Below are 544,318 nucleotides of genomic sequence, written 5' to 3'. Positions count from 1 at the left end.
CCGGCCACATGCTGAATGTCCGTTGTGAACTCTGAGATCGCCGCTAGGTGGCGCTGTTGACGAGCAGACCACGGCTCAGTCACCTTGGACATGGCAAAAGTCAGCGGCTTATGATCCACATAAGCCGTGAATGGGCGACCCTCCAGCAGGAAGCGGAAATGCCGGGTTGCAAGGTGCAGTGCCAGCAACTCCGGGTCAAAAACGCTGTACTTGCGCTCGCTATCCCGCAGTTTGCGGCTAAAAAATGCGAGTGGCTGCCAAGCATTCGCCACACGCTGTTCAACCACAGCCCCCACGGCTATGTCAGACGCATCGGTTGTTAAAGCTATGGACGCCGTGGGTGTGGGATGGGCGAGGAGGGTAGCGTTAGCCAGGGCGCACTTAGCTCCGTCAAAGGCCTGGACCTGTTCGGGAGTCCAGTCGACAGGGTCGTTAGCCTTCTTAAGCCGCAGGACTTCGTAAAGTGGCTGAAGGAGGTGGGCAGCGCGAGGGAGGAAACGGTTATAGAAATTCACCATGCCCAAGAATTCCTGCAATGCCTTAACAGAGACCGGGCGGGGAAATTCCGCCACCGCTTGCACCTTAGAAGGCAACGGGACCGCGCCTTGCGGCGAAATGCGGTGACCCAAGAAGTCAATCACCGGCAGTCCAAATTGACACTTGGCCGGGTTGACTATCAGGCCGTGTTCGTCCAGACGACGGAAAACCTGTTTCAGGTGCGCCAGGTGCTCTTCAGCTGACGGACTTGCCACTAATATGTCGTCGAGATAAACGAACACGAAAGCAAGGTCACGCAACACCGAGTCCATCAGCCTCTGAAAGGTTTGCGCTGCCCCCTTCAAGCCAAAAGGCATGCGCATGAACTCAAAAAGCCCAAACGGGGTGATCACTGCGGTCTTGGGCACGTCCTCTGCGCGCACGGGAACCTGATGATAGCCGCGCACCAGGTCCACCTTAGAGAAAATAGTGGTACCTGCCAGGCGTATGGAAAAGTCCTGTATGTGTGGGATGGGATAGCGGTCATTGGCGGTGACGTTGTTCAGGCGGCGAAAATCGCCGCAAGGCCGCCACGACCCATCCGCCTTGGGCACCACGTGAAGCGGCGAGGCCCACGGGCTGTTGGAACGCCTCACTATACCCAGACGCTCCATGATGGCGAACTCCTCCTTAGCTGTAGCCAATTTTACCGCGTCGAGGCGCCGCGCGCGCGCAAAAACTGGCGGTCCCAGAGTGGGAATGAAATGTTGTACTCCGTGTTTAGTAACCGCGGTGGAAAAGGCAGGCGTAGTCACCGATGGAAAATCCGCCAGCAAACGCTGAAAAACATCCCCTGATGCTAAAAAGTTAGCGTGTGTTAACGGCCCGGCTCCCCCTGTCTCGCACGGAACAGTGGCGAAAGACACCGCATCAATTAAACGGCGGTTTGCAACATCAACCAGCAGACCATTAGCACACAGAAAATCCGCGCCGATAATAGGAACAGTAATGGCGGCCACTACAAAGTCCCACTCAAAATGGCGCCCGTGGAAGCAAACAGTCACCAACCTTGTGCCAAACGTCGCAATGGACGAACCGTTAGCTGCACTTAACTGTGGGCCGCCGCCTTCGGCCGACCTGTCTGTCTTAGCAGGAGGGAGTAGGCTCTTTTGCGAGCCTGAGTCCACCAGAAACCGTCTTCCTGACATCGTGTCCTTAATGAAGAGCAGCTCACTACGCCCGCCAGCGCCCACAGCTGCTACTGAGCGCTGGCCCTGGAGTTTCCCGCCGCCTCAAACGTACACAGAGGGACGCAGCGCCTCGCTTTGCCGCCGAACCGCTGGTGGAAGAAACAGAGGCCTCTCCCGCGCCGTCTCCGGGCAGTCACTTCAGCCACCACTGCCGGGTCCGCGTCCTCCGACGTCGGCTGCAGAGGCTCCGATGCCACACTCTGCACAGAGAACCGTCTGGTAGCCAGCAGGACCCGATCGACCTCCTCAGCCAAACCTCGGCAGTCACCAGCGGCCAGAGGGGAGTTAGCCAAAGCCGCGCGCACACGAGACGGGAGCTGGCGCAGGAAAACGTGCGGGAAAAGGAACCCACCTTCGTCTGAGCCTAGCAGCGACAGCATATTGTCCATAAGATCCACAGCCGTCCCGTCGCCCAAACCGGATAGGGAAAGGATTCTATCTGCCCTCTCTGCGGTAGATAGGCTGTACCTCCGGAGCAGAAGATGTTTGTGTAATATTTGCTAGTAATATTTGATTTGCTAATGTCCCTTACGGCTTTCCGTAGCGCCACAACAAAGTCACGTGATGTACGTAACAACGTCAGTCGGAATCCGGTCGATGAATAAACACCCAGCACGAGAGAAGTCGTCCTTGCTTTATTAATGTTATAAGTTAACTTAGCCAGAGGGCACAGATCATTACATGGTGTCAGAGTAGCGGAGTTTAAATACCCAATATGGATTCGTACGGCGTTCCAGCTCCACGGATGGACTGGGAATCGGCGAACTTACCTGAAGCATGGAGACGATTTCGACAAACAACGGAGCTAATGTTCACGGGCCCCCTGCGCGGGAAGAATGAAGAGGAGAAATGCAGCTACCTCCTGCTCTGGATAGGGGAAAAAGGGCGCGATGTGCACAACACTTGGACACTCAGCGGAGAACAAGCCAAGAAGCTAGAAACGTACTACGATAAGTACACTGAGTACATCACCCCCAAAGCAAACCCGATTTATGCCAGATATAAATTTCATGAAAAGATGCAGGGAGAGAGTGAATCCTTCGAACAATTTATAACTGAGCTAAAGCTCCTAGTCAAAGACTGTGGCTACCCAAATGCCGACGAGATGGTCAGGGACCGCATCGTGTTTGCCACCAACTCACCCAGAGTGAGAGAAAAGCTACTTAGCCAGGGAGCTGAGCTAACGCTAGAAAAAGCCATAGATGTAGCCCGCTCACACGAGCTAGCAAAGCAACAGCTAACGTTTATGGGCCAGGGCAGCACACATGAAACGGTGCACGCAATAGGCAGAAAGACTTACAAACCGAACGCACCCAAAGCAGCTAACGCTAACTTCAGACAAAGGGACGTTAGCACCGCCGCCAGGGCGTGTAGCTATTGTGGAGGGCTACACGGCGCTAAAGCCACTTGCCCAGCTAAGGGTAAACAATGCATTAAATGCAAGAAGCTCAATCATTTTGCTAAAGTATGCAAGTCTAGCTCCCAGGGACAGACAAAGTACTACCGCGGCACAGTACATGCCGTCGGAGAGAACCCAGAAGAGTGCACCACTGACAGAGAACAGGAAGAACTGTACTTCGACAACATTACAGTGGAGAGCACCGCTGTGGGAGAACAGACAGAGCTGTACATAGACTGCATCTCAATAGAGAACAACGGAAAAAGCAACGAGCAGGCTTACGTAGAGGTTGGAATTGGCACACCTCCACAGAAGGTAAAGTTTAAACTAGACACTGGGGCACAGGCCAATACTATTCCCACCAACCTGTTCCAGGCGCTGTTCAAAAATGTGACACTGAAACCAGCAATACACAGACTCACTGAATATGGAGGAGGCGCGCTGAGCGTGAAAGGCACATGCAAACTCAAATGTAAGTACAGAGACAATGCAATGATGCTGGACTTTTACGTCATTGACACAAACGCCCCACCAGTCATGGCAATGAAAACATGCCGTGACCTAAACTTGGTAAAAATAGTGATGGCTGTGAGCGAGGAAAACAATGTCACATCACAGAGCATAATGGATGAGTATGCAGATGTTTTCCAGGGAATAGGAGAGTTCCCAGGCGAGTGCACCTTCCGCGTCACACCAGATGCAACGCCGGTCGTCTGCCCGCCACGCAGAATCCCCATCGCCCTACGCAGCAAACTGAGGGACGAGCTTGACAGCATGGAGAAAGGCGGCATAATCTGTAAGGTAACAGAACCCACAGAATGGGTGAACGCACTCGTCATTGTTGAGAAGCCAAAGACAGGCAAACTTAGAGTGTGTTTAGACCCCAGAGCTCTTAACAAAGTGATACAACGACCTCACTACCCCCTCCCCACGCTGGAGGACGCCACCACAAGGCTCGCTGGAGCTGAGTACTTTAGCGTGTTAGACGCGCGGTCAGGCTATTGGGCCATCAAACTGAGCACTGAATCCTCAATGTTGACGACATTTAACACAGTGTTTGGCAGGTATCGTTTCCTCAGACTGCCATTCGGAATCGTGTCCGCTCAAGACGAGTTCCAGAGACGCGTGGATGAAACATATGAAGGATTGGACGGTGTGACGGCCATAGTGGACGATATACTAGTGTTCGGCAAGACTAAAGAGGAACATGACCAGCGTCTCAGAGCGATGCTGAAGCGCACAAGGGAGCGAGGGGTGCGGCTCAACCCCGACAAGTGTCACATATGCGTGTCCGAGGTAAGCTACTTCGGCCACACGCTCTCACACGAAGGCATCAAACCAGACCCACACAAGGTGAAGGCGGTCAAGGACATGCAACCCCCACAGAACAAAGCAGAGCTGGAGACAGTCCTCGGCATGATCAACTACCTCGCCAGATTTGCTCCACACCTCTCACAGATAAACTCACCCCTCAGACAGCTTCTGAAACAGGACAGTGAGTTTGTGTGGGATGCAGTCCACGACAAGGCGTTCCAAGAGATGAAGAATCTCATTACACAGCACCCAGGTCCAGTACTCTCATATTTCGACCCGCAGAAAGAGCTGCGACTCCAAGTGGATGCATCCAAAAGTGGCCTTGGGGCTGTCATGCTCCAAGATGGCAAACCAATTGCCTATGCGTCCAAGTCACTCAACAGCACTGAAGAAAACTACGCACAGATAGAGAAGGAGCTCTACGCTGTGGTCTTCGGCTGCAAGAGGTTCCACGAGTACATGTATGGACGAAAAGTGATTGTGGAGTCAGACCACAAGCCTCTGGAGGCAATACTAAAAAAGCCACTGGCAGCAGCACCACCCCGGCTGCAACGGATGATCCTGGCGCTCCAAAAATACGACATCCAAATCATCCACCGCCCCGGTAAGGACATACCGGTGGCCGACACACTGTCACGCAAGTCAATAGAACACCACGACAGTGACCTACAGGAAGGGATGGAGGCCCAAGTGCACACAGTCCTCAGCAACATCCCTGTGAGCGACACAAGACTCACAGAAATCAAGCAGGAAACAGCGCAAGATCCACAGCTCACCGCACTCAGACGAGCCACACTCACTGGCTGGCCAGACACAAAGAAAAAGTGCCCGCCCAGCATCCAGGAATACTGGAACCACAGAGCAGAAATCTCAGAAATGGACGGTATCCTGTTCAAAGGTGAGAGAATCATTGTCCCCCAAAAGCTTCGCAAGGACATGATACAGCGCATCCATGCCAGCCACCTTGGCGTGGAAAAAAGCAAATGCCGAGCAAGAGACTTACTGTTCTGGCCTGGCATGGGGAAACAGATCGAGGATGCGGTAGCAGACTGCAGCATATGCCAAGAACGGCGCAGCGCAAATGCAAAGGAACCAATGATGTCACACGCCATACCCGAGCGGCCGTGGCAAGTGATAGGCACAGACCTATTCACATGGAACTCACAGGACTTCATAGTCACTGTGGACTACTACTCCAGATTCTTCGAGCTAGAAAGACTTTACAGCTGCACCTCATCTGCCGTCATCATGAAGCTGAAAGCAGCAATGGCTCGACACGGAATCCCCGAGACTATCATCAGCGACAACGGTCCGTGCTACAGCTCTGGTGAGTTCCGCAACTTCTCACAGACATGGGGTTTCTCACACACCACCACAAGCCCCCACTACCCACAGAGCAACGGCCTCTCCGAGAAGACTGTCCAGACGGCCAAACGCATCCTGGACAAAGCCAAAGCTGAGAACAAAGACCCCTACATGAGCTTGCTGGAGTATCGCAACACACCGGTGGACAACCTGAAATCACCGGCACAGCTACTGATGAGTTGGAGGCTGCGGTCCATTCTCCCATCAACAGCAAAACACCTGCAGCCACAGATCGCCAGTCAGGAGGATGTTCACAAAAGGAGAGAGGTATGTCAACAGCGCCAGCAGGCATACTACAACCGAACAGCCAAACCTCTGCCCCACCTGCCCGCAGGCACACCAATCCGCTTCCGGCAGGAGGATGGATCCTGGAGACCTGCAACTGTGGAAAGACCAGCGAACACAGACAGGAGCTACCACATCCAAACCAAAGAAGGTCAGATCTACCAACGCAACCGTCAACACCTGCGACAAAGCAGAGTGAACACTCACACTACACACACACACACTTCACAGCAGACTGTTACCAGCGCTAACAACAACACACAAGCCCATCAGCAAGAGCATGCTGAACCTCCAGACACGAACAATCAGCGACAACCAGACACACAGCCTGGTTACACCACGAGGTCAGGTCGCACGATCAAACCAAGACAAATCCTTGACTTATGAATGTTAAAAAAAGAGAATTTTACACCAACCTGTACTATACCTGCTATGTTTTGAAAAGAAATATTTACAGCGTTCACTTACCTTGTGTACCTACCTGCTGTTTGCAGTTACCAGTATTGAAATGAAAAAAAAGATGAAATGTTATTACGGTGTCACATTTAGACAGTGAAGGAAATGTTTTACACTACTTTGTTGCAGTCCAGTTATATAAGAGTTCCACTTTCATATTCTTTCTTATTAAGATTGTATTCGCTTATAAACGTGCTCAACGTGGTCTGTATCTCTGCAGAGAAAGCAGCACTTTTCAGAAAAAGGGAGATGTAATATTTGCTAGTAATATTTGATTTGCTAATGTCCCTTACGGCTTTCCGTAGCGCCACAACAAAGTCACGTGATGTACGTAACAACGTCAGTCGGAATCCGGTCGATGAATAAACACCCAGCACGAGAGAAGTCGTCCTTGCTTTATTAATGTTATAAGTTAACATAGCCAGAGGGCACAGATCATTACAGTTTGAGGGCGACATATTTATCGTGTTGCGGAGGGGCGCGTAACAGCTGCATGGCCCGGCGTGTGGACTGCTGGTCCAGCGCAGCGACGACCAGATAGTATCTGGAGTCGTCCGCGGAGATTCCACGCAGGTGGAACAGCGCCTCGACATGCTGGAACCACGAGGCCGGGTCGCTCTGCCAGAACTCTGGGAGTTTCACAGCCGCGGTGAGAACGGCCGGCTGTGAGAGTTGGGGCGGCGTGGCCGAAGTGGATTCACACTCCTCTTCTGATCCAAACATGTTCAATTCGGGGTCACCAATGTGGCAGGAATGAGGAAAAACACAGGAGACCAAGGCGAGTTTGATGTTTATTCCTCAACTCCAAAAACCAACTGCAGCAGGAACAACCCTGCACCGGCGAGCCCGGGAACGTAAACCACGCCCCCAGGTCACAGTCCTGCTGGGTGAGAGGCATAGCCCCTATACTAGTGTCCACCACAATATTACATTGGCATAAATAGTCATACAAGTATGAAATTTGGCAGAGTATCCTGACAAATAGGGGGAAGCAGAAAAATATGATTCTGGGGCTTGCTGCAACTCTATTTTAAGGTATCACCCACACCATCCCCGAAGAGACAGAAAAAAAGTACTGTCCGCCTGACAAATTCTCATCAAAATTATTATTTTTCAGCACTTTGTGGTGAATATCTCTGCCTTACTTGTATATAGAAAACTTCCCTAGTTCATAAGCTTCAATTTGAGCCCAAGATGGTCTTTCTATCTCAAAGATTACCCTTGCTGTGGCCAAAAGTCTTCTCTATACCTCAGATCAGAGAAAATTTAAATTTTTACTCATTAGCCTTCCAAATGGGGGTAAGTGCAATTATTGCATTTAACAATATGTTCATATGTACTGCTTACTACTGCTATCTGAAGTGAACATGAAAAGTGAATACTAAAGTACCTGTGGGAAAACAAATTCTTTTAAATGGTGTCTCATAGGCCTATAGCTTGTCCAAAGCAATACACTCAAGTAGAAGCCAACCACCAATAGAGCAAACTTTTTTTTAGTATCATTATTTTTTTTAGAAAACAGATGGTTTTCATTGTATTAACAACAATGAAACATTAATCCCTACCCTCTTACCCCATCCCATCCCACAGACCCCTAAAAAGCTACTCAAAATATAAGCAAAGGGAGAAACAACAACAGAAGAAGCCAAAAAAATCACCTTAAAAATAAAAATAATATAAGATAAATCATAATTGGTGGTTCACTGGGATAGTGTGCATACCACATCACTAGTCCCTAATGCATCGGCATGGGTTCGCAGAAAACATCCTGAGGGCTGATCCTGGCTCCTATATGGTGGAGCTACAGTTTGAGGATATTTATTCGAAGAATGTGTGGTTGTCTACAGGGAAATACAATACAACATCTATATTAATGAACAATAATAACACGTGAGCCCTGTGATGGACTGGCGGCTCTTCCAGGGTGTCTCCGCGCCTGCCGCCCAATGACTGCTGGGATAAGCTCCAGTATCCCTGCGACACTGAGAGCAGGATAAGCGGTTTGGATAATGGATGGATGGATGGAATAACACATGAGCGATCATAATCCACATGCACACACATAAACATAACACAACACATGCGGTCGGCGTGAGGCTCGGCGGCGGACGGAACATAGCTAACGCCCAACTAAGACCAGCATTGGCATAGCTAACACCGTCTTACTAGCAGAGAGAAACACGGCAACAGAACACGGTTTTATATAAACATATGTCCCAAGTAAGTGGCAGTACATGAAACTGGCACAAATGAAGACATAAATACTCTACTTACATCTGTCACTGACACACAATTTCCTCGAAATGGAAGAGGCAAACTGTAGCTCACTAGCAGACAGACGGACTGAGGCAATTTGGTTAGAACAGGAAAGTTTCTGCATTTCTTAAAGGGCCAGTAACCTTACCGGTAAACTGAAGTGAGTGCACAATACTAGTACTACTAGCGGGAGCCAAACTAAACTCCTCTTCGTAACAAGGGCTTTCCTACAATTACTAATCAATAATAACGTAGTTAATGACCCTAGAGTAATTGTTTCTTTCTGTGCCAATTTTTACAGCAATCTCTACAAGTCCCAATATTCTGAAGAAGCAGCCACAGCTTTTCTTGACTCAATCACTCAATGTAAAGTCTTGTCCACAGATGACAGGAATTCATGTGATTATACAACTGATGTTAAGGAAGTTGAAAAAGTGAAAGGAGATCTGAAAAATAACAAATCACCTGGAAATGATGGCTTTACTGTCGAATTCTACAAAATGTTTGCTGAACAATTATCCCCCTTTTTGGGTAGTGTTTTTTTTTGTTTTTGTTTTTTTAGAAAATATACAAAAAGGACCTCTCCCACCCACCATGACTCATGGGATCATTACTTTATTTCAAAAACCTAACAAAGACCTGTTATTGTTGGATGGTTTGTGCCCCATCATGCGTCTCAATAATGATTTTAAAATATTAGCCATATTGTTTGCTCAAAGATTAAAATATGTTTTAGATACTATAATAGATGAGACACAATCAAGATTCACGAGACATCGACACATCACAAATAACATTAGACTGGTTTTAGATTTGTTAGATTATAACGACCTTGTTGATAGTGATGGCCTCATTCTCTTTCTTGACTTTTATAAAGCCTTTGATTCTGTGGAACATGACTTCATTTATAACGCCCTATCAAAGTTTGGTTTCGGAGGCTTCTTTTGAAAAACTATCAAAACTCTATATAATAACGGTAGTAGCTCAATTAATTTAAAATATTGTACTTCTCCAAGGTTCAACCTTTATAGCGGAGTTAGATAAGGTTGTCCCATCTCCCCTTATCTCTTTTTGATCGCTGCCCAACTTCTTGCTACTTATACTTCCAATAGTGATTTCCAGGGTGTAGTGGTTGCGGACAGACAGGTCTTCATCAGCCAACTGACAGACAATACAACCCTGTTCTTAAAAAATGCTGCCCAAATTCCTCGTGCCTTGGACCTTATTAAGAATTTTTCCAATGCTTCTGGTTTATGTTTAAATATGAACAAATGTTAATTAATGCCAATCAGACATGTGAAATATCATCTATATGTGGTATTCCAATTAAGAATCAAGTTACATATTTGGATGTAAATATTACAAAAGATGAATCTGTAAGCTGTTCTTTGAATTTTGAGCCAATCATTGAAAAGACAAGGGAAAAAAATAGTATGTGGTTACAGAGAGATTTGTCATTAAGAGGGAGATGTCGTCTCTCAAAAGCTGAAAGTATTTCAAAACTAACCTATGTTGCTCTTTCCTTACCTGTTGAGAATGCAACTGCAAAAAAGATTGACAAACTTTTGTTTAATTCTCTATGCGAGAAAAAGACACATTTTGTAAAAAAAAGAACCTATGAATACTACTGATTGTGGAGGATTAAACTTTTTGGATTTTACAACATTAAACAATACATTTAAGATTAATTGGATAAAACAGTTCATGAAAAACACTGCTTCCTTATGGAATTTCATCCCTAATTATATTTTATCTAAAATAGGTGGCCTGAAATTCGTTCTACAATGCAATTATGATATTCCCAAAATACCCATAAAATTATCAAACTTTCATAAGCAGTCTCTGTTGGCTTGGTCTCTCCTATATAAACACAACTTCTCTCCTCATAAATATATGGAACAACTGGAATATAGTTTATAAAATTCGCTCATTATTCTTTGAAAACTGGTTTAACAATTATATTAGGCTGGTGGGTCAACTGCTCAACTCAGAAGGTCACTTGCTGAATTATTCTGAATTTTTATCAAAATTTCAAATACCAGTACCTCCAAAGGAGTATGCAATTGTTTTTGATGCCATTCCTTCTGGTGCTCTGATGCTGATGAGAGGCTCAAAATTAAGTGCTTTTGTTGTTCCCTCTATAAAGCTGGATGAATCTGTAATCGGTAAACTGTGTTTTTCAAATTATCATATAAGTAGAAAGAGATGTATCAGAACTTCATTCCAAACAGATATAGTATCAATACCTTATGTAAAATTATTTTGGGACAAATTCGTGGAAAACATTCCTTGGAAAATAGTTTGGACTTTACCTCTCATACACCTGTTAACTAATAAAGTGAGAGAAATCACGTTTAAACTGATTCATAGATTCTACCCTGCTAAACTATATCTTAAAAGGCTTAGAAACGATATTGATATTGGTTGCTCATTTTGTGTTACTATGCGTGAAACTGCTTAGCATCTATTTTGGTATTGTACACATGCTAAAAAGTTTTGGTCCGACGTCCTTTGTTTTATTCAAATACACATTATTGCCGATCCTCCCTTTACCTTTGAAAATGTACTTCTTAGCTTCTTTCCCTCATTTCATTTTTAACATGTGCCTGCACATTGTTTTTAATGACAATAAAATTGAATTGAATTGAACTGAATTGAATTGGTTTTAAGAAGAAAGCTGACCAATTTTTTATCACAAATTTTCTATTTTTACTTGCCAAATTCTAAACCTTCTTTCACCGCATTCAAAAACGAACTTGAACATTGTTTGGATATTATTAGGTCATCTACCAATGTGAAAGGAATGAAAACCATACTCATGTGGTCTCATAAGATTGAGTCGGTATTTGTGGCATCTTTACAATATTCTAACGAATTCGGGAGTCAACTATAGGAGCTGCCGCGGCCGGGACGCGAACCCGTATCACCTGCGCCGCGGGAGACATCGCTAACCGCTCGACTAAAGGGTCCGAGACATTAAATAAGGGCTAACGTGTCTACTTATTTGTGTACGTTACACTATGCATTCCTCCCCCCGGCGTGTTTTAATTGCGTTTAATTGTTTTGTAATTGCAATGTTTTGTTGTTGTTTTTTTAAACAGTGAATTCGCGCCGCCATCTTCACACATCGGTACATGAGGCCATCGCAAATGTGAATTCGCGCCGCGATATTCCCACACCGGAAGCGGAAAGAATATGAAATTAACGAAATGAAATGAAAGAATATGGTGACAGGGTCCATGTTATTTTGCTGTTGTTTGACAAAAACTTCCCTCTTTCAGCTTGGGGATATCTTCTTCGTATGAATATGACGCAGCATCTGGGTTGTATTCTTCCCCATCTACTTCAGATACCTCCTCCTCTTTTTAATCATTGTTCTCTTGTTCCTCCTGGACATCTGAAAAAAATCAGATCTAAGACCTGTTGGGCACTGACACGTGTACTCGTGGCTTCAGCAAAGGGTACTGCAGCACCTTTATAGCCCCTGGCTGCATTGCCCATTAGTAAACTGCTTTCCAGAAATTTTTATTTTGTCTGATTTCTTTTTCTTTCTTTTTTTCTGTAAACTTGAGTCATGCGTGGGGTCGTGGAGGAGAGACGCTGCACATGCACAAAAAATTGTTCGTTTTGTTTGAGTTCAATCAGTAGCACACATAATCTCAACTTCTCTTTGTGTGTGTGTGTGTGTGTTTGTGTGTGTGTGTGTGTGTGTGTGTGTGTGTGTGTGTGTGTGTGTGCACGCATTGAAATATGAACAAAGCGATGTCTCACTTTTGCTAATGTTGGGGTCACTCTAGGAAAAGTCATCAAATTTCAAGTTGAGAAAAGATAATTCAGGGGGTTTTCTGTACCGATAAACATAGTGGCGGGTCATTTTTTACCCTCAAGACAACACAATAATTTGACTTTACGTTATGATCAATCACAGTGTGTACGCTACCCAGGCGTTTTTACCCTCTCATCCTCCTCACGTGTCTGACACAGACCCCGTGGGTGTTGAAGTGGAGTTGGTGTGTCTCTGAGAGGGTGAGCTTTGAGAGTACGTGGTTTGGAAAGTTGTCCTATCTGTACTTCCGGTTTATGATTGATCGAGCTCTGTTTGTGCTTGTACATAAAATTGTGCGTGTTCGTCTGCACATGCACGTGACTCCTCGTCCACCACCGTGCCTGTCAGGGAGAGCCTGGCGCCTCGCGGGCAACAGCGGTCTCTATGGTTACCAGATGGGCAGAGGTGAGAGAGGAGGTGGCGAGGACGGGATGTTCTGAGGGTGCGGGAGAGGTGGGGGGTCAGCGAGAAAGGGAGGTGGGACACACACACGCTCTCTCCCTCATCCTCGCACCCACTGTTGGGGTGTGTACTCTGACTCCCATCTATTGCCTGTTGCAGTGTAATCAACCTCCTCGTCTCTCGGCACAGGTGCTGTCGTGTCCTCATACAGTTCGTATTTAGGAGGCGCTTTGCCTTCTTAAACCTTTTCCTATCCAACCGAAATAGAAAGAGACTGTCAGTGGACGCGAGCCCTTGTCTGGCAGGGTTTTTTTTCTTCCTTAATATATTGTGTTGTCATGGAAACCAACGTGTTCGGCGCCATGTGCTTCCACAAACATACAAGATACCGGACGGCTCTTTGCACTACAATCCACTGTATCCTACGCAGAATCGCAATAGTGTCACTATATAAATATATTCATACATTTTCTGTCACACGAGATTTGTGCTGACTGTACTAAGTGAATATATTGTAGCGAATTCGGGAGGGGGGCAACCACAGGAATTCGATACGGGTTCGCGTCCCGGCCCCGGCAGTTCCTGTGGTTGCCCCCTTAATTCGCTACAATACTTTTTAACATCCGTATAACTCACACTTGGCACAGATGGACGCGCCATCGACGACGATAAGCATCCCAGGTTAGTACATCTCCAAAACAGTATCTTTTCATCAGTTGTTGTTGATTTTCCGCGTTTCCGTATAGGGACATGTCTCGAGATGAACAGATGAAGTGCATTCCACTGCCGACCAGTTGCTCTCAAGAGACAGCTGCGCCGTAGCCCCAGTTTCCACCCTGCTGCTGAAGACATGTTCAGCTGGACGCACCGGAATGCGCCTCCTCTCTCCTCCATGTTGTGCAAAGGCAATGTGGCAAAATATGCGTGTGGACAAGTGATATCGCAACTGCTCTGTTGCATTTTACATTAACAATCTGCTATGAGTAAATGCAATTGACTGAGCGTGTGCGCGCGCGTGTGCGCGCGCGGATATACGCGTGCATATGTGCTTGAGAGAAAACACAACTAAGACAGACAGTGTGTTTTGTGCGAACAAGATTCCTCCATTATTTAAAACACCCACTTTCTTGCACCTCCTCACCAACCCAGGAGGGAAGGATGACTCAAATGACCCTATCTCGCTCTCAACTCACTGACTGAAGGGAGATGAAATCAAAAAGTCCAACTGAGTGTACCTGGGGTGCACCGCCCATCCATAGCACTCCACAGTGAACTAGTCACCAGTATGACTCAGATCCTCACTGCTGACATAACATACAGGGTTTTAAAAGTTTAGGTGGGCATTACAGACAGAGAAGAGAGAAGAAACCTCTTCCTCACGTTATCTGGCTTTTTCAACGGATCTCAATACCGATGATTGGTTGTAAATCTAGGGGGCAGCTGATGGGTACCCTTTGACAGCGTGTGTGTGTGTGTGTGTGTGTGTGTGTGTGTGTGTGTGTGTGTGTGTGTGTGTGTGTGTGGAGTGGGTTCTGGTCGAAGAATCATCCCATGACTCGGTAATGTTTCCACCCTGTGCAGCCTGTAGCATGACACGCAGCTTTATCTCGGGTATATGGGCTGAATATTGTTCTGTCAACTACCACTCAGACGCAGGACCCCCCCCCCCCGTCTCTCTCGCTCTCTCTCTTTAACTACCCTCACCCCTCTGACTCTCTCTCTCTCTCTCTCTCTCTCTCTCTCTCTCTCTCTCTCTCTCTCTCTCTCTCTCTCTCTCTCTCTCTCTCTCTCTCTCTCTCTCTCTCTCTCTCTCTCTCTCTCGCTCGCTTCCCAAATAAGTCTTTGTTTGTTCTACAGTTAACCATAACTCACGCCAGTACCATGGCTGCTTAGGGAGGGAAGTAGTAAAATGAACATCAGCCATTGTTTAATGTTACATTTCTAAGTAATTTATTACTGTTACTATTACTATTATTGTTGTTGTTATTTAGTCAATTCAAATTATTTGAGAAGAGCGCTCTTCACTACAAGCGGACATCGCTGACACATCGGCAGGACCAAAGCCGAAGGCAAGAAAACAATTTGAATTTAAAGTGTCTTTGGACTAAATTAGTCATTGCAGAAGTTTGCTCGTTGACTACTAGTTTACTTATTGCTCACCCGAATGATACATCTTTGAGCTTTGTGCCGTTCAAACGTCGAGATTACTGTAGTCTTTTGAGTTTAGGCTGGTGGCGAACAGAGAAGTCGTTGCAGTGATGTGTGGATGTCTCGTTATAAGGCAGGCCCGGTTATATTTATTCGTTCGTGTTTCCACTGAAACGTAAGGGCCCCACAGTATTTGGTCACCCGCTATTTCAGAGTCGGTGATACTCCCCGGCTTCGTGACGTCACACGACAAGGATCCTGTGCCGGGGCGGCAGAAAGATAAAGGGGAATGGGCTTGACAGACAGAAAGAAAGCGATCCGGACCATGTCGATCTGATATTCCTCATATATCACCGAGAAATCTGGTAGGATATTGTTATTTTATCCCCTTTTCGTTCTTATTTCCATTGCCTCCCTTGTCGTTATATGTGTTACAGACCATCGCTGGCAGCAGTCTGACCATATTAGAATATCCGAGGCTTTTCACCGTCGGTATTTAAACGTTGCGGTTCGTGGTTGATGAATAACGGATCATTATCGTTGCTAGAATCGTTTTGTCTCGGCTTCATAATATTCGAGTGTATGATAACACGGTGTGTGCTGGTGTCCCTTTGTGTAGCAGCGGTCAGCATAGATACAGGTTTTTTACAATGCCCCATATGAATCTGACCAGCCCCGTGTTTGCTTTTACGACTTTGTTCAGGTGTGCACTTTCTTGAGCAATAGACGCGCACTGTATCCAACTAGACAGCACTGCAGTGTCTCATGTCTAGGTATAGGGAATGGGCTTGTTATCCCTGAAATGAGCGCCTGAATGCATAAGATTTTGTCTCTCTCAACTGTACGTTGCTGAATTTCAATTTAAAAAAAAACAAACAAACAAACAAACACCGCCGGCTGTCTATCGTTTTTTTATAGACAGTGGAGTGCATTTAAAACTGACATTAGATGGAAAATCCAGCAGTGTTGACCCCTGTCGTGTACGTGTGTGTCCGCGCGCGTGCGTGCGTGTGTATGACAGACAGAAATCCTCTGAAAACGTGGTTGTAGGGAATTCCACCAGTCACTGCTAGAATAGTAACGCTCCATCCCCATAGCAACAGTTAGTACAACTAGCACACTCTGTTCCTACTAAGCAATACCAACTTTTCATATGCCCCCCCCCCCCCGCCGGATAAGCGCTCACAGTCCTTGTGAGTTGGTTGGCATGTGCACAGAGCGCTAACGGACTCTGCCCACTCCAGTGGGTCATGCCAAGACACAAATATAATCTCCCGTATTGCTGTGCAACTGTCCACATGTGATGTGAGACCCTAACACCTGTGTATCTACAATTAGTGAGCGTGGCCTGAGTCCGAGGGGGTCCGAGTCCAGCGAGTGTGTGCAGCTATGGGGAAAGACTACTACAAGACCTTGGGCATTCACAAGGGTTCCAATGAAGAGGAAATTAAAAAGGCCTACCGGCGCATGGCGCTCAGATTCCACCCAGACAAGAACAAGGACGCCAACGCAGAGGAGAAGTTCAAGGAGATTGCCGAGGCCTACGAAGTCCTCAGTGACCCCAAAAAGAGAGTTGTCTACGACCAGCTGGGGGAGGAAGGTAAGGACGTTGTGTTCTTCGCCTAACTCTGTCTGCCTGTCTTTCTGCCTGTCTCTCTGTTTGCCTTTCGGTCTGTTCCATCTCTGTCTGTTGATCATCTGGGTCTGGATCTGTGTTATAAAGTAGGATCAGCCTGTAAAGCCAGGAAGGTACTATAAGCCCAGCAGGCTTTGACATTTTCTCAATAAATCATTGTTGGAGAGAAGTTATGATGGATTAAGTTGTTATAGAAATAGCTCAGTAACTGACTCAGCTTCTAAACTAATAAGCGGAAGATGGGCATCGGAGCACTCTCACTTTTCTGTGACGGTGCCTACTAATAATACTGTCTCTCTTCCATTCTGTGTGTGTGTGTGTGTGTGAGGTTGTGCCTTACTCTAAGAGTATTTTGTTATCATTAGTGTCCCCAACACTTAGCAGACTTAACTCCTTACATAGTAGGTACACCTCAACTATGAAGTCTTCATTCCAGCAGAGAGAGCGAGAGAGAGAGGGAGTGTGTGTGCGTGTGTGTGTGTGTGTGTTTTGAGAGACGGACAGGCCAAAAATCCTGCCATGTTGGAGATATGAAGAGCAACGACTAGAGTAGTTTGCATTTGTTGGTGATTTGCGCATGTGTGTTTCTGCCTCCTGTCTAGGTATTGATGTGTGTATGCTGGACTATGAGGTCTACCACCTTATCAGTTTTTCTACCACAGGGTTCTTTTTAGACCAGTAATGCTTTGGGAAGTTTCCCGCCCACATGCCCTCCACTTCCTCTCTGCTGTAACTCACACTGTCTCACTGTTCGATTACTCATACGTTTCCAAAAAGGCTCCTATGTCTGGTGTTGAAGTCCACATGAATGTGTGGGTGGGCAGGTGGGGGTTTGAGAGAGTGCACGTGTGTTTTGGGTGGCTCACATTCTGCTTCTCCTCCTTCAGGTCTAAAGACAGGAGGCAGCAGTTCCTCGGGCGCACCAGGCAGCTCAACATATCACTACACTTTCCATGGAGATCCCCACGCCACCTTCGCCTCGTTCTTTGGGGGCTCCAACCCCTTCGACATGTTCTTCGGCTCCAGCCGCAACCATGGCGGCCGCTCCAACGGTTTCTCCTTCCACGGCGACCACAGCAATGACGGGGAGCAGGAGGTTGATATGGAGGAGGATGACCCCTTTGCACATTTCGGGCGTCAATTCGGCTTCCCAGGGGGAATGAACAACGGCTTCCCGGGGGAGGGCCGGAGGAGAAGGGGGACGCATTCAGAGCGACTGGGTGCCAGCCGTAAGCAGCAGGACCCGCCGGTAGTCCACGAGCTGAAGGTCTCGCTGGAGGAGATATTCCACGGCTGCACCAAGCGCATGAAGATCACCCGTCGCAGGCTCAACCCAGATGGGAGGAGCATGAGGACAGAGGACAAGATCCTCAACATAGTCATTAAGAAAGGCTGGAAGGAGGGGACCAAGATCACCTTCCCAAAAGAGGGGGACGAGACCCCCGAGAACATTCCTGCCGACATTGCATTTGTGCTTAAAGACAAAGGACACGCCCACTTCAGGAGAGACGGTTCAAATATAATTCATAACTGCAAGATCAGTCTGAAAGAGGTGGGTGCTCATCTCACCTGCCCCTACATCTATCTATCTATCTATCTATCTATCTATCTATCTATCTATCTATCTATCTATCTATCTATCTATCTATCTATCTATCTATCTATCTATCTATCTATCTGCCTGACTATCAATTTTTCTGTCTGTTTTTCCACCTATTTCTTTTTCTTTCTTTCTTTCTTTCTTTCTTTCTTTCTTTCTTTCTTTCTTTCTTTCTTTCACCCTTTGATAAAATGCACCCAGGAAGCTGTGATTTCCTCTGAGTGTCAACCACATGACATATGTTATCCGTTTTTCTTTTTCATTCATTTTCGTCGGTGTAGCAAAATGTGTGCTGTGTAAAAATGTTACATGACAGTAATGTATAAGGCCGGTGGGCTATCATGCATTTTGTGTGTGTATTGATGTGTGCGTGTGCTGTGTTTAGTGCAGCTAAGTGTCTTGTCACTGCAGTGTGAGTGAGCCAGCAGGAATGTGTTGTCCTCATGTGACCGGCGTGGAGAAACACTCCTCCTCTTGCAGTACCTCGCTGTATAAACATTCAAATATATAGCAACATGTTACAAAATCACAGACACACGTAGTTAACCTGGGGCACACGAATGCACAAGAATAAACTTGCATGCATGCATGCACTTGCATACACACAGACACATGCTCATTTACACCTGTTTGCCTCTTCAACACATGGACAGACACAGTCAAAGATGAATCGTGGTGTAATGGTGATAACAGTCTGTGCTGTAATTACTGTGACTGGCAGGTCATTTAATAAGCTTTCCCTGCTAGGGCAGCAAGCCCAGCTCAGCTCTTGTCAGTCTGTGAAATTAAACAAGCTTTTATGATTCTAATGGAGCTGCCACTCATCAGCATGCATGCACTCCGTGTGTGCTTTGGATAATGAAAGGTGTTTCAGAGCCTTTTGTGATGCTAGAGTAGCCATTTGTCCTCCCAGGTCGTAACAGTCTTCCTCCCAAAGCTGCAGTGAGAGCCCACAGAAGTGATGCATTGGAATCTGTGGGTTTTCGTACAAAGCAAGATTTAAAGGCAGTCTGGTTATTAGGGCCACATCAGGCTTTGTTCAGACACATGAAAACATGGCGTGGTATTTCATCAAACTACTCACAGTGATTAGGTTTGGACTTCAGAAAATTCCCACAGTCAAATCTTCTGCACCAAGATAAGAGACTTACGTCTGCTGCATCAGAGAGAGGAATGAGAGGAGGCAAGATGAAGTGGTGGTGGTGGTGGAGGGTGGGTGGGTGGGTTGAGGGGTTCAGGAGAAACACTAGAGGGAAGTGGGTCAGATGAATCAGTATCCAAAGCAAACAAAAGCTCGTATCCAATGAGCTGCTCTGCTTTGCTTCCAGAAGCTCTGAGATATAATGTGCTAGCTGGATGCTAAACACTGCAGTAATAGACACAGTACATGCAACATATACAGGTCATTGCAGGACATATGCAGCATTGCTGGCAATGGTATGCACTGCATTGATATTGTTATACTATACATAGACCATATAGCCTGGTTTGTCTGGAGCTAAGACTTTGTGCCTGTTCAGTACCATTGGGTTGTTCAGTGTGTTTTTTGCTCCTGTGGGAGGAAGTCGGGGATGGACTAGCGAGCTGCTTTCTCTCAGAGGAGCTCGCTTTGCAAGGAGCTGTGGTCTGGTTTATGCACCGTAATCTCCCGGGAAATACAGCTAGTGACTAGATCTGAAGTTCGCGCAAGTTTATTTTGTGAGAATAGTAGTTAATCCCAGGCACAGAGCTTTGCACAACCGTGGTCAGATGTGCCTCTTTAAAAATTAAGCTGTCCCCAGTGCCACTAGAGCATCAAACCCTGCCTCTCCTCTACAGAGTGTTTCTGATGAGAGCACCCTCGCCCTGTGGCAGTGCTTTGCTCGCTCACGACACCGCAGCACTCTCCTTGACTGCACTTCTCACATCCACAGACAGCACGGCCGACAGGCAGCGAAACCTCGCTCACCGTTTTGTGCTAACTATGGCCGCAGAAATCTAAGAGCTAAACTGTCAGCACTTCACATCTTCGCTACTTATATAATTAAGCATAATGAAGATACCATATGTCCTAGTTTTTAAGAGCCAGTTGTGTATAGGATGTCAGCGAATCTGCACTTTTTGAAAACTTTCGGGATCCTGCCCTCGCGATGAACCGCAGCATCAACAACCAATGAATGCACTGTAAGCCTGTGTGTGCGTGTGTGTGTGCGTGTGTGTGTGTGTGTGTATGTGCGCGCGTGTGTTGGAAGGATTCTAAAGCTTACTTGTCTGAGCTCAGGCTTATGTAATGAGCGGGTCCTCAGATCAGCTGGCACTGTCTGTCGAGTGTCATGGAAACTGGTCTGTGTGTAGGACTGGACTTATGTTTGTGAACAGAGTGATGTTAATAACAGGAGGATGACTGGATAGTCTCCATCACTGTCATAAGCGAAGTAACCCCTCTTGTATACAGTGGGGAGAGGAGGCTGATGTCATGACTGGAAAACTCTGTGTCCTTTGAGGCAGCTGATCTGCTATATTATACTGAACTCCAACCCTCCGCACCCCCATCTCCATATGCTAACAATCGTCTAGCAAACTTCAGGCCCAAGCATGGAAAATGTACCAGCAGCCTTAACACAACAGAGGTCGGGTACAGAATGACACTTGACCGGTTCTGAAAGGTGAAGCACATGACTGGATTTGATCATTTACTATTTGATAGGAAAGAGAAGTCCCTCCTACCATCGAAGTGCCCTTGAGCAAGGCAATTTGCTCCCACAGCTCTAGTGGAGTTGCCCAGTATCAACAGTAGAGGACTGAGTTTGTACTGGGCAGCTCCCAGTTGTTGGTTTAAGTCACTCTGTGACTCAATAGAGATGAAACAAAATCCCACCCAGTGAGAGCATTCGTCAGGAAGTTCATTCATAGTAACGTGTAATCAACGAGTTGTTTCCATCCTTCGTTCAGCTGCTGCATGATTCGTGCTGACAAGCCTGTGAAGTTCTGATAGCCACAGGACTCCGCTTTCATTTTAGCTCTCCCTACGCTCCAACTGGAATCAGCAGGCATTGTGATAAGGTGGTGATGTGTGTGTGTGTGTGTGTGCGTGTGTGTGTGTTTTGCCCATTTCCACCTCCTACCCATCTGACAAGCCCTCCAACTATTTACGAGCTCAGCCGATTTCTGCCTTACTTCATTAACTCTGGCTATGAAGCTGCTGCTAAAATTAGTCCCCTGTGCAATCTGCAACCTCCAACTTAGACTCTCTCGCTCGCTCGCTCACTCTCTCTGTCTCTCTCTCTCTCTCTCTCTCTCTCTCACACACACACACACACACACACTGGTATTGAAGACTAGAAAAAATCTCTGTTGCTAAAGTAACTGCCATCATGAAGTATGTCTTTTTCCCCGGTAATCAGGCCCCTGCTGAGTCATGTTTCACATTCAACTTCCAATTATGTTTTCTCGTCCTCACATACAAGATTGCTTAGGCACTTTAACTCTTTAACTCTTTCCCTCCTTCACTGGCACTTATACACAAACATACACACACACACACACACACACACACACACACACACACACACACACACACACACACACACACACACACACACACACACACACTAAGGGCACTCAGCAGTATGACTTATTATTTGATATTGGTCTGGGTAATCAAAATGGTGTGGTGAGAGATGTCGAGCACAAAATGGCTGAACACTTTTCGTGGGTCATGGAAACATAAAGCCATCCACACATTCACAGCTTTGGGATGCTGTCTAAACTGAACTGATATTTAACCCCCTCTTCCTCTCCTCCACAGGCATTGTGTGGCTGCACGGTTAGCATTCCCACACTGGATAACCGTGTCATCTCGCTCCCCTGTCACGAGATCATCAAGCCAGGGACGGTGAAGCGGCTGAGAGGGGAAGGCCTGCCGTTACCCAAGAGCCCGTCACAGCGCGGTGACCTCATCGTGGAGTTCACCATCCGTTTCCCCGACAGGATCCCCCCTCAGTCCAGAGAGATCATCAGACAACACCTTCCCCAGTCTTAGGAAAAACTCGGCCCTCCACCACCTACTCCAGACTCAACACCCCCCCCCCCGCAGCACACCCACCATATCACCACACCAAGCTCCTTCCTCTTCTCTTTTCCTCAACACCCATGACTATTTTGTGGATTTTCACACTTCTGGCCTTGCTTCCAGATGCCCAACTCTTTCCTTTCCTTCCCCATGCCGTTTTTACTACACACCACACTGATGTAAATGTAATAAGGACATTAATGTAATGAGGACGTTAATGTAATAATGTTTTCTGAGGGGCAGGGGGCGGGGGGTTGCGGCGGGTGACCGAAGGCCAAGAAGAATTGCGACGTTAGGATATTTTTGTTTGTGTTAGTTTATCTTTTGGCCTGCGCACACACGGGGGGATGCAGTGGAGCGGTACAGAGCATTGGCTCAGCACAGTTCTGGCTTTTACTGAAACTTCTTTTCTTAATGGGTTTTTTTTTCTACAGATTTATTAACAATTTTATATCATGCCCTTCTGCAGGCCTGCATTCTCGTCTTTCTGTGATAGGATGAAACATACAGTATTTTGTAAAAAGAAAAAGTTTTTTTCAAGGATTTCAAAAAGGAAGTTCAAAAAGGGGATTATTTATTTTTACCTTGCATACGTACCAACAACAGGAGCTCCAGTTTGTTGAGAGTGTACCCCAGTTTGAACCCGCCCTGTTTCCCCATGCACGGGTCCCAAGTATACAAAAGTATCACACGTTGAACTCTGTGAAAGACAGATTACATTACACAGTAAACAACGCCGCGAAATCAGTTCTGCGTTGTCTTACGTTGTCCACATACCAACAGTCCTACATTACCTAACATCATATTAGCATATTTCAAATTGCCATAGAAAACCTGGGAATGACAATCACAAGGCCGCAGGGTAACCTTTGCAAATACATACAACATATGAAGAGGGTGCTTTCCCATCTGAGCTCTGTGGCAACTCCACTATTAACTGCCTAGCTCACTTTCGGAGGGAGTTACAAGTGCCTTAGCCTGGTATTGTGCACACATTTACACATGCATACCCTGCATAACTAGACCCTGCCATGCAATGAGCCAATTTAAATGTACATCAGCCACACAAGGCACAATGGACACTATCCTATGCTGTTTGCGACACGTTACCACAACGAAATGGATAACCTGATTTCTTTCAATTTCGTAATTTTGATTATGTTAACAAAATATCATGTAAATACCATCACTATATGACGTACTGTATGTTCGCTAGGACAATAAACAGAGAGAGAGTTGGAACAGGACTGATACCATTCGCCAGTACAACCCTGTGAAGTGGCCTGGAGCACAGGCAGGCTTTCCCATAGGGTCTTTTTACATGGGGTTTATGGCAGTCATGATAACTGTAGCTTAAGTCACCATCCAATAGAAGAAGCCACTGCGAAGACACCTCTGGGAAGTTCAGCTGTGTTTGTTTGCGGTCTGCTTTTTTGGCATTTGAAGGCCATGTCTCGGTGCTACTGTCAGCTGTGCCAAAATTAGACCAGACTGGAGTCTAATTTTAGTTTCATAACCTAACCCTTGGCCCCAATATTTTTTGATTCAATAATGGACCCCGTTTTCTGCGACATATCCGTACATCTAATTGTACACCTGTTTTTAAAAGTGAAAAACAAAAACAGGACGGTGGTTTTGTAATATTGCACCAGTTGTTTTCTCTTTCTGGACTGCAGGGGGCTCCCCAAGCTCTCTTCGGTTCCTCCTACTGCAGTTTATACCAATGATGATATATTTATGTATGTATGTATGTATGTATGTGTGTGTGTGTGTGTGTGTGTGTGTGGTGATTATGGCTTACACACACAGCCCAAATGGCTCGTATTTATTCTAGTTTGTGGGACAATATTTGAATACATGTTGCTTGATGCACTTGTATGTCACGAGAAGATGACGTTGCGCTACTATCAACAGAGGGCCGTGTTGACTGATGGGAGAGCCTGCCTCCATGGACCCCGAGCATGGCGACCACCAGAGTGCGTGTGTACTTCAGTTCAAAGACTGTCACCGTTCATGTGCATTTGATAAAAGTTTATTATAATTATGGCAACAAATAAATCCAACGTGGAAACTTGCTGTGAGCGTCGTTTGAGTCTCCCTTAAAATGTTGTAAGCTACCTTGACCCTCATAACGCCAGTCTTCCCCAGCAAAGACGCCTTCTTGTACATTAACCATTTTCTGTTTCTTCGTCTTTCTTTTTTTTATTTGATATTTAGGATATTCCAAGTTAACCATGTCATCTCAGTGCCTACACGCGCGCCGCGCGCGCACGTCAGGTAGGAGGGGAAGGAAATAAGATATTGTTCTGTTCTGAGCAAAAAGAGTCAATGTAAGTTTTTCTCGTTGCATAGGGACAGGTTTTGCGGGTTTTCCATCAATTCGGATTACATTTAAACAAAACGGGGACAGACTTTGACCTCGGCTTGTTTGGGTTCAGAGGGACGCCTGTCCTTGGCCACTCACCGACCGGCCCGTCGGGCCGCGTTCTTCCCGCTAACATCTGATGTGCAACGCTCCTCGTCCTCCCACGCAGCACTTGACTTGAACCCTCTCTGAAGGTTAGAAGAAAAACCCCAAAAAACAAAAAAACACGCTTTCGAGACTGAAACGCTTACTAGCGTGCTGCTAGACTTTGGCATCATTTGCTGTCTCGTGTCTATTTCTATTATCTCGGTTTCACATCTGCAGCTTAAGGCGACCGGGCGGCCGGACTAACTTGAGAGGCTCTGACTTGATCATGTGACGCGAACGCGACTGCCTTTCGAGCCTCGTGGAGCGGAGAACATGTGTCACATGGTCAGGATCGGACTACGAGTGAACCTCGTGTGTCCCGGAAATGCGGGTCCGTAATACCGCACTGTGACTAACGGCATAAGGCTGCATCAGTTATTTACAGATGTTGTGGGCCTGAGTTCACAGAGCGTTTACCTCTTTACGGATACATGCTTTCCAACTCAGAGGACAAAAAAAAAAAAAAATAAAGATCTTAAAAAGGGGGCAGATTGCCCATGACCCTAACCCATAAAAACTATAGTCCTGCGGACCTCATTGTTTTGTAAACATCTTTGATGTATTCTTTGGCAAATAGCACTTCTGTATCTATCCATCTTTAAAGCTATCTATCTGTCTATGATCTATATCTATCTATCTATCTATCTATCTATCTATCTATCTATCTATCTATCTATCTATCTATCTATCTATCTATCTGTCTATCTGTCTGTCTGTCTGTCTGTCTGTCTGTGTCTATCTATCTATCTATCTATCTATCTATCTATCTATCTATCTATCTATCTATCTATCTATCTATCTATCTATCCATCTATCCGTCTGTCTGTCTGTCTGTCTGTCTGTCTATCTATCTATCTATCTATCTATCTATCTATCTATCTATCTATCTATCTATCTATCTATCTATCTATCTATCTACCTGTCTATAATCTATCTATCTAACTATCTGTCTATAATCTATCTGTCTATAATCTATCTATCTAGTAACTATCTATGATCTATCGGTCTATAATCTATGTCTATGATCTATTTATCTGTCTATGATCTATTTATCTATCTTTCTAGGATCTATCTAGCTGTATCTAGCTATCTATCTATCTAGCTGTCTGTATATCTGTCTGTCTATAATCTATCTATCTATCTAGTAACTATCTATGGTCTATCGGTCTATATGTCTATGATCTATTTATCTGTCTGTCTATGATCTATTTATCTATCTGTCTAGGATCTATCTATCTATATCTAGCTATCTATCTATCTTACACACATAAAAGACTTGCAGCGCTGCAGTTAATGAATTCAGATGTGAGTGATAATCAGTAACACAGTATTAGGACTTTGTCACGGTGACTGGCCTGCCACGGGGCAAAACTACATAGGTCGACTGGTCTCTGCAGCGGGTCAACGCTTCATTTAAACATTCAGGAAGAGGGCAAGTGTGACTCTTTTTTTGTTCCTTGGCCAGGTGCTAAGAGCTGGAACATGAGCGCGTTTGTAACTCTCTCATCAGGGCAGAGGATGCCCATGGTTGGGCTCGGCACATGGAAGAGTGCTCCAGGACAGGTTCCAATAACTTTGCTTTACCTCTTATCTAAAAAAAAAAAAAAATTTGTGACATTTTAACTCTTAAAGCTTTCTTTCATGTCTTTCAACACTGAAAAAAAACATTTACTCCATTTGGGACCAAACACTTTTTTTCTTGTAAATCACAATGCTCAATTTCTACAGGGAGTGAGTTGACTTGGTGTGTGTACGTGTGCCTTCAGGTGAAGCAGGCAGTGTTGGCAGCTTTAGACTGTGGGTACAAACACGTCGACTGTGCTGCCGCATACAGCAACGAGCAGGAGGTGGGAGAGGCTCTGGCTCTCAGGATTGGCCCGGGGAAGGTAATAAGCTTTTTCCTCACACATACGGGGATTTTTATCTGTTTCAGATTCAAGCAACATCCCGAAACCGCCTCACCAGTTGAACAAAAACGTTTCTCCATTATTAAAGGTGTGACTTGCCTGCCTGATATGTTGCCTAATATGTTCTCTGCTAGGCTCTGCGTCGTGAGGAGGTGTTTATAACATCCAAGTTGTGGAACACCAAGCATGACCCAGAGGATGTGGAAGAAGCCTGCAGGACTAGCCTGGCCCACCTGGGCCTCTCCTACTTGGACCTCTACCTCATGCACTGGCCTATGGCCTTCCAGTGAGCAACATGCATACTTATACCTTTTGTTCTGCCCTCCCTATCTTTTTACTTGGCTTTTAGTGTAAAACCCAAGGTCAATATAGGTAAATCACCTGTCTGTCATGTTGCCTGGTGATACTGTTGTGTATATTTCAGGCGTGGGAAAGAGCTGATGCCTCGAAGGGAGGATGGGAGTGTGTGTTACGCTGACACACACTACCGTGACACTTGGGTGGCCATGGAGAGCCTGGTGGACAAGGGTCTGGTCAAGGCCATAGGACTGTCCAATTTCAATGCCAGACAGACTGATGATGTCATCAGCATGGCAAAGTACAAACCTGTGGTCAACCAGGTATAGACTCAGCAGCAGCTGGGAGTGATTATTTCTCACATGCCAATTTGAGCGTTCAGAATCTCACAAGATAATGAATGGATTGACAGTCTCTTAAACTGAGACTGTATGTGCTTTTGTTCCTGTGCTGTAGGTGGAGTGTCATCCATATTTTTTACAAGCAGATCTGCTGTCTCATTGTCGGTCAGTATGTATTTGCATGTGTGTGTGTGTGTCATCCTTTAATGTATTACCAACACACTATTTCACTTGCTGCAATTTTTTCATGGTTTGTCAGTGTGCAGAATAAACTTTAAATCTGTCTTAGGTCAGCTGGAGTTTGTGTAACAGCCTACAGCCCCCTGGGCAGTGGGGACCGACCTTGGGCCTGTCCTGATGAACCACACCTGCTGGAGGACCCCAAGCTGGGAGCCATTGCCAATCGATACCAGAAGACACCTGCTCAGGTGATCCTTAGGTAAAACAGTTCTGGGTACATCTCTTAACTCTCAGTTCAATTTCCGTTTCGGCACCTATACATTAAGATCATCTTCTCCTGGATTGCCACCTTGTCGTGGTGAAGCTTGCACGTACCAATGATCCCAAGAGCTACGCCATCCGGAGCTTGGCTCCTGGTAGGGTCATCCAAGGCAGATAGGTCAAGGGGGAGGTACCAGACAAAACGCAACCCAAAAATTACCTCAACGACAGATGTCGTCTCCAGGTCACAATGGCAGTGAAGGTGGATGAAGGCTGCAGAGGGTGGTCCCCAATCGTCTTGGTTCTCCATGCCATTGGACTCTGGCCACCCCCTGCCAAGGACCGTGGTGGCTGCAGGTGCATCAGCCACTCTACATAAAAAGCTGTCACGTGCAGGTGTCCTAAAGGACAGTCATACTCGATCCAAGTGACTGCCGGTGATGATTAAGATCATAGACCAATCAAATACATGATGCATTTTTACATACATTCCTACTTTCGTCAAATCGTGACCCAGTCACGTGTGACATCCATAGGTGGCATATTCAAAGAGGTGTGGTATGCATCCCCAAGAGTGTGACAGCCTCAAGGATCCAGCAGAATCTGCAGGTGTTTGACTTTTCTCTGTCAGAGGACGACGTGATGCAGATTGACTCCATCAACCGCAACGAGCGATTCATCATCCCTACAGTTGAGGTGAGTCACTACTTGCACTCTTTCCTGTGTAAGTTGCAGCTGCTTCACCCCACCCCACTCAAAAAAAATAAATTTACACTATGATTAGCATTTATACAAATATATACAGACCCTCGGGACTACAGTAGGATCTGAGGAAGGTCCATAAACTACTGGCCCGTACTGGAGCTTCTAGAAATCTCTGATCAAGCAATTTTAACACTTTTCTTTAGACAGTTATGATTTGAATATCTTGAGTAAGAAGAGTTGAACTGGTACATTTTATAAGCACACCGACCAGTCAGATATGAACTTAGTGGAGACCTACTAATTTCCTCTGATTGCTTTCCCCCCCACAGAGGGCAGGCAAGAGAGTCTGGAGAGACATGGAGCATCCTCATTTCCCCTTTCATGATCCATACTGACAAGTCTGTGCACGTACCACATCAAGATGTGTGCTTTATAACATGAGCACACTGAAGAAACAGATTTAAAATTAATATTTTAGATGAGCGCAAAATGTCGATAACCATTGTGTTCCGACAGTGGCACGAACCACTTTAATGAAAATGTTATCACTAAACTTATCAAATGTTCAGGGCTCCGACACTCCCATGTAACATTTTCTGATTCTTGAGATATATTCAATTAAAACTTATTAAAAAAAAAATTTTGTGCCAAAATTATTGAGTGCAAGAGTGACAGCATGTGGTCAACAACAACAGCACCACACGGCACAAGGACAATGTTGCATTCCAAGGTATTAGGAGTACGTGCAAAATACTCGGTAGGAAAGATGAGCATGGTATGTAGGCAGAGTTAATGGAAACTTTATGAAATTCACACCTATTTTGCTCTTTTGATACATTTGTCAGTTGAGAGGTAAAATGTACTTTTTTTATTTAGGCTTTACTTCATAATTTGTATTCATCAAGTTCCTTTCTGGCTCCCTGGCTTGCTCTTTTTACTTCAGTCAACTATTTTCTCTGTACTTGAAATCACACCAGAATATACCAAGGACATGAGCTTACTGTTCTTTGTCATTCTGACAACCGGGTCAGGGAGAAAGAAAAGGCCTTCAGATTTCAGCAAGGACGGAACATGCACTGAAAAGGGGTGGAGAGAGATTTGAAAACCACAGCTGACAGACACGGAAAAGTATTTACTATGCTCCTCCGTCATCAGAGTCTTAGGTGACAAATTTGGAATAAAGAAAAAAAAAAGCTGTAACTGTAGTGGAACTGTTTTCCCCTTTAAGCATTGGAATGGGACATATTCCCCCACCCCCCACCCCAAAAATTACACTTATGACAAAAGTAATGAATACAGCAACTATGTCAAAAAAAAAAAATCCATTTTGTGAGATTTTATTTTTCCAACAACCTTGACAAACTTGTCATACATTATATGCTACTGTTCATTTAAAAAAAGAGGAAGTCATTAGCAACGTTTTTTTTTCTTATAGTCTAGCATATAATCCCATCACTAAAGCCATTCATGTAGCGATGTGATATACTGAGAATGAGGCCACTCAACACCCTCCCTCTTCCCCATCTGAATTTACCAAATGCCTTCAGTTGCCAAACTCCTCTCATCCCCTGACCCATACCTAAGCCGGAGCAAACCAAGCAGCTACATGCTTTCTTCACCCGAGGGAAAATCATAGAAAAAAAAAAGGAAAAAAAGGAACACATTAAAGAAGCACAAAGTCCTAAAAATGTGGAATCTGGTGAGAATTTGTACAGGTGTGATCCCAGTACTGGCCACTGTGTGGCAGTATATGCTTATGCATAAAGGTCATCGTCGTTATCTTCATTGTAAACTGGAGCGCTTCCAGTACCACCTGTGCCCTGGCTTGGACCACTACCCCCTGAAGCACTTGAGGGAAACCTGACATGAGAGAAAGAGTGGTACTGGTTCTTAGCCATTCTTAAAAAGATAATTTATGTAAAGCACAATAAATCCAGCATTCATTAAAAAAAGGCATACTGAGAAGCATTCTGCTGCTTGTGGCTTGCAAACAACTTGGAAAGCTGGCCCATCCTTCCTGACTCAACAAAAATGTGAAGCCCACCACTTCATGTCACTCTTCTCTCCTTCTAACGCTCAACGCTGCCGTTTCAAAGAATCACGCTGTTACGAGCAGTGGTATTTGGTTGCAGGTGTTGACTGACAGATCCACCGACAACAGATTGCTCCCAAATATTCAGAATACAAGAAATAAAAGCAGGCAGGATCTCTTGTCATAGGTCATAAGTATATGACCAAGTAGATACATTTCTGGATTAGTTTGCCACTTCAGGGGAGAGAATCCTGCTCAGTATGCCTTTAAGAAATACTAACAGCGAAATGTACCTGAAGCAGCCAAAGCCACGGCTCTGCTGCAGCGTCTGGGCAAACATCTCATATTTGCGAATGTCATTGTCACTGACGGAACGACGAGCGAATCGCATGGCCTCCTCGAAGTGATCCTTCCTGATCTCAGGCACAGGGTCATCCTCTTCCACCTCCTGTGAAAAGGGGTAAGGAGAGGGATACAAGTCTTAAATATCAAGAGATCAAACTGTAGGGTAAGAGCACATCTGTCGACATGTTTAAAAAATAATAACAAAAGGGTGACAATGATGGCAACAGGGCCGTTGAGTGTGTGAGAACAGACCATAGCTGATGGATTGGTCTGCCTCTCCTTCTCTCTGCGGATCTCATTCTCAATACTCTCTCTGATGGCCAGTTTGCATGCCCGTTGGCAGATCTCTGTAAGATCAGCTCCAGAGAAGCCATTGGTCATCTTAGCCAAGAAGTCTAGGTCCACATCCTATTAAGATAGGGGAGGCAAAGGAGAAAAGGGGGAAAAAATGGAGGATTTAAGTTTAGAAAATAAGATTATTTTTAAGTTCAAGGCCATGGCAACTCGATGGACACCAAATAAAAGGTAAAGCATTATTATCCCCACCTGGCAGGGATTATGCATTTGGTTGGTCATGCGTGACTGTGTGTGCATGCGGTTAATCTCACAAACTACTGGCTCTATCAGCCTAAAAATCTTTTGTGTACAGTTATGCCTATATGATGAAGAACCTCTCGTGGTTGCAGTAATTAAAAACCTTAAAAAACATTTAGATTAGATTGTTTTAGATTAGATTGTAGATTTGTTCTCACCATCGCCGCCCCTTCTCTTCATTCACTCTCTAGCTCACTCGACCAACACTGCTCTCTTTCTCTGCCTGATCTAAGTCAACAGTGCACATGTGTGGGTGACTCACATCTACGGTTGATTCGGATCAGGCAGCGAAATGATCAAAAGTTAAGAATTTTGATAAACCAAAAAATATGAAAGTTATAAAACAGGAGTCGCCATCTGTCAATCAATTGCGGTCGACAAGTCAATCTTGGAAGCATTCCAAGTCAATCGCGAGAACTTTTCAAAATCAGAGGAAAAAAACCCACAAATGTGCAATTTTTTTTATTTATTCATTATTTATTTTAATTTCAAAGGCACCCTGTGTGAACTCTATGTGTAGTGATGGTGGTCGAGGGGCAGGAAAGGGGTATATCTGGCCAATCAAAATGCAGTTTCTAGGTTAACGGCTAACAAATTACACCCCTGACTCCTGCCTTACCTAGCTCAGGCACTTCTTGTTACACTCACGAGCTTTCAAGCTAACGATACACGATGGCGGAGGCACAATGGAAAAAGCTAAAAACTTATAATTTTCACATAGAATGGGAACACAAGTTTCTGTTCCCATAGTAAAGGACAAACCAATTTGCCCGATTTGTCACCAGGCTGTAGCGCTCACGAGAAAGAGTAACGTGGAGGGGAACCACAACACCATCCACCCCAAGTTCAAAGACACCTACCTGCTAAAGAGCATGCTTCGTTCAAAGAAAAGTTGACGAGCTCAAGTCTATATTGAAAGCACAGCAGTCGCTTTTCACCAAACCAACAGCTAAATGACAGTGAGTTGAAAGCAAGATCCAGAGACAGTGACTTTTGGGGTCTTGTAAACACTGAAAAGTTTCCCCTCCCTTCATCTTGCGCACTTAAGGTGAAGGCCTACTTTGGATCAACATATCTCTGTGAGATGGCCTTTTCACAGATGAAAATAATCAAGTCAAACAACAGGTCTTGTCTAACTAACAGACATCTCACAGACTGTCGGACTTGCTGTATCAAACTATGAGCCAGACTACAGAGCACTTGCTGATAGTGTGCAATCACAGCCATCACATTGAATGTGTGTGTGTGTGTGTGTGTGTGGGAGGGGGGGGGGTTCCATCCACAGCCATCAGAGTGCGTGAGTATTGCCAGTTTGAAATATGATCTGTTGTAGGCTATTGTTTACAAAAGTATATCAACTGTGTTGTATGTTGTTTAAAAGGTAAAGTGAAACAGTACTGCACACGATTGTCTTAGGCTTGTAATTGACTGTTGAGGTTATTACGAATGGTGAATGAGTGATAGGCCTGTGGGAATATTGAACATTTTTAATATGACTGCTGTCATAACATTTTGATTATGATAGTTGCACTTACTTCTGATTATACCATTTTTATGATTAAATTAATACTTTGCCTGTTGTCATAATTAAATGATAATTGGCTTGTGATCTTGGTGAGAGACATTTGATAGGGGCTTTGAAACAAAAACAACTGGCTTATGACTGACAGGTAACAAAATAAAGTGTCAAAGTAGAACTATATTATGGTCTTGTTTGTTGTTTTTTTTGCCAGTGGTAGATCTTGGTTTACATTTGGACTTGGGATGTGATCTTGGGCTTGAAAAGGTTGGTGACCACTGTTATAAAAAGAACAACTTCCTCTAGGCTGCAGTCAAAACAGGAAGTGTTGCACATTCTTGTCACTGCCTAATCTGAGTCAACCGTAGATGTGTTGTGCATGTGCGACCGTAAACAATATACCCAATTATATTATAAAAACAAAGACAGGATTAGACCTAAATGGTCACATAGCAAACCTTTACTTTTTGGAAAGTGCAAGTTCATATTGGTCGCATTTGTATGAGGGTCCACCTAGGAGTCTGCGCATCCAGACTGACAGGCAAAACGTTATTAGGCAGGATTTTTTAGCTTCAGCACTGCATATTAGAAACTTTTCTTCACATTTCCCGTTCAATAAACTTGGGCTCTGCGCAAGTCTTATAATGGCAGGAAAGACACTGGTTTTTCTGTCTGTGTGTGCGTGTATCTATCTGCTGCTAATCTTGCATACGACTGGGCCAGTTAGCCTAATACTTTTTGTGCAGTTATGACTGTATGATCAAGGACCTCTCATGGTTGCAGTGATTAAAAACCTTTGAAAATTGGTTTTATACCACAATTGACTGCCAAGTCCTCAGCTGGATTTTGAACTAAGTCCGAGCACAGGAGACGGGGAGATACTAGGCAGGTGTGCCTCTGTATTCTTTCTTCTCCCAGTAGGTGAAAAAAGGGGTGTTTTGTCACCAAGTCCACACACCAGAGAAGGGAAGATATTCCAGGTGGGGATTTGCACTCTGCTGAGTGCACTCTTCTAATTAGATTATGGTTTTGCTTAGCCTGCATTTTTATGCGGTCACGTTTAACAATTCTAGGGATTAACCCGAAGAGGTTTCATTTTCATGTCCTTATTAAAAAGAGAATTTCCAAAAAGGATAAACTAACTACCTAGGATATGAGAATACTACCGCCTGCTTACTCTTGATTGCATCATAACAGGGAGGAAAAAAAAAAAAAGAAAAAAAGTCAAAGATGTCTGCAACTTTTCACCAGTTAAATTTACCACGCTGGCATTCAACACCAGTTAGAATATACGGCCGACTTCATAATTGACACAAATTGGAAAATGAAAATTAACTTTGACCAGAGAGGTTGAATCACCAGAATATAGGTCTGCACGATTAGACTGATTTCAGACTTGGATAACAGCAAGAAGAATCAACACTACTTTTAAGACCATTAAAGCTAAATTTCAGGGCAACTTCACAAATAGTTCAATCATACATTTTTACGAACATGTTTCTATGGTTTCCATCTTGGCAGCACTGCTTTTGTCCCCTTTCTCAATTCTTTACAACATTTATTCAGTTTCTTCCTTGGCATCATGTTACCTGCTGCCCCTATGAGCAAACTTCCCATAGGAATCATTCAAGGCTCATTTTAATCAAAAGGAACTGTACAGACACATCATGTCCCCTGAACACAAAAACAGCAATGTTCTAACCTTGCTGATCGGGCTCTTGCGAAGATTGGCCTTGAGGATGTTGATCCTGCTCTTTTCATCAGGCAAGGGGATGTAGATGAGCTGGTCCAGACGCCCAGGTCTCAAGATGGCGGGGTCGATGATGTCTGGTCTGTTGGTGGCGCCAATAATGAAAACGTTCTTCTTGCTGGACATGCCGTCCATCTCAGTCAGGATCTGGTTGATGACACGGTCAGCTGCTCCACCACCATCTCCCACATTGCCACCCCGGGCCTTGGCTATGGAATCCAGCTCATCAAAGAACAGGACACATGGGGCTGCCTGACGAGCCTGTACACAAAACACATTAAAATATTACTGGCTTTTAGGTGCAGCGTTTTGTGTGTGTGTATGTATATATATATATAAAAACAAAGGACTTCAAATGTGAATAATATTGATCCTTTTTCAACATTACTGCATTGGATGTATAGTTCACATAATATACTAACCACTATGCTCATGTATCCCAATATGGGTTGTACTGCAGCACCTTCTGCATTATCTCACCTTGTCAAAGATCTCTCTGACATTGGCCTCCGACTCTCCAAACCACATTGTGAGCAGCTCTGGTCCCTTGATGGAAATAAAGTTGGCCTGGCACTCATTGGCAATAGCCTTGGCCAGCAGTGTCTTACCACATCCAGGAGGGCCATAGAAGAGCACACCTTTGGATGGGGTCATGCCAAACTTCAAGAACTTGTCTGGGTGCTCCACAGGATACTTAAATATTGGGAGGGAAATTAGGTACACCAAGGTTGACATTTCACTTGTGAGGTTCATTACATCAATTTCATTATATATATATGTGTTTTTGTTTAAGCTATAAAAAATACACACACACACACACACCTGCACAAGCTCCTGCAGCTCCCTCTTGACATCATCCAGACCTCCAATGTCATCCCAGGTGATGTTGGGAACCTCCACGACTGTCTCTCTCAGTGCTGATGGGTTACTCTGACTCAGGGCCCACTGGAACACAAAAGTATGTATATTAGGTAGTGCTTACAATAAACAAGCCAAGTCATACAATCTAACACAAAAAATAACTTACAATCATTACACTACACAAGGTGTTATTGTTCTCACCTTGAAGTCATCCATGGTGACAGCCAGAGAGTTCATGACTTCAGCATCAATGGTCTCATCCTCTAGGTCAATCAGGTCCATCTTCTTTCTAATGGCCTGCAGGGCGGCCTCAGAGCACAGAGCAGCCAGATCTGCACCAACATGCCCATGAGTCTCATTGGCCACCTAAGTACACACAGACAAGAGTCACTTTGGTGCCCACAAGCTTACCATTCACTTCCAGACAAACTACGCAGTGTGTTTGGACTTAAGGAACCTAAAAGGAAAGGACTAAAATGTATCCAAAGTTTTCTTGCTTAACAACAGCAGTTACTTTCAATAAAAGCATTATCCAGTATTCCCTTTGGGATTAGTAACGTATCTTATATCCATGTGTTCTGAGGCACAAACTGAAAGCAGACAAGATTTGCATATACAGACTTGTTCCAGGTCAACGTCGTCAGCCAGTTTCATGTTCTTTGTGTGTATCTGAAGGATCTCCAATCTGCCTGTAGCATCAGGGATACCAATGTCCACTTCCCTATCGAAACGCCCTGGAAGATAGGAGAGAAAGAAAAGGAAACAAATTCAAGTTCAACGTCTTATTAAAAACAAAAGTTTTTTAAATGTCATGCAATAATCAAATGAGACAAAACAGAGGAAAATTACTGCGAGCGTGTGCATCCAATACAAGACATGCTTGAAAACACCACTGTCTGCTTATTCTTCAGTGCAATGTCACTGAAATAGGTCCAGTGTATTAACAACTTTATCAATTTAAAATCAGACATTTTTATTACCAGTTAGACAACTTTACAACTGAAACAAATGGGAAAAGGAAGACTTGTTTAGACCAGATAGGTTGAAAGACCTGAATGTATCAAGAAAATACAATATTTTGATGATCATTAGAACTGCATTTAAGGGCGATATCACATATAGCCCTCTTTAAAAAGTCCTGACAGAAGTTCACAATGTTGTTAAGATTGTGTAAGACAGTATATTTTCCATTGCCAATAGTAATCAGTTAATGTTGCTTTTAGCTTACCAACTAGGTAAAGAGGGAGATGAGTTTTGCACAAATGGTATAGGATCTACAGTTATCAGATTGACAAATTGCCTCTTTTGAAATTGTTTTCAAACCACATATGGTCTGCACCACATCCTGATTTAAAAAGACCAAGAACCCCGATTTGTGCCAAACACTTTGGACTAGTCTAGTGTGCACCAAGTTCCACATGGAGCATTCATACCCTTCAAACAGATCAGAACTTAAAAAGTTCATAAAGTCCAGACCAAACAATTATGCCTTTCCCAGGACCTGCAGAACCCTGTGCACACACAATATCTATAAAACAATTATAAAACAATTATTGGCCAGTGACGCCGGTGCACCTTCTGCACTTCTAGATCCCTTTTCCAAGCATTAGCAAATGTTTGAATAAACATTTACCAAATCTCCTCAGAGCCGGGTCAATGCTGTTGGGTCTGTTTGTGGCAGCCATGACAATGACATGAGCTCTCTGCTTCAACCCATCCATCAGAGTCAAGAGCTGAGACACAATGCGCCTCTCCACCTCTCCATGAGTCTACACAGACAACCACACAACAAATGAGTTAAAAAAACTACAGAACATTAAGCAAGGTATAATGCCCTACTTTCCATGCATTCATTTAGTGTCCTTTGCTCCTTTCTCACCTTCTCTCTCTTGGGAGCAATAGCATCAAGTTCATCAATGAAGATGATGGCAGGGGCGTTCTTCTCAGCTTCCTCAAAGGCCTTCCTGAGGTTACTCTCACTCTCTCCTGCTAGTTTACTCATGATTTCAGGACCTGGAACAGAGGATCAAATATTTTGCCATATGAGAGGCTTTTGATACATGGAGATTTATCATTTTAAAAATCAAGCCAATAAAAGGGGAAAAAGGCAAACAATCTAATGCAAACTTGGGAACAAAGCCAACATTACTATGATGATTCCCACCATTTATGAGGAAGAAGAAGGCTCCAGTTTCATTGGCCACAGCTCTAGCAATCAAAGTCTTTCCTGTTCCAGGGGGTCCATACAGCAGGATACCACGTGGAGGCTGGAGAGTGGGAAGAGGTTTAAACAGTTTTGTCACTATTGACATGATCATGTAGGCGCTGGTCCTAACAGCAAATATTTATATTTATTCATTTAGCAGACGCTTTTGTCCAAAGTGACTTACATGAGAGGTTAGAAACAATCAAAGAATACATTGACCATTGGAGCAACCTCGAACTTAAGTGCCTGAGCACCATTTCTAAATTTAACTAGATACAAGTGCAAGATGACTGTGAGGAATCAGAAATTAAATACAAGTTGTGATAGTTTTTTTTTTGTTAGTTGACCTGTTATTCCAATATGATATATACTCATGTTAGTACAATATGTCAAAACAAAAACTTAAGAACTAATTGTGTCAGCATCAACAAGAATAGTAGTGAGGATTTTATATATATATATATATATATATACACTACCGTTCAAAAGTTTGGGATCACCCAAACAATTTTGTGTTTTCCATGAAAAGTCACACTTATTCACCACCATATGTTGTGAAATGAATAGAAAATAGAGTCAAGACATTGACAAGGTTAGAAATAATGATTTTTATTTGAAATAAGATTTTTTTTACATCAAACTTTGCTTTCGTCAAAGAATCCTCCATTTGCAGCAATTACAGCATTGCAGACCTTTGGCATTCTAGCTGTTAATTTGTTGAGGTAATCTGGAGAAATTGCACCCCACGCTTCCAGAAGCAGCTCCCACAAGTTGGATTGGTTGGATGGGCACTTCTTTGAGCAGATTGAGTTTCTGGAGCATCACATTTGTGGGGTCAACTAAACGCTCAAAATGGCCAGAAAAAGAGAACTTTCATCTGAAACTCGACAGTCTATTCTTGTTCTTAGAAATGAAGGCTATTCCATGCGAGAAATTGCTAAGAAATTGAAGATTTCCTACACCGGTGTGTACTACTCCCTTCAGAGGACAGCACAAACAGGCTCTAACCAGAGTAGAAAAAGAAGTGGGAGGCCGCGTTGCACAACTGAGCAAGAAGATAAGTACATTAGAGTCTCTAGTTTGAGAAACAGACGCCTCACAGGTCCCCAACTGGCATCTTCATTAAATAGTACCTGTTAGAGCCTGTTTGTGCTGTCCTCTGAAGGGAGTAGTACACACCGGTGTAGGAAATCTTCAATTTCTTAGCAATTTCTCGCATGGAATAGCCTTCATTTCTAAGAACAAGAATAGACTGTCGAGTTTCAGATGAAAGTTCTCTTGTTCTGGCCATTTTGAGCGTTTAATTGACCCCACAAATGTGATGCTCCAGAAACTCAATCTGCTCAAAGAAGTGCCCATCCAACCAATCCAACTTGTGGGAGCTGCTTCTGGAAGCGTGGGGTGCAATTTCTCCAGATTACCTCAACAAATTAACAGCTAGAATGCCAAAGGTCTGCAATGCTGTAATTGCTGCAAATGGAGGATTCTTTGACGAAAGCAAAGTTTGATGTAAAAAAAATCTTATTTCAAATAAAAATCATTATTTCTAACCTTGTCAATGTCTTGACTCTATTTTCTATTCATTTCACAACATATGGTGGTGAATAAGTGTGACTTTTCATGGAAAACACGAAATTGTTTGGGTGATCCCAAACTTTTGAACGGTAGTGTATATATATATATGCAACTGCAAGAGAACATACAAATATAAAAAACTGCAAGAGAAAAAGCATTATGTTCCATGAAAGTAAAAGTTTAGTTTTTTTTAGTTCACCCCTGCAAATCAAACCATTTCCTACCTTGACTCCAATAGCCTTGAATAGTGCAGGGTGTCTGAGAGGCAGCTCCACCATCTCTTTGATTTGAGCTAGCTGCTTCCTCACTCCTCCAATGTCATCATAGCCAACCTCATTCAGGGACTCTTCCTCATCCTATACAAGCAGAGAGCATAAGATACATTTTGATGTCTTATGACAATTGTAAACCAGTTCACATGCTGCATGTCCATCACCCACCTCTCTTCTGATGGGCTCTCCCTCACAGTGGATGACCGTATCAGGAGCAACGATACAGTATGGGGAGGGATCGGTCTCTACCACCTTGAACTCCACAGCACGCATGCCTCCCCTGACCAGAAAGATATCACCTTGGCAAGGGGAGAGGGAGCAAACTATTAGATCTGCATACAAAAACTACATGTAGCCTTTCTTCTTCATTAGATACAGGTCTGATTATCTGGTCCCATTAAAATCTTTGGTACAGCGCTAGAAATTGATGCTTACCCTTGCGGATGGGCCTGTAAGCCTCTAGGAAGTATGGCTTGAGGTAGACCTCAAAAAGGTTTCCAGTAATTCCCTCTACTGTGTCATCTATTGGGAGAACATGAATCCTCTTTCCATACTTCACATCAGGACATGGCTGAATGCTAAGGGAGAAAGTTCCACTTAATATTGCTTATCTGCTTGAAAGATTGTGAGCTTGAAGTTAGAGGAGTGTGTAATGCCCCACCTGATGACATCCCCCAGTCGGACCCTCAAGTTGTTGCGCACAACCCTGTTCATGCGGACCTTTTCATCAGAACAGGTGTCATCAGACAACACAATGCACACCGTCTCTCGCCTCTTCTTTCCTTTCATCAGTACTGTGTCACCACGAAAGAGCTGCAGCTCATCCATCTTGGTCTAAAAATACATTTAACATGCAACCTGAAGTTATCAACAGTATACTAATTATGCACCTGATAAGAGCTTCAAATGAAAACAAAAACCCTGTACCGCAGGAAACCGATGCATCACCGTAAACAACTCAATTTAAATCTCAATTGATATTTTAACCTTTTGATGGCTACCTGAGAGAGTGAGACCACACTATTATCTTCATTAATAGATTCATCAACAATCAGTCTGTTGGGCCTGTTCTTCTGTTTCAGAATTGCAGTAGAAAGATCATCATTTTTCGACCTGTGAAAAGAATACAGATGCAAATCCGAGTGAAATAGTTAGGAGCCAAAAAATACATTATGGTGCACAAAAAGCATCTCACAGACTAAAACCACGAAAACAAGTTTTAAGTGCTTATTATTTCAACAGATGACCTGAATACTACTTTCATTTTCATTGATAATGTTGAACGGGAAGTTTTAAATAATCCAGGGTTTCTAGAATACTAAGAGTTTGGACGGATAGTTTCCCTCTCGTGTTTTTAGCAGGCTAACACTAGCCTCTGAGCTAACTGACTGGCGTGTGAGCAAGCCCAGATGACACAGCAAAAGGGTTTTAAAAAAAACTGTTAAGCTTCCCCGTGAAAGAGCCCACACGTAATATGAACTATTTGTTGTCAGCTGTATTGCCACACAATCTTGAATACACAGTGTACAGCCCGGTATTGTTTACCAATAAGGAAATAGAGCATTAATAATTGTTTATCTACTGGAATGAATTTACGAGCAAATAGGTTAGCATGCTATGCTGATACCTGGCCAGTCTGACAGCTTGCGGACTGCGAGCTAGCTAGGCTGAGAACCATCTGCGTGTTAACATGCGATAATCGACCTGCTGTTAAATCTATGGCAGTGATAAACTTGTTAATTTCTGTTCCGATGATGATGGCAGTTGAAGGGATGGGCCGATGACTCGGTAGGCCAACTTGATCTATGCCGGTGTGACGGTGGACGGTCTTGGCCTCGATCTAGCCACTAGGCTATCTTTAGCACAATAGCATGGCAGCGTTTTGTCAACCCGCTACCTCTCACGCACCTAACCTGACCAGCTAAATCTGACTAGTGTTTGATGACAGCAGAGCGCAGTTAACAACAAACCGTGAGATTCGCCGTCATTAAAACGATAACGTTAGCCGTTCTGACAGAACGATAAAGTGCGGAGATGCTGATGAAATTGACCTCATTAGCTTGCTAGCAGACTAGCTAACATTATCAGCCACCGGGCCAGAAAAGCTAACTTCAGTTAGCCACCGCATCTTTAGTTGACGTTAGCCGAGGTAAGGACATTTAAAGACAGTCGTTTGTTTAGCGAAAAACACATTTTCATAACATTAACACTCGATTCCAACTTACTCTCCTCCCGAGGCCATGGTCGTCCACTGGGATTAGTATTTATAAATAAAGAAAATCTAGCTAAATGTTCAAGTGGCTTCGTCGATCCTTCTTTCACAATGCTCCGAATTGGCTTGAACGAGCTGTTTCCCTGTATTTCTTCAGTTACACGGTGGCCTGTGAGTCCTGAAATCTGATTGGTTTGAAGGGGTTCATGAAGTCCCTTCACGGTGGAAGACACGCCCCTTTGCTTTAAGTAGCCAATGAATCATAATGAAAAATCAGAATTAGATTTATTGGCCATGTAAATTTGCACGCACATGGAATTTGACTCCGGTTTCGTGGCTCTCATTGTACTTAACATAGGAAAACAACACAACAATCTCAAGATACATAGTACACAAGGACTGACTATATACAGGTGAAACAGGTGAAATAAGAGGCAATAAAGTTCAAAGGTGCAGGGAATATTTCAGAGATGCTGAGATCAGAGATGTTTGTGTGTGTGTGTGTGTGTGTGTGTGTGTGTGTGTGTGTGTGTGTGTGTGTGTGTGTGTGTGTGTGTGTGTGTGTGAACACGTTAAGCGTACGCACACGGGTCAAAACCTTTTCCAACTGAACAAGGGGAGCCAAGTCTGTCACACACACACAGCTGATGTCTGTGAATGTCCTCATTCATCCAAGTCATGGTTATCCAAAGGAGTTGAATCAAGTGCCACTGGACTTGGTATATATCTGTGAAGATGTTTCGCCTCTCATCCAAGAGGCTTCCTCAGTTCGTGCCTTTCTGACTAGACCAAGCTAGTGCACACAGCTGATGCTTTTGCGCATTTATGCGTACCAACACAGATCCTTATCAAAGAACCAGGAACCCAACACTGCCTGCTGCCTCTTCATCACAACAATGCCCGAACACAACACAGAGTGATAGCAAGGGCTATCAGCAGGGACAGGCCCAGACCGGTTACATTGGTGCTGTGACCCCCTCATGGATCAGCACCAGCCTGGTCACAGGAGGTTGCTGGATGTCAACACAAGGTTCACCTTTAGAAGTTTACATTGAAGTGACATTGTCACAGTTAAAAGGAATTCTGTTTTCTAGTTGTTTTTTGCTTGAGAACTTTTTTTCTCTCTTTTCATTCCTTATTGTGAAAGAAGGACATTTTCCGTTATATTTATTGTGACACTAAACTAAGTGTTTAACCAGAAAAAAGAAGAAGACGTCCAATGTTGGAAAGAGAGACAATGTTCCTACTACTGTTGATTCTGGTCTTAGTTTTAAGGAAAGGAAGATTTTTGAGGGAGCTGTGTAATACTCCAATTAGAGGTTCAGGTAATGTAGGCTCACCGACCTTTAGCTCTACCCGTCTCTCTAGTCATCTATCATCCACCCATAGATCCACTGATACACTTTCAGCCATTCCAGACATGAGTGACCCAGGTTTACGTCATCTCATCACACACATCGCCCAGCAAGTGGGATAGACTATATTAGCTCAGCTAAAACCAATGAGTCAGGCAGATGAGGACAAGGGCGCCCAAGTTCAGGTGCAGGGCAGCCACTCATTGACTCCACACTTAACCTGACTGATGTAGTTAGTCATGCAGTCTGATATGAGAGAGCCTCCTGTTTTTAGAGGAGATGGGTCAGACAAGCATTCCGTACATGAGTGGGAAGAGCTTATGGACACATACTTGAGAAAGAGGGGTCTACAACTGGCAGAGCAGTGTCAGGAGATTTTATCCAAATTAATAGGTCAAGCTAGAGACATAGTAAAGATAATTCATAGCAGCCCATCACTGGAACCCAATGAGAACCAAGAAGTAATCACAGAGATACTGAAACAATATTTCAGTGAAGTGACATGTTCAAGTATGCCTCTTGCTGACTTCTATAGAACAGTACCTGTAGCAGGAGAAAACCATCAAGTATTGGAACCGCTTTAACAAGGCTGTTCATGCAGCTAAGGAGGGCTTGAGCAGACAAGGATGACATGTTGATGCGCCCTGTCAAGGTAACCATGATGTTTGTCAATTATTGTCCAGATCCCTCCTTTGCAGAAAAGTCGAACTCAAAACTTTTTGACGCGAACTCAAACGCTCCTCACGTATTGCTAATTTAATAACTTACATCGTCAAATTATTTTAACCGAACACTCACGCTTTTCTTGTCTTTTCTTTTTTAAAGAATTTGGTGTAAAATTTTGCCAACACTTTGTGTTGTGGGACTACTTTATTCGCATTAATACAGTGGCCTATAAATGCTATGTTGCCGCTAGAGGGCAGGCAGTGTAGTGACAGCGCATGTGATTGTAGTGTACCCATGTACCAGTCGTTCTCTATTAAACCAGTAAACTTATATCTTGCCTCCTCGTGATACTGCATCCTACTATACATGGTGTCAGAAGTCTACGTACCCATAGCCATAGAAGACAATCGGACGAAATGGCGAAATTCTCACCGCCAGAAAACTGATTTCACTCACCCAGAACAATGGCCGGAGTGGCGCCAACGCTTCCAACGTTACAGGACTGCAACGGAGCTCAATAAGAAAGACGGAGAAGTACAAGTCAGTACGTTGCTATATTCGTTGGGCAAAGAGGCTGAACAAGTCTACAAGACGTTCACGTTCGGAGCGAATGAAAAGGAAGATGATTATGAAACGGTGTTATAGAAACTAGAAAATTATTTTGTGCCCAAAGTCAATGTTATTCACGAACGCGCCAAGTTTCACCAGCGGATGCAAAGGCAGGGTGAGTCTGCAGAAGAGTATATTAGGAGTTTGCATGAGCTGGCATCCACATGTTCATTCGCGGCTGTAAAGGAGGAGAATATCCGAGACAGACTGGTCGTAGGGATATTAGACAGAGAGCTGTCAGAGAAATTACAGTTGATGCCGGATTTGACTCTAAACAAAGCAGTCGAGCTAGTGAGGCAGTCAGAGCAAGTGAAAAGTCATGTTAGCGAGCAAGGAGCTGCCGCTAACTGTAGCACACAGCTAGACGAAGTGGCTAGCAGCAGATACACACCCCGTGGTGGTGAGAGAGGGAGAACAGCAGGCTACGACAGGACTGGACAAAGAAGAGCCACAAATGCACAAGGAACAAGAGGTAACACAAATGGATACAAGTGTAACAGATGTGGCAGACCTCATGGAAAAGCAGACTTTTGTCCTGCCAGAAATGTAGAATGTGGAAACTGTAGAAAGATAGGCCATTATGCTGCAGTATGTCTCATCCGTGTGGTCAATGAAGTAACTACACCGCAAGAGGAAGTAGAAGTGAGACATTTTCTAGGAGAGATAAACCAAACAACTTACTCTGACAAAGCATGGACTGTGAAGCTGCCAATAAAAGGGACTAATGTAAACTTTAAAATAGACACGGGAGCTGACGCGACTGTCATATCTGAAAGCACCTTTCAAAGCCTAAAACACAAACCCCAACTGCAGAATGCTACGACCCACCTGGTGAGCCCAGGAGGCAAACTGATGTGTGTAGGGCAGTTCACAGTCACAACCAGAGTAAAAGGCCGCCAGTTTATGTTTACAGTATATGTGATAACAGGGTCAAATGTTAACAATCTGCTAGGCAGGAACGTAGCAGTCGCCATGGGCTTAGTGAAAAGAGTAGAGGAGCTCAGTAGTGCTTGCCCACCCCAGATAGGTCTCTTAAAGATAGAGCCAATCAAGATAAGCCTGAAAGAAGATGCTGAGCCGTATAGTGTCAATACATCTCGGCGTGTCTCGGTACACATGCTTCCTAAAGTGAAAAAGGAGCTGGACAGGATGGTTAAAAGTGGCGTGATAGAGGAGATCCAAGAGCCAACACCTTGGTGTGCAGCCATGGTTCCTGTCCCAAAGAAGAATGGAGAGGTGAGAATCTGTGTTGACCTCAAGCAACTTAACAAGGCGGTCAAAAGAGAGAAGTACGTCCTACCTACCATGGACGACATTCTTCCAGAGCTAGCCAATGCACAGGTGTTCTCACTCTTAGATGCAGCCAGTGGCTTCTGGCAACTGCCACTAGATGAAGAAAGCGCCAAGCTCACTACTTTCATCACACCGTTTGGAATGTACTTTTTCCATCAGATCCCATTCGTTATTACTAGTGCTCCAGAAAAATTCCAACAAGAAATGTCAAAGGTCCTGCAGCACCAGGAAGGCGTCGTCGTCTTCATGGATGACATCCTGGTATATGCAAACACGCCAGAGGAACACGAGCAAAGACTTCAGAACACGCTCCAGACGCTCGAAGAGGCAGGATTACAGCTCAACAACGAGAAATGCCTCCTGCGCCAGACACAGCTCCGCTACCTAGGACACATCATAGACAAGGATGGGTTCCGCCCAGACACAGCGAAGGTCGAGGCCATCACACAGCTGGGGCCACCAAGGAACACCACAGAACTCAGACGGGTGCTAGGGATGGTCCACTACCTGGGCAGGTACCTTCCACATCTATCGGAAGTGACAAAACCACTCAACGACCTACTGAGAGGAGACACGGCATGGGTCTGGAGTGCAGTACAAGACGAGGCCTTCAGAAAGGTGAAGCTGCTCATCTCAGAAGCACCAGTGTTAGCCTTCTATGATACCACCAAGCCCACAATAGTCAGTGCTGATGCTAGTAGCCACGGCCTAGGGGGGGTTTACTACAGGACCACGATGGACAGTTAAAGCCAGTGGCATATTGCTCACGAACCCTCATGGACACAGAGTTGCGCTATGCACAAATAGAAAAAGAATGTTTGGCAGCTATGTGGGCATGTGAAAAGTTCTCTAGGTTCCTCTATGGTTTAGATAGCTTTACCCTTCACACAGACCATAAACCACTCGTACCACTGTTCAACAACAAAGACCTTGATTCAGTGCCGTTACGCTGTCAGAGGCTACTTATGAGGATGATGCGGTTCAATCCAACGGCAGAGTATCTTCCAGGCAAGCTGCTGGTTGTTGATGACACTCAGGGGTTAAAGTGGGGTTTGGTAAGTGGGGGATCTCTTTGGCTAACCATTAGCCAAAGTTAGCCAACGTTAGCTAACGTTAGCTAGCTAGCTATCGCGATTAGTTGTTTGAATGGTAGCTAGCTAGCTAGGTAACCACTGGTCCAGTAGTCCCGACGTTAGCATTGTTAGCTAATAATAGCTACCGGTAGCTAACGTTTGCTAGCTAGTTAGTTATTTGAATGAAAATATTGCATGGCCAGAGCTAAGGTTGGACAAACATAACTAGCTAGCTACCGGTAACGTTACCGGACGCTACCGATAGTTAGCTTGCCTAGCAGCATTCAAACAACTAGCCAGCAACGTCAGCAACTAGCTAGCAACGTTACCGGGTGGAAGATAGCTAGTTAGCTAGCTAGCTAACGTTACGTTTGCTAACGTTAGTTGCTTGAATGAAAACCACAGCAGAGCTAGACAAAACTATTGGAAATACACTGAAGATACTCACTCTTTATGCCCCCCAATCAAAGATAATAGTGCAGGTAGCAGGTTGACGCTCTCTCGAGTCTTGTCTGCCTGTGGTACGGTGAACTGACCCTGACCCGTGAGTGTGAAGCCAGTCTCTTTTGATGTCAAGTCTGGTGAAGCCAGACAGCAGGCAGGTGCGGGTCACGTGAGGACGCCATATCATTCAAACTTTTAGAAAAAGTAAAGTAGTATAAAAATAGAAGAACGACTTTATTTGCGATTTATTTTGTAATGCTTGTGAATTGGCTGCATCATGTTTTTCGTTTTAAATTTTACTGTGACAAAAATGTTGAAATTACTCCTGTCTACAGAGTGCCGGATCTCAGCTCCGGTTGACTTGGGGGAGGAGGGGAAGTGCCGGTGTCGGGATCCGGGTAGGTCCGGCCCACTTTAATCACTGATGACACTCTCTCCAGACATCCAAGACCGGCAGTCACCCAAGAGATCGCAGAGCTCATCAGTGACATCGGGGCACTTGAGGAGGCAGTCCACACTACGTGGCCCATATCACCCACAAAGCTAGACATGGTCAAAGAGCAGACCGAGCAAGATGAGGAACTACAGATGGTGAAGCAGTACGTGTGTGCTGGGTGGCCCAGACACGCAGCAGACATCCACCAGGTAAAGCCATACTACACAGCACCTCTCTTACTCCCAAGACCTGTTGTTACATGGAGGAAGAATAGTCGTACCGCAAGCTATGCGCAGAGAAATACTGCAGCGCATTCATGATGGCCACCAGGGCATCGTTAAATGCAGGGAGCGTGCCCGACAAAGTGTCTGGTGGCCTGGGATAGGGAAAGATATTGAGAACATGGTCAGTAGTTGCAGACACTGTCAAGAGTCAAGGCCAAGTCAAAGGAGAGAACCTCTCATGACAACTCCATTACCAAACCGCCCCTGGGAGAGGGTAGCTGCAGACATCTGTGAGGTAGACAAGAAACATTACTTGGTAGTTGTAGATTACTTTTCCAGATATACAGAAATAGCCTACCTACAGAACCTGTCAGGAGAGACTACCAGAGCACGCTTAAAGAACATGTTTTCACGCTGGGGATGCCCTGATGTTCTTGTAACAGATAACGGCCCACAGTTCACTGGACAAGCCTTTGACCAGTTTGCTACTGACTTTGATTTCCAGCACATCACCTGCCGCGCTTCCACCTGAAGAAGGACAACCTGAAAGCGATGTACCACACCCACCTGCTGCCAACGACAACGTGCCAGACCTACCTGCTTCCCACGAGGATCTGCCTGCTGCAGCAGAGGTACCACAAGCCCAAGAGAAAATGACATCTCGTGGCCGAGTTGTTAGACCCCCAGAAAGATTTAAAGACTTTGTTCCAGAATAGTACACAGTATGCATTGAGTGGCAGAATAATCCACTGCAACTGTGCTGGTGACTGGCAGTCTACCCAGATCATCTTAGAGTAGGACTAATTCTTGTTTAATGACTTGTTGATGTTCAGTTTGGAAATGCAATCATTTTGAAATGTTTCCTAAGTTAACTTTAACAAAAGGTTTCCTTATAATATGTTCATATAGAAAGCACTGTCTCAAAGACTCAACGGAAAGGAGATGTGTTGTGGGACTACTTCATTGTTCGCATTAATACAGTGGCCTATAAATGCTACGTTGCCGCTAGAGGGCATTCAGTGTAGTGACAGCGCATCTGATTGTAGTGTACCCATGTACCAGTCGTTCTCTATTAAACCAGTAAACTTATATCTTGCCTCCTCGTGATACTGCAACCTACTATACACATTTAAGATCGCACGATGAGTGGTAAGCCCGGTACGAGAGCAAAAAACCCGAGCAAACACGCGGCCTCGGCTAACCATAACCACACCACACAGCCAGCCACAGGCAAAGCTACAGAAGCTAATGCTAGCCTGAAAGCTACCGGAGGTAGTGCTAGCCCTGAAGCCACAGCGGCGAACCCTCAGCAACTTACCCGTGACGATTTGAAGGGAATGCTCGACTCTATGAGGGACGAAATCCTTTCTGAGCTCCGAAGCAGTCGCCACATTGCAATCCACAGTCTCCTACTCTGACCAAAAGGGCTGATGACGCTTGGACAGAACTGGGTTTGATGGAGTCAGGAGGGAGGAAGCTTTTTGAAAACCTCTCCACTGTAATGATTGGTGTGTGTTCGATTTTTCATAGTAACGCAGATGCCGAGGTATATGCGGAGCTAATCCAGTTTCTAGATGATAAAAGTTTGTCGCTGGTAATGCGGGAAGCGCTAAAAATTCTGAGAGACTATTATGCAGGTAAAGGGAAGCCGCGTATAATTAGCCTGTATACAGAACTGACTTCACTTCAAAAGTCGAGCAGTGAGAGTGTGACTGAATACGTTATACGCGCAGAGACAGCCATCACCGCATTGAGAAACGCTGGTGAGACATTGAGTGTTGGGCTGTTAGTAGCAATGATTTTGAAGGGATTACCAGAATCATTTAAACCGTTCGCTATTCATGTCACGAAAAGTGGTGTGACGATGCCGTTTGTCAAATTAAAAACGAAACTACGGAGCTACGAGGACACTGAAAAAATGCGCATCCGACGACAACGTCATGAAGGCGCGAGTGCAGCCGAGTGCGAGACCCGCTCTGGCGAGTGCTGGTGATCGGGGAGCTGATAGTACGGAAACTGGCGAACCCTGTTTGACATGGCGAGGTGTATGCTAATAGAGAGCGAGTTGCCAAAAGTGTTATGGACCACGCAGACAGCAGCTGTAGTGAGGAACAGATGCTTTTGCAATCGCACAAAACAGATGCCTTACTTAATGTTGACAGGAAAACTGCCTAACATTTCTAGGATGCAAAAGTTTGGGTCAGTGTGTTATGCCTATAAGCATGACAAGCGAAAACTAGACTCGAGGTGTGAGAAAGGAATCTTTGCCAGGTACGACAAGAATAGCCCAGCCTACATGGTCTATTATCGTGACAATAGGAAAGTGCAGAAGCACAGACTGGTTAAGTTTGTGACAAAAACAATTGTAGAGCAGCAGACACAGACTGACATGATGCCTGATGACGATGATTTCGAGGTGCAGAATAAGGCTAGCAAGACCAGGCAAAATACTGATGTGAGTCCAGGATGTACTCAGAGCCAGGTTCCAGTAACTAGGCCTGAGGTGAACAGCCAAACACAGACGGGCGAGCCCAGCCATGAGCCTACATGATACCCTTCTAGAGTGAGGAAGAAACCAGGTTATTTAAGTGAATATGTATCTGATGAGGAGAGTGATGATCAGGTACTGACGAACATAGATTACTGTTACAGACTGATGTGTAATGTACCCCTAACACTCAGGAAAGTGGTAACCTCAACTAACTCAAAGGAATGGATTAATGCAATGGATGACAAAATGCAATCGCTCAGAGAAAATGACATGACACATTTACCCTGACCAACTTACCTGAGGGTAAGAATGCAGTGGGGGGTAGATGGGTATATGCGATTAAGAACAATGTTGATGGATCTGACAAATACAAGGCACGGTATGTAGCTAAGGGATACAGTCAAAAGATGGGTGTAGACTATGAGGAGACATTTTCCCCTACTTGACCAGTATCAGAGTGTTGATGCAAAAAGCAGCACAGGAAAACCTGATTTTACATCAGATGGATGTCAAAACTGCCTACCTACATGCACCAATAGATTGCGAGATTTTCATGGAACAACCAGAGGGTTACGAGGTGAACTCTAGTACAAATGAAAAGTTGGTGTATAAGCTAGAAAAGTCAATATGTATGGGTTAAAACAGTCAGGCAGGAACTGGAACAAAATGTTGCATGAGTACCTGTGCCAGTAATGGGAGATGATATCAGTGAATCACACAACGCAGATGGTAACGGCCATTTAGTTGAAACAGGAAGAACAACAGAGACTGCCCCGCAGGCAGACCGGAAGGGAGGCTTGGTAACTATAGCAACCACAACCAATACTGACGTCACCCCTTTTTTTTCCAAAAGAAAGACCCCCCCCTTACACACAGCACAACAATAACACCACAGAACACCAGGCAACATCACAGCTCAGGCTATATAACTAGGTCTGTAAGGTAAGACAAAACGTTATCACCAGTACACACAAACAACTGGCCTAAAGTTCAAAGTCGTCTAAATGCCGCGGCAAGCGCTGGCGACGCTCCGAGCGTCGAAGTGCAGCATCAGGTGCAAAAGCAGGCACACACTCGCCAGGGGAGCTCCCCCCAGGCTCGACCTCGACAGGAGGCACAGTCTCATCCCCCAGCCTCATATCGTTATCACAAAGCAGGCAAGGTGCAGGTGGGGGCTCGGCAATGGCCGGCGGTATGTCAGGGCAGTGCGGGACAGGGTAGTCCAAGTCCTCATCAGACACGAAATCGTCTGCAAGGGGTCCAGAGGCCGTAGAGGGACCTTCCACTTTGTAGCAGTCACCCAGCCTGACCCTGTAGGAGGTGCGACGGAGTTGAGACCCCGTGAGCTTCTGGATATTGCACAATGAACCATCCACGCTCGTGACGAGGTACCTGTCACGGGCCTTTGACTTATTCCGGTCACCATACAGGTACACCAGTTCACCAGATCGAATAGCGGGAGGCACGGCCACACGACCAGAGGGCACCTTTGACTTCATGCTGTACGGATGGTTGGTGACACGCTCCGAGTGTTGTTTCAGGATGAGGTCCTGGTCGACCACAGGCAACTGCCTATGGGAGAACTGGTCACGCTGAAGCAGCATTTCACGGGCAGATAATCCACGCGACCTAACACGACTGTTCAGTTTGGCCGTAGCGACAGAGAGTAACAGGGGAGTAACAGCCCTACAGTTAGGCTCAAGACGAAGAATCTCCCCCTGAATCTCTTGAACAGCCTTCTCCGCCACTGGGTTCTTATTGACATTGTTGGCATTGCCCACCTCAACAACTAGTCTGTGCATAGCGAAGGCCCCATCCCCTGCCAATGCAGCAAAACCAGGGGCAGGGTCAGTCCTGATCACAGCAAAGGGGCCGTCGAGAGGGCACAGACCCACACATAAGCGGGTTAAAGCGTCCCTGAGAGTGTCTCTGCACTCGTCGTCGATGAGACAAGATAGCGTGAAAGACGTGACACACTCCTGGACAATCAGAATGAATTGGTGGTCCCACCTGAACACATCAGCCGCGAAAGAAGACCTGACGACTTCCGGAGGGTCACTCGTAGACTGGTCAGATACGAACGCAGGGGCTTTCTTCAGAGCTGCACACTGGTGGCAGCCGCTGGAGACACGTTGCACAGCAGAGTCCATATCCAACGCGTAGAAGTAGCGTTGTACAACTGTCTTCAACTGGGTGCCGGTGGGGTGATCGAGCTTGATATGGAGAGAGGTCAGTAGGCCATCGAGGACAGACCGAGGCACAACAATACAGTCCGTCGAGGCTGCGAGGGGGGTGTGCCGGCGAACAACTAGGAGGCTGTCCTTAGCCACTGTGGTGACGTTCAGGTAACGTTTCACATCACGAATGTTAGTCAGCTTCTTGGATGGACGCGTACCCTGACGGAGGTGAGCGCGGGTCCGTCTGAGGTCAGAGCACTCTGCCTGTATGGCAAGCCAGGCCGACCTGTTGGTGAAGGGCAACTTCACAGTCCCACACACAACATCTTCCGCTGTGACTTGGCGCACGACGGAGTCGGCGGTAGAGCAGACAAAGGCACATATCTGGCAAGTGGGGTTGTCACACTCTGGTGCGTTGCGGCTAGCGAAATCAGATGGCAGGATAGCTGCTCCCGCCACACGCCGGATGAGCACTTGGAACCGGCTAGCGGTAGACAGGAAGGAAGTGACACGGGGGCTTGCTGAGAATTCTCCCCTGCACAGCTTCTCAAAAGCCTGTACACATGGCTTGCTGTCTGTCAAAACATAAGCTTTCTGGGATGACTGGGTTATGTAGGGGCCAAAGTGTTTCACCGCTGCAGCTATGGACAAGGCCTCAACCTCACAAGGCCGCCAGGAGGTCTGGTTTTTGCGCAACTTCGCACTGAAGTAGCCTGCGACTTTCACAGTGTCCTTGCAGGTGACATACAGCGTAGCTCCTAGGCCCGGCTCTCTGACGGTGCCGTCAGTTACAATCCACAGCTGGTCCGCAGGCCATGGAAGCGTGATGGCACGTGTAGAAGATAGTGCCTTCTGAGCAGAGGCGAAGGCACACAGCAGCTCGTCTGACCACAGGATCGCCTCCTTCAACTCCCGCCCAGAGACTGCGTCGTCCAACGGGGCCAGCACGGCAGCACAGTTCTTCAGTACACGAGCCAGCACCTTGTATGCGCCAATGAATGAATGCAATCCCGTCACAGTCTTTGGAGGGAGGCACGCAGCCAGGGCAGAGACGCAGTGAGGGCTGGCCTGGATTGTACCCTGACGCCACACCCAGACCAGGATGGAGGTCTGTACAGGAGCTACAGTGGTCTTAGTGGCGGACAGGTTCAGACCACACTTCTGTAGGGCAGAGAGAACCCGCCTCCAGACAGCTAGCAAGTCCTCGAGAGTGTCTGCACCACAATACAGGTCGTCTGCCACCTTGGCCACATGGCCTTGTTCAAGAAGGTCCCCGAAGACTCTGCACGTCAACTCCTCGAGCGCCGTCTCAGACCCCGGCATGCCCATAGCACTCCGCACATACACACGGACACCCTTGAAGGGTGTGACGACCCCACAGTACTTCCACGAGTCCCTGGACAGAGGAATCTGATAAAAGGCTTTGGTAAGGTCTGTGGCAATAATATATTTCCATTGAGCTATAAGACGCAGGGTGGAGTCAACATCAGGCATCAGGGAGGGTTGGGGTTTACTGTACCGGCCAACATCCGCGAATGCAGTGACAAGGCGAAAGCCACCTCCAGGCTTCTTGATAAGGAACGAAGGATTGACATATTCCACTGTGATGTCGACATCCTCGGGCTTTCTGAAGACGCCCATGCTCTCCAACACGTCGAACTGAGCCTGGAGTTCTTGCAGCTGACCCCTGGAGTACTGTGGGACCCTCCCCTTACGTTGTGGAGGTAGGACAGGTCCCATGTTCACCCTGGCCTGGAACGGACCCACAGCGCCGTTATATCCTTCAAAGTGGGGATCAAACACTACATCAAACTCTCTATGCAGGGTGCGGAACTCATCTCTGATGTCAGCAGGCATGATGTTATCCAGATCCGGAGCGACAAGGTCAGAGGACAAGGCTGACATGGTCGTCAGGGCCGGTTTGGGGGAATCAGCTGGCACGGTGGCGTCACTGAGTGACGGGACATATGTGGCGCGGACACGGCATAGGTAGTGGCTTTTCTGGACCAGCCGCAGCTCGTCAGTGAGATTTGGGACACGGATCTTCCCGGACACACCCCGTAGCAAAGTTGGGGCAGGCCACTGCTGTGAGTCAGACTGGTCACATGAGACATCGACGTGTAGTTCAACAGCCAGCTCACTGTCCACATTGCACAGCTCAGGAGGCAGCTCGAGCTTGATGTACTCCCCTGGCCACACAGTAGATTTATCCGGAGCGCGGAACACATGCGCGCGCCGTACGGCATGCCTGTCCATCGGTGTTTGGAGGGTGCCGTAGCGGTATATATCCTCGCCCAAGCAGATTTGGTGTTTGGCTGGTCTGATGGAGACGTCGTTCTTTTCCATAAAGGGAATTCCAGCCAGGATGTCAGAGTCGAGATTCTTAACGACGAGGCCCTCAAAATAGAGGTCATGGCCATCTCTCTGGAAGTGTGTCCGTGTCTCTCCCAATACTTTCAAAAGGGACGAGCCATCTGCTTGGAATGCGGACTGGGTACTTCCTTTGACGGTGACGCCCAGTCTGGTCACGTATGAGGCCCTCAGCATGTTGCCTGTTGCCCCACTATCAACGGTGAGACGCACAGGGCAGTGTCCATGGAATGCATCGAGGTACGGGGACTGTTTGATAAGTACACGTTGCACACCACTAGATGGCGCTGGCTCCCCACTAACGCACTCCTCTACCTCGTCATCAGTCTCGACCTGCTCTCCCAAAACCTGGCGCAACTTTGCCATGTACTTTTTATCTTGGGGGGGCAGAAAGGAACATTTGCTGAGGAAGTGATTATCAGGCCTGCCGGCACATTTACAAAGGGAACATGACCTCCTTGTCCGGACAGGGATGGGTTGCTTTGACTTGGGGAGTTCAGACACAGCCGCGCGCATAGCCCTAGCATCCTCTGAGGCCTGCAGTTCCTCTAGTAACGAATCAAGGGCTTGTGATATTTCTGGTTTAATGGATGCCAATGTGCAAGACCGCAACTCAGTGCCGTACCGTTGTTTGACGAGCTTCGGTAGATCACCATGTATGAGGCGGAGCCATGTGAGCACAACAAAGTTCTCCAGTGAGGGCGTTAACTCCTCGTCCTCGGTCACAGTCTGTCCCATGTGACTGATGCCAGAATCTTTACACAGTAGATTGCCTTCCGTGAAGGCCATCAAGCGTTGATATAAATCCCCTGGTCTCTCATCAGGCTCCCGTTTAATGGCAGCAAAGTCAATGAAATGAGCCCCGGTGCACTGAAAGCCATAATGTAGACGAATAGCTCTCCATATGCTGTCAATAGATGTGGAGTTCCTGACTATGCCGTGACGAGAGATTACAGGACAATAATTGGCTATCTGTCCCAACATTAGCTCTAACATGGCTACCTTCTGTTCTTTATTGCGACGTCGGGGCGCGGGAATATCTTCACCGTCATCTGTGAATCCACGGACAGGGGACGTTTTAGACTTCTTCTCCCACTCCACGCCATCGAGCAGGAAGGGGGCAAACCCGGCGTCGAGCGACAGTATATAAAGCAGGTTCTGACGCCAGTTCTCAAAAGAGTTCACCGTCTCGATCTTTGTTAAACACCACTGCTTCGGTGCTCTGTGTGTCGCCATGCTGCCCACTTAGCTAGCACAACTGTGTCTGAGCTAGCCCAGCTGCGTCTGGTGGTAGACGTAACTACCCTGTGATTAGTTCGGTAAATATCAGTCTTCGGGACGTAAGTCTGGTATGCGCTGCCACCACGCCAGTAATGGGAGATGATATCAGTGAATCACACAACGCAGATGGTAACGTGCGGCAGCGGCCATTTAGTTGAAACAGGAAGAACAACAGAGACTACCCCGCAGGCAGACCGGAAGGGAGGCTTGGTAACTATAGCAACCACAACCAATACTGGCGCTGAACGAAAATGAGTTTTTGCAAAATCCAGCTGATCATTGTGTTTACACAAGGGAAACATAAAATGAGTAAGTGATCGTTATAATATGGGTTGATGACTTGATTATTGCTGCCAGTGATTAAAATGCACCGAAGGTTGTAAAGGAGATGCTCACAGCAAAATTCAAGATGAAAGACTTGGGTAAATTGAAACATTTTCTTGGTATCGATTTTGACCAGTGTGATCAGTGTGCCAGTGTGAAAATGCCACAGAAAAGGTATGTGGAGAAAATACTAGAAGGTATTGATGGACGTCAGTACGCACTACCTAAGGTCTATGAGGATAACCAAGGTGCAATAGCGTTGGCAAAGAATCCTGTAAGCAGAGATGTAAGCACGTTGACATAAAGTATCACTTTGTAAGGTCACTGTGAATTATGGAAAAATAAGTCTGGAGTATTGCCCAACAGACCAGATGGTAGCAGATGTGATGACGAAACCCGCAACAAAATTTGTTGATTAAGTGTGCAAAGTTTATTTGGAGAGTAACCATGTAAGTGAAAGGTTACATGATGCGATGTTTTGAGTTACGAATATGACAACATGAGAGCAAGTGGGGGTGTTGATATATTTGAAATAAGTGTGCTCTCAATTGTAGAAGTAAATCTATATTTTTGTATTAACACATAGGCAAACTTAATAAGTACATGCGGGTACTGTATGATGGACAATGATAACAGCCAATGAAATGCGCTGAGATTGACACGTGGTCTGTGCGTATGCGTCTGTCAAAGTTTCTACGTTGATTCCGGTAAGAGCAGAACTGACGCCCCACTGTGTATTTATTCCTCCGTAAAGGTAGCATTTATTTCGGTCTAGCACTGAGTATGCACGCCAGAATCACTGAAGAATTCAACTCTGACAACACCATCCCTCCTCCTTTATGGAATCCTTCCTGGTCGACGTATTCGGCACGGACAGCTTCCCTCATAAACCAAAAGCTGACCGTGCTCATCGTGCCCTCGGACCACCGCAGCCAAACGGGCCCTCTCGTGCCATGATTGTACGTACAGCTGCATCACTATCGAGTTAAGGAACAGATGCTGCGCCTATCCTGGGAGAGATCGGGGCAGCTGACATATCATGGGACAAAGATTAGCTTCTACCCGGACTTTAGCACTGCCGTAGTGCGGAAGAGAGCTGCGTTCAATCCGGTAAAGAAAACGCTTCGCGAAGCCGGCCCGAAATCCTCCCTCGCATATCCTGCCACGCTCCGGTTCACATTTGAAGGGTCCAAACAAGAGTGAAGTCACCGATGCGCTACCTTTGTTAAGGCTAATATCGGCAGGACTCTGGAAGCGCCTAGTGGCACAGGGAGTGGAGATATGCCCCCGCTGGAGAAATAGCCGGCTACCTGTCCTTTGAAGTGCAGACGGTCCGTCACAATATGCGCACAGGTAAAAAACCATTTCCTCGTCATCATCTAGACAATAGTTTGTAAATTGTGCCTATTCCCTGTGTCAGACAGTTGCCAATAATAGATCTGTAAGATTTGTTTGAGTCTTTGACAGCCTTTTTCAGTTCACAATTGTAATGTGCGTTTATTATCCATGCCAGACTGTTGCCAGTGTCATGATCCAGTCTTAGATATATGTTAATTCTCACTCGTTCCTATGTTTGAAGACTGCCACTAATAGCGAAGGCTGGGTGTTCTGTTCTTTTTTCCCGATGCTTTTTTCCCCTGACAATATAAGTTTACACCTCCATTTCTGGTATTTAGTGAGGAGTGCCAAGATGCAAGAGTGTTAGGTTTAAGGCATCTTAAGCGGTTGTGTACTATGTGGGGCTTTATAGCACTTAGTTTGGGTAAGTAACCAGCGGCCAGCGTGTCTTCTTATCCATGCACGTTACAATATTGTAACGTGCATGGATAAGTAGATACGTTAGACCTTGGCTAATGGGTCGGACCCCTTAGTCGACTGGTTAACATTGTCGCCCGAGGCGCAGGAGATACAGGCTCTCAGGTTCGCATCCCGGCTGTGGCGACGCCCCCCCCCCAAAATTCGCTATAATACACTGCTCAAAAAAATAAAGGGAACACCTAAAAACACAATATAGACCTCGATGAATGAAATATTTCAGCTGAAAATCTTTATTTATTAGACAGAGGAATGTGTTTAGAGCAAAATAACCTAAGAATGATCAATGGAAATCAAAATCATTAGCCCATTAAGGTCTGGATTCAGAATCATACTCAAAATCAAAGTGGAAAATGAGAACATAGGCTAATCCAACTTCTGTGGAAATTCTTCAAGACGATTCAAAATGAGGCTCAGTAGTGTGTGTGGCCTCCACGTGCCTGTATGCACTCCCTACAACGTCTGGGCATGCTCCTGATGAGACGACGGATGGTCTCCTGAGGGATCTCCTCCCAGACCTGGATCAGGGCATCGGTCAACTCCTGGACAGTCTGTGGTGCGACATCGCGTTGGCGGATGGTACGAGACATGATGTCCCAGAGGTGCTCGATTGGATTCAGGTCTGGGGAACGTGCAGGCCAGTCCATAGCATCAATGCCCTCGACATACAGGAACTGCTGACACACTCTGGCCACATGAGGACGAGCATTGTCATGCATGAGCAGGAACCCAGGGCCCACTGCACCAGCATATGGTCTGACAATGGGTCTGAGGATCTCATCCCGGTACCTAATGGCAGTCATGGTACCCCTGGCTAGCACGTAGAGGTCTGTGCGGCCCTCCAAGGATATGCCTCCCCAGACCATCACTGACCCACCGCCAAACCGGTCATGCTGGAGGATGTTTGCAGGCAGCAGAACGTTCTCCACAGCGTCTCCAGACTCTCTCACGTCTGTCACATGTGTTCAGTGTGAACCTGCTCTCATCTGTGAAGAGCACAGGGCGCCAATGGCGAATCTGCCAACCAAGATGTTCTCTGGCAAAGGTCAATCGGGCTGCACGGTGTTGGGCTGTGAGCACAGGCCCCAATTGTGGACGTCGGGCCCTCATACCATCCTCATGCATTCTGTTTCTCACTGTTTGAGCAGAAACCTGCACATTAGTGGCCTGTTGAAGGTCGTTTTGTAGGGCTCCGGCAGTGCTCCTCCTGTTCCTCCTTGCACAAAGGACCAGATAGCGGTCCTGCTGCGGGGTTGTTGTCCTCCTGCGGCCCCCTCCACGTCTCCTGGTGTACTGGCCTGTCTCCTGGTACCTCCTCCATGCTCTGGACACTGTGCTGGGAGACACATCAAATCTTCTTGCCACAGCACGCATTGATGTGCCATCCTGGATGAGCTGCACTACCTGAGCAACTTCTGTAGGTTGCAGATACCGCCTCATGCCACCTCTAGTGGTGAGGGCACTAGCAAAATGAAAAACTAACCAAAGATCGGCCAGAAAAGATGAGGACAGGCAAATGGTCTGTGGCCACCACCTGCAAATCCATTCCTGCTATAGGGGTTGTCTTGCAAATTGTCTAATTTCCACCTGGTGGAAATTAGACAATTTACCAACAGGTGAAATTGATTCACAAATCAGTGTTGCTTCCTAACTGGACAGGTTGATATCTCAAAAGTGTGATTGACTTGGAGCTACATTGCATTGCTTATGTGTTCCCTTTATTTTTTTGAGCAGTGTATATGCACCTAACTGGGATGACGATACTTTTGTTATTTCTTTTTTCTCGGCTGTACCCGACGTGGACAAACATTTTTTTAATTATTGGTGGAGACTTTAATTGTGTCCTCAATCCCATGTTAGATCGCTCCGCCACCAGACCTTTACCACTGTCCAAGACAGCCAAACTAATTAATAACTGCACTGAACAATATGAGTTATTTGACCCCAGGAAGTTTAGTTTCCCAAGAGCATTTTCTTTTTTCTCGCCGGTTAACCACACCACTCCCGAATTATTTTCTTCTTCACACTCGGCTTATACCCGTCACTGACCACATTAAGTATCATAGTATTGTCATCTGATCATGCCCCCTTTCCTTTGAATTGTCTTTCCCTAAACAGCCCACGGCACCTCAACTCTCTTCTACTCTCAGACTCTAAATTTGTTAGGTACTTGAGCACCCAGGTTTTTTTTTTTTTATTGAAACAAATGCTACACCAGTTATCTCCCATGGAACTCAGTTTAGCTTTCTTGAAAGGATGTTGTCTAACTTTATCTGGGATGGCAGACAGCCCCGGATACGTAAGGACTTCCTACAATGTCCCAAAGCACTTGGAGGGATGGCTATGCCCAATCTTCTTTACTACTATTGGGCTAGTAATATCCAAAAGGTTGTCATGCATGTTCAAAGCAGCTTGCTTAAGCACACACCTGAGTGGGCAAAGACAGAATCCCATGATCTTCCTATTCATTCCTTAGTCACTTCCTCATTACCAATGGTAATTGGAACACCACACAAAAATCCCGTTACAGCTCATACAATCAGAATATGGACTCGAGTTAAGAAAACATTTGGTCTGCAAAAAGCCTCCTTAATGACACCCATTGTCAAACCACCTCTTTACCCACGCCAAGTTAGATGTGGCTTTCGAGCATGGCATGGGAATGGAATTCGATTTATAAAGGATTTATATTTTGATGGGATTTTTGCTTCATTCAATCAATTGGTAGGAAATTTTAACCTACCCCACTCCCACTTCTACCGCTATTTACAGATTAGACATTTTGTTCAGAAGGGTTTCCATCCTTCCCCGAGATACCTCTGACATCAACCGATACATTTTTAGCCACAGAGGCTAGTCTCAAGGGCGCCATCACAAGGATCTATAATAAACTAACCACTATAAATCCTCAGCCAATGGCTAGCCTTAAGACACCTCTGGGAGCAGGATCTTGGTACTTCTCTCTCTGATGATCTGTGAGATGCAGTTTGGATCAGGTACACTCTTCCTCTTCATGTAGTAGATTTGGGCTCATTCAGTTTAGGATTGTTCACCGTGTCCACCTTACCAAAGCTAAACTAACCAAAATTTACCCAAACATCAACCCCACTTGTGACAGATGTAAACATGCACCAGCTACCTTGTTGCATATGTTCTGGACATGCCCTGATCTACATACAGTTTGGTCAGCAATATTTAAATCCTTAAGCGAAATTTTTAGTACAACTATTGATACGCATCCTTTAATTGCCATACTTGGTGTCAGACCGGAAGACTGTGACTGGCCATCTAACATGTATAAATTGGTGGCCTTTACTTCACTACTAGTTCGGCGCCTAATACTCTTAAATTGGAAGAGCTCAAGACCCCCATCCCAGGTCAGATGGATCAGGGATATTATGTTTCATCTCAAGTAGGAAAAGATCAAATTTACCATAAGGGGTAACAGGGACAAGTTCAAGAAAGTCTGGATGCCTTTTCTGACTTACTTTGACATTTTAACCAGTATAACAGACTGGGATGCCTCTTGACTCGAGTCAGGAACGGCCCAACTAGTATAGACTGTAAACTGAGATATTTTTTGTGTATAGGTGAACTATGGTGATTATTTTTCTTTTACTTATTTTTCTTTTTTTTATTTATTTGTTTGTAATTTCATTATTTCTTTAATCTGTATTTCTCCTTGAGGATCTGGGAATGTCAAGTGGGGGGAGGTGAGGGGTTTATTTGTCATAATAACCAATGTCTTCTCTGGGCACCCACTGATACAGACACAGACAAAGAACTCCCAGATAGCGTGAAGAAAAGGGTTTAATAGTGGACGCTGGTCTTGCCGATCTGAATGGTCTCACTGGCGTGTGGAAATCCAAGATGGAGGCTGGGAGTTGGAGAGACACCAGGTAGGATGAGGTGGTAGGACGAGGCAGGCGGACGGGAGGCTGGTCGAGCAGGGCAGAGCTGGGTCTTGGGTAAGGACGGCTGGAGACAGAGCAGGAGCAGGAATGGAAGCTGATGGTCACAACACAGAAAGGGAGTACTAACAGCACACGGCTGGCACAGAGATAAACGCAAACACAGAGCCAATGCAACTATACCACAAAGGTAAGCAGACGATCTGGAGACGAGTGGGAGAATGAACCAGGTTTTATGGACCAGGAGAGTAGGTGACTGATGAGGCTTGATAGAAGACAGGTGTGCAGGTGATTAGCTCCAGCCCCGCCCAGCTCCCAGCCAACCTCCAGACAGACAGAAGGGGGAGGGACCAGCAGCACAGACAACAAGGAGGAAAACGTAGAAAACACTAGGAACCCTGACATTATTGTGTTAAATTAGTCAATATGCAACTCGTATATGCTGAAATTGTAAATGCCAATAAACACATTTTCAAAAAAAAAAAATCCCAAGACTTCAAAACCACCTTGTTCTTTACTACCTCTAATAACTTATTTTTTTAAGTTAATGTTTTTTTCCCCTCCAAATGTAATCATATAGCATCTTATCCAATTCCTTAGTAACATTTGTTGGGACACTGAGCGACAATGATACATATACTGACCCAGAGATTCCTTCTGTTTTGGATAACAGAACCCTACCAAATACTGAAATGTCTCTCATTAACCATGAATTCCATTTCAATTTTGTTTTTTTCAATAATAGGATCAAAATTTGATTGTTGTTCCAAATTCTTACAAATAACAATACCTAAGTCACCTTTTCTTTAACTGAAATCCCATAACAATCTGATAGATCGCAAGGTTTAATTGGGAATAAGACACATTTATCCAAGTTCATCTTTAAACCTGAAACATTAGTAAACTCGTTTATACAAGCCACTGCTTTTGAAACCTGACTTTGGTTGTTCAGAAAATTTGCAGTATCACCTGCTAGTTGACACAGTTTGAAATTCTTCCCCACTGCATTAATTCCTAGGAAGGGAATAGTGATTTATTTATTTTTTAAGATGAGTAGCTGTTGTTTGGATAATTAACAAAAATAAAAATGGAAATACTGGACAGCCTTATCTAATACCACGATGAATGTTAAATCTTTCTGATGTACCTTGCAATAACTTCACAGAGCTGGAACAGCCATTATAGTGTCCAAATTGCATTTTGAAAATATTCTCAAAAACCAAAAAAGGGAATGGCTTTAAAGATAAAATCATGTTCAATCGTATCAAAAGCCTCGTAGAAGTCAATAAACAGGGGACTTCCGGTTGGACTATGTAGTGGAAAGACGTACGGCGTTTGCCTCTCGTACAATTTCAACGATTTTTGTTAATTATATTTAAAGTCTACCTTTAGTGCAACGGTTTGATTTAATCAGCTAATTTGCATCAAAATGACCACATCAACCCGAGCGAGCGGAAAAAGTCAGGCGCAGCGGACTTCTTTGTTCTCCGAAGACGAGGCTAACGTTAGCAAGAGGCGACCGGGCCCCCTCCCACGTTGGAGACGCTGATCATTGAGCTGGAAAAATCCAGGAAAAGCATGACTGCTGAACTCACAGCCAAGATGAACGAGGCTCTCGCCCCGATTCATTCAGTTCTTGAGTCCATTACCACAACCATGGCCAAACATACCTCTACTATATCGGAGATGGAAACTACCCTCTCGACCTACTCGGACAACAGCCTGGAGCAAGTCGTGCAGCTGCGGTCTAAGGTGGCTTCGATGACCGAAGAGCAAACTACACTTCAAGCGGCTGTGGACGATCTGATTTGTCGTTCAAAGCGTCAGGACTTAAGGGTTATTGATCTGCCCGAGGGTATTTGTTATATCTTGGTTGATGAACCGAGCACGCATTTATCAATGTTTACTTTCAAATTGATACAAATTGATACGTTCACATAAATTCACATGCTCTGCTATTGGTCAGTTTTCCCTAACTCATTAAATTCCCGCACTTTTTTGCTGTCTAGTCCAATCTCCAAATTGATACATTCACATAAATTCACGCGCTCTGCAATTTGTCAGTTTGCCTTCACACTTTAAAATTCCCAAGTCCTCTCACTTTTACTGCCTCAAAAGACCAAAGGCAAGGTACATGTTCATATCAGTACTTTGTGGTATTTTCTTAATTTGAGCCCAGACTATATCTGTTTAATTTAAAAATTAAATGAAACTGCTATTAAACTATATTTTAATAGCTAGCTAGTATTCTGCTTTATGCACTGGACGCATACTTTCCTGGACCTTGTGGTGAATCAATTTATTGAACCATTTTTTCTATTAAAACTTAAAGGTTTGATCATTCATTTCATGAAGGGGGCAAGTCAAAGTTCTGAAAAAACCAAGGTCAGGTTTTCTTACCATAATAGAGAGAAGTGAATACTCATCAGAAAAATATACTGTGCAAGTTTGATGTTTGAAAAAAGCATCAGGTTGAAAATAATAGGATGAACTTGAAACCACCTCTTTAAGGGTAGGCATTTTTGCTCTTTTTGTTTATGTGGTGGATCACTTCATGGATACATTTCATGACTTTTTCAGTAAAAGTAAAACTGCTGACCATCTATTTCATGAAGGGTACATGTTAAACATGTGATAAAACAAGGTCAGGTTTTGTTCTATCCCTGATAGAAGAGTAGGACGAGGATTACAAGTGAATAATCCTTAGAAAAAAATCCCTTTTTGCTTTTTCCGCCTATAATAAAATCTTATATAAAAGGCTTCTGGTTTACTATAGAACCAAGTATTGGCATCTTGGTTACTTTGCGATGTAGACACTACCTGTAGACCTTCTGAGCAAGTTCTATGTAAAAACAAGCATCAGGTAGAAAATGACAAAGGATTAACTTGGAACTCCCTCTTTTAGGGTGGGCGTTTTTTTTTGCACTTTTTTTCCTATGTGGTAAATCACTTCATGGATCAATTTCATGATGTTTGCAGTAAAAGTAACACTGCTGACCATCCATTTCATGAAGGGGACACCTTAAAGTTATGAAAAAACTGTCAGCATTTGCTGTACCCCGGGTAGGGGTACCTCCAAGTTTTGGGGGTTTTGTTCCTCCACTAACAGTGGAATGGTAAGGATGCAAGGAGTAGAGGGGACAAAGGCGGATGAGTTTAAATACTTGGGGTCAACTGTCCAAAGTAACGGGGAGTGGAGAAAAGAGGTGAAGAAGAGAGTGCAGGCAGGGTGGAGTGGGTGGAGAAGAGTGATTTGTGACAGAAGGGTACCAGCAAGAGTTAAAGGGAAGGTTTACAAGATGGTTGTGAGACCAGCTATGTTATATGGTTTGGAGACAGTGGCACTGACAAAAAAACAGGAGGTGGAGCTGGAGGTGGCAGAGTTGAAGATGCTAAGATTTTCGATTTTCATTGGGAGTGACGAAGGACAGGATTAGGAATGATTATATTGAGGGACAGCTCAGGTTGGGTGGTTTGGAGACAAAGCGAGAGAGGCAAGATTGAGATGGCTTGGACATGTGTGGAGGAGAGATGCTGGGTATATTGTGAGAAGGATGCTGAATATGGAGCTGACAGGGAAGAGGAAAAGAGGAAGGCTAAAGAGGAGGTTTATGGATATGGTGTGCGAGGACATGCAGGTGGCTGGTGTGACAGAGGAAGATGCAGAGGACAGGAAGAAATGGAAACGGATGATCTGCTGTGGTAACGCCCAACGGGAGCACCCGAAAGTAGTAGTAGATAAAACTACATGCCAACAAGTAACCAATACAAACATAGTTCCAAACAGAAGTAGCACATGGTTTGTTATATGTTTATGTTCAAAGGCATTAAGATTGACTGTGCAATATCCTCATCTGTCTCTTCCAAGCCCACTTAAGTCCTTATTGGCCAAGTAGTTCCAAAGACACCCCCCCCCCCATCATACATAACACATACACTACCTGACAGGTTTACTACCAATCCTATATTCATTATCAGGGGCAAATTGATCAGCACTGTCATTTTCCCCCCTGCTGACTCAGTGGGTGCATGGTTGTATATTAGTATGGGTTTCAGTTCATAAGTCACCAGAGAGCTAATCCTGTTCAGTATGTAATGGTGTATTCTTCTTGTGACTGAGTTCCTCTATTCTGTGTCGGAGGTCAGTGGAGTCAAGCAAAGGGACAGACTGTGATTCCTGTAGGTACAGAGGAAAATTCCTGTAATACAAAATATTAACAGCGAGTTAATGTCAGGTAACAACCTAAAGCTCCCAGAGCAATCCCATGGCATGACTGATGTGCAACTTTTGAGGCAAGTTAATATTGACAACTAACAATCAATATTTCTCTCTCATTTGCTCTTTTGTTATGTGTTCATAGCTGAAATATAGACCCTGAACTCTAGATGATCAGCTAAGGTATGGCACACACTAGAACAGTGGTTCTCAACCTTTTTGAGGTCCTGGACCCCCTGCATATTTTTGATCTACCCTGAGGACCCCTCCACCTGATCTTGGGGGAGGGGTAGAAACTGCATTTTAAATTGCATTATAGCATTTATTCACTCTTTCGGGCAAAAATAAGAGCTTTTCAGTTAACAAAACAGAATTCTTATGCAGTAACTTTCAGATATATGTAACAAAACAGAATATGTATTCAGTAACTTTCAGATATATGTAACAACAGAATTTTTATGCAGTAACTTTTAACAATGCAAACGGGAGCGAGATCTCTTATTAAAATACAATAAATTACACTTGTGAAACAGATGTAATTAGAGAAAAAAGTCCTGTTACCCTTTATAGTTTAGGTAGATAAAGGTCTCAGTCACATTTGAGTAAAATAATCCTATTTCTATAAATGTCATAGGATCTTTTTTTTAAAGATATTTTATTTTCACGGACCCCTTGCAATTACACCACGGACCACTAGGGGTCCGCGGACCCCCGGTTGAGAAACACTGCACTAGAATATCCAATGAATGTTGAGATCACAGAACTGGTTCCTTACACGCCACTGACATCAGCACCTTTAGTTTCACAGGAATTAATATGATCCAGCATAACACCAACTGATCTAACAATGATGGCAGATGGCCATAAACACCTTGCTGTGCCGGAAATAAATCAATACATAAATGGAAAAAAAAATACAAAAAATTGATTGTAAGTAAATCCTTATTGTTTATATGTATTTTATCTTCTTGTGTCATTTCTCAAATTTTACAGTTTAAGCCTGCCACAATTCATACTAAACTCAGCTTTCATTGGCTAGTCTCTGCTCTGACAATGTATTGCTGATCGCTTAAGACTTTTTTTAAAACCCTCAAAAAAATGTCAAACAAATAAAATGAGGTCAGCCTAGATTGGCCTGTGAGTTGATTGAGGTAGATAATAGCCTTGTAGTCATGACCACCCGGGGCGAGACAAAGTCCACAACAATATTGGGGGGGGGGGCAAACCTTATAAGAGTCAAGTCTTTAAGATGGGGAGTCCAACTCAAGACCAATGGGGCCAAAATTTATGTAAAGATTGGCACCAGAAGATTGCATGTCTAATTAAACACTATGACTGAAACTGCAGTACTAATCTATTATTGTAGTAAAAGTCAAAATTTCATTACACTGTACTTATTAGTTAGGCTTATTTGTTCCTCCGCCAACACAGGAATGTTTCAGATTCCAATTTTCCGATGTTGCAGCGATATACGTTATTAAGAATGAAAAAAGAAAAATTAGATGACTAGATTGGATTTTATCAATCTCCTCAGAGGATGTTCGGTACTCATTTCAAAAAAAAAAAAGGAAATTAAAGTCTTGTACTCAACCAGCCTTGAAAAATTAGTCCACATTGTCCGAGAACAAGTCAAGTCCAAGTCATTATGCTGTTAAATCTGATAAGCTTGAATCTGTGAGCCCCGATCATATTTGCTGACTGTCAAGCCCAACCAACACTGTGATCAACTTCCCCCCCTCCAACTATCATGGCAAATCTGGGAGTAGATACAGTAAATTTACCTCTAGTGAGCACCCATCAGTGAACATAATGATAGTTTCTTACACTGTTAAGGACTCTGTGCTACAGCTCCATGTCCTTTTCCAGCAGGCTGCTGCTTCCTGTCTCCTCCCCAGTCGCCATAGCACCTCACCAAGCCAAAGCCCTGCACTCACACATTCTGGATCAGCCCAAATAGTGTAATGACAAACACAAAAGAAAAACGTTAGAAGATACACACAACATTTTAGAAGTCACAAGGTTGCAGATGTTGTTTATGTACCTGGGGCCATCTGTAGGCTGAGCTGGAGGTCCCTAAGTGCTTCTTTGAGTTGGTCCCTCTGCACAAAGATGATACCCCTACCAGCTAGGGAAAGCCCCTTTAACCTCTGGAGGGTATGCGTGTCAGACCTCTGCCTGCCAGCCATGTCTAAACAGGAGATCTGGGGCTGGAAATCTGTTGTTGAACATCAACACACATAATACCTCACCAACAAAATAAAATAACACCAGATTAGCCGATAATGCACCCTGATAACACGAACTAAAATAGAAGACAGCAGCTCCAGGGTAAAGCTGTACCAAATGTCTTTTTTTTTACATTCAAAGCTACTATTGAGGTTTGAGATCAAACGACGCTTCGAATGTGTCATCATATTTTATGATGTCATCATAAAACCCTAAAAAAAAACCCTCAAAGAAAATCCTCAATTTGAAAAAAGTGATTCATCAGATTAAATCAACTTTAATTAATATAACTCGTCAGTTTAGTAAACATAAATATGTATGTCAAGAGTGTGTTGGAGGTGAAGAGAGTGGCGGACACAGTGATGAGTATGAAGCTGGAAATTGAAGGTGTATTGATGAATGTTATCAGTGCATATGCCCCGCAAGTTGAATGTAAGATGGAAGAGAAAGAAGAATTCTGGAGTGAATTGGATGAAGTGGTGGAGAGGGTACCAAAGGAGGAGAGAGTGGTGATTGTAGTGGATTTCAATGGGCATGTTGGTGAAGGGAACAGAGGTGATGAGGAGGTGATGGGTAGGTGTGGTGTCAAGGAGAGGAATGTGGAAGGACAGATGGTGGTGGATTTTGCGAAAAGGATGGAAATGGCTGTGGTGAATACGTATTTCAAAAAAAGGGAGGAAAACAGGGTGATGTATAAGAGTGGAGGAAAGTGCACACAGGTGGACTATATCTTATGCAGGAGGCGCGATCTGAAAGAGATTGGAGACTGCAAGGTGGTGACAGGGGAGAATGTAGCAAGGCAGCATCGGATGGTGCTCTGTAGGATGACTTTAGAAATCAAGACGAGGAAGACAGTGAAGGCAGAGCCAAGGATCAAATGGTGCAATTGAAGAAGGAAGACTGTTGTGTAGAGTTCAGGGAGGAGTTAAGACAGGCACTGTGTGGTAGTGAAAAGTTGCCGGATGACTGGGTAACCACTGCAGAACAAGGGAGGGAGACAGCTAGGAAGGTATTTGCTGTGTCACCTGGACAGAGGAAGGAAGACAAGGAGACTTGGTGGTGGAATGAGGAAGTACAGGAAAGTATACAGAGGAAGAGGTTGGCGAAGAAGAAGTGGGATAGTCAGAGAGATGAATAAAGTAGACAGGAGTCCAAGGAGATGCAGCGTAAGGCAAAGAGAGAGGTGGCGAAAGCAAAGGAAAAGGCATATGGCAAGTTGTATGAGAGGTTGTATACTAAGAAAGGAGAAAAGGACTTGTACTGATTGGCTAGACAGAGAGACCGAGCTGGGCAGGATGTGCATCTGGTTAGAGTGATGAAGGATGGAGATGGAAATTTGCTGACAAGTGAGGAAAGTGTGTTCAGAAGGTGGAAGGAGTACTTTGAGGGGTTGATGAATGCAGAAAATGAGAGAGCAAGAAGGTTTGATGATGTGGGGATAGTGAATCAGGAAGTGCGGTGGATTAGCAAGGATGAAGTGAGGGCAGCTATGAAGAGTGGAAAAGTAGTTGGTCCAGATGACATACCTGTGGAGGGATGGAGGTGTTTAGGAGATATGGCAGTGGAGTTTTTAACAAGATTGTTTAACACAATCTTGGAAAGAGAGGATGCCTGAGGAGTGGAGAAGTGTACTGGTACTGATTTTCAAGAATAAGGGTGATATGCAGAGCTGTAGTAGTTATAGAGGTATAAAGTTGATCAGCTACAGCATGAAGTTATGGGAAACAGTAGTGGAAGCTACGTTAAGAGGTGAGGTGATGATTAGTGAGAAGCAGTATGGTTTCATGCCAGGAAAGAGCACTACAGGTGCGATGTTTGCTTTGAGAGTTTTGATGAAGAAGTATAGAGAAGGTCAAGAGTTACATTATCTTTGTGGATTTAGAGAAAGCATATGACAGGGTGCCGAAAGAGGTGTGGTATTGTATGAGGAAGTTGGGAGTGACAGAAGAGTGTGCAGGGTATGTATGAGGGAAGTGTGACAATGGTGAGGTGTGCGGTAGGAATGACGGATGGGTTCCAGTTGGAGGTGGGATTACATCAAGGAGATCGGCTCTGAGCCCTTTCTTGTTAGCAATGGTGATGGACAGGTTGACAGACAAGATCAGGCAGGAGTCTGCATGAATTATGATGTTCGCAAAATGACATTGTGATCCGTAGTGATTAGGGAGCAGGTTGAACAGAGCCTGGAGAGGTGGAGATATGCACTGGACAGAAGAGGAATGAAAGTCAGTAGGAGCAAGACGGAATAAATCTTCATGAACAAGAGAAGGAAGACAGCGGAATGGTGAGGATGCAAGTAGAGGTGGCAAAGGTGGATGAGTTTAAATTCGTGGGGTCAACTGTTCAAAGGAACAGGGAGTGCAGAAGAGAGGTGAAGAAGCGAGTGCAGGCAGGGTGGATTGGGTGGAGAAGAGTGCAAGGAGTGATTTGTGACAAAAGGGTACCAGCAAGAGTAGTGAAAATGAGACCAGCTATGTATGTTGCATGGTTTGGATACGGTGGCACTGAGGAAAAAACAGGAGGTGGTAGAGTTGAAGATACTAAGATTTTTATTGGGAGTGACCAACATGGACAGGATTAGGAATGAGTATAAATAAGAGGGACAGCTCAGGTTGGACAGTGTGGAGACAAAGCAAGAGAGGCATGATTGAGATGGTTTGGACATGTGTGGAGGAGAGATGCTTCGGTAGCCCCCAACAGGAGCAGCCTAAAGAAGAAGCAGAAGAAAAAGCAGAAGAAGAAGATTCGGCGGCATAAATACCTGTAGGCTAATCCAATAAGGACATGAAATAATGATGAAATAATAATCGCACCTTTAGGCTTTTAGCAACATTATGCTACGACAGAAATGGACATACCTGTGGAGGCATGGAGGTGTTTAGGAGAGATGATAGTGGAGTTTTTAATGAAAATTTTCAACACAATCTTAGAAAGTGAGAGGATGCCTGAGGAGTGGAGAAGTATACTGGTACCAACTTTCAAGAATAAGGGTGATATAAGGGTGTGCAGAGCTGTAGCAACTACAATGTTGATGGAGAAGTATAGAGAAGGTCAGGAGTTATAGTGTGTCTTTGTGGATTTAGAGAAAGCAAATGACAGGGTCCCGAGAGAGGAGGTGTGGTATTTTTAGAGGACAGGAAGAGATGGAAACGGATGATCTGCTATGGCGACCCCTAACGGGAGCAGCCAAAAGTATTAATAGTAGTAGTAGTGGTAATAGATGCTATGACAGAAATGGCAATATAATCAGAACATTTCAATGCACTGCACTTTTTTAGGATCATTAGCAATCTTAAAATGCTTCCAAACCGGTGAGTTCTTCATCTTTCTACAGTTAATGTTGGTATGAAAAAGTGATGACGTCTTGCGCGCCGAACGAATGCAGATATCTGCAACTGTACAGAAATACCCCATTGGTTTAAACAGAATGAATAGATAAAAAAAAGAAAAGAAAAGCTGAGCAGCATTCAAATGTTGGTTTATAATTTGAATGTCAAGTTACGAATGAAGCTTCGAACTATTCAGTACAGCCCTACTCCAGGATGCTGAAATTACTTACCTTTCTTAATAATATGCACCTTCACCAGCAGGTTGATACACCTTTGACACAGAACAGAATCTTTCTTTCAGGTTGTATACTATGAAAAGAGCAAATGAAAAAAATACAGATGTTTACATCTCTCTGACCTTGTGTAATGAGCCACGGCTTGTTTCCAGTTTTTCAGGTGGGTTTGGCAGTCGGCCTGGAGGAGGTATGCAGCTCCAACCCAGATAAACATATCCAGCCTATCTTGAGGTGAGCCAAGCCTATCTGGTGACAGAGACACAGGTTCACAGCCACTCTCCGGCAGTGGCTCCTCCAGTATCAGCTTCTCTGGCAGCAGCTCCAACGTTGTGCTGATGACCTCATCACAAAGAGTCATGCAGTCGGCAGGTCGTCGCGCCATAAGTAAAGCAGTGCCAGCCTCCAGATAGAGCTCAGGTGACCTGGGGAGGAGAGGGGCCGCAGTGCACACCTGAGACAGACAGCCAGAGCAAGAAGCTATCAGTCAGCATGGAGAGCAATTAATCTTACCTGAGGCAAATGCATTATTCCTACTTGTGAATGACTTGGGAATACACACAATACTCAGAGGAAGGTTCTACATAACTGTAATCCCGTAACTGAAATTCTTTGTAAACTTCTTGATTTCGTATGTTAGATGGTGATTGAGGACGTACTGTGTGTTTGTCATTTGACTGATAGGCAGCCAGAAGGTCCAGATAATGTTCCACACTTTCTGATACCCTGCAGAGACATTAACCATAGTCATTTACTTAAAAAAAAAAAAAATCTACCACAGTGTGTACTGCAGTGTGCACTGTTCTCAAATCAATCTACCCTTTGTGCTATTGAGTAGTATCAGCTGTAAAGGAGATTGACAGACAGACTCTAAGCTGCCTTCTGGTCTTCTCACCGTCCATGAAGAGCGCACTTCAGCGCCAGGCTGTGAAGTATGCTGAGGGAAGACGGGACTGAGAGCAAGCTGCTCAGAGACTGACTGCGGAGCAGTAAGGAAGAGGGGAGAAGATCAGCTCCAACTGGAGCAGGATCTGTGGCATGGGGCAACATCAGAGTCTGGAGAACAAGACAGGTTTAATATTTCAGTAGAGGGGTCTAGACACATGTAGTAATGAGTATATCTAGTGGGTATCTGCATATATGTGTGTGTTACCCACGGAATATAGTAGCTGTAGAGCTTGTATCTCAGCCTGTGTGTTGCCTAGATGTCTGTAGATCAACATGCTCTTGTGCAGAGCTAACACAGAGCAAGTGTCCATCTCTAAAGCCTTCGTGTAACACAGCAAAGCCATCTGGGGGCGGCCCTAGAGACACATGGAAAAAAAAACATTCACATTATTACATTACATTACATTAGTCATTTAACCGACGCTTTTATCCAAAGCGACTTACAATAAGTGCATTTAACGTAGGAAATCAGGAGAACTACTAGTCAACATAGGTCATAAGTGCATCTTCTCTCTAAACAACCATCTAAGAACAAAACCAGTGCTAAAGTAAAAGCACAAGAAAGATTTTTTTTTTTAAATGAGTGAATACAATTAATGCTAAGAGCAAGTAACAGGTTGGTAGTTCTTGAAGAGGTGAGTTTTCAACCTGCGCCGAAAGATGGGCAGCAACTCCGCTGTCCTGACATCAGTGAGGAGTTCATTCCACCACTGTGGGGTCAGGACAGAAAAGAGCCGTGACCAGGTCGATCGGCAGCAGGGGCTTCTGAGCGATGGGGCAACCAGGTGTCCCGAGGCAGCAGAGCGAAGTGGTCGGGCGGGGGTGTAGGGCTTGACCATGGCCTGGATATAGGAAGGAGCTGTTCCTTTCACTGCCCTGTAGGCTAGCACTGGAGTCTTAAACTGGATGCGAGCAGCTGCTGGGAGCCAGTGTAGGGACATGAGAAGGGGAGTTGTGTGGGAGAACTTAGGGCGGTTGAACACCAGACGAGCTGCAGCTTTCTGAACAAGCTCCAGAGGTCTGATGGCCGACGCCGGGGCACCAGCAAGGAGGGATTTGCCGTAGTCCGGCCAGGAGATGACCAGAGCCTGGATGAGCACCTGTGCCGTCTCGTCAGTGAGGAATGGGCGAATCCTCCTGATGTTATAGAGGAGAAATCTACAGGAGCGAGCAACCGATGCAACATTTGCAGCAAACGACAGTTGGTCATCCAGGATCACACCCAGATTCCTCGCAGTCCGAGTTGGCGTCACCACAGTGTTGTCAATGGTGATGGCCAGGTCTCCATTATTAGTAAATGCAAATACAAAAACATACTCATTATTGTCATATTGACTGTTTCTCTAGCATATGTACCATTCGGGCGAGGCAGAGGCCTGACAGGAGCTGCATGTTTGCTAACAGAGCTCTGGGAGCTGGAGGAAAGACACCTTTCTGGAGAACAGACAGAGCTTCTGAATACCGACCTTCATTCAATCTCTCCGCCCCTAAACAAAAGACAGCAAAACAGTATGGTAGATGCTTATAGTAAATGGCAGAGTTACAACCTCAAGCAGTGTACTAGTTGTTGTTTAATTCACTAAAAAAGTTGTTACACTCTAACAGGACATTTTTACCTTTAAGTGCATGCAACCCCTTTGAGGGTTCATGAATACTAAACCACCACTCCTTGTGGTTTCCTGAGACTCAGATCCACCAATTTCTAACTTTTAATTTTGATTTTAAGAATCATGTATGGTAATAATACTAGTATTATTTTAGATTTTTTTTTTCACTCTTTCCACTTTTAGTTTTGAGAAGTAATTTTTCTTGTTGAGACCAAGGTGAAAAGGTGACAGTAAATAATCACATCACCACAGCTTCTGTTATGGATTGCCTGATTCAGAACTCTTTTGGAGAAATGCATGCAAAAAGTGAAAATGTGCTCCCAAAATGGAATATCAATGTAGAGCTCAGGTCTTTTGCCAGCTCAAGTTCAAAGTGTTATTCTTCCCATTTTTATTTTATGATTCAAAGAACATTGTGTCACATCTCTAACATTCTAGAAACAACAACCCTGATTGATACAGACCTTGAGCAATGACAGTGCAGATCTGCAGTTGTTCATTTAGCACTCTGGGGTCCAACACCACATGGGGAATTTCAGGCGACTCAACCACTGCCACACACCCCCTCTCCTCTTCCACTGCAGCATCTTTTCCCTCAGACAAAACCCAAAGCTCTTCCTACATCCCAGAAAGGAAACCAGGAAAAAAAATCATATTCATTCTGTTAGTAACAGTATGATGAGTAATCTACTGTTATAGGAACATGAGCATGTAAAGCCCTTGCGTCAAAATCAAGGGGTGCATGTCTGTCAGATCTGGATCTCAATGCAACAAATGACCAAAAAACATTTTGGTGTAATAACTGATTCTTTATTAATTGGTCTTTAAATGTTAATTTCATTAATACAACTTCATCTGACGTTAACCATGTGTTGAAAACAAACAAAAAATATAAATTGTAGGGGCAACAATTTGCATGAACGCATGGACCCACACACAAATATGGCTATGACACTTAAGGGTTACATTATCAATCCACAATCCAACAGTTGACAGTGCCCGTTATGTAACTTATTCTGTGGCAATTCTTGTGAATGGTGAGTCATTCTCATTGACTGAGGCATGTCACATCACTGCAGTCTTTAAAACAACCCAGATTATTTCTACTCTGATGTAAGAAACAGATGCAATGCCACACCTGAAGGTCCTGAATGGTTTCCAATCTGCAAGTGGACAGCCAAATCGCCCACTGCAGACAGAGTAGCTGCAGGATGCAAGAACGCAAGGTTGATTGTTCCAGGGATTTGAGAATCTCTTGCCACAACACAGGCAGATCTGATGTCACTTGGTCACCCCCGATAACCTCCACAACTGGTGAAAAGGAGAGGGGTTTGTGGAGAATGGTTACTTGTTAAGAGGTGAAGTTGCAGTAACATTGGCACCATCCATCCCCCCCTTAATCCAGTTCAGGGATGCAAGGGGCTGGAGTCTATCCCAGCAGGCACTGGGCAGAAGGCAAGGAAACACAATCAAGAGATTGCCAGTAAAGCCCACACCCAGTCACTCATACATCATTCACACCTACAGGTAGGGCTGTGCAATATGACGATATATATCATATGATGACAGAAAACATCTGTCGTTTCATATTAAGCTCTCGTTTATTTTGTTGAGTCGCAAACCACACTCTTTATGGCAATATTTTTCTTCATTTGGATGACCCTTCCCGCTCTTTGCACAACATGGTCGCAGGAGGGAAATTTGCATGAAGGTAATACAAGCAATCATGGAGGACAGTGAACGTAACGCAGAATGGGGTAATTCCGAACAGAAGGACTCCGACCAGCCAGGACAAAATGAGGAGCTTGTACCTAAAAGAGGGGCTACTTCTATCATATGGACTGGTTTGGGTATGAAAAGTATGACACGGACCAGAAAACCGTACTTTGCAAAATATGCCGCATGCTGGTCTCCACAACAGACTCAAACACCACTAGCGTCTTTTACCACCTACGCAAGAATCATGTCAAACAGTACGGAGAGTCTACAGATGAGAGCCGCAAAAGCACAGTCAAGTGCTCAAAACCAACCCCGGACTCAGAGGTTACGAAAGGCTTTTGCCTGCGGCACACCTTATGTCAAAGAATCACAAAGATGGAAGGGGTTGCCGTTGCAACTTACATCTGCAAAGACATGGCCCCAATTTACACAGTCGAGAAACAGGGGTTTTGTGAGATGGTGCGAACACTCGACCCCAAGGTACACAATGCCAAGCCGATAACACTTCACTCAAGTTGAGTTGCCGTGTTATATCAAGAGCATTGAAGCATTGTTGCCAAATATCTATTTTGTTCATAGCACTTGGGTTGTTTTCATATAATGCTATAATTCAAACTTGAAAGAATATTTTGTTTACTTATGTCTTATATATTTATATTGTGAGCCTTATTTTGCTGCTATAGTTTAAACTTAAAAGTGTTAGATGTTTACATTTGGTATTTTATATACAAATATTTATGTATGTTAGGCCTGTATTTATTTTTGTTTGCCGCTACAATTCAAACAGTTCTACTGTTACAAAGTATTATATGATGGGTTTTATATTTTTGACCATATTCACATTTTAGGCCTATATTTATTTTGTTTGTAACTATAGTTGAAAAGTGATTTCTATTTATTGACCTTTTTATATTTAATACATTATTTTGTTACATGCTTAATTAAACATTTGCGCAAAGGTTCTAAATAAAAAGATAAAAATAATCAAATAAGAGTAAGTACCTTTTATTTGTCGAGTATATAATTCAAACTGTAATAAGAAATAGGCCTTTCCATATGGTCATTTTATATAAGCTATTTCTTCTTCTTTCAGTTTATTCCCTGTTTTTCAGGGGTCGCCACAGCAGATTTTACAGTTTCCATCGGTACCCTGTCAGGGATTTTATATAAACTATTTATTCATTGAATTTACAGAAAATGTGCTATATCGTGATATGTATCGTTATCCTGATATGAATGACCTATATCGTGATATGAGATTTTAGTCATATCGCACAGCCCTACCTACAGGCAATTTTAGAGATTCCAATTCATCTAAAGCTGGGAACACACCAGAAGACTTTTAAAGTCCTAATCGAGTGGAAAAAGACTCGGCAACACACATTTAACAGATGACTTTGCGGATGACAGTCGTAGACAAGTACAATAGTTCTGACTGTAGTTAGAGGTGCACACACTTGCCAATGAGCTCAGACCTGCCCAGATGCCAGTCGTAAAAATCAAACATGTTTGATATACGTAATTGTGACATCTCCAACTGGTCAAAGGCTTGATCAGGTGGTGAACGATTTGGATCTTAAACCTCCCACAGCCTACACGATAATGTGTGCCAACTGTCCTTGGTGGCCTGCCCTATTTTGCACAGACCAGTGCACACTCTTCACATCTTCAAAATCAGGCTTCATGGCTAAATTGTGTGTTCACGGCTTAACATGCATGTTAAATCTCAAACTCTCTTGTTTCTGTACTAAAGTATAATTCAGCCCATAATACTTTACTGTTCCTGCAACATTTCAACTGTCACCGATAGGAACCTGCTCATCTGGATCTTGTACAGCACATCCAAAATCATTGGCCTTCCCACCCCCAACCTATCAGACCTCAATAGCAAAGCCATGATAGAAAGAGCACTAACCATGACTGATAATACCACTCACCCCCTTAACCTATTCTTCACATTGCTTCCATCTGATGGTAGGTACACCAGGACATGGGCTGCTTTAAAAGGAGATTTGTTCCTTCTACCATTGAAGTGCAAAACTCGCTGAACCGCCAAACTCTTTGTGTTAAGGTATCGCTGTCCCCCTGTTCTCTCTGTCCCCCTGTTCTCTATGCACATTGTGAGGTAAATCTATGTTTACATGTATTCACTGTGAGGCTCTCTACAAAGGATGAAAACAAATATCCTCTTCTATGACAAAAAAGTATCTACCTATTAACTGTAGGAAAAAAACGGTGTCCGAAGGTAACCCATGCATACATGGGAAGAACATGTAAACTCCACACAGATGGGCTAGATTCGAATGAAGGACCTTCTTTAAACACTAAGACACCTTAACATACTCTTATCACACATTATAGTTTGTTCATCATTTCAGGGCAAACCTCTCTTCAGGCCTTGCATGAGGAGCAGCTCTGCCTCTGGAAATCGAGTCTGAGTAATTAAGAACACACAGGCATTATACACCACTGTCAGTTCCAGCTGGGAGTGATCTGCTGCAGCAGGAACACCTGCAAGTAAAGGGAAAAGGGGAGGAAAAGACATAGGAATGACAAGGCAAAATGAGGGAGGATGAGGAAATAGGGCTGAATCTATAGGAAAATAAACGTGACTTTCGAAAGAGATGCACAACCTTGGATTTTCTTTAAAAGCTTGTGAAACTCAGAGGAACACCATTTCAGTCTGCTCTGATTGTGGTCCCCACTATAGTTGTGTCCTTGTTGCTGAAAAAAACAAAACAAACTAAGCTGCTGTAGCTTAGTGTTAGATACTGGAAACTGTCAGAAAAGGACACGGTCTAACCAGTAGAATTCAAGTGTAGTCCTTTACTCAGTTAATATATTGCAATGTACAACATACAACACTAACAATTAGGTCCAGTCACTATCAATAAGCCAGTACCTACTCAGAAGTTTATGTACTAGCTAAACAACAATCCATCTAAAAAAAAACCCAGCAATCTTTCTAAACAACAATCTACCCAATATAATCTGTGCAATTCAGTGCAAAATTATTTGCTATCGTGCAATAGCACAAGTAACTATTGCAGCCTATTTACCGCACACCCCTATTCTGATACACCTGATACTGCTCATACTTGAATCTGCACTCCCACTTTTATACTTCATACATACCTACCTTTTATAGCCTACTTTTCTTACTTTTGTACTTACTTTATACTTAATACAGGCTACCTTTTATTGCTTACTTTTCTTACTTTTGTACTTACATGTTTACTTTTTATACTATTTGCTTAGATGTGTATATCCAATCTCATATTTCATTTACATTTATTTAAGCTTGCTGTGTGCATGCGCTATGTGTAACCGAGAGCCACATACCAAGTCAGATTACTTGTATGTGATCATACTTGGCTAATGAAAATGGACTTGACCATTACAGACCACATTCATGACTTTGGCGACACGTAAAGCAACAGCTCTATCCACTTTAGTACTGTCTGTGCTCATAGACAGCTTGCACAACGAGAATTTACCAGTGCTGCATTGAGACCGATATAAAGCATTATGACTAGCATCCACAGATTACAGATTCACGGCCCTCGCTGAAGAAAGTGAGCTAACTTTACACCCACGTTCCATTTCTTCACGACGTCGTTATTTTCTTCGGTCCATCTGTCTAGCAAAGTAATCGGCATGTTCACCCTGTTTATCCTGCTTGTCGTCAGGAGTCCTCGGCCGAAACGATATCTTCTTTTGAACGTTCCCTCACTGGGCTACGGAGTACAGGAAGTGACGTCACGTCATACAGTGGGTCTTTTTCGCTTGCTTACTGCCCCTCATCGGACCTAATGAGAAAGTGCACAGCCCAACTCTAGTCGTCCCCCCCCCGGCTGTCCACTAGATGACGCTATTTAGAAACGGAGGACATGTTCTGGAAACTTCAACGAAGGAAGGTATGACGACTCGTTTTTTTCACAGCCAGCAGACTCAAAATAACCAACTACTTTGTTTCATTGCTAGTTCATAAACTAAGTTGGTAACCCTTAACACACAAACACACACGCACACACACACACACACACATTCAATCACTCACACACACACATTCCCTCAATCACTCTCACACACACACACACACACACACACACACACATACACGGACAGATAGCCGCACCGTATGGGGGTGGAAAGTAAGGATGATTCCACATTAATAACTTTTTATTGGTCAGTGTAATATATTACCATAGGGCCCAAAATCCCTGGTGGTGCACTTGCACATAGGCATGCACATGACCTCCACTGTAATTCTTTATGAAAGAGTGTGGGTGTTGAGATGGCCCAACCTAAAAAAATGCAGCATTTTCTGTTGTGGTGGCATATCACAACACAAATACACATCCAAAGCGAGGTAACGCAATCCCGGGCCTTAATTGTATTACAGCTGAGTCATCTTTGTGTCTGCCAGGACAGCCGTTTTTTCCAATTTTCCCTCCCAAGGTGACTCCCTGTTTTTTCACCCTGGTCCTCTCTTCTCCTCTCTCTCTCTCTCTCTCTCTCTCTCTCTCTCTCTCTCTCTCTCTCTCTCTCTCTCTCTCTCTCTCTCTCTCGCTCAAGTCCATTCATCAATATATCACTTCACCCCCTCCCACATCTCCCTTGTCTCTTTTCAACACTTGCAGCACTCTCCTTTCTTCCTTCATCTTCTCGTATCACAGAAAGCTCCAAACAATACCTCTGTGGAAAAACAAGGGATACCCTCTAACCCTCACAACTTCTTAGTGACTACAGATGTCTATATTCACACACACACACACGCACGCACGCACGCACACACACACAAACACACACACACACACACACACACACACACACACACACACACACACACACACACACACACACACACACACAATATACAAACGGCATTCATAGTCTTCCTTTAACAGTTAAGAACAGTGCTGTCACACCACCGCAGCCTGTGCTGCCTCAACTGATCTGGAGGAATATTTGCTGTAAAGAGGCCAATTCTGATCCCTCAGCACCAACAGCACCTATTGATCACACACACACACACACATACACACACAGGGTGAGTGGGTTCACTCTGCATTTCTTAAAGGAGCAGTGAGAACAGTTAGTAATGTTCTGTCATCTCTCTTTTGTGGAGACTTGCAGCCTTCTGCAAGTCGTTTGTTCCCTCTGTAGTTTTACACAGTGCATAAATACCCTGTGTCTGCCATTCTCTGGTTCATTCGAATGACTCGTTTGAGAAATGTGTGCAAAATTGTTTTAGCCTGTCTTGGTATTACGTCGCCAATGTTTGAGATACTCTGACAGTCTCATTTGCTCCTATCACATCTTAGTTTCTTTGGGGGTTTGGTCATCCAAGACAGAAATACATGCCTGGTATTCCCTAACTCCACTTGCACATTGTATTATGCATGAGGACTGATGGAAGTGCAGTATTGGGTTGTGAAGTAATAAAGAACCATGTTCAATATTCGGAACTTGCTATCTCATGGTTTGAGCTAACTGTGACAGTATTGTTTTAAAGTCTTCTGTTATAATTTTGTAGCTGTTTCATTCCAGATAATTATGTACAATTGTATACATTCAATTCAATTTATTGTCATTGAAAAGAATGTGCAGGCACATGTTAAAAATTAAATAAGGGCTGTGGCTTTGCTAAACAGTGCAAGACAGACATAGACAAACACAGAAAACACAGTGTAAGCTATAGACAGATGAAGACCAAAAGCTGAAAATAAGTTTTAAAAAAAAGAGCACGAGTACAACACATTTAAAAATATCCACAGACATTCAGTGGGTAGCCAGGTTCAGGTGGGCAACAGCTTGTGGAAAGAAGCTGTTTTTGAGCCTGGTAGTGTGGGCTCTGAGGCTCCTGTAGTGCCTCCTAGAGCGCAGGAGGGAGAACAGTCCATGGTTGGGGTGGGTGGGATCTCTGCTGATGCTCAGACCCCTTCGAAGGCAGCATTGTCTTTTATGGCTGGGAGCTGGGTACTGGTGATATGCTGGGCTGGCTTCATGACCCGCTGCAGAGCTTTCTGGTCTACTGAGGTGCAGTTGCCATACCACACTGAGATGCAGCCGGTCAGGATGCTCTCTATGGTGCAGTGGTAAAAGTTGGTGAGAATTTTGGGGGATAGATGGGCGCTCCTCAGCCTCCAGGCTCAGCTTTTATGATTTTTCATTGGCAATAACGGCTGTGATCTGGTCAAAATTCAGTTACTTTCACTATTATACCAAAAAACTAAAACTATACCTTCAAATAATTGCTAGCTTTAATTTCCAAGACAGAATACCATCTGCTCTCGGGATGATGCAATGGCTACAATTATCAGAGTCATACCCCTCTGTAAAAAAAAGCTTTTACGGTGAGAGGAAGGTTTGAAGTCTAGCCATGTATATGACATGGAAAGGGTCAGGAGGAGAGATGAGAGGCCTAGCACTTGCCAGCGAGACCTTGTCCTTGAAGTGATGGAGAGAGAGAGCGAGAGAGAGGGAGACAGAGACAGAGATGTGGAAAACAGGATCAATGGACAGGTGCAGGACAAATAAAGTGAAACCAGTCCCAGAGGAATGAAAGACATCAGCCTGTGTGTGTGTGTGTGTGTGTGTGTGTGTGTGTGTGTGTGTGTGTGTGTATGTGTGAGAGAGAGCGAGAGAAAACGAGAGAAGAGAGAGAGAGAGAGAGAGAGAGAGAGAGAGAGAGAGAGAGGAGAGCGAGAGAGAGAGAGAGAGAAAGGCTTCATATAGAACATGAGAAACTTTGTGGTAGAGGGGAACATTTTGCAAGTCCTCCCTACTTCAAGGGGCTATTCTAGGGTAGGGACATAGATTAAGGGTTAAGGTTAGGCATGTAGTGCTAATGGTTAAAGTTAGGGGTAGGGGCTAAGGCACTGGTGGACTCAGTGGGGGTTCAAAGAAATGCTGCAAAAGTGCCCTCTTGGATGCCCCTATGGGAGATAAAACATGATTATATTCCCTCTTGGGTGGCCCAGTGTGCAAGACAATGTGATATAGTGCCCTCCCAGTGATACAGGGCGCCTTTCCGGTAGACAAAACATGTTAAAGTGCCCTCTAGGGTAGCCTTCCAGTAGACAAAACATGATAAAATGCTCTCTAGGGTGCCCATCCAGGTGGCAAAGCATGATTAAGTGCTCTCTAGAGTAGCCTTGCAGTGAACAAAAAGTGATAAAGTGCCCTCTAGGGTGGCCCTCCAGTGGACAAAACATGGTAAAGTGCCCTCTAGGATGTCCTTCCAGTGAACAAAAGGGTGCCCTTCCAGTGGATAGGCTTGATGAAGTTCCCTGTAGGGTAGCCTTCCAGTGGACAAAAAGTGATAAGGTGCCCTCTCGGGTTCCCTTCCAGTTGGCAAAGCATGATAAAGTGCTCTCTAGAGTATCCTTGCAGTGAACAAAAAGTGATAAAGTGCCCTCTAGGATGTCCTCCCAGTGGAGAAAAAGTGATAAAGTGCCCTCAAGCGTGTCCTTCTAGTGGACAAAATGTGATAAAGTGCCTTCTAGGGTGCCCTTCTAGTGGACAAAATATGGTAAAGTGCCCTCTAGCGTGCCCTTCTAGTGGACAAAATGTGATAAAGTGCCCTCTAGCATGCCCTTCTACTGGACAAAATGTGGTAAAGTTCTCTCTAGTGTGCCCTTCCAGTTGGAAAGGCTTGATGAAGTGCCCTCTAGGGTAGCCTTCCAGTGGACAAAACGTGATAAAGTGCCCTCTCGGATACCCTTCCAGTTGGCAAAGCATGATAAAGTGCTCTCTAGGGTAGCCTTCCAGTAGAGAAAAAGTGCCCTTCTAGTGGACAAAACTTGGTAAAGTGCCCTGAAGTGTGCCCTTCCAGTGGACAAACGGTGGTAAATTGCCGCTAGGGTGCCCTTCCAGTGGACAAAATGTGGTAAAGTACCCTCTAGGGTGCCCTTCTACTGGTCAAAGCATGGTAAAGTGCCCTCTAGAGTGCCCTTCCAGAAGACAAAACATGGTAAACTGCCCTCTAGCGTGCCTTTCCAGTGGATAAGCATGATAAAGCGCCCTCTTGGGTAGCCTTCCAGTGGACAAAAAGTGATAAAGTGCCCTCTAGGGTGCCCTTTCAGTGGACATAAAATGATAAAATCCCATCTAGGGTGCGCTTCAAGTGGCCAAAAACGTAGTAAAGTCCCCTCTTGAGTGTCCTTGCGGTGGACAAAAAGTAATAAAGTGCCATCTAGGTTGCCCTTCCAGTGGACAAAATGTGGTAAAGTAACCTTTAGGGTACCTTTCCAGTGGACAAAATGTGGTAAAGTGCCGTCTAGGGTGCCCTTCTAAAGGGGAAAAAAACATGGTAAAGTCCCCTCTAGGGTGCCCTTCCAGTTGACAAAACGTGACAGCGGACAAAACATGACAAAGTGCCCTCTAGAGGGAGCTTTTTCGGGGGACACAACATGATAAAGTGCCCTCTAGGGTGCCCTTCCAGAAGACAAAACATGATAAAGTGCCCTCTTGGGCGCCCTTCCAGTTGGCAAGATGTGATAAATTGCCAATTGGTGGTCTATTTCGCTGCCCACCAACATGAAGATCGCCGGTTAGAATCCCCGTGTTACCTCTGGCTTGGTCAGGCGTCCCTACAGACACAGTTGGTCGTGTCTGCGGGTGGGAAGCCGGATGTGGGTATGTGTGCTGGTCGCTGCACTGGCGCCTCTCCTGGTCGGTCAGGGTGCCTGTTCAAGGGAAGGGGGAACTGGGGGGAATAGCGTGATCCTCCCACACGCTACATCACCCTGGCGAAACTCCTCACTGTCAGGTGAAAAGAAGCAGCTGGCGGCTCCACACGTATAAGAGGAGACATGTGGTAGTCTGCAGCCCTTCCTGGATCGGCAGAGGGGGTGGAGCAATGACCGGGACAGCTTGGAAAAGCGGGGTAATTGGCCGGATACAATTGGGGAGAAAAACATGGGGTGGGGGGGGGGAAATGCCCTCTAGTGGGCCCTTCCAGAGGACAAAAACACGATAAAGTGCCTTCTGGGTGCCCTTCCAGTGGACAAAACGAGACAAAATGCCCTCTAGCGTGCCCTTCCAGTGGACAAAACATGATAAAGTGCCCTCTAGGGTGCCCTTCCAGTGGACAAAACGTGATGAAGTACGTTCTTGGGTGCCCTCCCAGTGAACGAAACATGACAAAGTGCCCTCTAGGGTGCTCTTCTAAGTGATGTTTTCGTGTTTGACTTAATTTGGCTTACTTCACATCGGACGTCCTGCGATGGGACTATTGCGCATGCGCACATCGCGATGACGATGCTGAAACGATATATCGCGCACCCCTATTTTTCACCCCTGCCCCTCAAACAGCCTGAATCCGCCACCGGGCTAGGGAATGAATGCAGTCAATGGGGAGTCTCCGCAAATATAAGAGGGCAAAGCTCTGTGTGTGTGTTCGTGTGTGTGTGTGTGTGTGTGTGTGTGTGTGTGTGTGTGCGCGCGCGCGCGCGTGTGTACGGTATGTTTGTTTGCATCACAGCACACTTGAGTAACCACTACATATGCCCATTAAGAACTGAATTCATACAGCCGCGCTGGAGCAGAAACAAATGTAAAAAAACATTTGTTCAAAATACAAAATTGTCATCAGAGGGGCAATTTTTACTTTAAAATGCGCGCGGACAAATTTTCTGTCAATGGGCCAGCAGGTGCTAGTCCCAGATGGTTTAGCGTGGATCTGCAAACTCACACTGCAGCACTGAAGAGCGCATCAGCAGAACACGGTATGAGTTGCACCCACATGTCTCACTGGATAAAATAGCCTCTAACATGGTTTCCAATATTTGAAGTCTTTGAACTATATCTGAGAGGCTGATATGATTTGTCCCATAAAGACAATTAAATAGCCGTAGAAGTCGGAATTTGTGGTAACGTTTCGAGTGTCTGAATCACGGAAATGATTTCAATGTTTTACAAGGACAGATGCTCATATATACTAAATACACATAGCCAATACTAAAAAGCTTAAGGTAAAAGTGAAAAGGCAGCAGTAATGATTTAAAAGACAAGACAACTGTTGTATTCTCGGGCCTTTGCCTCCAACACCGTGATCTCCTTATGTCTCTTTAAACGGTGTGCGCCTTAGTGCTGACTAATGACTCTCCTCTTCCCTCCCATATAAAAAGCGCAGCACTGCCCTTCTCCCGGCAGCAGTCGGTCGAGTGCTCCTCTCCCGACACAGCCACGATGAGCTTCTCGCTAGACCACCACTTCTACAGTCCGACCGCCTACCGCAAGGTTCGGCCGGTCTCGGTGTCGTCCAGCGGCTTCCACTCGCAGCATCGCCGCCGCACCACCACCGCCACCTACAGTCAGCCGTCCTCCATCGACAGCCTGGAAAGCCACAACGGCGGAGACGTCATGGCGAGGAGGAACGAGAAGGAGATGCTCCAGACCCTCAACGACCGCTTCGCCGGCTACATCGACAAGGTCCGGAACCTGGAGCTGCACAACCGGAACCTGGAGGCGGAAGCAGCGGCGCTGCGCCAAAACCAAGCCGGGCGCGCTGCGGCCGGGGAGCACTATGAGCGCGAGTTGGCCGAGCTGCGCAGCGTGCTGCGTCAGCTGACCGGCGAAAGGGCCCGCACGTTGCTGCAGAACGAGCACCTGGAGGAAGACGTGCGGCGGGTGCGCGGCCGCCTGGAGGACGAGGCTCGCGCTCGCGAGGAGGCCGACGCCGCGTCGCGCGCCGCGGCCAGGTACGCGGACGAGTGCCGGCTGTCGAGGTCTGAGCTGGACCGGAAGCTGAGTGCCTTGGAGGAGGAGGAGGCCTTCCTGCGGAAGAACCACGAAGAGGAGGTGGCGGAGCTCCTCGCCCAGATTCAGGGCGCCCAGGTGAGCTTTGAGGGGCGGCACGACTCGTCGAGGGCAGACGTGACGGCCGCGCTGCGGGAGATCCGCTCCCAGCTGGATGGCCACGCGTCCCGGAGCTCCACGCAAGCTGAGGAATGGTTCAAAGGTGAGCAACCCCCCCCCCATCCAGCGTTTAGCGCTTATTAATTAGTCGTGAGTAAATTGTCTTATTGTATTATATATCTCTCAGACAGGCTGTTCGCGCCCGTCGGTCGTAGCTGCCCTCCGTTAATGCGTAAAGTCGCTTCACCGTCTATCAACCATTTATTTGGGGGCGACAGTGGCTCAGGAGGTAGAGCAGGTCGTCTGGTAACTGGAGGGTTGCCGGTACGATACTCGGCTGCTCCTTAACAAAACAAAAAAAAATGCCGAGGTGCCCTTGAGCAAGACATCTGCCCCTGATTCGATTGTTATATTGCATGGTTGACACCCCCGTATGTGTGTTTGCGTGTGGGGGGTGGGAGGATTCATTAACTGTACAGCGCGTTGAGTGTCTGTTACAGCTAGAAAAGCGCTATACGACGCAATCCATTTACCGCTTCCACCGTTCTCTGTCCACGGTACTGAAACCAACTCCTTCCCCGATCCTCTGATCTGAACTGGCTTTTTCTCAACAAGTTTTCGAGCATGTGATTGGACGTCACCCCAATCAGAATAGTTTGAGGAAAGGGATCTTGAGTTTTTCCACGGTGGCTGCTGCGCTCTAGCGATGTAAATTGGCTGCAGTCCTCCTCATTGATGCATTACTGCCGCAGGCTAATCTTTTCTTTTTTTTCACATGCACTGCAGAGGTACGATGGCACAATCGCACGCAGAGAGGACACTAAATTAATTTGCTATGCTGTGATGACAAGCAATGTGCATATTGTGTTTTGTCTTGCTTGCCTGTATATGTTTGGATGGGTCTTACCTACCTCACTTCATATCAAACCTAGTCTTCAAGGTCACTGCTCACTGTATGCAGACAGACAGGCAACGCCCCTTTGTGTAGCTTCCCCCCAAACAGGGTGCTCTCTTTCACCTGTGTGGCAATTGTGTTTAGCAAGCAAACGAAATATAGTTGGACATAATGTGACTAAGTAACTGAAAAAGTGAGGTAGCATCTTTCAAACAATTGGGAAACTAAAAAACCACTTTCTTGGTTTATGCTAGTTTAATGACAGTTCTAAAGAAGTCTGCAAGATCTGAGGCTTTACTGACTTAATATTCCGAGTTAATATTCCTGCAGACATCACACTCTGGATATTGACCTTTGCTGTACATTTACACGCTAAGTTGATACCCTTCAGTAAAAGATGTGAATAGGGTGACCTTTCCTCCAAGCTATCCAGCTGACTGCAGCAGTGTGGCTCATTCAGGCTGCTTGGTGGAGGGAGGGAGCTGAGTCAGACCACCGACTGACAGATGGAGACTGTCAAGGTTACTCAGGCCACTGGTCATGACTGGCTGCTTTCTCTGGCCTTCTGGACAGAGAACAGTACAAATGTCTCAGGCCATATAGTGTCTGTTGAGCAAGTTAAATAACTATGACTATATGACTCAATGTCAAATTGCTCAGTGTTGTGATATACTGTATGAGTCGACCCCCATGTGGTCTAAGACGATTTTGGTAAATAATAGTGCAAAAGGCAATTAACAATTTAATGCTATTTTGACACCCTACTGCCCGTTGCTTTCTTTAATTTACAGAATTTTTTTATATGAACTGTGTTTGCTTTCGCAATCCCTACAGTGCGTATGGAACATCTGTCTGAAGCGGCGAGGTCTAACCAGGATGCGATCCGTGGGTCCCGGGAGGAGATTGCTGAGTACCGACGTCAGCTCCAGAGCCGTACCATTGAGCTGGAGACTCTGCGAGGAACCAAAGACTCACTGGAGAGGCAACGCATGGAGAGTGAAGACAGACACCATGGAGACCTTGGCTTGCTACAGGCATGACACCAGCACAGACATCGCACTGTATTTTCCCTTACCATTAATTGTATACACACTATTGTGTCATCAATCTGAATCTGTTTGTGTGTGTCTGTGTGTGTTTTTTCCTTTTCAAAGGAGACCATCCATCAGTTGGATAATGAGCTAAAGTCCACCAAGTGGGAGATGGCCAACCAGCTGAAAGACTACCAGGACCTGCTGAATGTGAAGATGGCTCTAGATATTGAGATTGCTGCTTACAGGTTGGTTGAGACCAAGACCCACTGTGGACTTTCATAGTATCAAACGTGATTGCTGCCAAATAGTGCCAGAACAAACTTTATGTTGAAAAAAAGTGTCATTGTAATGATGACAGTGCAACACTGAATGTGTATTTCCCTTCAGGAAACTATTGGAGGGGGAGGAGAATCGCTTTGTGTCAGGAGGCACTCCATTCTCCTACCTGGACAGCAGAATTTCTGCCCACTTGAAACTGAAGGGAGAGGAGATTTCTGATACGGTAATTGTGGAAGAACAGACGGATGAGACCCAGGTGACAGAAGTGACAGAGGAGGCAGATGAAGAAGAAGAAGAAGAGCAGGGAGAGGCAGGAGAGGAAGGCGGAGAGGAAGAACAGGGTGAGGACACCAAAGAAGAGGCAGAGGCAGAAGAGGCTGAGGAAGGAGGGGATGATAAGGAGGGAGAGGGTGAGGGAGAGAAGGTAGAAGAGAAGAGTGAGGAGGAGAAGGAAGAGAAGCAAGAAGAAGAGGAAGCAATTGAGGAAAAGGAGAAATCCAAGTCTCCTGAAAAAGCTGCTTCACCTCAGTCCAAGTCTCCTGCAAAATCTCCCCAACCCAAATCTCCAGTTGTCGAATCACCAGAATCAAAATCACCTGAATCTAAATCACCACCAGCCAAGTCCCCCATGCCCAAATCCCCTGCTAAGTCACCCGCTGCCAAATCTCCTGTAGAAGACAAGTCAAAATCTCCTGCTCCCAAGTCTCCAGAGCCAAAGTCACCTGCTCCTAAATCTCCAGAGCCAAAGTCACCTGCCCCCAAGTCTCCAGAGTCAAAGTCACCTGCTCCCAAATCTCCAGTGTCAAAGTCACCTGCTCCCAAGTCTCCAGAGCCAAAGTCTCCAACAGCCAAATCACCTGAGTCAAAATCCCCACCTAGCAAATCCCCCGAATCTAAGTCACCTCCTCCTAGGTCCCCACTCCCCAAGACACCTGAACCAAAGTCTCCTGACCAAGAAAAAGTCAAAACCCCTGCTGCTAAGGAAACTCCTAAAGAGGAGAAAACCGAAGAGAAGCCTCAGCACACCAAGGAGGAGGAGGAGAAACCTGAACCTGTGAAGGAGGAGCCCAAGGAGAAAGAGCCTGAGAGTAAGACAGAGAAGGCGGACAAACCCGACACAAAGAAAGAGAGCAAGAAAGAGGACGTCCCAAAGAAGAAGGAGGACACTCCCAAACCTGCCGCCTCTGGCAAACATGCAGAAGACAAGCCTGCTCCCAAGGCCGAGCTGAAAGAGAGCCCTGCCCCTTCTGCTAAGAAGGAGGAGAAGCCTGCCCCTCCCAAAACAGATGACAAGGTCCTGTCAGAGGAGAAATCTGCCCCTAAAGTAGAGCCTGAGAAGGCAGAGAGCAAGAAAGAGGAGAAGATTCCAGAGGAGAAGAAGGTGGAGAAGAAGGAGCCAGCTGACAGTAAGGACATGAAGGAAGGAGGCAAGACAGAGAAGGCAGAGAAATCTTCTGGTACTGAGGTGAAGGAGATCAAGGAGGAGAAGGCCAAGAAGTGAGACGGATACTGTAAGCTGTATCCAGGGCTTTAGACGCCAAAGAACTATAAGGGAGGGAGGGAGGGTGGGGAATGGATGCAGAGGGAGACAGGGTGGGGCCGATGGGCTAGGAGGGAGCGCTATTTGGCATGACACTTGAGCTGCAAGTGTCCACAGCTAAGCAGGTGATAGTATGTAAGCAATAGTGATTCTCTAGCAAATAATCCCCCTCTAGTATGGCCATTACACACCCCTGATGCTTATGATGTAAGACTGTAGTGAATGCAGAATGCTCTAAACTCTTATCTGAATGTGACAACTGCCCTTAATAATAACAAGTGCATTTAAACAAAATCCCACTGAATGGGACCGCAGAAGCCTTTGAGGGTAGTGATGTATAAAAAAAAAAAAGTCAAGCTAAAGATTGTGACAGATGAATATATTTAAAATGTATATTTAATGATATAAATGTGTATATTTACAGATATATATAAAAGAAAGACTTGAAATTGCTCGTTGTGCAACTTAACACAGATTTGCCTAATAGGTGAACTGCACCATTTCACCTCTCTGGTCTGTGATGCTAGGACAATACTGATTGTGCTATGTATAAACTGCTGAGTATGCAACACCTAACTGATGAATAAAGGAAATAAAAATATAAACAACAGAGACCTTGTTTTTATTCTCATGAATTTCCATTGCAAAAAAAAAGAACAAAAGGAATTAATAATGCATTTTAGCTTAAACGATGACTTATACCTAAGATGCAAGCACAATATACAAGCGAGGGTGAGATGTATACATCTCTGGCTGAAATGCTGTGTTCTGCACTGCATTGCGGCTGGGGGGGGGGGGGGATAGACCCTATGAAATCTGTCACCACACCCATGCTGATGTCTCAGAGACCAGGTTCATATATAAATCAGGAGGAAGTCAGGAGAATTAGTGCCACTGCTTTCAGAGAACGGAAATGATTCTTTTATTCCAGCTCTACTGCACTGCAAAATCACATAAAAGTTCACATACATAATAATCTGTGTCAATACTGCATACGCAACCATGTGCCACGGAGTGCTAGGAGTGTACAATTTTTCTTTCCAACCAATCACTACCATGCACAATTTCACCGATTAATGCATCTTCAACCAGAGGACAGACTGATCAGTGAAGTGTCCTGTTGTAATGACTGACTGACAAAAAAAACAAAACTATACACTCTTGGCACTCCATGGCACATAATTGGCTATCTGTTTGACGAACTTATGCATTTCTTCTCTCACCTACTTGCATCACTACCAGTCAATTTAGCGGGGAATGAAATGAGGTCAGTAAATCAGTTTATCCAGTGTGCTGCAGGTGTGAGGTGGTGCATATCATTTAGAAGTTGGTAAAGCTCTGTTCAGAACAGGCCTTGTATTTCTAAGCTGCATGTGATACTGTTGAGAAAAAAAGTAGCCCGTCAGTTAAAGCTCGGACAGGTTATTCTTTTAAACTATATATAGATTAAATTCCTCTTCAGAATAGGTACTGTTAAATGTTAATGGGATTCAAATCAGATTACAACCACTATAAAGGCTCTAGTTTACTGTGAGTGAAAAACGCCTTTCTTTCTCTCTGCCATCAAATAATGTTGGAGCTACATAATCAGCCACGGAAAGCTTCATCTTTGTCTTGGAATAAATGAAGTTTCCACTTTCATACCTAATGGCCACACACAATCTCACCTGCACGTTAGATGGTCGTTCGTGGATAAAATCATCCTTTTAGTGGAACATCTACACTTCGCCCATTTCAAACTGTTAAATGGCATTGTGCCTTTTACATCGCCAGCTGCCCTGTCCTAATGCCATACAACAACGACCTTCTCATTCCTGTAGATATGCTTCTTCCGAAGAAGTGAATCTCTGCTTGTCTGTGTCTGGCTACACCTGGCTAGACGGTTACCCCAATGACAAAGAAAAGTTAGAGAGGAGCAAAATAGGTTACGATCAATAGGTACATTTCTATGGCCTACATCTGATTGAGCCAGAGATGAGAGGTAATCTCAAGAATCACTGGATAACGACAGTTTGAATAATCACCTCCGTCATTCTACTCCTTTTTGTCACACTGATGAGTAAGAAGTGAACTATCGATATGAAAGTGTGTATTGGGTTGGGCCTTTTGACTCTATGGGAATGACTCAGCTTAGAGTAGTACTGAACAACCATAGCATAATAATAAGCTGTGCTGCAGACAGCTCCTATAAATAGAACGAGAACGAGAGAGAGAGAGAGAGAGAGAGACAGAGATTTGAGAAGAGCTGATAAAACAGTAGTTAAATTCACACTGTGGTGCACAGAAAGACCAAATACAAGATTATTCAAGAAAATAAGACACCTTTTATTATCAAATTGGCCTAAAGAATGTGTTGATTGAAAAAAAAAAAAAAAACAGAAACAGAAAGCAGGATACACAGTATGTGAGGATGAATGGTCCCACAGTGACAAAGGCAAACTCTATGGGTTGTTGGGGTTGCAATGTACTGTGGGGACGAGTGTGTGGCCAGGTTCAACGATGACTGAAGAACCCATGTGGATGGTTGTATTTGAAAGGCTTCAAACGGTTTGGACCTCTGAAACACAGAAAAAGATGTCAGAAATGTCAGAGATAAGTAAAAATGTATCTATACGCAAAAGCTGTTTCTGATCAGACTCCATGTCTATACCTGACAGTGCGCAAACACATCTTTTCACGGGGGAATTCACGCGGTCCCTCCACACTGTCATCTTGTCCATCAGTCTCCAAATACACATCCAGACAAACACACAGACGTGCAATCTGATTGGTCAGTAGCTGGTGTCCTGGCCGCGGTCCCTGGAGTTCACTTTTGAACACATTAACTTCACTCTCCATAGCCTGGGATAACGTGAAAGACAATTAAATCGCAGCCTCACCAATCATGTTTGATCATGTTGTCTCACAAAATGACAAGCTCCGGTCAAAGACAGAGTTAAGCAATTTAACGTTTTCTTGCAAGACATAACTTATCCTTCTCTTGAATCTTACCCGAAGGTTGTCATCAGTGTGTCCACTGCGCTCTCCCTTCCAGCTGAGAGAGAGGGAGAACAAAGGAGAGATTTCTGGGTAACGAGGGCTCAACACTACTGCAGCCAGAAGACGAGCTATGAGGGGGCAGAAAGAGAAAGACAGATCATTCACAAACATTAATGGAAAACTGGGGTTTATCGTCAGTGTTGCTACAGTTACAGCATCTATAGTAGCCTCCACAGCCCCCCCCCCCATCATATACCTGTGCCTCTTTCCACCACACCTAAAAAGTACAGGTCAGTCTCCTTGGCCAGACCAGCATCAGTCACATGCTTTGTAAATGGCAAGTCCTAGCAGCAGAGACCACAGAAAGAAAAAAGTGAATATCAAAGTCAGATGTAAAGGGCATTGATTGTCTTCTCGGGTGCATAAGGTTTACTACAGGAGAATTCACAGTCTTGTATTTGTGTGTGTGTGTGCACGTACTATGTAATCTTGGTGGGTGATAGCAGTCCAGCGAGTTAATCTGGAGATGACCTTAGCAGGAAAGAAATGCTGACACTCACTGGAGACTGGGACAATGCTGTGCTCTGAGGACCGGAGGAATGGGTTTATGTTAAATTTACATCTTAGAGTCTAATATGAGCCTTGTGGAGTTGTCTCACTATTGTACTGGTACGTTTCTTTATACCTACCTAGTGAGGCAAACTGCTTCTGCAGCGCCAGGCGAGATTGGACTCGTCCCCTCAACAGCTTGATGGTGGTCTCCATGTGGCTGGCACTCAGAGAACTGCCAATGCGCACACCCTGAAAAAACACAAACACACAGCAAGGTCACTTTTGCTGTGAGTGTTATCTGACCAGTTCTTTTTACAAATACTGTATTGAGATATAGGTTACAAGGAGCATAGGAAGGCATACGCACCTCCGGAGCATCACTGGGAAAATGCAGTCCTCCAAGACTCTGAACCCACAGGTAGGGATGGCCCAGCTCTCCCACATAGTCAACAAAAGAAACAATCCTACAAGAAGAAAATGTATTTCTTTTGGGGTTTTTTTTTGTGGACTTTAAAGCCTAGTATAGAGAATAGTGACTTAGCGCCTGAAAAACAGCATTTCAACAGTTGCACTTATTTATTTGTGGAGTTTATGCCTATACTGTCTGCTACCTAAAATATCAGCCATACATCTGTTGACGCCTCCAAAAAGAGGTTCAAGTGTTTCCAATCCCTTTATACAAAAGCTAATATCAAATTAAGGGTTAGCAATCATCACCCCTCCTCACAGCATTTGGTGATTTAGTGGTTTGCAAATGCAGCGATGTTGACACAAAATCATCTTCACTTTGGCACCAGTTCATTGATTACAGTTCATTGATTAATGAGTTGACCATTGATTAATAATTTGACTACTGATTCATTCTTTTCATGGTTCTACATGACGTAATGACACAGTTAGAATTCTCACCCGACTTTATCAAACTGGTAGCGGTTAGCTGGGTTGGGCGTTTCTCGTCCTTGGTCGTTGGTGAAGAGACAGTTGACCAGAGTGTCTGAGTTCAACAACTCTCTAGGGAAAGAATGGAACCATTAGGGTCTCTATTCAGACACATATACAGTTAGAGTGAGACACAATGATCCAGATGCACACAGACACGGACACAAACCCTGCGCTGATGGCTGTGCTGAGGTCTGTAGAGGTGGAGACCTTGGTCTTGACCGTCATGATGTTCAGGTTCATCAGGTAGTAGAAGTAAAGATGGAGAATATTGCCATCTGTAGAGACATAAACTGTTGATTAGGACTGTGACGGGTTAAATACATCTTTTTTAGAGTTATTTTGATCACTGGATTAGGTCATTGCATTTTTAAAATCCCTTAGCTCCTATGTGTCATCACTGTATAAATAACACTATTTAATTTCACAACTTCTATTCACTCATTCATTCCCTTATCTCTATTCACTTAGCTCATTTAATTTACTTGTACGAGGATGACTTAAGACCAATGTGCATTAGAGCCTTGGAGGGAGAGATAACTGGGTGTGGTCTAGCTGGGGGTGGTGGGGGGCTACTGATGATCATTTCTCTGCAGTCGTAGTGAACTTAGAGACACTCCGTCACTCTCTTGGGGCACAAGATAGCTCTTCCTTTGTACTGCAGTAACAAAAACAGACTGCGTTAAAGGACTGCTGAGGAGTGTGGCAGAAATGGAAAGAAAAGAGTGTGAGGGGAAGAGGGGGTTGATGAGAATATGCTTACAGTATGTTGTAGATGGTGCAGACTCATGCTGCTGCAAGCTTCTCTCTGACCTCTCTCCCCCACTCTTTCTTTAGATAGAGTTACGCCTGCATTGCAGGTCCCCCATAATCTGTCACTGTACTTCACCAGCAGAGGGCAGACTAGGGTCAAATGGTGTCACATCATAAATAATAGACCACACCACACTATCAGATATATCTAGTGGGTACAGTTACAACACAGAGACCACAGCTTAGCTATATTGTGAACTTCTGGGCCGGCTTTACTCCACCAGTTTCATCACAAAGAATAATGACAGGGAATCTGCCTGGGACTACCAAATGCACAGGCCTACATTTTTTAGGACTGCATCCTCACATAGCAAGTCATTATGAGCCAAGTGCATGTAGATGGTATACCTTTACACTTGAGGTCTAAGCAGAGGGACAGAGGGTGCCTTTTCAGCATCTCCCGACGCTTATCATCCAGTTGACCTCCTGTAGTAGGCCGCCTCCTCTTCTATAACAGAATAAAAGAGAAGAAACATGAGATTAAAAGAAAGCTAGCCAAACAAAACGGTCACTGGATATCCCAAAATAATCTCATCGGTATTCGATATCACTAACACAACTGGCATCTAATTTCAGTTGCTTGCAAGAGAAACATGATATTGACTTTTTAACTCGATCCTCTTCAATTACAGAAAAAGGCAAATAAAGCAGTTAAGAGGAGAGCTGGATGGAGTGAAGGATAGTAGGTGCAGAGGGAGGAAGATGAGTTATGCTGCGTCAGTGCAGGAATAATGTGACAAGTCTAACCAGTGACTACACAGAAGGAATATGGAAGTAATAGTGGAAAAACTCCACTGGCCAAATCTGATTCCCAAAAAGGCAATTATGGACGAAAAATTTAACAAGACTCACGAATGGAAAGATAGGCACATAGCGAGATAGGCAAAGAGTTTGAATGAGCAAGAGGACAAGGGAGCGTGGTGAAGACTGTGGATGTGAAAGGTGGGCTCAGGTTAAAGTTATCCAGACATGCTGGGTAAATATTTCCAGAATCCCCAGGCTGGCACAAGTCCTGAAGCAGGTTGCGATCAATACATGCCACTCCCCACCACCGAGACAGGGACACCTTGTGTGCACGTTGCGAATGAGGATATGTTAGAAGAGAACTGAACTCAATGACCTCTGTGCAAGTATGGGGACACTAGATAGCGTGAAAGAGATGTGGAGGGAGGAAGAAAAAACAAAACAAAACAAACAACAAAAAAAACAAAGCGGGCAAATAAAATTAAGAGGGCAAGAGAAAGAGCAATGTCAGCTGAGTGGGTGTGTCATGGAAGACCAGACCTGAGACTCACCGTTTTCTCCTGTTCCTCTTCTGCATCGGAATCACTCTCATCATCTGGACAGCACACAAGAGCACATACTGTATATATGTTTACATATTCAAATCATGAGCTGTGTAACACACACACTGGCTCATTAACAGTGAGAGGAATTAATTTAATATTGGATGCTTTGGGTGTAGGCACACACACTGTGTATCTGTAAGTGTGCATGTTTGTATAGGAATGTGTATATGTATGCATTTCTAGCACAGCTTTTACCCTGAGAGTCCTCTGGAGGTTTGGACAGGGCTTTGGCCTCATCCACATCACCACTGATGGACACACTGAGGTCCTTATCTAAGATATAAACACACAAATCATCACTGCACAGGATTCTCACCTTACAGTGAAATACACTAATAGGCAACATTAGCCTGAATTAACATAAGTGAATAATTAACATAACTTACCACAAGCCTGCCCATAGGCACTGGCTTGAACAAACAAGACATAGAGAGCAGGGGGCAGATGGCGGGCAATCTCAGTCTGTTTCTGAGTCTGCTCAAACGGCATGGACAGGAACTCTTGCACTGGGAGAGAGGCCTGTGGAGAGAAGAGAAATCACAAAATCAGACAAGAGGCTCAATGTACTATGCCATTTGGAGATGTGTTGTCAAAAATTCCTGTTCCCGGAGTAGAGCTGGGCAATATATTCTTATTACATAAATATTGTGATACAACACTAGATTATCTTGGATTTTTGTTATTGTTATATCATGACATAACAAATGCAGTCATTCCCTCGTCTCAAAGGCAGCACTAGAGTAAAATTACTGAATTTATTAGATTGTTTTAGCAGAGTGAAATTAACAATGAATGCTTGTACCTGGCTAAGTCATCTTATCCACAATAATGATAATTTCTCAAAATTTTCTTGTGCATAAATATCTTATCAAAGCACCAACAGTAATCCCCAAAATATTGTTACATTATCCATACTTCAGTATTCAGTCAAAAATGTTGTGATATTTGGGGGTCCGCGGTGGTGTAGCGGTTTAAGCATCGGCTTTGTGTCGATGCAGTTGCCCACTGGGGGACGGGGTTCGCGCCCCAGTCTCGTCAGATCTGACTATGGCCGGACTCGATGAAGCAGCAATAATTGGCAGCGCTGTCTTCGGGAGGGGGGCGGAGTCGGCTTGTGTTCGTCACATGAATGTGTCTCTGTGTGTGTCGGAAAAAGCAGTGGTTCGGCCTGGAGTCGCCTTGTCATGAAAGTGGGGAGGCGTCTCCTTCGAGACTGCCAGCCGGAAAGATGCAGTTGGCGAACGCATGCAGTATGAGGGTGGGTGTTTGAATTAAAATAGGGATCGATTGGCCACTAAATTGGGAGAAAAAGGGAAAAATCAGAAATACATTTATATATATAAAATTTAAAAAAAAATGTTGTGATATTTGATCTTGTAAATATCACCGAGTCCTGCCCTGGACCAATGCGTCTGTGCTGACCAAGAATTGAATCTCAACAAAACGTCACAGTTGTGTCCATATCAACTTTTCTCTACTTTGTCTCAAAAAGGGATGCACTGAAATGCCCAACTGTGAACTGTCATCTCTTCTACAGATGTGCAAGTACAAAGCCAAACTCGGAAAAGGGACAGAATGGAAAATGCAAATAAAAAAAGAAAGTGATTTCTAAACTTAGTTTGACTTGTATTTCATTGCAGACAATACGAACACAATATATTTCATATTTTGTCTGGCCATTCATTTGTAAATATATATCCATTCTTGCCATTCAGGCCTGCAACACAGTCCAAAAAAAGTTGGGACAGGGGCAATTTAAGGCTAGTAATGAGGTAAAATAATTAAATAATAATGTGATTTGAAACAGGTGATGTCAACAGGTGATTGTAATCATGATTTAGTAAAAGCAGCATCCAGGAAAGGCCTAGTCCTTTAGGAGCAAAGATGGGCCAAGGATCACCAGTTTGCCAACAAATGCATGAGAAAATTATTGAAATGTTTAAAAACAACGTTTGTCAAAGAACAACAGCAAGGGATTTGGATATTTCACCCTCTACGGTGCATAACATAATTAAAAGATTCAAGATATGACTGGCGTGTGATGTGTATGATGTGTGAATTAATTAACTGTACAGCACTTTGAGTGGCTGCTGTCGCTAGAAAAGCGCTATATAAAATGCAACTTGATTGATTGAAGAAATCTGGAGGAATTTCAGTGTGTGAAGGGCAAAGGCGCAAGCTTAAGCTGAGTAACTGCTCTGCGATCCTTCAGACGGCACTGCATCAAGAAACATCATTCATCCATAAGCAATAGAACCACATAAACTCAGGATTTGGCAAACGTTTGTCAAGCACTACAATATGTAGTTACATCCACAAATGCCAGTCAAAACTTTACTGTGCCAAAAGCCTTAAGTTAACTGTGTCCTGAAGTGCCGTCGACTTCTTTGGCTATCTGGTATGGACCATCACACAGTGGAACCAGTATTGTGGTCTGTCTGTGAATGTTCTGATTCATCCAGGTCATAGTTATCCAAAGGAATTGAATCAAGTGCAACTGGACTTGGTTATATATAACCAAGTGTATTCTGGTCAGACGAATCAGTATTGCAGGTCTTTTTTGAAAAAACTGATGCTGTGTGCTCTAGACCAAAGAAGAAACGGACCATCCAGACCGTTACCAGCAACAAGTCCAAAAGTCAGGGTCTGTCATGGTAGGGGGGTTGTGTAAGTGCCCTTGGCAAAAGTAACTTACACTTCCTTGATGGCACCATTAATGCCGAAAAGTACAGCAGAGATTTTGGAACTACATATGCTCCCTTCCAAGACAAGCTCTTTTCCAGGGACATATTTTAACAAGACAAATGCAAAGCCACATTCTGCACACATTACAAAGGCAGGGGTGGGGAAGAAGAGGGTGCAGTTGTTGGACTGGCCTACCTGCAGTCCCAACCTGTCCCCAATGGAGAGTGTGTGACACATTTTGAAATGCAAAATGCGACAACGAAGACCCCATACTGTTGCACACCTTAAGACTTGTTTCCAGGAAGAATAGGACAACATTACACCTGAAATGCTTCACCACTTGGAACAGTAAAGCATTTACCACGTTGTCATCTTGCCATCCCTTTTCACAACACTTTAAAAATGTTTAGGGACTGTAGATAGCAACTTTTTAAAAAATATGTTGCAAGAATCAAAATTGAAATGAGTGTTTATTTTGAAAAAACAAAATTCATGGGGGTAAAACATCAATAATGTGCTACTGTATTGTTTTCAATATAATACAGTTCAAAGATAAGTTAAAAATCCCTGTTTTCAGTTTTATAACATCCATTGCACGTTGTCATTCTTGGGAGAGAGGTCCCTCTTCTGTTGCTTTCCCTGAGGTTTCTTCCTATTTTTTCTGCCTGTTAAAGGGTTTTTTGTTTTCTTTAGGGAGTTGTTCCTTATTCGATGCAAGGACAGGATGTTGTGTTGGTGTAAAGCCCATTGAGGCAAATTTGTAATATTAGGCTATACCAATAAAATTGACTTGAATTAACATACCATCCCAACTTTTTTTGATTATGGGTTGTAGTTAAAGAAATACATTTCCAAATCAATCCTCGAGGGAAGGAACACAATAAAAAGTCAAAGAATTTAAGTTTAATCATGATTCCTAAGAAAAAAGAAAAAACTGGGTACCACCCAGACAATGTGTGCACCTGCATGATGGCGTTCAGGCCGGGCTGGAGGCTGCTCAGGTGTTCTTTCTTGACCTCAATACTCTTCTGGATCTTCTCCTTAGTGGCCAGTGACTCCTTATATTTTTCCGCCAACCTACATAAAAGCAAGTTTTCTAGACCTCCTCCAATGATCATAGATTTTTAATGTAACTTCTACCAATGTCAATTTAACTTTCAATTAATGGCTTTTTTCTTTTTTTAAACCAATGCAAGTTAGAAATATGCTATGCTGTGTGTGTACATCATGCTGTGTGTACCTTTTCCTCTGTTCCAGCTCCCAATCTAGTCGTGCCAGCGTGAGCTGATGAGGGTCTTCTTTGGTGAGATGGGGCCGGGATATCTCCTGGGGCGCATCCTGGTAAAACTCAGCCTCACTCACCAGGTCTATCTCCTCATGCTTAGACCTGAAGCATAGAAAGGATGGATCAGGAAAGGAAAAGCTAACTGCCACTGAAATGCAAATCACCATAATTTTGCACACAAGTTACTAGCTGTGTAGAACTGTTAGAAAATGTTAATCTGTCAAGGTAGTGATATGGATGGGTATACTGACTTGAACTCCAGACACTTGCTGATTTCTTTCTGGAGGTGCATGACTTCATATAGAAGATTCTGCAACTGAAGGTGCAGCACATCCACCTTCTGTTTTGCCTGAAGGGTAAGAGAAATACATTAAGCAGATATCAATAATCCATTTTAACACAAGGATAATGAGTATGTTCACATGGGAATTAATGCCTCTATTGCTGGCCCCTGAAAACTTCTCAAATCAGTCTACATTTTCAACTCACTTATCCCACAATAAAAGCATAACTTCAGAAGAAAAAAAACGCAAATGGGTCTAAATGTTCACTTTGGGTTACTTAACTCCGTCAAGTTCTTGACTCTTTAAGAACTTGCCGGAGTCTTCAAGTTGATTTTCATACCATACTGAAATGAATGGAAACCAAAGGCTGCCTGGAAAGTGGGGAAAAACGAATTCAAAAAATCATAAGCACTATGGTGTGCTCTGGAAAATGGTCAAGTGTAATATTGTGTATACGCAATTTGTAGAAAAGAGCTTAAACGCCTCCTCTCGTCAGTCGGGGCACCTGTTCGGGGGGAGGGGGGAACTGGGGGGAGTAGCGTGATCCTCCCACGTGTTACGTCCCCCTAGTGAAAGTCCCCACTGTCAGGTGAAAAGAAGTGACTGGTGACTCCACATGTATTGGAGGAGGCACGTGGTAGTCTGCAGCCCTCTCTGGATCGACAGAAGGGGTGGAGCAGTGACCAGGACAGCTTGGAAAAGTGGGGTAATTGGCCAGATACAATTGGGGAGAAAAAGGGGGAAAATCCAAAAAAATTAGCTTAAACACATAAAGACATCGTTATGGTCCTTGAAACTTTTAAATACAGATTTTTTTAATAACTGGTGTTGGCTACCAAAACTTCGACTACAAAAACTTCATGTTGACTACCAAAACTTCCTGTTGTGACTACATGATCTTTTTTTTTTACCTGTTCTTTTTTTTTTTTACTACTTTTATTGATCCCCGTGGGGCAATTCTTTTTCTGCATTTAACCCATCCTAGCTGTGTAGCTAGGAGCAGTGGGCAGCCGCTAGTGCAGCGCTTGGGGACCAACTCCAGTTCGTCTTGCCATGCCTCGGTCTGGAGCAGACAGGAGTATAAACCCTAACATGCATGTCTTTTTGATGGTGGGGGAAACCGGAGCACCTGGAGAAAACCCACCGCAGACAGGCAAACTCCACACAGAGGATGACCTGGGATGACCCCCATGGTTGGACAACCCCGGGGTTCGAACCCAGGAACTTTGCTGTGAGGCAACAGCACCAACCACTGGGCCCCCGTGCCGATCTTGGCAGTACAAACCCCAATTCCAATGAAGTTGGGACATTGTGTAAAACGTGAATAAAAACAGAATACAATGATTTGCAAATCCTTTTTGACCTATATTCAATTGAATACACTACAAAGACAAGATATTGTTTTTTGCAAATATTCACTTATTTTGAATTTGATGCCTTCAACATGTTCCAAAAAAGCTGGGACAGGGGCACAAAAGACTGGGAAAGTTGAGGGATGCTCAAAAAACACCTGTTTGGAACATTCCACAGGTGAACAGGTTAATTGGAAACAGGTGAGTGTCATGATTGGGTATAAAAGGAGCATCCCAGAAAGGCTCAGTCGTTCACAAGCAAGGATGGGGCGAGGTTCACCACTTTGTGAACAACTGCGTGAGCAAATAGTCCAACAGTTTAAGAGCACCGTTTCTCAACGTACAATTGCAAGGAATTTAGGGATTTCATCATCTACAGTCCATAATATCCTCAGAAGATTCAGAGAATCCGGAGAAATCTCTGCACGCAAGCGGCGAGGCCGAAAACCAACATTGAATGCCCGTGACCTTCGATCCCTCAGGCGGCACTGCATTAAAAACCGACATCATTCTGTAAAGGATATTACTACGTGGGCTCAGGAACACTTCGGAAAACCATCGTCAGTTAACACAGTTCGTCGCTACATCTACAAGTGCAAGTTAAAACTCTACCTTGCAAAGCGAAAGCCATATATCAACACCCAGAAACGCCGCCAGCTTCTCTGGGCCCGAGCTCATCTGAGATGGACTGACGCAAAGTGGAAAAGTGTGCTGTGGTCTGACGAGTCCACATTTCAAATTGTTTTTAGAAATCATGGACGTCGTGTCCTCCGTGTTAAAGAGGAAGAGGACCATCCAGATTGTCATCAGCGCAAAGTTCAAAAGCCAGCATCTGTGATGGTATGGGGATGTGTTAGTGCCCATGGCAAGGGTAACTTGCACATCTGTGAAGGCACCATTAATGCTGAAAGGTACATACAGGTTTTGGAGCAACGTATGCTGCCATCCAAGTGACATCTTTTTCAGGGACGTCCCTGCTTATTTCAGCAAGATAATGCCAAGCCACATTCTGCACGTGTTACAACAGCGTGGCTTCGTAGTAAAAGAGTGCGGGTACTAGACTGGCCTGCCCGCAGTCCAGACCTGTCTCCCACTGAAAATGTGTGGCGCATTATGACGCGCAAAACACGACAACGGAGACCCCGGACTGTCAAGCAACTGAAGTTGTACATCAAGCAAGAATGGGAAACCACCTACAAAGCTTCAACAATTGGTGTCCTCAGTTCCCAAACGCTTATTGAGTGTTGTTAAAAGGAAAGGTGATGTAACACAGTGGTAAACATGCCCCTGTCCCAGCTTTTTTTGGAACGTGTTGCAGGCATCAAATTCAAAATGAGTGAATATCTGCAAAAAAACAAAGTTTATCAGTTTGAACATTAAATATCATGTCTTTGTAGTGTATTCAATTGAATATAGGTCGAAAAGGATTTGCAAATCATTGTATTCTGTTTTTATTTACATTTTACACAACGTCCCAACTTCATTGGAATTGGGGTTTGTATTTTCTTAAGGTTTTTTACATGTTACTGCTGAACACCATAATCTGAGTGTTCCTACTTGCCATCATGTGACAGTTAACTGTTAGTCAGCTAACCGGGTCCATGTATACAGTGAGATGAAAGACAGTAATTGTGAACTGAGCATTGGCATTGAAATCAGCTGTGTTCACCAAATGTTTATTGTTGGGAGTCCGCAATTCCAACAAAAAACAAGTGACTGACCTCATCACCCTTGATCACACAAATGAGGAATGGAAAAGACAAGGATGAAGAGAGGCACAGTCAGGGTCCAAAATTAACATTTTGGCTTACCTGCCAAGGTGGCTGGTAGATGAAAAAAAAAATTCTGGCCAGACAGATTTTTTTACCAGCCAAAAAAGTTTTTTTTTTCTTTTACTACTGCAATTTGCTATTAGTTCTCTTTAGCCTGTCATCTTGGTCTCATTTGTGATTCTCACTGTGCAGTAATAATAGTAGCACAAACCGTATGCAGAAATACTAATCGAACTGTTTCAACACTAAAGTGCAACACATGTGAATTAATAAATTCAGTGGTATTTGCCTTTAAGTGCAAGAAGGATCATTTAAGGAGTTTGAGAATATAACAATTCTAGAGGATTTAACAATAAGTAAAAATAAGTAACAGTGATAAGTTCAGAGTCATAGTTTCTACATGTTTTTTATTCTGTAATAGCATGTTCAAAAGCAATTTTCCTCATCGTCTCCCACTCGATGGTGGATGAGACGAGGAGGGAGCACTTGCATTGGCCATGGCTACAGTGGTCTCTTTGGCTTGAAGTTCACCGGTTTACTTTTTCTTTCCCGGGAACTCTACTCCTGCAATAAATCTCCCATAGCTGGGTTTGTTTACTGCCCGGATGACAACAAGTACCTCAAATACTGTAACGAAAAACACGCTTTGATGACTGATGCAATTACGTACTATGCACGACACACGCAGCACCGCAGATATAGCAGATTCAAGTGACAGCAAACCAGCAGCTTTCTCCAGCGCATGTGGGAAATTTCTTTTTTTCTACTGGCCATAGTGGTGGCTGGTCTCCATAACTTATTCACCAAAGACTAAATTTACCCACATTTGGTGACTGATGGGTTAATTTTTCAAACTCATGAATTACAATCTTATTTCAAAACCTTTCAGAGGAAATCACTGCCTCTCTCCAGTCATGTCACTGCCTATGATTCATTCCCACATGGTAATAATGGAAATGGTAATGTTAGCTGCAGGAAAATAACTTTAGTTTCTGGTGACCATTCCACTGCTGTCGACAATCCATTATCTGCATACTGACTGAGGTCTGTCACGAGTCTGCTTAATGTCAATAGTCTCAAACGGCCCATGTCAAATCTTTTTGTAATACGCGTGTGAATAAGTTAATCGTTGTAAATCACATTTCGGTGGCCTTACACATACGAAATAGGTAGCGATTGTACAGAAAACGGCTTGTGTTTTATTATAACAGGTGTCTGAAATTCTGATTTGACCAGAAATGTAAAGCGCTTCAAGTGGCTGTTGCAGCTAGAAAAGCGCTATATAAAATGCAACCTGATTGATTGATGTCTTTTCTGTTCTTTATATGTGTTTAAAAGCTGATTATGAAGTTGTTTACTTGATCAGTGTTTGCATCACAGACACTGCCATGACATGAATGCATCTAATTACAATGGTGTATGATCTGTGATGGCACACAAACCCAATCGATAACTTTTTTTATACAACATCCTGTTCACTGCGTCCAACAACCTTTAGTGCATACCTTCAAAAAAGCTACTCATAAGTCAAATATGCTTGTTACATGTTAATAAATCAAAGGATCAACAAAAAAAATTTAGATTCTGTAATTGGATTATCCTTACCCTGATTTAGACCTAAACCTAATAACAATAATCAGATAAAACAATGTACAGGAGTATTTCTAAAGTAATGCCTTAATTTTTTAAGACTGGGTTATTTGTTTGCATGTAACACAATGACTGTTTGTGAGTGTGTATGTATGTGCATGCATCACCTCATGTGTCTGGTCTCGGCCTCTCTTCAGCCTCATATGAGCCAAACGGTTGAGTTTCTTCAGATTCATGAAGTGGATACAGCTCTGCATGCGTTTCTGCTCTACCTCAGCACACTGAAAAGAAAGACCACTCGTTAGTGTATGTTATTCTAGTATCAGCCTTGTTAGGACCAAATATGGATTGTTTGGGTGAATATTTATCAATTCATGGGCTCTAATGTAATGATAATTTTTGGTATTTAGTCTGAGAACCAACGAAGAAAGGCGTGTAAGCAACAACAAGCTTGTCATTGGGTTTATCAAGTAGGCATCTTCCAACACAGGTGCTCTTTTTGATGGGCCTCAACAACAATATGTTATGGAAGTCTTATTAGAGACCCAAGGAAAACTTCGGTAGCCAGCCTAGCACTACACCTTGACATGCATATAACTGTGAGTTAACCTAGGATGTGGTGTATTCACCCACCCTAAATACAAACGTTTAGTAGAGACACAGCCTGTGATACAAGTGATGTATATTTGCCAGCATTTATTTTACCCCATCCTTTGCTCCATCAGCTTTGAGTTCCTGGATCTCACTCATGAGTTTGGCCAAACTCTCACAAGTCTGTTTGTACTGCTGATAGTCCTGCTCTGGGTCCCGGCCATCTAGCTCCACCTCCTCATTATACACTCGCACATCCTAAACAAAACAACAACAAAAAAACGAAGAAAAAAAAGAAAAGAAAGAAACACGAACGGTTAATCAACGTTCAACAGTCAGATTGGTTTCCCTCTGATCCTGCCCATTATTACTTTACAAGTGACACGATCCACAACAGCCAATTAACTATTCAGTGCCCCTGAGCTGACAGGGATTCACTCTTCTTGCTAAAGGAAACTTCAAGACAGTGGATGCTTGCTTAAATACAGACATTCCAGTTGAAGGATAGTCAAAACGACCCTGCTACCCTTCATCCCATTTCATCACACCCCAATCTGTCCCATTAATGTACACACCTGGCAATCCCCTTCGCCACGACCACGCTTCATCTCTGGAGTACCCCCTTCACTGCGGAGAACCTTTGCCTTTCTTTTCTTCAAGGCGTCGGTAGACATAGCTACCCATGTCAAATGAAGAAAAACGATATTAAAAACCAACAGACGATGTAACCCAAACAAATGAAAGGTAACAAACGAAACGAAGTTCGAAATGGGCAAATGAATGCCACGACGAATCAGGCCAAAATGTTTGCTAAGGAATCAGTTATTAGATCGCTAACACGCATGGGGGGGGGGTAGATCAACCAGGCTAGCTCTTAAGCTAACAACCTTTACCTTTCAAGAAAACAATATTTAATTCAAGATCGTTAAATAGTCGACATAGCGTGTAGCTGGGAGTATAGCAAGAAGTACGCTCTTACCTATGAGATGCTAAATGAAAGTTAATTCTTAAAATTTGCGTTGTTTTCCTCATTAATCGTATGTACGACCACACAGTACACTTCGTCCAACGGATGAGTACGGAAGCCCTCCCCTACCATAAAGTTTCCGATTGAACAGCCAAAGCCGTTATACTGCCACTTAGCGTAACATTGTGATAGCGCCGATCCCAAGTTTTGGAAAAATTACGCATCAGAAAATAGAGAACACTTCGCTCTTATATTTCATGAGACAGGTGCGTAGGACAGGGAGAGCCGATCAAAGTTGTAAATGCTCCCGCACACTATCTAACTTGCAATAATACATTTATTTGCTAGAGAGTGTGCGGGAGTTTATTTGCAATGCCAGAATAGAACAAACACGAAACATCATAATATTAAAAATAAGGGAAAGTGCAAGGAATATGTTACTCAGTATAAACGTATATTGGATTTGACCAAAATATATAGATATACAGTTTTCTTTTTTTCAGTTAGTCAAGTCAATTTTATTTGTATAGCCCAGTAGCACAAATTACAAATTTGCCTCAGTGGGCTCAACAGCAACACACTTAGACCCTTACATCGGATAAGGAACAGCTCCCTAAAAAATACCATATTCGATCAGTTTTCCATAAAAAAAATGCAAATGTGGTCTTATCGTCAGTTCCTTTTTTTCATATGCATATAGAATTTCCCTAGTTGGTATTAACAATTTACCAAAAAGGAAAAAATCCATTTCAGCATTTGTAAAGCAAATATGTGGCGGAAACTAGGGACTAAACCACGCCCCCAGCTCACAGCCCTGCTGGGGGAGAGGCATAGCCCCCAGTGCCCGCCACACAGTATCCATTCCTTCTATTGTATTAGTTGGCTAGCTTTTTCGTTTATAAACACACAGGAAGGTAAGCAACTTGTCTCTCTGCCTGCAACGTTTGACTCAAACGGTTTTCCATTACAAAGCAGTTGTCATGTGATGAGTTCATCATTATGGGGTCATCTCAGTTTTTTTGAAGGGACTTATACAGTTCTTCCTCCATAGCCTCTTACTCAACCTCTTTACTAATCGATTACTTCATTTACAGTCTTCGTTATCTCAGTTATATACCATCAGCAAGCTGTAAAAAGTATACAAACCAAAAGAACAAATGTTTCCAAAATTTTTTTAATTGCAGTTTGTTACATTTCATACAATTAAAAAGACAAATATGACAATGGTTGAAGGTTACCGATTTCCTACAAAACTGCACACTAATCTCCTACTCATCTCTATTTTTACCCTTGGCACACATGTACAGAAGACATGCCTATCTCTTAATCTATCCTCACTTGGCCATATCTATCAAACTCTGTAAGGATGTGGGGACCCAGGTTTTCTCTCCTTGTACAAAAACTACCCCTCTGTCTATGTAGATGACAATGCGTCCAAATGTGTAAAGCTGTTTGCCCTCATGGCGTTTGGCCACCAGAGGCATGAAAACAATGTTGTTCTCCTCTGCCTTGGTCTGGATCAGGTCTTTGAAGTTGGTGGGCAAGCCAGCACTGATGCCCCTCTGTGCTACATTCTCAGCATCCCTGCGCTCCTGCAGTGCTTCATACTGGAAGTCCTTTCGTCTCTCCGTCTGTGTGAGATATGCAATATTCTCCCTTGCACCCGGCTGCATATAGCCAGCTGCAGACAGACAAGAAGGCAAGTATTTCAGTAAGTTCTGTGATGGTCTGATATAGTAAGACACAATTTTGAATGTTAAAAATGACCATCACTCCCAGTATCAGCTGTGCTCTCCCCCTTTCTCATCTTTGAAAAGTGTGTGGGTGGGGGAGTTTTTGCTACTAGCACAGACAAGAAAGGAGGAGTGGTTGGTTGGGATCAGACCATCTCTCTGATAAGTGGGGGTGATAACATCCATACTCTTTGTTTTGTTTTTGTTTTTTTTGCCATGTGTGATGTCTGTGTGCAAAAGTATTGGAAATATGCATTTAATGGCTGCATGCCTGAGAGAGTTCAGCTAGTAGGAGTGTGATGTTTGCAGATTTATTACAGTAAATGCAGACATAAAAAATTTGCAGAGAAATGTTGAGATTTCACCCAGAACTAGTGTCATTCTTTGAAATGAAGCCATGTGTCAATTTATCACTCAAAAAACTCAAATGTGCAGTTTCTCTTGAATGTAAATTTATACATAAAAGCCCTGAGTGTGATTTGAACAGTGATAAAGAGAGACGAACCCATGCCTGAAGATACTGCACGGTTCATAATGTCCAGTGCCTCGTTGAATTTGTCCTTGATGAGTGGTTGGGCTAACAGTATATCACTGAACATGGTCTTCCAACCTAGGTACCACTTTGTAATTTCTTCATAGTTGGGACTGTTGCTCAGCCATGAACACAGGACCTACAAACAACATAATCACAAAAAGTACAGAAGAATCAGGTAAATAAATATTAGTGTATATGTTGATACATGGTAGGCAAATACAGGTAACTAGCCTTCTTGATTATAAAATTTATTAGCACATTCACTAACCTGCAACCACTTGGGAAAGAAATTTTTGTCCAGCAGGGAAATGAGGCTAGATGGGGACAGCATGCCCTCCCAGTCCATCACCCAGTGGAAGGGCTCCATCTGTTGCTGGTGAGGATTGATAACCAGTTCCCCCAGACAAAGAGCTGTGGACAGTCAACAGGGGTCAGTACATAAAGGAGGGAGAAAGAGAGGGGGGAAGGGAAATGAAGTGGGATAGGATATGATAAGAGGCAGAGCAGGGAAAAATAGGAATAAACTGAACGGAAAGCAGAGCAATATCACATTTTCATTACTGAAGTGGAGAGTGCTGGCCACTGTTGGAGCATACCTAGTTTTGGGATAATATTTTTAACCATGAAAGCCTCCCAGGCTCCTGGGGAAAAAACATCTTTCCATGGCTGTAGAATGAGGCGGGCAGATCCATCGCTTGGATGCCATCTCTGTAGGGCATTGGCAAGTTTGCTTCGGATGGGTGGATAAAGAGGTTCTAGGCGTGATTGGAGAAGAGGGAGCCAAGGATGAAGCCAGGAATGGATGGGCACTGTGTCCGTTAAAGGGTTCCAGGTATCCACCTATTACAAAATCATAATGTACGGTTTTGATGGATGTGAACTTGTTTTTCACACAACATTCACACAAAGACTTGATTACATCAGGGTAAATAAACTTGACCAGTGGAGTACAATTAAAAAAAAAAGTAATATCAAAATGACTGCTGAGATGGGCTCCAGCATCCCCATGACCCTAACTGCAGGATAAGCGGCTTGGATAATGGATGGATAATAGCAAAATGTGTTGCTCTTCATTTAACATGAATGTATATCTATGCTTATATCTTATACACTTATTTATGCTTATATCCAAGCATGCAGACCCCTTCACTTTTTGTACAGTTAATTTCAAATGGATAAAACTGCAATTTTTGTCCATCGATCTACACTCAATAACCCATAATGACAAAGTGAAAACATGTTTTTATACATCTTCACATGGATCTTCAACAGATCACTGGAGCTATGTGAAGTCCCCTCCTGTTTCAAATGCTCCACTATCATCCCGGTCCTCAAGGAATCCTCCATCACTGGATTGAATGACTACAGGTCCATTGCTCTGACGTCTGTGGTTATGAAATCCTTTGAGAGACTGGTGTTGACCCACCTGAGAGACATTACAGGCCCCCTGCCGGACCTCCTGCAGTTTGCCTACCGGGCAAACATAGGTCAGTGAATGATGCGGTCAACACTGGACTGCACTACATCCTGCAAGACCTTGACTCCCCAGGGATGTACGCAAGGATCCTGTTTGTGGACTTAAGCTCGGCGTTCAACACCATCATCTCAGAAGTCCTACTCACCCAGCTCACTGTGCCTGCCTCCACCTGTCAGTGGATCACAAACTTCCTGACAGACAGGAAGCAGCAGGTGACACTGGTGAAAATCACATCCAGCACCCCAACAGTCAGTACTGGCAGTCCCCAGGGATGTGTGCTCTCCCGACTGCTCTTCTTCCTCTACGCCAACAACTGCACCTCAGGAGACCCGTCTGTTCAACTCCTGAAATTTACAAACGGCACTACAGTCGCTGGCCTTATTCGAGACGGAGATGAGTTTGCATACAGATGGAATGTCAACAGCTGGCCCTGTGGTGCGATCACAACAACCTGAAGCTGAACACACTCAAAACTGTGGAGATGACAGTGGACTTCAGGAGCCCCCCCATCACTGCCCGCCTTCACCATACTCAACAGCACTGTGTTAGCTGTGGATTCCTTCCAGTTTCTGGGTTCTACAATCTTCCAGGCATCATCACAATCATCAAAAAGGCTCAGCAGAGGATGTACTTCCTGCCAGTGGCGGCTGGTGCTAACAAGTTTTTTTTTTGGGGGGGGGGGGCGCAAATTACCTTGACACCACACCTGACAGTTGCTTTAATGTCCAGTCACAGAGTTATTGAGGACATAAAGTAACTTTTAACCGTTTGATAATCTCAGCAGTCCTTGGACTGTTAATTTCTTTGTATTATTTGTTTCCTGTTTAGTGTTCATAGAAATGGTTTCACCTATCCATGGTCATTCCTTATATCTACTCATATATTTTCGTAATGTGTGTGTGTGTGGTGTTAGTGTGTGTGTGTGTGTGTGTGTGTGTGTGTGTGTGTGTGTGTGTTAGTGTAGATAGCGGGACCGAAAACTAAAGCACTTATGATCCTAATTCTTTTTGGAGGTGGTAGGTATTGTCTCAGAGAGTAAGGGAAAAATCCCAGAAAATTAAAATTATGCATAATTATGCATAAATATGCAAACTATGCATTTTTCTAAAAATGGCTAAAAACCACTTTTGTCGGCATTTCAGATGATTCTGAGCATCTTTGATTTTTTTCACCTATATAAAAAAAAATTTCTGGGACTTAGAAATGTTTTGGCATTATGCAAAATATATGCATTTTTGCAAAAATGCACTTATGATCCTATTGTTTTTGGAGGTGGTAGGTATTGTTCCAGAGAGGACCAGAAAAATAGCAGAAAATTAAAATATAATTATAACAATTATGCATAATTATGCAAAATATGCATTTTCTAAAAATGGCTAAAAACCACTTTTCTCGGCATTTCAGATGATTCTGACCATTTGGGGGGAGGGAGTTGGAGTGTGGGGGGGTAAACCACTTTTCTCGGCATTTCAGATGATTCTGAGCATTTGGGGGGCAGTGGCGCCCCCAAGGGGTGGCCACGGCCACCCTGATACAATCCCTGGCCCCCGCGCTGGCCCCCCCAGCCACGAGTCGCATTATGCAGAATATGCTTCTGATTATGCATAATATGCTTCTATCTGATATCTTACATTAGGTGCTGTTCATTTAAATCAATAATGTATATTTTTCTTAACTCTCATATTGACAGTTTTCAACTAGCCTATACAGTATACTACAACAGCAGCATAGAATTCCCGAAATTCAGTCATGGTTTTTGGTTTTGGTGTGCCACCCCAAGATTTTCAGTGGCCCCATTTGGCCACCCCGATGAAAAATTTCTGGGGGCGCCACTGTTGGGGGGAGGGAGTTGGAGTGGGGGGGGGGTTTAGGGGCAGGGGGAAGGCGGTTAGCTGGCAGGATGAAGAGGAGGGAGATTTAGACGGGTGGATAACCAAACCGCTACATTGTAGCGGGGTTCTTGTAGTATATACACTCACTGGCCACTTTATTAGGTACACCTTGCTAGTACCGGGTTGGACCCCCTTTTGCCTTCAGAACTGCCTTAATCCTTCGCGGCATAGATTCAACAAGGTACTGGAAACATTCCTGAGAGTTTGGTCCATATTGACATGATAGCATCACGCAGTTGCTGCAGATTTGTCGGCTGCACATCTGTGATGCAAATCTGCCGGTCCACCACATCCCAAAGGTGCTCTATTGGATTGAGATCTGGTGACTGTGGAGGCCATTTGAGTACAGTGAACTCATTGTCATGTTCAAGAAACCAGTCTGAGATGATTCGAGCTTTAGGACATGGCGCGTTATCCTGCTGGAAGTAGCAATCAGAAGCTGGGAACACTGTGGTCATAAAGGGATGGACATGGTCAGCAACAATACTCAGGTAGGCTGTGGCATTGACACGATGCTCAATTGGTACTAAGGGGCCCAAAGTGTGCCAAGAAAATATCCCCCACACCATTACACCACCACCACCAGCCTGAACCGTTGATACAAGGCAGGATGGATCCATGCTTTCATGTTGTTGACGCCAAATTCTGACCCTACCATCCGAATGTCGCAGCAGAAATCGAGACTCATCAGACCAGGCAACGTTTTTCCAATCTTCTATTGTCCAATTTTGGTGAGCCTGTGCGAATTGTAGCCTCAGTTTCCTGTTCTTAGCTGACAGGAGTGGCACCTGGTGTGGTCTTCTGCTGCTGTAGCCCATCTGCCTCAAGGTTCAACGTGTTGTGCGTTCAGAGATGCTCTTCTGCATACCTCGGTTGTAATGAGTGGTTATTTGAGTTACTGTTGCCTTTCTATCAGCTCGAACCAGTCTGGCCATTCTCCTCTGACCTCTGGCATCAACAAGGCATTTTCGCCCACAGAACTGCCGCTCACTGGATATTTTCTCTTTTTCGGACCATTCTCTGTAAACCCTAGAGATGGTTGTGCGTGAAAATCCCAGTAGATCAGCAGTTTCTGAAATACTCAGACCAGCCCGTCTGGCACCAACAACCATGCCACGTTCAAAGTCACTTAAATCACCTTTCTTCCCCATTCTGATGCTCGGTTTGAACTGCAGCAGATCGTCTTGACCATGTCTACATGCCTAAATGCATTGAGTTGCTGCCATGTGATTGGCTGATTAGAAATTTGCGTTAACGAGCAGTTGGACAGGTATGCCTAATAAAGTGGCTGGTGAGTGTATATATTTGTGAAGATTGCTGTGTTGTTATTCCATGCAAGTACATTTAGAGCCACTAGACCAGAGTCAAATTCCTTGGATGTGGAAACATACTTGGCCAATAAAGACAATTCCAATTCTTTCAAATTTATTAAAAATCAAAAACTGAATTCTCTCATTTATGTAAGTATTCAGACCCTTAATTCCGTACTTTATAGAAGCCCCTTTGACAGCAATTACAGCTTCTAAGTCTTCTTGGGTAAGTCTTTACAAGCTTTGCACACCTGGATTTGGGCAATTTATCACAATCTTCCTGGCAGATCCTCTCAAGCTCTGTCAGACTGGATGGGAAGAGTCTGAACTGCCACCTTCAGGTCTCTTCACAGATGTCCTAGGGGGTTTGGCTGGGCCACTCGAGGACAGTCAGAGGCTTGTCCCTAAGACACTTCAGCAGCGTTTTTGTTGTATGCTTCAGGTCGTTGTCGTGCCGAAAGGTGAACCATCGCCCCAGTCTAAGATCACGTGCTCTCTAGAGCAGGTCTTCTTTAAGGACTTCAGTATTTGGCTGCATTCATCCCTCCCTAAATTCCAACCAGTCTCCCTGTCCCTGAAAAACACCCCCATATCATGATGCTGCCACCACCATGCTTCACTGTAGGGATAGTATTAAGCAGGACATAGTGCTTGGAGTTCCGTCCAAACATTTAAATTTTTGTCTCATCAGACCAGAAACATTTTTTCCCTCATGCTCTCGGAGTCCTTTAAATGCTGTTTGGGAAACTCCAAGCGGGCCATGATATGCCTTTCACTCTACCATTAAGGCCCGATTGCTGGGAGTGCTGCTGAAATGGTCATCCTTCCAGCAGGTTCTCCAATCTCTGCAGAGGACTTCCAAAGCCAAGAACCTTCTCGCCTGGTTACTCACTTTGGCCAGACAGCTAACTCTAAGAAGAGTCCTGGTGGTTCCAAACTTCTTCCATTTCACAATTATTGAGGCCAACGTGCTCTTGGGAACACTCAAATCTTTAGAAATGGTTTTATACTCTTGTGCTGATCTATGCCTCACCACAATTTTATCACAGAGGTCAACAGAGAGTTCCTTGTACTTCATGGCTTGGTTTTTGGCCTGACATGCAGTGTGAATAGACCTTTTTTCACAGCAGCCATTTTGACATGAACTAGAGTAAACACAGGAGTTACCAATGATACTAATTAAGGTTCCGTTTCATTAGGGTCAAACAGAGTCAGGGTGCTGCTATTGTGCATGTTGTCTCACTGGAAAGGCTCTGCTACACTAAATGGAACACAACCTTAATCAACTTCATTAATTAAACCTGTGTTTACCTAGTTCCGAGTCAGAATTCATGTCAATATGAATGTCGTAGAAAAAGGTCTTGTGGCATGGTGGCGCAGTGGTTAGCACAGTCACCTCACAGCAAGAAGGTCCTGGGTTCGAACCCTGCAGTTGTCCAACCTTGGGGGTCATCCCAAGTCGCCTTCTGTGTGAAGTTTGCATGTTCTCCCTGTGTCTGCGTGGGTTCTCTCCAGGTGCTCCAGTTTCCTCCCGCAGTCCAAAGAGATGTAGGTCAGGTGAATCGGCCATACTAAATTGTCCCTAGGTGTGAATGTGTTGGCCCTGTGATGGATTGGCAGCCTGTCCAGGGTGTCTCTCCACCTAACACCCAATGACTGCTGGGATAGGCTCCAACATGTGCGAGCCTAAGTTGGATAAGCAGCTTAGATAATGGAAGGGAAAAAGGTCTATTGTGGGACCTTATATACATACTGGTGTGTGCCTTTCTAAACTATGTCCAATCAATTCCATTTGCCACAGGTGGACTCCAATCAAGTTCTATACACATCGCAAGGATAATTAAAGCAAACAAGATGCACCCGACCACAATGTGGAGTGCCACAGCAAACGGTCCAATGAGAGATTTCAGTTTTTGATTTTTAATACATTGCTAAAATAAAAAAAAGGTTTTCACCATGTCATTATGGGTTATTGAGTGTAGATTGATGAAAAAAATTTCCAATTTTATCCATTTCAAATTAAATCTACAACTCATTAAAGTGTGTAAAAAGTGAAAGGGGACTGACTACTTTCTGAAGCAGAAAGAGAGTTCGAGAGACATAGATAGCTAGGATAGATAAGTAGTGAGGGTTTGAACATGTTTAGGCCTTGCCTCTCGCTGTAGGCGAGGTAAGATGAGCTGCTCTAGCAGATGATCCAGTATCCACAGGGGAATCAGTGGGGCCCAGACTTCTACACAGTCCACCATGGGCCCAACCATACGAGGCTGCCAACTTGACACACAAGACCGCATCACTGGGATCCACACTTCCCATAGTAGTCTGGTTCAATATACAAGCACAATATACATGGCATGAACAGGCAATCATGGAATGCAGTACTGCAACAGCATGTAATCCTAGTCATGCAAGATAAATGATATGTATGCACCTAGTATGCACCTATGAGTGTTTGCGTTTGTACAAACTACCTGTGGTAAGGATCCATATTTGCCTCTGGGGCACTAGAGTGGAGTTGCCGAGATTCAAGGATCGCTCTCCACTGACCAACCTCTTCCAGACCATAAGAACTATCCTGTAAGAATCACGAAGAGGAGACAAGATGAGACCTGATAGCTTCATTACTGGTTATGAAGGCAACAAAATTAAGTCGGTGGTTACCCTAAGACACGAGATGGTACAGACACTGAGGGAGTAGCAAGAACATACCTTCAGAGGATCCCATGTACGTAGTTTCTCTTTGAGCAAAGGATGAACCACAGCTACAGCCAGGTCTCCCAAAACCATAGTCTTATATTCTTCATAGTAGTCTGACTGTAAGGTCTCAAAGATCCGAGCACACTCCTAAACAAAAAGCAAGGGAGGCACGCACAAAGATTAACTCCTGAATTTGATACTAAACAAGGAATTGACAAAATTGAACGATGTGGTACTCATAACTCTGTGTGTGTGTACAACTTTGCGTGTTCGCACCTGCATGTGTGAGCCAACATCTATGCCCTATATGTACCTGCAGGCTTGGTCCCTCCCCAGGTGCAGTCTCCCCCGACTGAAAGCGATCCACCAGTTCAAGTACAGACTCCATTCTCTGGATGGTGTCCTCCTCTGCTGCCAGTCTGGTTTGCAGGGCAGAACACTCATGGCTCAGAGATACAACTACGTCTCTCTCATGCTGCAAACGCCTGGCAGACTACAGGAGGTGAAGTGATGACAGAGAGAGAGAGAGAGAGAGAGAGAAAAGAGAGGTATCAGTCAAAGTCAAAGGGAATAGGATGAGAAGAAAAAGAAGAAAACCAGTTTTCCCCCACACATAGGTTTTAGCTGGGTGGGCCAAGGCAAGAAGTAGATAGACAGAGAGACACTGGCATGCATTTTGTGGTGTTCTTGCAAGAGCTCACTGTTTATTGTACAATTATTCTGACTTTCGCTGTTGCTTTGAATTCTATGATAGAAAGCACGCTCTCGCATAGTCACAGCAACCGTGCTGGGCATCATCATTGGTACCTGTTCTCACTTTGGGCTACTGCAATTAGAAATACAGACTAAGTTAAATAAGGTCAGACCATTAACTTTTCATGTTTAGTATTACTAACAGACTGTTTTTGTGCCAATTTGTCACAACCAGCAAAGTGTATTTCAGACCTGTGAGAAACACCGACACATTGAATGTGTCATATGAACAAACTGGTCAGTGGTCCTAAACTACACTACAGAGGTGGATTGGTGGGAACCAAATTGTTGTCTTGGCATTTGATGGAGATGAATGCCTATGTTTCATCTGTTTGTAGCCAAGGATTAGGGATATATGCTCTGTGTTAACTTGAGCAACTACCTGCAATATGTCCTGTTCTGTTAAGTCAATCAGTAACTGTAGGTTGTGTTCCAGTTCAGGGAGCGCAAAACCAGATGCCTTCTGATCTCGCGTAGACATGCTTGGCGGTGCTTCATCCGGAACACTGTGCTTGTTGGTCATCTGACTGTAACTGTAATACACCTTCTGTTCCTTCCCAGTCATATCTATCACCTAAAGACAGAGTGAGAAATGAAATCAGAATTTCCCTTGCATTTTCATCATTTTGCTGATGCGCTTATCTGAAGCAAATCTCAATGTGTGTAACTGTGGATAATGTTCCTTGATCACATATATCATAAGCAAAGTAAAGTGGAAACGTCCAGCTTCACAGTGTCCTAACTCAATTGATGTGAGAAAGGCACTTATAAAAGAAACATTAATATGAGTTTAGCAGAGTTTGGGAGTGAGTCCTTTCTTTCTCACCTTAACCTGGGCCAGCTCTCCAGCTGGGGTTTGTGTAGTCCGTCCTGCCAGCTTGCCTTTAGCCTTCAGCTCCTCTACTGTTCTGTAGGAATACTTGGGCTTCTTCTTCGCTGCGGGACCGCCAGGATCCTTACGCCACTGGCCTAGCTCATTCTGGAACTCCTTCTCAGACAGAAAGTGAGATACAGGACAAACTGATGCATATTGTTTCTACATTAATTTTCTTCTATTTTTCCCCTAGCAGAGGGCCTTTTTTTGGAGGGAGGGGAAAGACTGTGAAATGGAATGTTGCTTAGCACTCTACCTTTTCCTCTTCCTCTTCTGAGTCAACTATGGGAAAGTCCTGAAGACTCTGTGGGGTTCTCTCATTGCCATATGCACCCACTGCCCCCTTGCCCTTGCGAACCTTTGCCTCAATGGGGTTTATAATTCCTGCAGGGATGATAAGGCATTGATTGAAAATATTTAAAATCTATACAATGTAATCAAAGTCCTTTGGCTTTCGTTGTCTTTCATTACATTTAATATCTACCCACCTTGGCTTTCGTTGTCTTTCATTACATTTAGTATTTACCCACCTTGAGCGTTCTTGCCAAGGCCTTTGCCTGGTTGGTAGCCCATCTTCTGCAGCAGTTTCTGTCCAATCCCCTTTGTGTGCTTCTCCCAGCTACCTATGTCCTGCCCTGCCCTGATGCCAGCTGCAAACCTCTGGGGCTGGCTCACACGGAAATTTCCACCCTAGCAAAAGACAATTATTTATTGTTTACAAGGACATAATATTGTTATACAATATTTTGATATTGATAGGACCCTCAATAGGTACTCAAGCCGTGCAAAAATACAAATTCAAATTTACTGTCTGGAGTTTCTTGGGTGCGCGATGAGGGGGAGGGGCGGCCGAAGTTTCATCATCAGAGTCATCATCAGACCCTCCTTCACCTTTCTGCTGCTGTTTCTCATCTGCTGCAGTCTTACGCAGACCTGCACTGATAAAGTTCACTGGAGCAGTATAGTCCTTGGACCTTGAAAACACACACACACACACACACACACATACACACACACAAACTTAATAACTTGAATTATACGATTTGTCTATATATTTCTAAATATCAAAAACTGTTGTTAATGTATACTCAAAAATACACCCATTATTTTTATAAGGATGTGATAAATGGGATCGCGACAGGAACGAGCCCAGGTCTTACTTTTTTCCTCCGAAACTGGGCCTCTCATCATCGTCTGAGTCTCTCTCAGCCCAGATGCCATAAGTGGCCTGTTCCTTGGTCTGTCTGTGTCTGCGACGGTCTGGGTTGAACTCATTGGCCAGGTCCCAATCTGTCACCTCAAAGCTCTCTATCTCCACCCCGTCCTCCTCTTCATCACCTCTACGTCCATACAAGTGGGACATGGACATGCCTGCTATCCTGATTAAGAGGATGTCAAAAGACTGTCAATTCCAAGCTGGCGAATGAGGTATCCAGCTCTTGCAATAAATCTGTTTCATGGTTATGTTGGTAGCTCTTTATAGCTTCTTAAGATTTTATCTCGGTTGAAATTGTGTGAAAGGAAGGGATAACGCGCCCACATTAGTACAGTAACCGTGCAATACCATTAACGCCAAGACAACAGTTGCTATCAGCCAAAGTGAAATAATCAGTAATAAAGTGTATACGCTAATTCTCACTGGTTATTAAACGAGAAAAACATTGTTTGAGACATATCACCTGAAATTTTATTCCCTTTATCCAGTAAAACGGTATAAAATAATTTTCTTGTAATAATAATAGACTAGATTCCAGCTAACTAGATTTAGCTAGCATCGTAGCAAACACACGAAAACAGAAATACTTCCTGCTGTTGCTGCAACTCCCGGAAGTGGTAATCGTGTGTGCAACTCTCAAATCAGTTCGAGGTCTTGCGGATCACGGCACAGACTTTTTGTCAAGAGTATCAATACACGCACCTTGGGAACGCTCGTCTGCAAACTAATGAATCACAGAAAATGTCGGACACGGGAAATGAATGGCAGGTGGCGCGGCGCCGTAAAGGAGCAGCGCACAGGAAATACAAGCCTCTTCAGACTGCTTCAACCATCAAAGATGTGCCAAACACCACAAAGACTATTCACCGGATCAGAGAAACCATGTGAGATTACTGTAGCAGACTTTAACAATGCTACTACCATTGCCTGTTCAGTCTACCTTGTCTTGTTTGAATCAATGTTACATTTTTTTGCTTCCTCTTTAGATCCGAATTGAAGTGTGAAGACTTTTGGCAAGAGTGGAAAGGTGAGTTAAGTTGTGTTATCAGCCAACTATTCTCTATGAAAACCCACTATGTTGAATTGAATTGCTTGCTGCTCATATTCATCCGACAGTCTGGATTTAAGTAGCATGCCAGTGACCCTGCGGTATTCTTACCCCCAGAGCTACTGTGGGTGGCAAGATCAACACTCCCTTCAGACCCATCAGTCGATGGAAAGGCCACTGAGATCCCTTCTAACCATCATAAGAGGCGTGCAGATGGCAAAACATGCCGTAATATGGAGTGTGTGTGTTATGGTCTGGGCTCTTTCTCCTCCTGTGTCTCTGCTCGGTATCAGCTCGCCATGTTGCTACTTCTGCTTGACAAACTACAGGTCAGAGAATGTACATTTCTTCAGTTGGATAACACAATGCGTTACAAATATCCCTATTCTAATCACTTTTCTATGCTTCTCTTTTCTTGCTAGATACCACTGAAGCACTGCTTTGTGTATGATCCTGTGTTCTCATCAGGAGAAAGGGATGTATTGTCAGAACTTGGTCTTACCATACTTACAGAGAATGAGGTCCGTTTTTGCTTTCATCTTGTCAGGTGGGAAGGAAACACATTTGAAGTTGCTTTTAATTATGTTGTATTCTGATTCCATTTGTTGAGGAGGGGAAGCGGTTGACGACTAGCCCCACTCTTTTCTACCTGATGCATTGTGGCAAAGCCCTTTACAACAACCTGTTGTGGAAGAACTGGAGTAGAGAAACACTGCCTTTGTTGACCATTATAGGGAACAGTTTCTCTGGTATACAGGACAGGTGTGTACAAGACTTGACTGAGTATGGGTGATGGTGTTCATATAGTCAGAGAAGAAATGCGCTGATATTTTCTTTCTGTTCTCTAATTAGAATGATTGATCGAGAATTCCAGCGGGACTACAGCTATATCTCTCAAGCTGCAGCTGTGTGTGAGGAGAGACCCCTAAACTGCCCACCCCGTCTGATTGATGTCTTTAATGACACAGCCATTATCACCTTCCCTACAAGTGGCCTCAACAAATTGCCACAGTCATCCTGGGCAGAGCCGCCTGAACCACAGTACCAACACTGCCCTGATCTAGAGATCATACTGAGAGGAGACAGAAAAGAACAAAATACTTGAGCATTTACCAACTCCTTTTTTTTTGGACCCCCCCTTTTCTCCCCAGTTGTATCCAGCCAATTACCCCACTCTTCCTAGCCATCCCAGTCGCTGTTCCACCCTCTCTGCCGATCCGGGGGAGGGCTGCAAACTACCACTTGCCTCCTCCGACACGTGGAGTCGCCAGCCGCTTCTTTTCACCTGACAGTGAGGAATTTCACCAGAGGGACGTAGCACGTGGGAGGATCACGCTATTCCCCCCAGTTCCCTCTCCCTGCCGAACAGGCGCCCCGACTGATCAGAGGGAGCGCTAGTGCAGCGACCAGGACACATACCCACATCCGGCTTCCCACCCGCAGACACGGCCAATTGTGTCTGTAGGGATGCCCGACCAAGCCGGAGGTAACATGGGGATTTGAACCGGTGATCCTCGTGTTGGTAGGCAACGGAATAGACCACTACGCCCCTAGCAACTCCTTTTTTAAAATTAATCAGTCAAGTTTCATAACAGTGACACATTTGAAGTACTTGGCAGTTGAATTTATCCCAAATTTGAGTGCTGCTGAACATCTTGCAATTGATCTATTGACAATTAAGGAGTCAGACATCATCTACAAGAGAATCCCCCTGACCCACCTTTTATCTATCAGACATCTCCTCCTCCTGCACCTGATTCTCCTCAATCTGCCACTTCCAACAACACAATCAAGCTTCAGTAGATTCCTACTATCCCTCATGTTTACTGAAAACACAAGGGCAAGAATATTTGACATTATATACTTTTATATATGCATTTTTCTATGGAAAAATGAAACAAAAACAAAAGATCACTAATTTCTATTCCAACTCTATCAAATAAAAATGTTTATTCTGGTATCTGAAGACAAAAAAAAAAAGCTGTAAAAAGGTGGCATGGTGGTGCAGTGCTTAGCACTGTCACCTCACAAGAGCGAGGTTCCAGAGCCAAGTCCTGATCGAGGTCCTACATGTGTGGAGTTTGCACCATGTTTGTGTCTGTTTCCTTCCACATCCAAAGACATGCATTGTTAGGTACTGCTGTTAGTGTTTCGGACCAAGGCATGGGCCTCAAAACTTGGGTGTTGGCTCCTGGGCATCAAATTTGGCTGCCCACTGCTGCTCGTAATAGTAGGATCTCCCAAACGCACAGACTGAATCTCATTGGGATCGATAAAGACTCTCTTCTTCTAATTGATACAAGGCTAAAGTATTACTTCTTTTGACACAACCTACTCCACCTTATTTAAATGGTAATGAGATCTTTATCTGCTGCGGAAAGCTCTGTCTTTTTTTTCCTCAGTTATGACTGAATGCATTTATTCTGAATTGGTAAATTATACAGATTTTATCTTTCATATTCTAAGTCCAAAATGTGTTGATACAATATCTTTAAAACTTTGTTGAATTACATGAAAAATTACAATAATGTACTGTTAATGTACTGTCTGATGTTGTGTCTTGAATTCCTCATCATCAGTGTTTTTGTTTAGAGTCGTCTACACTTGGATTATGAATTCGGTGTAAAAAGGATTAATTCGCATATGCAGCAAACTTAAATGTTATGGTTCCAGAAACAAGACACCCACTGAAAATTAAGTTGAGCCACTTAGTTATAGATGAATTGGTACATGAAAAAGTTTATTGTTGAAAAAAGTAGTCCAAAAAAAGTAGTCCTTGACAGTGCAACCCTCTCCCAGGATCATTAATACTCTCAAACAGCAAATCACTGAGGAAAAGACCCATCATCTTATTCTCTGCTCCAAACTCAGTGGACCGAATGACATCTCTTCTACTCTTAGCTCAGCTTCAGTTAGAAAGACAGGTTAAAGTCTGAAGGCAAGGCAAATGTATTTGTATAGCACATTTCAGCATCAAGGCAATTCAAAGTGCTTTACATAAAACATAAAAAGTATTAAGAAAAGCAACATAAGGCACTAGAAAGACATTTAAAAACAAAAAGTAAAAGCTACAGTGCGGTGTAAGATGAAAATCAAAAGCTTCCAAGTTTTATTTAATAAAAGGCAGCCGCAAACAGGAAAGTTTTCACCTTGATTTAAAAGAAAAGAGTTGCAGCAGATCTGCAGTTTTCCGGGGGTTTGTTCCAGATATGTGGTGCATAAAAACTGAAAGCTGCCTCCCCATGTTTAGTTTTTGAAGGAGGGTCTTTGAGAGACTTCTACACAATACTTTGATACAGGCTCATTCTTAAAATCCTCCGTTGGTTGTGACACTCCCCTCTGCTACCCCATTACCTGTCCTGTTTCCATCTCCTGTTCCACTGGCTATAATGACTTTTGAAATGGTAACATCTGCTATGACTTCTTTATTTGTAAGCTCTGACGGGTCAGTAGTAATGTACAGGCTTCCGTTTTTACTGTCACCGACCTCACCTGAGGCTAATTTCGCCACCATGTTGACTGTTACCTCGGATTTCAGCCCTCCATTATTGGTCACTCTTGACTCTTCATTTACTCTGGGGGGCTCAGTTTCCTCTCCTGTAGACCCTACTTCTACCTCTCCATTCACTATCTCTGTTGGTTCAACCTCTGAGGTTGACTTATCACTATCCTTTCCGTCTCCCTTTTCTATGGTTGTCTGCTCTTCATGTGAGGTTTGCTCTGCTGGCTCTACTGCATGACCATTTACTGGTACCATCACTGAGCTTGCCAGTAAAGCCTCATCGGGGCTTTTGCTTACATTATCCTCAACTGGACTTTCTCCATCTTCAATGTTATTTACACAATCTGTTTGTTTATCGCCACTTTCCTCTCCTCCCTTCTCAGCGTCTGAGGTTACAGCCTTATCGGTCACTCTGTTTGACTCCTCTGTAGCTTCTGCTGCCTTTCGTTCCAGTAGTTTTTGTTTAAAATCCTGGAGCCTGTCACTGAAAAAAGACGGCATATGTTGATAAATACTGTCATAGCCAACAAAAAGCACAGAAGCAAACATTTATACAGCAATAGAGCAGAAATTATTCATCAACAATTTTTTTATCATTACTCTCGATGTTCACCTTTGTGCGAGCTTCCTGATCCCTGTGATCAGAACCAGCTGCTCTAGAATGGTGTCAGCTGCAGGAGTGAGACACTGAGGACAGGAGGAGCAAGCACATCACTACCATGCCGATTCAGGTTCAGGTAGTTTCAAGTTTGTCATTTGAAAGCAAGTTTACACTTGTAATGAAATGCTTGTTTTGCTGTCTCAACACACAAGTGGAAAATAAAAGTACTTAGAGAAATCAAAGTGCAAGAACAGGGTATATGTACAAAAACAGCGCAGACTTTGGATATACTTTGTTGGACAGTGTGCTACAGTAGAGAATGTCTGTACAATAGTGAGGGGACATATGCAACGGTATTGTTGACAGTAAATGTCAGTAACGGTAATCATATTGAACAGGCATTGTTACAGTGCAAACAGCAGATGGTGCCGTTGGTGACAGCAACCATAATGAAACGGGTATCGTAAGCAGTGAACAGTAAACTTGTGCAAATGGCAGTAAACTTGTACAAATAGCAATTGAGTGGTCAGTTTATGAGTCTGTAGGTTCATGTTATTGAACACAACCTATGCGTTTTAAATGAATTACAGGCCTACCTCTACTGTTTGATCTGTCTGATCTGCTCCCGCCTGCCTGAGAGAGCGTTCCACCCGTACTGCCTGCTGTGTAATGGTACACAGGAACTCTGAGCTGGCTCGGGTCTGGGGATGATCTTCACCAAACTGAGAGAGAAAGCAATGTAAGGTACTGCACAGAGAGATGATGATTGCATTTACATGCGCACAGCAACCTAAATACTGACATGAGTTAGTATTTGGGTTGCTGGGTTGAGGTCTTATCCAGGATGAGCTGCTAACAAGCATCTGTAAGGACGAGTCTATCTTCCCTCCATTGGCTCAACTCAAGTTTCCATCATGGGCGCTACTGCCCCCTGATGCCAATTAACATATTGGAGACAGAAAAAAATTAAGGGTTGGTGTTTATTTGAGGAGTTCTGTGTGCTTTTTGGAAAGAAAGAGAAATCCTTTTGGTTTAAGGTCTTTGTTACCTATTTTTTCGTTGAATTTTCAGTGTTTTTCTCTGTTTTTCTGTTTCTGTTTTTCTGTTTCATCTGTTTTTCACTTCATAAATGCCCCTAGCCTGTGACTTAAGGGGAATTTCAGACTACTATTAGCCCCCAGCCATTGACTGCTGTGCTACCAGTAGACTCATGACCTCACCTGTAACTCATCACCTATCCATACATTAACATTCAGCATTCGATAAACAGAAGTTCTCTGCACAGCCCACTGGTTTCTGACCACCCTTAACCGAACTTGCAAAATTTTTTATGTAAATATTTTGAAAAACTCCAAATATTAACATCTGTCATTGTTGAAAGATAGTTGTATTTCTTTGTTGCTGTAAAAGTGGGACAACATAGCATCTCACAGTTTGCCCCTAAAATACTTTGTATAATAAAGCTTGCGCATTACACCCATACACACACACACACACACACACACTCAAAGAAATGACAAGATAAGATGCTTACATGCTACTGTATCTCAGTATCAGTATAACTCTGGGGTCTTAACGAGGTTTTTATAAGAGCTTATTCGTTATTTTAAATGAGATGTGGTGTTTACATGTGCTAACTCATAGATGGGATAGCTGAGCATCCTGAGTACTGATGGGATTTCTGTGAGCATGTAAACACAGCCCATAATACAATGAACACAGGTGAGGATACAGACCGTGCTGGTGAAAGCAGTGAGGGCCTCTTTCTCATGGTTCATAGCAGATCGGTACTCCCCCCTACTACACATCCACTGGGACAACAGGTGCTGACTAGACAAAGTTACAAGAGTGAGAGAGAATTAAGATGAGGCTGAAACGGGATGGACAAAACACACCAGATCAAAGCAGAAGGGAGGTCAAAACAGAGTAGTGAGCCAACAGACTGGGCTACTAGCACTTTCAATGGACTTGGGTACACATTATTCATTGGTTGATGAACTCACCTAAGGCCTGTGTGGAGATGTTTGGCACCAAAGAAGGAAGTGGTGAGCCTAAGTGCACTCTGTAGGAACGCTCCTGCCTGTTCTCCTGTCAGCACCAACCCAAGACAGCTCTGTAAGGAAGAAAAAAAAAGTTGGCAGTTAAAATGATGATGATGGTAATAATAATGCCAATGAAAAGCCAAACAATATTACTACTGTGGAAAAAGGTGCCTATGTGAAAAGACCTACCCCTCTCCCTGAGGACAGCTACCACACTGTTTATAAAACTTGCCCTTTTTAACCTCGGTTACGCCGAGCAATCTGCCATCTATGTTGTTTTAGCTTGTTATTCAACAGCTTGTTTTGTTTTTCATAGTTTTATTATTGATGCTTTATGCCCCCTGTCATCAGATTCTCTTGTTGCTCTTTTACTTTGTAAATTGTCCTTGAACTCCGGAAAGACACATTATGAATAAAATGTCTCAATAATGACATAAAATTCTTATTATTATTAGTCTCATAGTATAGGTGAGCAACATCTTAGAGCTAAAGTGCTATTTAGATGTTATCATTAAGGGGTTATCGTATTGACCCACATCTAGCGCGGCGGTGTACGGATGGTCCTCTCCATGGACTGTCAGAATTAGCTGACGAGCTCTGAGTAGACACTTCTGGGCCAGGGCAGTCTCCCCTCCGGCATGCACATACACAGCGAGCAGGGCCTGCATGACAAACACAATGATAATCACAATCAAGCTGTGTTGATATAACACAGTGTAGATATCAATGTTTAACAACACTCACATATTGCTGGATGGTGTTGGGATGGTCAAAGCCAAGCACTCTCTCGCTGATGACCACTGCTTTCAGTTGAACACTGCGAGCCTAAAGAACACGGTCCAAAAATTAATGACCGGCTTATATTATCTGAAACAGAATTACTTAAATCACCAAATACAACAGTATAAGGAGTATGGACGTCTTTCTTGATGTTAGTGCAGATACATACAGCCAACTTGACAAGTTTCACCATACACACTGAGACAAACGGTGCAAGGGAAAAAAAAAGGCAGTCTAAAATAGTAAAATGAGAGTAATAGTGAAGAGCTGTGGGTTGTGACAGACTCACCTCTGCTACCTGTCCCTGCAGGAAGGCCACCTTGGCCAACAAGCTGAGGCAATGACAGGCCTCTGGGTGGAGGTCATCACACACCCTACCAAACAGATAGGCTGCCTCTTTGAGGGAATCATGGGCCTTGTCCATCAAACCTTTGGTTGAGAAACAGAAATTCACTTTCCATAGTAAATACTGTTCATTCAGATTCAGCTCAGAATACATACACTTAGGATTCAGACATGAAATACAGTGCAAGCAAACACACTGGCAGAACAAATCAAAGACAAAAAAAAAAAGGAAAAATGAAACAAAATGGATGTTGCACAAAAAATCTAAGCCCATCTTGATTTTTAGTGTCACCTTTCTGAATGAAGTTCTGTGCAGCCCGGAATGATTTTGTAGCATCGACAGTGGGCATGCTTATGTGTTTGATGACAGGGAAGATGTTGAGCACATCATCAGGACCAATGGGAGCTTTACTTTGGTTGTCAAGGAAGTAGTCTCTCAGTCTCAACTGTTTTAGACATATACATATCAAATAAGACCACATAACACAATTTCGCTATTTTTTCCATGTATATTATGTTACTATATTTATATTATAAAAAAAACTATTACCGTGCAATTACTATTTTTCAGATAATGTGAGTTTAGATTAAACAGGGCAAAAACAAGACAAGGGTCCTTGGAGTCGATATTGCAAATGTCTGTTACCTGTACGCCGGTCTTCAGACAGAACTCTCTAAGTAGAGATAGTTTCTGCAGCCCATACTGCTCAACCAGGTGGTTTGGACCAGAGCTGTAATGGGGGAATGGCCAGTAGTTGTTCTGAATCAGAATCATATTGAGCCATGTCTTTTATTACAATCACAGGGACAGAAACAAACAAATGCAGCATACTCACCCCAAACTGTCAGCAATGCCATAGGTCTCCACTGCATCCTGGTGGATCAAACTCCACAGCTCTGCCCCAGTGAGGGTGCTACAGGGCATGCTTTCAGAGGCGCTGGCCCCTCGGCCTCGTCTCCTTGATTTTTTCTTAGTTTCCTCCCCCACGGCATTTGGGCTGAAGTAGGGAACCAAGAGGCAACAGAGGAAGTGGCTCACAGCAGCAGAGAGACTGGACACCTCAACACCCTGCAACAATATAACTGTAGGTTAGTGTGGTTAAAAGGTCTGGGGATTCACTTGTAAATATGATCCTCTTCTACCATCTTATCTAGTCTAGCAGTGTGAGCTGCTAACATTTGAATAGACAGGAATATGGATTATAATGAGCGCAGTACCTGCACAAAACTGTTGAATATTCTCCTTGTTGTACGCACCACAATTTCACCTATGACCAATCTCTGATAGAACAGGAGGCATGAGGGAGAGAGGAGATAATTGAGACAGTAGTTGCATTGTAAAGACAAGAGCTTTAATTTTGACTACTGCTCAAACGCACCCTTATATGCCTCAGGCACTCCCTGCTTTCTGACTGGCTGATTGCCTTGATCACATGGCCAAGATAGCGAAGGTTAATGCCTCTTTGGTGTAGTGCTTGTTTTAGTGAAGCACCGTCCATGGGAGCTTCATTACACTGCAGGCAATACTCCACCTGAAAAGCGCAAACACACAGACATATGGTGACACTGTTCGAGTTCACAGTGGAGGTTTTCTAAAGAGCATGTAGACAAGTAAATCACTTACAAATGCCGGTATCTGGTGCGTGATGATAAAAGCTGCTGCTTCTCTCAACAGCCTCTCCTGCAGCTTGGTAGACTCACTCTCACAACCAGGAAATGAGACTCCTGAACAGAAAAATTAAGTTTATATTTTAACATTTGATTTGTGTGTTGTGTTTGTGTGAGTGTGTATGAATTTCCTTGGTACCTGGAGAGAAGATGTTTGGGTTGAAGCGCATCTCAAAGATGATGTTGCTAACTGAGCCCACTTCTTTACATGCAGCTCGCATTGCATTAGTGCCTCGAGAGTCACCTGTGCATAACCCCCACCACCAAAAAAAGAAAATGTGATGAACAACTAAGAACAACTTGGCCCAAAATCTGTATGAATTATTAATTATGTTGTCACTTCCTCAACATTTTGATCGAACTGATTGAAACGTTGCCGAATAAAATAGCTTTTGGGAGCAATTTAGTGTTCAGACCTTACTCCTTGATTCTAGTTTGCTATTTTTGTCTTGCACCTTGATATTTTCTGGATGTGTGCATACTGGGTTCCTCTTCTGTAATAATATTGTCACCATAATAAATACATTCCTCACCTGCTGTTGCACATTCTCCAAAGCCACCATTCTCTTCCATCAACTCCCTGACTCGCTGCGAGAAATGGGAGTGTCTGAAACAAAGTGTGGAGGGTAAAAAATAAATAAAATTATATATATATATATATGCAGTGCATCCGGAAAGTATTCACGCCCCTTCACTTTCCCCACATTTTGTTATGTTACAGCCTTATTCCAAAATGAATTAAATTCATTTTTTTTCTCATCAATCTACACACAATACCCCATAATGACAAACCAAAAAAGGTTTTGTAGAAATTTTTTCAAATGTATTAAAAATAAAAAACTGAAATATTGCATGTACATAAGTATTCACACCCTTTACTCAGTACTTGGTTGAGGCACCCTTGGCAGCGATTACAGCCTCAAGTCTTCTTGGGTATGAAGCTACAAGCTTGGCACACCTATATTTGGGGTATTTCTCCCATTCTTCTCTGCAGATCCTCTCGAGCTCTGTAAGGTTAGATTGGGAGCGGCGTCGCTGCACAGCTATTTTCAGGTCTTTCCAGAGATGTTCAATGGGGTTCAAGTCTGGACTCTGGCTGGGCCACTCAAGGACATTCACAGACTTGTCCCGAAGCCCCTCCTTCGTTGTCTTGGCTGTGTGCTTAGGGTCGTTGTCGTGTTGAAAGGTAAACCTTCACCCCAGTCTGAGGTCCTGAGCGCTCTGGAGCAGGTTTTCATCAAGGATCTCTCTGTACTTTGCTCCATTCATCTTTCCCTCGATCCTGACTAGTCTCCCAGTTCCTGCCGCTGAAAAACATCCCCACAGCATGATGCTGCCACCACCATGCTTCACTGTAGGGATGGTATTAGCAAGGTGATGAGAGGTGCCTGGTTTCCTCCAGACGTGACGTTTGGCATTCAGGCCAAAGAGTTCAATCTTGGTTTCATCAGACCAGAAAACCTTGTTTCTCATGGTCTGAGAGTCCTTTAGGTGCTTTCTGGCAAACTCCAAGCGGGCTGTCATGTGCCTTTTACTGAGCAGAGGCTTCCGTCTGGCCACTCTACCATAAAGGCCTGATTGGTGGTGTGCTGCAGAGATGGTTGTCCTTCTGGAAGGTTCTCCCATCTCCACAGAGGAACGCTGGAGCTCTGTCAGAGTGACCATCGGGTTCTTGGTCACCTCCCTGACCAAGGTCCTTCTCCCCCGATTGCTCAGTTTGGCTGGGCGGCCAGCTCTAGGAAGAGTCCTGGTGGATCCAAACTTCTTCCATTTACGAATGATGGAGACCACTGTGCTCTTCGGGACCTTCAAAGCTGTAGAAATTTTTTTGTACCCTTCCCCAGATCTGTGCCTCGATACTACCCTGTCTCGGAGGTCCACAGACAATTTCTTTGACTTCATGGCTTGGTTTCTGCTCTGACATGCACTGTCAACAGTGGGACCTTATATAGACAGGTGTGTGCCTTTCCAAATCATGTCCAATCAATTGAATTTACTAGAGGTGGACTCCAATCAAGATGTAGAAACATCTCAAGGATGATCAGTGGAAACAGGATGAACCTGAGCTCAATTTTGAGTGTCATAGCAAAGGGTGTGAATACTTATGTACATGCAATATTTCAGTTTTTTATTTTTAATAGATTTGCAAAATTTTCTACAAAACCTTTTTCACTTTGTCATTATGGGGTATTGTGTGTAGATTGATGAGAAAAAAAATGAATTTAATCCATTTTAGAATAAGGCTGTAACATAACAAAATGTGGGGAAAGTGAAAGGGTGTGAATACTTTCCGGATGCACTGTATATACACACACATATATAACATACAGAAAACAATTTCTTATATAAGTTTGGCACAACACTCACTTGTGCTGGACAAAGGCTTGCAGCAGCTCTGGCCTCAGTCTACAAAGGCCATGAGAATAACTCCTTGGCAGCCCCATGTCTGAGCAGTAATTCTCTGGCCAACCTTGTTCTTTCTCACAACTTGACATCTCCTCCTCCTCTTGATTGATCTCTTTTTTTTCCTCTGGCCAAAAGTTGGCATCAGCTGGAAAGGTCCTGAACACGTCAAGTAGGTAGAGCCTACCATCAGCCCCCACCAGTCCCTGGGCATCCACTGAGGTGAACAGAGGTACCTGGTGACCGTTGGGTGCCATGGCCACATGCCTCTGGAGGGAGAGAGCTTTGGCAGACTGGGCCAAGAGCTCTAAAAGCCGTCTGCGATGGGGGGACTCCTGGGGTCTTGCATTGACCCCATATAGCAACCCCCTGTCAAGCGAAAAACTAGAATATATAAGGCACATCAAAAGATTTCTGAATGAAAATACAAACATAAGAAGCCAAACACTTGGTGGGTTCACCGTCTGTGAAAAATGGATGAGGTTTTACTACTGAAAGGGCCCACAGAAGTGTACCTTGGGACAGCAGAAGAATCCTGGTCCTGCTCTGATGCTTCCAAGCCAGGGGCCAGACCCTGGGCAGACAGACGCACCCCTCTGTAGTCTACAATAGCTGTGGGTAGAGTGTGTAGCCCCTGGTGCATCCCATCTAGATCACTGTAGGCTTGTACCCCTTTCAATTCCAATCTCTGACATGCCCTACAAGTAGGGTGTAAGACCAATTTGAATCTGGGTCATCTTTCATGAATGAAAAAAAACAGTCTATATTTCTCTTAGAAGTCACAACATATTGCAAAACTTTTATTAGTACACTTTACACACTGGACCCATAACATGATTAAAGCAAACACAAAAAAAAGCTGTTTTTTTCTTTCATTTTCATGTTGTTCCTCACCTACGGCCTCTTTCTCCACTGAGCACTGTACTTGCTGCCCCCCGAGTCATGAAGAGGCCACCCAACAGGAAAGCAGGGTCATCGGGGTTTCTATTGACTGGCTCCACACAGCCATCCATCACTGCCTCTGCCCCCAGAGTCACAGCCCACACAAATGCACTGTTTACCTGAGAAAAGAGTAAGGAGGAAGGTAAGAGAGGGAGTGGTCCAGAGAAAAAATGAACATAAAAGCAGACAAGAATTATTTTCATTGCTTTTGACTTAAGAAACTGCAAATCTTTTTAAGTTACCTGGAGCAGAGCTCTGTCTCTCTGTAGTCTCTCCTCTAGACTTCCCTGGGGAAGATCTCTGGCTGCTTGCAACTCTTCATTCCAGTCTGGAGCCTAAGCACGCACGCACGCACACACACACACACACACACACACACACACACACACACACACACACACACACACAGACAATCATTACAAAGCACACACTACACTGACTCACTAGCAACAAAAAATATCCTCTGCTGCAAAGAACCTGTGCCTGTTCGTCCAGACCCAGTCTGCTGAAGGAGTTTTTATGTGTGCGGGAGGCACAGGAGGGTCCCAGCCAACTCAGGGTGCGGTAAGGTGTGGGCATAATCTCTGCAGGAGGTAACTGAGATCTACAGTCAAGAAAAAAAAAAAAGAAAAGAAAAGAAAAACAGATTACCCACAGTGCACTTTGGTTACACCGGATTGACAAGGATATTGCTATCACTATACAATCCAATGCATGTGTGCACATGTGCATGTTTCTATTTCTATTAAAAAAAGAGAGAGAGAAAAAAACAAATCTAGCGAACAGAAAGTCACTTCCACATTAAAAAAAAAAAAGACATACATGTTAGTGTTTATACTCCTGTCTGTGTGGTCAAAAAAATTTTTTTTTGCATACAGGCAAACAATCAGAACTGGGCATCAAGACCTGCAGTGTAAAGCCTTCAAAGTACAGAATTGGTGTGCCTTACTAGTATTACCTTTTTGTGAGAGTGGTGAGGGCTTGTTTGAATGCGGGGCTGATGTGGCAAAGCAGGTCTGTGAGACAGTGACAGACAGGGGAAGACTGGGCAGGACGAGGATCAAACAATTCTCCTGTGGATCTGAGATGGAGAAGAGAGAGCAGAGACTCCTTAAAGGGCTAAACCTGAAATGAAACCCAGTTTTATGTATAAGACTGTTATACACATTCAGTTAAGGAGTCAACACAGCAACACAGCTTGAATACATATTCAGAAATATGCTTCATACCTATTGACACAGAACCCTCTTGGACATGATGTGATGTCATACCGGCGCCCCTCCAGTGTCACCACAGTGAGGTACAGGAAGTCTCCCTGCAACTTCCTGGGACCAGGGGGCGGATTCCAACAACTGAGTGACAGGTCCCTTAGATAAATGGGAGCCTGATAAGAGAGTAAAGAGCGTGTGAGTGAGGATGTCTGTGTTTTGGCTGCAAGTGTGTGTGTGGGAAAAGGCTGAAAACAGTTCTCATCTTAAGCCCTGGTCACATCAGCATTTATGACAGTGATATTCTGCATAGAAATCAATGCATTTGAAAGGAACCGTTGCAATCAGTGGATTTGCTTCTGGTAGTGAATCCACTCAGTTCAACTTTGATGGACTTTGACACGCAAATTCGCACCTTCAATCGATAGCAAAAGTGCTTTGACTATGTTGACCTCTGACAGGGCTAGGGAGAGTCCAAAATGGACTTACAATTTTTGCAGAATCATATCATCCAGATTTTTACAATAGTTCTCTGCCAGAATATAAATTACTACTCACAAAAAAAGCTAGGTTTACAGTCAGTTGTGAAGCAAAAGCAGATGCCAACTAAGTTTCATTCATTTATTTGTGTTTGGTGTTTTTGGTCACCAAGCTTCCAGTACCTCAAGGACACATGAAAAAAATTTTGCTCTGCCAATTTTTGGTGTGACCAGGGCCTTGGTGGGTACCTCTTGCTGGGAGCTATGTGGTAGCAGGGCCATTAAGGGTCTTTCTAGTGATCCAGGGAGAAGGTACTCAGGAGGAACACCATCTTGGCTGCTTGGCTCTGTTTTTGTGTTGCTTGAAGAGCGCTTCAGGCTCTTTCCACTTGTTAACCCAGAGTCTGCACCGGTAAGAAACAGGTGAGGAGACCTAGCTCACTTTTCACTACTTGAAGCTGGTCAACTACGTATGCCAATGGCAGCCATAATGTGTTTTTGTATCTTTTTTATTATTTTGTGTAAGTGCACTGTATGTGTTTGGTGTGTGTGTACCTGGTGTGTGTGTGAGTGTCTCCAGTATGCTGGGTGAACGTCCTTCTCTTAGGGCATCCTGAGGTCCAGATGCTCTCAGCAGCTCCAGCACACGACCCAGATGGACTCTGGCTGAACGGGGAGAGTATGTCTCTGGGATGGCATACAGAGTTGAAGCAAAGTTAGATAGAGCCTGCTTGTTGAACTGATACAGCAACGGGATGATTAATATAGTAAATTACAATGAAAGGAAAATCCATCCTGACACAAAATCCAATATGCAGTTCCATCTCACCAAATCAATTCAGTGTGATGAATTTGGGAACATGAACAAGCTTCTATGGAAACTACAATCTAAACCAGAGTCAACCAACTGGCTGACCCTGGCATTTGAGTGCATCGTGTTTGATGGCATCATTTTAAATGCCTACAGTAGGGGGCTGCACAGAGTACTCAAGCATTCGGGTTTTTAAGCAGTTACATCAATTCTCGAGTTTCTACATTAACATCAGGTACTGGTTAATCGTGTGATACTAGATCTCGCGCACACCCAGTTTCCAGTTTGGATTACGGAATGTGTGTTTGCCCCCCCCCCCCCATTTTTCTCCCCAATTATACTTGGCCAATTACCCCACTCTTATGAGCCATCCTGGTTGCTGCTCCACCCCCTGTGCTGATCTGGGGAGGGCTGCAGACTACCACATGCCTCCTCCAATGCATGTGGAGTCACCAGCCGCTTCTTTTCACCTGACAGTGAGGAGTTTCACCAGGGGGATGTGGCACGTGGGAGGATCACGCTAATAGGGCTGTCACACATGACATTTTAGTTGACGATTAATTGTCAAGTCAAGTCAATTTTATTTGTACAGCCCAATGTCACAAATCACAAATAATTGCGATTAATGATTTAATTGTCTTTTTCGTGCCCCCCCCCCTTTTCTCCCCAATTGTACTTGGCCAATTACCCTATTTTCTGAGCCGTCCCGGTCGCTGCTCCACCCCCTCTGCCAATCCCCGGAGGGCTGCAGACTACCACATGCTTCCTCCGATACATGTGGAATCACCAGCCGCTTCTTTTCACCTGACAGTGAAGAGTTTCACCAGGGGGGCGTAGCGCATGGGAGGATCACACTATTCCCCCCAGTCTCCCCCCCCGAAGAGGTGCCCCAACTGACAAGAGGAGGCGCTAGTGCAGCGACCAGGACACATACCCACATCCAGCTTCCCACCCGCAGACATGGCCAATTGTGTCTGTAGGATGCCCAACCAAGCTGGAGGTAACATGAGGATTTGAAACGGCGATACCCATGTTGGTAGACAATGGAATAGACTGCTATGCTACCCACATGCCCTTAATTGTCTTTTTCTGATCATTTTATGCCATTATTATAGTATAAGCCTAATCATAGCTTAATAATACACATATACCTTATGAAGAGAGGCATTTATTAGCACTGAACATGAATAAATAAAAATAAAATTTCTGTTTGTCTTTTATACTTTGTAAACAAAAATTACACATGGTAGATATTACAAAAATAACAGCTTAAATATACAAAGCCTATTCCTGAAATATACAAAGAAATTGTTGAAAATGGAAGGTATCAATTAAAAAAAAAAAAGGCCAACCAAGTTTGCCTATTGCAGCCACAATGTTAGAACCATTATCTGTGGTTATGCAGGACATTTTCTGCTCATCTAATGCCCAATCTGCCTAAGCAGACTGAAGGCATTCTGCAAGTGTATCAGCTGTGTGGTTCTCTGGTGTATATCTTGTTTCTAAACACTTCGACTGTGGAGTCCAGTCAGTGGTGAGGTAATGTATTGTTAAACTCGTATGGGGTCATACTTGAGCTTGACCACGTGTCTGTGGTGACTGAGTAAAAGTCCATTTCTTTTAAATCCTTGAGAATATCATCCTTCCCTTGGTTGTATAAACTGGGGGCTGCAGTTTTGGAGATGTGTGTTTTTCCTGGTAATTTGTACTGCTTGTCAAACTTTTGCAGCATTTCTTTAAATGCTGATTTTTCAACCGTATTGAACGGCTGCATTTCTTTGGCTATATACTGCGCTGCACCGTCTATTAACGTGCACCATCTGGGACTGTCACGTTTATATTTAGACACTCGTCTGAAAGCTTCAGGAACAACCAATTGCCGACCGACCAGAGGAGGCGCTAGTGCAGCGACCAGATGCTACGAGGGGCGTGTATTGCCTAGAAGTGCCGTGGGATTCATAATAACGTGACCAGGACACATACCCACATGGGGTTCCCACCTGCAGAAACGGCCAATTGTGTCTATAGGGACGCCTGACCAAGCCAGAGGTAATACGGGGATTCGAACCGCAACAGAATAGGCTGCTACGCCACCCGGATGCCCCGACTTTGTGTTTGCTTTATTGTTGTATTTAAATGTGCAAATTTTTTTCCCCCAACTGTCGTGATGAAATAAACTTGCAACAATTGTGAGTTGTGGAAGGATTTCTCAAGGATGGCTCTAACATCAAGTCTGTCATACAACCGATTAAGTTACAACACTAATGCGGCGAAACATTAATGCCGTTAAAAAATAGATGCAAGCAAATATGACCAATTTCATTTTTAAATGGGTTCGGCTTGCTAATGATGACCAGGTTTCCCCGTATTTCCAAAAAAAGAAAAAAAGAAAGAAAAAAAAGAAGAGCAGCCGCTATATCTAAACACAAGGCACGACAAGGTCCTTACAGAAATTGCCAAATGGAAGACCTGCAGAGGGTCAAAGCCAACAATCACCAGGCATTACCATCCTAAGTTGTCAATTTCCAAAGGAAAGGAGATAAGGCTCCTTGGGCAAGAAAAACTGCCAAGAACTAGTGCTCCATTTTGCATCAAGCTTCCAACTGGGAGATGCAAGTGGACTTGAAGAAGAGACGTCATTCTGGAAGAGATGGCAGTAACTTCACTCCAACCAGACATGGTACTTCTATCCAGGAGCACAAAAACTATGTTAGTAGCTGAACTCACAGTGCCCTGGGAAGACAGGCTAACCATCTCTCACCAACAGAAGAAAGCCAAGTACCAGGATTCGATCGAGGAAGCTCTTGTCAAAGGATGGTACGCAACCTTATTTCCCATCAAAGTCTGCAGCCATAGTTTCCCAGCAACATTAGTGCGCTATTTACTACAGAAGATGGGTTTGAAACCCAAACAACTGAGGCAAGCCATTGGAGAGATAGCCATGGCAGCTGAGACCAGCTCAAAATTATTGTGGTTGATGAGAGCCTGCAGTTGGAACCATTCTGCAGGTGAAGGCTAATTTGGTCTTTGCTGCGCCACTCAGGCAAGGCGTACAGGCTAAGGGGCGAAACGTTTGTGACCCTTAGATACCTGCTGAAGATGCAGAAGGGTTCATCGCAATGTGAATGCTCTGACCACCCTGCCACCAAGGAATACCATCAAGAGGAGTAACTTGCAACATCTTAAGTTGCTCCTGCAGTTTCTGTTTGTAGCAAAGCATCTCTGATGTTTATTTCACTTCGTGAAAAAAAACCCCACTTTGTTGACTGACCCAATTTGTTGACTGAACTTTCCATCTTGGGATCCTGTAGAATGTTACTAACGATAATGTTAAAATGTTGTTGGTAGCATAGTGGTCTATTCCATTGCCTACCAACACGGGGCTCGCCAGTTCAAATCCCAATGTTACCTCCGGCTTGGTCGGGTGTCCCTATAGACACAATTGGTTGTGTCTGCGGGTGGGAAGCTGGATGTGGGTATGTGTCCTGGTTGCTGCACTAGCAGCAGTTGGGGCGCCTGTTCGGAGGGGGAGGGGGAACTGGGGGGAATAGCATGATCATCCCATGTGCTACGTCCCCCTGATGGAACTCCTCACTGTCAGGTGAAAAGAAGCAGCTGGCGACTCCACATGTATCGGAGGAGGCATGTAGTAGTCTGCAGCCCTCCCTGGATCGGCAGAGGGGGTGGCTAGCAGCAACCAAGATGGCTCAGAAAATAGGGTAATTGGCCAAGCGCAATTGGGGAGAAAAGGGGGGGGGGCAAAAAAAATGTCCTCAGTATAATTTGTCATTGCATAAGGTACCTAGAACCAAGTGTTATCTTCCTATCATTAATTTTATGCTTTGCTCTATGTGCTGAGACCAAACCCATCATAGTTGCATAGTCTTTTAAATGATGCAAGACATCTCCCGCACAACCCCTCCAACTACTCAAGAACTCGAGTTTTTCAGAAAAAGAGTTCTCGAGGTATAAAAGGATAAATTATGTACTCATGCAACCCTTAGTCTACAGTTGATTGATTGAATATAAATGGTATTGTTGAACTCGACAGGACCTTTGTTAAATCTTTTTGAGCTAAATGATATTTATTCCATAGAAATGCCTGGAACTATGGGCAAGGACATGATTTTATATCCCTGTCTAATATGACTGGGTACTGATATGGTATCCAGAAAGTTGGTCTCCTTGTTTTTATTGATGAACTAGTGCCAGAGGATGCTATGTATTCACAGATAAATCCTGTTAATTCAGTTTTTATTTTGAGATGTTCATTGCACACAATTCTGAATTTAAGGCATCAAAGGTTACAAGCAGTACAAGAAAAAAATGACCAAGATTTTCTACCATGATTTCAGTCTCTTTTCCCCTACCACTTTGGCATAATGCCCCTCATATTGTTCCAGGAGGCATTATTCCCTTCACATGGACAACACCTACCTATTCTAAAATAATTTTAACACATTAAAAATGCACAAGCATCAATACACTATGTGACAAAGTGGGTGAGAACACAACCAAGGATTCAGGACGTTGTTGACTTCCTGTCCCGTGAGTCTCCGGAGTAATGGTCTTAAGAGGGGGGGTGTGTGACAAAGTGGGTGAGAACACAACCATTTGTCCCATCATCATCTCAGTTGGTATCAGGTGTTGGCTTTCCTTGCCACAGTGGTGCGGCCTAAACTCGGGTGCTGCTGATCAACTCAAGGAGTATTTAAGCAGTAGCTTTGGAGTTGTTAGTAGGCTGTAGGACGTCAGGGTGTAGATGTGTGCACGAGATGTTCCAATTGTTATGAGTTGAGTTTTGCTAATTTATTTATTTATTTATTTTTTAAATTTATTTCTGATTTTTCCCTTTTTTCTCCCAATTTAGTGGCCAATTGATCCCTATTTTAATTCAAACACCCACCCTCGTATTGCATGCGTTCGCCAACTGCATCTCTCCGGCCGGCAGTCTCGAAGGAAAGCGCCTCCCCACTTTCGTGACAAGGCGAATCCAAGCCGAACCACTGTTTTTCCGACACACACAGAGACGCATTCACATGACGAACACAAGCCGACTCCGCCCCCCTCCCGAAGACAGCGTTGCCAATGATTGCTGCTTCATCGAGTCCGGCCATAGTCGGATCTGACGAGACCGGGGCGCGAACCCCAGTCCCCAGTGGGCAACTGCATCGACACCAAGCCGATGCTTAGACCGCTACGCCACCGCGGACGCGTTGCTAATTTATTTTTTGATTTAAAGCTCAACTGATGGAAGTTGAGTTTTGTTTTTTTATTTGTTAGTTCAAACTCAATTATTGGGAGTTGAGTTTGCTCAGTTCATATGTAGCGACAACCTGTAAATAAATCATTTTATTATATAGAAACAGTCTTGAGTCTGCCTCCTACATTTTAGCCACTCAGGCCAGGCTTCCCCACACACTATCATCCATTATAGAGGGCTGGAGCCTCTCCCAGTAGGCATTATGTGGAAGGCAGGGAGACACCCCGGAAAGTTGCCAGCCAATCATATGGCCCACATTGTCACTAACACACCATTCACACGTGAGGACAATCTAAAGACTCAATTTCATCTAACATGCATGTTTTTGGACCAAAAGCGGAAAGAGGAATACTGGAGGAAACCCACACATACACAGGAAGAACATGTAAACTCCACACAGACGGGCTGGAAATGAATCCATGGCCCGTCTTGCTCTGAAGCGACAGTGCTAGCCACCACGCCACCCTCAACATAATAAAAAAAACCTCAAAATTTCTGTAAAAGGCATAATTTTAAAGGAAAAGGGCTTGCATGAACAGGCAACATCCGAATTCTCATGAAATGCACTATTTGTATTTCAGCTTTCCTGAACAATATGACAAGTGAATGTCAGTAGGGGTTGCAGAGTGGTAGCAAACGAACCAAAGTAAATTCCCGCTTACACACTCATACACACTCCCCAGGTTTCTACATTCAGAAACAGAGGAGCCTGGGGGGTGGGGGGGTGGGGGTAGATGATTTTATTGTCGTTTAAGGGCCTGGGACGATGAACAATGAACAAATCATTTTTGTATTCAGACCAAATCAGACATATCTGTTTGACAAGCAAAAATCTGACAAGGTAGACATAAAGAGGCTGCAGAGCTATTTGGTACAGCACTTTCACAACCACAGGTTTGAGAGAAATCCTAACTAGTTGGCATATAGATGTAACCTCTGAGTAAGAGCTGAGACCATAAACCTCGCTGACATCATGGCATGTATACTGTGAGCTAGCTATTTTACATGTTACTGAGAGTGACTTTAGAGTATGTGCGAAAGGGTGCCATGTAATATCCTGATCTTGTATTTAACAACTTCTATTAACAACAGCTATAACCATGAATGAGACACAGAGCAAAGAGTTATTAAAAAAATTATGAAATCAAAAAATATTACAAATCAAGACCGAAACTCTTCAGTCTTCCAATAATATATGAAAATTTAATTCAAAATATTTTAAGAGATCAGTTATGATGAAAACTATCTGTATGAGAACAATTTTATGACATTTATGCCCACAGAAAAAGATATGAACCTGTTATTACCTATCCTATCCCAAATCCTATCACCTTTCCCCTTATCCCAGTCTATTAACCTTGCTACCAAAACTCTGTAACACTTAACATAGAATTAAAGGTTTTCCATAAGAAAGAAGCTAAAGCTCAAATGATCCACCACAGTGAGAGACAAATAGACCTCACACCAAACTTCATGTGCTACATTTAATACTCATACTAGTATGTTGCTTTGGTATAGTCAAGTCAATTTTATTTGTATAGCCCAATATCACAAATTACAAATTTGCCTCAAGGGGCTTTACAGCAACACAACATCCTGGAAGGACTCTGTCCCAGCTTTGTCACAGCACAAACTATTCAGGGTTGATACACCTTAGTGCCCCTCATACCCAATTTATCTAGTTCATTAAAAAGACAAATACTGTCTGGGGGGATATAAAAGCTCTGCAGATGCACTTGGGGCTGTGATAAAAAGCAGATAGCGTATGTCTATAAGAACTATAACCATGCAAACAATGTGAACACCATTCTCAGGGCAATTAAAGGCAAGAAAGGCATATACAAATCTTGCATATCCATTCATTGTAACAAAATCCGAGTGCAAAATGAACAGTGACAGAGAGATCCTGTCCCCAGAGCTCTGAGAAAAAAAACGTGCTTAAAAGCACACAGAAATACTAACAACAATGCACGTAGAGGGGAATCTGTGTGAGTAACAGAGAAATGGATGGAGGTGAGAGGACAATGCTACCTTCGACCAACCGCAGAATGGATCCTGGCTTGAGCCCCTTCACACTTTGAAGTTCAGCAAGGGGGTCCAGAGTCACACCAGCGAAGGCCAATGACAGGCTGGAACGTGGACACACCTCCTCTCTTGTCAGTAGGGCCATAGTTGCATCTTGAACAAGCAAAAAACTATGGACCTACCGAGACATGTGATTCAACACTTTAACTCACAAAAAGAAAGGATGACAATCTGCTACACAGACAAGATCATTTGTGAAGGCATAAAATCCTGCGCTCACTTTTCATTGACTCTATCACATGCGAAATCCTTGAAGTGTGATGAGAGGCAATGGGGGGGGACAAGTGAAATGTGAAATGGAATATAGCTCTGTCTGCGTATGGGGTTTACCTGCAGCTCAAACGGCTCCACACCTGCTCCTTGAATCTTCACAGTAAATGAGTCCTCTTCCTGTTTCATATCAGCAGACCCATTTTGACTGGTCAGAGCAGCCACATCTGTTGAAGAAGATATCGAAAATGCAAGATTGGACGGGGTGAGCCATTTCCGAATTTAGAAAATAATGTAGCCAAATGTATCTAGCTCCAGCATCAAACAAGAATAGCAAACCTCCTCTATCATCATCACACGTGGGACTAGAGTGTCTAGTGCAGAAAGGGAAAGGGAATGACTATATGGTATCGTTGTGTCTTATCAACATAGTATGTACACACACAAAAGAAGAGAGTGAGAGCGGCCAAGAGCAGGACCTAGCGTGTTCCTCAAACTTGAGTGTGGCTAAACCTGTTAAATTTGCCTCTGAGCGTTCACATCCTCTCGACGTGATGGGACAACCACACCTTACACTGGCATGTGGAGAGAGTCATATACTTATATATCAACTAACAAAAGCTTAGCTTGGCAGAAAAGTCAATTACTGATAGATATATGTAACTGTATTTATGTAAGCGCCGTCGCAAATATGGCATTTTCACAGAAAAGCTACAAACGCAGCATTCACATAATTGTGCACTATGCTACTTCACAGGAGCCTGCTGTCAGTCTGGGACTACTTCATATCTGGACAGCACCCAGCGAAAAAGTTACTGTTTGTGATTGGCTTGGGGAATGCCCCTCCTTCTTGCAGGCCTTCAGCTGTCTTCCTCATGCCTTTCTAATGTACTACAGAACAACGTACTGCTGATGGCATTAAATAATAACTGATGTTGTGTTTTTCCTGAAACTGTACTGTCAGCATTATTTCCATAACTTTCAATAGTAAGCGTGCCTCTCGTGAAGCGCAGGGAGCCTTTATTCATCACTCAGCAAATTCAAACGGGTTTCTTGAAATGACAACCAATCAATCATCCTGTTGCCCCAAGAAATATGTGTCCATTTGAGCAGAGGAACACCTCAGGGCTTACTTACCTGGACAGAGGCCAACATACATAAGAGTCAGTCAGTCAGTCAGTCAGTCAGTCAGTCAGTCACACACTCTCTTTCTCTCTCTCTTGTTGGGAGGGGCAGGTGTTAAAATAGTTAACAGGCAGGTTCGTGAAAATGTGAAAGAACAAGAAGTTCTGTTTGCAGAGCTTAAATGAAAAGCTACTCACGAGGAGACCTATTAGATAAGATAATGTCTTTAAGAGATTTGGTTTTTCCAGAGTTCTCATAAGCATATCGACTGATACAGAAAGGGATTTTTTTGGGGGGGAAATCTTTCCTCATCAGTGTTTAATTGTTGTGGAAATTTGAAGAATTCCCCTGCACACACTTACTAATCAAGAGGTTGGTTAAACTAGACACTTGCACAGGAGCTTGTTCATACCAGAGGCCTGGTGCTGAGTCTCCCACCCCCTTCACACGATCCAGCAAGGGGGGGGGGGGGACACGAGACAAGAGAACAAGAAGGAAGTTTACGAAAGTTTAAGCAACCTGGAAAGCAGTAAAAATAACATGAAATAACACAATGCACTGATTGCTCACCAGTCTTTGGCTGATTTCTTCCTCCTCTCTTAACTTTGTCCTTCATGTCAGCTTGCTCAAGTTTTTGCTCAGCTTTCCTCTTGTGTTTTTCTTGGCTGTGCTGGAAGCTGCCCTTGCTGCCTTCGTACAAACTGCAGGAAAGGCGTTTGAAAGAGAATGTGTGAGTGTATGAAATAAAGGGAGATCGCAGGACTATGTGAATCTAGGTGAAAGAATGCGCGTGTCTGTCAGAATCAGAATTGTAAACCCTGCCCCTCTTCCTTTGCCTCCGCAGAGCAAACGCAAATTTATCTGTTAGCAAGAAGCCACTCCTTCCTGTTGCTCCACACAAGGAGCATACTCCCATACTTTGTTGGACTGGGTGTGTCTGTCCATTACAGCTTTCTTGTTCCCCTCCTCCAACCTTTAACTCCCTCCTTTCTCCACTCTGCCCTGGAGGAGAGGTGTGAACTAAATGCGACTGGTACAACACTGTACAGTGGCTCAAATCGGTCATCGTTGGCTATTATGCAAAATGCCATTTCGTCTCAGAAAAGTAACAGGCTGGCGGATTTGACGCATGCGTAAATTTGACTTCGGGAATTAAAGAGTGTGTAAATCGAATCTAGGGATAAGGGTGGTACCGGTAACCCCCCCCCCCCAACCGCAAGGACATCCTCTAACTCCCAAGTGTTTAACTCTTGGCACTTTCTCTAAGTCACAGGATTTAGTTATAGCGCAATTTTGTCGGACGTGTCAAAACGTACTTCACGGAAAACAAAGAACGCAAATACTAACAAGTAGCTACAAAAGATGATAAAACATCACATAAAAAACATACAACCATAAACAACGACATAAGAACTAAGTCCCGACCTTGTGCGTGCATATGTGGAATTGTTATTGTCTTGTGTCTCTTTATGCTTTACAGTTAACACATGGACATTTTACACATATACTTGCTCCTGCCTCACTACAGGAGAACTATGAAACTTCACACCTGGGTGAGGCTGAGCAGGTGACTCGGCTGGTGTTCTGAGAATGCCATACAGCCCAATTCCCTAACCTCGACGGGGACAAGATGACTCCAAAATGAGCGATGTGGTCTGCCACTGCTCCAGGTGACTGCCGGTTACCTCTCCATGGAAAAGCAGGAAGTTGATGCGGAAGTCCAAAATCTTTTCAATCAAAGTTCACAACACTCAAACCTGAGATGGGACACAAAACTTTCCTTTCTTTTCCCCCCCCCGAAACACAGGTCATGCGCCAAAGATATCGCACTCCGTTGGAGCACACAAACGAAATAATTCACCGAATGCAAATTGTGAAATGACAAAATGCTCATGGCTACAAAAGTAAAACTAGAAACCAATCTGCCGATTTGATTTTTTTGACAGTTTAAGTATGGGACTGCGACAGTGCGACGACGGCTGCGCCTCTCTTGCCGGCGCACGTTACGTGTTGATGACGTCACTTTGACGGGTTGTTGTTTTTTTTGTGGGGGCGGGGCGGGGCCCTGCTGTGGCCACTTCACGGTGCCTGTGTCTATAGGCTGGCCCCGGCTAGCTGCGTAGCGATCAGGACGTAATATAATCTGTTTTAAGTGAGAAACGTACATCGTACTCTCTCGTATAGTTTACTGCCCAGCATTTGCACAGTATGATGTAGTGGCTGGACGTCGCGGTGCAACGTCAATACGCCAGGACGTGAATATTGAGAAGTGAGTGTCTTGTTCGAGCAGTTCAGCCATTGTCGGTTAATGTTAGCAACCAATGGCCTCCAGTCTTTCTAGTTTGTTTTTTTTGTTTTTTTTTTAGGCAGGAGAGGGGTTTCCTAAAACGATCAATTAAATTTCTCCACTGTAACATAATGTCATGCCAGTCATAGGCGTAAATTACAGGTTTTTCGTGAGCTAACAAGATTAGTGGTCTAGGTGACTGGTTGCCAGATTTCTTGTCTCACACTAAACTTAATCTGACTAGCTGTAATCTAATTGCAATCATCAACGCGTTACTGGCTCTTGAATAATCATAAATCCCAGGATTCTGAGAGATGGCATGGCATTAATACTAGTTAAGTTGCTATACGGTCTTTCACAGATCCTCTTTTCAATCTATGACTCATGAGACCTGAATTGGATATGAATTATATTTAAATATGGTGCACATCAGAACTGCTGCTCCATTCTCAGTTTAACTGATGAGCTAAATGTAATATGGTTTGTCCAGATCCCTTTTTGTCTGACAGCCTTCTCTTTACATTGTCTTGTCTCTTTTCTCTTCACTCACAGCTGGAGTGGTTACAGGTCGCCTGTCTCTGCCCATCTACCCCCCTCAAGTCAAAACTGAGGGTTGGTATCAGGGTGTAGGGTGATGTCAAAGAGCGCTGGCGAAGAGGGGGGTCTCTCTCAGGCTTCCCTCACCATTAATGTCCAGGACCTGTTGGACGCCACCTCTCAAACTAGCACGAACACACCTATGGAGCAGGTGGCACTCTTTGGTTTGTGTGTGTGTGTGTGTGTGTGTGTGTGTGTGTGTGTGTGTGTGTGTGTGTGTGTGTGTGTGTGTGTGTGTGTGTGTGTGTGTGTGTTAATGTTTTATTCACTGACTGTAGCCTATTTTAGCCAAAAGTTGTCAAATAATGAAGAACATGTAAGTTAGACAGTGTATGTCAGTTCCTTAATTGAGCCCTGGAAACATTCATTGTTCAGAATCAGAAAACATTACTCCCCAAGTACAGATGGTGCAGGTATCAACATAGATCCAATAAGTTAAGAAGAAAAATATAAGAAGAATAAAATAGACAGTACAAGACAATAAGTACAATGTAATGATCAGTACAACACAATATGCAGTGCAAAAATAGTTCTCATTTAATTGCAGTTTATACTAAATGCCCTTGTACTTACTATTTCGTTAACTGCAAGGCAAAGTGGGTAACTTATACTGTTTATGATCGTCCTTGACCTTGAAAATTTTTTTCGTTAGCAGTGAAGGACACCTCATGTGTCACTGTTTGTTTTGTAATCCAGTCCCTGAGCAGAAAACAACTTGGGGTGGGGGTCCAGGCTTTACTGTACATACCATTTCTCAATGTGTTTCACAGGTTTCACAACATAGTAAATCTCTGGATGCTGCAATTTGTCCAGAGGAGACAAATACAAGTTGAATTAGCCAACAGTAAGCATGAGGCGTGTGTCTGCATATTAGTGATCACCAAGACAAAAATATCATGATCAAGAGTTAGGAATTGCCGTGACACGATAAGTATTAATAATAATAATAATAATAATACATTAAGCTTATATAGCACTTTTCTAACACTCAAAGTCACTTTACAATAAACGGTGGTGAAACAAGACAACAGATAAACATAACACAGACATACGGGGGTGGATGGGGGGGGGCTACGAGAAGGAGAAGCAGCAGCCACACACGACGCCAGCAGTACTCTCCAATTTAAACAGATGCAAAAGGGCAAGGAAAACAAAAAAGAAATTGAAAGAAAAATAAATTGAAAGCACATTAATTGGTCTTGCAAGGTGCTCAGCCAAAAAGCTTTCAACAGTTATTCATGCAAAAAAAATAGACTGTCTCTTTGGCTCTGCCAAACAAAAAACAAAGTATGGCCTTGTTTGGCCTTGTTTGGTTAAATGTAATTCCTAGGAAGGGTAGTCCATACACATTGCAGTTTCTAAATCTCTAAGGGTACACAGGTTATAGTGTAAATGTGATTGCTGATTTGGCAACCACACGTTTTGTTTGTGAAGTGAGCTGGTTTTGTGTTGTTGAAGCATCCAGTGGCAGTCCCTTTCTCTTTCAGTCTCGCAAACAAAACTAAGTGGAGCAGAAAATGTACTACTGAGCTCACCAGATGTTGGAAGTTCTTTGACATAGAAATGCATAGAAGTTGGCATAACTTCTAGATAGATGCAAAGTGATTGTGGTCTGATGTCTACAACTACATCAAGTAGTTAATCCTTTGTTTTTGGAAGTCTGATACCAATTGTAATTTGGTTTGTTTACATGTGGTTGCTGAGTCAGTTGTGGAAAGAGGGTGAGTGGAGAGATAGCTCAGTGAGGAGGAGAGAATAAAGCAGTGTATTGTGCATTTACCCAAGGGGAGGTCTGGTCCTTTCCTCTCCAGCTGCCCATTGCTTTGTCTGATGGTTTCATGTTCCACGACAGGAGCTTAGTGCAAGGGTATAGATTGAGCTAAGACTTCTACAATTACTTTCCAAACTATAAAGGTCTGAGGAGGACTACACTGCCCTGAGGAAGACGAAAGGCAAGTGTGGTTGGCTTTTGCTTTTTATGCAGGAATCAGTACAGTATTGCAGTAAAGAAGAAAACCTGAGATTCTTCGATGTATGATGTTGACAGGACCAACATTTTCACAGGTGTCCTCAGCAGCTGATGAGGCCTCTCCCTCTTCTACTTCCTCCTTTGAGATGCTTGAAAGTGAGACTGTCCCACCCCCGTACCAGCCAGTACAGCCTCACTGGTTCTTCTGTCGACGGGCTGATGACAACACCTCTTGGTATCCTTACAGTAGAGAAGACTCTGAGAAACTAGAGAATGCATATGCCAATGGTAATTTTGTGTGTGTGTGTGTGTGTGTGGTTGTTCAACTGATACATAAATATTAAGTACAAACTGATATGTGAAAAGTAGGCATAGCGAGAAGGAACTACAGCATAAACAGCCGTGAGATATACAAAATGTCATAACAGACGTAATGCCAGCACTGGCCTGTTGCCATTGAGACACTTGATCCTCCTGATAGAACACATCCAAAGTTAATGCCATCTATTTGTTTTAAGAAAAACTTATTCCGTTTTAAGCTGAAATTCAATTTGAAGCACATGCTTTATCAGTTTCACATGAATTATAAATTGCATATCAGTTTGACATAATTTTGACACCCTTGATAGCCATAGCCATATTGAAATGTTTCATTCCATTAAAGTTCTCCATTTGGGGGAAACAATGGCTGCTACTCTTACAAAATGAACACTAGCATGCAGATTATATGGGTTATTAAAGTAATGAGTTATCCCAACAACTTTCTTTACAAAATAGTTATGGAAACTCATTGCATATGTGTTTGGCATGTCCGCGCATGTGAATTGTGCAGTAGGAGAGAAGGAGGAAGTAACGGTAGCTGTGGATGGAGAGCGGTATGACGTGCATGTCAGGGAGAGGATGCGCTATGCTGTGTACTGGGAGCAGGCTCCCTCTGAGGTGCGGCGCTGTACCTGGTTCTACAAAGGGGACAAAGACATCAGGTTCATGCCCTACCCTGAGGACTTCAGCAACAGTCTGGAGGTAGTTTGACACTACAAACTTATTCAGCCAACTCACACGTGCATGACCTATTAATATCTATCCCTGCTTTCTGGCTTTTGATGGCTTCCTTGTTTCCTGTACACTTTTGTCTGTTTTATTTTTTCCTCTCTTCCTCCATCCATCTCCTCATTTTCTCGCTCAGGATTCCTTTATGATAGCAATGACCTTGGACGAGTGGAAGAAAAAGCTTGAGTTTCCCTCAGGAGAGACAGTCATCCTACACAACCCCAAGGTAAAAGACCCAAATCATCAATTGCATTAAATCTTGAGATTGAATTAAAGCTTATGACTAAATCATAACCATATACAAAATGCAAAAACTGCTACCTCACTAGCTGCTTTTTAACTATGTATGGATAATATTTCCTGTTTCATCTCAGCTGATTATGCAGTACCAGCCCATGGGGCTGCAGGAGGAGTGGGTCTCCTCGCCTTCTGAGCAGACACGACCTCGAACAGTCAAGAGGGGAGTGGATAACATCTCTGTAGAAATACCAGAGGGTATGCATGTGGGCAGGGGGTGTTCTGTAGACCTACTGTAAGAATATATATCAACATCTGAAACCATCATCCTACACTGATACGTCTGTTGTGGTAACCACCCTTTTCTGTGTCTGTATGTATGTGTGTGTGTGTGTGTGTGTGTGTGTGTCTGTCCAGGTGAGCCAGAAAAAGTGGACCACCTTGTCTTTATGGTCCATGGCATTGGCCCTGCATGTGACCTTCGTTTCAGGTCCATCATACAGTGTGGTAAGTCTTTTTGTTTGTGTGTATTTAGTTAGTCTCTGTACATATGTGCATGTATTTAGGTTTACGTTCCCTTTCCCCTCAGTAAATGATTTCAGGAGTGCCTCCCTGTCCCTTCTGGGCTCTCACTATAAGCGTGGCCAGCAGGAGGGCATGGTGAGCAGAGTGGAGTTCCTACCAGTCAACTGGCACAGTGCTTTACATGGAGATGCGACTGGCGTGGACGAGTAAGGATGCAATTACTCTTGAGAGAAGGAGAGGGCAAAATAAGATCCCTCTGCCATACAGTAGCAGGGATGGGCAACATGATCTAGAAAGGGCTTGTGTGGGTGCAGGTCTTTGTTCCAACCAAGCAGTTACACACCCGATTCTATTAGTCAACCAACAGTCTTTGCTAAGGACCTTGATTTGTAGAGTCAGGTGTGTAACTGCTTGGTTGGAACAAAGACCTGTACCCACAACAGCCCTTTCTGGATCATGTTGCCCATCTCTGTGAGTACAGTATCTGCATGGCTGTAAACATTCTTGAAGAGAACCATAAAATCCCCGCTTTAAATCTGGCTGCCTTTTTATCTGATCTTTCATCCTCCAACTTCTTTTCTCCCTCTTTCCCTCCATCCCAGGGATATCCAGAGGATCACCCTTCCAAGTATCAGCAGACTGAGACACTTTACCAATGACACACTGCTGGACCTGTTTTTCTATAATAGCCCCACCTACTGCCAGACCATAGTGGACACAGTGGCATCAGAGGTTAACAGGCTGCATGAACTTTTCAGACAGAGACACCCCGAGTTCACTGGGGCTGTTTCTGTTGTGGGCCACAGCTTGGGTAAGGCACACTGACAAGCACACACACATGCCTAGTAGCCAGTGAGTGTAAGGATCAGGAGTCCAACCCACTTACTCATAACTTAGTCAATTCCACTACCCTGCTCTCTCATCTCAGGTTCACTGATCCTGTTTGACCTGCTGACCAATCAGAAAACTGTATCTGGAGAGGCCGACAGGGAGGAGGTATTTTTCACCATGATGGATAAGAATGTTCATATTGAATCATAAGACTTCACAATAATATATAAGATCACATACTGTATGTGCTGCTAAAATGATTACAGAATACCTAATTCCTGTTCCCTTCTGGCCCACCCTCTGTTTAAGGCATGTTGTGATGAGCCCTGTCCCCTCACCTGTGATCCACTGGAGAAGACTCTGGTCAGGCTGAGTCTTCAAGAATATCTGGGTACTCTTCAGGGAGAAAAGCTAGACCTGGCATCTCTGGTAAAGCACACAACATATACAGAAACTGTGAATGTTTTTGAGGGCAAGTTAAACTGATTGATTGATTGTAGTTTGATTAATTGATTGATTGATTGATTGGTTGATTGGTTGATTTTTCTTCAAAGTCTCTATGCCAGGATAGTGATCTGAAAGATCTTGGGATTCCTCTTGGTCCACGGAAGAAGATCCTGAATTATGCTAGGAGAAAACGTGCTCAAGAGGTCAAGGGTTGAAACTTCTAAGATTTTTCATAATATAGTTAGTCAAAATGACTATAGATCCACAGTTCAGATGTGGTAGTATTTCTGTAATTCTTCTCTTCTGCCCAAATAGAATTGTAAAACGGGGACAGTGCTTCTGGCCCCAGGGCTACAAGCTCCACCTCAACACTGCTCGCCCAATGATCATCAGGGTAACAGCTCATCAGGACTGACATCACAGCAGTCCCAGCTCCATAGAGCCCAGTCCATCACCAGTGCTGTGGACTATGAATACTTTGACGTGGGCATCGGACAGGTAGTGCACATACCATCACACACTTGCTTGTTTCTGGGACAAACATTTGCTGAATGACATAACACCTTCCTACTTCTTTCCCCACCCCGCTTGCCTGGATAGGCCAATGGAGGCATAGCCAAAGGACAGGTTTGTCTCACATGTTGTCCCTATGGTGTCCTCATTTAACCTCACTTGGAATTTCTCCTTACATATGATCCATTCTGGGATCACTTTGAATTCTAGATTGCAGTCAGTTAATTTGTGGTAAAATTTGTTATGCAACTTTCTCTCCTTGTGTGGAAGTAAAACCCTACTCTCAATCTTCTTCTACTACTACTACTACTACTACTTTTGGCTGCTCCCGTCAGGGGTCGCCACAACGGCTCATCCATTTCCATCTCTTCCTGTCCTCTGCATCTTCCTCTGTCACGCCAGCCACTTACATGTCCTCCCTCACAGTATCCATAAACCTTTTCTTTGGCCTTCCTCTTTTCCTCTTCCCTGGCAGCTCCATATTCAGCATCCTTCTCCCAATATACCCTGCATCTCTCCTCCACACATGTCCAAACAATTTCAATCTTGCCTCTCTTGCTTTGTCTCCAAACCATCCAGCTTGAGCTGTCCCACTAATATACTTGTTCCTAATCCTGTCCATCTTCGTCAGCCCCAATGAAAATCTTAGCATCTTCAACTCTACCACCTCCAGCTCTGCCTCCTGTCTTTTCGTCAGTGCCACTGTCTCTGAACCATATAACATAGCTGGTCTACCCTTCTGTAGCAAATCACTCCTGACACTCTTCTCCACCCACTCCACCCTGCCTGCACTCTTTTCTTCACCTTGCTTCTGCACTGCTATTATTTTGAACAGTTGACCCCAAGTATTTAAACTCATCCATCTTTGCCATCTCTGCTCCTTTATCCTCACCATTCCTCTGTCCCCCCTCTCGTTCACACATATGTATTCCGTCTTGCTCCGACTGATTCTCATTCATCTTCTCTCCAGCGCATACCTCCACCTCTCCAGGCTCTCCTCAACCTGCACCCTACTCTCGCTACAAATCACAATGTCATCCGCGAACATCATAGTCCACGGAGACTCCTGCCTGATCTTGCCCGTCAACTTGTCCATCGCCATTGCAAACAAGAATGGGCTCAGAGCCGATCCTTGATGTAATCCCATGTCCACCTTGAACCCATCTGTCATTCCAACTGCACACCTCACCACTGTCACACTGCCCTCATACATATCCTGCACCATTCCTACATACTTCTCTGCCACTCCTGACTTCCTCATACAATACCACACCTCTTCTCTCAGCACCCTGTCATATGCTTTCTCTAAATCCACAAAGACACAATGTAACTCCTTCTGACCTTCTCTGTACTTCTCCATCAACATTCTCAAAGCAAACATCGCATCTGTAGTACTCTTTTGTGGCAGGAAACCATACTGCTGCTCGCTAATCGTCACCTCTCTTAACCTAGCTTCTATTACTCTTTCCTATATCTTCATGCTGTGGCTGATCAACTTTATAGCTCTGTAGTTGCTACAGTTCTGCACATTGCCATTGTTCTTGAAAATCAGTACCAGTATACTTCTCCACACCTCAGGCATCCTCTCACTTTCCAAGATTGTGTTAAACTATCTAGTTAAAAACTCCACTGCCATCTCCCCTAAACACCTCCAGCCCTCCACAGGTATGTCATCTGGACCAACTGCCATTCCACTCTTCATCCTCTTCATAGCTGCCCTCACTTCCTCCTTGCTTATCTACCACACTTCCTTATTCACTATCCCCACATCATCCAACCTTCTCTCTCTCTCATTTTCTTCATTCATCAGCCCCTCAAAGTACTCCTTCCACCTTCTCAATACACTCTCCTTGCTTGTCAGCACATTTCCATCTCCTTGATCACCCTTACCTTCTGCACATCCTTCCCAGTTCAGTCCCTCTGGCTAGCCAATCGGTACAAGTCCTTTTCTTCTTTCTTAGTGTCTAACCTCATACAGCTCACCATACACCTTTCCCTTTGCTTTTGCCACCTCTCTCTTTGCTTTACACTGCATCTCCTTATATTCCTGTCTACATTCTTCATCTCTCTATCCCACTTCTTTGTCAATCTCTTCCTCTGTATATACTTTGCTGTACTTCCTCATTCCACCACCAAGTCTCCTTGTATTCTTTCCTCGTCCAGATGACACACCAAGTACGTTTCTTCCTAGCTGTCCCCCTCACTATTTCTGCAGTGCTTGCCCAGCCTCTTCACTACCACCCAGTGCCTGTCTTAACTTCACACAACAGTCTTCCTTCTTCAACTTCCACCATTTGATCCTTGGCTCTGCCTTTACTCTCTTCCTCTTCTTGGTCTCCAAAGTCATCCAGCAGACCACCATCCAATGCTGCCGAGCTACGTTCTCCCCTGTCACCACCTTGCAGTCTCCAATCCCTTTCAGCTCACACCTCCTACATAAGATATAGTCCACCTGTGTGTACTTTCCTGCATTCTTATATACAGCACCCTGTGTTCCTCCCCCTTTTTCTTCACCACAGCCATTTCCATCCTTTTTGCAAAATCCATCACCATCAGTCTTCCCACATTCCTCTCCTTGACACCATACCTACCAATCACCTCTTCATCACTTCTGTTCCCTTCACTGACATGCCCATTGAAGTCTGCATCAATCACCACTCTCTCCTCCTTGGGTATACTCTCCACCACTTCATCCAGCTCACTCCAGAATTCTTCTTTCTCTTCCATCTCACACCCAGCTTGCGGGGCATATGCACTGATAACATTCATCAACACACCTTCGATTTCCAGTGTCATACTCATCACTCTGTCTGCCAGTCTCTTCACCTCCAGCATACACTTGACATATTCTTCTTCGGAATTACCCCTACCCCATTTTCCCTCCCCTTTGCACCATGGTAGAAGAGTTTGAACCCTCCTCTGATGCTCCTGGCCTTAATACCCTTCCACCTGGTCTCTTGCACACACAGTATACCTACCTTTCTTCTTTCCATCATATTAGCCAGCTCTCTCCCTTTACCAGTCATAGTGCCAACATTCAAAGTTCCGACTCTCCCCTCCACACTCCTACCCTTCCTCCTCTCCTGCTACCTCTGCACATGCCTTCCCCCTTGCCTTCTCCTTCGCCCAACAGTAGCATAGTTTCCACCAGCACCCTGTTGGCAAACAGTACCAGTGGCGGTCATTGGTAATCCGGGCCTTGACCGATCCAGTATGGGAATCTGATTTATGATCTGCATATTTGATTTGGCAAAGATTTTACGCCGGATGCCCTTCCTAACACAACCCTCCCCATTTATTCAGGCTTGGGCCCGGCACTAAGAATGCACTGGCTTGTGCATCCTAAGTGGCTGGGTTAAAAACCCTACTCTTAATATGGAGGGTAAATTCATACATGCTATGGAGGTGTACATACCTAGCGACACTTGGTTTCTGTGCCCCTGTTTTTTGGTATCTGTAACACTGTTTTTCGGTATGAAGGGTTACTTATCTGTTATCACTTGCACTGCTGCCATAGTCCTTGTAAACATCATACACCAGTGTAGTATCTAACTATATTTAGTATTAAACTATGAATTCATTTCCATCCTATGGCATGGATAAATATATGCACTATTTTTAATTTCATTGAACCATGCACTAAATGTGAAATTTAATACAAATCTGAAAGTGTAAAGGTAATTGCTACAATTGCATTTTCATATTAAACATGCATCATTTTAGGCAAACCTAAATTTTTAAATGAATTTATCTAAAATTCATTAGATTTTTTTTTTTTACAATACAAATTTGCTGTCAACATTAAAATATTATTAGAAATCCATTTGACTTCCATTATAAAAGGATGGTAGTGAAAATTTGGAAGTGCAAATTATTACAATCACAATTGTAAATTTTATCATGAAAAGTTTTGGGTTGTTCATCATGAAAAAAACAAAAATGGAAACTGTACCCGTCTTGTTTTTTCTCACCTGAGGCCGATAATACGAAGCAGGATTTCAGGTTAGTGAGTTAAATTCAGCTTTAAACCTGAGTTTTCAATGTCACAGTGGTGGTTCACTTTTTAACGGAGTACATTGCCATGGTAACTTATGCTGCACACCTAACCTGCTCCTGAGCAAGTTATGTTCGAGATAACAGATCAACATGTGATAAAGGCACTGCCTACTGACCAATCAGTTCTCTTGGAAAATGGCATCACCATTCCTAGAAGATCTCGTGGACCTCGGTGTGTGAATAGTGAGAGGCTTTCCGAGGAAGGTAAGAGTTTTAGAGACCGACAAAACCCTTTGGCTCCCTCTCAGCAGAGGGAATGGCTTATCTTTGTCAGCTTGTTGAGTGTTATGTTGCCAGTGTGACACGTTGAAGTCATGCACTTACAGTCCCACAGACTGTATGGCTTGCGTTTTTTTGCTACAGGTACTTTTATGTATGCTTTGGGTGATGTGGCGAACCAAAGCAAAAACACGGTTAGCTGCACAATTTGCCAGGTAGTTCTTGCTCTAACAGAACTACTTGATGCATTTGTTGTCCCCAGGCTACTTGCCCATGCAGTCTACAAAAGAGGGCTTTTTTGAAATGGCAGGTAGACAATAACTTAAGTTGTCTAATCTATAGATAATGTAGACCCTATGATGTTTACTGTTGTATATTAAATGCAGCCTACTTTCATACGGTTCCCCAGAGTGATTGGTGCCATAGATTGCACCCATATTCCCATCACAGCATGTCTAGGTGAGAATGAAGGTGATTTTGTCACAAATTATTCCACAGCATCAGACCCTTAGCAGGAGTATAGTCCTGTGGAGGAGGGCCCCCTCCAGTCTTCCTTGCTTCATCTTTTTTCCTGTTGGCTGCAAGCAATTTCAAAGCCATTTCAGAGACTGATTAAAGCACCTTGTACCTGTTGACCTTATAAAATTTGCAAGTAAGCCTACTTACCGGTTTGAATTTATGTTATTATATTTGTTCTTTATTTGCTCCCAAGACTGTTTAACACTGCCGGGGTTGCAGCCGAAAGAATAAGACTAAAATTGTCTTACACGCCATAAGAGTAAATCTAAGCAACACATTGATTTAATGGAATACACAAGTGTAATTATAGTCAGATCTACTCATGCCTTAATGAAGGGGCAGTGCTATTGATAAGCCATTAATTTACGCATTCACACAATTGGCAATTTTTTGCCAGCTTTCCTTTCTGTCTTTGGCAGCAGCAGCTGTGTTGTTTTTAGCCTGAATTATATATATTTTTAATTCTTCATATTTGTTTAATATTAATGTTTGCTCATCTTGTGAAAATATGTGGCTCTGGTAAACTTGTCCATGTGTGCGATTGGTCATAAGGTGCAAACACTGCCCCTTTTATGTGAACGTGCTTCTAGCTAGATTGGGAAAACCTGGGTGAACTGAACGAGTTGATAACCACCATCGTGACACCACTTATGCGTGATTGCAGCTATTAGGCTTACTGAAGCTAGCCAACGAAAAGATATCTTGGATATGTTGAACTTGGTTCGTAGTATAGGCCTCCGGTGGCTAAAGTAGGAAACAAAAGTGTAAATGCAATAGCAATTGCATGGGTTAGGTAAATGGCATCAAAGCAAGGAAATTAATTAAGTTGTCGAGAGCAAAGCTGTTTCCCTCTTGTCACATATTAACATTAACCGTAAACTGGGAGAACAATTTCTCATTTCACAACAGTTGGTTGCAATAGTTTTATACCATGTGAATTTTCCTCCACTTTAAAAGGGACAATTCACAGATTTTCAACCTTATCTCTCTCTCTATCTTCGCCAGGGATGGCACATAAAAAACACCCATAGTTTGTCCCCCAACTGTTTTTGCATCACCCCAGAAGTGACATATCTTGATATCAGTTGGCAGCCAGAAAAACTACATGCAGTCTAGCAGGGTTTCTAATACTCAAATCTACTTTAAAGACGCTGTTCAAAAAACATATCCTCATTCTCTCATCTAAGCTGTTTCCGATGGTTGAAATGACATCCCATAACACAAGTGCAGAGGATTTTATGGACAACGATACATGGTGCAGAGATGGGCAACATGATTCAGAAAGGGCTGGTGTGGGTGCAGATCTTTGTTCCAACCAAGCAGTTGCACACCTGACTCTATTAGTCAACCAATAGTCTTTGCTAAGGACCTTGATTTGTAGACTCAGGTGTGTAACTGCTTGGTTGGAACAAAGACCTGCACCCACACCAGCCCTTTCTGGATCATGTTGCCCATCCCTACGCAGTGACGACTTTATTCCTTCAATCATTAGTAGTGATTGCACATATACAAAACCATCGGTAAAATTTCCCTTTAAGATATTTGGATTCTGTTGGTCTTAAAATGCATGCCCTTTAGAATTACATTACTTTTTTATTGGCATTTAAATTTGTTAAGAAAAAGTCCACTGTGGTGTGAAAATTCAAATGCTATTAGGAGTAATAAAATGTTAATTTTTACCCATATAATGCATGCCTGAGTGGAAAAGGAAAATGCCATTTTGGAATTGCATTTACATTTTATAATTTGCATTAACTTTATAATTACATTCATTATATGCTTCCATACTAGTTTTCCTTTTAAAATTTGCATCATCAATATTGTACCATATATGTAAGAATTTGCTTTTGTTACTGGCTGTCTCCCTCCTCAGGTGTCCATTAACTACCCTCAGCTGGTGTTCCACCCTCAGACATTCTTTGCTTTCGGTTCTCCAATTGGCATGTTCCTGACGGTTCGCGGTCTCAAACGCATTGATCCCAACTACACCTTCCCCACCTGCAAGAGCTTCTACAACATCTACCACCCTGTGAGTAGACACAATAGTTACTATTTTGCCTTCTTATAACACACATGCTATGTTCCATCCCGCAGATAAAATGGCACCTCACTCTGGCACCAGTTTCATTTCATATTTGTTCCTTCACATTTTGCCTTATGCTGTTTTAAAAGATTATGCTAAGCTATCCTGTACTGACTGCCAAGACGTACTCAGTGTTCTATAGTGTTAGCATAAGCTGTATCATTACATTACATTACAGTCATTTAGCCGACGCTTTTATCCAAAGCGACTTACAATAAGTGCATTTAACGTAGGAAATCAGGAGAACTACTTGTCATCAGAGGTCATAAGTGCATCTAAACAAGCATCTAAGAGCAAAACCAGTGCTAAAGTAAAAGTGCAAGAATGATTTTTTTTTTTAAAAGAGTGAATACAATAAGTGCTAAGAGGAAGTAACAGGGTAGTAGTTCTTGAAGAGGTGAGTTTTCAACCTGCGCCGAAAGATAGGCAGCGACTCCGCTGTCCTGACATCAGTGGGGAGTTCATTCCACCACTGTGGGGCCAGGACAGAAAAGAGCCGTGACCGGGTTGATCGGCAGCAAGGGCCTCTGAGTGATGGGGCAACCAGGCATCCTGAGGCAGCAGAGCGAAGTGGTCGGGCAGGGGTGTAGGGCTTGACCATGGCCTGGAGATAGGAAGGAGATCAGATCAAATAAATTCTTGAAACAGCGTATCAGTCTCATGACACAATATATTGATGAAAACACTAATTTGCCCCCACTTGTTGGTGTAATCCCGTAATAACATTATGCTACACTTTCCTCTGTTTTATCTGTATGTAGTATGATCCAGTTGCCTACCGGATAGAGCCTATGATTGTTTCAGAAGTGGATCTAGAGCCCATGCTGATCCCTCATCACAAGGGTCGCAAAAGGATGCACCTAGGTATGGCTGTCCATCTCTGTCTACCTGTATCCTCTTGTCCGTCATTCTGGGCAGCTAGAGCAATGCATACTATCAGGGTTTTTTTACTGAATGCAACAAGAATGGGTTTACTTCCATCTTTCAGAACTGAAGGAAAGTTTAACCCGTATGAGCATGGATCTGAAGAATAATGTCTGGGGATCATTACGGACCGCATGGCAGTCCTTTGCCAGACTACCTGTTGCTGCACTGCCCCCGCTGGATGAGGGACAAACTACAATAGAAAGCAACCTACAAGAGACACAGGGTATAAATGCTAGCACATTTCCCATACTCATTACAGTGGATATAAAAAGTCTACACACCACTGTTAAAATGGCAGATTTTTGTGATGTGAAAAATGAAATCAAGATAAATAATTTCAGAACTTTTTCCACCTTTAATGTGAAATTGCAGCCTATAAAAATGAAGTGGAAAAACAATCAGAATTTTTTTTGCGGGGGGGATACAAAACTTACAATAACCTGGTTACATAAGTGTACACACCCTTTTGTAATTGGAGATGTGGCTGTGTTCAGAATTAACCTATCACATTAAAACTCATGTTAAATAGTAGTACACCTACCATCCATTAAAGTGACTGTAATTAACCCCAAATAAAATTCAGCTGTTCCTGTAGGATTTTCCTGACATCTTCTTGGTTGTATCCAACTGCAAAAGCCATGGTCCACAAAGAGCTTACAAAGCAGAAACGGGATCTCATTGTTGAAAGGTATCGATCAGGAGAGGGAAGGGTACACAAGAATTTCCAAGGCATTAGATATACCATGGAACTCAGGAGAGGGCTACAAAAGAATTTCCAAGGCATTAGATACACCATGGAATGCAGTGAAGACAATCATCAACAACTGGATAAAATATAGCATGTCAGTGACATTACCAAGAACAGGACATCCCTCCAAAATGGATGAGAAGACAAAGAGAACACTGGTCAGGGAAGCTGCCACGAGCCCTACGGCAACAATAAAGGAGCTGCAGAAATTTCTGGCAAGTACTGGTTGCTCCCTACATGTGACAACAATCTCCTGTATTCTTCATATGTCTGGCTATGGGATATGGTGGCAAGACAGAAGCCTTTTCACATGGAAAAAAACCATCCAAGCCTGGCTAAATTTTGCAAAAAGATACATCCAGTCTCACAAAACCATGTGTAAAAATGTGTTATGGTCTGATGGAACCAAGGTTGAACTTTTTGGCCATGATTACAAAAGGTATGTTTGGCACAAAAACAACACAGCACATCGCCAAAATAACACCATACCCATGGTGAAGCATGGTGGTAGCAGCATCATGCTTGGGGGCTGGTTTTTATCAGCCTGAATAAGGGCAAGGTGGAGGGAATCATGAAGCAAATCCAAATACCGGTCAATTTTGGTGAAAAACCTATAGGTATCTCCTAGAAAGCTGATGATGAAGCGGAGTTTCACCTCTCAACACAACAACGACCCCAAAGTATACATCCAGATTAACAGAGGAATGGCTTCACCAAAAGAAGATCAAGATTTTGGAAAGGCCCAGCCAGAGCCCAGACCTGAATCCAAATGAAAATCTGTGGGGTGACCTCAAGAGAGCTGTGCACAGGAGATGCTCTTGCAATTTGACTGATCTAGAACATTTTTTGCAAGGAATTTACTACTTCCGGCTGCTCCTGTTAGGCGTCAGCCACCTGCATCTCCTCCCTCACCACATCCATAAACCTCCTCTTTGGCCTTCCTCTTTTCCTCTTCCCTGGCAGCTCCATATTCAGCATCCTTTTCCCAATATACCCAGCATCTCTCCTCCACACGTGTCCAATAATCATTCCTAATCCTGTCCTTCCTCGTCACTCCCAATGAAAATCATAGCATCTTTTGCAAGGAATAAAGGGGAAAATATTGCCAAGTCACGCTGTGCCAAGCTGATAGACTTTTACCCAAAAAGACTGAGTGCTGTAATAAAATCAAAAGGTGTGTCAACAAAGTATTATTTTAGGGGTGTACACACTTATGCAACCAGGTTATTATGTGTTTTTTTTTCCTTAAAAGGGTTTCAGTTTGTTTTTCACTTGAATTTTATAGGTTGCAATTTCAAATTAATGTAGAAAAAGTTCTGACATGATTTATCTTGGTTTTTCATTTTTTTACATCACAAAAACCTATTTTAACAGGGGTGTGTAGACTTTATGTCCAATGTGCATGTTCAGAAGTGGGGATGGTGTGTGTGTGCATGCGTGCGTGCGTGTGTGTGTGTGGGTGTGTGTGTGTGTTGTTGCCAATGTGTGTCTTACCCTGTTTCCTCCTCTCCTTCCTCTCTGCATGTTGCCTCCCCCTCTCCTCACGTGCTTTATCTGGTGGTTGGTCCTACCTCCCTTATCTCTAACCCTTTACCTTTAACCTCAGCCACAGCGTCAGTCACTGCTTCTCCTAAGAGTGAAGAGAAAAAGACAAATTTTTGGACTAAAATACTGGAGTGGCCCAAGGCCTTTCATTTGCATTACTTCCAAGGTAAGCCAGGAAAATAACTTGGCTAAAATGACCTGAGTGAATGAACTCATTCTAGCTTACTGTTGGTTGGTGGTACTGTCTATTGCCTCCAGTCATCTGTATGCAGACAAATTTCTGTTGAACTTTCTGCTACAGCGAAAGGAGCAGTGAGCTTGTGGTGATCTGGGCAGGATTGTCATGACCACAAAAGCCTATGTCTTATTCACCGTCGTCTAATTTCTGGCTTTGACTTGAACGCTAAACTGCTTTGTGTGACGTGACAAAACATCTTACTGGAAACAGAAAGAGGCAATATTATATTTGATTACCTCTCATCTTATTGAAAGCAATACATATTCCTCTCAATTTAAGTGGTTCACTTCAACAACATCACTTCCTCACAAATAGTAAATTGAATTGTTAGCCCCCATAAATCGATGCCATACCATGCCTGCATATCACTCTTTTTGGCTTAAATTATAGTAGGAGTTCCTTGACCCCCCCTTCTCACTGCTGACAGTTCTCATTGTATGTGTGTCCATACCATAAACCAAGGTTTTCCAAACTTTTTCATGCCGTGACCCACCTATGGAGATTTTGGCTGCAGACCCACCTAATATTTTCTGTGGTAAAATAAGCAACAAATTCTCATTGCTTGTCAAAAACAAGGTAATTAAAAATCCTTTCTATATTGTTCATCGATGCAGTATTCCCCTTTTCAGTCTTCAATCATGGCCTATTAATGGTCAAATGAAACTGTATCATTGGAGTAAGCAAACAAAAAAACATTTTAACATCACATTTCCCAAATAGTTACCTTGGTTAAAAATAGTTTTTTGTTAAATTTCTCCTGTATGAACAATCCAAACTGATATGTAAGTTAACTATTTGATCATGATAAACCAACTATTTAAACAGTGTTAGTGTAGAAATGGTGACTTTTGATCACAATAAGTGGTTTTCAGTGTACTGTAATTCAAATATCTTAACACAACGCAGGAATAATAGCCTGTAACTTCAGTCATGGATTGTTGGAAGAAGTTATGAAAAGAAAGCAGCTGCCATTTTCTTTTTTATTTGATAGGAAAACAATAATGCATGTAATATACAGCATACCACATATTAATGCAATATACCCTTCTCTAACAAAATAGCAAGATTTTATTGACAATCGGAAGGAAAGCAGGGCCTGGTAACACACAGTGAAACCTTTTTTTTCCCTGTTCTATTCTTTTGCTGAGCTACCACCTTCTCTGTGCTTTTGCTTGCCATCTGAACTCATCTTTCCAAAGAGCATGAATAGAAACAGATGGCTTGTTGCCCGACATCTTTTACAATGTGTTGTCTTTTGGCGTTGTGTTTGGTCCTCATGAGATAAGGTTCTTGAGATCTGTCATGTGTCCCTCGGCCATGTGGATTCATATTGGTTCTCATCTTCTCGGGGCCTTATTAACCTTGGGTTCTGTAGGAGCATGCGAGGAGGCGGAGTCCCTAGTATCACCTGAGGAAACAGAGGAGCGTGAGATTCAAGTGGGCATGTTGAATGGAGGACGAAGGATAGACTACGTACTGCAGGAGAAACCCATTGAGAGCTTCAATGAATACCTTTTTGCCATCCAGTCTCATCTTTGTTATTGGTGAGTCATACACACCGGAGTCTTGAGGGAATATAGAGTTGGGGCTATTGTGCTCCTTGGTGCACCGAAGTTCAAAGTATTATTTCTGTCATAATATCTTTTGTGGTTTTGAAAGTCCCTGTTTTATCAGGTGGTTTGTTTTATGAATGCATAATGATGTCTTCTTTTCTGCCTATCCATCAGGGAGTCTGAGGATACAGCTCTGCTGTTGCTGAAGGAAATCTATGACAAGCTGGGTGTGGCCTTTGAACAGCCACAGCAATAACAGTTTGCATCAACTTAGACTTATTTACTAATGTAATTTAAATTTGATATAAAAAAAAACAAAAAATGAAGGATAGCTGCTGTAGCCAGATGCTGCACAACCCTTTTTACCCTCTTTCCGAGTGTGTTTTCTTTTCCCGAGTGTCACTGAATTGCTCTGCCCTCCTCTCAGACAGTGTCTGTTTGGCAGTTAATCTGGGTCCAGATATGGCAGTCAACCAAATGTTTGATCGTTCAACCGAGTGGATTCTTTTTGTTTTACCTAAAACTCTGCTGATAGACTGTGGGGGTAGACCACCTTCTCCGTGGATGTGGAAAGTAACTTAACTTTCTCCTAATTTCCCGTCAAGGCTGTACTTGGTTTTTGACAATTGTTTTTAATGAAACCACTTACTGCTATCATGCTTCTTATTAACACAATTCTGTCTTTTTTTCCCCTCTTCACGTTCACTACTGCCAGTTGTCAAGTACCATGTGTGCCACTGGCTTACTATGCAAAGCTGTAATCACAATCATGTGGGTGCAACAGAACATCCCTGTTTTTGGTCTTCAAGGTTAAATGATTTCTCTTGACCTGAGAGTTACCTCACTTTGCCACATAAGTTACCTGGGTTTTCAAATTACACTGTTAGAGTGGCACTTAAAGTGATATTGTGTGATTTTTTTTTTATTATTGTTTTTATTGATGTATTAAGATCTGGAGTAGGTACATAACAAATTGAGACCTCTGGTGCTTCAATACATTACTTAAGTCCACTGCTATTCCTCAAGTGGTCTGGTGTGACAAGTGTGAGCAGTATTGTCGCAATACCAGCAAACAAGGTGTGATCCTTTATTCGGGCACAGGAAATGATGCTTGCTACGAGGCATGATAAAAAGGAACTTAATAATAATCATTACATTTATATAGTGCTTTTCTAGACACCCAAAGTGCTTCACACTGAAGGGGGTAATTCACTTCAACCACCACTATTGTGTAGCACCCACCTGGGTGATGCACGGCAGCCATTTTGCACCAGAACACTCGCCACACAACAGCTTGAGGTGGACAGGGAGGAATCATTGAGCCAATTACGTGGGAGGATGATTAGATAGCCAGATGGAGACAGCCAAGTTGGGAATTTTGCCAGGACACCGGGGAACCCCTTACTCTTTGTGATAAGTGCCATGGGATGTTTAATGACCACAGTGAATCAGACCTCAGATTAACGTCTCATCCGAAGGACGGCATCTCGTACAGCGCAGTGTCCCCGTCACAGGCATTGGGATTTGAAATTTGTATTAGGAGCAGGGGGAAGACTGCCCCCTACTGGCCTACCAACACCACTTCCAGCAGCATCTCAGTTTTCCTGGGAGGTCTCCCATCCAAGTACTAGGCAAGCCCATACCTGCTTAGCTTCTAAAACTTGGCAGAGCCAGGGTACATGTTGGTATGGTTGCCGGCAAACATGGGATTTTTGAGGGTTTTTTTTTTCCTTCGGCACTAGCTTATTGGTGGTAGAGGTTGCAGCAAAATATGTGTAGTCCTTTGCTGAAGAAAAAAACATCTAAAATCCTGTGTTCATCCCCCCCCCCTTTCTCCCTAATTGTACCTGTCCAATTGTCCCACTCTTCCGAGCCGTCCCAGTTGCTGCTGCACCCCCTCTGCCGATCTGCAGACTACCACATGCTTCCTCCGACACATGTGGAGTCGCCAGCCACTTCTTTTCATCTGACAATGAGGAGTTTCACCAGGGGGATGTAGCATGTGGAAGGATCACGCTATTACCCCCAGTTCCCCCTCCCCCCTGAACAGGCGCCCTGACCGACCAGAGGAGGCGCTAGTGCAGCTACCAGGACACATACCCACATCCGGCTTCCCACCTGTAGACATGGCCAATTGTGTCTGTAGGGATGTTCGAGCAAGACGGACGTAACACAGGGATTCGAACCGGCGATCCCCGTGTTGCTAGGCAACGGAATAGACTGCTACACTACCCGGATGCTCAAATCCCTCATTCATTTTTATCACGCCATGTAGCGAGTGTCGTTTCCTGTGCGTGGGAAAACTATCCTGTCTAAATTTAATGGAAAATTACACAATGTCACGTTAAGAAAAATGGCTATACACTGTATGCCAGTAAATAGACCACCTGACATTTAAGAGCTACTGGTCTTATCTAGTGCAATTTGACAATGATTTAATGTTACTCCATAGATTTCACAGATCTGACCCCATCCTGACTGAAACACAAAGTGAAGTTCACTTTGGCCTCTAATTGTATTAATTTGTGTGGAAGGCATTATCTGCATTTAGACTTGTTTTTATCATATCTGGATGATGTGAATCTTTTTACAAACTGCATCAGAAATGAAGAAATGGCAAAAATGCTTGTGCACTATTACTAATCTTTCTGCACCTTTTTATTTGGACAGTAGCACACTTTGCATGTTGCACAGGAAGTCCAGTTACATGCTCACTCCCTAAGGTATATACATATGCCAACCATTTGCCCTTTCTTTGCTACTCTCGAGCTCAATTTCCACCTTTGATGTTACCCCAGAGGATCCAAACAGCAATACATTCCCTGCCCTGATGAATGGTCAGTTAATGGGAACAGGTGTACAAGTGTCCAAAACGCACAAATTTTGAACTTTGTATCATGTTATAACCCAATGGTAACTTTTCCTACTTTCTACTGCTGCCTATTTGGGTGGGAGTACATTTCTTGCTGCAGATATTTCATGCACTTTTTCCTCCTTTCTTTTACTGTGGGTGAATTCTGCTGATTTATGTGACTAATTTTCCACCATCGTACCCTGCAGTGTCCATTCCTGACTCTGCATCCTAACCTGCTCCGTAGCGATCCTTTGTAACCTGGATTACTACTCCTTTCCCCTTGATCTGTAGCCACAATGGGAGTTCTCACTGTCTCCCACAGTTCAGTGGGAGACAGTGAGAAGACTTCCTCAGTGTCCATGTTTCTCAATGAATCAAATGGACAGAAGTATATCTCCCCTATAGCTTATTTGTATAACAGGTCTCACCCATTTTATTTGTAAGCTGTTGTTGCACTGCATACTGAACCAAAAATAAACTATGTTCGTTTTTAGTAACTATACCTGTTGGTTTGGTGACTTGGTTTATGTGCTGCAATAAAATATTATAAAATACTGATTCTGTGCATTTGATTGGATCATTCTGACTGGTAATAATGAGAGGAGTATTTTCTCGTTGAGCTGGTATGATATTCGTGACATCGACAGGGCATGTTTAAAGCCTCAGACAAAGCACAGAACAACTATTTTCTGTCCTACAAAGCCCGACAGAGTAGAGGCTATTTCAGTGACAGAAAAACTACCACAACACATTCCTCCCCTGTCAACTGTTGGCAAAATAAGTCTTGTCCCTCTGTAACATTTACAAAAATACATTGTAGTTGTTTTTTGGCCTTTAATTAAAAACTTGGTACTGCTAGCTGGGACTTTGTTGGCTATTACACCAATCATTTACGGGCCAGTTGCATACACAAACTACAGTTACAACAAGCCAATGGGAAAGATCTCCAGGTTATTTCATAAGTTTTATTGAAATTAAAGCGATAAGTGTAGTGAACATACTGCTATGTAATGCCTGAGTGCTTTTCAGTGTGTTTTTTTTTTGGGGGGGGGACACCTACCACAACTTTAATGCACATAAGGATGACTACATCTTGAGCATTGGTGGTAAACTGCAGCACCACTGCAACAATAAGATTTGCTAATGTCTTCATTACCTGTGGTGAAATTAAGACAGACCATCCATTAGTAGCAGTTTGCAAACGTGCTCCGCTCATGTGAAAGATCTGCTGTACTGTTTACATGCAGTTTGTGTGGGTTTGAGTGCCGCAGTAGTTGGGGTCATGGTTGAAGTCAAGACTTCCGTAGTGACTTTCGTGTGATTCATCGAAGTAGGAGGAGTAATGCACAAAGCTCCACAGAACTCATTTAACCCTCAAAGACTGCTTTATCCCGACAACACTGCTAATGTTTAGTGGACGTTTTACTATTCTGATAACTTTTTGTTATGAAAGAGACCCAAGGGTGGTGGGCTTGACAAAAATATGGGCTCGTTCTCGTGTCTGAAAGTAACCAGCATGTCTTTGGTTACTATAATGCACCCACATCTATATTCCCGAAGAGAACAAGAGTTCAGACAAGATAAAATCACTGACCATTGGTATGCAAAACATTGTCATCCCAGCAGGCTCTTTTCAGCTGTCAGGAAGCCACTTCACTAACTCCCCTTAGACATGGGTAGTCCTCCTGGCCTGTGCTGATCAGCCTTTAGAAAGTGTTTGTTGTCACGCTGGATGTAGCGTTTGTGTACATGATCTGTGTTTGCCTATGAAGTGTGTCCTGTCTTGTTAGAATAAGGAGAGGTGAAAGGTCAGAATCAAGCTTAGGAGGTCGGGCAGTGAAGGATCGCCCGTAGACGGACTTCACAAGTGTGATAACATGAGGGGGATGCATGTATCTGCATACGTGCATATCTGCATGGGTGAGAGTCCCAGTGCATTATGGGCCGCAGCAGGTAGTTAGAATGTGGCTCAACAAGAGAAGCTGTGTTGTGCTGCCAGCTCTCCTCTGCTCCTCCTCCCACTGTCTCTCTATATCTCCCTCGCCTTTAAATTTGTTATTCAGCCTACTAACAATAGGAGTGTGTCTCTATCTGGAACAATACACTATGCCAGTCTCAATCCATCCCACTCCGTCTCCCCCTTCAAGTCCCCCTCCTATTCCAAGTGTTAAACGGTCTGCTCTTTAAACTAACCCCCCTCTCCCCCTTCCTCTCTCTAGTGGCCATGCTATGCCTAATGTGATTGACTCTATAGGGGGTTGGCCTGTGGGGTGTGTGTGTGTGTGTGTGTGTGTGTGTGTGTGTGTGTGTGTGTGTGTGTGTGTGTGTGTGTGTGTGTGTGTGATAGGAGGAGGATGGAGGGTTAAAGCAGCAAGAGAGAGAGGCGGGGACTGTTAGCAGATTGGTTGATATGTCATCCGTAGTGCTCTGGCTGTATAGTCCTCTCAGACTTTACGGCATCAGCAAGAGACAGAGGACCTAAACAGAGGAGGGGGGCCAACTAAGCAGTCAGTCATAAAAAGCAGAGGAGATGAGGAGATGAGGCAAGATGAGAAGTATGGTGTGGGGCTCTCACGCTGACTTAGGCAATCTGGAAAAGAGGCGGAGGTGAACTCAAGGAAGGACATACAGAGCATCTGGCTGAAAACTGAGTTGAGAATAGCCATGGGGAGCTCCCTCAGCCAGCACCGGAAAACTCCCGTCAACACCCCCAAGAAGAAGAAGAGCAGCATGTAAGACATAAATACTATCACTCATTGTATATATATATATATATATGTGTGTGTGTGTGTGTGTGTGTGTGAGACCATGCACGCACGCATGCGAGTGCTCAAGGGGCAGAAGGGCGGCGTGAGAGCAACAGTAGGAAAAAAGTGCCCCACAAATAAATTAGTAAAACGGTTGCAGATAGTAGCAGTTGAGTGAATCATCATCATTATCATCTTCATCACAAAAAAAGACATGCATGTTAGGGTTAATACTCCTGTCTGTACCCTTGACTGAGGCATGGCAGTTGGTCTCTGGGTGCTGCACGGCAGCTGCTCACTGCTCCTAGCTACACAGCTAGGATGGGTTAAATGCAGAGCGTAATTTCTCAACGGGGATCAATAAAGTATCTAAAAAAAATGCTGTTGATCAGCAGTAACAGGAGCTAAATTTGCCCTTCGGCTCTTGACATTATAACTCCTGCACTGAAAAACGCAGCGCCTGGGTATCGTCTGTTTAAGAGAGGGAGGATGTGAGGGAGAATGGGAGCTGAAGACCTTGTCTGGAGGACTGGAAGAACTCAGTGTGAGAGACAAAGGGGCTCTCAAATACTATGGCCACAGCAATGAAACGGGTTTAAATGCCATTTAACTATTCAAATTTGAAGGGGTGAATACACAGGAAGATATCTATATGGAAATACTGCATATGGCACAATACAGGAGGGAGTTGCCGGGGCAAAAGCATTTCTCTGCTTTCAAATGCACCACGTATTTTTATATGTATGACAACAAACTGGAGCCTGAACTCAGAGTCTGACCCAGAGAGAGAGGAGAGGCAGTGATGCAAGTTCAGGGGTTGATGTAATGAGTTTAAACCCTCCTCTCCGGTCTTTGGCTTGGGCTGGGGTGCCCATATAGCTGTTTCCCCGTAGTTATTACAGTAACGGTAATAACTAATTCTGCTCCCCGGGTGCCATTGAATAATGCAGGTATGACCCGAATTCAAAGGAGCGTTTTAAAAATAAAGCTCATACAGTTTATTTTTATCTTAGCAGGTGGTGGCGCTCCCTGGTCTCTGGGAGCTCCCTGGTGACCTCCTCTAATTAATGCAGCGTATTGGTCTGCTGTTTGTGTCTGTGTGCTGCTTGATGGGGAGCTATTAGATACTCCACAGCAAAGCACAGGGAATGAAGACGTTTTAACAGATCGATTCGTCAGCACTCAAACGTGACCCCCGCCCCATCCCCCTTCGCGCACACACACACACACACACACACACACACACACACACACACACACACACACACACACACACAGTCTCCTCACTAATCCTTAGTAACAGAGACTTGTTCCTTTCACTTCGCCAACAAAGCTGATCCCAGTAGGTTTCATCTCCATCTAATGAGTTTCTGTTTCGAAGCGGATGACTTTCCTGCAACACACACACACACACACACACACACACACACACACACACACACACACACACACACACACACACACACACACACACACACACACACACACACACACACAGCATACGTTCAGCCTCATTTTGCCCGTTGTCTGTCTAATATCGCCACGGTAACAGCGGGCCTCAAGACTGTGTGCTCTCAGCTGCTCAGGAGGACACTGGCTGGTGGTATGTAAATATAAGCGCTGCCTTGTCTCTAAAGCAGATGTTGTTGTGCAGAGATCATAGGAAGACGGTGAATGACCCTGAGTAGTTCAGCTGCAGCCTTTGGGGAGGAGGATCAGAGAGCCTGGAGGATCTCAGAGGGTCTCTTTCATCATCCGGCTCAGAGCACCGGAGCAGGCTGCTTTCTCAAAAGACTCATTGTTGGAACGATTTTGTTTTAGTAACAAGTTCTCATTGGAAAGAAAAAAAAGAAAAAAGATTTACCTATGTAGTGTAGTGTGTGTGTTTGTGCTTGACTGAGGGCAGGTGGGGGGGGGGGGTTCACAAGGATGAAGGAAGGATGAAATCTGAGCAACCCCTTGAGATTGGAGCCCCTCTTCTCTGATCTATTTTTAGTTGGCTTTATCATCTTTTTCATTTTCCAAGTGGAGCGGCTGCTGATGTTCAAATGTAATCCTTCTGTTCCAAATGCCCCCCCCCCCCCACACACACACAATACCATCCAGACAGTCCCTGGTGTGGGAAAAGGATGACCTGCATTTTGAGTTAATTTCCTACCACAGTGGTCCACATAGCAGTCTCTTGTGGGCTTTGGTACTTCTCTCATCCTAAGGGTGACAAAAGAGTGATGCACATTTTGAAGGCATTAACAGATTCATGGTAGCATGAGATGTCCAAAATCTTTTGAATGTGACGGCTACTTGGTGGAAATGGTGGCAGGGCGGGAAATATATTACAAGGATCCTTGAGAGGAGGTTTAGTAGGCCCCCAAGTTCATTTTCACAAGTTGATCCAATGGAAATTTTCTCAGTCATCATCGAAGAGAAAATATTCACATCATGGGTTTCACTCCCACCACTATTAGTATGTCCCTATGTAGGATGCAAAACTACAAAGATCTTCCCATACGGACGTTCCTGTAACAAAATCTTACCCAATGGCAGACCGAGGCCTAATTTGTGTGTGTGGTTTTTTGGGGGGGGGGGTTGTGCGTGCATGTGCGTCCATTCACTATTGTCTTGGATTTGTGTCCCTGTTGTGTCTCTATTTGGCACAGACAATAGCTCGGCCGGTATCTCGAAACAGCTCTTTTCAACTCTCCCTCTCATTCCCTCATTCTCTCTGTCCTCATTTAGTCATTTGAGTGGAGCACCGCAAGTTATTCAAGAGTACTACGGTACTATGTGAGTGGATGCTTTTTCTCCATTCAGCCTTGCTCTGTTAACGCCATGCTAGTTTCCTGCTCTGATTGTAAGTAGTTGGGTCTTGTATTAAATATGCAGGGAGATGGTGGGGATACGAACACAGCTCCCCATCAAAGGGTTTAGCGCACCGTCCCCTGCCTTTCAAACCATAATCCCACCCCACTCTCTCTCCCTCCCTCCTCCTCTCTCTGTTTTGCTTGTCCTGGATAGAGCTGAGCTGAAAACACCACCACAACCTGCCACACTTCTGTGTGTGTATGTGTGTGTGTGTGTGTGTGTGTGTGTGTGTGTGTGTGTGTGTGTGTGCGCGCTCGTTAGTGGTATCATCATGGATTAGTTCTTGTTTCTATGACGTAATGCATTTGACCCAGTGGTGATGTAATGTCAGCCTTCCTAGTTACTGTAAGTTCCAACCGCTGCTTTCCCCCCACACACACACACACACACACACACACACACACACACACACACACACACACACGCCTCTCAAACAAATGTTTTGGAGAAAGCAGAGAAGTTGTTGACAATGTAATGCTCCCAGAAGTAATAAGAGAATACTTACATCCTTTCAACCCCTGCCTCCGACGCTGTTTTTAATATATGATGAGTCAGTTGCAGGGACCACCAATCACCGCTAGATGACGTACCGACACCACATATTGCCGAAGCAGTGACACAGCAGGGTAACGCACGAGGAAGATGTAATGATCTGTGCCCTCTGGCTATGTTAACTTATAACATTAATAAAGCAAGGACGACTTCTCTCGTGCTGGGTGTTTATTCACCGACCGGATTCCGACTGACGTTGTTACGTACATCACGTGACTTTGTTGTGGCGCTACGGAAAGCCGTAAGGGACATTAGCAAATCAAATATTACTAGCAAATATTACATCTCCCTTTTTCTGAAAAGTGCTGCTTTCTCTGCAGAGATACAGACCACGTTGAGCACGTTTATAAGCGAATACAATCTTAATAAGAAAGAATATGAAAGTGGAACTCTTATATAACTGGACTGCAACAAAGTAGTGTAAAACATTTCCTTCACTGTCTAAATGTGACACCGTAATAACATTTCATCTTTTTTTTCATTTCATTACTGGTAACTGCAAACAGCAGGTAGGTACACAAGGTAAGTGAACGCTGTAAATATTTCTTTTCAAAACATAGCAGGTATAGTACAGGTTGGTGTAAAATTCTCTTTTTTTTAACATTCATAAGTCAAGGATTTGTCTTGGTTTGATCGTGCGACCTGACCTCGTGGTGTAACCAGGCTGTGTGTCTGGTTGTCGCTGATTGTTCGTGTCTGGAGGTTCAGCATGCTCTTGCTGATGGGCTTGTGTGTTGTTGTTAGCGCTGGTAACAGTCTGCTGTGAAGTGTGTGTGTGCGTAGTGTGAGTGTTCACTCTGCTTTGTCGCAGGTGTTGACGGTTGCGTTGGTAGATCTGACCTTCTTTGGTTTGGATGTGGTAGCTCCTGTCTGTGTTCGCTGGTCTTTCCACAGTTGCAGGTCTCCAGGATCCATCCTCCTGCCGGAAGCGGATTGGTGTGCCTGCGGGCAGGTGGGGCAGAGGTTTGGCTGTTCGGTTGTAGTATGCCTGCTGGCGCTGTTGACATACCTCTCTCCTTTTGTGAACATCCTCCTGACTGGCGATCTGTGGCTGCAGGTGTTTTGCTGTTGATGGGAGAATGGACCGCAGCCTCCGACTCATCAGTAGCTGTGCCGGTGATTTCAGGTTGTCCACCGGTGTGTTGCGATACTCCAGCAAGCTCATGTAGGGGTCTTTGTTCTCAGCTTTGGCTTTGTCCAGGATGCGTTTGGCCGTCTGGACAGTCTTCTCGGAGAGGCCGTTGCTCTGTGGGTAGTGGGGGCTTGTGGTGGTGTGTGAGAAACCCCATGTCTGTGAGAAGTTGCGGAACTCACCAGAGCTGTAGCACGGACCGTTGTCGCTGATGATAGTCTCGGGGATTCCGTGTCGAGCCATTGCTGCTTTCAGCTTCATGATGACGGCAGATGAGGTGCAGCTGTAAAGTCTTTCTAGCTCGAAGAATCTGGAGTAGTAGTCCACAGTGACTATGAAGTCCTGTGAGTTCCATGTGAATAGGTCTGTGCCTATCACTTGCCACGGCCGCTCGGGTATGGCGTGTGACATCATTGGTTCCTTTGCATTTGCGCTGCGCCGTTCTTGGCATATGCTGCAGTCTGCTACCGCATCCTCGATCTGTTTCCCCATGCCAGGCCAGAACAGTAAGTCTCTTGCTCGGCATTTGCTTTTTTCCACGCCAAGGTGGCTGGCATGGATGCGCTGTATCATGTCCTTGCGAAGCTTTTGGGGGACAATGATTCTCTCACCTTTGAACAGGATACCGTCCATTTCTGAGATTTCTGCTCTGTGGTTCCAGTATTCCTGGATGCTGGGCGGGCACTTTTTCTTTGTGTCTGGCCAGCCAGTGAGTGTGGCTCGTCTGAGTGCGGTGAGCTGTGGATCTTGCGCTGTTTCCTGCTTGATTTCTGTGAGTCTTGTGTCGCTCACAGGGATGTTGCTGAGGACTGTGTGCACTTGGGCCTCCATCCCTTCCTGTAGGTCACTGTCGTGGTGTTCTATTGACTTGCGTGACAGTGTGTCGGCCACCGGTATGTCCTTACCGGGGCGGTGGATGATTTGGATGTCGTATTTTTGGAGCGCCAGGATCATCCGTTGCAGCCGGGGTGGTGCTGCTGCCAGTGGCTTTTTTAGTATTGCCTCCAGAGGCTTGTGGTCTGACTCCACAATCACTTTTCGTCCATACATGTACTCGTGGAACCTCTTGCAGCCGAAGACCACAGCGTAGAGCTCCTTCTCTATCTGTGCGTAGTTTTCTTCAGTGCTGTTGAGTGACTTGGACGCATAGGCAATTGGTTTGCCATCTTGGAGCATGACAGCCCCAAGGCCACTTTTGGATGCATCCACTTGGAGTCGCAGCTCTTTCTGCGGGTCGAAATATGAGAGTACTGGACCTGGGTGCTGTGTAATGAGATTCTTCATCTCTTGGAACGCCTTGTCGTGGACTGCATCCCACACAAACTCACTGTCCTGTTTCAGAAGCTGTCTGAGGGGTGAGTTTATCTGTGAGAGGTGTGGAGCAAATCTGGCGAGGTAGTTGATCATGCCGAGGACTGTCTCCAGCTCTGCTTTGTTCTGTGGGGGTTGCATGTCCTTGACCGCCTTCACCTTGTGTGGGTCTGGTTTGATGCCTTCGTGTGAGAGCGTGTGGCCGAAGTAGCTTACCTCGGACACGCATATGTGACACTTGTCGGGGTTGAGCCTCACCCCTCGCTCCCTTGTGCGCTTCAGCATCGCTCTGAGACGCTGGTCATGTTCCTCTTTAGTCTTGCCGAACACTAGTATATCGTCCACTATGGCCGTCACACCGTCCAATCCTTCATATGTTTCATCCACGCGTCTCTGGAACTCGTCTTGAGCGGACACGATTCCGAATGGCAGTCTGAGGAAACGATACCTGCCAAACACTGTGTTAAATGTCGTCAACATTGAGGATTCAGTGCTCAGTTTGATGGCCCAATAGCCTGACCGCGCGTCTAACACGCTAAAGTACTCAGCTCCAGCAAGCTTTGTGGTGGCGTCCTCCAGCGTGGGGAGGGAGTAGTGAGGTCGTTGTATCACTTTGTTAAGAGCTCTGGGGTCTAAACACACTCTAAGTTTGCCTGTCTTTGGCTTCTCAACAATGACGAGTGCGTTCACCCATTCTGTGGGTTCTGTTACCTTACAGATTATGCCGCCTTTCTCCATGCTGTCAAGCTCGTCCCTCAGTTTGCTGCGTAGGGCGATGGGGATTCTGCGTGGCGGGCAGACGACCGGCGTTGCATCTGGTGTGACGCGGAAGGTGCACTCGCCTGGGAACTCTCCTATTCCTTGGAAAACATCTGCATACTCATCCATTATGCTCTGTGATGTGACATTGTTTTCCTCGCTCACAGCCATCACTATTTTTACCAAGTTTAGGTCACGGCATGTTTTCATTGCCATGACTGGTGGGGCGTTTGTGTCAATGACGTAAAAGTCCAGCATAATTGCATTGTCTCTGTACTTACATTTGAGTTTGCATGTGCCTTTCACGCTCAGCGCGCCTCCTCCATATTCAGTGAGTCTGTGTATTGCTGGTTTCAGTGTCACATTTTTGAACAGCGCCTGGAACAGGTTGGTGGGAATAGTATTGGCCTGTGCCCCAGTGTCTAGTTTAAACTTTACCTTCTGTGGAGGTGTGCCAATTCCAACCTCTACGTAAGCCTGCTCGTTGCTTTTTCCGTTGTTCTCTATTGAGATGCAGTCTATGTACAGCTCTGTCTGTTCTCCCACAGCGGTGCTCTCCACTGTAATGTTGTCGAAGTACAGTTCTTCCTGCTCTCTGTCAGTGGTGTACTCTTCTGGGTTCTCTCCGACGGCATGTACTGTGCCGCGGTAGTACTTTGTCTGTCCCTGGGAGCTAGACTTGCATACTTTAGCAAAATGATTGAGCTTCTTGCATTTAATGCATTGTTTACCCTTAGCTGGGCAAGTGGCTTTAGCGCCGTGTAGCCCTCCACAATAGCTACACGCCCTAGCGGCGGTGCTAACGTTACCCTCCCTTTGTCTGAAGTTAGCGTTAGCTGCTTTGGGTGCGTTCGGTTTGTAAGTCTTTCTGCCTATTGCGTGCACCGTTTCATGTGTGCTGCCCTGGCCCATAGACTTTAGCTGTTGCTTTGCTAGCTCGTGTGAGCGGGCTACATCTATGGCCTTTTCTAGCGTTAGCTCAGCTCCCTGGCTAAGTAGCTTTTCTCTCACTCTGGGTGAGTTGGTGGCAAACACGATGCGGTCCCTGACCATCTCGTCGGCATTTGGGTAGCCACAGTCTTTGACTAGGAGCTTTAGCTCAGTTACAAATCGTTCGAAGGATTCACTCTCTCCCTGCATCTTTTCATGAAATTTATATCTGGCATAAATCGGGTTTGCTTTGGGGGTGATGTACTCAGTGTACTTATCGTAGTACGTTTCTAGCTTCTTGGCTTGTTCTCCGCTGAGTGTCCAAGTGTTGTGCACATCGCGCCCTTTTTCCCCTATCCAGAGCAGGAGGTAGCTGCATTTCTCCTCTTCATTCTTCCCGCGCAGGGGGCCCGTGAACATTAGCTCCGTTGTTTGTCGAAATCGTCTCCATGCTTCAGGTAAGTTCGCCGATTCCCAGTCCATCCGTGGAGCTGGAACGCCGTACGAATCCATATTGGGTATTTAAACTCCGCTACTCTGACACCATGTAATGATCTGTGCCCTCTGGCTATGTTAACTTATAACATTAATAAAGCAAGGACGACTTCTCTCGTGCTGGGTGTTTATTCACCGACCGGATTCCGACTGACGTTGTTACGTACATCACGTGACTTTGTTGTGGCGCTACGGAAAGCCGTAAGGGACATTAGCAAATCAAATATTACTAGCAAATATTACAGAAGAGTTAATTGTACATTGGCTTGAGAGGACAGAGGCCCTTCCTGTGATGTAGAGGCAGACTGAAATACAGCATTTTAAGGTCTGTTTACAAAGTGAAGTGTTTAAACCACGTGTTTAAGAGAAAATACCCCTCTGGAGCCGGAATGACTTGCTTTTCTTCGGTAATCTTGCAATTCTGTCGTCGGGCTGTTAGCCTGAGCAGCGACGAGGTTGTGACAACGGAAATCAGAGAATATCGAGTTCAGATTGAGAAATACTTCCGTTACTGATCCATTTGAAAAATAACGATAAAGTTAAAAGAATCACGAAATGTTTGTAAACGAAGGAGATTTGTCCCCGCGGTTGCACAGGTTGTTCTTGGACAACAAAAAAGAAGTGCCCGTTTGCTGGAAAAGAAAATGTTAGGTAATCACATTTTACACCATGAGTGTTATCTGATTTCTCGTCAGCTGGCCCTAGGTCGTCGGCTTTGGGTCTGAGTCCAGACTATTTCAGCACAGCCAAAAACCTGTCTTAACCCCCCCCCCTTACCAATCACTCCTGTCTCTTCGTCTTTACTGCGCTCTTTAATCACTCCCCCTGGCTGTCCTGGTGTTGTTTCTTGCTTATGCACTTGTGTGTGTGTGTCCACCCACACATTTAAGTACATGCAAGCAAAAACACAAGATTTATTCATTTTCTCGTTTGGTCGAATCCAAAGTAATCATAACAGGGTCAGCAATCAGCAGATAGGTTTGAGTATTACCAACAAGCATTGTAATCATACAGCCAGGAATACTCCGGATGTCACGTGCATTTTCTGTAAATGTGCCTTAGGTGATCAAGACGGAGCAATAGGAGAATCAAGTTACAAAGTAAATGTATGGTCTCAGTATCATGGATCCATCGTATTCATCAGGGTGCTTATCTATCAAGTGCAGGTAGTAGCGGGACACAGTAGTAGAGACTGGTAATACTGGCGTGCCTGTAAGGGCGCGATAGTAATAATGGCAGACACCAGATCTGGCCTCACGTTTGTGATCTATTTGCTATGTCTCTTGCCTTATTATAGCTATCTTGTTTTTCTTGGTATTTGTGTCCTTTGCTTGCTGTTTGTTCCAAACCTATAGATTAAAAGTGGGTTGCAATTAACACAGCACCGGGAAAGTGATTTGCAGAGAGAGATAAGCTTATTTGGACGAATGTAATGGATTACATTTATATAGCGCTTTATCTAGATACCCAAAGTGCTTCACAGAGAAGCGGGAAACTCACCTCAACCATCACCAATGTGTAGCACCCACCTGGGTGATGCGCGGCAGCCATTTTGCACCAGAACGCCCACCACACATCAGCTTGAGGTGGAGAGGGAGGAATCATTGAGCAAATTACACAGGGTGATGATTAGGTGACCAGATGGAGAGAGCCAGGTTAAGGACTTTGTCAGGAAGTCTAGAATGAACTTTTCCAAAATTACCCTTACAGCTTTGTTTTTCACTTTGAGGAATATCTATCAATTGGCAGCATGGTGGCGCAGTGGTTAGCGCGGTCGCCTCACGGCAAGAAGGTCCTGGGCGTGAGCCCCGGGGTAGTCCAACCTATGTGGGTCATCCCGGGTCGTCCTCTGTGTGGAGTTTGCATGTTCTCCCCGTGTCTGCGTGGGTTTCCTCCGGGGGCTCCAGTTTCCTCCCACAGTCCAAAGACATGCAAGTCAGGTGAATCAGCCATACTAAATTGTCCCTAGGTATGAATGTTTGTGTGTATGTGTGTGTTTGTGTGTGTGTGTGGGGGGGGGCTGTGATGGCCTGGCAGCCTGTTCAGGGTGTCTCCCCACCTGCTGCCCAATAACTGCTGGAATAGGCTCCAGCATCCCTGTGACCCTGAGAGCAGGATAAGTGGTTCAGATAATGGATGGATGGAATAACTATCAAATTTCTACCCTATCCCCTTTTGATATTATTACAGATGTCCACTCTCTAAGTTTGACTCATTGCGATTTTGCTGTTTTTTGTTTTTTTATTTACATTGCATATTATCCCAATATAAATGTCCATCTAATCGCAAGCTTCTTCCACTTTCTGCATTCGTACGCGTAGTCTTCTGGATAAACATATTGTGCTTCTCGTAATTTCAACACAAGCCACATTTAGACATCACAGACAGTTAGTTGGTGCCCTGCATGCAGGGAGAGTTATGTTCCCCTGCCTGCCTTTCGCTCAGCAGCCAGGCTGAGGTAAAGATAAACAAACAGTGTCTGATATTTGAGGTTCTTCTCTAGTTCCCTTTCTGTGCCTGGGAGCAGACGAACAGTTATCTGATAGAATATCACTTCACCTCTCACGTGCCTCACCAAAATGTTGATCATAGTTAACCTATTCTTAGTTCATAACTGGCATCTATCTGTGTGTGTGTGTGTGTGTGTGTGTGTGTGTGTGTGTGTGTGTGTGTGTGTGTGTGTGTGTGTGTGTGTGTGTGTGGTATATTTTTGTCATTATGGGTGCTATATCTACTGACTCCTAAAGCCAAATCACTTCCTGTATTTTCTTTTCATATACCAGTCCCTTTGTTCCAAGATGGCGTTTCTAGACTATATGGACATGATGCGTGTTCTTCAATGTGCACCGAGCTATTTCTGGTTACAAAGGAAGGGATTACGCTGATTTTTTTTCCCCTCTATTCGACCTCGTCTCCTCTATTAGCGTCCATTGTGTTTCCCTGCTCGGGAGGGAGGCGAGGATATTCCCAACCTCCTCCCTCTCCGTATGTGTGCAGTATGTGTGAATGTGTGTTTATGCATGTGTGTGTGTGTGTGTGTGTGTGTGTGTGTGTGTGTGTGGGTGTGTGTGTGTGTGTGTTGCATGAGGCATAGGGCAACTTCAAGCCAGATGGTAGGATGGTAAACTGGTTTTTAAGCTGCACTGGTATGTCTGTTGAGTCTGAGTTTAATTCTTTGTGGATGTCATTCGCCGATGGAGCGTGTCATTTTCATCCATTACAGAATGTCTCTGAGCGGGTTTGTCCTCACGGCTTGTCCAGGTTGAGAGACAGGAAAGCAGACAGGTAGAAGGAGATAATGACTCTCCCAGAGCCAGAGAAGAACTCTTCAGACCCGATCCTTGCCTTGATACTTGTTTTCCTCCTCTGGCTTTGGCCTCCTCTCTATAAATCTCACCCATGCTCTCTCCATTTCGTTCTCCGTCTCTAAACTGATTTGGCCTCATCAAGTTGTCTCTTCTCATGCATGGCTTTTCTTTGCTGTCCAATTATTTAAGATGGAACAAGGCCTCTTTCTATCTGCTCATCGGTGTGTGATATTATTTGTTTGTTTGTTAAGAGAGAGAGAGACAGACAGACTTTTCTGTCTGTCTCTCTGTAGACACAGAGTAGGCAATGGTGATGCTTCTGCTTTTTCTGACTTGAATCCATGTTCATCATGTGCAGCGGTGCAGGTGATGAACCGCAGGGGAAGAGATGTAAAAGAGGGGGGAAAAGCATCTCTGAGCCTCCTTTTCATTTACCCCATCCACTGGCTCATAATAGTTGAACATGCTGACTGTTATTAGATTAGTCACGGTCCATGTTTTACAAAGAGCATATCTCATCTGGCCTAGATTCTGTGGGTGAACCTGTGTGTGTGTGTGTGTGTGTGTGTGTGTGTGTGTGTGTGTGTGTGTGTGTGTGTGTGCGTGCATGTGTGTGGGTGTGATGTATACATGTGACTCCCAGAAAATGGGTTACATAACCCATCCATGAACAGCCTCAGAGGCACCTGTGTGTGTGTGGTGTGTGGGTGTGTTCATCCAAGTGTGTGTCTGTACAGAAATGAGAGCTTTCATCCTGATGACTGATCAGAGGCTTTTTAGTCTGATTTATATGTACTTTAAACAAATAAAATGTCCCGTATATTTTCTGGAGCGACAGTTCCTCTGTAAGTTTGATCATGTGTTGAGGCTTGAATTGCATTTTAAAGCCCTTATGTGGGATTTGTGCGTTTATCTTTATCAAGCCTTTGCACAGTTAGGTGTCTGGTGTGCAGCAAAGGCAGAAATGTGTCGGTCCAACAAATACATTCAGAAAATGCAGATTTATTTTATTTATTTTTCCCCAGTCATCGTAATTGTGCCGGCCGCTGGGCTCTTCTGAGTTGCATAGCCTTGCATTGTAGACATTCTCTATCTATTATAAGCAAATAGTATCCTCACACATATTTTAATCTTTATGCGTCCCGTCGTGTAACAAACTTGTTGCGCAGGCATGTGGTCTTTTTTGGCAGTGACCTCTTTCACATTCGCCCAGTTACCACATTGACACGTCCAAAAACTGCTGCCCAGTAGAACCACAGTGGCCTACTGACGGCCAGCAAGGAGAAGACAGATCAAATGCCTTGCTCAAGGCCGTCTCCACAGTGGTTGGGAAGGGAGTGATAGTAGTTCTCATTGCCTTTCCCTTCCCAGCTCAACCCCATCAGGGTATTTATATTTAAACTGGCGATCTTCCAGTCACAACCACTGTTCACCAACGGCTCAGCAACGTTCACCTCACCTCAAAACACTGGTCTGTTTTGTTGCAGTGTTCACGAGAAATAGTGTTAACCAAACCAGCTGAAGCTTCAAATACCTTCTAAACTCACGGTCCAGTTATGCAACAGTAGCTTCGTTAGGCAACTTTATAAAAATAATTGTAAAATCAGCTGAAAATGTAGTCTACCTGGTCTGAGTCTTTGAAGGCCACAAATTCGGGCCAATGTGATCTAATACAGCTGCGTAGGTGTATACTATACTCCTCAAGCAATTATGTCATTTCCATATAAGAACGACACAATTCAGTCTGGTAAGCCTCAGCAGTGGTATAATTTCTGAGCCAGGCTCATCGCCACATCTGCCAACCCCCCCCCCTTTTTTTCTCCCCAGTTGTACCCAGCCAATTACCCCACTCTTCCGAGCTGTCCCGGTTGTTGCTTGGCCCCCTCTGCCGATCCAGGGAGGGCTGCAGACCACCACAGGCCTCCTCCGATACATGTGGAGTCGCAAGCCGCTTCTTTTCACCTGACAGTGAGGGGTTTTGCCAGGGGGATGTAGCACGTGGGAGGATCACGCTATTCCCCCCAATTCCCCCTCCCCCCCGAACAGACACCCCGACTGATCAGAGGAGGCGCTAGTGCAGTGACCATGACACACACCCAGATCTGGCTTCCCACCCGCAGACACGGCCAATTGTGTCTGTAGGGATGCCTAACCAAGCTGGAGGTAACATGAGGATTTGAAACAGCACTCCCCATGTTGGTAGGCAATGGAATAGACCGCTACACTACCCGGACACCCACCTGCCAACTCTTCTTCGTCTCCTTTTCTCCTTCTCTATGCACCACTCTTTTTTATGAGACACCGGGGATCTCGCGGTCTGTCAAACATGACTAACCTGACCCTCCTTTGACTGGTTAAACGAGTATTTCCCTCCTATGGGAGTCCTATTTCTGCTCCACCACACACACACACACACACACACACACACACACACACACACACACACACACACACACACACACACACACACACACACTGTCAGCTTGCCCTCAAACAATCTGCTGAGAGAGTGAGGGAGTTAGCAGACAAGCAGGAAGGGGAGGGAAGCAAGAGAGTTGAGCTGCTGTCTGGTCTGGTAGCCAGCTGATTGCTGCTCCAATCCAGTCAGACAGGGAACAGAGAAGAGAGAGAGTGCGAAAGGAAGGGAGGGAGGGATGGCAAAAGAGCAAACAGAGAGCGAGAGGGAGGGTAGCAAAGAGAGGAGTGACTACTGATGCTCCAGTAATCTGTGCTGTGTGAGTCAGTGCTGTGGTGAGCAAACCAGCAGCAGCAGCAGCGGCGGCGGTGGTGTGAGACGCTCTCCTCTCATGGCTGTTTTTGAGTCAACAATGTAGAAGAGCAGGATGGGAAAGCTGAGCTCGAGGAGGAAGTGAGTAGACTGCCGAGAAAACAACCAGAGGAGGCCATAAAACTGACAAATCCCCGGTGACGATAGAGAAATAGCTCGCTGCCGTTGAGCGAGAGAGAGACACGAAGACTGATATCGACTCCGACTGACAGCATCTGAGGTTGACGTGGGATTGCTGAAGATCAAAACGGATGTCCCGCTGACAGAGCTGACAGTTTAGACTGAACCACCACCCCGAGGAGAGGAAGTTAACCCACGCAGGGTGCACAAGCACTTCTACAGCCCAGAGAATAGACGTGGAATCTGTGTGGGAGGCTTTGTAGGGATGTCTTGGTTGTCTCCGGTCCAGTGGGCCAAATGGACCTGGTCAGCAGTGACTGGCGGGGCAGGCGAAGGACAGCTGGGGCAACTTGGGACCAAGGATGACGAAGAGGATAAGTAAGCAGGCTAGGGTACACGCATGTGTCTGTGCATGTACATGTTTATTTGCCTGTGTAATGTGTTTTTTCATTCGTTAGTGTACACAAGTGTTTATATGAGAGAAAGAGATAGCATATGAAACAGGAGAAAATGGAAATGTGTGTGCATATAAATTTGTAGTTTGTGTGTGTGTGTGTGTGTGTGTGTGTGTGTGTGTGTGTGTGTGTGTGTGTGTGTGTGTGTGTGTGTGTGGTGTGTGTGGTGTGTGTTGTGTGTGTGGTTGTGTGCATGCAAGTACCCATGTGTGTATCCACCACCTGTCAGTATGACTCAGGAGAATTGGTAGTTATCACACACACACACACACACACACACACACACACACACACACACACACACACACACACACACTCATTGATTTGCTGTCGTTGGTATAATCCCACATTCTTTCCTACTTTGTGATCCCGGTGACTGGGTCATGTTATCACCGGCTAAAAACAGATTCTTAGATCAAATACAGACAATTCAAACTGGTCCAAGTTCAACGCTATTGTCATGTGTATTAGAATACAATGAAATTCTTGTGCTCTTGCTCCTCTGTGTTAACACAAGGACAAAGGACACAAGGACACACCACCCCCCCCCCCCAAAATAAGACTTACATAGACTATGTAAACAATGAATTCATACATTATATACAGTATCCCAATGGTCTCTGCCCAGCCTCTTCTGTTTGCTCTGTCCTAGTTCCTAATGAGCCAGCAAACAGCCGGGAGAATCTGCCTGTGTGGGCGTGTTTGCTAATATGAGAGAGCGTGCATGTATGTGTTGAGAGGGGAGCGAGGAGGGGAATGACGCTGTTTGGCCGTTAGGAAACAGTTGCCGGAGGTTGGGGGATGGGGAGAGTGCCATAGTTTCTAAAGCTTTTGACATTTTTTTCTGCCTGATTCTAGTTCCTAAGTAACCATCAAAGACTGTGGGCAGGGGCCATCACCGGGACGCGACTGTCTTCACTTTGTGCTTGTCTGCCAGTGCGATATGTGCATGAGGATTAACTCTATGGTTCCTTAATATAGCTGTGTGTGTGTGTGTGTGTGTGTGTGTGTGTGTGTGAGAGAGAGCAAGAGAGAGAGGTGTGTGTGTGTGTGTGTGTGTGTGTGAGAGAGAGAGAGAGAGAGTGTGTGTGTGAGAGAGAGAGGTGTGTGTGTGTGAGAGAGCGAGAGGAGAGGGTGGTGTGTGTGTGTGTGTGTGTGTGTGTGTGTGTGTGTGTGTGTGAGAGAGAGCGAGAGAGAGGAGAGAGAGGAGAGAGAGAGAGAGAGAGAGAGAGAGAGAGACGAGTGAGAGAGAGGAGAGAGGAGTGTGGTGCGTGTGCATGGGCTGGCTGGTATCAGGGAGGCTTGCAAAAGAGCTGTTTGTATTTTGGGGTCTGTGGGCTTTGCTCCTTAAGCTGTTTCTCATTAGGGTGTGGACGTTTTGATGTGCATTTTAGTGCCTGGAAAGGGTAGAGATATACCCACCCACACCCACATAAAACTTTCTCTTCTCTCTCTTCTCTCTCTCTCTCTCTCTCTCTCTCTCATCTCTCTCTCTCCTCTCTCTCTCTCTCTCTCTCTCTCTCACATCTCTCTCGCCACAGAGTTATAGATACATTAGGGCTTGGCATCTAGGCAGGCTGAGACAGCAGAACCAAGAGTCTGTGTGTGTGTGTGTGTGTGAGAGAGAGAGAGAGAGAGAGAGAGAGAGAGAGAGAGAGAGAGAGAGGAGAGAGAGAGAGAGAGAGAGAGAGGAGAGAGAGAGAGAGAGAGAGAGAGAGAGAGGAGAGAGAGAGAGAGACACACGGATACAGTCTTTCATCAGTGAGGGGTAAAGGATGCAGGTGGTGTGTGAGGCCCTGGCTTCATTTCCTCTCCTCTCCCTTCCTTGGCCTTCCCTTGAAATAAAAGCTTCCTTAACCTGAGCCTCTCTGAACTTTGGGCACCATTGTTTTCAAGCCGCTTTAAGAAAAACTGTTTTCAGACTATTTTTGAACATTTTTTTTCTTCTTCACTAGTTAAAACGTTTGGGAGATGGTGCTGTCTAGTTAAACAGGCATACTTTAAGCATATCATTTTATGCGAACAATAATTGTAGCGGCAGTATACAGCACATTATTTTTATTCATCAGATGCATTTTCAGAAATGTATACAAACCCTTTCACCAGTAACGATATCATTTTGTACTAAAAGCCTTATGAAAGCACAACATTTAAGAGAATTCCTCAATGTGCCTGTATGTCATGCTGGAAATAATTTAATGAGATGTAGTAGTTTTCCTGTTTGACTGATCCCAGTTTACTTTCCTCTGTATCAGCCCATTTTCATTTTCAACCTTGGGCTAGTCAGTTATTCCAGATACAATGCCAGGTAACTACCGCACAAGTAATGCTATTTAGCCTTAATATTTCTCTCTCTCTCTCTCTCTCTCTCTCTCTCTCTCTCTCCCTCTCTGTTTGTCCTCCTTCATCTGTAGATCTGACTCAGAGGGAAACTTTGAGACTCCAGAAGCAGAGTCTCCAGGAGTCCTGAAGAAGCTTAAACAAATGGACAACTCCAATCGAACAGGTGAGACTACACAACGCCTTTACAGCATAAACCATACCTACCAACATTAGGCTGTGGAAAAAAGAGGGAGATTTTCTGGGGTATCGGCAAATGGCCCACCCTCAACGCCCCGGCCCCCATATTACCCTACACCACAGATCAATAGAATAAATACAAGGGTGTGAAAGTAAAATTACTTTTAATTAGTCTTAAATTCATAACATAAAAAATGTACAAAAAAGTGATCAAAAGTCAACATCTAAAATTTACGTCACAAAAAAAAAATCACCAAGTGCAAACATTGTAAGAATTCAACTAACTCCCACCACCCCATCCCTCCACCGGAGTAAAGAGAGAGAGCGATTACTATATTCCTGCACTGTCTAGGCATACTGTACATAAATACTGACTGTATACACCCAGCCCGATTTGCACATGTACATATTATTTAGCTATAGCTTATTCTATAGCTTTAATCGTATATACCTTAATGTACCCACTTTATTTGTACATACTTTTTATATTTTTATTTTACACCTGCTTCGGCAATGTAAACATGTTTCCCATGCCAATAAAGCCCTTTAAATTGAAATGGAATTACGAGAGCGAGAGGAAGAGGGAGGATGGAGAACTTGGTTCCCTCGGTCCAAAGGACCTGTTGTACATGTAGGTGGCAGACGTGGCAGCGCTTAGTGACTTGATCAGCCTCCGACGCGCCTCTCACGATGAACGTGCCAATGCTAGCGATTCCCTTCCGTGCCTCCGCGGCTTGTTTGTGTTTCGCGCCGTTAGCATGTTGGCTAACGTTGTGTCTCCCACCGTGCTCTACGCTAAAGTCGGCCCGACATAGCTTACATAACGCATGGTGTTTGCTGATGCGGCTCGCTGTTAGCAAGGGGAAGGTCCAAGTGGACTGAAATTTAGAAGCGTGTTTCTTCTTTTTAGCTTCAGACAATTTCAGCGGCAAACTGAGGACTTGAACATCAGGCAGGCTCGTTTGCGCATGCTCGCCTCTGCCCCTGGGTTGGGTTGCCATGTACAACGACACATATCCCCCACAGAAACTGAGAAACACCTATTTGATTTGTATCACTATGAAATCGGGAGCACAGCGGGAGAAAGGGTTAAAAATAGAGAGACTCCCGCTACAATCGGGAGTGTTGGCAGGTATACATAAACACACAGCGTCCAGCCACCCATTTGATTTATCCTCCTTTCACAGTGGACTTCTGATCTGGAAATGCACAGGTTGTTTGGCAACCTAACCCCCGCAAAACAATTCTGACCGAGGTCAGGGGCGAAGGGCTGTTTCAGACTCTGCTCTACTTGATGTAAAATCTTTGTGCTAAACCTGCCAGTCCCCTTCTCAAACAACATGTTATTTGCAACATCGAATGACAATTCAAAAATGCGTCGACTTTTTGATGATGCGAAACAACTTTACAAGGTGACGGCCTGCGAGATGTTCTTGCTGTTCCTCCCACGTGGTCGACACAACACTCAGCTCGTGTGCAAAAGCGGGTATATCAGAAGATGTAAACGTGCTCTGGTCTCTCAGGCGGACACCAGGGCGAGAGCAAAATAACCAGCACGTGACCGAGAGGGCTCCTTCCTATTTGTCGCTTCCCCTAAAGTGCTCCTTTCTCCTTCCTCCCCATGAACGGCCGCTGTTGTCCCGAGTGTGGCGCCCCTCCTCTCCTCGCTCCCCTCCCTTTGTCCTGGTTTCACCCACACAGACGGGAGACGAGGCAGTCTCTTTGTTACCACGGCAACGGATAAATCAGGGTGCCTCTCCTACACTGAGGCAAATATTATGAAACTGTTCAAACACAGCTTTCCCATCTCTACATCATTCTTATTCCCCCCTTTCTTTTTGCACTTTGAAGTAAGCACAAAAACACTTTGGAGAAACAGATTTCGATTCGCCGGTGTTGTACATATACCATACCAAGATAAATATCCTTAGTGATTGAACTGGCTGACATTTTTGGGCCATGTGGCATCAAGACATGTTTCGACCAATGCCTCTCTGGCCACTGCTGCGCTCCATAACGAGGAGATGAATGTGTGCATTGCTGTGTCTTTCCTGTCTCCAGTCCAGACAGCAGCAATCTTCCTTTCACATTTGCAAAATCCATGCAGCTGGTATGCAGAAAACTTGGCTTAGATTCATAAAGATAGCACAAATAGTAGATGAAGAGACACATTTTCTGAATGACTTATTAGACTTGGTTTTGATGACCATCCCTGTCATCAACAAATATCTTCAAATTCCACTTTATTTCTACAAAGCAAGGCATAGTGGTGTTTAAGATGTCTTATGAACAAACAGACAAACTCAGTTCGTTTTTTTCCTCCCTCCCTTTCTTCTCTCTCTTTCCCCCTTATTTTGCCTGTGTTAGCTTGTGAAACTGTAATAGGGCCGTGTGTTAGTTTTTGTTGCTAAGCCATATGGTGGTGCATGTTCTGCTAGGCAGGGTGTGGTTCCTCTATTTCTGTTCCCAGTCCCCAAAGGGTGTTTTAAGTGTGTGTGCATTTGTGTGTGTGTGTGTGTGTGTGTGTGCGCGCGCGCGCGCGCGCATGTGAATGTGTCCAATTATAAAAATCCCTTTCATAGATTATGATTTTTGAGTCGTAACTTAGAGGTTTGCATGAATTACATGTAATGTGCAATGTCACATGGTAATTCTGTTTTTAAAAACTGTGAAAAGCTATTGCCACACTAAGAAGAAAACCATAATTGCTCTGTGTGTGTGTGTGTGTGTGTGTGTGTGTGTGTGTGTGTGTGTGTGTGTGTGTGTGTGTGTGTGTGTGTGTGTGTGTGTGTGTTGAGAAAAGAAAAAAACAGAGGCAGAAGAAAGATAGAACGAAACAAATGAAAACAAACCAAAACACAATGAGCATGAGAGAGAATATAGGAGGGTCTGTTTTAGTTTAATTATCGTATGTAGTGCCGTGTCCCTGGGTTTTATGGTGTCTGGGTGTATTTTCCAGTTACAGAGGGGCCTGTGTATTAGCAGCAGCATGACTCAACCAAGACCAGCACACTGCCGGGGTGGTTAGCTAGCTGTTAACGGGATGTGTAGGGACACAGGATGTGAGGATCTATTCCTAGCCATCTGATAGGAAACCAGAAGCCATTACAAGCATTTTAACAGGGGAGGAAAAGCTAATCCATCAAGGTTAGAGTTAAATCAAAATTGAAACGCTGCTATTTTCTAACATCACTTGTTACTTTAATTGTCATACGTCTTGTACCGTCTCTTACTACTGAATAAAATGTAAGTATAAACAGCAGAATTCAGCTTTTTATTCTTTTTTCCCTGAATTCATGATATCATCAGACACAAATTTACATACAGCCTATCAGTTCAAATCATCAAATTGTGAAACCCCGCCCACCCTTACCGCCAACGCTTGCTTGTACTTGTCACTCAAGGGTCAACTTATGAATATTACAGTTATGTAGGGACTCGACCACTCCCTACATGCGCTTGAGACAGTTGAAAAAAGAGTTATGGATAAAGGTATAAAAATACAACATTCATTGCAAATAAAAATAAAAATTGCTAAATGTGTTATTATGACCTGTATAAGGTTTTTAGACGTAAAAATGTAAATCTGATTACTGATTGTTGTCCAAGTTTAAATCCCTGAATGATACCTGGATGATTAGCTAACTATAGGTTGGCGTCCTGATGATTTATTTTCTAAATGTCATAGATGCTGGGGGGGGTCCTAATTGTTTTCCTCATTCCACAGTTATTCCTGCTGATGAGGGACAGCGGATGTCCAGCTCATCTCTGGACAAGAACTTCAATCAGGAAATCCCTCCCGTCTCATTCCAGGATGCTGATACCCTGAACAACCAGGCAAACTCCTTTCCCACCACCAACAACAACAACAGCAGCAGCAGCTTAGGTTTGATCCAGAACCTCAACATAACCCTGTGCACCAAACCTGGTCCTGGAGAGGGACTACTCCCAGACACTCCCCTACCCCAGACTCTTGCCCCTCGGCCCCCATCGCTGTCTGTTCTCTCCCCGCTAAGCAGACCCGACCCCACGGAAGTGGACGACGTGGCTCCACTGACCCCTGACTCAAGCCCTGACTCAAACCTGGACTGTGACAATGACCTTTGTGTAGACCCAGATTTACTCAATGGCAACATGATCTCTGACATCCCTCTGTCAGAGAAACAGCCGATCTGTATCCTGGAGGGAAGTGAAGACACCGTAAGGCAGCCACCCAGGAAGGACAGCAGCACAATGATCACGTGAGTAGCACATTAGTCACTAAATTCAAGTTCCTCTTTCAACAGGTTGGCTTTGTCTTTTTCAATAATGAACTTTCCTGGAGCACAATGCTGAAATTCACTGGTATTGCTCTTTAAATTCACCGATACTGCCGATTTGTAGTACCAGAAACAGAATCGGGCTTTATCGGCCAAGTATGCTTTTACACATACAAGAAATGTGTCCTCCGTTATCAGAACGTCCAGTGTTTTCCATACATACTTACATACAAACATATAAACTTATCTCCGGCAGTGATCAAGGGGACATTCCCATTAACTCCAGTGGTGTAAAGTGTTAATGACCTATTTGTATTAAAATGATGGAGCAGTGCAAGATGGCCATCTATAACCATTCTGCAGTTCCTGGTCCATCTCAGCTCCTTTGGTTTTGTTCACCCTAATCTTTACATCTCCATTATCCGATCGTTCCCCCCTGCACAGCTAACATAGTTTCATGTATTTCCATTGCTTCTCAGTTTATTTTCTAATTCAAAGTCACATTTTGGTTTCAGTTCTCAGGAAGCGTTTGCTAGATTTATTATCCCCCCCCTCCCCATAAATGTGTGGTTTTGGTCTAGATTTAGATTTGTTTTGTTTTTCGGTGGTCATGCCTGGATCTATGATGGCTTTTCTGTGAATGCATCTGCAATTTTTTTGGAGGTCACGCTGGTTTGTGAATTGGTTACACTTGCTTTGTGTTTGTTTTGTGTAACTATCCATGGAACATTTTTGTTGTTGTTAAGTAGTTTATTGATAGTTGGTCTCACCAGTAAATTCTCTCTGTTCACATGTTTTGCAGTGGTTAAAAACATGTTTCATTATGTTTCAGTTGACTTTTTGGAGGTTTGCAAATTTGGGGTTTGAGTCAAGTGTCTGTATTTTTCTCACTGAGTTGAGCTCATTTCTCCAAGTTGAGCGCTAACTGTTGTGTTCAGCTGTGTTCTGTGAAATGCCCCTCCTCCATATGTATGGTCTCAGTTTTGGGTTTAGCAAAACCCCAAAGCCCTTCACCTTTCTTTGTTCTTAACCTAACCCCCACCCTAACCTCTCCCTCCCCACATGTCACTCTGTTTCCCCCCTGTGGCATCAGGGCTGCTGAGCAAGTCCATTTCCTCTGTGTTCTGTTGTAAGTACTGTACAACTGTGTGTGTGTGTGTATGTGTGTGTGTGTGTGTATACACGTTCCCTTATAAATTACAGGCTAACTCCACAGCCTGCATCATTTACCTGACCTGAATTACCCTTGGCTCACAGACAAAGTAAAGGTGGAAAAAAAGTGTGCGTGACAGAATGAGGGAGAGAAAAAGAGAAAAAAGTGTGCATGTGTGTGAGAGAAAACCGCATAATTCCCTCTAATGCTCTACGCAAATGCTCTAATTTAATTTGGCAATAGGCTATTTCATTAATCTGCTTTTCCTTCTGTGTAATTCAATACTTTTAGTAAAGTGTGAAAGCTCAGTGCAGATCTACAAGGCCAAGCAATGAATTTTTCTTAAATGCTCTACTTTTCTCCTGCTTTCTGTTCTCACCAGCACAGAGGCAACATTGTCCAGTGCTTACACAGCATACACCGGTCCATTTAGGGCTTGTATCGGATACTGCTGGACTGATACATACACACATATGCACATGCATACAGAGCCATGGTTTTATTAGGGTTAATGCTAATGCTGATGCTGACCTCCATTTTCCTTGTAATCAGGAACTCCTGCAAAGTAAAACAGAATCTGTCACTGCAAAAGGGCACTGGTGGGCAGGTAAGAGTTAATGCTGCTTTCCCATATCCAGCACTAAATTAGCTCGCGACATCTGACTCTCATCCTTTGCGGAAATGCAATCTCCTTATCAATACATTTTTACCTGTGAATGTGACTAATATAGGTAGGCTATCCTGATTATAGACAAAACTTTATGATGTTATTGCATGTCTTTGTTTGCTTCTGCTGAAAGGATGACCATCAGGGAGGCCACGCCACAGATGAGGAGAAGTTGGCAAACACTGTCGGTACCAAACAAGACAAAGAACAGTACAGTAAGTAACTGGGTCAGTGGTGTTCTGTTAAATGCTATGCACATTATTTTGCAGACCAATCGTCAGTTTCATGTTTCTAGTTTTTAACTCAGTCTTTACTTAGACAGGGATCCAAATGCTTTAATAGGACAGTGTTTTGATTGCTGATTGGTTATGTATATACAATGGCATGCCTTACTTTCTCTCTGGACTGGAAAAAAAAACATCCAGGGTCAATCAATGTTAGACAGAGAGAAGGTCATTTGTTTCTCTCTCTCTCTCACTCTCTCTCTCTCTCTCTCACACACACACACACACACAGAGTCTTAATTATTAACCCCACATATCAATAAATGCCTATCAAAACTTGTAACTTTGAGATAAGCATTGTGAACCAAATGGATATTGTTTGGATCTAGGTATCCTTGTAGGCTGATGTGCTCATCTGAACAGGGCTCAGTTTGTATGATTAAAAAGCAGCCAAATTGTACTGGAGCATAGATGCCCTCAGGCTACATGTGACACAGCTTTAACTACTGACTGATCTGATTTCACAGACCTCACAGTTGCAGGAGTTGTGATAGTGCATCAGGGTGCAGCAGTGCTATGACCATCTTAATTACACTGACATATTGGTGTTTTGACATGAGCATTTTGCTTTCTCAGCTGGAACACAATGGGATATTCTGCATTTGTTGATTTCCTATCCAAACTCCTTTCTGCATTGCTAACATTGATATTTGTCACCATGAAAGAAGCACTGAACTAATTACTTTATATAGAGTCTTGTTGGTAAGCATGGTGCATCGCAGTTAAAGAAATCCCACTATTGTGTCCCAGCCATAGACTTGTCCTGCCACCTGCTGGCCATGTTGATCAATCACGTTTTATCCAAGGCACAGCAACACTTACTGACCCTAAATTCTCTCCTCTGTGAAAGCACGACCTACCAAACGTATCTAATATGATATAATGAAATAAAATGTCATCTGTGCTTTCTCACAGACACAGAGTTTAGTGTCCCATGCAGACCTGAGGAGCCAGACTGCTGCTCTATGGTGAGTAATTAGAAAAATTCAATCTTAATTTTACAGGATTCATGTGTTACTTTATACAAAATCTGTCCACCGAGATAAACAACCAGTTGTCTGCTCCATCAGCTCCCCCCAAAAAAAATCACATATTGTTTTTTTCCAGAGCTGCATTTTTCTCTCCTCATTCACACGAAGGCTGCAGATTTGACACCGCCACTGCAGCAATATCAACAAGCAGCCGTCTAGATACCACTAGGTGGCGCTGAAGTTGTTTTCAATGCCCAACCTAGTTTCACTGCGGTGGTCAGGGGCCAGAGCACAGACAGTACATTTTGCTAGTCATTGCAATGATTCCTTTGTCACATTTATGTGGCACTTGCATGTAAACTGTACTGAGTAAAGGTAGCATACATCAACATGTGAAAGTAGGGCTCTTGAATCTCCCTGAATGGAAACAAAGCAGTAAAACCAACATTAACCCCGACATTTCCAACAGACTCCTTCTGTCACTGTAAATTGATTGTGTGAAATTTGTGTTGCAAACCATATGATGAAGACACTTGAGTCAGCGGTCTTGTTTTATTTAGTGGCAATTGTTTTTTATTTTTATTGACTCAGTGCTTAGCTTTATTATATATCGGTACAAAGTACAGCGGTTCTGAGGCAGGAGGAGGGAGTGTGTAATATTTGTCTGGTTTTATGGCTCCGCTAGTATGTCGTGGGGAAGTCTGAGAACCTTTGTGTCTGCTGGCATGTCCATCTACTCAGGTGACAGAGAGATTTGGATTATCACTCAATGGATTATGACATGACTGTCATAATCCAGGGAAGGACAAGAGGAGAGAGGCGAGATGGGGGAAGGGGAGGAAGAATGGGGGGGATTTAAGGGTTTGAGAACTATGATTAAAGGCTGAAAGGGGTGTAAAGTAAAAGATGAGAATGAGAGAAGGCATCTGGAATGAAGGCAAGACAGTGCTGAACGAGACCAGAAAGGATGGTAGAGAATGCATTCAGAAGGAACGGCAAGAGATGTACAAATAGCCTAAAGGGTTCAAAAACAGTAGAATGTTACAAAAATCACTAAACTGTTGCTTAAATTCGTTTAATCATTACCACATTAGGACACTGGACTCCATCAAGGAGGTCACTAAGAGCACATTGATCAATTAGCCAAGACTTCACCTAGAATTAGCAGTCAAGGATGTGCATGAAACTAATCAACACAACTCTAAGAAATAGTTAAATTATAAACTATTAGTTTCCTAATGGTTTTGCATACACTACGTAATCTATGGCAATGCAGATTTATAACAGCCTGAAAAAGTGCGTTAACTCTACTGGGTATAGTTGGCTGGCTTTCCATTACATAAATGATGTGCAGTACATAATGACAATCTAAATATCTGACTTCTTTGTCTCTTTTACTCCTCAGTATGAGGATCCCTGCATGCTGCCGAAGAAGAAGCTGGAAGGATGTGAGATGCAGAAAGCAGGAAGTCAGATGTTGGACTCGATATCCATCAGTGAGGGAGATAAACAAGCAGTCCTAACCCTCATCAGGGAGGAGGTACCTCACAGTACCTTCATGTTTTTTCAGTCAAGGCCGAAAAAAATGTTTTGTCTGCACTTGAGTGAACATGGCATCTGTTTGATTGGCCTCCTGAGTATGTGTATTTGTAGTCAAGGTCAATATCTTCTTTCAGATCGTCACCAAGGAGGTGGAAGCCAGTGACTGGAAGAAGAAGTACAATGAAAGCAGACAAGAAGTCACTGAGATGAGGTGAGATGAGATGAGATGATTTTTGTTCACCTAATTGTCTTTAAAAACAGCGTGATTGAAACTTAGAATTGTCCTGTGAAATGCTGGTGAACTACAACAGCAACAAACATTACAGCTGAGACAGAATAGGGAAGAAGCAAGATTTTTCTAGCACGATTAGTTCGTGGGCTAGTAGTGCCACATATACAGTAGGACTGAGGTCTTAACTACAACGCCATCACTGAGCCCTATTGAGAAAAGTGTAATGATGTGCATGTTCCCTTTTTGAGCCTGATGTCCTCTCGTCAGGTTAAGTGAGTCTCATCACAGTGTTTTTCTTGTCACAGGAAGATTGTTGCAGAATATGAGAAGACAATCACCCAGATGATTGGTGAGTGAAAGACTTAAAATACGTACAAGATCCAACTGGTGTTTTACCGCAAGTCAAAAAAATACTCGTCAATGAGCAAAATGTGCCTTGCCATAGCTTTATCCATACCTTTATTAGATATAATCAAAATTACCAAAGAAAATGATGGTACCAAGAACCAGGACATAGCTATTGGGGTGGGGGTTGTTGTACAAAGTCTGGTTAGGGAACAGGCTCTGTGTGTGTGTGTGTGTGTGTGTGTGTGTGTGTGTGTGTGTGTGTGTTTTTAATGGGCAGTGTTGGTGCAGTTTGTGGGACAGAGAGGCAAGGGTTGACACTGTAATGATTCTCTTGTCACTGTTTGCTCTATTTTATCTGGTACTAATTTGAGACAACTGATGCGGACTAAGCTTTAGTAAAGGTAGCATGCATTATCTTGTAAAAGAAAGACTTGTGTGATTCCTCTATAAGCAAAGGCTAACATTAAAACTTACATTCAAATTTCTGTATTCTTTACATGAGAGAGTACGGACTGACCATTTTGTGGTAAAACATGCAGATGCGGCCTTAGATGCAAATGCTATCCCTGACATTTATCAAGCCATCTCTCTGCAACAGAATTGATTTTCTTTGGCTCTTTTCAGAGGACGAGCAGCGCAACAACATGAGCTTCCAGAAGTCCTTGCAGGCAGTGACGATGGAGAAGAACACCGCCCTGACAGACCTGAACTCAGTTGAACGCTCTCTCTCAGATTTGTTCCGTCGCTACGAAAACATGAAGAGCACCCTGGAAGACTTTAAGAAGGTAAGGGCAGAGCGGCTGAAGTTTGGACAAGGACTCAAAACAAAGTTAGCAATTTACAATAAGGCGTACTTTATAAAGAGTTTATTATTTACTATAAAAGACCATTTATTAATGTTTTATGAATCAGTAATAAGACGTTTTAATGCGTTGATAAAAAGACTTTTCAGTTTGCCAAGTTTGGAACCTATGTGGGGAATAGCCCCATGGATGTTCTGTCAGAAACCATTAACGGAAACATTAACGCTAAACTTAACTGCGACCTAACCTTAGCCCTAAACTTAATCACTATAACTGTAGTTGCGATTGTCCCTGTGCAAAAATTGACCTTTGTGCATGCATTACATGACATTTTCATGTCGTGTTATTTGTACACTGCTCGTTGATAATCTGAATCAGCAGCTGTCACACATTTTCCGAGAGAATGTCTATGGTGACTCTGTTGTATTGATAAAATATTTATTCCCAATCTGGCAACCCAAAAAATGTTTTTATTAATGTGTTATAACATCTTGATACTGATTTGTAACACATTAGTAAATGAGTTATTAAACTTTAAGAAAGTAATTATAAATGGCATAAAAACCCTTTATAAAGTGTGCCTTAATTGTAAAGTGGCACCGTGTTCATAGTAGAACTTGGAGAACACTAAGAGGAGTAGGAGATGAATGGAAGATCTTCCACTCTTGGAAGCAATGCTGGCATAGACATGAGTGAAGCCAGGAATGGTAAGCCCATGAATAATGGTGTCCGCCTACCTTTGCTACTTTTGTCGCGGCATCCATGACCATAACACTTGAACCCCCAACTTTTCCAGCAGCTAAAAGAAGGCTGTACTGGTATTGGGAATTACCCAGGTGTAGATGTCTTCAAATGTTAAACAAAAAAGGACAAAGAGAAGAGCATTCTAGCATTTCCTATATAATGCCAATCAAAAATAAAAACTCCTCATCACTGCATCTAAACCGAGTTGCTGCTGGAAGTGGTGTAAGTGAGCCAGTAGGGGGCAGTCTGCCCTCTGGTCCTAATAAAACAACAAATATCAAATCCCAATGCCCTGGTACCGTGACGGGGACACTGTGCTGTAGGAGATGCCGTCCTTCAGATGAGACGTTAAAGCAAGGTCCCGATTCACTGTGGTCATTAAAGAGCCCGTGGCACTTATCGCAAAGAGTAGGGGGCTCCCCGGTGTCCTGGCAAAATTCCCAATCTGGCTCTCTCCATCTGGCCACCTAATCATCCCCCCATGTAATTGGCTCAATGATTCCTCCCTCTCCACCTCAAACTGCTGTGTGGCGAGTGTTCTGGTGCAAAATGGCTGCCATGCATCACCCAGGTGGGTGATACACGTTGGTGGTGGCTGAAGTGAGTTACCCCCTTCAATGTGAAGCACTTCGGGTGTCTAGAAAAAGCGCTATATAAATGTAATGATTATTATTATCATTATCTACATCACCATCTGATTGTTTTTGTGTGAGGATGTCATATTGATATACGTTATGCCTTTTGTGTTTCTCTAGACTCCCATCTTCTGTAGGTTAGGCTAATTGATATATGGTACTGAGTCTGCTCTCCATTTCCCATGCAGAATGAAGAGGTGCTGAAGAAGTGTGCTCAGGAGTACCTGACCAGAGTTAAACAGGAGGAGCAGAGATACCAGACACTCAAACTCCACGCTGAGGAGAAACTTGACAAGTAGGATTCCAAGAGAAACCTCATCCTTCTGTCAAATCATTTAAAAAAAAAAACTTGCTTTAAGAAAACTGCTTTTAATATTGATAGTTGTTCTCATCCAAAATCTGTTCTACTCTTTCTGTCCACATCAATTTTAGGGCCAATGAAGAGATAGCCCAGGTGCGTACAAACTCAGAGAACATAGCGCTGATGGCCAGCCTGAGGAAGGAGCAAATGAGGGTGGATTCGCTGGAAATAGCTTTAGAGCAGAAGGTAACGGATGTTCACAATATTCCATGACAATACCGGAGGATAATCACGGTTATGATTACAGTGACGCAATGACATTTTGGCATCCATGTCATGTGTTGGTGTATAACTTGACTGAGAATCTCCTTTCCTTTATCTTATCTTGTTGTGTCGTCACAGAACCAGGAAATTGAGGAACTCACCAAGATCTGTGACGAGCTCATCGCCAAGATGGGAAAAACAGACTGAGAGAGGCTCTTGTTAGTCAGTTAACGCAGCCTTTCCACCGCTGCCTGTCTCCAGCCTATATAAAGTACCCTGTGCATGTCCCCGGCCAGGATGCATTTCTCATATCCTGTACCAGCCCCGCATCCTGAGGATTGTTTATGTAAAGGCCCCCTATGTACAGTTGTCCAAAATGACCTCCCACATACCTCTATTGAATGCACTACTTGCGAACAGAGCAGCTTACTATACACACTAAATATTGTTTGAGCTGGGATTCTATGTGTGGTCATTTGGTATTGGTTGTATTTTTTTACTCATTTAGAAAGCCAGCTGCTCCCTTTATATTTTAGCCTGCCATGCCAGTGAACGTTGACCTGCTAAGATTCCCAGTAGCCTAATAGTTGGATTTTGACAGTTCCTCCTACGGGTTGACATCAGGCTTTATGCAAGCAGTTGTTGTAGAGCTGGATTAATGCTTATCCTCCTTCCTAAAACGATTGACTGATATCTCTGCGACAGTCCATGCTCTGCCACAAAAGCACAGATTTTGCTCTCCAGTGTAAATAAGGCATTTATTCTGAATTAGAGAGGCTCAGGGGTCCTAATCGGGCAGTGCAAGTCCAGGGTTAAGGTCAAGCGGCACTAGAGCTTGTTTTGAAGAAAGGTTTAGGGGTGTTAAAGTTAAAACAAAGCTTTCATTCACCACTGAGGCCTTGAGTGGTTAGCTATGTATTCTCTGGGAAGATTTGGGTAGGGGTAGGGTTAGGACTAGATGGAGTCCGTGTTTCTTGGCATTTGTTTCAGGTGACTTGCAGTGCACAGTGGTTTGGGGTTCACCACATTATGGCACTTTAAATCATTTCAAACAATTTACTAAATTGAGAAGACAATGATACGAAAGGTTATACTAAAAGTCTCCTGTTATTGTCATTGCTTTGTCCCATTTGCCAAGTCCCACTTATCTGGCACCATAGTTGTCTAAAAAAAAAAAACATGAAAGATTCCCAAATGCTGTTTGATCCAGGTGTGGTCTTGACATGGATCGAGCTGGACAAGAAGCATCTCAGCGCTATTCCACAGTCAGTTTTATCATTTATTCACTAAAGATTGCTGCTGATCTCATGTTAGCACTCAAAGGCCAACTTTATCCCAAAGCGGTGAAATGTGAGAGAAACCACTGCTGGTTATTCCACCAATGTAAAATACTAGCCGTCCTGTGTTGCTGAAAACAGAACAAAAAAAAATCTAAAAAAGAAAAAAAAAGGAAGTAGTTAAATACAGTGAATATATTTTGACTTTGTTCCACCTTCTAGTCAGAGCTGCAGCAGTGCAGCCATTTTGGTTATTTATCAGTTTTCATCCCTTCGTCACATTTACATCTTAGCACTGATAACACGCAGGGAAACGCTTGAAGAGTTTGACAAAGTGTGAATCGCGTGACCGTAAAAGGTGTGGTGAGCATTTGGTGTGCAAGAGTAGATGAAGAAAACTGATCAGGGATAGATAGAGGTGTTGTGGTTGCATTTACAGATCTGCACTATCGTTATCGTAACCAATCTGTTTTACTAGCATGTTTATTTCCATAGCTTCACTGTTGTAAGAACGCAGCTTGACATTAATAAATCGAGGCTGAGTTTTGTTTTGTTCTGCACATCGCTTCAGTAATGTATACCTCCATCTACATCCATTGTATGGGCAGTAAAGGGTGTAGCTTAGCGAGCTACACATCCATTAGTAACACACACAGCCAAACACACGTCCTCATGTTGCCAGAGTTTATGTTTGTGCCATTCTCAAGTTGGGTTACCTCCAGTAAAAACTCACGTTTGTTTTCTGTTTCAGGATATATTGCTCTGGCAAATTTGATGTTTCAGTGTTTTGTTTACCTCGCACACCTTTGTTAACACAATGTAGGCTAACAGTGTGAGTCTGTACAGTTCCCTGAATAAATATAATTTGTTCTACTCTTAAGTGCTGCTTTCATTTTTTGATGTGCGGTGAACCATGTACAATGATCTTTGGCTCTGTTTCACTTGAAAACTGTGTATTTTAGAGGGAGCATGGGTCCGGATGGTGGGAGTTACACCAGGCTGCAGATCCTTTAATCACCATATACGTTTTCCGAGGCCGGTGTACCGAGTCTTAAAAATCTGTCATTGTCATACACACACACACACACACACACACACACACACACACACACACACTTACTCACATCAATGTTTGGCTGAGGAGGTGACGCATGTCATTGTGAGTGGATAATCACCTTGAGTCAGTCGGCCACCTCGGGGACATTCAGTTTTCAGGGTCACAAGCCAACACCTGCGAGTAGCTGCTAAACTATAGAGGAGGTAGAATAAATACTGTTTACCAAATCTGGACAGAATTACAACTCTGACACATAACCTTATTAACCTCAATTTACAACATTTGTTGTTGTTATAGCTGTATATTTGTAGCTATGTCTCTCCGTTACAGCTTACTCGGTTAAGTTCATTACCACAGGGTGCTGGCTGTGCAGCATTGATGGAGATTACAGAGATAAGACCTTAATGCCCTCAGACACCTTCCCCTCTCTCAAGCCCATACACTCAACCATCCATCCCCGTTTTCCCCTCCGTCGCCTGTCAGCTCACCCACTCATTCCCTGGACTCTTGGACACACACGGTGACCTGTCGGCCAGCCAGCATGAAGACCGCCCTGGCCCTGCTGCTGTTCGTCTGCCTGGCCTACCACGGTACGTTTCCTCACACTCAGCAATACCTGTAGAGAGTTGGATGAGGAGAGAGCGTTTGAAATATGATGCGAATTTGATGAGCCCACTGGAGTGGATATACAGGAGGTAGCCAGCCAAGGATAGCACTGGGATGAAATTGGGCCCTGGATTTTTGTTTGCCTTTTTTTTTTTCATAAAATGCAGGTGGATGCCTAGTACGCGACAGCTCATTCACTTCAGTAGTGAAGCAACATTTGCATCAAGTCCAGAGCAGTCTGTGATCATTGCTATGACAACAAATGTACTTCTTGTAGTTCAGACAGGGTATACGCCTGTCTCACCCAAAATAAAAACAAGGTGTAAAAGTGGAAGTGTAGTGCTGGGTTGGGTGTTTGGGTTGTTCGGGCACTAACGTATGAATGAGTCTCAGTCCTACTGTTTTATTTTTTATTTTGTAAAAGGCCATGACGTTTCCACTTCAGTCACTGGTCAAATGGTCATGTAAGAATCCATACCGTTTCTATCTGTGCCTGACTTTCAAATGTGGATATTTCAACAAGTGTGTGTGTGTGTGTGTGTGTGTGTGTATGATGTATTGTGTGTACACCTTCTTGCTCCTACCAGTGGATGTTTAAGCTGCTTTGATACTCTCTTCTGTTCATTCTGCCAAGGCCACGCCCTGAAATGTCACACATGTGTGGCGTCCAATGAGGATGAGTGTAACCGACAGGGCTCTACCTCCTGCCCCCAGTATGCTGATGCCTGCTCCACCATCACAGGACCCAGTGAGTGTACACACACACACACACACACACACACACACACACACACACACACACACACACACACACACACACACATTCACTCATAAGTTGGAGCGAAGCACCTGGCTAAGCACTCAGGAAAATGTCCCAAATAGGATTGTGATGTCTTTGATATTTGAATACAGTACAGTAGCAGCCTATCCATATCTACACAGCTACTCTCAGATGTCACTAGATGTCAGCAAAAGGCTTACAGCCAGTGGCTTTGCTTGTCTGAGTTGCACAAATGGAGCTGATGATGCTTCATTCAGTAATTTGTGCTTGTCTTCCCTGACAAAGAACAAAAAGCACAAAAACTTTAATGGTCATCATTTATGTTCCAGCCTCTGTGCAACATTTAACCAGTAACCAGTAGCATTTATATCTAATTTAAGAGCACTTGTGCGCTTCAAAGATATATAGCCTATTCATTATTTTGTCAATATTCTTTCTTCAGAGTTTGTGTGTGTTTGTCTCGTGCATAATTCAATGGATGTGTGTGTATGTGTGTGTGTATGTGTATCTTGTGCATGTTTCATGGCAAAGCCTCAACCCTTGAGTCCTCTCATCATCTGAGGTTGCTGGATGTGTTCCCAGCAGTTTATACTAACCTCAAACTTCTGTGTGTGTGTGTGTCTGTGTGTGTGTCTGTGTGTGCATGTGCATGCGTGCGTGTGTGTGTGTGTGCGTGTGTGTGTGTGTGTGTGTGTGTGTGTGTGTGTGTGTGTGTAGTGGTGTGTGTGTGTGTGTAGTGGTGGGGGGTTTAGGAAGAAGAGAGGAAGGGAGACTGTAGGGGTGGGGGTGGGGGTAGATAGCAGACGAACGTTCACAGAGTTCATCTGTTAATGGAGTCACAGTGGAGAAACGACTTAGAACACATGTACTCAGGCTCATTTCACTGTGACGCATAATGATTTGTGAAGTCGGCCTGTCTCATGTGTCTCGTCGTATCCTCCCCCCTCTTCTTCTCAGACACCGTGATGAAGTCGTGCACCTACAAGGCTTTCTGTGACAAGGCCCACGGTGGGAACTCTGGAGCCAAGATGGAGTGTTGTTTTGGTGACGACTGTAACGGACCCCATAGGGGCCACAGCCACAGGGACCACCGCAATGCCGCAGGGGCCCTCACCTTCAGCCCCGTCCTGCTGCTGGGCACCCTTACGCTGCGTGTGGCACTCAGTGGACTCTAAACACCTCCTCCATCACCTACTGTACACATGCTCCACTCTCTTCTTTTCTCCTCCATACACTCATCTAACTCTTTTTACACTTTGTACAACAATGCAGCAATGTTTAGCGATTCATATAGCATCTGTTGATCCAATCCGATGTGTTAACCTGCCGTTCGTCTGTTTATCTAGCCAGCCACCCATCCGTCCTATCCTCTCAGTGTTGGAGAGAAACTGTATAAAGATTTTTCTTTTTGGGGGGGTGGGTAGTTACAAGGAAATGGGTTGTAATGGGTTCATTGTGGGTTAGCATTAGCGTGTAAAGGGCTGTTGCAGCAGGGGTTTGATTGGGCGAATGTATGGCTTCTGGGTGGGGGTTTTGGTGGGGGAGGTGGGAGCTGTGGTGGTGCATTAAATAATAGCCATTATTCAGGGGCTATAAAGGATTACTGAGTGGGCCACTGTCTGTAGCTGGTCCACTTCTTATTCAAGTATATTTCCAACCTTTTCTTGTCCATCTATTGTTTATATTTTCACTGTCATGTTGCTCTAAACAAACTGCAGACGGTGATTCAGTTTCGGGAAATTTTTCGCAGTGGCGACTAATGTGTGCAAACTGAAGAACACCCATGCATGGTTTTGATGTAATCAGCTGGTGTGGTTTGGGTAGATGTTGGGGTGCTCGGGAGGGTAGGTAGTGTGGAGCTCCTAGTAGTCTATGCTCATTACCATAGCCACCACATTCACCCGTGGCATTACTGTGGCAACCAGGTAGGTAACTCTGACTGTGAGACACGAGTCTTGTCTCAGCACAGACACAAAAAAGATGAAAACTTTGTGGTGAGTTTAGCCCTCGATTCAATAATATTGTTGCGCTTGAGAGCTTTTCTGAATAAAGATATACTCGTACTCTCATTATTCTTTGTATTTGTATATGAACAGTTATGTGTGTTTGTGTGTATGCATTGATGTAGGGGTAAGAAAACCTTGGTATGATCGTCTGAAACACTACACTTGACCTCACATGGCCAATGACATGAATGAAGTGTGTGTGTCTGTGTGTGTCTGTGTGTGTGTGTGTGTGTGTGCGTGTGCGTGTGCGTGTATATAAGTGTGTGTGAGAGAGTGCACATGCTATGTTTTCTTAAGGGTACTGCAACCATGTCTTTCAATGCAATGCAATCTGCACATAGGGCCCAACGATGTAAAAGTGGTGGTCTGTGCAAAATTCAAGACTTCTTCCTGCATCTTTGTGATTTCAGCCCTTTTTTTTGCCACAGGATATGAAGTCGTTGAGGTAGTTCTCCACCCCAGTCAGTTCATACGACATGTGCAACCACTTCCTCTTAAGAGGAGGACAGACATCATACATAGATTTGAATTTGAACCTTAATGTTTCATTGAATCATGTCTAAACTAGATAATAAAACATGACTACTTTACAGAATTAGTGTTGTCAATATGCTTTTCAGTTCTATGGCATTGAAAGAGGGTGCAAGGGTACTATAAGAGAAGTCTGTTAAAAGATCTTTGACCGCTTTAGCCCCATTCACCCAGACATAGACTGAAAATGTGTGTGTGCATAGTATATATTTGTATGTGTAGGCTGTGTGTGTGTGCACGCGCGCGCGTGTTCTCGTTTCGCTAAATTTGTGGGGCCCAATTTGAATTTTCAACCATCAGAGTGAAGATATTTTTGCAAAGTGAGGACATTTTGATCAATCTTCACTTCTTCATGGGTCTATTTAGTGTAGGCATTTGGGATTAGGGTTCAGGTTAAAACTAGGTTTAGGTCAAAGTTAAAGTAAGGATTAAGATTAGGCATGCTGTGTTTGTGTTTAAGGTTAGGATTAGGGGCTAGGGAATGAGTGGGGGTCCTCACAACTCTAGACAAACAACAACAAATAACAAATACGTTTGCACGTGTGCATGTATTCATGTGTTTTTCTGTGCAGTTATAATAAACCCAGTTGGCAAGGTGCCATCTGATGAGGGCTGTGTATCACAATTAAGTTATACAGTATGAACTCACGAAACGCCACAGCGGTTAGTTAGGTGACAGTCAAATAATGTCACGGAGGAAGCAAAGAGTCACTCGAAGCTGCACGTTGGCGATGATAGACAGTTTTTTTCCGCTTCTGCTGAGAGCTTCAAGTTTTTGAAGAGAGAGAGAGAGAGAGAGAGAGAGAGAGAGAGAGAAAGAGAGAGAGAGAGAGAGAGAGAGAGAGAGAGAGAGAGAGAGAGAGAGAGAGAGAGAGAGAGAGAGAGAGAGAGAGAGAGAGAGAGAGAGAGAGAGAGAGAGAGAGAGAGAGAGAGAGAGAGAGAGAGAGAGAGAGAGAGAGAGAGAGAGAGAGAGAGAGAGAGAGAGAGAGAGAGAGAGAAGGAGGAGGGTCCGGGAGCAGGGACGCATAGATCACATCCGGGGGCCGGTTTATTCTGATCGCGAACTGTCCAACCCGGAAAAAAGACGGCACCCTGTAACTCGATCACACACACAGATCAAGGGGACTCATCAACTCGTGGAAGCCTAAGGAACAAAAATTGGCAGTAAAATCTTCTGAGACTTTTCTTTTTTTTTGGATCATGCGTACGTGCTTTGCTGCTGTCATCTCCGTTAATACTTCGAGCGCTGGCAGTGGCTCAAACTGACTTTCTGAAGCGGGTATGTCACTAGCTGTGTGTGTGTGTGTGTGTGTGTGTGTGTGTGTGTGTGTGTGCGCGCGCGCGCGCGCGTGTCTCTCTCACTAGCTGTGCGTGTGCGCGCGCATGTGTGCAAACGTACACTATATTTAAATATATATATATATATATATGCAATTTGCGTGTGGTGGTAGGTAGGTGTGGCATACTGCTCTATCCTCAAGCCATCTTACTTTATAAATGCTTCTATCTTATTATTATTATCATCACTATCATCTATGATGAGTACTTTTGACTCTAAACTTAAGCTGCTTGTCCAAGCATCCAGTTTTTAGCACGCTCACAATCATGAACTTCCTTATAGACGGTTTATCAGGACTGATCTCACGGCTGTAATCTATGGACTCTTCATTTCAAAGACGTTTGGATAGGTACTGTATTCGACTGTATTTTGAAGCCTGCAAGCATCAGGGATGTCTTGGAGAGTTTTGAGAGGTTACCCTATTGTTAAAGCATTGCAAGTGATGCTAGCAGCTTTTTTTAATGCCTCCACCACTGCTCTTTGCCTTCATGGTTAAACCAAATGTTTTTCTGATGCCCATAGTGGTTTACTTGGACATGCTTGGGTGTGTGGATGCATGCATGCATGCATGTGTGTGTATGTATCTTCATGCATTTGAATGTGCCTGCATGTGTGACAGTCTTGGTGTCAGTGCCCATGTGACGTCTGCGGCTCCAGCTTCACTTTAACATTGCAACCAGTGCCTCGGCAACAGAAGAACAATTTAGGTATTACCCCTTTTTCAGCTGCAGGGGTGTTATCTTCAAACTACTAGGACTTCAAATGTACTCTAAAATTGTCTGAGCCATCTTTAAAAGTTTTACTAGCAGTAATGCTGACGTTACAAAGGCACCTTAAAAAGGGAGCTTTTGCCTTTCCTTTTGCTTCTTTGTGTCTCGGCTCGTCTCTGCTTTGTCAGGGTTTCCAAGGAGGCCTGGACAGCTTGGAAAATTAATATGATAATTTCCAGGTCTCGGTGTTTTGAAAGAGGACAACGAGTCTGGAAAAATGTGGAGGGAAATAGTTGTTCAGTCCTGGCACACGTATGGCTACATATTTAATGGAGATGAAGAGTAACTGCCTTTTCGTCGATTGTGATGTTTGTTAGTAAGCCACATTTAGTCTCCATGCACAGGATGCGGGCCCTCATTTCAGTAACTTTGCCCTAACTAGAACTTGGGAAGAGCTGAATACTTCCCCCGAGAGAGTTGAGGACAGTCATATTTAAACATAGAGCTGTCGCTAATGCCAGAAGTAGGACGACGGCCTGAAAAATTTTTTTTATCTCAGAGGACATCGTCTCGTTCAGTTAGATGTCTAGCATGGATAGTGCAATCGTTAAGAGGGAGCATTGTGGAAATATCATCAGTATACCTTAGTGCATGTGATGAATGTATGCATGTATGATGTCTCCATTTTGCCCCTGACAAATCTGACTGTGGCACGGTGACTCACATGCATGGCATCATCATAATGAGAGTATCTTGCCGCCTCACCACCCCGTCTTCTTTGTTTCTCCCTCCCTCCCTCTCCTCTCTTCTATGGCCAGTTGAAATGTGCGTGTGTGCAGATCTTGAGTGCAGTCTGTAATTTTTGGCTGTGGTAGAGGGCCTCAACTCTGCCTCGGGCTTCAGGGTTAGCTGTTCTGCCTCAATCACGTCACATGAAAAACTGCTGAGTATGAGTGGGTTTCTTTCTCTTTCTGTGTGTGTGTGTGTGTGTGTGTGTGTGTGTGTGTGTGTGTGTGTGTGTGTGTGTGTGTGTGTGTGTGTGTGTGTGTGTGTCTATGCATTTGTGTGTGTCTGTGTGGGAGCATATGAACATGATATGAAAGGCAGATATCGTTCAGATCTACCTGCCTCCGAGTGAGACAGTCCATCTGTCTGTCTCACTCAATTTGTCTCCATGCCTCTCTATTTGTCTGTCTCTTACTGTGGGGCATTTGAACCTCAGTACTTTTCTCTCTCTCCGTTGGTCTTTTTATCTGTCTAGCCATTTTTTCTATCGTCTGCTTCTGTTTCTGTGGGGCATTTGAGCCTCAGTCATATATCTTTTCGATGGTCTGTCAGTCTGTTTCTCTGTCTGTCTGTTTATTTGTCTGTCTATCTCTGGTCCTGCATCACAGCCCTCTCTCTGTCTCTCTCTCTCTCTCGCTCTGTCTGTGTTTCTGTGTCAGTGATATGTGAATGCAGCAGTATGCCGTACTTGGACAGGCTGCACCGTGTGTGTGGCTTCCTGGACATTGAAGAGAAGGAGAACAGCTGCCGATTCCAGAGACGATACTTCATTCTTGATACCCAGGGAAATGCTCTTCACTGGTATATGGACAACCCTCAGGTGCCCCCCCCACACACACGCACACACACGCACACGCACACGCACGCACGCACGCACGCACGCACGCACGCACGCACGCACACACACACACACACACACACACACACACACAGGCATGCACATACACACATATACTTAGACAAACAGAACAGAAAGAGGAAGTGAAATTAGCCAATAGGAGTTGTATAACCTTGGACTGTGAGCCAAATGTGACCCTGTGTGTTTTGGTTTGTATGCAGAACCTGCCCAGTGGGGCCACCTCTGTCGGCAGCCTGAGGCTAACCTACATCTCCAAGGTAGACCTCTCTCTTCATCCACCTGGCCTGCCCATTAGCTTTTCTCAGTTAGGTTGTCTGAAATGTCTCCCTTCATATATTTCAGTGGGAATTTCAATCGTATAAGTTTAGAATTGATGTTGTAATTCATATGGAGGAATCAATAGTGTCCACCAAGACACGGGTAGATACAAATAGAGTGTACAAATTGACTCAACCTTATAGCCATCAAGTACTTATCTGTGCAGTAATAGCTAATGTGTACGTGCACTACTGTGCTGAAGCAGACGTTTGTGAAGTTTTCCAGATGTCAGTGTGCTGAGCCTACCAGAGATAATGGCATCTGGCATCACTAAACAGTATCGTTGACAGCTAGTCACTGGACACAGTATACTTTACTTTGTCTGTTAGATAAAATTTAACCAAGATGTGATAATACCTCTCATTATTTCTGTTTCTCTTCTCTTCTCTTCTCTTCTCTTCTCTTCTCTTCTCTTCTCTTCTCTTCTCTTCTCTTCTCTTCTCTTCTCTTCTCTTCTCTTCTCTTCTCTTCTCTTCTCTTCTCTTCTCTTCTCTTCTCTTCTCTTCTCTTCTCTTCTGTCGGTCAGGTGAGTGAGGCTACACTAAAGCAAAAGCCCAAGACAGAGTTCTGCTTTGGTACGTTTGTCTTTTGTGGGAAAAGCCGGTCATGCTCATGCATAATGACTGAGATCATTTTTATTTATGTAATAGACTAATGTCAACCATGTCGATACTGATAGGATTCATAATGTCCTATCTTTGCAGTCATCAATGCAGTTTCTCGGCGTTACTTCCTCCAAGCCAATGATGCAACTGACATGAGGGACTGGGTTGCTGCTCTAAACAAGGCAAGCAAGATCACTGTGAGTACACAGCACAGTCGACACACAGTTTTTACAATGATGCACTTAAAACGAGCTAAGCCTAGAGTAGCAGGTCGTGGGAAGAAGATTTTTACAACTCAGATGAGGAAGCTGTTCGCAGCGGGGTCACAGATCAGTTTGGTCAGGGTGCACACACATAATAAACACACTGCCCAAAAACGATCATTTCCTGCACTTTGGATAGGAATGAGCTATAACATACAGCAAGGTTTAAGACACACCACTGTGTGAACAGAGCAGAATGTAGTGTAGGATTGTTATAATTTCTTGCATATCTGTGTGTGTGTGTGTGTGTGTGTGTGTGTGTGTGTGTGTGTGTGTGTGTGTGTGTGTGTGTGTGTGTGTGTGTGTGTGTGTTGTTTGTTTGTTTGTTTGTTTGTCTGTATGTGCATGTGGATGTAAATGTAAATGTATACATCTGGTGAGGAAAGCAGACAGATGCATAAACAAATACTGAACACAGATGTCTCTAACAGAGAAGAAGTATGGTTCTTTTTTTTTTCTCACCTGCACGCTGACACAGGAAGCAGTGCTATTCCCTCTCTTTCACTTCCCCATTCAGTAGCCAAGGATACCACGACCATGTGGGCTTCCCTGGCCTCAGTGAGGCCTGTATCAAGAAATGCATCCTGAAACAGTAAATCTTACAAATAAATGGCTTCAAAATGAGATAGCCGCCATATAAATGAGCTAGCGCTTAAACTTAGGGATCATCATAAGACATTCTCTCACACAGTAAGTTGCTCTCGCATGAAATTCAAAGGGACAGTTCACCTCAAAATCAAAAATAAATGTTTCCCGCTTACGTGTGGTGCTGTTTATCCATCTAGCTCATTCGTGTTGGTGTGAGTTGCTGAGTTTTGGAGATATCGGCCGTAGAGATATCTGCCTGTTCTCGAATACAAAGGATCTGGATGGTACTCGGCTTATGTTGCTCAAACGCCAAAAAAAAAAAAATTTGAAAGACTAAACAGCAATGTCTCTTTCCAGAAATCATGACCCGGTTACTCAAGATAATCCACACACCTTGTTGTTAGCAGTTTTGTGTAGAAAGTAGACCAAACTATACCTACATGAAACTGCTCACAACAAGGTCTGTGGATCAGCTTGAGTAACCGGTTCTTGATCTCTGCAAAGAGACATTGCTGTTGAGTTTTTCAAATGATTTTTTTTGGCGTTTGAGCAACATAAGCCGAGTACCATCCAGATCCTTTGTATTCGAGAACAGGCAGATGTCTCTACGGCCGATATCTCCAAAACTCTGCAACTCACACCAACATGATCTAGATGGATAAATATCACTACAGGTAAGAGGAAAAACATGTATTTTTGATTTTAAGGTGAACTGTCCCTTTAAGCGATCATATATGGTTAATTCACTGTCTGTTGGCATAAAATCTTATAAATATTGAGCAGACAGTGGACCACCCTGTGTCTGACTACAAAATATTTAGAAAAGTGTGAATAAGTGGCATAGATAGTGAATAGGGTGCATCTCTGATTCTCGTTCAGCTCAACACTGAACACGTTTATAGTCACATGTAGCTTGTGCTGTTTTCCCAGGTGTGCCTAACTTGAAATGACGGTCATTATGAATACCTGCTATAATCGCTACTTACTTATAAACTGGATTATTAAGAGATGATGTCTCATTTACGGAGTCATGTCAATGGCTTAATTACACTATTGTCTGAATTATAGTATCAGCAACAGTCACATTCACAAGGTTAAAAAACACCGCACCAGTGTGAGCCATTGCAGAGACTTTTGGGGGGGGGGGGTCAGAACACTATTTTGTTCTGGTTTATTATTTTGGCACTGCAAACTAATCTGAGACTTATTCTTTTGGCCCAACGATTAGCGTGTCAACCTCAGTCCACTGACATAATCCTATTTATTCCAGGTTGTTGGCTATGGCTCAGTAAATAAAAATTACAAATGTCACGCCACTTCTTGAGCTTTCATGAACAACTGAGCTCTTTCTTGCCACGTTCCTCAGATAAAATGTAAGTGTTGAGATCAGAGCAAACTTTCCGTGCTGCGGAGAGATATGCAAGGCTACTGTTGCAGAGCCTCGAGTCATATGCTAACTCCGTAAACTATCGCTGTCAAAGTACAGTTTGGTGCTCAAATCAGATTTCTTGTAATGCTATTAATTCAGTAGCACCTCCAGATTTCTGGTCTTACAGCAGTACTCAGGTTGGGGTCATATCTCCAAAAGTCCAACATATTGTGTTCATTTTTATCCAATAGGGGGCAGGAGAACTGTTATTTCTGCCTCCTAGCTCTTCATGATATTGCCTCTGAAATGTTTAACTATCATCCAGGAGTAATGCACTTCACCATATGTTAACCCAAACAAACAAGTTAACAGCTCCAACATTTTTGAATTTTAAGTTGACGTTTTGATTTTTAGCCATTTTAATAATTTCTCTTCATCAGGCACTTATTGACTAATGTGGGCAGTTTTTACACTGTATTTGCCCTTTACGGCACCTGGAAAGTACTTTAGCGTTAGCATTTTTTTCATCCAGACTGATGAGTAGTGTTAACTTTAAAGCTCACCAGGTGGTGTAAATGATAGTGTAAGAAATGCTACAATGCTAATTGGCTATTTTCAGTTAATTGTTGTGCCGATGTAGAGACATTTCCAGGACATCATAACATATGCTATATATATATATACACTACCGTTCAAAAGTTTGGGATCACATTGAAATGTCCATATTTTTGAAGGAAAAGCACTGTACTGTTCAATGAAGATAACTTTAAACTAGTCTTAACTTTAAAGAAATACACTCTATACATTAGATGACTATTAAATGTAAATGTCTGGTTTTTGGTGCAATATCTACATAGGTGTATAGAGGCCCATTTCAAGCAACTATCACTCCAGTGTTCTAATGGTACAATGTGTTTGCTCATTGGCTCAGAAGGCTAATTGATGATTAGAAAACCCTTGTGCAATCATGTTCACACATCTGAAAACAGTTTAGCTCGTTACAGAAGCTACAAAACTGACCTTCCTTTGAGCAGATTGAGTTTCTGGAGCATCACATTTGTGGGGTCAATTAAACGCTCAAAATGGCCAGAAAAAGAGAACTTTCATCTGAAACTCGACAGTCTATTCTTGTTCTTAGAAATGAAGGCTATTCCATGCGAGAAATTGCTAAGAAATTGAAGATTTCCTACACCGGTGTGTACTACTCCCTTCAGAGGACAGCACAAACAGGCTCTAACCAGAGTAGAAAAAGAAGTGGGAGGCCGCGTTGCACAACTGAGCAAGAAGATAAGTACATTAGAGTCTCTAGTTTGAGAAACAGACGCCTCACAGGTCCCCAACTGGCATCTTCATTAAATAGTACCCGCAAAACACCAGTGTCAACATCTACAGTGAAGAGGCGGCTGCGGGATTCTGGGCTTCAGGGCAGAGTGGCAAAGAAAAAGCCATATCTGAGACTGACCAATAAAAGAAAAAGATTAAGATGGGCAAAAGAACACAGACATTGGACAGAGGAAGACTGGAAAAAAGTGTTGTGGACGGATGAATCCAAGTTTGAGGTGTTTGGATCACAAAGAAGAACGTTTGTGAGACGCAGAACAAATGAAAAGATGCTGGAAGAATGCCTGACGCCATCTGTTAAGCATGGTGGAGGTAATGTGATGGTCTGGGGTTGCTTTGGTGCTGGTAAGGTGGGAGATTTGTACAGGGTAAAAGGGATTCTGAATAAGGAAGGCTATCACTCCATTTTGCAACGCCATGCCATACCCAGTGGACAGCGCTTGATTGGAGCCAATTTCATCCTACAACAGGACAATGACCCTAAACACACCTCCAAATTGTGCAAGAACTATTTAGAGCAGAAGCAGGCAGCTGGTATTCTATCGGTAATGGAGTGGCCAGCGCAGTCACCAGATCTGAACCCCATTGAGCTGTTGTGGGAGCAGCTTGACCGTATGGTACGCAAGAAGTGCCCATCCAACCAATCCAACTTGTGGGAGCTGCTTCTGGAAGCGTGGGGTGCAATTTCTCCAGATTACCTCAACAAATTAACAGCTAGAATGCCAAAGGTCTGCAATGCTGTAATTGCTGCAAATGGAGGATTCTTTGACGAAAGCAAAGTTTGATGTAAAAAAAATCTTATTTCAAATACAAATCATTATTTCTAACCTTGTCAATGTCTTGACTCTATTTTCTATTCATTTCACAACATATGGTGGTGAATAAGTGTGACTTTTCATGGAAAACACAAAATTGTTTGGGTGATCCCAAACTTTTGAACGGTAGTGTATATATATATATATATATATATATATATATATAGAGAGAGAGAGAGAGAGAGACCGTTTCTGGAAACCGTCAATGGTGTTGATGAAAGATGAAAGTACTCAACAAATGAGGAGCGGAATGTTAAGATAGATGCAGGAAAAAAACTTTAATTCATAGCAGCTGCCAAGTTGGCCAAGTTGTGTGTGTGTGTGTGTGTGTGTGTGTGTGTGTGTGTGTGTGTGTGTGTGTGTGTGTGTGTGTATATATATATAAATAATATTGTGTGTGTGTGGGGGGGGGCAGGCTATTTGTGTGTGCGTACTTGCTGGATTTGTTAAATTGTAATCGTATTAATAGGTTCCTAAGGCTGGCACTGTGCCTACTGGGTCAGATGTGACCACGGTGATCAGCGACATCCAGTGTGGGAAGAGGCAACAGGCCTACAAAACCGAGATCATCGGTGGCGTGGTGGTGCACACTACTATCCAGGTGGGGAGACCGAAACTGACATGGTTGTTATGCTGACATTTATGGTGGCACTGGTAACAGTGATGATGATGATGATGATGATGGTGATGATGGTGATGATAGGGATGCACATTAGCACAGTGAATGATATCATAAGAATGATAATGTCTGGATGTCCGGGTGGCATAGCAGTCTGTTCTGTTGCCTACCAATACGGGATCACCGGTTTGAATCTCCGTGTTACCTCCAGCTTGGTCAGGTGTCCCTACAGACACAATTGGCCGTGTCTGCGGGTGGGAAGCTGGATGTGGGTATGTGTCCTGGTTGCTGCACTAGCGCTTCCTCTGGTTGGTCGGGGCACCTGTTTGGGGGGGAGGGGAACTGGGGGGAATAGATTAGCGTGATCCTCCCACACGCAACATCCCCTTGGCGAAATGCCTCACTGTCAGGTGAAAAGAAACAGCTGGCGACTCCACATGTACTGGAGGAGGCATGTGGTAGTCTGCAGCCCTCCCTGGATTGGCAGAGCGGGTGGAGCAGTGACTGCGATGGCTCGGGAGTGGGGCAATTGGCCAAGTACAATTGGGGTGAAAAAGGAGGGGGGGAAAGAAAGAATGATAATGTTTTCATCTCATTTTGCATCCACCTTTAATAAGTGAAGCATTTTATGACAGATACGTTTGAAATGATGCAGTTTTATTGGTGACCTGTTTCAGAACGAGAGTGAGGACACAGAGATTTTGGAAAGGAAGGTCAACAAACCAGGCGTGCTGAGGTGTGGGTACTGTGTCAAACAGGGCAACGTGGTGAGTATACCTACATATACACACAACCGGCGTCTGTTTATGTGTATGCTGTATGTTTGAGAGACTGAGAGTCGTGTGCGGTCGGTGTTTCAGAGAAAGAGTTGGAAGAGACGTTTTTTCACCCTGGATGACAACGCTGTTAGCTACTACAAGGGTGAGATGGTGAGGTCACAATTTTTTTCCCTTTTGCTTTCTCTCTCGTCAGTACTTGCCTGTCTGACTGGGGCCTTTACGAGTTAAATTTGTTGAATTTGTCTCCTGTATGAACCATGTCTTTGTGCCTGTGCTCCTATCAGGATAAAGAGCCTCTCAGAAGCTATTCCACTGAGAGATATTCAGAAGGTCCATGAGTGTCTTGTCAAATCCGGGTGAGTGTTCGACCTGCCTTGCTCGCTCAAATTTCTCAGTCATGCTATGTACCCGTGCCCTCTGTCCCACACACACACACACACAGGTCGATCTATTTATCCATCTGTCTGTCTGTGCATCTGTCTAATGAGTAAAAGGGTCTGCTTTCTGTTCCTTACAGAGATCTGTTGTTGAGAGACAACCTCTTTGAGATTATCACCAGCTCCAGAGTCTTCTACATTCAGGTACAATTCATTCTTATGACTACAAGATCCATTTAGAGACTCTGTTCTTTGCAGAGCCTTAATGATGGGAAGGCCATTACTATGTCCATGTGTAGAGCCTTTCAGTTCTGCTAAACAGACTGCACTGAGCAAGACCAGAGTTTGGTCCATGTGCCCATCTGTGTTTCAGCTGTCCGTCGCTATACTTCAAGGCTTTCTCTGAATGCTCCATTGCTGATGTGTGGCATTGACTTGTGTTTTTAAGACGACAACAAAAAAGTGTTTTTGTGAATCAGGCAGAACCATCTGTTACCATAGCGACAAAAACATCCTGTTTCTTCCCCCTTGGGAGAACAGCTGACTGATGAGGACTGGGGCTACTTACACCAGAGGGGAAGCTGTCGGTGAAAGTGTGTGTGTGCGTGCATGCGTACGCGCGTGTGTGTGTGTTCACACCCATTAAAAAAAATAAAAAAGGGAAAAGTGAGATGGAAAATTGGAAAGAAGGAAAGAACTTTTTTTGTATAACAATTAAGTAGAATAGATTGAATCAAGAATAGATTGAATCAACTTTAATAATGGCCATGAAGGAAATTAAATACTGCAGCAGCAGAAAAAATTAATAGAAAGTTTAAAAAAAAACATTAAAAATAGGGACAAAAAAAATAAAGAAATCTAGCTTAAGAAAATAACATATTAAAGTTGAATATGAAATGACAGTAAATGTGCATGGTGGACAAACACAGGCGGCAGAGCCTGACAACATCTAAGCACTAACTCTCAAAAAACCCTGTCTGAAAATTAAATTCAGTTAAAGGAAATCAAATTAGAAAGCAAAATAACTCTCAACACCCCATCCCACTATCAGCTAATGGGAAATATGAATTAGTACTGCTGACGTAACAGCAAAGGATTGTTAGACACATACAACCCTGCTAGGCCTTAGCTTTCTATTGTTTGTCTCTACAGACAGACTCTCCAGAAGAGATGCACTGCTGGATTAGGGACATTGAGATGAAGATCCAAGACTTCAGAGGTCCTTCTAAGGTACACTGCATTTTTTTTATACACTGCTAAGGAGGAAACTGTTCATTTTTTATTCTCCAGCTTACCTCTGACTCTGCTTCCTGGAAAGAAGTGAAAGCTTCTTGTTAGAGATGCATGTCTATAGTGTTTTTGTCAACATTTCTCTCTCTTCTCTCTCTCTCTCGTCTATCTCTCTGCAGGGTTTTTCATTCCATCGTACGTCGTCTCTTTATCAAAGTAACCATGCCTCCTCAGCGTCCCGCTGTCAACAAGGTGATGACCGAAAACCCCAACTGGTCAAGTCCTGTTCGTGGCCCCAGGCTGGCAGCCTTGGACCCCTGTGCCCCAACGGGATCCTCCCCTCATGGACACACAAGACGCAGAAGCCCATTTTACCTCTTTACCTACCCTGCCTTCTCTCTCCTCCTCCACCTCCTCCTCCACCTCCTCCTCATCCAATTCTCTCACAGCCCGGCTCCTTGCCCCGGAGCACTCCCGCCGGCTTCAAGCGGAGGTGCGGGGGTGTTCAAAGCTTCTGGAAGTGTGTCTAGCGGGCGCCGGCGGCACCGCTCCCAGCCCCAACTCCACACGGACTGCAGGTTCCCCTTCAGCCTCGACGACGACAGTATCCGCACCACTGACGTCTAAAACCAGTTCAGTGCGACAGGTTTTTGGAAAGAGAGTGTAAACGCCTGTTTTTAAAATGAATGTGATTGGTAATGGTACGATCTCCCTATGAAATGAAGGGAGCCTGCTCCCGGGACCCCCTACTGGTGTAATGTAGTAGGTACCTGCATCGGTGATGCAAGTGAGATCATAAGGACAACAGTGTTAGCATTTACAAAGACTGTGAAAGGGTAAATGACGATGGGCAGTTCCTTTGTGGAACATTCTCTAAAAACTTGAATGATTTTATTGATAATTATTTAGCTTATTGATTGCTCCTGCAGATTATGAGAGATTGATGGTGTCATGACTGATTATGGTACATTCGCTGGTAAAAATAGTGTGTGTGTGTGTGTGTATATATATATATATATATATATATATATATATAATTTGCATGCACACTACTGTCATCAGCAGTGTCGCTTGCGAAATCTAAAACCTTAACGGAAATCCTGCCGGCTGAGTATTTAATGACATTTATTTAAAAGTCATGTAAATGCATCCATGGATATTCAGGCTTGGTTTGCAAGGTCCATTTGATTAATCGCCAATTTATGCCCCCCCCCCCCCAAAAAAAATCACAAACCTTTTGTCCCTGGCTTAATATCAGCACACTTTAACGAATCTTTAACAAGCATTGTATCACTGAGATGTGATCAGGTGTCAGGGGAAAGGGCTGAAACAGTAACTGCCCCACAGCTCTCACGGTGAAACGGGAGTAACAGATGCTACGTGCACTTGCATCCCAACTGACCGGAGACTCTGCTGGTGTTGGCGGGCAGATGTGGATCGACAGGAGGAAGTCAGCTAGTCGTGTTATGCTTTTAATGTGTTTTGCACAGTGTTTTAAATTGGAGCTTTGTAAAGCTTTGCTTCGAGATCAATCATCAGTAAACTGTGACCTCTGTCCCAGCTAGTAAGAGGCATCCTACCGACACAGCAGTGCTCCGGTGGACCTTAAACACAATGCAGAATGTACTGACAACATCCTAGTAGAGGAATAGCTGATCAGCTGGTTGACTGGTTTGTAAATGTGATTATGATCGGGTTTTTTGTTGTTGTTTTTTGTAAAAGCCTCTTGCAGGTAAAAACATGTCTTTATTGCCATGTGTGGTATTTTATTGTAATTTTGCACTTTTCCGATTTTTTTTGTTTTGTGGTACACCCCACGTTTTGCAACATTCACATTACAAGTTTCTTCTGAAAAGCTCCAAGTGCCCTGTGCTGTTACACCAGTAAGCTTTCATTTACTTCTCAGGTTCACTTCAAGACTTAGTTTGATGTGGTACCACGTTCCATGCCCACTTCCGCCTTCTGAAGCTTTGTGCACTTGTCTGCCTATGTATGATGTCAATTCTCTATCTCGTATATTAAACTGTGCTTTTTACTTGTCTGGTTGGGGTTCATTTGCAGACACCTTGAAGTTCCCACTAGAGAAACCCTGTCGGTATTGAGTTTCAGAAGTCTATGAAGAAAACTGCCAAGTAGAACGTCTCACCAGCTATTGGTGTCGCGAATCATTTAACAGGACACACCCAAAAACTGCAGAAACCAAGTTTGAAGAGAATTTTAAGTTTGTTTTTTTGTGTGTCAGTGGAAGTGATTGGATTAAGATGTTCAGCATTTTCTTTTCAAAGGGCAAATTGGTTTAACTGGGGGAAGGGCAGAGGATATGGGGCAAACCTATGTGGCTTACACCGTGGTCTCCCCTGGACAATTGCTGAACCATGTAGACAAACACAATAATGCACGCCCAAACAGACATCTGTCGGGTGCCCGGAGGTTGCGTTAAGTGAAGTCTTTCACACATCAAACGCAAAGGTCTGACATGCAAGGTGCCTTAAACGTCATCCTGACCTCCCTGCACTTCACTCTGCATGGCTGTGTGTCTGCAGGAGCAGCCCGAGTAAAAGGTCTCTGCTGAGCAGTCTAGATTGAGTGGGTAGGTAAAAGGCCCTGAGTGCCTGTGAAATGTCAGCTGTGTTAAAATGAGTTTTCAGTCTGTTAAAGACAGAGCTCCTCTAGGTACAGCGAGGAATCCAAGCAGAAAACCTGTGGCTGGACCATCGGGAAAGGGAGAGGGGGACAAATCAGACATTTCTTAAGAGGTGTAGAGGGAAAAGTGAAGAGGGAAAAAAAATACATTGATGTATTAAGGGGACAGATCCATGGCAAGCTAGTCATCTCGGGACAGAGCAAACTCTGCATTTAGCCCTTTTCACCCCAATGATGAGAGACAAAAACCCTTTCGAAGTGCTAACAAACCAATCTAACGAGTCCTAATTTAGGAAAGTTGACTGACTCTTCAAGAAACCTTCCAGGCTGTCTGTAGCCGTACGTCTGCGTTTGACGGGAAACACATAAACAGAGGAAGGAACGGGTGGCCTTGGCTTTTCAGTTGCGTCTTTTCAATGTGTGTCCGTAGCCACACCGTATTCACAATATAAAGGTCACCTGTTAGATAACGCCTCAGTCCAACGCCTGTGAATGACAGGCTGCTCTGAGGGCTGACAGACACAAAGGGAAAAAGCTGGTCACCTAAATGTTAATGTTCCCACATGGATGCCTCTGTGCCAAAATGTCGTAACCCCCAGTGTCTCTTTGTCTGATTTTCTGATTACATTCCCATGGTCACAGAATGCACCAGAAAGAATAGCAATGGCCAAGGACCACTGGATCCATGTGTTGGGGTTGTTATGTGAGTGCATGTGTCAGTGACGAAGACAGAGTCTGGATCTGTGTGTGTGTGTGCATGGGTATGGGTGTTGGGGGGGATAATTTCTTTATTAGGTTGATTTTCATGTTAATTCTCTACTTAGATGAAGAGGCATTTCCAGCACATCATAACACGTGCCTACATATGTGTGTGTGTGTGTGTGGGGGGTAATTTCCTTTATTAGGTTGACTTCCAAAGTTAATTCCCTACTTATCATTGCCCTGTTCACCCCTTGGCTGTTTTGCCTGCTTGCTGAATAAAACCGCTAGAGGGAGCTACAAATTAATCAACAGGTAGCCCTGACGAGACATCAGCACATCAAGGGCATTAGTGTAAATGAGGGTATACACTTGCACAGAAGGCACATCTAGTTCTTTCCAGGGCATAGAGGGTGTGCTCACCTTTCAGCCAGATGTCCATCAATGCCAGCGGGGAGAGAGAGAGCCCCAGTATATATATCCACCTCCTCTTCAACTGCCACACCCGCTAGTTATAAGTGATCCTCCAACATGTGTAATATGAAGTCATTATAATTTGGAGCAGGTTTTCCTTCATCTGGACTAGGAGGCCCTGTCTGGACTGTGGCCAACACCCCCCCCCCACCCCCCAACCCCTGTGCTCCCACATCAGACCACGTTACACTGATGGGGAAGGGGGGGGGGTTGGAATGTATTTTGCCCTGTGTGATGTGATTGTTTGCAGAGAAATGGGTTGACCTTGCCCTCTATTGCCACACACACACGCACGCACGGCTCACGCGGGTCAGGGTGTAGGTGTGTGAGACAGGCCTGCTGAGTGCAGGAGGTCTGGGACCCCTTCACCACTTCCTCTAGACAGAGAACAGAGGAACTAGTCAGCTGAATCCAGGATGGGACAATAATGAGCAGTCCAGCCACAGCCACCTCATTTCAGGTATTATTAAAACCTCCTCTCACTTTTATGATAGCCTTCCACCGAAGGCCAAACAACTTGAGCCGGAGGCCGTACGCAGAGTTTTCACCCGAAAAAGCAATGCAAATAAAAATGGCTGCTCAGTATATGAAAGTAGATATGACTGTAACCTTGAAATGGTTATTATTATGTTTTTTAAAATTTCAACATCTTCAGATAATCTGATGATGACAACCCTCATGCCGGAGATTATTCAAGAATATGAGTGTGAACCTGTGCATAGTATTTGACAAGGAGGCTCTGCAAATTTACCAAAGAATATGATTAGGATTTTTAATTTAGGAATATTTTTATTTAGAGACTGAATTATTCGTCCCATATTACTATATTGCTGAAATTGTTGTGCAGATGCGGGATACCGCTTTACCCAAGCCTTCCTCAACCCAAGCCCTCCTCAGTGTTACCTTCCAAGCACGATTTTATAATCATGTGATAAATGACCCAACAGGGCTAAACAGAAAAATAAGGAAATTACTCATTTGATGAATTACTGAACTGGGTTAAACAGTGTAATTAAGGCGGATATCCTCTCAGCATTTGTCCAAATACTGGTGTCATCTGAAAAGCGAAGTTTGCTGTGGTTGCAGTGTTGTTTGGCCAGTGATATAAACTGGACATGAAGTGAGCAGATCACAGTGTGATGAGAGCAACGCAAACAGGGGGAAGCAGCCAATGAGCTGAGCGGGGGGGGGGGGGGGAGAAAGAAGAGCGGGGCTCATGGAAGCTCCAACATCAAAGAACAATAAAAAAACAACAACAACAACAACAGCAACGACACCGCTAAAAATCCCTGACGATCTACAGCGAGAGACATAACATGACAAATCAAATACAGTGCGCGTGCGCGTGGTTGAAAGTGAGAGAGAGTGATTTCAGTATCTTCATTTGAACAGAAGGTGCACATGGACCGAGCAAGACAATGTGTGTGTGTGTGTGTGTGTGTGTGTGTGTGTGTGTGTGTGTGTGTGTGTGTGTGTGTGTGTGTGTGTGTGTGTGTGTGTGTGTGTGTGTGTGTGTGTGTGTGTGTGTGTGTGGAGTTGCTTGAGTTTTAATCTTGGAAGTTTTATTCAGAATCTGAAATAGTTGCTGTGGTTACGAAGTGTGGCTGGCGGGGCTCCAGCCTTTGTGGAGAGCTCAGATGACAGTGAGGATAGTCAGTAATGAAGGCGCACATTTGGGGCCGTTTTCACTGTAAACTATCACAGGCGAAAGCAACCTCTTACTCTTATGTGAGAAACACAATAGGCTGTATTTGACTGTATTTGTGGTTATTACTGAGAACGAGGGGCGACAGGGGTGGGTCGTCTCGAACGGAAAAAGCCCAGTTTTACAAATGCGCCTTAAAACTCGGTGGTTTTTGTTCTGTTTTTGTTTCAAAAGTATAAATCGACTGAATCCAGAACGAGCAACCGGCATTTTTTTGCATTTCTGATATCAAAACGTAAAGTTGTGAAAGCTTGGTGTTGTTGTGAATGTTCGAGGACGAGTCGACAATAGTAAACTGTGTTCGTTGCGTGACTTTTCCCAAACCGTCTGGCCAGGGCAAGGCGTGTCACTTGGGAAAGTGATGCGGTCATAGACCGTCTCTTCAGACCTCGTCCTACCAACATGTTCCTTTCCATCATACTCCAGACCAACACTCTGTGCAGGAGGCCTGTAGCTAGAACTGGTATGTCGGGGTGGATGACCACCGTGGCCTACGTTGGTTTGGAAATTGTGAAAATTGTCATTACAATGTGTCACCTTTCCTTCATCAGAGGACATAATAATAATAATAATAATAATAATAATAATAATGATAATAATAATAATAACTGTGTCAACACACACGCACGTGCTGTCTGTTGGTTTGACAGATAAAGCAGCACGTGGTGCTCTGTGTAATCTATACCAAGTCTGTTTCCACGTGCTCTTTTCTTAATGACAACTCGTTGTTTTTAATGGAGAACGCTGAAATCTATGAGATCGTTTCTCAAAAAGGCCAAATCTATCCACTATGCACGCGACAACACAGCCTATACCTGTTTGGGAACAGGCCCCACCGCGAGTATTTTTAATGAGGTGTGCGATCAGTAATGTTTTCTGTTTACGAAAATATATGTTAAAAAAAGTACCATTAATAGCCTTCACTTTGCGGACAAAATCACATCAGAAAGGAAATATAAGATCATAAATAATAACGTAGTCATTTGATGGGGATTATTATTTCCTGCACCTTTATAAAGGTCCTCGGATTTACTTTTTAATTATAATGTAAATATCGTTTTAGTGATCGTCGGCTACTTCAAAGAATAAAATGACGCTGACTTTAGATTGTGGTTGTCCGGTTCGTTACATGGGACACAAGTAAAGACACTGTATTATTTTTGTTAACACAACACAATAGGAATGATTTAATTGTGACAAATAGGACAACGTTTAACCCTCGTGGACAGGAAACGGATACTGGCAGCACCTCTGTAAGGGTCCTGTCTTCAAATGTTGGCTATTTCATCATCGCTCAAATGTTCCCCGCATTTATTATTCATCTGTTATTTAACGAAATCAGTCACCGGACCGTGGGTTTAGCTGAATGTATATAGCTTGCCACTTCTGTGGCCTTCCAGAAGCAGGCTGCTATACAGTCATACATATTTATTTATTATTTCTGGAATGATGCTTGTGATCTTTTTAAAAGGAATTTTAGATAGTTGGAAATAAATCTTTATATATCTGCAACCAAGCGTCCGCGGTGTGTGCGCGCGATTCTATAACGCACGTTAAAACCATGTTAAAACTACATTAAAACTATAGTTAAAACTATGGTCAGGGGGAACAGGGCGAAGACATCAACGGCTTATTTAAATCAAAAAGTGTACAGCATTGTCAAAAGTTGTGTGTGCGTGCGCGCGCTCGTGTGCACAGTTGTACGCGTGTCTATGTGCACGTGTTTAATATACGTGGATACACGCTTGTTTGCGCATACTTGTATAAAAAAGAGCAAAGTGGAAACTTCTTGGATGCATTTTGCAGTTATACGCCTTTTTCTCTCTCTCTCTATCACACACACACACACACACACACACACACACACACACACACACACACACACACACACACACACACACACACACACACACACACACACGAAGGCACTCCAATCCATTCTTCAATCTACTCTCCCAGTGGCGGCGCATCCTCATTGCATCGCCACGGCTCGTACGGTATCAGTGCTTTTGCGTGAGAACCCGTTCACTGGGCTCCAAAACAGATCCCTCAACTTCTGCCAACAGAATTTGTACATTCAGGTACTACGGTAAGTCCAACACACGTTTAGGTTTTGGAGAATGTCAACGCTGGATACGGAAAAGAAAACGGGGCAAATTTGGTGTAACGGGGTACGTTTTACGCACAAGGATGACACACAGCCTTGTGACCTCGACATGTAACTCATTTACCTTGAAGTATTGACCAATTATCAACACAAGATAGAAAAAAACAAAATCAAAATAGTACATAAATATGCTCAGAGTGCACTCCATCAAAATAGACTAGTGCCGTTAGTTTGCCTGCGCGTCACGATTAAACCATTGAAATCACGGGTCAAAAATTAACGCACGCCGAACTCTGGGTACAAAACGAGAAGGATGGCGGCTGACTCGGTAACGGAGGGATCCGAGACCGACCGAGTGCCGGCATGTTTACCTCCCGACGACCCCTTCAACTCTCAACTCCAGCTGACTGCGCGCAACCGCTTATCTGGATCTAAGGTAATCAAAAGCGGCGCGCGTCCACGTCAACGACCGTGCCTATACCACCGGTAGCCCGCGACTTAGTCGGCGTGCGCGTCCGCCAGCGGCCCATACAACCATCGTTTGAGAGCGAGCGGTTGCGTGGTCCCACGGACCCACGGAGAGCTCCCCGCGACAAGCGGGACCCCCACGGCACCGTGTGTGCGCGCGAGTTTGTGATTGGCCGATTTCGTGGTTATCATTCGGGCCCAGATACGAACATGCTCAGTAAGCCTATAAGAGCGGAGGAAGGGGAGAGAGAGAGAGAGAGAGAGAGAGAGAGAGAGAGAGAGAGAGAGAGAGAGAGAGAGAGAGAGAGAGAGAGAGAGAGAGAGAGAGAGAGAGAGAGAGAGAGAGAGAGAGAGAGAGAGAGAGAGAGAGAGAGAGAGAGAGAGAGAGAGAGAGAGAGAGAGAGAGAGAGAGAGAGAGAGAGGGAGAGGGAGGGGAGTATCCGAGGCGGACTTCCATTTGTAATTAAGAATTTGATGGCTGGGGGTTCAGATCAGGGGTGGCGGCGGCGAGTCCGCGACAATAACGTGTACCGTCCTGAAACAAATGTGGAAAAGAGGGAAACGCTCGCTCCTGACTTGAAGGATCCGTACTGGTCGACCACAAAGCGTACCGGCTTCTTTCTTCACGTATACGTGGAGAGAGGTCGGGGAGAAGGCGGATCGGAGCGGAATAGGAGGCGATACCGACGGGGCTGAGAGTATGTCGGATTTCTGAGAGCGAATCCCGGATGGTTGGAATAAAGAGCCGTTGGGAAAGCAGAAGCAGGTCCCTCCAACACGGCGGTTAGCTCCGCCGAGACACGCCAGGCTACCGGGAGGATGACCGCGCTTCCTCCAGGCAGAACACAGCAGCACCGCATCTGAGGTAAAAGGCCCGTTGACACAGAGAGGAGGTCGAGAAACCGAAGCCCCCAAAGGAAACAGAGACGGGTTCTGAGGTGCCTCTTTCCCAGTCAAATAGCACGACGTCTGCAGAATTAGACAACGGTGGACGCCACAACTGTGCAACGTTGATTCCCCCAATTTTGAAGTCAAAATAAGGATTCTAAGTAATGATAATATCATGTGACGACGATATATCTTAGCTTAAAAAACCTCAATTTCTAAAGAGAGATATTTAAATTTTGAGAAATGACAATTTGCATAAAAAACAAAAAGAGAATAGCGTTGTTATAGTTAACGTATTTTAGTGTCTTCATGGTTCGGTAGAAATGTGTAATTTTGAGGTTTACTTTTCCTCTGCTCTACTTTCTTTTCAAATGTAGAGCAGCATTAAAACGAAGATGCACCATAAAACCATATCACCGCTCATGCGCACACTAAACCTTTGTGTATAGTCAACATTACGGTAATAACAAAGGCAGTTCCTCTCCAGAGCTCAAATTATTCTTTATTTGTTTAATTGCTTTTTCCCCACTTAGCGAATTTCCATGGTTTGTAGACCTTTCCCATGTCTGTGTATTTCCATGGTCTGTATGTTTGAACTCCTTTTGGTTGTCCTTGCCCGTTGTGTCCTGTTGTATTTTGTTGTGCATCAGTGATGCGTCCGTTGTGCCTTGGTGTTTGTATGTTTTGTTTTGTGCCAGAGTTTTATAAATATATATACTGGCTGCAAACTAATTTCCCTGTGAGGGACAATAAAGATACTTTGACTTTGAACACCGAAGCATCTCTCAATTTTGCCGATTCCATTATAACCCTTCACCAAATCCGTTCATTAGGATTAAAGTTCAATTGCTGAACATCCCATTGCTCTAAAACCACCAAATCCAACCCCAAAACAGTACCTCAAACTATTTTTTTTCTTCTCGTGTCGTGAACGGCAAGATTTTAGATAGTATTCGCAAGTATGGAAGGTATAGAAAAGCGATCCCGGATCGCCGTTGGCAATTCAGTTTTAGCATCTTCCCGCGAAATACTCAAAGCAACGTGCCGCCTATACAGATCAATATCTTATCGTGTGTGTGTGTGTGTGTGTGTGTGTGTGTGTGTGTGTGTGTGTGTGTGTGTGTGTGTGTGTGTGATTTCCCAGTAAGTCTCGTAGAGTCAGTGTGACATGGCTAACGGTGGGGACCCATTCGGCCTTGCAGAGCAGCCGGACACCGACTGCGTGGATTCCCCAAAGGAGCGCAAACAGGAGAACCGCACGCGCACTCCGAACTCGCCGACGTCACCACAAAGCAACCAGCAGGTAAGATCACGGGATTAAAATATCAATCTATTCAAATAATAGCCTAACACTGCACCGACGATATAACATTTCGGGAAGGGACTTTTAGTTAGCTATGATACCCTGGTTTTGAGTCGAGTGTAGCCTTTAAGGTAACCTACTGGCGACCAGACCCTCGATTTTAAATACTGATGTCAAGTTCAGGATTCTGCACACATGGATGATGTATAATATTTCCAACATAGATTATATAACATTTTATTCAACCCCCATTTTGAAATGTAGGCTACAAATCACCTCACGTGCAAACATGACAAAGGACACGCCAGTCTAATTTGAATTTTATGGATTTTTTTTTAATATTTCATTTTTGCACCTACAGCAAATATTTATAAGATCCAATGCGAACTCAGTGGGCAGAAGTCTTTACCTCTGGTGCATGCATTTTGCTGCAGGGCATGGAGGGCATTAAAGTTTTTCTGCATGAACGAGAACTTTGGACGAAGTTTGATGAAGTCGGGACTGAAATGATCATCACCAAGGCCGGAAGGTATACAGGGACTCGGCGAAACACACCATAAACCTGTCCCACAGGTCTCTCTGTCTTTTAGGGCCAGCGTGTAGGCTGACCGGTTTATCCAAACGCATTGGATAGTGGAGGAGTGTATGCTCCTAAACACAGTTTGAATCTTCTTTGCATAAATTCATAGTAGGCTATACATCAGAGTAAATGATCACACTGGCGTTAGTTATACGGAATAGTGAATTTCAGTGGTAAAATACACAAATTAATGGATTTCTGAAAATATCGCCCATATTACCCGCCTTCTATCATTGGGCATAGCCATGCATGTACAGGTCCAGGGTGTGTCTGGGCTCGGAAATAGACACGTCTATTGAGATGATTGCACTTGTGTTTCAGTCTAAAATCACTATCTGTCAGAGGAAATACTAACATTTTCGCTGTAGGAGGATGTTCCCGAGCTATAAAGTGAAGGTCACGGGGCTCAACGCCAAAACCAAGTATATCCTCCTCATGGACATCGTGCCCGGAGATGACCACCGCTACAAATTCGCCGACAATAAATGGTTGGTACCGGTAACACAGGCTACTTCCCAACATTCCCGTCTGACACTACCAAATCCAGCGCGCGAAAAACTCCCCCGCATTCGGACGCGTTATCAGGGAAATTCAAAAGACTGTGTTTATTTTCCACGGGGCGTTACATGATGGGGTTTGGCACTGAGCGATCGGGGTCACGTCTTGCCACGGAGGCTCTCTCGTTTCCGTTTTGATCGTCATCGCGCCGGCTTTGTCAGAAGTCAAGGCGTGCGATGCGTATTCACAAGGCTTATGGGCACAAGCCGTCTCAGAGTCGTGCAGGGGTGTGTTACTGTAGTGCAGGCCTGTGACGCTGAACGGCTGGGTCCTTCTTGAGAGCCCGGCACGCTGGCCTAGTTCCTCGTGCTTGCCTGCGGCCCGCGTACCCCCGTCCCTGCCCGCGAGTTCAGCCTCAGCGGGAAGGGCTCACCGCAGAACACAGGCGGATTACAGCGTCCCATTCAAGTGCGTGTTTCGCTGTGCGGTAAATTCGAATAGACCGCCCCCCCCAGTCCCCAGATTCATCAATGTACCCCCTCTTCGACTCATGTCTGCTTCAGAAACTATTTGGTATTGCAATCTAGCGGGCTGGAAACATGCATCGTGGATAAATCGTTCTGACAGAGAGTCCCAAGTCAGAGAGTAATTTGAGCACTCCTTTAATGTTTTGACAGAGATCCAAGTCAGTGCATCATTTTAAGAGCTTGGAATTTTCAATTTTTGATAGAACCCCTCCAGGAATTTACTGGGGGGTTTTTTGCAAGAAAATTGCAAGGTTATTACGCCGTTTAAAACCCATCTTTATTTCATTTCGGGTAAACGGCTTGTCTTCGTGCGCCACTTCACTTCCTAAATTGACTTGAACCTCCCAGACTCCAAAATACAAGTCCAAGTCCTGAATTCTCAAGTCCATAGAAGCTCGCAGCCCATTTACCGATACTGCATATGAGCATACGTCGCGATTCAAAGGCCTTCTTCATTTTTCATGGCCAGATTATATATATATATATATATATATATATATATATATATATATATATATATATATATATATATATATATATATATATATATATATATAGTAACACGTTAAGATGAGTCAGACAGGTGTAAATTAACGTGGACTGACACAGCCACACCTCACGTGGCCCTCTGCGTAAGGCTGCAGTGAAACCTGCATTGTGAAATCTGTCTCATTTTAGTGTGCTGGGGCTGCAGGCGACGCCATGCGCGTCCCTTCTGCACGACTTTAAAACATTACAATGGCGCTGTGCACGGAGGACGGGGGGGGGGGGTCAGGCTAAGGAAAACTGACACATCGTGTCACACTGACCGGCCGTTGTCCGATCTGTTGCATTTCTCGCCATATAGGTCGATAACGGGCAAGGCAGAGCCTGCGATGCCCGGAAGGCTTTACGTTCATCCCGACTCGCCCGCCACCGGTGCGCACTGGAGCCGCCAGCTCGTCTCTTTCCAGAAGCTCAAACTCACCAACAACCACCTTGACCCCTTTGGACACGTAAGTTTTCCTTCTTGCTAATAAAGACGTTTTCCACATTTTCCCTGAAAACGAAACAGAAAAATAAAAAAGTACAGTGTTTTCTTAAACGTGGAAGTGACACGCCGAGTTCAAACCACGCTCCCCTTTCTCTCCCAATGCGCCACTTACGCTGAAGTCATTAAACAATCTTCAGATAAAAAAAATTAAAAAATAAAATAAACAATCTTCAGACGTCGCCCTTTAAACACGTGAGAGATGATGATGATGATGATGGGCCGACATGCACCGGCCCGCTCCCACATAACCTTGTCCGTGAAATTAGTTTGTAATTGGCATCGTAACTGAAATAATATTGAGGGATGCCCTGGTTGTTGTTAACTTGAGAAGAATTATTAAACACACTACTTTTGTTATAGCCCAGCTTTACCAGGCAGGCAGAGATCGAGGTTCCCCGGTTATTACTTATGTTCACTTCCTGCGTCCAGTCAGCAGCACATGGAGCTCGCAATCCTGAGCAAATCACAATAGTATGACCATAACTTAGGAAACATCACAACACGGCATAAATCACCAGAGCAGAGGGGCCAGAGCTGACACCAGCAGCAAAAACAAAAACACAAAAAAAATAAAAGACTCGGACATAAAGCGCGTTTGAACAGCACACGACAACAGTTAGCTCCAATAGGGGGACATTTTGTGTAGTCTAAAGCCGCCGAGTGTGTTCGCATGTGCACGCACGCGCGTGTGCGTCTTTAAACAGACACAAGGCGGAGAGGTCATGTCTCCCTCGGCCGTGCGTTGTGTTTGGGTCCATTAAATTGGAGGTAATGATTTCAGCGAGTCTCAAGACCATTAGCTAATGTGCGCCACTGGTGGACGCGTCACCGCGATTAAACTAAGGCCCCCTGGATCAACATACACGCACACAGCACTGTGATCCAATTAAACCCACTTGTGGAGCGGGGCACTACTGTACGCTTTAGTTTTGGGCTGTTCTGAGACCCACTGCCCAGAGTTGTTGGTCAGTTTCTATTTGAGGGCGAGTCCATGTGAGGACACATCAGCGAGCCCTTGGACGAAATAGCCCAGACACACGGCGCTGCAGATTTGCCCCGCGGTGCAGAGGCTCCACACCAGCTCCGATGGTTTTGGCGGGGATTCCGCAGTCAGCGCGGGTCCATTCTCACCCTCCTGAATTCCCCCACAGATAATACTGAACTCCATGCACAAGTACCAGCCCCGGCTCCACATCGTCAAGGCGGACGAGAACAACGGCTTCGGCTCCAAAAACACCGCTTTCTGCACCCACGTCTTCTCAGAGACGGCCTTCATCGCTGTGACGTCGTACCAAAATCACAAGGTAGGCCCTCAGAGCCGGTAAGGGACACGTGTCCACGGGAAGTCAGAGAGAAACGCGTTTCGGCTTCAAGCGTGTTGATTCCACGATGCAGCATTACTATGCATGTGTGCTGTCTGATTCTAGCTAAATAAGTAATTATGGGAACGGGTCAGAATCATATCTGCCGCTTTGTCAAATTTGTGCAAGGAAAATAAGTGCACGGAGGCTTCCCCTCTGCTCGCTCGCTCTCGCTCTCGCGCTCTCTCTCTCTCTCTCTCTCTCTCTCTCTCTCTCTCTCTCTCTCTCTCTCTCTCTCCACATATCACATACATATATATTCTATCTTTTTGTGTTTGTATTACTGACTATATTTTATATCCAGAGAGTCAATTTGCATCTCAACTGTTTATGTTCTTAGTCTGTATTTGTAAACATGGTCAAAAATAAATCAGCCCAGGGAGCGTGTATATATATGCATGCATGTGGACGTGTGCATGCGTGCATGTGTGAGTTATTAGTGTGTGTGCGTGTGCGTGTGTGTGTGTGTGTGGCTAGTCCCTCTGTAATGACCTGCCTCTCTGCCTTGATCTGCACTGTTTTAGTTTCCCTGCAGGACGAATGGCTATGTGAAGGCATTCCTCTGTCTTTGTCAGGACGGCTCAATCTGACCACAGGCGGCTTTAATCATAGTCCGACTTAGACTTTTCTTTAATGGGTCGTTGTTGCTGTTGCTTGTTTTGTCGATAAAACGTATTCTGTTTTACGAAAATGTTCGACGGGGGGGGCAACCGGGGGGGGGGGACAACCCCTGAGCTATAGGCTCCCGTACCAGCCTCATATCTGCTAATGTGTATGTCTAATAGCATGTGGGGTGCATTGTTGATTCATAATGTAAACTATGTTTGGTCACTGTTGCACTGTAAGAATGATTCTGTGAACATAAAGTAATGTTTCAAAATTTATTATTATTATGATTATTATTATTTCTATTACTACGACAAAGAGTAATAATAATAGTACTGATAACAAAATAATAAGTAGCATCGGAAGACAAAGAAGAGACAATAGTAATGTTTATTTACATATATACTATATATGTATATGTACTATCTATATACTAATATACTAAAATATGTGTACTATATTATATAGTATATACAGTAGTTGCAGCATTATTTGAGAAAATTTCAAAATTTATTTTAGTTAATATTATCACACAAATTTAATAAATTTATTGTGCAAAAAAAAAGAAAATTAAAAATTTCGCAACCCTTTTCGTACTACGATTAGAAATGAGACGGCACATGCCAACGGAACTGCTGCACAAATGTTCATATCCATAAACAATGAGCGGCAACATTGTGCGTGAAGTTTGAGTTGTGGCTGCCAGCACCACTGGCCCAACGCGGTTCATGCAGAGCCGACGTTGTGTCAGATCCTGCGGTGATGGACGTGGTCTTCAGCCGAACGGAATCTGTCACAACACGAGCGTTTCCCTCCATGACATCACTGAGAGAAAAGTTTGAAGAACTCACATCAAAGCCTCCAAATTTGGACCACTAAAAGCTTTGGCCTGAAATCCTTAAACCTGGCGACTGTTTAGGTAAACAGTTTACTCTGTGTCAGCTGGCGGGAACACTGTCCACTGCTTTGGAAAGTCGGCGGTTGAGGAATGTCCATGTGGAGGTCCAGCACTACGGTGGGACTGCTGCTAACAGCGGGGTCGTCTTACTACATAGTAAATACGAAGCCACTGACTCAAAGATAATGGAAAGAACAAGTCAGAAACGTGCTTGCGCATGTATGTGCATTTAGTGCATGTACCTGTATGCAAGTGTGCGCTAGCTCGGTTGGTCTGCGCGTCTTAACGCCGTTGAGGACCGTGCGCGCATGTTTGCGCACGGTGTTTAACGAGTGGTGTGTTTTTGTCCTTTTTCAGATTACGCAGTTGAAGATAGAGAACAATCCTTTTGCAAAGGGGTTCAGAGGCAGCGATGACATGGAGCTGCACCGCATGGCAAAGCTACAAGGGTGAGCACAGTCCGGCTCATGCGCGTCCGTATGTGTTTCCAGTGCGTGCGCGCGTGCGTGGGTGCTTGTAAAAAAAACAAATATTATTTTCCCCTCTGACGTCACTCTTTCGCTCTTTCCCCCCTCCTCCCTAACCTCTTTCACCCTCTCCGTTACTCGCTAAGGGGGGGGGGGTTGTTATGATGAGGTACATATGGTTGAAGACATGAGTGCGTGTGAACTGAGCCAAGAGGTAAAGAGATCTCAGCCGTTGTCACCTGCAGGCTGAGCTTTGCCTGAGTACCTACTCTGATTGCCGCAGCGCTCTTCTGCACTGAGGAACTCTAGAAATAGACAGTGCCCACTGGTGCCTCAAACTGGACCCCGTGGACAGACTGATGCTATCGAGTCGCTGCTGGACTATCCTACACTTGTTTTTTTAAAAATGTTTTTTGTATCAGCTGATAGCCCCGTGGAGTGCGCGTTTGCGTGCCAGAGTAATCTCTGACGATGCGCTGTTGTGTGCAGCAGTTGAGAGGTTTTAGGGAGCCAATGGGAGAGACAGATATGGAGGAGGGGGGGTAGAGAGAAGGGCAGGGGAACGGGAAGGTGGGGTGACAGATGCAGCGCCCGTGTTATCTGGCTGCTGCAGTCGCTGAAGAGGAGAGAGGAGAGCAGAGCGGCAGAGAGAGAGGAGGCGTGGAGAAGAGGAGAGAGTCTATCTGAAGTGACATACGGCTGGATGTTTATTTTTAGAGCAGCGAATTATCCCACAACAGCGCAGTTTGCGTGCGTGCATGTGTGCGTGCGTGCATGTGCGTGCGTGCGTGCATGTGTGTGTGTGTGTCGCCGGCACAGTGAGAGACGTGGCCCGCTGTCCCCTTCATACCACAGAGTTCACCAAGAGGGCACAGGGAGAGAGAGGGAGAGTTCAAAGTGGAAGGGACGGAGAATGTCTAAGTAGACTTGAAAGAAAAAGGGGAAGAATGAGTCAAACACGCCAGATAGACCCGAATATGACAAAAATAAAACAACAACAACAACAACAACAACAACAAAACAGAAATGAGGAAAAAGAATATCTGAGGTCACAGCAAAGTCAACAAACCACAAGTCGGGGAGATATGTCCCATCGATCAGTGCTTCTGCTGCAATACTCAACCCTGACTCGCTTTGTCTTTTGTTTTTTTTGTTTTTTGTTCTCAGCAAAGAGTATCCGGTGGTCCCTCGCAGCACCGTGCGTCAGAGAGTGTGTTCCAGTGGGAGTCCATTTGGAGGTGAAGTCAGGGTTCTGCGAGGATCCCCCGAGGCCGTCGGATCGCCCTATCCCTGTGAGAACATGAACAGCAGCAGCCCCCAAGACCTCCTGAGCTCTCCACCAGCCCCCTATGCCCTTCCTCATCCTCACCTACAACATGGCCAACAGTACCACTGCAGCAAGAGAAAAGGTATGGTGAAGCTCCTGTGTTACCCACCTTCTGCAAAATGAACAATAGATATATTTAAAATCTCAATTCTTGTCCAACATAACAGTAAGTTAACAATGTCCAGCCATGAAAATGAAAACAATGCCGGAGCATGCTCAGAACCGTAAAATGTGATGCTAAGCCCCCCCGATTTTAAGCCTCTTTTTTATTAATTAGATGAAGCCCAGAAGTTGCAAATATTCGTTATTTCACAACAGAAGAGCATATTCACAATCGGCCTGTTCTAAATGGGACAATGTCCATATTAGAATTAAAAGTTTATCTTCTCATTCTATAAATCATTTTGTGACTCTCCAAATTTATGCTGTGACCATCGTATGCCCCCAGCTCAGCTCCCCCTGTGAGAACCAAGGTTATATTACCTCTCTCTCTCTCTCTCTCTCTCTCTCTCTCTCTCTCTCTCTCTCTCTCTCTCTCTCTCTCTCTCTCTCTCTCTCTCTCTCTCTCTCTCTCTCTCTCTCTCTCTCTCTCTCTCTCTCTCTCTCTCTCTCTCTCTCTCTCTCTCTCTCTCTCTCTCTCTCACTACAGTGGAGGAGAGCTGTCCTTCGGCAGACCGCCAGCACCCATACAAGAAGCCCTTCACTGGTCGCTCACCAAGTGAGGGCGAGTCATACTACCACCCCCCTTCCTACCCCCCTCCCCCACCACCTGCTCTGCCCAACAATCCTCCCCTGGGCCTCACTGATTCCCCCTACAGCGCCGACATGGGACAGCGTCAGGCATGCATGTTCGCCAGCTCAGAGCCCAGGCTGGAGGACCTCAGCTGTTCATCCTGGTCTTACACCTGCCCTCTGCCCCCTGCTATGACCCCTATGGAGCCCTACCCACCTTACGCCCCTCATCCCCCGTACAGCTCCAGCCCCCAGGGCTCTCGGCTCAGCGCGATAGCCCACCAGAGCTCTCCGGCGCTGGGTGAGCCTCTCCCTCATGACCCCTACCAGACCCAGAGCGCTGGACCGCCACCTCAAAACATCCACAGCAGGCAGCTCAGCCCCCCACTCAGAGAGTATCCACGGTACACCCCAAACATCTCTCCTCCTCTCTACCACACACTAGAGACACACACACACATCAGGGGCGGGGTCCCAGAGTGGAGTGCAGCCTCCTAATTGGACCCCCTAATCGATGCAAACATAAGGGTATCGATGAAAGACTAAGTGGATGGGGATTCAACATCTGGAATTTAAAACAACCCTTCTTTCTGCTTTTTTGAAAGATGCTGCACCCTATAGGGAGTAAATATATATTATTACCTTTGTAAGATAATTGTGAAACGTGTGCTTGTGCTTCAGAAGGAGGTTTCTTTTGCAGAAATGTTTCTACTCCGTGTCCACAATGTACACACAACGTACTCCCAAGATGGCTGGGGCCCTGGATTGTTACGGAATGATTTGGGCATTCAAAAAGAAACCCCTTTCCAGATGGGGGAGAAAACACACAAGAGCCCAGAGGTGAACGGTTGACTGGAGAGCAACCTCTTCCATGCAACACAATGAACTAAAAAGCTGTACTTTATCGTGTACCCTGCTCCAAATGTCCAAATGTTTGCACTGTGAGCCCTGTCAGTTGAAGACCATGAGAAGCACTGGGCTGTTTTTGTGTCTCAAGGACTCCCAGTCTCCGCGTTATGAGGGATGTAAATTGTGACCCAACGTCAGACAGGCAGTTACTTTTGCTGACCAAAATAATCTCAGCTCTCCGCGGCGGAGCCCGAGGGAAACATTTTTCTCTTTAGCAGAGCAAAGCGCTGCTGCTTGTTTGGTCTCATTGAATGAGAAAGGCATGGGTTGTGTCGTCCATGTGTATGTATAGCCTGTGTCAGCTCAACTCAAGACTGCTATGAGTTAATTCCCAGTGAGACTGGCAGTAGTTGCTGCAGGCTGTGCACCATAGAGATAAACAGTTTGTTTAGACCACGCTACAGGCTGAGGGACCTGTAAACACTGTTTCTACTGCATTCTGGGTAACTGCACAACTCAGCGTCATACAGCTGTCACCACTGTCCTCTCAGTCACCCCCAAATGACCAATCAGCATTCTCCTTTTACCAAGAACCAACCAATACAGCTGCACCTCACTTTATCCTTAATTGACCAGTCTAAGCTGCACTTTTTTTTCCTTTTTTTGGGGGGGTTAGCCTGTCTTTGTTCATAAATTATTCATGAGTCCAGTGTTGATCCTTGACACGAGAGGATTGCTCAGAACGGGCGTAGAAACACCAACGAGAAGTGGCTGGAAATGTAATAATGTTGATGCCCCAGCCAGTTCTTAGATTTTTATAGGCTTTTAAAAACCTAATCTGCTCCATTTTCCTGCCCTAAAGCATTGCAGTTGTGATTCATTTGACTGGAATTTTAATTTAAAACTCGTAAAAGGAAAAATCATGTTACTTTTCGTTTCCTGCTTATATAACAGAGAAACATTGCCTTCCCACCTCTTGGGTTACTCTGAAAACGAGTTTGTTGTTCCTACTATGCAAAGCAGTAGTAAACTAAGTTATATTGGTTTCATGTGATGGAGCATGTTTCTGCACAGGTGCTTTATTTGCGATAACATGAGGAAAGGTGCCCTAACAGTCAGCCATTACAAAAACATCAGTATGCAAAGGGTGGAATCATTTCTCATCATTCCTTGATATGTATTTGATGTATGTACTATGTGTGTGAATGTGTTTGGGTGTGTGTGTATGTGTGCATGAGTGTGCATAGCTCAGTATCTGTGCATATGCGAGTATGGTTGTGCTTGCATTTTTGTGTGCATAGCTGCAAGTGTGTGTGTGCGTGTGTGTGTGTGAGTGTATGTGTGTATACACAGTAGTGTGTGTAACAATGAGACCTAAAGAGCTCTGTTGTTCTGGGACTTGTGTTTTATAGTATTGTTCCTGCATATAGTATTTATTACTCTAGATTTGTAAAGATTAGATTTGTTGTAAAATTGTGAAATGAGACAGTATTGTTTGAAGCCGTTGTTTCTCATTGAAGGTTTGCGTCTGATTTCACCCTTCACTTCTTAGTGGTGATAAATGGTTGTGATAAACAAATAAGATGTTCTGTTCTATGAAAATAAAGACAGATTTATATACAGAAATGTAATAAATTTTAGAGACTTTTGAATCGGTTTGCTGTAGTGCTCTTCTTTGTGAACGTCTAAAACATGGCGACAAAAAATAATTAACATTCCCCGTGGGTTATTTATAGTCCACTCAACACCTTGTGAGTGCAAACTCTTGAGTGCAGTGCATTTTATCAGTCTTAATGCGTATGTCATTGTATACACAACATGATAATCAAAAAGGGTGTGCAAGCTCATTTTGGCGGTAACTCCTGTTTAAAACACGGCTAATAATCCTACTCACCACTATAAATCTCAGTTGATTAATGTGCACATTGTGTCATCTTATCCAGTTTAAGTCCACTTCTTATCCGAGTTGCTTCTGACCTACCCAGCCCTCCAACTCGGTAAAGAACCCCCTCCAGTGGTGTGGGTGGGTGCTGGGGTGGCGTACATACCTTGTCTGCCTCCTCTTATCTCTGACAGGTTGTTTGGTATCTCCAGTCTCCACCAGCTGGACCCCCTCACTGACAACCTGTTGCCAAGTGACGGGTGAGGTCTGCTGGGATGGGGGGACACCACAGGCTGGGGTGTGTTGGTGGTCCCCCTTCCTAAAATCCAACCCCCCCCCCACCAACCTACACTGCCATTCCTTTAGACAGACCCAGATGTACATGTATGGAAACCTCCCTTTGACTTTTTTTTCTTTCAACATCTCATGTTTTTCTTCTCCCTCGGTAAAGTTAACCTCTCAGGCCGTACACCTGCTCGGGCCTCATTGCTTACTTAGAGACAGACCACTTGAAAGCGAATCGCAGGAATGTATTCGCGAAAGGTTTTAGTGATTAAGCACGGTCCTATTCAGTATCGGCAGTATCGTACCCTGAATCAAATTTTCCTCATATGTTCATTTTATTACGCGGTTATGATTTTGCCAGTGGCTGTTAAATCTCTCTCTCCCTCTCTCTCTCTCTCTCTCTTTCTTTCCCCTGTTTCTTCGTCTCCCTCTCTCCTACACGATGAGGTCAGAGGTTAAGCAGGCAGCTCTTTAGAGGGTCTGTTCCTCCTTAACCCTTTGTCTCCAGACAAACAGAGCGCCGGGAGAGGCAGGGGAAAGAAGAAAGAGAGCGGAGAGAAGGGAGAGAGGTCCCAGGGGCCTCTGACTCTGAAGATGGATTGCGTCCTCATATGCTTGCTTGTACAGTAACAGTGCACTGTGACGACTGTTATACGGTTGGGAGAAGAAGAACGAAAGTAAAGCTTTTGGTTAAGTAGTAAACGAATATTAAACACACTTTACTGGATATGTGTGTGAGTGGGGTGTGTGTGTGTGTGTTTCTGAACGTGCCTGTGCAAAGGAGCTTAATTCATCAGTCGAGGACTTTCTCAGACACACTGGTCCGACAGTAGATTGATGAACCTTTGTGATCAAAGAGCCTAAGTGGTGCTTATCGTTATCTGTCCGACCCTCTCCCTCCCTCCCTGTCCACATTCTCCTTTTTTCATCCCTCCCTAATTTACTCGCTGATGGTGCTCTCCAACATAGACGGACAGATGTACAACACACACACACACACACACACACTCACACACACACACACACACACACACACTCACACACACACACACACACACATTCTTTGTTTTTGTTGTTTTGTCCACAGGACTGCATACATGAGACACTGCTGGTTGAGAGATGGACTGACATTTTTAAATGTCATTCATATTGCCTGCAGTCCTGCATTTTCATACAGTGCCCAAACTGGAAACGAGACTGCAGTGGTCTCGTCCAACCTTTGTTTAAAACAGGAAGGTCCATCAAAGACAAAAGGGCCTGTGTTTCTGCGCTCTTTGTGTTTTTTGGTGTTATAAAGCTACTCCCTGACCTTGCAAAATGATTTATCTGGGTTAATAAGCTGGGTTTTATTCTTCTTGCAAAAGACACTTGAGTCTGATTTTAAGTTGATTTGATTATAATTTGAACCACTACATATATATTGGCTGGAATATATAAATGTGTAGTTTGGACTCTCTTTCTGGACATTGAAAGGCTTTTGTGAGATATTTCAACATTAATGATGCCATTTTGAGGGGAATAAGTGGTCCAAGATGGAGTGTAATTGGTAAAGTTGATTATCTTTCCTCTCCAGTAGTCTCCTGATCCTCATCTCTGAAACTACAGTGTCATGAGGTAAAGAGGCAACTTATGACCACTTAGATCCACACAACTATCAAAAGCTCAGCAACGAATGTTGAAATTGCATGTCTCTTGAGTTTTCTCATATATTGTGGTTCTGTTGTAGCTTCAGCATCTTAGCAGTTTTTCCATGTGAACAGTAGGTATCTTACAGACATCCTTAATTGGAATGCTATGGTATTTAGACTATAAATTGTTTTTTGTTGTTGTTGCTGTTGTTGAAAAATTAAGTTTGATTCTGTAGAATATGCCTACTTAAGGATAACCTCAAATGGCTGATTAATACTTTCTATGCTCCTGGTGTTGAGGTGAAACACGTACGTAAAGCAATCAGCGCGTGGCAATCACATATGGTGCAGCAATGAATAGTATTGTCTACTCCATGAATCTTAGCTGTAATTTAAAAGCCTCGAGAATGGTAACGCCATCAAGCATCGTATAGTTACTAGACTCAGAGCCAAGCTAATTTCCCCCCAAATGAGAGTTTATGGCTAAAATAGCCATGGAGTCATTGGAGTAGATCTTAATAGGAGCAAAATGGACTGTCAAGGATAAGAGGGCTGGAGTGTGTGTGTATGTGTGTGCACGCACCCTTGCCCGTGTGCGCTTACGTTATTCTGTGTGCAGCATCTCAAAGACAAAGGGTGAGGTCAAAGGGCAAACTAACAGCAGACAGGCCAGTCAGGGGTCAGAGGGCTCTGACTAACCTGATCAGAGACGGCTGTTTATCTGACGACCCCGTACCACGAGGATGATGGCGCTTGCTTTCCCTCCCTCTCATGGCAGACTCTCACTTTTAGACGGTGCATCTCCCTATTCACCGAATCTTTGCTAGACATGAGGCCAGTGCAGAGTAGCAGTCTACAGAATAAAATGAATGAATGAACACTGGAGAACATTGTGATGTGAGAGTGAATGATTTGTCAAACTCTTTACATACCGCCATACTCCGAGGTCCGCAGTCCCAAGACCAGCAGGCAAACATGCATGACAGGGTGAAAGGGATAGAGGCGCTCCCTCAGTGGGTGGTGGTGGGGGTTGTGGGCCGACATGGAGCCAATGTCCCGTCTGATTACAGCCAGAGGACTGGAGAAGCACGCTAATCCTCCACATACACACATGCACGCATACGCACCCACACAGGCACTCCCATACAGACAGACACAACACACACACACACACACACACAAACACACACAAACCTAGTCAAACCACAGATTATAGCCCATACACACTGACCCCACTCCAGTCCCCATATTCAGATGGGGGTACTAAGCATAATGGTATCACTACCAGCAGGACATTACTGGACACAAATCTCCTCTTCTGTTTGGTTTGGTGCCCATAGACTGACAGTGGGCCCTCTCAAGTTCCTATTCTCATTTTGGAAAGTGGAAACTATAAGTTTCAGATTCTAACTTAGAAATGCTGAATGAACATAACTGTGTTTTTCATATATCTACTACTACTACTACTACTACTACTACTACTACTACTACTACTACTACTACTACTACTACTTTTGGCTGCTCCGGTTAGCGTATATGCCTAGCATATATATCCAGTTTTCATAAATGATCTTCTTAAAAAAATTCTAATAAACGAGGCTTGGTAAATCCCAAATACGTTTTGTGTATGTTTTGTTGTGTACTGTATTGTGTTTAACCAAGAGCTCTGAAATTATCTTGGGTAGAGATGTTTAGATATTTTTTTCATATCTCTCAAAAATGCCTACATTACACATGTTGTTGTATTGAGACAATGTAAATAAGTTTTGCCTGGCCTATGAGATGATATCAGGAGCTCCCACGCCCCCAGGCAGACCTGCCTCGCTCCTTGTGTACCTTCCACTTCCCCGTGGCATCCCTTGAGGCTTGTCTTTACTCGTGTACAAGGATGTTTGCAAACACGCCAGACAAGACCACTGCTGGGAGACAAACAGAAAACAACAACATCAATAAACAAACAAAGGCATTCATACACATTTAGACACTGCAGTGCATATATCCCTCCATCCCCATCACCCCACCCACCCACCCACCTACAAATAAAACTCCATTTCACTCACCCACCCTCCCCTCAGATTCTATTGTTTCCTGAATGCAGGCATTGTTTTTTTTCTTCACCCGGTGCATCTCTGTGATCTTGTCTCATTACTAATAGATGGTGTCAGAGAGCTGCTGGCCCTTCTGTCTGACAAGGGCATTAGCATAAACACAGACTTCCTCTCAATTTCTGTTTGCAGTGCACTGCTGACCTTTAATAATGGATGCCTAAATGATTGTTACCTGTCTGCTCGAGTGTGAGTCTGTGTGGGCATGTATGTGTGTACATGTGTGAGACAGAGAGAACAAGGTAAAAAAGAAAAAGAAAGAAAAAAGATAGAGACCTACTAGACCCACAATTTATTTATTTTTAAAGTTAGGCTTGAGGACTTTCACGTTCAAGTTTACAGTGGCCTGTAAAGTAGGAAAAGGCTTGACCATGCACACGTGTGGAACATTTTAGATTGGCATTTTACATGTCAGGTGAGTTCATGCTCTTGACACCGAGGGATTTACAATGACTGAAACAGCAGAATGAATTTTAAACGTTGACATGACCATCACTACGAGCATCCAGTGGCCAGAGCCACAGTGCAGTGACAACACTCCTGTGAGAAAAAAGGAGGAAAAGGAAATCTGAACTTAGAGGTATGGACATTGGCTGAAAGCAAAGCATGATATATCCTCTCCCAATACTGATGATGCTATTTTTCCATTAACCTGCAGGTCTGTCTGCTAGCCGGATGCCTTCATTGACTCTGACTGATTCATCTTTCTCTCCTTTTCTTTCACGGATGTTAAAAGGTCTGTGGGTGTTTACATGGGTGTGATGTCTCCATCTCCTTAGCCTCACACTGTCCCTGTCACCCGGCACAACATGCTTTCATTCTAATAGCATCATTCCATTAGTATTAATAAAGCACTGTGTCTGTGTGTGTATATGTAGCGTGCCATCTACTCATCAAAAATGGATACAGTGGCATCTCTGCCTTGAGCTATCTGTGTTGTTGTTTTTCCCCTTCACTGCCTCTTGATCTTGCCTTTGCTCTCTTTCTCCCTCTCTTTCTCTCTTGCACTTTTTCTTTTCTGTTAATGCACGTGAGTGTGTGTATGCATGCTATACATCTGCATTCGCAGATGTGTGTCTCTGGTTCTGTTACTGTCACGGCCATCATCATCATCATCGTCCTGGGCACACCAGCCATTTATTATGCAAATATAGCAGCACATCGCATTTCCATTATGTATTCTTAATAACACCATCTGTTACCTGCAACATGGACTAGTGCTACTAGTTTGATCGATGTGACCTTAGAGTTAGCCCAGAGTGGAAATGCAGGTATTCCAATCTCATGTCCTCACTCAGACGTGAGAACAAGTTTGTGAAGATGTACATTTTGTCATGTACATTTGGAAGTGAAAGTGCTGGCTCTGTGGTGTGAGATACTTCTGCAGACAGAAGCCCAAAATCGACAGTCACATCAAAAAACGATATAATGTGAAATAGCAGACCGGCAACTGGCTTTGACTTCTCATGTACTTGGAAGTTAAAACAGAAAAACCAAATTTTCTGCCATCAGACTTTTTGATATCAGATATGAATCAGAACTGAACAAATTGCAGTAAAGTTATTCAAATTTGAGGATTGGTTGCAAACCCCTTACAACAACTGCACAGACTTTGTGACCCACCAATACCACCAGACTGATCATATAGTCTCTGGAGTGACCGCGCAAAGCCCAGGATTCTTCCATAAAGATGCACATCAATTGTTTATAGCACAAGCTGAACACTACAATAATGTGATAAAATGCTTGACCAGAAACCATGGTTCTATGTTGAGCACAATATTTATCTCCCTGTGGCAGTGAACCAGATGAAAAGCAGTAGATGGCCATGCTGATGTCAAAATTCAGATGACAATGGCAGCACAAAAACCTTTCTATTTAATGACATGTAACCATGAATCCATTTAATTCTCTTGGTTAAATTGACTCTTACGCCTACCTGAATTAATGGGAACTGACATAAACTGCCTCACCCATTCCCAGGAACACTCTCTGGATTACATCCTTCGTCCCCCCCCCCTCTTCTCCTTTATCGCTATAACTGCTATCCTAAACTGATATTGATAAGCTCGACTTAATTATGTTTTGTCGAACACATGTCAGCATCTGTTTCTATGTCTTATCAGATAGATGTTGTCAAATTTCGTTACTAAATTTCCTTGTCTCACTTGTGGTGATTGTCTCCCTCTTGGAAAAGCGATGCTGATTGGTTGTTTAGCTGATCAGACATGCGGAAGAGGGGGACCGGTGGTGGCTATAAATGTAGAACTAAAACCCTGCGCTCTTGTCCTCCCACAGATCATCTAAATTCTAAAGGACGGAGTGATTATAAGAGCTTGCCTTTGCAGGTGGAGCACCTGAACTCCACTTGAAGTTGAAGATTAACTGTCTGCAACACATTGGCATGCAAATTCCCTGTGTTGTGTGCCAGGCCTGCCGACAGCGCAGGTTAAAGAAAAAAGTGAAAGAGAACGGACATAGACACCTTCCATTTTTCAGCGTTTTATAATATGAGCACACTGTCGGACTCAAAGCAGACCGTCTGAAGTGATGATTAAATCGTTCACGGTTAAGTGCCAGCGAACCTGTTTCTGCAAGTCTTGACATATTGCAAACGTGTAGCTATCAGTTTGGCGTGCGGCGCACACTCAAAGCCAAAGCAAGGTGCAATATTAGGTGTGATTTTAGACCTTGGGGCGAAAAGATCACACATCTTCAGCTCGATAACACCTGTCAATCAGATTTTTGCACCTCGCATCGAAAGATTGGCCGGGGTCTCGGCCAGCGGTCACATAGGAGGAAATAACCACATGGCTGATATGCGCGTGCGTGCCACTGGGGGCTGGCTGTAAAGGGCTCCTTGTACTTCCGTCTCCATAGAGATTAAAAGCGCCCAACACCGGAGGAGGAGAGACTGGCGCAAAGTTTGGAAACAAGACGAAAGTCGCATTGAAAAGTAAAGAAAAAAGCTGTCAAAGAAAAAAAAACAGACAAACAATGGCAGTGCATAGCACGGAGGATTATTTCAGAACCGCCAACGAAGAACCGCTTTTACCGTGAGTGCGCTTGTATGTGTGCGTGCGTGCGTGCGTGTGCCACAACGATCAAATCAATCCACGTGACCAATGTGAATACCTCTGTATTGGGTTTGGGTGGGAACAGTAACGTACCCGTCGGGGAAAGCTTTCTGGTGACAGGAGCCATGCCATTACTGGAGAAATGGAAAGAGGTTATTGAGGTGGACAAAGAGCTCAAGGCGCGGAGGAAGGTACATGATTGTTCCTCACATTGAACTAACATAAGGTTAAACTATTAACCACCGCGTTCAAGACAACTTGGAACTTCGAGATTTGGAGTTGGAAGATGCACACGTCCGACGTCACGCTTTTTTTTTATTAGCGGAAGATGAAAAACGTGACACGCTGACAGATTTCACGCTATTTTATCTTCAGCATTTTTAACCAAGCTGACGTCATGTAGATAAGATGGCTAGCGGAAGAAAATTAACTGACATTGTAATGTTTTTAAATTTCACATATTGCCGGAATGATCGCGAAACATACGCGACACCAACACGACACGTAATCACACTTCCAAACATGGGTTAAAAATCTAACTAACACTTTTCCTTTCTTACCATAACTATGAATGCCGCCATTTTTACTTTTTATGACGTCACCGGTGCTCAGTCGGATGGATAAAGGGGAAAAACTTCAACAACAAAAAACCGGATATTTGAAGTGCGATCAATGACTAATCCATTAATTTTGCGCAAATTGTCCAAGTTGTTTTGAATGCAGCACAAATCATATACACATGCCCATTCTTTCTCTTAATGGTCATTACACCATGAATCTATGTATCATAAATCCTCATTAATGTCAGTGCTTGCCATTGTGGTGTGTGTGTGTGTGTGTGTGTGTGTGTGTGTGTGTGTGTGTGTGTGTGTGTGTGTGTGTGTGTGTGTGTGTGTGTGTGTAGGAGTTCGAGTTGAGAAGAGGGAGTTTGCGACAGTATAGAGATGAAATACTGATGAGGGAAGAAAAACTCAAGGAGTCGCTTCTACACTTTGACAGATTTCTTCAGGTGGATAACCTTCTTGTCTGGTCTTTGTTGCGATTTTGTAGGGAACTGAAATAACAGATGATTTTTGTCACCTTCTTACCGTGTATAGGAAAATGATGCTAAGCGTGGCAGGGGTGCAAAGAAAGCAGAGAAAGAGAGGGAGATTGTGCTGCAAAGGGAGGCAGAGATAGAGAGACTGAAGAGGGAGTGTACTGTATTAGAGCAGAGAAGACAGAAGCTGCAGCGCAAGGTGCAAAGAAACACTCGGTATTGGAACTTCTTGGAACAGGTCTTCAAAATAGCCAAGGTACTTTAAACATATGACCTCTATGGGTCAACACCATTTGGCAGGCAAAAATTAAATTTCGAATTTCACACACTTATTGACTATGTTTTTCTGTGTGCGCACTCCTTTGACCTACAGTTTGAGGAAGTGTGTGAGTTACTGGGTCGTTTCGAGACCCTACTCATCACCAGAGAACAACTCCGCCTGAGAGAGAGTGAGGTCCAGCAGCAGGCTGACAGCCAGAGAGGAGCCCTGCAGAGATACACAGACCAGCAGAGCTGCCTGCTGCTGCAGAAAAACAATCTACTGTCCCAGCTACAGACTAAACTGGACCAGACACGTTCAGAAACTCTCAGATGGGTACCACCACCAGGCATAATCACATGTGCATAAAGAGATTTAATATACAGAATTGTACATCAGTGCTAGAACAAAAAGAACCTGTCATGGTTAAGAGCTTTTTGCCCCCACTGAATGTATTTATTCCTTTCTCCACACAGGAAAGTAACTGGAACCACATCCGGAACACTGCAGAAAAAGAGACACTCCTAGTAGGCCAAATCAAAATGGTGACCCTTAATCTTTATCAAATGACAGGTGGAGAGATAGGGGGAGATGGTGTGGCTATTGGTGACACAGAAACACAGCTGGACAGGGTGAGTATCGTTGCAGGAATGTTACATGATGGGCTAACAAGATGTTCTGCTTTAGTAAACTCTGTCTGGTTGTCATGGCAGAGACAAACTGTCAGCCAGGCAGAAAAGCCACAGCCCAGCGTTATGAATCAATGAACCTGTCAGCTGAAAAGAATGTGTCCTCCGTCAGATCCAGGTCTTTATCCAGAACCAGGCTGACATTGTGAATGGCATCATTCCCCCTTCTTCAGATGCAATTTTGGACTCAAGAGAGAAACGAGACAAGACTAAGATGGAATGGTGAGTCCTATAGGCTGCAAATAGTTGACCATAATTTTGATGTGCTGATTAATATTGCCAAACGGAGCTGTTTATGGATTATAGATGTGCAGCGTACACAAAAGATGATGCTGAATACTTTTACTGCCACTCTGTGGCCAATGAGGAAAATAGCAATCAAAATGTCATTGTCATAAGTATACCTATCTGATCATGAATTTTGTTAGATAAAAATTATAAAAATTTCAATTTCTTTAGGTGTTTCATTATTTTGCATTATTTTTCTTGGCAAAATGAACTTAAGCGTAAACACTACCAGTGGAGAGCTTATATATTGGCTGAAATACAAAAGCACATAAAATAGTGGCAAAGAATACTGATCATAAAACATGTTTATTAAAAACAATTAAGTATCAAACATAATAACTATGGAGTACAACAGCAATATTTGCTAAGTAGCATCCTCACCAGCTAATACAAATGTTGCAGACCCCTAGAGTGAAATGAATCTTTACTACAGATTAATATGAATCCTACTTACAAAATGTAATGTTTGTACTCCACAAATTGAATTTACTCCAGCACAGTAAAAGGGTCATAGGCTTAGTTGGTGGTTAACCTGCCCTTCTTGCCCTTTGCCTTCTTGCTCCTCTTACTTTTGCCCTTGATGGCCTTGCGAATGCGGTAGCCTCTCCACCACGCTTGGACGATGATAGCAGCCTGGCTCTTCAACTCCAGCTCCCTCTTCTCTTCCATCATCCTCTCCTCTGCAAGCTGACGCTCCTCCTGGATCTGGCTGTACTCCAGCTCCAGAACAGCATAGACCTCTTCTAGCTCTGTGAGCTCCTGCTTCTCCTCTTCATAGGCCATCGCCATCTTTTCTAGCTCATCCTAAGAGAGATGAGAATGTTGGAATTGGTGGTGATGGCAAGGGTGAATTGAAAAGCAGAGAGATAGAAATCGTGAAAAAAGAGGTGATCTGTTGTAAAATGAAAGCTCATTCAAAACAAGTGGGAAACATAAAGTGTGTTAATACGCTTATGAGCCAATATTATCTGGGGATTTCGTTTGCACATTAACACCTTATCCTGGTAACAACAGTCAAGATAAGCTGTTAATCAATTTTATTAGAAAACAAAACAACAAAGCTGATTGCCAATATTAGCTGGGACATTGAGGCAAGTAAACATCTCATCCTGTTAAGTAGCTGTTGGTTTTTGCAGTCTGCATTTTCTGTTTCCATGGTCACTCAGAATATTTTGCTAAATAATGTCTGCATAGATATTTGTGATTAGTTTTAGAATACATATTTATTGTAATCACCATATTGTCAATATGACCTTAATGACAACATGAGCTTGTATCTGTAATATTCTTCGCATGTAGCCACAATACTTTTCCCACTGATTGTTGCAGTTCCAAGGTGGAATATTTTTCTCTGTTTGTACCTGTTTCTCTTCCATGTCATCGTCGTACTTATGAATCCAGTTCTCTATCTCTGTCACCACCTTGTACTTTTTCTGTCAGGGAAATGAGAAACTTAGCAGCCAAAGCAATTTTAGTTAAAGTTATATTCAAGGTTGTGTTCTGACTTATGGAGAAATTACATGTGGAATGTCTAAACACAAATGGTAGGTATTCTAAGCTTGCATATGAGGTATACCATGCGAAGTGCTTTATTAGACTCATGGTCTTCAAGGACAAGATTGTTGAGCTGAACTTTCAGTTGACGTATCTCTTGCTGCAGGTGGACCTGCTTCACCTCTGACGTTTTGGTGTCAGAATGGCTCTTATTGTCTGCATTCTGGAGCATCCGTGAAATCAAGTCCTCTGAGGTCTTTTTCATATGATGCAGAGAGCTTTTCAACTCTTTGACTACATAATTTTTCTTAGAGATCTGTGAACAAAAACAAGACAGAAGCAGGAGAAGAGGAAAGTGGGAGAGCAGAGGGTTTAGTGACTTAAGTATGTGACCAGACAGGTTACATTTATTAGCACTATTTACTATTGACTACCTTGTAAATAAATGTCATCCACATTTTTTTCCTTACCTCTGTGTCTCTGTGTTTGATAGCTGTGGCTAGCTCTGATTCCAGAGAAGCAATGAGCTCTATATTGTTGCCATGGATTGAAGATGCTTCCTGCATGTAACGCCTTAGCAACCGCTCCTCAGCTGGACTGGTCAGCAGCCTATCTAGCAGATGCCTGTTGAGGTCCCTTAGCATGTTTATCCTCACCTTATTCTCAATATCTACCTCTGCTTTAAAAATGTGGATGGCAGTCGGATGGGCTCGGAATACCCTCAACACATTCCTCACAGAGCTCTGTGTATTCCTTTCAAGCCGGGCCCTCTCCTTCTCTGTTACATTCCGAATTTCTCCTTCCTGTCCCCCACCTGACGTCTGCTTCAGGTTCTCTAAGCTCTCCATTCTTTCCCCTAAGAGGTGATGCTCTCTCAATGCACCAATCAGCTCATTGTTCAGCTTACTAGAAACATTATCTAGGTGGGCCAACATAGTAGGCAGCATCGCTACAATCTCAGCCTTACTGATGCAATCCTCCATCACACCTGAGATGCGCTGTGCCTCCAGGGAAGACAGCTTCTTTCGTGAGGGGATCCGTAGGACATCTTCCCGGAGTGGCTTGTTCTTTGGTTGGGGATTGGCGGACCACATATTTGATTCGGCATCATCAGCCAGCACTGTTGTCCCTTCTATAGACATTCTGACATTGGAATATGAATGATAACGTTACTATATTATGTGTGAACACTGCATAGTAGAGAGCCACTATTAGCATTTTTTTCTTTTGATTTTTGGAAACTTGTTTTTCGTTTAGCAGTTTGTAAAGAATAGATCTATCACCTCTTAAATTCCTTGACCTACCGTGTCAACTGAACTTAAAATGCTGGCACCGTTTATAACGTCGTTTTACATCCTCTGTTTTATGTGAGCAATCCACCGTGTCCCACCAAGTCAAGTTCCTTGTAGCTTATGTTCTAACACTGGGTCAATAAATAGATTATAATAATAAAACTATCGAACTTCAATTTCAGACAATGATAACGTTGACCTGATCTGGCGGTGGCCTTAACAAAAGTGCTGGTCAGCTAACCTAAAGCTAACAATACGCTGGTTTTCACTCAGCTTGCATTAGCCGAATTATATATTGCAGATGCATAATAACAGTTCTTCTTTGTTTCAAGGTGGTAAATCTAAAAAACCTTTGAGATTATCTACTGTATGAAAACCTTGTTCCTCGGTTTGTTGACGTGTCATACATTAGCGTTAACCACAAGCTCTAGATACTACAACTCTACGGGTCTAACCAAAATAATGCAGCTAGTGTGTGTTGATAGTTTACGTTTGGTTGCTAGGATACCATCCGTGACGCGCGTTTGCAGATATGTCGCAAAGTTCGTCTTCCGATTTTGTACTGCAGCGACAACCCTGTTGTTGTATCCATAGGTTAGGTTTTGATAATTCGAGATATAGCGTGTGTGTATATGTTTAAGTGTCGTAGGTAGAACCGACGTATTTTCATACTTAGTGTGCCAAAAATTAATTTTTATTTTGAAAATAAAGGTTACTAACGCGGTACAGCCTGCCGTGTGTCGTTCCACTGTCGCAAAAGTTTGTTGATTCCGCGCCCCGGTGTGCGTCAGCTGTCGTTTTTGTCTTTCTTAATGATATTGTTCAATGGTATTACGTATGTAGCAGCGTTTTCTTATTATGCATCGATCGTGTATTTTGTGAAACTAGACAGTATTCCTTTCGGTCGTTAAATAACCTGTTTTGATGGACTCGAATAAGCGCCACGGGAGAGAGCTCGATAGCTTGGCCGTGAGTGACAGTGAGCCTGTTGGATCAATTACAGATGTCATCTCGACCGGGACAAAGACACAAACTGCAGCGATCCGACACCCGTTAGGCAGCCGGACCTGACCACATTCAGGTGTCGCACACCTCCTCCGAACCCTCTCTTGCTTACTTCTTGCTGTTATTTAACATCGTTAAGTGTAATATTAAAGTAAAAAAGTTTCAGGCTTTGGTTGCTAGCGGAAAAAAAAACTATCGTTAGCTGTTAGCTAAGTGGACGCACACAAGATGTCAAGTTGCTCGGCGATCAGGCGAAGTATTTGCGCCGTTATCTAGCTGGGGGTTTAGAGATCATCTTAAAAATCTCGCCTCTGCAAAAGCGAGAGAACTGCATAGGTGAAATCTGTGGATTCTTTCCATCCCTTCTTGTGCTGTGATGGAGGCTGATGACGATGTGCCTCTCATTTTAACCTGGGACGACGCAAACAGCGGTTTGCTTAGCGAAGAGACAGAGAGGAGAGATGAGAGTAAGTTTTCTCCGCATTCCCCATCCATCCTCATTCGATGCCTCGCCATCGTTGAGCCCATAATGCTGTAAATGATATGTCGTGGTGAAAAACGTTGATTTAAAAGCAAATTACCCATGACAGAACAAGTGAAGCCACGACTCTTTGTTTTCTTCCATTTAAAGAGCCAATAAACGAGGAAGACAACATTACATGTTATGAAACAGTATTATAGATTTGAGGATTTGTTATTCGTTTGCGATTTTTTTATGTGTGATTGAATGGATCTCATTACTAAATATTAAAGACTTTCCAGTCCTAGAATGCACATTCTAGATTTGTGATCATATATTGTTATATGTACTTACCCAGAGGTCCATCTCAACAGGGTGTGGGAGATGTTGGACATCTCTCTTTGAGGCCTTTTGTCTGGTTGTGAGCTGCAAACAGTGACCACAAAAATGAAATATCCACACTCCTGGGATCTTGTGTGCATGTGTGTGTACACAGTATGTGTATGCATGCATCCACTCTGTGTTGTAATCCTGCTGCTTTTGTATCCTTCACATATAGAACACAAACTGAGGCATGCAGGAAACTGCAGTCTCAGCAGACTGTGTGAGTGCCTCTGCCCCACAGCCAGCACAAGACACACTCTTACACACACACACTCACAAACACACACACACACACACACCCCGAGAGCATGAAAGCATGTGTGTAGGGTGTGTGTCAATGTCCGTAGCCTTTGGCTTTGTGTGTGTGTGTGTGTGTGTGTGTGTGTGTGTGTGTGTGTGTGTGTGTGTGTGTGTGTGTGTGTGTGTGTGTGTGTGTGTGTGTGTGAGAGAGAGAGAGAGAGAGAGGCAGAATAAGTTCTGAGGTTTTTTTGGCTCTGAAAGTGAACAGGAAGAGGAGAGGTCTTTTTCCTGGATATCTGAGAGTGATGACTTCCCTGAGACAAGGGGATCAGAGTGTTCCCACTTGCTGCTATTGTAGGAATTGTAAGGACAGCAGGACAGAGATTGAAGATAGACATGGAAAAAAGATGGCACATTTTCTATATTGAAGCTAACGGGCTATAAGGAAAGCGGGGCATTGAGTTTTGTCGGTGTTGGAAAGATGGCACATTTTCTATAGTGAAGCTAACAGGCTACAAGGAAAGCGGGGCATTGAGTTTTGCCAGTGTTGGAATTCTGTCAGGAGTTAAAAGAGCAGCACGAAAGGAAGATAATTGGAGCAACAATCATGACTGCTGAGTGTGTTTGTGTTTCTGCGAGTGTCATGGAAGAGCAGGGCCAGAGACTGACCTCAGCGTGTTATTGACAGGGTGCTCCAAACACATTATTGTTCTCTAACAAGTGAGGGGTTGGAATGGGACATGGCAGACATGGGCTGCCCTCCCGTCAGGATAACAGTGAGTCAGTCCATTACACTGCTGAATTGGAGTTTGATCTTTACACTTCAGCCGATTCTTCTGTTGTTACCAGGGTGTACAGAAAAGTCTCACCACCGACTCCCAGTGACTGATCTTCTGTTCTCTATTGCTGCCGCATTCGTTTTTTTTCTTCATTCTTATTCCAAATAGTGCTATATGACTGGACCATGTGATACATTTGTGGGAAGAGGACCTCAACAGACTCACAAAGCATTCAAGTATGAATGCCACTGATTACAGACAAGAACAACATTTGAACTGTCTGGTGAAGAAGTAGTTAACTTGGACCTATAAATGAGGCAGATGTTGCTGCTGTCTACAGTTAAATCCTGTTGGAAATATTGACTAAATTTGGAGTTGGAAGTTTTTTATATTGAATTTTGTTAGACAGAGCTTATTTTGCTGATGGTATGTGTTAAAAACAAGTGAAATTTTTACAGAAGCTGGATAGGTCGTCATCATCTGATCCTTCTTGAAGGCTGCATTAACACACTTTAGACTCCATTATCTGGTGAATGTAATTCCTCTTCCATCTTCCTTGCTGCACTTGTTCTTCCTGTGGTCATTCTGGCCTCATCTGTTTGCAGTCGCGTCTTGTCTTTGGCAGAAAGAAGACTTGTAAGACAGTGTGACGTCAGGCCAGAGAAGAGGGAGCTGTGTGAAGGGAGAGTCTCACACTTTAATTCACACCTTTTTGTAGGCAGCGGTGGGTTCAAAGGTCAAACTCCACTGCTGTGGCTGAGAGGTGTTTTCAGAGTTAATGTGAAAGTGCAGTTACTAGACTCTACTGTCACAGGTATTAGTATCTCTCATCCAGATTGTTGTTATTGTATTATCTCCGACAGGAGCAAAGAGTTGTTGAAGACATTATTTTTTTCTGAAAAAGTATTGTCAATTCTTTTGAATGATTACTTCTGGATTTACCTCAAGCTTCCTGCTTGGCCTGAACACTTCTGGTTGTGTCGAGACTTACATGAAGACTCTATTTGTCAGTCGCAGCACCAGTATTTTTCTGGAGTATGCATTTGTACTGAGTGGAATGGTTGCCCGTCTGAACCCCCAGAGGTTTGTGGATACTGAAACACGACCTGTGGACTGTGAATAACACACTTGTGTTTTGGGCTTTGGGAACCAGAAGTACTTTCATCCAGACTCAGGCAAATATACAAACCCACATTGAGACATGGAAGGCTTGTCTAGGCTAACAGGAACATCCTGCCTGAAGGAGGATCAGACCCAAGACGAGAGTCCAGTTGTGATCTCTTCATATACCTCACAGTTAGAACTAGACTGCATTGGTATGACACACAAACACACATCCTTGTGTTTGTGTGTGCACGTGTGTGGAGGCATGTGTGTGTGCGCGCACGTATGTGTGCATGCGCTTGTGTGACTGCACACACATTAGTTTGTATTGCTTGCACCCACTTAAGTTCAAAATTAAGTGTGATATTTCATAAACAGCCAATTGAATTACAGCTCAATTTGTGTTGTTATTCAAATATAATTATACATAAGACACTTTGGTCTCGTCTTTCAGATGGAGGCAATTACGATATAGTGAACAACGCCGTGATTCCAACACCTGGGCCACAACACCAGAGAGCCCAAAATGCGTCATTACGCCACAGCTGGGAGATGAACTATCAAGAGGCAGCCATTTACCTGCAGGTATTTACAAACACAATATTATGATTTTTGTTTGTTACCAAATGTGTAGCTTAAGTCTGTGCTATGCCCAGAAGTAACATAGAGCTTTTGTTCTTTCATCCTCTGATCTGTATAGATGGTTGAGCTATGTAAGGCTATATATATGTATATATACACTCACCGGCCACTTTATTAGGCACACCTATCCAACTGCTCGTTAATGCAAATTTCTAATCAGCCAATCACATGGCAGCAACTCAATGCATTTAGGCATGTAGACATGGTCAAGACGATCTGCTGCAGTTCAAACCGAGCATCAGAATGGGGAAGAAAGGTGATTTAAGTGACTTTGAACGTGGCATGGTTGTTGGTGCCAGACGGGCTGGTCTGAGTATTTCACAAACTGCTGATCTACTGGGATTTTCACGCACAACCATCTGTAGGGTTTACAGAGAATGGTCCGAAAAAGAGAAAATATCCAGTGAGTGGCAGTTCTGTGGGTGAAAATGCCTTGTTGATGCCAGAGGTCAGAGGAGAATGGCCAGACTGGTTTGAGCTGACAGAAAGGCAACAGTAACTCAAATAACCACTCATTACAACCGAGGTATGCAGAAGAGCATCTCTGAACGCACAACACGTCGAACCTTGAGGCAGATGGGCTACAGCAGCAGAAGACCACACCGGGTGCCACTCCTGTCAGCTAAGAACAGGAAACTGAGGCTACAATTCGCACAGGCTCACCAAAATTGGACAATAGAAGATTGGAAAAACGTTGCCTGGTCTGATGAGTCTCGATTTCCGCTGTGACATTCGGATGGTAGGGTCAGAATTTGGCGTCAACAACATGAAAGTATGGATCCATCCTGCCTTGTATCAACGGTTTAGACTGGTGGTGGTGGTGTAATGGTGTGGGGGATATTTTCTTGGCACACTTTGGGCCCCTTAGTACCAATTGAGCATAGTGTCAACGCCACAGCCTACCTGAGTATTGTTGCTGACCATGTCCATCCCTTTATGACCACAGTGTTCCCATCTTCTGATGGCTACTTCCAGCAGGATAACGTGCCATGTCATAAAGCTCGAATCATCTCAGACTGGTTTCTTGAACATGACAATGAGTTCACTGTACTCAAATGGCCTCCACAGTCACCAGATCTCAATCCAATAGAGCACCTTTGGGATGTGGTGGACCGGGAGATTCGCATCATGGATGTGCAGCCGACAAATCTGCAGCAATTGCGTGATGCTATCATGTCAATATGGACCAAACTCTCTGAGGAATGTTTCCAGTACCTTGTTGAATCTATGCCACGAAGGATTAAGGCAGTTCTGACGGCAAAAGGGGGTCCAACCCGGTACTAGCAAGGTGTACCTAATAAAGTGGCCAGTGAGGGTATATATATGTACACTACCGTTCAAAAGTTTGGGATCACCCAAACAATTTTGTGTTTTCCATGAAAAGTCACACTTATTCACCACCATATGTTGTGAAATTAATAGAAAATAGAGTCAAGACATTGACAAGGTTAGAAATAATGATTTGTATTTGAAATAAGATTTTTTTTACATCAAACTTTGCTTTCGTCAAAGAATCCTCCATTTGCAGCAATTACAGCATTGCAGACCTTTGGCATTCTAGCTGTTAATTTGTTGAGGTAATCTGGAGAAATTGCACCCCACGCTTCCAGAAGCAGCTCCCACAAGTTGGATTGGTTGGATGGGCACTTCTTGCGTACCATACGGTCAAGCTGCTCCCACAACAGCTCAATGGGGTTCAGATCTGGTGACTGCGCTGGCCACTCCATTACCGATAGAATACCAGCTGCCTGCTTCTGCTCTAAATAGTTCTTGCACAATTTGGAGGTGTGTTTAGGGTCATTGTCCTGTTGTAGGATGAAATTGGCTCCAATCAAGCGCTGTCCACTGGGTATGGCATGGCGTTGCAAAATGGAGTGATAGCCTTCCTTATTCAGAATCCCTTTTACCCTGTACAAATCTCCCACCTTACCAGCACCAAAGCAACCCCAGACCATCACATTACCTCCACCATGCTTAACAGATGGCGTCAGGCATTCTTCCAGCATCTTTTCATTATGTTCTGCGTCTCACAAACGTTCTTCTTTGTGATCCAAACACCTCAAACTTGGATTCATCCGTCCACAACACTTTTTTCCAGTCTTCCTCTGTCCAATGTCTGTGTTCTTTTGCCCATCTTAATCTTTTTCTTTTATTGGTCAGTCTCAGATATGGCTTTTTCTTTGCCACTCTGCCCTGAAGCCCAGAATCCCGCAGCCGCCTCTTCACTGTAGATGTTGACACTGGTGTTTTGCGGGTACTATTTAATGAAGATGCCAGTTGGGGACCTGTGAGGCGTCTGTTTCTCAAACTAGAGACTCTAATGTACTTATCTTCTTGCTCAGTTGTGCAACGCGGCCTCCCACTTCTTTTTCTACTCTGGTTAGAGCCTGTTTGTGCTGTCCTCTGAAGGGAGTAGTACACACCGGTGTAGGAAATCTTCAATTTCTTAGCAATTTCTCGCATGGAATAGCCTTCATTTCTAAGAACAAGAATAGACTGTCGAGTTTCAGATGAAAGTTCTCTTTTTCTGGCCATTTTGAGCGTTTAATTGACCCCACAAATGTGATGCTCCAGAAACTCAATCTGCTCAAAGGAAGGTCAGTTTTGTAGCTTCTGTAACGAGCTAAACTGTTTTCAGATGTGTGAACATGATTGCACAAGGGTTTTCTAATCATCAATTAGCCTTCTGAGCCAATGAGCAAACACATTGTACCATTAGAACACTGGAGTGATAGTTGCTTGAAATGGGCCTCTATACACCTATGTAGATATTGCACCAAAAACCAGACATTTGCAGCTAGAATAGTCATTTACCACATTAGCAATGTATAGAGTGTATTTCTTTAAAGTTAAGACTAGTTTAAAGTTATCTTCATTGAAAAGTACAGTGCTTTTCCTTCAAAAATATGGACATTTCAATGTGATCTCAAACTTTTGAACGGTAGTGTATATAGCACTTTCCCTACCATTGAGTGTTTCTTTCAACAAAGTTATTTTCACTCATCTTGTTGAGTACTTTTGAAACCGACATGGAACCTGACTCATAAAGAATTTACTTGACTCACTTTTATATATGTGTGTGTGTGTGTGTGTGTATATATGTATGTATATATATGTATATACACATACACATATATACATACACACACATACACACACATATATATATATATTATATATATTATATATATATATATATATATATATATATATATATATATATATATATATATATATATATATATATATATATATATATATTATATATATAAAGTTGAGCACTTTTATCTACACCACTGATGGTTTCCGGAAAAAACAAAACGCTATATATATAATTTTTTTTCCACTTGTAAAAAACTGCAAAATAATGTGAAAAACTTAAGTTTATATTTTCTTTTTTTACATATACATTTAGGAAGGAGAAAACAATGATAAGTTCTTCACCCACCCACGGAACCCAAAGGCAGTGGCAGCTTACCTGTTTGCCCACAACCATCTATTCTACATGATGGAGCTGTTGACTGGCCTGCTTCTGATGGTGCTGTCACTGTGTGAGGCTCCTGCTGTACCCTCACTGCGCCTGGACGTCTACGTAAGCGGGCAGGAACAACACAAAAATGTGCAAATGTTTGTTCCCTTTCACACACACCCACACACACCCACATACACACACACACACACACACACACACACACACACACACACACACATAGGGCATCATAGCTTGAGGATCAGAGAGTGGTTACATGCATTTATTTCTGCAGGTCCATGCCACTCTGGAGCTGCTGGCTTTGGTCATGGTGGCGTTTGAGCTATGCATGAAGCTGCGTTGGCTAGGTTTCCATACCTTCATTAGGCACAAAAGGACTATGGTGAAGGTAACAGACCCACAGCTGATAATTGGAGATGACATAAGATGACAGAGTGTAATAGCTTGTAATGGTGAATTCCTTCTGTCCATGTGTAGACATGCGTGTTGCTGCTACAGTTTGTGGAGGCCATTGTTGTTCTGATCAGACAGACGTCTCACATGCGAGTCACCAGAGCTCTCAGACCCATATTCTTGGTGGACTGCAGATACTGTGGTGCTGTGCGCAGGTGCATAATACTACCATCATCAAATATATCCACACAAAAAAAACAAAACACATAAATACATACATATCACTGCTGATTTTAGTGTTTGTCTTCAAGGTCACTGATGGACAGTTCCTTTTTTCAATCAGAAACTTGCGTCAGATCTTCCAGTCCCTCCCCCCTTTCATTGACATCCTCCTACTGCTGCTCTTCTTCATGGTTATATTTGCTATCTTGGGTGAGAGGCACTTCTTCCTTTCATGCACAATATACTGTATTGCTCTTTATTTTCTGTTGCGATTAAAAACAACTTAAGTGAAGATTTTCTGTTGATAAGTTTGTTTGTCTCCGTCCAGGCTTCTGCCTATTCTCTCCAAACACTGCTGACCCGGTATGTTGGGCATGTATTCTGGCAAATATAAGTTTGTTTGTGTTATGTAAATCAATGGGCTTGAGTAACTCTCTTTGTTTGATGCCACATTTCTGTTTGTAGTGGTCAAGTCTCCTGACTTTAGCCCTCTCATCTCCCCACAGTACTTCAACACCCTGGAGAACAGCATTGTCAGTCTGTTTGTACTGCTGACCACTGCAAAGTAAGCACAACAGAACACAAAGTATTGTCCATTTCCCTTTTCACACATGGCACGCAAAGCTGTACATCATTGCCCTCTCGCCTGTACAGCTCAACTTTAGATTGTCTATTCACACACATCTCTGTTCACTCAAATGTCAGATTTTTAGTGTTTGTTTGTTTGTTTGTTTGTTTGTTTGTTTGTTTGTTTGTTTGTTTGTTTGTTTGTTTGTTTTCCACCAGCTTTCCTGTTGTCTTCTTCTTTGGCTAAGAATAATCCTGTACCTCATTTCCTGCAGTTTCCCTGATGTGATGATGCCAGCATACTCTAGGAACCGCTGGTCCTGTGTCTTCTTCATTATTTACCTCTCCATAGAACTCTACTTCATTATGAACCTGGTATGCATGGCCTTGACTTCACTGTGCCACAAATATCTGGCCTGATGTATTGATACAGTACACTTCAAAACTCACATAACTGACTTTAATTCTGAATTACAAATCGGAACTACTCTATTGAACCAGAATAGCAAGGATCAAGATATTACTTGTGGTCAACCCTTTTACACCAGTACCAAATGGCAAATGGACTGCATTTTATACAGGGCTTCTAGCTGCAGCAACCGCTCAAAGCACTTCAGAATTATGCCTTGCATTCACCCATGCACACTCACACACTAATTGCGGTGTCAACCATGCAAGGTGTTTCAGCCATGCTCACCTGGAGCAGATAGGGTTTAGGTGTCTTGCTCAGGGACATCCCGACACTTTTTGCTGAGAGGAGCCAAGGATCAAACCGGCAACCAACCTCCAGTTACCAGACGACCCACTCTACCTCCTGAGCTGCTGCTGCCAATGTCCCAAGACATTCTGTTCTTGATAATCAGTATCAGTGTGCTGTCACTCACTCTTTTTTCCCTGTCTCCCCTCCAGCTTCTGGCAGTGGTGTTTGATACCTTCAATGGTGTCGAGAAGATGAAGTTCAAATCTCTTTTGCTTCACAAACGTTCAGCTATTGACCATGCTTTTCAGCTGCTGGTTAGCCGACAGGTACACCTGCACTGCTCATGTGGTCTAAATCTATATCAGTGCCAAGGATTTCTTTTGTTAAATAATAATAACTGTGAAAGGGTTGTGTGTATCTAGTGTGTAATAAATGTTTGCATATATATGTCACTGCTGTTTTCTCAACCAGAGGCCGATGGGAGTGTCTCTGAAGCAGTTTGATGGCCTGATGCGTTTCTACCGACCCCGAATGTCTGCTAGAGACCGCTTCCTCACATATAAAGCTCTCAACACCTCGGGGTCTCCTATGCTCAGGTAAGCGAAGAAAGAAAAGATATCCTCTCAATGTCTCTGTTTAATTCTCTGGAGAGTGATTTAACTAGATTCATCATTAATTAGAAGTCGTTAATTTGAATCTCCTCTTTTACAGTTTACAGGACTTTTATAAGTTCTATGAGGTCATTGGCCTTAAATGGAAGGTAAATTTCCCAGACATTAATCTTTTGTTGTTTAGATATATCACACTTGTGTTGTTGCTGTTTTTTTTTTTACACACATTGCTTTGTGTGTGTGTGTGTGTGTGTGCTGTCTAGGCAAGACGGAGTGGTGAACACTGGTTTGATGACATGCCACACACAACCTTCCTCATTTTTAAAGGCACGTTTTTTTCTACCTCAATCTCTAGACCAAATGTTCCTCAATTGGTGTAGTAATCCTTCCTTCCCTTGCAGTTCCACTATCTGCTGTGTTCTCTAATTTATTTGCTTTCATATTTAATAGGCATTAATCTGCTGGTAAAGTCAAAGGCCTTCCAATATGCTATGCGTAAGTGTAATTACTTACATCGCTCTAACTCTCCTGAATAGTTAATATGGGACATACTGTCTTTTGTTACATATCTTTAAACCTTTTTGTCAACAGATGTGGTGGTTGCTGTTAATGGGGTGTGGATCCTTGTGGAGACTTTTATGATTAACAGTAAGTGCCTCCCCAGTTACATGGATTTGATTATTGTAGTGAAGAAAAAATGTTTTGTACGCCTTACTGGAATCCTTTCAACCCCCCCCCCCAACAGGTGGGCTTTCTTCATTCAAATTTGTACCGTGGAGTTATATCGTCTTCCTTACCAGTGAGTAGGCCACCTTTCGTCTCCCACTCATGTACAAAATTATAGTTATCTTCACGTGACCTGTTTCACTATTGTTCATAGGGATTTGAGAAACTGGACAAAATTGTTTACATTGTCGTTTTCTAACATACCTTCTTGTTTCTGTCCTCTAAAATTTCTAGTTTATGGTGCTGAGGTGTTATTAAAAGTATCAGGCTTGGGGCCAGTGGCTTATTTCAGCTCTGGGTGGAATCTGTGAGTGTTTGTCCTTCTTCTCCCCTCTTGTATTCAGCATGTCATTACACAACAATAACTCCAAAACAATTATTTCATGGAAAGACAACCACAGTATTATACATTTGAACAGCTGGTGAACCTAGGATCTGTATTTAAGTTGCTAATTGTTTTTATGCACATCTGCCTAGCTTTGACTTCTCAGTGACAATGTTTGCCTTCCTGGGCTTGATTGCTACTGCCTTAGACATGGAGCCTTTCTACTTTATTGTCGTGCTCAGACAGCTCCAGTTGCTCAGGTGGGCTTCTACTTGTTTCAAGTTAGCTTCTGTTCATTTACTGTCAGTGCATATGATACATATGTCAGTTTACTTAATCCTTCCTGTTTTTCTTCCAGGTTATTTAAAATAAAGCAGAGGTATCGCAACGTGTTGGACACCATGTTTGAGCTCTTCCCCAGGATGGCAAGTCTGGGCTTGACCCTGATAATCTTCTACTACTCCTTTGCCATCGTAGGGATGGAGTTCTTTGCCAATGTGGTGTACCCCAACTGCTGCAAGTGAGTTGTTCTCTTCATCCTTGTCCGCAGCCCTATTAGAATCACTAACTGTAGACAATCTTGATTCAGCTGAGTTGAACTTTTAGTCCTCACCTCTCTTCCATGCAAGATTGATGCTGCCTATTAAATGAGATTATTGCCACTAATCCTGGTGTGCCTTTATCTGCTAAATCCCTGAAATGCAACTGTTTTAAATTATGTTCGATTTCACTGACTGTAGTCCTCTCCATCCAATCCAACCCTCAGCACCAGCACAGTAGCAGACTCTTACAGACAGATCAACATCACCATAGACAACAAGACAGTGCTGCAGGAAGGCTACTATTATCTCAATAACTTCAACAACATTCTTAGCAGCTTTGGTAAGCCTTCTATTTGCTTCATTTTGTTGTTAACACAGTTCCATCTGGTTGCCACTTTTATCCACATTACCCTTCTGTACCATGTACACATACTTGGTATGGTTGGGCACTACTGGTGTCCAACCTTCAGGTTATATGAGTGTCATGCTTTATATAATGTACAAAACATAGCAACATCTTCCTTTCTGTTTATTTTAATACATTTATGGCACTGTTTGTACAATTTCTGTCTCCAGTCACACTGTTTGAACTGACGGTGGTCAACAACTGGTACATCACCATGGTAAGATCATGTTACCTATCTGCCCAACAGCCTTGCATCAGCTGTCTTTGGTAGGTGAAGTTGATTGACAGCTGTCATGTCCACTCTCCTACAGGAAGGAGTAACCTCCATGACAACCCACTGGAGCCGGCTCTATTTTATGACATTCTACATTGTTACTATGGTGAGGGGTGTGTATGTGTTTTGTGGGGTGGCTTTCTTGACCTTATTTGTGAGCAGTTGAACATATATGTGTAAGCATGTGATCATGACCATATGTGTGTTGTACCTCTACTCTTCACAAGGTGGTGATGACCATTATTGTGGCCTTCATCCTGGATGCCTTTGTATTCCGCATGAACTACAGTCGCAAGAACAGAGAGCTGCTTGAGAACCCAGAAGGTTTGACTTTGTATATATACATTTGTGCGCAACATGTATGCCCACGTTTGTATTACATGTAGAACTCCTCTAAAATGAGATATCAACCACTTGCCAAATGTCACACCAACTCAGTCATAGCATGAATTGACATCTTTAAGAAGCTATCAACAGTTGTTTTTTTTCTCTACCAATTTGATAAACCTCAAGAAGAGTGTTGAATCTCAAGCAAAGGTCTGTTAGTGAGGTCAAGCACCTGTGTTGGCATCTGTTCTAGATGAGAATGGGATTGTGTTTGAGGCCGAGGTCAGTCGTGATGAAGCTTTAGCCACTCTGGAGCTTTACAAACAGACCTATCTGGGACCTTCCTCCCTCAGCTCTCTACAGGGACTCCTACACGCAATGGACCGCAGTGGGGTGAGAGACACACACACAGGTCAGACTTTTCTATCTCAGATCTGAAGTATGGAGTCCTCCCTAACCATTGTCCTCCTGCATGGGTGTGTGCAGCACTCGTGTCTTATGTACCTAGGTCGAAGGTCAAGGACTAAGAGTGACCTCAGCATGAAAATGTATGAGGAGGAGATCCAGGTGAGATTTTCAGATTACTGTATACACAACTATTAGCCGTTCCATCATTACTCATGTTCACTCCTTTTTTTTCTCCTGCTGTCTTCATTGTTTTCCTTAGGAGTGGTACGCAGAGTATTCTAGGGAGAACCTGCCCAAAGAAGGCCAAAGCTTGGAACAGGAGCTGGGCAGTCCTTTTTCTGACCCTCAGCTCAACTCACAGACTGAACCTTACAGCATCAACTAACTCTGCAGGTAACCGCTCACCATATCCTAGCACTATGTGTATACACTACTACATCAGCCTGTAAAAACTGAAAATTCACCTAACTCCATATCTCTTCCAGTCCTTTCCACCATCCCACACTTCCTTGGCTGCAGTAGGCAGCTATGCCTGGGCCTTGATGACTCATGTGGTGACAAGAAACAGAAACCAGACACACTCTCCAATCTGCGGCCCCCAACCCCAGACAGTGGTGACATATACAGACTTCCTACATAACAGATGGACCCCTTTATACCTCCGTTGCTTAACCAGTGAAGGTGGACCCTGGACCTCTTTAGACTGATCCTCCAGCAGGATGTTGGGACAGAATGTGTACTACATTGATGTGTACTGTTGTAGGACTGTTGTATACTCCTGTAGATCATGTACAAATATTTAGATCTGATGCCTTAGTTTCATGGCTCACCTGATTAGTGTTAAACCGGGTACAACTATTACCAAGCTCTACCAAGATCAAATGTACATACATACAAACATACTTTAAACTTCTACCCTGTATTCAGTGATACACCTTCGGTGTATCTCCTAACATCTCAGCAGACTGAAGAAATTACTTCTTTTTATACAACTTGTAATTCTGTAAAGTATTATAATGTATTTGACATATCAAACAAGGGATAATTTTAATAAACTGTTCACTTTGTTAAGTGTATTGGTTTGCCTTGGTTTCTGCTGGAAATAGTTTTTTTTTTTTTGTGCAATTACCTATACTGAAATGTGGCAAGATTGGGGAGGATTAACAGCATGGACAACACAATTTAACATAACAATTTATCTTTCCAAACATTACAATATACAAAATTAACACCTTTCAAACAAGGTCTACTAATGCAAACCCCAAACCAAAAATGATTTTATCAACAAAAAGTGTGTAAAAAAAATAAGATTTTCTCCAAAAAAAGCTTTGTGCAAAGACATTTTTAAAAATATTGATTTTAAGTACATTCATGAAATTCCAATTAACAAACAAAAATGTTTTCCAACCCATTTCCACTGTGTTCTGTGACTGAGCAGTCATAGATAACAAGGGCAATCATTTCCACGCTTGTCAAAGTGCCACCACAGCTCTAGTCATCAGAAACATACATAAAAATAACAGAGGTTCACTGCAGGCACAGTGCGATTATTTTTAAACCACCCTGAGGAGAAAGTGTCACTGGCTGTGTTTCAAGGCAGAGCTTTTGTTAAAATGTTCAGATCCCTGTTCTTCAGCCATGTTTTACTGCAGTGCTTACAGGTTTTGTGATTCAGTCCCATTAAACCAAATGCTTTGTGGATTCTCATAGAAATAGTGCTCTCTGGGGCGGCCTGATGGCTCACCTGGTAGAGCGCGTACCACATAAGGCTGAGTCCTTACTGCAGCGGCCTGGGTTCGAATCCGGCCCGGGTCCTTTGCTGCATGTCTTCCCCTCTCTCTCCCCTGCCTTTCCTGTCTCTCTCGACTATTGCTATCTAATAAAGGCGGAAAAAGAGGAAGGCCAAAGAGGAGGTTTATGGATGTGGTGAGGGAGGACATGCAGGTGGCTGGTGTGACAGAGGAAGATGCTGAGGACAGGAAGAGATGGAAACGAATGATCCGCTGTGGTGACCCCTAACGGGAGTGGCCAAAAGTAGTAGTAGATCCCTTCTCTCTCCCGACTATTGCTATCTAATAAAGGCGGAAAATGTAAAAAAAGAAAAAGAAATGGTGCTCTCCAGTACAAATAGAATAAAGTACCATTACAAAACTCTTCCTGTTTGCAATGCCTCTGCTCCATGCATGAACTGACAGCTATGAGGGAAGGATCTCTCAGTTCAAAACAGTCTTTCAGCGTCAGGCCTTGACAACGTGGATCTTTCCAAACTCTGTCAGCAATGCAATGAGAAGGAAGATGGCATAAAATCCAAAGAGGAAGATCCCGTAGGCCCGACCCAAGTGGAACCGGGACAGTGGAACAATCATGAAGGAGAGAACCAATGACAAACCCAGGGAACCCGCGAGAACCCATGTCAGCAAACCCTCCGGTTCCAACTGGAGAGGGGAAGAAAAAAAAGATACATTCATGTGTGTTAAACACAGTTTTAGCAATACTTTTTACCAGCAGGGTCAATTTGATAAGGTCCCATGAAACTGTATTTAGAACACTGTGAATCTCTGCAATCGGATGCATTTCTAAATGAAGTGGAAATGTCAGGTGGGATTTTGCGAGGGGAGGGAGCCTGATTCTAACAACAGCAGCATGGTGGCCCAGTGGTTAGCACTTTCGCCTCACAGCAAGAAGGTCCTGGGTTCGAACCCTGGAGTTGTCCAACCTCGGGAGTCATCCAGGTCGTCCTCTGTGTGGAGTTTGCATGTTTTCCCTGTGTCGGCGGTGGGTTTTCTCCAGGTGCTCCGGTTTCCCCCACCATTAAAGAAACATGCATGTTAGGGTTAATACTCCTGTCTGTGCCCCTGACCAAGGCAATAGGAAAAGAACTGGAGTTGGTCCCCGGACGCAACATGAAGACGGCAGCCCACTGCTCCTAGCTACACAGATCACTGCTAGGATGGGTTTATTTGCAGTAACTGAATTTCCCCAAGGGGACTAATAAAGGAAACTTAATTTAATTAACTAATTAAATAGCCTGGTGGCGCAGTTGTTAGTGTGGTCGCCTCACAGCAAGAAGGTCCTGGGTTTGAGCCCTGGGGTAATCCAACCTTGGGGGTCGTCCCAGGTCAACCTGTGTGTGGAGTTTGTATGTTCTCCCCGTGTCTGCGTGGGTTTCCTCTGGGTGCTTCGGTTTCCTCCCACAGTCCAAAGACATGTAGGTCAGGTGAACCGGCCATATTAAACTGTCCCTAGGTGTGAATGTGTGTGTCGGCCCTGTGATGGACTGGCGGCCTGTCCAGGATGTCTCCCTGCCTGCTGCCCAATGACTGCTGGGATACGCTCCAGCATCCCAGCGACCTTGAGTAGGATAAGCGGTTTGGATGATGAATGGACTGAATTTAATAGCCTGGCCATTTTAGAAGAGTGCTGACATCAATATGATATTAGCAAGTTTCAATTTGGTAGTAGAAGATCACTAATTTTTTCCTCAGTCTTATTCCCATTCATTGGACATTTTTTTAGTGTACACCCGCGAGTGCAGTGTGACAATTTTTAAAGATTACTGCATTTTTCAAGAAAAGAAACATTTTTACAAAGACACAAAGACATTTTTTGTGGATTTCTAGCACACAGTGTTAGAGAACTAACAAGAATAAAAGTTCATTTTTCATTTCATGGGACCTTTAAACAAATAAACATAAAGCAACCATTTGTTGAACTGCCACCCCACCCTATTCATCTTCTTTAGGTAAATGGTGCTACGCGATATATCAAGGAACATTGGTACATATAAAGAAATCTACCAATACTTAAATTTGATCCATATTAGAGATTTGCACACCAGCAGCCCTGCTCTTGGCTGCAATGGTACTTCTCCCTATCACCAAATCCAAGAAAGCAAGGAGATGTGCTCTAAGTCTAAATGACCACTGTTGTGGTAGCTAATTTCTCTTTCAGCGGCATACTATTATTATTATGATAAATAAACAAGAATGTGTCAGTTACCCCATTCATTTCTTCACACAAATAAAATCACTCCCAATTGACACACAGCATGTTTTTTTCTATTGGCCTGCAGTTCATGAAGTGCATGGTTTATATTGTTCTGTGGACATTGTAGCAAATGGATATTGCAATAAAATGAGTACTTAAGACAGCCAAAAGTATGTGTACAGAATTACTAAAACAAATTACATTGTATTATAAAGTAAAGGGGAGTGTAATCAAAAAACTAAGGCATAAGACCAGACATTTCTTTCTGAGCTGTTTTTGTTTTGTTTTTTTAAATCAACTAGCATGTCCCAGGTATATGTTCTTGCATAACTTTATCTTTTGCCTGGCTATGTAAATTGTTTAAAAATGCGATAGGTGTTTTGGAGAGTAGAGGGCTTACCTGTACTTCAGAGTGGCTCCTAACCATCTGCATTAGACAGCCCAAGCCCACACCAATCAGTATGTCTGATGGAAGCCAAGTCAAGGATCCAATCATAGACTGTCAGTTAGCTCCCCCATTAGTTAGTTTTTTGGGGGGAAAAACAGACTTTAAGAACACTGGGCAGTGTTCTTACAGTGGTGCTTGAAAGTTTGTGAACCCTTTAGAATTTTCTATATTTCTGCATAAGTGGAGTGCTTCACAACCTGTACTGCATGGCGGGTCGGTTTTCTGTCTCAATGAATTTACCAGCCACTGTTCTGCCGACAAGATTATAGAGTATAGATTATGACTAATTGATGATGTAATTGAGTATGACTAATGACTATTGCAAACTGTTCTCTTCTCTCACGTCTTTTCTCTCTCTCTGAATGATGTCTTCTCCTTTCTCTTTTGCTGTGTGTGTATGGTGTCATGCGAGTCTCCCTTGTGTGCACGTGCAGTCGGTTCTCCTCCCAGGTCTCCGTGGTGATGGTGGTCACCACTTGGACGCTGCCTGCCATGCCCCTCATCCCAATTTCTTTTTATTAATCCATATAATTTTTTTCACATGATGATGCTGGTCGCGTGGCTAGGGTCCTGGACTGTTCCGATGGCATCTAGACACTGCTTGGCATCCTGTGCATCATATTCTTCATAAATTTTACAAGTCCATTATAATTCTGTTTATCCTCTTTCAATGTTGTATTGTGTAAATTGCGTGAACACAACATCCATTGCATGTTGTCCGTCTTGGGAGAGAGATCCCTCCTCTGTTGCTCTCCCTGAGGTTTCTTCCTATTTTTTTTCCCTGTTAAAGGTTTTTTTGGGGGGGGGAGTTGTTCCTTATCTGAGGAGAGGGTCTAAGGACAGGATGTTGTGTTGCTGTTAAGCCCACTGAGGCAAATTTGTAGTTTGTGATATTGGGCAATACAAATATAATTGATTTGATTAAATATGACCCAAAACATCATCAGGTTTTCACACAAGTCCTAAAAGTGGATAAAGAGAACCCAGTTAAACAAATGAGACAAAAATATTATACTTCCGTCATTTATTTATTGAGGAAAATGATCCAATATTACATATCTGTGAGTAGCAACAAAAGTATGTGAACCTTTGCTTTCAATATCTGGCATGACCCTCCTTTGTGCAACAATAACTGCAACTAAACGTTTCTGGTAACTGTTGATCAGTCCTGCACATCAGCTTGGGGGAATTTTAGCCCATTCCTCTGTACAGAACAGCTTCAACTCTGGGATGCTGGTGGGTTTCCTCACATGAACTGCTCGCTTCAGGTCCTTCCACAACATTTCAGTTGGATTAAGGTCAGGACTTTGACTTGGCCATTCCAAAACATTAACTTTAACCATTCTTTGGTAGAACGAATTGTGTGCTCAGGGTCGTTGTCTTGCTGCATGACGCATGTTCTCTTGAGATTCAGTTCACGGACAGATGTCCTGACATTTTCCTTAAGAATTTGCTGGTATAATTCAGAATTCAGTGTTCAATCAATGATGGCAAGCGGTCCTGGCCCAGATGCAGAAAACAGGCCCAAACCATGATACTACCACCACCATGTTTCACAGATGGGATAAGGTTCTTATGCTGGAATGTAGTTTTCCTTTCTCCAAACATAACACTCCTCTTTTAAACCAAAAAGTTCTATTTTGGTCTCATCCATCCATGAACATTTTTTCCAATAGCCTTTTGACTTGTCCACGTGATCTTTAGCAAACTGCAGATGGGCAGCAATGTTCTTTTTGGAGAGCAGTGGCTTTCTCCTTGGAACCCTGCCATGCACACCATTGTTCAGCGTTCTCCTGAGGGTGGACTCATGAACATTAACATTAGCCAATGTGAGAGAGGCCTTTAGTTGCTTAGAAGTTACCCTGGGTTCCTTTGTAACCTGGCTGACTATTACACACCTTCCTCTTGGAGTGATCTTTGATGGTCGACCACTCCTGGGGAGGGTAACAATGGTCTTGAATTTCCTCCATTTGTACAAAGTCTGTCTGACTGTGGATTGGTGGAGTCCAAACTCTTTAGAGATGGTTTTGTAACCTTTTCCAGCCTGATGAGCATCGACAACGCTTTTTCTGAGGTCCTCCAAAATCTCATTTGTTCTTGACATTGCCCCCCCGAATTCGCTACCAATGTAGCAATCGGGGAACCCCGCAGCCAGGACGCAAACCCAGATCTCCCTCACTCCACTCCTTCAGGAAGCGCGCATACATGCTCCCTTACTCCTCTGGATATATGCGATTCTGATGGCCTCACGGTCTCACCATCCCACTTCTGACACCAAGCGCTTTTGAGTGGCTGTTGCAGCTAGAAAAGCGCTATATGAAATGCAACTTGATTGATTGATTGACATGATACACTTCCACAAACATGTGTTGTGAAGATCAGACTTTGATCAGACCCTGTTCTTTAAATAACAGGGGGCCCACCCACACCTGATTGTCATCCCATTGATTGAAAACACCTGACTCTAATTTCACCTTCAAATTAACTGCTAATCCTAGAGGTTCACATACTTTTGCCACTCACAGATATGTAATATTGGATCATTTTCCCCAATAAATAAATGTGCAAGTATAATGCTTTTGTGTCGTTTGTTTAATTGGGTTCTCTTTATCTACTTTTAGGACTTGTGTGAAAATCTGATGATGTTTTAGGTCATATTTATGCAGAAATATAGAAAATTCTTAGGGGTTCACAAACTTTCAAGCACCACTGTAGATCTCACCAGATAGAAGAATGTCTATTGAATTCCCATTAAAAGAGCAGATCTGGTTGTGAGAGCAAAATCACACCATGACCATGTTAGTTGGGGTAATAATTGCCCACAAAACATACTTTCATGCTGACACAAGTTAATAACCAAATGACAGTGAGGATACTGAAGATGATGCCTCCAAAGCAGGCAGATATGGCCATCCTTGGGTAACCCTGACGTGCAATGGTGATATCGGAGAAACAATCTGAAACAAAGTAAACATTAACAACCTGTGTTAGGCGGGTTACAGATGCCTAACCAAGGTAATCAAAAGCACAGCTATCATTTCAATTTTAGATTTTGTAATAAATGTTCACGCCACAGTGACTATCACCTCCTATGCTATTGCCCCAGGCCAGCAGGGTCAGTCCCAGCACAGTGTTGCTGAGACTCAGCACCACACCGAGCATGTGCAGAAGACTGACCACCTCTGAGGCTGCTGTGCTGATCAGCATTGCACTCACTGCAAAACCTAGCAGAGCTAAGAGCTGGAAAACAGACAAACCAACAAAGAAAAACACTTACAAAAACAACCAGTTAAACTTAGCACAAGACATAGTATGTTATTATCACAGTATTAAAATATTCATTCATCACCATGAATACTTACTGGGTGATAGAATGGAGGACAGTCATTGGTGGTTGTACAGAAGACAATTGCAGCAAGGAAGAGGCCCAGAAGGAGAGTCATGAGCCAAAGAGGAAACTCTCCTTGGATCATATAATCTCCATCTAGACAGAAGACAGAACAGGGAGGGAAAGGGATAATTATACCAACTCTAGAGCTGCCTTTCTTAGGCAAGGCAATATATTTTAAGACAAGTAAATTGATGGGACTGTGGTAGCTATTTGCTTACACTTTCCGGACCAGAAGGTGAATACACAAACCAGAGGAGCAGTGACAAGATGAAGGCAGTTTAACGGACGTCTCCAGTTCCTGTCATCTTTGTCAGGGTCAACGATGGGGATACACAGCAGCAGCAGAATTTCGAGTGGTGTCTGGTGGACAGAGGACAAAACTGCAGCTTGGCAAATTGTAAAAATACAGCAACAAGGGGAGACCAGGTCAAATCAACGCCAGGCTGTGATATCTGTTTGATATTTCTAAGCCCTGCTGACAGTCACAGCAGCTCAGCAAAAAGAACTTTGGACTTGCATAAAATGGCTGGGACTAGCTTTTTACAGCCTTATAAGAGTATAATATCTTAAAACACCATGTCCAGGTCAATGCAAGAACCTCCACCCCCAAAAGAATCAGCACTTAAACATTTGCTCTTGTATCAGTTCCCTCTTCAGCCATCAGTTACAAAGACCTTCAGCACTTTGATGATTTTCCAGCTGCAGGACTTCCTCCTCCACTTCCTGTTGTCCACCGGGTTGAGAGAGCTCAGCAGGATGTGACTGGTTGACTCAGTGTGGGGGAGGAGGGGTCTGTACTCTGCCTCTGAAACACACATGTGCCTTATACCACTGACTGAGCGGCGGCATCCAGGTGTACATTAACTTTTATTATCCATACTGCAAAGCTATTATCTTACCATATTCCTGTTGTATGCTGCCATTGCTCATGCAAGAGACTTCATCGTCTGAGTCAGATGACTGAAACTCTGCAGGTAAAGAGAAAAACAAAAACATGAATAATCACCGACTGTGGCGATGTGCCAGCTCACATTTTGTGCGGGAGTATGTCCCTCACCTGGTACATGTGTGACATTTTGAACAGCTGCATTTGCTGAGAGTTTCTCTCGGTTGTAGATGCAAGCGCTGATGATAACAGTCAACACGTACACCACGTAGAAACTCAGATACCCTGCAAGAAGGTTAACATATGGTTGTGATGCTTAAATCAAAATGAAGTCACAGACATTGTGTATGTGTCTATGTGTGACCAACTGTGTGCATACCAAGTATTTCTCCAAGTGATATGGTCCCTCTGTAGAGGATGAAGAAGGTCCAGAACACTGCAGCCATATAGAAAATGATGTCACGCAGGAAGGGACGGGATGCCACTGTGAAAGGCTTTACCAAAGACACGCTCCCTGCAACTACTGTGGTAACAAATAAACCTGCCCCTGCGGAGAAAGAGGGAGTGAGCTCAACAAAAGTGAAAAGCTCAAAAAGCATACATTGTTTAACAAGCCACTTTGTTTTTATATTTTGTGTGTGCGTGTGTGTGTGTGTGTGTGTGTGTGTATCCATTTACCAAACAGAGCTCCAACAGCCAGGCCAGCTGTGTGTGGGAGAGAGAAAGCAGCCATGGCGCTGAAAATGTCTGGAGCTCCATTACCAAAAGCCAGAAACGTCACACCCTCAGCACGCACAGCAGTCAAGGGAAAAAATTGTGAAAAATGAAGCCAAGGAATAGGTAAATTATAATGAATGAGAAGGAAATGGTAAAAGTCAGTGTTGGAGAGGAAGTGGACTGGTCACTCAACAATCCTGTCATTTTATACTTATCATTGAGGAAGGACTGACAATTTATAATTTGGGATATTGGGCTATACAAATAAAACTGACTAGACTTGACAATACACTAATCATAGAAAAGAAGGATGTATATCATGTAGGGATTGTTCTAAGGGACATTTACTGGTTAAATGTAAAAGGATACAGCCACGTTGTGAGTGAGACGCAATGTAGTAGAGATGGCTGAGAGGTTTGGACAGAAACTGTGGACATGCAGAACCAGAAAATTATCAGCCTAACAACTAACAAACCTGATAAATGAAAGGCATTCCATATCCTAACAATTTTGAACACACAGCAGGGCATTCAGGCATTGACCTCTGTAGTACAATGTGTTCAGTATGATAAATTCGCCATGCGCCGTTTATTTTGGTGCGAGTGTGTGTTTGGAGTGGCAGGCAAGAAAGCAGAACTAAGAATACTTCACTGGACATTTACTGACTTTCAGAATGAAAGGGGAAAAACTCACTATTGTCATGTGACCATTTTGTACTGGACTACAAATCTGCCTCAAAATTGAAACCGCTCTCACCCTCTGAGTGGATATGAGAACGTGTGTATGTGTTGTTGTTTGTGTGTGTGTGTGTGTGTGTACACACAAGCATGTTGGCGTATTTATGTTGCTTTACATCTGACTAAGCTGAATTCAATCATGTAAAAATATAAATTGCGGGTCCGCGGTGGTGTAGCGGTCTAAGCATCGGCTCTGTGTCGATGCAGTTGCCCACTGGGGACTGGGGTTCGCGCCCCGGTCTCGTCAGATCCGACTATGGCCGGACTCGACGAAGCAGCGATCATTGGCAACGCTGTCTTCGGGAGGGGGGCGGAGTCGGCTTGTGTTCGTCACGTGAATGCGTCTCTGTGTGTGTCGGAAAAACAGTGGTTCGGCTTGGAGTCGCCTTGTCACGAAAGTGGCGAGGCGGTCTCCTTCGAGACTGCCGGCCGGAGAGATGCAGTTGGCGAACGCATACAGTGCGAGGGTGGGTGTTCGAATTAAAATAGGGATCGATTGGCCACTAAATTGGGAGAAAAAAGGGAAAAATCAGAAATAAATTTATAAAAAAAAAATATAAATTGCACTAGCCAGGTGTCTCAATAGGTAGGCTGTAACATGCAGTAACAAGGAAAAAAAAGGATAATTTAAAACAGAATATTTATCTTCAATGGCAACATGTTAAACTTACAATTTAGACGCAATTAATCCAAGAACATTGAACAAGAAGAAGAGCCATAAAATCTGTAGGAATGAGATGAGAATCAAGAGTCAGAGATTCCTTTTTTGCTTATCAAGTTACATTCTGTAATGAAAGGCGCGACTCGGCTACATCATTCTGTCACAGGATTTCAAGCAAACACTTGGCTTGTGTGAACAGTGGTGACACTGACAACACATCTGTTAGCATAGTTAATTCAGTGAAGGATCTTATTTTCCACCTCTTGTTTTAACTGGAATACTCCGCCTTTTTGGGTTTTGTTTGTTGTACAATGACAATGAATTCCTCGTGCCCAGTCTGTATTTCAGACATCCGCTTTGCAAACCAAGGGCTAACTGCAAATCTTATTTGTCCTATTTAGTGCAAGCTTGAAATCGGTTCTGTTCCAATGAAGAGAATCCAACTAATCGAGTTGCACGCAAATCCATTCCGCAGCGAACAAACGCACATGACTGGCCCCTGAAAGAGTGGGCAGGCCACTCAGAGCCTGAAGGTTGTCTAACTCAGGGCTCACCCGGAGTAATGTCAGCTCCCTCGTCATATGACCTACTGTTGTTAAAACTTTGTTCATGCTACTATGAATAAAAATAAAAAAACTGATCTGAAGAACACGCTCACCCAAACCCCCAGACACATATGCAGAGAGAAGAGGGGCTGCCTTACACAGAGAGTGATGGTAAGAGGTGTGAGGTTGGGGGGCAGCAAGCAGAAGACTAGATGGAGATAGTTGATGAAACCATCTTCCATGCTGCAGTCAGGGGTGGCCATCACAAAGGCACACCGCTCTGTAGCACTCAGGTTCATCACAATGTGACACTGGGACAGAAAAAAACAAAAACAAGACAGGTATGTTTTTTATGGATTTTCCATAACACGTTAAAATTAATATGTAGCGTATGAATAAGATATGAATGGTGTCATTCGATCGGCCGTGTGAGAAGCCGAATCGGAGCAGAACTTCCCATATGGTCATGTTTGTGTGACAGCTGTATCAAAACAAACCCAACAACCCGACAGACCCAGCTGATATTACGCAACACTATGCCAACCAGGCTGTGAACAATTACGGGTAATAGAATAGTAAAAAAACAAAAAAACAACAACAGCTAATTGATTCGTTATAAGACGTAAACATAGACGTAAAAATCTCGTTTACAGACCTTGTCGGGTTTTCCTTGAAGCATCGTTGTCGACTTCCACACACTCCTCCAACAGCAGTACAATAAACCAGCAGCAAAACTGACGATAAAAAAAATAAAATCCTACATGTCATAACTTCTCTCTATCCGGGAGCCACCTCCATTTCTTTTAAAGAACTGTGGGATTCCCAGCCCGTGAAATACTACGGCGGCGTTTACCTACAATGGCCCTAAGACGCCACGCCGTCGTCGAAATATCGTCGACGGAATCGGTAAAAAGAAAAAAACAATAGAGGAAACAAAATCCCTTCTCTATTCAGTGATAAAAACAAAACAGGTTCGGGGTATTAACGTCCGGGCGTCTATACCGAGGTACAAACGTCTGTGTACACCTTGTACACATTAGTGGAGGTTGTGAATCAAACCCCGCCCACTGTTACCCGCTGACTCGACGCTGCTCATCGCTCCGAAGTTAGCGTGGAGATTTTTTTTTAACCTTCATTGAAATGAAAAGAAATTAAGCTTGCAAATAAAATCCCGGTGCAACTGTCCATGTATCGCGCCGATTGTCAAGTTCTACGAGTGTACGCTGCCATGCATACCGCCTCACCACCGTGTGCAAAAGACAGTCAAACAAAACAAAGAAAGCAGTAATGCGTAATAGTTTTTAAACTTAAAGATAATCACATTGTGAATATATCAACGTGTGGTTGCGTGCGTTCAGATGAAACGGAGAGGTTTACGTCCCTTAATTTTGATTGTAGATCTTTTTCTCGGTTCAAGAGTTTTTTTAAACACTCGTAAAACTTTACAATCGACTTGTCAATCGACACATTTTTTGGGGGGGGGGGGAGTCGAACAAATGTGTGAAGAGGAAATATTAGAGCGGGGTTTAAATATTTTTTAGGCTCCGCTGCTTTTCTGTTGGTCATATTATGGAGCGACTGACCCTGAGAGCAGGATAAGCGGTTTGGATAATCGATGGATGGATGACGTACTACAGTGTCACTCATTGAGTGATCTATTCAGATGGCCAGTTTTTAATGTTTCATAGTAATCTGGCTTGGTGTCGACCACCTGTAGACATTTGTTCACATTGCAAACATTGCAAATTTTGTATAACTTTTAAAAAGTTTGTTGGTTTTATATAGTGTCCTCAAATCTTTTGAAAACTTTTTTTTGTTTTTGTATTTCAATAAATGTACTGTGGGGGTGCAGGAATGAGGAGACGGAGAGATCGAGTCGAGTCAATTCCGTTTACACAAAACAACACCGGTACAGCACAATCTCTCGTGGCAACCAGCTAACCGCTAGGCTGCTGAAAACGTCTCTCCCCCCGGAAACTCTCAGCAGTGCCTACGTCAGCACTCTGAACGTCTGCCTTAAAGGAGCAGCAGCCCCTGGTGAATCTATCGTCAATTGTGTATCACCACACAGCCCCCCCCCCCCAGAATTCACCATCACGAAAAAATGCAAAACAGTAATGTAACACATCAGTACTCAGTGAAACACAAACAGCCAACAGGCGAACAGTCCCCATTGAAAAAGTCAACGTCTCGGGGGGCGGACCAGGCGGCCAAAACGGCTGCGCTGAATGGGTATAGAGGCGGGGGCAGGGGCAGGGACAGAGTCGGAGCCCGGGCAGGGGCTAAGGCTGGGCTGGGGGCCCGAGAAGGGGGGCGTCCACGCTGCGAGGGCAGGGCCAGTTCGACCGGCCCACCCAGGTCCAAATGGGCAGGCTTGAGATGGTCCACCAAGACCCGCTCCGGTTGCCCCCCATGTCCACCACAAAGTTCTTAGGCCCCGCTTCCAGGACGCGGAAGGGCCCGTCATAGGGGGGCTGCAGGGGGGTACGGTGGCTGTCGCGGCGGATGAAGACGTACCTGGCCGACAGCAGATTCTTGGGGACGTAGGACTGAGGGAGGCAGTGGTGAGATGTAGGGATCGGAGCGAAAGCGTTGGCACCGTCCTGGACCACAACCCGATGAGAAGCTGCAGACCAGGGGGCCACGGCGTCCGGGAGAAACTTACCCGGGACACGTAGCGGCTGGCTGTAAACCAGCTCGACAGACAAGGACTGGAGGTCTTCCTTGGGGGCGGAGCGAAGGCTGAGCATGACCCACGGGAGGCGATCGACCCAGTTGCTGTCCGTGAGGCTGGCACTAAGAGCGGCCTTCATAGACGGATGAAACCGCTCACAAAGTCCGTTGCCCTGCAAGTTGTACGCTGTGTAGTGGTGGAGCTTCACCCCCAGCCCCTGTGCGACTGCAGTCCAGAGGTCTGACGTGAACTGCGGGCCCCTGTCTGAGGTGAGGTCAGCAGGCATGCCAAAACAGGCCACCCAGGACCCGATGAACACCCAGGCCACCTCAGTAGACGTGACGATGACAGGGTAACAGCTTCCGGCCACCTGGTGGTCCTGTCCACCAGGGTGAGAAGGTGAGTGAACCCGTGGGAGGGGGGCAGGGGGCCCACCAGGTCCACATTCACATGGTCAAAACGCCTCTCGGGCACCAGGAATGGCGCCAAGGGGACTCTGGTATGACGGTGTACTTTGGAACGCTGGCACACCACGCAGGAGTCAGCCCAGGCCTTGACGTCCTTCCTTAGGCCGGGCCAGACGAACTTGGCCCCCACCAGCTTAGTGGACGCCTTCACACCGGGGTGGGAAAGGCCATGGATAACGTCAAAAACACGGCGCCGCCAGCCGTTGGGCACCATAGGGCGGGGCTAGCCCGTGGAAACGTCGCAGAGGAGCGTGGCGTTGGCGCTATCAAACACCACATCCTCCAACCACAGCTCCGTAGCGGCCTTCCGATAGGCCTGGATGAACGCGTCAGCGGCTTGGTCTGCAGCCATGGCAGCGCAATCGAGTCCCAAGTGAACGGCCCCTGCCACCGCCCGGGAGAGGCAGTCAGCGACCAAGTTGTTCTTGCCAGCCACGTGCCGGATGTCCGTGGTAAACTCCGAGGTGGCAAAGCTCTGACGCTGTTGGCACCCGGACCACGGCTCGGAGGTCTTGGCCATGGCAAATGTCAGCGGCTTGTGGTCGACGAAAGTAGTGAAAGGGTGTCTTTCCAACAGGAACCTGAAGTGTCGGGTGGCGAGGAAGAGACCCGGGAGCTCTCGGTCGAAGGTGCTGTACTTCCGCTCATTGTCTTTAAGCTGTTTCCTAAAGAAGGCAAGGGGCTGCCAGGCGCCGCCCACCCACTGCTCGCACACCGCCCCGACCGCATAGTCTGAGGCGTCGGTCGTGAGGGCAATCGGGGCAGCGGGGGACGGGAGCGCCAGCAAAGCGGCATTGGCCAGCGCAGCCTTGGCGTCGTCGAAAGCTTCGTCCATCCCCAGGGACCAGTCTACCTCGCCCTTGGCTTCCTTGCCCCGCAGGGCCTCGTACAAGGGCCGCATGCGGTGAGCTGCGCGGGGAATGAACCTGTTATAAAGGTTCACCATGCCCAGGAACTCCTGCAATGACTTCACAGTGCGGGGGCGTGGAAAACTGGCGACGACGTCCACTCTGGCAGGAAGCGGAACGGCCCCCTGCGGGGAGACGCGGTGGCCGAGGAAGTCGATGGACGACAGGCCAAACTGGCACTTGGCTGGGTTGACTATGAGTCTATGCGCACTGAGCCGCTCGAACAACTGCCGGAGCTGCGTCAGGTGCTCCTCCGTGGACGCGCTGGCCACGAGAATGTCATCCAAGTAAACAAACAACAACGGCACATCCCGTAGCACATAGTCCATCAACCGCTGGAACGTCTGCGCTGCCCCCTTGAGACCGAAGGGCATCCGCAGGAACTCGAAGAGTCCAAATGGCGTGATGACCGCTGTCTTGGGCACGTCCCGAGGGTGGACCGGTACCTGGTGGTAGCCCCGCACCAAATCTAATCAAATCTGGCCCCCGCAGGTGGGCGGAGAAGTCCTGTATGTGCGGGACGGGGTACCGGTCAGGGGTTGTGGCGTTGTTCAGGCGACGAAAATCGCCGCAGGGGCGCCAACCGCCGTCAGCCTTAGAAACCATGTGCAGGGGGGAGGCACGGGCTGTCCGAGCGGCGCACGATGCCGAGGCGTTCCATGGTGGCAAACTCCTCCTTGGCGATCGCGAGCTTAGCTGAGTCGAGGCGCCGAGCAATATGGTGCTCTACGCCATACTTGGCCACCGCTGAGAATGTAGGTGTGGCGAGGTCAGGGAACCCTGCGAGCAGTCGTTGATACGTATCTCCGGCGACGGGCATGTTTGACAGGCCGAGCGTCCCTGCATCTCCCAGTGTGCACGGGTATGTAGCGAAAGAGACAGCATCGATCAAGCGACCTACGTAACATCCACCAGCAGCTTGAAGGCGCACAGGAAGTCCGCGCCCAGGAGGGGAACTGACACCGCCGCCATAACGAAGTCCCAGCCGAAACGCCGCCCGTCGAAACACACCTCCACATACCTGGTGCCGTAGGTACGTATGGGCGTGCGGTTCGCTGCATCCATCGGGGGACCTTGTCCGCCGGCCATGGTGTCCGTTGCCGATGCAGGCAGGATGCTACGCTGAGCGCCCGAATCAACCAGTAGCCGCCGGCCAGATAAGGCGTCCTTGATAAACAACAGCCTGCTGTTCTCGCCGCGCCGGCCCTGGCGTTTCCCTGGATGCTGAAGCTGCATGGCGGGCGACACTGTTTGGCCCTGGCACCAAACCTGTTGTGGTAATAACACAGCCCGCTGTCACGCTGGCGGCGGGCAGCCACCGCAGCCGCGGTGCCCGCTGCGTCCTCCAGAGGCGAGAGCATCGCATGAACGAACTGCTGCCGGTTGGCGAGGAAAATCCTGTCCGCTTCCGCACCCAGAGCGCGGTAGTCTTTGGTGGAGGAGAGGGGGGAGCTGGCTGGCGCTGTGCGCACAGGCGCTGGGAGCTGCTGTAGAAAAATATGGGTGAACATGAAGGAGGGGTCCGCCGAGCCCAAAACGGCCAACATCTTCTCCAGCAGCTCAGAAGGTTTGCTATCGCTGGGTCCGTTGAGTGACAACAAGCGATCCGCCTTCTCCATCTCCGACAGCTCGAAGACCTGTAAAAGGAATGCCTTGAGTGCGCCGTATTTTCCCACAGCCGGGGGGGGGGGGCTTCCAGTAGCCCCATAGCTCGGGCCGCCACCACATGGAAATACCTCGTAACGTCCCGCGTTATTCCTCCCAGCTCGAACTGGGCTTCAATGTGCTGAAACCATGGCCGGGGACTGTGCTGCCAAAACTCGGGCAACTTCACCGTTGCTGCTGAGATGCTAGCGTTAACATGAGCCATAACGTTAGCATCACTCGGAGCTGGAGCGGTGTCGTCATCGCTTTGGGTCGACATGCTCGTTATCAACATGCGGGGTCACCAATGTGGGAGTGCAGGAATGAGGAGACGGAGAGATCGAGTCAAGTAGTCCATGGGCCAGAGCCCAAAATTTCCGATTTCGGTACACTCAAGGTGGCAAAACTTACTTATAATTTTTGAAAGGATCCATGTCTGTAGATGATATTTTGATATGATAACCATTCCTGAGTGGCAGCTGTATCACAGTTATCAGCTCATGAAGTTAACCACCCCCTAAAGTAAATTGCATTTTAGACGCTGGTGCATATCCTGGTTTAGCCTCATGGTCAGGACATTTTTCAATGTTCTATAATATTGTCTTTGGTATCATTTTAAAGGGGACCTTCTTAGCTTTCATTCAAGCCCTGTTGTGGATATTTCTCACAAATATAGAGGTCACTTGAGCTCTTCAACCCGTCAATAACACACATCTTTCTGCAATGTTCGCCTAAACTATATACTTTCTTTTAGCCCTGTGGCATCTAGGAATATCAGGGACACAAAACACAAAAACTGGAATACTCACAGGACTGTAAAGATTCAGGAAATGTATAATATACCCATACTATTTCATTGTGTGAGGTGATTGTGAACCTTAAATTAGAAGGGCATTATTACTAAGAAACTAACTAGACCAAAGCCAGTTAGTCCATGGGTCAGACCAGATATCGATATCACCCAAGGTGACACAACTTCACTGGTGCCATTTTATTTGGTACACTAACAGAAGTAAAATAATACATGATAACCTTTCCAAATGAGCAGCTATTTCATTTTTCTTTCAGGAAACCTGTTTCTGTGCCTCTCACGATTGTGTATTTGCCCAGATTTTTACAAATATAGCATTTCAACACCCCTGGTACTGATTAGCCTAGCTTAAACTCTGGGACAGTTCTTAGTTGGCCAACAACCAAGGATAACCAGTACTGTGTACTTCCATTCATTATGCTAAGCTAGGCTAACGTGCAGCCAGATAGCTTTCTACTAAACACATATAGAGGAAACTGGTATCTATCTTCTTGTCTCACTCTGGAGAAGATTGTAAGCTAATTTCCCATAATGTTAGCATGTTCTTTTAATGTATATGTTAATATGATTAGTTAAAGTGGCTACGAGGAACTTTCATCTTGTGTTGATTTTAGCGGCCTCATGTGGACAAAATACAGCTGTTGCATAGCAACTAGGTAATGTATCTATTTGTGGCTATGTAAGATAAATAATGGTAATATGACGCTGGTGAAGCAAAGTAAACTTTGTTTTAGTAGTGTTCATACACCTAAGTTACATGTATTTGTTTGTATGTGGCAGGTGAAAACTGACTGAATATGGCCACTGGTGAACAAGCAAGTTTTTACCCAATACCAAAGCGCCCACGGGTGGAGTGCATTATCCACTGTTCTGATGATACAGATAAGCTGGTTTCACTACAAAGTGTCGACTCATGGAGAACTCTGCTCAGGGCAGCTCAGATATGAAATCATGCACCAGTTTTGAAACTGGCAAAAGACATTCCTGAGGGACAGATTCCAGCAATCTACTACCACAGAAAGTGTCGCAGTATCTTCACTATGAAGCAAATTCTTGATGGCCTCCTTGCAAAAGAAAAGAAAAGTTGTGTCTCTGCTGAAGAGAAACAATCTAAGAGAGTAGCTCGACATGCTCCAAGTACATCTAGGACTTATGATGCAGAGTGCATATTTTGTCAGAAAAACAGCAAATATTCCAAGAGACAGAATACGAGAGAAGTACTGGTGCAGTGTCGAGAACTGCGAGCCGATGCAAAGATCAGGAGTGCAGCCACAAAGAAAAGGGACAGCAGAATCCTTGCCATTGTGAGTAGAGACCTTGTAGCAGCTGAAGGGCACTACCACAGGTCATGCTATAGACTTTACACCAAAGAAGAGGTTTCCAAAGGAGAGGTTGCCAGCAATGAAGATGATGATGCTGCAGCCCAGTATGAAGCTGCTGTGAATAAGGCATACAATGAGCTGTTCCTCTTCATCAGGATGGAGCTTTTTGGCAATCCTCAAGTGATGACAATGACTGATCTCTCTTCTAGACTGGTAGCTTCAATGAACTCCCAAGGCATTGCCCAAGTCAAGGAATCAACCAAGAAGCACATAAGGCGAAACCTGGAGAGTGAGTTTGCTGGAGCCTTGCAGATATTCCCTGATGAGAAAGGAAAATTCCTCCTCTATCCCGATAACTTGTCCATGAGGGAACTTGCCAAAGAAAATCAGTCTCTCAAAAGGGAGCTGCAGACCCTGAAAAGTGTCAGTGCACAAGATGTTATAGCCAAAGCAGCCATCAAATTGAGAGCAGACATTAAAAGTCAAGATGTTCCTCAAACCTGGCCGCCTGAAGTCAAACCAGAAGCAGAATGTCCTACCATTCCAGAGTCGCTCATTATCTTCCTGTACTCTCTACTCACAGGCTCAAATGATCCTGATCATGCATCCCAGAGAGTGCAGTGCCTTCTGCAGTCATTTGGCCATGACATAGTATATGCAGTGACATGTGGAAATACCAAGCCTTCCAAGCACATTGTTCTGCCATTCAGTGTCAAATCGTTGACAGGAAATGTAGAGTTGATAAACATCCTCAACCGACTTGGTCACAGTGTGTCCTATTCACAGATGGAAGAGATCAACACTGCCCTGTGTCTCCAGAAACTCTCATCATCAGGGAGTGGCATTGCCCTTCCAGCTAACATCCATCCTGGCATATTCACTACTTTAGCCTGGAACAATATCGACCGTCTTGAAGAAACTGTCAGTGGTGAGGGAACATCTCACAGAGTCAATGGGATTGCTGTGCAAGCAAAGCCAGTCAACCCACTTCCTGTCCAACCCATGCCCACTGTTCCCAAAACAAAGAAGAGAAGCATTGATGGACCCCCACCAATGTTACCAACTTACAATGCTGGACAACGGGTAGGGCCACCACAAAGCAAAAAGTCAGATGCCGATACTGCAGCCAATACTAAGCTTGCCAGAGAGAAAAACCTTCTTTGGGTCCTAGCACGCATGTCATAACAAGAAGAACAGTCAGTCAGCAGCTGGACAGGCTTCAACATCCTGACTCGAGGAGAGATGACGGTCATCCCCGACAATATAGGCTATCTGCCTACCATCAATGCTCCAGCAACACAAATGTCTACTGTCAACGAGGTACTTAACCAGTCACTGAGCATCATGCAGTGCTTAGGCCTGAGGAAGATTGTCTGTGTCTTTGACCAAGCCCTGTATGCGAAGGCTGTCGAGATCACATGGAAACACCATGACAAGTTCCATGATATCATCGTTAGGCTTGGGGTATTCCACACCATCTGCACACTGCTGGCAATAATAGGAAAGCGTTTCCAAGATGCTGGACTCAAAGACCTCTGCATTGAGTCTGGCATGATTGCAGAAGGCTCAATTGCTGGTGTTATGGATGGCCGCAAGTACAACAGGGCAGTGCGACTACACAAGCTCCTGTATGAGGCTCTCATGCGACTGACCTTGAATGGTTTCCTGTCCTGGTTGGAAGAAACTCACAGGAATGACATGGTTCACCTGAATGAGACACTGAAGACCATTGACAGCCTTGGGAAAGAAGTCTCACAACATGCTTTGAAGGAGGTCCTCGAGAACAGCTCTTGTACACGCATCATGGATCTATTTGAAGTCTACCGTGAGTTCCTTAGAGGTGGAAACGGCAGCCTCTCGAACTTCTGGATGTCCTATTTGGACATGGTTGAAATCTTGTTGGGGCTCATCCGAGCATCCAGAGAGGGAGACTGGATGCTACACTTGGCTAGCATTCGAGCAATGATCCCATGGTGCTTTGCTTATGACAGGATGAATTATGCACGCTACCTCCCCTACTACTACGCCCAGATGTCTGAGCTGCCCATCACACACCCAGATGTGTACACAGAATTCATGGAAGGAGGCTTCTCAGTCCAACTGGGCTCCACCAATCCCTTTGGCCGAATCCCTGTTGACCAAGCTATAGAAGAAACGGTGAACAAAGACACCCAAACAGCTGGAGGGACAAAGGGATTCAGCTTGAAGCCAGGAGCTGTGACCAAATATTATCTCACAGCTGAGTATAGAAGCATGTACCTCAGACAGCTGAGAGACCTGACAGGTCAAGGCAGGTGCAAATGGTCTCATCCAGATCTACAGAGTCCAAGGATCAAGAGAGATGAAGCAGATGTCCAGTCTCTCATGGACCTTATGGAGAATAACTGGCTCAATCCTATGTCAACTGATGAGATTGATTTGGTTAGCCTCTCCACTGGCAACATGGCTCCACCTGATGTGACCATAGATCTCTTGAGAGCTCTTGAGAAAGGAGAAGAGGCCTACCAAGCATTCCAGCAAACAAGGTTAGATGCAGACCCACCACCTGTGAAATTCCACGACAAGATGACCAAGCAAAGTCTGAAAACATTCTCCAATGTCAGCACAAAACAAGCTCATGGAAAGAAAGCACAGGATGTGGTTCTGAAGGCAGATAGAAACCTTTTCAGTCACATGATCCCGGTGGCTGAAAGCAGGAAGGTGAATCTGAAGGATGTCCTTGCCTACCCATTGGGCCCACTACCATGGGCACTGGCAAATGCTGATGGGTCCTTACGAAAAACAAACAAGGCTGCACTTGCCAGAGAGCTTGAAAAGAATGTATCTCCTGCAGAAGACATCCCAATCCCATCTACTTCCATCATTGATGGGATGAGCCTGGTCCAAAAAATGAATGGCAACAACAAAACCTTTGCACAGGTGGCAGAGTCAGCCTTGACCCAGGTCCTCCATGAGGGAGCACAGAGTGGGAGGATTGATGTTGCTTTTGATGTCTATCACCAGACTTCGATCAAAGATGCTGAACGACTGAACCGGGGTGGAGACATCACTCTCCAGTACAAGAATCTTGCAGGGGGACACCACGTCCAGCAGTGGAGAAAATTTCTGTGCAGTTCCTCCAACAAGACCAGTCTCATCAAGTTTCTGGTGGAAGAGTGGAAACTCCCACGATACAGAGCTATGCTGCATGGCAAGGTGTTGTACATGACCTGTGAGGAAACCTGCTACAAGTTGACAGAAGATGGGTGTGAGGAAGCAGCAGAACTGCACTCCACACATGAAGAAGCTGACACCCGTCTGCTTCTGCATGCATTGCATGCAGCAAATGCGGGCTCAAAGTCAGTTATCATCACAGCTGAGGACACTGATGTCATGGTGCTTTGTCTTGGCTTCCAGAAGGACATCACCTGTCCCATCTACCAGAAGTGTGGGACTCAGAACCGCACACGGTTTGTCGACATCACCAAACTGGCAAGTTCACTTGGAGACAGCATCTGTGACAGCCTAATTGGCTTACATGCCTTCACAGGCTGCGACACTGTCAGTGCATTCGCTGGTCGAGGGAAGCTGAATGCCCTGAAGATAGTGAGAAAGCACACTTCCTGCCAAGAGACTTTTAGTCAACTGGGACAGACATGGAATGTGAGTGATGAGCTGTTCCAGAAAATTGAGCAGTTCACCTGTCGGATGTATGTTGCTAATAGCAGCACTGCTGAGGTGAACAAACTGCGTTACCAGCTCTTCTGCACCAAAAGGGGAGAGGTTGAGTCCAGCCAGCTGCCACCATGTAGAGACTGTCTCTTTATGCATGTTCAACGAGCCAACTATCAGGCAGCAATATGGAAGTGCTGTCTGCAGGCTAACCCTGTGGTGCCAAGCCCTACTGAGCATGGATGGACAGACGATGAAGGCAAGCTGGCCATTTACTGGATGCGCTCCCCACCTGCACCAGATGTGGTCTTGGAAATGCTAACATGCAAGTGTGTGCATTCATGCAAAATGCCAAGCTGCATGTGCCTGTCAAATGGACTTCCATGCACAGACATGTGCAGGTTACAGACCTGCAGTAACCAAAAACAGCAGGATGGTCCAGAACTGGACTTTGAACTTGGGGAGTCAGATGATGAGAGAAACGAGCAGTTTGATGAATGACAGTGTGATGATTCTGATGGTATTACTGTGGTAGTAGTCTATTGATGCACAGGATGTTGATTCTGGACTTGGTTACCCAGAGCTTGATAACAATAATGTAACCATATTCACATATACCCATTACCCTACCCATTACCATTACATATACCCACTAATGATATGAGATTACATGTATCATTGACTAAGTATATGTAAATGTCAATGTTGTTTAAAATATTAAAATAGTTCATTACCTCACTATGGTATTCCTTTTTATCATGTATTTTGATTGTGTATTTAAACAAATGTATAGAGACCAGTTTGTGACCTAACTGGCTTTGGTCTAGTTCTCATTTAAGGCTCACAATCACCTCACACAGTGAAATAGTATGGGTATATTATACATTTTCTGAATCTTTACAGTCCTTTGAGTATTCCAGTTTTTGTGTTTTGTGTCCCTGATATTCCTAGATGCCACAGGGCTAAAAGAAAGTATATAGTTTAGGCGAACATTGCAGAAAGATGTGTGTTATTGACGGGTTGAAGAGCTCAAGTGACCTCTATATTTGTGAGAAATATCCACAACAGGGCTTGAATGAAAGCTAAGAAGGTCCCCTTTAAAATGATACCAAAGACAATATTATAGAACATTGAAAAATGTCCTGACCATGAGGCTAAACCAGGATATGCACCAGCGTCTAAAATGCAATTTAGTTTAGCGGGTGGTTAACTTCATGAGCTGATAACTGTGATACAGCTGCCACTCAGGAATGGTTATCATACCAAAATATCATCTACAGACATGGATCCTTTCAAAAATTATAAGTAAGTTTTGCCACCTTGAGTGTACCGAAATATCGTCTGGCCCATGGACTAAAGTCAATTCCGTTTACTCGCCACATAAAACAACACCGATACGACACAATCTCTCGTGGCAACCAGCTAACCGCTAGGCTGCTGAAAACATGGCTCCACTTCCTGGAAAACTCAACGCAGTGCCTACGTCAGCACTCTGAACGTCTGCCTTAAAGGAGCAGCAGCCCCTGGTGAATGTGTCGGTGTATCACCACAGTACAACATTTATGTATATATAATTTATACATTATCATATCTCATCCATATATATGCCCCACAGAACCTTATATTTAATCCATTCTTTATTTCTCAGACCAGCATTTATGCTCTCTCAGCTTTCATCACTTCAAAAACCCAATTACTGAATATGTTGTTCTGCTGATGATATTAAAAAGTTGTAATATCATGAATACTGCATCAAATTCCCGTTTTAAAAGGCAAATTAAAACATTGGAACACTGAACAAATAACTGAGGGGAGATAGATATCATATTTCATGGTGGACATACGAGAGAGATCAAAGGATGATATATGCTTTATTATAATTATGACACACGTATACAAAACTCAAATTGCGGCTCTGATATTCTGACAAATTAAACTGGAGGAAATTATTGTCTTCCACAAATAACGGGCAAAATCTATCTATATAATCTACAATGTAGGTGACAATAACCCAGTCTTCAACTGCTATAAACAAAACGCCAAGAAACAGAAGATCAGACATTAATGACTCTTTAGATTTTCAGCCCTGGGTTGGTCGTTCATACACAAGTACAGCATCCAGTGATGGAGTCTTGGGACTGTACCAGCCTGTGGCATTCTTTGTCACCACTGGACATAAGTCTTGCTCACACCACCTAGTAGATTGATACAATTAAATTTTACAAAAACACATGGGGCCCTTGATGGCATCAATAAAATAAGTACAGATTAAATTTCTGCTAATGCAAGTATTTTGGACTTGTTTTTTTTTATTTATTAGTTTTCACCTGATAGCAGCATAAGTATCAGATTCAGATGCTCCTTCCCAAGAAGCATGGTTTATTAGTAGAGCACCTGAAAATAAAGTCACATTTACTTCACATCACAATGGAAAAGATAGTATGGTATTATATATGTAATTGGACTGTGGTTGTTATAATTTGACAGCTATAGGCTTATATTTGGTTTCAGATGGTTAAATTTTGTTTCATAAACATCAGATCATTGTCTACCAAAGCCTTACTAATAAATTATCTGATTCTTGAACATAGTTTCGATATGACTGGGTTATGTCAAACATGGCTGAAACCAAATGTTTTCCTTCCCTTAAATGAAGTTTCCCCACCTGACTATACTTATACCCATGTAGCACTGGCAAATAAACAAGGCGGGGGTATTGCCTTAATATATAAATGTATTTTCTATCTGAATTCTAGACTTGAATCTAAATTCCAGTCTTTTGAGGCTCTTGTTCTTGGTCCATTCCCTCAGCCATGAATAGACTTGGCCCAGTCCAAATTGTGATACTCTATCGACCTCGTGGCTGTTATTCACTATTTCTTGAAGAATTTGGAGAATTTGTCTCAGGTCTTGTTACTCATTCTGATGAGTTTCTAATTCTTGGTGATTTCAATATTCATCTGAATAAGGCTGCTAATCCTCTAAGTAAAGCCTTTGTTGATACTTTTGGGTTCGCTCAGTTTGTTGAAGAGTCAATTCATTGTAGTGGTAACACCCTTGATTTGGTTTTATCTAAAGGGATAGCTGTTTCTGATCTGAATGTCTTGCCAACCACATCTGCTGTGTCAAATAATTTTCTCATTAAATTTGAAGCATTATTGGCCTGTAAAGTTTATGTCGGCACAGATGTAATTGCCATTTGCCACATTGGTCCCTCCACTGAAACTGCATTTAGCCAGAAGCTGCCTGAAGTCTTGGCTCCTTTCACTGTAGTGACTGACTCTGTTGAAAATGTGTCCCTCTCTAGTCTCCTCGATTCAGTTGCACCTCTCACTACCAGAGCTAAGAGGCCTACACCCTGGTTTAATGATGAGACACATGCTCTTAAGCGAGCCTGCAGGAGACTGGAACATAAATGGCGAAAATCAAAACTGGACGTTTTTTACCTATCTTGGCATGAGTGTTTATTGAAATAAAAGTGTGCTTTATCTCCTGCTTTATCTCATTTAATCAATATTAATAAACATAACCCCAGATTTCTCTTTGACACTGTATCTAAACTTAATAAAAAAAAGCAGCCATCTATTAGCCGCTCACCATTCACAGCCCATGAGTTTCTAGACTTTTTCTGCAATAAGGTTGATGAGATCGTAAACAAAATTAGTTCTTCAACTCCAGGTACTCCTGCAGATCTTGTCTTACCAAATTCATATCTATACAACGAGTCCCTGATAGTCCTTTTTATTACAGCTTTTGAGACTATCTCTCTTGATACTTTGACTAAGCTCATGTCAGCTTCTAAACCAACTACTTGCTTACTGGACCCCTTACCAGCAAAACTTTTTAAAGACCTCTGGCCTTTCCTGGGACCTAAAATGTTAGACATTGTTAATTTATCACTTACTACTGGCACTGTTCCCAGCAATGTTTCCTAAATTTATTTCTGATTTTTCCTTTTTTCTCCCAATTTAGTGGCCAATCGATCCCTATTTTAATTCAAACACCCACCCTCGTACTGCATGCGTTTGCCAACTGCATCTCTCCAGCCGGCAGTCTCGAAGGAGACGCCTCCCCACTTTCGTGACAAAGCGAATCCAGGTCGAACCGCTGCTTTTTCCGATACACACAGAGACGCATTCACGTGACGAACACAAGCTGACTCCGCCCCCCTCCCGAAGACAGCGTTGCCAATGATTGCTGCTTCATCGAGTCCGGCCATAGTCGGATCTGACGAGACCAGGGCGCGAACCCCAGTCCCCAGTGGGCAACTGCATCGACACAAAGCCGATGCTTAGACCGCTACACCACTGCGGACCCCTGTTCCCGGCAATTTTAAGACAACTGTGGTTAAACAGCTACTTAAAAAAATGCACCTTGATCCAGGGTCTCTCAATAACTATTGACCAGTCTCTAATCTTCCATTCTTTTCAAAAGTACTAGAGAGAGTTGTGTATCAACAACTTTCAACCCATTTAGAAGAAAACCATTCTATATGAACCTTTTTCATCGGCTTTCAGGGCCTGTCACTCCACTGAAACTGCTCTGATCAGAGTGGTGTATGATCTTTTACTAGCTATGGACTCTGATTCCACTTCTGTGCTTCTACTACTGGACCTCAGTGCAGCTTTGACACAACTGATCACTGTATACTATTAAACAGATTAAATTTTAATTTTGGTGTCTCTGGCTTAGCTCTCTCTTGTCTTAAATCCTACGTATCTGGAAGAACACACTGTGTCTGCTATAGTAATATTGTATCAAAATTCTCTGACGTTAGATATGGTGTAGCTCAGGGTTCAGTTCTTGGCCCTCTACTTTTTTCTCTTTATATTTCACCTCTTGGCCAAATTACAAACCACAATTCCAATGAAGTTGGGACGTTGTGTAAAACATAAATAAAAACAGAATACAATGATTTACAAATCCTTTTCGACCTAGTATATTCAATTGAATACACTACAAAGACAAGATATTTAATGTTCAAACTGATAAACTTTATTGGGTTTTTTTTGCAAATATTCACTCATTTTGAATTTGATGCCTGCAACATGTTCCAAAAAAGCTGGGACAGGGCTTGTTTACCACTGTGTTACATCACCTTTCCTTTTAACAACACTCAATAAGCGTTTGGGAACTGAGGACACTAATTGTTGAAGCTTTGTAGGTGGAATTCTCTCCCATTCTTGCTTGATGTACGACTTCAGTTGCTCAACAGTTCGGGGTCTCCGTTGTGGCAGCAAGCTAAGTAGGGCACTCCGGCACTCCAGACATCCCTCTCCCCAGCAACACCCTCCAGCTCCTCCTGGGGGATCCCAAGGCGTTCCCAGGCCGGATTGGACATGTAGTCCCTCCAGCGAGTTCTCGGTCTACCCCAGGGTCTCCTCCCAGTTGCCCGTGCCCGGTAAACCTCCAAAGGAAGGCGACCAGGAGGCATCCTAATCAGATGCCCAAACCATCTCAACTGGCTCCTTTTGATGCGAAGGAGCAGAGGCTCTACTCCAAGCTCCCTCCGGATGTCCGAGCGCCTCACCCTATCTCTAAGGCTGAGCCCAGACACCCTTTGGAGGAAATTAATTTCAGCCGCTTATATCCGCGATCTCACCCTTTCGGTCACTACCCAAAGCTCATGACCATAGGTGAGGATTGGAACGAAGATTGACTGGTAAATTGAGAGCTTTGCCTTCTGGCTCAGCTCCTTCTTCGCCACAACGGTCCGGTACAACGTCCGCATTACTGCTGATGCTGCACTAATCCATCTGTCAATCTCCCGCTCCATCCTACCCTCACTCGTGAACAAGACCCCGACATACTTGAACTCCTTCACTTGGGGCAGCAACTCATCCCCAACCTGGAGGAAGCGATCCACCATTTTCTGGTAGAGAACCATGGCCTCAGACTGGGAGGTGCTGACTCTCATCCCAGCCATTTCACACTCAGCTGCAAACAGCCCCAGTGCGCGCCAGAGGTCGTGTTCTGATGAAGCCAACAAAACCACATCATCTACGAAGAGCAGAGATGCAATTCTGAGGTTCCCAAAACAGACACACTCCTCACCTCGGCTGCGGCTTGAGATCCTGTCCATGAATATCACAAACAGAATCGGAAACAAAGGAGAGCCTTGGCGGAGTTCGACACCCACCGAAAATGAGTTTGACTTTGTGCCAAGAATGCGGACACAGCTCTCACTTTGGTTATACAAGGACCGGATGGCTTGTAGCAACTGCCCCGGTACCCCATACTCCTGCAGTACCCCCCACAGAGTGCCCTGGGGTACACGGTCGTAAGCCTTCTCCAAGTCCACAAAACACATGTAGACTGGCTGGTCAAACTCCTATGCCCCCCTCAGCACTTCTGCAAGGATAAAGATTTGGTCCATTGTTCCACGGCCAGGATGGAATCTGCATTGTTCCTCCTGGATCTGAGGTTCGACAATTTGTCGGAGCCTCCTTTCGAGCACCCTAGAGTAGACTTTCCCAGGGAGGCTGAGCAATGTGATGCCCCGATAATTGGAGCACACCCTCCGGTCCCCTTTTTTGAATATGGGACCCACCACCCCAGTCTGCCACTCCACAGGTACTGTCCCCGACCTCCATGCAACACTGAAGAGGCATGTCAACCAAGACAGCCCAACAACGTCCAGAGCCTTCAGCATCTCAGGGCGAATCTCATCCACACCTGGCGCCTTGCCACTGAGGAGCTTTTTAACTACCTCAGAGACCTCTGTTAGGGATATGGGTGGGGCTTGCCCTGAGTCGTCAGACTCTACCTCCTCCACTGAAGACGTGTTAGTTGGGTTCAGGAGCTCCTCAAAGTGTTCTTTCAACTGCTTGACAACATCCCCAGTCCGGGTCAACAGTTCCCCTCCCCGGCTGAACACAGCTTGAGTCAAGCCCTGCTTCCTCTTCCTGAGTCGCTGGATGGTTTGCCAGAACTTCTTTGAGGCCAACTGAAAGTCCTCCTCCATAGTGTTGCTGAACTCCTCCCACACCCAAGTTTTTGCTTTCACGACTGCTGAAGCGGCAGCCCTTCTGGCCTTCCAGTACCTGTCTGCTGCTTCAGGAGACCCCTGGGCCAACCAAGTCCGAAAGGCCTCCTTCTTCAGCCTGACGGCTTCCCTCACTGCCTGTGTCTACCAGCGGGTTCTTGGGTTGCTGCCTCAACAGGCACCGATGACCTTTTGACCACAGATCTTGCCTGCCGCATCTACAATAGAGGCTTTAAACATGGCTCACTCAGACTCCATTTCCCCAGCCTTCCTCGGGATACACGAAAACTTCTTCCGGAGGTGGGAGTTGAAGACCTCATGGAAAGGGGCCTCTGCCAGACGTTCTCAGTTCACTCTCACTACACGTTTGGGTTTGCCAGGTCTGTCTGGCAGCCTTCCCCGCCATCTGATCCAACTCACTACCAGGTGGTGATCAGTTGACAGCTCTGCTCCTCTCTTCACCCGAGTGTCAAAAACATATGGCCACAGATCTGATGATACGACCACAAAGTCTATCATCGATCTTCGGCCTAAGGTGTTCTGGTACCAAGTACACTTATGAACTACCTTAAGTTCGAACATGGTGTTCGTTATTGCCAATCCACGACTTGCACAGAAGTCCAATAACAAGGCACCGCTCGGGTTCAGGTCACGGAGGCCATTCCTCCCAATCACACCCCTCCAGGTTTCTCCATCGTTGCCCACATGAGCGTTGAAGTCCCCCAGCAGAACTATAGAGTCCCGAGGCACAGCCCTATCCAGGACACCACCAGGAGACTCCAAGAAGGTTGGATACTCCGAATTGCTATTCGGTGCATAAACACACACAACAGTCAGAGCCTTTCCCCAAGCAACTTGCAGTCGTATAGAGGCAACCCTCTCATTCCCCGGGGAGAACTCCAACACGGCGGCATTCAACTGGGGACTTGTGAGTATCCCCACACCGGCCCGGTGCCTGTCACCTTGGCCAACTCCGGAAAAGTAATGAGTCCTATCCCTCTCCAGGTGTTTGGTACCAGAGCCCATGCTATGTGTGGAGGTGAGCCCAACTATATCTAGTTGGTATCGCTCCACCTCCCTCAGCAGCTCAGGCTCCTTCCCTGCCAGAGATGTGACATTCCACATCCCGAGGACCAATCTGCGATGCCGGAAGTTGGCATGCCCCGGTCGCTGTCTTTGCCTGCGGCCCAGTCTGCATTGCACCCTACCCCAATGCTCATCCCTGTGTGTAGTGGGTCCACGGGGTGGTGGCTCCATGTTGTTTTTTCGGGCTGGGCCCAACCGGGCCCCATGGGCCAAGGCCTGGCCACCAGACGCTCGCCGGCGAGCTCCCCTCCCAGGTCTGGCTCCAGGAGGGGGCCCCAGTTTCCCTTTTCCGGGCGAGGTGCTGTAATTCTGCTGGTGTGAATCATTGGGTTTTTTGAGAATTAGTTGCCAAAAAACCCAGCCTACAATTAGTTGCCTTTAAGTGGAGTGCTTCAAACCTGTACTGCATGGCGGGTCAGTTTCTGTCTCAATGAATTTACCAAGCACTGTTCTGCTGACGAGATTATAGCATATAGATTATTGACTATAGACGGGTTTCCTGTTTACAAACATTAATGGGTGCGTGCGCAGCCAGGGGGCAAAAGCGCTTTGGTAGCTCTCAAAAGATTATGAGAGGCATAATCTTTTGAGAGCTACCAAAGCGGTTCAACAATGAAAATGTTCAACATTTGGTAGCTCTCAAAAGATTATGCATCTCATAATCTTTTGAGAGCTACCAAAGCGGTTCAACAATGAAAATGGCATGTGACCCCTTTGGAATGGTGAACATTTTCCACCTGTCCTTTTGGCGGTTTGTGCAGTTTATTGCATGACAACTGCGCATCATCTCTGCTGTATCTGAGCTCTATCTTGGTTAAAATCTCTGCGCTGTAGCTGCTTTCTGCCCCCTAGTTGCTCACGCATCTCTGTGATGATGTTGCATGGAAACCCTCCTATTGCAAACTGTTCTCTTCTCTCACATGTTTTTTCTCTCCCTCTAAATGATGTCTTCTCCTTTCTCTTTTTCTGTGTGTGAATGGTGTGATGTGAGTCTCCCTTGTGTGCATGTGCAGTCTGTTCTCCTCCCAGGTCTCCATGGTGATGGTGGTTGCCACCTGGACACTGCTTGGTATCCCCAGGATAAGTGGTTTGGATAATGGATGGATGGATATCTTATAAATCCATATAATTCTATTATCCTGTTTTAATGATATATCCTTCTCTCACTAAGATGTGTGACTAACTTATTAATTATTTTTTTTAACATGGTGATGCTAGTCGTGTGGCTCGGGTCCTGGGCTGTTCTGGTGGCATCTGGACACTGCTTGGCATCCTCCTCATCATATTCTTCATATATTTTATAATTCCATTATAATTTTGTTATCCTCTTTCTATGTGTTATTCTGTAAATTGTGTAAACACAACATCCATTGCACGTTGTCCATCTTGGGAGAGAGATCCCTCTTCTGTTGCTCTCCCTGAGGTTTCTTCCTATTTTTTCTCCCTGTTAAAGGTTTTTTTTTTTTAGGGGTCTAAGGACAGAATGTTGTGTTGCTGTAAAGCCCCTTGAGGCAAATTTGTAATTTGTGATATTTGGCTACACAAATAAAATTGACTTGACTATATGAGGGTACAACAGATGATAAAAATGTGGTTTGGTGTTTGTGCGTAGGTGGTAGTGGTAGTTACCCATGTAGAGGCGAGCTAGGCTGTATGCAAGGTCTCTAGCAGCCAACTCTAGATGGCTGGGTGGTCTGGCAGCTGCTATCTGTACAAATTCTGCCAGTCCAGAGAGGGCGCCACTCACAGCTCTTACAGCTGGGTTCAGTGAAGGGATAGCAGAAGCTGCGGCAAGCAGGGACTAGAAGGAGGAAACAACAGATGCACATCAAATTCCGACACAAACTTGTTATGGAATAACTTGTGATCATAATCATTAGTGGGAGCTGCGAGTTGATGTTTCCCTGACCTTGGTGTGGGTGAAGTAGGCCTCAAGAACCAATCCGGAGCTACGAGCTACACAGCGCAGCACGTCCAGAGACAAAACATTTGTTGTACCTTCCCATATACTCAGCACCTGATGAGAAAACCAAGGGGAGCTAGGTTTGTGTGAAAACTAGGCAATGAAATTATGGGCATTTACATCCTTGCTCAAAAGGACCACGACAATTAAACTATTGTTATTGTTCACATCCAATAGCCCTGACTGGTCTCACCTGTGCATCCCGAAGAATTCCAGGCAACCCCGTGTCCTCAATGTAGCCCTGTCCACCAAAACTCTCCAAACCCTCTGAGACCACTGCGACTGCCTGAGACAAGACACAGAGACACAGGGCAGAAATCACTATCACCATTTCCACCTCAAATGACAGTTTGTCAATGTGACTGAGTATTAGTATGACGCATGCACCTGTTTCCCGGTGTAGAGTTTGACAACTGGTGTGAGCAGGCGAAGGAGGTGTGTCTCCAACTGGGTAGCCAGACCAGTTTCCTCTCGGCCCAACAGACGACACACATCCATCAGCAGCAGGAAGCCTCCACGAGTCTCCACCTAAAGAAGGGAGGAAAGACAAAGACATGAATGAAGAAAAATGGGGAAAGCAAGATTTTATTAAAAGGTGCAATAGTGTCAAACAGTAGCTTCTAGGCAAATGAGCCCCACTAAGTTATTGCACTTCGCTTAAATTTTTTGTGTTTTGGTCTGATGATTGTTTTGATGTGTGTGCGTTTGAGTTGAGTGGGAACAGAAGAGGGGTGGTGAGGGTAGGGAAGGACACTTTTCACAATGACAGAGACAGGAAAACATCCTCTCCTGCCATCATATAAGTACTGAATACACTTCACTGAAATGGAAGCATGTTAAAACCAGAAGAGGTTTCACTTGTGACTCTGCATTTGCAGTATTTATATTGTGCAAGTAAATTACAACTTGATTTTTCCCCTATTGTGCTCAAATAGAAATTGAACCATCACTGTCTCACAGAGTAACTTCATAGATATTTATTTGAGAATCGTCGAGATTCTTATTTTAACTTAGGATGTGGAGAATTGAAATGTAAAGGCATAGCAAGTCCATTACTTTTAATGCTAGAGCTAAACGCATCTATTTATAAGCAAATACATGTTGAAATCAATAAATTGGATTACTTATATTGAAGATTTGAGATGCACCAGCGGACAGCTAACCTCTAATACCAGCTTACTTCCATTCTAGCAAGGGTCTGCATGTGGAGTGGGTGGTCTTTAAGAGGCTTGCCAAAAGCAGTCCGACGAGTGGCATAGTCACGAGCCAACTGGACCACCCTGTGAGACACAAATGTGCACAAATTAATCAGCTTATTTAGATCACACATTTGTAAAATTAAGTTCAGTAGACACAGAGCTGTAGTTTGGGTAAGGAGGACACCCTACCTTCTCATGGCCGCTACTGCAGAGACACTGTTGTGGATCCTGGTGACTGTTAGCATGTTAGCTATGGAGGCTACACCTCTTCCCTCATCTGCCAGCTGTGCACGGAGGAAGAAAACAGGACGAGAGGATCTTTTTCATTCTTCTGTGATATACATAAAGCCAGTTATTCAAGAGCAAATGCTTATTTTCCAAATGACAATTTTAAGAAACAAAACGAATTTAAGTTGTCTCATAAAAAAAGTTTTAACTTTCTAGAGTATCTGGAGGGAGGTTCAAATACTTGTTGTGTGTTGAAGCTTTGCACCTAAACCCAGTGTGGTTTGCTAGAAGTATTCTGTTTTGTCCGTTTTGATCAGTGTCCTGATCATGCTTTGTTTTGTACACTTGCATGTCATCATACTTGAGCCATAAAGGAATTTCCCATTGCAGTATTACTACTCATATCAACTACCTACATAAACCAGAAGAGAGATCACACTGTCTTTAATAACTGAGGATTACCCTGTGTGCAGGCAGACCATCCAGTAATAACTCAGCAGTGGGCATCTGTCTGGTGCCCAGTTTGTCCTTCAGTCTCTGAACTTCTATACCTTTCAGTCTGCCCTCCAGATCTCGGCTCACCTCCGCATAGAACAGAGACAAACCTCTGCTACCCTGTGGATCGGAAATGAGTGCACAAATGATACTTAAGTGCTCGAGCGGAAAACACAACAAATCACTCAGAGAGAAGTTTCAAGAGCGAGGAGTGATGTTAAGAGCACACATGGATACAGTGGAAAACAAAAGGACCACAAAGCTGAAGAAAAAAGGGTGAATGGTAAGTAGTACCGATATAGTTGCTCTCTCTGTGTCTTGGATTCTGGCCAGTGTGAGAGTCATGTCTGCATCTGTAGCAGAGGTGAACCATTTGAATCCGTGCAGTTTGTATGTACCATCCGTCTGAGGCACAGCCACTGTTTCTGTGCCACTGGCTATAAGGAAATATACAGAAGGGAGTAAAGGAAACATTACTTTAATGGCCATAGTTTTGCCTAATAAAGGTACCAAGTCTCGACGCATGCTCAATAGTCCAGGTAAGGAAATCCCAGAAAGCTGAATCAGTTCATCTGGACACAACGTTTATTGAGAGAAACGTTTCATCACTCATCTAAGTGACCGCTCCAGTCTCAACTGACTGCAGGTACCCCCACCCTTATAAACAATACAGTTGCATAACGACTGCAACCAACGATCAGTTTCATATGCAAATGCCGTGATCATTAACTACACTGTAAAAAATAATCTGCTGGTTTCACTTAAAACAAGTAAGGCCCTTTTCTGAGTAATCTCAACTAGAGTGTGCAGAGCTCAAATGATCAATGATCACTTCTCCATAACATGGGGGCTACCTAAGAGCCACAGTAAAGACACACACACACACACACACACACACACACACACACACACACACACACACACACACACACACACACACACACACACACACACACACACACACATTCATCAGTGTAATAGGTTGCCTTACTTTCTTTTTCTTTTTTTTTGTTGGATTATTCCCCCTTTTTCTCCCTAATTGTACCCGGCCCAATTACTCCACTCTTCTGAGTCGTCCTGGTCGCTGCTCCACCCCCTCTGCCGATCCGGGGAGGGCTACAGACTACCACATGTCTCTTCCGATACATGTGGAGTCGCCAGCAGCTTCTTTTCACCTGACAGTGAGGGGTTTCACCCGGGGGATGTAGCATGTGGGAGGATCATGCTATTCCCTCCAGTTCCCCCTGCCCCCTGAACAGGCACCCTGACCAACCAGAGGAGGTGCTAGTGCAGCAACCAGGACACATACCCACATCCAGCTTCCCACCCGCAGACATGGCCAATTGTGTCTGTAGGGATGCCCAACCAAGCTGGAGGTAATACGGTGATTCGAACTGGTGATCCCCATGTTGGTAGGCAACGGAATAGACTGCTACACTACCCGGACACTTTTTTTAAGTTAAGTCTTAGAGAAAGCAGTTTATGTACAATTACAAATGCACCTAGAAATTAATGGCATTTGTGAAAAGTTCCAGTCTGGTTTTAAATCACGTCACAGCACTGAAACAACCCTTTTAAGAGTTTTTAATGATCTTCTTTTAACTGTGGACTCTGGGAACTCCGCTGTTCTGGTGCTTTTGGACCTGACTGCTGCCTTTGACACGGCTGACCATGATATTATTTTATCACATCTTGAGCTATGTGTAGGCATTAAAGGTACTGTCCTAGAATGGTTCAAGTCTTACCTGTCAAATAGAAGCTTTTCTGTCCATATAGATCAATTCTCTTCAGCTGCAGCCCCACTTAACTGTGGGGTCCCCCAAGGCTCCATTTTGGGCCCCATTCTATTCTCATTGTATATGCTGCCCTTGGGGTCCATTTTTAAAAAACATAATATGTCTTTTCATTGTTTTGCTGATGATTTGCAAATCTATCTGCCTATAAAAACAAACAGCAGAGATTCTATACAGGCTTTGCTGAGTTGTTTAAAGGATGTCAAAACATGGATGGAGTTAAATTTCCTGAAATTAAATCAAAATAAGACTGAAATTATTGTATATGGACAGCCTGATCTGCTGGATGGTTATGATAGTGCTCTTGGCCCTTTAGCTTCCTACAGTCACTCTTCTGTTAGGAATCTTGGGGTGATTTTTGACAGCTCTTTTAACTTTGACAAACAAATAAGCTCAGTAGTCAAAACAAGTTTTTTTCAATTACGACTTCTGGGAAAAGTAAAGGCCTATCTCCCTCCAAATGATCTTGAAAGGGTAATTCATGCGCTTATTACCTCTCATCTAGATTATTGTAACTATTTGTATGTTGGCATAGCTCAGTCATCACTTCGTTGCCTGCAGCTTGTACAAAATGCAGCTGCTCGCCTGCTGACAGGAAAGAAGCGATGTGATCACGTAACGCCTGTACTGGCCTCCCTTCATTGGCTTCCTGTCTGTTTTAGGATCCAGTTTAAGATTTTATTACTTGTTTTCAAGTCGTTAAATGGGCTGGCACCATCTTATTTATCTGAGCTAATATATTATCATACACCAGTCAGAGCACTCAGGTCAGCAAACCAGATGCTCTTACATGTTCCGAGATCCAGGCTTAAGAATAGGGGTGACAGAGCCATTGCAGTGGCTGCCCCTGTTCTCTGGAACAATCTACCAGTACACATAAGATCTGCTCAGACCCTAGAGACTTTTAAATATTGGTTAAAGACCTACCTCTTCTCGCTGGCATTCAATTTAAGTTGAGCTAGACACGGTGATTTTATTCTGGAAATATACTTTTACTCTTGTGTTTTATTGTTTACATTTTAATTCCTTTATTTTACTTTTACATGTATTTTTATATTCATATGTGTTACTTATTTTACATTGTATTTTAAGCTTGAGCAGCACTTTGGTTCAACTGTGGTTGTTTTAAATGTGCTATATAAATAAACTTGACTTGACTTGACTAAATCAGCAGATTATTTGTTACAGTGTAGAGTTATAATGGCAATGTGTACTATTCACAGAGGATTGGGGAATAGTTGCAATCACAGCATTGTAAGATGGTGAGAGATGTACTCTCAGCACCCCCCCCTCCCCCGATAGCGAGGAACGCTGGTTTGAATGAGGAATCAAAGAGGCCATCTATGTGAAGAGGGAACAACCATCCCTGGCTTAAGAGTACATCTGTCGCCATCTTACGATACTGTGATTGCAACCATAACATATAACATTACTAACCCACATCAGAACCTCCTCTTCGTTCAGTCATCCACTGCCCAGATGTCCAGAAACGTTCAGGGTCACGAGTGGTCAAACGAGTGTAGGCTTCCTCTACTGGCCGTGACACACAAAGAGACTGTATATACACAATGAAACAGTAAGGCTGAAATTCACATAATCATCGTTATCATCATCAATTATCGCAAATTATGCTTTAAAACAAGTAGAGTATTGCTAATGTATCAATCTGATTTTTTTTCTTACATACCTGGATGACTTTGGCTGCTCCGTCAGTCATAGCCAGAGGACAGGTGTAGAGACCAGAAGAGGGAGCATAAATGTACAGCTTACTCATCTGGTACACACGGCTGAAACACACAATACACACAAACACACACAGACACATAGCACAGCACATCAGTGTGAAGAAGTGCAATTATTTTACTCTAAACTTTTACAAGCTCACATCAGGATTTGAAAAAAAAAATTCTTAGACCCCCCCCCCTTTCCTCCAAATTGTACTTGGCCAATTACCCCACTCTTCTGAGCCATCCCGGTCACTGCTCGACCCCCTCTGCCGATGCGGGGAGGGCTGCAGACTACCACATGCCTCCTCTGATACATGTGGAGTCACCGGTCGCTTCTTTTCACTTGACAGTGAGGAGTTTCACCAAGGGGATGTAGCGTGTGGGAGGATCATGCCCAGTCCCCCCCCCCCCCGAACAGGCGCCCTGACCAACCAGAGGAGGTGCTAGTGCAGCGACCAGGACACATACCCACATCCGGCCTCCCACCTGCAGACACGGCCAATCGAGTCTGTAGGGACGCCCAACCAAGCCAGATGTAACACAGGGATTCGAACCGGCAATCCCCGTGTTGGAATGCAACGGAATAAGAAAAGTGCTATATAAATCGTTTATTATTATTATTATTATTATTGTTATTAACAGACCGCTACACTACCTGGATGCACCCATGGATTTGAAAATTATGGGCTAATTCCAAGTGGACCACTTACCCCTGTTCAAACCAACTGAAAATGATGTAAATCATAAAAAGTGAATGGAATGAATAACATAATAAGGAAGTGAAAAAGTCTCCTCACCTCCATTCACCAAAGGGCCTCTCATAGCCGATGGCAACCAGGCCTTCCTCTGCCGACAGGTTTTTCATAAGTTTCCAGGCTGGAGAGGTCATGATGTGGTCTACCCTCTGACCCCAGGGGTCAAAGTGCACCAGCTGTGGAGGAGTGACCTCACACTCCCGACCCCAATGATCTACCTCACATGCCACTCTTTCGCCTAATGCACACAAGTCTGAAAAGACTGCCTGTGAGATAACACACACACACACACAGACACACACACACACGTTTTCTGAACATAAGATACTTTTACACCAAAAAATCCCATCTTGGCAGGTTGGAAAGGTTTCTGAATCAATATATAAAATCATGTGAAACCTCACATCTTAAGTAAAATCAGTCAAAATTAGTCATAGAAAGTTGAATCAGTTCATCTGGACACAATGTTTAGTAGGAGAAACGTTTCACTGCTCATCCAAGTGACCTCTTCAGTCTCCACTGACTGCAGGTATCCCCACCCTTATAAACATGAGACTGAAGAGACTTGAGACTGAAGAGTCACTTAGATGAGTGATGAAACCTTCCTCCCACTAAACGTTGTGTCCAGACGAACTGATTCAACTTTCTGTGATTTCCTTACCTGGATTATTGAGCATGCATTAATAGTCAAAATTAGAATGACCATGGATGAATGTCACACCCAGGATAAGTGGATAAGCGGAGCAGCAGCAGCAGGATAAGCGGTTTGGATAATGGATGGATGGATGGATGGAATTTCACACCCCATCTATACAATGGCTATACAAGGTAAGGAGTAAAATTTATGCAGGAAGAAATACTCCACTGTGTAATCCTTAATACTTAATTTCAAACCCCTTCTTGAGGAATTAATTCTCACCTCCTGAGGTATGTGTCTCCTCAGGTATCCTCTTAGCAGGGCGTCCTCTAAAAACGGGTTCTTCAGCACTGGCCTGTCTTGGAAGAACAGGCCTATCCTGCCTTTGGCAAACACCGGATGCACATCTCTCTCCCAGTGATGCTCTTCTTGAAAACTTGATGTCCCTTCTTGAACTGTACTGCCTGATCTGATGGCTAGGAGTGGTCTGGGTACCCCACATAACATCTTGTAACAGCCTCCACTTAGACGATGGTTTAGGAGGGCTGAGCACGCCAACATCGCTTATGACCAAAATCCTGAGGCAAGACAAAACCAGTCAACAGCGTGTCATGGTACGGTGTTCAGTCGTATAGAGGACAGTAAAGGCAGTGGTCAGTTTGGAAAAAAACATTCAAGAGGGATGATAAGTACTGGTGAGGACAAACATCCTGGTGGTGGGCTGTGGGCCTACATATTCTTAAGCATGAGAGATTTTCTTTTCCCAAGTGTATTAAACCATTCAGGAGCTTTTGGATTTGGTGATAGGGAGAAGTCCTGATGCAGCCAAGGGTAAAACTACTGGTGTGCAAAACTTTAATACGAATAGAAGTGAAATATCAATGAATAAATTTCATTTTTTATACAGACAAAGGTTCTGTGATTAAGATACATGACATAGTGCCATTAACCAAAAGGGAATGGGAAGAGGGATAGCAGTTTTGCAAAAGTTTGTTTTTATCAAGTTGTTTAAGGGTGTATGTGTGTGTGTATTACCCCCCTTAAATAGACCCTTGAGTAAAAGGCAAGTGAGCCTTGTCTCAAAACTGTATGCTCACTAAAAGTGGGTAAAACTGTCATTTTGCTTTGCTTTTTGCACAGCATGCACCTCCAGATAAACATGCTGATTTGAGACAAACCCAAGCAGAGACAGATTTTTACCAGAACTACACAGGAATAATAGGAAAACTTGGCTTTCCTAATAATAATAACAACAATAATAAACACAAACCAATTTTGAGTGACTTGATAAAAAAACAAAAAACAAAAACAAAAAACACACAAACAATATATACCTTGCATGATATCCGTAGCAGTAATTTTTGGATTGGCAACCCTAACAGTTCAGGGTTGTTTTCGCTTATTTGCATTGTAAATCAAGTCAAGTCAATCTTACTTGTATAGCCCATTATCACAAATTTCAAATGTGCCTCAGGGGGCTTTACAGCAGCACATTATCTTGTCCTTAGACCCTCACATCAGACAAGGAACAACTCCCTAAAAAAAAACTTTAACAGGGAGAAAAAATATGAAGAAACCTCAGGGAGAGCAACAGAGGATGGAGCTCTCTCCCAAGATGGACAATGTACAATGGATTTTGTGTTTACACAATTTACAGAACACAACATTGAAAGAGGATAACAGAATTATGATGGAATAATAAGATATATGAAGAATATGATGAGGAGGATACCAAGCAGTGTCCAGATGCCACCGAAACCAGCTCAGGATCCAAGCCACACAACCAGCATCACCATGTAGACCTGACGGGAGGACAGACTACACATGCACACAAAAGAGACTCACATCACACCATTCACATACATGGGAGAAGAGACAAGAAAAGACATTAGTCACACATTGGAGAGAGAGAGAAGGATATAACATTAAAACAAGATAACAAAATTATATCGATTTATAAGAAATATAAAAAGAAAATGTGACGAGGGGGGCGCCAGGCAGTGTCGAGGTGGCGACCACCATCACCATGGAGACCTGGGAGGAGGCCAGACTACACGTGCACACAGGAGAGACTCACATCACACCATTCACATACACAGAGGAAAAGAAAGCAGACATCATTAACAGAGAAAAGACATGTAAGAAAAGACATTATAAGCGACCGCAACAGGCCCTCTAACCACCAGGGGGGCCCCGTGTGGTGTATCCCCCCCCCCCCCCCCGTTAGACAGGGGGCCCCCTTAAATGGCTTATCCAAAGACTTTACAAAGTTCTTGCTGCTCATTCACCCATTCACGCACACACCAATAACAGCGATACATACAGACCCTTCGATATGTGGACAGGAGGAAGTGGGGAACGAATCGCCAACCCTGTGATCAGTGGACGCCCCGCTCTATCTCCTGAGCCACGGTCGCCCCCTTGTGGTTTGACACAAGAATTAAATTTGGCATCATCCAAAGGTAAGGTTAGTATGGAGCCCTTGGTTAGTACGGACACCAGGCGCTAGTGCAGCAACCAGGACACATACCCACATCTGGCTTCCCACCTGCAGACACAGCCAATTGTGTCTGAACTGCTTCTCCCACTGCGAGCTCTGGTAAGTCCTTAGCAGTCCTGTCATAGATGAGTTTCGAGATTTGTTTCCTGTGCCGCAGTTTGTCTACAACATCCGTAATGACGCGTGGCTCAAGAAGTGCATCAACCACTGGCAGAGCTGACTTCAAACGCCGTGACATCAGTCGTTGGGCAGGACTGCTGTCCATACTCTCCATTGGGGTGTTTCTCCATTGTCAGATTGACTTCCAGGCATCCTCGCCATCCCGTAATGCTTTCTTGCACAGGTTCTTTGCAATTTTGACGACTGCTTCCACCTTCCCGTTGGCCTTGGAATGCCTTGGTGAGGAGGTGATAGCGAATTGGCAGAACTGAGTACAGGCAAACTGGGGCCCATTGTCGGAAATGACCCTGTCAGGTTGCCCATAATGAGCAAATTGAGCCTTGCATCATTTTATTGTCTCCGCGCTAAGGTCTGGCAGAACATCGATCTCCCAGAAATCTGAGTAGTGATCAACTACCATCAGAAAGTCTTTCCCACTGTGTTGGAAAAGATCCAGATTTATGATTTGCCAGGGGCGTGTGGGCAGTTCATGGTTCAGCATTGTCTCCTTTTGCTGCTCAATCACATACTCATTGCATGTAGAGCATTTACTGACATAATCCTTGATTTCGCTCTGCATTCCAGGCCAGTATATGGTCTCCCATGCTTGTTTGTAGCAGGCCTCGCCACCGATATGATTGCCATGTACTCTGGCAAGCATCTCAGGATGTAATGATTTTGGGATCACCACTCTTTGTCCCCTAAACAAGACTCTGTTCTGGACATTTAGCTCCTCTCTGATAGGCCAGAACTCTCTGACTGCCTGCTCCGTTTCATCCTTGTCAGCGGGCCAACCCTTCGGGATAGTAGACTTCACGACTTGCAGCTATCTGTCATTGTCTGTGTGTTGCTGTATCTGTAGCAGCCTTTTGTCTGTGACATTCAGATAGTCGGCCATATTTATGTGCTCAATTGCCAGCTGCTCGTCCACCTTACTGCAGACTGTGTGCTCTGCATGCATAGAGCCAGGATGTGTTTTGGAAGTGACAGCCCTGCTTAATGTGTCACTCATGTCCGGTCCTGGTTTGTAGATCACCCTCAGGTTGTAAATCTGAAGAGCCAGTAGCATGCTCTGCAAGCGCTTGGGAGCATTGAGGAGAGGCTTGCTGAAGATTGCTTCGAGGGGGTTGTGATCTGTCTCCGCTGTGATATTGTCTTGACCGTACAGATAATGATGGAAACGCTGGCAGGCAAATATTATGCTGAGGCATTCCTTCTCTACCTGTGCATAGTTTTGCTCTGTAGGCGTGAGTGCCCTTGATGCGAAAGCAATAGGCTGTCCCTCCTGCATCAGACAGCAACCCATGCCATGCTGGCTGGAGTCACTCTGTACTGTGATGGGTTTTGACACATCATAGTATCACAGCACAGGCGTCTGTGTCACAGGCTGTTTTATCTCCCTGACAGCTGCATCGTGCTTCGGCAGCCAGTGCCAGACTGCGTCCTTGTCTGTGAGTCTCCTCAAAGGCTTGCATACTTCTGAGAGCCGTGAGAGAAACTTAGCTAAGTATGTGACGAAGCCGATGAGTCTCTGCACACCCTTGATGTCGGATGGGGCTGGCATGTCCAAAACTGCTCTGACTTTCTCCTGGTCAGCTTTTAGACCTGCAGCTGACAGGATGTGGCCATGGAACCACACCTCAGACACTCTAAACTGAAGCTTCTTGACACTGAGCCACAGTTTCACTTGTCGACAGCGGTCCAGAAGGGCTATCAGCTTGTCATCATGGTCCTTGTTTGCTTCTTCCTCGCTGTCGCCACAACCAACAATGAGGATGTCATCAGCTATAGGCTCCAATCCCTCAAGCCCTTCCAACAGCTCATGCTGTTTCCTCTGGTAGACCTCTGGGGCTACTGACACACCAAACAGAAGTTTCAACCATCTCTTCCGGCCCCAGGGGGTCCAAAAGGGGGTCATAAGGCTGCTAGCCTCATTCAGTTTACACTGAAGAAAAGAATCTCTTGCATCGACCAGTGTAAAGACCTTGGCTTTAGGCAGCTTATGGAGCACATCCTCAAGTGTGGGCATAAGGTAATACGAGCGCCTGAGTGCCTGGTTGAGATGGTGCAGCTGTAGACATATACGCAGCTTTTCTGGTCTTTTGACTATGACCATATTGCTGATCCAATCCGTGGGCTCACTGACTGATATGATATGACCCTCTCTTTCATATCAGTCGAGCTGAGCCTTCACAGCTTCCTTCATAGCCAACGGAACATTGCGTGGTGCACTCTGCACTGGCTGAACCGCTGGATCCAATTCGAAATGAACCTCTCCGGGGAGTGCCTCCACAGGACCAGTGAAGACATCCTGATATGCTCTGACGACTGTACTTCTGGCGAGAGGCATGGTGAGGCTGTCGTCCACTGCGTTGAGCCCTTCTACTCTGAGCTCCTCTGGGATGGTAAAGTGTATGAGCCCCATCTCCTCTGACGTGGACCCTGACAGCAGTGGCAACTGTCGTGTATTTACGACCTCAAAATCCAGCTTGTATTTGCTGGCCCGTACAACACACTCAGTGGTAAGGACCCCAAATGATGGCAGACCTTGGTCTGAGTACATTTTCAGTGTGGTGCTACTATGTTTTAGTTTCTCTCTGGGAGCTAGCCTCTTCTTATCCCTGAGACTCATGACGTTGCACGTAGCTCCTGAGTCAAGCTGGCATCTCTGTAGTTTGCCATTCAGGCGGAGATTGACAAACCATTTCTTGCCTTTTGTTCCCACTGCACCAATGCTTTCTGTTGCATACACATCATTTGTGTCCATGACTGTGTTGTCTTTATCCATGTTCAGCCCCTCAACTGCGTGGAGTTTACCATCCTTTTTCTTATTTTTATTGCAAACTCTCGCAAAGTGATTGGCTGTGCCACAAAAATTGCTGGTCTTGCATTACGCTTGGCAGTACTCTCTTCCCCACTCATGTGCTGTGCCACAGTATTTGCATGCGGAGAGGCCCCCACCTTGTGATCTGGGGTGCTCACTCATTTTCTCTGTAGTACTGGCTGATCTTTTGAATGTTTGTTTCCTCATTCAACTCCCATGACACTCCTCACAGTCGCCGCCTGGACCTTCTTGTCCTTGTCCACCAGCCCTGTGGCTAAAGCATAATCTTTATATTCTGCTCGGAAGATTTCTCAATTCGCACTCAGGTTGCCACTGAGCTTCATCGGAGCTGGCGGGGGTATGGTCGCGGCCATGGCGATTCACTGCTGTTACTGCGGTACGGCTAGCTAGCATTAGCAAACCAAAAAAACTTGCAAAACTCGCTTGACAGCTCAGTATCCCTTCAGCCACTAAAGGTCCACTTCTGACACCATGTTTGAGCTAGTGGTGTGTACAAACGAGGCATACTCCAAGTTAACAGTTAATGGGTTTTAGTGTCGAACTGTAAGTATCAACAATACAGAGATGAATGTTTCAGTAGGCTATCTTATAAAGAATGACACACACACGAGTTGCTCAGTGCAGCCAAGTATATTCAAAGTGATGTAACATGTTCCTGAGCGCGGGTCATGTGTATCTAAGGTAAACTAGTGGATAGCCGATGGCATCGATCTATCTAGACCCGTAACATCCTCCTTTTCCAAGTATAAACACATACACATGAAGTTAGTGCAAAATAAAATTACTTTCATATACGAACAACCAATAACAGTGCAACAGCAGTAAATCTCTTCATATCCCATACCAGTGTAATAACCACAGTAGCGTATGATAACATTTCTCCTCTTTTCCCCCTCTCTCCCACATAGCAACCATCAACATTATTCAGATTACATAGTGAGTTTCAGTGGAGGTTTAGACAGCCGTCCAACCCTTGTGTAAGTGTGTCCATCCGAACGCGGAGCGCCAACAGGAGTAGATGGCGCCTTGGGCATGGACCTGATGGGGCTCGGCTCGAACACAGCCTGAGGGGTCTCAATGACAGTTTCTGTAGCTGGATCCCCGTCCGGTGTGTGTGCCGCAGCGGGTTCAACAGGATCGTGCGCGGCTCGTGCAGCTGGCTCAGCCACTCTGAGATCGATCCTGTTACGACGGTACAGGGAGCCATCAATGTCCACAAGATAAGACCTCGGCGCAACCCTGCGGAGACAAGTTCCGACTCTCCAGCGGCCAGTGTTATCACCTGGCAGGGGCTTCATCCGTACGACTTCCCCAATTTCAAGTGCCGGCAATTCACGGGCAGATCTGTCATAGAAGGATTTGGCGAGTTGCTTCCTGTGGCGCAGCTTTTCAGTGACGCCCACGACAACAGCTGGTTCCAGGAGCTTGCTTGCCGCCGGGATGGACGTCTTCAACCGGCGGGACATGAGGCGTTGTGCTGGGCTGCTGCCCATGTTTTCCGTAGGTGTATTCCTCCAGTGAAGCACGGCTTTCCAGGGGTCTTCACCATCATGCGCGGCCTTACGCAGAAGATTTTTTACAATCTTCACGGCCGACTCGGCCTTGCCATTCGCTTTCGGGTGTCTGGGAGAGGAGGTCACGTGCTCAAATTCCCACTCAGAAGCGAACCGTGTGAACTGAGCTGTGAACTGAGGGCCGTTGTCTGTAATAACCTTCTCTGGCTGACCATGTCGGGCGAACTGTGCCTTACATCGCTTGATGACTGTCTCTGCAGACATGTCGGGTAGAAGCTCAATCTCCCAAAAATCGGAATAGTGGTCGACTATTAGGAGATAGTCTTTCTGTCTGAAGCTGAATAGGTCCATGCTCAAGACCTGCCATGGCCTGGTTGGTACTTCGTGAGAGAGCATGGTCTCCTTTTGCTGATTGTGGGCGTACACATTGCAGGTCGAGCAGCTGCTTACAAAGTCCTTTATCTCTGACTGCATGTTGGGCCAGTACAATGTCTCTTGAGCGTGTCGGTAGCATGCATCACCCCCTATGTGACTTGAATGTATGCGCGTCAACATTTCTGGGCGGAGTGACTTTGGGATGATGACTTTTTGCCCCCGGAACAGAACTCCGTTCTGCACACTGATTTCATCCCTGAAGGGCCAGTACTCCCTAGCGATGAGGGGCGCTTCCTCCTTTACATCTGGCCAGCCCACGAGAACAGTGTTCTTCAGTGCCTGTAAGCATTCATCTCTGTCGGTGTGTCGTCTGATCTGTTCCAGCCGCTGGTTAGTCACATTCAGGTACTCTGCCTGGTTCACGTGCTGTATGTCTTCCTGCTCTTGTTGCAGAGAGCAGATAGCGTGTCGCTGATATGCAGTCCCTCTGCCGGAGCATCCAGCCGTAGCTCTGCTGAGCGTGTCGCTTATGAACATCTCTGGGCCTGGTTTGTAGATTACCCTCAGGTCGTAGTTCTGCAGAGTCATGAGCATGCTCTGGAGTCTCTTGGGCGCATTGAGAAGTGGCTTGCTGAAAATAGAGATCAGAGGCTTATGGTCCGTCTCCGCTGTGATTGGGTCGCGGCCATATAGGTAATGGTGAAACCTCTGGCAGGCGAAGACGATACTGAGACACTCCTTCTCAATTTGTGCATAGTTTTTTTCGGTGGGGGTAAGAGCCCTCGAGGCAAATGCGATGGGCTGACCTTCCTGCATGAGACAACAACCGAGACCGCTCTGGCTGGCGTCGCTCTGGATTGCGATTGGCTTAGTTACATCATAGTAGCGCAGGACGGGCATGGCTGTCGCCAGCGCCTTAAGCTCATGAACCGCCGCCTCGTGCTTAGGCAGCCAGTGCCAGGGTGTGTCCTTGTCCAACAGGCGTCGCAACGGCTCGCAGACAGTAGATAGATGAGGCATGAACTTGGCTAAATAGTTAGCGAAGCCAATGAGACGCTGCACGCCCTTGGCATCTGTTGGGTTCGGCATGTCAATAATGGCTCTCACCTTCTCTGGATCGGGCTTCAGTCCAGCAGATGAGAGAATGTGCCCATGAAACTGCACCTCAGACACCTTGAACTGCAACTTCTTCAGGCCGAGGCGAAGCTTGACCTCGCGGCAGCGTTCCATCAACGCCGCAAGCTTGACGTCGTGGTCGTCCCCAGCCTCCTTGTCTGTGTCCCCGCAGCCGACGACCAGGATATCGTCTGCAATGGGCTCAACGCCCTTCAGACCGGCGAGGAGCTCGTGCTGCTTGCGCTGATATACCTCGGGCGCCACAGATACTCCAAATGGTAGCTTGAGCCACCGCTTCCTCCCCCAGGGGGTCCAGAACGTGGTCATGAGGCTACTCTCATAGTCCAGTTTGCATTGCAGGAATGCATCCCGAGCGTCCACTAACGTGAAGACTCTGGCCTTGGGCAATTTATACAAAATGTCCTCCAAGGTAGGCATGATGTAGTGAGAGCGCTTTAGGGCTTTGTTCAATGGTTTAGGGTCAATGCATATTCTCAGCTTCTCCGGTTTTTTAACAATCACCATGTTGCTGATCCAATCTGTAGGATCTGTGACAGGCGCAAGGTGGCCGTCAGCCTCGTACTTGTCCAGCTGGGCTTTGACTGCTGCTTTCATTGCGATTGGGACATTGCGAGGGGCACTCTGTACTGCAGCAACACTAGGATCAAGGTCAAAATGGACCTCCCCAGGCACGGATTCCACAGGGGAGTTGAACACGTCACTGTATCTGTTGATAAGCTGTTCTTTAGTTAGGGCTCCTGGTTGTGTGTGTTCCATTTTGAGCACATCCTCTGGAATTGTGAAATGCATGAGCCCTAAGCGTTCACAGGTGGAGCCTGACAGAAGAGGATGTTGGCTGGTCCTCACTATTTCGAATGAGAGCTTGTGTGTTTGGCCTCTCACAGTACAGTCAGTCTCAAAGGTGCCCATAGAGCTCAGTGTTTCCCCCGAATACAGCTTCAGTCTGGTGTCACTCGGGCGGAGAGGTGTGTTTGGGGCCAGCCTTTTCTTGTCTTGAAAGCCCATTACATTGCAGGTGGCTCCAGAGTCCAGCTGACATTGTTGTGGCTTGTCGTGGAGTTTCAGAGTCACAAACCACTTCTTTCCTTTGGTGTGCACTGCGCCGATTGACTCAAACATGTACAGATCATCTGCATCATTACTATGCTCTGGGGGTTCTTCTGTGTATTCCACACAGTTTACCTTGCCCTCAGCATGCCCCTTTTTGCTCTTTAAGCACACTTTAGAAAAGTGATTAAGTGTCCCACATGACCTACATTGTTTCCCGAAGGCCGGGCAATGCTCTCTGCCCCTTGAATGCGAGCTGCCACAATATTTGCAATTGCCTGCATCTCCTGCTGTTCTGGGTGGATTGCTCTGTTTCCATTGGTTTTGTCTGTGTTGCCTAGCAACGGCATGCACTGCCTCCGGCTGCGGTGTTGTTGCAAACTCCATTGCTCTCATACGGATGTCAGTTTGCTCTGCTGCGCGACACATGTCAATAGCTGTGACCATGTTCAAATCCTTCTCTCTCAACAGCCTACGCCTAACGGCCTCGCTTGCAACTCCCAGGACTATCTTATCACGGATCATTTCATCTTTCAACTGTCCATACTCACAGGTTGCTGCCCTCTCTCTCAGTCTCATCACAAAGGTATCAAACGATTCTCCTTCCTCCTGCTTGCAACTCCCGAAAATGTACCTCTCGTATATTGTGTTTTTTGCTGGCTTGAAGTATTTCCCCAACTCTCTCAGTATGGCGTCAGGATCCCCTTGATCATCTTCTGAGAGGTTCAGATTGTGGCGGTAAATATGCCTGCATTCACTTCCCATCACACTTCTTAGAGTAGCCGCTTGTATTTTCTTGTCCTTGCCAAGTATGCCCGTGACGAGGACGTAGTCTTCATATTCGGCCCGAAAAATGTCCCAATTGACACTCCAATCGCCTGTAAAGCTCATCGGGGACGGTGGTGGAATATTCACGTTAGCTGCCATTGTATGTGATGCTATCGGCGCCGGTAATGCTAGCGTTAGCTCCTCTGTGACAACGTCTTCAGCAGAAGTACTTTGCTCTGAATCGGAATCCTCCGACATGTGACCTACTCAGGCCTACAAACTTAAACATGCGAGCTAGTAAAATAAGAAATAAGTTCTCCGACTTCTGGCACCATGTTTCAGTAGGCTATCTTATAAAGAATGACACACACACGAGTTGCTCAGTGCAGCCAAGTATATTCAAAGGGATGTAACATGTTCCTGAGCGCGGGTCATGTGTATCTAAGGTAAACTAGTGGATAGCCGATGGCATCGATCTATCTAGACCCGTAACAATGAACTGACGCACGCAGGAGATTGCGTGCCTTACGTAACATTGACTATAGCTAACATCCACTGGGTGGTGCTATAATACCACCCGTAAAGTTTGTCTGCCTCTTCCAATTCGCCAGCACAGGAAACGGGCGCGCAGAGTTCACAGACGCACCCCCTCAGCGCGAGTGCAGAGTCTGCAGACAGCAGCAGGGAGAGCGTACTACTAGCCTCTCAGTCAGGTGACCGCCCGCACCAGACGTGTGCGAATTGTGGCTCTTCTACATACAACTCCAAAGCTCAGACCTGCCCTGCTCGTGGTAAAACATGCTCCAACTGTGGAAAGCGGAATCACTCCCACAAAGTCTGTAGGTCTGCCCCGGCTAGAGCCTCCCAGCCACCTACTACAATCATCCACAATGTCAGCTCAGGACGAGTGCCATTTAAAACATGCTCATTGATGGTTGGTGATGTCACCCTGCCCCTCCTCCTGCACACTGGAGCCACAGTGTCCCTTCTGAACCTGGCAACTTACTCACAGTTCTTCTCCCACAAGCCACTGGGGCCACCCACCACCACCCTGCGTGGTTATGCCAACTCTGAGATTGACATCGTGGGCTCCCTCCAGCTGCCAGTGAGATATGGAGAGAAGCCACTGCCAGTCTTCAGGTTTAATATTGCACGCCACGGGACCAACCTCCTAGGCATTGACCTATTCAACGGCCTTGGTTTCAACCTGTTAGACATCACTGGCTCAGAGATTCACACCATGGCCATCCCATGGCAGCAACAGTGGCCCATGCTGTTCAGCGGTCTGGATTGCCTTGAGCTCTTCACTCACCAGCCCGTTAGACCCGAAAGTGACACCTGTCATCCAGCCTCTCTGCTGCTCTCTCCTGGCTCTCCGCGAGGACATCTCTGCTGAGCTACAGAGCATGCTCGACAGCGACATCATCGAGCAGGTGAACGCATCGCCCTGGATCTCCAAATTCGTGGTGGCGAAGAAGTCTGGAGGGCTGCGACTCTACGTGGACTTGAGAGCGGTAAACAAGGCCATCATCCCTGACAAGTACCCACAGCTAAACGACAGAGGAGCTCACCGCCCAGTTCCACGGGTCCACGGTCTTCTCTAAACTGGACCTCTGCCAGGGCTACCTCCAGTTGCCACTACACCCTGAGAGCCACAACCTCACTGCGTTTATCACCCACAAAGGGGTCTTCCACTACAAACGCATGGCTTTTGGCCTAAGCTCTGCCCCCAGCTGCTTCCAAAAGATCATGGCCTCCATCTTTGCTGAAATCCCAGGTGTGGCCATCTACCTTGATGACATCGTGGTGCACGGGGCCACCATTGAGAGCCATGATGAGCGCCTCCACAGTGTGTTCAGTGCGATGGCCAAGCACCACCTTACACTCAATGGCGAGAAGTGTGTCTTTGCTGCCCCAGCCATCGAGTTTGTAGAGTTCTGCCTCTCGGCAGACGGCATATGCCCACTCCACTCGAACACGAAGGCCATCCACCAGGTCCCTGAGCCCACCTCAACAGCCCAGTTGGCCTGCTTCCTGGGCATGACAGCGTTCTACCTCCGCTTCCTGCCACAGTACTCGGCCACAACTGCGCCACTGCGCCAGCTACTGAAACATGGCAAGCCCTGACTCTGGACACCTGCCTGCTCAGATGCCATGCGCCTCCTGAAGTCTCAGCTCACCTCACCATCAGTTCTGGCATACTTCTACCTGGACAGTCCCACCCTTGTCTCATGCAACGCCTCCGCCACAGCCATTGGTGCTGTGATGTCCCAGCTGCAAGACGGGATCGAGAGGCCGATCGCCTTCGCCTCACAAGCTCTCAGCCCCACGGAACAGAGGTGCTTGGAGGGGGAGCGGGAGGCCCTAGCGTGCCTCTGGGCATGTGAGCGCTGGCACATGTATCTCTACAAATGCTTATTCTTGCTGAGGATGGACCACCAGGCCCTCACCAACCTGCTGGCCACATCAGGCACCAGCCACAAACCACTCCGTCTCCGCCATTGGGCCGACCGCCTGCAACAGTACAACTTCCGCCTGCAGTTCACACTAGGCCGGGACAACGTGGTGGCTGACCTGCTATCACGCTCGATCCCCAGCCTACCCTCAGCCCCACCTCTGGGCCCTGAACGGGACCAGGCCGAGCATGACCTCGTCCAGCTCCTTCACACACCCCTTCAAGAGACGGTGTCCCTGCAGGAGCTCCAGGATGCCTCAGCTGACAACCCCACCCTCTCTACACTCTCGACCTACATCAGGCAGGGCTGGCCGGCGAGGGTACCAGACGAGCTGCTCCCCTACCTCAAGGTCAAGGATGAGTTGTTGTGTTGGAATGATACCTGCATCGCTTGCGGGCTCTGCACTGTGGCCCCAGGTCCCCTTCATGCACGTATCCTTGCTATGGCGCACAAGGGCCACTTGGGCATACTCAGGCTAAAACAGCGGTGTCGCGATGTCGTGTGGTGGCCAGGCATCGACAGGGAAATCGAGACCCTGGTCAAGGACTGTGTGACGCCCACAATATGTGTGGTCACATGTAATGTATGTTGTTATGTTGTTTATTTATTTTCTTTGGTTATATCATTATTTTATCAATAATATGCTTCTTATTCCACTGTGAGCCATTATGGCAATGATACTCCCTTTGCTGTAATACAGGGACTGGTAAGGTTTCAGCTTCGCCAGGAGGTGGCAGTGTGGTGCTTTTGTTCCCCCCCAAGGACTGACAGACCTTCGCGATTTCCTTACAAAGCTGAGAAACGCTGAACCAGGAAACACTGCATTGCCTAATTATTTCTTTTTATCCTGTTTAACAGGTTTGTAACGGTTCAAGTTGATATATCTATTATACGCATGTTGATTTACCCTTGTGTGAATATTACCAGATCGATTTTGTAAGAGTGATTATTGTGTATATTTTTGGGAGGAGATACGTTTCTGTCATGTAGCGTAACATTAGCTAACGTGAATATGGCTAGTAGAGAGCTCGCGGTGGGAGATCCAGATATTTCATATAGCCTTGACTCCAGTACATTTCCCCTTTTGATTTATACGGTTTTATTATTCTTTATTTGTGTATATCATTGCATTGAGATGTGTAAGGAAAACGGTTTAGCTAATCTGAAGCTCAGACGTTCATATAGCCTATCTATGCTATGGATGCTAGTTAACGTTAGCTAGAAAAAGTGCTCCGGTGATTTTACGTTGGTTTTAGGTCACGCAGGGACCGATGACAGTTCAGTCACTAGACGACTATATAGTAGGCTAGTTAATGCCTGATGCTTACGTTACTCATTTGTAAAGACAATGAATGAACCTGCTACTACATGTAATATGCTTGATTGATGATTTATTGATGATTTATTGAAAGAAAGAGGACATATTCAACAAAATATGATGAATACTAATAAAACAAAGCTGAGGAACGCTGAACCAGGAAACACTGCATTGCCTAATTATTTTTATCCTGTTTAACAGGAATACTTATCTGTATACATGTTCTCAAGTCAGAGAAGTGTAACAGATTTGTGGGGGCTCGTCCGGGATCAGCGACGTGGTTGAAGTTGTTGATCCAGTGATCCTGAACCTGTGGACCAGTGGGTCACGTCATCGGAGCGAGGGGCTGTGGAAATCCAGGGCATCTGATTGTGGCCAGAGCGAGGGACTTCTTTGAGAGCCGAGGGCGTCTGATGACTGTGCACTAGACTGTTCACAATGACGGAAAACGAGAGGAAGAAGCTGGTGTGGTCGGTAAAGAGGGGACTGTTCTGCCTGTCTGCCGAGGAGTTGTTCGAGCTTGCGTCCGACATCCCAGGAGCACCTGATCAAGACCAAGCTAAGTTAAAGTTGAACAAACATGATGAGGAGGGCTGTGTTAACTATGTCTGTTCATACATGGACAGTGAATGCTTGCTTGAGTTGGAAGACGAGGGTGTATCACAGTTACTCTTCTTAAAAGAGATGATTGACCAGAGAATTCAGGGGCGTGGTCAGAGTGCACCCCCTACAGAGGGTGGGGGCAATGTTAGAGCTGTTAATGTGTCTGATGATGCTGCTGTTGCTAATTTTGCACACACTAACCCACATGCCGCAGATACACACACTGAAACTGTCATCGAATCACAGTTAAGTAAGTTGATATCTAGCTATGATGAGTTGTGCCAAAAGCTTAACCAGGGTAGTGTCTCACTCACCCCACCACACATATCAGACAATCAGCCCACTGATGATGACTGTAACCTGTTCCGCAGTCCACATGTCATGCAGTCACCTCGTTCAAGAACTGACCAACACTCCATGAACGCCACTGAAAGCATGATTGCTCTCAAAGACCTCCCCCTCCTCCAGAGGAAGGAATTCAAAATCCATGGCGGACAAATCGGGGGCAATGCATCCGACATAAGCTACAGCAATGTCAGTAAACAGATTGACCAAGGCCTGAAAGAGAAGCACACTGAAGACGAAATCATCAGAGCAGTGTTTCGCATCATAAAACCAGGCAACTTCAAAGAGATGCTCGACAGCAAAGATGAGATGACAATAGCAGAGCTAAAGAGCTTCCTACAGTCACACTTAGGAGAGAAAAGTATCACTGAATTGTTTCAGGACTTAATGAATGCCAAACAACATGAACATGAAACACCACAGCAGTTTCTTTATAGAATGATAGGCCTCAAACAGAAAGTGATATTCACGTCTAGGCAGACCGATGCAGATATTATGTATGAGGCACGTACAGCACAGAACGTATTCCTTCGTACCATCTATCAGGGTATGAGTGAGAAACATGATGATATTAGGCGGGAGTTAAAGTCCCTCCTCTCAGACCCTACAGTTACAGATGAGGCACTCCTAAAACAAGTTACTAAGACAACTAGTGAGGAGAGTGAGAGAAAACGACGCTTGGGCGTGCATAGCACCCGCCCCAAAGTAGCTCACACGCAGAGTAGTGAGGTTAACACTAGTGAGGCCAACACAGAAAAGAGTAGTACAGATACTACTGCTAGAGATGAGCTAGTTCATCAGCTGACTGCTCAGGTACAGGCCCTGACTAAGGTAGTAAACTCCCTACAATCAAAAGCTACAGCAGCAGCCAAGCCCTTGCCAGCTGAGCCTCAGCCCCAGTGTGTATGCCAAGGTCCCAGTAGACTGGCTAGACAGGTTAGAAGAGAGAGGCCATTTGGCTGCCGTAACTGCATTGACAGTGGCCGGACTAACTGCAACCATTGCTTCACTTGTGGAGAAGAGGGACACCAGGCAGTGGGATGCCTAAAAGCAAACAAGCCACCGGGAAACGCCCCCCGGTCACGGAAAAGGGACAACCTGTGACCAACTTTAGTATCCAGACCCACCCAGTCACCAACAAACCATCACCAGCCCAGGTTAATCAGAACCTCCCCATCTCTTCTCATACACAAACCAATGTCAAGTCACCATCACAGCGAGTAGCCAAACTCATTGGAGAGAAATCTGTACTGAAATGCAACCTGAGTGGATATGCTGTGACTGCTCTCCTGGACTCTGGCGCACAAGTGAGCATTATAGACCGCCAATGGAAACAAAGATACTTACCCCAACAGGAAGTGCGCCCTCTCTGTGAGCTTCTGGGAGACAGTGAACTGGATCTCACTGCAGCGAATGGAGAGCCTATACCATATGATGGATGGGTTGAACTCACCTTTAACTTACCTGGCAACGACGATCCCAACCTTGTCATCAGAGTACCCTTCCTGGTATGCTGTGTGAGCCTTCTGAGACCAATACTGGGCTTCAACGTGATCCAAGAGCTCATCCTAGGACAGGAGGGTGGACTTTAAGTTGTGGCTCAACTGCTGAGAGAGGCCATGCAGATCGAAAATGACAAAGCAGAGGCAATTGTGAACTTTGTACAAACCCAGGAGCCCGCCCATGGCCAGGTGTGGGTGAGGGTTGGTCGTCATGATGTCATCGTCCAGCCAGGTCAGGTTGCCCGCATCAAATGTAAAGTGCCTGCTGATTTCACCCCTCCAGTGGCTCTGTTTGAGGTCAGCCATCCCGACCTGAGACTGGAACATCTAGATCTTGGTGATGGTCTGGTCGAGATTCACCACACCAGATGGCCCTATGTTGAGATCCCAGTATACAACCACACTCAACAGGATGTCACACTGGACAGCTTCACAGTGTTAGGCAGCATCCAGCCAGTCGAGAAGATAGTGGAAACAGGCCAGACAGACAGCAATGAGATCAACAATGTCAACTCACCAGTTGCTGGCGGGGAGAACAAAGAACAAACCGAACAGCCTCAGCGATGGAACCCCCCTGTCGACGTAAGTCATCTAGACAGTGAACAACAAGCATTAATGAAGAAAATGCTCTACGAGGAGTCAAATGCATTTGCTCATGATGACAATGACATAGGCTGTGTCCCAAGCCTTCAAATGAGCATAACCCTGAAGGATGACATTCCAGTACAGCGGTCCTACACATAAATTCCCAAGCCCCTATACAAAGAAGTCAAAGAGTATATCCAGGACTTACTGGCAAAGAAGTGGATCATAAAATCAAAATCCCCGTACTCAGCTCCAGTGGTCTGCGTCCGCAAGAAGGATGGGCGCCTGCGCCTGTGCATTGACTACAGGCTCCTGAACCAAAAGACAGTCCCAGACAGACATCCCCTGCCACGCATTCAGGATCTCATAGACACGCTTGGGGGATACAGCTGGTTCTCAGTTCTGGATTAGAGCAAAGCCTATCATCAAGGCTTTATCGCGGAGGGATCACGACACATGACAGCATTCATTACTCCATGGGGCATGTATGAGTGGGTGCACATCCCCTTTGGGCTCTCTAATGCCCCAGCTGCATTTCAAAGGAGCATGGAGGAAATGCTCAACTCATTGAGAGATGAATGCTGCATCCCCTACCTAGATGACGTCCTCTGCTATGCTAAGACATTCGAAGACCATGTCGAGGCACTGAGACGCATCCTGAGAGCTCTCCAACACCACGGTGTAAAGCTGTGGGCCAACCAAGTGCGAGCTCTTCAAGAAGGAGGTACGCTACGTGGGAAGACTGGTCTCAGCTGATGGAGTTCGGCTTGACCCTAAGGATCTGGAAGCCATCCAAGCTCTGAGAGGTAAAACCCCCCGCACTGTTGGAGAAGTGCGTAAGCTACTGGGGTTCCTCAGCTACTATCGAACATATATACAAGACTTCTCCAAGATCAGCAAGCCAATGTATGAGCTCCTGCAAACAAAGAACGGGGCCACCGGGCTGCCACAACCCAGGCAGTAGAAGGGGAAAGGGGCACAGCTACCATCCAGAACCCCGATACAGTGGACTGAAGAGCACCAAAGAGCCCTAGAACAGCTCATACACATGCTGTCCAAACCACCAGTTCTGGGTTATCCAGACTTCGACCTCCGCTTTGTGTTACACACAGACGCATCAGAACAAGGGCTAGGTGCTGTGCTCTATCAAAGGCAAGGAGGGAGGCTCAGAGTAATCGCCTATGGATCGAGAACACTGACGCCTGCAGAACAAAACTACAACCTCCACTCAGGCAAGCTCGAGTTTCTGGCGCTAAAGTGGGCCGTCTGTGAGAAATTTCGGGACTATCTCTTCTACGCGCCCCATTTCCTGGTGTTCACGTTAACGTATGTGATGAGCACAGCCAAGCTCAACGCTGTCGGCCACCGATGGGTTGGCGAGCTTGCAGACTTCAGGTTCGAGATCAAATATCGACCAGGCTAGGTAAACGTAGATGCAGACACGCTGTCCAGACAGCCATTCGACATCAACAGCTATGTGGACTTGTGCACGGAGGAACTATCCAGGGACACCATCCTGGCGACGTGGGGAGGCAGCAGAGCTGCCATGCATCGGGATGTTGCTTATGTTGCTGCCCTGGACCTGTCGCAAGATAGCGCCACAGAGCAGCCCCCAGAAATGCTTCCGACCATAGGCCATGAAGAACTCGTGAAAGCCCAGCGAGAAGATCCTGCCATCAGTCAAATCATCAAACTGAAAGAGACCAGCAACATCCTGTCTGCTGACATGAGAAGGGCAGTGAGTGGCCTGGTGAGGAAACTTCTGCACGAGTGGGAGAAACTGCATCTCAAAGATGACCTGCTATACAGGAAAACCAACCAGAGGACTCAACTTGTCCTACCTGGCCCGTACCGGCTGTTGGTCTTGAAGCACCTCCATGATGACATGGGCCATCTGGGCACTGAAAGAGTACTGGGCCTAGCGAGAGACAGATTCTACTGGCCGTACATGAAGCAGGATGTAGAGGCCTATGTGACAAGAAGGTGCCCCTGCATAAAACAGAAAAAACCAGTCTCACACATCAGAGCGCCCATGAAGAGCGTTACCACCAGCTCACCTCTAGAGCTCGTCTCCATCGACTATCTTCACTTGGGATCTAGCAAGGGAGGGTTTGAGTACATCCTGGTCGTCGTAGACCATTTCACCCGGTTTGCTCAGGCCTACGCCACCAGAAACAAGTCCGGAAAGACAGCTGCGGAGAAGCTGTTTGATGACTTCATCCCACGGTTTGGCTACCCATGGAAACTACACCACGACCAAGGAAGAGAATTTGAGAATGAGCTCTTCAAAACTCTGCAACAGCTGAGTGGAGTGGGACACTCAAGGACTACCCCTTACCACCCCCAGGGAAATCCTGCTGAGAGATTCAACCGGACTCTGCTGCAAATGCTCAGGACTCTGGAGGAGAAGGAAAAGGAAAGGTGGAAAGAGCACCTACCACAAGTCATCCACGCCTATAACTGTACCAGGCATGAAGCGACTGGGTTCTCGCCCTTCTATCTAATGTACGGCCGTCACCCACGTCTGCCTGTGGACATGATCTTCGGATTGGCCACTGAAGAGGAAACCACTTCTCCAAGAGGCTATGCCGAAAAGTGGGCCTCAAGAATGAAGGAAGCTTACAGACTCGCCTCTGAGAACAGTCAACAGTCAAGTGCTCGTGGAAAGAGCTACTATGACCAGCACACAAAGGGTGTTGTGCTTGAACCAGGTGACCGTGTCCTAGTGCGTAATCTGAGTGAGAGAGGAGGGCAAGGGGAAGCTAAGATCCTACTGGGAAAACAAAGTTCATGTGGTGAAGGAGCGGATTGCTGATGGACCAGTCTACAAAGTGGCCTCAGAAACAGACGGGCACAGAGTACGAACACTACACCGCAACCTGCTCCACCTTGTCAATGAACTACCAGTCGACTTACCCCGATAGTCACTGACATCCACATCTGGAAGAAAGAGGAACTTACCCAGACACCTACCTGCTCCATCCAGAGAACCACAGCCCCGACAGAGAACAAGGAACAGTCAACCAAACACAAGGAAAGAGAGTGAATGGAACCCAAGCAGTGACTCATCGGATGATGAACCAACATACTGGCTGAGAATACCAGTAAGGAGAGGACTGGAGAGTACAGTACCACAGCCTGTACGAGGGCCTCAGAGGGTCTCCCATCACACAACAACCACTGAAAGATCTGAACCAACCAGGACACACATACCTGAAAGAGAACCGAGAAGAGGTATACATGTCAATGAAAGAAGAGGAAGCATGCCTGTAACAACTGCGCTGCCTGTCTCCTCAGTGGTAAGACCAGGGCCCCAGCCCCACCCCCGCCCATGCAGCCGTTGGACTGGCCGTCCCAACCCTGGGAGCACCTGCAACTTGATGTCTGCGGCGAGCTGCATGGGGTACCGCATCACCAGCGCTTCCTCATCGTCTAGGACCGCCACTGTAAGTGGCCTAAGGTGACACCCGTGGGCTCAGTCACAGCCAAGGCATTGATCAACATTCTCGACGCCCTGTTCGCATGTTGGGGCCTGCCCAAGAGGATCACGACCGACAACGGTCCCCAAATGGTCTCCCACGAGCTGTCCTCCTATCTGGCGAGGAAGGGGACCCGCCACATCTGCACAGCCTTTTACAACCCTGCTGCGAATGGTGGGTGGAACGGCTGAATCAATCACTGAAAAATGGAATAAGGGCCCACCTGGCACAAGGGTGCATGCTAACCACCAGCCTCCTCCAGATGTTGCTCCATTACCGGGCCACCCGACACGCCACCACAGTAGTCTCCCCAGCTTCCCTCATGCTGGGGCGGGAGCTCCAACTACCTCTGGACACGCTCCGCCCTACAGCGGCTCAGGCCCGTCCCACAGTTCAACACACACTTGCCACATGCCAACACCTGATGAAGAATCACTTCGACAGGGCCCAACATGCCAGACCATCTGCCATCGCCGTCTTGGACCGTGACAACAAGCTCCAGTCGTTCTGGTCGGACCCTGTTCATGTCAGCCAACAGCTTAGCCTAGCTTCATTCAGGCTTGCCGACAGCACTCGCTGGCATGCTAGCCGCCTGCATAAGGTGCAGGCCCCCCCTGGCTGGAGACTTAGTGTGCTGGCTGCACGGTTCGATGCCGCAGCAACACCAGCCCCTCCAGCCCAGCCTGACGCAGTGGGGCCACCGCCAGTAGTTGCTGCACCTGAGGCCTGCCGGGTCAGGGCACGCAGCAGGCCCGGGCACCTGCGTGACTTTGAGACCGAGTACCACTCCTAGGTTATGGGAAGGGGGGGGGATGTTGCATCTGGGACTTTTACAACAGTGCATTGCTTTACGTTAATTTCAGTGTTGTGTTTACGTCACCTGTTTGCTTGATGGTCAGTTCGGTATATTGATTAAATAGAGTAGGTTCGGCTCCAAAGACAGTTCCGGTTTTGTCTGTTATTTCAACATAACATCGCAAACTTTAACTTTACCACACTTAAACTGGGAAACTAATATTCACGTCCCCTTGGGAGAAAAGGGTAAGCGTCGCTATCATTTATCCCACTTCTGACACCATGTTTAGGTGTTAAATGACGAGACGAGTCATGAGTGCTGACATACTCCTTTTATCTGGCTCAGAGCACAACAACATCCGGGGTACAACAACATCCGGGACAGAACGCCCCTACAGCGATACACAGCCGGCAAAGCAGCACCACCTAAATTCCAACAGCTGGCAGTAGCGTGCCATCTGAGACCCGTAACATACTTGAGGCAACAACTCATCCCCAAACCGGAGGCAGCAATCCACCATTTTCCGCTAGAGAACCATGGCCTCAAACTTGGAGGTGCTGAGTCTCATCCAAGCCATTTCACACTCCGCTGCAAACAGCCCCAGTGCGCGCCAGAGGTCGTGTTCTGATGAAGCCAACAAAACCACATCATCTGCGAAGAGCAGAGATGCAATTCTGAGGTTTCCAAAACGGACACGCTCCTCGCCTTGGCTGCGGCTTGAGATCCTGTCCATGAATATCACAAACAGAATCGGAGACAAGGGACAACCTTGGCGGAGTCCGACACCCACCGAAAACGTGTTCGACTTTGTGCCGAGAATGCGGACACAGCTCTCACTTTGGTTATACAAGGACCGGATGGCTTGGAGCAATTGCCGGTACCCGATACTCCCACAGTACCCCCTACAGCAGTGGTTCTCAACCTTTTTGGGGTCCTGGACCCCCTGCGTATTTTTGATCTACCCTGAGGACCCCTCCACCTGATCTTGGGGGAGGGGGGTTGCAATTTGATAGAAACAGTAGAAACTGCATTTTAAATTGCATTATAGCATTTATTCACTCTTTGGGGCAAAAATAAGAGCTTTCAGTTGTAACTTAGATATAGTTAACAAAACAGAATTCTTATGCAGTAACTTTCAGATATATGTAACAAAACAGAATATGTATTCAGTAACTTTCAGATATATGTAACAACAGAATTTTTATGCAGTAACTTTTAACAATGCAAACGGGAGCGAGATCTCTTATTAAAATACAATAAATTACACTTGTGAAACAGATGTAATTAGAGAAAAAAGTCCTGTTACCCTTTATAGTTTAGGTAGATAAAGGTCTCAGTCACATTTGAGTTAAATAATCCTATTTCTATAAATGTCATAGGATCTTTTTTTTAAAGATATTTTATTTTCACGGACCCCTTGCAATTACACCACGGACCACTAGGGGTCCGCGGACCCCCGGTTGAGAAACACTGCCCTACAGAAGTGCCCCGGGGTACACGATCGTAAGCCTTCTCCAAGTCCACAAAACACATGTAGACTGGCTGGTCAAACTCCCATGCCTCCCTTAGCACTTCCGCAAGGGTAAAGAGTTGGCCTGTTGTTCTACGGCCAGGACAGAATCCGCATTGTTCCTCCTGGATCCGAGGTTCGGCAGTCGGTTGGAGCCTCCTTTCCAGCACCCCAGAGTAGACTTTCCCAGGGAGGCTGAACAATGTGATGCACCGATAATTGGAGCACACCATCTGGTCCCCTTTTTTAAATATGGGGACCACCACCCCAGTCTGCCACCCCACAGGTACTGTCCCTGGCCTCCACGCGACACTGAAGAGGCGTCAGCCAAGACAGCCCAACAATTTCCAGAGCCTTTTCCAGTGGTGCCGGCAGCCGTAATCCTGTACGCACAGTGCGTATTTTTTTTAATGATTTTGTTCGTTTTCGGGTTTTTTTTGCCATTTGAAGGCCGATGATTGGTGTTAACATCACTGGCTAATAGCGCACGATGCATAGAGGATTACGGCTGCCGGCACCACTGCCTTTTACAGTTTTTTTTAATATTGTGCTGTGTTAATTAAAAGCTTTATTAATAATTAATAATTCATTTTCATTCACGTATATTAAAATGACAGTGGTTTGGGTTGGGGGCAATGTAAGACAGTACTTAGGGCCCCAAAATATTCAGAAACGGCCCTGCTAAAACAGCATAAATAAAATCTAGATTTTGGACACCTACTGTAGTTGTAGCCTACCGACTGCAACACTCCCACTATTTAGGAGGAAACTGAAGAGTTTAAATGTATGAATCCTTGTGATCAGCACATTTAGGTCAAAGTTCATTGAACAGTCCCTGTTGTGTCACACACACACACACACACACACACACACACACACACACACACACACACACACACACACACACGGTGAATATACCAGAATTGGGAGAGCAATTACCGAATTGGATTTATATCTTAATAACGATATGCAAAACATTACGACGTCGCTCAGTATGCACAAGAGCAGCTGTAAGACCGTCTGAAGCTGTTTTTTTTTTATTTACCTTCACTGGACAGCGAGTGAGGAGGCAAACAGGAAATGGGAGATGGGGGGATATGACATACAACAAAGGTCACCGGCTGAATTCGAACTAGCGACGGTTGCGACGATGTGGCTATGCGTTGTAACATTTCGGCTACGTAGGCGCCCCTTGAAGCCATTAATTTTGATTAATTGTTCGGTTTCACTAAACCACCAATTTAATGGGGTTTTAAGTCAGACAAGTTTCAAAGAAATACTAAAACGGAAATATTACCTTACGAAGACCAGTGTTTTCCTTCTGAAGAAACGAAATCTTCGCTTTCAAAGTAAAAGCCCTCAGGAAACTTCATATTTTATTGAAATTTTTTTGTTATTATGCGGTGAATCACTTAATTTTTTGTTGTTGTTGCAAGTTTTAACGCTAATGTTCAAACAGGGTGACCTTTATGACTTTTACACAGCTGTAAAACACATAGGCCACACGTACAGTATGCAAATCAGCACATCAATTGATGAAAACTCAGAAATCCAAATCAAACTCCCAACACACCTATTCATCGGTCACCTCAGAGTGGTTATTGAACCCGTTTTATTGTTCCATGGAAAGATTTGTCAAAAATATCGCATCGTTTTTTCTAATCAGAACAAAAAGACTGAAAACACATGCACCTTTTTCATAAAACTTTTCCATAACATGTTAAAAATCTGTTTGAAGGAAGGAACACAGGAGACGGAACAATTATGAACAAAACTTTACCGTTTGAATGGGACAGTCTTTTTCTTAAATCCCCAAATAAACAACAGAAACAGTAATACCATATGGCAGGAGAGATTTAAGAGAAATAACTATACTGATAAAACGCAGTAAGTAGTTCCTGCTTGTGTCTGTTATGTATGCCCAATTACGGCGTACGTAGACTTGCAGTTATCTCTAAGCAGGACCAGGACACAGGAAGGTAAGACGGAAAACGCAATTTGCATTTAGCGCATACAAAGTGAATGCATTGAATACAGGCTGAATTGAGGAAGACAAACATGTCAAGTTAAACAGGTCTTGAATAAATGACTTTTGTGCCATTTAAATTCTCAGCTGATCATGGATCAAAAGGAGGAATAATTGTAAATCACTCAGGATTTCTAGAAAATGTAAAAGCATTAGTGGCCCACTTTAAAAGGTAGCATATACTGATAAAAAAAAACTACAAGAGAAACATTTTGACAGTCAATCAGGATACGATGGTTTTAAACATAGATTAACATATGCAAGTGAGTATATTAGAGAACAAAAAAGGCAAACCGAGGCTACAACCAGAAAGGCTAGCTTCAAAAGGACCAATGTGTATAATCTGCCCAACTCACAGAGCATGCTGGCATCAACTAAAACACTGGAACAAAAAGACAAATTCAGAAACTAGTCCAATCCAACAACCGGCAGGATAAACTTTGAGGATCTCCTCAGATGAGCGTATTAACCACAGCCAAGTTTGCCCGGCGCATGTATTTGTCTCCTTGCCCTGCTTATTTCCATGTTCTTTAATCTCCCTTGGTGAGAAGGTCTTCTATGTAGGCATCTAGCTCATCATCTGTGTTGATGTCAATATCCTGGAAGAACGAAAGCAATACTAGTTTCCATTATGTGTGTTTTTTAGACACCTATTAAAATAAACACTACCTGCATGAAGCACTTTTACACAGTAACAAAATGTGGATTACATTTGCTATAAAGCAAAACTTAAGGTTAAAACAATAAGCCAGTGAGGGGGGTTTACCTCCTGTACTTTCTGCAGAAGCGCTACAATATTGGTTCGCAGTTTCTGTAGTTTCTCATCTGCCTCCTTCAGTTTGATCTCAGCATTGCTGTTCTTCTCCTCCACAGCTTTGGCCTTAGCATCAGCTCTGCTCTGGTATGAGTTACAAAGGGACTGAAGACCCAGTTCGTACTGCTGGAAATACTCTTTCTGAAGAAAGGGGAGCACAACAAAATACATCATAAGACGTTCAATTACTAGGGAACTGGGAGACAAGCACAGACACACATCTAAAACCTTTAAGTTATGTCTCACCAGAGGAAAGGCCACAAGTTCCTCTGCTGTCATGCTGTTGACATCGTCTTTTGGAATTCGAAAATCAGGAGGGAAGAAGTAGCGCAGCATTGTCCTGTAGAGACCGACAGCACAGGTAACCATGGCATACTGCAGGATCAACATCAGCTACTTTCTATTAAACTACGTATAGATGCTACCCAGAGCTTGATAACCTATATATAGCAATGCTGGCAAAAAGTAATGGGTAGTGATGGCATCAACTTACCTCATCATGGTGACCAGGTTGTCGGTTACCTCTCGACTGGTACCTGGCTGAGTAGTGTCTGGCTCCATAGGGGCTGATCCCTTCTCCGTCCCCTGCTGGGTGTCGGGGACCTGAGAGATTGGAGATGGTGGGCGCATCAATCGCACCTCATCACTACCCTTGAACACCCTTTACAAACAACACACACAATTAGGACATTAACAATTAAGCATGGAAACACACATTATCTGCTGAGTGCATGAATATGAGGGCAGAATATATATGCAACCACACAGGAACTTACCAGCGGTCTTTCGGGGTGGATCTGGGCACATAATCAAACTTCACTTTCCAACGAACACTCTGTTTATTGGTCTCCACAGCAATCACTTTGCCTGTGTACCACTCCTTATTCACACGTACCTCTACCAGTAGACCCTTATCTGTGGAAAAGGAATTTACTCATGGTTTTCATTTTTGTAATACAGCTCAATGACATGTTAGTTGTGCATATGGCTTAAAAGCACATGATCTTTATCTTACCTTTCTGAGCAAGTTTGGTGTCCCTCTCTGGATCCTGCTCTGGAGCCTTATCAGCTGCCTAAAAGAAAAATAATCAACACCACTACTTACAATTAAATAAAAGACATCACACTCTTTTCACTAAACAGGTCAGGAAGGCAAGAAAAACAGAATGGTTCCTAGTGATTAAAAGAGGTGAAAGGCTTAGTGTCGTTATGAGTAAGTGGGTGAGAATGACATGCTCTATACCAAGTATACATTAGAGAGTTGATTCTACCAACTGCTTCTATTCAAAGGAAGGATCGGTAGAAGACACTTTGAAGACACCAAGTTTATCTCAACAAAAGTGAATCTAGGTCAGATGAGAAAAACCCCCTTCAATCTTATTTAGAAGGTGTGAGTGTAGGATCAGCCAGACTCTGTTCAGAGTTAGTAGAAAAAGGGACCTGGTAGATTCTACCTTGGCCTTTGCCCCATGCTGTTGCATAGGGCTGGCTTTGGGGGCAGAGGAGGGAGTGGTGGGGGGCTGCCGTGCAGTAGGAGTGGTCACACTCTTCTTCTCAGGCTGTGGTGGTGTGCTGACCTGCAAGGTCAACAGCACAGACGTGCTCTGATTGGAGCTGCAGTAATCCATCTAGGGAAATCTATGGTGATGAACCTATTCCTATTTCTTCATCAAAAACAATTATTACTGGTGGATAAGGCTCATGAAGATCGCACCCTCCTGGATTTTTTTTTTACACAACTTTATCCTTATAGCCCATCTCGGTAGAAGAATAAAAAGGATGCTCTCATTGTGTGCCTGTTTTTTGGTACCACAAATGCCCTTGCCAAGCATGGTTGAAAGAAAACAAAAACTGCAGAGCAGAATTTGCTGTCATTGTAATGGTGCGAATGAAAAAGTTGGGAGAAATGCCCTATTGAGTTCCTTTTGATATCAATAGTACTTATCTAACAAAAGGTTAGATAAAACAAATTGCATCTAAAGTAAAAGTTTTATGATCAACCAGAGCTAAAATATGTATTTGTGTTAGAAGTTGTTTTTGATGAATACATCTTTGTTTCAGATTTATACCAGCTGAGCTTATGATCCTCAGCTTATGATGTATCAGCATGAGGTCAATAAGGAGGAGAGAGCATATACACCAATCAGACAAAACATTAAAACCACTGACAAGTAAGTGAATAACATTGTTTATCTCATTACAAAGGCACCTGTCAAGGAGTTGGATATATTAATCAGCAAGTGAACAGTCAGTTCTTTTTTTTTATCCCCCCCCCCCTTTCTCCCAATTTTACTTGGCCAATTACTCCACTCTTCCGAGCCATCCCAGTCCCTGCTCCACCCCCTCTGCCTGATCCGGGGAGGGCTGCAGACTACCACATGCCTCCTCTGATACATGTGGGGTTGCCAGCCGCTTCTTTTCATGTGACAGTGAGGAGTTTCGCCAGGGGCACGTAGCGTGTGGGAGGCTCACGCCATTCCCCCCAGTTCCCCCTCCCCCCCGAACAGGTGCTCTGACCGACCAGAGGAGGTGCTAGTGCAGCAACCAGGACACATACCCACATCCAGCTTCCCACCTGCAGACACGGCCAATTGTGTCGGTAGGGATGCTGAACCAAGCCGGAGGTAATATGGGAATTCGAACCGGAGATCTCCATAATGGTAGGCAACGGAATAGACTGCTATGCTACCTGGACGCCCGAACAGCCAGTTCTTGAAGTTGATGTGTTAGAAGCAGGAAAAACGGGCAAGTGTAAGGATCTGAATTATTTTGAAAGGGGCCAAATTGTGACGGCTAGACGACTGGATCAGAGCATCTCCAAAACAGCAGGTCTTGTGGGGTGTTTCCAGTATGCAGTGGTCAATAGCTACCAAAAGAGGTCCAAGGAAGGCCAACTGCTGAACCAGCGACAGGGTCATAGGCACCCAAGACACACTGATATGTGTGTGGAGAACGAAGGCTAGCCCGTCTGGTCCAATCCCAAAGAAGAGCTACTGTAGCTCAAATTGCTGAAAAATTTCAGGACACACAGCGCATCGCAGCTTATTGCATATGGAGCTGCGTAGCCGCAGACCATCCACTGAAAAAAGTGCCTACAATGGGCACGCAGGCGTCCGAACTGGACCATGGAGAAATGGAAGAAGGTGGCCTGGTCTGATGAATCACGTATTCTTTTAACATCATGTGTGGGTGGGGTGCATGTGCGTCGTTTACCTGGGGAAGAGATGGCATCAGGATGCACTATGGGAAGAAGGCAAGCCGGTACAGGTAGTGTGATGCTCTGGGCAATGTTTGGCTGGTAAACTTTGGGTCCTGGCATTCATGTGAATGTTTCTTTGACACGTGCCACCCACCTAAATATTGTTGCAGACCAGGTACACCCCTTCATGGCAACGGTATTCCCTGATGACAGTGGCCTCTTTCAGCAGGATAATGCACCCTGCCACACTACAAAAATTGTACAGGAATGGTTTGAGGAACATGACAAAGAGTTCAAGGTGTTGCCTTGGCCCCCAAATTCCCCAGATCTCAATCTGATCAAGCATCTGTGGGATGTTCTGGAAAAACATGGATCTGCTGCTAAAGTCTTGGTGCTAGATACCTGAGGACACCTTCAGGTGTCTTGTGGAGCCCATGTCTCGACGGGTCAGAGCTGTTTTGGTGGGACGAGGGGGACGTACACAATATTAGGCAGGTAGTTTTAAAGTTTTGGCTAATCAGTGTATGACAGTCAATGGCTGCATCTACAGATTGGAAGGTGAGCAAATTACTTATCTGAATATGCAGCTTCACAACAAGGACAATCTTAGTGCCTATCCAAAAACACAGCACAGCACTACCCAGGAAGAAAATAACAGATAATTTGAAATAGGGATGGGTATTGAAACCTGGTATTAAACAGGCACCGGTGCTAAATTATTAAAGACTGTAGTATTTAAGAGCTCTGACATTATTGGTTCTGCTATCAGTATTGGAGAAATTGAGAAAATCAATTTCCTACTTATTTAGGCTACATAAATGTTTTATCTTGCACCTTTTATCTCACTAACTCCTTTTCTAATTTGCAATAAGATTAAATTTGTCTATGATGCATTTTCGCTATTCTCAATCCAGAAGAGAGATCTCTCTCTCTCGGAGCCTGTCGTATGTGTGAACTAAGGGCGGGGCCAGCACACACACATGCACACAGACCCACAGAGCCCTTTCTTAGTGACAATAGTAGAGAGAACTTAACAGTCAAAAGTCTGGTTATATTTTAGAGTCGATGCTGATAATGCTCGTTGCCACAAGTGCAACAACTCTTTTGCATGTAAGGGTGGAAACACAAGCAATCTTTCGAAACATCTCGCGAAAGTTTATCAAATACAGGTGGAGAAATGCAGTTTTTAACTGCCTAGCTCGTAGTTCATCTCTCGTTGCCCCATCCACCTCAGGTATGTTATGTATGCTAGCAGCCTAGAGCCCACACTGAGTTAACTAAATTATACAAACATGGATTAATGATTAAAAATACTGCTCTGTCCAGACATGAGAAAATAAAGGAATGTTACTTATGCTCTTTGTTTTGTTTTTTGTTTTTTCTCTTAAAAAAAAATTAGCAAAAAGAACCAATAAGAGTACCGTTAACGTACCGGCTCGATGAGCAGTATCTGTAAGAGTAGTAGTACCATTAAAATCTTAACGATACCCACCCTTAATGACCTGGTAATTATCTCAAACATCAATGTTATTCACCTTGTCTATTGTCTCGTATCTTTCTATGAGAAAAAGGTTCTGCAATGTTTTTCTGTTCTCAATTAAAATGACAACAAAGCAGGGTGGCCCGATGAATATTTATTTGGTATTTTGACATCCGCTGGTAACAAAGCGCTCACAAGGTGTTGGTTACTTCCTGAACCCCCCACAATACAGGAGTGGATAGGTATAGTAAAGGATGTTTATGTTATGGAAAAGATTACTTTTCCCTCTGCCTTCGGAAAAATAAGTTTGTTAATTTCTGGACCAAGTGGGTCAAATATATGTAAGGCCCTTACGGCAAGATTTTGTGGAGATATTGAATTAATGACATTTTAATACACCCTCTCTCTATCCTCACACTTCTATTCCCTACCACTCATTGGGAACCTTCACACTCTCCCTACCACAAACTGAGAATCCTCATATCACTTCTCTCCCGTATAGACTCTTATGTACACACTTTACCTCTCCCAAATTGTATAAAGTTCTTAAAGTTTGCGTATTTTCATATATTTTTAAAATTTTTACTTTCTCTTTTAAGTAAAAAAAACAAAAAACCTAAACGGCAGAGGAAAATGAAATTGTTTTTGTTTTGATATAAATTTTGTAATATACACTGCTGTGAAAAATAAATAAATAATAAATAAATACAACAAAGCAGAGCCTGAATCACAAAATTTTTTCATGGATTAAACAGGTGCAGTTTTACTTCTTTTTTTTTATTGTATTGTTGCTTTTACGCTTTGGACCAGCTGTGTGTCAAAAATAAAGATTATTATTATTATTATTTTACTGTGTGTATTGTTGCGTTAATGTAGTGGTTGAGATGTTCTATGTAACCAACATGCAACCCTGCTAGTCTGGGACTGAATCTAACCAGAACCTTCTCTTATATGACTCTTTCTCTGTAAGGCTCTTACTATATGTGAGGAAGAAACACTTAATGGAACAGTCTACTTCCAGTTTACAATTACTGTGTGCATGTACCTCTGCCACCTTTCCACGTTTGGGAGGGGGAACCTTCTCCACTACTTTGCCACGGTTACCAGCTGCTGAAGCCATCTTAGACTTTTTGACCTGTGGTTCCTCTTCTTCACTCTCTTCCTCGCTTTCATCCTGCTCCTCCTCCTCCTCTTCTTCTTCCTCCTCTTGCTCACTGTCCTCCTCCTCCTCCTCTATTATTCTCTTGCGTTGGTTAGCAGGTGTTTGCTTGGCAGGAGAAGCTTTGGCTGGTGTCTATAATGGTACAGGAGACAGCCCTATTGCAAATCTACACATCACTCTAACACATAGTACAACAGTGGGTACAAACTATACGTTTTTCCACCTAAAGAGCCAAGCTCTGCCAAAAGCAGAGTGACAGCTAAACTTCTGCGTGGTACCACATGAAATGTCTAATCTTAAAAATCTTAACTTACCCGCAAGCTGCGGCTGGGTGGTTTGGCTGGGGTTTTGGATGCAGGCTTTGCAGAAGGCGGAGAAGGCTTCGCAGCTGCTCTAACTCTGGAGTGCTCAACTTTGGAAGCAGGAGGTGGGGGGGCAGGTGTCCGAGTAGGGCGCTGAGTAGTGGTGCGGGCTGGGGAAACGCCGAGGGGATTTTTGAGATGAGATGGGAGAGGCGGAGAGCGGGGACGTGTTGAGGTCCTCTCAGAGGACCGGGTTGCCTTGGATGACAAAGAGGGAAGAGAGACACCAACAATATAGACACACCAGGTAGAAAGAGAGTGAGAGAAAGAGAGATGGAGACAGATTCATAAAATGATCAAATACATTTCATAAAATGAATAGATTTATAAAAAGTAGATAAAACTAAAAGACATTCAAAACAGGCCAAAAGATCGCAAAATATTTCTTTGAAAAAAGTAGGATATATCTAATAACATTAAAGCCTACAAAATGTGTATTTTAAGAAGTTGCCCCCCCCCTTTTCTCCCCAATTGTATCTGGCCAATTACCCCACTCTACTGAGCTGTCCCGGTCATTGCTCCACCCCCTCTGCCGATCCGGGGAGGGCTGCAGACTACCACACGCCTCCTTCGATACATGTGGAGTTGCCAGCTGCTTCTTTTCACCTGACAGTGAGGAGTTTCGCCAGGGGGACGTAGCGCATGGGAGGATCACACTATTCCCCCCAGTTCCCCCTCCCCCCTGAACAGGTGTCCCGACCAACCAGAGGCAGCGCTAGTACTGCGACCAGGACACATACCCACATCCAGCTTCCCATCCGCAGACACGGCCAATTGTGTCTGTAGGGACACCCGACCAAGCCGGAGGTAACACGGGGATTTGAACCGGCAATCCCTGTGTTGGTAGGCAATGGAATAGACTGCTATGCTACATGGACACCCCCAAGAAGTTGTTTTAAGAAACAAACTGAAGTAGGTTATTTGAAAATAATATTCATCTCAGACCTGAAATGAGCCCACTGTCACTGATAGGGTCAGAAGTTTTGTGTACCTGAGGAGCGCGCTCTGTGGTTGGCTTCATGCTGACCTCCAGTGGTAGCTTCTTCACATCTGCTGCAGACTTTATTGTGCTGGTTTTCTGAAGAGGGGGGAAATACACTCTTTACACATCCTTATATCCTCAGAGGGGAGAGAAACACAGAGAGAAACACAGAAAGAGAGCTATAGAAGAGAGCAGGTATAGAAGAGAGCTATACCTGCAGGGACACTAGTTTCTCCTGCTGCTGTTTGATTTTCTCCGAGAGTTCTCTCTGTTTGTCTTCAGCTGTTTGTTTGTCTTTTTTGAGAACACCACATGGCAGATTCTGTTTCTGCTCTGGAGCATCACACCTAACATGCAGTGCACAGACACAAACAGATATTATCAATGTATATGTAGGAAAATTATGCAAACACAAAGTAACACAGACAAACTAAAAAGGGTTAACCCCCCCCAACATCCATCCAAACTGTGGTGTGAGTATACCTGTCCTGGGTGCTGTCAGGGTTCATCAGACACATCCAGCTGTCTGGATAACGTTTGTCCACTGCATCCATTTGGAATGGCAATGTTCTCCACTTTAAACACTTATCTAGAAACAAAGACAAAGAGTGAAAACATAGCAAGAGTGTAAATTTAATGAGCAAAAACGTATGCACCTATGTTTGTGTGCTTTCAGATATCTGTAACTCACCACATTGTATGGTAAGTGGTATCTCCATGGCACGCCGTCTCTTGTATCTCTGCTCTGATGAAGGTGGTGCAGCCCAGCTTGCAGACAGGTAGCCAAACTCATCCCAAAACTTCACTATTCCCTTCTGAGCTGCACATTAAATGCACAACATTCAACTCGTGAGCAGGAATACATGCACTTGTAGCATTTTTATCCATGAAGGAGAAGTTACATTAAATCAAAATTTGGAAATTATACTGGAAAACTTGGGTCATATTGCTGGTACTTACAATTCTCAACTTACTTCTTAACTTAGAACTTAAACTTAGATTTCCCTTCAAGCACAACCCTTGACCTTTCCCTCTTTCTCCTTACCTTCCTGTATGAATTTCTGAAGAAATCTATTTCACATCAAGGTTAAAGCTTTGTTAGAAATTTGACGTGGGACTGGCTTCAATAACAGGGTGGTTTTAACAGTTGTGCTGGATAGAGGTGCTTCATCCAAATGCCTTGTCAAATATTTAACGACTTCCGCAATAATGCATAAAGCTCATCCAGCAAATCTAAATTCTTTAGAAATACAACTAAATGACATTTAAAGGGTAAATACCATACCAACAAAGCTCACCTATGTTACTGTCCTTCCAGTACTGAGCAAGATGCTCCCCCATAGATTTCAGAAGATGTCGATACTCCTTAGCATCTGCAAAGTCTTGTTTGTTGTGAGTAGGCTCTAGAACTAGATATGGTACATCAACAACTCCTACCACACCTCCACAGGCCCTGAAACACAATCCGTTTTAAAAAAAATTTTTTTTCCAGATTTGGTTGACATTTATGCATGGTCCAGAAATAACAACAATAATAACTATTTACATAGCACTTTTCTAAAGCAAGGTTACAAGGTGTTTTACAAAGAAAAAACCCAGTATGAATAAATAAAAACATATCAAACATTTGTAAAAGCTTTCACAAAAAGAAAAGTTTTAAGAAGCAATTTAAAAGAAGCTAGAGACATGGTCTGTCTTAGTTCAATAGGAAGGGAGTTCTATAGTGTGGGGGCTCTAACAGCAAAAGCCAAATCACCCTTTGTGACAAACCAAGACCTAGGAATAATCAGCAGGGCTCCATCTGTGGATCTTCATGGTTGAAAGGGCGTATACCAAGACAATAAATCAGAAATGTATGTAGGAGCGAGACCGTTTAAGGCCTTAAAAGTGAGGAATAAAATTTTAAAATCAATTCGAAATATAGGGAGCCAGTGTAGGAGGCAAGCACAGGACTGATATGGTCATGCCTCTTTTTTCCGGTAATTAGTCGAGCAGCAGCATTTTGCACCAACTGCAGATGGTGGAGGGAGCCCTTGCTGATACCCGAATAAAGTGCGTTACAATAGTCAAGCAGGAAATAGATAAAAGCATGTAAAACTTTTTGCAGATTGGCAATTAATAAAAATGACCTAATTTTGGAGATTACCTTGAGCTGGAGAAAGCATGACTGAACAACATGTTTGATTTGATTATCAAAACCAAGGTTAGCATCGGATATTACCCCCAAGATTCCTAGCAGCCTGCTTAAGACTACCTGACAGACCACCAAGATTAGTATGAAATGGGCTGATGGAATTTGGGGGACTGAACAGAATGACCTCAGACTTATCATTAAATTTAAGAAAATTTTCAGATATCCAAGATTTCATGTCAGAGAGGCAAGTTGTGAGATTTGCTAGGGTGCTAGGATCTGTGGGTTTTAGTGGCATGTATAACTGTCGTCAGCATAAAAATGGTAAAACACATTGTGATTTTGAATGACATGGCCAAGGGGCAGGATGTATATAGTAAACAGAAGGGGGCCAAGAGCTGAACCTTGAGGGACATCACAACTCAACTGAGCCATCGAGGAAGTAGAGTTACCCAGAACAACAGAAAAGGTACTATTGGTGAGGTAAGAGCGTAATCAAGTCTCTAAGTGATGTAAGAGGATGCTGTGATCGACTGTGTCAAAGGCAGCACTTCAGTCTAAAAGAACTAAAATCAAGCGATCACCTCTGTCTGCAGTCAGCCGTAGATCATTAGTGACCTTAACAAGAGCTGTCTCAGTACTATGAAGTGCTCTCAAACCAGACTGAAAACTGTTAAAAACACTATTAGTGTTCATAAAAGAAAATAACTGAGATGAAATTACTCTCTCCTTCGATAAAAAAGACAATTTGGAGATAGAATTTGCAGAATAACGGGGCTAACAGTTGAAAATACCTCCTTGAGCAGCTTGGTTGGAATGATGTCTAAGATGCAGGAGGAGTTCATGTTGGAGACTGTACTCTCTAACACTGAAATTGGTTGAAACTGGGTAAAAGAGGCAGAATTAACATGGGGAATGGAACGAATGCAAGAGCCAGGCTGGAATTGGGACTTGATATTTTCCAACTTATTTACAAAATAAGCAAGAAAGTTTTCAGACAACTCAACATCAGGTTAAAAAAAAAGGAGTGGAGGGACCATTAATAACAGAATCAATTACCCAAAAGAGAACTTTAGGATTGTAGTTATTTTTTGATATCACTTCAGAGAAGTACGCTGATCTCGAATGCTTAACTGCCTTCTGGTAAATTAACATTTGGTTTCTAAGGGTGTTATGTGCTAATTCAAACTTGTTGACTTTCCATTGTCGTTCTGATTTTCTACAATCTTCTAAGGGCACGAGTTAAGGGCACGAGTGTGATCGTTAAGCCAGGGAAGGTTATTTGATTTTTGTTCCCTAGTTTTAAATGGTGTAATTTGGTCGAGGATGGATAGGCACTGACCATTGAATGAATTTAACAGTGCATCTGGATTGAGGGGGGATATAGAGGGATTAAAGGAGGATGAATTAAAAGCATCACAGAATTTAACTGCAGAGCCAGCATTGAGAATGCGAGAGCGTGTTTTAGGATAGTGACAAGGAATAGCGAGCTGTAGTGGAACTTTGAAAATGACCGCTTCATGGTCAGTTACAAGCATATCCACCTGATTAAGAGACTCGATAGAGAAACCAGATGAGAGAACAAGGTCCAAGATGTGACCTTTGGAAAGTGTGGCCCCTTTAACAGATTGAAAGAGGTTAAAAGAGTCTATAAGATCCAAAAAATGTGAAGTCAGAGAATGGGAAGAACAACACATGAATATTAAAATCACCAAGAATACGCACCCTGTCATATTTTGGCATGACAATAGAAAACTCAGAGATAAAACCATGGTTCAACAATAAGGATTGTCTGATTGCCCAGGGCAAGTAAAATGCCACGCCAGGTTAGTAAATCTAGTAACTCACTTTAACCACTTGCCCAAAAAAAAAAAAATGTTTCAATCATTTTTTTCAATCATCATCATATCATAAATTATGTTCTCATTCACTGGCACACAGTATAGCCCCCTCCCCTTGCACGCATCGGAGAATATTGGCATGCGCCATTGGCCAATCAAGAACTGAGTAGGCTTGTAATGTGATGTGTGGCTGTAAGACTTGTCACTCACGAGAAAATGGCAGCGGATAAGGACAAAATTTATTAACTTAAGCGCAAGAGAGTATTTCAATTATCCTGGAAACAGGAGTTTAGTTGGATTGCATTTGAGGATGTGGGTGAAATTCCAACTATGTATTGCATAGTATGCTGGAAATTTGACAGCAAGGTGGACAAAACGGGGTAATTTTTCAAAGGCACATCAGGTTTCGAAAAACATCACTGGAGTGCCATAACGAGCTGACAGCATCTGACCTGCATGGCAGCTAAGAGGGGTGCCGACAACCCCTCCTCCGGGGCCTTGCTGGGTGCTTGTATGAAACATGAATGCTGAGGGAAGTCAGGTAATTGCTAAACTGATCACCACAGCGTATCATGTTTAAAAAAAACATGCAGCCGTTCACGGCGTACTCCAGTACAATTGCTCCAACAGAAGAATGGGATTGACCTGGGTATGCAGTACCACACTGACATGACTCGTCAAAGGCAAGTATCTATCTAATGTTATGCTATTTGTCATTCTGTCAGTCAAACCTTGCACTCGTAGTTCATTTTCTATGGGTTTAGCATTTTGTGTTTTCCAGAAAAAAAATTGTTAATAATCAAACTGATTATTTTACAACTGGTGTTATGACTAGCTCATCATTCGACTACATCACAACCATTAAAAGGTAATGGGCAATTAACAACACCATATATACATGGTACTCACGTAAATTATTAAACACAGAAAAAGTTGATTTTGTATTTTGTGGGGTCTCTACCCTACTCCAAGAAGAAGTCCCCCACCTCATTAACATCCAGTGCTTTACCCATGGACTAGAATTGGCAGCCATGGACGCCATAAACAGGGATGACAGAATGAAGAAAGTAAGTGTGACTGCATGAGTTAATTCGAAATTAATGTATGTTTAACCCAGCAATGTTTTATTGCCTATACTAATTTATCCTTCTCTTCATACAGGTGACTGAGCTCCCCAAAGGCCTCTACAAACAGTACCATGATTCGCCCAAAGCCTGGAGAGAGCTCAAAGCGCTAAGTTGGATCCTCCAGCATAAGATCTAGAAGCCGATCAATCTGGGGGGAACAAGATGGCTCCTGCATATAGACAGAACTCTTCAGACCCTCATGAAGAACTATGATGTGGTGTTGGCACATATGGAAAACACCATTGAAACCAGGCAAGTGATTGTTGTGGCAAAGAGTCACCTATTTTTCAATTTACATTTGCATTACTGGGTTATATTCTCATTATTGAACAACTGTGACGTGTGCGCTTTTTCCAGATCTTCCAGTGCAGCAGTGTGTCTAGATCTTGAAGGACTACAGCCACCTCCTGTTTATGGTTCTGGTACAGGATATCCTAAAAGTTTTGAGCTGGTCAGTATTTCTCGTGTTTTTTTTCCCATCTGTATTGTTTTGAGTGATTAGTATAGTGTAATCTTAGTATGAGTGACATGGTTATTCTTTGCGGTCTAAGCCTGAAGCTTCAGGAGGACAATGTTACACTCCCCAAGGCCTTACAAGCCTTTGAGATTTCACTGCTCATGCTCAAAAGCATGTACTCAGCAGCTGGAGAGAATTTTGAAGGCTTTCTTGAAAATCCGCAGAGGGGGGCATCTGGGTAGTGTAGCGGTCTATTCTGTTGCCTACTAACATGAGGATCGCTGGTTTGAATCCCCATGTTGCCTCCAGCTTGGTTGGGCGTCCCTAGAGACACAAGTGGCCATGTCTGTGGGTGGGAAGACGGATGTTGGTGTGTGTCCTGGTCGTTGCACTAGCGCCTCCTCTGGTCGGTCGGGGTGCCTGTTCAGGGGGGAGGGGGAACTGGGGGGAATAGTGTGATCCTCCCATGTGCTATGTCCCCCTGGCGAAACGCCTCACTGTCAGGTGAAAAGAAGCGGCTAGCGACTCCACACGTATTGGAGGAGACGTGGTAGTTTGCAGCCCTCCCCGGATCGGCAGAGGGGGTGCAACAGCAACTGGGACAATCGGAAGAATAGGGTAACTGGCTGGATAAAGTAAAAAAAAAATTTTTTTTTAAAAAGAATCCGCAGAGGGCCACTTCCATGTAGTGCAGCTCCAGAGCTTTAGCCAGGAGAGCAGGGATAGATTCGACAGGTTACAAATGGAAGAAGGGAAAATAAGAGCATTGGTTGATATAGTTCAATTAGTCTGTTGTTCCTAAAAGGGCTCACTCAATCGTGTTCACTGCCTGAAATGTTTGAATTGCACATTGTCCCTGCCTTTAAAACAAAATATTTAAAATTACATTTTATGTTGATAGATTGAACAGCCAACTCCTTGACGCAGTCCTCAAAAGCATGAGAAGCCGTTTCAAGGACCTGGAGAGTGACAAGATTCATCAGGTAGTTGCAAGTTTGTTAGTGACAAGATTCTTCAGTTAGCTGCAAGTTTGTTGGACCTGAGGGAGTGGTCCGCAGAGGAGGCAGACCTGGCCAGTTATAGAGCAGACCTTCTCCATGTCATCACAGACCACTTTGCTAGGATACTGGATAGGGTGGGCTGTGACAGGGGTCAGGCGAGGCACCAGGAGTGGCCAAGTGCAAAAGTGGTGATCAAAGCGCTGCCCCAGGTCCATTAAAGCAAGGAACGGACCGACTTTTTAACAGACCCTGATAGCCTTCAGTGCTTCCCCAACCTGCTGATGGTGGTTGAGCTGATCCTCCTGCTCCCACTATCTGCCGCTGCCTGTGAGCGTGGCTTCAGTGCCATGAAGCACATTAAAACAGATTGGCGGAGCAACCTTTCAGTTGAAATATTATGGAAACTGCTATACATTAGCATTGAGGGGCCAGCACTTGCAATTTCAACGCGGAGTGTATTGTATAAAGATGGCTGTCAGTAGGGCAGAGAGCACATTGCTGTAATTAATATTTGTGTTTGTATGGTTTCATTAGGTTTTTAGATGCGAAGCAAGTGCTATAGCCTGTTCTTTCACTCACTCACTCATTTACACACTGTTAAGCTCACTCGCTCTATCGCTCACAGTTAATTAGTCCATCTCTGGGGAGAAGGACAGACGGATGGGTCACACTATTTTCAATATGCAAGAATGTTTGTTGCTACGCATCTATGACACACTGTGTCTTTGTTATGTTCCATTTACTTAAATAATGATTAAACATGACAATTAACTATAGTCTTGTTATTTGATAACAGCTAATAAATAAAACAATATGTATAGGGGCAAGTTAAAAACTGACTTTGGGCAAGCAGATTTCTGACCCACAATAAAACATTAACGTTGAACCTCAACTGAATTGGGGGGGGGGGTATGAATTAAGATGCAGAGTAAAGGGAGAGGGCCAGTGATTAAAAAAACAAAACCTCAAAGGAGATAAAATTACCAAAAGTAACAGGATGGCACTTTAGACCCAACTTATAAAAAACAGCTAGGCCACTCGTTTCTCCAGAGGGATTGGGAATATGAAGATATGCAAAATTAGGGGGCCTAGCCTCAATCAGGGGAACAGTGTCCCCTGGGGACACCTATGTCTTAGTAATCATAAAAAAGTCCAGATTATTAGAAACAATAAAATCATTAATGATAAAGACCTTATCATTAAGAGATCTCACATTCAAAAGGCCAAAATTGTTTGGTGTCAAAGCAGAGTTAAAATCAATGGGAGTACAGCAAATTGGATGCAAAATGCAGATATTTGCTCCAGATATTCGGTTGTTGCCGTTTCTACTATTAGATATGTCGTATGGATAAGAAAGAAATGTCTGTGAAGCTCTCTGTGTTTTACTCACATGCCTCCCTCCAGCTGTGGCCCCGTCTTCTCATACATCTTGATGAGACGAGAGCAGTTATACACAAACATCCCGTCCAGGTCCCGCTGTTCGATATTCACCCCGAATGTAAAACTCAGTTCTTTGGGCTCCTTTAATGCTCTGAAGAGGGAGAGAGAATATGAAACTCAGAGCACAAATATACAGTCCCAAGATAACTTCTGCCAAGCACTTTGTCTTCTTTTACATTGTGTTGGCTATCAACAATAAAGACTTCTGAATCGTAATGAGTATGGCAAAGGTATAAACATGTCCACCACATAAATTCTGAAAATGCAGACTTATTGATTGTAGCTACAGTGACTTTAATCTTTTAAGAGTGTGCCTCTTTCTGAGCAACAAATAAACACCCTATGGAGAAGGAGCTTGGTTGTTTTGGGTAACTGCTTTCCTCAAAATCTGTGGCTGGACCAACGATATTTTCAGTCCTCGGCCCACATTGTTCCTGACCCATTACAGTAACTGAAATCTTTATCACACCTGTGTTTGTAAAAGTAGACATTGTCAAGCCCACAGATCACGTATTCTGTCAAAGTAATTAATGTATGTCAACTCAAACTGTCAAGTTGGAAGAAAACTTGAAAAACTTAAATGGTCATGATGTTAACACTAGAAAGGCCTTCATTTTGACGGTTTTGGATTTTCAAAGTTTAATAACTTCGTGGAAAAAAAAGATACAGACCTGCTGCACCCTGAATGTGCCTAAAATTGTATATATTTGCATTAAAATTAGTTTTAGATCAATTGCACAAAAAAAGTTATAAGATCTACCTAAAACCACCATAAGTGGTTAAAAAGACAGCTTGTAATTTGCGCATCATGTCACTATTTATGACGTGTTGGTTGCGTCATTTCCTTCACAAAGTTCATTGCTCTGTCCTAGAAACACACTAGCGTCCTTCAGTACAGAGGAATAGTCTAAACTTGATTTTTTATCATTGCCAACATGTCTGGGTACAGCCGCCGTTTCAGATGCACCACGACTACCACCAAGGCATTGCAGTATTTACAGGCATTAGACAGCAGTGATTATAAATTGTTTGAAAAACAGAATTAAGGTCGTTAAAATGTTAATTTTGGTGTCAGTCGTTTCGTAACAGACATACCAACATATGCAATGCATTATCTCAATTGGGTATTTATCTTGACAGAATACAGTTTAAAAACCATGATGGTCGTCCTAGTAGTTTTTAAGCTCTGGTCGTTGTTTGGGACCGTTTCAATATTTATTTTCAATACTTTTTTTTACATTTCATGTTTTATAGACCTTGTTATGTTTGTTAGATTAGCAATATGTGTTTTCTGTTTTGTTTTCAGGTAATATTTTCACTTTTTCAATTTTGCTTTTCAAGTTCGACCATGTCTCTCTGAAGTTTAAATTGTTTAAAAATAATATTATAGTTGTTAAAATGTTAATTTTAGTGTCAGTCGTTTTCTAACAGACATGCTAACATATACATAGGGCTGTCACGATCATGAAATTTTAATTGATGATTGTCATACAAATAATCGCGATTAACAATTTAATTGTTCTTTTTTTTTGCCCCCCCCCCTTTTTTTTTCTCCCCAATTGTACTTGGCCAATTACCCTATTTTCTGAGCCGTCCCGGTCGCTGCTCCACCCCCTCTGCCAATCCGGGGAGGGCTGCAGAATACCACATGCTTCCTTCAATACATGTGGAGTCGCCAGCCGTTTCTTTTCACCTGACAGTGAGGAGTTTCACCAGGGGGACATAGCGTGTGGGAGGATCATGCTATCCCCCACCCAAACAGGCGCCCCGACCGACCACAGGAGGTGCTAGTGGAGCGACCAGGACGCATACCCACATCTGGCTTCCTACCCGCAGACACGGCCAATTGTGTCCGATCCCCGTGTTGGCAGGCAGTGGAATAGACCACTATGCTACCCGCACACCCTTGTCTTTTTCTGATCATTTTATGCCACTATTTCAGTATAAGCCTAATAATAGTTTAATAATACAAATATATCTTATGAAGAACAAGAGCCATTTATTGGCACTGAATACTGAACCGAACACTGAACATGAATAAATAATTAAATTTCTGTTTGCCTTTTAGACTTTGTAAACAAAAATTGCACATGGTAGATATGACATAAATAACTTAAATTTACAAAGCACATTATTGAAATATACAAAGAAATTAGTGAAAATGGAAGGTACCAATAATCAAAATAAACAATGTACTATGGCCAAAACAGGCCATATCCTTGGCAACCACAACCAGTCATACTCCTCACTGGTTAGGTAGATTTCAGGCAAGGAACACCAACATGTTGACCTTATTTGGCTTAAAGCAACATCTCACTGGGGTCACAATGTTGCCAGCTGTACTGAACATTCTCTCAGAGGCGGTACTTGTTGCACAAATGCACATGTACTTTCTTGCTAACTTGGCCATCAAAGGGAACCTTGCTTGGTTGTCGCACCACCACATCAGAGATCCACCAAGAGATCCAGTCTCTTCCTGCAGGTACTGTCTCAGTTTAGCATCAGCCCGCAGTGTTTTTGGCACAGCCTGGTTAGCAATTTGGGTTCTTCTGTTCTGCAACAGGTCGTAAATACAGGTTATCAATGCAAAGGCGTATGAGTTTAAATACTTGGGGTCAACTGTCCAAAGTAACGGGGAGTGCAAAAGAGAGGTGAAGAAGAGAGTGCAGGCAGGGTGGAGTAGGTGGAGAAGAGTGTCAGGAGTGATTTGTGACAGAAGGGTACCAGCAAGAGTTAAAGGGGAGGTTTACAAGATGTTGTGAGACCAGCTATGTTATATGATTTGGAGACAGTGGTACTGATGAAAAGACAGGAGGTGGAGGTGGCAGAGTTGAAGATGGTAAGATTTTCATTGGGAGTGACAAAGAAGGATAGGCTTAGGAACGATCATATTAGAGGGACAGCTCAGGTTGGACGGTTTGGAGACAAAGCAAGAGTGGCAAGATTGAGATGGCTTGGACATGCATGGAGGAGAGATGCTGGGTATACTGGGAGAAGGATGCTGAATATGGAGCTACCAGGCAAGAGGAAAAGAGGAAGGCCAAAGAGGAGGTTTATGGATGTGGTGAGGGAGGACATGCAGGTGGCTGGCATGACAGAGGAAGATGCAGAGGACAGGAAGAAATGGAAACGGATGAGCCGCTGTGGCGACCCCTAACAGGAGCAGCCAAAAGTAGTAGTAGCAGTAGTGTTCTGCAACAGGTCGCACAGCCTCTTCTTCTTGGGTACAGGTGATGCAGATCCATCATCTTCTGCCACAGCTCTGTTACAGTCCCCACCTGTCACTGTTGCCTCCTTCCTCGCTCATCTCCATCATCTCCCTTAAAAGCTGGTCTTTAGTATCATCCACGACCACTTCATCCCCGATGTTGCCCCTATACCTTGGATTGAGGAGAGTGGCCTTTCTCAGGAGCTCTTAAAGTGGCGTTGCATTGTACTTTTCATCAAGAACACAGCACATTTTTTCGTGATGTTTGCTGTGAGTGTGGTGTCCTTGGAGTCTGGGGATAAGAGCTCTCCCTTTAGAAGGTCCAGCATAGGCTTCACAAAGGACACAGTCACATACTTTTCCCCTGATAGAATATCAGTAAAATCAGCCACCGGGTTCAGTGCTGCATTGATGGATTCCAAGAAAGATGTATCCTGCCAGGTCGGGTTCAGGTGCACTCTCTCTACCAATTTTTGCTTGGTACCCCATCATGTAGAGACATCCTACAGGAAAGATAAAACATTTGTCTAGGCTTTTGTTCATTATACCAACATTACATGACAATGACCTAACATTTATGCTTTCAATTTCAAAACATTTTCTACAGCATCTAATAGAGAGAAATCACTGCTCATGCCCAGATTTCAAGTGTAAATGATAAATAATGTAAAATTATGAATAAAATTACTGTTTACAAATTGACCTATATAAATGTTTTAAATAAATAAATAAATGAATAACTCACCAGAATTAGACTGTGTTGGGGAAGATTGGCCTCAGTCTGTGCCTTTCTCAGGTCTTTCTTTAACCAGCTGAGGTTGGAAGTGTTGACCAGACTTCTACACAATCCCAAGGTGTGAGCTGTGCATTCCTTCTCACTTCCTATGGCATTTGTGACAGCTAAATGGAGATTATGGCCAAAGCAATTTAGCCATGGCAAACCAAGTCTGCCTATTGCAGCCACAATGTTAGAACCATTATCTGTGGTTATGCAGGACATGTTCTGCTCATCTAATGCCCAATCTGCCTAAGCAGACTGAAGGCATTTTGCAAGTGTATCAGCTGTGTGGTTCTCTGGTGTATATCTTGTTTCTAAACACTTCGACTGTGGAGTCCAGTCAGTGGTGAGGTAATGTATTGTTAAACTCATGTATGGGGTCATACTTGAGCTTGACCACGTGTCTGTAGTGGCTGAGTAAAAGTCAATTTCTTTTAAATCCTTGATAATGTCATCCTTCACTTGGTTGTATAAATTGGGGGTTGCAGTTTTGGAGATGTATGTTTTTCCTAGTAATTCGTACTGCTTATCAAACTTTAAAGCATTTCTTTAAATGCTGGTTTTTCAACCTATCAAACGGCTGCGTTTCTTCGGCTATATACAGCGTTACACTGTCTATTACTGTGCACCATCTGTTACTGTCACGTTTATATTTAGACACTCGTCCGAAAGCTTTAGGAACAGCCAATTTCCTGGATGGAACCGCAGGGGTGGTGGATCCGTAGATAGTTTTTTTAATTTGTGGTATTAGCGCTTTTGACTGCCCCCTTTTTGCTGCAAATCTGACAAATCGCCTCCTCCAAGTTATTGGGCTCTCCTTTTTCATTTGGCTTAAAACCAAAAATGTGCCAACAACTGTGGTGTTTGGCCATGATGTTAATGTCAACAGATGCTCGTCGAAATACAGTCGTCGAATATTATAGACTAAGCGTCTCAAGAAAACAGTTTGTTGGCACTAATTCACCACTCATGTGCCAGGGGCGCAACAAGATGACGTCATTAAAAGAGCACCAGTCAAACAACAAATGGTGGAAAACGACGTGGAAATACTGATGGAAAGATGACATTTCTGTTAGTTTCATCCAGCTGTTTTTATACAAATGAATAGAAATGATTCTAATGATTATGCAAAATGATCACGGTCAGGTCAAATGTGCCATTAAACCACTGCAGAAGTGGCACAACAAGATAACGTCATTAAAAAAGCACCAGTCAAACAACAAACGGTGGAAAACGACGTGGAAATAGTGGTGGAAATATGAAATCTGTTTTTTCCAGCAGTTTTTATACAAATGAATGGAAACAATTCTGACGATTATGCAAAATGCCTGCGGTCAGGTCAAATAATCGCGACCAGGCGATTACGTAATAATCGTGACAGCCCTATATGCAATGCATTAATATCGCAATTGGGTAATTATCTTGACAGAATATAGAGTTTAAAAACCGGTGGTCATTTTAACTACCCATGGTTGTTTTAGGTAGGAGTGAAATCCCAGTCATTCTAGTCTTAAACAAGCAAACAGGGGTAAAAGAACTATTAACAGCACTAATTCCAAGCTAATCATGTATTCAAACCACGAATCACAGTTTTGTATTACTTTTGTTTGGTTTCTAGGATCTTTTTCTTCATGTCAGCATCCCGCCGTAGCATCATGGCTGTGTCCTGAGCCTTTCTCAGTATTGCCTTGATAAGAGACACAGCAAGTGAGTAGAGACAGAAATCCATGAGAGCCACAAATAAGAATAGTCCCCCGCCACACTTTCTGCAGTTAATCAAACTATCATCAGTCAAAAATAAATTTTTCCTTACAGTAGGGCAATAGGGTTAGCAATACAATTTCTAATGAGGTAAAGGTTTGACCTGCAGAGTTTTATGATCAGCTGTTCAGGTGAAAATTACAACTAGCTCTGGTTTTGCAACTTTACAACGAAGTACCAACCCTTTTTGCTTGGTTGGTAGTTTAACTCAGTAACAATGGACAGCGATATATCAACAAATAAAATAAGGAATTCTTTTTAAAGTGATTACCCGTGACTCTTTTGATAGGTCATCTCCTACACTGTTTTCCAAAGCTAGCCGCTTACTCTCTGCCTCGCGAGCTTTCTCCTCCGCTGAAACATGCACAAAAGATCAGCTGCTGAGACAGACACAATGAGATAAAATATCAAAGACACACAAAGTAGCTGGATACACAGGTCTTACCAATCTTGGCAAGGTGATCTGCTTTCTTCACCTCCTGCTCAGCACGGGTTTTGAAACGTGTGGATGAGTACTTATAAACTCTGTTAAACAAATGCACAATCAATTCTATATTTAGGAATAGGATAGTTACATGGCCACATTATAATTCTGTTTGTGTGCACACACACAAAGGCATGTTAGTTAACTACCTTGGTTTATAAAGACAGCAGGACAGTCTCTTGGTCCTGACTTTGTGTCCCTGAATGAAGATCCTCATTCGTGGGTCAATGTACAACACAGCTGCATAGGCTCGGAACGACCTCCTCTCTGGTTTCCTGTGGGAGAGGAAGGGATACTGCCGTCACAGTGAGCACAAGTTTTGATAAGAACAATCAATGGCAGACCAATCAGTACGTTTCTCATCAGAGTTTAATCTAGGCCCCGCCATTTCATCACTGGACCATAAAAATCAAAAATGACCCACTACAAATTTGATGCATGGGCCCTATTAACCCCCTCCCCGAATGATCAGGGGAAAAAAGGAAAATGCCCTGTAATAATATTGGCGAAATGCTTGTTGCATAATTGTTATTATTCTTTCAATCTTAAGAGTGACCTAATTAAAATTTTAGAGCATTCATCATTTAGGGGAAGGAAAAAAGCAAGCAAAAATTATGGTAGTATTAGATTGGTAATTTTTTTTTAGCAGTGCTAATGTTGCTATGCACCAGGACGGGAAGAGGTAGCTGATAATGGACAGAAAGCAGAGAATGGTGTAGCGCAGGGGTGCCCAACTCCAGGCCTCAAGGGCTGCAGTGCCTGCAGGTATTTGTTGCAACCATGCACTACACCATCTGATTTAACTAATTCCTTTCCCTCTTTGGTCCAAGTGGTAAGCTAATTAGTTAAATCAGGTGGTGTAGAGCATGGTTGGAACAAATACTCGCAGGCACTGCGGCCCTCGAGGCCTGGAGTTGGGCACCCCTGGTGTAGCGTCTAGAGGGTGAATGTACAGACCGGTCGGGTTTGGATCAGATGCCGCTGCAGTAACACTGCAGTCACACTGTAGGTGGAGCATGTGAGGTGCATTGTCATAGCCCAGCTGATACATCAGTGGCAATATTTTAAAGTTCCTTCGTGACAAAAATAAATGCCTTCTGCACAAAAAAATATCGCCTTATCATGGAATAACAAAACTAGGCTTCTGAATAACATAATAAACATATAGACTATGTATTTTCATTGGTTTAGACACACTCAGATGCTGTCAAAGCGCTGAAAAAATATATTCCAAAATCAAATTGACTTGTAACCTGATGAAAATATTACACATGGTCAATACTCTGTAATGCCTTGCCAAGGGGCAAAGAAAAGGCAGAATATGGAAACAGACTGCGTGCCGAAATCGGCCCCTCACTTTCGTGGTGCAACAGCGTAATTCTACATACTAACTCTTGTTATGGTCGGGTATGGCGGTAGATACAAAAGGCCTCATGACTGAAAAAAAATCTCTGGATCTGAAAAGATTCTCTTATCGCAGCAGCACTTACACTCCTTCAATAGTTGTCCCAGCCATCAGGATGTCCTGGTGATCAGTCTCTACATCCAGCTCAGGTTCTCTATTGTCCATCAGTTTCAGATTATAGATGATAACCAGAGTACCTTTTCATATCACAAATCACAGAAATACATAACAAATCAAAGGGAAAGAGTGGCCAGCATCAATAGTATTCATTCCAAAACATTATATAGCCATCTCAAAGCACAGGTGATCCCCAATAACAACTATATTGCAAACAAAAGTTAAAAGATGATGCACAACTTTAGTGACCCATCATCTGTTTGACATCCATAAATGCATCGTCTTGTAAAGGCAGGTATCAGCTATTTCAAGCTGATCCAATCTCAATCTGAAATTGGACTTTTTTGAAAGGAAAAATGAGACAAGTCCATACTATGCACATTTGTATATAAACTCACCATTGCTGCCCTCTATTTTGTTGAATTGTTCCATCAGCTGTTGTTCATTTTTGAAGGGAGAGTACTTGAAGATAAGTTCTGTCTCGATGGCATACTTTTCAGGGTCACAGGTCACAGGCTTCCTGGTCTTCAGTTCCCAAGTGGGGAGGGGCACTATCACCTGAGGATGGAGGATCAAATGTTTTAAAAAAAAAGTTTGAGGTATGCTACAGGGACTCTGATAAATCCTGAAATACTATTCGGACCCCCCTCAAATGTCTGTCAGATGGATGAATATTGGAGACCAGAAAAACATCCTCAGTGTTTATTAAAATCCAATGCTTGGACTATGGAGTCAGCATCACTAAACTTTAAGGCCTCATTTATGCTCAATGTTAGATATGGATACGGATAAGGACAGAGCCTTCTGTCCATATTCTGCATTAATCTTGTCTGTATTTGTGCACCTTTTCTGAAAGCTTACGGATACAGATGAAACGGAGCAGTAACACCGGAAATCATGGGGGCAGTGCAGGGTTAAACAATAAGGATTACCCAATTGCCAGGGGCAAGTAAAATGCCACGTCGTGTCCGGGTAGCATGGCAGTCTATTCCGTTGCCTACCAACACGGGAATCGCTGGTTCGAATCCTCGTGTTACCTCCGGCTTGGTCGGGCGTCTCTACAGACACAATTGGCCGTGTCTGCGGGTGGGAAGCCGGATGTGGATGTGTGTGTCCTGGTAGCTGCACTAGTGCCTCCTCTGGTCAGTTGGGGCACCTGTTTGGGGGGGAGGGGGAACTGGGGAGAATAGCGCAATCCTCCCACGCACTACGCACCCCCGGCGAAACTCCTTACTGTCAGCTGAAAAGAAGCGGCGGGCGACTCCACATGTATCGGAGGAAGGAAGCATGTAGTAGTCTGCAGCCCTTCCCGGATCAGCAGAGGAGATGGGGTGGTGACCGGGACGGCTCAGAAGAGTGGGGTGATATCTGTCCAGGTTGTCTCTCTGCCTGCCACCCAATGACTGCTGGGATAGGCGCCTGCACCCCCCTGACCCTGACAGCAGGATAGGTAGTTTGGATAATGGATGGATATGTTGATAAATTGAAGAGCCAACTCCTTGATGCAGTCATCAAAAGCCTGAGGAGCTGTTTCAAGGACCTAGAGAGTGACAAGATTCTTCAGGCAGCTGCAAGTTTGTTGGAACTCAGGGAGTGGCCTGCAGAGGAGGCAGACATGGCCAGTTATGGAGCAGACCATCTCTGTGTCATCACAGACCACTTTGCTGACATACTGGATATGGTGGGCTGTGACAGGGGTCAGGCAAGGCACCAAGAGTGGCCAAGTGCAAAAGTGGTGATCAAAGCGCCACCCCAGGTCCATTAAAGCAAGGTATGGGCAGACTTTTTTTTTACCTTTTGGATTCCCCCCCCCTTTTTTCTTCCCAATCGTGTCCGGCCAATTACGCCACTCTTCCGAGCCGTCCCGGTCGCTGCTTCACCCCCTCTACCGACTGTGGTAGTCTGCAGCCCTCCCCGGATCGGATGTGGTGGTACCACATGCCTCCTCCAATACACGTGGAGTCACCAGCTGCTTCTTTTCACTTGACAGTAAAGAGTTTTGCTAGGGGGACATAGCGCATGGGAGGATAACGCTATTCCCCCTCCCCCCCAAACAGGTGCCACAGACCAGAGGAGGCGCTAGTGCAGCAACCAGGATACATACCCACATCTGACTTCCCACCCGCAGACACAGCCAATTGTATCTGTAGGGACACCTGACCAAGCCGGAGGTAACACGGGGATTTGAACCGGCTAGCCACGTGTTGGCAGACAGCGGAATAGACCGCCACGCTACCCAGATGCCCATGGGCAGACTTTTTAACAGACCCTAATAGGCTGCAGAGCTTCCCCAACCTGCTGATGGTGGCTGAGCTGATCCTCCATCCTCCTGCTCCCACTATCTGCTGTGAGCATGGCTTCAGTGCCAAGGAGCACATTAAAAGATTGGTGGAGCAACCTTTCAGTTGAAATATTGTGGAAACTGCTATACATTAGCATCGAGGGGCCAGCAGTTGCCAATTTCAATGCGGAGCATGTTGTACAAAGATGGTTGTCAGTAGAGCAGCGAGCAAGTTGGTGTAATTAAGATTTGTATTTGTATGGTTTCATTCAGTTTTTAGATGCGGAACATCTGCTATAGCCTGTTCTTTCACTCACTCACTCATTTACACAGTTAAGCTCCGTCGCTCAATCACTCACAGTTAATGAGTCCATCTCTGGGGAGAAGGATGGACGGATGGACAGGGGGGGAGGGTGACACCATTTTCGATATACAAGAATGTTTGTTGTTACGCATCTATGACACTGTGTCCTTGTTATGTTTCATTTCCTTAAATAAAGATTAAACATGACAATTAACTATAGTCTTAGTTGTTATTTGTTAACCACTAATAAATTAAGCAACTTGTACAGGGGCAAGTAAAAACTGATTTTGAGCAAGTAGATTTCTGACCCACTTGCCCAAATAGGCATGTGAAAAAAACATTAACTTTGAAACCTGCAGTGTAGCCAATAGTTCACATTAGACATGACGAAGACGTTTAAGAAATGATGGAACTCTCTGAGGAGAGGTTGGTTGACTGGTGAGAAATTTTAAACATATCTATGATGTTACCTCACCTGAGCACAGAGACGAACAATGACCTCCTCCACCATGTTTGTTGTTGTCAGAAACTTTTGACTCTGAACTGCCCTCTAGTGGATGTATTGCTTAACATCCATGCCAAAGTAAAGGATGCATGGAGGTATGTGGGCAGTGATGTTTACATCATTTGAAACTGATGTATTTATTTTCATTAGTAATGGGAGCATAAATGAGCCTTTAGAGGAACTTTTGAAATAAGCTGTTGCCCCCAGAAATACTCCATCAATATCAAACTTATTAAAAATCGTAAACAGGAGAAGGCAAAACCTAGCCAAGTAAAAAGATCCCCCATCCTCATGCTTCATCTAACATTTGATGCTGACCTCATCCAGTCCCTCCTCTTCATGGAATGTCCTTGACAGGAAAAGGCAAGTCAAGGTGCTGCCCTTTTTAGTGAACAAGATGAAGTCCTTTCCGATACGCATGGAACCCCTGCAGAAATACACAGGTACACACATAGACATCTATGTTTAAGTAAATTCTTATAAATCCTCAGCATAAGCATATCCACGATGTGTTTAGCAACAATGCTGCAAGGTTCTTACGATTTCAGGCCATTTCCATATTGGCCAATCTGAGTGGACTCAGGCGACCGTTTGCTGGACTTTCCAAACTGGATCACATGGGTTGCCTCATCTAATAGAGTGAGAATAAGATTGGACCAACATGACTGCAATTCATGATCAGATAACCCCTCAGCAACAAGTATGTTAGATCAGCTATTCACTAATCACAAGCTTGAAGGAATGTCTTTAATGATGTCAGGTGAGACGACACTCACTGGGGTCCATTCCTGTACCGTCATCAAGGAAACAGAGCATGTAGCCTCCCCGCAGTTCCGGTCTCTTTTCTGTCAGCAGGAAAGTGATGAAGGTGTATGTTGAGTACAACAGGAAATGACTTTGCTTCAGGTTGTAAATGGTTGTGAATGTGATGAGTACCTGTGTAGATGTCTATTCGCGTGGCATTGGCATCTCTGTTAATGACACAAACCACCAACTGTCAAAATGTATCTTTAACATTAAATCGTAAAAAAACTATATGGTTACTATGGGATTTTTCCAAACCACATGACTTGTCGACAACCTTCAACTATGCATTTAATCATTATATGTACCTGGAATTGTCCACAAGCTCTGCCAGGGCTCCAAACAAGAATTCGTGGGTTGTTCTGAAAACAGACAACTATTTAGTAAAGTTCAAAATCATCAAATTGGGCATGTATGTACATGTATCTATGTAGTATGTACAAGCTCTTTTACAATGCAAACCAAATAAAAAATAATAATGAATTTTTCAATTTAATCTGCCCAGTTAACAGCTTTGCTAGATAAACAAACCATTCGTTCCTCATGCTGTACTCACAGGATACCGATTTATAGGCTGGCTCTTAGCTACATTAGAGGTCTGACGCAAGTATTACAAAGGCTATACGTTCCTTGGGAACAAACTCCCTAGTTCAGCCTATGATGTAAATGACAGCTGAAGATTAATCTATGATGCCACTAATCTATACCAACAATTGTGTTTCCGCCAATATAGAAAGTCTTCTGTTATGAGTTTGACAACTTGCTTAACGCTCCTTAAAAGCAGCCTTGAAATTGAGCCCAGTAACTACCATCTATTGTGCTCCCAGGGTAGTAGAATTGTCTGTATTCAAGAGGATTTCACCCAGGATTAGTTAAAAAAAAACATGCAATGTTTCACAAAATAGCAAGTTTTTGATCCTCCGCTTTATCTTCAATTCTATGGTCATCAGTAACCTGAAGTTAACTAGTTTTAGATCCATTTTTGTGACATACTAGACAACCACTAGTGTTGGGAACCATGAGTCTTCCTTGAGTAAATATTGCATATGGAAAATTGTGTCTGTTTTTTGCTGATCTCTTTACCATATGTGCCATTTCAAACAACTAGACTTCAGGTAAATGTATTTATTGTCATCAGTTGCATTCCCTGCCACTACTCCCAGGACCACATGAGGTTTCAATTAATGAATATGCACATATACAGCCTCCTGAAATATACATTTACGTGTACTGAGCAAGGCCATTATAATTGCATGATATATACAAAACACCTAGGTTCATCCGTTGTGAAGCATGAGATCCAAAAAGGGAGGAAAAACGTGTTTTGGTGTGGGAATTGTATAATGGTCTGTTTATGTCAACAATGCAACATTCTGTTTAGTGCAACAGCCATAATGCATGCGCTGTACATCTATGCAATGGTACTTACGAGTTTGTGTGCAAGTACTCAAAAGTGAGCTGAGCCCTGTTCAGGCTACTGTAGTTCGAGAAGGCCATTGCTTCTCACTACTGTTAATTCCCGTTCTGTTCCTGGTCTTGACTTCTTCTTTACACATCAAACTCTATTCCAGAGCTTTCATCCTTCAGCATCGTGACAACTGACTATTTAGGGAATAAAGACAGCAGAGGGAAATAACCACGTCAGACTCTTACACAATTATAAAAGCAGGATCTCATCACATCTCCAAAATAAATACTGTCCACAATAAAATAAACACTGCTGAGATGTAAATCAATACAGCTCAAAAACAATAATCTGCTCCAGTAGGGCCTAGGTAACTGATAAAATAAACCTCCTTCCTAAGCAAGAACAGTCACGTGGGATATCTCCTTGGATCAACACATCCTTCGAAATAAGGGCCATGGTCTCAAATTTGCATCGACTTATTTAGTTTCCCCCCCTTTTTTTTAAGGAGATAGGGCCGCTATAGTCTGGGATGGTGGAAGCAATGCGTGGCCATGCCCCCACAAAGGGCTTTCAACCAAAGTCATTAATCTTACCTAGACTTAACCTTACGTAACCTTACGCTTACCTTAACCGAGCTTGACCTAATCCATAGCTAACCCTCAACCTAACCTGTCCCTAACCTTAGCCAAACGCTTGTTAGACCGGAAGCTTTCTGGTAGAAAGACTAACTTCCCCCGTGTGCAATTTTTCATCGACGTTTATCATACTGCATAGGTTACGTTTACATTCGTATATTAACATCCTGTGGCAGCTAGCAAAATGCTAGCGTCTCATACATCAAAGCTAGCTACCCAGCTAACGATTGTATAGCAACAAAACGCATCAAATGGTTTCCACCAATTCGCAAACCTTTCAAGAAATAGCCAGCGACTACAGACTGGATTCGTTAGTTAGTGTGATAAATCCGCTGGAGAACGATTAATTAAAGAGTTAGTAACGTTTTGGTTTCGTCGTCCACCACAGGCCTCGTGGAAAACAATTTCGTCTTCTGCTTCTTCTTCTCCGTCTTTTTTTTGTGTGTCTTTTTCTCCTTCGTTCTTTTCTTCGTGTTACTGCTGTTGGTATCCATTTTATTGGTGCATTGCCGCCATCTTCTGCTCAGGAGTGTCGGTCGAACAAAAGCTTTAGGTAAATCCCTCAAAAAAACACACAAAAAAACACATTCATTCACACACACACACACACACACACACACACACACACACACACACACACACACACACACACACACACACTACATTTTATCCTCCATGCTTTACAACCTAGTCCTACAAAAAACCAAACAAACCCTGTATCTCTTAAGTAAGCAGACAGTACCCTGACCTGTGCTCTGGCTCAGTAAACCTTTTAATGTTAATTCTTACACCCCTAATTCCCTCGTTTTGTTTAGTGCATAGTGCTCAAACCTTAACCTTGTCAACAGTTTCCTCTCTCCTGTGTCCACTACCTACCCTAGTAAATTTAACACTCTTTCATTTGAAATGTCTCCCTTTCCCACCTTTAAAGCCCTCTTTGCCAACTCATCCACCCTCTCATTCCTCCTCACCCCCAGATACACTGTAACCCACAAAAATTTTACCTGACCTCCCTGATTTGCTATCTCGTGACTGACTGAATGGCTTCATATTGTAGCGAATTCGGGGGACAGTCCGGGAACCGCCACAGTCGGGACGCGAACCCGTATTTCCCACTCCGCAAGCGACAACGTTAACCAGTTGACTAAAGGGTCCGACCCGTTAGTCACGTACCAACGTGTCTACTTATCCAGGCACGTTACAATATTGTGGTGATGGTGTGGAAGAATGAGTCGAGAGGCAGAGATCTCTTTTTAATCGCAACTCCCGTGCCCCATACACCGCACGACCCCGGGTGTCGTAATGTGATCATTATGAAATAAGTTAATACTGTTGTTAGAAGACTAGACTAATACTTTATGCCTATCTCTGCGCAGATGAAGTGGATTATTAAACCGTTATAAAGAATCGTACTGACTACCAAACTTCTGCTGGAGGGAAAAAATGCAGCCTCCGTTTATTCGGTAGTTTGGGGAGATGAAGAAAAATGAACGGCGTCTCAGTGACGTAATCAATCCGCGCATGCAAGCGCAACACCGCCCACTTGTGGACAAACAAAGTCGTAAACAAAATAATAGTACACAGTAACACATAGTCATACAAATACGCTGGTGTCATATCTCAACAACTGTAACCGGTTATTTTTTTGCCCGGTGCGGGATTCGATACGTAGTGTACTGCACCACAAGGCGACATCACTAACTGCTCGGCTAAAGGGTCAGACCCATTAGCTAGGGACTAACGTGTCTTATTAGTAGTTTACAATACTAATTAGGATAATGTCTTTATGCATGCTCAATAATTCAGTAAGAAAATCCAATAAGGTTGAATCAGTTCATCTGGATACTATGTTTATTGACAGATACATTTAATCAGAGGACACTTGGATGAGTGATGAAATGTATCTGTCAATAAACGTTGGCGCTTGTTCAGAAAGCTGCAGGTCGTCTGGTGTTCAACTGCCCTAACTTCTCCCACACAACTCCCCTTCTCATGTCCCTACACTGGCTCCCAGTAGCTGCTCGCATCCAGTTTAAGACTGGTGCTAGCCTACAGGGCAGTGAAAGGAAGCTCCTTCCTATCTCAAGGCCATGGTCAAGTCCTACACCCCCGCCCGACCACTTCGCTCTGCTGCCTCGGGACGCCTGGTTGCCCCGTCGCTCAGAGGCCCCTGCTGCCGATCTTTTCTGTCCTGGCCCCACAGTGGTGGAATGAACTCCCCACTGATGTCAGGACAGCGGAGTCGCTGCCCATCTTTCGGCGCAGGTTGAAAACTAACCTCTTCAAGTCTGTGAATGTTCTCATTCATCCAGGTCATGGTTATCCAAAGGAGTTGAATCAAGTGCAACTGGACTTGGTATATATCCGTGAAGACGTTTCGCCTCTCATCCAAGAGGTTCGTCTAGTCAGAAAGGCACGAACTGAGGAAGCCTCTCGGATGAGAGGCGAAACGTCTTCACGGATATATACCAAGTCCAGTTGCACTTGATTCAATTCCTTCGGATCACCTCTTCAAGAACTACTACCCTGTTACTTGCTCTTAGCACGTATTGTATTCATTCGTTTTAAAAAAAATCTTTCTTTCGCTTTTACTTTAGCACTGGTTTCTTCTCTCTTGTTTAGCGAGAAGATGCATTTATGACCTCTGATGACAAGTAGGTCTCCTGATTTCCTACGTTAAATGCACTTTATTGTAAGTCGCTTTGGATAAAAGTGTCGGCTAAATAACTGTAATGTAATGTAATCCAAATTAACTGATTCAACCTTCTTTGATTTTCTTACCTAGATTATTGAGCATGCATAAAGACATATTGACAGATACGTTTCATCACTCTAAGCGACTTCTTCACTCTAAACTGACTGCAGGTATCTCAGCCCTTATAAACAATACATTTGCATAACGACCGAAACCAACGACCAGTTTCATATGCAAATATGGCGTATGCAAATACTCATTAACTACATCATATGGAAATACTCATTAACTACATCATATGCAAATACTCATTAACTAGAGTTTTAATGGTCATGTGTACTATTCACAGAGAATTTGGGAATGTTCGCAATCACAGTCTGGTGTGGCGTGTGTCAAAAACACACAAGCCGCCTAACGCAATATAAAGCTTCTCCCAGACAAGTCAACCCCACCTTCTTGAGGTTCAGACTGTTTTCTGGCACCCTAGCCACCTTATTCCTAGACCCCGTGATACCTTGCGTGAATTATGGGCGCGACTTCCGGCGCGTCCTGTCACTGAACCGGAACCGTACGGCGTCTCATTCATTCATGAAGATCTAGCCGGCCAAATTAGCTATTGATGTGCGAACACAACCTCACGGAGCTCAAAAAGGGTGAAATAAGAATACCTTTGCCGTAGATGGTTGGGAAGATGACGTGACGAACTGGCCTCGTATCACGTACGGTAGCTACACAAACACAGTGTAATGATGTCTCACCAGTTCATTTTTCATAGAACAAAGTTTATTTTTCATGGGGCAGAGACAGTTAAGATAGGTCAGTTGATACAGGCAGTTGGGTGAGCTGACAAAACAATGATTAAGAAACAGATACAGCTAAACTGCACAGCACAACATACTGATGTTGTTCTGTGCAGTTCATTAATAGGAATAAAGCCTTTTGAATACATTTAACAACCAGAACACGTGGTGAGCAGAGGTAGAAGTATTCAGATTCTTTACTTTAAAGAGATACTTTCATGCTGTTTCTGAGCACATTTTTAACACGGGTGGTTTGAATTACAACCGAAAGGTAGGTGAGGTTTTATGATCTCATAGCTATTGGCTACTTAATCCCGCCACCAATCCCGACAGTGGGGCCACTGGTATAGCTACCTTCTTGTAAGACACTGATTTGTTCCATTTATGTTATTTTATTGTGTTTACTCTTTGTATTGTCTGGGGTTTGTCTTTTACCTATTTGTCTTTGTCTGTTATGGACCCTGAGTCTGCAATAAAGTTTTGAATTGAATTGAATTGAACTGAACTGAACTGAATCGAATTGAATTAAATTCAGGGTGGTTGTGTGGGTGTGGCTAGGTGGGCTAAACACTGGGAGAATGGGGCTAAACCGCTTGCCGTAGAAAAACGAGAAATTCACTGGTGACAACCCCCTGTTCTGTCGTCACTTTACAAAAAAATAAAATTAAAAAAAAGGCGAGTGATGAGACCACCGACAGCAGCTTTGAGGTTGAGGATGTGGAAGTGGAAGGCGATTCCTCTTTCTCAGTGGAAGTTGACTACTCGCCTCACGAATATGTTGCTCAGCCAATGGGGTGCGGCTCTGCTTTTATAGCATCCCGCTACGGACATGCTTCTCAGAGGACAGAATCGTGATTCCCTGCTGCATGAGACAAGAAATCCTCCACAAGCTCAACAGTGGTAACCAATGTATTGTAAAGTGCAGGGCAAGGACCCGCCAGTCTGTCTGTACACATCAATCAGATGGAGGAGAACTGCAGCACATGTTCACAGCACAGGGCAGACCATAGAGAGCCCTTGATGACCACTCCAGCGCAAGAGAGACCCTGGCAATGGGTGGGTACAGGCTTATTCTTCTGGGAGGAAAATACTTACCTTCTCGTAGTGGATTATTTTTCATGCTACATTGAGGTAGCCCACCTCAAGGTAGCTTCTGCCAACACTGTCATTGCTGCTCTGAAGGAAGCGTTCAGCCGCCATGGGATAACAGAAACAGTAATGTCTGATAACGAACCGCAATACAGCTGTGCACTCTTCAAAGACTTTGTCATGGAGTATGGTTTTACACACGTTACCAGCAGAGGTGTAAAAACCAGGTCCAGAAAGTAAAAGTCCAAACCATGTATTTGCTCAATTCATGTACTACACCAGCAGATTCTAGTCAACAGCACTCCTCAACTAGGTAGGGAAAACTAGTTAATGAAATCAGTTGGTTTAGTAACATGGTTGGAGCAAATACATGGTTTGGACATTTACTTTCTGGACCTGTTTTTTACACCTCTGGTTACCATCAGGTATCCACAGGCGAATGGGGAGGCGGAGCGCGCAGTGGCTACTGTAAAAATACTGTGGAAAGGAGGAGGTGAGAAAACAAAGGCTTTGATGTCATACCACGCCACACCTCTGGAAAGTGGTTATTCCCCTTCACAACTCCTCATGGAGAGACAGATGTGCACCACCATACCACAGCTCCCAATATTCTTACGCCCATGTTGGCCGAACAGCCGAGGATTCAGGACTTCTGAGAAGCAGGCAAAAGATAACCAACAACGCCAATACAACCTGCGTCACAGAGCTCGTCCTTTACCACCACTGCAGTTGGGCCAAAATGTGTGGCTCCCGAGAGAAGAAACGGGACTGTCATTCAACATGCGACAACACCCAGGTCCTACATTATACACACAGATGGACAGGTCAGGAGAAATCGCACACATATGCGCACAGTACACCATCCACAACCTCAGACACCACCTGATACACCTGACATAACTCCAGAGCCAGGTAACACTGACACAAACGCTCATATCACCAAAGACACAAACATACTGACGCTACTTTTGAGACAGCTACAGCTGACATCGCAAAAGCTGTCGAGTTCAACTCTGTTGAAATCAAAGAATGTAAGGGGGGGGGGCAAAATTGAGTGAAGAAATTAAACAACTCAGGGAGAAAAACACAGAGCTGGAAAAGAGAGCTGCCGAAATGGAGCGATACAAAAGAAGATGGAACTTAAGACTAAATGGTCTAAGTGGAGAAAAAGAAAATACACATCATATTGTAAAGGATATCATCGGAAAGATTGCTCCACACTGGAGGGAGAAGATGGATCTCATTCTGGACCCTGTGCATCATCTCGGACCGAACAACACCAACCGCCCTCGACAGATCATCCTGCAGTTCACTGGCAGGCACTTCAGGGATGAACTCTGGCGAACCACCAAGCATCACCCCATCTGCGAGGATCTCAACATTCGCTTTACAGAAGATCTCACCAAAGAAGACAGAGAGGCACTAAAAGCTGTTGAAAGTTGAGCAAGCAAGGAAGGCAGGTCTTAAGACCATGTTCTGCCTGTAGGCCCTTCTGCTTTCATCAATGGACAGAGTCACACCATAGCCAGAACTAACCTGGGATGTTGAATCCTATGAGCAAGCGAGTTTTGATAAGGAAATTTGATATGTTCAAGGTTTTACTACCATAAAATATCTACTAGGTAAAAAACTGTAATGATCTGTGCCCTCTGGCTAAGTTAACTTATAACATTAATGAAGCAAGGACGACTTCTCTCGTGCTGGGTGTTTATTTACCGACCGGATTCAGACTGACGTTGTTACGTACATCACGTGACTTTGTTGTGGCGCTACGGAAAGCCGTAAGGGACATTAGCAAATCAAATATTACTAGCAAATATTACATCTCCCTTTTTCTGAAAAGTGCTGCTTTCTCTGCAGAGATACAGACCACGTTGAGCACGTTTATAAGCGAATACAATCTTAATAAGAAAGAATATGAAAGTGGAACTCTTATATAACTGGACTGCAACAAAGTAGTGTAAAACATTTCCTTCACTGTCTAAATGTGACACCGTGATAACATTTCATCTTTTTTTTTCATTTCATTACTGGTAACTGCAAACAGCAGGTAGGTACACAAGGTACGTGAACGCTGTAAATATTTCTTTTCAAAACATAGCAGGTATAGTACAGGTTGGTGTAAAATTCTCTCTTTTTTAACATTCATAAGTCAAGGATTTGTCTTGGTTTGATCGTGCGACCTGACCTCGTGGTGTAACCAGGCTGTGTGTCTGGTTGTCGCTGATTGTTCGTGTCTGGAGGTTCAGCATGCTCTTGCTGATGGGCTTGTGTGTTGTTGTTAGCGCTGGTAACAGTCTGCTGTGAAGTGTGTGTGTGTGTAGTGTGAGTGTTCACTCTGCTTTGTCGCAGGTGTTGACGGTTGCGTTGGTAGATCTGACCTCCTTTGGTTTGGATGTGGTAGCTCCTGTCCGTGTTCGCTGGTCTTTCCACAGTTGCAGGTCTCCAGGATCCATCCTCCTGCCGGAAGCGGATTGGTGTGCCTGCGGGCAGGTGGGGCAGAGGTTTGGCTGTTCGGTTGTAGTATGCCTGCTGGCGCTGTTGACATACCTCTCTCCTTTTGTGAACATCCTCCTGACTGGCGATCTGTGGCTGCAGGTGTTTTGCTGTTGATGGGAGAATGGACCGCAGCCTCCGACTCATCAGTAGCTGTGCCGGTGATTTCAGGTTGTCCACCGGTGTGTTGCGATACTCCAGTAAGCTCATGTAGGGGTCTTTGTTCTCAGCTTTGGCTTTGTCCAGGATGCGTTTGGCCGTCTGGACAGTCTTCTCGGAGAGGCCGTTGCTCTGTGGGTAGTGGGGGCTTGTGGTGGTGTGTGAGAAACCCCATGTCTGTGAGAAGTTGCGGAACTCACCAGAGCTGTAGCACGGACCGTTGTCGCTGATGATAGTCTCGGGGATTCCGTGTCGAGCCATTGCTGCTTTCAGCTTCATGATGACGGCAGATGAGGTGCAGCTGTAAAGTCTCTCTAGCTCGAAGAATCTGGAGTAGTAGTCCACAGTGACTATGAAGTCCTGTGAGTTCCATGTGAATAGGTCTGTGCCTATCACTTGCCACGGCCGCTCGGGTATGGCGTGTGACATCATTGGTTCCTTTGCATTTGCGCTGCGCCGTTCTTGGCATATGCTGCAGTCTGCTACCGCATCCTCGATCTGTTTCCCCATGCCAGGCCAGAACAGTAAGTCTCTTGCTCGGCATTTGCTTTTTTCCACGCCAAGGTGGCTGGCATGGATGCGCTGTATCATGTCCTTGCGAAGCTTTTGGGGGACAATGATTCTCTCACCTTTGAACAGGATACCGTCCATTTCTGAGATTTCTGCTCTGTGGTTCCAGTATTCCTGGATGCTGGGCGGGCACTTTTTCTTTGTGTCTGGCCAGCCAGTGAGTGTGGCTCGTCTGAGTGCGGTGAGCTGTGGATCTTGCGCTGTTTCCTGCTTGATTTCTGTGAGTCTTGTGTCGCTCACAGGGATGTTGCTGAGGACTGTGTGCACTTGGGCCTCCATCCCTTCCTGTAGGTCACTGTCGTGGTGTTCTACTGACTTGCGTGACAGTGTGTCGGCCACCGGTATGTCCTTACCGGGGCGGTGGATGATTTGGATGTCGTATTTTTGGAGCGCCAGGATCATCCGTTGCAGCCGGGGTGGTGCTGCTGCCAGTGGCTTTTTTAGTATTGCCTCCAGAGGCTTGTGGTCTGACTCCACAATCACTTTTCGTCCGTACATGTACTCGTGGAACCTCTTGCAGCCGAAGACCACAGCGTAGAGCTCCTTCTCTATCTGTGCGTAGTTTTCTTCAGTGCTGTTGAGTGACTTGGACGCATAGGCAATTGGTTTGCCATCTTGGAGCATGACAGCCCCAAGGCCACTTTTGGATGCATCCACTTGGAGTCGCAGCTCTTTCTGCGGGTCGAAATATGAGAGTACTGGACCTGGGTGCTGTGTAATGAGATTCTTCATCTCTTGGAACGCCTTGTCGTGGACTGCATCCCACACAAACTCACTGTCCTGTTTCAGAAGCTGTCTGAGGGGTGAGTTTATCTGTGAGAGGTGTGGAGCGAATCTGGCGAGGTAGTTGATCATGCCGAGGACTGTCTCCAGCTCTGCTTTGTTCTGTGGGGGTTGCATGTCCTTGACCGCCTTCACCTTGTGTGGGTCTGGTTTGATGCCTTCGTGTGAGAGCGTGTGGCCGAAGTAGCTTACCTCGGACACGCATATGTGACACTTGTCGGGGTTGAGCCTCACCCCTCGCTCCCTTGTGCGCTTCAGCATCGCTCTGAGACGCTGGTCATGTTCCTCTTTAGTCTTGCCGAACACTAGTATGTCGTCCACTATGGCCGTCACACTGTCCAATCCTTCATATGTTTCATCCACGCGTCTCTGGAACTCGTCTTGAGCGGACACGATTCCGAATGGCAGTCTGAGGAAACGATACCTGCCAAACACTGTGTTAAATGTCGTCAACATTGAGGATTCAGTGCTCAGTTTGATGGCCCAATAGCCTGAACGCGCGTCTAACACGCTGAAGTACTCAGCTCCAGCGAGCTTTGTGGTGGCGTCCTCCAGCGTGGGGAGGGGGTAGTGAGGTCGTTGTATCACTTTGTTAAGAGCTCTGGGGTCTAAACACACTCTAAGTTTGCCTGTCTTTGGCTTCTCAACAATGACGAGTGCGTTCACCCATTCTGTGGGTTCTGTTACCTTACAGATTATGCTGCCTTTCTCCATGCTGTCAAGCTCGTCCCTCAGTTTGCTGCGTAGGGCGATGGGGATTCTGCGTGGCGGGCAGACGACCGGCGTTGCATCTGGTGTGACGCGGAAGGTGCACTCGCCTGGGAACTCTCCTATTCCCTGGAAAACATCTGCATACTCATCCATTATGCTCTGTGATGTGACATTGTTTTCCTCGCTCACAGCCATCACTATTTGTACCAAGTTTAGGTCACGGCATGTTTTCATTGCCATGACTGGTGGGGCGTTTGTGTCAATGACGTAAAAGTCCAGCATCATTGCATTGTCTCTGTACTTACATTTGAGTTTGCATGTGCCTTTCACGCTCAGCGCGCCTCCTCCATATTCAGTGAGTCTGTGTATTGCTGGTTTCAGTGTCACATTTTTGAACAGCGCCTGGAACAGGTTGGTGGGAATAGTATTGGCCTGTGCCCCAGTGTCTAGTTTAAACTTTAGCTTCTGTGGAGGTGTGCCAATTCCAACCTCTACGTAAGCCTGCTCGTTGCTTTTTCCGTTGTTCTCTATTGAGATGCAGTCTATGTACAGCTCTGTCTGTTCTCCCACAGCGGTGCTCTCCACTGTAATGTTGTCGAAGTACAGTTCTTCCTGCTCTCTGTCAGTGGTGTACTCTTCTGGGTTCTCTCCGACGGCATGTACTGTGCCGCGGTAGTACTTTGTCTGTCCCTGGGAGCTAGACTTGCATACTTTAGCAAAATAATTGAGCTTCTTGCATTTAATGCATTGTTTACCCTTAGCTGGGCAAGTGGCTTTAGCGCCGTGTATCCCTCCACAATAGCTACACGCCCTGGCGGCGGTGCTAACGTTACCCTCCCTTTGTCTGAAGTTAGCGTTAGCTGCTTTGGGTGCGTTCGGTTTGTAAGTCTTTCTGCCTATTGCGTGCACCGTTTCATGTGTGCTGCCCTGGCCCATAAACTTTAGCTGTTGCTTTGCTAGCTCGTGTGAGCGGGCTACATCTATGGCTTTTTCTAGCGTTAGCTCAGCTCCCTGGCTAAGTAGCTTTTCTCTCAATCTGGGTGAGTTGGTGGCAAACACGATGCGGTCCCTGACCATCTCGTCGGCATTTGGTAAGCCACAGTCTTTGACTAGGAGCTTTAGCTCAGTTACAAATCGTTCGAAGGATTCACTCTCTCCCTGCATCTTTTCATGAAATTTATATCTGGCATAAATCGGGTTTGCTTTGGGGGTGATGTACTCAGTGTACCTATCGTAGTACGTTTCTAGCTTCTTGGCTTGTTCTCCGCTGAGTGTCCAAGTGTTGTGCACATCGCGCCCTTTTTCCCCTATCCAGAGCAGGAGGTAGCTGCATTTCTCCTCTTCGTTCTTCCCGCGCAGGGGGCCCTTGAACATTAGCTCCGTTGTTTGTCGAAATCGTCTCCATGCTTCAGGTAAGTTCGCCGATTCCCAGTCCATCCGTGGAGCTGGAACGCCGTACGAATCCATATTGGGTATTTAAACTCCGCTACTCTGACACCATGTAATGATCTGTGCCCTCTGGCTAAGTTAACTTATAACATTAATGAAGCAAGGACGACTTCTCTCGTGCTGGGTGTTTATTTACCGACCGGATTCAGACTGACGTTGTTACGTACATCACGTGACTTTGTTGTGGCGCTACGGAAAGCCGTAAGGGACATTAGCAAAACAAATATTACTAGCAAATATTACAAAAACGTTATTCTTGTTCTATAACAGTTCAGATAATTCATCTTCATTTTTTGTGTTGTATGTTTCGTTTCAGAAAACGACATCTCTCTTATATCTGTTAATGCAAGGGGTCTTAGCGACATCACAAAAAGAAAAAGTTTTTTTTATATATTCTGTAAAGGGAAGAATGCTAATATTGTTTTTCGACAAGAAACGCATTCGAAATTTGAAAATATTAATTTTTGGTCTGAACAATGGGGAGACTGTACAGGGGCTCAAGCAGGAGTCGTGACAACTTTCCCTTTCGGCTATGCAACGTGCACCATTTATTCCTTCCACCATTACAACAACAACAAAAGCCCCCGCAGCGGAAGTGTATCACTGCAAACCCGAACTGAGAAAACAGCAGCTGTAAACCAATGTTCTTACTAGCTCAATAAGGGGAATTATGTATCCCCATAACCACTACACACGTCCCCCCAGAATTCGCCTTAATACGAAAAGTCAGTGTGATGAGGGGGGTGGATCTCTCTGCCACAACGGCTCCGCTGAACAGGAGCTGGGGGCTGGTTAACCGCAGGCAAAGCAGCAGAGTCCTCACAGCTGGACCGGGAAAAGGGAGGGGCTGGGGAGAGGGGGGCCCCCGCCGTGAGGGCAGGGCAAGACCAACAGGGCGGTCTAAGTCCAGGTGAGCAGGCTTGAGGCGGTCCACAGAAACCCGCTCCAGCCTGCTGCCAACCTCCACCACAAAGTGCTTATCTCCAGTGTCCCGTACCCGAAATGGGCCGTCGTAGGGTGGCTGCAGGGGACCGCGGTGTGCGTCGTGACGGATGAAAACATACTCCGCCGACCGCAACTCCGTGGGGACATAGGACTGAGAGCCGCCATGCTGAGAAGTGGGGACCGGTGCAAAAGCCCTGGCTTCCTCCTGCAGCGCAGTCCGTTGGCAGCTGGCGGACCAGGGAGCTGTGGCGGTGGGAAGGATATCCCCTGGGACCCGAAGTGGCTGTCCGTAGACCAGTTCGGCGGATGAGGACTGGAGGTCCTCCTTGGGGGCCGTCCTGAGCCCAAGCATGACCCAAGGCAGTTTGTCGACCCAGCGGTCGTCCTTGAGGGTAGCCCGCAATGCGGCCTTCATCGAGCGATGGAACCTCTCGACCAATCCATTCGCCTGAGGGTGATACGCTGTGGTGCGATGGAGCCTCACCTCTAAACCCGCGGCGATCTCCTCCCAGAGCGCTGACGTGAATTGCGGCCCTCTGTCCGAGGAGAGGTCAGATGGGGTGCCAAAGCGGGCGACCCAGGTTCCGATGAACGCTCGGGCAACCTCAGGCGCTGTCGTCGACGAAAGTGGGGCAGCCTCTGGCCATCGCGTGGTCCTGTCGACCATGGTGAGCAGGTATGTGAAACCACGGGAGGGGGGGAGGGGGCCTACCAGGTCCACATTCACGTGGTCGAACCTCCTCTCAGGTACCGTGAACGGTATCAGGGGCGCTTTGACGTGCCGGAGCACTTTGGAGCATTGGCACTCCACACAGGTGTCAACCCAGTCCCTCACATCCCTTTTGAGTCCATGCCAGACAAACTTTGCCGCCACCAACCTCTGTGAAGGCTTTCTGCCAGGGTGAGACAGCCCATGGACCGCGTCAAAAACCCGCCGCCTCCAAGCAGTCGGAACGACGGGTCGGGGCTGACCCGTAGAGACGTCGCACAGGAGCGTGGCGCCGGCGTCGTCGAAAGCCACATCCTCCAACTGCAGCCCTGTGACGGCGGTCCTGCATGCCTGCACTCCTGGGTCGGCGGCCTGGTCAGCCGCCATCTGGCTGTAGTCGAGTCCCAAATGGGCGGCACCAGCGATGGCCCGGGAGAGACAGTCGGCGACCGGGTTGGACTTCCCAGCGACATGCCTCACGTCGGTGGTAAACTCAGAGATGTAGGCCAACTGTCGCTGCTGGCGGGCTGACCACGGCTCTGCCACCTTGGCCATCGCGAACACCAGCGGTTTGTGATCGACGAAAGCCGTGAACTGACGGCCCTCCAGAAGGAAACGAAAGTGCCTAACAGCAAGGAAAAGGCCAAGCAGCTCACGATCAAAGGTGCTGTATTTGCGCTCTCTCAGGTTCAACTGCCGGCTGAAGAAGGGAAGCGGCTGCCACGCACCGCTCACCCACTGCTTGTAAACCGCGCCGACAGCGTAGTCCGAAGCATCCGTCGTGATGGCGATGGGCGCTCCAGACACAGGGTGTGCCAGCATCGCCGCGTCAGCCAGGGCGGCCTTCACATCCTTAAAAGCCTTGTCCCTCTCTGCAGACCAGCCCACGGCGTGTTTGGGGGCTGTGCCCTTCAGAGCCTCATATAGGGGACGGAGGAGATCGGCAGCCCGGGGGATGAACCGGTGGTAGAAGGACACCATGCCAATGAACTCCCGGAGGGACTGGGCCGTGTGTGGGCGTGGAAAGTCTGTGACGGCCTCCACCTTATGTAACGGGGGCAGTCCTATGCTATTCTATGCTGGTCAGCCTGCTGCACGCCCGTCACTCTCATCAGTAGCTCTGCGTTGTGTTCTATTTTCGGTGGGGTCCCAGGTGTTGTGGGGGCCCTCAGTTTCTCATCATCATCATCATCATCATGATCAATGAAGGAGGGGGGGACACACAGGACTCTATTTGGCCCACCTTGCCATTTATTTTGGTTTCAAACTCTTCGACAAACGTCCAGTCGTCCAGCGGGAGCGGTGTTTCTTACGGACGTGGGGGTCGAAGTTCAACCACTACCCGGACTTCACTCGTGTGCGTTAGAAGGAGAAACCGTCCACGGGACTCCGATGTAAGAAAGGATAAACAAGTATTTTATCCCACAGCTTGCAGTATCTTCTTACAGAGATACTCAAAGTTACGTTCTCCTCAACCAGCAAAAAAAAACTGTCCTACGGTAAGAAACACGTGTGGCTCGGCTCGATTGCTGCTTGAGACTCCTCCCACAAAACAAAATGGCCTCTCCCGCGTTCCCTCTTCCGTGTACCCACAAGACCTCTCTCTTAAAGCGACAGTACACGTATATGACGGTCGTTGTAAAACACATAAAAGTAAATAATGACATAAAATAAAATGAAGTAAACACAAATAACAGCACACAGACAGGATTTGGTGATATTTCATACTCAAACAAAATAAAATAAAAACATTAATTTTAACCTGGTTACATTCACCCCTCCTGAAATTCACCAACATCCTGACAGCAGGATAAAAAGAGAAAGAGGAAAGGAAAAGCCCATCACTGACTACTGGCACAAGTGAAAAGAAGGACCTAGTCCTCCAGTCAACTTAGGAGCTACCTCGGTTACGAGGTCCAGAAAATAATGAGGTTGATCAAGTCTCAGAATTCCCTTAGATCAATGTGACGCCTGATACGCCACACCATGCACTTGGCCCAAAAACCATCCCTGTCTGATAGACACCTAATAACTCACATTAAACTAGTTTGAATGACTCCAACCTCCATCAAAGTTCAAACCCTCACACTCCGTAGAAATGGCATCTGAGCCATAGATTCTATTAACCTGTTCACTGACCTCACCACCCTCCCTGTGCGTGTCCTAACCCGACCATCGCTCTCTACTTGTGTGCGTGAGACAGTGCGAGCTGCAACATCTGTATCGAGTGAGGGTGGTGCCCCTGTGTGCGAATCAGTGTGAGATATAACACCTACATCGAGTGAGTGTGATGCCTCTATGTGTGGTGCATGTGTGTTGTGTGGTGCGTGTGTGTTGGGTGGAGACTGAGCAGTGGCCCCCACAGGACTGACTACCAGACTAGACGGAATGAACTCTTCCGCTTCTGCCCACTCAGATCTAGGTGAGTCTCCAAGTGATGAGACTGCTAGCCCCACTGCATCCCCTGAGACCGTCAGGCCATCTGCACTGTCCTCCTCATTGGACCCTGCACAGTCAAGCAACTGACTGGTTGTACTGGACTCCTCACCCTGATCTAACTCAGGAAGGGGCAAGAAGTTGACCTCCAACAAACGGTTCCTGTGCACCACCCTGGTGTGCCCCTCTGCATCCTGAATCTTGTAGACGTGGATATTGGGGTTGACACCGACAACCGTATACACTCCGTTCTCCCATTTGTCAGCCAACTTTCTCTTCCCTCGCTCACTCTGGTTCGCAACCAAAACACGATCCCCGACAGACAGGACAGTGCCCTTGGCATGTCTGTTGTACTGTCGCGCCTGATGCTGCTGCTCAGCCGTGGAGTGCTTCTGAGCGATCTCCATTGCACTCCTTAGACAGGAAAGCAGAGACTGAGCATAAGAGTCATAATCAACAACGTGAGGTTCATGCAAAACCTGCCTGAACATAACATCCACCGGCAGTCTTGGGACACGCCCATACATCAGGAAGAAAGGCGCGTAACCCGTGGTCTCGTGAACAGTGGCATTGTACGCGAGCGTGAGAGAATGGATCTGCTGAGGCCACTGTTGCTTCTGCTGAAGCGGAAGGGAACGGAGCATATTCCCCATCGTGCGATTAAACCGCTCTGTCCCGCCATTACCCATAGGATGGTAGGCCGTCGTGTGGGACTTCGCTACACCCGCCAACCTGAGAAGCTCTGCAATCAGGTTGCTCTCAAAGTTTGTGCCCTGGTCAGAATGTATTCTCTCCGGAAACCCGTAAACACAGAATACATGATCCCAGAGTTTCTTGGCGACCTGCTTCGCTGTCTGATTGGCGCAGGGGAATGCGTGAGCAAGCTTAGTGAAGTGGTCAGTAACCACTAGGACATCGACCGACCGCTGCTTACTGTCCTCAGCGGACCAGAAATCCATACACACAAGCTGCATCGGTGCGGAGGTTTTAATGCTCTCCAGGGGCGCGCAAGCAGCTGGCTCTGGGGTCTTCCCAAACACACATCTCCGACAGCATCTGACATATGCTCTGATATCCCTCTCCATGTCAGGCCAATAAAAACGCTGCCTTGCAAGAGAGAGAGTACGGTCCTGGCCTTGATGACCAGCGTGATCGTGGATGCCAGACAGTGCCTTGTCTTTCAGACTCAGAGGTAAAACATACTGAGACCTCCTCTGCTTGGACACTGGGTCCTTTGTCACCCTGTACAAGACACCATCATTGACTTCCAACTTCTCCCACTGTTTCAGCAGCCTGAGGACCTTCTGGTCAGCACCATGCCTCTCACGCCTCGATGGCCGCTTCCGAACAGCGACAAAGGGCAACACCTTGGAGATGCAGGGGTCCTGCTCCTGACTCAACCTGAGCTCCTCGGTGGATAACATTGGCAGTGTATCCTGACCACCCGACAGATGCTGAACGTGCTGGACCAAACTGAGTGCTGTGAATACTGATGCATCAGGCCAGTCACATTCGGCTTGACAAAAAGCCCTGACCTCAGCTGCATCACAAGCAAACCCAGATCGCGCACTACTCAGTGTTTGGGACTGGCAACTGAGTCTGAAAACATCCTGCACAGAGTCCCCCTCAACCCCGTCGGCTTCCTGAACAAGGGCCGGGTAGGGCTCCCTAAGTAGCCTCTGACTGATGGGCTTGGAAAAAGGGTCGCGACTCAATGCATCCGCCACCACGTTTTTCTTCCCTGGCAGGTGTTTGAGATCGAAGGTGTAAGATGCCAACTTAGACACCCAGCGGATCTCACACGCGTCAAGCTTCGGCTTCGTTAGGAGATAAGTCAGCGGATTATTATCTGTCCAAACGGTGAAGCTTTGACCCTTCAGCCAGTGGCTGAACTTTTCACAAACACTCCACTTCAGCGCCATGAACTCCAGTCTATGAGCTGGATACTTCCGCTGTGAGGCACTGAGGGACTTGCTTGCAAAACCAACAGGTCTGGCCTTGGACTCTCCTCGGGGCACTTGAGACAGCACCGCGCCGAGTCCGTCCAAAGACGCATCGACCGACAAAATGAAAGGCACCTCAAAGTCTGGATGGGCAAGCACCACACACTCCAGTAACATCGTCTTCAACAGATCAAATGCTTCCCCACATTCCACCGTCCAGTCTGCGGAGGTAAGCTTACGGAAGCTGCCATGGGGCTTCTTATCCTTAGCCGACCTCCCCCTCCTCTTTTGTCCAGCTGTAAGGGCGAACAGGGGCTTAGCCACGGAGGAGCAGTTCGGGAGGAAATGCTGGTAGTAAAATACCATACCAAGGAAAGATTTGATCCTACGAACAGAAGGCGTGCACCCATCACCTTCCATGAGATCCTGCACTGTCATGTTGGAGATGACCTCTACTTTGGAGGGATCGACAGACACACCTCCGCCATCAACCACGTGGCCCAAAAACCGCACCCGCTTCTGCAGCAGATGACACTTCTTCGGAGCCAGTTTCAAGTTGTTCTCCCTCAACCTCTGAAACACAGTGCGGAGCCTCGACAGAGCCTCAACCTCTGACGGCGCGAAGACAAGAAGATCATCAAGATAGCACAAAAGCTTCGTGAAGTTCAGATCCCCAAAGATCCCAATCATCATTCTCATGAAGGCTGCAGGGCTATTACAAAGGCCCTGTGGCATGCGATTGTATTCATGCAACCCAAGGGGAGTCGTGAAAGCAGTGTACTTCTTGTCATCTTCATGCATTGGGATGTTGAAGAAGCCAGAGGTGAGGTCCATCGTACTAAAGAGGCAGTTACCACCCAGCGCGGCAAGACAGTCCGACTGGTGTGGCAAGGGATGAGCGTCTTTCAAGGTCCGAGCATTCAGCCATCTGAAATCAGTGCAGATCCGAAGCCCGCCATCCTTCTTCCATACCATAACCAGCGGTGAAGCGTATGCGCTCGAGGACTTCCGGATAATCCCTTTCTCCTCCATATCAGTGAGAACTTGTCTCAACTTCTGATAGTGGGCTGGGGGAACCCTCCTGTAGGGCAAGCGAAAGGGGCGCTCATCCACCAGATGGATGCGATGTGTGTATCCTGTGACCTCGCCACAGTCCAGAGAGTCCCTGGAGAAGATGTCATGGTACTCGGTGAGCAGCTGAGTGAGCTGGGACTTGCATGCCTCACTAACCTGACAGGAGCTGAGGTCAATGTCACTGAGTCCGAGCTCTGACAAACTCCTAGCCAGCTGGACAGGGGGACAGGCACTATCTGTGGCGTTGGACTCATGCCTCCCTGCAACTGATTGCTGTCCCTGGAAAACATTAAAGTCCTCAATCGCCAAGCATGGAAACACATCAGCCAACTTGCAGTTCCTTTTCAGTGTGATGGCTTTGTCAGATGGATTGACAACAGTCATGGGTACCCACCTATCACCCCAGAGCGGTGTGACAAGTCGACCTACGAGGACACTGCGTGGCATGGCCTTGGAGTCTGTCGGCTCCACAACAACAGTGCTTCCAGCTGACATAGGCACCTTAGCAGGAAGTCTGCCCCAGACTAAGAGCTCGTGCCTCGGTAAGAGTGTCACGGCCTGGGTGAGCTTAACAGTACCTATCTTCTCAGGAACTGCACCACCCCTCCAGCGCTCTACATTCGTGAACATGGACAAGAACTGTTCAACGTCAGGACTAGACGGATGTTCCTGTCTGGACGCGATGTCCCAGTACTCAGTACCACTCTTGAGTACATGGGCCACATGTTTAATGACGTTTGTGCCGACTATCAGATCATCATGCTGACCGGGCACGACCAGAGTGGGTATGACAAAGGAAACACCATAAAGCTGCATGTTGAGGTGATAAAAACCATCAGGCCTAGTCTCCAGACCACCGCAGCCAATCAAGACAATGTTCTCTTCAGGCTGCTGCTTCTCAGGTAAAACACCCCCAGAGCGGAGCTTCTCTACTGCATTTTCACTGATACTGCATGACATAGAGCCAGTATCCAACATGCCATTAAGCTGCACACTCTGGTTGACAAGAACAGGAGCATAGAACAAGTCAATGAAAGCCTGAATCCTCTGTGTCGCCTGAATGACCATACGCGAACCCTGAGGTGCTTTGGCACACTTGTCTTCATACAAGTGAGCCAGGTCGGAGACATCAGTGAGGGATACATCTACATTACCCACACCATCCCTCTCTAGGTGTGGGTTTAGTAGTTTAACAGACGAGACTGATGACCAGCTCTTCCACCAGGCTGAGAACGGAGCTGGTTGGGCGGCTGAGGGTGAGGACAGTCCCTCTTCCAATGACCAGGAGACAAACAGTTTATACATCGGTTCTCCCGGCTGCAGTGGGAAAATGTGGAGTGATCCGGAGACTTACAAACCCTGCACAACCTCTGTGGTGCGTCTGGCACCCGCCCTGCGGCGCTAGCTGGCGGTTGAGTCAGCATCGGTGTCCGGACTGCAGCGCTAACTGGAACCTGAGTCTGCATTGTGACCAAACGGTCTAGCAAGCTCACCAAACTCCTCATATAGTCATCACCGCCAGAGACAGGTGCGGGAGACGGTGCGGGAGACGGTGTAGGAGACCCTGCACAAAATGGTATAGGAGATGACGCATGAGCCGGGACGGGAGATGGCACCACCGGCACGGTCGTGTTCAAGTCGGGAGCCATGTCGACTACAGGGACATGAACCTGTGAATGGAACCTACGCTCTACCGCGCCTGCTTCACGTTGTCCACCTGCAGCAACACGGGACTTCCTCTCCAGCATGTGCTCATCAAGCCTCTCCTGGATCTCGCTAGCAGACCATTTCCCTGCGGACTTGAACTTAAAAACATTGGCAAGAGGCTGATCTGGACAGTGTTTGATAAACATCATGCTTACCTCGTGGCTTGGCTCTTCAATACTACGGCCCTGCCACTTCAAGCATTCGTCAGCCACCTCCACTGTTTTATTAAGCCTAATCCAATACTCCATAGCGTCCTCACCTGGCTTGGGCAGCGTACTGTAAAAGTCCGCCAGGGGCATGCTCGAGTATGTGAGGTCACTAAAGTGTTGCTTCAGTACATCAAAAATAATGTGGGGGTTCGCTATGTGGTCGACAGATGTGTTGCGCAGCTTTATCCTTACCACGTCCCCTGCTTTTCCCATAAGCTTAGCTAGAATCTCATGTGACTGCTCACTAACTGGAATGGCTCGCTTCCTCAAATACAAAGTCATAAGGCTCTCCCACTCATGAACTGTAAACTTATCAGAGCTATCGCCCCTGAAAATAGGAGGCTCCCTAGCGTCTGTCTGCATTACTACTCTAACACTAGGAGCTGTCTCCAAACGCTGTTCAGCAGACCTAGCACTGTCTGTGTGTGTGTTTCTAAGCATTTGTGTTTCCTGCAGCTTAGCAGTGATTGACTCTCCTATCTTCTCTGCTAACCGAGTAATGAGCATGGCTAACTCACCCACTGGCTGCTCGCTGTTACCTAGCACAGCCCCTTCACTGATACCTGGCCTGGCCCGTTCTACATAGCGTGTGGAGGTGAACTGAGGAGTGCCAAATGTGGCCAGGTCTCTAGGTCCTGGTGCTCTGGTGTCTGGTTCCCCGCCCTCTAAGAGCTGCCCGAAACTCCTACCTACACCTAGCCGTAAACCCCCACCCACATCTAACTGGTACCCCCTCTCCATAGCACACTGGCGATCCAAAAGATCCTGATCAGCAATGTTACCCCCACCTACGTACGAACCACCCTCTGCCATGTTCCTACCTCTAACACTCAGATAAAATAAAAAATAAAATAAAAAAGTGAAAAGCTCAATTCATTTAAATAATTGAATCTAGAAATTACTAAGAGATTGAAACAATCACACACAATCAACAAATTCACCAATAGATTAATCACATATGCACATATCCAGTAGTTTAGATCAATAGATTATTCACACGAGTCCTTCAATCACATCAACATTAACCTTTTTTTCCTTTTTTTTTTTTTTCTCGTATGTTTTTCTTCCTTCAGTATATACAAATGTCCTGTTCACAAGCCCAGTCCATGGTAACCACAGCTATGACTGTCCAGTGTCCACACAGCTCAACTCCAGTCCACTGTAACATGAGCGTACAGTCTATTCGGCTCTTAAGCACGACGTCACGACGCGACGTCACGTGTGGGCGGGGTAATACTTCCGGTGCCTTGGGGAATCTCACTGCATTATTTTCCACTCAAAACAATATGTCTGAACCCGTAAATATATTTACATTAACGTCTTTTTTTAAAGACGAACCTCTCAGGGTGAAAAAGGGTCTCAATGCTTTCAATTCAGATAGAGTTGTGAACGTAAATGTTTCAGGGGGCATTATAAAAGGCAAGGTACAGGCTTCCATGAAACAGAAAGTTTATCAGGTTGAGGTGAGTGAGTGAGCTAACAGGGTTAGCTAGCGTTAGCTTGGTAATGTTGGGTATTCTGGCTTCTGATGTTATATCCCACGTTTACTGGCGATTCATAAGCCTTGGATAAAGACTGCCAGTGCTTTATTTTGTCGGTAGATAATTGTTTTCCGACGTTTGACTTGTTAAAATAACTCTGACGTTCTTGGATCCAAGGCTAGCTTTTCATGTGTCTAGCTCCAGAATGGCTATGATCGTACATACTGTAACGCTGTAAAGGTTTAATGAATTTAAAATACGTATTAGGAATTAATGAAATATAGACTTACATGTAAGATCACAGCCATTTTAGGGCTACCATGTGTGCTACGATCTGTTTCTTATTAACGTTATAGGCCACGTTGGATACAGGTCAGCTGGGCACCAGGAAATCTCTGGGCACCTTGATGTAAAATGTTCTATTTTGTCCAAAATGTTTGGAAACATGTAATATTAGAAGAATGGTCTTAACCACATGAACCCCAGCATTCATTTAGTCATCCTCAGATGAGTTTGCCAAGGGTTTTAATTAAATTTAATAATCAAATTTAAACCTTTGTGCGTATTTAAGGACTGTGGGGCACAACTCCTCACAGCTCTTGAACCATTCTTAGTCTGTTCCCTCCTAGACCAGTTTGCCATGTGTGACCCTACAGTAGCGCAAGGCTACAGACAACATAGCTCTCGGGATTCATGGGGTCACTCAAACCTCTCCACCACGTTAAGGTGATGGTTCGAGGAGAGCATAACATAATAACATAAAACACAAGACACTTAGTTAGAGCCCTGAAGGACTCTGTCCAACCATATGGGTTGGATAAGTGGTTAAGTAATGTAAAGTATACATGATGTGAACATGCACGGTACATCATTATCATTTAAATATGCAAATTTGCATATTTAAATGTTGTATTCATCATATGGTGATCCTCTTCTTTACGTTGTCAGTAGTTTTTGCACTATGCATTTTGTTACCAATGTTGATGTTTTGCACTTTATACTTTTTACAGTGACATTAGTTTTTGCACTATGCATTTTGTTACAAATGTGTTTTGATTAAAAAAATCAAGCAGTGTTCTTAATTCAGTATTACTTTATTAAAAGTATAAATACATGAATCTGATTCTGCTTACATTTATTCAAGTCATTTCATGCTATTTCCCGAAGAATTGGTGTTTGTAGGTTGGTAAGACACACGCACACTTTCAGTATTTTGTTTATGTTTTTAGTGAACTGATATGGGATATTGTCCAAAATGTTGAACAATTTCAACCTCTGAATGGAGCGCTCCACATGGATCCTAGCACTGGATATGAGTTTGTTTTTCTTAACTTCTTCTTGTGTGAACTGTCCATTAACAAGGAAAGACGGGATGTTGAGTGAAACCCCTTCTGGCAAGATGTCCCGGATTGTGAAGCCTTTATCTGCCATCACCATGTCTCCTGGGCATAGATGATTGAGAACTCCAGAATCTAATGTAATAGCCTTGTCTGAGGCACTTCCACCATAATAGTCACTGACAAATGTTATCACTCCATTAGGAGCCACACCTATTAAGGCTTTGTGTGTGGTCCGTTTTTTGTACTGGCTCCATAAATGATTCTGTTTGTCAAGCCTCTCTGTCCTGGAGACTGCTAACTCTGTGCAATCGAGCACAATCCTACAGTTAGGAAATGGACGGAAACACTCTGGCAACGATGCCTGGTTCTTCTCTATGGAGGGGATGTTGTTCTCAAGCATACCAACGTAAAAAATGTCATACAGGGCACTGACAATGGTGATAAAAATGTTGGTAACTGTGGCTGTACTGCAATTAAACCTGGTTGCAAGGTCTTCATGACCAGAATTAAGTTTGAGCTTCATCAAAGTCAGTAGCAACTGATCGACTAGTGGCATAGACTGGACTGTCCAATTCGAATGATATTGTAGCTCAAACTTAGATAAGAGTGCTTCCAAAACCAGGACGGTAGCAACATCTGGTAAGCCAGTGAAATATTTTACTTTGACACGATTGGAAGATATTTGGCTGAAGGAAAAGGTCTGTTTTTGTTTCTCCAATTCTCTTTTCAATTTTTCATTCTCTCTTCTCAACATGTCAACCTCTATCTCTAGCAGCGCAACACTGTTAAAAGGGTTGTCTGAAGTACGAGGGGTGTCTGCGGTTGGGTTGTCTGAAGTACGAGGGGTGTCTGCGGTTGGGTTGTCTGAAGTACTAGGGGTGTCTGCGGTTGGGTTGTCTGAAGTACTAGGGGTGTCTGCGGTTGGGTTGTCTGAAGTACTAGGGGTGTCTGCGGTTGGGTTGTCTGAAGTACTAGGGGTGTCTGCGGTTGGGTTGTCTGAAGTACCAGGGGTGTCTGCGGTTGGGTTGTCTGAAGTACCAGGGGTGTCTGCGGTTGGGTTGTCTGAAGTATTAGGGGTGTCTGCGGTTGGGTTGTCTGAAGTACCAGGGGTGTCTGCGGTTGGGTTGTCTGAAGTATTAGGGGTGTCTGCGGTTGGGTTGTCTGAAGTACTAGGGGTCTCTGCGGTTGGGTTGTCTGAAGTATTAGGGGTGTCTGCGGTTGGGTTGTCTGAAGTATTAGGGGTGTCTGCGGTTGGGTTGTCTGAAGTACTAGGGGTGTCTGCGGTTGGGTTGTCTGAAGTACTAGGGGTGTCTGCGGTTGGGTTGTCTGAAGTACTAGGGGTCTCTGCGGTTGGGTTGTCTGAAGTACTGGGGGGCTCTGCGGTTGCAATGTCAGAATTTTGTAATTCAAGTTCATTTGTCCCTTCTTCACCACTGGGAGGGAGTGGTACTGTTTTTCTCTTCTTGTGTGGAAGGCTGAGGTGGCCTGGGAAAGTCTTCCCCTCGTTCCAAGCAAAACGTGATGGGCCAGCAGCTTTGCCATTTGGAAAATGCCAACTGCACACCCTTGAGCAGGGGCTTGGTGTAAAGCCATCACGCCTGTAAAAAAAAAAAAGAATGAGAGATTTAGAAATGATTGGCAATGAAAACTTGAAGCTGCATTGAAATACCTGAGGACGTCTGGGGCTTGATGACGACAGCAGCCTCCCGCGGCGAGCAACTGATGTCGCTCTCAGGATCCAGGAGGGTCACGGCACCAATGTAACGGGGGCAGTCCTATGCTATTCTATGCTGGTCAGCCTGCTGCACGCCCGTCACTCTCATCAGTAGCTCTGCGTTGTGTTCTATTTTCGGTGGGGTCCCAGGTGTTGTGGGGGCCCTCAGTTTCTCATCATCATGATCAATGAAGGAGGGGGGGACACACAGGACTCTATTTGGCCCACCTTGCCATTTATTTTGGTTTCAAACTCTTCGACAAACGTCCAGTCGTCCAGCGGGAGCGGTGTTTCTTACGGACGTGGGGGTCGAAGTTCAACCACTACCCGGACTTCACTCGTGTGCGTTAGAAGGAGAAACCGTCCACGGGACTCCGATGTAAGAAAGGATAAACAAGTATTTTATCCCACAGCTTGCAGTATCTTCTTACAGGGATACTCAAAGTTACGTTCTCCTCAACCAGCAAAAAAAACTGTCCTACGGTAAGAAACACGTGTGGCTCGGCTCGATTGCTGCTTGAGACTCCTCCCACAAAACAAAATGGCCTCTCCCGCGTTCCCTCTTCCGTGTACCCACAAGACCTCTCTCTTAAAGCGACAGTACACGTATATGACGGTCGTTGTAAAACACATAAAAGTAAATAATGACATAAAATAAAATGTAGTAAACACAAATAACAGCACACAGACAGGATTTGGTGATATTTCATACTCAAACAAAATAAAATAAAAACATTAATTTTAACCTGGTTACACTTAGCTGGAAGGGGGGCCGCCCCGTCCTTGGTGACCCGGTGGCCCAGGAAGTCGATGGTGCTCAGACCAAACTGGCATTTGGCCGGGTTAACTATCAACCCGGCGTCGATTCCTGACGTCCACCAGCAGCCCATGGGCACAAAGGAAATCTGCACCGAGGAGGGGAAATGCCACGTCGGCGGTGACAAAATCCCAGCTGAACCGCTGTCCGTTAAAACACACGTCAATGTGCCTCGTGCCGTACGTACGAATAGAGCTGCCGTTAGCAGCTTCCATGGGAGGGCCGTGAGCGCCTGACAGGGCGTCCACCCTCGATGCAGGTACGACACTCCTCTGCGCCCCAGTGTCGCGTAGGAAACGCCGCCCCGAGATGGAGTCTTGCAGGAAAAGTAGCCTGTTGTCCTCCACGCCGACGCCCATGGCCACTAGTGAGCGCCGGCCTTGGCGTTTCCCGACGAGCTGAAATTGCACGGGGAGTTGCACTTTTTCGCCTTGGCCCCGAACTTTGCATGGTAAAAGCACAGGCGCGGCGACCACCATGGAGTCACCAGGTGGTGGCGTGTGGGGGTGGGCAGGGGTGAGCGCGGACGCGCAGTGCTGCTGTTGGCTGGCCAGGAAGAACTTGTCAGCTTCTTCAGCGAGCTTGCGGCAATCGGTAATGCTGGTGTTAGCCAAAGCGGCCCGCACCTGAGCAGGCAGTTGTCGCAGAAACAGTTGGACAAAGAGGAAATCAGGTGTGTGCGCCGGTCCCAGCAGATTCAGCATTGTGTCCATGAGCTCGGATGGCTTGCTGTCGCCCAAGCCTTGCAGAGAAAAGAGACGGTGGGCCCTCTCGGCGTCGGAAAGTTCAAAAATCTTCAAGAGGTGATCTTTGAGCCCCTTGTGGTGGACACGTATTGGGGACAGAATTCAACCCAGGAACTAAGGGTTAAGTCATGGTTGCCCTGGCAGGTTAACACAGGGTTAAGTTATGGTTGTCCAGCCAGTTTTCTGGTTATTCTTGCCACCTCCGCTCAGTCGAGCTGTGGTTTGGTTGTCTCTCTGATTTACCGTGGATTAAAGAAAGTTGCCTACACGGCTAAAGTGTGAACCTACGGTCTTCTCCGTTCCTTCGGCTCTACACTGGTGACCCCGACGTCGGTTTTCGGATAAGTTTTCTGAAACCACACACATTATGGCTACGAACGCCGTTGCAATGAAACTGCCGGAGTTTTGGGAGTCTTCCGCGGCTACATGGTTCGCGCAGGCTGAGGCACAGTTCGCGCTCAGAGACATAACAGCAGACGAGACCAGGTACTACTACGTAGTGGCAGCGCTGGGGTGCGCTACGGCTTCCAGGATAAGCGGTTTCATAACCGACCTACCGGCCGATGGTAAATACGCCGCACTTAAACATCTCCTCCTTGAAACTTTTGAACTGTCAACAACGGAGAGAGCACGTCGCCTCTTCGCAATTCAGGGCTTGGGAGATGGCAAACCATCGGAGCTAATGAGCAGGATGTTAAACCTACTGGGTCAAGAAAAGCCATGTTTCCTGTTTATGGAGCTGTTTCTGCGCAACATGCCGCCCCACGTCCAGACTGCGCTCGCTAACTCCACCATCACTGATCCCCGTGAGCTGGCAAAGGAGGCTGACCGATTCTTCGTCGCTACACAACGTTCCTCCCATGCCGGGGTGCTGGCTCCTACCTTCACTGGCCCCCCGCCGACATCGCGGGCGTGGCCCGACGGTGGCGCCACAGCATCAGACCGCTACAAGCCCTCTGGACTCTGTATGTACCACGCTCGATTTGGTGCGAAAGCTAAACGGTGCCGTTCCCCCTGCAACTACAGGCCGACGGGAAACGAGAGGGCCAATACTCAGTTGTGGCCATGAGTGTTGGCGATACGAGCAGGCTACTCTTCATCCTCGACACCATCTCCGGTCGGCGATTTCTTTGTGACACGGGCGCACAGAGAAGCGTGCTCCCTGCTACTGACGTCGACATCATGGGCGGGGAGCGGGGCCCCCAGTTGGCGACGGCTGACGGCAGCCCTATCCACACCTACGGCGTGCGGTCTGTAGAACTGTGTTTTGGTGGACAACGTTTCACGTGGGAGTTCGTCATGGCCAATGTAACGCTTCCCCTCCTCGGAGCTGATTTTTTGTGCGCTTACGGTTTGCTAGTGGACATTCAGAACAGCCGTCTGGTCGATGCCTTAACCTTCTCCTCCTTCGCATGTACGCGGAGAGAAGCGGCCTATGCAGGTCTAGCCAACTCTCTCTCAGAGGCAGACAAGTTCAACCGCCTCCTCGCTGAGTTCCCTGACCTCACCCAGCCTACCTTCTCTGCACCCATCGCTAAGCATGGGGTGGAGCATCACATTGCTACGAAGGGGCCCCCGGTCTACGCCAGAGCCAGGCGCCTCGACCCCGCCAAACTCGCCATTGCCAAGTCTGAGTTCGAACACCTGTCCCATCTTCATGCCCTCTTCACACGCCTCAGCCAGCATGGGCTGATCGTCAACCCGGCGAAGTGCCGGTTCGGGCTGACGGCCATTGATTTCCTCGGGCACCGCATCACTGGGGGCGGGGCGGTCCCCCTGCCCTCAAAGGTGGAAGCGGTGGCGGCCTTTCCGCGCCCCCAAACAGCTCGTGCGCTCAGGGAGTTCATCGGGATGGTGACATTCTACCACCGCTTCATTCCCCGAGCCGCCTTTATCATCCGGCCACTGTACGAGGCGCTGAAAGGCAAGTCCCCCAACCAGGCGGTCGACTGGACAGCAGAGCGGGACCGTGCGTTCACCGAGACTAAAGCTGCGCTCTCCCAGGCTACCCTGCTAGCGCATCCTTCACCTACAGCGCCTATTTCCATAACCACGGATGCATCGGACTATGCTGTTGGTGCGGTTCACGAACAGTGGGTGGGGGGGGCTTGGCAGCCTTTGGCCTTTTTCAGTCGCCAGCTTACACCCCGAGAGCGCAAGTATAGTACTTTTGACAGGGAACTCCTCGGTCTCTGGCTCGCCGTCCGGCATTTCCGTTTCCTGCTAGAGGGCCGCGAGTTTACTGCGTACGTGGACCACAAGCCCCTCACGTTTGCCATGTCCAAGACGGCCGAGCCATGGTCCGCTCGCCAGCAGCGACAACTCTCCTACATTTCGGAATTCACTACCGACATCCAGCACGTCGCTGGTGAGTCTAACCAGGTAGCTGACTGCCTCTCTAGGGCAGTGATTGGAGCGGTCCACCTAGGCCTTGACTATGCACAGATGGCCGCTGACCAGGCCACGGACCCGAGCATCCTCCGTCTCCGGGCCTCCGACACGGGGCTCCGCCTGCAGGACGTTCCTTTCAGCGACACAGGTGTCACCCTCCTGTGTGACGTCTCCACAGGACAGCCCAGGCCCATCGTCCCGCACAGCTGGAGACGCCCCGTATTTGAAGCTGTGCACGGCCTCTCTCATCCAGGCGGTAAGCCATCCGTGCGCCTGACCTCTGCTAAGTTTGTGTGGGAGGGACTTAAGAGAGACGTGAAAGCGTGGGCCGACTCGTGTGTTGCCTGTCAGCGGGCTAAGATACACCGCCACATTAAGGCGCCCCTGGAACGCTTCCCAGTGCCGGAGAGACGATTTGACCATGTCCACGTCGACCTGGTTGGTCCCCTACCCCCCTCCCATGGGTTCACCTACCTCTTCACTGTGGTGGACAGGACTACGCGCTGGCCTGAAGCTGTTCCCCTGGCATCCACGACGTCTGCTGATGTGGCCCGGGCTTTTATTGGGTCGTGGGTCTCACGTTTCGGTACGCCTTCCGACCTTTCATCTGACCGCGGGCCACAGTTTACCTCAGAGCTATGGAATGCTGTGGGTGAGGCTCTGGGCGTCAAGCTTCATCGCACTACCGCCTACCACCCTCAGGCGAACGGCCTATGTGAGCGCTTCCACCGGTCCATGAAGGCTGCGCTTCGGGCTACTCTCAAGGACTGCAACTGGGTCGACAAGCTCCCATGGGTCATGCTGGGCCTGCGGACTGCCCCGAAGGAAGACCTACAAGCCTCCTCTGCGGAGCTGGTGTACGGCACGCCGCTGCGAGTCCCAGGCGATTTCATGCCCAATGCAACGCGTCCCTGGTCAGCTGTGGACCAACGAGCCTCCTTGCTGGACGGGGTCAGAGCTTTCACACCCGTCCCTACCGCCCAACACGGCGCGCCGGTGTCCCAGGTGCCCCCAGGTCTGCAGTCAGCGGACTACGTGTTCATCCGTCACGACGCACACCGCCCCCCTCTGCAACCCCCTTATGACGGCCCCTTCCGTGTCCTGGAACGGGGAACTAAGCACCTGGTGGTGGATTTTGGGGGCACGGCCGAGCATGTTTCAGTGGACCGAGTTAAACCCGCACACCTGGACTTGACGCAGCCGTTGGAGTTAGCCCAACCTCCTCGTCGCGGTCGTCCCCCGGCTCCGCCTCCTCCCCCCGTGGAGGCCCGAGCTGCCTCTTCTGCTCCTCAGGCCGACCTCCACAGGCCCGCGTCAATGCCTCCCAGAGACACTCCGGCCCCTGTTATCCGGAGCCGCCGCGGACGGCCTGTCGTCCCCCCGCGCCTGCCTGACTTCGATTACTAGGGCGAATTCTGGGGGGGCTCATGTGGTGGACACGTATTGGGGACAGAATTCAACCCAGGAACTAAGGGTTAAGTCATGGTTGCCCTGGCAGGTTAACGCAGGGTTAAGTTATGGTTGTCCAGCCAGTTTTCTGGTTATTCTTGCCACCTCCGCTCAGTCGAGCTGTGGTTTGGTTGTCTCTCTGATTTACCGTGGATTAAAGAAAGTTGCCTACACGGCTAAAGTGTGAACCTACGGTCTTCTCCGTTCCTTCGGCTCTACACCCTTGTATTTGTCTGCCGCCGAGGGATTTGTAAGGAGACTCACCACTCTAGTTGCAGTCGAACACCCGAGCGCCGATACCACGTAGTCGTATTTAGTAGCGTGATCGGTTATTTTGCGGATAGCAAACTGCGCTTCCGCCTGGGCGAACCATGTCGTTGCCGATGACTCCCAGAACTCTGGCAATTTGAGAGAAACCGCGTTGATTTCGTCAACCATGTTCGTTCGAAAGATTGTCTCTGATAACTACCAAGAGACAAACGTCGGGGTCACCAGTGTAGAGGAGCTCAAGCAGGAGTCGTGACAACTTTCTCTTTCGGCTACACAACGTGCACCATTTATTCCCTCCACCATTACAACAACAACAAAAGCCCCCGCAGCGGAAGTGTATCACTGCAAACCCGAACTGAAAAAACAGCAGCTGTAAACCAATGTTCCTACTAGCTCAATAAGGGGAATTATGTATCCCCATAATCACTGCAAGACGAAGCTTATTTCAGCCATGGTACCTCAAGATCAGCAGGGGTCGCCATCTTTCTGAAAAACTTCAAGGGTCAAATTATATCCCATATGGTAGTAGATGTTCATGGTCATTGGCTGATTCTTATCCTGACCCTTGACGATTTAAAATTCGTTTTAATCAACATTTATGGCTACAACGAGAGCAAAGAAAGCAAAAAACTATTTGAAGAAATTGATTTACAATTAGTTAATCTTAAATTACCACACTGAACTGATAATGTTATAATTCGAGGTGATCGATACTCTGCAAGTCACCCAAACAACACATTTACTAACTTTGCAATGAACAAAGTCTGACTGATGCTTGGAGACACTTAAATCCAGGAATATCTAGATACTCATGGTTCAGTTCAAATTATAAATCTAGAATTGACCACTGGTTAATTGCAAGCCACTTGCTATGTTATGATATCGACTCTGACATTTCTGCTGCTCCACTAACTGATCACAGTGTTATCAATCTTTATTTATATCTATATTTATCTTACATAAAAACGGAAGAACTTGTTCAAACAAATATTGGAAGTTTAATTCCAGTCTAATTAAAAACAATGACTACTGCCAAAAGGTTAAATTGTGGTGGACACGTATTGGGGACAGAATTCAACCCAGGAACTAAGGGTTAAGTCATGGTTGCCCTGGCAGGTTAACGCAGGGTTAAGTTATGGTTGTCCAGCCAGTTTTCTGGTTATTCTTGCCACCTCCGCTAAGTCGAGCTGTGGGTTTTGTTTGTCTCGCTGATTTACCATGGATTAAAGAAAGTTGCCTACACGGCTAAAGTGTGAACCTACGGTCTTCTCCGTTACTTCGGCTCTACACTGGTGACCCCGACGTCGGTTTTCGGATAAGTTTTCTGAAACCACACACATTATGGCTACGAACGCCGTTGCAATTAAACTGCCGGAGTTTTGGGAGTCTTCCGCGGCTACATGGTTCGCGCAGGCTGAGGCACAGTTCGCGCTCAGAGACATAACAGCAGACGAGACCAGGTACTACTACGTAGTGGCAGCGCTGGGGGGCGCTACGGCTTCCAGGATAAGCGGTTTCATAACCAACCCACCGGCCGATGGTAAATACGCCGCACTTAAACATCTCCTCCTTGAAACTTTTGAACTGTCAACAACGGAGAGAGCACGTCGCCTCTTCGCAATTCAGGGCTTGGGAGATGGCAAACCATCGGAGCTAATGAGCAGGATGTTAAACCTACTGGGTCAAGAAAAGCCATGTTTCCTGTTTATGGAGCTGTTTCTGCGCAACATGCCGCCCCACGTCCAGACTGCGCTCGCTAACTCCACCATCACTGATCCCCGTGAGCTGGCAAAGGAGGCTGACCGATTCTTCGTCGCTACACAACGTTCCTTCCATGCCGGGGTGCTGGCTCCTACCTTCACTGGCCCCCCGCCGACATCGCGGGCGTGGCCCGACGGTGGCGCCACAGCATCAGACCGCTACAAGCCCTCTGGACTCTGTATGTACCACGCTCGATTTGGTGCGAAAGCTAAACGGTGCCGTTCCCCCTGCAACTACAGGCCGACGGGAAACGAGAGGGCCAACACTCATTAGTGGCCATGAGTGTTGGCGATACGAGCAGGCTACTCTTCATCCTCGACACCATCTCCGGTCGGCGATTTCTTTGTGACACGGGCGCACAGAGAAGCGTGCTCCCTGCTACTGACGTCGACATCATGGGCGGGGAGCGGGGCCCCCAGTTGGCGACGGCTGACGGCAGCCCTATCCACACCTACGGCGTGCGGTCTGTAGAACTGTGTTTTGGTGGACAACGTTTCACGTGGGAGTTCGTCTTGGCCAATGTAACGCTTCCCCTCCTCGGAGCTGATTTTTTGTGCGCTTACGGTTTGCTAGTGGACATTCAGAACAGCCGTCTGGTCGATGCCTTAACCTTCTCCTCCTTCGCATGTACGCGGAGGGAAGCGGCCTATGCAGGTCTAGCCAACTCTCTCTCAGAGGCAGACAAGTTCAACCGCCTCCTCGCTGAGTTCCCTGACCTCACCCAGCCTGCCTTCTCTGCACCCACCGCTAAGCATGGGGTGGAGCATCACATTGCTACGAAGGGGCCCCCGGTCTACGCCAGAGCCAGGCGTCTCGACCCCGCCAAACTCGCCATTGCCAAGTCTGAGTTCGAGCACCTGGAACGCATGGGGATCATCCGCCGCTCTGACAGCCCGTGGGCGTCCCCACTCCACATCGTCGCTAAGCCTGATGGAGGTTGGCGCCCATGCGGGGACTACCGCCGACTAAATGACGCCACCACGCCTGACCGCTATCCTGTCCCGCATATCCAGGACTTTTCTGCAAACCTGTCTGGCAAATGCGTCTTCTCAAAAGTCGACCTGGTCCGTGGTTATCATCAAGTTCCCGTGCACCCCTCAGACATCCCCAAGACAGCGGTGACAACCCCATTCGGCCTATTTGAATTCCTACGAATGCCATTTGGACTCAAAAACGCGGCCCAGTCCTTTCAGCGGCTGATGGATTCAGTGCTCCGTGGCCTTCCTTTCATCTTCGTCTATTTGGACGACATACTCATCGCCAGCGCCTCCGAGGAAGAACACCTGTCCCATCTTCATGCCCTCTTCACATGCCTCAGCCAGCATGGGCTGATCGTCAACCCGGCGAAGTGCCGGTTCGGGCTGACAGCCATTGATTTCCTCGGGCACCGCATCACTGGGGACGGGGCAGTCCCCCTGCCCTCAAAGGTGGAAGCGGTGGCGGCCTTTCCGCGCCCCCAAACAGCTCGTGCGCTCAGGGACTTCATCGGGATGGTGACATTCTACCACCGCTTCATTCCTCGAGCCGCCTTTATCATCCGGCCACTGTACGAGGCGCTGAAAGGCATGTCCCCCAACCAGGCGGTCGACTGGACAGCAGAGCGGGACCGTGCGTTCACCGAGACTAAAGCTGCGCTCTCCCAGGCTACCCTGCTAGCGCATCCTTCACCTACAGCGCCTATTTCCATAACCACGGATGCATCGGACTATGCTGTTGGTGCGGTTCACGAACAGTGGGTGGGGGGGGCTTGGCAGCCTTTGGCCTTTTTCAGTCACCAGCTTACACCCCGAGAGCGCAAGTATAGTACTTTTGACAGGGAACTCCTCGGTCTCTGGCTCGCCGTCCGGCATTTCCGTTTCCTGCTAGAGGGCCGCGAGTTTACTGCGTACGGGGACCACAAGCCCCTCACGTTTGCCATGTCCAAGACGGCCGAGCCATGGTCCGCTCGCCAGCAGCGACAACTCTCCTACATTTCGGAATTCACTACCGACATCCAGCACGTCGCTGGTAAGTCTAACCAGGTAGCTGACTGCCTCTCTAGGGCAGTGATTGGAGCGGTCCACCTAGGCCTTGACTATGCACAGATGGCTGCTGACCAGGCCACGGACCCGAGCATCCTCCGTCTCCGGGCCTCCGACACGGGGCTCCGCCTGCAGGACGTTCCTTTCAGCAACACAGGTGTCACCCTCCTGTGTGACGTCTCCACAGGACAGTCCAGGCCCATCGTCCCGCACAGCTGGAGACGCCCCGTATTTGAAGCTGTGCACGGCCTCTCTCATCCAGGCGGTAAGCCATCCGTGCGCCTGACCTCTGCTAAGTTTGTGTGGGAGGGACTTAAGAGAGACGTGAAAGCGTGGGCCGACTCGTGTTTTGCCTGTCAGCGGGCTAAGATACACCGCCACATTAAGGCGCCCCTGGAACGCTTCCCAGTGCCGGAGAGACGATTTGACCATGTCCACGTCGACGTGGTTGGTCCCCTACCCCCCTCCCATGGGTTCACCTACCTCTTCACTGTGGTGGACAGGACTACGCGCTGGCCTGAAGCTGTTCCCCTGGCATCCACGACGTCTGCTGATGTTGCCCGGGCTTTTATTGGGTCGTGGGTCTCACGTTTCGGTACGCCTTCCGACCTTTCATCTGACCGCGGGCCACAGTTTACCTCAGAGCTATGGAATGTTGTGGGTGAGGCTCTGGGCGTCAAGCTTCATCGCACTACCGCCTACCACCCTCAGGCGAACGGCCTATGTGAGCGCTTCCACCGGTCCATGAAGGCTGCGCTTCGGGCTACTCTCAAGGACTGCAACTGGGTCGACAAGCTCCCATGGGTCATGCTGGGCCTGCGGACCGCCCCGAAGGAAGACCTACAAGCCTCCTCTGCGGAGCTGGTGTACGGCACGCCGCTGCGAGTCCCAGGCGATTTCATGCCCAATGCAACGCGTCCCTGGTCAGCTGTGGACCAACGAGCCTCCTTGCTGGACGGGGTCAGAGCTTTCACACCCGTCCCTACCGCCCAACACGGCGCTCCGGTGTCCCAGGTGCCCCCAGGTCTGCAGTCAGCGGACTACGTGTTCATCCGTCACGACGCACACCGCCCCCCTCTGCAACCCCCTTATGACGGCCCCTTCCGCGTCCTGGAACGGGGAACTAAGCACCTGGTGGTGGATTTTGGGGGCACGGCCGAGCATGTTTCAGTGGACCGAGTTAAACCCGCACACCTGGACTTGACGCAGCCGTTGGAGTTAGCCCAACCTCCTCGTCGCGGTCGTCCCCCGGCTCCGCCTCCTCCCCCCGTGGAGGCCCGAGCTGCCTCTTCTGCTCCTCAGGCCGACCTCCACAGGCCCGCGTCAATGCCTCCCACAGACACTCCGGCCCCTGTTATCCGGAGCCGCCGCGGACGGCCTGTCGTCCACCTGCGCCTGCCTGACTTCGATTACTAGGGCGAATTCTGGGGGGGCTCGTGTGGTGGACACGTATTGGGGACAGAAGTCAACCCAGGAACTAAGGGTTAAGTCATGGTTGCCCTGGCAGGTTAACGCAGGGTTAAGTTATGGTTGTCCAGCCAGTTTTCTGGTTATTCTTGCCACCTCCGCTAAGTCGAGCTGTGGGTTTTGTTTGTCTCGCTGATTTACCGTGGATTAAAGAAAGTTGCCTACACGGCTAAAGTGTGAACCTACGGTCTTCTCCGTTACTTCGGCTCTACAAAATCATTGATTATAGAGATAATGAACTCTGAAGAACTAACAACGCCTGCCAAGAAATAGGAGTTTCTAAAATATAAAGTACGCCAATTTCGCATTTAAAATTTAAAGACCTCGAAAGAAAAGAAATAGACATTATCCAACAGTTAAATGTATACTGCAGTAAACCTAACCCTACTGACAAGGATAGACAGAAAATACTAAACCTTCAACCTAAATTGGATTAAATGTATTGTAACGATCGCGGATGAATAAGCTCGTTAGCCCTTGGCTAACGGGTCGGACCCTTTAGTCGAGCGGTTAGCGATGTCTTCCGTGGTGCGGAAGACACAGGCTCGCGTCCCGGCTGCGGCAGTTCCTGTGATTGCCCCCCGATTTCGCTACTATATATTCAGAAAGCACGGTGGGCCTTTATTAGAGCTAAATGGATAGAGGAGGGGTTTTGCGGTCTTGAAAAAAGAGGAAAAAAATAACATCAGATCCTTGGTTGATAATATAGAAATCACAGATGGAAAATTAATCTCCTCAGAAATCCTTAAAATTTATAGCCAACTTTACAGTTCTAAATTTTCTAACAAGAACTGTCTCACATTCTTAAAGGATAAAACAAAATATATTCCCAAAGCTGAATATAGCTTCAAACGAATGTGTGATAATCAAATAACAATTGCTGAACTTGATGCAGTAATTAGTCACCTGTCTCTTAACAAAGCCCCTGGCTCGGATGGCCTCACAGGAGACTTTTACAGACATTTCAGAGAAAATATAAGAGAACTGCTGCATCAAGTTTTTTTGGAAATATTTCCACCCACAATGAGACAAGGCATTATCATCTCAATTCCTAAACCTGGCAAAGACCCTAGATTTATAGAAAACAGAAGGCCTTTAACTCTTAGAAATTTCAGACTATAAACTACTAACCTACATTTTCACTACTTGTCTTCAAACAGGGATTTCAAATCTTATTGCAGAAACATGATCAGGTTTCCTAAAAGGAAGATCAATCCACAATAATGTAAGTAATAGACATTACTGAATATAGAAAACAAAATGAAGATGATGGTTTTATTTTCTTTTTAGGTTTCTGTACAGCCTTTGACTCCGTGGAGCATCCATTTATCTTTTTGGTACTTGAACATTTTGGTTTTGAAGTTAAATTTCAAAATCTAATAAGTGGACTGTATCAGAATATTTGCAGCTGTGTCATATTACCTAGTGACCCCAACCCCAGCTTTAAGGTTAATGTAGGAATTCCTCAAGGTTGTCCCATTTCACCATATCTGTTTATCTTAGTTACAGAAATGTTAGCAATTTACATTAAAGATTGTGATGCCATTAAAAAAACTAAATTTATTAGGTACAGATATTATCATCAGTCAACTAGCTGATGACACAGCTATATTCTTAAAAGACAGACATCAAATTCCAATGACTATTGAAAAAATGAACAAATTTTCCAAAGCTTCAGGGTTAACATTAAACTTAAACAAATGTGAACTACTTAGTATACATGATACACCGTTAAAAGATATTTGTCATATTCCTATCAAGTCAGAAATCAAATACCTGGGGGTTTAACTTACAAAAGACCAAATATCCTTAAATGTAGAAAAGAAAAGAAAGTAAAGCCAAGTTAAATTCATGGCTCCAAAGAGACCTTTCAATACTTGGTTAAATTTATCTAAAAAAGACAGAATGTTTATCAAGATGTATACCTAATCTACTCTAATGCCATTCCAAATAAATTGATAAAATCTATTAACCAAATTAATCTAAATTTCATTTGGAGAAACAAACCACATTATATGAAAAAAAAGTAATATGGTTAAAGAAATAAAGGATGGTAGCCTAAAAGTTATTGATTTTGACTGCCTTAATGTAACTTTAAAAGTTAATTGGCTAAAAGCTTGGATCAAACATAGCAACCCCTTTTGGTACTGTATCCCAAATCACTTATTCAATAAAACACGAGGATTGGAACTTCTTCTTAAGACGGACTTCAACATTGATAAACTACCTGTATCATTATCAGAGTTCCAAAGTTATATGTACTTAACTTTTCACCCCATACTACTATACTCTGGAATAATAGATATGTATTATACCGGAATAAATCTTTATTTTATGAAGATTGGTATGGGAGAAATATATGGTCTATAGTTGACTTAATGGATGCTAGTGGTAATTTCTTAGATTATGTACAATTCTGCACTGAACATAATTTCAACCCTTCAAAATCAGTCTTTCTTAATTTCCACAAAGCACTTCCTGAAGAATTTGTTTTCCTAACAAAAAATATATTGGCACACCAATCTATACTACCGCAACTGGCTCTGCAATCAATTCAAGGCATTTTAATCCTGGACAAAAAATGTAGCAATCATTTTATAAGAAACTGTCCTACTGAAAAATTATTTCCTGTAAGACAAAACAAAAATGACATCCTGCACAAATTTGATAAAAATTAAATTGATAAACTAAGAACAATGTATCTAACATTCCCTATATCCCCCAAAATAAAAGAAACGCACTTCAAAATTATAAATAATATTTATCCCTCAAAAGATAGACTTCAAAATTATAAATAATATGTATCCCTCAAAAGATAGACTTAGGCTACATTTTAATATTGATGACAATATATGCATGCTTTGTGAAAATGATATTGTAACTACAAACCATATATTTTTCTCAAATGATATAATACATACATTCTGGCATGACACCCACAAATAGATAAAACAAAAAAATTCATCATTTCCAGTTTCTATTTCTAGAGACAATATAACATCCATCCATCCATTATCTGAACCACTTACCCTGCTCTCAGGGTCGCTGGAGCCAATCCCAGCAGTCATTGGGCAGCAGGCGGGGAGACACCCTGGACAGGTCGCCAGCCCATCACACAGGGCGGGCTGGCTGGCTGACACACACACAGAGACCGGGACAGGGACAATTTAGTATGGCCGATTCACCTGACCTACATGTCTTTGGACTATGGGAGGATACCAGAGCACCCAGAGGAAACCCACACAGACATGGGGAGAACATGCAAACTCCACACAGAGGACGACCCAGGAAGACCTTCAAGATTAGATAACCCCGGGGCTCGAACCCAGGACCTTCTTGCTGTAAGGCGACCGCGCTAACCACTGCGCCACTATGCTGCGACAATATAACATTTGGTATGATGTTGCAAAGCAAAAATGATGAACTGTGTTGTAATTGTAAGATTCGATTTAGAGACGAGAGAGACATTGGTTGTAAACGAACTCTTTACTTAGAACTTAGCAAAGTTAGGATACTCAGCCATCAGGCTACATCTGGTTTCCTCCAGTTCGGCTCATACTTGACATTACTTCCTAGTCTCGCCTCACGAGAGCCCCCCATCAAAGACTAACCAGAGAGCATGCGCATTAACATAAGTCCCAATACATTACACCCTTTTCCCCCAGTCAAAAAAATCTGCCAAGTGGCGTGGAGGGTGCCGGTCTCTTGCCGGACACTGTAGAGGGGTAGTGGGCACAGGAATGGCCACAGGACCAGAAGGATCTTCAACAGACATGCTGGTCTCTGGTTGTGGCGTTTCAGACGAGGTAGACTCAAGCGGCCCATCTTCAGGTGACTGCTCACCAGGAACAATGGATTCTCCAGCGACCACATCCGTGCGAGCAGTCGCTCTACCATGCAGGTGATCCACGTGGCGTCGATGCATTTGCCCATCAGGAGTCTGCACTCTATATGAAACTGGGCCAGTAGGATCGGCTATCATGCCAGGGACCCATTTGTATCCCCCAGTGTAGCTCCTCATGTACACAGTGTCCTGTGGCCTAAAACATCTGTTTGGGCCTTGCAGCTTTTCTGCACTCAGCTCCTGCTTGAGGTGCATCTCATTTTCATAGTCAGGATGAAGGCGATCAAAGGCCGTGGTAAGACGCCGGTTCATGAGAAGCTCGGCAGGGCTCTTTCCTGTTGCTGAATTGGAAGTCACATGCTGTGACAGCAGAAATCTAGCCAGGCGTGTCTGCCAGTCACCGATAGTGATCCTAGACAGGGCCTCCTTGGTTGTCTGGACCATATGTTCTGCTTGGCCATTTGAACGAGGATGGTAAGGGGCCGTAGTCACTGCTCTGATGCCATTCCATCTGGCAAACTCTTTGAATTCTTCCGATGTGAAGGCCGCACCGTTGTCAGAAACAATGACATCTGGCAACCCGTGAGTTGCAAAGAGGAGCCTCAGTGTGCTGATCACCGCAGAGGAGGACATTGAACTCACCATGGAAACCTCTCACCACTTAGAGCGTGAGTCCATAATTATGAGAAATGTCTTCCCCTGGAATGGACCAGCAAAGTCAATGTGTAGCCGGGACCATTTCTTAGTTGTCCACTCCCAAGGGTGCAGCTGTGCTGTTGGTGGTGCATGACGAGTTCTCTGTCAGGTTTCACAGGATTTTACTGTCTGTTCTATTGCTAAATCCATACCTGGCCACCAGGCATAACTCCTCCCCAGGCCCTTCAAATGCACAATGCCTGGGTGTGCATCATGCAGCATGGCTAGTACCTCCTCCCTCGCCAGGTTGGGAATAACCACACGACTACCCCATAATAGGCAGTCCTTGTGTGTGGACAGTTCATGGCGCTGGGTGAAAAACGGCTTGAAACGGCTGTCAGGTGTAGCCACTGGCCAGCCATGCAGGACCCAGCGCAGCACCCGGGACAGAACTGGATCCTTCCGAGTAAGGGCGGCAATGTGTTTTGCATTCAGTGGGGCTTCAGGTGCCATTTCCAGTAAGCGCACCTCCATGGGTGGAGGGGTCTCATGCATACCAGCGGGCAGTGGTAAGCGACTGAGGGCATCAGCATTTGCTAGCTGTTTGCCAGGGCGGTAGCACAATTCGTAATCGTAGGCCCTGGCCCCAAGAAGAACACTCCAGCATAGCATGCACGGGTGACAAGACAGGTGGCATGGGCTTTGAGTGGTGTAGCAGGCCCAAAAGAAGTTTGTGGTCAGTAAAAACCACAAAGTGGCGACCAGCAAGGTACTGGTGAAATTTTTTGACTGCAAAAATGACCGCCAAGGCCTCCTTATCTATTTGGGCATAATTTCTTTCAGTGGAGGATAGTGTCCTCGAGGCAAAGACGATGGGAGCCTCCCGGCCATCGGACTCTATATGGAAGAGCAGCGCCCCCAAGCCATAAGGGGAAGCGTCACAAACAACGGCTAATGGCTTTGTTTTGTCATTGTTTCGGCTGATGGCGTGAGCACGCCATCAGCCTGAAGCAGTTGCTTTGCAGCAGTGTAAGCTTTTTCATGTGCGTCAGTCCACTGCCAGGGTGCAGACTGATCCAGGAGGCGGTGCAGCGGTTCTAAGATGGTAGCCTTGTTTGGCAAAAAACAGCTGTAAAAATTGAGTAGGCCCAGGAATGACTGAAGCTCCGTTTTGTTCCGGGGTGAAGGCGCCTTCTGAATAGCCTCAACTTTCTCCATAGTCGGCCGCACGCCATCCTTGTCCACACGAAAACCTAAAAATTCAACTTGGTCAGCAGCAAACACACTCTTCTCCTTCTGTAGCCGCAATCCTGCTTCTGCGAATCGTTCCAGCACTGCACGAAGATGGTCATTGTGCTGGTCAACAGTCTTTCCCGCTATTAAGACATCATCCAGGTACGGTTGCACGCCTGGTATACCGGCGAGGAGTGTATCCATGAAACGCTGAAATATGGACACAGCTGTTGATACTCCAAACTGCTGGCGGCGGGCCCGGAACAGCCCGCGATGGGTGCTTATAGTGAGAAGCTCTGCAGCCTCGTTGTCCAGCACCAGCTGCTGGTAAGCTTGTTTGAGGTCCGATTTACTGAAAAGCACCCCCCCTGCCAGTCTGGAAAACAGTTCAGCCACCGTAGGAATGGGGTATACATCAGGTTTCACAACTGTATTCACAGTGCAGTGATAGTCACCGCAAATTCTTAAGCTGCCATCCTTTTTAACTACTGGTACGATGGGTGTGGCCCACCTTGAGTGTCTCACGGGTTCAAAAATACCGAGCTACTAGCTTGTCAAGCTCCTCATCTAGCTTTGGCCGAAGGGCAAAGGGCACCGAACATGCTTTAAAAAACTTGCGTGATGCTTTCGTATCAATAGCAATAGCAATTGGAGGGGTTCGTGAAGCCCCGAGGTCCTGGAAGACTTCTGCATATTCTGTTAAGATGGACTCCACGGATTGTAAGCATACTTGGCACACCCCCATTACAGAAATGCCCAGTGCCTCAAACCAGTCCCTGCCCAGTAGACTTGCCCCTGACCTCGAACAATAATCAGTGGTAAGGTCTTGTGATTGCCTTGATAATGCACATCCACAAAAATCTTCCCATTAACTTGTAGTTCTGCTTGTGACCATTGTCTAAGCACACTACTGTCCTTGTGCAGTAAAGGCGGCTGGTCAGGCCACAAGGTGTTGTAACTGCACCCACTGATCAAGGAGCATGCGGCTCCAGAGTCCACCTCCATTACATGTGTTTTGTTATTCAGGATCACAGTGGCTTGATATGGCTTTTTTACGTGAGCATACAGCTGCCTGCCCATGATGTAAATGTCATATTCCTCTTCTTGTTGCCTAACAGTGTGTGTGTGTTGTTCGGATTGAGGAACTGTGTCAGAAGAATCTGCTGATGCGACATCCCTGCTCTTTTTAAAACAAACACAAGAAATGTGCCCCCTTTTTTTGCAATAGTGGCATACAGCAGAGGTAAATTTGCAATGTTGTTGGTTGTGTGCGCCTCCACAACGATAACATGGCTTTGCGCCACCTTCTGCTACTGTTTGTTTCACTTTCAAAACGGTTTGACTTTGTGCAGTTTGATGAACTTCTGCTGTCTGTGGTGGTCCCAGGCCCATAGGCTGTGGAACGCATTTCGAATGGATAGGGCCACGAATGACGTGACGTTGCACTCCCCCCCCCCCAAGCCACCCTCGTAAAGCATAACTTTATTTATTATCATTTATTATTGCCGTTTTTATTTGTCCTGATTATAGCCTACACTTAAGTCACAATCAAATAGTATAATCAGTATGATTAGAAAGCATAAATCATTTGACACGTCAAGTCCAGTTGCATAGGATTAAAAAATGTCAACGCTCACCACCCTGTCTTAAACGTTCCCAAAGAAGTTCCTCCGTCTCTCGTTGTGCTGGATGAAGTCACTGGCAATGGCGAGACCATCCACACTGGCCAAAGCATCCCTGTGTGTGTGGCTGTACATCAAGTCATTGAGTCTCCTTTGAGTCATTGTTGACCTTAGATAAGTCTTCATACAACGAAGGGTTGAGAAAGACCTCTCGGCGCTGGCCAATTACCCAGCTCCTCTTGAGCCGTCCCGTTCGCTGCTCCACCTCCTCTCCGCCGATCCGGGGGCGCCCCGACCGACCAGAGGAGGCGCCAGTGCAGCGACCAGGACACATACCCACATCCGACTTCCCACCCGCAGACACGGCCAATTGTGTCTGTAGGGACGCCCGACTAAGCCGGAGGTAACACGGGGATTCGACCCGGCGATCCCGCGTTGGTAGGCAACGGAATAGACCGCTACGCTACCCGGGCGCCCGAGCGCTGGTATTTTGTTCTGTGAAATTCACGTCCGTGCGACGCTAAGCTCACGTGACACCAATCAATCATTAGGAAACAGAGTTTGTTGCTTGTGATAGGCTACGTACTGTACGTAGGTTTACAGCTAGTGGAAATTAGCCCGGGAAGCGCGCAAAAGTGCAATACATTAAGAATGTAACGTATTTGCGATTTGAATTTTTACACGTTTATGTTTGATGCACGCCAAAGTAGGTATGGCCACGGCCCTACTGGCCATACCGGTTCCGCGGCCTAGCTGGTTTGGTTGTAGTAGTCGCGCTTTTAACGTGGCTGTTTCCGCTGCAAGGGCTTTCTCCTCTGCTGCTTTGAATGTGAGTTCCTTTTTAGCCAGCAGGCGGCGCTGCAGCGCTTCATCTAGCACCCCACAGACAATTCTGTCACGCAACATGGCTTCCAGTTGGTCACCAAAAGCGCAATGCACTGAGAGTTTACGGAGTTCAGCAATGTAGCTGGAAAGTCCTTGGCCTTGCTTTTGTTTGCAATAGTGAAACTGAAAACGCTGAACAATTTGTGATGGAGGAGGACTGTAGTGGTGCTTCAAGGCCGATACTAAGTTTTCATAGGTGACGGCCATAGGAAGGACGGGAGCGACCACCGAACGTAGTGTAGAATACGTTGCAGCACCACAGACGCTAAGCAAAATAGCGCGTTTCTTCTCCTCCCCGTCTACTCCATTTGCCAGGAAAAACATTCCAGTCTCTCACTATACTCCTCAATGGCAGTGCCGGAGCCTTCATCAAACTCTTCTATGCGACCCAGCGTGGTCATGGTGATGTCGTTCTACTCAGATTCCTCAAAGCTGTAGTAGAATATCGGAGGTTGCTGATTTCCATCAATCAACTGTTCAGAACTGTTGGAGTTCGGATCCGCTTCGTCGCCAGTGTAAGATTCGACTTAGAGACGAGAGAGACATTGTTTGTAAACGAACTCTTTACTTAGAACTTAGTAAAGTTTGGATACTCAGCCATCAGGCTACACCTGCGTTTCCTCCAGTTCGGCTCATACTTGACATTACTTCCTGGTCTCGCCTCGCGAGAGCCCCCCATCAAAGACTAACCAGAGAGCATGCGCATTAACATAAGTCCCAATACATTACAGTAATGTTATTCTATATCTAGCAAAAGTTTTTATCCACAAGAATAGAATCTTGAAATAATCACCCAAATTTGTTAATTGTAGTGGGAAATGCCTGGGGATGTACTTGGAATGTTGCACTGGGCTCGTGCAGCTAGAGGACCAATCACAGGTTAGCTCGCGCTGTCACAGACGCAACTATATTAGACACCGCGGGAGAGACAAAGGCCAGAACTGTTTAGTAACCATATCGTAGACTGTCACCTTAGCGTGGGATAGAGCAGGGAAACCTAGCGTATCCTGGGCTGGACAGTAGATACGGTGGCTAGCAGTGGTAGTGTTAGCAGCAGACTGCCTCGGTACCTGTAGCTAGCTGACTACCCCCGAGAGCTTCCCCAGAGAGACTGAGAGAGACATTCACCCGGTCACACCGGAGCAGAGTACAGAGAGAGAGAGAGACACGCACCCCGGAGAGCAGCCATCCATCTCCCGCCCCGCCTAGAGCTCAGCCGCCCTGTTCCATCACCAGCCCTGGTCCCAAGGTGAGCTTGCTAACCCATTAGCACACGGCTAACTAGCTAACTAGCAGGCTAGCCCTAGCATTGGCGCAGCTATCTAGCTAACGGTGGTGAAGCCCGGTTTGTCGCACCTAAAAGTCCCCGCCTCCATCCATAGTTATCCGGGCTATAGAAAAACCGCGACAAGTGGTGTCAGAAGTGGGATAAAAGGTTGGGATTCGCCATAATCTCGGCGGCATAATTCAGCCTGCACACTGTGAGCTAACCCAGCTAGCAAGAAGCCATTTTGTGAAGCACTGTAATTTCTTCAGTAGTCACGTAAATCAGTGGAAAAATAAAAATGTCACAGGACAAAGAAAATGTAAAAGAACAGTCTGAGTTGAGTCTGGATGGTGCTGGTGTGGGGACAGAAGACCCCGGAGAGCACGCCTGGATGAAGCTCCTCCTGGCGCAGATGGAAACCATGAACCAGACCCAGGTTCAGATGCAACGCCAGATGGAAAACATGGAACGCCAGACCCAGGTTAAGATGCAACGCCAGATAGAGATGCAGATGGAGGCCCTCACAGCGCGTATCGATGGACTAGCGGAAGCGGTGGCTAAGCGATCTCGTCCCCCCACACCTCCCATTCAGCGCACCGATTGGGCCCGTCATCGTTCAGATGTCCAAGGTGAGCCTCCCGGTTTGTCGCCCATCGCTCAAGTAGTGAAGCAAGGGGTTTCTCCTAGTAGCCCTCAAAGCGATAGTGGTGTAGGGTCGGCAGGGGCTGTGCTCGGAGAACGAACTAGCAGAACGGTGCAAGACATGAGCCTACTCTCGCAGTTCACCCCGGCCCGGGAGAACCCAGGGGCCAGACAGCGAGACGGCGCTGATCACCTGTTGCCAGCAGCTATGGCCGCAGTGGCTAACTTGAGCGACCGGCGCAACGAGGAGACGCCAGCCAGGCCGAGCAGCAAAGCGGCCCCAGCAGCCCTGCGCTATACAGGAAATGGACCCAGTGAGCCCGCACCACTTACCAGCACTCCGATCGGTCATGGTGGAAAAAATGGAGCGACTGCAGTACAACCCCTCGACGGGATGCAGGGTGGCCAAATGTCCCTGGACAGCAACGGCGGCCGAAACCTGCTGGATGACAGCGTTGGAGGGCAGGCAGGTTCCTCTAGAGGTCAACAGAGCCAGACAGGAGACCTTCAAAGTTGGAGCGGCAACCGAAGCTCACAAGGTCCCGACCGAGGACACGAAAATGACATCAAGCTCCTCGCCACTTTTGATGGTAAGGGCGACTGGGATAGTTTCGTTGGACCATTCGAACGGATGGCGAGAAAGAGGGGCTGGACCGACGAGACCTGTTTGGACGCCTTGTATCTCCGACTGAGGGACAACGCCATGTCTTTTGTCATCGCGCAGCCGGCTCCGATAAAAGATGACTACCACGCGCTCATCACCCAGTTACGCCGCCGCTACGGTAAAGAGCTGCCTGAGGGAACTGCGCGCCGTAAACTCAGCGAGGTTAAGCAGGCCAGAGAGATGACCCTCTATGAGTTTGGCGAGGAAGTGAGGAGACTTGTCACACTGGCATACCCGCAGGTTGGTGTTACACTGCAGGAGGCCTACGCTGCAGAAGCCTTTCTGCGCGGGCTGAAGAACCAAAACATCGCGTATGAAGTCCTGGGGGCAGAACCCAAAACACTAGCTGAAGCAATCAGGAAGGTTGAGGCACGCGAGTATGACTTTAAAGCGACGCTGGGGCGAGAGGTTGAAGGAAAAGGGAGAATCCGGCGAGTAGCATGGGAAGACGAGCGGCGTCGCGATAGCTCTCCAAGTCCTCCGCCGGTAGGAGACAGCATGAGCACCCCCGAGCTCAAGACCCTGGCCAGTGGCATCGACAACATTAACAAGGTGAAGTTGCACAGGCACATCAGCCCAGACCACCTACTCCAAGTGTGTTCTAGAGTATGTCCACTGCTGGAGAAAGAGGTTCCTGCCAGCGTGCCTGGTCTCCACAGCATCCTGGGAGCCGGCAGGCAGAACCTCCTGCGTACCAACAAGAGCTGCAAGCATGTTGTGTGGAAGGGCTCAGCGCTGGCTGCTCTGCACTGTGGACGACCCCCAGAGCCTCCTATTATCTATGGGAGTCCACCCAATATCGTGGAGACGAGCAATGGGCGTCGGCTCAATGGCTCCTACCGTCTACGCCAGCTACTGCCTACAGCTGTCTACCAGCACATGAAGATGCACAAGAGGATTCTGGGACATCTCTCCTCTGTCTACTGTGTCACCTTCGACCGCACCGGGCGACGCATTTTCACGGGCTCAGATGACTGCCTGGTGAAGATCTGGGGCACAGATGACAGGCGCCATGCTCTGTTGTCTGCTCCAGCACCAGCCATAGGGCCGCAGGAAACACCTGAAGGAGGTCCTCCCGCTGCTGACATGGAGGAGCCGGGGGAGCAGAGAACAGAGGAGTACGAAGGAGTGACAGAGCAGGAGGAGATCGATGAAGACCTTGATCTCCGGCTGGAGGACCTGTTCCACGCAAACGACGATGGAGGACCCAGCACACCAGGCTCCCCGGCTCGGTTCCAGCCGCTCCAACACACTGCTGCCAGCTACTCTTCAGGCGAGTCGACAATCACCCAACGTCGTGGGACAGCAGCCTGTGCTCCGGGCGGGCAGTCCAACGCCCCTGACCCAGAAGGAGACGAAGCCGACGCCGCTGAGTCCCATCTCCCGTACACCACCAGACGGGGCCGGCCAGTCCGGAGGCCCGCCTGGCTCCTAGACTAACTTTGACGGACGTGACTAGTTGACTTGGGGGTTACTAGGCTAGTCACAAGAGTCCAGTATGGATAGCGACCACCCACATTTGTTTGACGCCCTTTGTTCCGGGCCTAGTTCATTTCGCGGGTGTTCTGTCCCGTTTATCGTGTTAGATTAATCAGACTGATCTTTGTAGTCTGTTGTTCATTTATGTTGAAGGGACTCAACAGTGCTGGAGGGGGGCAGTGTAGTGGGAAATGCCTGGGGATGTACTTGGAATGTTGCACTGGGCTCGTGCAGCTAGAGGACCAATCACAGGTTAGCTCGCGCTGTCACAGACGCAACTATATTAGACACCGCGGGAGAGACAAAGGCCAGAACTGTTTAGTAACCATATCGTAGACTGTCACCTTAGCGTGGGATAGAGCAGGGAAACCTAGCGTATCCTGGGCTGGACAGTAGATACGGTGGCTAGCAGTGGTAGTGTTAGCAGCAGACTGCCTCGGTACCTGTAGCTAGCTGACTACCCCCGAGAGCTTCCCCAGAGAGACTGAGAGAGACATTCACCCGGTCACACCGGAGCAGAGTACAGAGAGAGAGAGAGACACGCACCCCGGAGAGCAGCCATCCATCTCCCGCCCCGCCTAGAGCTCAGCCGCCCTGTTCCATCACCAGCCCTGGTCCCAAGGTGAGCTTGCTAACCCATTAGCACACGGCTAACTAGCTAACTAGCAGGCTAGCCCTAGCATTGGCGCAGCTATCTAGCTAACGGTGGTGAAGCCCGGTTTGTCGCACCTAAAAGTCCCCGCCTCCATCCATAGTTATCCGGGCTATAGAAAAACCGCAACATAATTATACTTGAAATCTTTAAAACTTCTACAGGGAATAAAACCACAAACATTATACGATAGTTTAAACATTTTCCCTGCCACATTAGATAAGTAAAATAAAACTGAATTTCCCCTTGACTGATAGTTTATATATTGTATGTATTTATCCTATTTTTCTTTTTTTAAGTCATATTGTTCAGAACTTATCATTTAAAGCACCTTCTCTGTTTATGTTTATGAATGTGGTTATGACTGTTTGCTAAGTTGTCGTTCCCTTTGGCAGTCTCTTTGTATTTTCAAATACCTGTTAAATATCATTGTTGCCATATTTGTTATTGTACATTTTCAATTAAAACAAAAGAAAAGAAGTTGTGATTGTTGGAGGGGCCCTGTGATGGCCTGGCGGCTTGTCCAGGGTGTCTCCTCACCTGCTGCCTAATGACTGCTTGAATAGGCTCCAGCATTTCCATGACCCTGAGTAAGGATGAGCAGTTTGGATAATGGATGGATGGATTGTTGGAGGAGAGACCATTCGAGATGGCGGCCTGAGCAGACTATCTTTGCAATGCTGTGCACTAGACTTTTGAAAGACTTGTGAAAACCCTACTCATGCAACTCATGCACATTTACTCCAGTTTCAGCCACCGATCTCTGGAGCTCTGTGAGGGCAATTTACATATGTATGTTGCTTACTTTTAATCGTTTACCACAGATCAGCTCTACTATGTTTACATTGTCTGAATGGATACCTGGGGGCTCATGTTTAGCAGGATAAGGGTGGTGTTAAAGGTGCCTCTTTATGTAAATATGGTTAAGGGCCTGGTAACAGGGAGGTGTGAAAGCCCTTTGAGTGTCATGGGAGACAGTCCTGGAGGGTCCTGGAGGAAGACAGGATGAGAGAGAGACTCCGGGTATGCACCATTGTGATGGAAACTACCTCCTCTTCATGACAAAGAGACTCTGGGTACATATCATTGTAATCGGAACAATGGGAATTGTTCTACTGCATGATATAAAGATGGTGTGCTCCGAGATTGGGGCACGCACAGGCTCAGACGCTGGTGCGTCTGATCATTGAACATATATTAAAATCGTGTGACAATACTTTAAGACATTTTTGTCTTACCCCTAATTTAATGTCAGAGTGTAATTAAATAATTGCCACAGCAAGCTCCTTCAGCGTGATTGCAGGATCATCTGTGGCTTTGCTCACCAGCCCACGTCTTGCTCGGACACTTAGCTACGAGGGACAGCCTGTCCTACAAAGCATCTGGGTGGTGTGATACAGCTCCCACTTTCTGACAATGGATCCAACAGTGTACCGTGGGACATCCAAACACTTGGATATTGTTTTGTATCCCTTTCCTTCCTTCTGCATTTTAACCACTTTGTCTCTTACTTCAGTATTATGCTCTTTTGTCTTCATTTTCTGATGGCATTCACGCCCGGCTAATGAACTTTACACAGAGTGCTTTTTATACCCATAAATGAGACCATTACTTTAATATCTTGCAGGTGCACACTAATTATGTCCATTTGTGTTTACCTGAGTTTGTTTTAGTAATAATCTGTCATTTGTGTAAACTTGAAGCTTTCAGAGTACAAGGGGTTGAATACTTATGCAAGCACTATATTTTAGTTTTTGACTTATTTATAAAAAGTCAGCAAAACATAACTTATTTTGGCTAACATACTGTTAGAGCTTATGGGTTCACAAAAATAATATTGTTCAGGGATAGATGTGTGAGTATCTTTTATAATTCAGAAATTAGTGATGACTGTCAAGGCAGTTGAATACTTTTGCAAGGCACTGCATGTCCTGTTGTTCTCTTTGCCTTAGCCCTCTGCCACAGTCTCCATCCTCTTTATCTTTTGCTGGTCACGCTCCAGTCTGGGGACGGGACACTCAGACAGTCTCTTTGGGGGACGTCTATCCCTTGGCGGATTTCTCCAAAGAGCACCGGACTCATGCGGTGACTCGTTTCGACTGACCAGTTCACTGGTCTCCTGTCCTCCTATCTCCTGTTCCATCTTGAGCTCTGTGTTTGTTTGTTCGACCTACTTGTCTGTCCCTTTCACTTGGGCTTTCTCTATGCTCTGCTCTGTGTTCTCCATCTCCAGATCTTCCTCTGCACCCAACAGTTTCTGCTAAGCTTACCTCCCTGTCTGGCCCTTCACTCTCTCTCTCAACTCCTCCTGAAGAGACCCCATCAGAAGAAAGATACATTGCGTGAGGAGACTGTGGTGGATGACTCTCTCTCTCTCTCTCTCTCTCTCTCTCTCTCTCTCTCTCTCTCTCTCTCTCTCTCTCTCTCTCTCTCTCTCTCTCTCTCTCTCTCTCTCTCTCTCTCTCTCTCTCTCTCTCTCTCTCTCTCTCTCTCTCTCTCTCTCTCTCTCTCTCTCCATCCTCAGGCTGCACCACATACACCAGAATTCCGGGTTGTTTCCTCACCACAATGTAGGGTTCTGTCTCCCATCTATCTCCCAGTTTCTTTCTCCCTTCTACATGGCATATTTTAACCAAAACTGTCTCTGAGTTTGAAAATTTGATTCTTCACTTTTTTGTCATAGTACTTTTTTTGTTGGTCTTTGGCATGCTGAGACATTTCGTTAGCCTGGGCACATGCATGCTACAAACAGTCCTGGAGGGCTTGAACATAGTCACTGTACTCACACGGTTTGTTGAAGGACAGCCTGAAAATCAAATCAACTGGGAGCCTGGGATGCCTACCAAACATCAGGAAGTATGGCGTGTACCCGGCTGAAGCATGTGCGTGGGTCACGGCATCCACATATTCATGCCAACGGGGCTTCTGGTGGGGCTTAATTGTTCCCAACGTGTCCATAAGTGTCCTGTTGAACCTTTCCGTATTTCCATTGCCCTGAGGGTGACATGGGCTTGTATGTGTTTTGACTCTACATACACCCTTAGTGAGTATAGGCTTATTATATGTCCTCAGATTTGTCTTTTTGTCACGCACCTTGGGCTTGTTTTTCAGTTTGTTAAGTCTTTTATACGTAGAATGTTTACCTGCGCTCCTGTGTCCAGTTTTAGTGAAATATCCGTGCCGTTCCCATCCAGGTGTGCTATGCACTCGTCCCTTGAAACATTCTGTTCTTCTTTAATTGTTCCCATGAAGAATGGTGTCTCCTCCTTGCTGTCACTCAGCTTTTCCACCAGCTGCACTTTTTTCTGGAAGAAACAGCATTTAGCGAAGTGATTCTTTCCCTTGCATTTTCTGCAAACCTTCCCAAAAGCTGGGCACTGTTTTGGGGCATGTCTGTTGCCACACCTCTTGCGGCCCCTGCTGTCCTGTCTCAGCTTTGGCTCGCCCTCGTGTTGGCCTGATGCACTACGTCAACTTTCGCGGTCTCATTCTCATTACAAAAAAAAAAATCTTTATTTGCACCTTTGCGCTTTCTGATGCTTGGCAAATTTTAATTGCCTTTTCTAGAGTAAGGTCAGCCTCTTTCAGTAAATGCATCCTCACTCTTTTGTCTTTTACTCCAATTACTATTTGATCTCTTATCATGGAGTCACGTAGCCTTCTGAAGTTACATAATTGACTTTTCAATCTTAAGTCTCTGACATATTTTTTATCGATTCTGACTCTTTCTGAATTCGATTTCTGAAGATGTAGTAGGTGTCATTTGCCCTCGGTCTGCAGTATTGTTCAAACTTTGCTACTACTGCCTCTAGACAAACGTGTTGTATACGTCAAGTGCACTGCGGCCTGCTACTGTTAGCAGCAGTGCTATTTTCCGTCATCCTTTCAGCCCAATAGCAAGTGTATAACGTTCAAAACTTTGTTTGATAGTTTCCAGCTCTCACTTTAACTCGTCTGGTTGACGGGCAGAATTAATTTTTCCATTGTTTTGTTATATTTTCTCCGGGTAATATATATTGATGAGGCATGCCAGCCACCATGCAGGTAGGTTGCTGACGAGACATATCTTGGAGCATGCTCTCGCGCTCGGTCCTTTGACAGCTGATGATTGCTTGTGGCATGAAACAGACCTGTACTGTCTCATAAAGAATTTACTTGACTCACTGGATATATATATATATATATATATATATATATATATATATATATATATATATACACTACCGTTCAAAAGTTTGGGATCACCCAAACAATTTTGTGTTTTCCATGAAAAGTCACACTTATTCACCACCATATGTTGTGAAATGAATAGAAAATAGAGTCAAGACATTGACAAGGTTAGAAATAATGATTTGTATTTGAAATAAGATTTTTTTTACATCAAACTTTGCTTTCGTCAAAGAATCCTCCATTTGCAGCAATTACAGCATTGCAGACCTTTGGCATTCTAGCTGTTAATTTGTTGAGGTAATCTGGAGAAATTGCACCCCATGCTTCCAGAAGCAGCTCCCACAAGTTGGATTGGTTGGATGGGCACTTCTTTGAGCAGATTGAGTTTCTGGAGCATCACATTTGTGGGGTCAATTAAACGCTCAAAATGGCCAGAAAAAGAGAACTTTCATCTGAAACTCGACAGTCTATTCTTGTTCTTAGAAATGAAGGCTATTCCATGCGAGAAATTGCTAAGAAATTGAAGATTTCCTACACCGGTGTGTACTACTCCCTTCAGAGGACAGCACAAACAGGCTCTAACCAGAGTAGAAAAAGAAGTGGGAGGCCGCGTTGCACAACTGAGCAAGAAGATAAGTACATTAGAGTCTCTAGTTTGAGAAACAGACGCCTCACAGGTCCCCAACTGGCATCTTCATTAAATAGTACCTGTTAGAGCCTGTTTGTGCTGTCCTCTGAAGGGAGTAGTACACACCGGTGTAGGAAATCTTCAATTTCTTAGCAATTTCTCGCATGGAATAGCCTTCATTTCTAAGAACAAGAATAGACTGTCGAGTTTCAGATGAAAGTTCTCTTTTTCTGGCCATTTTGAGCGTTTAATTGACCCCACAAATGTGATGCTCCAGAAACTCAATCTGCTCAAAGAAGTACCCATCCAACCAATCCAACTTGTGGGAGCTGCTTCTGGAAGCGTGGGGTGCAATTTCTCCAGATTACCTCAACAAATTAACAGCTAGAATGCCAAAGGTCTGCAATGCTGTAATTGCTGCAAATGGAGGATTCTTTGACGAAAGCAAAGTTTGATGTAAAAAAAATCTTATTTCAAATACAAATCATTATTTCTAACCTTGTCAATGTCTTGACTCTATTTTCTATTCATTTCACAACATATGGTGGTGAATAAGTGTGACTTTTCATGGAAAACACGAAATTGTTTGGGTGATCCCAAACTTTTGAACGGTAGTGTATATATATATATATATAGAGAGAGAGAGAGAGAGAGAGAGAGAGAGAGAGAGAGAGAGAGAGAGAGAGAGCGAGCGATATATATATAGATAGATAGATAGATAGATAGATAGATAGATAGATAGATAGATAGATAGATAGATAGATAGATAGATAGATAGATAGATAGATAGATAGATAGATAGATAGATAGATAGATAGATAGATAGACATATCTACGTATATATATAGGGTTTTTTCCGGAAACTGTCAATGGTGTTGATAAAAGTGCTCAACAAATGAGTGGAATATCAATAAAGATGTAGGGAAAAAAATTATTTTTTTTGCAGCTGATGAGTGCGCGACGTACGAGACAAGCTTGTACTGTTATGTATTAAAAGTTTTTTTTCCTACATCTATATAATATATATATATAACAACCCAGATATCCACTCGGTGTCATATAACGGAAAAAGAAAAAATGTCATTAGGAATGTTTGGAAATAAGTAAAACTTTAACAGTTAACACAACTCTTCATTGTCCTTCCCTATATCTCTAGAAAATCAGTCCTTTGTACTTCTTCTTGAACTGCGTAATGTTTGTACTTTGTTTGAGTTCCATATTCAAACTGTTCCACAATTTTACCCCACAGATTGAAATGCCCATGCTCTTCAAAGTGCTTCAAACACAATCTCCTGAAGTTTAATTCCCCTTTCAAATTATAGTGCCCTTCTCTATCTGAGAATTTTTTTTTTGTTGTGTATATTACTCAGTAGTAGTTTCTTGCTTTGAACATTATTTGTGCTGTGTTAAATTCTACTAAATCCCTGAAATTCAAGGCACTGGACCTTAAAAATAGCTTGTTGGTGTGTTCACGATATGCTACATTATTAACCACCCTTATGGTTATTTTTTGTAGTATACATAATGGTTGGGTGGCACAGTGGTTGGCGCGGTCGGTCGCCTGACAGCAAGCAGGTCCTGGGTTCAAGCGCAGGGGTAGTCCAACCTTGGGGGTCGTCCTCTGTGTGGAGTTTGCATATTCTCCCCGTGTCTGCGTGGGTTTCCTCCGGGGGCTCCGGTTTCCTCCCACAGTCCAGACATGTAGGTCAGATGAATCAGACATACTAAATTGTCCCCAGGTATGAATGTGTGTGTATGTCGGCCCTGTGTGATGGTCTGGCGGCCCGTCCAGGGTGTCCCCCCGCCTGCCGCCCAATGACTGCTGGGATAGGCTCCAGCATCCCCGCGACCCTGAGAGCAGGATAAGCGGTTCGGATAATGGATGGATGGACATGATGGTTGTAGGTTGGTTTTGTAGGTATTACCCCATACCTCCACACAGTAGTTTAGATATGGTAAAATAAATGAACAATACAGAGTATGCAATGATTTATGATCCAGAATGTAAACATACCAGCACATTTGGCACACTCCTTCAAATTCAGTCAATAGTTTCACTCTCCTTTTTTCATTCCTTCTTTTGTTGTTTTCAGTCTTTGTGCATTATTTTTTCTCCTTTGAAATTCCTCTTCAGTTCCATAGAAAACAGCCGTCACTCAGGAATTTGTCAACAGGAAAGCTCGCTTCCCTTTTGTGACATGTAGCCAATGAGACCGCCTTAGTTTATCGTCAACGTGATTGGATGTTGGGGAAACCTGTAATATCACTGTATCTCAGGGCAGACGGAAGTAAAGGTACATTGCAATGTAAGACTATTTCAATAAGTAAGGAACACGTGTTCTTTATACACTGATTGTATTTTATTTATTTTTTTGGATTTTTCCCTTTTCCCCCAATTTAGTGGCCAATCGATCCCTATTTTAATTCAAACACCCACCCTCGTACTGCATGCGTTCGCCAACTGCATCTCTCCGGCCGGCAGTCTCGAAGGAGACCGCCTCCCCACTTTCGTGACAAGGCGACTCCAGGCCGAACCACTGTTTTTTCCGACACACACAGAGACGCATTCACGTGACGAACACAAGCCGACTCCGCCTCCCTCCCGAGGACAGCGTTGCCAATTGTTGCTGCTTCATCGAGTCCGGCCGTAGTCGGATCTGACGAGACCGGGGCGCGAACCCCAGTCCCCAGTGGGCAACTGCATCGACACAAAGCCAATGTTTAGACCGCTACACCAACGCGGACCCCCGTCACTGATTGTATATTTGTAGAGCACACAGCCCAACATATCGGTCCGAGTACGCTAACTGTGGTGAAATAAATCAATAATGTGGGTAGCCTATTCAAATGCGTCCAAATATTTTATTCATATCAGATGTACAAATATTTAAAGAAATCAAAACAATCCATAAAATGAAATCTGTATAATTTAGAGTAATGGTGAAGAATACAATTTTTTTAGGAGCACACGCGCGCACACACGCGCATCACATTTCCTTTGCACCTTTACACTAATGTGTTTCTACTGTTTGACTTCCTCCAATTTGCTGGATGACAATCCACCATGTTTAGATAACAAGGACTGTGATTCATAGTTTTTTGACACCGAATAATGAAGACATATGATTGATACAAAAGATATAAACACATCAAGGTCTACACAAACAACAGGCCTATCAATTCCTATCACTTGCCGGTGTTTTTTTTTTTTAAGACACAGGATTCCATGGATCCCAGTGCTAGACAATTTAAACCTATGTAACAGATTAAAAATGATGGCTGGCCTAAATAATGGCAGGTAAAATAACTCACCAGTCACAAACAAACGTGACCAACATTTAGCACCTGGTGTTCTCTTTGCAACTACTATTAACGTTTCCATCCTGCTGCAAGCAGCAAATTGGTCTGGGAGGTAAGGTAAGTGTGCTGCATTCACTGGCGACATGCTTTTCTTGGTGGTTAGACACCAACAGATAGCTCTACTGACACAGTACACCTTGGGTAGTGGAAGAGCAATGAGATCATGACATTACCACTGACAGGACAGAAAACGTTTCTATAAATTTCATATTTATCACACCCATAGCTGGCAGTCTTGTCATCTTAATCTAGGAAGATACATCTGATAACTTCCAGATGGGTCTGGTTTTGAGGATCAATCAGTCTGAGGTACAGAAGTTAAACAGGTAAAAGAAAACAAACACTAATATTGCATAAGTCAAGACTTTGGATCTAAAAGAGAAATTGAAACTGTAATGATTCATTAGTATGATTACATCATACTTCTACTCCCAGAGTAGAAAAAAACATTGTTTGGATTCAAGCCATTAAAGCAACATTAACATAAATGTGATTCCTGAGCAACTATTTTACAGACTAAAACAAAATCAGAGTCAAAGTTACTTCCACTATATATCTTCGTACAATAATTTATGGCTACCAGATTTGGGACTGGTCAATGGTGCAGGTACTGCCAGTTGAAGAATTGCTCCAGTCACACCGTGGTCCAGTTTGGGATTGTATTCCATCTTTCACAACTATGTCTCTTGCCTGGCTGGTCTAATCAAGTGTTTATAGGTGACTTTTTCAGTTTCCCATTTAAGGTACAAGCTTTCCACCATTCCAGTCCAAGTTGATTTCTTTACGATGCAGTGGGTAACATTTTTTTCAAGAGTCGATCAAAGGTTCCTGCAATTAAAAATGAAACCTTATTGTTAAAAAACACTTTGTAAATTTGATTGGACTTGGTGTATAAAAATTAAGTTCACATGTAATAAACCTGGGTGAAATTTGTTGTTTACTGCATACATCAGAGCATATCTTGATGAATGTTGTAATCAATGCTTCCATAGCAAGCCAAAAGCTCAATTTAAGTATGTATTGTACTCAGTAACATTACCAGTTATAACAGTCTTAGGCACAAAACATAAAGTCAAAGTGTAACCGTTACACAGTGCATATCCAATCCATTCCCGTGGTACCGGCGTGTCGATGAGTATGTCAGACCAAGAGATAAACAGAAGATCAGACACAATCCAAGGAGAAATGCACTGACTTCTAATAAATGTCGACCTGCCATGTCCCGTTGCTCCTAAAGAATAAACCAAACAAGGAAATAGTGAAGCAATGTAAGAATAAGGTATTGGTGGCATGGCCAAGTGATGAATACTTTGCATCTGTCACTGTACCTGTGTTAACATGACTGTGAGTGTGGGGTCATGCTTGGATTGCAAACTGTAGCAGGTGTGTGATGCAGGAGGCAAGTAGTTCCTTGTTTCCACTGATGCCACATGGATAGGTGAAATGATTTTCTCACTCACTGGACATTCTGGAGGAATTCTTCACAAAGGCAGAAATGCACATGAGCAACACCAAGGAAGAGATTCAGTAAACCGAGAGGATCCCATTTTAATTAGGTCTCCATTCTGACTTTCTTCAGGAATCAATGAACATGGCAATTTAAGAGGATGACATTCATAAAAAGGAGACTTTATGCAAGCACAGACTTTCAAGTGTGTATGCTAAAGTGAACTCACGGGGTTGGGGGTAAGAGGTATGCTGGGGCACTTATACTGAGGCACGTGAAATTATTTCCTTTCCACTCAGACAGTAATTGTAGCGTCAAATTCAAAGTCTTGTTGCCTTAATAATGGAGAAGGAACATAAAAATAAAAAATGATTACATACTGGATTTATTTCCCTAGACCAAAGGTAATCCTTTAACACTTGATACCACATTACATCATTCAGTATCGTGTAAAACAAGCGAAACTAACCTGCTAGCCCTAGTTGACTGGCTACCAAGCTAGTGTGTAAACCAAGGCCTTTCAGAGTATGACTGGCTGAAGTGTATGTCACAACCAGGGGAACCTTCACATGCAGGTGGGAGACAGGTGGAGAGCCCTTCGTAGAGTTAACTGATGACATTTTACCCATTTCTTGCTCTGTTAGAGGAGAAGCGACTGGCTCAGCTGAACTGAAATTGGCTTTCATGCACAGCTTTAACTGTGATAAGGATGACAGGAGATGGTTCCAGTCCTGAGAGAAAATAACAGTTTAAAATTTTTTGGAAAGAAAGAGTTACATGCAAACAAAAAAATGTGCTTACTCTTTGATACTTTCAAATCACTGCTGTATTTAGCACTGGCGACACATTAATTTCAAAGGATCTCTGGAGTTTAAGAGTGGTCAAATACCAATGCAGTTACTTGCATCACTATAGGTCAGTAATGTAAACAAAAACAACGATCTTCAGGATTGCAGCTTTAAGACATCCCTAAACACTAAAATAACTAATAACTTCCTAGGCCTACTTGTACTCATAAACTTGGTAAAAATACAGTGTTGTCAGCATATCAGTTAACTTAAAAGTACTACACTATTCTGTATGGAGTTTTTTTTTCTTTTCTTAAATTGTAACAAATCTGGTCTAACCCACAAAACAATCCACAAAAAGAAAAAAAACGATAATAATCCACAAATATTCCATCACCTGCAAATAAATATTTTTTGTTATGGAACTGATTTGCATACCATTTCACAAATATGAACTGATTCAAAGCAAAAAAATTTTTACACAAGGACATTTAAAATTTGTGGATAATGTCAAGTGTTGGGATGCTACTTGAAAACTAAAATTGGTGATTTTGTTCCTATATACACAGGCCGATTGGTAAATTTTTCTCAAAAAAAATTCTAAAATAAATGCTGCCGAGCAATGGGGTAGTGTTGACATCCAGTAGGTGGTGACATGGATGCAATATGTTCAAGAAGGAAAGAAGAAAATGGTCTGCCCTCCATTGACAACTAGAAGAAGGTTACATGTGGTTGATTAGATATGTACAAATAATCATGATGGTATGTGTGACAGCATATTAATTAATCCAACATAACAACAAAAAGAGTTCACCTAGCAGACATTATGTAAATTTGAAAACTGAAAACTGGTTATCATGAAAACCAACCTGAAAACTCTGATTCTATAGCTTGAAAAAATTAGGAAAAAAACTCACTGAATTTCCTGCTCTTTCTGAACATTCATCATGAGTAGAAGGAGTGTGATGCCACTGACATTTGGACCAATCATGAGAGGAAAGGTCAAGCTACTCAAAGCCCCTTTCTCTTCCACATCAGCCCATGTGTATGTGTAATTTATTAGCTTTTATTTGAAATGGATGAAATTCATTAATGGGTAGGGAGGGACTTGCAGAGTCAAGCAATCTACAAATAAATTTCATATGAACCACAAATGTGAAAACATAATTTTTTTATGAAAAGTTTCTCCTTGAAAATGCAAATGAGTATTGGAATGTTTATTTGCTTATCAGTTTTCCAAACAGATAGTATAAGGTATTGATTTGTAGATAGGGAAACGTTTGTGGATACGTTCATGTGGATTTCACACTAAGGATTAAAAGTACAATCCATAATGGCATGTGCCAGCATGGCTATGTAGAGTACTGTGACAACGCTCCACTGACAACAAGAGACATTATACATTTCACCATTGGGTCAACACTGAATTTGTTTGAGAAATGGAGACAACTGAAAGCCTGAAAAGGAACGAAATGGATGCAGCATTGGCTGGTTTTAACATTCACGAAGCCGCAACGTTTACGAAGTCTGACTAAAACAACGGCAGATGTGGAGCGGACAGCCCCTGTGTGCATCAATTGCAGATTGTACATTTAAATTTATTTATATCTCAAATACTTTACATAATAAAGTGTATTTCATAGTGTGGTAATGTATGCTTCACATTTTTACATTTCATCTGGAATAGCATGTGGCCAGTGTTCCCAACATTTAATCTACTAGAATGACTTCCATTCCCCAGCGTGTTTAGATTAACAGAGGCTAACCTTTGTTGAATCAGGATTAGGCTGGGGGTGAGTGTGGACATAAGAACTGAGTCCAATGAATGAGACAGCCAGAATCAGCAGACATAGGAAGAAGGCCACTCCTGGAGGATTCTGGGATATGTAGTATCTCAGGTGTGTCAGCGGCTGCCAGAAACCCATCACCAAACTGTGACCTAAGAACAAGACGGCAGAGGATCACCTCATTTAATATCAATTAAGTTTAGCAGCACCTCCATGTTGGATTGTGTTTTAAAAGTGGGTCATTTCGCACTTCTAAACACGTCCCTACCTTGGTCAATTGTTATTTTGCCATTTGTTTTAAAAACTAGTAGTAAACGGCTAAAATTAATCCTAAAAGAGTTCACCATCCATGCCATGGATGTGCGTGCTCAATGTTTGTCTAGAAATGTATAATCCAGTAAAAAAAAAAAAACCTGCAGGCACAGCTCTCTCAAAATAGTGTCTGTGCTCTCGTTTGATGAACAAAACTGGAGCCCTTATGTGGACGATCAAGATCTTCATTTGCACATAGTGACACATAGCGTTCAGTCTTGATATTGTACACCAGCGAAAAAGCGAATGCTTTACAGTTAACGACCAACGCCTTTACATAGAACAATCTGCTCATTAAAACTGTCAGGGCCATTCGTATTTTAAGAAAAGTCGTTGACTGCATCCGTAACGTTAAAAACTGATAACATAAACTGGAGTATGACGTGTAACTCGTCTAGCTATAAACATTAGCATTAGTTACTGCTAATGCTAAAAACATGCACTATCGTCGTTAGCCGGCGTTAACTAGGTAATGTTCCAGCTTTATACACATTGCGTTCATACCTGTGATTTTCGATTCGACGTTACTCGGACTCCAAACATCTAAAAGCTTTAAATTTGAGGTGATACAGCATGAAAATAACGCGTGAAACCTGCCAACCAGCGGGAGCAAGCGCCGATCTGGACCATAATCTGAGGACGAGTTAACATTACTTCCTGTTTTCACTCTGATTGGTTGGGGGGGGCGTGGACTGTTTCCTGATTGGATGTTGGTAAAATGGCCGGACTGTTAACACATAAACGTCAATGATAAACACCAAGTTTTTATTTTTTACAATTAGAAAGTTTCTCGCCAAGCAAATACTTTGAATGCATAGTGAAGACATTCAGTTACGTTTTCTTTAAAACACAGTTTCCAAACAACTATTGAACGAGGTTCGTTAATCTTTTAAACCGGATCTGTTGATAAAATATGCCTATCACACGAGATATGACGCTATTTATGAGGATGTATGCTATTTATGATGATACCATCCAAACCATCATGATTTTCCTTCAGCTTGATTTTTGTGACCCTAATTCGTGCTCCGGCCTCTAATGGGTTTCGCTATGGTAGGAGACACACTGTGCCCCACGACCTATAAAACCCCAGCATCTCCGCAGCTCGTTTCCCTGGGCAAAGAGTGAGGCTGACCCAGGTAGGTCAGCCAGAACAGCGGGGGATCAGTTTGGTGCGCAACTTGTTGTTAAACGTTTACAAGTGAGAGTATGTAGGTAGGGAATCAATCGAGGAACCCGAGAGAAAACTGCGGTTGACACCGAGAAATCGGAGGCGAGGGGTCTCTCTGGGTGGCATGGGGAAACCTGACAGGAGCGGTGAAAACTACGGCAGGTAAGCTCAACTCTGCTGTGAATGGGCCAGAGTGGGGAGATTCAGAGGGAGCAGAGAGTGAAGATAGTATGAAAATTAGTCAGGAGAATGAGAAAACGAGAGAGAAACAATGATAGACTTTTGTCGGAACAGATGCGAGAAAATACAGGGAAGTGGTGAATAATTCTGAAGGAGGAAGTGGTGAAACAGCGGTCGAGGAAAATAAATTTAAGGTAATACTCAGATTTAACGAAGAGAATGGAGTTCACTCTATGAGCCCAGTGAAGTTGACTAGGGTATTAAAAAGAAATCAAGTTAGTGAGACAAAAATGGCCAACATTTTGAGAGATGGGAATCTATTGATCATATGTAGCAACGAAGAGCAGAGAGAAAGGGTGTGTAGGATGAAGGAGGTAGGAAAGCATAAAGGAACAATGTAAGTCATGTGGAGAAGGACACAGGTGGAATAAGGGAGCAATTTGGGGAATACCAGTTGAGGTCACCATGGCTGAAGTAAAGGCAAATCTGAAAGGTGGGAGAGTGAAGGGTGCACCAAGATTATATGTCTTCAGAGAAGGGATGAGGACAGTGAAAGTATATTGTTGGAATTTGAGGAAGAAATTCTCCCAAAGAAAGTTATACTAGGATACATGACCTACACTGTGAGGGAGTATGTTCCAAAATCTATAAGATGTTTTAACTGTCAAAGATTTGGACATGCTGCTCTGACATGGAAAGGAAGAAGATGGTGTACTAGATGTGGGGAGGACCATAAGTATGAGCATTGTGGGGAAAGGATGCAACCAACGTGTTGTGTACTTGTGGAGGCAACCATAGTGTGGCATATGGAGGCTGTGAAGTAATGAAAAGGTCAAAATGCAAAACAAGACCACATATGCAGAAGCTGTCAGGATGGTGAACTAGAGGAGAGAGAGGGGGAGATACGGGGGACACAAATGAATGGCAACATAATAAACAGCAGGAACAGCCAGAAGAAGGTAAAGTGTGGATTGATTTAAAGAGATGTCACTTTCATAGCAGGAGTCATAAATACTACAATGGAAATCAAATCAAAAAACAGAAATAATACAATAATATTAAAAGTGGCAGCAAATCATCTGAACATTAATGAACTAACATGGGAGGAAGTGAGAAATTATCTCAGTGCCCAGGCAATCCAAGAGTCAACATGGGTTGGTTAGCAATGTTATGGTTCTTCTGTTACAATGGCATGCAAGAAACTTAGTGGCAAATGGAAAACGGCTTGAAAACAGCTTAGAAAAATCTATTGATCAATTACCGAGTGTACCAGTTGTTTATGTGCAAGAGACATGGTTGAAACCAAATCTGGATTTTAGAGTTTCAATTTTACTGCCAGGGAGGAGAGGATAGGTGGTGGGTGTGCTACATTTATCAAGGAGAAAATGCCATTCAGTTATCAGTAAGGGAAAAGAGGAAGAATATATAGTAGTAGAAATAAATGGACAGTTCATCATCATAAATTATTATAACCCATGGGAAGCTAGATATCGACAAATTCAAGCAAATTCAAGGACAGACTAGAAATCATATCTTTTGGTGTGGGGATTTTAATTCACATATCAAGTTATGGGGGAGGGGAAAAGACAGATATAAATGGGGAGATAACAGAACTATTGGAGGATAGTAACTTGGTGTGTCTTAATGATGGGAGTTCATTAAAGTAACGTTTAAGCACTAGATTTGACACTGGTAACAAGAGAGGTAGCAGGGATCTGTGAGTGATCGTTATCCAATATTTAGTAGTATGTACACGGGGGGGGGGGGGGACTAGAGGAAAGAGAAGCAAAGTGGATATTTAGTAGACCAAAATGGGATTGATGACTATTTGTGTGAGCTGGAAAGTAAGAGAAATAGACCTAAATCAAGATGTAGAAAAGTTTAGGGAAGTAGCATTAAAAGCATCAAATTTGTAAATTTCCAGAAGCAAAGGGAAAATGAATAGGAAAGCAGTGCCATGATGGACAGAGAAATGCAATAAAGCCATTATAGAAAGGAATTGAGCTTTTAGAATATTAAAGAGAGCCCATAATTTTCAAAAGCTAATTGAATATAAAAGGGCACAGGCAGGCACAAGTAAGAAAAGGTGTGAGAGATGCCAAGAAACAAGGTTGGAGGAACTACTGTAACAAAATAGGCAGAGCAACTTATTGTATTTAGAAATCACGTCAGGACACAGCGCTGTCACTCGACACAACCGCTACGTTGCATTCTTTATTTAGACTGACACAGCATCACAGGCAGACCCGATCAAACAACCCAGAGCTCGCAGGCATCAACAATCGATCCCAGCACAATAGAACAGCACCAAATCAAATGCAGCACTGTCGATGTGTGCAGACATAACATTCCCCCCCCCCCCCCCCGGCAGGATTTCAAACATGAAAGGTTGACACAAAGTCCTCTAGGTGGCCAGGGCGTAAACGTGTGCGAACAGGTCGCGGGGCAGCCTGAGGCTGGGCAGGCTGAGGTGGGGAGGGAGAAGGCAGGGGAAGCTGAGGCCCAGGAATGTCTGGGGCCTGTGTAGGAGCTGCATGAAGCCCCGGGGCGTCTCGCCATGCTGAGGGAATGGCTAAGGTTGTGTCACCAGCTGTGTGTGGCGGAGCTGACACCTTCTGTAGACGACTGGAGTGCCACCGAGTGCCATCGCTGAGGAGGTAAGTGGCTGGGCCCAGCTGATGGATGACTTGGAGAGGAGAGGACCAGTATGAAGCCATTTTATTGTCCCTGTGGGGCCTGCGGACCCTGACCCAGTCTGACACATTGATGTCTGGCACCCTGGTTCGTTTTGACTGGTCAAACCGTTGCTTCATCCGCGTCTGCTGACGAGTGACTGAGGCTCTGACCCCAGAGGGAGGTGCCTGGGGTGTGGAGGGGCGGAGCCTGTCAAGGGGCATGCACAGTTCCCGGCCTAGCACGAGAGAGGCTGGGGAGACGCCTGTGGTCGAGTGCTGTGTGGCCCGATAGTGCAGCAGAGTGTGACGGATGGCCTGCGTGAAAGAGCACCCTTGGGCCATGTGTGCTCTGAGGCCGTTCTTCAGTGACTGGTGAAAACGTTCAACGCCGCCATTGGCCTGGGGGTGGTAGTACGCAGTGCGTATATGACGGATGCCCTTGCTTTCGAGATAAGCAGTGAACTCAGCAGAGACCAGCTGAGGGCCATTGTCAGTGGTGATGGTCTTTGGGAGGCCCCAGCAAGAGAAAAGAGAGTCCAGGAAATCGATGATGATCTGTGAGGTCACAGTGCCGGAAGTGGTGAGTTCAGGCCATTTTGAGTGTAGATCGTAGGCGACCACCATGAAGCGTTGGTGGTGGGGAACTCCATGGATCTCACCACAAATGTCCAACTGCAGGTGTTCCCAGGGCTGAGAGGGCCAGGCGAGAGGTTGCAGGGGTGGGGGAGCCTGGTGGCCAGTCTTGCCACTCACAAGGCAGGCAGAACAGTCCTTCACCAGAGCCTCAATATCTCTGTCTATCCCCGGCCACCACACCAGGTCTCGGCAGTGCTGTTTCAGTTTCACAATGCCCAGGTGGCCTTCATGCGCCATATTCAAAACACGTGCACGGAGAGCAGCTGGGACCACTGTGCAAAACCCACGTGCCACGCAGGTGTCGTTCCAGCAGGAGAGCTCCTGTCTGACTCGGGCGAACGCAGCCAGCTCCTCTGGGACCTTGTGAGGCCAGCCGTTCTGGATGTAGGTGCGGAGCTGGGAGAGGACAGGGTCCTGTTCGGAGGCTGCCCTCAGCTTCTGCAGAGAGACAGTGGCCTGAAGGGGTGTGTGTAGCATTTGGACAATGTCCTTTTCCACACAGTCAGTGTCCGTCTGTGGAGCTGGGGTGGAGACAGAGCGAGAGAGCAGGTCGGCGACAACATTGTCTCTGCCTGGGGTGAACTGCAGGCTGAAGTTGTACTGGCGGAGGCGGTCAGACCAGCGGTGCAACCTCAGGGATTTGTGGCCTGTCCCAGATGTGGACAGCAGCGCTGTCAGGGCCTGGTGATCTGTCCTGAGGGTGAAGGAGCGGCCATAGAGGTAGAGGTGCCACCTTTCACAAGCCCAGATACAGGCTAACGCCTCACGCTCATCCACGGAGTACCGCTGCTCGGTCAGGTTGAGGGCACGGGAGGCGAAGGCGATGGGCTTCTCCACACCGTTCTGGGTTTGAGACAGCACAGCCCCTATCGCTGTGGCTGATGCATCACAGGTCACAAAGGTGGAGCTGGAGATGTCGAAGTGAGCCAACACTGGTGGTGAAGTCAGTTGAGTCTTGAGATCACGCACAGCGTCACTGCATGCCTTTGACCACACCCATGGCTCGTCCTTACGCAGCAGCTGGCGCAGGGGGGCTGTGGTCGCAGAGTACTGGGGAAGAAACCTCAGGTAGTAACTTGTCATACCCAGGAAGGAGGCGACCTGGGCGGCCGAGCTGGGCTCAGGGATGGCCTGAATGGCGTCCACGTTGGATTGTAGTGGAGTTACACCGCTCGCTGACAGCCGGAACCCCACGAACTCGATGGCTGGCACAGAGAGGACACATTTCTCAGCATTGAGAGTTAGCTTGTGCTTGGACAGGGCTGCGAAGACCATGTTGAGGCGCTTGTCGTGGATTTCACTGGTGGGCCCGGGTACCACTATATCGTCCAGATAAATGGCCACGCCCAGTATGCCAGCCAGCACGGAGACCATGATTTTCTGGAAGCAGCTAGGGGCGGAGCTGAGACCGAAAGGCATCCTGGTGTAGCGAAACACTCCTGCATGTGTCACAAAGGCTGTGAGGTTTCGGCTGCTGGGGTGGAGGGGCACCTGTAAGTACCCCTGTCTGAGGTCGAGCTTGGAGAACACCTCAGAGCCATAGAACTGAGCAGTGAGTTCTTCTGAGGTGGGCAGTGGACACTTATCAGGGACCACTGCCTTATTTACTGCACGTAGATCGACGCAGACACGCAGGCCCCCCGACTTCTTCTTAGCCACCACGAGGTTTGAGACCCAAGGTGACGCGTCCACCGGTTCAATGATGCCAGCTTCCAGCAGTTGTTGCAGCTCGGCGGAGACCCCATCACGGAGAGCCAACGGGATGCGGCGCAGTGGTTGGATGACAGATTTCACAGCAGGGTTGAGGAGAGGTTGATGGGCGAAGGCGGAGAGGCAGCCCAGCCCCATAAACAGCGATGGCCACTTCTGCTGCCAAGGTGTGGCAACAGTCAGGATTGCTGCCCCTCTTGTGTCTAAGAGGGAGAACCCCAGAGCGGAGAACAGGTCCAGGCCCATCAGGTTGGCCCAACGGCGTGCCACATGAAAAAATGCATTGGGCACCAGCTTGGTTCCATAGCGGACAGTCACTTGGAGAGAGCCAACCAGATCGATTTTGGAGTCACCATACCCACAGAGGACAGCTGAGGGTGCGGACAGTGGCAGTGAACCGAAAAATTGACTGTAGGTATCAACATTCAGGAGAGACACACTTGCACCGGTGTCCAACAGCAGGGGGATGCACACATCATTAATGTTGACTGTGCATGATTTGAATGACACTGGCCCAGAGCTCACCTTGTGAATGACGGCGGTTGAAGACTGGGGGGTGTGGCCCTCTGACCCAGCCGGGGAAGATCGACAGACGTTGGCAAAGTGATTTTGCTTACCGCAGCTACGGCATGTCTGGCCACGGGCAGGGCAGTTCTGAGCCCTTGAAACATGAGACCGAGACCCACAGTTACCACAGGACTGTTGAGGGCGGGGCCGAGAACGCCGTCGTTGCAGTTGCAAGACGTCCCCAGTGGAGTCGGCGCCCGCCTCGCTCTGGCTGGGTTGCGTCCCGAGGGGCAGCCGTGAGTAGAGGGAGGAGTCGTTGGCAGCTTGACTGGAGGTGGCCACTTGCTGTGTATTTAGCACAGCAGCACACTCAGCTGCTCCCTAAACCTGTAGTGCGATGGTAATTGCTCTGGACAGCAGCAGATCGTCTTTTTCCAGCAGGAGACTGTCACGCTACCTTGCGTTGTTGGTGTGTTCGATTAGCTGGTCGCGAACCATCTCGTCCTGAAGCGCGCCAAACTTGCATGAGCTAGCTAGCCCTCGCAAATTAGCTACATACTGCTGCACAGACTCACCAGGCAGTTGGTGTCGCTGACGGAATATAAATCGCCGAAGGAGGGCACTCTGTGGAGCAGCGAAATGGGTGCTCATAAGTCCCACAGCTTCGTCAAAGTTTGTGACGTTCCCCAGAGTCCCGAGCACACGATGACCCTCTGCTCCTAAGCAGTGTAGCAACAGAGCCGTCTTCCTAGCCTGGCTCACGTCGTCGAGCCCTGAGGCGATGATGTAATTTTCAAAACTATGTAGCCAGCGAGTCCATGGTACCGGAGGCTCGCCAGGTAGTGCCAGGAAGGGGGCAGGTGGTGGGAGAGAGATATCAGCCATCCTCGTCGCCAATATTGTATTTAGAAATCACGTCAGGACACAGCGCTGTCGCTCGACATAACCGCTACGTTGCATTCTTTATTTAGACTGACACAGCATCACAGGCAGACCCGATCAAACAACCCAGAGCCCGCAGGCATCACCAATCTATCCCAGCACAATAGAACAGCACCAAATCAAATGCAGCACTGTCGATGTGTGCAGACATAACACAACTCCTATAAGTAATGTATGGGGAATGACAAAGTTGAGGGGAATCAAAGAGAGTGGCAGTACCCAGTATTAAAAGCTGGAGCGGAAACAGCAATATCACAAGAAGATAAAGCAGAAATAATGGCTAAGAATTTCACTGAACTGCATAGCTCTATTAACAGAGGGAGGGAAATAAGGGAGAGAAGAAACTAGAGAAGCATATCCAGGTGTCTTACGGAGACAAGAGTGTATAAGTGGTGCGATGGATGCACCTTTTACAATACAAGACATGAGGAGAGCTGTAGCGATGTCTGGATTAACATCTCCAGAAAAAGATCAAATTTGTCATGTAATGTTAAAATATTTAGCAGTTCAGACAGAAATCAAACATTTAGGAATATATAATAAAGAATAGGAAGAAGGAAGAGTACCTACCAATTGAAAGGATGCAGTTATCATACCTATAATCAAGGCTCAGCGTTTTCGGTTTTTACCGATTTTTACCGATTTTCACCGAAAAATACCCAGATTTTTTAAAAGGAGCCGATCGATTTCAACTGATTTTCACCCGGATCTTATGTTTCCACGGATCCAAAAGTTGTTCCTGTTCGTGTGAGGTTATGTAACAGTGTCCTCTTGTGGCGAAATTCGGCATGCTGGATGGCTTTGGAAAATAAAAAACCGAAAATACTGAGCCTTGACAATAATAAAACCAGGAAAGGACCCGGGACATCCAACAAGCTGCAGGTCAATTGCACTTACTTCACATATTGGGAAAATAATGGAAAGGATGATTACAGAGAGAATGGTTTTCTATATAGAAAGTAGAGGATTGTTTTCTCCTTACCATAGTGAATTTAGAAAAGGGACAATGGATCCAATAATTTGTTTGGAAACAGAAATGAGAAAAGGCCAAATTAATAACAAATCCTTAATAATGATGGATTAACATTTATATAGTGCTTTATCTATACACCCAAAGCACTCACTCACCCACTTTAACCACCACCAATGTGTAGCACCCACCTGGGTGATGCACGGCAGCCATTTTGCATCGGAACGCTCACCACACAACACCTTGAGGTGGAGAGGAAGGAATCAATGAGCGAATTACACGGGGGGGGGGGGTGATTAGGTGGCCAGATGGAGAAAGCCGGGTTGAGAATTTTGCCAGGACACCAGGGAACCTCCTACTCCTTGCGATAACTGACATGGGATCGTTAATGACCACAGTGAGTCAGGACCTCGGTTTAATGTTTCATCCGAAAGACGGCATCTCCTACAGCACAGTGTCCCCGTCACTGCGCTGGGGCATTGGGATTTTTTTTCTTTATTAGGACCAGAAGGAATACTGTCCCCTACTGGCCCACGAACACCACTTCCAGGAAACAATTCGGTTTTCCCAGGGGGTCTTCCATCCAAGTACCACTATCCAAGCCTGTACCTGCTTAGCGTCCATCATTCGGTAGAGCCAGGGTACGTGTTGATATGGCTGCCGGCAAATGTCAAGAGTTCTTTGACCTTTTGAAAATGTTCATTGTTAAGAGTGAATCATTCCACAAATTTCTATTGATGCTTAGAGTGTTAAACGATATGATGATCCATTTTTTATTATTCTATTCCTAACAGTTACCAATGATATTTTGGAATGTTAACAGTATGCTTCTTTTTATTACTGTTCTCATTCCTAGCGATAACGCTTTATGGTATTGATGCTGATGATACTGTAACGTGCATGGATAAGAAGACACGCTGGCCGCTGACTCGCGAGTCTAATATTTTAGTCTAGCGGTTAGCGATGTCTCCTGCAGTGCAGGGGGTACGGGTTCGCTTCCCGGCCGCGGCAGTTCCTGTGGTTGCGTTGTCCCCCGAATTCGCTACAATACTTTCGAGTGCTTACGGTTATGCACTTATTTTTAATTATTAATTCTATCGCTAGCTATGCTAGGTTCTGTTAATGGTATAGTATTATCTTTACGTAAAGGGTGAATATGTTGTGTTCTATGCATAAGACAGTAGGTAGCACCATTGTTATGAATGCCCTGTTGCATGTAACGTAAGTCAGAAGAAAAGAGAAGAAGAGGATAAGAAACGACTGATCATTACTACTATGCTCCGTGCTTTACTTACTTACTTATACATACACTGCTTACACAACACACATTCAAACATAACATGGTGGAAACTATACTACTGCTGGGCGAAGGAGAAGGAGAGGGAGAGAGGCATACCCAGAGGCAGTGGGAGAGGAGGAAGGGTAAGAGTGTAGAGGTGAGAGTCGGAACTTTGAATGTTGGCACTATGACTGGTAAACAAATAAACCTGGCTGATATGATGGAGAAAAGGAAGGTAGCTAAACTGTGAGTGCAAGAGACCAGGTGGAAGGGAAGTGTAATGTCCGTAGACGCCTTGTCTTACTGACATAAGAATAATTCAAGAACGAGCCGACTTCGTAGGTTCTTAACTGTGTAGCTTTTACTAGCGTTCATCCGACATACAACCTTCATAACATGCGCTTCTAACTTCCTGTATACGTCACACGCACTGCACGTACACCCGTGAGTAGGTCAAGTTAAACACGTGACCTTTCATTCATTACATCTCCCCCTCTAAGATGATTTTCTAACCTGTATATCACCCCCCTTTTCACAAAAAAAATAAAAAATCCCCCACAGTACACAAGTCCATACGCCTCACAAATCCAGCCGGATTGCAGGCTTGCTCACCCTGCCAGAGCGAGTAACATATGGTGTGGAAGTTGGCATTTCTGCTGCTCGGGACTCATCCGTGTTTCCACTCTCCCCTGGAGTGACATGGTCAGGATCCCTGCTGACAAAGGTGAGTGTTTTAGGTGTGGCCAACAGGTGGCGCCTGTTCCTTCTGTAATGTTCACCTTGAGCTGTCTCCACTATGTAGGATCTGGGAGTGGAGCTCTGACTGTGAACAACTGCTGGCATTGTCCATGTTTTCTGTCCATCAAGTTTGGTGAGTACTGCGTCACCCGAGTTCAGTGGGCGCAGTGTCCGCACGCCGTTCCTGCGGTTGTAGTAGAAAGCCTGCCTCGATTTGGCTGCGGCGTCAGCGGTTTTGATCAGTTCCTCTTTAGGCCAGGCCGGTTTCAGGTTATGCTGCAATGTGGGTAAGGTGGTTCTGAGTCTCCTACCCATGAGCAATTCCGCTGGACTGGCTCCAGTGGAAGAAGAGGGTGTAGCTCTGTATGTCAACAGGGCGAGGAGAGGGTCTTCCTGCCTTAATATGCTTTTGGCTATCTGAACAGCCCTCTCTGCCTGTCCATTACTCTGGGGGTAGTGTGGGCTTGAAGTCACATGGATGAAATCATAATCCTCACTGAACCTCCTCATCTCTTCTGAAACTAGCTGTGGCCCATTATCACTAACTACAATTTCAGGGATACCAAAACGTGCAAATGTAGCCTTCAGCCTAGCTACAACCTGACTGCTAGTAGTTGTTGGTAGATTTAGGATCTCCAAAAACCTGGAATAATAGTCAGACACTATCAAGTAGTTTTGCTTTTTGTACTCACACAGGTCTATGCCAACTTTCTGCCATGGTCTGGATGGGAGCTCACTTGACATTAAAGGCTCTTTTCTCTGTGTGTTCTTGTGTTCTCTGCAGAATTGACATTGCTGTATCTTTGTTGTAATGTGCTCTGTCATTTTGGGCCACCACACTGACTGGCTAGCTCTCTCTCTGCACTTAACTATCCCCTGGTGCCCGTCGTGTATTCTGTCTAAGATCACCTCCCTCATCTCTGTGGGAATGACGATACGACTGCCTCTGATGACTAAACCATCTACCTCAGATAACTCCCCTCTCACCTGATAAAAGTCTCTGACTGTCTCCGGCACTTTATCGACATACTCAGGCCAGCCGTGTCTGATGAAGCCCAACACTGTCTGGAGCTGCAGATCCCCATCCGTGCTCTGTTTTATCTCCTGCATCCTTTGAGGTGTCGCAGGCACCTGGCACACGATGGCATCAATGTGCGCTGCAACATCATCATGAGAAGCACCATCTCCGTAGCACTGCTCTGGGCCTCTGGAGAGTGCATCAGCCACAGCTAAAGTTTTGCCTGGTGCGTATTCAGCCACTGCATTGAAACGCATCAGCCTCATTAACAGTCTCTGGCACCTAATGGGCACATTATCCAAGTCTTTGCTGTTCATGAGAGGCACTAGTGGTTTATGATCGGTGACAAGTCTGAAATTGTCAAGCCCAAACAAGTACTTCTCGAACCTTTCACATGCCCAGACGCTGGCTAAGCACTCTTTCTCGATCTGTGCGTACCTTGTCTCTGCGTCACTCAGCCGTCGGGAGCAGTAGGCCACGGGCTTCCAGTGTTCCCCGTGCTGCTGGAGCAGAACGCCTCCCAGCCCGTAGCTGCTGGCATCTGCTGACACCACCGTAGCCTTAGTGACGTCATAAAAGGTGAGTACCGGGGCGGTGGCGAGTGCTGCTTTAAGGTCTTGGAATGCTGTGTTCTGTGCAGGTCCCCACAGCCACTCTGTCGTTGCTTTAAGCAGTCCATAAAGCGGCTGACCTACAGTGGACAGCTCTGGGACGTATTTTGCCAAATAGTTCACCATCCCGAGGAACCTCTTGAGTTCCGTCACGTTCTGGGGCTGAGGAAAGTTCTCTATTCCGGCCACTTTGTCCGGGTCAGGTCTGATGCCTGCCTCGTTGATGATATGACCAAGGAAGCGGACTTGTTTCTGTTTGAACTTGCATTTCGCTTGGTTCAGTTTGAGACCTGCTGTTTCAATGACCCCCGGCGCCTAGTCATGGATTTCCTCAGTCTCTCCATGTATAAGGATGTCATCCATGTACACCTCTGTGCCCTCTAGCCCGGTCAGAGTTTCCGCCATCTTTCTCTGGAAAATCTCTGGAGCACTCGTTATACCAAATGGAAGGCGGCAGAAAGCATACCTCCCAAATGGGGTGATGAAAGTGGTGAGCCCCCTGCTGTCTTCATGCAAGGGGATCTGGTAAAACCCACTTGCTGCATCCAACGTTGTGAAGAACTTTGACCCTGCGAGCCTTGGCATTATTTCCTCCATAGTGGGCAGCACGTATTTCTCACGTTTCACCGCTCGATTCAGCCTCCTGAGGTCAGCGCAGCAGCGAACCTCTTTCTTGTTCGGTTTCAGCACCGGCACCATAGCGGCGCACCATTCTGTGGGCTGAGTCACTTTTTCAATAATGCCCTCATTTTCCATGCGCTGCAGTTCTTTCTTAACCAGTGGTACAAGTGGCAGTGGTATCCGTCTGGCTGTATGCACCGCGTATGGCTGGGCACCCTCCACCAGAGCTATTTTCACTGGGTCTGTTTTCAGCAGTCCACTTGAACCGAAAACTCGACTGACCTCATTCATCCGCTTCACTAGACCCATCTCCACTGCCTCTGGACGACTCAGCAGACAGCTGCCTCTCCCCTTGATCACAAACACTGGAAAGGAGTATTGTTTCTCCTTGTATTTGGTTGTGGCTTGAAACTGTCCTATGCAGCTGATGTTTCCACCTGGGCTTATGAAGCATGTGTCAGGAGGTCCCAGTTTTATGTTTGGCTTCAGCTTTTTAAATGTCCCTTGGTTGATAACAGTAGCGTCAGCCCCCGTGTCAATTTTAAAGGTTATTGGTACATCACTTATTGTTAAACTAACAGTCCAATCTTCCTGACTGCTCTCTTTGCCAACTTCTCCCAGAAAGTACAGCTGTTTAACCTCTTCGGTGACTTCTCTCACCGCTTTAGAGTGACATACACGCTCCCAATGTCCCTTTTTATGACACTTGTTGCACTTACTGTTCGTTGCAGGACACTTCCGCTCATCGGTGTGCTGCGTCTTGCCGCACCTCCCGCATTCGTCTACTTTGTTGGTTGCCGGACTGCCGCCACCATGACGCTGTCCGCCCTTTTTGTTTTGGCGTTCGTCCCGCCATCGGACAACATTGACGTTAGCCAGCAGGGCCTCTGGTTGGTTAGCTTGGAGGCTGAGCTGCTTTGTTATTGCCTCCGCCTGGCGCACTTGTTCAATGACTTTCACCAGAGTAAGGTCCGCTGTGAGCTGGAACTGACGGGAGGGCACCTTATCTTTTGTGCCCACTACCAGACGATCTCTGATATGTTCATCCCTCTTGTCCCCAAACTCACAGTGTTCAGACAGCTCATACAATGTCCGGATGTACATCTCCGCTGTCTCTCCTGGCTGCTGGCTACGTTGATAGAAGCACGCCCTCTCATGTATGATGTTACGGCGGGGAATAAAGTAGCCGTCGAACTTTTTCAGTACGATATCATAGTCCACTTTATCACCCTCCGCCGCGAAGTCAAACGAGCTGAATATCTTTTCAGCCTCGCTTCCCATTGCATAAATCAGCGAACTCACTTGAATCTCCCCGTCGTCTTTATCCAGCTTTGTCGCGAGCCTGAAGCGCGAAAACCGTTGTCTCCACTCCGGCCATTCAACGGGGCAGTCAAACTTGAATTCACTCGGCGGATTAAACTTCGGCATGACCGCTCGTGTTCCGATACACAGACTATTCTGACACCATGTAATGTCCGTAGACGCCTTGTCTTACTGACATAAGAATAATTCAAGAACGAGCCGACTTCGTAGGTTCTTAACTGTGTAGCTTTTACTAGCGTTCATCCGACATACAACCTTCATAACATGCGCTTCTAACTTCCTGTATACGTCACACGCACTGCACGTACACCCGTGAGTAGGTCAAGTTAAACACGTGACCTTTCATTCATTACAGGAAGTAAGGCCAGGAGCATCGGAGGGGGGTTCAAACTCTTCTACCATGGTGTGGATGGGAGGAGAAATGGGGTAGGGGTAATGCTGAAGGAAGAGTATGTCAAGAGTGTGTTGGAGATGAAGAGAGTTTCAGACAGTGATGAGTATGAAGCTGGAAATCGAAGGTGTGATTGTGAATGTTGGCAGTGCATATGCCCCACAAGATAGTCCATGGGCCAAGACCCAAAATATGACATACCGGTACCATCTGGGTGGGCAAATTCTAGTTGTGATTTTTTTATATCTATACATCCCTAGTTTATGTTTTGATATGATAGACCTCTCAGACTGGTAGCTTTTTAGTGGTTATCACCCCATGAAGTAAACCACCCCTGAAAGTAAACTGCATTTTTGCTGCTGGTGCATATCCTGATTTAGGTTCATGGTCGAGGCCCTTCTCAATATTTTATAATATTGTGCTTGGTATCATTTTAAAGGGTGTTTTCTAAACTTTCATTCAAGTCCACTGGTGAAGCTGATAAACATATAGGTCTCTAGAGCTCTTCAAACCATCAAAAACACAAGTTTTTCTATAATTTTCGCCTAAACTATGCACTTTATTTAAGCCCTGTGGTAACAGGGAACATCACACAAAAGACAAAAACTGGAATTCTCACAGCACTCCAAGGATTCAGGAAATGTATACCATGCCCGTACTATTTCAGTTTTAGATGTGATTTCAGGTCTAAAATAAGAGGGATGACTTTGGCCAAAATCTCTCGGAGTCCTTATTCCATGCAGGCCAGACCAGACCAAACCAACTGAGTGGGTGAAGCCTTAGGCTACCCATACTTTTTTTTAAGGGGTCAATATAAGTAATTTTTTTTAAAAAGTCTATTTTATTGACATTTATAGACCTTCGATATTATAAACTTTCCATTGGAGCAGCTTTTCATAATTATTGGACATTTTATTTTACCATACCTGTAGGAGATTTTGTTGTATTTTTTGTTTTCACTAATATCATTTCTAAATAAAATATGTAATTGACAGTAATTACACAGTATTGATAATAGTACTATTAATAATAGTAATATAGTAGCTGTCTCCACTTTGTTATAAAACACAAACACTTTTAAGGTTTTGTCAGATTCCATCTCTCTGCATAGCATGTGAGTCTAGTAGTGACTGATGATGACTGATTGGACCATCGGCTGTGACAGATGCCTTGCCCTTGTAAGTAATTTCACTCAACATTTGGAATAAGTTAATATGTTAAAAAAGTAACCAGAGCACTGTCTCAAGTGAAGTCCTGCTACCGTGCATATACACGTGGAGAGGCTGCTACCAGCTCTAAGTCAAGGGAACAAAGTGGAGATGCAGAAGCACAGTATGAGGTAGCAGAAAAACATGCCTATGAGGAACTATTTTCTTTCTTTTTTTTAAATTAATTTCTTATTTTTCCCTTTTTCTCCCAATTTAGTGGCCAATTGATCCCTATTTTAGTTCAAACACCCATCCTCGTATTGCATGCGTTCGCCAACTGCATCTCTCCGGCTGGCAGTCTCAAAGGAAATGCCTTGCCACTTTCGTGACAAAGCGAATCCAGGCCGAACCACTGCTTTTTCCGACACACACTGAGATGCAATCATGTGACGAACACAAGCCGACTTCGCCCCCCTCCCGAAGACAGCGTTGCCAATTATTGCTGCTTCATCGAGAATTCCTGTTCATCAGACCATTGAGGAGACAGTACACAAGGACACGCAAACACCTGGAGGAACAAAAGGCTTCAGCCTCAAGCCTGGAGCTGTCTCCAAGTACTACTTAACATCAGAGTACCGCAGTGCCTACCTGAGGCAACTGAGGGAGATGGTGGGTCGAGGCGATTCTCAGCTCAATTACCCGGACTTACAACTGCCCTGGATCAAAAGAGATGAGGCTGATGTACAGTCCATTGTTGATATCCTGGAACACTGCTGGGTGACTCCGCTGAGTCCAGACCAATATGAGTTTGTCAGCTTGTCAAGTGCCACTGTTGCCCCGCCAGATGTGGCCAATGACCTGCTTGAGGCCCGAAAGATAGGAGAGGAAGCATATCAAGCCTTCAAACATGAACGTCTTGAGACAACACCACCAATTACACAGTTCCATGACAAGATGGAAAAAAAGAAGCTGAAAACATTCTCAGAGATTCAAATAAACCACGCAGCAAAGGGCAAGCCAAGGAAGTAGTTCTTAAGGCAGATAGGAATCTGTTTGGCCACATGGTTCTGGTGGCCCAGAACCGAGAGCTACATTTGAGCGATGTGTTAGCTCATCCCCTGGGACCACTGCCATGGGCCCTAGCTAATGGGGATGGATCTCTCCGCAAGACTAACAAGGCAGCTCTCGCCAGAGAGTTGGAAAAGAGTGTTACCCCAGCAGAAGTCATTCCAGAATCATCAAAAACTATCATCGATGGAATGAGCTTGGTGCAAAAGATGAAAGGGAATGAAAAGACATTTGCACAGCTGGCAGAATCAACACTAGCTAGGGTCCTACATGAAGGTGCCAAGAGTGAACACATTGATGTGGTCTTTGATGTTCACAAGGACATGTCAATCAAAGATGCAGATAGAGTAAACAGAGGTGCAGACTTGGGGATCCAGTTCAGGAGTATTGTTTCATGCCACAACATCCAGCAGTGGAGAAAACTACTCTGCAGTGCTGCCAGCAGAGACAGTCTAATCAAGTTCTTGGAGGTGTGGTATTGTATGAGAAAGTTGAGAGTGGCAGAGAAGTATGTAAGAGTGGTGCAGGATATGTATGAGGGAAGTGTGAAAGTGGTGAGGGGTGTGGTTGGAATGGTAGATGGGTTCAAGGTGGAGGTGGGATTATATCAAGGATCGGCTCTGAGCCCTTTCTTGTTTGCAATGATGATGGACAGGTTGACGGACGAGATCAGGTAGGTGTCTCCATGGACTATGATGTTCACCGATAACTGATCTATAGTGAGAGTAGGGTGCAGGTTGAGGAGAGCCTGGAGGGGTGGAGGTATGCACTGGAGAGAAGAGGAATGAAAGTCAGTAGGAGCAAGACGGAATACATATGCGTGAATGAGAGGGAGGACAGCAGAATGGTGAGGTTGCAAGGAGTAGAGGTGATGGAACTGGATGAGTTTAAATACTTGAGGTCAACTGTTCAAAGTTTGCTTGTTTTTATTCCTTATCATACAAACTTGCTATACATATTATAATGGCTATTATTTTGCATTAAAAGTAAGATTTAAGCAAGGGACAGCTGAGTAAACCCAGGCCCTCATTTACTAGTGGGTGGTTTGCGAGAGCCAGCAGGCGAAATTCATCTAAAACTGGATGGGAGTGAGTATTGATTTTGACTGCTTGTATTTCTGGGGCAGGGTTGGAACTAGATTAGGGCAGCCACAGCATGAGCAGAGCAATATCTGCCTCTGTCTGAGAAACTTGTAAATAAATTCTAAATAAATACTGTTCAGTTTGAAATTTGAAATTAAACCAACCCAACCACTGAGGATGCACAAGCCAGTGCATTCTTAGCGCCGGTCCCAAGCCTGGACAAATGGGGAGGGTTGCATCAGGAAGGGCATCCAGCGTAAAATCTTTGCCAAATCAAATATGTAGATCATAAACAAGATTTCCATACCGGATCGGTCGAGGCCCGGGTTACCAACAACCGCCACTGGTACTGTTTTTAAAAAAAATTATTTATGATTTTTCCCTTTTGCTCCCAATTTAGTTGCCAATCGATCCCTATTTTAGTTCAAACACCCACCCTCATACTGCATGCATTCGCAAACTGCATCTCTCCGGCCGGCAGTCTCGAAGGAGACGCCTCCCCACTTTCGTGACAAGGCGAATCCAGGCCGAACCACTGCTTTTTCCGACACACACACAGACGCATTCATGTGACGAACACAAGCCAACTCCGCCCCCTCCCAAAGACAGCATTGCCAATTATTGCTGCTTCATCGAGTCCGGCCATAGTCGGATCTGACGAGACCGAGGCGCGAACCTTGGTCCCCAGTGGGCAACTGCATCGACACAAAGCGGATGCTTAGACCGCTACACCACCGCGGACCCTCCGCCACTGGTACTGTTAACTAGCAAGGTGCCGGTGGAAACTATGCTACTGTTGGGCGAAGGAGAAGGAAAGGGGGAAGGCATGTCCAGAGACAGCTAGAGAGGAGGGAGGGTAGGCGTGTGGAGGTGAGAGTCGGAACTTTGAATGTTGGCACTATGACTGGTAAAGGGAGAGAGCTGGCTGATATGATGGAAAGAAGAAAGGTAGGCATACTGTGTGTGCAAGAGACCAGGTGGAAGGGGAGTAAGGCCAGGAGTATCGGGGGTGGGTTCAAACTCTTCTACCATGGTGCGAATGGGAGGAGAAATGGGGCAGGGGTAATTCTGAAGGAAGAGTATGTCAAGAGCATGCTGGAGGTGAAGTGAGTGTCAGACAGAGTGACGAGTATGAAGCTGGAAATCAAAGGTGTATTGCTGAATGTTATCAGCGCATATGTCCCACAAGTTGGGTGTTAGATGGACAAGAAAGAAGAATTCTGGAGTGAGTTGGACGACGTGGTGGGGAGGGTACCCAAGGAGGAGAGAGTGGTGATTGGAGCAGACTTCAATGGACATGTTGGTGAAGGGAACAGGGGTGATGAGGAGGTGATGGGAAGGTATGGAGTCAAGGAGAGAAATGTGGAAGGACAGATGGTGATCGATTTTGCGAAAAGGATGGAAATGGCTGTGGTGAATACATATTTCAAGAAGAGGGACGAACACAGGGTGACGTACAAGAGCGGAGGAAAGTGCACACAGGTGGACTATATCTTATGTAGAAGGCGCGATCTAAAAGGGATTGGAGACTGCAAGATGGTGACAGGGGAGAACGTAGCTAGGCAGCATCAGATGGTGGTCTGTAGGATGACTTTGGAGACCAAGAAGAGGAAACGAGTGAAGACACAGCCGAAGATCAAATGGTGGAAGTTGAAGAAGGAAGACTGTTGTGTGGAGTTCAGGCAGGAGTTAAGACAGGCGCTGGGTGGTAGTGAAGAGTTGCCAGATGGCTGGGCAACCACTGCAGAAATAGTGAGGGAGACAGCTAGGAAGGTACTTGGTGTGTCATCAGGACAGAGGAAGGAAGACAAGGAGACTTGGTGGTGGAATGAGGAAGTACAGCAAAGTATACAGAGGAAGAGGTTGGCAAAGAAGAAGTGGGATAGTCAGAGAGATGAAGTAGACAGGAGTACAAGAGATGCAGCGTAAAGCAAAGAGAGAGGTGGCAAAGGCAAAGAAAAAGGCATATGGTGAGTTGTATGACAGGTTAGACACTAAGGAAGGACAAAAGGACTTGTACCGATTGGCTAGACAGAGGGACCGAGCTGCGAAGGATGTGCAGCAAGTTAGGGCGATCAAGGATAGAGATGGAAATGTGCTGACAAGCGAGGAGAGTGTGCTGAGAAGGTGGAAGGAGTACTTTGAGGGGCTAATGAATGAAGAAAATGAGAGAGACAGAAGGTTGTATGATGTAGGGACAGTGAATCAGGAAGTTAAGTGGATTAGCAAGGAGGACATGAGGGCAGCTATGAAGAGGATGAAGAGTGGAAAGGCTTTTGGTCCTGATGACATACCTGTGGGGGCATGAAGATGTTTAGGAGAGATGGCAGTGGGGTTTTTAACTAGATTGTTTAACAAAATCTTGGAAAGTGAGAGGATGCCTGAGGAGTGGAGAAGAAGCATACTGGTACCGATTTTCAAGAACAAGGGAGATGTGCAGAACTGTAGCAACTACATAGGTATAAAGTTGATCAGCCACAGCATGAAGATTTAGGAAAGAATAATAGAAGCTAGGTTAAGAGGAGAGGTGACGATTAGCGAGCAGCAGAATGGTTTCATGCCACGAAAGAGCACCACAGATGCGATGTTTGCTTTGAGAATGTTGATTGAGAAGTATAGAGAAGGCCAGAAAGAGTTGCATTGTGTCTTTGTAGATTTAGAGAAAGCATACGACAGGGTGCCGAGAGAGGAGGTGTGGTATTGTATGAGTAGGTCGGGAGTTGCAGAGAAAGTATGTAGGAGTGGTGCAGGATATGTATGACGGAAGTGTGACAATGGTGAGGTGTGCGGTTGGAATGACAGATGGGTTCAAGGTGGAGGTGGGATTACATCAAGGATCAGCTCTGAGCCATTTCTTGTTTGCAATGGTGATGGACAGGTTGACGGACAAGATCAGGCAGGAGTCTCCATGGACGATGATGTTCGCGGATGACATTGTGATCTGTAGCAAGAGCAGGGTGCAGGTTGAGGAGAGCCTGGAGAGGTGGAGGTATGCACTGGAGAGAAGAGGAATGAAAGTCAGTAGGAGCAAGATGGAATACCTATGCGTGAATGAGAGGGAGGACAGTGGAATGGTCAGGATGCAAGGAGTGGAGGTGACGAAGGCATATGAGTTTAAATACTTGGGGTCAACTGTCTAAAGTAATGGGGAGTGCAGTAGAGAGGTGAAGAAGAGCGTGCAGGCAGGGTGGAGAAGAGTGTCAGGAGTGATTTGTAACAGAAGGGTACCAGCAAGAGTTAAAGGGAAGGTTTACAAGATATGGGTTGGAGACAGTGGCACTGACGAAAAGACAGAAGGCAGAGCTGGAGGTGGCAGAGTTGAAGATGCTAAGATTTTCACTGTGAGTGACAAAGAAGGACAGGATTAGGAACGATTATATTAGAGGGACTGCTCAAGTTGGACGGTTTGGAGACAAAGAAGGAAGACAAGATTGAGATGGCTTGGACATGTGTGGAGGAGAGATGCTGGGTATATTGGGAGAAGGATGCTGAATATGGAGCTGCCAGGGATGAGGAAAAGAAGAAGGCCAAAGAGGAGGTTTATGGATGCGGTAAGGGAAGACATGCAGGTGGCTGGTGTGACAGAGGGAGATGCAGAAGACAGGAAGAAATGGAAACGGATGATCCGCTGTTGCCACCCCTAATGGGAGTAGCCAAAAGTAGTAGTAGTAGATATTAGCAGGACCGCTCAGGTTGGACGGTTTGGAGACAAAGCAAGAGAGGCAAGATTGAGATGGTTTGGACGTGTGTGGAGGTGAGATGCTTGGTATATTGGGAGAAGGATACTGAACACGGAGCTGCCAGGGAAGAGGAAAAGAGGAAGGACAAAGATCAGGTTTATGGATGTGGTGAGAGAAGACATGAAGGTGGCTGGTGTGACAGAGGAAGATGCAGAGGACAGGAAGAAATGGAAATGGTTGATCCGCTGAGGTGACCCCTAACGGGAGCAGCCAAAAGTAGTAGTAGTAGTTAAAAGAAACACTCAACGGTAGGGAAAGTGCTCAACAAATAAGGAGCAAAATAATCCAGTGAGTCAAGTAAATTCTTTATGAGACAGTACAAGCCTGTTTCATGCCATAAGCAATCACCAGCTGTCAATAAAGCTACTCGGGAAAGAACATACCATTTACTGCCTCATCATGTACATCATGTGCATGTCTAATGGGGAAGGGAGAGGTGCCTACATTCAAAAATTCAAAAACACATGATCGCTAATGGTCCGGTGGGGGGGGTGGTATTTGTCTATTGGCATGATTTATTTAAAATTACAAAATAGGTGCTTATCTCTATGTCTGCAACTGCTGGCCAATTCATTTCTGTTATTCAATGTGGACATTTCTGGTTTGCAAATGATACCTCTCCCTTCACTTCGTCAATTTCAGCAGACTGCAGGTATCCCCACCCTTATAAACAGCCCAGTTGCATAACGACCGGATCCGGCACAGTAGCAAAGTGTAAACCAGTGGTGATTCCGTATGTGGCGGGAGTGTTGGAACAGTTGGGACATGTATTTTCCAAACACTGCATCTCAGTTGCTTTCAAACCCCAAAACACGCTGTGCCACAAACTGGTCCCACCCAAGGAACGGGTCCCCCGGCACAAACGGAGCAACATAGTGTATGCTGTTAAGTGCCAGGAGGATTGCCGTGATTTGTAGATTGGGGAAACAAAACAGACGCTGGCCAAGAGGATGGCACATCACAGGAGAGCTAACACATCAGGCCAAGACTCCAGCCTATACCCATCTACAGGCCAGTGGCCACTCTTTCAAGGATGAGGATGTGCACATCCTTGATAGGGAGGAACACTGGTTTGAATGGGGAGTCAGAGGCCATCTATGGGAAGAGGGAATGACCATCCCTGAACTGGGGGGGGGGGGGGGGGCTGGCTAAGAGCTAAGAGTACGTCTGTCGCCATCTTACAATGCTGTGATTGCAACTATTCCCAAATCCTCTGTGAATAGTACACATGGCCATTGTAACTCTAGTTAATGGTCACGGCAATTTGCATATGAAACTGATCGTTTTCGGTCATTATGCCACTGTATTGTTTATAAGGGTGGGGATACCTGCAATCAGTTAAGACTGAAGAGGTCACTTAGATGAATGATGAAACATTTCTGTCAATGAATGTTGTATCCAGATGAACTGATTCAACTCTGTGATTTCCTTACCTGAACTATTGAGCATACATCAAGACAAAATTAGAATATTCAATGTTTTCTAATATTAGCTTTACATGAAAAATAACCATCAGATAAATCTTTGGGGTAGTGACAGTGATTTATTTCATAAGTGAGAGAAATTCTACATTCACAAAGAAAATAACTTAAAACTCAGTTTCACCCATGAAACTGAGTTTCAACAATGCAGACAAAACAAATAAAAGCGATGAAAACAATTTGTTTTATGCCAGCACATCGCTCAATTGCTCGTATTGTTGTTTACTGTATTGTTATCTGAAGAAAAGAAATCTAAAAAAGTAGAAAAACAGAGCAAACAATACACTTCAGAATTGTAAAACTGAAATCCTGAAGATTTACATGCAAAAACAAGCATTGTTTCATATTTATGGGCGTATTTAAGACAATAGCCAAACAATGACTATCATGACATATTTGTAAATGGTTACTTCCTGTAAGTATTTTTTTTTAAATGTAATCATGAACCTTGTTTCAGATTTATTCTTTATAGCAGCATGGATTTGATATGTTGGATTTAACAGGTGAAATAATATTATATTAGAATCCCAACTCTCTTTAATTTCCCATGTTTTTCATTTATCTAAATATGTAGTGCAATACTCCTTTGTTCAGGTCATGTAACTCACTTGATTAAAAGCATAATTTCCCTTGTCAGTGGGTATGAGACCAATTAAGGAGACCAGGTGACTTGTATTGGCTTGAATGCCCAAATATCAGGGTGACCCATGTGGACCAAGTCTTTGTAAGGGGAAGTGCTCCACTGGAAAGGTGGCACTTGATCCCAGGTTGGTCCATTAACTGCCAGCATGCCAAACTCCCGAAACATTGTATATGATGTCATCTGTACAGGAGTAAACATAATGCCTTAAATTAGCAATCCCCTCCTGACCCTTTCCAAAGAACAAGAGGGAAAAATAAAGAACATTTGGGTGTGGTCCAGGTTCAGTGCAGACAAAGAGACGAGTGACAATGAGAAGGAGACAAACCTTCATGTCTGTTCCTCCATGTGGCCTCTGCCCCAGGGCATCAAATGGGTATGTCCCATTGGCTGGGTTCAGGTCAGAACGGGCAGCGATGGCATTTTCCCCATTAGCTGGTGGATTACAACCATCACATCGTGACAATGGGTCTTCCTTAAAATTATTGTACCTGAAAATGAAGACAACACACACCTTAATTTGAGACCAACACCTTAGAAATGGACTTGTTCAGATCTTTCAAAAAGCAAAAAATACTAAGGCCTGATTTAAATTTTGTATGCATGATATGGGGCTGCACATTGAATGTTCATCTCACACACTCTGATCGTTCATATTCCAAGAAAACCTCTTTGAACAGACAGGTCTTACCTCATAAGACGGACCATTGAATCAAAATCTGTAACGGCTGTCTGATTTCTTCTGAAGATCCGAGCTCTAGGGTTTTGGTGCAGAGAGAACCATGGACCATATTTCTCAACCAGCTCATTACAGCCACTAGCATTGAATACCTCCACATAGTACCTACATATTGTCACAAAACAGCAAAGACATGAACAATTGAAAGTGTGTACAAAAATACTAGATTATAGAACAAATGCCATCTGTAGATTCGAGTCAGACTTGATGTTATCTAAATGATGACAACTCTGGTTACTTACGGAATGTTGTAACTTGCCCAATATCCTTTCTCCATCAGTTCAGGAGTTTTATCAGTGTAAACAACCAGGCCCCTGCAACATTAGGAGATAAGCAAATTTTGACAAGTTGAGTAGTAACAGTAATATTGAAATGGCCTGATTTGGTGCCTGTAAAAGTTTGGAGACTTACGGAATCTGCTCCAGCACAGTGAGGAGCTGCTTGGTGATATCGGTCTTCCCTGGAGTGAACTTGTTGTAGTCCACAATCATCCACTGATTATTATACCTGCAGTGCGTGCACACACATACACACAAATACAAACATCTCAGGGTAAACTAACTGAACAAGTACAAGTCACGGTAGTCATCTGACAAGGAATCGTCAGCTGACTAATTCTTATCACTGACTTTATGTGACCCCTGTAAAGAATACAGCTACACTACCGTTCAAAAGTTTGGGATCACCCAAACAATTTTGTGTTTTCCATGAAAAGTCACACTTATTCACCACCATATGTTGTGAAATGAATAGAAAATAGAGTCAAGACATTGACAAGGTTAGAAATAATGATTTGTATTTGAAATAAGATTTTTTTTACATCAAACTTTGCTTTCGTCAAAGAATCCTCCATTTGCAGCAATTACAGCATTGCAGACCTTTGGCATTCTAGCTGTTAATTTGTTGAGGTAATCTGGAGAAATTGCACCCCACGCTTCCAGAAGCAGCTCCCACAAGTTGGATTGGTTGGATGGGCACTTCTTTGAGCAGATTGAGTTTCTGGAGCATCACATTTGTGGGGTCAATTAAACGCTCACAATGGCCAGAAAAAGAGAACTTTCATCTGAAACTCGACAGTCTATTCTTGTTCTTAGAAATGAAGGCTATTCCATGCGAGAAATTGCTAAGAAATTGAAGATTTCCTACACCGGTGTGTACTACTCCCTTCAGAGGACAGCACAAACAGGCTCTAACCAGAGTAGAAAAAGAAGTGGGAGGCCGCATTGCACAACTGAGCAAGAAGATAAGTACATTAGAGTCTCTAGTTTGAGAAACAGACGCCTCACAGGTCCCCAACTGGCATCTTCATTAAATAGTACCTGTTAGAGCCTGTTTGTGCTGTCCTCTGAAGGGAGTAGTACACACCGGTGTAGGAAATCTTCAATTTCTTAGCAATTTCTCACATGGAATAGCCTTCATTTCTAAGAACAAGAATAGACTGTCGAGTTTCAGATGAAAGTTCTCTTTTTCTGGACATTTTGAGCGTTTAATTGACCCCACAAATGTGATGCTCCAGAAACTCAATCTGCTCAAAGAAGTGCCCATCCAACCAATCCAACTTGTGGGAGCTGCTTCTGGAAGCGTGGGGTGCAATTTCTCCAGATTACCTCAACAAATTAACAGCTAGAATGCCAAAGGTCTGCAATGCTGTAATTGCTGCAAATGGAGGATTCTTTGACGAAAGCAAAGTTTGATGTAAAAAAAAATCTTATTTCAAATACAAATCATTATTTCTAACCTTGTCAATGTCTTGACTCTATTTTCTATTCATTTCACAACATATGGTGGTGAATAAGTGTAACTTTTCATGGAAAACACGAAATTGTTTGGGTGATCCCAAACTTTTGAACGGTAGTGTAGCTAGCTAGGTGTCGTACATAAAGCTTTTTTGCCACATACTCACTATCCATGTGATAGCTCATGCTCTAAAATCACAAGTCTGATTACATGGAAGTATAATCAACGTCAGGAACCAAGGTTGAAAATCGTTTAAAGGGCCAAATAATGGGGATTGATCAAAGTAAAGGGAAAACAGAAGCTGAGCGTTGTCTTACGTTCCGCTGTTGTACATGCTGAAGATCTCTGCCCACTCCTTGCCAGTTGCAGCCAGTCGATTGGCTACGATGTTCCTCAACCACTCCATAACCGCTCCTGTGGGATTAACAAATTTCCAGAGAGCAGGATTGCTGTTTCCAATTGTGGTTTCCAAGGTAACCTGCAGACAACAAGGAGTGGCATCATCCAGCACTCCTCAGTTTATAATTGAAGGAATTAGTTTGGAAATTCGAAATCTATCCCCAATTCATACTCACTAATCATGTATTACATAGGCAGGTTTCATTTTCACAGTCATCCATCCTTCATACTGCTGGACACACAGCTCCAGCTTCCCATCTTCAGTTCAATGCAATTAATGGGGGGCAATTCCTCATTCAGTGCAAAAAGCCAACTCCAGGATTCAGCCAAAGATAACATACCGTGAATGCGTCCGGGTAGCATAGCGGTCCATTCCATTGCCTACCAACATGGGAATCGCCTGCTCGAATCCCCGTATTACCTCTGGCTTGGTCGGGCATCTCTGCTGACACAATTGGCCGTGTCTGCAATTTGGAAGCTGGATGAAGGTATATGTCCTGGTCATTGCACTAGCGCCTCCTCTGGTCGGTCAGGGCGTCTGTTCGGTGGGAGGGGCTGGGGGGGATAGCATGATCCTCCCATGCACTACGTCCCCCTGACGAAACTCTTCACTGTCAGGTGAAAAGAAGCGGGTGGCGGCTCCACATGTATCGGCGGAGGCATGTGGTAGTCTGCAGCCCTCCCCGGATCGGGAGAGGGGGTGGAGCAGCGACCGGGACGGCTTGGAGAGCGGGGTGATTGGCCACCTGCAATTGGGGAGAAAAAGGAGGGGGGGGGGATAACATGGTGCTACAGCAGTCTATCATAGCAAATTCAATAAACTAGTTTTTATTGCTAAATTCCATCTTGGTGTTTCCTTTGTTGTGGTGGAGTGGCTCCTGCTTGTAATTGCTTGTAGGGTGTGCTAACTGACTCTAAAAAAATTTAATTTTTAAAATGACCACTCATATTCCCTATCATAGACTGCTGCAACCTCATGTTAGCTTTGGCAGAACCATGGAGTGGTTTTTTGCACTGAACGAGGATTGTGGATTTGCCCCCCATTGATTGCATTGAATTCTGGATGGCAAGCTGGAGTTGTGTGTCCAGTATGAAGAAAAGGATGAATGATTGTGAAAATGACACCTAACTATATACTACATAAGTGGTGATTATACAATAGGGATAGAACTCAAAAATTCCCAGCCAATCCTTTAAAGCACATTTAAATATAACATTCTGCAGCTTGTTTGTCGAAAGGGATGACCTTTTTTGTACAGATAAAGTACAAAAGGTTCTTACCAGGCCACTACTTAGGATATAGAAGTCATCACCAGAAAAGATGGATCCAGGGTAAGAAGAAAATGCCTGGATTCCTCCAGGAGGCTGACTGCTATCTGACAACATGAACATGACAATATAAAGATGGGCTCCGATGAATTAGCTCAGCTAAGAAAAATGTGATGCCAGACCACCATCGAGGCATTCAAACTTTTACTGAATTCTGTTTGGTCTCAAAAGGAGGAAAAACAGTGGGACATTTTTTTGTTAACGAGGGACTCTTCAACAGTGGCAATTTACAGAGCACACGCTGTTGTTCACAAAATAAAGTACCCATAGGAGACATGTTGAAGGCAAAGTTGTATTTCTTCATGATGCGCAGCATGGATTGGTATGTGTTCCAGGTGTCATGTGACACCAGCAGTTCCTTATTGTTTGGCAAGAGCTTGATTAGTGCAGAACATGAGCCTGATCCAAGGGGTCGTGTTTGGCTGGATTTGTTCAGGGCTGACTCCAAGTCCTCAAGATCACCACCCATTTGGAACAATCTGGATGAATAGTAGAAGTAGGAGATATGAGAATGTAAGGCATGTTCCAACAAAAAGTACAAAGACAGACCATGCCTTGCAAAACTTGACACACAGTCACTCACAGGAAACCAAATGGATTAATGGAAAAAGAGTCTTTGGGAAATGACAACTGCTCATTATAACTGTCTTCAAGTCCCTTTAGCTGCAGCAGTGCCAGGTGTACCTGAAGAAGAGGGGGGAGGTAGAGGAAAACTGTCAATTATGTTTGCCTGAAGGATTTACATGCAGAATAATTTTGCTATGGATTTATGTACCACACACAGTGAAATGCAGTTATTCTCAATCAGGCCTTTGGGAACCCCCAGTACTGCTGAATTTCTTTTCTGCCAGGGAGTTAATTATATTCACTACCAGGTCTAAAAACACCCTCTGACTAGACGGCTGGAATACCTGACACAAAAAGTGAATGTAATTAACTAACTAGCAAAATAGAGAAAATGGCATTGCCAGGGATCCCTGAGGGCCGCACTGGAACTACTGCTCTGATGAAGTACCTGGTGCCAGTACGGGACGTTGGGCCGTCCCTGTATTTGTTCCTGAATCCATTGCAGGTTTGTTGTGATGTAACTCTTGAGCCGCTGGCAATACTCAGACTCAAAAGTAAAGGGTCCGCAGTAACCCACAAGGGTATTCATCCAGTGCTTGTAAATCAGCTAAAACACACACACACACACACACACACACACACACACACACACACACACACACAGTTAAAATGAGAATTGTTTTATGTTGTCCTTTAACCGCTGAATGACTCCAGAATGATGACTGAAGGTCCAGTCTCACCTGGGATGTAACAGAAGCTTCCACTGCCCCAGCTGCATAAGCCTGGATACTGTCATTGTACTGTCTGCTGGTTGTGACTTCTAAAAATGACCAACTGAAACGAGATAAGATTTATATCAATGAAGGGGAGCAGGCAGAATATCTGCATATGGGTTTAAGTGTTGCCTCCCCCTCCTTATTTTTCATATAAGTGGGAGGCAGGCTTAAAATGAGTGATCATTTACTTTTTAACTGAGCTATCCTTTGCTGAGGGACTTGGGTGAATATTAACATTTTGCCACTAGTCCAGTGACCTAAGAGTAATTTTCAACCTGAATTATGTGTGCATGACCCAGATAGTGCTTTGGGTGACCAGGAAAACCCAAAGATCCTCTGGTTCCATGACACCTTAGCACAGGCCTCCACTTATACCTTGGACTGTGGTGTTGTTTTCCCCTTCTCACCACACATTAGGGACACACAGGATACAGTTTTTTTTGTTTTGTTTGTTTTTACTTGCACATAGCGAGGGTTTCTGTTAGCTTTGGGCCACATGACATCACAAGCAACATTTCAGGCTTGCAACAGCTGTTTTACTACATCTGATTATTTTATAATAACCACGACTGAAAATAGACAATACTTGAATATATTAGGTCTAGCTAAACGTGTGGGTCTACCAATGTTAAGTGTTTTCTTGATCCGTTAGTGCTGAATAACCATTTTTGAAAATGCAACCATAAATGGTGATTGCTTGGAGGAACACTGGGGAAATCATTTATTTAATTTGGGGTTGGAGGAGGGCAAGGTTTTGTGTTTTGGTATACATTTAATTCAATATCTTATTTTAACCAATATGTGTTTTTAGCCATGCAGCACCCGTGTTACAGTTTAGCTTAGTCATAACGATGATATATTGTTGGATGGTGGTTATATAGTAAATACACAGGTAATGTACTACCTGTACTGTGTTGATCATATAACAAGTCTCTTGCGTTACCATGTTAGCCTATTATTGATTGTTGAACGTTTGTGATTATTCTCGCTCTGATGGATTTGGAAAAGTCTGCTGCATAAAGGCCCAAACAAACTCGGGCGGAACGTACGCGGAGCGGACTCCGCCGGACTAAAAGCGGACGTCCGCAAGCCCTGTGCGCGCAGCGGCGCGGACTCATCGCGGTCGTAAAATCTGAGTTTTGCGCGCACAGGGCTTGCGAACGTCCGCTTTTGTCCGGCGGGGTCCGCTCCGCGTACGTTCCGCCCGAGTTTGTTTGGGCCTTAACATTAGTGCAATATGGCAAAATATTTTAAAATATATTCCACTATGGATTATTTTCGTCAGCCTCTGAAAATGTTCAGAGTGCCTGCGGAAATCCCAGTTGCTCTATGCATAGTTTATGTTATATGATTATGCTGCTGCTGTTACATCGCTATACATATACGGACTGTGCCCGTTTGACTTTTGTCTGTGCCCACCCACAACCAGATTTCTGGCTACGCGCCTGGTCGGGGGCAAAGTGTCAGTGATATTGAAAAAACCTTGCGGGGTGAAGGACCCGTTAGACTATTGGAATAATTCCAAGATATACTTGATGACAAAGGATTTGCCAACTTACCCCGAGTTTTTGATGTCATCAGTAAAGTTCGCCCACGCGACGAAATCGTCACGATATCCTTCAAGTACGGATAACTGTCCAGACTGATTATCAATAATAACGGTGCGTATTTCCGCTCGGATCCATGTGCACAAAAGGCACAACACGTAAAGGAGTGAAGTGTTCAATACCCTTTTCGCAGTTCCATGTCGCAAAGACATGTTTACAGTCATATGTGTGTGGGTCAGAAATCACGTGACCAGGACATAGAATTTGTTTTCAAAATAAAAGCTCCCACGCACTACACACATGAACGCAGACATACAGTTAGGTCCGTGAGTATTTGGACAGTGACACAATATTTTTAATTTTGCCCCTGTACACCACCACAGTGTATTTGAAATGAAGTAACCAATATGTGATTGAAGTGTGGACTTTCAGCTTTAATTTAAGGGGCTGGACAAAAATATTGCATTCACTGTTCAGGAATTACAGCCAGTTTTATATATGGTCACCCCATTTTCAGAGGATCAAAAGTAATTGGACACGTGACTAACAAGTGGTTTCATGGGCAAGTAAGAACTTTTCCATCATTATTCCATGACAAATTAAGCAGATAAAAGGTCTGGAGTTCATTCCAAGTATTTACATTTGGTAGCTGTTCATCGGAACTCTCAACATTAAGTCCATAGAGGTGTCAATACAAGTGATGGAGGCCATCATTGGGTTGAAAAAGCAAAGGAAATCTATCAGATGGATAGTAAACACTTCAGGAGTGCCAAATCAACATTTTGGTACATTCTTAAAAAGAAAGAATGCACTGGCAAGCTCAGCAACACCAAAAGGCTCGGAAGACCACAGAACACATCTACAGTGGGTGATCTTAGAATTCTTTCCCTCGTGAAGACAAACACATTCACAACATCTAGCGAAGTCAAAAACACTCTTGAGAGGTAGGGGTATCATTGTCCAAGTCTACAATCAAAAGACACCTGCATGAAAATAAATACAGAGGGTTTACGACAAGGTGAACACCACTGGTGTCACTTAAGAACAGGAAGGCCAGATTAGACTGTGTTTAAAAACATCTAAAAACCTACCCAGTTCTGGAACAAGGTTCTTTGGACAGATGAAGCAATGATTAACTTGTACCAGAAGGATGGAAAGAGGAAAAGTATGGAGAACAAAAGGAACAGCTCATGATTCTCAGCATACCATATCATCTGTCAAACATGGTGGAGGTGGTGTTATGAAATGGGCATGTATGGTTGCCAATGGAACTTGGTCATTTGTGTTTAGTGATCATGTGACTACTAAGAGAAGTAGCAGGATGGATTGTGATGTTTATAAGGATATACCATTTGCTCAGATTTAGCCAAATGTCACAAAACTGAGAGGACGGCGCTTCACACTACAGATGGATAATGACACAAAACAAGCTGAGAAAGCAACCCAAGATTCTCTCAAGGCAGAAAAGTGGAATATTCATCAGTGACCAAGTCAGTCACCTCACCTCAACCCAGTTGAGCATGCGTTTCACTTGCTGAAGACCAGACTAATGGCCAAAACACCCACAAACAACCAGCAACTGAAGGCAGCTGCCGTTAAGTCTTGGCAGAGCATTTCAAAGGAGGAAACTCAGAATTTGAAGATGTCGATGGGTTCCAGACTTCAGGCAGTCATTGACTGCTAAGGATTTTCCTCCAACCATTAAACAGAATTGTTATAATTATAGTTATGTTTGTTTGTCCAATTACTTTTGAGCCTCTGAAAATGGGGTGACCCTGTATAACCATGGCTGTAATTCCTGAACAGTTAAGACCATATTTTTATCCAACCCCTTAAATTAAAGCTGAAAGTCTACTCTTCAATCACATCCCGAACACTTCATGTCAAATCCACTGTGGTGGTGTACAGGGGCAAAATTACAAATATTGTGTAACTGTCCAAATACTTATGGACCTAACTGTATATTCATGTAAACATGTAACTATAGGGCAGTATATTCACAAGTCAGTGCCCGACTTGAGCATACTTCTCTTTGTCAGTTTAATATCCATGTCACATAGCATTCTCTCCTCCTACAGTGCCTTGTCCATCTCAACGGATAACCTTAAGTGGTTTACAACTGTAAGTATTAAAATGACAGTCGAAATAAACCATACTGTAAAGCATAAAATTATATTGTGTTAAAAAATATCACAGTCCATTTTCTCTCTTCAGTGCAAAACACTGTGCCAAAAATCAGCAATCAGAGAGGAGATTCAAGAGGTGACAGAAGTTTTATAACAGCCCTTTAGCTGTTTTATAAATACATTTCAGTTTGTTCCTGCATATTCTATTCCAGGTCCATATAGTATATCCTGTGCTTCGTCATGTCAACACGGAATGAGAGAGTAGCTCTGTTATAGGTTGTCTGAAGATCATGACAGTGGAACAAGGTTTAGAGGCGTCAGTTCTCATCAACCCCTGCAGTTTCCATTTTCTCCAGAATCTCCCCCAACATCTCTGCCTTTCGTTGTTTTTTGGGAACCACTGTGAGGGAAAGAAAAATATAGGGCAAACACAGCTGTCATTTCAACAATGTAATGCATTTGTGTTTTCTTATCAAGGCTGGTGGTGTTACCATGAAAATGCTCAGCTGTTTTCCGCCTCAACGTCTCCACTGTGTCTTCAGTGTCAGCCCACTCCAGAACGAGGCGTCTCCCATACAGATGAGTGCTGTGACACAGTGCAGCGAATGCTTTCTAAAAGAAACAGCAACATAGTACTTTTATGAGCAATGCACACAGAGTCAGTGATGGCTGATTGTGACATTGGGTGGGTGGGCTAACAAATGCATTATACCCATCAATAGTTCACGATGCAGCAACAACAGCATCACATCTGAGATACCAACAGCAGCGACACTATATAGCTTGTTATAGCAAGTGCTCTGCAACAACACTAGAGAGAAGTACCCACAAGAATGGCCTGATACCAAAAAACTCTATTCTTTTCTCTTGAAACCAAGTAACACAAACTTAAGATTATGTTGTTTGTCCATTTGTTATTTGAACATCGTTTGGACGATGTGTCCCCAGTATTTTCACTTCCAATTTTTCTTCTAAAGGCATCAAAGAAAATGGATGATAAATTAAATAATCCAACTCGTTCATGCGAACGCCCGTGCTAACCTTCCTCTCCCCACTCCTGAACAAGCAGCACCAAACTGTACGTACCATTACTCTGTATGTCTGCTGTCATTGGTCAAAAGTCAGTGCCCTGAGGGCTGAATGTATTTAGCCTGAATGATCAGCAAATCAAGAGGGCGTGTCACAACGCCTGTCACTCACTTACTACGAAGACAAATGGAAGCTGATGCTACTGTGTTTGGGCTGTAAAAAATAAGCCCATTTAGATATATCCTGTGTTTTTCTTGTGACTATTTGGTGTGGTGCCGTTGCTGCTCTAGGTTCCATCAAAATTTAAAGCAATCTGTTCTAAGGTTTTTTTTAACAATAATTTTCTCATTTTTATTGTAAAAGACCTGCCGTCCCTGCTTAGAATATATTGTACTATTGTTCTAATGTACTATTCTATAGGTACCTACTCTCTAAATGGCTCTACATTTCTTCAGTGAATTTCTAAAACCTTACCTATTCTGAGAAAGACTGTTTAAAAAAAAATGTATATACTTACTTTGGCATCCTGTTTGGTGAGGAAGTCGATGAAGCCGAACCCCCTATGATTCCCTGACCCAGTGGCTTTCTTTGGAAGACGAACCGTCTTCAGCTCTCCAAACGTACTGGGAGGAGAGGGAACAAAGTTAAGCCATTATTCTTTTTTGTATCACACAATCCAAACAGCAAAAATCTCATGTGTTAGAGTGAGTGTGTGTGTGTGTGTGTGTGTGTGCGTATATACCAAAAGAGCTCTCGAATTTCCCTGACGGAAGCTTGGAAGGGGACATTGCGCACAAGGATCTTGGATCCCGTCTGCTTCTTTTCAGCTTGCCTTTTCTTGTGTGATATTTCAACAGAACTACAGGAGGAGATGGGAGAGACTAATTAGTGAGGGTAGTAGTGATGGCCAACCACCAGTCAGACAGCCACACTGCTCAATAACCTCAAGGATCCAGCCAATAGATTGGAATAAATAGCATTTTTGAATACCAAAATATTTTTTTCTGCAGTAACAGCCTTCTTACCATAGTCTGATATGCATGCATGGATGGGGCAATGACCTACTGGGATTTGTTTTTTCTTTCGAAGTTAGCATTTAGAGAGCACCACAAGATTTAATAGCGATGACACTGGTTTACTCATTACTGCTGACATATAGTGGTATAATGTGTTCCCCAAAGGCTTAAGAACAAGTATTCTAAACATTATTTTCTTTTTAACATCAAGACAGCAGTATAATATGAAGAAAATACAACTTCCAAGTTTTCAGTTTCAATAATGTTTTCAAACCAAATATATGCACATTGTCTGCTACTGATTCCAACATGCTAATATTTGGCTCATTATGACTGAACAGGGTATATGACTTTAGTTTGAATATGGAATACAAGCTAGTCAGTTCATTTCTGTCACAGCAGATGCAGGGCTAACAACCCTACCATCACCATCATCAGCACTACCTTTTACAGATATGTGATTAAATTCTCTATTTAGATGCATCTTACCGTGTGGCTTTCTCAGAAATCTTCAGCTCTAACTCGTGATCATCAACACTACAATGCTGGCAAAAGTTGAAGGAGAGAAATCACATTTAGCAAGTTTAGCAAAGAAGGACATGGGTGAAAAGCCTGACAGGTCACTGCAGGCTATGTGTGTGTGTGTGTGTGTGTGTGTGTGTGTGTGTATGTATGTATATATATATATATATATAATATATAACTGTTAAAAGAAACACTCAATGGTAGGGAAAGTGCTCAACAAATAAGGAGCAAATTAATCAAGTGAGTCAAGTAAATTCTTTATGAGACAGTACAAGCCTGTTTCATGCCATAAGCAATCATCAGCTGTCAATAAAGCCACTCGGGTAAGAACATACCATTTACTGCCTCGTCATGCACATCACGTGCACAATGTCCAATGGGGAAGGGAGAGGTGCGACATTCAAAAATTCAAAAACACGTGATCGCTAACGGTCCAATGGGGGGGGGGGGTTGGTTGGTATTTGTCTGTTGGTATGATTTGTTTATAATTACAAAATGTATGTCTGCAACTGCTGGCCAATTCATTCCTGTGATTCAATGTGGACATTTCTGGTTTGCAAATGATGAAATATTTTTCAGGTGGACATAGATTGCACATTTTACTGCTGGTTGAATATGCTTTGTTCTTTGGGAGGATTTTCCAGGTGGTTGAATAATTAATGTTTCTGTCCGCCAGTGACCAAATATAACGGCTTAAAGATGTTACATTCTTTAAATGGTTGTTTCTAAAGCTACACGTGTGTGCATTAAACCTCTTTTTGAATGTTCCCTCTGTTAGACCGACGTAAGTCTCTATTTTGCCATTGTCATTAGAGGCTTACGTCGGTCTAACAGAGGGAACATTCAAAAAGAGGTTTAATGCACACACGTGTAGCTTTAGAAACAACCGTTTAAAGAATGTAACATCTTTAAGCCATTAAAACCAGAAATGTCCACGTTGAATAACAGGAATGAATTGGCCAGCAGTTGCAGACATGGATATAAGCACCTATTTTGCAATTATAAATAAGTCATGCCAATAGACAAATACCAACACCCCCCCCATTGGACCGTCAGCGATCATGTGTTTTTGAATTTTTGAATGTCGCACCTCTCCCTTCCCCTCTGGACGTTGTACATGTGATGAGCGTGACAGGGCAGTAAAAGGTATGTCCTTTCCCGAGTAGCTTTATTGACAGCTGATGATTGCTTATGGCATGAAACAGGCTTGTACTGTCTCATAAAGAATTTACTTGACTCACTGGATTTTATATATATATATATATATATATATATGAATGTATGAATGTATGAATATGTGTGTGAGTGTATATATATATGTGTGTGTGTGCGTGTGTGTATATATATATATGTGTGTGTGTGTGTGTATGTATATATATATATGTATGTGTGTGTATATATAGTATATATATATATGTATGTGTGTATATATAATATTATATTTATAACATAATTTTGGCAGTCTTAGTTTTTAATGATAAAATGGAGAGAAACAGGAAGTACAGGATGGGGGAGGGAGAGGTGCAGCAGGGGTCCCAAACCAGATTTAAACTCAGGATGCTGTGATCAGGCCTGAACCCAGATGTAATGCTCTTTACTGGCTGATTCATTAGAACACCTCCTACCCCTCTTTCTTTCCCAGGTACCGTCCCTAAAACCAGAGAGAGGTTATACTGAGTGTGAATGGGTATACGGGGTTGATACCTGTAGCTGCTTCATGGCCTTCTTTGCTGCTTCAGCAGTTTGATATTGGATAAAACCATAGCCCATGGACAACAGCTTCCCTGGGATTAAAATAACAATGTTATTAAGTCATTCCTATACAGGGTTTCAACTGCTCGTCACAGGTAGGTCTTGAAACATACATTTTAAAAAACACACAATAAGTATTTATTGTTCTTTACAAAAGAATCCGACACTTTTGGGTGATTAATTCTGAGACTCTCCAGTCATCTCAGATGGATTATTAGCACTGCACGGGTATACTAAGACTTTGCGTCATGATGCAGCAAAGCATTGCTAATCACTGTTGATAAGTCATGTGAATTACCATCACACTTTTTTTTCTGCTGCACTCAGTTTTTAACTTCACCATTATTCAATAAAATGAAAGGAGTGTGTTAGGAACTCCTTGTGGCATAACCCCTCCAAAAAAACTCTGTATATTAGCTAAAATAATCCATCCTTTGTGTCCATTTACATCCAAAACATCACTCTCTTCTTTTACCTAAACTGTGCCTAATAGCTAGAAAAGACAGAAATGCAAATAGCCTAAGCAGGGTACAAGCTGTCAAAGTTGGATAAATGCATTGGATTAAGCCTATTCACAGGTAAAATAGGTTACAGACACTTTTATTTTCATTGCTACTAATTTACCCCTTTGATAGTCAGAGAATGGCAGTACAATGCAGTTGGAATTTCTTGTCATTGGTCACCAAATGTTATTGAAGTGGAAGTTGTTTTAAAACATGCTCTATCAATCTAAGTGTGCGATAGATACTGCTGTGATGGTTCAGTACCTGTTCTATCTTTCTTCTTGGAGATGGTGCAGGTCTTCACCATGCCACATTTGGAGAATGTCTGCAATGATCCAATCATTTTTTGATTAATTTTACAATGTTACAATTTCATTTAGCAGACGCTTTTATCCAAAGCAATTGTACATCTGAGAGTTAATACCAACACAAGCAAGGATCTAGTCAGGAGGCAACAACGCAAGTAAGTGTAAAAAAAAAAAAAAAAAACTAGGTTCAAGTCCAATAGGACATTGTTGTCAACAGGCAGTGAACAAAGGCAATGCATAGGGTGCATAGAAGCGATTTTTAAAATTTTTACTAATACCATCAGGTGTGGAGGCGTTCGAGAAAGAGCTGGGTCTTTAGCTTCTAATTAATAACTATCTTTTAATTAATATATCAATTACATCAGTCTATCCATCACTCATTGCTTGATGTGAGAGTCTTATTCCTAACTTGCCCCACCTCTCTTAGTTTCTCCTCTGTAGTGCTGAAATTAAGGTTCTTTATGAAGAGTGTTGCACCAGGAACATCCTCTTCACCATCCTCTTCATCATCCTCTTCTTCTTTGCTCACCTCCCCCACTACCCCATCTTTTGCTGTTGCTTGGGTTTCGGGGTTGGACAGATCTGAAAGATGTTCTGATTATTCAAATAATCGTTTTCATTTGTGAAGAAATACTTATCTATAGGAAAACACAGTGGGTCAAAAAAGAAAGCAGGTCTTAGGTATGTATGTGTTGTCGTGCATGTGATGTACACTACCTGAGTTGGGTTTGGCTGTTGTAAACACACCTACAGGGGCCCACTCCAAATACAGCGGGATGTGATGGAACTAGAAAGAAATTAGGAGATACGCACTGAGTATAGGTCGTCGACCTTAATACATGTTGCAGTGTTCAGTTTTGGTGAAAAACCATACACACCTTGCTGTAGGCCAGCCTGGTGAAGGCCCGTTTAGCTTCAGTTGGTTCCAGGAACTCTATGATGGCAGTGAGTCCGGAGGGAGGCAGCAGAACTCGGCCCAAAGAGCCATGGGGTGAGAATAGGGCCTCCAGCTCTGACGCAGTCACCCCTGCTGGAAGATTTTTCACCAAGATCACACTTGTGCTCCTTGCAGCTGCTGCCTGGGTACAAGTTAAAGTCCACACAGAAATGTATTCGAATGATATACAGAGACCAAGATAAAAGCTTTCTAACTTTAATTAAAAAACAAACATCCGTAGTATACTGTTGCACCTTTTGTAAGAGAAAAGGGGGTAAGAGACACAAAACCACCCTAAACTTACTTGGCTGAAGGAATCCAGACACACACTGTTGTCCAGTAAGAATTGGCGAGTCTCCTGGACAATCTGGGTCTCTCCTAGAGCCATCCTCACAGCAACACTACCCTTTGACTCCTGCAGGGAGAGACAAAGACCAGACAAGCAGATAGTACATTTAAAAGCCATTTCAGAATATTTATCATGCTTGATGACCCACATGGGGTGTATATTGGGGGTGGGAACATGAAATATGCTGTCCAAGTAATGGTGTTTATGGATCTGAATGACACTGGATTGGTAGTGCTCCTCACATGGTCCAGAACTTTGCTTTTGGTGGTGTTGTATTTCTCAGCAATGGTATCTGCCACTGCACTTGTGCCCAAAAATAGGGTATTCCAGTTGTGGGAGCTGCAAAGGTAAGAGAATTAAGAGATGCAAAGGTCAGAAATAAGACCTCGCTGGTGCAGTATAGCAGAAAGAACTGACAACTGATTTAAGATACTTTTATACAAAAGAGCTGTGTAAGGGCATGCGCACCTAGAGCTTGCAGCTTTGCTTTTAGCATCTCTTTGCCGTTTATAAGACGAGGAGCCAGGGCCAACCGAGTCTGAGGATTCAGTTTCTTTCTTCACAGTGGAGGGTAGCAGGTGAAGCATCCTGCCCTAAAAAAATATGAGACATATACATTTATGGCTCACTTGCCTATTGTTTTACATTCGAGTTCATGACTTCAAATTCAACTTCAAAAAAGAGGCCACACCTCAGGCTAAAAATGAGTGTTTACTTCCTCTTTAAATGTTTAATCTTTCGCGTAAAACGACATCTCAAATATCAGTTGGAGTTTGAGTTACCTGAAAGATGTGTCCATCTAACTGAGCCAGAGCTGTTACAGCATTCTCTGGAATCATGTATGTGACAAAGGCAAATCCTTTAGACTTCTTGGTTAGGTTGTCAATGGGGGAGAGCACTTCAGATAAGGGACCTGTAGACAATGTAGATTTATGGAAAGAGGTCATCAATTCGTTTGTGTGCGACTGCAAGGTTATGTGCACATTTGCCTGTCGATGTACATTTTAACACACCATGTTTGGTAAAAAGGTCTTTGATCTCCTCCTCAGTGCACGTGTAAGGAAGGTTTCTGATGAAAAGTCGCCCTGACTCTGACACATCTTCCTCTTCCTCATCCTCCTTCAGCTTCCTGGTGAAGTTCCTGTCAATTTCCTTTTCCTGTCTGTCCCTCCGGCCTTTCCATGCATCCACACGGAATACTTCAATGTAGCGCCCCCCTAAAAACGCATACAGAGGGCACATCAACTTCAGTCAGAAAAACAATATGCATACATAGCAGCATCAACCATGAGAACAAACTTGCATAAAATATGGTATATATCTTACTCACCCATGTAATCTTTATTCTTTTTTAAGGCCTTTTCCACTTCTTCCTCTGAGTGCAGGTCCACATATACATAACCTGATACAAACGCATACAAAACATCCATGCAGGATAGGCATAGACTACAAATACACCTACATACACCCTATTTTTTAAAAAATCTGAAAATTTTTTGCAGATGCTTTCAGCCACACACCTGTTCTGTTACCACTTTCATTCTTTCCAATTCTGATGGCTGCAGGCTTCAGTGGTGTCATGAACTCTCGTACTTGTTGCTATTAAGATCACACATAAAAAAGCCAGCATCTTAAATATGAATATTTGAACAGATTGGTTATTTTCTACAGGAATCGCTTTTACCTCATTTTTGCTGCTTTCAGGTAGGTTATGTTCTACAGGACTCTATTTTACCTATTTTTTTCTGATTTCCAGTCTTTTCTAACATTAAGGTATCACTTACCTCTTTGACATTGAAAGGGGCTCCTCTTAGTTTCACTGTGAAATCTGTGGTAGGCTCAATCTAGGGAAGGTAGGGGATAGACAGAGGAAGAAGGGATAGGGGTGTGGTTGAGCGTCATAAACCAATGGTGTTTACAACAAATACTGTGTTTTACTGAATACTACTATTTCACATGTAGAAAGAAAAGCCTGAGTTGTCTGCACACTCACCTCCTGTTTGGCAGTTTTATTGGTTTTGCTTTGTTTCTTATTCATAGAGGAGATTGAAGTTTCGGCCTTTGGGGTGTTGTCTTTATCTCCACTGTCATAGGCACTGTCTGCCTGAAGCACAGTACCGCATTCATCCTCTTCATCATCATCATCGATATCTTCATCTTTATGTGTTTCTACACTCTGCGCCAAGTTGCTCTTTGTCTGGGCCATTTTGGAGCGCAGATACTCCATATCAGACAATTCAGATTTAAGAGCGTCTTTGGGGGCATCTGGAAGTGAGAACAGACTCTTTAGACATCTCTCTCACTCTCTACTCACTCACTCACTCTCGCTCTCGCTCTCGCTCACACACACACACACACACACACACACACAATTTACTCATTAAGAAGAAGCTACCATTGACTACCTGTATCTTCACTATCATCCTCATCTTCAGATTGGTCTGAATCAAAATTTAGGTAATCATCAGAGGCAGGTTTCTTCTTTGTCTGAGTCTTTTCCTCTCCAGTGCCAGGGACAGCCAATTGCATTGCATCATTGGCCCAGATAGGCACTTGACTGCGGTTCTGGTGCACTGACATAAACTCCTTGAAAGCCTGGTCCTCCTCAAGCTGACAGGCACACAAGCATCCAGAAATACACAAAGGACAGTTATTTATGACATTTAATAGTTAATTACAGCAGTAATTACACTTAATAATGGTAAATTGGTGCCTGACACACTGTTCTTAACTTGTAACTCTAAAATCAAGACTGGCATAGGTTCCATGTTATATATCAAACTCTAATATGAAATCTTTTCTTGTTTTTCAGTTAATTATTTGTTAAAACAAATAAGAATGACTTACTTTGCCCAGAACACTGGTGTCATCTTTTTTCTGATTCTTTTTCTATGACAAGACCAGAAAGAACAAGAGACTTGTTGCAGTTCCAGTTAGCAGCATATTATGATGAACAGCTACCACAGCTTCAGTCAGTTGGGTGAAACTTAAACTCCAGAGAGTAACAATAATTATAAAACAAAACAGCAACTTCCAATTCCTGACGCTATATAATTTAACGGAAAAGAAATTATTATTTCATTAATGGTCCTTAGACACCTTGTCTTTAATGGATTCATAAGACTACATAATGTTCAAATCAAGATAGAAAAAGAATTGAATCTGGTATTACTGTAACAGTGCAAAGGGAAACAAGGCTTTTAGGTTGTTCTCTCTGGTTTTACTGCTGCTTACTTTACCTTCTTGGTTTCTTTTTCAGCTGGATCAGTGGATAAGCTTGGGTCTGACCTCTGGGTGTATTTGCTCCAAGCTTTTGCTTTAGTGGGGTCTCCAAAGGCCTTGCACATCTCCACCTGCAAAGAAAAGAAGCAGGTCTCTGATTTCAGATTTTAAGAGAATCATCTGCAAATATGTATCAAGCGATCAAGTGACGCTTAGGTTAACACTGAAACCAATTGGACAAATGGTTTTTAGTACCGTCACTCGAGATGTGTCTACGAAGCTCTTGTTGAAATGTTTCATCGCCCTGTCCGCATCTTCCTCAGTTTTGAAACCGACAAAACCGAACTTACGAAACTTGCCATCCTTAGTAAACTTCAGAGAGCAGTCTGTCAGGGTCCCAAATGCAGCAAACATCCCTCGGAACCGTTCCTCCTTCATCTACAAGTAATTGACAGTTATCAAGTGCTCATCTTAAATTACGATTTTACAACAGCAAGCTCGTCACAGAGTAAATCGAGCAAATGTTTTCTAGGCGGATTACTTACCCCATTGGGAAGGTTTTTTACGATGAGTCTCGACATGGTTGTCGGCAGTATATACTCAAAATGAACAGAAACTTGAGTTTAAGCGAATGTCAACAAACAAGCATGTCGATCTATCTAGGTCGCCATTTAGAGGAGGAGGGGCTTCTTCCATCCGGGTACTCCAGACCAGACTAGTCACACACAGAGGTCCGGATGGCGCTCTCAGGGGCCGTCTACGTTCACCATAAACAGCTAGACCCCCCCCCCCTCAAACACACACACAGAGTCGATTAATAATATTAGCGGGGGGGGGGGGTTCAAACTGACTTCTCTTCTTTTTTGGGTTTGTTTGTGTTTGGCTGAGAACAGAAGCAAAGGAGCGAGTTTAGTGTAGATAAATTATACACTGTTAAGTATCTCTTCCTGCTGTCCAGTGACGCTAACCGCAGAAAGACGCATTCCCCTCACCCCCCCCCCCCCACTCCTCCCAGCATCCATCAGCAGTGCATGATGCCTTCAACAAAGTGGACAAAATACGGTGAAGGAAAAAACCTCGCGCCACAATAATAGTTTCTTCCCTGTTGTAGTTGGACTAATCATCCCTGCACCGGACTAATCAACGTCGGTTTTACGCTGGATGCCCTTTCTTGACGCAACCCTCCCCCTTTATCCGGGCTTGGGACCGGCATTAAGAATACTGGCTTGTGCATCCTTAGTGGCTGGGTCTGCCCTCACACACACACATATTGCGGTCTGTATATAAAATTGTACTTTTTACTTTTTGCTGTTTTTTTAATCTTTTTTATGTATATCTCATATTTTATCCGACAGTATTTTTTTTCTATTGCACCATAATCGCCAAGCTAAATTCATAGTGACGGTAAAAGAATTTCCATCCATCCGTTATCTTAACCGCTTATCCTGCTCTCAGGAGCCTATTCCAGCAGTCATTGGGTGGCAGGCGGGGAGACACTCTGGACAGGTCATCACAGGGCGGGCGGGCCGGGCGACACACACACACACACACACACACACACACACACACACACACACACACACACACACACACACACACACACACACACACACACACTCTTGGGACAATTTAGTACGGGCAATTCACCCGACTTACATGTCTTTGGACTGTGGGAGGAAACCGGAGCCCCCGGAGGAAACCCACGCAGACACGGGGAGAACATACAAACTCCACACAGAGGACAACCCGGGATCACCCACCAAGGTTGGACTACCCGGGGGCTCGAACCCTGGACCTTCTTGCTGTGAGGCGACCGCGCTAACCACTGCGCCACCGTGCCGCTCCGATAAAAGTTTCTGATTTAAAACTAAAATATAACAAGAAACGAATGGACGGAAAGAATTGTTGATCTTAGAGAATACACAAGATGTTTTATTGGTTCAATCAGCGGTGCAGTTGAGGGAATACGCAGGTATACCCCATCTCTTCTTCTGGCAATCTGGAGTATACCCACCCACCAGCCTTATAGCCATTAAAATATATGGGAGAGTGTGCCCACTTCCTCCTCAGTAATCTGCCCACCTTCTTTGTAGTATACCCACCTCTTTAACTATCACTTGAGAACTGGGTTCAATTCACTGATGTCTTCCCCACTTAAGGCAGATCTGTACTGAATTGGGCCTATCTTCTATCTGCTTCTGATAAAATAGTGTCATATTGGAGTCGGCCTAATGCACATAAATTATGGCGTCATTGAAATGAAAAGAGTTGGAGAAATGAAAGCGTTTGCGTCCCTGAATTAGGGAATGCAAAAATTAGTGAGATGGAATCATTTTAACATTTGGATTTTAAAAAGAAAAAAGTGGCTTCTTGTTTTGAGTGTGTTTATTGGACCACCAGCAACCTGTGGGAATGACAGTTGTGAAAATACTCGTGCCAATATTTCAACTTTGCTCAACAAATATAGCCGGATAAGCTCTCCATTTTACATTGGTGAGTATATAGCCATCCATTCATTATCCAAACCGCTTATCCTGCTCTCAAGGACGCTGGAGTCTATCCCAGCAGTCATTGGGCGGCAGGTGGGGAGACACCCTGGACACCCAGGCCATCACAGGGCCCCCCCCCACTCCACCCCCCCCACACACACACACACATTCATACCTAGGGACAATTTAGTATGACCAATTCACCTGACCTACATGTCTTTGGACTGTGGGAGCAGACACAGGGAGAACATGCAAACTCCACACAGAGGATGACCTGGGACGACCCGCCAAGGTTGGACTACCCCAGCCCAAACCCAGGCCCTTCTTGCTGTGAGGCGACCGCACTAACCACTGCGCCACCATGCCGCCGTGCGCGTGTGTGTGTGTGTGTGTGTGTGTGTGTGCGTGCGTGCGTGCGTGCGTGCGTGTGTGTGTGTTAAAGAAGAACTCAGTTTCTGAGTAGGGTTAACAATACTGTTGTCCTTGAGCCATCATTATTAGGGGCATTCCTCTTGTTTTTGGATTGGAAATCATCGTAGATTTCCAGGAAAGTTTTGTTCTTGGTTTCAGGCAGAACAAGGAATATGTAGCTTCCTACTAAACAGCAGATGCCTAAGAAAACCAGGAAACAGAATTGCTGCAGCCCAGTCTATGGAGAAAAAAAAACATAATATTGGTTAGACTGACCCCATCCTTTTATCTCATATCTGGTTGGTGATCCCACAAACATCATTACTTCAGGCACCCACCACAATGAACGGGAACAGCATGCCTATGAAGAAGAAGCTAAACCAGCTCACAAATCCGGCAATCATGTATGCAGCAGGGCGCGTGGCTTGTGTGAATAATTCTGTGGTCAAGATGTTCGTCACACCACCTGTGGGAAGACGACGCAACACAGGATATTTCTGATAAACACATAGACCTACGGTGTTTCCAGGAGAATAAATGGAGAATGCGTGTAAATTAGAGATAATTTGGTCAGTTACCTGGTCCTAAACCAAAACTTAGGATAAAGGCGAAAACACAGGCCATGCTTAGGTAAGGCACAAATGGGCTGGCAGCCTTTGAGGACAGAAATCACACAAAAGCATTCTGTGAGCTGTTAACACGTGTCAGGGTTTAGTATTTTGAAGTGTTTTATGAATGTTTCCATGGAGCGGGGCTGGGGGTGTGGGTATGTGTCTTTTGGAGAGACAGCTGATATCAGAAATATTTTCATATTTTCAATACAAATGGCATGGTAAAAGAAAAAGGTACATCACAATTGAAAACCAGAGTTGTGCAACTCACATTCAGTGCAGACAGCCATCAAACAAATATCATGTAAATACAGCCAATCCTCAAGACTTACAATAAAAAAATTGTAGTATAATAGACGTGTACAATATGTGAAGAGATGTTGGGTACATCTTCTTCCTTACAGTGCATAGTCTTAACATTTACATTAGTTACCTGGAAGGTGAGGGTCAAAGTAAATAAAATGCAGCAGATGCCCATCAGAGTGTACCCTCCCAGGATGAGCGCTTTCCTTCCCAGTCGCTCAATAAGTATGCCCTGGTAAGACACGGCATGTCATGAGCTCACACAAGCAAGAGGTGCCCAAAAACTTTTAAGACTTGTGTATTGCAGGACATTACAGTACTACAGGGAACCAGGGCACAGCTCAAGGTATGGCAGCTATCTGGTATGGTACTTACACAGGTTAAAGCAGTAACACATTCGCAGACACCTGTGCCTACAGTCACGTATGGTATTTTATCAACTGGGATGCCAGACCGAGTGAAGACGTAATCTGCATAGAAATATATCTGCAATAAACAGAAACAAGAGCACTTTGTAAGAATGTGGATGCCTTACGATAACAGCTTTGCAAAGGAGCAAACAAAAGCCATATTTGTTGATTTTATTCGTGTTTTTATGGAAAGTCTCCAGAGTGATTATTTGCTGACAGTGATGGAAGCACCCGCCTAGAGTCCATTCAGAATTGTAAGACTGCAGATTTAAAAGGGTCGTACAGCATTGATGCCGTTAAGCTGCTGTGCAGAGTTCAGCAGGACGATGGTGAGAAGTTGCCAACGCAGACTGCGATCGGTGAACAGCTCCCAGGGTTTCTTGGCCCGGACTCCTACCATCGCGTTCCTTTCTCTCTCCATATCCTCTCTCTCACCACCACACTTATCTAAACCATGCAGTTGCTCCAGGGCTATACAGACAGGAAACACGAGACACGAGTCACCCACATGGCCAAACTAGTCTACAAACTTCCTTTGTCTGCCTTTGCTAATCAAGCAAGACATCTTCTTGGATAATCTCAGAGGATTTCAACACGAGACAATTCCTCGCACATTATCATGGTATTACTTAAAATTGGTCACATGACTGTATTTTGTCTATCAGAATCATCACCTGCGATGATCCCAGATATTAACAGAAATTCCAACCTTTTCAACCATGCTGTCATGTGCATCACATGAAACCAATTATGGCAAGAAAAAAAAAAGAAAACCTCTTAATATTCGTTAATGACATTTTGACACTTTCCAAAACGCTGGTATATTTCCACTTCATACCACTGTAAGAAGAGGGAGCAGAACCCCCCACCCACCACCACCACCAAAAAAGAACCATAGGTTCGCAGACAGTTTTTACCCTTTGTACAGCCCTCTTCATCCCCTTTGTCAAGAAGCAGGTAGCGAGGGCTCTCTGGGAAGAAGGGTAGGATTAGGAGCTGCATGAACGCTGGGATACAGGTGGTTGATAGCAAAATGGGCCAGTACTCTTCTTTACCCAGTAGCTCACTGTGAAACAAGACACATTTCCCCTCAACATGTTTTGAATCAATAAAACCAAAAACATTATCGCATGAGCAAATCCAAATTGACAGCGATAGAAACCTTGTATGGGAGATTCTAGCAATAGGTTCCGAAATGAAGAAGAACTTTTGAGAGGTTCTGAGGACACGAAGAGCTTACTTGAGACCAATCACTTGTCCAGTCAAGATCCCACCGGTGATGAAAATGGAGGTTCCCATTGCCATAGTGCCACGAAGTGCTGTCGGAGCTATTTCCCCCAAATACAGAGGCTGAACACAAATGCCAATGCCTGCCAAAATAATCAGATATTACACACACACACACACACACACACACACACACACACACACACACACACACACACACACACACACACACACACACACACACACACACACACAAAAGATGCTTCATTGGAATGTAGGCACTTAGGAATGCGGTCTTTGTGAGTGTATTTGTGAAATATTTGCCTGCATTTATTCCTGTGAGAAAACGTCCAATGATGAGTAATTCAAATATTCCTGTAGGGTAGCTCACACCCATCAGCAGTGCAGCGCATATAGCAACAGAATTATTGGCTAGTAGCGTCCCTTTCCTGTAGCAGACAGAATAAACATGAGTGGAGTACATTTTAGTTTTTTCTTTTTTTGTTTTGGTTTTTTTTGAGGGGGGGTGTTGAAAAATGCAAAATTAAACAGAAAAAAAATGACAATTTGAAAGAATAAATCCTTTTGACTATACCTCCCAAGCTTAATGGACAGTGTTCCACCAATGGATGCTCCGATGAACCCACCTACAGTGAATATTGAGACGATGGTGGACCACAACACAGTGAGAGTTTGCTCTGAGATTTCAGTTTGATAACGCTCCAGCCAGGTTTGGTTGATGAAATTCTGCACATTCTGGAGAAATGATGGGGGGGGGGCAATATTGTGTGTATCAGTTTCAACTGAACAGAAATGATAGATCAAGCCATGGTGTAACAGACAAAAAAAGCAGTTATCTTGAATGCTAATGCATTACTGCATGATGGCCAACAGACAACAATTGTATATCAGAGATGAGAACAACAAACATTTCCAGGAATTAGTAGAAATGCTAGTCATGTCAATTCATTTTACATAGTTCACTACAAATAAGTCATGTGTTCTCACAAGCATGCAGGCAAACGGGAACCATTCAAAATTAAGGTGTTCTTCCCAGGAAGCAGAAACATTATACAATATTGACAGATCTAGTAATACAACTGATAATGCTACGCAATTACAATGCATCATATCTTTGGGTATTTATGAAGGCTTTGCATCTTCCCATAAACCACTGAAACATTAATATACAGGACTATTGATTGCAGAGCTCGGCATTCAACCACCTGTTGTATAAAGCCAGGCGGACAGCCTATGGTTCTTACCTTGGTGGGTGCATTGATTATCGAAACGTTATAGCCGTACTGAAAGGTCCCTCCAATGCAAGCTGCAAAAACAGCCAGTAGCAGTGATTTGCTAGGACGCTGTAATCAAAACAGAGGCACATGTTTAATGGTCGAAACAACCATCGACAACTGCGTACAGCCTCTTACCATTCAACTTAGTTTGTCGTCACAGTATCGAAACACATTCAACGAACAGCATCTCTTTCCTTCTTATTCGCACTGGACAGCATACCTCATATGTTGTCTTGGTTTCTTTGGCGTGTTTAAGCAAAGGTTCATATTCCTCTCCATATTCTTTTTCCATTCCGATGCCACGATGTTTGATGTTTAAGTTACAACTTTTCGATCCAAATGTTCTTTGGAGTCTCCCGAGAGGACAGCACGGCTCTGTCTTTGGTTCTGCGGGACTAGCCTGTTCGCAGAGAATAAGTCCGAATAGAAAAACCCCAAAGAGGAGGACGGGGTGCACACTAAATACACCGAAGACCGCACAGACGAGCCATTGTCCCCAGCGTGTCAAAAACTGAATTACTCCGGTTATTAATTGTTCAGACGATCCAAATCAGCAGGGCTGACCCGCTGCATAGGCACTATAGGCAAATGCTAGGCGCGTAAGACGCTCTAGGGGGCGCCCAAATCATCTAATCTCATCTCATCTCATCTCATCTCATCTCATCTCATCTCATCTCATCTCATCTCACAGCCGCTTCTCCGGGGTCGGGTCGCGGTGGCAACGAGCTAAGTAGGGCACCCCAGGCGGCCCTCTCCCCAGCAATGACGGGGAGAGGGACGCTACGCCCGGAGGCGCACAACTTCGACATTAAATTTTTTTATTTTCTTATGCACCTCTAGCAATATAATACAAACACGTTTTCCAAATATATTACATTGTACACAACCGAAATAATTTTCTTGACTGGATCTTCGACTTGACGCTTTCTCCCCATTCTCACTCTATAACGTGCGGTGGTTGCGGGTGGGGGTGGGGGTGGGGGGTTAGCTATCCTAAAACTACCTGTCCTGACTGACTTCTGCTGTTGATGTCGATGTTGATGATGACGGTGACATGTCTAAAAAGCCAAAATTATCTGGTATCCAGGGGAGAAAAAGAAAGAAAGAGAAGGAGGAAAAACATGGAAAAGATAAAGGTAGCGAACTGGCTTCAGAATTGGAGCAGTTTCACAACTTGCCATCAAGTAACATAACAACAATGCAACTTCTGACTTTCCTACATGAAAAGAAGCTGGCAGAAATCCATCCTAACATGTGGGTACCTTTGAGAATTCCTGCCACTCTCCCCATAACACTAGCTGCTGCTGAGAGGAGCTTCTCTAAACTCAAACGGGTTAAAACCATGGGGAAAGAGCGCCTGGACTTTCTTTAATAAGCATAAACCACCAGGTATTAGAACAGCTATCATAGGATGTGTAATGTTTACGGATGTGTACAACATTACAGTGATTAATATTTACGACAGTGATGTATAGGCCCTTTTCACATGACGTCAGAGAACTTCCGTTCTGACTCCTTGTAGGGTATGCTAACTTCCGGACGGACTATGGAGTTTACATGGTCACTCACAAACCTGCCTGAAATACGGCTAGATGATGTGCCACGGATTGCCGAAACATTTGCATTAACCAAACGGTCCAAACTCGACAACGGCTACAAATTCTTAATCGAACGGTACCTGTTTGATTATGCTAAATAACTTATGTTAAAGGCAATAACTTTAAATCATAGTCAGAAAAAAGCGAGATCTTGAGAGAGAGAGAGAGAGAGAGAGAGAGAGAGAGAGAGAGAGAGAGAGAGAGAGAGAGAGAGAGAGAGAGAGAGAGAGAGAGAGAGAGAGAGAGAGAGAGAGAGAGAGAGAGAGAGAGAGAGAGCGATCGATCGATCGATCGATCTTGAATTCAACTAAGTAACTTATGGAAAGATCGCACCATCTCAACCAATCTGAAAATGAAGATACTACAAACAGTTGTATGGCCAGTCATGATATACGGAAGTGAAGGATGGACTTTGCCTAAAATAGATGAAAAGAAAATCAGTGCTGCCGAAATGTGGTTTTGCCGCCGTTTGCTGAGAATACGTTAGATAGAAAAACAAACAAATGAAAGTGTGCTACAGCAACTTGGAACAAATATGATCCTTCTGACTCTCAGAGATAAAAAACGAAACACTTAAAGACCCAGTCCTGCAGAAGGTCAGTACCCACATCAGAGACAATACATGGTACAAAGTTGCAAGTGACACCCAGCACGCTGAAACACTCAATAAGTACAAAGAAATCAGTAGTAAGCTCACTGTGTCACACACAGATGACATCATCCTGCGAGGCACAAAGATTGTCATCCCAGCATCTCTTGAACACAGAGTGCTGCAGCTAGCCCATGAAGGACACCTGGACATTGTAAAGACAAAGACACTCCTCAGATCAAAGGTATGGTTTCCTAACATTGACCTGAAAGCAGAACTCACTGCTAAGAACTGTCTAGCATGCCAGGCCAATTCACCCATAGCACAGTCGGAACCTTTGAAGATATCCGAACTACCAGTAGCCCCCTGGCATAATGTCAGTGCAGATTTCTATGGCCCACTCCCTACAGGAGAATACCTGTTAGCTATCATAGATGAATACACGCACTACCCAGTAGTTGACATTGTGAGATCCACTTCAGCTAACACAGCAATCCCAGCCATAGATAAAGTGTTCTCCATGTTTGGAAATTTGAGAAACCTAAAAACAGACAATGGCCCTCCTTTCAATAGTGAGCAGTTCTCCAAGTTTGCCGGCCATCTAGGTTTCCGCCGCCAGAAAATAACGCCCCTCTGGCCTCAAGGAAATATAACAGCAGAACGCTTCATGCGCATGCTTGGAAAAGCTGTCTGCGTGACAGAAACTCAGAGCATCCCATGGAAACAGAGACTCAACACGTTTCTGCGTGAGTACCGCTCCACACCACACAGCACCACTGAAGCATCACCTGCAGAACAGATGGTCCAATGCAAAATCCACACCAAGATCCCGATGATCACCACGACCATTGAAAGTGACATTGACCACAAAATCAGAGAATGAGACAAGACTGCTAAAGCAAAGATGAAGTCTGACTCAGACACACGCTGTCATGCCAAGTCAAGCGCACTTACCCCTAGTGATAGTGTGCTTCACCAACAACCCAACCACAAAAACCTCACCCCTCCGTATAACAGTGAGCCTTACACAGTGTCAAAGGTCAAAGGCTCGATGGTCACAGCAACCAAAGATGGACATTCCATAACCAGAAACTCTCCTTTCTTTAAAAAGACCAATGCTGAGATACAGGACACTCAAACAGATCCTGACGAGGATGATAGTGACACTGTTACTGTTGCAACACCGAGGTATCCTTTCAGAAGCAATTACCAGCGCCCGTCATACCTCAGTGACTATGATTAAGATGGTTACCTGTAGGCCATCAATGTGGCCAAATGTATGAGTTTAACAATATAGATGAAAACTGTCATGTGTTTCAGACTGTTTACATTCAGTGCATTAATGGATTCATCTGAAGGACTCGAAGAGACTGTTCTGTCTTTAAAACCTTTTACACTGGTGAGTTTATTTGAACTTGAACTAAGACAATGTAGCATTTGAATTTTAAATTGTATGTTGAATTGTGATTGAGAATTAATATTGCTATTGAAGATAGTAAGTGAATCAGTTATGTCTAAGACCTTATAACCTGTTTGTGAAGACAATGGTGTTAATCTTTTTCTTCTTTTTTTTTAAAAAAAAGAGAGTGACGTAATGTTTACGGATGTGTGCAACATCACATTACAGTGATTAATATTTATGACAGCGCGTATTGCCGTCATGTGCAGTCATACATTACGTGAGGCAGAACCCGCGAAATCAGTTAGTCAGACAGTAGTTCACAGTACGGCTGTATGGACTGAACCTGAGCTTCTCCAGTAAAGTGCCACGTTTGTTTAATAAGTTGTCTGCCTATTTGTATTACACACGAGAACATCACAAGATGACATAGTCGATGATTTCACAGCAAGAAAAGCTAGAAGGGTCCAGTTGTAGAGCAAGGCTGTAGTTCATATTTTCAATGTCTTACCTTTTTTGTTTATTCTTATTTCTTTACTTATCTATTTTTCTAAATGCATATTTAATCACAACAACCTAAAGAAAAGAGATGTAACTAGTTGATATATTCCTTTACCTTTTTGTTATTGTTTTATTGATTCATTTTTCTAATTGTCATTTATTTACCGATTGCACATTCTGTTCACATCAGATTGTACTGAAAGACTTTTCTAAAACGTTATTTCTTGTTCATTTTAACCTTAGTTAAAATTGGGGCCTGTAAAGTAGTTTTTCTAAATGATGTGCAATATTTCCATCTGCTTTTTGTTTTAATTTACCAATTTATAAAGATTTTTTCTATTGGATGTATACCATTTTAGCTTTACTATTATTACTACTTTATTAATCCCCCTTTCTCTGCATTAAACCCATCCTAGCTGTGTAGCTAGGAGCAGTGGACAGCCGCCGTGCAGCACCCGGGGACCAGCACCAGTTCATCTTGCCATTGCTTTGGTCAAGGGCACAGATAGGAGTATTAACCTTAACATGCACAAGGAGAACATGCAAACTCCACACAGAGGACGATCGGGTATGACCCTCATGGTTGGACAACCCCGGGGTTTGATCCAGTGGCGGCTGGCCAGTACAGGCCGCTGGGCCCCTGACCCCTTCAAATATCAAGAGAGGAAAATCTACTTAAACATCCATCCATCCATTATCTGAACCGCTTATCCTGCTCTCAGGGATGCTGGAGCCTATTCCAGCTGTCATTGGGCGGCAGGCGGGGAGACACCCTGGACAGGCCGCCATCACACACACACACACACACACACACACACACATTCATACCTAGGGACAATTTAGAATGGCCAAGTCACCTGACTTAATGTCTTTGGACTGTGGGAGGAAACCGGAGCCCCCAGAGGAAACCCACGCAGACACGGGGAGAACATGCAAACTCCACACAGAGGACGACCCAGGATGACCCACCAAGGTTGGACTTCCCCAGGGCTCGAACCCAGGACCTTCTTGCTGTGAGGTGACTGCGCTAACCACTGTGCCACCATGCTGCCCTACTTAAACATGTTACATATAATTTAGTTGTATAATGCAAATAATTATGAAATAAAAGTGTTTTTCAGTCTGTGACTGTGAGCGCCTGTCAGCAGCCAGTAAATATTGGTTCCAAATGGTATTTGATTGATTTCTGTCTGAATACATGGCTATACAAACCCCAATTCCAATGAAGTTGGGACATTATGTAAAACGCGAATAAAAACAGAATATAATGATTTGCAAATCCTTTTCGACCTATATTCAATTGAATACACTGCAACGACAAGATATTTAATGTTCAAACTGATAAACTTTATTGTTTTTTGCAAATATTCACTCATCTTGAATTTGATGCCTGCAACATGTTCCAAAGAAGCTGGGACAGGGGCAACAAAAGACTGGGAAAGTTGAGGAATGCTCAAAAACCACCTGTTTGGAACATTCCACAGGTGAACAGGTTAACTGGAAACAGGTGAGTGTCATGATTGGGTATAAAAGGAGCATCCCCGAAAGGCTCAGTCGTTCACAAGCAAGGATGGGGCGAGGTTCACCACTTTGTGAACAACTGCGTAAGCAAATAGTCCAACAGTTTAAGAACAACGTTTCCCAACATACAATTGCAAGGAATTTAGGGATTTCATCATCTACAGTCCATAATATCATCAGAAGATTCAGAGAATCCAGAGAAATCTCTGCACGTAAGCGGCAAGGCCGAAACCAACATTGAAGGCCTGTGACCTTCGACCCCTCAGGCGGCACTGCATTAAAAACCCACATCATTGTGTAAAGGATATTACCACGTGGGCTCAGGGACACTTCGGAAAACCATCGTCAGTTAACACAGTTCGTCGCTACATCTACAAGTGCAAGTTAAAACTTTACCATGCAAAGCGAAAGCCATTTATCAACACCACCCAGAAACGCCGCCGGCTTCTCAGGGCCCGAGCTCATCTGAGATGGACTGACACAAAGTGGAAAAGTGTGCTGTGGTCTGACAAGTCCACATTTCACATTGTTTTTGGAAATCATGGACGTCGTGTCCTCCGGGCTAAAGAGGAAAAGGACCATCCAGATTGTTATCAGCGCCAAGTTCAAAAGCCAGCATCTGTGATGGTATGGGGCTGTGTTAGTGCCCATGGCATGGGTAGCTTGCACATCTGTGAAGGCACCATTAATGCTGAAAAGCACATACAGGTTTTGGAGCAACATATGCTGCCACCCAAGCGACGTCTTTTTCAGGGACGTCCCTGCTTATTTCAGCAAGACAATGCCAAGCCACATTCTGCACGTGTTACAACAGCGTGGCTTTGTAGTAAAAGAGTGCGGGTACTAGACTGGCCTGCCTGCAGTCCAGACCTGTCTCCCACTGAAAATGTGTGGCGCATTAGGAAGCGCAAAATACAACAACGGACACCCCGGACTGTTGAGCAACTGAAGTCATACATCAAGCAAGAATGGGAAAGAATTCCACCTACAAAGCTTCAACAATTAGTGTCCTCAGTTCCCAAATGCTTATTGAGTGTTGATCAAAGGAAAGGTGATGTAACACAGGGGTAAACATGCCCCTGTCCCAGCTTTTTTGGAACGTGTTGCAGTCATCAAATTCAAAATGAGTGAATATTTGCAAAAAAACAAAGTTTATCAGTTTGAACATTAAATATCTTGTCTTTGTAGTGTATTCAGTTGAATATAGGTCAAAAATGATTTGCAAATCATTGTATTCTGTTTTTATTTACGTTTTACACAACAACCCAACTTCATTGGAATTGGGGTTTGTACTTCCTGGGTGAGGGGCGCCGGCCAAACGGTACCTTATGTAAGCCCTCAAACTTTTGGCGAGCAGGTGATCTGAGGCTGCTGTCTAATTGGTTTCTTCAGATTTTCTATGGGGCATAATTCTGTGTGCCCCAGACACTCCCACTTTTATTGGCAGCGAATTGGTATTATTTTAATGTTTTTTTCATCTGTGATTGGACAATTCTCGTAGCTGTCAATCATGTTCACATCCACCACCACGCCTCGTTTCGACTGTCAATCATCCACCCTCTACGAACCCTGATAAAATCTATAGGCTACATTGCCCTTCATAATAAGTGTGACTGTGTGGAAGTTAAAGCAACTGTCAGGTGTGCTGCGCAAAAGTGAATTGCGTGCATAGAGCACAGAAAAGAAGTGGAATCAAGAAGTGATTCATCACAAGCGCTATACCATTGGATCGTCAAATGAAAGATGCAGTGCTAACAGAACACACGAATTCCATCACACCTACGACAAGGACATGTCTCTTCTGTAAGGGTGAACACACCATAGAGTCATGTAGTAAACTAAAAGACAAGCCACACAAAGACAAGTTGGAATTTTTGAGAGGCAAAGGCCTGTGTTTTAGCTGCTTGAAGCATGGTCACATGAGCAAAGCCTGTAAAGTAAAGGTGAGCTGTCAAGTGTGTTCCTTAGCTCATCCCACACTGCTGCACATTAAGAAAAAGGACATGGTTGCTGAGCCAAAGAAGAGGACTGATAACTGTGAAGGTCAAACAGTTTTGAGTGCATTTGTCTGTGCAGAGTCTGATGGTTATGAGTTTACTGGGGACGGAGAAGATGACTGCACACTCGCAATAGTTCCTGTCCAAGTCAAAGCCAAGAAGGGAAGTGTGGTGGTGCAGACTTATGCTTTTCTGGACTCAGGGAGCTCTGCCACGTTCTTTACAAAGGCATTGATTGATGAGTTAAAGCTCAGTGGAAGGAAGACCGACATACTGCTGAGAACCATGAACGAAGAGAAACCTGTATGCACTTATGTGGTGTCTGGCATGGAAGTCAGCAGTTTGTCAGGCGGTGAGTTCCTTGAACTTCCAGATGTCTTCACACAAAGGTCAATACTTGTAGGTAAAGAAAACATACCCCAGCAGAAGGATCTTGAAAGGTGGTCTTACCTCAAAGAAATCTATCTTCCTCAAATTGAGGCCAACATTGGACTGCTCATTGGAGCAAATGTACCCAAAGCTATGGAGCCGTGGGAAGTGGTGAGCAGTGTTGGTAATGGACCATACGCTGTAAGAACCAAACTAGGTTGGACCGTGAATGGGCCCTTAAGGGAACTCTGCAGTCATGCAGATATGAGAAAACCGATGAAGACAATTTAGAGAACCTGTGGCTTCAACAGCTCAAGATGGATTTCCCTGAGGGAGGAAAACATGCTGAAGTAGAGATGTCTAGAGAAGATCATCAGTTCATGGACATGGTCATGGAATCAGCTAAACTGGTAGATGGTCAAAGAGCAAAATGGTCAACATGCCAAATAATCGCAAGATAGCTGAACAGCGAGCACACAACTTACAGCAGAAGTTCATCAGGAATGCCTGCTTTCAACAGAAATACACAGATTTCATGGAACAGCTTATTCAAAAGGGCTATGCAGTGCAGTTGTCCGATGAAGAATTGACACACACGGAAGGGAAAGTGTGGTATATACCGCACCATGCAGTATACCACCCAGTGAAACAGAAACTGAGAGATGTGTTCAACTGCACTGCATCCTATCAGGGCACACCCTTAAATGAGCAGATTCTTCAAGGTCCAGACCTGACCAGTAGTCTAATCGGTGTTGTAATCCGATTCAGACAAGAAACCGTTGCAATCATGGCAGATGTGGAAGCAATGTTCCACCAGGTTAGAGTGCCTGATGACGACTCTGATTTACTCAGATTCCTTTGGTGGACATGTGGTGACTATAACCAAGTCTTGACTGAGCACAAAATGACTGTACACTTGTTTGGGGCTATACCTTCACCTAGCTGTGCCAGTTTTGCTCTGAGAAAGTATACTGAAGACCAGAGTGGGCAGTTCAAAGCTGAAGTGGTAGAGACAGTGTTGCAGAATGTCTACAATGAAGACTGCCTGAAATCTGTTGCTACAGATGAAGCAGCCATATTAATGTGTCAGGACGTGATCAAATTCTGTCAGAAAGAGAAGTTCTCTGATGAGATTTTAGCTGTACTTAAGGGACAGAATGTGAAGCGCAGTAGCCACTTGTGTAAGCTGAACCCCGTGTTTCAAGATGGTCTGTTGCGAGTTGGTGGAAGGCTGTGTCAGTATCCTGTGTCAGTATCCTGTGCTTCGAGCATGTTACCTGCTTCTCACTTGTATAAGGAAGCGTGTCAATCTGCCAAAGGCGCTCAACGTTCTTGAAGGGCTCAATGGTCAGTGAGACCGTTGTTGTGAAAACACACTGCTGCGCGGGTGCTGGAATTTGGTCAGTGCTAGTGGGGCCTTGAAGAGACCAGCCAAGCTTGGTGTGGACTGCAATGGGTCCACCTTGCGGACCCAGACGCACCAACTCTATAGGTGTCAGGAGATGAGGCATGTCAGACCCGATGAGCAGCAGAGGTTGGGCATGGTCCACAGAAGGTAAAGGTAAGTTACGGAGGTGTTTGTATTGCTGTTGGAGATTTGTCAATGGTTACGAGTGTTCAGAGAGACCCAGGTTATCGGATGTGAATGCCTGATGTACAGTGCATCCGGAAAGTATTCACACCCCTTCACTTTCCCCACATTTTGTTATGTTACAGCCTTATTCCAAAATGGATTAAATTCCTTTTTTTCTCATCAATCTACACACAATACCCCATGATGACAAAGTGAAAAAGGTTTTGTAGAAATTTTGCAAATTTATTAAAAATAAAAAACTGAAATATTGCATGTACATAAGTATTCACACCCTTTGCTATGACACTCAAAATTGAGCTCAGGTTCATCCTGTTTCCACTGATCATCCTTGAGATGTTTCTACATCTTGACTGGAGTCCACCTGTAGTAAATTCAACTGAGTGGACATGATTTGGAAAGGCACACATCTGTCCATATAAGCTCCCACTGTTGACAGTGCATGTCAGAGCAGAAACCAAGCCATGAAGTCAAAGAAATTGTCTGTGGACCTCCGAGACAGGATTGTATCGAGGCACAGATCTGGGAAAGGTACAAAAAAAATTCTACAGCTTTGAAGGTCCTGAAGAGCACAGTGGTCTCTATCATTGGTAAATGGGAGAAGTTTGGATCCACCAGGACTCTTCCTAGAGCTGGCCGCCCTGCCAAACTGAGCAATCGGGGGAGAAGAGCCTTGGTCAGGGAGGTGACCAAGAACCCGATGGTCACTCTGACAGAGCTCCAGCATTCCTCTGTGGAGATGGGAGAACCTTCCAGAAGGACAACCATCTCTGCAGCACTCCACCAATCAGGCCTTTATGGTAGAGTGGCCAGACGGAAGCCTCTGCTCAGTAAAAGGCACATGACAGCCCGCTTGGAGTTTGCCAGAAAGCACCTAAAGGACTCTCAGACCATGAGAAACAAGATTCTCTGGTCTAATGAAACCAGGATTGAACTCTTTGGCCTGAATGCCAAACGTCACGTCTGGAGGAAACCAGGCACCTCTCATCACCTTGCTAATACCATCCCTACAGTGAAGCATGGTGGTGGCAGCATCATGCTGTGGGGATGTTTTTCAGCGGCAGGAACTGGGAGACTAGTCAGGATCAAGGGAAAGATGAATGGAGCAAAGTACAGAGAGATCCTTGATGAAAGCCTGCTCCAGAGCGCTCAGGACCTCAGACTGGGGCGAAGGTTTACCTTTCAACGCGACAACGACCCTAAGCACACAGCCAAGACAACGAAGGAGTGGCTTCGGGACAAGTCTGTGAATGTCCTTGAGTGGCCCACCCAGAGCCCAGACTTGAACCCCATTGAACATCTCTGGACCAAAGGCCTGAAAATAGCTGTGCAGCGACGCTCCCCATCTGACCTTACAGAGCTCGAGAGGATCTGAACAGAAGAATGGGAGAAATACCCCAAATATAGGTGTGCCAAGCTTGTAGCGTCATACCCAAGAAGACTTGAGGCTGTAATCGCTGCCAAGGGTGCCTCAAACAAGTACTGAGTAAAGGGTGTGAATACTTATGTACATGCAATATTTCAGTTTTTTATTTTTAATAAATTTGCAAAAATTTCTACAAAACCTTTTTCGCTTTGTCATTATGGGGTATTGTATGTAGATTGATGAGAAAAAAAGGAATTTAATCCATTTTGGAATAAGGCTGTAACATAACAAAATGTGGGGAAAGTGAAGGGGTGTGAATACTTTCCGGATGCACTGTATATGATACTTCTTGCTAGGTTTTGGCAGGAAAGACACGTGAAAGGTAACTGAAGCACCTTGGAGTTGCACTACATCTTGGCGAACAGTCCAGAGGATGAGCGTTTCAGGCTCTGAGGTGAGATTCAGATGTTGCACAGCTTGTGGCAGGATGATGCTTCACGCTGAGCCGTTGTCGAGTACAGCATACATCTCCAGTACTCAGTCTCCTTTGTGAAGCAGGACTTTCACAACCTCCAGCATCACTTTTGGGGACCTGTTCGGTCCGTCTAAGTACACCCTTGTAGTGGGAGCAGTCACCATGAGCACACTTTTCTGGGTTTGCTGGACTACGTCATGCAGTACCGTCAGGTGTTGCTCTTTGCAGGTGTTGCAGGGTCGCTTGAGGGTACAAGTGTCGGGCTTGTGAGATCGTCCACACTTCTAACACCGCTGTCCACCTGTTATCTATTCAGCAATTTGTTATACATCCATCCATTCATTATCCAAACCACTTATCCTGTTCTCAGGGTCGCAGGGATGCTGAAGCCTATCCCAGCAGTCATTGGGCGGCAGGCGGGGAGTCACCCTGGACAGGCCGCCAGGCCATCACAGGGCCTGATGGCCCTGTTCATCATACATGAATCAGCAATGTCTTGGCTTGACAAATCGTCCTCTTGTGTGAGCAAAGCTACAGGCTGGTATGTAATACAAATGCCTTGCAGCACTTGGACTGGTTGGTTTTGTATGTTTTTATGTTTAAAGATCGAAACTTTCAAAGTTAAAGTTAAAATGCTACAATATTAGTGTGAGATTCAACTTAGAGACGAGAGAGACATTGGTTGTAACGAACTCTTTACTTAGAACTTAGCAAAATTAGGATACTCAGCCATCAGGCTACATCTGCGTTTCTTCCAGTTTGGCTCATACTTAACATTACTTCCTGGTCTCGTCTCGCGAGAGCCCCCCATCAAAGACTAACCAGAGAGCATGCGCATTAACATAAGTCCCAATAAATTACACCCCTTTCCCCCAGTCAACAAAATCCGCCAAGTGGCGTGGAGGGTGCCGGTCTCTTGCCGGACACTGTAGAGGGGTAGTGGGCACAGGAATGGACACAGGACCAGAGGGATCTTCAACAGACCCGCTGGTCTCTGGTCGTGGCGTTTCCGACGAGGTAGACTCGAGCGGCCCATCTTCAGGTGACTGCTCACCAGGAACAATGGATTCTCCAGCGACCACATCCGTGCGTGCAGTCGCTCTACCACGCAGCTGATCCACGTGGCGTCGATGCATTTGCCCATCAGGAGTCTGCACTCTATATGAAACTGGGCCAGTAGGATCGGCTATCACACCAGGGACCCATTTGGGTCCCCCAGTGTAGCTCCTCATGTACACAGTGTCCTGTGGCCTAAAACATCTGTTTGGGCCTTGCAGCTTTTCTGCACTCACTTCCTGCTTGAGGTGCATCTCATTTTCATAGTCAGGATGAAGGCGATCAAAGGCCGTGGTAAGACGCCGGTTCATGAGAAGCTCGGCAGACTCTTTCCTGTTGCTGAATTGGGAGTCACATGCTGTGACAGCAGAAACCTAGCCAGGCGTGTCTGCCAGTCACCGATAGTGATCCTAGATAGGGCCTCCTTGGTTGTCTGGACCATACGTTCTGCTTGGCCATTTGAACGAGGATGGTAAGGGGCTGTAGTCACTGCTCTGATGCCATTCCGTCTGGCAAACTCTTTGAATTCTTCCGATGTGAAGGCTGCACCGTTGTTAGAAACAATGACATCTGGTAACCCGTGAGTTGCAAAGAGGAGCCTCATTGTGCTGATCGCTGCAGAGGAGGACATTGAATTCACCATGGCAACCTCTAACCACTTAGAGTGTGAGTCCACAATTATGAGAAATGTCTTCCCCTGGAATGGACCAGCAAAGTCAATGTGTAGCCAGGACCATTTCTTAGTTGTCCACTCCCAAGGGTGCAGCTGTGCTGTTGGTGGTGCATGACGAGTTCTCTGACAGGTTTCACAGGATTTTACTGTCTGTTCTATTGCTAAATCCATACCTGGCCACCAGGCATAACTCCTCCCCAGGCCCTTCATATACACAATGCCTGGGTGTGCATCATGCAGCATGGCTAGTACCTCCTCCCTCGCCAGGTTAGGAATAACTACACGACTCCCCCATAATAGACAGTCCTTGTGTGTGGACAGTTCATGGCGCCGGGTGAAAAATGGCTTGAAACGGCTGTCGGGTGTATCCACTGGCCAGCCATGCAGGACCCAGCGCAGCACCCGAGACAGAATTGGATCCTTCCGAGTAAGGGTGGCAATGTGTTTTGCATTCAGTGGGGCTTCATTTCCAGTAAGAGCACCTCCATGGGTGGAGGGGTCTCACGCATACCAGCGGGCAGTGGTAAGCGACTGAGGGCATCAGCATTTGCTAGCTGTTTGCCAGGGCGGTAGCACAATTCGTAATCGTAGGCCCCAAGAAGAACACTCCAGCGTAGCATGCGTGGGGACAGGACAGGTGGCATGGGCTTTGAGTGGTGTAGCAGGCCCAAAAGAGGTTTGTGGTCAGTAAAAACCACAAAGTGGCAACCAGCAAGGTACTGGTGAAATTTTTTGACTGCAAAAATGACCGCCAAGGCCTCCTTATCTATTTGAGCATAATTTCTTTCAGTGGAGGATAGTGTCCTCGAGGCAAAGACGATGGGAGCCTCCCGGCCATCAGACTCCATATGGAAGAGCAGCGCCCCCAAGCCATAAGGCGAAGCGTCACAAACAACGGCTAATGGCTTTGTTTCGTCATAGTGCGTGAGCACGCCATCAGCCTGAAGCAGTTGTTTTGCAGCAGTGTAAGCTTTTTTATGTGCGTCAGTCCACTGCCAGGGTGCAGACTGATCCAGGAGGCGGTGCAGCGGTTCTAAGATGGTAGCCTTGTTTGGCAAAAAACAGCTGTAAACATTGAGTAGGCCTAGGAATGACTGACGCTCCGTTTTGTTCCGGGGTGAAGGCGCCTTCTGAATAGCCTCAACTTTCTCCATAGTCGGCTGCACGCCATCCTTGTCCACAAGAAAACCTAAAAATTCAACTTGGTCAGCAGTAAACACACTCTTCTCCTTCTGTAGCCGCAATCCTGCTTCTGTGAATCATTCCAGCACTGCACGAAGATGGTCATTGTGCTGGTCAACAGTCTTTCCCACTATTAAGACATCGTCCAGGTACGGTTGCACGCCTGGTATACCGGCGAGGAGTGTATCCATGAAACGCTGAAATATGGACACAGCTGTCGATACTCCAAACTGCAGGCGGCGGGCCCGAAACAGCCCGTGATGGGTGCTTATAGTGAGAAGCTCTGCAGCCTCGTCATCCAGCACCAGCTGCTGGTAAGCTTGTTTGAGGTCCAATTTACTGAAAAGCACCCCCCCTGCCAGTCTGGAAAACAGTTCAGCCACCGTAGGAATGGGGTATACATCAGGTTTCACAACTGTATTCACAGTGCAGCGATAGTTCAAGCTCCTCGTCTAGCTTTGGTCGAAGGGCAAAGGGCACCGAACGTGCTTTAAAAAACTTGGGTGATGCTGTCGTATTAATATCAATAGCAATTGGAGGGGTTCGTGAAGCCCGAGGTCCTGGAAGACTTCTGCATATTCCATTAAGATGGACTCCACAGATTGTAAGCATACTCGGCGCACCCCCATTACAGAAATGCCCAGTGCCTCAAACCAGTCCCTGCCCAGTAGACTTGCCCCCTGACCTCGAACAATAATCAGTGGCAAAGTCTTGTGATTGCCTTGATACTGCACATCCACAAAAATCTTCCCATTAACTTGTAGTTCTGCTTGTGACCATTGTCTAAGCACACTACTGTCCTTGTGCAGTAAAGGTGGCTGGTCAGGCCACAAGGTGTTGTAACTGCACCCACTGATCAAGGAGCATGCGGCTCCAGAGTCCACCTCCATTACATGTGTTTTGTTATTCAGGATCACAGTGGCTTAATATGGCTTTTTTACATGAGCATACAGCTGCCTGCCCATGGTGTAAATGTCATATTCCTCTTCTTGTTGCCTAACAGTGTGTGTGTGTGTTGTTCGGCTTGAGGAACTGTGTCAGAAGAATCCGCTGATGCGACATCCCTGCTCTTTTTAAAACAAACACAAGAAATGTGCCCCCTTTTTTTGCAATAGTGGCATACAGCAGAGGTAAATTTGCAATGTTGTTGGTTGTGTGTGCCTCCACAACGAAAACATGGCTTTGCACCACCTTCTGCTACTGTTTGTTTCACTTTCAAAACGGTTTGACTTTGTGCAGTTTGATGAACTACTGCTGGCTGTGGTGGTCCCAGCTGGTTTGGTTGTAGTATTCGCGCATTTAACGTGGCTGTTTCCGCTGCAAGGGCTTTCTCCTCTGCTGCTTTGAATGTGAGTTCCTTTTCAGCCAGCAGGTGGCGCTGCAGCGCTTCATCTAGCACCCCACAGACAATTCTGTCACGCAGCATGGCTTCCAATTGGTCAAAAAAAGCGCAATGCACTGAGAGTTTACGGAGTTCAGCAATGTAGCTGGAGATTCCTTGGCCTTGCTTTTGTTTGCAATTGAGAAACTGAAAACGCTGAACAATTTGTGATGGAGGAGGACTGTAGTGGCGCTTCAAGGCCGATACTAAGTTTTCATAGGTGACGGCCGGAGGAAGGACGGGAGCGACCACCGAACGTAGTGTAGAATACATTGCAGCCCCACAGACGCTAAGCAAAATAGCGCGTTTCTTCTCCTCCCCGTCTACTCCATTTGCCAGGAAAAAACATTTCAGTCTCTCAATATACTCCTCAATGGCAGTGCCGGAGCCTTCATCAAACTCTCCTATGCGACCCAGCGTGGTCATGGTGATGTCGTTAGGCTACTCACAGATTCCTCGAAGCTGTAGTAGAATATCGGAGGTTGCTGATTTCCATCAATCAACTGTTCAGAACTGTTGGAGTTCGGATCCGCTTCGTCGCCAGTGTAAGATTCGACTTAGAGACGAGAGAGACATTGGTTGTAACGAACTCTTTACTTAGAACTTAGCAAAATTAGGATACTCAGCCATCAGGCTACATCTGCGTTTCTTCCAGTTCGCCTCATACTTAACGTTACTTCCTGGTCTCGTCTCGCGAGAGCCACCCATCAAAGACTAACCAGAGAGCATGCGCATTAACATAAGTCCCAATACATTACAATTAGAAGAAACCGTACAGTGCTACCATGGTACACGCTAAGCTGTAAAAAACGTAAAAATGCAAAAAAGTTTTTATAAAAGTCTTATTGGGGCTTTCTCAGTAAGTTTAAGAAAGGATTAACAAAAATAATATGAAACGTTGACAGGTTGCACTCACTTGGGTTAACAGCTAGTATTTCTATTGCAGTAAAACTGAGTAAGTACGTGGAAATTGCTTTTTTATATAAATAAAAGATGGTCAAAATACCATTTTCTTAATAGTGAATTTAAAAACAATATGCCATAGACAACACTGGTCGATTTAGTGTTAGACAATGAGGTCTTATTTCAGTCCTCATACTCTTATTGGAATAATTTAAGGCAAAAATGTTCACTCCACCACCCATTCTATGTTAATCAATAAATACAGAGACTGTAGCATATTCTACGCGGTGACCTTTCTAAAAATAAATGTAATATAGTTGATACCTAATGTCATCATGAAAAAACAGGATTTTTTTTTAAATTAAAAGCTATCAGCTATATGTTGTACTTTGACGTACCTCCGTCTTTAACTCCGTCGTTGAGTCACTGGTGAAATGCATTTCAGAAGTTGCATTAAAAATTTTGCAAATAAACCATGTACCCTGTTGGATTTCCTACCTACCTCTGTCCAAAAAACTTGCATAATGTTGTTGTAAGGTGCACAAATAAATCTCTCTGTTAAACTCGGTGGTGGGGCGGAGGATGCACTGATTCGATCCACACATTCTATTTTGGGACAAGGGGTGGCTTTTGCCAACAGGGGTACTACTGACCTAAATCCATTAACTATTCAGTGACCCTCTTGCTGTTTATGTCTTATCTAAGATGAAAAGAGTACAGACAATTGACACATTGTTTATTCAAAGACTTTGTTTCACTGCTTTAAGAGCCCATTGTTTTCAAAGTCGTAACTGAAAAGCTCATAAACCTCTTCATGTACAGTACAACACCATTTCCAGTTGCCAACGACTGGGCACTTACATGATTCATGTCATCGCTATATTACGTTAAATAGAGTTGAGCCCTTGAGGGCTGCAAAAAAAAGAAGAAAAAGCATCTGACATAGAAGCAAACGTCTACTAGAAACCCCTTATCCTATTTAGCCCCCAGGGGCGGGGGAGTAAATGTAGAAGAAATCGCCAGACGTAATTTTCATGCTTTACACCATGGATTTGAACATGTTAAGTGAACTATGAGACGTCTCATATTGGAGGAAGGAGAAGATATACATTATTAATCCCCGCGGGGATATTCATCCTCTGCATTTAACCCACCCAAGCCGTGTAGCTAGCACCAGGGCGACCGGGGACCAGGGGCACAAACTGGAGTATTAACCCTAACACACGTCTTTGATGGTAGGAGGAAACCGGGGCATCGGGCGGAAACCCACGCAGACAACATGAAACCTCCAAACACAGAAAGGACATGGGACGCCCTTGGGTTCGAACCTACGACCTTTTTGTTCTGCGGCCACGGTGCTAACCACTGTGGTGCACAGCTCTACTTCTACTTGAGAGTACGCTTTCAAGCATGTCTTATTAGTTTTGTCCACAGGGCGGGGCCTCATCGTCACTAGAGAAAAGTGGTGCTACACTCTAAATCTTCCCCCCATCATTTTGTGTTCTGACAGCCGGTTGTGGAGCTCGTCATGTCGGGCAGAAAGCCCCGGTCGGTGGCAAACCCTCTGGAGTCTGGGATCACCTCGCCGAGTGAGCGCATTTTGAAAGAATGCCACAGTTTGTACGTCGACAACGAAAACGGTAAATAGCGTAACGTAAATGTATGGATTCGGTGTTGTGCGAGCGTAACGCAACAGTAAACAGGCGTGTTTGTCGTGTTATGTAATGGCCCCAAACTCTTCAGGCAGACTCATTCTGAAGTTTCGGCAAAAAGCGACAGACGAACACGTGTATTGTTAAGTGTTTGCCTTTGCCATAAGAAGCTAATGAGTAAATCCCCGTCGTTTGTCATTATGAAGCGGTTGACACTGACCCTTGAGCAGCCTTTTTTTTTGCAGCTCCGATCGTTCAGCATTGGGGCAGTGCATGTAGTCGTGTGCCTTATGTGTGCCCTTGCGTTTTGCTACATACCTACAAGGCTTTTTGAACCAACATCCTGTATGCAGATTCAAACGTTTAATTTTGAACCACAATTTTAATTGTTCTTTCAATATTCTCATAAATATTGAAGCTGTTGGTTCCTCAGTTTTGCTGTCTCAAACTGGTATTTCAATAGAGTTGCGGTTATAAAACTGATAATGAGAAGTATGCTCAAGTCAGGTATAGGGTTGTGAATACAGTCCCCTATAGTTACATGCCATGCAGCATATATATGTATATTAATGTGTGTGTGTGTGTGTGTGTGTGTGTGTGTGTGTGTGTGTGTGTGTGTGTGTGTGTGTGTGGCGTTTCAGGCCTTGTAAAGATTGCCAACAGCCTGGGTGTCCGGCTCCTACCTCCAAGGAAGAAGATCATTGTGATGATAATGGGAAACCATTCTGCAGGGAAAAGTTCCTTCATTAACTGGTAATGCAGTTTATTATGCTTAGGATGTAATATTCACTTGGAACGTGCTAGTATGTTTTGGGGTACTTTGTTAAATCACAATTTTTGTACATGACTCATAACCATTTTATAATGCTAATGCCAATAGCACTTTTGCTTGGCAAATATAGTAGGAAGTGTTAAGTCATACCATTTAAAAAGCTAAATATGAACTACAGAGGGTTCACTTCTTCATGCTGGTTTTGGGCTCTGACAAATACTCGTGGAAAAAGTGGGAAATGCAAAAAAGCACCTCATGTTGTGATGTTCTCTTAATTTGAATTATTTTTGAGTTTCCACATAGTAAGGCCTAATAACAATCTACAATTGGCTAAGTGTTTTATTATTAATGTACTTCCATCCATCCATTATCCAAACCGCTTATCCTGCTCTCAGGGCTGCGGGGATGCTGGAGCCTATCCCAGCAGTCTTTGGGCGGCAGGCGGGGAGACACCTGGACAGGCCGCAGGCCATCACAGGGCTGACACACACACACACACACACACACACACACACACACACACACACACACACACACACACACACACACACACACACACACACATTCAAACCTAGGGACAATTTAGCATGGCCGATTCACCTGGACTGGACCGGATATTAGTATACTCATGAAACAGAATTAGAGAGAGTGGAAAACGCTGCTATGGTTGAAATACTATCCATCAGCTAATTCTGTCATGTTGACAGATAGTTGAGATTGAAGGGAGACTCAGTCTGCATCTATTCTTCTTCTTTTAAGTGGTGAATGGTCCATGTGATATTGATGCCCAGTTTGGATCATATGGCTGGCTAAACCCAGATTTTCTTTTGGAGGATATCGTTCTGATGTGTGGAGTGAGGTTAGTGGGTGAGTGTCACAGAGGTGGAAAAGGTTATTTTAAATCTCTGTAATGGATAAATCACTATCCTTTATAGAGCTCAAGTCTGTAGTGTCAGGTCACCTGTGAATTACAAGTTAGTATTTCCCATTTCATTAGATGTAATGTGATTATCACAGTGATTAGCCTATTCACACGCTCGGTGCATATACAAGTTAATAGGACAAAAGGGTTTTCTGTCTAGGCTCCTACATAGAGGTCTTGTAGGTCCAAGGTGAACCCTATCCCAAAATTATGTTGTCATTTAAATGAGACATCTACAATGTTACTCACACTAGTGTGACAAAACAAGGGATCAGATTTTGTGAATGGTAAAGGTAAAACATAAGATAAAGATGCTTTTTGAGCCCTTTTGGCATTGCTATCATTACAGGTATGTGGAAGAGCATATACAGAAGACAGGTGTTGCCATTGAAACGCAGGGATTTACCTTCATCACAAGTGGTCGTAAAAGAGAGTCATTGACGGTAAGAATAGTCTATTGGGGAACCACCACTTGTAGAGCTAACACAGTACTACTTAGGGTTTAGTGTGTGAGATTTGACAAAAACCTGTGTAGCCTGAGTATCCAAACAGAGAACCACTGACTGCCTACTGATGACATTGCAATGCACTCAGACTCCATTAGTGTTATTTGTTTTGTTTTTTTCTAGATTATTGAACTGTCAAGCCTTGAACAGTAGTCCATATTCAGAATTATAGCTGAAAGCCAGTCATAAAGATTGGTGAAATGAGGCAGTCAATGTTTCATTCTCTGTTGAGAGTGTCTCAGTCTGCATTCTGCTCTACCTACGCCTAGGGGATTGGTTGCATCAATACACACACACACACGCACGCACCTCTACAGCATGAATGAATGGATGAATACCTTTATTTGTCATTGCCCAGCTGTACAATGAAATTAAGTGCAACTCCCCAGTGGTACAAACAGGACAAAAACAACAATAATAAAAATATATAAATAAAATATATACAAAGAGACAAAATATAAATAGACACACGTTTGCAGCACAATCAACATATAGATAATATCTATTATTACACTTGCATGTAAGTAGTCTCAGAAACACATGCTCTATTTCTTCATTTTTAACCCCCCCTCTCTCTTTATACCCTACTGTGGTGTGAAGGAGATGAGGTTGAATAATATAATTACGGTAAAGGACTAGACTGGAAGGATTATCTGCTAGGTACAGGAGGAGCTTAAAGCAGTCGCTTCTAGCTACAGCAAAGCACCTCGCATTTAGATGGACTGTGTTGTTGGAAGTTCGGAGTGAGGACTCTATTCTAGTGGGTTGGACACTGTAGAGTCATCTGTCTGTACTTTATTTCTCTCAGTTTTTTTCCCCTCATCCACAGGGAAATGCAACACTACATCTCTACCCTCACTTTCGACCCCTCCTTGAATTTAAAGGTAAGTCTTCTCCTCATTTTCAAATCCTCTCAGTGGTTATAGGCTACACAACCTCTTAATGGTACCACAAACTAAAGATTGCTGTTGAAAAAGGCGAAAATGTTAAATGCTGTCTTTGTTTGCGCTAAAACTATTATCGATATCAACTATTATTGATATTTGTGCTGAGAGCCATATATTTCTAGTCTATCCACCTGTTACTCAAATCCATATTTATGTGCCTAAACCACTCAGTGTGTGTAATCTTATGTCTTCATATAGTAAAATGGCACAGCTATCACACAACAGCCAATGTCACATCTTTCATAATGGATACTTCCCACATGGTACATATTCCTTGTTCTGGGCTAGCCGCCACTACAACTCCTTGCTTTTTTATTGGTGCAGTATATACAGAACTGTAGTATTTGTTTATCTTGTTTTAGTATTGATAGGCTCATCACCAGAATTTCAGTACACAAAACAGCATCATTATCTTTGACCATAACCCCCAAATTCCAAGGAGAACATACTCATCCTTGCCATTTAATCAATGCAACTGGAGAAATCCCCAGGTGAAATGTGTATTTTTGTTGTCTTTTCTCCCCTTTGGCGTCATGCTACAAATTCAAAATGTAAAATGAGGAGACAGCCTGGTTGCCTTCAAGTCTTTTGTGATAGCACCAGTTACAGGGACTTGTAACAGGAACTCAGCAATATAAACAGGGTTTGTCAATAGGAGATGAATGGATTCATGGGCTGCAGCCAAGGATTTATACCTGGACAACAGATTATGCTGTGCAGTCCTACCAGTATCTCATCAGGGAAGCTCTACGAACTTATCTAAAAATGTATTGGTGCACATTGTAGGCTCTGGATTTTGTGTGTGTATGTATGTATGTATGTATGTATGTATGTATGTATGTATGTATGTATGTATGTATGTATGTATGTATGTATGTATGTATGTATGTATGTATGTATGTATGTATGTATGTATATATATACATACATATCATGCGTTGCGCACTCATCAGCTCATGAGCAGCTGATGAGTGCGCGATGCACACAACAGGCTTGTACTGCTATGTATTAACAGTTTTTTTCCTGCATCTGTATTGATATTCCACTCCTCATTAGTTGAGCACTTCTATCAACACCATTGACAGTTTCGGGGGGGGAAAACACTATATATATATATATATAGTTGCAATATGTTGCCACTACCTGGGTTCCCCAGTACAGAGACACAGACACAGATCATAAATGTGGGCACAACAGCCCATTTATTAAAACAACGATTACAAACACCAAAGTTAAAACTGTGTGAAAAAGACTAAAAACAAATTTTAATGAAAGGTCTCTTCAGCTCTTTCTCTCTGTTGTCTTAATTTGGGGTGTAGAACCAATTTATCTGTCCTGAGATAATTACACCAACTCAGGACCGCTGGTCCACACCCTACTCTGACACAAGTATATAAATGTATATGTATATATGTGCGTGTGTGTGTGTGTGTGTGTGTGTGTGTGTGTATATATGTATATATAGGTGTGTGTGTGTGTGTGTGTGTGTGTGTGTGTTTACAGTTTATTTTGTGGTTTTGTCCATTTCTGAGAAAGAGAACATATCCCATAATCAAGGCTATTTGATACTGTATGGTCAGTAAGACATGCATTCATGAAAGCTTCTCGGCTTTCTGTTTTGAGGTAGACTAGATTCTTCACCTTGATGACTAATGCTCGACTCTGAGTCACAGTCTCAGAGTGAATCAGGTTTATCATTTCACCATTCAGGGTCTCGTCTGACCACAGTCACACACACAACACAGCGCTGTTTGAGATCTGCCCATTTGAATTGCTAAAACTGAGGAAAGAAATGTAATCGGTTACAACACTGTATAATGGCATGTCTCGAGCGCGTTGGCTGAAACACTTAATGCGGCACCATATGCAGCAGCAGTGGTCGGGAGCTCGAGTACGGATGGGTTAGTGGTAATGTAGAAATGATTAATGGTCCTGTAGGAAGTCTCAGTGTGCCCATCTGAGTGAAGCATGTGTGTTGAGGAGGTGGGGGGCAGTAATGTCTTGTCTGTCCATTGACAGTATGTAGAGAGCGAGGGTGCACTGGGTGCGGAGTGCACACGGTATGGCGTGTGAGTCACACGCCCCATCGACAGCAGTGCAGTGGAGTCAGGAGGAGCTACTGAGAAATGTCACAGCCATTAGAGAGAGCAACAGCAACAGCAACAGCCTCACTCAGGAGAGCCACACCACAGGCCTTTGCCTCATCTCAGAAGGGATCTTTCCGGGAATACAGCTAGACTTTCAATCTCGACATCACCGCTACCCTTGGAAATACATAAGATATTTGTTTTTTTTTGTTTTTTTGTTTTTTGGTTTTTTTTGGGGTTTTTTTGCCAGTTACAGCAACTGAGGATGACTCATCAAAACACTATATATCCTTATGTGGGAGTAATGGCTGATTGCACCGTTTTTATTGCCTATCAAACTGTTATCAAGAGTTTATACGTCATGTTGTGTTTGAGTTGAATTATTGTAGTAATTATGGTTGTAATTTTAGTCTTAGATGATGCAGGAGTTTGGCTATAAATGTAGCCTGTTTGATTCTTTTGTGTCTTTTGAATGGGTTTGCATCACATATGATGTACCCTGTCCAGTCCAACAAGTTCTTTTTTTTTGTCTTGATTGATGCAACCGTATTGCAGCCTTTGCCCATTTCCATGTGCATAAGACAAACTCAGCACCATATGGTGAGAGAATATCCCTCTCATTTGCTTTTCACCTTTCAAGTAGCTTGTAGGGCTTATCTCATTTAAAGAAACAGACATGTATGGATGGATAGCCGTCTTATGCGCTGTTTAGATGGAGTAGTATGATTGTTGTGCTATATCTTCCAAGTCACTGAAACAGGATTTTCTTTTTTTAACACTCTTCCAATACTTCCAGTAGACGTACGGCGATCTGAAGTAATGGTTCCTTAATGTTGTTTTAATTCTGCGCAACTGTCATACCTTGGAAAGCCACTGTCAAAATTGTTTGGCTTTGGCTGGATTGGCCCATCAGCGTGTGACAATGGGAACACCTTTTAAACCGAAGTGCGTGCTGTGGATTTATTTAGTTGACCTTGTTGATGGAAGAGAACCATAAGGAAATGCTAATTTGCCACAGCAGCAGTGGCTGTGGTCACTGCAGCACAAGAGTGCGATTTGTACTGGCTGTTGACACCTGCCTCCTGCAATGAAATGGCCTCAGTGTGTGTGTGTGTGTGTGTGTGTGTGTGTGTGTGTGTGTGTGTGTGTGTGTGTGTGTGTGTGTGTGTGTGTGTGTGTGTGTGTGGGGAGTGAGATTGGTGGAGTGGGGGTTGGTGATGGGGCTTCTTAGCAGTCATCCTGCTCGGATGCTCAAAGAGACGACGTTTTTGGAGGAGAGAGATTGATTCAAACTGTTGCATATTGTTTGTGGAATAATGTAACCCGGTAGCGCGTTGCTTCACAGTCGTTCTTCACTGGCTAGCTTTATGTCCCACGCCCTACGCTAAAGCTGCCAGTTGAAGAGCTGTTGTGTGTAACCATGACAACAGACATCTCTGCAGAGGGGGCAGTGAGAGAAGTCAGGCCTGACAAATCGCTTCAGGAATCAAGTGGATGTTTAATCTGTGAGGGTGTGGCCATCGATTGGGTCTGCCTTGGGGGATTCTTAACAGTTGCTGTATTGGAGATTGCTAATGGGCTATGTATCATTGATCTCAAACATTCCAGATGTGCAGTCATATCTTTACACACAACATGCATAATGATCTTTATGTGGACAATCTCAACATATGTATTTTTTTAACTTAATATAAAACTGTTGACATTTTTATATGAAAGAACAAAAAGTTGAGTGGGCGCAGCCTGTTTGTATCACCTCCTTCACCTCTCCAAGTATTGACCACACTGCGGCTTTCAGTAACAAATAAAATGGTTATAAGAGGTGACAGACCTCTGCAGCAGCTCAACTTCTTATTTATCACCTTGAGCTTATCTTGAAGGAGGTAAGTGTATGTACACTGATGAGCCAAAACATTATGAGCACCTGCCTAATAGCTGTTGGTCCTCTGTGTGCTGCCAAAACAGTGCCGACTGCTCAAGGCATGGGCTCCACAAGACCCCTGACAGTGTTCTGTGGTATCTGGCACCAAAACATTAACAGCAGATTCTTCAAGTCCTGTAAGTTGCAAGGTGGAGCTACAATGGATTGGACTTGTCGGTCCAGCACATCCCACAGATGCTCAATCGGATTGAGATCTGGAACAGTTCATGTTCTTCAAACCATTCCCAAACAATGTATGCAGTGTGGCAGGGCCCATTATCCTGCTGAAAGAGGCCACTGCCATCAGGGAATATCATTGCCATAAAGGGGTGTACCTGGTCTACAACCACGCTTAGGTAGGTGGCACATGTCAAATTGATGTCCACATGAATGGCTGGACCCAGAGTTTCCCAGCAGAACATTGCCCAGAGCACCACACTGCCTCCACTGGCTTGTCATCTTCTTACAGTGTATCTTGGTGCCATCACTTTCCCAGGTAAATGGCGCACACATACATGGCCAGCCACGTGATCTAAAAGAAAACAGGACTCATCGGACCAGGCAACCTTCTACTACTCAGAGGTCCAGTACCGAAGCTCACGTACCCACTGTAGGCATTTTCGACGATGGACGGGTCAGCATGGGCGCTCGTGACTGGTCTGTGGCTATGTAGCACCATACGCAGCAAGGTGTCATGCAGCATGTTGTGACCCATTCCTTCCGTGACCATCATTAAAATTTTCTGTGACTTGTGCCTCAGTAGATCTTCCTTCAGTTCAGACCAGACGGAATAGCCTTCATTGCCCCTGCCCATCAATAAGCCTTGGGTGCACAACACCCTATCACTGGTTTGTCCCTCCTCAGACCACTGTTGGTAGGTAATTACAGCTGCAAACAGGGAGTACCCCACAATCCTTGCTGTTTCAGAGATGCTCTGATGCAGTCCTCTGGCCATAAGAGTTTGGCCCTTGTCAAAGTCGCTCAGGTCTTTACTCCTGCCCATTTCTCCTGCATCCAACACGTTGACTATGAGAACTGATTGCTCTCTTACCATCTCATCTACCCAGACCTTGACATGTGCCCTTGTTTGAAGATGATCACTGTTATTTGGTTCACCTGTGAGTGGTTGTAATATTTTGGCTCATTAGTATATATATGCACACATATATAGATGTACAGCATCTGTCTATCCTAGGTGTTACAGATTACCTGTCAGCTGAGATCTCTACCTCAAAGCAGAAGAAGTTCAGCCTGGTTACGTTTGTGGACACACCAGGTTTGGTGGACGGGGACATGATCTACCCCTTTGATGTCAACAGTGCCATCACCTCGTTTGGTACGTTCTGACAGCTTAGCCCAGTCGGTCACCTTTCTAACACTGTCATATTTACGACATACATACCAATGGTATATTCTGCCTAATGGATCCTCTGTTTCCGGCCAATGTCTTTCATCAGGGGAACAGGCAGACCTGATCTTTGTGTTTTTCGACCCCATGGGCCAAGCATTGTGCAAGCGTACCCTGAACATAGTGGAGAAGCTGAGTGAGAAGTGCGGAGACAAGTTGTTGTTCTACCTCAGCAAGGCAGATGAGGCTGGGAAGGAAACAGACAGACAGGTAAGTATATCTGACCTGTGTGTAGGATCAAATATATTCAAGATCCTATTTTATATAGAAAATAACCCGTAGATATAAAAATTGTGTCCTTTAAACAGAGGGTGATGATGCAGATAGTCCAGGAACTGTGTCGGCGTCCTGGTCTCAACAAATGTGGTTTTGAGATGCCTACAATATACATCCCCAACCCACAGAAGGTAAAACTATTGGCCAGCTGTGCATCCTCACTATGGACAATTCCTGAAGCGATTGGGTGGGGCAAGTAGAATCGTAATTTCACATACAGTTTATAAAGCCATACTGACAACCATATTCATTCATGTTGGCCTTCACTTTTAACTGGTCTGACTTGCATACATTCAAGTCGCAGTTTCCATGTTTTTGGCTTTAATCTTTTAATTTAACTAAAGAACTTTACCATCAGATGCTTATATTAAATCTTGTGGGGGTTTTTTTTTGTCCCTTTGTATGATTTAAAATTTTTGATCCTCTTCTGTAGGTTGGTTTCCTTGTGAATTATGGTGGAATATTTTTGATGTAATTTAAGGCTCTCTTCCAGTCTTGGAATTGAGTGACTGTTGATTACTGTGGAATGTAAATTTCCTACACCATATAATCTAAGAGATGTGAATGGCAAGTAACACGATGAATAATTTGTAATATGATGAGCTGGGGAGTTATACTCTCTCAGGAGGAGCAATGGTTGTAAACCATGGCCTTTGATCAGCCATATTTGACAATGGCAGCCTGGTCTTGAGTAATTGCTTCCCTTGCTGTGATCAATGGTCAGGAGGCTGTGCTCGGCATGGTAGATTTGTGTATCCTTCCTGCACCAATTTATTTTTGCTGAGCGAGTGCAAGTTCACTCCCTGCAAAGTGCACATGGCTGTCAATCAATACACCCTCAGGATCTGTTGTGGAACTTTCCATCTTCTCCTCTCAGAATCAGAATCCGTTTTATTTGTGAAATAAGTTTTCAAATACCAGGAAATGAACAAGCCATTCACATTCTGCACATGTGAACATTTGTCCTATTTAGCCAAGCCGATGTGTGAATCAGATCGATGGGGTGTGTCAGACTATCGAGAAGACCATCAACCAGGCAGTTCAGAAGACCCTAAATCAGTTGGAGAAGGACTGTAACCTCATCTGTTCCACCATCGACAATAGACTAGCTCAGGATGGGTAAGAGCTCTTTACATTGAGAACAGTATGCATTACTGTGTTAGCGTTTATATTAAAGCTAGGTTGTCCTAAAGGAAAATTGACTGTGGTTAGTAGTATCCTTTTGGAAAATAAGACATATGTGTAGATACAAACATCATCTACTCTATACTATCCCCAACTGTTTGTAATATTAATATCTGTTAATTCCCTCTTCCTGTGGATTCTTGCAGGGCTGACGTGAGTTATAACAAAAGTGTCCGTCTTCACTCCTTCGTGTGCGGGGTCCTGGGTGTATTCCTTCCTATCCTCTTTATCCTCAGCTTCATTTTGAACACCTTCTCCAAACAGGAACAAGAGGAGCTTTTGGGAGAAGGGCTGGCCAGGACCCTTTCGGTCACTGCAGTATGATCTCAACTTTAATATCATATCCTTTTGTTCATGCTATATCCACATTGCATCCTGTATCACAAGATATAAGTCTGATTATGTTGTGAGTTGCAGCTGAGGAAAAAAAAAAATAAACAAACCATTCCATTTATATGTGGACTACACAAAGATTGTATTTCCCCTCATTTCTTTTTTCCTTTGGTTTATCTTGTTCTCTGACCGCTTGTTCAATAATTGTCTCCCCAGGGCATAATGGTGTATCTGTGGGACTGGATTCCAGAAGATGGACAAGTACTGTTTGTAATTGTTTTTGGTGCTTTTTGCTACTTCCTGGTATTTCTAGCCAAGTATTTTGCTCGGTAAGTATTACGAAAGTATAAGACGCATACACACATGCATGCACACACACATGATGGTCAAATAATCCTACAGTTACTAATGCTCAACTGCAAATCATATGCTAATCTCTACTTCAAAAAATATTTTGTCTTTATGAAGTACAGAAGAGGTTTTAATTAATGGTAAACCATACATGTACAGTAAAGGTTTATGTTCTCACAAGGGTAAATGACCATCACATGTGCACCTGGACACACACTAAACACTTAAATTCTGAGTGAATCTCCACTCAGAGTGATATTTGTTGTTATGCGGCTCTTCCTCAGCCAAGGGAATAAGACTCTGACTAAGAAGGAGAAGAGGAGCCTGGCAGAGTACAGTGATTATATTCAGGATGTCGTCAAAGACAGGAAGGTTGGAATTTTTTTTTCTTGAAGTGAGATATGCCAGATATGCCATTAACGTGTGTAATATTTGTTTTTGGTTAGCAGGTGTGGTAGATATATAACTGAGTTATGTTTTTGTTCGCCACATTTCAAACATTAGATTGTAAATCTAACCCAGTCCATTTCTTTCACCAGGGTAAATTGTACGAATGGTATCTCCAGCAATGTGCAGCTGAGTATGACTTCTAGTATTTGGTTGTGGGTAAGGGCTCCTTCAACACGTTATTCCAGGTGATGTTTTTCTATGTGAGCAACAAAGACTCTTGCACCGAATGATTATAAGTCTTGTCTGTTTTCTCAGTAAGACAAGTAGGGACTCGTCATCTGTGATTAAATGAAAGGCAGTTTAAATATCATCTCATAAGCAATCTAAATTAACATTAAAGTGCCTTAATCATTCACTTACAGGGAAAGCTGTGACTGTACACATTTCACAAGAGCAAAGGTGTCATAATGTGAATTTTACTTTTCAATGTCTGTGAATGCTCTCATTCATCCAGGTCTTGGTTATCCAAAGGAATTGAATCAAGTGCAACTGGACTTGGTGTATGTCCGTGAAGACGTTTCGCCTCTCATCCAAGAGGCTTCATCAGTTCGTGCCTTTCTGACTAGACCAAGCCAGTCTGTTAGACCAAGTCTGTTAGACCTAACAGGCTAGCTTGGTCTAGTCAGAAAGGCATGAACTGATGAAGCCTCTTGGATGAGAGGCAAAACGTCTTCACGGATATATACCAAGTCCAGTTGCACTTGATTAAATTCCTTTGGATTTACTTTTCAATGTGTGCAAAGCAGTGTTTATGCTGGAAACTATTGAACTGTTTACAAGTACGGCACATCTTCTTAACTACTTCAAAAGTAATTTGTAACAGCCAGCAGAATGTTTCTTTGTCCTCTGAGAGGCTGTTTTTGTGCATGTTGTGGTTTTCTAACTTTTTGCACTGTCCTGAAATAATACCATTACCCTCTCACTAGAACATGTACTGTTTTGTATTAAGTGACTGTTTGGACCCGTTTGCATTACTACACGCAACAACTCTGTGATGTTCACTGGACATAACAGTAAAACATAGAATGAATTTACTTTTAGTAGATTTTCATTGGGTAAGGCCAGATGTTCTCAGTGCTACAAAGGCGAGAAGCTTTCTCCTGCCTCCAAAGAGTATGCAAACGATACATCCAACACTGTCCTTGTCATTTGTATGGTATATTATTTTTTCGGGCGGTATATTTAATGCGTTGTCATGTGATGTTATTTAAGGAAAGCTCAACAGGAAGTGTAGAAAATGCACTGCCCTAGCCCAGTAGTAATAGTGAAACTGGTAGAGCTCAGTTCACCTTAGTCCGCTTTATAGTCTTCCAATGCACTGACATGGTTTCTCTTTTGCCGTCTGCTCCTGTTACCGAGTGCTAGATCAACTCCTTTTCTTTGGATCAGTGCATCAATGCAACTCCACAATATGTGACTTGTACAAAACCATGTAAAGCCTTAAATCAGTTGTTTGGTTGATGTATTTATTGCTCTTCAGAGGTGTCTTAAACTACTTGTGAATAACTCTGGTAAACCTTTCAGAAATGTTAGCTGTCTTGTTTGTGTTGTGCATACACAATGTGTTAGAATGGCTTTCAGGTATTGTCATGGTGAGGGACTTCTTTTGATCTTCCATGCTTTTTCAGCAATTACCTGGATTGTGACTTTTTCCAAAAAAAATTTTTTTTTACAATTTTATGAATTGTGGAATCGACTATTTTGTCTAGAAGCCAAGTAATCCTGCCTCAACGTGTCAAAAGTATGACGACTCGTAAATTTGCAGACCTTGTGTGTTTTATTATTATTGAATATTTTCCAGTGGCTGGTATTTATTTCTCTGCTTTCCTAGTTTAATAAACAAGTGTATGAACCAACTACAGATTGACAAACATTGTAAAATTAAACTGTAAAGCCAAACTCTTGAGCAGTAAAAAGTAATTGTTGAAGACTTTTATTTCAAAGTTTTAGTTATAAAAATACCATCCCAGGCTTCTCTGTAGGAATAACAATGCTTTTTGAAATGTTATATTGTTTTATATCTCAGGGCTCAAGCATTTTGGAACTGTTAATATACCAAGAAGATGAAATTGAGCCTTCACTTAACCTTTTAAGTACAATATGGATGAAAGCAACTCAACAAAAATGAGAGAACTAGTGAAAATACAGTAACTGGAAAGAATAAAAGCAACAAATAAATTTCTTTTTGCAAAAAGACCAAACCCCCAGTATCTCCAGGCCATAAACCTCAGTTCCCTGAGTTAGTAACAAAGAACATCCTTATGGTGGTGACATCTATCAAAAATAACCTTCAGCAACTACTGTGTCTTATCTTAAGGGCCAACGTCTATTTGTTAGAAAATACACCTATTGTACAAGCACTAGCATACAATCAAAGTATATTGAGAATTTCATTTGTGCAATCTACAAGCAAGGCAACATAGGCCACCAATAAGAAGAGGTATGTTTTAATCCTTAAATGTGTCATCTATTAGATTTAAAGTTGTGTATGTATGTGCATGGGATTATGTGTGTGTGCGTGTGTGTCTATATGAGAGAGTGAATAGGGAAAGGGTCATTCAGAGTCCTGCCAAAAATAATTTTTACAAATTGCAAATTGGCGCTTTGTTTGGTTATGTCTTGGTTGTTGAATCTCTATGATGGGGCTCTGCAAAAGTCCTATGTAAGTAATGCCATGCAGAAGATCATTTTTTAACCACATGTGCATTCAACCAAATCTGTTCTGCTCAAATTCTGTAGTCTTGTTACAGTGCATTCAGGATTATAGTTATATACAGCGTTTTTACAAAAAAAAAGTCAACATCCAACCCTGGCTTCTTATAAACAAAGTGTACAGGTAGATTCATCATGCACAAACACAAATAGGTGGGATCCAGTATTGCTTATTTGTGGAACATGACAATAAACTGTCATAAAAGTTCCTCCACCACAGTCTCCACCAAATGTTTTAAACCTGTGTATGGCTCATTCTATTACCCTTAAGTGTGTGTGAGGAACGACTGCGAGTCTCCGTCCCCACATGTGGGGTGTGACCCTGGGAGATCCTTGACATGCAACGGCTTCAGAGTCCATCCTTAGTGTGTGTGTATATGTCCAGATTTGGATAGCTGCTCAGTGTCTCAGCACCGTAAGTGTCCAGTGTAGAGAAGGGTCCAACGGACTTTGGGAACACAGAGATCTTCAGGTGGGCACTCATTGAGAGCCTTTGTCAATCAACCAAGAAATATCTCCTGTCCTGAAACCCAGAATACACAAAACATCAATCAGACAGATGCATACAAAAGACAGCAAAAATCTAAATACCCCTTTTTTTTTTTCGAAATGACTGATTTTTTTTTCTCACTTTTTCATTAGGATACAGTAACCAGCATCAAGGTGAAAAAGAAAAGGCTACTTGTATTTTCATCTATTAAACTTAATATGCCTTGGTTGTGTGAGAATACACACCCTGATACTTTTCATTGTGCATATGCATTTCAGGCCAACATCAAATGCACATTATTCAAGTCTTTGGATTGATGGCCGTTGCCTTTAAGAGCTCAACATGGCTGAAATCAGAAAGTGAGAGAAGCACATGTTTTCGTGCTTGCTAACGTCCTTCATTTTTGTGTGTACATAATTAGAAGTGAAAGATGGAGCACTGCATTAAGCTTTCTATGAATGACAAATTGAAAATGTTCCGCAATGTAATAAACCGTTGCTAAAACACATTACTTTAAATAACTAGTGTTATTGCTCAGTTAATGGAAGTAACAATGGGCCGTCTATAGTTTGACTTGTGTGGCACCTTGTGATTAAAGTCACACGTCTATGTTTCTTCAAGTTCTGCTGTCAGTGTGATAACATTTGTCTTCTGTTTTTCCTCACAGGAAAAAAAAAACTTGGGAAATCTTAAGAACATAACAGCCATTGTAATTTTGACCAGATTTAAGACTTGGAAATGCACTTACTCCACATCTCGTTTCTTAATCGTCTTTCCAGATCCCAAGACCTCTGCCACACGGGATACAATAGGATCATAGTTCATGCTGGCCACAGAAACCACCTCCTCACTCCTATAGATGGGGCAGATTAAGACAACAAAAAAAAACTATTACAACTTTAGGTAAATTCTTTTTCGAGTGATAAAAGACCCACAGTTAACTTGGGGGCACAAAGACAAAGGGGGAAATCAATATAAATTAAGATTATACCGCTGTCCTCACAATTACATCTTCTTTTAACATGACATGAAACTGAAATGACCAAAGAGTGTCTGGCTTTTTATACTTACCTAGTATAAAACGCCACAAATTTCAGTTCATCCAGGTCTCCTTGTATAATGACATCATCAAACCCATCACCATAGCCTTTGCAATAAGACATATAAATAGAAAGATTAACACATAATCCATTTCAGGCTCAAATCCAGTTCCATGGCCTTTGTTTTACAGCTAGATGGCAGCATAGTAACTAACATCTTCACAGAACCCCCCCCCCCCAAAAACAACTACTGCTCGCCTCCTCTACAAGTCACAGCACAGCAAAACTTTCACTTCTCCCCTTAACTTTATTTTCCAGCACATAAACCAACTTTAAACTCATTGTTCTACAAACAGGACACAACCCGGGTTACCTGCAAAGCGTATACTTCTCCCAAACATGGCTGACCAGAAATAAGGCACAGTTTTGACCTCGGTGGCTCTGCCCATCATGCTGAGAGCTGCCACCCTCCCTGTAAATAAGGAAAACCCAGACACAATATGGGGAGTGCTGCTCACAAAACTCTGTGTCTTTGAAGCATGAGCAAGTGCATGAATAATGAAATGATCGGCATATTCTGTTATGACAGCCCAGAGGCCACAGTAAGGAGGAGATGAGAAACTGAGCCTTAGATTCTGCAGAGGATGTCACACTTACCATGTACGTGGGCCATCTGCCAGTGAGAGATGTTCACCTTCTTATTGCTACGCTGTGGGAAGGGAAACATCACCACATCTCCTCCAGCAAAGACGCCATCCACATTTGTCTGCATCATCTTGGACAGGGTTCAGAGAAAGGGAGGAACAGAACATAAGCAAGAGGGAATTTAACACAATTTGCTCAGCAACTTTAAAAGAGTTGCAGGCGGATGTTCGGGTAGTGTGGCGGGCTATTCCATTGCCTACCAACACAGGGATCGCCAGTTCGAATCCCCGTGTTAACTCTGGCTTGGTTGGGTGTCCCTACAGACATAATTGGCCGTGTCTGCAGGTAGGAAGCTGGATGTGGGTATGTGTCCTGATCGCTGCACTAGCACCTCCTCTGGTCAGTCGGGGCACCTGTTCAGGGGGGAGGGGGAACTGGGAGAATAGCAGGATCCTCCCACGTGCTACGTCCCCCTGACGAAACTCCTCACTGTCAGGTGAAAAGAAGCGGCTGGCGACTCCACATGTATCAGAGGAGGCATGTTGTAGTCTGCAGCCCTCTCCGGATCAGCAGAGGGGGCAGAGCAGCGACCGGGATGGCTCGGAAGAGTGGGGTAATTGGCTGGGTATAAATTGGGGAGAAAAACGGGGGGAAATCCCCCCCCCCCAAAAAAAAGGAGTTGCAGGCTTTCCTAAATACCTTGTTGACAGTGATGAAGCCCTTAGAGTCCATGTGAACACCACTCTGTTTCAGGAAGCTGGTAGCAGGAACACATCCTGGTGGAGTAGGAACACAAAGATGATAACCAGCTGTGGAGTCTGTTAGGAACCATTGCAATACAAGTCACAAGCCACTGAAAGGGACTTCCAAAGGGGACTCTGTTTGTCATTTTATCTCACTACCGATATTGATGATGATGGTGGGGATGATGTACAGAGAGAAATTTAAAGAGGGTACATTTGATTTCAATCCTATGAATAGGCTTTACCTGCTCCAATGACACACACATCTGCCCGTAGGACTTTTCCACTTTTCAACACCACTTCTTTCAGCTGTGCAATAGAAAACACAGTCACGCCACATACCTCTATACTGTAAGATAACACAGCTTCAGAACTTCAAGTTCATTGGATCTAAAAAAAAACAATTATTCCCATAAAATATCTGTTATTTCTTAAAGTACTTCTGTCCATTGCGAATGAAGATATTTATTGATACTCTTGGACATATATTTTTGCGATACTATTTTTCCTTTAATTGATTTGATATCCTTTTATTTGGATGATACGCTGTATTTAACGAGAGCGAGATGTAATCATGGACTAGACGGACCAAGAGAGGATAGTCTTATGCTGTTTCTCTCACTTTCGGAATACCTGTCCATGATGGCCTATCATCTCTGACACCTCATTCAGCATGTAGAACTTCACCCTGTTTGCTTCAAACAGCTGTGAAGTTAAAACAGACCCGGGTTACAATAAGCTTAAATGATAGTTTAAGTTTCCATAGTTTGTTACTCAGCACCAATACGTGTCTGTGTGTCTGTGCATGTGTGAATGTCTGTGTGTGCGCGTGTGATTGTGTGTGAGGGGGGTGTCTACTAAGTTTGATTCCTTCCTAAATTTGTGTCTTCATAATCAATCAAGCCTAATGGGAACAATCACATTCCCTATGTGCTTACTGGTTTATTGAGCTGGAGAATGTGATTCGTGTTTTAAATAGTAGGGGTTTTTTGGGGTTTTTTTTTTTTAAGGATAATGCTGAGGTTGATATTCTGGGGGGTTGTTGGCACCCTAAAAAGCCTGATTTCCCAGGTGTGAGTCTCTACCTTCATTATGGCTTTCCCTACTTTCTCTCCAAGAGCCTTCTTAAATGGAACCGATTCTATCCCGATGATGGAGACGGAGTGGGCCTTGTCAGTGAGAGCTGCAGCCACCTCCATACCTGGTGTGCACCCCCCCCAAAAAAAAACCAGAATAAAAACACGACTCAACCACTACAATCGAGGAAAAGTGATTTTGAAACGTATGTTTTTCTCACCAACAAATGAAGTTCCCACAATTACTGCATTCTTGTTGTTGGCAAGCCTTGCTATGCTATTGGCATCTTCAGGCGTCCTGAGGTGAAACACGTTCGCGACATCCTTGCCCTTGTAGTTCATTGGTTTTGGTCTTTAAAGCACAAGACAGACGCAATCAAATCCCAACTCCTGCATCATATCAGTACTGACCACAAACAGGAATACTTTATTTTGGCAGCTTCTCCTCACTTGCTTCCTGTAGCAATAAAGAGCTTCCTGTACTCCATCCTTACGCCGTCTTGAAAGGTCACAGACCGTGTTTTGACATCTACTGCCACAGCCTTAAACATCCAAATATAACAGAGTTACACACATCTTCCAGTAAGGGCTAAAGGAGTTGTTTTTTTTCTGGTATGCTCAGGATTTAAAAGGTAGCAAGGAGTCACTGATGACAGTTTGTATTATACAAAAGTTAGAATAGGCACAGAAACGGTTAGAGTTCATTGGATCAACCAAAATGATGACTGGATTTTTACCGATACTACATTATTAATATTTTTTGTTTCAACCATTCCAATTTTGTTCTAATTGGTCCATCAGTGATCAGAAAGAAGTCAAATCAATGCCCAATTTCAATCATGATTCACTGTAATTGATACTGACAAACTGTGATTCTAAGCTGATTTAGTGTCAGGTCGGTCAGGACAACTTGTATATTTGATGGAAAACGATATATTTGTATTGTTAGAATAGCTATGTAGATTTAAATCCCCCCCTTTTTTTCTCCCCAGTTGTTCCTGGCCAATTACTCTGCTCTTCCGAGCCATCCCAGTCACTGCCCCACCTCCTCTGCCGATCCGGGGAGGGCTGCAGACTACCACATGCCTCCTCTGATATATGTGGAGTCGCCAGCTGCTTCTTGTCACCTGACAGTGAGGAGTTTCGCCAGGGGGGCGTAGCGCATGGGAGGATCACGCTATCCCCCCAGTTCCCCCCCCCCAAAAAGGCGCCCCGACTGACCAGAGGAGGCACTAGTGCAGCGACCAGGACATATAACCAAATCCGGCTTCCCACCCGCAGACACGGCCAATTGTGTCTGTGGGGACGCCCGACCAAGCCAGAGGTAACACAGGGATTCGCACCAGGATCCCTGTGTTGGTAGGCAACAGAATAGACCACCACGCCACCCAGACACCCCCATAGATTTTAACTGCACCAAGTTTTGAAGAAAATCTGTTTTAAATTTAACCCACTGCAAAATCGATTTTCCTAACTCCAAATAATGGAGAAGCTTCCCACAATGATCACACATGAAAAAGTTTGAAATGAAGTCATTATAACTATTGATAACTAATCAGTGACGATCAGGTCTACTTTTTCAGTTTGAACTGAGAAAATCGTAGATATTGCTTCTTGGCATCACCTCTCACCTCTCTCTCTGTGAGCAGCTCAATGTCGTGGTTCTGGAGGAAGTCCAATGAACGCAATCTCAACTGCTCTGCTGTACTTTCTAGGGACTGAGCAGCAGACAGTTATAGCAAAGAGTAGCACACAAATACTTTTTCAAGCAGTTGGCATTGGGTAAATACTGCAAAAGCAACTCTTGCAAAATCGAGATTGTAGTGTCTGTAAAATCTACCTACATCCTTACCCTGACAATTTTAGTGCCAAGCAAAAGCTGACAAGGAACGACATGTCAGGATTCACAGCCTCACTGTCCCAGATTGGGTAATTCTCAACAGCAAGACATGCAAGACATACTTGGTCTAAAACTGGGACAACACTTACGGATTAAATTGTACCCCAGCCAATAAATAACTCGTATACAGTTAACAACTCGATTATACAGTCGATTACAAATGTGGCATGAGCCTAGTTTGAACTCATCATTTTATACATCATGGAAAACTGTAAAAGCAGGGATAAAGAAGGGGAATGTTTGAAGGGAAATCTTAGCTGTTGAATACATACAGAAGGTTAAGGAAAAATGGGATTTCAGGAGAAACCAAGGCAATGATTTTTAGATAGTTTTGAACATTTTCTACCCTGCTAGGCCAGTGTATTAAAGCTGGATGCATTCTTTATACAATTCTAGATGTTTGCTGATATACAAAGCATCTTCTCTTAAGTGCAAGGTGCAGTTGTTCCCAAAGAGCTCCTGTCTTAGCTCCATTGACTAGTGCAGTTTTTCTGCACTGTGTTATGTAACGTTCTCAGTAAACACGGTATTGTCTTGTCAGTATGCTCTGGGTCTCTATACAAACCTTACTCAGTTTAGGCCTGTCATATGGCGGGTGTTTGTCCATGGTGCACATGACAATGCGATCAGTGAAGCCCTCTTGCCTCAATGTTTCTGCACACACCAGAGCTGCTGGGCCTGCACACATTCATTCAAAACCAGAGGAGAATCCCATTGCAGCCTGAACAGTAAGCATTATACCTGCTATTGTGCTGGGTCAAGTCGGTGGTCAGCAGTGACAGCATAAATACGCAGAACTGTGTGGTCATTCCTTTATTCACGGGGATAAAGGAAGAGGATGGTTTGATCCACTGACCTGAGCCGATGATGAGAACATGGGTGAAGCCTGTGCTGGAGTTAATGACCGCTGAACACCGAGCCATGGGTTTTGACCTCTTCTGTGACTGAAGAGCCTGGACATGTTTGCAATGATGTTAGATCAGACAAGGGATCAGTTTGTTTGCCTGTACAAATTCTCGCAGGTCTTTTTTTTTTACCTGCTTGTTTGCACGAATGATCACTTTGTCCTTTTCAACTCTGACCTGAGGCAACAGACAGGGATAATGTGTACACGTTTTTGACAATGTTTAGAAACATAAAAAGTGGCGAGTGGTAAATAGACATCACCAGTGAGTAAGGTCACCTGGAAGGTTGGCAGGCTGTCCAGCCCAGGAAAGTCCTCAATGTCTCCTGTGGCGATGTTGAAACATGCACCGTGCCAGGGACAGCGCACATGTCCCTTCGACACTACACCTGCAATGACAGAAGGACTAAATTATTCAACTAAAATTAAAAGAGATCAATACTTGGTTTGTGAGCGCTTTATGTGGTACCGAAACGTGACTGACATCCGATTCACCTTTGACAAGAGGCGCCCCATAATGTGGACACTTGTGGCCGATGGCTGAAAACTCTCCATGTTCTTTGATAAGCAGAGCTCGGCCGCTTCCCAAGTCGACCTCCCGCATCCTGTTGGGAGCACACAAACAGATGTGTGTGTGTGTGTGTATATATATACACAGCAAAACAAGTCAGTTCAAGACTTATATTTTAGCTCAAAGGCAAGCAGTTCTCAGTTGGGAGTGAACATCCATCTATAAACCTCTTAGCTTCTGGGGTTTGTCAATGGACGTATGTGTGTGAGTTCATGTGTATAAGACATTGTACGGTCTTAAGAGGTGATAACTATCGTTGTTGAATTCTTACTGTCCATTTTCCAGATCTTTGATGTGACAGACCGAGGCCTCCACATAGTCTCGTGGTTTGTCGTAGAGGCAAAGGGGGGCAGAGTCTTCGTCGGAGCCGTGTCCCAGGGCTCCGTTGGGTCTGCACTCGGCAAAGGGGCTCGCCTTGCCATTAGGTGACAGCCCATCCACTTCCTTTTCTTTCTCCAGGAGAGACAGCTCCACTTTAACTTCAACTGCGCGACAGACACCACGTTGTCTTAGAAAATGTGCTTATCTAAAATGCATTTGCAGTTGTACATAAGAATCACACTTACAATATAGTTTTAAGTGACATCCAATCCAATCCAATTGAAAATATTACTGGAATGAAGGTTTAGAGATAAAACATTAACAATATGCTTTGTATAATACACTGTCCAGTAATTTATGATAACCATGATATGTGTGTGTGAGTGTGTGTGGGTGAATTAATTAATTGTTAAGTGCTTTGAGTGGCTGTTGCAGCTAGAAAAGTGCTATATAAAATGCAACTTGATTGATGATATATACTTTGCAGCAGTTTCTGTGCTCTTTTCTCTATTCTAATAGCATTACCGCTTATACAATTGCACTACTGTATATAGATTTAAATACTGTATACATACTGTACATTACTCATTATACACTGTATATTCATATTTATTGACATTCGATATTACCTCTGTACACTCATATTCATTACACCTTGCACTTTATTGTACTACTTTGCACTTTCTGGTTAGATGCCAAACTGCATTTCATTGTTTTGGTACTTGTACCTGTGCAGTAACATAAAGTTGAATCTGATGTAATTTAATTCAGTCTCACTGTTTTCTCTCGCTATTTAGCATGAAAGGATTTCTTCAGCTTAGGTGGAAAACTGATCGATGACAGTCTGCCACACGGTAGCTTAACATGCTGAAAGCAGGAAGATGATGAGCAGAACAAACTGTTGGTGAGGGCAACGGCTACTATTTGCACTTTTTTCTCAGTTATGATCGCAGCAGGATGTGTTACTGTAACTTATTTTGCAATGTTTTATTTATCAATGGAAGAATTTCACTTGTGAATTAAAATAACCAAGACAGCTAAGTAAAATAATATTTTTTTTATTACCCCGCCTTTTTTTTTCCTCCCCAATTGTACCCGGCCAATTACTCCACTCTTCTGAGCTGTCCTGGTCACTGCTCCGCCTCCTCTGCTGATCCGGGGAGGGCTGCAGACTACCACGTCTCCTCCGATACATGTGGAGTCACCAGCCGCTTCTTTTCACCTGACAGTGAGGAGTTTCGCCAGGGGAACGTAGTGTGTGGGAGGATCACGCTATTCCCCCCAGTTCCACCTCCCCCCCCGAACAGGCACCCCAGCCGACCAGAAGAGGCACTAGTGCAATGACCAGGACACATCTGGCTTCCCACCCGCAGACACAGCCAATTGTGTCTGTCGGGACGCCTGACCAAGCCGGAGGTAACACGGTTATTCAAACCAGAAATCCCCTTGTTGGTAGGCAACAGAATAGACCGCTACACTACCCGGACGCCCCTAAGAAAAGTAATCTTGATGCTGACAGTGAACACCAATCCAGACTTATGAGTAAGAACCTGTAAACAACACCAACACCTCTATTAAAGACGTTAATAGATTGGGCGACCAAAACGTTCACATTTCTGCGTATGTGACTGATGGAGTCACACCACCGCTCGTACCCAGACCAAACCACTGGTATAGTTGGCAAAGGAAACATGCAGCGAAACCATAGTAACTGAATGACCGTTTTTCTTACTTTGCTGATTCGCTTCATAGTCATCCAATTTCAAACTGTGCTGTTTGATTATGAGCAGATTTTATTGTTTTAAAATGGCATTCAGCTAATTAATCATCAAAACCATTTATGATATTCTCATGCATAAAATCAACTTGAAACTATTCAGGGACACTTTAGAACATATCTATTCTGCATTTTTACCACTTTGACACGATTGGTTGAATAAAGTAATTTGTTATAACTGCAGGGGACCTGGGTGTCTTTCTTTAAGGCCCCCCGGGCTCTTTGAGGACATCCGATGTGTCGCATTTGGGTTTATATTTCTAAACATTAAAAATGGTTGTGTAACCCTTTTTTCACTTCAGCCAGCTTTATCTCTTCAGCTGGAAAAATGTGCTGACCATCCGGTTCTTACAGAGTAATCTGGGTGGAATTTTCTCCTGCTGAGCAGGTCTTAATTAAAATCAATGGAAAATTATAGGAGTGGCTGCAATTGCAGGAAAAGAAAGGAGAGAGCGCGCTCCAGCATTAAAGAGAATCTCCATTTTCTTTGTCTTTGTCACAGTGACTGGACGGAGAGGATCACACTCGTCAAAAACACATTTTTATTTAGTCCTGTTAGAGCTAAACATTCATTTACAGGTCTACACGTCAATGTAAAATAACTAATAAAGATATGAGCATTTGTTTGGAGGGTGCGCCTTCATAGAAAATGCATTGACTAGGCTATAACCCCTACATGGAGAATCACTTGCACTAGTGCAATAGTTCAGTCCATGCCTTTTCCCACAGGTGGCCCGGGTTCAAGTCCCATATGAACACATTTTTTTTGTTTTTTACAGAGTAATGTAAGACATGAGTATAATTTATTGTATAAAAATAAAAATTTCACTATTGCAAAATCTTTCCAATGGAAAAATGCTAACCAGGAGGACTAAAAGCATTCATGTTTTCTTCCAGGTGAGTTTTAATTTCTTTATGCGTTATTTTACATTAATATACAGTACTGCTCCCATTACAGTGTCCTGGAAGCTCCTTGTTGGCAGCACACAACCTATAAAGTTCCATATTCATGATATTTTATATGTGTTGAAACTACATCTTGTTGTAAACCACATTTCGCCTAACTTTGGAGAAATAACGTCACACTAATCAATATCATCTCTTTCAACCTACAACTGAACAAATGATTAACATGATTAAAGAAATTTGTTATGTGACACGTCGATGTTGCAACCACATTAGGCTGGTTGAAAAGAGGGCGCAAAGAGGTCTTAAACGTTAAAACGAAATATCACTCAGTTTTCAACTAGAGCTCAAAGTTGAAATCCCAGTTGGTGCTCAGAACATGGGGTAGTGGTGCACTTCATCCTCTTGTGGCCGAAATCAGTATTACAAAAATAAATAAATAAACAAAAGATTCTGACAACAACAAACAATTTTTTTCCTCCTGCAGACCCCCCCCCCCGTTTTAAAAGAAGAAGAAAAAATCTTGTGGTCGAAATGAGTATTACAACCCCAAATACTTGGAAAAATTATCAATCAATCAATCAAGTTGCATTTTATATAGTGCTTTTCTAGCTGCAACAGCCACTCAAAGCGCTTTACATAAACATATAAATAAAAACAAAAAAAATTATAAGCAATACAGTAGGGAACAATGGAAAAAAAATTAAATACAATGACCCTAACAAAAAAAAATTCACCTGACAAAACTTATTTTCCCACCTGTTTCGCAGATGGAAAAAAAAACTACAAAATTTAGAAAGATTATCCTGGCGAAACCTCTTTTCACCTGTTCTTAAGTCATAAACACAGGAGAGAAAACAATTTAGATCAGACTTAGAAAATGGATCACCAGAATTTTTCTCACTTGGCTTCCATACTTGTGCAACTAGGTTATTGTCAATCCCCCCCCCAAAGATTTGTTTGTTTTTCACTTGAATTTTATAGTTTGCAATTTCTCACTAAATGTGGAAAAAGTTCTGACATGATTTATCTTGGTTTCATTTTTTACATCACAAAAACTTGCTATTTTAACAGGGGCGTGTAGACGTTTTATATCCACTGTAGCAGGCAATGTGGATATTTATATTCAATGCTGATTAAAAAATGTCTCACTCAGATCTTGTACTTGGTTTAAGCAAAGTAAAATGCCATAACAGTACATCTCAATTACTTTAAATAGAATGCATGCATATAACGTTTAAGTGTTTAATACAAGAACTGATGTGGTTTCATAACTGTACCACTGAAACACTTGGTTCTTTTATATTAAAATTCTGCAGGTGGCTGTGTGTGTGTGTGTATGTGTGTGTGTTCAAAGGACAAAAAAAGCTTCCCACTGTACGGATTTTCGTTTAATATCTACTTTTGAAACACCAACGTTGAGCAATTATAGGTAGATTTTAATGATTCATACTGGGGAAATCAACAAGTGTGCTTATTTCAATGCACAGCTCACCCAATGTGACCTAAATGTGCTCTACTGTAATTTTTGTGCAACAATACACCCCAAACAGAGTTTCTCTCTGAAATTTGTCTCAAATCATCTATCTTTACAGTGAGCAAGTGTTCATTTTATCATTGAGATTGCATTGCTTGCAGTCCATTTATAACTGTTCCTCTCTGAAGAAAATAATCTGACAAGGCCAAAAAGTTAAGTCTTCTAAGGAATCCATATTGACTTTTAAATAAAATTCTCAATTCTCTCCCTGAATGCTGTTTAACATTGAAATGTAAGAGATGGGTCATTTTTATATTGATTCATTTTCTTTTTTTTACCCCTTTTTCTCCCCACTTGTATCCGGCCAATTACCTCACTCTTCCAAGCCTTCCTGGTCGCTGCTCCACCCCCCTCTGCCAATCCGGGGAGGGCTGCAGACTACCACATGCCTCCGCCGATACATGCGGAGTCACCAGCCGCTTCTTTTCACCTGACGGTGAGGAGTTTCGCCAGGGGGACATAGTGCATGGGAGGATCACGCTATTCCCCCCCAGTTCCCCCTTCCCCCTGAACAGGCACCCCACTGACCAGAGGAGGCGCTAGTGCAGCGACCAGGACACATACCCACATCCGGCTTCCCACCTGCAGACATGGCCAATTGTGTCTGTAGGGACGCCCAACCAAGCCGGAGGTAATAAGGGGACTCGATCTAGCGATCCCCTTGTTGGTAGGCAATGGAATAGACTGCTATGCCACCCTGATGCCCCCTTGATTCACTTTCTAATTAGGCTTCTCTGCTCCAAGTTTAGAAAATCTTGTTTGAAAGAGTGGATATGATGGGGCTGCGGGACTGCTTTGCAAGCCTATGATGCTGATGTTGGGTTTTGTTTTTTATCAATTGGTGGAGACAGGGTACATTTAATATCAGTTATTATAACATGCTTTTGCTCATTTGATAATCTATAGATGGATATTCAGGGTGGCTTTGGACCAGCCTCTCTTTCAGTGTTAGCTCTACAAATCTTGCCACTGTTTTAAATTTCACTTTTCATAATGTTTGAATTATCTAAATCATTTCCTGCTTTTGTTTCATCTGTCTTTTTTATGTACATGCATTCATAAAAAACTAACTTCACTTTCTTTAATTGTTCCTAATTTATACTGTAAAAGGCATCAAATAATGTAATTATTTACCCTTGACAATGCTTTATTAAACTTGTTTCATTTGCAAAAGGTTTAACTGGGCCTTCAGACTTGTAATCAGAAGACAATTCAACTAAAACATGTGGCAGTAATCAAGTTTGTATCTAAGATGAGTTGCTTCAGCCAATTCAATCATTAATGCAAAGAAAGTGTGAATTTGGAAATGATGGGTGAAATTTTTTGAACAAGAAAAGGAAAATGCAGCGATAACCTCAGCAAATCTCTCTAAAACAAAACAGGTTGTCACTCATTGTCTTCATGAACTATATGGCAACTGCTCAGAACAGATGTGAGGGACCAAATTCCATTGAATACAAACTACATTATTCTAAATTAAATTAATAATTCTGAAATTCCCCAATCATCCAATCAACCTCACATTGCACAGTTCAATAGATATTCCTGATGTCAGTATGTGCTGGTCAAACTGCTGTCTTTTTGCCTAATGTGTTTAATAGAGTTTGACTAATTGGTCCTCAGAGGCCTGGCGGTGAGGGGCCTCCGTTCCACCAGACTGGTTATTTCTCTCAGCGGGCTCTCTCTCCACATGCTGCTGTGCCCCTTATCCCCCCTCCGACTGTACCGCTACACATGATGTATTCAATAAGTCATTTGGTCTCAAGGTCCTTGCTTTCCAAATATCAGAACAGTGCCTCATCACTTTAAAAGCCAAAATAACCCATACTAGCTACTCTCTCCCCATACTGCAAGCATTACATTTGGATCGTCATGACTCAGTATGTAATCCCTTTAAATAAGATGCAGCAGAAGAGCATTAAAATTCCTCCCCCACAAAAAACATGCCGTTACCCAGAAGCTTTCGTATAGTGGGCATGGGAGTGTGCACATATCATATCCCAGAATTTGGAGGGGAGTTGGAGGCTAAGAGAGAGCGCAGGGCTGGGAAAATGCTAGTCACCTGGTTTGGGTTTGGAGAAGCATCCTCCCATGGTGGGCCCAGGGTTGAGCCAGGGGATCCTGGCTGAGGGACACCCAGGGAGATGGGAGGGGGGTCAGATCCTTGGGCTAGGCTGCTTGGTTGGGAGGTAACGATAACACTGGAGGGGGGGTATGAGTACTTGCAGGTCCAAGCTGGCCATGGCACATGTCAGCTCCTTTACATAACCTGCATGTGGACAGACAGACCACAGCTTCAGCCCAGTATAAACACAGACACTGTCACGTCACGCAGCAGCACAGCTGAACTGATATTGACAGATACTGTGTTCACAGAGGTGGGAGAAATAACAAAAAACAAACATTTGAAAACGTTGGCATTTACCTCATTTTGAACAGCAAACTCAGAGGAACTGAGAAACGTCAAAGAGTTTGGTTTCAGCTTTCTGCAATGCTGATCAACTACACTGCTCAAAAAAATAAAGGGAACACCTAAAAACACAATATAGACCTCGATGAATGAAATATTTCAGCTGAAAATCTTTATTTATTAGACAGAGGAATGTGTTTAGAGCAAAATAACCTAAGAATGATCAATGGAAATCAAAATCATTAGCCCATTAAGGTCTGGATTCAGAATCATACTCAAAATCAAAGTGGAAAATGAGAACATAGGCTGATCCAACTTCTGTGGAAATTCTTCAAGACGATTCAAAATGAGGCTCAGTAGTGTGTGTGGCCTCCACGTGCCTGTATGCACTCCCTACAACGTCTGGGCATGCTCCTGATGAGACGACGGATGGTCTCCTGAGGGATCTCCTCCCAGACCTGGATCGGGGCATCGGTCAACTCCTGGACAGTCTGTGGTGCGACATCGCGTTGGCGGATGGTACGAGACATGATGTCCCAGAGGTGCTCGATTGGATTCAGGTCTGGGGAACGTGCAGGCCGGTCCATAGCATCAATGCCCTCGACATACAGGAACTGCTGACACACTCTGGCCACATGAGGACGAGCATTGTCATGCATGAGCAGGAACCCAGGGCCCACTGCACCAGCATATGGTCTGACAATGGGTCTGAGGATCTCATCCCGGTACCTAATGGCAGTCATGGTACCTCTGGCTAGCACGTAGAGGTCTGTGCGGCCCTCCAAGGATATGCCTCCCCAGACCATCACTGACCCACCGCCAAACCGGTCATGCTGGAGGATGTTGCAGGCAGCAGAACGTTCTCCACAGCGTCGCCAGACTCTCTCACGTCTGTCACATGTGTTCAGTGTGAACCTGCTCTCATCTGTGAAGAGCACAGGGCGCCAATGGCGAATCTGCCAACCAAGATGTTCTCTGGCAAAGGTCAATCGGGCTGCACGGTGTTGGGCTGTGAGCACAGGCCCCAATTGTGGACGTCGGGCCCTCATACCATCCTCATGCATTCTGTTTCTCACTGTTTGAGCAGAAACCTGCACATTAGTGGCCTGTTGAAGGTCGTTTTGTAGGGCTCCGGCAGTGCTCCTCCTGTTCCTCCTTGCACAAAGGACCAGATAGCGGTCCTGCTGCGGGGTTGTTGTCCTCCTGCGGCCCCCTCCACGTCTCCTGGTGTACTGGCCTGTCTCCTGGTACCTCCTCCATGCTCTGGACACTGTGCTGGGAGACACATCAAATCTTCTTGCCACAGCACGCATTGATGTGCCATCCTGGATGAGCTGCACTACCTGAGCAACTTCTGTAGGTTGCAGATACCGCCTCATGCCACCTCTAGTGGTGAGGGCACTAGCAAAATGAAAAACTAACCAAAGATCGGCCAGAAAAGATGAGGACAGGCAAATGGTCTGTGGCCACCACCTGCAAATCCATTCCTGCTATAGGGGTTGCTTGCAAATTGTCTAATTTCCACCAGGTGGAAATTACACTACCGTTCAAAAGTTTGGGATCACCCAAACAATTTTGTGTTTTCCATGAAAAGTCACACTTATTCACCACCATATGTTGTGAAATGAATAGAAAATAGAGTCAAGACATTGACAAGGTTAGAAATAATGATTTGTATTTGAAATAAGATTTTTTTTACATCAAACTTTGCTTTCGTCAAAGAATCCTCCATTTGCAGCAATTACAGCATTGCAGACCTTTGGCATTCTAGCTGTTAATTTGTTGAGGTAATCTGGAGAAATTGCACCCCACGCTTCCAGAAGCAGCTCCCACAAGTTGGATTGGTTGGATGGGCACTTCTTTGAGCAGATTGAGTTTCTGGAGCATCACATTTGTGGGGTCAATTAAACGCTCAAAATGGCCAGAAAAAGAGAACTTTCCTCTGAAACTCGACAGTCTATTCTTGTTCTTAGAAATGAAGGCTATTCCATGCGAGAAATTGCTAAGAAATTGAAGATTTCCTACACCGGTGTGTACTACTCCCTTCAGAGGACAGCACAAACAGGCTCTAACCAGAGTAGAAAAAGAAGTGGGAGGCCGCGTTGCACAACTGAGCAAGAAGATAAGTACATTAGAGCCTCTAGTTTGAGAAACAGACGCCTCACAGGTCCCCAACTGGCATCTTCATTAAATAGTACCTGTTAGAGCCTGTTTGTGCTGTCCTCTGAAGGGAGTAGTACACACCGGTGTAGGAAATCTTCAATTTCTTAGCAATTTCTCGCATGGAATAGCCTTCATTTCTAAGAACAAGAATAGACTGTCGAGTTTCAGAGGAAAGTTCTCTTTTTCTGGCCATTTTGAGCGTTTAATTGACCCCACAAATGTGATGCTCCAGAAACTCAATCTGCTCAAAGAAGTGCCCATCCAACCAATCCAACTTGTGGGAGCTGCTTCTGGAAGCGTGGGGTGCAATTTCTCCAGATTACCTCAACAAATTAACAGCTAGAATGCCAAAGGTCTGCAATGCTGTAATTGCTGCAAATGGAGGATTCTTTGACGAAAGCAAAGTTTGATGTAAAAAAAATCTTATTTCAAATACAAATCATTATTTCTAACCTTGTCAATGTCTTGACTCTATTTTCTATTCATTTCACAACATATGGTGGTGAATAAGTGTGACTTTTCATGGAAAACACGAAATTGTTTGGGTGATCCCAAACTTTTGAACGGTAGTGTAGACAATTTACCAACAGGTGAAATTGAGTCACAAATCAGTGTTGCTTCCTAACTGGACAGGTTGATATCTCAAAAGTGTGATTGACTTGGAGCTACATTGCATTGCTTATGTGTTCCCTTTATTTTTTTGAGCAGTGTATATGCATGCATGTATGTGTGTATGTATGTGTCCATATGTGTTAAAAAAGGAAGTAATAGTATCAATGAGGAACATTTCCACATGCATTGTTACCTTTCCTGATGCATATTGCATGGGAAACTGTTAAACATTAACAGCATTCAGACACCTATTAACTTTCTTGTCACACTATGTTTGAAAGGGAGGCAGGGGCCCCTTGAGTTTCAAAATTACCCTTGTTTTGTTGCGATGCTGTCCTCATATTTCTACTAACACTCCTACTATTTCACCCACGCAGTCACTAACCATGCAGTGGTTGATATGAAATTAAGCAGACAAGAGATGGCAGGTATATCACTCAGCTTGGTGTGATTCATCACCAAACTATCCTTTAGAGGTGCAACTAAAGGGGCTACTTGATATTCTGAGCACATCTTAATGTCCTGGAAGTTTAAAAAAAAGAAGAAGCATGGACTACTTAATGGTGCACTGGTTAGCAAAGTTCTAGAGAAACAAACAAGAAACGAAAAGATCATTTTTGACTGATGAGAGATCTTACTTGGTAAAAGTCTGTAGATGATATTGACTTATTTATCTTAATTAGATACCTATGGCATATTGCACTGTGTGTGTGTTTATCTTTTAAGAAAATGCAACTTATCCCAAACCATAAACATACATGTTAAACATTATATTGAAAAAAGAGTGTGGAAATGAAAATGTTGGATCTAATATTTTAATATTCTAATATTTCCATATCGAATCACATACGTATCTGGAAAGGCATGTTTGTTAAAATGTGGGTGTCTGTGTTCCTACACAATTCATTCAATCCTCCATGTAGTAAAGTCTTAGCAAAGTCTTTGATGCAATATAGCATAACAATATCACTAAACATATATGGCACCTTAAATCATACTTTACTGAGAACAATGATGTAGATTGGTCTACATAGACCAAAAAAAAAAAAAAATCATGAAGATGTCTCACATGCTGCCACTTAAATAATTTGGTACAAATGAAAAATTGATTTATAACAAATTGGATCACCAAAGGCTACCATCCTGGGGTTCCAGCAAACCCAAGATATTTTGTGCAAACCTAAAGTAGGTTAAGCAGATTTGGTTCTCACAACATATGACGCAGATCTCAGTCTCTCACTGTTGGGCTTGTCCCCAAGCAGTGCTAATAATCCTTCCTGCAAACAGCCTGTCAGTTTCACTCACTTCTCCACAAATGTAATACCTGTTACTGGAATGTAGGAGGAATTAGCAATTGCAGTGGTTAATTGGTGGTTGGTGAGCTGATCTATAAAACTGAACGCACACCAATCAGCCAAAACATTAAAACCACATGCCTAATATTGTGTAGGTCCCCCTTGTGCCACCACAACAGCTCTGACCCGCTGAGGCATGGACTGGTGTTCTCTGGTATCTGGCACCAAGACGTTAGCAGCAGATCCTTTAAGTCCTGTAAGTTGCAAGGTGGGGCCTCCATGGATAGGTCTTGTTTTTCCAGCACATCCCACAGATGCTTGATCAGATTGAGATCTGAGGAATTTGGAGGTCAGAGCAACATGATGAACTCTTTGTCATGTTCCTCAGACTATTCCTGAACAATTTTTGCAGTGTAGCAGGGAGCATTATCTTGCTGAAAGGGGCCACTGCCATCAGGGAATATCGTTGCCATGAAGGGGTGTACTTGGTCTGCAACAATGTTTAGGTAGGTGGTATGTGTCAAAGTTACATCCACATGAATGCCAGGACCCAAGGTTTCCCAGCAGAAAATTTCCTAGAGCACCACACAAAGAAAATGTGATTACTCAGACCAGGACACCTTCTTCCATTGCTCCACGGTCCAGTTCTGACGCTCACGTGCCCATTATGGGAGCTTTCGACAGTGGACAGGAGTCATCATGGGCACTCCGACCTGTCTGTGGCTATGCAGCCCCATACACAGCAAGCTGCGATGCACTGTGTGTTCTGACACCTGTCGTTCATAGCCAGCATTTACTTTTTCAGCAATTTCAGCTACAGTAGCTCTTCTGTGGGATTGGTCCATACGGGCTAGCCTTCGCTTCCCATGCCAATCAATGACCCTTGGGCACCCATGACCTTGTCGCCAGTTCACTGGTTGTCCTTCCTTGGACCACTTTTGGTAGGTACTGCATACCGGGAACATCCCATAAGACCTGTTGTTTCGGAGATGCTCTGACCCAGTCGTCTAGCCATCACAATTTGGCCCTTGTCAATGTCACTCTGATCCTTACACCTTCCAATTTTTCCTGCTTCCAACACATCAACTTCAAGAACTGACTGTTCACTTGCTTCCTAATATATCCAACCCCTTGACAGGTGCCATTGTAATGAGATAATTAATTAATTGTATTCACTTCACCAGTCAGTGGTTTTAATCTTTTAGCTGATCGGTGTATATTCTGCAGGCCACACCCCTCGGTACACCTCTTTTAAACTAAAAATAAGCAAGGGTACTTTTAGTTTACTATTTTTGCAAAAAGTAAAAACTTGAGAATTTTACTTGTACTTTACTGTGTAGAATTTCATCTGTGTAGAATTTTTTCATGGCAAACAGTTAATATTCACACATTTCAATACATGTCAGGAAGGACTGTTTTTTTCCCCTTCTACTCATACGATTACCTACTCATAAGTACATGTAATGAAGAACGGTTACAATTCTTCTCAAAGTTTACAAGATAAATTAAAACCTAAAAACTATTACTTCAATTGCCCACTGTAAAATGTTCAATTGATCAATCCTATGGGAATACAACGTGACGCCCCCCCCCCTGCAGTATTAGTGAAATATACGCAAGTGTACTTGGATTTTATATAGTCAACTTCAAGTATACTAAACGTATACAGATGCAAAAATATAAGTACAATTGAGTATCTACTCATATATTTTCATAATGTGTGTGTGTGTGTGTGGTGTTAGTGTGTGTGTGTGTTAGTTAGTGTAGATAGCGGGACCGAAAACTAAAGCACTTATGATCCTAATTCTTTTTGGAGGTGGTAGGTATTGTCTCAGAGAGTAAGGGAAAAATCCCAGAAAATTAAAATTATGCATAATTATGCATAAATATGCATTTTTCTAAAAATGGCTAAAAACCACTTTTCTCGGCATTTCAGATGAGTCTGAGCATTTTTGATTTTTTCACCTAATATTTTTTTCTGGGACCCACCCCCCCTTAACCTGGAAAATGTGACCCTCTCCCCCTTTAATGTTATTGTGTATGCAATGTCATGTATGTGAAATATGCTTGGTTGGAACAACTATCGGCCTCAAATGGGCAGTTAGGGCACAGTTAGTGACAGGTAGCAAGCAATTAAAATGCTCTGCTGTGATTGGCTCTGGACATGTCAGGTGATATGTTATGTGACCTGCTATTGGTTGCTGTGAACGTCATGTGATGTTTACACTGCACAGTGTAGGCTGTTTTGGGCTCAGTGTTCAATGTAAATTTTGTTAGCACATGTTTAATAGCTTTTGTAAAGTTTTTGAATATTGTGTTCCGGGTGGTGAGTACATAGTACTTTAAAAAGTTGTTTTACAAATATTGTCATTGAGTGCATTAACTTTTGATAAGTTTAATAAACTTTGGGTTGAATGCCAAGGGCCCCACCAGTTCGGGGGAGGGGTAGGCCCAGGGCTAGGGGGAGGAGGTCCAGGGCTCAAATAAATGAGGCTAATAGGGTAGCCATGGTAGAGAGGCGGGCTAATTATACTGAGGAAGAATTGGCTGAAGCTAATGATGTGGCCAGATTGGCCATGGCACAAAGAAGAACCCCGTTAAATGATCAGGAGCGGGAAGAAATTAATGAGTCGGCCAGATTGGCCATGGCACAAAGAAGATCCCAGTTATATATGCATTTTTGCAAAAATGCACTTATGATCCTCATTTTTTTTGGAGGTGGTAGGTATTGTTCCAGAGAGGACCAGAAAAATAGCAGAAAATTAAAATAATTATGCATAATTATGTAAAATTTGCATTTTTCTAAAAATGGCTAAAAACCACTTTTCTCGGCATTTCAGATGATTCTGAGCATTTGGGGGGAGGGAGTTGGAGTGGTGGGCGTAAACCACTTTTCTCAGCATTTCAGATTATTCTGAGCATTTGGGGAGAGGGAGTTGGAGTGGGGGGGGGGGGTTTAGGGGCAGGGGGAAGGCGGTTAGCTGGCAGGATGAAGAGGAGGGAGATTTAGACGGGTGGATAGCCAAACCGCTACATTGTAGCGGGGTTCTACTTGTAATATTATACTTTTGTGTATATCTTAGCCAACCGAAGTTAGTATACCTTTATTTTAACTTAAGTCCATCCATCCATCCATTAACTTAACCGCTTATCCTGCTCTCAGGGTCGCGGGGATGCTGGAGCCTATTCCAGCAGTCATTGGGCGGCAGGCAGGGAGACACCCTAGACAGGCCACCAGGCCATCACAGGGCCAACACACACACCCATTCATACCTAGGGACAAGTTAGTATGGCATATTCACCTGACTTAACATGTCTTTGGACTGTGGGAGGAAACCGGAGCCCCCGGAGGAAACCCACGCAGACACGGGGAGAACATGCAAGCTCCACACAGAGGACGACCCGGGATGACCCGCCAAGGTTTGACTTCCCCGGGGCTCGAACCCAGGATCTTCTTGCTGTGAGGCGACCACACTAACCACTGCGCCACCGTGCTGCCTTTTTTTTTTTTTTTACTTAAGTACACTTTGAAAAGTATGGCTGCCCAAAGCAAAGCACCCTCACTAAACCACCTCTCATTCAATGACTGAAAATAATGATCGCCAGTATATAGTGAGGACACTCACAAAGCCACAAACACGATCCAATAAGTACATAGATAATTTACTGAACAATGTCAAGGTAACAGAGAAGTACACAATACATTCCTGGCACCACCCTCTTTTCTAATACAACCAAACACACCCAACAGCCATAAGGCAACTCACAAAGAGTGTAGAAAAACACCACTAAAGGCACAAACATTACAAAGGGCACAGAGCATAAGGCACTATAAGACAGAACAGTAACAGAACCTGAAACACACTGCAAAGGCAGAACAGACAGACCCTGAAAGGAATTATGGGAATGTCCGACAGTAGTGTGGAGGAATAAACAAGAAAGCTACAAAGCAACAAAGTCCTTCAACCATGTGGGAGGCCTGCAGGAGTGGCTGGTGTGACAGAGGAAGACGCAGAAGACAGGAAGAAATGGAAACGGATGATCTGCTGTGGCGACCCCTAACGGGAGCAGCCGAAAGTAGCAGTAGTAGTAGTATTCTGTCAAGATAAATACCCAATTGAGATATTAAGGCATTGCATGTTAGTATGTCTGTTAGAAAACGACTGACACCAAAATTAAAATTTTAACAACTATAATAGTATTTTTAAACAATTTAAACTTCAGAGAGACATGGTTGAACTTGAATAGCAAAATAGAAATATTACCTGAAAAACAAAACGAAAAACAAACATAATAAGGCCTATAAAACGTGAAATGTAAAAAAAAGAACTGAAAATAAATACTGAAACAGTCCCAAACAACAACCGGGACTTAAAAACTACCAAAACGACCGTGGCGGTCCACCACAGTTTTTAAACTCTATATTCCGTCAAGATAAATACCCAATTGAGATATTAATGCATTAAATATGTTAGTATCTCTGTTAAGAAACTAACTGACACCAAAATTAACATTTTAACAACTTTAACACTATTTTTCAAACAATTTAAAATGGCCGTTGTCCAGCGCCTGTAAATACTGCAACACGTCGGTGATAGTCATGCCGCGTCTGAAACGGCGTCTGTGCCCATTGGCAATAATCAAAAATCAAGTTTAGACTATTACTCTGCACTGGAGAACGCTCGTTTTTTTTCTAGGACAGAGCAATGAACTTCGCGAAGGAAATGGTGCGACCAAAACACGTCATAAATAGTGACATGACGCGCATGATCACGCGCAAATTACGAGCGGTCATTTTAGGTAGATCTAATCATAACTTTTTTGTGCAATTGTTCTAAAACTCGTTTTAATGCAAATATATGCAATTTTAGGTGAATTTAATGTGATGGGTCCTCAGGTTAATGAACTCACCGGACAACACAAAATTCTATTTCGGGGTTTTTTATTCTGAATGCTGCCTCACTTCAATAGGAGTACAGCAGTCGATAGGAGAATAGAAGGATTCACTTATGCTGTTTATAAAATTCCATGCCATACAAATATTCACAATGAATTACATTAGTAATGGCTCTTTCGCTGGGTTAAAACACTGTTCAACCTTAACTGAAATATCAGTTAAATTCAAAATAAAATCCCGATCGCATGAAAATACAAGTTATACCCCAAATGAAATACAGTAGTGGGCTTTTGCAGCCACGTTTCAAGATGGCCTCCTCAGCGTGGCTAGCCAAGAACAGCTACAGCAAAACTGGCTACCTAGTCAAACATTCACAGTAGTTGGTTCAACAATGTTGGTAAATAAGGGTTTACCGCTTTAAGAGCAAGATCTGGGGTCGGACTCTGATTGGTTGGTAGGGAGGGGTGAATGAGGAAGTTGTTGTTGTGTGGCGCGAACGGTATTGGGTGCTCCGCGCAAGTGAAAGGAAATATTATTAGTAAGAACTGTGATATATTGGACCTATGTCAAAGTTTTGTGCAGCTGTGAAGAAGGATTAAATGTGTTTCCAAAGAGAGAAGACGGTGTCCTCGCCATTTTCAGAGGAAGTGAACAATTGAACTGTGTTGGGTTGTACTCCGGAGTTTAGCTAGCTAGCACCAGGCAGTGACGGACAGCACCAGTGAACTTCGGCCCTGGATCCGAAATAAATTCGGTTCCCCTGTATCTTCCGGCGAAGGTAGTCAGAAGACCGAGACAGGAAAAGTAACACTGGGGGCTCGTCCGGGATAAATTCGGTCTGCATCGGCGAGTGAACTCTAAGGAAAATATATGCTATTTCTGAAGAAGACAGCTAATCACAAAATGGCGGCAGCCCGCGGGAGCAATGTGACTGAAAGTGAAAGTAATTATCAGCAGACTAACTCGAATCCATTCATGGATCATAATGGTCAGCAGACCAATCCTTTCATGCCAGACTATACACTACCAGTTTCAAGCATAAATCCGTTTTTGACATGGGATGGGATGGTCAGGGACAGTGGAACTGACGTGCATTATAGTTATAGCCATATCTATCCAGAAGAAAATGAACTGGTGTCAGGGGGCCAACCCAATGCCTGGGTATATCCCCAAACTGTAGCTTTTGTGGCAACACCCAACAACCCGTTTGTGTCTGAACAGCCCGTGGGATATGCTGAGAGCACACCAATGCATCATAATCCATTTACTTCATGTCCTGAGCTCTCTCCCCAGCCATTCACCCTAGGGATGCCCGTTGGGAGTAACCGTCGTGTGAATGTGCAACCGACAGATTTTGACGCAACACCACCGTATGAACATGAGCAATCTCCACCTAGGTATGGCAGGTCCCGCATACGCCGCACAGGTGTGCGCCGTGACCCCTCCCCAGAAAGTGAGGATGACTTGGACAGATGTGAGCGCGTCCCCACACTGCGGCCTGGCCAATATGATGGTACCACCGCATGGAGAGCGTTCATGTACCGTTTTAAGAGCTGTGCTATAGCTAACCATTGGTCAGAAACCACCAAGGCTGTCCAGCTGAAATTCTGTCTAGAAGGTGCTGCTGGTGCCGTGGTCCACCGGAACCCCCGGTCTGCTAGATGGGATTACAGCCGTACTGTGGAGGAGCTGGAGGCCGCCTATGGTCCCACATAAGAGCATGCTGCTGCAGTGGACATCGAGTTGAGGCAACGGGTCCGTAAACTAGGTGAGGCCCTACATGCTTTGAGAGATGACATATATGAAAAGGTATCAATCGTGTATGCTAACAGAACAGAGCAAGAACAAGATGCCATTGTGGTAGAAGTGTTCACAAATGCTATGGGGGACACTGGCATTGTACAAAAGCTGTTAGAAGAGCGGCCCAGTACTCTGGCCCAGGCATATGAAATTGCCCATCGATATGCAACCACGAAAAGAGCAGCAGAGAATGTAACCCAGCTCATGCTAACAGGGGCCCGTAATATGACCGAGCGGAGGCCTAGAACAGCTACAGTGTGTGAATATGAGGAGGAAGAGCTTAAGAGCAGCGTGGCCGTCATAGTCACACCTGATGAGAGGCCTAAACCCTCCAATTCTCATTCTCAGCCAAACAGACAAAAGGGTGGTCGTAAAAGTATCAACTGGGATGAAATCCGCTGCCATAATTGTTCCGGCATAGGACATATGAAACGAAGCTTCCCCTCACCAAGACAGCCAAATATGGTTCAAACAGCCCTGGTGCCCCAGGCCACAAGGAACTTACACTCATCCAATGTGTTGCATCTTAGAGCTCAGGGCCAAGAGATGAGCATTCATGTACTAATCCATAACCTTGAGGTGTGTGCTCTTTTAGATACTGGTGCAAGGAGAAATGTTCTTCCTGAGCGTCATTACAATGCTCTCGACCCTGAGATCCGACCCCGACTCGAACCGTCGATCGTGCAGTCGCTGCAGGGCATTAGACCGGAGAAAGTTCCAGTACTTGGTGAAGCCCACCTGCCCATCCAAGTTGCTAATCGAACAGTGAGCGTCAACTTCATTGTCGCTGATGTAGCTGACACAGAGGCCATCCACGGTAGCCCATTCCTAGAGCAGGCACGCGCATGTTTGGATTTTGGCCAATGTAAAATTTTGCTGTTCAGCGAGCAGGTAGCCTACTTTGACCCCAACAATCAACCCAGGGTGCATGTCGTGAGGATAGCCCGCACTACTGTTTTGGAGCCTGGACAGTGTTATGTATGCACACATCGACAGTGCTGCATTTGATTTGGTGCTGTTCTATTGTGCTGGGATCGATTGGTGATGCCTGCGGGCTCTGGGTTGTTTGATCGGGTCTGCCTTTGATGCTGTGTCAGTCTAAATAAAGAATGCCACGGAGAGGTTGTGTCGAGCGACAGCGCTGTGTCCTGACGTGATTTCTAAATACAATATTGGCGACGAGGATGGCTGATATCTCTCCCACCACCTGCCCCCTTCCTGGCATTACCTGGCGAGCCTCCGGTACCATGGACTCGCTGGCTACATAGTTTTGAAAATTACATCATCGCCTCAGGGCTCGACGACGTGAGCCAGGCTAGGAAGACGGCTCTGTTGCTTCACTGCTTGGGAGCAGAGGGTCATCGTGTGCTCGGGACTATGGGGAACGTCACAAGCTTTGCCGAAGCTGTGGGACTTATGAGCACCCATTTCGCTGCTCCACAGAGTGCCCTCCTTCGGCGATTTATATTCCGTCAGCGACACCAACTGCCTGGTGAGTCTGTGCGGCAGTACGTAGCTAATTTGCGAGGGCTAGCTAGCTCATGCAAGTTTGGCCCGCTTCAGGACGAGATGGTTCGCGACCAGCTAATCGAACACACCAACAACGCAAAGGTGCGTGAGACTCTCCTGCTGGAAAAAGATGATCTGCTGCTGTCCAGAGCAATTACCATCGCACTACAGGTTGAGGGAGCAGCTGAGTATGCTGCTATGCTAAATACACAGCAAGTGGCCACCTCCAGTCAAGCTGCCAACGACTCCTCCCTCTACTCACGGCTGCCCCTCGGGACGCAACCCAGCCAGAGCAAGGCGGGCGCCGACTCCACTGGGGACGTCTTGCAACTGCAACGACGGCGTTCTCGGCCCCACCCTCAACAGTCCTGTGGTAACTGTGGGTCTCGGTCTCATGTTTCAAGGGCTCAGAACTGCCCTGCCCGTGGCCAGACATGCCGTAGCTGCGGTAAGCACAATCACTTTGCCAACGTCTGTCGATCTTCCCCGGCTGGGTCAGAGGGCCACACCCCCCAGTCTTCAACCGCCGTCATTCACAAGGTGAGCTCTGCGCCAGTGTCATTCAAATCATGCACAGTCAACATTAATGATGTGTGCATTCCCCTGCTGTTGGACACCGGTGCAAGTGTGTCTCTCCTGAATGTTGATACCTACAGTCAATTTTTCGGTTCACTGCCACTGTCCGCACCCTCAGCTGTCCTCTGTGGGTATGGTGACTCCAAAATCGATCTGGTTGGCTCTCTCCAACTGACTGTCCGCTATGGAACCAAGCTGGTGCCTAATGCAGTTTTTCATGTGGCACGCCGTGGGGCCAACCTGATGGGCCTGGACCTGTTCTCTGCTCTGGGGTTCTCCCTCTTAGACACAAGGGGGGCAGCAATCCTGACTGTCGCCACACCTTGGCAGCAGAAGTGGCCATCGCTGTTTATGGGGCTGGGCTGCCTCTCCGCCTTCACCCATCAACCTCTCCTCAACCCTGCTGTGAAATCTGTCATCCAACCACTGCGCCGCATCCCGTTGGCTCTCCGTGATGGGGTCTCCGCCGAGCTGCAACAACTGCTGGAAGCTGGCATCATTGAACCGGTGGACACGTCACCTTGGGTCTCAAACCTCGTGGTGGCTAAGAAGAAGTCGGGGGGCCTGCGTGTCTGCGTCGATCTACGTGCAGTAAATAAGGCAGTGGTCCCTGATAAGTATCCACTGCCCACCTCAGAAGAACTCACTGCTCAGTTCTATGGCTCTGAGGTGTTCTCCAAGCTTGACCTCAGACAGGGGTACTTACAGGTGCCCCTCCACCCCAGCAGCCGAAACCTCACAGCCTTTGTGACACATGCAGGAGTGTTTCGCTACACCAGGATGCCTTTCGGTCTCAGCTCCGCCCCTAGCTGCTTCCAGAAAATCATGGTCTCCGTGCTGGCTGGCATACTGGGCGTGGCCATTTATCTGGACGATATAGTGGTACACGGGCCCACCAGTGAAATCCACGACAAGCGCCTTAACATGGTCTTCGCAGCCCTGTCCAAGCACAAGCTAACTCTCAATGCTGAGAAATGTGTCCTCTCTGTGCCAGCCATCGACTTCGTGGGGTTCCGGCTGTCAGCGAGCGGTGTAACTCCACTACAATCCAACGTGGACGCCATTCAGGCCATCCCTGAGCCCAGCTCGGCCGCCCAGGTCGCCTCCTTCCTGGGTATGACAAGTTACTACCTGAGGTTTCTTCCCCAGTACTCTGCGACCACAGCCCCCCGCACCAGCTGCTGCGTAAGGACGAGCCATGGGTGTGGTCAAAGGCATGCAGTGACGCTGTGCGTGATCTCAAGACTCAACTGACTTCACCACCAGTGTTGGCTCACTTCAACATCTCCAGCTCCACCTTTGTGACCTGTGACGCATCAGCCACAGCGATAGGGGCCGTGCTGTCTCAAACCCAGAACGGTGTGGAGAAGCCCATTGCCTTCGCCTCCCGTGCCCTCAACCTGACCGAGCAGCGGTACTCCGTGGGTGAGCGTGAGGCGTTAGTCTGTATCTGGGCTTGTGAAAGGTGGCACCTCTACCTCTATGGCCGCTCCTTCACCCTCAGGACAGATCACCAGGCCCTGACAGCGCTGGTGTCCACATCTGGGACAGGCCACAAACCCCTGAGGCTGCACCGCTGGTCTGACCGCCTCCGCCAGTACAACTTCAGCCTGCAGTTCACCCCAGGCAGAGACAATGTTGTCGCCGACCTGCTCTCTCGCTCTGTCTCCACCCCAGCTCCACAGACGGACACTGACTGTGTGGAAAAGGACATTGTCCAAATGCTACACACACCCCTCCAGGCCACTGTCTCTCTGCAGGAGCTGAGGGCAGCCTCCGAACAGGACCCTGTCCTCTCCCAGCTCCGCACCTACATCCAGAACGGCTGGCCTCACAAGGTCCCAGAGGAGCTGGCTGCGTTCGCCCGAGTCAGACAGGAGCTCTCCTGCTGGAACGACACCTGCGTGGCACGTGGGTTTTGCACAGTGGTCCCAGCTGCTCTCCGTGCACGTGTTTTGAATACGGCGCATGAAGGCCACCTGGGCATTGTAAAACTGAAACAGCGCTGCCGAGACCTGGTGTGGTGGCCGGGGATAGACAGAGATATTGAGGCTCTGGTGAAGGACTGTTCTGCCTGCCTTGTGAGTGGCAAGACTGGCCACCAGGCTCCCCCACCCCTGCAACCTCTCGCCTGGCCCTCTCAGCCCTGGGAACACCTGCAGTTGGACATTTGTGGTGAGATCCATGGAGTTCCCCACCACCAACGCTTCATGGTGGTCGCCTACGATCTACACTCAAAATGGCCTGAACTCACCACTTCCGGCACTGTGACCTCACAGATCATCATCGACTTCCTGGACTCTCTTTTCTCTCGCTGGGGCCTCCCAAAGGCCATCACCACTGACAACGGCCCTCAGCTGGTCTCTGCTGAGTTCACTGCTTATCTCGAAAGCAAGGGCATCCGTCATATACGCACTGCGTACTACCACCCCCAGGCCAATGGCGGCGTTGAACGTTTTCACCAGTCACTGAAGAACGGCCTCAGAGCACACATGGCCCAAGGGTGCTCTTTCACGCAGGCCATCCGTCACACTCTGCTACACTATCGGGCCACACAGCACTCGACCACAGGCGTCTCCCCAGCCTCTCTCATGCTAGGCCGGGAACTGTGCATGCCCCTTGACAGGCTCCGCCCCTCCACACCTCAGGCACCTCCCTCTGGGGTCAGAGCCTCAGTCACTCGTCAGCAGACGCGGATGAAGCAACGGTTTGACCAGTCAAAACGAACCAGGGTGCCAGACATCAATGTGTCAGACTGGGTCAGGGTCCGCAGGCCCCACAGGGACAATAAAATGGCTTCATACTGGTCATCTCCTCTCCAAGTCACCCGTCAGCTGGGCCCAGCCACTTACCTCCTCAGCGATGGCACTCGGTGGCACTCCAGTCGTCTACGGAAGGTGTCAGCTCCGCCACACACAGCTGGTGACACAACCATAGCCATTCCCTCAGCATGGCGAGACGCCCCGGGGCTTCATGCAGCTCCTACACGGGCCCCAGACATTTCTGGGCCTCAGCTCCCCCTGCCATCTCCCTCCCCACCTCGGCCTGCCCAGCCTCAGGCCGCCCCGCGACCTGTTCGCACACGTTTACGCCCTGGCCACCTAGAGGACTTTGTGTCAACCTTTCATGTTTGAAATCCTGCCGGGGGGGAGGGGGAAATGTTATGTATGCACACATCGACAGTGCTGCATTTGATTTGGTGCTGTTCTATTGTGCTGGGATCGATTGGTGATGCCTGCGGGCTCTGGGTTGTTTGATCGGGTCTGCCTTTGATGCTGTGTCAGTCTAAATAAAGAATGCCACGGAGAGGTTGTGTCGAGCGACAGCGCTGTGTCCTGACGTGATTTCTAAATACAATAGACAGGGGTACATAGTACCAGGAAACGTACATTTCCGCAGACATGTACAGGGAAACATGATGATGGGTCCCACCAAAGACTTCGTGGAGAAGCACCACGTGCTGGTGGCACGGGCCCTGGTTGAGGCTGGGTCCATGAAGCACATCCCCATCAGAATGTACAACCCTGGAAACACTGCTGTCACCATAAGGAAGGGGGCGGTGGCAGGACTCCTTCAATCGGCCGAGGCAGTACAAAACCCTACCACTGACATCGAGCACGATCCACCCACTATGGAGCTATGGAGCTTCCCAGGATACCTGACCATCTCCAAACCCTGTATGCTCAGAGTTCAAATGAGTTCAACGTTGAGGAGCGATGTCAGCTAGGTCAGCTGTTGCAGTGCTACGGGGATGTTTTCTCCAGAGGACCCACCGACTTGGGCCGTACCAGTTTGGTCCAACATGACATCGAAACCCGGCCTGGCGCTCCAGTGAAAAAACAGCCCCAACGAATGGCCACAGAAAAACAACAAGATGCTGACCAGCAGATACAGCAAGGCCTCGAGGCTGGTTTCGCCCGCCGCAGCCACAGAAGCTAGGCATCGCCCATTGTCATGGTCCGCAGAAAGGATAGGGCCTTCCGCCTTTGTGTGGATTATCGTGCTCTAAATGAGTGCACTGTAAAGGATGCTTACCAGCTGCCACGGATACAGGACACACTCGACACCCTGTCCAGAGTAAAGTGGTTCAGCACCTTGGATCTCGCCTCGGGCTATTGGCAAGTCGAACTGACTCCTAGAGCACGCAGGGCAGCCACCTTCTGCACCAGGAAGGGTCTTTTCAAATGGAATGTGATGCCTTTTGGCCTATGCAACGCGCCGGCAACATTCCAGCGACTAATGGACCGTGTTCTGGCAAGCATGCAATGGGAGACCTGCCTTGTGTATTTAGATGACATCATAGTCCTTGGCAGGGATGTCCCAGAGATGCTACAACGCCTTGGAGAAGTGTTTGACCGGCTGCGCCAGGCCAACCTGAAGCTGAAGCCTGCCAAGTGTTGCCTCTTCCAGCATCAAGTCGCCTACTTGGGGCACATCGTGTCTGAGAACGGCGTTGTCACTGACCCACAAAAAGTCCTGAAAGTGCAGCAATGGCCGACTCCAACCTCTGTCACTGAGGTCCGTCATTTTGTTGGACTAGCATCCTACTATAGGCGGTTTGTTAGGGATTTTGCTACGGTGGCGGAGCCACTCCACGCCCTAACTAAGAAACACGCCCGTTTTCACTGGTCTGAGCAGTGGGAGGAGGCGTTCGAGGAGCTGAAGCGGTTACTTACCAGTTCTCCCATCCTCGGTTACCCGCTGGATAGCGGTAACCTCATCCTAGATACCGATGCGAGCGATGCAGGGATTGGAGCTGTCCTCTCACAAGTGCAGCACGGCCAGGAGCGGGTGTTGGCCTATGGGAGTCGGAAGCTTTCTAAGATGGAGCAGAACTACTGTACTACCCGGCGGGAGCTTCTGGCAGTGGTGGAGTTCACTCGTCATTTTCGTCAATACCTGCTGGGTCGATGTTTCATTGTGCGCACCGATCACAGCAGCCTCCGTTGGTTGACCAGGATGAGAGAACCCGAGGGGCAGTTAGCCAGGTGGCTCGAGAAGCTGGCTGAGTTCGACTTCCAGATAGTTCACCGCCCTGGTCGCCTCCATTGTAATGCTGACAGCATGTCTAGGAGGCCCTGTCATGAGTCATGCCCTTGTAGGGTTCCTGACACCCCTCAATCCCGGAGCATCAACCATCATGGGGTGCAGTGTGATTTGGACAACATCCAGGTGGTGCCAAGCCCAGTGGGGGTGGTGGAGTCACTCAAAGGAACCGCAGAGTCTCAGACAGAGGATCTGCCTCACAGACACTACTCCGAATGCTTTGTTCTCTGGCTGGACCCTCGAACAGCTGCGTGATGCACAAATAGCAGACTCAGACATTGGTCCCATCAGGAAGTTGGTTGGAATCAGGTGGGGAGCGGCCTCGCTGGGCGGAGGTTTCACCACACAGCCCAGCCACAAAGACCTACTGGAGCCAGTGGAAACGACTATACTTAAGGGATGGCATCCTGGTGAGACGCTTCTACTTCAACGATGATGGCCTGTTCTACCCGCAGATTGTGCTGCCCCGTGCATTTCAGTCAGAAGTGCTGAAGCAGATGCACGATGGACCTGTTGGAGGCCATTTTGGGGTTGACCGCACCCTGACCCGCATCCAGAACCAGTACTACTGGTACCAGATGAGAGAAGATGTTACTCTTTGGTGTCGTACCTGTATAAGTTGTGCTGCAAAGGCCAGGCCAGCCAAAACACCTCAAGGCCCCATGGGAACTGTGAGGGTGGGGACACCTATGGAGTGGGTTGCCCTAGACATCATGGGCCCACTAAATGAGACTAAACGCCACAACCGATACATGTTAGTAGTGCAAGACTACTTTAGTAAGTGGGTGGAGGCATATCCCTTGCCAGATCAGCAGGCTGTGACAGTGGCCGCGGTGTTTACCTCTGAGTGGGTGTGTCGGTATGGAGCGCCATACACCCTCCACAGCGACCAAGGCACAAATTTTGAATCTGAGGTTTTTCAGAAGATGTGTGAGACTCTTGGAATCGAGAAGACCCGTACCACACCCTTCAGGCCACAGTCTGATGGCCAGGTTGAACGGTTTAATGCCACGATTCAAAAGATCTTGGCCACCACAGCAGAGCGTTGCCATTGGGACTGGGACCCCATGCTTCCCTATGCGGTCATGGCCTACAGAGTGACAAAACAAAGCTCGACTGGGTTCACTCCTAACATGATGCTGTGTGGAAAGGAAGTGACGGAACCCATTGACCTCGTCGCCGGCCTGCCTCCAGACTCAGACAGTGCAGAGGACGCTCCGCAGTATGTCACTCAGCTTCGCCAGCGACTACAACTCTCTCATCAGATCGCTAGGGAGGCCCTCGGTCAAGCTGTCACACGGGCGAAGAAACAGTATGACAAAGCTATCTGCCGCACCGCATACAGCATAGGTGATGCTGTCTGGTATCTGGTTAAAGGGAAGCAAAGAGTTCAAAACAAAGTGAGGAAGTTCCTGCCTTCTTATGATGGGCCATACTTCATTGTGGGACAACTGGATGACCTGGTGTATCGCATTCAGAAAGGGCCCAGGACAAAGGCAACGGTTGTACACCACGACAAGTTGAAACCCTTCAGGTCCTGTACTCCGATGGATAACAGCTGGGCCTTCAAACACGCACAAGTCTGGAACCCAGTTGATGTCCCACCTCCCGACATGGACACTGACATCGTCGACTCTGACCCAGGGTTGTCCAGCCTGTTCTCTGACGCAGCGGGTGGAGAGCCTGACAGCCAGCAACTAACCGAGCTGGTCGTTGATGATCTTTCCAGTCCGGCCCCTCCTTCACCAGCTTCTCTCCACATGGATGTGCTCCCCCCAAGCAGTGGGGAAGTTCATGCCAGTGGGGGTAGTGCATTGCCGCGGAGTCAAGAAGGGACTGTTTCAGATTGTGGGTTGAGACAAAGACCTACGAGGCCTAACAGGAGTAGGAGGGCTCCTAACAAATATGGAGAGTGGGTGGCTCATTGAACTGAATTGTTGAGAAAAAAAAAAGAAACAGAAAACAAAAATCAGTGTTGCTTGCACGCACACAAGGAAAAAAAATGCTTGCAATGACTTGCTGTCATCATTTTGTTGTGCATGTTTGCACTGTTGTTCAGTTATTATTGACGTTCTATTTAGGAGGAACCGTAAACAGTTGAAGTATTAATACCTGGTGAAAAATGTTGTGAGTTGAAAGGTGAAACAGAAATGTTGGTCAGATATTTGCACTTATAATTCCGGTTAGAATTGAGAAGTGTCTTATTTTTTGGGGTTTCTGTTGAATGCCAGGATAGTTGAGTTATATAGTATGCAATGACCTGTTTGTGATCACATTAGGTGTGATCTGTTTCGTTGGTTGACTAACATGCCTCCCTTACAGAGTACCCAAAGAATCAGTACAGAGGAAGCAAATGCACTACCCACCACCACTAACCGACTTACACCCAAAGGGAGATGCACAGGGATGCAGAACGATTCCTATGGCCTAATGGACTGTTTAAATGGACTGTTACTCCATCTACCTCTCTGCATGGTGCCTTGGAAGAGACAAAAAGGGGAACCAAGGACAATTGAAGTGTATCTATATGGCTCTGTGATCTGTCTAAGAAATGTATGATAGGTAACTGTATCTGTGTTGGAGTGGAATTATGTGTAATGCCATCCATAGTGGGCTAGTGTTGGTAAATAAGGGTTTACCGCTTTAAGAGCAAGATCTGGGGTCGGACTCTGATTGGTTGGTAGGGAGGGGTGAATGAGGAAGTTGTTGTTGTTGTGTGGCGTGAATGGTATTGGGTGCTCCGCGCAAGTGAAAGGAAATATTATTAGTAAGAACTGTGATATATTGGACCTATGTCAACGTTTTGTGCAGCTGTGAAGAAGGATTAAATGTGTTTCCAAAGAGAGAAGATGGTGTCCTCGCCATTTTCAGAGGACGTGAACTATTGAACTGTGTTGGGTTGTACTCCGAAGTTTAGCTAGCTAGCACCAGGCAGTGATGGACAGCGCCAGCGAACTTCGGCCCTGGATCCGAAATAAATTTGGTTCCCCTGTATCTTCCGGCGAAGGTAGTCAGAAGACGGAGACAGGAAAAGTAACAGCAACCTCACAGTATCAATAGGAGAATATCGAAATAAAATACCGAATCGCTACAAAATAATATGCACAAAATATCGAAGTACTGACCGCGGGTAACGCGCAGTTTTAGAAGTATCAGTAAATGCAAATAATAAAACCTGAACACGCGGTTATGCATACTATGCAATTCAGAAGCATCCGTGCAAAATAATACTCCATCTCACTCTAATAACTCGTAAATATACATTTTGAGATCTTAGGTACTGGATATGAACATTATTTCTATAGGTTGAATGTAAATTTTAAAATATTTACCCCGATGCAGACTGCTATGCATCCCTGCCCACCACGCTTCACCCCGTCCTTGCTCTGACTGAAACTAGGCGTCGCGCGTGTGACGTTATAACCCTGAGTTGAGGTTAATCTCTTAAAGGGGCAGTACAAAATTACGTTTCACAGCAGGAAGAAAGATCGGTTCTTTACCACCCGGCTACACTCTCCCCTGCTGAATGTCAACGCCCTCGGTCACTTAGTTTGAGCTCCTCACTTCCTTAACTGCTTCCTGGAAGAATACCTTCCCAAGGCTCGAAATGAGCTATGTTAACACCTCAGGACTAAGTGACATTGCGTTGCAAGTTGACCTAGGTTCATCAAATGGGTTTAAGTGGATACCAGCAGTAGCTCTTTGGCTTCTTCTAGGAGCTGGGACAGGTACCCTAACCTCTGATTCGGGCCCTCTAGGATGTATTACCGCATCCGCCATCTCTGGTACCCCTTCTGGCCTCAAGAGAGTTAAACTCCCCCTGAACAGGCACCAGAACCACTTCTGACTCATTCCCCACGGGGTTATTATTTACCACTTTTACACCTTCAGATAGCAAGTCTGTGGGCTGTTTCAACTGGGGATAAGTTACCTGCTCAAGTACTACACCCTCTGGATCAGCAAGCTCGGGATCAACTGGGTCAGAAACCAACTCTTCCACAGGTGAAACACCAAGTGGGGAATTTATTCATTTGTCTTCAGACAGAGGACCAGAATTAACACAACTGTGCAAATCAACACGATTAACTCTTAGTAGGACCACTCTCTAATGGCTCCACCATGTAGGTAGTCCCTTGCACCTCGATCACTTTATAAACAGTAGGGCCCCAAGAGTCCTGAATTTTGTTCCTCCCTAGAGGTCTGTAGCGCAAATACACCAACTGACCCACATCAATGGATGGACAGTACACTTTCTCATTCAGAGGGGCAATCCTCTCAGCTGCTTTGCGCTCAGTGTATTCTTTGGCTTTCTCATGTGCATCTCTCAAGCACTCTTGATGCACAATTAACCAATTTCTGCCCTGGACCGAGTGCAACCTTTCAGGTAGTCCGTATTTCATAAACCACTCTTTAAGGAGAATCTTGGCAGTGGTATCTGCCTTTTGGTCTTTGGTGGGGAAGGCTTGTGTAAACTTAGTGAAAACGTCAGTAACCACCAAGATGTTCTCACGCCCGTCCGATGCTGGTTCAAGAACAGTAAAGTCTACTGCAACAACTTCCAATGGTTTAGAAGCCATGAACGACTTCATAGGGGCTTGTATCTTAGGCTGTGGCATCTTAGTCAATATACACCTCCGACACTTCTTGATCCATTCCTCAATGTCATTATACATTCTAACCCAGAAACACCTTTGTCTCAACAGGTTTATAGTGCGCTCTATGCCCTGATGACCCATATGATCATGGACGCTCTCTAGCACTGGTTGTTTCAGACAGGAGGGCAAGAGCAACTGTTGGCATTCACCTTGGTGAGGGACATTGACAACATGAAACAATAATCCACTTATCTCTTGGATATACTTCCTCTGGTTTAAAAGTGCCTTAACCGGTTCAGACAGAGCAGACCTCTCATGGCCATTTGGCTCTCTCTCTCTATCCCAAAACTTCCTGAACTCACTGATTGTAGGGTCATTGGCTTGAAAGGTACCAAGTTCCACTTTTGTGTAACCAGGAAGAGTAGGCGTGTTTCCTTGAAATGTATTGGCCTCCCTAGTGACACCTGCTTCCATGACACGAATCTGCCTTACATTACAACAACTGACACCGCCGTCACTAATTCCGGGCCTAGAGCAGTCCCCTTGTGAACGAGGTTACAAATGGTCACACAGTTGTCAAACTCTTCATCCTCTGACTGATTAGCAGGCTCCCCTGCTAACGGCTGTCGTGAGAGGGCATCGGCCGCTGCGTTCCGTTGCCCTGGGCGATACCTCACTTCAAAATCAAAAACTGCCAACTAAGCTACCCATCTCTGCTCAACTGCCCCGAGCTTAGCCGTTTTCAGGTGGCACAACGGATTATTGTCCGTGAAAGCAACAAACTTCGACCCCAGGAGATAGCCCCGAATTTTTTCCCCTACAGCCCATTTGAGGGCAAGAAGTTCTAACTTCATACTGCTATAATTTCTTTCATTCCGTTCAGCATTGCGCAACCTCCTACTGGCATATGCTATGACTGTCTTATGTTCCCTTTGCTGCTGGTAAAGGACCGCACCCAATCCCAAACTACTCGCATCTGTCTCCAAGATGAACAGAAGAGTAAAATCTGCGTAGCCTAGGATAGAGGCTGAAGTAAGTTTCTCCTTAAGGGACTCAAAAGACAACTGACACTCAGCTGACCATAATGACTCAAATTCCCGGTTGTTTCTAGCAGGGCTACCATCGTGAAGACACTGATTGACCAGATCATGCAAAGGACCAGCAATCTTCGAGAACCCCTCCATGAACCTTCTGTAATAAGTGCAGAAGCCCAGAAAGGATCTCAATTCTTTCACTGTACTGGGGACCTTCCAGTTCCTTACAGCTTCACCTTTACGAGGGTCAGTACCGATTCCCTGTGCAGCTATCTGATGACCTAGGAAACAGACCTCATCCTACAGGAAATGACACGTTTCAAGTTTTACCTTGAGACCGGTCTCTTTCAACCTTCGCAGGACAACTTCAAGTCTCTGTAGATGTTCCTCATAAGTCGGTGAGTACACCAAAATGTCATCTAGATATACTAACATAATCTAGAAAATCAAATCATTCATGGTCGCCTGCATACAGCGTTGGAAGGTGGATGGCCCATTACAAACACCAAATGGCATGCGTGTGTATTGGTAAATTCCAAATGGAGTCGTGAACACCGTTTTGTGTCGATCGCTCTCCCGTACTGCCACCTGGTGATACCCACTGGCTAAATCAATAGATGAGAAGTACTTATCCCCCTGGAGCACATCAAAGCTTTCATCTATTCTAGGCAATGGGAAAGCATCATGGTTAGTCTTGGCATTTAGCCTTCTGTAGTCAACACATAGCCTGAGACCGTTGTCAGATTTCCTGACTGCAACAATAGGTGAGGCGTAAGCAGAAGTGCTTTCTTCTATCACACCCTTCTGTAGTAGTTTAGTGATGTGCTCTCTAACCTCATTGTACTGAGTCGGGGGAATGCATCTGTATGGCTAGGTCACCGGGATATCATCTACTAAGTTAATCTTGTGTTCAACTGTATTAGCGTAACGAAGGTCCTCATCAATCATAGCAAAGATGTCTGAAAACCTCATCAGCAAATCACACAATGGTGCTTTCTGCTCAGGAGTACCACCTATGTCTAATTTATCAAGGATCTGCTGTGACCTGTCCTGAGTTGGCGGACCACTTTTCTCATCAACAGTGATCCGCTCAATGCTAGTAGAGAGCCACTGAAACTTGACCTCACAAGCCTGGTTGGTATGGACACACTCTACCTCCGACAAAGTACCTAACCGGGTTCTTGGATGTAACCAGATATCTTCTGGTGAGAAATTCACCACCTGCACTGGGAAGGACTGGCCCTGTGACGACACAAGAGCAGGAACAACTATCATCCCATGAGGTAGCGGTGCATTCATGGGTTCTAACAGCATGCTGCGGGCACCTTTCTCTGATCTAGGTGCTAACCCTTTTGCCATTATTGTAGCTACTGATGACGCAGGTATGTGTACAGTGTCCTTTCCAGCTAGTCTAGCGACAGTCATTTTGCCCACGATGGTAGCCCTTTGCATCTGCTGGAACGCCTCTCTCCAATCTGACTGTAACTCTCCACCTAAAGTAGTTTCAAACTCACCCTGTACTAGCTGCCGAACTCGACTAATAATATTCATTCCTATGAGGCCTGGCACGTTTGGAGAATTCGGAGGTCCCTTTATCACCAAAAAAACACATTCCGGGAGCGTCACTCCCAGTGTTTCAACATCTAACTCCAGGTACCCTAGATATGGTATATCTACACCATTAGCTGTGGTTTTAAGCCAACCGGAAGTAGAGAGCATATCCCCATCCTCCCTACACAGGTGTTCTCTAAAGAAACTTTCAGAAATAGTGCTCACTTGGCTTCCTGTATCTAATAAGCATGAGGCCACAACACCTCCAATCTTTAGCTGAACGACAGGGCATTTACCGACTGCGCGTTCAAGTAGTCTGGTACGTGTAGGGTCATTGATTGAGCCTCTGGGCTGCCCCCGCATTGCCTGGCTCACGGCAACCGAGGGCTGGAGTTTCCCTGAATAGCAGGCGTTGTAGGAGATTGACCAGGATGCGCTTTATGGCTCTGCACACACTTTCTAGCAATGTGCCCCACTCCATTGCACTTAAAACAAATCGGCTGGCCATCTTCCGTAAACCTAGGCTGTGTTCTAGGTCTAACAGCTGGTTGCTCGGTTTTACATCCGTCACCAGTGAGTTCCTTCACAGCCTTGGTCAACTCACCTATGGCCTTTCCCTGCTCAGCCACTACTTGAAGCACATCTTCTAAAGTAACAGTGCGCCTGGTTGGAACATTAACAGGAGAGCACTGGGTATCAACTACAGCTTCAGATGGTACATGTCTATTCTTGACTAGCTTTACCACACCAGTTTTTGGATCCTCCAGGGACCAGTTAATAGCTTCACCTCGACGAGAGTTGACCGGAGCTTTTCTCTCACAAGTTTACGAAGTTCCCTTCTAAGACTTACATCTCGAACACCTTCAATGAACTGACCTCTAATGACAACCTGTTCATTAGGAATTGCATTTGGTGACAACTTCCTTATACAACTCAGTATCTGTGACAGTGCATGTGAGTAGGTACGAAGGTCTTCACCTTCAGCTTGCTTACGGCCATAGAATGTGTGTAATAACTGGGCAGTACTTCGCTTTTCTCTAAATGCTTCTCTCAAGTACGTGAATAAATCTGCTGGTTGCTTGGGCTCAACCCCCATCCGAAACCTCACCTCTTCCAAGGCTGGCCCTCTTAAAAGAGATATTACATAGTCTAACTGTTCTGCTGGGGTTTGATCTCTAGCCCTTAACACCCTCTCTACCTCCTCCACGAACTTATCAACTTCTCTCCCATCTGTACTCACGTTGCCACTAAATGGGTTAATGTGGCATTCCCTGGGTACATACACATACGATCTGGTTGAATGACTACTCAGATCGGATATGGCCGCCATAGCCTCACTATGCTCCCTACCGAAGTCTTGAAGTTGCTGCTGAATCTCATCCATACTATTGTCAGCAACACCCTCTCCCATTACAGATACAGAATTGTCATCACCATCAACAGACAATGTGAATGTTCACGATAGGCACTGTTCAAAAAGTTCAGTCTTTTATCAGTGCGCTATTCGTGCAGGAGGAAGGATACACTGTGGCTCAGCTGGAAACAGTCTCTGAACGACAATAACACAGCGCGGGGTTGACACTGGATGCAGCTGGGCTTGTGACTCTCCAAACCTCCCCAAAATGCTGCTCTAGTGTGGTCCTCTGGTCCAGCAGGCTGATCACCAACACTTCTCGTCAGTCTATCCAATGAACCTCCACGAAGCCAGGCAAACTCTCCGCAGAACCTGTCTTCACCACAACTGTATTTCATTCAAAATAAAAATAAAACTAAACTCCTAACATTCAGACACCCCACTCCTGGTACCAAAATGTGATGGGTCCTCAGGTTAATGAACTCACCGGACAACACAAAATTCTATTTCGGGGTTTTTTATTCTGAATGCTGCCTCACTTCAATAGGAGTACAGCAGTCGATAGGAGAATAGAAGGATTCACTTATGCTGTTTATAAAATTCCATGCCATACAAATATTCACAATGAATTACATTAGTAATGGCTCTTTCGCTGGGTTACAACAATGTTCAACCTTAACTGAAATATCAGTTAAGTTCAAAATAAAATCCCGATCGCATGAAAATACAAATTATACCCCAAATGAAATACAGTAGTGGGCTTTTGCAGCCACGTTTCAAGATGGCCTCCTCAGCGTGGCTAGCCAAGAACAGCTACAGCAAAACTGGCTACCTAGTCAAACATTCACAGTAGTTGGTTCAACAACCTCACAGTATCAAATAGGAGAATA

General features: G+C 44.9%; 25 protein-coding genes, 2 long non-coding RNA genes and 2 pseudogenes across 44 annotated transcripts; 12 read left to right on the top strand and 17 right to left on the bottom strand.

Moving 5' to 3' along the window:
* The first annotated feature begins 15,442 nt into the window (after positions 1 to 15,442).
* Positions 15,443 to 22,435, top strand: dnajb5 (DnaJ heat shock protein family (Hsp40) member B5). Of its 2 annotated transcripts, XM_056283075.1 has the most exons (4): positions 15,443 to 15,543; positions 16,517 to 16,778; positions 17,702 to 18,366; positions 22,202 to 22,435. In XM_056283075.1, the coding sequence occupies exons 2-4, from the start codon at positions 16,568 to 16,570 to the stop codon at positions 22,433 to 22,435; spliced, it is 1,110 nt and encodes a 369-aa protein (XP_056139050.1). In that variant the 5' UTR covers positions 15,443 to 15,543; positions 16,517 to 16,567. The 2 variants fall into 2 exon arrangements, with proteins under 2 accessions (XP_056139050.1, XP_056139041.1); XM_056283066.1 differs by lacking the exon at positions 22,202 to 22,435 and having other exon boundaries at positions 17,702 to 18,724.
* Positions 18,799 to 25,200, bottom strand: LOC130115429 (uncharacterized). The gene is made up of 4 exons (XR_008810493.1): positions 24,930 to 25,200; positions 23,063 to 23,165; positions 19,499 to 19,570; positions 18,799 to 19,387 (listed from the first exon to the last, which is right to left on the bottom strand). It is a non-coding gene; the product is annotated as an uncharacterized LOC130115429 (long non-coding RNA).
* Positions 25,201 to 26,419: 1,219 nt separating this feature from the next.
* Positions 26,420 to 29,328, top strand: akr1a1a (aldo-keto reductase family 1, member A1a (aldehyde reductase)). 2 transcript variants are annotated; one of them, XR_008811112.1, is made up of 8 exons: positions 26,420 to 26,540; positions 26,744 to 26,863; positions 27,019 to 27,170; positions 27,309 to 27,504; positions 27,638 to 27,687; positions 27,812 to 27,961; positions 28,208 to 28,320; positions 28,481 to 28,599. XR_008811112.1 is itself a non-coding variant. In XM_056291144.1 (8 exons), the coding sequence occupies exons 1-8, from the start codon at positions 26,460 to 26,462 to the stop codon at positions 29,061 to 29,063; spliced, it is 975 nt and encodes a 324-aa protein (XP_056147119.1). In that variant the 5' UTR covers positions 26,420 to 26,459; the 3' UTR covers positions 29,064 to 29,328. The 2 variants fall into 2 exon arrangements, 1 of the variants encoding a protein (XP_056147119.1); XM_056291144.1 differs by lacking the exon at positions 28,208 to 28,320 and adding an exon at positions 28,998 to 29,328 and having other exon boundaries at positions 28,500 to 28,659.
* A 650-nt stretch (positions 29,329 to 29,978) lies between these two features.
* vcp (valosin containing protein) lies at positions 29,979 to 42,195 on the bottom strand. The gene is made up of 17 exons (XM_056291132.1): positions 42,048 to 42,195; positions 40,824 to 40,935; positions 40,484 to 40,656; positions 40,258 to 40,400; positions 39,991 to 40,121; positions 39,775 to 39,906; positions 37,934 to 38,036; positions 37,649 to 37,782; positions 37,403 to 37,538; positions 36,391 to 36,503; positions 35,971 to 36,135; positions 35,731 to 35,853; positions 35,389 to 35,601; positions 34,861 to 35,169; positions 31,298 to 31,453; positions 30,994 to 31,148; positions 29,979 to 30,528 (listed from the first exon to the last, which is right to left on the bottom strand). The coding sequence occupies exons 1-17, from the start codon at positions 42,062 to 42,064 to the stop codon at positions 30,423 to 30,425; spliced, it is 2,421 nt and encodes an 806-aa protein (XP_056147107.1). The 5' UTR covers positions 42,065 to 42,195; the 3' UTR covers positions 29,979 to 30,422.
* Positions 42,196 to 66,336: 24,141 nt separating this feature from the next.
* fancg (FA complementation group G) lies at positions 66,337 to 80,464 on the bottom strand. 2 transcript variants are annotated; one of them, XM_056291104.1, is made up of 14 exons: positions 80,378 to 80,464; positions 79,415 to 79,505; positions 79,167 to 79,292; positions 76,201 to 76,373; positions 75,527 to 75,680; positions 74,812 to 74,942; positions 73,665 to 73,811; positions 73,403 to 73,563; positions 73,167 to 73,233; positions 72,633 to 72,961; positions 72,505 to 72,545; positions 68,761 to 68,934; positions 68,544 to 68,658; positions 66,337 to 66,702 (listed from the first exon to the last, which is right to left on the bottom strand). In XM_056291104.1, the coding sequence occupies exons 1-14, from the start codon at positions 80,438 to 80,440 to the stop codon at positions 66,579 to 66,581; spliced, it is 1,896 nt and encodes a 631-aa protein (XP_056147079.1). In that variant the 5' UTR covers positions 80,441 to 80,464; the 3' UTR covers positions 66,337 to 66,578. The 2 variants fall into 2 exon arrangements, with proteins under 2 accessions (XP_056147079.1, XP_056147086.1); XM_056291111.1 differs by having other exon boundaries at positions 66,337 to 66,680.
* A 6,504-nt stretch (positions 80,465 to 86,968) lies between these two features.
* On the top strand, positions 86,969 to 91,389 carry LOC130107869 (neurofilament heavy polypeptide-like). The gene is made up of 4 exons (XM_056274652.1): positions 86,969 to 87,750; positions 89,377 to 89,576; positions 89,697 to 89,821; positions 89,964 to 91,389. The coding sequence occupies exons 1-4, from the start codon at positions 86,979 to 86,981 to the stop codon at positions 91,354 to 91,356; spliced, it is 2,490 nt and encodes an 829-aa protein (XP_056130627.1). The 5' UTR covers positions 86,969 to 86,978; the 3' UTR covers positions 91,357 to 91,389.
* Positions 91,390 to 93,708: 2,319 nt separating this feature from the next.
* On the bottom strand, positions 93,709 to 108,674 carry thoc5 (THO complex 5). Its single transcript, XM_056274686.1, has 20 exons — positions 108,566 to 108,674; positions 108,162 to 108,262; positions 107,701 to 107,844; positions 107,163 to 107,276; positions 102,249 to 102,346; positions 101,953 to 102,099; positions 101,675 to 101,789; positions 98,414 to 98,546; positions 98,223 to 98,300; positions 97,974 to 98,017; positions 97,027 to 97,126; positions 96,035 to 96,143; positions 95,836 to 95,937; positions 95,294 to 95,390; positions 95,064 to 95,175; positions 94,855 to 94,958; positions 94,631 to 94,718; positions 94,387 to 94,502; positions 94,046 to 94,236; positions 93,709 to 93,952 (listed from the first exon to the last, which is right to left on the bottom strand). Exons 2-20 carry the CDS (start codon positions 108,258 to 108,260, stop codon positions 93,889 to 93,891), a joined length of 2,055 nt encoding a protein of 684 aa, XP_056130661.1. The 5' UTR covers positions 108,261 to 108,262; positions 108,566 to 108,674; the 3' UTR covers positions 93,709 to 93,888.
* Positions 108,675 to 109,718: 1,044 nt separating this feature from the next.
* On the bottom strand, positions 109,719 to 121,603 carry tfip11 (tuftelin interacting protein 11). The gene is made up of 15 exons (XM_056274641.1): positions 121,504 to 121,603; positions 120,985 to 121,203; positions 120,633 to 120,798; positions 120,355 to 120,514; positions 120,081 to 120,208; positions 119,777 to 119,938; positions 119,333 to 119,524; positions 118,511 to 118,690; positions 118,210 to 118,344; positions 117,972 to 118,075; positions 117,654 to 117,822; positions 111,418 to 111,661; positions 111,090 to 111,232; positions 110,792 to 110,957; positions 109,719 to 110,234 (listed from the first exon to the last, which is right to left on the bottom strand). Exons 2-15 carry the CDS (start codon positions 121,191 to 121,193, stop codon positions 109,888 to 109,890), a joined length of 2,505 nt encoding a protein of 834 aa, XP_056130616.1. The 5' UTR covers positions 121,194 to 121,203; positions 121,504 to 121,603; the 3' UTR covers positions 109,719 to 109,887.
* A 103-nt stretch (positions 121,604 to 121,706) lies between these two features.
* srrd (SRR1 domain containing) lies at positions 121,707 to 124,618 on the top strand. 2 transcript variants are annotated; one of them, XM_056274711.1, is made up of 6 exons: positions 121,707 to 121,924; positions 122,027 to 122,067; positions 122,206 to 122,417; positions 122,511 to 122,609; positions 122,699 to 122,850; positions 122,941 to 124,618. In XM_056274711.1, the coding sequence occupies exons 1-6, from the start codon at positions 121,782 to 121,784 to the stop codon at positions 123,191 to 123,193; spliced, it is 900 nt and encodes a 299-aa protein (XP_056130686.1). In that variant the 5' UTR covers positions 121,707 to 121,781; the 3' UTR covers positions 123,194 to 124,618. The 2 variants fall into 2 exon arrangements, with proteins under 2 accessions (XP_056130686.1, XP_056130695.1); XM_056274720.1 differs by lacking the exon at positions 122,699 to 122,850 and having other exon boundaries at positions 122,511 to 122,635.
* A 199-nt stretch (positions 124,619 to 124,817) lies between these two features.
* On the bottom strand, positions 124,818 to 147,529 carry si:ch211-166a6.5 (clustered mitochondria protein homolog). 2 transcript variants are annotated; one of them, XM_056274629.1, is made up of 29 exons: positions 147,102 to 147,529; positions 146,123 to 146,253; positions 144,548 to 144,654; positions 144,164 to 144,335; positions 136,614 to 136,745; positions 136,308 to 136,462; positions 135,601 to 135,755; positions 135,330 to 135,452; positions 134,849 to 134,975; positions 134,614 to 134,706; positions 134,324 to 134,490; positions 133,945 to 134,127; positions 133,394 to 133,798; positions 131,560 to 131,633; positions 131,166 to 131,270; positions 130,983 to 131,083; positions 130,738 to 130,890; positions 130,577 to 130,639; positions 130,195 to 130,427; positions 130,005 to 130,089; positions 129,651 to 129,804; positions 129,303 to 129,442; positions 128,978 to 129,058; positions 128,770 to 128,895; positions 128,195 to 128,304; positions 127,928 to 128,021; positions 126,788 to 126,913; positions 126,204 to 126,277; positions 124,818 to 126,074 (listed from the first exon to the last, which is right to left on the bottom strand). In XM_056274629.1, exons 2-29 carry the CDS (start codon positions 146,166 to 146,168, stop codon positions 125,396 to 125,398), a joined length of 4,263 nt encoding a protein of 1,420 aa, XP_056130604.1. In that variant the 5' UTR covers positions 146,169 to 146,253; positions 147,102 to 147,529; the 3' UTR covers positions 124,818 to 125,395. The 2 variants fall into 2 exon arrangements, with proteins under 2 accessions (XP_056130604.1, XP_056130596.1); XM_056274621.1 differs by having other exon boundaries at positions 147,168 to 147,529.
* A 106-nt stretch (positions 147,530 to 147,635) lies between these two features.
* Positions 147,636 to 169,302, top strand: ddhd2 (DDHD domain containing 2). Of its 2 annotated transcripts, XM_056274665.1 has the most exons (18): positions 147,636 to 147,821; positions 148,392 to 148,587; positions 150,501 to 150,693; positions 151,238 to 151,428; positions 151,592 to 151,681; positions 151,830 to 151,950; positions 152,110 to 152,199; positions 152,282 to 152,423; positions 152,820 to 153,028; positions 153,146 to 153,213; positions 153,358 to 153,477; positions 153,603 to 153,698; positions 153,811 to 153,993; positions 160,676 to 160,831; positions 161,647 to 161,749; positions 161,874 to 162,035; positions 165,719 to 165,887; positions 166,071 to 169,302. In XM_056274665.1, exons 2-18 carry the CDS (start codon positions 148,474 to 148,476, stop codon positions 166,150 to 166,152), a joined length of 2,289 nt encoding a protein of 762 aa, XP_056130640.1. In that variant the 5' UTR covers positions 147,636 to 147,821; positions 148,392 to 148,473; the 3' UTR covers positions 166,153 to 169,302. The 2 variants fall into 2 exon arrangements, with proteins under 2 accessions (XP_056130640.1, XP_056130649.1); XM_056274674.1 differs by lacking the exons at positions 147,636 to 147,821; positions 148,392 to 148,587 and adding an exon at positions 149,933 to 150,388.
* Positions 169,303 to 171,141: 1,839 nt separating this feature from the next.
* On the top strand, positions 171,142 to 203,089 carry LOC130107896 (transforming acidic coiled-coil-containing protein 1-like). Of its 2 annotated transcripts, none has more exons than XM_056274704.1 (13): positions 171,142 to 171,482; positions 188,624 to 188,715; positions 192,457 to 192,970; positions 194,694 to 194,748; positions 194,942 to 195,023; positions 196,008 to 196,060; positions 197,469 to 197,603; positions 197,740 to 197,816; positions 198,143 to 198,186; positions 198,810 to 198,970; positions 200,556 to 200,662; positions 200,800 to 200,914; positions 201,071 to 203,089. In XM_056274704.1, the coding sequence occupies exons 1-13, from the start codon at positions 171,415 to 171,417 to the stop codon at positions 201,137 to 201,139; spliced, it is 1,572 nt and encodes a 523-aa protein (XP_056130679.1). In that variant the 5' UTR covers positions 171,142 to 171,414; the 3' UTR covers positions 201,140 to 203,089. The 2 variants fall into 2 exon arrangements, with proteins under 2 accessions (XP_056130679.1, XP_056130672.1); XM_056274697.1 differs by lacking the exon at positions 171,142 to 171,482 and adding an exon at positions 185,546 to 186,132.
* Positions 203,090 to 208,315: 5,226 nt separating this feature from the next.
* On the top strand, positions 208,316 to 221,221 carry plekha2 (pleckstrin homology domain containing A2). The gene is given in 15 exon segments (XM_056288048.1): positions 208,316 to 208,469; positions 210,685 to 210,845; positions 211,085 to 211,141; positions 211,729 to 211,777; positions 211,907 to 212,004; positions 216,653 to 216,784; positions 217,480 to 217,569; positions 217,663 to 217,731; positions 217,866 to 217,883; positions 217,885 to 217,937; positions 218,099 to 218,162; positions 219,111 to 219,188; positions 219,368 to 219,473; positions 219,476 to 219,663; positions 219,666 to 221,221. Coding segments are annotated over 14 exon segments (1,293 nt in total). The 5' UTR covers positions 208,316 to 208,469; positions 210,685 to 210,704; the 3' UTR covers positions 219,816 to 221,221.
* A 6,559-nt stretch (positions 221,222 to 227,780) lies between these two features.
* tbx5b (T-box transcription factor 5b) lies at positions 227,781 to 240,003 on the top strand. Its single transcript, XM_056293763.1, has 9 exons — positions 227,781 to 228,149; positions 229,317 to 229,475; positions 229,910 to 230,004; positions 230,424 to 230,543; positions 231,928 to 232,075; positions 233,265 to 233,417; positions 235,336 to 235,427; positions 236,613 to 236,854; positions 237,422 to 240,003. Exons 2-9 carry the CDS (start codon positions 229,341 to 229,343, stop codon positions 238,000 to 238,002), a joined length of 1,566 nt encoding a protein of 521 aa, XP_056149738.1. The 5' UTR covers positions 227,781 to 228,149; positions 229,317 to 229,340; the 3' UTR covers positions 238,003 to 240,003.
* A 7,146-nt stretch (positions 240,004 to 247,149) lies between these two features.
* cfap73 (cilia and flagella associated protein 73) lies at positions 247,150 to 249,218 on the top strand. The gene is made up of 6 exons (XM_056293771.1): positions 247,150 to 247,309; positions 247,416 to 247,521; positions 248,235 to 248,339; positions 248,428 to 248,625; positions 248,743 to 248,989; positions 249,105 to 249,218. Coding segments are annotated over exons 1-6 (717 nt in total). The 5' UTR covers positions 247,150 to 247,250; the 3' UTR covers positions 249,107 to 249,218.
* tpcn1 (two pore segment channel 1) lies at positions 249,044 to 266,611 on the top strand. Of its 5 annotated transcripts, none has more exons than XM_056293714.1 (27): positions 249,044 to 249,260; positions 249,430 to 249,539; positions 256,818 to 256,948; positions 260,421 to 260,597; positions 260,770 to 260,883; positions 260,973 to 261,103; positions 261,232 to 261,320; positions 261,439 to 261,473; positions 261,617 to 261,675; positions 261,953 to 262,052; positions 262,587 to 262,703; positions 262,849 to 262,973; positions 263,089 to 263,137; positions 263,252 to 263,315; positions 263,439 to 263,483; positions 263,580 to 263,636; positions 263,734 to 263,787; positions 263,949 to 264,021; positions 264,192 to 264,299; positions 264,398 to 264,559; positions 264,806 to 264,921; positions 265,158 to 265,204; positions 265,299 to 265,367; positions 265,489 to 265,585; positions 265,842 to 265,981; positions 266,075 to 266,155; positions 266,256 to 266,381. In XM_056293714.1, exons 2-27 carry the CDS (start codon positions 249,467 to 249,469, stop codon positions 266,379 to 266,381), a joined length of 2,439 nt encoding a protein of 812 aa, XP_056149689.1. In that variant the 5' UTR covers positions 249,044 to 249,260; positions 249,430 to 249,466. The 5 variants fall into 5 exon arrangements, with proteins under 5 accessions (XP_056149689.1, XP_056149683.1, XP_056149695.1 ...); XM_056293708.1 differs by lacking the exons at positions 249,044 to 249,260; positions 249,430 to 249,539 and adding exons at positions 253,193 to 253,863; positions 266,482 to 266,611 and having other exon boundaries at positions 266,256 to 266,389; XM_056293720.1 differs by lacking the exons at positions 249,044 to 249,260; positions 249,430 to 249,539; positions 260,770 to 260,883 and adding an exon at positions 253,193 to 253,863.
* On the bottom strand, positions 249,976 to 251,120 carry iqcd (IQ motif containing D). Its single transcript, XM_056293781.1, has 2 exons — positions 250,967 to 251,120; positions 249,976 to 250,409 (listed from the first exon to the last, which is right to left on the bottom strand). The coding sequence occupies exons 1-2, from the start codon at positions 250,979 to 250,981 to the stop codon at positions 250,122 to 250,124; spliced, it is 303 nt and encodes a 100-aa protein (XP_056149756.1). The 5' UTR covers positions 250,982 to 251,120; the 3' UTR covers positions 249,976 to 250,121.
* A 1,622-nt stretch (positions 266,612 to 268,233) lies between the features above and the next one.
* slc8b1 (solute carrier family 8 member B1) lies at positions 268,234 to 278,417 on the bottom strand. Of its 2 annotated transcripts, none has more exons than XM_056293746.1 (15): positions 278,024 to 278,417; positions 277,482 to 277,679; positions 276,834 to 276,886; positions 275,795 to 275,852; positions 275,387 to 275,492; positions 275,088 to 275,255; positions 274,880 to 274,993; positions 274,722 to 274,790; positions 274,497 to 274,627; positions 274,041 to 274,182; positions 273,794 to 273,915; positions 273,518 to 273,671; positions 273,308 to 273,388; positions 270,384 to 270,448; positions 268,234 to 268,431 (listed from the first exon to the last, which is right to left on the bottom strand). In XM_056293746.1, the coding sequence occupies exons 1-15, from the start codon at positions 278,045 to 278,047 to the stop codon at positions 268,234 to 268,236; spliced, it is 1,683 nt and encodes a 560-aa protein (XP_056149721.1). In that variant the 5' UTR covers positions 278,048 to 278,417. The 2 variants fall into 2 exon arrangements, with proteins under 2 accessions (XP_056149721.1, XP_056149728.1); XM_056293753.1 differs by having other exon boundaries at positions 277,527 to 277,679.
* A 12,211-nt stretch (positions 278,418 to 290,628) lies between these two features.
* LOC130121697 (acyl-CoA dehydrogenase family member 11-like) lies at positions 290,629 to 329,961 on the bottom strand. 2 transcript variants are annotated; one of them, XM_056290567.1, is made up of 15 exons: positions 329,950 to 329,961; positions 305,996 to 306,291; positions 305,119 to 305,342; positions 304,282 to 304,381; positions 304,032 to 304,149; positions 301,096 to 301,238; positions 300,769 to 300,921; positions 300,268 to 300,362; positions 300,060 to 300,159; positions 299,267 to 299,407; positions 299,073 to 299,165; positions 298,826 to 298,933; positions 298,546 to 298,717; positions 291,173 to 291,239; positions 290,629 to 291,040 (listed from the first exon to the last, which is right to left on the bottom strand). In XM_056290567.1, exons 2-15 carry the CDS (start codon positions 306,272 to 306,274, stop codon positions 290,926 to 290,928), a joined length of 1,908 nt encoding a protein of 635 aa, XP_056146542.1. In that variant the 5' UTR covers positions 306,275 to 306,291; positions 329,950 to 329,961; the 3' UTR covers positions 290,629 to 290,925. The 2 variants fall into 2 exon arrangements, with proteins under 2 accessions (XP_056146542.1, XP_056146534.1); XM_056290559.1 differs by lacking the exon at positions 329,950 to 329,961 and adding an exon at positions 329,698 to 329,734.
* A 275-nt stretch (positions 329,962 to 330,236) lies between these two features.
* morc2 (MORC family CW-type zinc finger 2) lies at positions 330,237 to 360,781 on the bottom strand. 4 transcript variants are annotated; one of them, XM_056285561.1, is made up of 28 exons: positions 360,639 to 360,781; positions 359,751 to 359,923; positions 358,630 to 358,683; positions 358,454 to 358,488; positions 358,294 to 358,362; positions 358,058 to 358,148; positions 357,836 to 357,944; positions 354,826 to 354,985; positions 354,396 to 354,507; positions 353,055 to 353,180; positions 352,867 to 352,946; positions 352,693 to 352,775; positions 352,262 to 352,347; positions 346,625 to 346,765; positions 339,976 to 340,130; positions 339,369 to 339,497; positions 339,161 to 339,266; positions 338,892 to 339,024; positions 338,687 to 338,773; positions 337,648 to 337,893; positions 337,217 to 337,465; positions 332,947 to 333,120; positions 332,508 to 332,565; positions 332,269 to 332,407; positions 331,986 to 332,153; positions 331,739 to 331,832; positions 331,445 to 331,633; positions 330,237 to 331,277 (listed from the first exon to the last, which is right to left on the bottom strand). In XM_056285561.1, the coding sequence occupies exons 2-28, from the start codon at positions 359,816 to 359,818 to the stop codon at positions 331,209 to 331,211; spliced, it is 3,210 nt and encodes a 1,069-aa protein (XP_056141536.1). In that variant the 5' UTR covers positions 359,819 to 359,923; positions 360,639 to 360,781; the 3' UTR covers positions 330,237 to 331,208. The 4 variants fall into 4 exon arrangements, 3 of the variants coding, with proteins under 3 accessions (XP_056141536.1, XP_056141543.1, XP_056141550.1); XM_056285568.1 differs by having other exon boundaries at positions 332,947 to 333,069; XM_056285575.1 differs by lacking the exon at positions 332,947 to 333,120.
* Positions 360,782 to 399,713: 38,932 nt separating this feature from the next.
* Positions 399,714 to 400,748, bottom strand: LOC130112182 (uncharacterized protein K02A2.6-like; annotated as a pseudogene).
* Positions 400,749 to 416,160: 15,412 nt separating this feature from the next.
* Positions 416,161 to 437,750, bottom strand: zgc:158398 (uncharacterized protein LOC568894 homolog). Of its 2 annotated transcripts, none has more exons than XM_056275252.1 (7): positions 437,581 to 437,750; positions 420,680 to 420,852; positions 418,595 to 418,856; positions 418,355 to 418,460; positions 418,007 to 418,157; positions 417,769 to 417,909; positions 416,161 to 417,506 (listed from the first exon to the last, which is right to left on the bottom strand). In XM_056275252.1, the coding sequence occupies exons 2-7, from the start codon at positions 420,836 to 420,838 to the stop codon at positions 417,486 to 417,488; spliced, it is 840 nt and encodes a 279-aa protein (XP_056131227.1). In that variant the 5' UTR covers positions 420,839 to 420,852; positions 437,581 to 437,750; the 3' UTR covers positions 416,161 to 417,485. The 2 variants fall into 2 exon arrangements, with proteins under 2 accessions (XP_056131227.1, XP_056131219.1); XM_056275244.1 differs by lacking the exon at positions 437,581 to 437,750 and adding an exon at positions 421,517 to 421,632.
* On the top strand, positions 422,327 to 454,728 carry LOC130108352 (uncharacterized). Its single transcript, XR_008809875.1, has 3 exons — positions 422,327 to 422,345; positions 454,116 to 454,158; positions 454,641 to 454,728. It is a non-coding gene; the product is annotated as an uncharacterized LOC130108352 (long non-coding RNA).
* On the bottom strand, positions 444,828 to 452,277 carry plbd2 (phospholipase B domain containing 2). The gene is made up of 12 exons (XM_056275235.1): positions 452,050 to 452,277; positions 450,455 to 450,548; positions 450,163 to 450,321; positions 449,731 to 449,831; positions 449,412 to 449,626; positions 449,100 to 449,194; positions 447,737 to 447,897; positions 446,094 to 446,189; positions 445,925 to 445,996; positions 445,635 to 445,787; positions 445,272 to 445,434; positions 444,828 to 445,126 (listed from the first exon to the last, which is right to left on the bottom strand). The coding sequence occupies exons 1-12, from the start codon at positions 452,259 to 452,261 to the stop codon at positions 444,956 to 444,958; spliced, it is 1,692 nt and encodes a 563-aa protein (XP_056131210.1). The 5' UTR covers positions 452,262 to 452,277; the 3' UTR covers positions 444,828 to 444,955.
* On the bottom strand, positions 454,063 to 464,464 carry rbm19 (RNA binding motif protein 19). The gene is made up of 24 exons (XM_056275221.1): positions 464,350 to 464,464; positions 464,060 to 464,242; positions 463,822 to 463,935; positions 463,430 to 463,471; positions 462,988 to 463,192; positions 462,576 to 462,847; positions 462,367 to 462,426; positions 462,103 to 462,181; positions 461,913 to 461,984; positions 461,596 to 461,799; positions 461,365 to 461,495; positions 461,051 to 461,175; positions 460,825 to 460,921; positions 460,538 to 460,648; positions 460,175 to 460,375; positions 460,014 to 460,083; positions 459,715 to 459,878; positions 459,253 to 459,313; positions 458,438 to 458,517; positions 456,698 to 456,753; positions 455,935 to 456,051; positions 455,710 to 455,815; positions 454,655 to 454,775; positions 454,063 to 454,563 (listed from the first exon to the last, which is right to left on the bottom strand). Exons 1-24 carry the CDS (start codon positions 464,383 to 464,385, stop codon positions 454,481 to 454,483), a joined length of 2,790 nt encoding a protein of 929 aa, XP_056131196.1. The 5' UTR covers positions 464,386 to 464,464; the 3' UTR covers positions 454,063 to 454,480.
* Positions 464,465 to 466,741: 2,277 nt separating this feature from the next.
* slc2a11b (solute carrier family 2 member 11b) lies at positions 466,742 to 470,845 on the bottom strand. The gene is made up of 12 exons (XM_056279459.1): positions 470,774 to 470,845; positions 470,521 to 470,619; positions 469,851 to 470,011; positions 469,580 to 469,704; positions 469,269 to 469,398; positions 468,946 to 469,094; positions 468,312 to 468,499; positions 467,994 to 468,104; positions 467,749 to 467,850; positions 467,283 to 467,358; positions 467,043 to 467,170; positions 466,742 to 466,942 (listed from the first exon to the last, which is right to left on the bottom strand). Exons 1-12 carry the CDS (start codon positions 470,843 to 470,845, stop codon positions 466,742 to 466,744), a joined length of 1,542 nt encoding a protein of 513 aa, XP_056135434.1.
* Positions 470,846 to 483,287: 12,442 nt separating this feature from the next.
* Positions 483,288 to 484,365, bottom strand: LOC130126139 (uncharacterized protein K02A2.6-like; annotated as a pseudogene).
* A 4,313-nt stretch (positions 484,366 to 488,678) lies between these two features.
* Positions 488,679 to 500,431, top strand: si:dkey-98f17.5 (uncharacterized protein LOC569123 homolog). Its single transcript, XM_056285046.1, has 12 exons — positions 488,679 to 488,794; positions 489,448 to 489,559; positions 490,850 to 490,943; positions 491,836 to 491,890; positions 497,157 to 497,297; positions 497,419 to 497,579; positions 497,678 to 497,776; positions 498,619 to 498,764; positions 498,977 to 499,148; positions 499,380 to 499,492; positions 499,799 to 499,886; positions 500,054 to 500,431. Exons 1-12 carry the CDS (start codon positions 488,683 to 488,685, stop codon positions 500,105 to 500,107), a joined length of 1,347 nt encoding a protein of 448 aa, XP_056141021.1. The 5' UTR covers positions 488,679 to 488,682; the 3' UTR covers positions 500,108 to 500,431.
* A 2,711-nt stretch (positions 500,432 to 503,142) lies between these two features.
* LOC130116926 (apoptosis-inducing factor 3) lies at positions 503,143 to 516,679 on the bottom strand. Its single transcript, XM_056285034.1, has 19 exons — positions 516,649 to 516,679; positions 510,317 to 510,530; positions 509,970 to 510,079; positions 509,754 to 509,863; positions 509,608 to 509,652; positions 509,427 to 509,523; positions 509,136 to 509,248; positions 508,302 to 508,388; positions 507,121 to 507,212; positions 506,892 to 507,022; positions 506,680 to 506,795; positions 506,228 to 506,299; positions 505,840 to 505,903; positions 505,551 to 505,627; positions 504,864 to 504,981; positions 504,580 to 504,678; positions 504,238 to 504,313; positions 503,915 to 504,019; positions 503,143 to 503,199 (listed from the first exon to the last, which is right to left on the bottom strand). The coding sequence occupies exons 1-19, from the start codon at positions 516,677 to 516,679 to the stop codon at positions 503,157 to 503,159; spliced, it is 1,800 nt and encodes a 599-aa protein (XP_056141009.1). The 3' UTR covers positions 503,143 to 503,156.
* Positions 516,680 to 544,318: the final 27,639 nt, after the last annotated feature.

Source organism: Lampris incognitus, chromosome 1 (assembly GCF_029633865.1).
Source record: "Lampris incognitus isolate fLamInc1 chromosome 1, fLamInc1.hap2, whole genome shotgun sequence".
NCBI lineage: Eukaryota > Metazoa > Chordata > Actinopteri > Lampriformes > Lampridae > Lampris > Lampris incognitus.
This window is presented reverse-complemented; position numbering and strand designations above follow the sequence as displayed.

Bases quoted from the DNA above. Each gene is read 5' to 3' on its own strand.
- dnajb5 (XM_056283066.1), top strand. From the start codon at position 16,568: ATGGGGAAAGACTACTACAAGACCTTGGGCATTCACAAGGGTTCCAAT. The intron at 16,779-17,701 runs GTAAGGACGTTG...CTCCTCCTTCAG, and splicing joins CGACCAGCTGGGGGAGGAAG to GTCTAAAGACAGGAGGCAGC.
- akr1a1a (XM_056291144.1), top strand. From the start codon at position 26,460: ATGAGCGCGTTTGTAACTCTCTCATCAGGGCAGAGGATGCCCATGGTT. The intron at 27,505-27,637 runs GTATAGACTCAG...CCTGTGCTGTAG, and splicing joins ACAAACCTGTGGTCAACCAG to GTGGAGTGTCATCCATATTT. The intron at 27,962-28,499 runs GTAAAACAGTTC...TGACATCCATAG, and splicing joins CCTGCTCAGGTGATCCTTAG to GTGGCATATTCAAAGAGGTG.
- vcp (XM_056291132.1), bottom strand. The intron at 39,907-39,990 runs GTGGGTGATGGA...CTGCTTGTATAG, and splicing joins GAGAGCCCATCAGAAGAGAG to GATGAGGAAGAGTCCCTGAA. The intron at 37,539-37,648 runs GTGAGAAAGGAG...TTGTCTGTGTAG, and splicing joins TTGCTCCCAAGAGAGAGAAG to ACTCATGGAGAGGTGGAGAG.
- fancg (XM_056291104.1), bottom strand. From the start codon at position 80,440: ATGCCGATTACTTTGCTAGACAGATGGACCGAAGAAAATAACGACGTC. The intron at 79,506-80,377 runs GTGGGTGTAAAG...TGTTTTTTTCAG, and splicing joins ACGTCGTGAAGAAATGGAAC to CAACAAGGACACAACTATAG. The intron at 79,293-79,414 runs GTTGTGCATCTC...CTTTACTTGCAG, and splicing joins GCTTTTAAAGAAAATCCAAG to GTGTTCCTGCTGCAGCAGAT.
- LOC130107869 (XM_056274652.1), top strand. From the start codon at position 86,979: ATGAGCTTCTCGCTAGACCACCACTTCTACAGTCCGACCGCCTACCGC. The intron at 89,577-89,696 runs GCATGACACCAG...TCCTTTTCAAAG, and splicing joins GAGACCTTGGCTTGCTACAG to GAGACCATCCATCAGTTGGA. The intron at 89,822-89,963 runs GTTGGTTGAGAC...ATTTCCCTTCAG, and splicing joins ATTGAGATTGCTGCTTACAG to GAAACTATTGGAGGGGGAGG.
- thoc5 (XM_056274686.1), bottom strand. From the start codon at position 108,260: ATGTCTACCGACGCCTTGAAGAAAAGAAAGGCAAAGGTTCTCCGCAGT. The intron at 98,018-98,222 runs GTAAAAGCTGTG...TGTGCTGTCCAG, and splicing joins ACCTCCAGAGGACTCTCAGG to ATGATGAGAGTGATTCCGAT. The intron at 95,938-96,034 runs GTTTGTGTCCGT...TTCTTTCCCTAG, and splicing joins AGCACAGCCATCAGCGCAGG to AGAGTTGTTGAACTCAGACA.
- tfip11 (XM_056274641.1), bottom strand. From the start codon at position 121,193: ATGTCCATGTCCCACTTGTATGGACGTAGAGGTGATGAAGAGGAGGAC. The intron at 120,209-120,354 runs GTGGGTAAATAC...TCATCCCTGCAG, and splicing joins CCTTGGCAAGAACGCTCAAG to GAATTATAAACCCCATTGAG. The intron at 111,233-111,417 runs GTATGCTCCAAC...GACTGTCCACAG, and splicing joins AAATATTATCCCAAAACTAG to CTCTTTGTCTGGGGGAACTG.
- srrd (XM_056274711.1), top strand. From the start codon at position 121,782: ATGTCGGACACGGGAAATGAATGGCAGGTGGCGCGGCGCCGTAAAGGA. The intron at 121,925-122,026 runs GTGAGATTACTG...CTTCCTCTTTAG, and splicing joins CACCGGATCAGAGAAACCAT to ATCCGAATTGAAGTGTGAAG. The intron at 122,068-122,205 runs GTGAGTTAAGTT...TCTTACCCCCAG, and splicing joins CTTTTGGCAAGAGTGGAAAG to AGCTACTGTGGGTGGCAAGA.
- si:ch211-166a6.5 (XM_056274629.1), bottom strand. From the start codon at position 146,168: ATGAAGGACAAAGTTAAGAGAGGAGGAAGAAATCAGCCAAAGACTG. The intron at 136,463-136,613 runs GTACACACACAC...TTACCGGTGCAG, and splicing joins GACACTCACACACACACCAG to ACTCTGGGTTAACAAGTGGA. The intron at 130,891-130,982 runs GTAAGTGATTTA...TGCGCTTTTCAG, and splicing joins CGCACCAGATACCGGCATTT to GTGGAGTATTGCCTGCAGTG.
- ddhd2 (XM_056274665.1), top strand. From the start codon at position 148,474: ATGTCAAAGAGCGCTGGCGAAGAGGGGGGTCTCTCTCAGGCTTCCCTC. The intron at 152,200-152,281 runs GTAAGTCTTTTT...CTTTCCCCTCAG, and splicing joins CAGGTCCATCATACAGTGTG to TAAATGATTTCAGGAGTGCC. The intron at 153,478-153,602 runs GTAAAGCACACA...TTTTCTTCAAAG, and splicing joins AGCTAGACCTGGCATCTCTG to TCTCTATGCCAGGATAGTGA.
- LOC130107896 (XM_056274697.1), top strand. From the start codon at position 186,020: ATGTCTTGGTTGTCTCCGGTCCAGTGGGCCAAATGGACCTGGTCAGCA. The intron at 197,604-197,739 runs GTACCTCACAGT...ATCTTCTTTCAG, and splicing joins TAACCCTCATCAGGGAGGAG to ATCGTCACCAAGGAGGTGGA. The intron at 197,817-198,142 runs GTGAGATGAGAT...TTCTTGTCACAG, and splicing joins CAAGAAGTCACTGAGATGAG to GAAGATTGTTGCAGAATATG.
- tbx5b (XM_056293763.1), top strand. From the start codon at position 229,341: ATGGCTAACGGTGGGGACCCATTCGGCCTTGCAGAGCAGCCGGACACC. The intron at 230,544-231,927 runs GTTGGTACCGGT...CTCGCCATATAG, and splicing joins AAATTCGCCGACAATAAATG to GTCGATAACGGGCAAGGCAG. The intron at 233,418-235,335 runs GTAGGCCCTCAG...GTCCTTTTTCAG, and splicing joins CGTCGTACCAAAATCACAAG to ATTACGCAGTTGAAGATAGA.
- cfap73 (XM_056293771.1), top strand. From the start codon at position 247,251: ATGGCAGTGCATAGCACGGAGGATTATTTCAGAACCGCCAACGAAGAA. The intron at 247,522-248,234 runs GTACATGATTGT...GTGTGTGTGTAG, and splicing joins AGCTCAAGGCGCGGAGGAAG to GAGTTCGAGTTGAGAAGAGG. The intron at 248,626-248,742 runs GTACTTTAAACA...TTTGACCTACAG, and splicing joins AGGTCTTCAAAATAGCCAAG to TTTGAGGAAGTGTGTGAGTT.
- tpcn1 (XM_056293708.1), top strand. From the start codon at position 253,773: ATGGAGGCTGATGACGATGTGCCTCTCATTTTAACCTGGGACGACGCA. The intron at 264,300-264,397 runs GTGGGCTTCTAC...TTTTTCTTCCAG, and splicing joins AGACAGCTCCAGTTGCTCAG to GTTATTTAAAATAAAGCAGA. The intron at 265,982-266,074 runs GTGAGAGACACA...GGGTGTGTGCAG, and splicing joins ACGCAATGGACCGCAGTGGG to CACTCGTGTCTTATGTACCT.
- slc8b1 (XM_056293746.1), bottom strand. From the start codon at position 278,047: ATGCTTCAAGGAAAACCCGACAAG. The intron at 277,680-278,023 runs GTCTGTAAACGA...TTTCTGTCCCAG, and splicing joins TTCAAGGAAAACCCGACAAG to TGTCACATTGTGATGAACCT. The intron at 274,628-274,721 runs GTAAGATAATAG...TGTGTGTTTCAG, and splicing joins CAGCATACAACAGGAATATG to AGGCAGAGTACAGACCCCTC.
- LOC130121697 (XM_056290567.1), bottom strand. From the start codon at position 306,274: ATGTTGGCGTGCTCAGCCCTCCTAAACCATCGTCTAAGTGGAGGCTGT. The intron at 301,239-304,031 runs GTTAGTAATGTT...ATTTCCTTATAG, and splicing joins AAGAGGAGGTTCTGATGTGG to CCAGTGGCACAGAAACAGTG. The intron at 291,041-291,172 runs GTGAAAACTAAT...TCAATCTACTAG, and splicing joins GATACTTATGCTGCTATCAG to GTGGTGTGAGCAAGACTTAT.
- morc2 (XM_056285561.1), bottom strand. From the start codon at position 359,818: ATGGCCTTCTCGAACTACAGTAGCCTGAACAGGGCTCAGCTCACTTTT. The intron at 354,508-354,825 runs GTGAGTTTATAT...TGATATGAAAAG, and splicing joins CAAAATAGAGGGCAGCAATG to GTACTCTGGTTATCATCTAT. The intron at 332,408-332,507 runs GTAAGATAAAGA...CCTTTTCCACAG, and splicing joins CACCAAACTTGCTCAGAAAG to ATAAGGGTCTACTGGTAGAG.
- zgc:158398 (XM_056275252.1), bottom strand. From the start codon at position 420,838: ATGGGTTTCTGGCAGCCGCTGACACACCTGAGATACTACATATCCCAG. The intron at 418,857-420,679 runs GTTAGCCTCTGT...ATTTTCTCTCAG, and splicing joins CTAATCCTGATTCAACAAAG to GACTGGAACCATCTCCTGTC. The intron at 418,461-418,594 runs GTTAGTTTCGCT...TCCATTATTAAG, and splicing joins CAGTCAACTAGGGCTAGCAG to GCAACAAGACTTTGAATTTG.
- plbd2 (XM_056275235.1), bottom strand. From the start codon at position 452,261: ATGACTGTAAACATGTCTTTGCGACATGGAACTGCGAAAAGGGTATTG. The intron at 450,549-452,049 runs GTAAGTTGGCAA...ATCTCGTTTCAG, and splicing joins GATGACATCAAAAACTCGGG to TTGGTCATTTTTAGAAGTCA. The intron at 445,997-446,093 runs GTAAGTCTCCAA...CTAATGTTGCAG, and splicing joins ACTGTGCTGGAGCAGATTCC to GGGCCTGGTTGTTTACACTG.
- rbm19 (XM_056275221.1), bottom strand. From the start codon at position 464,385: ATGTCGAGACTCATCGTAAAAAACCTTCCCAATGGG. The intron at 461,176-461,364 runs GTAACTCAAACT...ATATTTTTTTAG, and splicing joins TAGATGGACACATCTTTCAG to GGCAGGATGCTTCACCTGCT. The intron at 460,084-460,174 runs GTGTGTATGGTT...ATTTCTTTCTAG, and splicing joins CCAGGCTGGCCTACAGCAAG to TTCCATCACATCCCGCTGTA.
- slc2a11b (XM_056279459.1), bottom strand. From the start codon at position 470,845: ATGGAAAAAGAATATGGAGAGGAATATGAACCTTTGCTTAAACACGCC. The intron at 469,399-469,579 runs GCAAATATTTCA...TTATTTTGGCAG, and splicing joins TCTCACAGGAATAAATGCAG to GCATTGGCATTTGTGTTCAG. The intron at 468,500-468,945 runs GTAAAAACTGTC...CTGTCTGTATAG, and splicing joins TGAAGAGGGCTGTACAAAGG to CCCTGGAGCAACTGCATGGT.
- si:dkey-98f17.5 (XM_056285046.1), top strand. From the start codon at position 488,683: ATGTCGGGCAGAAAGCCCCGGTCGGTGGCAAACCCTCTGGAGTCTGGG. The intron at 490,944-491,835 runs GTAAGAATAGTC...CCTCATCCACAG, and splicing joins GTAAAAGAGAGTCATTGACG to GGAAATGCAACACTACATCT. The intron at 498,765-498,976 runs GTAAGAGCTCTT...GGATTCTTGCAG, and splicing joins AATAGACTAGCTCAGGATGG to GGCTGACGTGAGTTATAACA.
- LOC130116926 (XM_056285034.1), bottom strand. From the start codon at position 516,679: ATGGGAGGATGCTTCTCCAAACCCAAACCAG. The intron at 507,213-508,301 runs GTGAGAGGTGAT...TGGATGTTTAAG, and splicing joins AGCTGCTCACAGAGAGAGAG to GCTGTGGCAGTAGATGTCAA. The intron at 504,020-504,237 runs GTAAGTATAAAA...CCCCATCTATAG, and splicing joins TTTGTGGCGTTTTATACTAG to GAGTGAGGAGGTGGTTTCTG.